Source organism: Halichoerus grypus, chromosome 6 (assembly GCF_964656455.1).
Source record: "Halichoerus grypus chromosome 6, mHalGry1.hap1.1, whole genome shotgun sequence".
NCBI lineage: Eukaryota > Metazoa > Chordata > Mammalia > Carnivora > Phocidae > Halichoerus > Halichoerus grypus.
Window position 1 is genome coordinate 51,936,254 of NC_135717.1, and position 514,802 is coordinate 52,451,055.

The 514,802-nt window shown below is 43.8% G+C and overlaps 1 protein-coding gene and 1 non-coding gene across 7 annotated transcripts; both read left to right on the top strand.

Moving 5' to 3' along the window:
• The first annotated feature begins 17,350 nt into the window (after positions 1–17,350).
• On the top strand, positions 17,351–438,271 carry CAMK1D (calcium/calmodulin dependent protein kinase ID). 6 transcript variants are annotated; one of them, XM_036068430.2, is made up of 11 exons: positions 17,351–17,826; positions 171,846–171,977; positions 274,318–274,392; positions 375,700–375,838; positions 381,669–381,795; positions 398,357–398,432; positions 420,048–420,160; positions 421,719–421,797; positions 429,977–430,064; positions 430,960–431,077; positions 432,564–438,271. In XM_036068430.2, exons 1-11 carry the CDS (start codon positions 17,735–17,737, stop codon positions 432,680–432,682), a joined length of 1,158 nt encoding a protein of 385 aa, XP_035924323.1. In that variant the 5' UTR covers positions 17,351–17,734; the 3' UTR covers positions 432,683–438,271. The 6 variants fall into 6 exon arrangements, with proteins under 6 accessions (XP_035924323.1, XP_035924326.1, XP_077931271.1 ...); XM_036068433.2 differs by lacking the exon at positions 17,351–17,826 and adding an exon at positions 46,169–46,934; XM_078075145.1 differs by lacking the exon at positions 17,351–17,826 and adding an exon at positions 68,165–68,395.
• On the top strand, positions 95,716–95,840 carry LOC118520403 (U6atac minor spliceosomal RNA). The gene has a single exon (XR_004909650.2). It is a non-coding gene; the product is annotated as a U6atac minor spliceosomal RNA (small nuclear RNA).
• Positions 438,272–514,802: the final 76,531 nt, after the last annotated feature.

The window sequence follows — 514,802 nt, forward strand, 5'->3', positions numbered from 1 at the left end:
GCTCTTCTTGCCACTGAGGCGTGGGGTCCCGGGCGAGTGAGTGACTTGCCTACAGTGCACAGGTCACATCCTGGCTTCTGGCCTAGTGCCCTTTCAACTATGTCCTACCCCTCCCTGAGCAAGATGGTAGGACTTTTATAGTTAGCTGGGGACAAGAGCCGGAGACCCAGAAGGTGGTTTGGGTGTAGTATGGGATCTGCCAAAGCACTAGCACTATTTCAGGACCAGGGCCCTACAGTGCCAGTGCTCAGGACTTTTAAAAGGACTCAATACACTGCAAAATCATGTAAGTCCATTTTCACCCTAACTTTTAAAAAAATCTTTACATTTTTAGAAACTACAGCAGATAACGTGTGATAGGAGAAGATGACAGCAACGAGATGAGGAGTTTTTCATTTCTCTAGGGAGTAGTCTGTGTGTCTGAAACCTTCCTGAGAGTCAATATTCCTGATATGGCCTTGGCAGAATTGCCTCACTTTGTCTACGGATTTGTTCACTCACAAATTAACGTGTGACTTCCTATTGTAATTCCAAGCCCTGATTCAAAGGCTGGGCATATAGGATGGATGAAATACATCTTGCCCTGGTGTTTGGAGCACCCATAAAGAATAGTGTAAAAATGAAATTGCCTCCTCCCTCATCACCCACCCTCCCTCCCAGCCTTGAGCTCTTCTCTATCTTAGGGACTATGGGGTCATTGGATCACACAGGTAACCAGCCGGTGAGAGAAGACTGGAATAGTTTTATTCTGCTCTTCCCATTTCCACCTGGCAGTTGCTGATTCTTTTGCTTTTATGTGAGTTAAAAATCCTTCTGGTGTGACAGGGGACGTCAGATGGGGCCACAGGCTGGAGTTTGAGGCTGAACATGGCAGTGAGGGCTGTGGGAGGGAGACAGGCCGATGGGAACAAGGATGGCCAGTGACAGGCTGTGGGCGTCCCTCTGCTGTCAGCTCAGATTCGTGATAAAGCTGCTTCCAGGGGCGCTGGATGGCTCCGTCGGTTAAGCATCTGCCTTCGGCTCAGGTCATGATCCCGGGGTCCTGGGATCAAGTCCTGCATCGGGCTCCCTGCTCCGCGGGGAGCCTACTTCTCCCTCTCCCTCTGCTGCTTCCCCTGCTTGTGTTCCCTCTCTCTGGGTCAAATAAATAAATAAAATCTTAAAAAAACAAAAACAAAAAAAGCCGCTTCCATTGGTTGCATTTTCATCCCCTTGGCCTGCCGGCTTTAAAGAGCAAGTTTCATTCTTTCTGATTACTACTAACTAGTTGTGGCCATCAGAACTGTTCTAGAAACCAGTGGTATTTCTGCGTATGTGAAAAGATCACTTGGGAATTGATGCTGTTGCCACTCACCCAGGGAGGGGGGGGCCCGCCGGCGAACGCCGAGGCCTCGGTGGAGGAGGGCCTCGGTGGGATGGGAAGAAAGCCAAACTCGGCCTCCGGTGATCTAGGTTCAAGATTGCTCGGGCTTTGGTTGTTTACAGTTTCTTTATGTTGTATCTAGGTGTGGACTAAAAAAAAATTCAGGTTGCTTGGGATTTGTTGGGGTCTTGAAACTGTGAGTTGATGTCTGCCCATCAGTTCTGGAAAATCCTTGGCTATTATCTCTCCAAATACTGTCTTTGTTCCAATATTTCCTTCCTTTCCACCTGCCAATTCAATGTGTTCCATCTTTGGGAGCGTATCCTGTTTTTTTTTGTTTTTTTTTTTCATTTTTTTCCCTGTTTTTCCCCCCTTTTCAGCTGAATTCTGGACATTATCTCTGACTGACCTATATTCTGGTTCACTAATCCTCACTTAGCTGTGATAATCTGCTGTTAAGCCAGCCATTGGAGTTTTTAACTTTCTGTGACTGCAGTCCTGAGTTTGAGAGTTTCTATTTGGCTCTTTTTAAAATCTTTTACATAATTTTCTAGTTTCCAGTTCCCTGTCAAAATTTTCAAGTGTGGCATTTATGTTTCTGAATATAGTAAGTAGAGTTGTTTAGTGGTCTATATTGAAGAATACCTATTTCTGAAGTCTTTGTGGGCCTGTTTGCACTTTTGGCTGTTTTTGCTGTTCTTACAATGTCCTGACATTGAAACAAATATATTAGACATTGAATATCTATATCTATATCTATATCTATATCTATATCTATATCTATATAAAATTGTGGAATCTTCTTCTGGAGAGGCTTTCCCTTGTGTCTGCCTGCCAGGCATTCAGAGCACTTCCCGTCTGAAGCCACCTTAATCCAAGTGCAAAGCTTGAGATTCCCTTGACCCAGTGATGAAGGGAACCTGTCTGTGAGGCCGAGGGCTCTATACTTCCCTTTCTCCTTTACCCTGGCGATCCAGCTTAAAATGGCGAGTGGCTTCTCTGAATCCCCAGCTTTGGCAGACTCTGGGCTTCGGCCTCATGAGGCATCAGAACAAGAGCTCATTTTCAAAGGTGCTTTTTCCAGATTGACAAATGCCTTAGGATAAAAGCTTTGTGGGCTGGGCTAACCTCTCTGGGGTTTGTCCTCTCTAGTTTTTGGCAGGTGTTTCTTCACTACCTTATTATTGCTTTAATGCTTTTAAGAAAATTAAGCAAATATTTCATCCAGCTTTTTAAGTTGTCTTTGGTAGGAAGGTTGATCTGAATTACTTAGTCTGCTATTGCCAAAAGCCGAAATACCAGATGACGTAGGTTTAAATCCCAGGTCTGACACTTATCAGCTAACTGATGTTGGCTAAGTTCGTTCCCACATTTATCACAGAGGTTCATTAAACCCTAGCTACTTGACAGTGTGGCCATAAAATGTGAAAGTGTTTTGTAAAATGGTACAATAACATTTTTGCTTTTATCTGTGTCCTACACTAGAATGGAAGCTCTGTGAGGATGGCAAATTTATTTATTTTTCACTGTGGTTTCCCCAACAATGCCTGATGGATAGTAGATGCTTGATAAACATTGCATAGGAGAAAGGGTTACTGCATGTATTTTAAAATGAAAAAATATAGGAAAAGTGTACTCTTGGGAGGGGGGGCAAGCTCAAATCTTCGTAACAGCTTCTACTATTTAGAAGATCCTATTCCTCTTTATTAATAAACCTGGTTGTTAGATCAGTACAATCCCTGTTACTTTGTTTTAGTTTTTTTCACTTGATATTATTTTGACTAGAATCTACACCTTAAGTGAAAGCATTATATTCCATTGCTTTGTGAAAACAGGGTCTCCACCTGTTGGATGCTGGGACTGTTTCCAGTTTGGGCTGTGATAGATAACGCTGGCTACTTTGTTCTGATGACAGTGAGATGGATAAAATGTGTCCATTGTCAAGGCTTGCTCAGGCTTATTTCAGAACGAGCATGTTTTTTAGTGCTTGAAGTCTGGCATCTTCTATAGTGTAAACAAAATCATCAAAAATTGATCTCTGACTCTCCCCAGAGTAAAGCTCAAGCTGCTTCCAAAGCAGATCAAGGAACGAGAGGTCATGAAATACGGGATTCAGGGTCACTGTTGAATCCTGATGATTAACTTGTGTATTTCCTTGGACAAAAATTATTTTAATAAATGCTCTATTTATCATTTTTGCCACAGATACCTTTTTTTAATTAAGATTGATTTATTTATTTTAGAGAGAGAGAGAGTGTGTGAGCAGGAGGAGGGGCCGAGGGAGAGGGAGAGAAAGAAGCAGACTCCAAGCTGAGTGCGGAGGCTGACATGGGGCTCGATCTCACGACCCTGAGATCATGACCTGAGCTGAAAGCAGGAGTCAGAGACTTCACTGACTGAGTCACCCAGGTGCCCCTAACTTAAAAAAAACAAAACAAAAACCAAAAACAAACCAAGGAGTGATTTAAAAACAATAATGTCATTTACCTTAAGCCAAAGAAGCTGGGGTCCTTGACTCCTTCATTCCACACTCTTCTGCAGCCTTTTAGATAAACAATTAAAATAATTTTGTAGTCAGAACAACTAAGTAACCCAACTGTGCTTTTATTTAATGATCACATGATTGGGCGACAGACAAAGTCACGACAACAGTAAGAACTACCCTTTATTGACTGCCTTCGTGTGAAGTGCTTTATAGCTCCTCTTCAGTTAATTTGCTTGAAACCATCCAGCAAATTAGATACTACTGTTATGTCCGTTTTCCTGATAAGGAAACAGACTGAGGTTACCCAACCTGCCTAAGGCCGCACAGCTACACAGGGGCTGAGGCAAACCGGTGGTGTTAGTTAAGAGCCACACTCTTCTCACTGCACTCCACTGCTCTCTGACTTCTCATTTCTCTGGAAAAGAAATATGATATCTCCTACTGGGGAGAGCTCTTCATGCCACCCTGTTTGAGCATCCTCAGGCCCGTGACGTTTGGATGTTCATTAAATTCAGCAAGGGTTTCTTCAGGACTGGCTGCATTTGCCCCAGTGGGTAAGGTGACTTAAAAGGTGACAATGGGGTATGAGACATGGCATCACTGGGGGCTCAAGGATGAGGTGAGGCATCTATGTCCACAGAAATAAGCCACTCCAGTGGCCAATGGGGTGGTACACTCAGTAATTATGATGGGTTTCCAGAGGTAGGAGGGATGGGCGTGCTGGCCAAGGAGGGGCCATCTCTCAGAAGATCAGGAGACTACGGTTTAAAGGCTCTATTTTATAGATGTGGAAGCTGAGATAAAAGCCTCCCCTGTACATAAGGATATCGATTTGAATTATCATCCAAAGCCAAAGCGAAGTATTTAGTCTTTCCCGAGTACACAGGGATAGTGTAAACGTGGGATTCTGGGTTTAAAAGTAAAAGAAGTGATGGGTATTGGGGAGGGCACGTTCTGCATGGAGCACTGGGTGTTATGCACAAACAATGAATCATGGAACACTACATCAAAAACTAATGATGTAATGTATGGTGATTAACATAACAATAAAAAATTTTTTAAAAAAGTAAAAGAAGTGAAGCTCTTGGCTAGCACTCATTTGCCCCCTTCTCCCTCCCATTGGCCATTTGGCATTTTGGGGAAAGGTTGGTTGGGGGGAGGTAGGATAAGGTGGCACGCACGTGGAGGAAGAGGGCTCCGAAACCCTCCTTCCTCCTGGTTCACTTCTGAATTGAACCGGAGCTCAGGCCCTTTGTAAGCCTGTGAGTATTCTGATTTTTGGTGAACAGGCAGTATGCAGAAGGTCACCTTAAAACTTTGGGCTTTCTGTAGGCACAGCAACAAAAAGTTCAAGGGTCTTGTCCAAGGATACATATCAAGCCAGAAACAGAAGTCGGATCTCTGGCCTGCCAGTCTGGGGCTGCCTCTAATTTAACGTTCTTGCCTGAGTCACAGACTCATCCAGTACAGGGAGGCAACCGAGGGACTCAGCATCTTTTCATAACCCTCGGTAGCTGGGTTGAGGGGAAGAGAGAAGTTTTTGTTCATGAGCTCATTCCAACAAGAATGTGTCCAGACGCCCAAATATTTGATTTGAGCCTGGTTGCTAAGAGACCTCCCACTGGGACCCAGCTGCCTGCGGGCAGGAGGGCGGTATTGGCATCGTTTCAGATTTCTGCCAATTTATTTTGAAACCAGAAAACCTGGAACCTCGGCCTCCTCAAGGCAGCAACAGGGAGAGGAGGGATCTGAGTCAGCCAAGCAACAGAGGAAAAAACCCCCACTGACCTTCTGCCAGGAATCTGTAGGAGGGTTTAGGATGATAGAATTCTTACATTGCGATTGTTTACATGCAGTGGAATATGCTGGTGTGGTAATGAAGAAGTCTAAGCTCCGTGCTTGGTCACGCAGGGGACATCTCGAAGCAAAGCCAGAGATTCCAGAACAATGCTGGATTTCTGAGTTATCACTGGGCACTGTGAAGCCGGCCTGGATTCAAAATCAGAGCCACACACCCAGCTTTATGGGTTTTAGTTACCCAGTGACTTACACCCCTCCCGCTCCCCCCAGGGAATGCCGTGAGCAACAGTGTCACAGAGAAGTGTGAGGGGGTCAGTGCTCTCGGGAATGCTGGGGAAACCCCATTTTCTCAACTCAAGGCAGACAGCTGAGCATAGCAGTGCCCTTCTCAGGACCAGGTAGCGATCTATATAGGCCTTCAACTTTTTCCAGGGCATAGGTATCCCACTGCTTTTCGAAAGTTTGAGAAAAAGGTGGAAAACAAAAATGGCTCCCAGCGTTTTTTGCAGCCGGCCATTACAGAGGCAGCGTGCATCCCAGCAGTGAGTGGCCCCGCCAAGCTCCTTCCTCAGCACTGCACTCAGTGTCTCACCATCAAACAGCCATCGATTTAAACCGTGCCTGTGAGCACCTGTACTTTATCTTGATTTATTTTGTGCATCTGTTAACAAGATATGTCCTAAGGTATCGGAGAAGCCTAATAGAGGTTATTTTTTTTGGGTCTGGGAATGCTCAAAAAATTTCCATATAAATTAATGGTAATTGCTCCTTTGCTTTATATCATTTTGGCTTATGAAAGGTTTCATAGGAATGCTCTGCTTTTGGATAGTGGTGGAAAACCTGTATTTTCTTTCTGAACTTGGCTTTAGTTCTTATTGATAAATAAATGCGTTGGTGGGAGAAACGTAGGTTTTGCTCTCAGGATTTTTTGCTTGAGAGTTGGAATGTGAAATATAAAGGTCATGGGTGGTTATCCTTGGCTTTCACCCAAAGCTCTCCTTTCAATGAATTTTTCACTTGGAGGTGATATATACACTGGTGGGTTTTCTTTCAGTTAGAACTTTGCTGTAAGTTCCATTCCCTTCTGTGTAGATGTGTGCCTTTGGGCAAGTTTGATGACTCAGTTTCCTCACCTGTCAAAAACCATCCTGAAAGAAGTCTTTGTTGAGTTTGAGGAGAGTGGATTTGGTGCTTGGGGAAAATCAACTGTGAATAGGAAAGAACTTGAAATTAGATATGGAAACAAGAGCAAAGGGATGGGTCTGGGTCTGCACGGTGTTGGGCACCCGGTAACCAGTTTCTGTCATTCTGGATTTGCTCTGAGAGGCTCCAGTCAAATTTGCTTGACTGGGAAGGAAGGTGAGACAGGAGATATATGCCTAGCCCTATGAGCAGAGAACTTTGAAAACCAAAAATGACTAGTTTGAATGTAATGTAGAAGATAAAGGGGCATCACAAATGCATCACACAACTGGTCTCGTTGTGGTTTGAGAAGGCATCAAATCAGTAGGTAATATAATTTTCATCTTGCAAACCAGGGAAAAGGTACCCTCCTGACGTGAAATATACTTGAATCCAGAGGGAGGGCCCTTCAATAAAGCAAGGTTTTGGCTGTTATGTCTGTGTGCTGAAGAAATCTGCAAGAGATTTCTTTCTTTTCTTTCTTTCTTTCTTTTTTTTTTTTTAAGATTTCATTTATTTTTTTTTGAGAGAGAGAGAGATCACATGCAGGGGGCAGGGGTCGAGGGAGAAGCAGACTCCCTGAGCAGAGAGCCTGATGCAGGACTCAATCCCAGGACTCTGGGATCATGACCTGAGCCAAAGGCAGACGCTCAACCGACTGAGCCACCCAGATGCCCTGCAAGAGATTTCTAAATGTGCCTCCCCCTCCCCTTTGGTTAAATATACCATGTCATCCAAGGTACCAATGATTTGTTTCCATGAAAGAAGCTATGATATCATGAGGGCTGCATCACGATGTCATCACAGGATCCCTTAGGTGTCTGACCAAGAGAGACCACCTCTTCTTTTGAATACAAATATCCTTACTAATGAGGAACACTGGCAGGGAGAAGAAGACCACTCCAAATAAGATAAATGCAGCAGACTGAGGGCCAAATCCTGCATGGAGATCTTAAATATTCCTCAGGATATTCAGCCAAAACCTGTCTCTTAGTTTTTCGGTAATGATAGATGACAAAGCCCCAGGTAAAAATAAACCCACTTCCAGTGTTTTTCCGGCTGGTTCAGCGGGAAACAGCGTTGTTAACCTTGAGGGGACCGCGGAGCTGTCTGAGACTTGGGAGGCCTGGCCTCTCTGGGGAGGAAGATGAGTGCAGAAGCAGAGTTGCTCCTCAGACTATCGGGGCCCAACTCAGCAGCCTTTCCTCAGTTCCTGCATAAAGACTCTTCTCGAGGCCGGCCAACCTTTTAAACCTCTTTCCTAAGTGCATCCATTTAAGGCCAGTCGTTGCATTAGGTAGAGCGCCTACATTTTGTCACGGGTGTAGTTAATACCCCAATAATCCCACAGGCTGGTTTATGTCCATTGGAGGTGTAAATTCCACAGACGCTGGCATCTGTGAACCCTGGAAAAAGCACTTGGACCAGGAATGCTGAGAAGCACTTAGCCAACGTTTTGCCCTGTCACTTTTGGCTGGATATTTCCCCTTCACCTTTCCTGTTTTCAGAAACACTTGGGGAAATAGCAGCACCCTGGTCGCCTACAGGGATACTTTGTCAACTTGCAGGAGCAGATCTTAAAAAAAATTAAGCTACAAGTCATTTGCTTTTATAAAAATATTAGTCTCCACTTGTAGGTTTTTAAATATAAAAATGGATATGTTTCTGGTTACTGATTTTTAAAATCTTGGTTTTGAAGGGTTAATGCCACAGTGCCCAAGACACACTCAGGGGATAATGTATGGGCAGGATCTGGTGAATTGATAGGTTTCCTTCAGCTAGAAAACCCCTGTGGGAAACAAGAATCTTGTGACATTCCTAGATTATTTCCATCTAATATAAAATGCAACAATCTAGTGGAAGTCTTGTGGGTGGATGTGTTTTTAGTGGGGATATGTTTTCTTTTTAGCCATTCACTTATAACTCAGGCAAAAAAACAAAGAGCCAGATGTGACAGCTATTAAGAGAAAAAGATGCATACTATGAATACCTTATGTTTATCTATTGCCTTTCTTCTGAGAAGTTCAAAGTGCTTTCCAGATGTTATCTCCTCCATCCCCATATGTCAGCCTCATTTGAAGGAAGGACTGGAAAGTGCCTGAAGTCAGGGAGTGTGTTAGACATCAGATGAGACCTGGGTTCTTCCATTTTGTACCACACCTCGCTCTGGTTTGCACTCTGTATTCAGCGCACCAGTGTTGGAACAGGAGCTAGATGCCTCTAACCCAAGTCTTGTTTTAGAAAACCCCTCATTGTACCCGCTCCCCTGTCTCCCTGTTGCCCTATGGCAGAAAGACTGAACTTGCAAACAGCTCTCACCAGACTCACTGACAAACCCAGGTGCTTGTTGGCTTGTTTCCTGCATCAGGCTGTTTGCAAAGTCACTTGTGTGGTGTACCCAGACAGTCACCAGTGACATAATTCCAGGGTCACACCTCTATTGGAGTTAAGATTCAGTGAATTGCCCCTGACTAGTTCTGAGACTAATGCCTGCAGTGATGCCCCAATAGGAGATTGTGTTTTAGAATCCTGGCTCATTCATCTGTCTTTGGCACATCCTCAGCAGTTGACCCAGACTTCAAGATTCCTTAATGACTAGAATTTGAAAGCTATTACTAACATCACAAATAGGAATATAGGAAGCAATACGGCAATTCTCTCTGGAGCTATTGGCCTGAATTCCTTCAGAGGTATACAGGGTTCTATTGTGGTTCAGGCTGTGCGTGGCCAGGATGAGAAAAAACACCACAAGCCCGTGTTCTTCCCATGGGTGACAGAGCCATTACTGAAATGCAGGGTGGGGAGTTGCTAGGTTTTCAACCCTGGTTGTCATACTTGTTGAAGCACTTAAAATTTTTATTTTGGGGCTCAAAGGAAGAGCAAATTAGGCCTTTCACAAATAGGTCCTTCAGTTTCCTCCAGCCTCCTCTCTGCTTGCTGCACTCAACCCCATTTGCACAGCACCAGTTCCTAAATGTGCAGCCTCCTGGCGGGGCCTTCGTGGTGGCGGTTAGTGCTATGGCCAAATCTCCTTCTGGCTTCTGGGTTAAACAAGATTGCCCTTCCTGGCCCCTTGTGGTTGGGAGAGACTGTATCCATAGTTCTGGCCAATAACTTGAGTGGAAGTGGTGGGCTGCTGGTGCAAGACCTGGCTGGGTTTCCCTCCATCATAGCAACTAGCAAAGCTTAAGATGGCAGCTGGTCTGTCAGCACATCCCCAACAAATTTATGATGGAAGTGAGAAACAAACTTCTGTTATCATGAGCCACTAAGATTCTGGGATTGTCACCAGGCTATTCAGACAGATACAACATTCTTTGATTTTGGTACCTTTAAACGTGCTTTTCTGTCTGCTCAAAAATCTGCACCCTTCCTTCTCTGCTTGGCAAATTCTTACGGATCCTTCCAGACTCAGTTCAAAAGTTCCTTTGTGAAGACTCTTTTAACATCCTTGGGAAGGTGGACCCTGCCTATTCTGCGCTTCTCCACCAGTCTCTGTGCAAACTTCCATGATGGCCTGAATCACATTTTATGCTTGCTATCTGTTGACATGTCTCTCTTTGTCTCTTAGATGTTTAGACATCTTGAGGGCAGGAACTGTGCTTAGTTTATTTTTCTATCCAAGTTGTTTATTTCAAAGTACAAGCTCAACAAATGTCTCACAGAGAAATTAAGGCACTCCAAATAGTTGATGGACATAATTAAGGTCAACTCACTGGTATTACAGTTCATCATCCTAATGCCCCCAGATATACCAGACCTGATATTGGAAGACATTTTTAAAGGTTGATTTCTTTCCTTTTTCAACACTCTTTAAGTAACTGTTATATTTTGAAAATGTTTGTGGTTCAAATAGCTAAAAAGGAAGAAAACATTGTACAGTCAGGCTCCCATCTTTTGATAATTACTCATCTTTACAGGAAATGATTTTTAAAAGATACGGGATTTCGGAGAAAATCAACCTTTATGGGCAGTTATTTGAAGCTGTTATAGTTGGGTGTTTAGGTCTGGCTCTGCTTGTATGAAACAGGTATTTATTGACTTGATACCCTCAGTGTTTGTAAATGCATTTATGTACATCATCAAATGTACCTCCCTCAGTTGTTTGGAATATACTATTAGTTCAAATATAAACTGGGGAGATTCTATTTCAATGTCTGTTGTAGATTCCATTCTGGGTAGAAAATCAGGGGAGGTGCCATTATTGTTTAGGCTGATTCTCCATAGAAGAGGTAGCACATTTACTGTTTGCAGTGTCCTTAATTTTATAAATGCACCGTGCATATTGCCAAATGCACTTCAGTGAGTTAAGAATAGACTCTTAATTCTAACAGGAACTGACAAGATTTTGTCTCAATGTCACTTGTAGAAGAAGCAAAATCCAGGTCCAGGAGAATGTCAGGAAAAGTCTCACTCTTGTCTTGGGTCTAAGGTAGAAAGATAAAGGTTATGTCCACTAGGTAAGATCCAAGGGGTGTGTCTGCTTAAAAGTCCCTTAAGGTTTGAAAAAAGTGAAACTAAACACACAGGAAAAGGTGTATTTGTGGATCTAGCAGCCATTTGATTCTCTTATTTTGGTTTTGAACAACTATCAAATCTCTCTCTCTCTCTTTTTTAATTAAGAAGAGGATTTTTACATTGTGGTGGACATCACCCCTGTTTGCCTGCTCAACATCCATTCCTTCTAGTAACAGCTTCTCAGTGTTTGTCTGAGGCCTGTTATTTGAGAGTACCATAGTTAGAGGCAGGGTTCTGGAGCCAGGCTGCGTGTGTTTTATTCATTCATGCTGGGTGATCTGGGGTGTGTTACTTAACCTTTCTAATCTTGGTCTGCTCCACTATGAAATGGAAGGATATTACCTACTTCATAGAATTGACATGAGCATTCACAAATAAATGCGGTAAAGCACTTAGAACAGGGCTGATGCATAATATGAATGCAGTAACTGTTAGCTATTATTAGGAAAATCTTACATGACAATTAATTTCCTTAGGGACTTTGTAAACACGTCTTCTATCATTGGCCATGACTGTAGAAGTAACAGACTGATATTTTTTTTCTTCAATACACGTGACTTGATTATTTTTTCTTTGAAAATCAAAGAAATATTTCTTTAGAGATAAGTTTTACTAGGGTACATCTTGATACTGATCATCCATATATTTTCTAGTATGTGATGTGCCTTTTGGTCTGTAGATTAGCCTTTCTTCATTTCTGAAAAGTTTTCTTGAATAACATCTTTAAATATTTTTTTGTTACATTATTTCAGCTTCTTCAGAAGGGTTACCATTTACGGATATATCGTACTTCCTTTGTGTTTCATATAATTTTCTAGCTAATCTCTGTTCCATTTTATTTTCCCACTATTCTTGATTTATCCTCTAGATCACTTAAAACGTTTTCAGCAATTTTCCTTGTGCCATTTCCATGTCCAAGATAATCTTTGTATCTATGGTGGTTTCACTTTGTTTCCTGCTTCCTTCCTGAGCTCTCCAGCTTGTTTTAATCCCTCCTGTTGTCTTGCCCTGTCTTTCCTGAGCAAGCGCATCTTTGTTTTATAGTTTTTTTTTTTTTATTGTGATGTGTTTGAACACAAACTTTACTTTTTCTGTAGCAATTTTTTTTCCCTTGTGTTGAATCTTCACTGCTACCGTTTTTCCTATTACCCTTCCACCCCCCAATTTTTTTGTTTTGGCTTTAATTAGAGGAATTTTGTAAAGATTTTGTGCTGGTTCCACCTTGACTTTTCATCATGTGAACTACGTGAGTTCCTCCATGAATGGCTATTAATATGTAAGAGGTTCAGGTTAAGGAGTGGGCCTTAGATATTTTCCAGGCTAGCTAGAATTTTCCTTGGATCATGCTCAGTTTCTTTATGACCCAGGTTTGTGACTGAAGGTTCTTTTAATCTTTACCTTCTTCAGTAGAGATCTGAAATGACAATATTGAGTCCCTCTTCTTTTTTTTTTTTTTTAAGATTATTTATTTATTTATTTGAGAGAGAGAGAATGAGAGAGAGCAAGCACATGAGAGGGGGGAGGGTCAGAGGGAGAAGCAGACTCCCTGCCGAGCAGGGAGCCCGATGCGGGACTCGATCCCGGGACTCCAGGATCATGACCTGAGCCGAAGGCAGTCGCTTAACCAACTGAGCCACCCAGGCGCCCCTTGAGTCCCTCTTCTTGTCTATGCCTCCCAGACAAGCTGCTTCTCGCAGAGGTGGCCTTTCTTTGTGATTCCTCATTCAGCTATGCTTTTCCTAGATATTATTGTCCTGTAAACTGGCAACAACTTATGCTAATCATCAGTATATAGAACATATGCTCTAGTAACTCTTTTACCTATTTTTAAGAACTAAGTACACAATTTAAGATGCTAAAACTTTTGCAGTATTTGTGAGAAGAGGCTCTAACATCAAAGTGTTGTCAAACAGTACTTTTGATGGAGAGGATAGCACCCAACTTTTTTTTTTAAAGATTTTTTATTTATTTGACAGAGAGAGATACAGCGAGAGGAGGAACACAAGCAAGGGGAGCGGGAGAGGGAGCAGCAGGCTTCCCGCAGAGCAAGGAGCCCGATGCGGGGCTCGATCCCAGGACCCTGGGACCATGACCCAAGCCGAAAGCAAACGCTTAACGACTGAGCCACCCAGGCGCCCTAGCACCTGACTTTTAAGAAGGAAATGTTTTTCCCTGCAATATTTCTTGTTGAGATTTAAGTTTTTCATGGAGAATGTATCTATATGAGGTCACCTAATAAAATACTTTTGATCAATACAATTTTGGACCAAAGAGTTCTTAAGTTTTCAAAGATTAATGATATTCTTTTTTTTTTAATTTAATTTATTTATCATAGAGAGAGAGCACAAGCAGGGGGAGTGGCAGGCAGAGGGAGAAGCAGGCTCCCCGTGGAGCAAGGAGCCAGATGTGGGACTCGATTCTAGGACCCCGAGATCATGACCTGAGCTGAAGGCAGATGCTTAACCGACTGAGCCACCCAGGCATCTCAGGTTTTTTTGTCAAATAAAAAAAAAATCATTGATTTACAAGTCTTAAAAATTACCAAATTTATGTACCATTCTCCCTTCTACAACCTGCATTTTACAGGTCCAGGGAGGTCAAGTGTTTTTACAAATTTTGTGAGCTGGGCCTTAAGTCTAGTTTCCTGGATTTCCAGTTCTTTCCACCGCCCCAGTTTGCCTTGCCAGCTTATCACTTTAGGTATGAAAGATTGAATAGGGATAATTTAGGAAATTTCAGATTTAATCTATGAATCTGCTCTAGATAGTATTTATCTCCCTTACACCATCTGCCCAGTTCTGAACCTGGGCCACACAAGCCTGATCTACTGGCAAGAGGGTTTGTGGGAGAGAAGGTTGATGGGCATAATATTAGTAACTACTTAATGATACGTTATTAAAAGTAACTCTGGGTGGCTCAGTTGGTTACGCATCTGGCTTCAGCTCAGATCATGATCTCCAGGTGCAGGGATCAAGCCCCATGTTGGGCTTCCTGCTCAGTGGGGGTTTACTTCTCCCTTTCCCTCTCCCCCTGCCCCTCCTCCACCATTCATGCTTTCTCTCTCAAATAAAGAAATAAAATCTTTTAAAAAAATACCTTTTCTTTGGGCTCTTTAAGCAAAATTGTAAGAGCTTTAAGAAAATATAAAGACGTGTGACCTAACTTTAGTAATTCAGAATATGTGACAGAGCTTTCTAGAGTGGAATTGTTGGGGGACAGATAGCCTTTGATCAATAGATAATAAATGATTGACAGTGGAGGTGGGGTAGAATCATGAGACTGGCTGCCATCACCTGTCTCTCTAGAAAAACATGGCAGGCTGGAGGAAATGGTCAGTTACTGGAAAACAGTCCAAGTGAGCGCCCTCCAGTGAACAGAATTAGGCAGTGTACAGTCTAATGCATAACCATTCTTAGGAAATGGTGGATTTTGTTTTCCACTGCAATCTCCAGGATCAAGATCTTTTATTTTACATGGAGTCCAGTAAGGGAGGAATGACCATAGTAAAGCCACACAATTTGTCTTTGACATTTCTGCCTCCTTGGGGATCCATGCTTTTGGGTCTGGCCTCCTTAGCTCTGCATTAAATGTTTGTATCTTTTCTCTGGGACCTAGTCCAGCTGAGCATAGCTTGATAATGCTGAATGAACATCATTACAAAGTTTGTAAGAGAAAGAAGTTTCTCTATAGCCTTTCCATCAGTACAACAAATACCAAAAAGTTGTCTTGATTCTATTTCATTTCTTTATCCATCTTATGCCCATTCATCTGTCAGTTACTATGTGTGAGTTACCATGCTAGGTGCTGAGCATACAGTGGTGCAAGAGGCAATGTGTTCCTTGACCTCACGGATGTTACAGGATGGTAGATAAAGTCACAGCCATTGAGCCAGGTGCCACCCTCCCCTGCTTCTCCTTCACTTTTGTTCCTCCTGGACAACTGCCTCTCTTTGATAGGGAGAAAGAGAGAGAGCATCAGCATTTCCTTAGTTCTGGGGACAAAAGCTGAGACTGAGAAGTGTTTTCAGGAGCTCTGGAGGCTGATCCTTAGGCTAGGAGCAAGGGTGAAACAGAGAGGAAAGAACTGAGTAAGAAGGAGGAGAATGGGAGGAAGGGAAGGAGGGAAGAGAAGATGCTCATAGTAGGGCATGGGAGGGTGTCCACTAGCATCTTAGTTATTCCCGGTTCTAACTCTTCATATTACTGAAACTTGGACAGAAGGAAAAGATATTCTAGTTCCTCAAATCCAGTTCTTGTTGAAAGGGGTGCTATTGGCCTTGCACTTCGGTGATGTGCCCCGATTTCTTGTGTCCTCAGTTATCTGTCCTGGAAGTTCCGCTTATCCATTCTAACAGCCAAGTAATACTGAATTTCCTCTGGCCAGCCTGGAGAGCCTTAAGCTAACAGCCCCTGAAAGACAGGAAACCAGCATGGAGGTGTGGAGGGATGGGCAGGTCAGGGTATCTTCTGATCTCCTTGGGGTCAGAGAAGGGGTGGAGGGCTGTCAGTGTCCAGACGGTTTCCGGGAGAGCACTGGGCCTGCAGCCACCCTGTCAGGCCCAGGAAGAAGATGCTGGATGAAGTTTCCTTTTCAAGGAAGTAGATTCCCCCCCCCCCCTTACAGTGAAATTGGAACAGTCCTGGGAAAATGGGGCAGGTGTCAAGCAACAATCAAGAGACAAGGCTGTTTACTCAACTCAGCAGAGGGGCCAGGGGCCCTACGGGAGCGTGAGCGATAATCTGGATACAAAGAAAACTATTTTCTGAATCAAGAGTAGTCCCTTCAGGTTGGGGACGGGGATCTGCACGTGGGTCCCCCTCTGACAGGTGGTCGTGGGAGAAGGGTGGGCAGTCAAAGAGCATCTCTGAGATGGGAGGCTAGGGGGAACTCCGAGTTCCTTTCTCCAGCCAGTAGGAAAGGATATTTCCAGGTACAAGCTCCGCCTCCGGGTACCCTACTAAGCCCACTGCAGGCAGGGCTAAGGAGGGGGAAGCCCTCCTTTTGAGGAGGGTGTGGGGCAGATGTTCACTTTTCACTAAGTCTCTGGGTTTCAGCAGGAGGAGAGGGGGAGAACCAGGGGGTGCCGAACAGCAGCGAAGGCCGGCCAGGCCCGCCCAGGCCCGCTGGCAGTTCCAGTACGGGGACCGAGGCAGCCCAAGAGAGAGGGGCACGAAGCCCGCGCCGGGAGGTCCCCAAATCCACCCGCAGCCCGGGCGCCTAGTAACTCCGGGAGTCCAGCTCCCAAAAGGAAAACGAGGCAGCGCCTGGCACGTCCTGCGCGTCCCCGGTCCCGAGGCTTCCAGGCTTTCTCCTCGCCACGAGGCCCTCTCCCTCGGCCAGAATTTGACGCGAGCGCCGATTTTGGTGCAATGCGAATTAGCTCTAGTCGCCGAGTCGGGAGGGACCGACAGGCTCCGGGAGCGCCAAAAGCGGGCCCGCACGGCGGGGCCCGAGTCAACGCCCACCTCCGCCTGCATCCCCACCGCCTCCTCCCGTCGCCATAACAACCGGCCCCCGCCCGCCTGCTCCGCGCCGCCCCGGGACGCACCGGCCACTGGCCCGGGCGCTCGGGGAAAGCGCCCCCACCCTCGGCGCCTCGGATCCCGGCAGCCTCGCACTCCCGCCCCCACCCCGCTGCTGCCAAGCACAACGCAGAGGCGCCCCCTCCCGCCGCCAAGGAGGAAAGCCCTCGCGCCCCCGGGACTTGACTGCAGAATTACTAAAGCACCTCAAGGGCTGGGGTCCTCCCGCGCGCGCCCCGGCGTCCTGCACCTGCCGGGGTCCCCCGCACCTGCCCTCTCCGGGGCTCCAGGGCGCGCGCCGCGGCCAGCCGACGGCGGTGCCCAGCGCCCGGTGCACGGCGCTCCCGGGGAGCAGGACATCCCCGAAGGCGGCAACGCGCCGGAGGCGGGGAGGCGGGAGGCGGGAGGCGGCCGGGGCGCGCGGGGAGGGCGGAGAGCCCGCGGGAGGAGGAGGAGGGGGAGGAGGGGGAGGGAGCAAGGCGGGCGGCAGGGAGGGAGGAGAAGGGAGGCAAGAAAGTAGCAGAAAGTGAGGCTGGCAGCCGGCGGCAAAGGAGCGGGGCGAGCGGCGGCGGCAGGAAGTCTGTGCCCGAGACGAGCAGAAATAAGAGCCAGGGAGGGACCGCGGCGGCGGCGAGAGTGAAAGAGGAAACTGCAGAAGAGGAAGCTCTGCCGCAGCACAAAGTCTCCTCCGGCTCCCGCGCCGAGCATCCCCGCGCGCCGGCCCCAGCCCTCCCGGACAGGCTCGCCGCCGCCGCCGCCTGCGCCCCTGTCGCCGGGCGCCCCCTCCTCAGCGCGCCCACCCCGGCCCCACGCGCCCCGGCCGCGCAGCCTCGCCGCCCTCGGCACACGCCGCCCTCGTCTGCCATGGCCCGGGAGAACGGCGAGAGCAGCTCCTCCTGGAAAAAGCAAGCTGAAGACATCAAGAAAATCTTCGAGTTCAAGGAGACTCTCGGAACGTAAGTGGGGCTCCGGGAGAGAAGGGTGGAGGTACCTACCGGCGGCCGCGGGTGCACAGGCGGCGCCTGCTGCCACCACCACCGGCCACCGCAGCAGGAACCGGCTGGTCGCCGCGTCCTCATTGTCCGGTTCTCGGCTCTGCGGAGCCCCCCGCGTGTCCATCGCGTGGGTCTGCGTCCCTCGGGCGCGGGTGGACACCGCTCCCGGGCGGGGGCGAGAGGACCTCTGAGCTTTTGGGAGGACAGCCCCCGGCAGGCGACTTTCCACTTCCCCTGACACCGCCGCCCTCCTCGACTTCTTTCTCCCCACGCGTGACTGTGGGCTGAGCATGGTGGATATGAGTGTTTCCTGGCTGTGTACGTTTACTCACCGTGTGTGTGGGTGCACCGTGTAGATGAGAGATAGGGTCTCGAGAAAATGGGGCTTCGGTCATTCCCATTTCTGTCCTTCCACCATGTATTCTTAGAGAATCGACATCTGCACGTACTAGGTGTAGGCAAGACTTTGGATGCCACGCGATCATGGAAGGGAAGAATTTCGCAGTGTGCAGGGTCACGTGTGGGTAGAGCCTTACCTGAGTGCATGTCCATTTCACATAGGCTCAGCCACACACGCTGGGGTGTATGTCTCCAGGGAGGGTCTGTGAGTGTCTCCGTACAGGGGACTTCTCTCCCGGGCTGCCTTTAGTCCAGTGTTGGACTGCGTGGACAGGAAGCTGAAATACTCAGAAGTCGATGGCATCAGTGCCCCCAAGCATATGCTGCTCAGTTCAGCGGGTGCTCTCTTTCTGCCCAGGAGTTGGTTTTTGTTTGTTTTGTTTTGAAGCGCCCCAGAATAGGTAGGGAGGCTGATAGTGAAAGAGAATCAGGCATTGCTGGTGAGTCTGAAGTTCAAGTTATTTTCTTCCCTCATGTGATCAGTATCTGTTGGTGATCAGTATCTGTCAGTATATATATTCTCTCACACGCACACATGTGCTATATGAACTGAACATTTAGCAGGGGTTCATGGAGGTGTTGATTAGGCTGGGAAGAGAAAGAGGAGGTGTTTGGTGAGCTAAATCACTGTGTTCTTCCTTCTCCCCTTCCTTCCCTTTCCCTCCTTTCCTTGTTTTTGTGTGTTGGCTTGCTTTTCCAGAACCACATTTTCCAACCCAGATTGTCTGCTGCCCCCTACTCAGGGTCCCCTGTGGCTGTTCAGTCATTTCCCTCACCCCCACCCCCACATCTGCAGTGGGTCCCCCAGAGTGAAGTTGTGAAGGCAGCATTCCCAGCCATGCTTCTGATTCCCAGGAAAGCACACTGGCAAGGCTGAGAATAGGGTCTCCCAGCTGTTGTGCTGTACTTTAGGGAGGGCACCTGTGGGTATAGACTACCTTTGTTGGGATGAAAATAGAAGGGACTTTGCTCTTTTTAATAAAGAGGGGTTTGGGACTGCCTCTCTCAGCATGGCCAGTTAAGGGGTGAGTTTTGGTCAAAACTTTTGAAAATTACTATTGAGGTTTATTCGGATGTGGGGTTTTGATGCTGGGATGCTCAAGTTATGGAGAAGCAAGAAGCATGCCCTTGCTTGTCATCCTGAGACCGGTTATGTGGCTGCAGAGGAGGGGATGGGAGAGAGCGGAGTCTCGGCATGTGGGAATGCCTTCCTTTGCATGGCGCATCCCCACCTGAGCCCCTCTCTCTGCTCCCCCTGCCTGCAGCTTCCAGGTGGACAGAGGCCGTCTCCCCCTAACTGACTCCTGCTTTTCAGGAGAGCCCTGCAGCCTCACCTCTGCAGCAGCCAGGCCGCGGAAGCTCAGTGAGCTGTGGCTTTATTAAGTGGCTCCTGCTGAAGCAGGCGCTGTTTGGGGGTGACTGCAGGCGGTTTTCCCTCTGGGAAGGATGGGGATTTGCCTTCTGGTACCAGAGAGGCCAGGGGAGCTGTTGCAGAACAATCTCTTGGACTCTGGTGAGGTGCCCCATGAACTTGGGCATGGGTCTCTGTTGGGGTCCCAAAGCTTTGCCTTCCGCCTTGGAAATAATTCTTTGAAAAGAAGCTTTCCACTGAGGCCCTGTGGTGCTGGCATGGGTTCTAAAAGAGTCTAACACAAATAATTAAATGATCAAAATGTTTTTACTCAATGACGTAATAATAATAGTCATTATAGGTGACTTTCTTAAATGAATACCAAGTATCAGGCATTATTCTAAGTGCCTTACATGTATTTCACTCTCATAGTAAGCTTAGAAGGTGGGTTTTGCTATTATCCCCAATTGGCAGATTGGGGAAAAATGAGGTGACAGAGAGATTAAGTGACTCGCCAAACATGAGCTAGTTATTAAGTGGTGGAGCTGATACTTGAATCTAGGCAGAACAACTCATCATGATCCATATGGGGTTGACCTATGTTGTGGGTTATGTAACAGCAAATGTTTTCTAATAATTTGATTTAACTTGAGTATTTGGAAAGCTAATTTTAATATTAATGCAAAGAAAACATCATTCTGGGGTAACCTGTTATCTAAATATGGCAACATTTCAAAGCTTTTAGATTATCAGCATTATTTTGTCTGCTTGGACTTCGTAGCAGTGGTCTGAAGTTCAGCATGCCTGTTTCACCCGGGACCAGCTCCAGTGACCTTGACCTGAGTCCGAATAGGGAGGTCGCTTCCCATCCTGTCTGTGCAGATGCGGAGTCTGGACCCCTCTCCTGTTTGTAATGAAACCTAGCATAAGTCAAAGGCATCACTAATCAAGATTGGGATTCATTCCCAAGATACTCTGCAGTTCCAAGTCCTTTTGTTTGTCACACCTTCCCCATATGCCTTCAGGATCCTAAGGCAGGAAAGCCCTGCCAGGAGCCAGACTGTCATCTCTCAGTGTTAAAATGCTTTTAAAATGAAGCACTGTAGGGCTGCCAGGGTGGCTCAGTTGTTAAGTGTCTGCCTTTGGCTCAGGTCATGATCTCAGGGTCCTGGGATCCAGCCCCTCATCAGGCTCCCTGCTCGGTGGGGAGTCTGCTTCTCCCTCTCCCACTCTCCCTGCTTGTGTTCCCTCTCTCACTGTGTCTCTCTCTGTCAAATAAATAAATAAATAAAATCTAAAATAAAATAAAATAAAACATCCTAAAGGCCTGAGGAGCACACTTAGCCAAACTTTGTCATCCGATATCTGGCTGCCTGATTCACATACCTTACCCTGCGGAGCTAGAACACTTACTGTTGAAGCCAAAGGGTCGAGTCATTTAGTTTGTGTGGTCAGAGGAGACTTGCTGGAGGGTGGGGGCCAAATGGGAGTGAAGGTGGGCCCAGGAGGGTGGGAAGGAGATGAAGGAAGCCAGGGACAGCCTAGGCAAAAGGATCTGTCTTTGGGGTTTGGGCCTGGGTTAACTGATGTGCCTCTCAGTCAGGCCTCAGGAAGAACCTCCCAACCAGTGGGCTGCATGTAACTTCCTTTGAACGGGAATTCCAGAACCTGACCATAGCTCTGAGTAAGGTGAAAGACCTAATTACTGTTTAGTAATCCACGACGTGTTTTCAGATCCTTGGCACACTGTGTGAGCAAATAAATGTGTAACAGCAAATTAGGGGTAGTGAACATTTCTGTCAGTGTATTTACCAAGGCTCTTCAGACCACCTCTATTGGAGATACCTTTCAACAACTTCTGAAATTTTAAAAAAATTGCCATTTGGAGAAGAATACGGATGGGAAGAGAGCTTTGGTGTGGTGTCCAGGAAGTACCCCAGACTCATGGAAATCACTTCTGTAATTTCCACACCATGAAAGGCATCTGAACAGAGAAGGCCTCAGTACTTGGCATGACACAGAATGATTGTCCCAATATACCTCCTTTCCTCTGGAGTATAGGAAATGGCATGTCCTAGAAAATAGATCTTCATCTCTGCAGGGTGTGAATGCCTGGTTTTCTTATAGACTGAGCATTTTACGGTGAAGTAATTGCTGTCGGTAGGGGGCTGGACTGGGCATCGTGGAGGGTTTGAGCCTGGCTCCCAGGTCTGGCTCAGCCACTAATGGGTTGTGTGGCCTGTGGGCTGCTTGGTCGTTTGTCCACACCACTCTCTCCCTGTCTCAGCTTCCTCCTCTCTAAAATCAGGGGTGGGGGGGCAGGGAAGACAAGATGGTTTTCAAGTGCTCTTAGAACCCTGAGAATTTATGGCTCACCTGTACAAGGAAGCTGCTCGCTGGGGCTCTTTACAAGCCTTCCATGTGTGGCTAGTGCAGCTCATTTTTGTTTGGAGCGACATTTTTAGGCCCATGCTAGTAGCAAAGTGAAACAGCTCAGGACAGGAAGTCTTATCCCACTTAATGTCAATAGTATAGTGCGTTCCCTTTTTCATTAAATGAGTGCCTGCTGGTGCTGCTTTAGGAAGAGTATAAATAGAAATATCCGTGGGGCAAGCACGGTCTTTTCCCACTAGTATCATCCTTACACTCCTTATTCTGAAATTGCTCAGTAAATACACCTGTTGAGGACACAGGTGATTGAGTTATCTGAAAGCCCCGGTGGAAAACACAGTCTTTTTTTGGGATGTATGTTGGGGGTAGGAGGGGTAGAATGCAAAGCTGCTTCAGGTGGTTTGTATATTTGATTGGCTGGTTTAATAGTATTTATTCTGGGATTATTCAGAATTTTAGAGTCTGGGTGAAGCATTTGAAAGAATATCACCAAGAGGAACATAGGGGCAGAAGCCCCTAGATTTCTCCCTGAGGGTATCCCAGCTGCGGTATTTGTTAGGAGTTTGTATTTCTCAGACCTCTTGTTTAGGGGGGCAGGATATAAATTCAGCCTCTCATACATTTAAAGATATCTACTGAGCATCTGCTGTATTCTAGGCACTGTGGGGCATAGCTACAAACAAACAACAAAAAAATGCCCTCTTGGAGCTTACCTTCTGGTAGGAGAACCAGGGAATGAAAAAGATAAGTGAGTAAAATGTAGAGTATGGTGCACATACTCTAGTACACACATGAGGGAGGAAACCAAGCAGGGAAGGGGGATTTGGTGGAGTGGGGTGATGGCAACTTGAGGCCGGGTAGTCATGGATGACCTCACTGAGAAGCTAGTATTTGAATACCATCTAAAGGAGCCCTGGGACATCTGAAGGCAGAATGTTCCCATCAGAGGGGGCAGCAAGAGCTGAGGGCCTGGCGGGAAGCTTGTCTGGTGTTCCAAGAGGCCCGTGTGGCTGGGAGTGGGTGGTCAGGGGAGGGGGGTGGGAGCTAAGAGAGGCATGAGGGTGAGGAAGTGGGGGGGGGCAAGGCGGAGGGGAGATCGGATTCATGGAGGACGTTTATAGGCCTTCGTCAAAACTTTGTCTTTGCTCTGAGAGACGTGGGGGGCATTGGAGGGTTTTGAGCAGAGGAGGACCTTGATCTGACTTAGGTGTTTCCATCAACACTGTACTTGCAGTGTTGATGATGGACTGGTGGGCTTAGGGACAGAAGTGGGGAGACCAGCTTGGAGGCCATTGCAATGATCCAGGTGACAGACAGGTGGTTTAGAAGGAGGAAGTAGCTATGGAGGTGATGAGAAGTGATTGGATCCTGGATATTTTTGGAAGGGACAACAGAAAGGAATTGCTGTGGTTGGGTGTGAGATTCTCCAAGGCTTTGGGGTTGGAAGAATGGTGCCATTGGATGGTTTTGGTCAGTTTATGCAAGGATTTTCTGAGTGCCTGCTCCGTCTGCAGAGCAGGGCTGTCCATGCTCTGGGAGGCTCTTGGAAACAGTTTAGAAGGTAAGCTCACATCCTTTGGGCTTCTGGGTCCCCCTTGTGAGGGACTCCTACATTTCAAATGAATTTCCTTCCCTCTGAGTTTATGTCTGGAGAGGGCTTTTGAAGTGCCTCCTCCTTGGGCACAGAGGGCAAGTGGTGATAGGCTGGATATTTTAGCAACTGGAAGAACTGCTTAATTTTCTGTGAAAATGCTGGGTTTTACCTTAGAATTATCAATAGGAAGAGCTAGCTCACCTTGATAGGTGGGCCTATAACTCTCCCATATATATAACTCTCTCCTATAACCTATAACTCTCCCACTTTATTTGGTGATTTAAAGCCCAGGCATTCCTTGAAAAATAATAAACATGAGCATCCTTGCTGCTCCTTTCTTTGACAGGATGTTCTATATTTGGGGAGGAAAAGCCAAACATTTTTCTTGATTGGGAAAAAGATAACAAATACTAGTGTTATTGATTAGTGCAGTGGGATTTGGGAAGTTGCTCTTTGGGTAGAGAGCTTGTTCCTGAAGCGGCTGATAAGGACTGTGTCTCAAGCAGAAATTTCTGGTTCAAACGTGGCCACTGAATGGACAATAATTAGACTTGGTAGATGGACATTCGTGTCCCCACAGGGGAGGATTTTAGGGGTTAATTTGTTGAGTTTTTCTTTGGCTAGGTCTCCATAAATCCCCTTAATCTTTCCTTTCCCCAAATAAATCTCCTTAAATCCCCTTCAATCTCTCTTCTTCCCCTCCTCTCTCCTCTGGGACAGCTTAGGGTCCCAGAGGGGGACTGTCACATTGCTGATCAGCTTGCACCCACAGTGATAGACCTCCAACCTCACACCTCCAATCCTTACCAGATTTCCCAGGAATCATCAGGGAGTCCACAACCTCCTGGGGACCCATATTTTTAATTGAAGGAGGAACTGCTTCTGGGTGGCCAGCAGGAAGCCTGGTGTCCTAGTCAGTTGCCTTGAGTTTCTTTTCTGGCTTGAGATGGTCAATCCAATGCATACGTAGCTAAAACAGAAGGATATGTGGACTCTGGGAGAGATGCTATCCTAATCTTTCTCAGTTCACGTTGGTTATGCCCCTTCGACTTTCTTTGGTGCAGGAAACCACTTTTTCCTTGGGCTAGCTTTCACTAGATCCTGCTTGATTTCTAAAAAAAATGTTTATTATGCAGTAAATGGATTATTTAGGTTCCAGTCAGACCAAGGCTAACCTCCAAATGGATGCCACAGGCCAAGTTCATTCAGTGGCACACCAAGTTCATTCCACGTCTCCAGCGATCGGCTCTGTGTCTTGTGCTGTTTTTCCTAGTTATTTCAGAAGGATTCAGAAACAGAGGGATTCTTTCTTCTGGGTAACACCAAATCTTAAGGATAAGCCTTGAAAATAGCATATTTTCTGAGGTCGGGTAGGAGAGGCATTAGGAGGCCATGACCCATAACAGAAAGGTGACTCCAGCCCAACCGTTCCAAGCTGTGTGCCTCTGGAGAGGTTCCTTAATCTCTCTGAGTTAAGATGGAGATGGAAGTTGTTGCCTTGTGAGATTCTTGTAAGGATTCAATGATGTATATGAGGTGCCTGGCACGTAATTGGGATTAAGTAAAGAGTAGCTGTCATCAACTCTCGTTGCTTTCCCTAGCTGTGGTTGAGGGGCGCTGTCTATGGAAATTCAGGGCCAGGACCATGGGGAAGAACATGTCAGTATCTGTTGGAAATTGATTTTTGGAAGCTCTCGTTGCAGATATGCAGAGTGGTGCATATTTGACCTTCCTCCTCCCCCCCCCCCCGCCCAAATTGATTTAAGAATCCATCAACAAGTGTTCAGTCAGCCAGGGACGAACCATTGCTGGGTGTTTTGCCCAGCGCCAGTGAGTAGCTTAGTATATAATCTCTGAGGTCACTAGGACATGAGTGCAAATCGTGGTCCACTGCTTCTCAGCCATCTGGGTTTGGGCAAATTATTTGGCCATTCTCAGCCTCATGTCCATAAAACAGGATAAGACAAGCACATAATCTCAGGGCTGTAGGGAGGATTTAATGAGAGCCCATGAAAACCACTTAGTACAGTGCGTGGTCCATGAATATGTTCTCGTTCCCTCTCATTAGCCCCTGTGGTGCTGGAACACTGCTCCTCAGAGGCCATTTGCACAGATCTGGAGGGTCCATGGAGCCGTTCAACATTTGCTCCCCCCAGGAGGGTGATTAGTTCATAGAGTGCTAGCATTAACCAAGAGACTCCGCCCGAAACATCCTCCGGGCCAGCTCGTGTGCTGGAGTGACCTAGTTTGCTGTATATCACAGACTCATTCCTTCCTCTGGTTATCTCATCAGCTTTGTCTCTGCACCTCTCCCTGCATCCTGAGCTGGGGCTTTTGTTTTGTTTTGTTTTAGCCTGTCCCTGTCTGCATCAGCTTGTGCAACAGTTCTCTGAGCAGTTTCTGTCTTCCCAAACAGCTCACAGGTCTCCGAGCAGCTGTGGCCCTGCTTCGGCTTCAACCGGTGCTTTTCCTTTCCGAGAATGGCTACAGTGTGTCACCTTTGTTTCTCATCGAAAAGAAGGTTCTGATTTGAGGGCTTAAGTAATTTATTTGCCATATGACAAAACATTGTGTTTTGTAGTTTAAAGCTGATATGTCCTGAATTGATTTTAGCGGCCAGAGTATTTAAGAAATGGCAGCATTCTGGGGTGCCTGGGTGGCTCAGATGGTTAAGCGTCTGCCTTCAGCTCAGGTCATGATCCCGGGGCCCTGGGATCGAGTCCCACGTCGGGCTCCCTGCTCAGCAGAGAGCCTGCTTCTCCCTCTGCCTCTCTCTCTCTTTCTCTCTCTCTGTCTCTCATGAATAAATAAATAAAATCTTTAAAAAAAAAAAATGGCAGCATTCTGTCTGTACACCACATGGACACATGTAGCAGTTTATTTAAAAATATCTTTATGGGGGAATCGTTGGGGGGGGAGGTGGGATAAGATCTCAAAAGTTTCATTTCCCAGGTCTCAGGATATAGGCATGACAGTTCGGGAGCGGATCCCTTGTCTTGACCTCTCCATTTTAGCCCTTTTAATGGTCAAAGTCTGGGGTGACAATTTATTGGGACCTCTGTCATGGGGTGAGCAGGGGGAGAAAAGGCTCTGACAGTTCTGCTTGACAGAGGACCTCCCTGTCTTTCATGACCATGACACACATCAGTGCAATTGCCTTTACATCCAATGGAATTTGGTGCTGTAACTGGAACCCGAAAGGTTTTCAGTACAGCCTCGGATGTCCCTGGTTTTCAGATGACCCTCCTGCCTGCCTCCTCCCACAACTCTGTCCCCTCTAATACTGAGACCCACAGTATTGTGGGGGAAAAGACCCCCACACAAAAAACCAAAGCCCCCAAACCCAAAAGCCCCAAATCCTTTGTAGCGTTAGAAAACTTGTGGGTGGAGGGAAGAGAGTGGGTGCCGAGTGGGAGGTTTGGCAGAGTGATGGAGGTGGCAGGTATCCCACAGGGCTGGTGCCCCTGCCCCCATGTGTCCTTCTGTCTCTGGGCTGCCACTTCTTTAGCCTTGATAGGAATGGCCGCTTGAAGACATCAGAAGATATGAACACCTTGAAATAGGTTGAGGGCCCAGCCATTTAGGATGTAAGCGATTTTGAAGGAAGTGCTTTTTCTCCAACACCTAACTGAAAAGAATTCGTGTTTGAATGTAAGGCAGGAGGGAGATAGGTAATTGTAGTCTTGGGACTTTGGGGGGACTGAGGAGGCTCAGATGGGTTGCAAACTGGGAAGAGGAGGGCTGAGTGAGGCCCCCTGTGGAGCCATGACAAAGCTGGGTGCTTGCTGGCCTGGGCTCCCCAAGGCGGGTGCCGTGGTGTGGCCTCTGTGTCTCCCCAATCCCTCCTCCCAGGACCAGGCCGGGACTGTTAGCACTGTAATCCAGCCATGGCAGTGACCCCAAAGTTTGTCTAGGCCAGAGTAGTGTCCTAGGTGATCCCGAAAAATTTCATTTGTTTAAGAAAAATATGCCTTGAATAACAACAATAAAAAGCTTGTAATGACCACTTGGAGCAGACCTTGCATAAAAGTCGGGGACAGTCTGTATCTGACAATATGTGCAGGAATGATACTACTTGTGGGTTCTTTCTGCCTATATTAGCGTGGTCAGCAAAGATGGAGTTTGTGGTCCTGGTAAGGATAAAAAAGGAACGTGGGCTTTTTGTGGCCCTTTTGGCTCCTTTCACAACTGGGATATAATAACAAGACTTCATATTTATGTGTGTGTGTTTAATTTTGGTAAAAAATACATAACAGAAAAGTTAGCGTCAAACCATTTTTAAGTGTATGGGTCAGTGGTGTTGAAGACGCTCACAGTGCTGTGCACCCGTCACCATCGTCCATCTCTAGAACTTTCTCATCCCCCCAAACTGAAACTCTGTCCCCATTACACACTTACTCCCCAGTCCACCCTCTCCCTAAGTCCTTGACAATCACCATTCTACTGCCGTCTCTATGAATTTGATTGCTGTAGGTGCTCATAGAAGTGAAGTCATAAAATATTTGTCCTTTTGCGACTGGCTTATTTTACTTAGGATAACGTCCTTGAGGTTCATCCACAAAGAAGCATATACCAGAACTTCCTTCTTTTTCTTTTTTTCCGCCTTGCCTTTTAAGGCAGAATACTATTCCACGGTGTGTCTATACCCCGTTGTGTTTATTCATTCATCTGTTGGTGCACACTTGGAGTTACTTCCGCCTTTTGGCTGTCATAAATAATGCTTCATGGACTGGAGGTACATGTGTGTCTTCAAGTCCTGACTTTCAGTTCTCTTGGGTGTGTACCCAGAAGTAACACTGCTGGATCATATGGTAATTCTCTGCTGAAATTTTGGAAGTGCTGCCATATTGTTTTTCACAGCCATGTGGTGTTCCGCTGTTTGCAAAATGTTTTTTTAACTGCATGATTCGGGTATGGCCCTCACTTTACAGATAAGGAAATGGAGGTTCAGAGAGGTCAAATGACTCATGGGAAAACGCTGCTGAGTGGCAGGTGGGGATCTAAGTGTCTTATGAGTCCCCAGCTCAGTGCTCTTTCTCCTGTGTCACACGGTTTACAAGCTAGTTAGAGGGGTTGATGGAGATAGAGAATATTAAAGAATTAAGAAGAAATACCTTCACTTGTGTGGACGTATTATGGTATGGCAAGGAGATGGGCTCTGATTTGTAACAACTGCTGATTTCCATGGTATAAATACTCCCACATGGAATGGTTTCAAGCTGCCCATGGCCTAACGACCTACTGCAAAATTCTTGAATCAGGCTCTTACGAGCAGGTATGAGGTGACTCCAGCATACTTCTGAAGGAAGTAGAGGTCAGGAGATTGGAGTTGAGTCCTAGCTCTGTCACTTGAGAGCTGTGGAATCATGATCTTATCCTCTGTATGTCTTGATTACCTTGTTTGTTAAATGGGATAATTACACCTGAATTACACCTGCTTACGTTACAGTTTTATGTCCTAAATGAGATAAGGCATGTGTAGTAAGGCCTTATATGAAAAGAAGGTGTTATTATGTTATGAAAATTATAGCTTTAAAAATATTCCTTTCTCGTAAATGTAAGTATCATGTACACTCTTTGAAACCTAGCTATCATCTTTTGGGCAGTGTCCTCATAGAAGTTGGGCTGTGTGTCAACCTTGACTCTGGAAGCATCAACAATAACTAGAGTTTCATAGTATAGTTTAACTGGCTCTATTGAGGTGTTTGTTGTTTTCATTCTTAGTGTTTAAGTGATAGGTACCTTAAAAAAAACTTTAAAAAAATCATAAAAGCAACGTGTCATCCTAGTAGAGAATTTGAAAAATCTAGAAGAGTGTAATAAGGAGGAGGGCAATAAGAATTGACTTGTTGTCTGGATGGGTCCTGGGTAGTCAGTCTCTCTGGAGGGTGGGGAGATCTCAGGAGAGGCCCCAGAGGTCAGCTGTTGGGGCTAGGGTCAGGCTGTGGTTATTTACTGATTGGCATGAAAATATTTCAATATTTTACCAACTTGGTTGATTGAACCCCTCTGCACAGGTTGGGTATCTGCTCTGGATATAGGGGTGGTGGTCTTTGTTGAGTGCTGTGGGTTTCTGACTACTTGCGTTAGGTTGGCAGGGGGGTGGGTGAGGGCGTTGTTGGGGTTATTGTCATGGTCCCATCTCTACCCTCATCAGCACCTCTAAACGTGTACAGAGTCTGAAGTGGGACAGAACCTGGTGCCAACAGGAGACCCTGCTCAAGAGACATCTGGTTAGCTAGTTATACATGTGGGAAGAAAGAGGTAAAACTATATCCAAGTGTGGCTGATTCTCCTTGGTTGCGGTAGGACAGGAGAATCTGGCTTAAGGCACTTCACTTATCAAATAAATACTGTTTGCTATAGACTGAATGTTTTTGTTCCTCCTCCCCCAAATTCGTATGTTGAAACCTAACCCCCAGTGTGGTGGTATTAGGAGGTGGAGCCTTTGGGAGGTGATTAGGTCATGGAGGTGAAGGCCTATGATGGAATTAGTACCCTGTTGTAAAAGAGACCCCAGGGAGCTCTGGGGCCCTTCCACCACGTGAGGACACAGCAGGAAGGTGGTCGTCTATGAACCAGGAAGTGAGCCCTCACCAGACACTGAATCTGCTGGCGGCCCTCTCTTGGACTTCCAATCTCCAGGACTGTGAGAAGTCAGTTTCTGTTGTGTATCAACCACCCAGCCCATGGCATTCTGTTACTGGAGCAGGGAGGGACTAAGACACTTGTATACACCTTCTACCTTCTGCCTTCTACCAAACTGCTCACACCCAAAACCTTCAAGCCAGCCTCCCTTTAGAACATAGTATTCACAATCAACTCATTCTTGCAATCAGAAGCTAAAGTCTTTCTAACTCGCTTGGATACTGGCCAGGCCAGCTCTCTCATCAGTGGGCTGCCTGAGGTCCCACAGTTAGTCTGGACCACATCCAGATCTTGGATGTCATGTTATCCCTGATGAGGGTGACAATGAACATTCAGAGACACTGTCCCATCACCATCAACATAACAGCAGTTACCAGAGAAGAAACCATCCATGTTAGAGATCTCTTACTTCAGCCGTTATTGTTATGTTCCTCAGTAATTCACTTTGTAGGTGCAAAATGAGCTCCCGAGGATGCATTTGGCTCCAGAGAGAATTCAGAGCCATGAACAGTGAGTGCCGTTGCCCCCTCTGTGTGTCCCCACCCCCTCCCCGGGCATGCTGTGGCTCCTAGACCATGGGTCCCCAAGTCGGTGAGAGGGAGCCACATTCGGAGACCTGAGAGCAGAGTGGGGGCTCCTATGGCCCCTATAGGGTCTTGCTGCCAAAGACCTGCATTCGGAGCCCGTGTGGAGGCTTTCCCACACGCGGGCAGAGCAGGCCTCACACACACTACCAGTGCCTGGCTCAGATGGGACACCTACACGTTTCATCAGTGAATGAGTAGATAAGTGGAATAATGGGAGCATGGGCTTTGATTAGATTAAGGAAGTTCAAGTCCTAACTGTGCCATTTGTGAGCAATGAGACCTTGAGCAAATTACATGCTCTTTCTGAGCTTCTTTCTGTTTTCTCCTATTTAAGTGGGGATAACAGTGCCTACCTTTCCAGCTTATTGTAGGCTTTGGTTATAAAAAAAAAAAGGGGGGGTACAAAGCATGCTACATATTTTAGGTGCTAAATAAAGGGGCACTGACTTGAATTTTAAACAGATAGATGTTACGTGTGATTTAAACTTCATTGAAAAGGTCAGGAGTACCATTAGAGATTCATTCCTTTGGCTTAAAGCATTTTCTTTTTAAAAAATTTTTTATTGTTATGTTAATCACCATACATTACATCATTAGTTTTTGATGTAGTGTTCCATGATTCATTGTTTGTGCATAACACCCAGTGCTCCATGCAGAATGTGCCCTCTTTAATACCCATCACCAGGCTAACCCGTCCTCTCACCCCCCTCCCCTCTAGAACCCTCAGTTTGTTTTTCAGAGTCCATCGTCTCTCAGGGTTCGTCTCCCCCTCTGATTTCCGCCCTTTCATTCTTCCCATCCCGCTATCTTCTTCTTTTTTTTTCTTAACATATATTGCATTATTTGTTTCAAAGGTACAGATCTGTGATTCAACAGTCTTGCACAATTCACAGCGCTCACCATAGCACATACCCTCCCCAGTGTCTATCACCCAGCCACCCCATCCCTCCCACCCCACCCCCCACTCCAGCAACCCTCAGTTTGTTTCCTGAGATTAAGAATTCCCCATATCAGGGGCACCTGGGTGGCTCAGTCGTTAAGCGTCTGCCTTCGGCTCAGGTCATGATCCCAGGGTGCTGGGATCGAGCCCCGCATCGGGCTCCCTGCTCCGCGGGAAGCCTGCTTCTCCCTCTCCCACTCCCCCTGCCTGTGTTCCCTCTCTCGCTGTCTCTCTCTCTGTCAAATAAATAAATAAAATCTTTAAAAAAAAAAAAAAAAAGAATTCCCCATATCAGTGAGGTCATATGATACATGTCTTTCTCTGATTGACTTATTTCGCTCAGCATAACACCCTCCAGTTCCATCCACGTCGTTGCAAATGGCAAGATCTCATTCCTTTTGATGGCTGCATAATATTCCATTGTATATATATACCACCTCTTCTTTATCCATTCATCTGTTGATGGACATCTGGGCTCTTTCCACAGTTTGGCTATTGTGGACGTTGCTGCTATAAACATCGGGGTGCACGTACCCCTTCGGATCCCTACATTTGTATCTTTGGGGTAAATACCCAGTAGTGCAATTGCTGGATCGTACGGTAGCTCTATTTTCAAGTTTTTGAGGAACCTCCATACTGTTTTCCAGAGTGGTTGCACCAGCTTGCATTCCCATCAACAGTGTAGGAGGGTTCCCCTTTCTCCGCATCCCCGCCAACATCTATCGTTTCCTGACTTGTTAATTTTAGCCATTCTGACTGGTGTGAGGTGGTATCTCATTGAGGTTTTGATTTGGATTTCCCTGATGCCGAGCGATGTTGAGCACTTTTTCATGTGTCCATTGGCCATTTGGATGTCTTCTTTGGAAAAATGTCTGTTCATGTCTTCTGCCCATTTCTTGATTGGATTCTTTGTTCTTTGGGTGTTGAGTTTGATAAGTTCTTTATAGATTTTGGATACTAGCCCTTTATCTGATATGTCATTTGCAAATATCTTCTCCCATTCTGTCGGTTGTCTTTTGGTTTTGTGGACTGTTTCTTTTGCTGTGCAAAAGCTTTTTATCTTGATGAAGTCCCAATAGTTCATTTTTGCCCTTGCTTCCCTTGCCTTTGGCGATGTTTCTAGGAAGAAGTTGCTGCAGCTGAGGTCGAAGAGGTTGCTGCTTGTGTTCTCCTTTAGTATTTTGATGGACTCCTGTCTCACATTTAGGTCTTTCAACCATTTGGAGTCTGTTTTTGTGTGTGGTGTAAGGAAATGGTCCAGTTTCATTCTTCTGCATGTGGCTGTCCAATTAAAGCATTTTCTTAAGTATAAGAAATTAAACAATAACAGCCACTTCTAGGTCAGTGGGAAAGAGTTTATGTTTTGTTAGAATGAGTTTGGGGAAAGAGATAGGAAAATAATCTTGAAAACCACAGGGGCTGGACTAGAATTAAGGGGTGGTAGTCACATGGATGATGCGAGAGGGGAGATTGGAGACTGCGAAGTGAGCCAGACTGACAGCGTTCATTCAGCAAACCGTTTGTGAATATTGGCCACATGAGAAGTACTGTGACGGCCTGGTAGATATTCTATCTCTGTGGCCTGTGATGACCATACTCTGTGATCCTGACGGTCAGGTTGAGGCCCGGAGGAAGGACAGTGTGCTTTGATTCCTGGTAATAGATGGAGACCGGTCATAAGAGCTGGTCATGGGATTGTTTTTCTGGTAGAGCATCTCCCATGTCCCACTTCCCAGATGGCTGTCATGTATTCATTTAACACACAGCTGCTGCTGTAGCCGAGGGGGCTTCGGTGGCAAACGCGAGATGTGGTCCCCCTGTGTCCCACAGGTATGCAGACACATTCCAGTCTCTGTGCCCCGCTCCTGTGGTGTCTCCTGCTTCCACCACCAGGGCTCTGCTGCAGGGTGGTCTCTTCTGTCCGGGGTCAAGTGTCCCTAGACATAAGCAGCCCACCTGGGGCTCCTCTACTGTCTTCTTCAGTCTTAGATTCTTCCCAGTTGAGGGTCAGTTGTTCCAAGTCTTCCCTTTTGTGAGAGTTTTCTCCGACAGAACGAGAAGCTCTTTGAGAGCAGGGGCCATCTCCCACCCGCGGTGTCCCCCGAATCGCCCCCCAGTACCTTTCAGGCTGCACAACAGATGGAGGCTTTGTTTGGTTCAGTTTTAAAAATCCCGGAGTCGTGAAGTTGTCTCCGTAGCTGCTCAGGAAGCTTGCTTTTCTAAATGTTTTCCTTACTGATAAGCTCTTCAGAATGTTCCGTCCCTCTTTTCTTCCTCTGGATTTTGTCTCTCTAGATCATCACCACTTTTCTGCTTGTGGATTACTTACTCAGTGGATTAGCTGGGGTGAACTTTTAATCTGTGGGGCTTTGCCTTGCTTCCTCCCTCAGCCTGCTGGCGGGCTCTTTCTGTTGGCTGCCATTAGGACTGCTCTCGGGGAGAGAAGACTAGTTGTCAGGGCCCCCAAACAGAGTCTTCCTCAGTAGGACGGCCCAAAACGAAATATAAACGATGTTTGAATCACGACACCCTTCTGTCAGTTGGGTACCACAGTTGGCTGTGTCCTGTGGTGTCCTTTTAAATACTATTTTCTGTTACTTTCCTTTTTGAGATATCCCACCTCAAGCATGGCTTGTTGTGGTCTTGAGATTACTCATGGAAGCAAGGCGTACTTGGCTTTTTCATCGTTTCCCTTGCAGACCGGGCCTTTAGTGGCTTTGTGATTTTTTTCTGCATGCCAGTGTGTCTAAAACCCAATGATGATCCCTTCATTTTTCTTTAGTAGATGTGATGGCCATAGAACTGCAGATGCGATGAAAATTTCTGGGCATGTGCAGTAGCATTTCCTGGTTTTTCCCTCAGAATTTATCGAGCCCTTTGTCTCAGTGTCCCAGATGTAGTCCCTCTGAGGTAAAAGTTTTCCTTGTTCTCGGTACCTTGGCAAAACCTGAGTGAAAAAAAAAATGTGCATTTTCTCTTTTGCCAACACCTATATTCTGGATGTATTAGACTTTTTGAGGAGATTGCCAAGACTGGAGTTAGTGCGAAGGCATGGAGGTGGTTTGAAAAAGAATAATATCTGCTAGGCATGGGATACTTCACTAGACACTTGACCAATTGGTGGGTCATTTAATTTGTCAATGACCCTGTGTATTAAGTACTGTTTGACAGTTGAGGAGAACGGACTGACCCCAGGTCCCATGATGCATCAGTCGCAGGACAGGGATTGACCCTAGATCTGTCTGAAGAAGCTCTGGAAGGCTGTGCCTGGCTCACAGCTGGGCTGACTGAGGTGGAACAGGCTTCTCCAGCGTGTGTCCTAGAAATCTGCACCACTGACAGGAGACTTGTGTGCTGGTGTGTCATAACTGTGGTTCCTGGGTCTCTAGATCTTCAGCCTCCTTCACAGGTGCATTGGAGGCCTTGCCTTCGGTGCCGGAGCTGGGGAGTTGTATTATGCTCAGTGTGCAGGAGAGGGGCCTGGGACTTGGGCTCTATGACCTGGCTTATGCTTCATCAGAAACCTCTGTGTGGAGAGAGGATGGGGCCTCAGGACTCGTTTACAGGTTAAGGATCCATTTTGTTATTGGGTTGCTATTTCTGTACCAGCAACATGAAGAACATCATTTTTTAACACACCAAGAGAACCCTGAGATTTCAAATCAGACTGTTTGCAAAAGAAAAAACTGTGCAAAATACACATCATTTATAGCTTAGGTATCCGTTAGCAAAAGGTCATGTGCAATTCAGGCAGATATCCAGAAGTTCAGATCAAGTCAGGTTTGTTTGTTTGTTTGTTTGTTTATTTATTTATTTATTTATTATTTGAGAGAGAGAGAATACAAGCAGGGGGAACAGCAGAGGGAGAGGGAGAAGGAGAAGCAGGCTCCCTGCCAAGCAGAGGGCCCGACCCTGGGATCATGACCTGAGCCGGCAGACGCTCAACTGACTGAGCCACCCAGGAGCCCCAAGTCTGGTTTATTTTCTGAAATGGCTAGTAAAACATGCACAGGAATGTGATTTCTATCCTTACCCCTCCTGTTTGGGCTGGTGTTGAGCTGCTTACTTAGTGGCTTGTTGAACAAGTAGGGGACAGATACTGTTATATTGCTGACTCCCAGCTCAGTGTTCTTTTTTCACTGAACTTTTTAAAATTGTTTTTGTTCTGATCACACTAAAATAATTATTTCCCTTTTTTTTTTTTAAAGATTTATTTTATTTATTTGACAGAGAGAGAGACAGCGAGAGAGGGAACACAAGCAGGGGGAGTGGGAGAGGGAGAAGCAGGGTTCCCGCGGAGCAGGAGCCTGATGCGGGGCTCGATCCCAGGACCCTGGGATCATGACCTGAGCCGAAGGCAGACGCTTAACGACGGAGCCACCCAGGTGCCCCTATTTCCCTTTTCTTGTTACAAAGTATTGTAAGTGCTTTTCAAAAGTTTTTTAGATCAGATTTACTTTTTCTCAGGGCTTGGCAATTAAACAAAATCATTATTAGCTGTGCAATAAAGGACTCATATACTATGTGCCTTAAATGGTTTCTTTATATTTTCGCTAATTAGAACATACCAGGAGACAGCCAATAGAAATATTAAAAGTTTTGAACACCTGCTCTATTAAGGAAGACGTGCCAGTGTGATGTGCAACATTACTCATTGTTTCTTTTCAGGATCTGTTTGGAAATCTGTTTCTCTAATGATTTATATGCAGGATGACCTTTTCCCACCATTACAGGCAACGTCTTTGCATAAAGAAACACTTGAAGCTGTATTGAGTTCACATCCAGAGATAATCAGGAGCCAAGCTGTTTCACGTTCCAGTTTGAGGTTCTGACTTTGCCTGGGTTTCATTCTGGAGAAAGCATCTGACACATGCAGCTGAGCTCACAGGCCATGTCGTAGCCCATAGGCCTCATTCCTTTGGATTTCAGAGTGACCTCCCGGGTCCTGGACATTGATGCCCTCTGGGGCCAGCTTCACAGTGACACAGGGTCCCATGTTCCCCTAATGCGTTTCTCCCTCTGTCTTGAAATTCTTGATATTTTTTGAACAAGGATTCCCTTCTTCCCCCCTCTCCCCATTTTGCACTGAGTTCTGCAGGTTGCAGAGCTGGTCTGATCCCTTTTAATTAGAAAACTTTTCCCTCCAACCTTCCAGCCTGATGTCAAAGGGATTTTACTGGTTGATTAAACTTTTCTTAGGGTTAGTGGTTAAAAAAGTTTTTGAACACTGAGGGTATTGGGTACTTGGGGAAGTCTTGTATTGTGATGTCCTGTGTGGTAATCCTACCCAGGCATGGTCATACATTTTTTGGTATATAAAAAAAAATATTTGAGGCACTACTTTGCAAAAATTTGAGGTGTTCTCAGAATGCTGTGGCCTGCAGGCTTTCTCAGTTTTATAATGGATTAAAAATAAACAATTTTATTTACAGTTGTAAACTTAAACACAGAAAATCCTGGGTTCTGCATCTGTGACACTTCCAAGGCCTCTTGATCAAAGAGGGCATCAGCAGGCAGGGAAGCCAACACACGGTCCAATCCAGATTATTTTACTCACGCGCATCACCCAGAGCAAGGGAAGGCCTGATCCATTTTGCTCTGGACCTCAGCTCCCCACACTGTGACATTACCATGGGGGGTTTGGGCTTATGGTTGGGGCCTCTGGGAACATTCTTAATCTTTTGCATCACTAGAAGTCCGTCAGTGATTCTTTTTCAAACACCACGTGCTTCCCATCCAGCCAATGACATTTAGAGCAGGTGATGAAGAACTGGCAGCCATTTGTACTGGGATCACTGAAGCAGGTCTGGAGCTGAATGTCTAAGTTTAAAATTTTCATCTGCAAATGGCCTCCCCGCCCCCAGTAAATACCGGCGACTCTAATACCATCTCCGCTAACAAAATCCCCACCCTGAATCATGAAATCCGTTATGACCCTGTGGAAGGTGCTTCCTTTGTATCCTGTTGGAACCCCACCTTTTGTATAACCCCGAAGAAGGAGACTTGGAATGATGATGACAGGTAATCGTAGGCCTTTCCAGTTTACCACACACTTGAGCCAAGGGACTCTCCTGAATTCTCCAGTGCAGAACTGCCTAAAATTCTTGGCTGTCTTAGGCACAACGTCTGCAAAGAACTTGATCTTCACGCGGCCAACTTCCTGGCTGCCAAGGCTGACATCAAAGCATAGTGGATCTTATAAGTAGGTCATGGTCTGTGGATGGGGGTACAGTCCTCCCTAGGCCTGACTCCTGGCTCTCCTGCTCACCAGCCGTATGTGTGTGGAATGCTGAGCCTCTATCATTCATAGAATGGAGATAACAATGGCATGCATTGTCTAAGATTGCTAAGAGGTTTTGGTGAGATGAAGTGCAGAAGTTTGTGCTTTTTTTGTTGTTTTGTTTTTGCATAATGCCTGGTATATATCAAGTGCTCAATAAATGTTAGCTGAAATCACTTCATTTTGGGCCTATTTCTGCCGCTCTGATTCATGGTCAAATATGACACCTTTAACTCCCAGTTTGATAGCTTTCAAAATTGTGTCATAAAGCAAATGGATCAGCATAGATCTTTTAGGAGAACTTTAAAAAAAGGAAAAAAAAAAAAAGGAGGGTGTTTTGAGATTTTGTCCTTGCATATGAAGGGCAGGGATTGCTAAGTTTCCTGGTAATTGATATGTCAATGTGTAGCCAGAAATAATATTTGGAGGGTCAAACTGAAAAGAGGTAAGAATGCAGTTCATCACAGGTGTGCGTGCACACACACACACACACACACACACACACACCCTAGTATATTATAGGCCCTATGGACACAAAAATGAAAAGGTCACAACCGCTACACACACACACACACACACACACACACACACCCTAGTATATTATAGGCCCTATGGACACAAAAATGAAAAGGTCACAACCGCTACACACACACACACACACACACACACACACCCTAGTATATTATAGGCCCTATGGACACAAAAATGAAAAGGTCACAACCGCTACACACACACACACACACACACACACACACACCCTAGTATATTATAGGCCCTATGGACACAAAAATGAAAAGGTCACAACCGCTCCTTTCCTCAAGGAGTTCTTAGAAGGTACCCTTTCATGATATTTGCTACATGGTCCCGCAGAGCTGGAAAAAGGGAGACATTTGCTCATGTGGTTTCTTCTCTGATGTTACAGTTCACAGGCCATGCACCTGCAGTGTCTTAGGGCTTGGCATTGCAAGGAATGATGGGAGAGGCTGCAAAAGAGAACAAGTGAGTGTTTGGCTTGCGTGACTGTGAGTTGGGGGTGGGCTGGGAGCGGGGTGGAGAGGAGGCAGATCTGATTTCAGATCAGGTGAAACCCTCTTCCCCTCAACCCTGAGAGCAGCTGAGCCTGTTCCAGCTGCCAGTTAAGCAGATACATGGTTTCAAGTATGAGATAAAAGTTCCTAATGTTGCGAGGTTTCAGTCACACTTGTGGCCCATTTTGTGTCGTAATTATTCAGTCTGACAACAGAAAGGAGGCTGAACAGTCCTTCCTTTTATGAAGCAGATAACATAATAGCACTTCTGCTTTTCATGTGATTATTGCTTTTATAAAATAGATTGATTTTTATCGTGGTGCACCCAAATCTATATATTTTTATAGAGTGTTTCTCACCTGATGTAAGGCTCCCATATTCAGTAATGATATAATCGGCTAGTCTGTCATTTACCCATCTCTTTTGGCTTAAAATGAACGGCTTGAGGTTCAGATGAAAACAGCGAAAAGTATATCCCTGCATGAAGTAGCTAGTGCATTTTATGAATTTCTTCCGTTTCGATTTAGTCAAAGGCCTTCGTCTTTTCTTTAGACTTAGGGAAATAAAAAGGAGGTGGAAGTGGAGAGAACGAGCTGTACCTTCAAAATAATTGTAAAAGGAGGTCACTTTTGTACATACATCGAGCACCAACAATGGGCCAGGCGCCGCATAAAGCCGCAGAATTAATGCTGCCCCCTTCCCGGTGTGCTGAGGCCTGATGAGGACCAATGTGATCAAAACCTGCAGTTTGCTAAGAGAAATCCTGGGTAGCGTTTCTTAAAAGGGAAGTAGGAAGAACGTGAAAAACATGTCGCTTTATTGTGAACATGTCATCTGTCAGGTTCCTCTGGTAACCGGGCTCAGCCCGGGTTTGTATCATGAGGTCCTCACGTGGCCTTGAGCAGATGTAGGGACATTATGGATTTTTAAGCCGCAGAATGTTGACTCTGGCGAAGGCCTTGTGAACATCTTGTTCTTTGATCAGGTTGAGGAAACAGAGGCCTGGGATGGTTGGGGCCTTCCCCAGGGCCACAGCGCGGAAGGTGGCAGATTTGGTGTAAATAATAGGAACTTTTGTGTGCAGGGCTCCTTCCGTGATGGCACTGGGATTACAAATGCTCAAGCTCTTTAGGGGACAGAAATGCATGTGGGTTCTCCTTCGAGAGGAGTAAACATGATTGCAATCTGCCTTCTTCTTGTCCTACTTTTGATTCCTTATCAAACTCTCAGGGAGGCTGAGGAGTGTGGTCCTCGGGAACCCCTGTCTCTGCTGTTGTGAGAATTCAGTGAACCGGGGCGCCTGGGTGGCTCAGTCGTTAAGCGTCTGCCTTCGGCTCAGGTCATGATCCCAGAGTCCTGGGATCGAGCCCCACATCGGGCTCCCTGCTCCGTGGGAAGCCTGCTTCTCCCTTTCCCACTCCCCTGCTTGTGTTCCCTCTCTCGCTGTCTCTCTCTGTCAAATAAATAATAAAAAAATCTTAAAAAAAAAAAAAGAATTCAGTGAACCGACAGAGGTCAAGTTCTTAGCACAGGCCTGCCTCACAGTGAGCACTCAATCACCGTGAGCCATGGCTGTCAAGAGCTACGCGACATGGGTGAGCGCAGGTGGCTGTGGGGCTCACCTTGTTTTCTGTGCTTTATTACCGTGTGGCCTTTGTCCTTCGGCGTCAGCGGCTTGGCTCTCCTGCCTGAGGGGGCTGCTTTCATTTCAGGAGACCAAGTGTAGGAGCCCCCCGTCTGCTAACTTATTGTTGGGTTTATTTCTGTCATTGCTTGATGATTTTTAGTTGTTGATGAATGGTTTTCTGTGGCTGACGTTGCTAATTAGGAGACAGCCCCGTATGTATGTGTATGTGTGTGTGTGTGTGCGTGCGCGCGCACGTGTGCCGGTGTGCGCGTGTTTTTGCATATAAGAGATATTTGATACTGTTTAATTAAGTTTCGTGTCGTCCTCTAGAAAGCTGGTGGCTCCGCTAAGCCCAGCACCTGGGCCCTGGGAGGCGTCCAGCCTTGACTCTGGAAGGAGCGTCCGCTGAGTTTCCCGAACAAGTCCCTCACTCAGCAACTGCTCTGCTGCACACGGATCTCCGCTCCTTCGTTTTTCCCCTGCTTGCCAACGGGGTGCTAACCTTTCTGAGACAGGAACTTTTGTCGGGTGCCTACGGTTTTCACAGCTAGGAAAATATATTGTCTTTAGGCTCGTTGTCAAGCTTTCAAAGAGGACAGAGCGGACCTCTCAGGATTGATTAGAATCACAGTCTGAGTTTTTGGAAGGTGGTGGTGTAGCACACATACCGACGCGGCCCGAGTTCACCTTCACAGTGCTGGGCAGTTCTCATCATCTTGTTAATTGGACGGTTTCAGATGAGCCAATTAGCCTGTGTCAGGAGCATGCTAAAATGGGAGAGATGGGGAGTTTGGCAGTGCCGTTACCGATGAGTTTTCAGAGTGCAGACATGGCTTTTCCGGGGGCTTGGGGACATAGGTAATTCAGCCCGTCGGCTTTTTTCCTATGCGACTCTTCAAAGGAGAACAGGCAAACACTGATTGTGTTAGCTCCTATTTGGAATTTATTAGTGAAAACCATGGTTTAGAAGGTGTGCCAAGTCGATGCTGGGCCTCATCAGCCCAAACTCCGGCACCTTCTGTCCCTATGATACTGTGTAATGGTAACGCACATAAAGTCCTTATGGTGCGCATCACATTTATTCCAGATTATAAACTGCTTGTGGATGAGCCTGACACACCTCTCGGTAACTTGTATGGGATCTTGCACATGAAATACTTAGAAATGAAATGGAAGATGTAGCTGTCTACCAGAATACAGATGCAAAAAAAAAAATACGAATATTGTTTTGAAGTATTTTCAGCCCCAGAAGTTTGAAAACCAGAAATTATAATGGATCGACGACTCCATTTCCTGAACACTTTAGTTAAGAAATACTTCTGCTATCAGTAATAATAGCACCGACTATATTCCAGGCACTTTATGAAAAGCGTGTCGTGTAATCTACACAACATTCCTGCAAGGTTATCCTTTAAAAATTTTTTAACAGTTGGCACAGACAGGGTAAATAACTTGCCCAAAGATGTACAGCTAGGAATGGAAAAACCTGGGATTTGAAGCCATGTCTTTTCAAGCCCAGATTTTTTTCCCCTATACCTCTGAATATGTATCCCAGCTAACCAGATGTTGCTGTAATATGATTTGTTTAGGGGTCAGAGCAGATGATCTGCTTTTCTGAGTGTAGTTTTTGATCTGAAGTATTTGGTGTGACTAAATAATCAAATTAAGTAACTGTCAAATCCCTCTTTGTTCTGGATTTACAGATTTAAATACAATTAGAATAGATTTTCCCCAAATGTTTTTTTTAGGTACTGTGAAGAGCCTTTTGTGGTAGAACTAATTTTGGTGGGTAGGACAATGAGAACTCAGGGAACATTCAAGCACGAAAACTTACACAATTTCAGAACAGGCTCAGAATGAAGTCTTCCTTTGACTAGTGAATTGAGTGACTGACAACTCAGGGAAATGTCAAAATGACTTTAACTTAATGCCCACTGCTTGGGCTTTATCTTCGCAGGTGTTTATTTCACCAGACACAGGCTTTGGATTTCATTAAATCCGTCCATTTCTCCTTGAACTTCACAACCACCTGAGATTTCCCTTTAATATGTCACTGCCCCTTTCCGACCTATTATAAGTGCAAAGGATGTTGAAATTGTATTAGAGAAATAAATATTGAGGAAACTGTACAATTGGAAATGGGCATATTTAGGACTTTTATGAAAGGGTAGAACACTGAAATAACCTTTTTACCTTCCCACAAAAATTATAGTTAAGAATTCTACTCCCAGAGCTAACATCATACTTAATGGTGAAAGAATGAATGCTTTCTCCTCAGATTAAGAACAAGGCAAGATGTCTGCTCTCACCAGTTCTGTTCAACACTGTACTGGAGCTTCCAGACTGGACAGTTAGGCAAAAAAACCCAAAAAACAAAACAAAAAAAACCCCAACAAAATAAAAGGCATCCAGATTGTAAAGTAATAAGTCTCTATTTACAGATGACATGATCTTATAGAGAGAAAATCCTAAACTCCACTAAAATCTCCATTAAAAATCTATCTACTCCTAATATGAGTTCATCAAAGCTGTAGGATAGAAAATCAATATATAATGTACAATATACAAAATCATTTATGTATATATTCTGGGAATGAACCATCCAAAAACAAAATTAATAAAACAATTTCATTCATAATGGCATCAAAAAGAATAAAACAGTTGAATAAATTTACCAAAGAAGTACAAGACTTGTACACTGCAGAGTACAAAATATCATTGGAAGAAATTAATAAAGTCCTAAATAAGTGGAAAGACATCCTGTATTAGTGGATTGGAAGACTTAATAGGGTCAAGATAGCAAAAGTTCCTAAATTTATCCACAGAGTCAACATAGTATCTATCAAAATCCCAGCTGTCCTTTTTGCAAAAGTTGACAAACTGATCCTAAAGTTTATATGGAAATGCAGAGGACCCCAAAACAGTCTTGAAAAAGAACAAAGTTGGAGAAATCATACTTCTTGATTTGCCAAAACTTATTACAAAGCTACAATAATCAAGACAGTGTGGTGCTGGCATAAAGACAGACTTCTATAGCTCAGTGGACTGGAATTGAGAGTCCTGAAATAGACCTTTACATTTATGGCCTATTGATTGTTGACAAGGGTACTTAAGACAATTTAATGGGGCAAAGAATAGTCTTTTCAACAAATGGTGCTGGGACAACTAGATCTCCATATGCAAAAGAATGAATTGGGACCATTACCTGACACCATATACAAAAATTAACTCAGAATGGTTCCATGACCTATATACCAGAGCTAAAACTATAAAACACTTAGAAGAAAACATAGGTGTAAATCTGTGTGCTTTGGAGTAAGCAGTGTTTCTTAGATAGGACACCAAAAGCACAAGCAACAAAAGAAAAAATAGACAAGTTAATACTTCATCCAAACTGAAAACTTCTGTGCTTCAAAGGACATGGTCAAGATGGTGAAAAGACAACCCACATAATGGGAAGATTTTTTTTTTTCAAATCTGATAAGAGACTGTTATTTAAAATATGTTTTAAAGCACAACTCAGTAATTAAAATACAACCCAATTAAAAATGGACAAGGGATCCAAATACACATTTCTGCAAAGAAGTGTACACATGACCAATAAGCACACGGAAAGATGCTCAACATTGTAAGCCAAAACGGAAGTGCAGATCAAAACCACAGTGAGATATCACTTCATGCCCCCTGGGATGAATATAATAAAAAGATGGGTAATAACAAGTGTTGGTGAAGATGTGGAGACATTACTGGTGACAATGTAAAATGGTGCAGCTGCTTTGGAAAATAGTCTGGCAATTCCTTAAGAGGTTAAAATACAGTTACTATGTAAGCCGACAATTCTGCTCCTAGATATATACCCAAGAGAACTGCAAATATGTGTCCACACAATAACTTGCATGTGGATGTTCAGGGCAGCCTTATTCATACTAGCCCCAAAGAGGAGACAACCTAAATGTTCATCGACCGATAATGCATAAACAAATGAAGTATATCCATACAAAGGTATAATATTTAGCCATAAAAAGGAATGAGGTAGTGATGCATACTACAGTATGGTTGAACCTCGAAAACATTAGGGTAAATGGAAGAAGCCAGTCACCAAAAACCACATAGTGTGTTATTCCATTTATATGAAATGTCAGAATAGACAAATCTGTGAAGATGGAAAGCAGATTAGTGGTAACCTAGGACTAGGGGTGGGAGGGCTTGAGGGGATGGAGAGAATGACAGCTAAAAGGTGCCCATTTTTTGGTGGCGGAATGATGAACATGTCACAAAATAGATTATGGCAATCCTTGCACGTACTATAAATATACTGAAACCACTGAATTGCACACTTTAAATCAGTGGATTGCGAATTATATCTCCATAAAGCTTTTATGGAAAAAAGGAAATCTGTTTCTCTCTCTCTCCATCCACTAGTATTTCCTATAGTAATTGACGGTTGGAAACAACTCATTTAATAATATTTATAAAATATTCTAAAATATAGCACATCAATAGAATGTGACACCCTACAGGCTTTAACTCATGATGCAGAATACTATTTTAGGGCATGGGTAAGTGACACACCATTTAATGTGAAACATAAGTTATCAAATAACATGATCCCAATTTTGTGGAAGAACATTTATAATTATATGCCTAGGGAGAGGGCTGGAAGTATGTACATCAACTATAGTGATAGTAGTCACCTCTTGGGTGTTGAAATGACAGAGAACTTTAATTTTCTTCTTCTTGCCTTGCTGTATTTTCCAGATTTTTTTTTAATGCTAATCATTTATTAGTGATCAGAAAAAGAAATTTTATGTACAATTTACATATAAGAGACTGGCTTAAAATGTTTCTAAAATAATAAGGAACTAAGAAGATAACCTTACCTTCACATATCTTATATTACAATTATTACTATTCTGAGAATAATGACATTCTTCCACGTTTTGACACACAGACACTATATACCTAATATAAAATAGCTAACTTTCATTGAGAGCTTAAAAAATATAATCTGTACATTAGACATCGTAAGCTGTTACTATAAGTTAGTGGTATGTATCTTAAGCAGGTCATAATTGCCCCATCAACGCTAGCTATCTCTTTCGGAATGTTAGTTCCGAAATACCTTATTCATCTCTAAAAATTGGGCCATAACACCTCTCTTTCACCTGCCTCCCCACCCCCTCTAGTAGCAAGTCGCTTTCCTGACTGGACGGCAAGGACATGGAGCCTCTAGGGCCAGGGAAGGAACCTCAGATGTGTCTTTCCTGAGCTTCGCGTCCTTTCTGCAGGCACCTGCCACTTAGCGTTTCTTGCACAGCTAGTGTTCCGTGTGCGGCTCCAGGCAATACCTGGAGCAGTGATTCTCAGGAGATGTCCACTCTCCAGTGATGTCTGTATCCCGCGCCTCCTTCAGCGATATTTTGGGAGACTGTTTTGGGGCACTGAGCTGTTTCCCCCTCCGCTTTGGGAGGAGGAGACTTCTAAGCCCTGGTTGACTATAGAATTTTTACCTGAGTCAGCCGGGAACTTAACGGTTTTTCTCACATTCAGCTTTTTCCTTCAGACTCCGGCTTCTGGATCCTGTGTCTGCAAAGAAATGGTGTCAGGTAAATCTGGTTAAAAGCAGAGGAGAAGAAAGCCGTGGAATGCGCTGGTGTGCCTGTCTTTCCCAGGACATACTTGGGCACGCTCGGTGTTTGTGCCTCTGCTGTTAAAGAGAGTTAAGAGAGCTTCCGATCGGCTAATTGCAGAGGTTAAAAGCAAAAGCGAGAGCGCATCTCATCTAACGTGCCTCTTTAATTAATAAATTGTGAAAAAGGCGCCATTGCAAGCCCTCTGAGGTATTCATAAGCAGCTCTGTGATCGCCTGGGGCTAGAGGTTCCAACCATTTTTCGGATAAACTGTGCCAACGTGGAGGTTTGTCTGCTATGAAAAGAAAAACATCGCAGCCTGAGGAAGTCGTGAGATATGGCATGAATGTGAGTGTGTTACCCGGCTCCCCGAGTCACATCATGTTCTTCTAAAAACTCTGCTGTTGGAGGCAAATGCTTTATGAGCCTCGGAGAAAGGTGAGGCTGGTGATTCCAGTTGTGAAGATGATTTTTGTTAAATCTGCCTGATTTACGTCCCAGGGAGCTGCCAGAGATGCACCTGTGCTTCATCGAAGATGCTTCCAGTCCCTGTGGTTTCATTGGGCAGGACCTGCAAGACGCAAGCGCGTCAGGTTAGAGAAGGGGCTTGTTATCCAGGTTCCGGGTGACTCACGGCATCAGCTCCTGAGTCAGGGATGGTGTGAGGTCGTGAAGTGAGTTGAAGGGTTTGGGTGGATGGCCGTCCATTGCAGTGTGTCCTGGCTGTGTCTTTCATGTGGTGGCAAGCCCCTGGATGTGTGCTAGATTGCTGCTCTTGGGACAGGCTCTTTAGGATGTCATGCACTCTGGAAACATCCTGCCTCGTCTTCCCGCGTGGGGTGTGGCCAGAGGCACCTTCCTCAGGCTTCCTGAGAGACGCTAAGCATGGGAGCAGGAGTGGGGCCGGCTCTGAACAGCGCCTCCAGGATGCCCTCCCGCAGCAAGCAGGCCCGAGTGGGAACGTGACCTAGTTGTGTGCCTCCCAGCACATTGGCACAATAACCAGACCTTCCTTCCTCCTCTCCTCACAGCAAGAATAATTCTGCTGAGCCTTTTGGAGGCCGGAGGGCCAGTTTTAGTAACGTGCCCTTTCCTGGCTGGCTCTCGTCCATTTATTTTGGGTGAGTGTTAATGGCCATGAGTTTGAAAGTTTTATTTTTAAGGAAACTGTCTCTCTTGATCCTGGTGTCCTTGTCAACTGTTATCTGTCTGAAGCCCCTTCCTTCTTGGGGAAAAGGCTGAGAACAAAGTGGTCACAGGATTGTCACCTGTGGTCTTCTTTTTTTTTTTTTTTTTTTTGATGTCTTCCATATGGATTTAGGCCAGGGGAGCCGGGGGGCGGGGTGGGGGTTGGTGAATTCAGTGTACATACCTGTAGTAGGTCTCCCAGAGCCCCAGTGAAAAGGTCACTCTCCCTGTAGGTCATTTTTGTGCTAGCCATGGGATACACTCCCCCCTCCTCCCCCCCCAACCCCGTGAGCCCCGGCTCCACGGTGCAGGGTGACTAACTTTGGGAGGTGACTGGTGGTCCTGGATGGAATTTCCTTTTGAGTCATGGGTGTGACCAATCGACTGCCCTGGCTGCTCTGGAGGAATGAATACGTAATGTTTATCCTATACTTGACCTTTTAGAAAGCACTTGCTTGGCATGGTCTGTTCATTTTCAAAGCCGATGCAGAATTTTTGCAGTCCTTTTGCTGGCGATTTGCACCAAGGGGCTGGAAAACTGCGAAGTGGTTCAGTCTCTGTTGTACTCCCTCGTGGAAGGGATTTCTCTGATAGGTAGACGTCTAGAGCTAGAAGGGATGGTGTATATATACAGCTTATCGTCATGTTTTACAGAGAAAAAAAAAATCCTGGCACAGAAGGGTTCAGTGCGTTGCTCACGCCCACACAGCTAGTTAGGGACGGAATAGGACAGAATGCAAGAGCAAAACCCAAATAAGAGAGCAAGGCCAGGGCCCAGAATGGCCTCCAGGGGCACTTCTGAAACTGTGTGTCTCCAGTCTCTCGGTTCCCCAAAGCTCGCGTTACGTGAGAGCAGGAGCATCTAGTCTAATGTGTAAATGACACACAAGAAACAGAAGCCCAGAGGGGTGGAGGGACTTGCTCAAGGCCACACACCTAGTGGGTTACTGATCCTGGTCTGAAATGCAGGTCCAGTTGTCCCCCCAATGTGGTCCTTCTGGCCCACTAGATTTAAAACGTATTTAGGTCCAGGGTGCATGAATATGGAATGCTGTCTGTACATTATCTTGACTTTATGAGTCAAATTGATGGGATTCAGTTTGGGGTCATGAATGTGCTCAATGTCTGCCACTGAATGGGGGTGGGGGTGTGTGAGGTTCAAGCCGGTTCTAGAGCTGATGTGTTGAGCTACCACCCTCTTCTGCTAAGAGTGAGGAAACCCTTTTCTGGGGTCATGGTATATTTAGGGATTTAAGGGGAAGATTTCACTTCCGTTTTAAGTCAGATGTCTGCCTGGATTCTTGTTATTCTCAATACAAAGTCGAGTACTTTAAAGACAGTTGGGACCCTGGGGACAAGTTGTAGGTGTGCTTTCTTCAGATTAAATCGAAATCATTATGTAAATGAGCTTTCCAGAGTACTGTTTTTGGGAATTCCTAAAGCAGTCTTAGGGTTGGTATCACATGTAATATGACGGCAACTTCACCCCAGCTGGGATCACCGGTTGCTTTTTGTATTCTTGAATCTTTTGCCAATTTTCCAGATGCTTTTGGAAATTCATGCTGACCGTTTTTTTTTTTTTTTCATTCCATTTTGAGTACTGAATATTTTCCTGTCACTACTTAAACTGGCATGAATAAAATATTCCTTTTCAGGATGATGATTTTCAATTTTTTTTTTTTTTAAAGAAAAACAAAACACCCCAGTTGGTTAAATTTATGAGGCCTGCGAAAATGTCTTTACAATGTGAGTGGGTGAATTTGGGAACAGGAATTGTCTTTCTAGAGGCCACATAGTGTCAAGTAGGGTATTTCCTGGTAGTAGGGGTACAGGAACAAGCCAGTAGAAAATAGATAACTTTGAATGAGTGGAACTGAATCATTCAGGACTCAGAATAGAGTTTTCCCCTCAGAACCATCTGGATATCTGTACTCAACGTATGGGATGGTTATTGTCATTAACAACAACATAGGTGAAAATGAGGAATGATTAAAAATAATACAAAGAGTCGGGGCACCTGGGTGGCTCAGTCAGTTAAGTGTCTGACTCTTGATTTTGGCTCAGGTCATGATCTCAGGGTGGTGGGGTCGAGCCCCCTTTTGGGCTCTGCTCTGGTCGTGGAGCCTGCTTGGGATTCTGTCTCCTTGTGCCCCTCCCCCCCCAATAATAATATAAAGAGTAAGTGTAAAATATTCCATTCATCTCTTCCTTCATTTGATAAATTGTTGTTTGGCTCCTACTAAGTGTAAGGCCTTGTGCTAGGTTTTTGGAGAAACACAGAAATATGCACTCAAGGAACTTAAGAGTGTCAGGAGAAAGAAAACCGAGAAGCCTAATAACTATAATAAAATTTAGAGAAGTAATAAATTCCATAAGAAAGGGCAGGTGAAGAGAACTTAAACCAAGCATTTTGCATATATTATCTCCATTTATCCTCATAACCACAGTGAGATAGGTTCAGAGATTTAAATTTTCTGGCCCAGAGACATTCAGCTAGTAAGTGGCAGAGCTGGGACTCTAACTCCTGACAAGACACTTCTCTGCCTTCCCCAAGCAGGGATGAATGCTCTGTGAGTTTAGAAGAGGAGATAATAATTCTGCCTGGTCTGGAGATGTGATGGGAGTGTTAGAGCATTAGCCAAACCTCGAAGCATGGTGGGGGGCGGGGGATGTCCATGTCCAGCTTTGGAGGCGGGAACTCGAGCCATCGCTGTGGGGATGGTGGGATGGACGTAAAGTGTGAGGTTCAGTTCTCTGGTCATGAAGGAAATCAGTAGGAAATAAGGTTACAAAGGTAGGTAAGGGGTCAGATCGTGAGTTTTGAAGTCTAGGCAAAATTCTTTTTAATTTTAGCTGATGATACAAGCTGTTCAAATATTCAGGTGATACTAGCTATAATATAATATAATAGTCTAAAATTAGAATATTCTAAACCGACCTTGGTGTCTGGGGTAGGGGGATTGGGTGGGAGGGCCTGCAGGCCAACAGGAGAGCTAGGAGGTCAGTGTGGTGGGGTCCCAGCGAGGGGGCTGAGCTGGTGTGGTGGGGGGAGTGGCGGAGGGGGGCGGGGGAGGGGCCTAGTGGCCGTCTCACTTAGGAGCTGGGAGAAGTGGGGTTGGGTGTTGGCGCTGCCCCAGGTGGGCTTCCCATTGCGGCACGGTGCTCCTCCAGTCTGACTTGGGTGTAATTTGTAGTTGCTTCTTGATGGGAGATAAAACGGTTATATAGTTTTATTTAAACACATAGTGCTTTGTGGCACGTTTTGTTCTAAGTGCTTTACAACTCACTCATTTAATCTTCATGACTACCCCATGAGGCAGGCTGTGATTATTCCCAATTTACAGATGAGACAATGAAGGCTGGCTCCAGGATCTGTACTCTTAACCATTACTTTGGTGCTAACAGTACATTTGATATTCAAATTTTAGTGTATTTCCCAGAATCCCGACTCCCTTCCCTTCCCAAAATAAAACAGTCATTAGTATCCACATAGTAGAAGCATCCAGAATGAGAGTTGTCATGAGGGTTGTTACATGACATTGGATGGGAATTGCTGAATCAGGAGAATGAGAGCTTGTTGGAGTGAGGAGGACCATGAAAGAGATGATCTGCTCACGAAATTCCGGCCCCGTCTCCTCAGCGCACAGGTAGGGAGAGAGACGCAGGGCCTGCTATCTAGTGTGGTCGGGAATGTTCTGTTGCATTTGGGGAAAGCTGGTTTTTCAGCACTGGGGAGCTACGTCTTGGGCTCCTTAGATGGCAGCCGCGGTGGATTTTCATGGGGAAGAGATGTAGGAGGCCAGCACCAGAGTCCCAGGAGCTAGATGGCTTCAGGGGCTCCTCCTCCCACGGCTGATGTCCCCTCTTCTTTTTCTGTATCTTCATTGTCTGCCTCTGTTCCTCTTGTGGGTTTAAGAACTTTGGGAACTGTTGCACATATTGTCATTTTTCTGATGAGTGCTACGGAAGCTTTTTCAGTATTAAAGCTTACATCACGACAGTGTGTTCAAATTCTGGGTCCCCAAACCAGAATTTCCATAACCATCTCCTGTGTAATCTCCTTTTTGCTGCCAGTGGGGGAAAAAACAAGAGCAGTTCTCCATCGGAGAAAACTCCTTTTCTTAGCAGCTCCTTTTGGGGTGAGGGCTCTGTGGACAGAGTCTCCTCTTCCACTGTTCTAGTTTCTTAGCTCTACTTCTCATCGAGGCCTTACCTGAGCAGATCCTTGACATTATTTTAAAGAAGCACTTAAAATCTTGCTTGAGTTCAGGGCAACAGTTGTGTTCCTTGCTCCCTTCGCTGGTCCCTCTGGTCTGTGGCTGTTTTGCCGCTGTGGCTGACTTGGCTCAGAAGTTCAAGACCCCCGTAGGCCCCCTGTTGGTCACGGCTCACAAGGGCGGGCTGCTTGCCTAGTGTACTGGAGTCCTGCTGCATGCTCTTCCTGCGATTCGGGTTTTTAAGTCAAGCGTCATCCCCAGGAATTGAATTAGAGGGCCTAGGAAGAAGCAGGTTTTATGCAACATCTCCGCGTTTGGCCTGCAGCTGTGTTTGTGTGATCTTAAAACAATTTCTCTCTCATCTCCACTGTGCCCCATCGGCTGACCCAGCTCATCTGCCGCCATCGGTAATCTCCGTTTTAATTAATCTTTCAAAGAAACAGATTAAGTTGATTGCTTTACAAGCTGAGTTTTGGTGTACGTACCTTTCAGCTGCCTTCCAGAAGTGATTAAAAGAAGAATTTTTATATGAGGTTTTATGCCCAGTTAAGATTATTTTTGGATCTTGTCTCAATGGTTTATTTCCATCATGTGCCTGTTTTTAACAGAGGAACTGAAAATGAGGAGCGGGGCTGGGTTTTGTCTCACTGTGGGTGTTCTTTGCGTTCAGACATCCTGATGTGATCTTTGCTCCAGGCTGCCTGGTTGGCCATCTTCCAACGAGCCTTCCCCAGGTAGCCTTGCTTAGTCACTGGCATTGAAGTTACACCTTGTGCTAGTTATTCAGGACGCTTCTAGTCCTGCCTTGTCTCCCCCCACTAAGCTTTCACAAATAAACCATCTATTCCTAAACCCACTCAAGCCAAGCTTCCATGGATACCCTACCTAGGATCTGACTAGCACTGCATTGAACAGATGGTATTGCGAAAGGTTATCTATCTGTCATTTGTTTTCCTTGAGGGCATCTTTGTGTCCCCAGGACCCAGGGTAGTGTCTGGAACAACTGGGAGGTGTTCAGTGAGCATTTTTTGAATGAGGGGCTCTCCTATCAGCATATGGAAAAGTTGACAGAAGATGGTAACTGTTGCTCAGAGTCAAGGTAGAAACAATATTGGCCTTTAGATGTGTTTTGTTTGGCCTGCACACTGCTTAAAAAAATTTCTGAACCAACATAGTATGAAAAGGTAAACTGTACATAGAAAATCCAGTTTTCCAGCTTCTCTTGCAGAATGTTAAGACTAGGGTGGAACTGAAAGGTGAACTTGCCTTGGAGGGGCCTGTATTCTGCCTTTTGCTCACCTAATCCCTAAAATAGTTTTGTAAAGCTATCTATCCCCTCACACACTCTGTGTTGATAGCTAACATTTTTCATCATAATTGAAGAGTTGCAAAGGATGTTATTTCTAGCTTATTGTAAATATCGACATCTTTAAATAAAACTTTACATCATTCTTTTAAATATAACCAGTGGAATCTAAACACCACAGAGACTTGATACCCATCATCACCATTTAAAAAGCAATCGAATTGTCTCGTCTTTAACCATTGGAATTTCTACCTCATTCTCTTTTTTTCTCCGAATTCATATTCTGTCCCCACAGAATGTTGTTGTCCTTGGGTATTATATTTGTCCTTGCAAAAATCTGTATCTACATTTAAATTAAATTTCCTATGGCTGTAATGGTCTAAAAATTAAAAAGTTCTTGTATTTACTTATTGTGGTTGATTACTATTATACATTTGAACAAATCCTAAATATATTACAAATTTAGCTAACTATACTCACAAGATAACACCAAATTTGCTTGGAAACACACCTCCTAAGGTGCATAGAGTCCTATGTGTTTTTGCAATTGTTTTCTGTATCCAAGGACGAATATTACTTGTCACTGAGTAAGAAAGTTCAGCATCAGTTCATTCCTGTTTTTTTGCAGTTTAACAGATTTAAGCACAAAGAAACCATATAAAACCAAGTAAGTATATGGGACTGGGAGTTGTTAGAGCAGTCCTGCCTTTTGTGAAACTGTTTTTGAGTGATATGCTGCAGTTGCTACTCTTAGTTCCTTCCTTTTCAGAAGCTAGGGAGCAGGCCCCTCTGGGTGGTGTATTGGAATCATCATGGGGGTTGTGTGGGGTGCACGTGTCTCTCCCAGGCTCATGCCCGGGACCATGAGCAAAGCGGTGAAAAATTCGTCCCTGAATGCACATGTCCCCAGCTGAGGCTGACCGAGGCCACGTGCTGCCATCTCGTTTCAGCTCTCCCGCTGGAAACCAGTGTCCTTTCCATGGTCTGTTTAGTGCCATGTTTTTCACATTTTTGTGCTGTGTGTTAGTGATTTCACTGCTGCGAACGGCCCCAAAGCCCAGTGCTGAAGTGCCGTGTAGAGTTCCTGAATGAAAGAAGGCCGAGATGTGCCTTCGGGAGCAAACACATGTGCTAGACAAGCCTGTTCAAGCATGAGTTATGGTGCTACTGGCTGTGTTTCACATTAACGAACCAGAAATATATATTAAAGAGGGTATCTTTATACAGAAACACACATAAAGCAAGGTTATGTATGGATCGGTTGACAAAAATGCTGTGACCAGAGGCCCAAAGGAGCCCAGTGCTATGTTTCCCCTAAGAGCAGTGGTTCAATATCTGCAAATTCAACATGATTTTACAGGACGTGACTACTGTGAATCATGAGAATCACCTGCATGTATAGATAGTCCCCGACTCACGATTTTTCAGCTTTATGATGGTGCAAACGTGATGCAGATTCAGTAGAAACTACTTGGGATTTTGAAGTTGGATCTTGTCCCGGGCTAGCGACGTCCGGTCAGTCCTCTCTTGGATGCTGGGCAGTGAGCTGCAGATCCCAGGCAGCCAGCAATCACGAGGGCGGACGACCCATCCCGACAACCATTTTGCACCCATCACCGTTCTGTTCTTCTCAGGGCCGTCCTCAACACATGACACGGGACAGTCAACCCCCGATGATCAAATAGGCTTCGTGCGAGGTGATTTGCCCACCTGCTGGCTGATGGGAGTGTTGTGGGCACGTGTAAGGCAGGCCAGGCTAAGCCATGATGATCTGTAGGTTAGGTGTATTAAATGCATTTTCGTCTTACCATATTTTCAGTTTAGAATGGGTTTATCGGGATGCAACCCCATGGCAAGGCGGGGAAGATCTGTCATTTGCACGTGGATATTACAGCTTTAGAAATTTAAGAACGAATTTCAGGGTAATGTCTAGGTAGGCAGGTTTTTCACTCAGAATATGAAGTATTCGATTTTATTTTTACAAGACAGTCTTTTAAAGCATGTCCCTAACAGGATGGCATTGATTCGTTGTGTCTCTAGGGTTCATCGAAAGGGGTAACTTTCCAATGCTGGTAGATGCCTCTGCTACTTGGACTTGGCCGTGAACTTGCACTCACGGCGCACTTGAAGGCTGAGACTCAGACTGGGGGCTTAGTGAGAACAGCATCTGAGTTATTCTTTTATTATTCGACTGAGGCTTCTGTGCCAGGAAGATAAAAGAGCTCAGAGAAGCCTGGAGTTGGGAAGCTGCACGGACCTCCTCGCTTACAGTCAGAGTCCTCATTAATTCTCTGATTTCACACGGCTTCCACGATTTTTTTTTTTTTTTAACAGCCACATGTCCCACAACCACTAATCCTGACTAAATAGTACATAAGATGTAATTGTTGTGGTTTTGAGAAATTTATCTTCTGAGGAACGGAGTGTGTTTTAAGACATGACTTCATCTTTCTGGAATCCCCACTTGAGGGCTTCGCATTTCAGCTGACGGGGGCTCACAACCTTCACTGGGGTAGGACACAGGCCTCCGGGAAGTGTGTGCTCCTTATCGAATTCCCTTCTCCCTCGGACACATCTCTGGTCCAAGAACACCTTTTCTCTCCTTAACCTCTCCCCTTCAGGGGATGTCTTACAAGCTCAAACCAGATTCTAAGACTGGTTCTCACCTCAATAAATTATAAAGCCAATGGTTTTCTTTCCTTCCCATGTATGTAGTTTGATTCATGTTTATGTAATCAGTAGATATTATAGAGCCCCTACTTTGTGCCTGGGCCTGGGCCGGGTGCTAGGGGTGTAAAGACAGCCAGCCCTCAGCCCAGGGAAGCGGAGCCCACCTTCTGCTGGGAAGAAGAGTCCATGCTATAGTGTGGAGATACTGCCAGGGGAGGTTCCTTGAGACGAGCCTCAGAAGGCTGTGGTCGGGGTGTCTCAGAGTTGGCCTGGGAGAGTCAAGGAAGGCTTCATAGATGAGGGGGTGCAAGGCCTGAGGCTTGAGGGATGAGTAGGAGTTTACCAGCTGAGCAAGGGAGAGAGGGCTTCCGAGCAGATGGCCCCACTGTGGTCCTATGATCCAGAGGATGGAAGAGCACAGGGTCTGTTTGGGGGTTCAGGCAAGAATAGGGGAGTGGTGAGAGAAGAAGCTAGAAAGGGAGTTGTGGTTTCAAGGACTTTTTATGCCACCCTTAGTTGTGTGGAATTTATCCTGAAGATGAGGGAATTGGAGAGGAAACATGATGAGCCTTTCCATGCATTTGAAAGCCCAGCTTTGAGCTGTAGGGGGGAACTTTAAGACAGGTGTCAAGGAGACCAGCTAGATTTCTCTTGGATTCATGGAGGGGTTCTGGGGTAGAGGTGAAGGGTATGGGAACTGGCAGGGGTATGGGAAGATGGGACAGACAGATACATCCTGAAGTAGGTCAAGTTCAGTTCTTTGGGATCATTTTAGATTTGGGACCATCCAAGAAGGAAGGGCTAAGAAGGGTTCGTGCTTGGAGAGCTGAGTAAAAGATGGTGCCCTCTACGGAGAAGACACACAGGAGCAGGTCTGGGGGAGAAAGGTAAGGAGTTCTGAATGCATAGAGTTGCCTTGCCACCTCAGAGTGGAGATACCCAGTATACAGGTGAATAGATTCATCATTATGGCATAAATACAGCTCCAGGGTTATATCCCTGAGGCAGGGTTTTCTTTTGTTTTGTCTTATCTGCTTGTTTTTGCCTGCATTATCTACTTAAGTAATTTAGGTCGGCAGAAAAAGAGCGTGGAGCAAAATGGGTCAAAGTACCTGGAAAGAAAGAAAAATCTCTGATGATATGGTCTGAACACCAGTGTGGGTACATGAAACCAGATGCCCTGAAAGGCTGGGGGCTGGTTTTCAAGTGACTTAGGACAAGCTGTCCCCTTCTTGCTATCCTGTGTTCACACCTGCCCTGTGGAATGGTGCAGTGGCTAAGGACCGGTGCAGGTGGACCTTGTTTATCCCATCATGGGCGGGTTCACCCCTTGTGCAAGTCCCTGCTCTGTGTCTAAACATCTTTCTTGCATAGCGATGATAATAGAACCCACTTTATTGGTGAGGATTAAACGAGATAATTGATGCTATTTCTTAGCCCAGTTCCTGGCATAGTGAGCACTCAAAAAGATTATATCTCAAAATAATTACATGAACAGATCTTATATAATGACTCTAAATTCACAACCAAACATAAAACTGGAATTCAGGTTTGGTTTTCTAAGAGATTCATTTCTCATTTAGGCATTAAGGATGCGCCGTAGAATCCCTGTAGAAAATCTTCGTGCGTTTAACAATATTTGACCTGCAAACGTTCACCATACTTTAAAATCGTAGTCCGTTATTTATAATAGTAATAATAATAATAATGAAATGATTCATTTACAAATATTTATAAATCTTCGTAAATGAAAAATCGAGATGAGAATAAACTATATTATATAATGCATTGAACTCCGAAGTTTCTCCCCTACGTCATCTCAACTGCTTCTCTGGTATAGGCCTCACGGTTGAGGGGGCACATAGCTCTGATGTTACTGATGAATGATGCCAAGGCCAGGGAGCTCCAGGGGCATCACGTGGGTGATGGCATCGGGTCACCTGAAAGCCTTTCCTGTGCTTTGGAAAGAAAAGGAGGAAAGAGAAGAAACGAATATCTAGTAGCTTGAGCTTTATGAAGAGGTAGAAATTGAGGAAGAAACTGCTAATTGAGCAAATCCAGACCATCCCTTACCATCTTCAGAGAATGTACAGTGGCACCTAATTCTTTTTGGAAATATGGCACCCCCTTATAAATAGATATGCTTTTAAAAAAGTTGAAAAGCTATAAACAAGTGTCGGGAAGCCAAGGGAGAAAGCTGTTCGTTCCTGTTAATTATGTATTAAGGCTACACTAAGAATGGGTTATTCTTGGTATGAATAACTTCCTGTGAAAGAATCATAGAACTTTAGAATACAAGGGACCTTAAGGGTCACCTTTTATTTATTTATTGATTCATTAGTTGCATATAACACCCAGTGCTCATCACATCACGTGCCCTCCTTATGCCCATCACCCGGTTACTCCGTCCCCTCACACCCCTCCCTTCTGTAACCCACAGTTTGTTTCCCAGAGTCCAGAGTCTCTCCTGGTTTGTCTCTGTCTCTGATTTCTTCCCATTCAGTTTTCCCTCCCTTCCCCTGTGGTCCTCCATGCTATTCCTTATGTTCCACATATGAGTGAAACCATATGATACTTGTTTTTCTCTGCTTGACTTGTTTCACTTAGCATAATCCCCTCCAGTTCCATCCATGTCGATGCAAATGGTGGGTATTCATCCTTTCTGATGCCTGAGTAATATTCCATTGTATATATGAACCACATCTTCTTTAAGGGATCACCTTTTAATCACAAGGAACAAGGAAACTGTGTTTTTGAAGTGCTAATACATTTCCTTTATATTTTTATGAATAAAGGACAGACCTAGCTGCCGGCGAGGGCTTCTCCTCCCTGAGCTGTCACCACGGCCACTGTCCGTTGAGTTGACATAATTCTAGTCCAAAGTAAATATGTTTTAGCCTGTGCCATCCTATTGTGGGTAAATGGGTGGTTTCTGTGGGGCCTTTCGAAAAACTGAAAATAGCCCTGGTGTGTTCACTGCTCCCTTTGGGGACGTCCACAGCTGCTTGCAGTCCAGCCAGCTCATTTTATAGACCTCAAGACTTTAAATCACTTGCTCAGGTCAGAAACATGGGGCCTTTGTAAGGTAATGCATTATATCCAGTGCAGACAGAGCTTGAGGAAACCTTGATGTCTCCGTAGAAGTGGCAGCCAGAGAGCTGTGTACTCCAGGCCGTTTGTAGGTTCAGTAGGAACTGGCACTGCAACTCTACTCTTGGTTGGCTTAGAGCGTCTGTGTATTGACTCGCATGCCCACTGCCCTAAGCAGCTACCTGAAAAAATTAGTCACAGTCTGTCAGACAGAAACACAGAACAATTAACACCTGCAATTGGCCCGTGCACCCCTGTCATGTCAGAACCCCTCGTAAAACCTCATTTATTGAGACCTCCGTACCTTTGGAGTGCCAAGTAAAAACCCACAGGGGTAGGCCGGAGTTTGTTCAAGCCCGTATCTATGAGAAAGGAGTTTGCTAAGCAAATGAATTGTATCAACACGGACGCGGTCGTGTTGTTTAACAACTTAGCTTTAATATTTGCACACGTAGTTAAGTGTTCGCTATAAGTAACTCTTATCAGGACCTGGGAGACTCCTGCTTAGCCATACTTGGCTGGTTTTTAAAAGTTGTTTATGAACTTCAAAGCATTTAAATTGCATTTCTCTATGTATGTTTGAAGATCAGTGGGGATAGGGCATGTGACAAGTGTCTGACTTGTTTGCATAGAGCCAGCAAGAGGAGTTGGCTCGGAGGGTTGCTCAGTGCTTAGTTGTCAAAGGTATAATTGAATATGTGAATAAATACACTGACACTGGGATTGTGGTCTAACCAGTTGGAAAAAAGTAATACGTTTTGTTTCTCAATGGCAGGCGCTATTGGTACCGTGGCCAAGATGATTCTTCCCGGCTGAGCACTGCCTGGTGCATCTCCAGACATTCAGCCTCCCTGACTCCCATCCGCTAAAGGCAGGAGTGCCCACCCCGCTGAGATAGACCACCGAGCCCCACTTGCTTCCAGATACCCCTGGGGGAGCAGTGCCATCCCTAGTTAGGGACCACCACTGCCTCCCATCCCCCAAACACCAAAGTAAATTACAGATATTAGAAAGTTAAATGTAAAAAAGAAATAATAAAGTAACTGGAAGAAAATAGAAGTTAGTATCTGACAAAAAGATGTTAAAAATTTAAACTATTGGGTTCTCTGCAAAATCATGCTTTCTGATTCTACCTGGGCCACCTCCCACCTCTGCCGTGTCATGTTTTTGCCTCAAGCTGCCTGTTAGATTTTCTCATGGGCTATTCCAGCCCTTTTTCATCCTGCTTGTTCTTGATTTTCTCTGCCTCTTTCCAGGGGGCGGAGGCCGGCCAGAGTGATTTGTTGTGACTTCATCTCTTCAAACCTTGGAATCCCTCCTTCTTTCTAAGGAAGACTTCTCCTCCAGGAGTCTCGCTGCCCTGGCCTGCTGCCCTTTAGCCACCCCCCTCATCTCTAGAATTTTCCATTTTGTCTTCTCTGTCTCTTCCACACTGCCTGTAAACCTTCTCAGATGTCCTGAAATTCTAAAATAAATCTTTAACATCCATAATTCTGCATCAACATCTACTAGCCTATCTTGGTCCTTATATTCATGTCTAAACCCCTCTATAAATTCTCCTTAGCCTGGTGGAAAGGACGCTGGTCCTACATTGAGCAGCCCAGGGCGGAATCCAATCTGTTCGGCCTCTCAGCCTGATGAGTTAAATGGGGATAGTGATGCCCACCATGGAAGGAAAGGTCACCACGAGTGCCGGATCTAAAATGCAGGTAGGGTCATGTCCTGCCCCAGCTTAGAATCCTTCAGGAGCAGAAGATAGTAGGAAGGGAAAAATGAAGAGGGGGAATTTGGAGGGGGAGACGAACCATGAGAGACTATGGACTCTGAGAAACAAACTGAGGGTTCTAGAGGGGAGGGGAGTGGGGGGGATGGGTTAGCCTGGTGATGGGTATTAAAGAGGGCACGCTATGCATGGAGCACTGGGTGTTATATGCAAACAATGAATCATGGAACGCTACATCAAAAACTAATGATGTAATGTATGGTGACTAACATAACATAATAAAAAAAAGAAATACATATATAAAATGTTTGCATAAGGAAAAGATTAGAATAATATACACTATTTTTATTGGCTACTTCTGTGTAATGGGATTAATCAGTGATTTTCATTTTTTCATTGTTTTCCAGAATATTTTAAATAAACATGAGTAATGGCTAGCACATTTTATATTTATTATTTAAAAATTTTTCAAAGAATAAAAAGAATTCTCAGAAAGAAAAAAAAAAAGAATCCTTCAGGAGCTTGCCATTCCCAGAGCAAATCATACAAGTCCTTGCTTCTTTTGCACATTTCCTTTTCAGCATTCCCTCCCTCCAGCTTCATATTTCCTTCCCACTGAACTGTTGATGGCACCATCGTTATCCCTGCCCTCTTCCCCCAGCCCTGTCTGCTTTGCTGTTGCCTGTCTGGGTCTTTTCTGACTGGTTGTCTGCCTCCAGCTCCCTCCTTCCCGCCACGGTTGACTCCTGCTCATTATTTTGCAGTAAGCCCTTCTTCTGGAAGTTTCCTGGAGGCCCCTCCCCCTCAATCTATCACTGCACCGATACATTATAAGACGTCAAGGGGTTGGTGAAGAAATCTCTGGTTGAATGAATGTCCAGTCTGGGAGGAGGTTTTGACCCATCAGTTCCAGCTATGGTGGAAGTTGACGAAGATCATGCGAATAGGCGATTTTCTTGAGCACTTTTACAGCAGTCACGGTCTAAGTGCTTTTCCCCAAACAAATCTTCTGGGGAAAATAAAAACAGAATTCTTTCCCAGGGACATGGTTTGCTGACTCTCTAATTTTCTCATGCCCTGTCTGAAACACCATAGCCACTATTCCAGGTATGCGCGTGGCACAGCTGACTTCCTTTGCCTGTGGAAACATTTGGACCAAAGATAGGTGCCCTGTCAGACCTTTTTCCGGAGAATTGTTCATATCCAGTGTAGACGGCAGGGCACGGGGCTCCGGTTCAGGTGGGCGTGGCATGCAGTGACGTGGGAAAGCTTGGGTGACTCAGGAGCTGAGGTAGGTGATCAGTGGTCACACGCAGTACCTGTTCCAATGGTGTTCTCAGCCACTGGTTTTCTCCTGTGCTCATTCTTTTCAAGTCATACAGGTATTTTTCTCTTGTATGGTTTTTATCCCTTTCTTGCCTTTTCCATTCCTTATTGACTTACTTCGTTTACTCATTTATAAATAAATATTCAGGACCTTTCATGGGCAGGCACAGGGGAGACAAATGAGTTAGACCCCCATGGCCCTACCTCTGTGTATTTGGTCCCTACATTCGTGGGTAGGAGGAGAAATGGGATGTAGGTTAAGAATGTGTACACAAAGAAATAAAACAGTTACACTCGTGATGAATGTTGTGATAGAGAATAAGGGGAGATAAGAGGGAATGGTATTTTACGTGGGGTGATCAGGAAGCTCTTACACCACTTGAGATCTTTTTTTTTTTTTTTAAACAATCCTATTGAGGTATAAATACAATTCAGAGGCCATACAATTTATCCATTTAAAGTGTACTATTCACTGGTTTTTACTATATTATTCTCTGTAAATTGTGGATATATCGATTTATATCTCCCAAAGTTGGCCATCTTAACCATTTTTAAATGTACAATTCCGCGGCATTAATTACATTCACAATGTCATGCAGCCATCACCACTATTTCCAAAACTTTTTCATCATCCCAAGCAGAAACTCTGTAACCATTAAGCAATAACTCCCCAATACCTCCTCCTCCAGCCCCTGCTAACCTCTCATCTACTCAATGTCTCAGTGTATTTGCCTGTTGTATGTACTTCACGTTAGTGGAGGCATACGGTATTTGTCCTTTTGTGTCTGACTTATTTCACTCAGCGTCATATCATCAAGTTTCATCCATGTGGTAGCAGGTGTCAGAACTTTTCCTTTTTATGGCTGCATAATGTTCTTTTGTAAGTATACACCACATTTCATTTATCCATGTCACTGGAAATCTTGATACATGCTTTGTATTTTCTTAGGGCTTCCCCATAATTCTCAACAGATCAATTTGCCTGCCATATTGCTAGCAAATATTTCATGATTGCATTGACTAACAATTTCCAGCAAGGTGATGGTAGTGACAAGTCAGAAATGCCATTTCCTGGTGTGAATGTGTGTAACTGTGTGCATTTTTTTTTTTTTTACTATGTGCATTTTCTTGAGTGTGTGTATTTCTGTGTCTCTCTTTTTTTTTTTTTTAAAGATTTTATTTATTTATTTGACAGAGAGACAGTGAGAGAGGGAACACAAGCAGAGGGAGTGGGAAAGGGAGAAGCAGGTTTCCCTCTGAGCAGGGAGCCCAATGCGGGACTTGATCCCAGGACCCTGGGATCATGACCTGAGCCGAAGGCAGACCCTTAACCAACTGAGCCACCCAGGTGCCCCTCTGTGTCTCTTATAAGTGAGGTCATCCAGTTAATAAACATGTCTGGGGAAGATAATAGGAGGGGCCAGGTTAGAATTGCAAGAACTTGGAGCAATTCACCCTACTCCCTGCTCCAGAGGTATTTAAAAGAAAAGCCAGTTCCTCTGAAGCTTAGTATCATCCCAATTTACTCTTGCAGTCTGCTCAAAACAGATTTATATCTGTCTCCTTATAATAAATGTGTCTCGAGGGGCTGAAGAAACACAGGGAAAAAAAAGGTACTTCTCTGGCGGGCTGCTCCCCAGGGAAAGTGAATTGATAAATCTTTTTTGTTGTTGGTTTCACAAACCAAAGGAGGATACCTCCAGTTCTGTAAGGCAGTGGAGCAAATATATAATGTGCTTGATGACAGATATTAGTTTTCTCTGACCGGAGCAACACACATTTAATGGGTGGCTTAAGGTAAAGCGATTTGAGACCTTAGGGACGGCCTGGGGTCTAGCCTTTGCTGAGTCTCAGTTTCACCTTGGAAGATATTCTTCCCTCTGCCTTTCATATTGATTATTTTTAACTCATCTCTGCAGATCTCCTCCGTGCTCTTGCTCTTCTTGGGTTTGTACTCATTACCAAAGGTGGCAGAGCATAATGATTTGTTGCAGTGGCCACTGTGTGTCTGTGACATTTCTAGAATGCTCGTGGTGAACCTTTGCTCTTCCCCTCCTTATCTGTGAAATATGTGTTAAAAAATCCAGTGTGTTCATTCATTACTAAGCTTTGAGCTTTCCTCATGGGCCCCCTGACACCATCTCACTGAACGTTGACTCATGGAATATTTATTTGGGCCAGTCTGGGTGCTGAGTAACCATTCCTGGAACAAGATGACCTTGGCTAGCCCTCTGGGTCTTGTTTTCTTCTTCCATGGGCATATCTAAGCCTTGACTTACACACTGTGGGGTTTCGAGGAGAAAAATATTGTAAATGCATTCTAATTTGTAGTGATAGTCTAACCCGGCTTCTCCTGCTCATTGTTGATAATAGCTACAAAGCTAGGAAAGAAAATAATGACTCCTAAACAAAGGCTACAAGGTCTGCTGATGTCTTTTGATCAGTCTTGTTTGAGGTTTGAGTCCATCAGAGTGACGTTTGTTGAGAGAAGCAAAGTAGGAGACTTAGTCCAGGGGGCTAATCATGCAGCCATGTTCCTTCCCCACCTGTTTACAGTAAAGCACGCTGTAAATGACCCTCCTTTGCTGGTCAATGGGCTGAGCTTGTGGCATTAGGGGCTCTGGATGCCATGACCAGAGGGGACGCGGACTGTTACCCCCCAACTGCTGTGACGCCCTGACACATTCACGGCTCTTCTTCATGGCCACTAGAGAAAGAAAAGTCAAATGGTGTCTATTAAAAATGAAACCAATTGTAAGTTATAGCAAGATGCCTGGGTTGAGTGTACCAGAAACAGTCCAGGGTAAAGTGCGGGCGTTCGGCACTGAATTTTCCAGCCTCCTTTTTTTTTAATCTTTCCCTCAGATGAATCACTTGCTCATCTGTGTTTGGTCCTCCTGGGTTCTTACTGTCCCTGGACCCTGGAAAGTGTTCATGAACGTCTTCTCACTGTTCTTTTCTACTTGACTCATGACGGGTCCTTGCCTGCCCTGGATCAGGTCACAGGGGTGGGTTCTACCCACAGCACAGTGATGAGCAGCACGTTTCCCCGAGAGCAGCTTCCTACATGGGAGTCGGGCCCCTTCTCCTCTCTGAGGGGCCTTGCAGTCTTGATGCTCCAGAGTCATGCCCACATCTCTTGGCAGGTGGGAGGTTTATTCAGGGGTTGGGGAGAAATGGCCCGCCTGCTTTGGCAGAGGTGAGGGCTGGTCTTGCTGGGGTGCAGAGGGACCCAGAAAAATCGAAGCACATGATGGTCCCAGGGATCCTCAGGGCAGGCCGGCAGGGGACAGAGGGCAGGTCACTGGGGTGTGCCCAGGCTGCTCCCGAGACCTGCTGGGGAACTGCCGGGAACCTCTGCAGCATTCTGTGTGTGCCGGAAATCATGACAACACTCTCGGCCCCCTTGGGAAAGTATAAATTTGGGGATTGTACTGTGGTAAGCGGTCTTCTTGTGCTGGATCCCAAGGGAAAGAATGGAGGTCCGCTACTTTAAAAACCAAAAACTGTCAAGAGCAAGTATGAGATGCTCCAGGTGGCTCACGTGCCCTTGGCCAAACCTCAGGTTCCACATCTGCCAAATGGGGTGATCGTATCTGCCACTACACCAGCTTCACGGGACTGCTGGGTTGATCAAAATAGAAATGAAATCATGAATTTGAATGTTACCTTAACTTGTTACGTGGTATAAGTATCGTATGATGATAGTGCTGGTGGTGATGATGGGGACGATGATGAGTCAGCCCAGAAGGTCATGGCACTGTGTGTTTGAGGAAGCTGCTGGTCATTTGCTGATGTTTATGGATCTTCAATCCTTGCATGTGGGGTGGTTCTGATGTCAGATACTCTGTTGCATTGTCGTACCATGTATTTCAGATCAAAACTGTGCCCTTGTTTGTTTGGAAAAAATATACTGTTTGCACAGTTTGGAGATGAGAAACTTAGGTCTGCCAGCCTTGAATCAGGCTCCTTGGATGTCCTTCCCAGTGTTGAAATGCATATGCTTTGGGTCATACTGTTGGTCTTTAACTGGCACCGGGATCCACCTGGAGGGCTTGTTTGATTCTAGGCTGTAGCCCCAGAGTTGCTTGGGGTTAGAGAGCTTGCATTTCTGACAAGTTCCCAGATGATGCCAGCGCTGCTGGGCCGAGGCCCACTGCTCTGTACCATGGGGACCACTTTGTCTCGACGCTGGTTCATGACGGAGTTTTCCCTGGTGTGCAGGAAAAGGAGGAAAAAAATGTACCAGGTTTTCAGAAATCCAGAGGTATCAAATGGAAAAGATAATCCTTTTCCTTGAAATCTTGTCTTTCCTGTTTTCTGATGTTCAGTATCTTCCCTTTCATCATATGATAGGTACTATATTGGTCCTTTGGATGTACCGACCTTGGTGGAAAAGTTCACAGTTGGTGACTCTAATTCCGTTCCTTGATTCTGGGGGAAAATTCTACAGCTCACTGCAAGCCAAAAGTCTGAGGACCATCATCTAATAAATGTGTGGGTTAGTTCTTTCATTGAAAATTTTTCTGCTTTTAAACAGGAGGTAGGGGGGAGTGGACCAGGTGAAGTACGAGACACTGTTTCTTAATTTGGCTGTCTTAAACTGTGTTATTTTCTGAAGATCATAATTGCCAAACCCTATGTCTTGAAGCAAACTCACTGTACCAGGAAGACCGCGGCCTGTGTACAGCGATATATATTAGTTGTGACATGTTTTATCTGAAATCATCTTTCCCCTCTGTGGCTTCAGAAGTGGCTGGAGAGAGTGAGAGCTACAAGGATCCTGGCTAGAGTTTTTTATCCGACATTTTGTCTATTGTGCCTTACTGTCTCATAGTTGGTGGGAGATGTTAAATTTTGTACAAACAGCTTGCATTTTGTGAACGTTTCACAGCTTTCTCGAGCCTCGCTATTTGAAAAAAATCTAACACTGATGCCCACTTGTAGGCCTCTTTCTGGACGCATTCTGATGAGCTCTCACCATTATTTTGGAGTATTTTAGGCAAAGTGTTGAAGACAATTTAGCAACTTTTCCCATTAATTTGAATTTGGATAGTTTCCTTGAAAAATCCTCTTTCTTGGTCACAGTATCCCAGCATTTTGTGTCAATTTGTTGGATGCTTGATTACCTTAATTCTCTACTTGGCTTTGCCTGTGTAGATGTATTCTTAGTTGAGGCTTTTCAGATCTTGCTTGATGGCCAAATTCAGTTCACATTCAGGAAGTAAATTAGGGAGAATCAGTTTCTTTTTCTGTGCTCAAAAGGTTCCCTTTAACATTCATTTTGAATTCTATTGGAAAAAGAAATCTAGTTGACCCTCTTTGATTTTCCCTTGTAAATCTGTCTTGTTTCCCTGTTGGATCACATTACCTCCCCAATTTATAGATTTCCCCCTGCCATGCTTGTCTGTCTCATTATAACCTGAGGACCACCTTCCCTAGCTTATTAACTTCCCTTTTATTGAAGAATCGTGCCGCATGCTGCCCAAGCTTCTCTAGTCTGTTAATATCATTTGCAATACGTGTGATTTTTCCTTTCAAAAATAAAGTTACTTACTAGGTCAGCTAGTCGTTTATTTTAGTATCCGGAGTGTATGTTAGTAATACACATTTATTCTGTAAGTATTTATACTTTCTGAAAATTATTTTTTCTAGGCGTTACATGTCCATGACAATTTATCATGGACTTCTGCACATTTTGCTTCATTATTCTAAACTCAGTGCTGAGAAATAACCTCCTTGTTTGAGCAGATTGAAATCATGGTTATTTTGTCTTCTTTGAAAGATAGGCATTTGACTGCAGGGCAAAAGAATTTATTAATATACGATTGTGGCTATTCTTGTGGCAAGACTGGTGCAGTCGAGCAGAATAAAAGACAGTTTTGAAATTCAGTTTTAAAAATATTTGTTGGTTTTTAGTGTCTTCATAGTTTTTTCCTTAGGGAAATACAAGATTGTCCCTTTAAAAAAATCAGTATTAAACATATTAACGGAGAGGTCTCTGCAAATGTCATTTTAAATTGAAACATTTAGTTTGGATTTAACTTTTTATGGAATTATTCATGTAATGCCATTTGCATTTGCTGAGATTTTGTATTATTAATAGAATAGACAAATCAGCATTTTGCGGTGTATGTAAGACTTTGCTTGTTTTTCCTGTCTTGATTGCTGGTTGCACATAAAATTCAGAGAAGGAAAAATTATGTAGCACAGAGAGGAAGGGTGTTGGTGGAATGACTCAAGGCTGCCAAGTCCTGTTTCTCCTTCTGTTACAGCCCTTTGGCTGGAAGGCTTCGTTTCTAACCTGTCCTGGATGGGGCTCGATAATCCCAGCCCAGGACTCAGAGTGGCCCTGCGAGTAACCCCACAGAGTGTGCGTTGGGGAGATGGTAAAGGTGGAAAGGCTTTGCGTGCAGGCAGGAGCTGCTCTGAGGCAGGGATTTCTCTGGGCGCCGGAGGGAAGATTCTGACTAGTACTTGGCAGTGGAAAGAGCTAGAAGCCATTGCCACACTCAGTGTCACAGCTTTTCCAGGGTGAGTGGGATTCTCTCTGTGCGTGCTCTCTGCCACCCTTTTGGCCCTGTTCCTTCCCTTCTCTTCCCTCCTTATGCCTTCATCCACCCCTGCTCCAGTGTCCCAGCTTCTGGCCATGTTCTGCCAGAAATGAGCTTCATTGTGGGTGTGTCCCCGTGGTCTGTTGGTGGGCCCCCTAAAAGCCTGCCAGTGTGGAGATGCTGAGCCCGTGGACTTCTGTGTGACAGTGACATTGTTGGGGCTCCATAGCCACATTTTTGGGGATCCATAGCATGGGTCCTGGTTCAGTGGTGTGATGTTGGGCAGGTGCTTAAGCTCTTGCAGCCTCTGTTTTCTCATCTGTGAAATGGGGATAGTAAAGGCACTTGTCTTGCAGGACAGCCCATGGAAAGAGCTTATGAGCACAGTGCTGGCATAGAATAAGTTTTCAAAACATAGTAACTATTATTATTGCCTAAACAGGATGATGGACCATGACATTCTGAATTTTCTTCTATTCTGTGTGTGTGTGTGTGAGAGAGAGAGAGAGAAAGGGAGAGAGAGACAGAGACAATAGCACAGCCACTTTACGGACTATGGGGGATGTTTCAATGTCATCTCTTTGAAGAGAGCCAGGAATTTTGGGGGTGCCACCATGCCAGAGAAAACAGGTTCCAGAGAAGGAAAACAGAGGCGGGATCTCTTGCAGAACAGGAGGTGACAACAAGTTGTTTAGGGTGGCATTCAGCCAGGGGGATTGCTCAGAAGGTAGCCCTGGGGCCCTGGCTGGGGCGGAGGAAGAATTTGCTGGGGTTAAGGAAGGGAGGGTAGGGGCAGTTGGCCTGGGAGCCAGGGTTCAGCCACAGTGAACTGCAGGCCTCATGGCTCCTGCAGAAATGAGGCCTGGGCAGGCCCACAGCTGGCCTCTCCTGATGAGCGTGAGAGGGAGTTGCCCAAAGATCTCTGACGTAGGGGCCCACTCGAACACTGCAATCAAATGGTCACCTGGCATCTATGTTTTCTTTCAGAGAAACCTCTTCCAGCCACCCGGGCATCCATGCTAACTGACACATAGCAAGATGAGCAGGGATGAAGAAGCATCCCCAGGGTGACAGAGCAGAATATATTGCTTGGTGTCCAAAGCAATGTTTAAACCAGTCCTTGCCTGCAGAGAGCTCTCCGTTTAGTGGGTCAGGTGACACAGAAATATGTCATCAAAAGAAACCTGTGGTTACAATACTGGGGCGCCATATGGAGGATAAAACATTGACCAGCTGTTCACAGATTAGAGACACAGATGAACCCATGGTAGCACTAGAGAGGGACTTGCTTTCTTACTGACTCCTCCTAAGTTATTATTATTATGCTCGCTGGCTAAATTGCATTTGTCTAAGTTGCTAACACACTTACTATATAACTTTAAACCTGAATTGTTTCTTCCAATATTATATCTGGAGCAATTTACCACGAATTATATAGTTGTTTGCAAATATGCTTTTCAGTGACTTTTTAATATCTCCTTGTCTGGATGTGTCTTATTTATCCACTCTCCTATTGTTCAACATTTGGCTTTTTTTTTTTTTTTTTTTACTATTGTACATAACATGTAGGGAACATCCTTGTCCATACATTTCTCTGCACAATCCTGAGTATTTTCTTTTTTTTATCGCCTGGTTTCAATATAATTTTTTTCAGTGCTCCCTTTGGCAGCACGTATACTAAAATTGATATCTTTTTTCAGCCTTATTGATGACAGATAAAGTGGAGAGATATTTAAAATGTATATTGTGATGACTTGATGTATGTGTACATTGTGAAAAGCTTCCTCCATCCAGTTAATTATCACATCTATCACATGTTTTCTTTTCTTTTTTTTTTTTAAAGATTTTATTTATTTATTTAACAGAGAGCGACACAGCGAGAGAGGGAACACAAGCAGGGGGAGTGGGAGAGGGATAAGCAGGCTTCCCGCTGAGCAGGGAGCCTGATGTGGGGCTCAATCCCAGGATCCTGGGATCATGACCTGAGCGGAAGGCAGATGCTTAACGACTGAGCCACCCAGGCACTCCTATTTATATATTTTCTTTTTGTGAGAACATTTAAGCTTTATTCTCTTGGAAAATTTTAATGATATAATACAATGTTATCAACTATAGTCATCATGTTATACATTAGATCCTCAGATCTTACTCTTCTTATAGCTGAAAGTATGTACCCTTTTATGAATCTCTCTTTCCCTCATTCCCCCAGTCCCTGGAAAGCACCGTTCTACTCTCTGTATCTATGAGTTTGACTTTTTTTTTTTTTTTTAGATTCCACATATAAGTGATACCATGCAGTATTTGTCTTTCTCTGTCTGACTTATTTCACTCATCATAATGCCCTGAAGATCCTTCTGTGTTGTGACAAAAGGCAGGATTTCCTTCTTTCTCATGGCTGAATAATATTCCATTGTATGTATAGCCCACACCTTCTTTATCTCCTCATCCATCGACAGACACTTAAGTTGTTTCCATATCTTGGCCATTGTGAATACTGTTGCAATGAACATGGGTCTTGTGATAGATTCTGAGAAGGGGAAATTAAGTTAAAATATATACTTTTGTTTTAAGATGCTGTCATGGCTCTTAGAAAGATTTTTTTACTAATTTATACTCCTACAACTACTACTAATGAGCACGTCTATCATATCACATCCTCGAGAGTGATTACCACTAATTTTTATTTTATTTTTTGCTAATTTGAAAGTCCAAAACAGAACCTTTTAAGAAACTAATCAAGGTGTTATAAGAGCGAAGGACCCCATTACTGCATTTGCCAGGAGTTTCAGACCACCATTTGGGTAGAAGATGGGGAGTGCAGTCTGCCTCTGCTGAGAGATGTCCACAGGTTTGCTGTAGATGGAGGACTTGAACTGAGGTTGGGGTGTGGTTAAGGCATTGCTCATATGAGACTTTAGAAGAGTTGCCTGGTTCTTTTTTGCTTGACTTTTGTGAGTGAGTGAACTTCTCTGTCTCTTTTTGACATAAAATTTAGAAAGGTCTCTGAGAAGTCATGCATTTCCATTTCAGACCTCATCATCTCAAATAAATGGAAATCCATCCTGCTTTTTAAAACCCTGGGGACGGGAGACCTCATAAGCATTATGATTTTTCATATATTTTCTTCAAAAGTTGGTGGACATAACCTCATCAATTGCTACCCCTCCATACTCCCTCCACTTCAGGAAAAAAAAAAAAAAAAGCAAAATTGAGAGAATTCAGCCCAGTGAGGTGAGATTGCTAGCCTAAGGCTTCTTAGAACTGGGTTATTCCGACACCCACTGGCCTTGGGCAGGAACATTTTCCAAGTTACCATGAAAAATGGGAGAATCCACTAGAACACCAGAGCCAAGTCCTGTTTCTTGACTTTTCCACAGGCTTTATTAACAACACACAGGGCACACATTAGAAATGAGTCAGACCCATGGTTTTCCTAGGGCATAAAGCACTGAGCACAAATAACTAGCTCCCCATTGGGCTTCAGTGGATTCTGAATGAAGCCAGAAAATGATTCAGCCTTAGATCAAAAGAGAAAACACACACACACACACACACACAAACACAGACACCAAAAAGCAAAAAGAGTTCCCATTATTTCGAGGTTGCAGAAAATACTAATATTGGAAAAACTGGTTTTTTGGCTTCTTAGGATTTCATTCTGTGTATTGGGTTTTTACGTAACATTTCCATCATAGCTATTCATCTGGAGCATGACTCCTGATGGAACCTACTTTCATAATGACTTCGATAACTAAATTGAAGTTTAAAAAGTTTTTAGTAAGTGATAAAGAATTGGATGTAATAGTTTTTTCAGGCTTTGTGAAAAATCACAGCTGCACAACTTTTCAAAACATGGCACTTTTGTGGTAGAGGTAGTGGATGCATGATATAATAGCCATTTCAATATTTTATATTGATGGACCACTTCTAATGAACATGTATAATTATTATTATTATTTTTAAGATTTTTATTTTTTAAGTAATCTCTACACTCAGTGTGGGGCTTGAGCTCACAACCCCAGGATCAAGAGTCACATGCTCTATTGACTGAGCCAGCCAGGTGCCCCTAATTATTTTTATTATTTTATGAATTATAATATTTGTTTTTATAACTCCAACAAGGCCTTATTGGCAATGGATTTTTGGCATTGGTAAGATTTTGGGGTAACCAAAGCTTGCTAATTTAATTAACCCTTTTTGGTGGAAATCTTAGTCAAATATAATCTTCTTCGAGTTGGTCTAGAAGAATGCTCCATCCCAGACTGCTTGCAGTCTCTGGTTCTTCTAAGAGCCTCTCTCTTGCAAAGGGCCATCGTGTAATCTAGGAAGACTGAAGATTTGAGGAGAAACCCAAGTGCATTTCAACAGCAGTATTACAGCTGATGCCTGCCTGAGAGTCATTCCGCTTTTATAAAATAAAGTGTCAGATGTAATTTTTTTCCATTCCCAGAGGGCTGTCATCTTTCTTCTGGGCTCATGTTGGTATCCAGGGCAAATGAGGAGTCCAGTGCTCTAGCTATCACACAAGAAGGAGGGTGGAAGGGTGCAACGGGCCGCTCCATCTAAAAGAAATAAGCATATTGCTTTCCTTGATGCCTGCAGAAGCCCCCCTTGTCAGTGTGATCTGCCCACATGGGGTCCTTGCAGAATTATGATACTAACTCCAGTCTTCTACCTCTTAGGAGGCAGGAGGCCCTGAACAGCCTCATGGTTTCCACTGAACCCAAGCCTGGCCACCTGCCTCTCTGGGTGAGGAATTCGGAGACCAGGCAAGTGTAGGCTCCAGGTGTTTGGGCCACGTGTCTTTCCCACATACACATTCAAGTGTAGGAAGAACTTTCTCTCAAGCGTGAAGCGGCCTGGGCGTTGCTCTGTGAGCTTAGTGAGAGGAGTAAATTCTGTTAATAAAGCACCTTGCTTATGTGACTGATACTGAGGGTCAGAGCTTTGTGAGCAGAGCTTTTCATGAGGATCGAGGGAGCTTACTACCCGTGTGTCCCCTAGCCAACAGTATCACCAAGTATAATCAGTCCAGCCAGACCATTGCCTTCATTTTCCATTGACTTGTGTCTTATGTCACTGGCCATGGTTTGGGCAGAGCCACATTGCCTGGGTCCTCTTTGATAGTTCCAATCATGCCCTTGTGGTTTTCTTTTATGCCTTTGAAGCCAGGCATTCAGGAACGATTTCTCCCTTCATATTTGGTAGTTACACCAATATGAAAATTCTCTCCTTGGCTCAACCACGAGCAGATACTGAGGGGCTAATAAATCTGTTGGTGATGAATCTTTCAGTAAGGATTTTAGTTGTGTATAACAAGAGGGACAGAGTGTTTCTCTGGTTCCTCTTGATTTTCAGCGTCTGTTGGTAATGGGATAATTACACAATGATCAAAAAATAACTCACCAGCTCTGAAGAGCAGGTGCCCCATGTCCACGAGCATTACTGCATAATAACAGGTATTACGAGGGGACGCAGCTCCTGGATGTGAATAGCTGTGTATTTCAAGCTCCAGCATGCCATTGGAACGCCCAGCCAAAACGGAAGGGAAGTTAGGAGATTTAAAAAAAAAAAAAAAAAGGCTTAACAGGTAAATGGAAAATCGTATTCTGGGTTATGTTTTCCCAGTTTGAACTCTCTTTAGTAAACATGTACATATGTAATGATTTTTGTTTGTAAAAATTTTCGCAGTAGTCTCTATCTCTTTTGAGGGGGTGTTGCTTATGTACATGGAGCTCGTGCTTATATCCAGAAAGGAAGGATGATTTTATGGTACAGAACAATGCAGAAAGGGGGATTTCTGTTCCTTCTCTGTACTCCCAGGCACTTGAGAGTTTCCTCTTCTACTATCTATGCACCTCATCTAATATTATGTGGGACCACTTAATTGTATCAAAAAGAAACCCCCTGAAATTCTACCTGTGACAAATTCTGTTAACCTCTGGCCGCTGAGTGAGACGCTCTGGATTACCCAGGGACACAACACCTCTGTTTGTCTGAAAAGTGTCAGTGACGGAAATTTAGTCTTCCTCTTGCCAGTCAGATTGAAGCCAGCTTGAAACGATAGCTTGAATGTCCCAGATGTGGATCTAAGGGACATTTCCCTTCAGGTTTGTTCAGACAGCCATGAATGTTTTATCCTGACTAACTTGGTTGTTTTAAGGGTTGGTTTCTGTGGAACCGAAATCAAGGAAAAGACTCCAAATGGTGTATATTTGAATTTAGAGGGGCCTTTTGCTGTGACATTATGTGTCTATTATGACATTCCTGTCTAGTCAGTACTTCTTGTTCAAAGTGTAGTGTCTCCCAGCCCCAATAAGATGACACCCTCTAAGGCCAAATGTCTTGTCTGATTTGCTTCTCCGTCCCCTCACTCCTGCACTCACTGCAGCCTGTTACCCCTGTCTTCCTTAGGGACTTCTCAAGGTCACTGCCCCCTGATCCAGGGCCATTTTCATGATCATGCATATGCTGCTAACTAAGTCCCATGTCCTGGTTTCCAGCCCTAGTCTCCTTCCCGAGCCCTTACCCCTATATCCACGGCTTCCTGGACGTCCCTACGTGGTACAGCCCAGCTTGTCTCAGGTGCACTCTCCCTCCATCTCCCTGCCCTCCCCACCGGGTCCTCCATCTCCCATTTCCCAGTGGCCCACATCCTCCTCCCCCTGCCACCGCCTGGCATCTGATTAAGATTTGGGCTCCTTCCTCTCCCTCTCATCTCTCCTCCCAGCCCCCATTTCCATTCACTGCCCCTCATCGTTAATTTCGATTTCAGTCTCTTGAATTTATCTGTTAACAGTGACCCCTCCACTGATCCCCCACCCCCAACATAGCAGGGAGCCCCCGTCATCTCTTTCCTGAATTTCTCCAATAACATCTTCACTGCTCGCTCTCTCGTTCTTCAGTTTCGGCTCCTTTCCAGCTTATTGTCCATGGGGGGGCCCTGGAATGATTTTCCCGAAGCACAGATCTGATGGTGTTCCTCCTCTGCTCCATACCCATCAGGGACTTCCCATTGTCCACAGAGTCATAGAAGTGGAGTCGCCGCACGTCTGGTGGGTCTGTTTTCCCAGTGCAGATATGTCTCTCTTAACATCCCCTGTTTGGATGATAAACCCATACGTTCTCCCGCCTTATAAGGACTTTCGAGAGGGTCCACCCGCCCCCAGCGTCCTCACCTCTGTCCTTCTGGTCATGCTCTGCATCAGCTGTGCTGAACCTTGAGGGCTATGCCACGTTTTCTGCCTCCAGCCTTTACCCACGTGGGTCTGCCTGCCTGGAGTCGGACCCCGCTGCCTCCTCTCCCGGCTGGCCCCTGCACTTCCCGTGGGCCTCTGCTTCGATTTCATTTCTCCCAGGAAACCTCCTGGTTCTCTCCTCCTCACTAGACAGGCTGTCCCCTTGCTCCTGCACTTTGTTAGCTCTGGGCGCTTCCCAGAGCTAGTCTGCCTGCCTCCCCCTCTCCTCAGATGCTCGTCTCCTTCAGGGCCGAGGGCTCTATATCGGGCACTGCTCTCTAAGGTTTGCCGGGCACCTGCCAGGAGCAGCAAGTTTTGATCAATATCGTTTAACCGGCGCATAAAAGGGCAAGATTAAAGTAGGATTCCTCCCAACGGAGAAACTGTCTCAGTCATCCTGACTCTTACGGGATGAGAGGAACCCTTTAAACCTCTGCACTGAGAACATTTTCAATTGTGTTGCTGGAAACGCTCGGGATATAGTTCATCAAATTCTCGTCCTGCGGTTGGGTCATTGAGGCTCACGTGACAGTGTGGGAGGTGGGCCTTGCCAGGTGTATGCCACCTCCTCAGCGAACGTGTGCTGATCCTGCTAGGATTTGACAGTTTCCTCTGGGGCGCACCATTCGTGGTAAGTTGTTATTTCGAACACTACGATGATTCCTCTTTAATGAGACGTTCGTGAGCTTTGGAGTAGTTGGACCAGAGATGGAGTCAACCCCTCGACACTAGGGGGGTTGCTGGGCTGCAAAGGGTGGTCAAGACAACTGGGCCCCCCTGGTGTTTCAGACGGGGTCCCAGCAGGAAAGGCAAATCGTATCAGGGGGTTCCAGTGAAGAGAATTTACTAGAGGGGCTAATGACGGAAGTACAGGCAGGGTGAAGGAAGTCAGCAAAAGCTGTTTGGGTGCCCAGGACTTGTGCCACTCCTGGGCACAGGGGCAAAGGGAGGAGCCCAGTGAGCCATGGTGAATAGTGCCAGAGCAAATGTCTTGGGGACACAGCCATTGCTGGAACCCTGGACCGAAGCACGGATGGAACAGGGAGGAAACACCCTGATCTCTCTCCTCTTGGCCTCTCTGCTCTTCTGATGGGTCCCCCATGGGCCAGCCCAAAGCCAGAGGGCCTGGGTGATGCCATCAGCAGGGGGCCTCCGGGACACAGAGCAGGAGAGAAGGGGTAGAAGATAGACCTGAGAGGGCAGGGGATAACCAGCCCTGATCCGTCCGTCCACTGACGATCCTGGAGGCCGCAGCTGGAACGTTTGGCTTCATCCACTTTACTCAGTGGGAAATGTTACAGGGCTGGAAATTCTTTTCTAGCTTTATAGAGCTTACCCTTCCTTGACAGGACAGTGCTGGATCGGGCCTGACCTGCTGCAGGTACACACCTATTAAAGATACGTGCCTTCTTACCAGGGTTTCTTTCCCACCTTCAAAACCCTGCCTCGTGTCGTCCCTCAAGGTGTCCACCTCCCTCCATGTCTGTGGACGCCCTAGACCACGGCATCATTTCCCTCTCCTGGCAGATATAGTGGCTTCCCGGTGGCTGCCTCCTTCCCGTCTTGTGCCTCTCAGTTGGGCCTGTCCACGGGAGCCGGTGCAATCCTGGGACAGGGCAGGCGGATCCAGGCGCCCTGTGCCCACGTCACCTTCCCGCCACAGGCGGAGTACACCCCAGCTCCCTTAGCTGGGCTGAGAGGCCAGATGTGGGGGGCTCTGTGCACCTCTCACTGCCCTTCATTCACCCCCCTCACTGCCCCTTCAGTCACACGGGCGACCCCGAGTTCCCCAGCCCGCCAGGCCTTTCCCACTCGCCCTGTGCCCACACTTCCTCCTGATGCCTCCACCGCCCCACCTTCTTTCTCTGCAGGGCTGGCTTCTCCTCAAACTTCACCTCGCGGTTTACGTGGCACCCCCTCACGGCCTTCTTCCCCGACCACTGAAGGTCAGAATGGCCCTTCCCCGCCCTCTCGTCTCTCCTGGAACACCTGGGACCCTGCACACCCATCTTGGGGTGCCCGCGCTTGGCACGGGGCTGGCACACATCGGTACTGGGTCAGATCTGGGAGACCAGGGCAGAGGATGCGCCTGCAGCCAGGCTCCTCCCTCGCTTCCAGGGAATGCCTGGGCTCTGTGTGTAGGACTGTTCCCATTAATTTAATCTCCTGGTTTAGTGTCCCGAGGGAAGGCAGCTCTTAGAAGAACAGGCCACCCCCCCAGCATGGGTGTCTCTTAGGTGGCCGTGGGTCAACCACTCCCTTTGTTTTGTCTCCCACATTCTACCCTGCTCGCTTTCTCCTCCTATTTTTCCCAGCCTCTGGCTTTCTGGCCTCATGTCCGGTGCCATACATACTGGGGAAGACACACACACATGCCCCTTTGCTGTCCCTCGCAGCTCTCTCTTGTGCCAGAGTCAGCAGCCAGGGTCATCCTCGAAAACCCTTATCACTTCAGATCCGGCTCTCTGGGAATTTGTGAGTGCTTGGATGGGATAAGCTGACGGGGACCTTGGTATCCGCGACAGAAGAGGCATTGCTCAGCAAAGCAATATGAGAAGCAAGCACCTGAGGGGAGCCATCCTCTGAGAGAAGAAAGCATCTTGGGGCACTTACCCCTGATGGTGGGCGGCTAATGCCAGGCGGGGCAGCGCCTGGCAGCTCTGAGCTCTTGCTTCTGACAAGGGTGAAAGGCATCAATGCCCTTCAGCTTTCACTAAATCAAATTAGCCGCTACCCCAGGTCATTTGAATTAATTCCATGACCTTCCCTGTGTCCTCCTTGTGGGCCACGCGCTGGAGTCTGAGAATGAGGCCATACGTTGTTGACTTAGCAAATGAAGAAACTGAGACCAGACCCCTGCCCAGACTCGGAAGACCACATGCTTCCTTAGGGGCAGAGCTGGATCTGGAATCTTCGTGTCTCAAGCGTTGGATCTCTCTATTGTTTCTCTCTTGGAGCTTTTATGCAGAGATGTGATAACAAATCAGGAGATTTCCCTCATTTTCTTCTTCTTATTTTTTTAACGTATGCTTTCTCCACCTTGCTCTTATTCCCTTATTATTGGAGCAGAGAAAGGACGAAGAAAATTAAAACTTTTAATAAAAGTTAAAGGCAGTTTTGCGGCAAAGTTGATCAAACCTGTATCTCACCTACGTATGCCCCGTGGAGGCGGGAGCTGGTTTTCACCGCAGCACCGTAATCCCTGCTTGGTGAGGGCCGACGTGGAAACCGAGACCTGCTCTGAGCTCATCCACACCGAATGCTAGACTGTTCAGTTGCCAGAGGAAACCAGGGCAGCGGTTGGGTCTGGAAGAATCAGAGGCTCTGATCCCTCGGTCACTGAGGGGGAGCAGATAGAGAAGTGGGGACGGAGAGATCGAGTGGGTGCAGGGCTGGTTCTCAGACACCCCCAGGGGAACCGAGTAATCACACACACACACTACCAAGAGGTAATAAATGACTCTCTCACTTCCCCCAAGGAATGATTTGTTTAAAAGATTCTCTAATACTCCAGAAAAACCACTATGGCTGTTCAGCACGCCAGCCTGACTAGTGAGAAGCAACCAAGCAGGTGTGGGTGGAATGAGTGGGTCCTCTCCTACTCCAGGGGCGGGGAGCATGTGGGGAGATGTTCATGCTTTACAGGACTCTCATCTTGCCTACATGACCACATCTGACTTTTCTCCTTTTTTGCTGATTCCCTGAAGGGATTAGCTAGGAAAGTTAGAAGTCACGGCTATTATCCGTTTTTCTATATTACATTTTAAGATTTACAACCTCCTCGCTTCTGTTGAGGATTTGAAGACCTTCTGTGCAACTTCTTATAGCCTCTGACTGCTTTCTTTTTTTTCTGAGAGTCCTACACAAGGTCCACAGAATTAAAGTAAATACGAATGTTCCACAGCAATTTAACAATCTCTGAACTATGTCACTGGAGAACTGTAAAGGACCATGGACGGTGCCCAGATGCATGGGGGCAAGTGGGGCATGAATTACGTCATCCTGCCGGGGAAAATCTGACAGACCACACACCAGGTGCTAGGTCAGATTTCGTCTCAGCCAACCTCAGAATGACCCTATTTATACTGTTTTCTTAGAGATTAGGCAGGGTCCTGGAGGTCCCCCCCAGTCTCTCAGCTGAATACTTTCTCTCATCTCAGCTACTTTAATGCCTGATACTTTCCTGGAGATTCGCTGATTGTTCTCATCACTACCAAGTGCCTTTCTGCAGGCCACAGGATTTAATTACCAACAATTTCTAGTTTTCTTTCTGCCCTTATTTCCCTCTCTAGGTGCATAACATTTTTTTTTTCTTTTTCAGATTGAAAGGTTTGATTATTTATTTATTTATTTATTTTTCACTTCTTTTTCTTTTCTTTTTTTTTTTTAAATTTTAATCCCAGTATAATTAACAGTGTTATGTGGGTTTCAGGTGTACAATGTAGTGGATCAACAATTCTGTACATTACTGAGTGCTCATCATGATAAGTGTGCTCTTAATCCCCTTCACCTGTTTCACCCAACCCCCCCACCCCCCACCCACCTCTGGTGACCATCTCTTTGTTTTCTATAGTTAAGAGTGTTTTTGTTTTGTCTCTTTTTTCCCTTTGTCCATTTGTTTCTTAAATTCTACATATGAGTGAAATCATATGGTATTTGCCTTTCTCCTTCTGACTTATTTCACTTAGCATAATACTCTCTAGATCATCCACATCATTGCAAATGGCAAGATTTCATTCTTTTTGATGGCTGAATAATATTCCATCATATGTATCTACCACATCTTCTTTATCCATTCATCAGTTGATGGACACTTGGGCTGCTTCCATATCATGGCTATTGCAAATAATGCTGGTATAATGTAGGGGTGCATATATCCTTTTGAGTTAGTGTTTTTGTATTCTTACGGGTTTGCTTTTTTTTTTTTTTTAAATATTTGCTTTTTCAAACAAAGTAGTCTAGGCTTTCTTATGGTCCTCTCCCCTGACTTTGCCTAGTTATTTAGTCGACAGAGGATGAAATTGGGCCTAGAGAACGAGAATCTAATCGTTCCAATGCATGAAATTTTGGAATCCTTGTTCAGGTTCCACCTGAATTGAAGCAGACTGGGACCTTCGGTATCTCCCCCAAATGCCTTATGTATGGCTCCCCAGAAAGCTGGGACCTGGTGTATATTCGCTGAATGAAAACCACAGAAAAGAAGCAAAAACCAGATTATGGATTCCAAGAGTCTTTGCAGTCATATCTTATGATAGGTAATTTTATATGTCAGTTTGGCTGGGCTAAGTAAGGGATGCCCAGATAGCTGGTAAAACGTTATTTCTGGGTGTGTCTGTGAGGTTGTCTCTGGAAGAGATTAGCACTTGAATCCGTAGGCGAGTAAAGCCGACTGTCCTTCCCCATGTGGGTGAGCCTCTTTTAATTCTGAAGGCCTGAATGGAATAAAAAGGCAGCAGAAAGGTGAATGTGCTCTCTTTTCTTGAACTGGGACATCTATCTTCTCCTGCCCTTGGACCTTGGAGCTCCTGGTTCTCAGGCCTTTGGACTCAGACTGAATCTTACTGTTGGCTTTTCTGGTTCCCCAGCTTGCAGACAGCAGCCTGGGGGGCCTCTCGGCCTCCATATCCACACCCTCCATCCCCTGTTGTGGCAATATGTGTGAAGTGTCTACCAGAGGAGCTTGTTAGAGACTCAATGGCCAGGGTTTTTATTGGGGGCTGATCACATAGGCACCCTCTGCCTAGCATGTACCCAGATTCCAGAATCCCAGAAGGAAAGCAGATGTTCAACAAAAACCTTTCTTCCCCCCATTGTGGAAGCCTTCGTAGGCATAGTACAGGTTTTTTTTCCCTTCAACTTGAACAGAACGAGACACTTAGAAGGCTGTCTGTCACAGGGGCAGTGTGCTATGAGTTTCAACGACTTTTCCTTAGGTCCTTGGGATCAGACTTGGGCTGGGGCCATCCTTCTCAGGGTGCCCTTAGTATTTCCAAAGGCCTAGAGTAATACTTAATATTTTTGTATATACCAACAGAGAAAAGCTCTCTTACTTTTCTATTGCTTTCTTACCTTGAATAACCAGCCCTAAATTTTTTCTCTTCCAAAGACTAAATTAAAACCCCAGGTGTTAGAGTAGTTCCTAAATTGTAGTTGGCCGTAGCATGATGGAACAGAGCGTGTGGGCTTTGGAATCAGACACACCACCTTGACTTGTGGCTTCTGACTAGTTGCTTGGCCTTTCTGAATCTCATCAGCAAAATAGGAGAGTCCTTTAGGATTTGCAGTTTTGCAGTGATGTGTGAGAAAGGGCTCGCCCTGAGCCCTGATCATGGGTGCCCAGGAGATGGCCAGTCTTGTCATTATCAGGGGCCAGGAGCAGGCCTGGAGCCAGTGAAAGTTATGAAGTAGTCTGGGTGCTCGCTTATATATTCCAGGCTCTTTCCCTCACCAGTTGTGAGCCTTCAATACTGGCCCAGAATTGGCTGGTGACTTTAGGGATAATAGCATCTAACAGGTGACTGCCTGAGGATTGCAAAAATTTAGCAAATCCTAAATTAGCAAATCTTCATTCATAATTAAAGAGTTAAATTCCTTGTGATATTCTCAAACCTATTAAGTAATACTCTTATCTTAGGGTTCTCCAGAGAAACAGAACCAATAGGAGATGGATGGATGGATGGATGGATAGATTGGGATTTATGATAAAGAATTGGCTCATGTCATTATGGAGACTGAGAGGCCCCAGGATCTGCTGTCAGGAAGCTGGAGACCCAGGAGAGCCAGTGTTGTAATTCCAGTCTGAGGACAGGAGAAGGCTGATGTCCCAGCTCATCATCAGGGAGAGAGAGTGAATTCTCCCTCTCTCTGCCTTTTTGTTCTACTTGGGCATAAACCACATGGATTGCATAAACAGACAGTGAGCCACTCTCATCAGTTAAAGTGGTGGGAACGCTTTCCAAGTCGAATTTCTCAGATCCCAGCCAAGGGCCACCCTTGTAAGAGGCCTTTGCAAGGATAGGAGTCAGGCCTTGCTGTGTTACCTCTTTCTTGCACAGCCCGCTCTGTGTCAGAGCTATTCTCGTGGCTGAGGGCATTGGCCCTTCACTCTGAGTAACGGTCCTCATCCTCTTCATTTTGGACCACTGCTCACAGATATGCCTGGGAAAAGAATCCTCACTCTGAGCCACTCGTGGCATCTTTTGTCTACCTCTGGTACTCTCCTTCACATCGGGTAAATGACCTGTTCGTCCTCCTCCCTAATGAAACTTTGTATATGGCTATTGTCCTCTCTGACCTGGAAGGATGAAAAAGGTATAATTCTTCAGGACGTTAATTCAGTTCCTTTCCTGAATGGCATACTCAGCTTCTAAGAAAAGCTTGTTTTCTTTAAAAAAATTTTTTTTAATTTAAATTCAATTTAATTAACATATAGTGTATTATTAGTTTCAGGGGTAGAATTTAGCGATTCATCAGTTGCATATAACACCCAATGCTCATTACATCACGTGCCCTCCTTAATGCCCATCACCCAGTTACCCCATCACCCTACCCATTCCTCTCCAACAACCCTCAGTTTGTTTCCTATAGTTAAGGGTCTCTTAATGGTTTGCCTCCCTCTCTGATTTCATCTTATTTTATTTTTCCTTCCCTTCCCCTATGTTCATCTGTTTTGTTTCTTAAATTCCACATATGAGTGAGATCATATGGTATTTGTCTTTCTCTGAGTGACTTATTTCACTTAGCATAATACCCTCTAGCTCTATCCATGTCATTGCAAATGGCAAGATTTCATCCTTTTTGATGGTTAATATTCCATTGTGTGTGTGTGTGTATATATATATACACACACACACACTTCTTTATCCATTCATCTGTCAATGGACATCTGGGCTCTTTCTATAGTTTGGCTATTGTGGACATTGCTGCTCTAAACATTGGTGTGCAGGTGCCCCTTCAAATCACTATGTTTGTATTCTTTGGATAAATAACTAGTAGGGCAATTACTGGGTCGTAGGGTAGTTCTATTTTTAACTTTTTGAGGAACCTCCATACTGTTTTCCAGAGTGAAAGGCCTGTTTTCTAAGCAAAGGTTATTCTGTGAGAAGTCCCTGGGCATGTCTTTTCCTTGTGGGCACATTCCTGTCTGCTGTGACCTATTTTCCATTCATTTCACTCGTCTTGGAGTTAAACATTTTAATGAAATTTGCCTACAGTTGCTGACCTCTCACCCAGGAGGAGTGGGTCTACATTTTTGGTTTTATGCTAGGGATTATTAACCCTGAGATTTAAAATTCTCACCATTCCTTCTGAAGTTTGAGGCATTGTGGTAGAGATGTGTTAGATTTGTTCTCCATAACACAGAGGAAGCCTACCTCTTTCCTTCCTGCCTGACTCCATTCTACCAGGTAGTGAATAGTTAATAGTTTTGACTAGTTTAATAGCAACAAGTAAAGAAGCTTGCCTTTGGACACCGAATACAAACCACACCCTTGGATAGCAGTATATATATATATATATATATATATATATATATATATATATGTATATATATATTATTATTATTTTTTTTATTAATTTTTTTTTTTTAGAAAGACATAATACTTCTATTTGATTTTGGCTTTCTGCAGTATCTTCCCAAGACCTCAGCCTTCTGCTGCAGGATTCTTTCCCATCTTCCGCGCTCAGTTATTATAATGGAGCCATGCGCTCTTGGTGCGTGGGAGACCATAGTCTGGGCTGGACAGATCTCAGGCACTCTTGTCTGTGTCTACCAGGAGCTATTATCCCAGTCCCAATGCCTGACTGTCTGAGGCCTATTGTTCTGTGTACCATGGGGTAAAATTATTTTTCTTTTCCACAACTCATTTTTGAAGTTATTACAACAGGTGCTTTCTGTGGGTAAAAACACTGCGTGTGTCTCAGAGACCAGAATGGTTGTCTATTGTGGTTTAATATTTATTGAAAATGTTCGTCTATGGTGCATTTATTGACTGAAGACCAGACAGCGAGAGCCACACGTTTTCAAAATTATTCTGTGAATGTACATCCCTTTATGTTTGCAGGAAGCTTTATCACCATTTAGTTGAGCTATGGAGATTGGATTGATAGGACAGAAATGTTCTGTTTTATTATTTGCCTGCATTTTAGGGCTTCGTTGTGATAATGACTGTGGATATTGGCTCTTACTTTTCTTCCTCCCCCCTTTCGTTAGCATGGTCAGTGTGAACATCTGCTAGGTGAACAGGCTGCGGAGCTGCCCTCCTGAGTGGTTTGCACTTGAATCTGATGGGCCCAGAGTCCTGAGAAGGGGACGAGGACTTACGTTGTTTCTTCTGCTGTGTCTTTGTCACCAGAGACGCTGACGAGATTTTGTCTTTCTCAAAAAAATGGGAAAGAATGTGGTGGCCTGATTTGTGTTGCTTTCTGGCAGAAACATCTCTTTAAATCTGGGAACAAGTGGAGCTGGGGCTGCCCTGGGGTTCAATCTCTTGCAGCTCCTTAGAAGAATTGCTTTTGGGTCACCTGGCATTTATGAACTAGTATATCTGTTGCTTGACGTTTTTTTCCTCCTGCCATTCTTGGCCCTTTTGGATACATTCATATATATGTTTTGTTGTTGTTGTTTGTTTAATTTGTGTGACAAGAACCAAACTCTTTTTTTGCCTCTCAGTCTAAACTTTATATATTCTACTCAAAGATGGGAATGAAAACCTCCCTATAGCCTAAGAAGCACTTGATAAGAGTCCATCTCAGTAAAGTCTCCAGAACACAGAATGGTTTGGAAATTGTATAAAATGAATTTTCTTGCACACAAAGGTGAAAAAAAAATGCAAGTTCACAACTTATTTTTAAATTTATGAAGGAGTATCTCTCTGATGGCATAAAAATGCAGCAAGTAATAATTCTTCAGGTCTTATGAAGGAATTAGGATGGACCAAAACTCCATAAAATTTAAACCAAAGGCTCAAAGAATTATTACAGGAGTCTTAACTAGTAGTTTGCTTTCCTTAAAACTTTGGTTCCTGGGGCGCCTGGCTGGCTCGGTTGGAAGAGCATCTGACTCTTGATCTCAGAATCGTGAATTCGAGCCCCATGTTGAGTGTAGAGATTACTTAAAAAAATAAAACAAACCAACAAAGAAACAAAAAACTAACTTTGGTTCCTCTTAAATATCATACAAAAATGGAACTTCATTCTGCTAATAGTTTAATTCAAATGGACCTGCAAAGCCCTTCCGGTTTTAGTCACCCTTGTAGCTGCCACCTCAGACCTTGAATATTCACCTTCAGGGTTTTCGTATGTGTAAAGTCTAATCATTCTGCTCTTTTCATTCATTCATTCATTTATTTTATTGATTTTTTTTATTTTTTAAAAATTTTATTTATTTGACAGAGAAAGACACAGTGAGAGAGGGAACACAAGCAGGGGGAGTGGGAGAGGGAGAAGCAGACTTCCCGCTGAGCAGGGAGTCCGATGTGGGGCTCGATCCCAGGACCCTGGGATCATGACCTGAGCCAAAGGCAGACGCTTAATGACTGAGCCACCCAGGTGCCCCTTTTCATTCATTTATTTTAAAGATTTTATTTTTAAGTAATCTCTACACCCAACGTGGGGCTCAAACTCACAGCCCCAAGATCAAGAGTCACGTGCTCCACCAACAGAGCCAGCCAGGCACCCCCATTCTGTTCTTTTAGATTGCGGAAGGTTATATGTGGAGTCCTTTTCTCTTCCTTTGTTTTCTTTTACAACAAGGAAAAGATCAAAAAGGAATGTTCAGCCATTGTTGAGCATTTTGGGAAGAGTGAAAACCTGCTTCCTCCATTTCATTTGCAAGGAGAAGCTCCTTAGAAGCGAGTATACTTGGAAGCGTCCACAGTTCTGTGGGGAGAGAAAGTGGTGATGGCAGATTCCAGGCAAAACTCTGAGGAAGGCGGGGTATGACTTTGCCTCCTTTCCACCTTTCCCTTTCCTCTCAGTTCTTTCCTCTTTCCTCTTCTCCTCCCTATTTCTCTCTTCTCTAATACTTCCCTTCGATTCTGAGCCAGTTTCTTTTACTCCCTTTATATATTAGCTCACAGCAGTTGAGAAAACAGGGACACTCCTTTCAAAGAGATCTATTTTGTTAAGGACTCTGGACAACAGAGCCAAAGCCATTAACCCTCAATAGTGAAACTTTGGCTTCACGAGGAAGGGCATTTATGAGCAGAAAGTCTTCTCAGGAATTGTCTGTTTATAAGATCTGCTCACTGCTTATGGGGCAGAGATGATGGATGCCCACCGTGTGCCCGGTGCTGCTGTCAGACACACAGGGGGATGAGTGATGTCGCTCGCATTTTGAGGACCCGGCAATGGCAGGGGAGGGGGCAGATGAGCCTAGGAATTAGTAGTTACAATATAGTATTGTAATTGCCTTCCTGGAGGCACAAACCATGTGTTGTGTTCAGGTAGTCGGGCATGAGAACAACCAGGGAAACGTCCATTCCCCTGGAATCGGAGACTTGGAGGACAAAAATACACAAAATGAGGCAACATGAGAGTTCTGGAATGAAACCACCCTGGGAGTTTGAACTCTTCATGACCAGAGTTGAGTTAGACCTAGCTCTGGTTCTGCCATTTTTGTTTTGGCTTCCTGTGGCTTCCTTCCTTCAGCTTCCTTCCTCTTGTTATTCGGCTGGCTTCCATGTCAGCCTCGCTGTCCTGAGTGTGAGATGCAGAGCTCGAGAAATATGGCCCAGAAAGGGGAGACATGATTGGGCTGCAGAGTAGACAGATTTTCCTTTGGGTATTCCAAGTAGCATCGTCTTACAATGTTAACACACAGTTTTAGACAGGAGACTGTCCCAGGATCTTTTCTTTTCCTGATTTGCCTTTAGCCATTTGTAATCACCACATCTGCCTTGTCTGCAGTAGTCACAACAAGAAAAAAGCTTCCCAGTCTTTTTAATGTCAAAGTCATAAACCATGCCTGGACAAAGCAGAAAATTATATCACTACTTTATTTTTATTGTTAGCATAACTCTTAATTGCCTTCCTTATCTTCATGCCTGCCTTTTGTTGTCCAGGACGAAGTTAACAATGTTTAGAAAGTCAGTTCAGAGGTGAACTAATGATGTAGTCATAATAGCAGATATGGGCATGTTGTTGGCATTTAGTGAATGTCAAATACTAGTTTTCATGATAATAAATTTGGGGGAGGAACAAGAAGTTCCTCTGTGGGAGAGGCTCTTGTCCTTCGTAGATAGCAGTATTCATTTCTATTGCAATAGGAAATATGGCTTCCTGGCCTCAATTATTAACTTCATCATTCAGCCTGCTTATATTTGAGGAAGCTTGGCTTTTTTTCCAGTAGGGATAGTAGCCATGATATAAATCCTTTCTCTTCTTGTAATCAAAGCCCTTTGTGGCAACCTCCATGCCAGTAATCCCTGAACCCTTCGGAATCAGACCACTCGGTTGGTGTTGATCTGGTTTTTAGGCTTTCCTTCCCTCCATGCCTTCAGATGCTACCTATGCTGTATCTTCATTTGACTTTGACTTCTGTTGAGAATTCCGACTTCTGTGATGACAGGAGCCACCCTTCATTTATTCCTGTTGGGATAATTGGACTAATGGAGGGAGGGGCTCCGGAACAGGGCTGAGTACCACTCCAAGGTGGCGGTTTCCCCAGTTCATCCTAAGACGCCTCCCCCTTTCTAGGATTCGTTGTTTGAATCTGACTTTCTTGGTCTTTTGTCTTATTTTCGCTTTGATGGCACATTAAAGAAGGAATTGATTCATTCAAAGTTATTGTCAGTTCTGAGAGATAGTGAAGGTATTGGAAGGTTGACTGCATTCTCCTTTATTTCCTGTGAGTGTGTGTGAAGATTTTTCTGCAGAAAGTCACCCAGAACCCTTCAAGGGAGTGACTTTCTATCACTTCACTATGAGAGGCTGAATGGGCAGCCTCAGGCCTCTGCTGCCCACTGGGCAGCCTCCAGGTAGTTTTCTAGAGGAGAAATTGCAGAGCTTCCTGGACTTCTTGCCCAGGTTTGTTTGAGGAAGAGAGTTAAACAGCATGTAAATAATTTGAATTTTTTTGGGGAAAACACAGTGAAAGATTTTTCTGAAGTCAGACTTTTTTTTTTTTTTTGGCCTATAGGGCAGATTTAATTTTTCTCTTTTACTTTTGGTTTTTAATCTTCTGTAGTTATTTTTTTTTAAAGATTTATTTATTTATTTGATAGAGAGAGAGTGAGAGAGAATGCAAGTTGGGGGCGGGGGGAAGAGCAGCAGAAGAAGGACAAGCAGACTCTCTGCTGAGCGTGGAGCCCGAAGCGGGGCTCAGTCCCATGACCCATGAGATCATGACCTAAGCCAAAATCAAGAGTCAGACGCCTAAATGACTGAGCCATCCAGGTGCCCCAATTCTTCTGTAGTATTTTTAAAGATAGCAATGAGAAAGAATTATCCCTGGACCATTTCTCCCATTAGGTGTGACTATGAGGAAATGGTATGTGGCCTTAAGGAGAACGTATGGCAGAGTCATCCAAAATGCTGACTCTGTCCCTCAGGGCTCTGTGGGCGTGGCAAGTTTCTTAAACTCTCTGTGCCCCTACTTCATCTACATGATGGAGACAATAATCTCTTGGAGGTTGTGGTGATTAACTGAGATCATTCTTGTCAAATGCTTAGAATAGTCCCTGGTACCTAATAAGCAGTTCATGGTTATTATGTGTGATTATACACTAATTCTGTTAGGTCATGTTATTACATTATGAAAGAACTGAGTTTCTTGGTACACTGATGTGGTCTTAGAAAGTTGGAACAAATGTCCACCCAGGCAAATGTTTAATGACTACGTGGCCATTACTTGGCCGTTTGGATCAGAGAAGAAGGCCAACCTAGCAACTTTTTTTTTTTTTTTTTTATCAAACTCAGTTTGTCACACTGATTGGGAGCCTGTAGGGCCCCTCCAAAGCTGAGTGGGCAGAGCCTGAATGGCCCTCTACATGGCTACAGTCACCTTGAGTAGCTGCTCTGGTGTAGAGGATATAAAATTTTGCAAATGGTCTTTTGTAAAACATTAGAGGAAGGATGCTGGACTATTAACCAGCCCCACCACTAACTAGCTGTGTGTCCTCTGGGTCAGACCAGCTATTCATTCATTCATTCATTCATTCATTCACTCCATTTGTAAAAAATGCTAAGATATTTTAAAGTAAATTAAAGATATTTTATTGCACAATTTCACAATAGCCAAGACATGGAAATCACCTAAGTGTCTGTCAACATATGATTGGATATATAAGGTATGGTTTGTACATTCAATGGAATATTATTCAGCCATGAGAAAGAAGGAAATCTTGCCATATGTGACCACATGGATGGACCTCTAGGGCATTATGTTAAGTGAGATAAGTCAGACAGAGAAAGACAAATAATGTATGATACAACTTACATGTGGAATCTAAAAAAGCCAAACTTGCAGAAGCAGGGTGTAGAGTGGTGGTTACCAGGGACAGAGGGTGGGAGAATTGGGGAGATCTTGGTCAAAGGGTACAAACTTACAGTGAGAAGGTGAATAAGTTCTGGGGAATCTAATGCACAGCATGGTGAATAGAGTTAACATACTGTATTATATACTTGAAAGTTCCTGAGAGACTAAATCATAAATGTTCTGAGCACAAAAAAGAAATGGTAACACCAGTGGAGGTGTTAGCTGACTCCAGGGTGCACCAAATCAACACATTGTACACCTTAAATGTTCACAGTGTTATATGTCAATTATATCTCAACTTAAAAAAAGGTATCTTGACATTCCACCCCTAGTATAATATGGCCTTCCGTCCCCTCCATTCCCCCCAAGAAAGGAAGGAAGGAAAGAAAGAAATTTCCCCAGGTAACCAAAATAACATTATCATAACTAACACAATTAATAATATGTCTTTAATATCCTCTCATATCCAGTTCATGTTCAGGCTTCCCCAGGTATGAGTAGGTCGGACACCGCATTTACTTTATGTTAGCGCAGTTGCTTTGTGTGGGGAATGAGGGGTAGTACTAAGTGGTCTCTAAGGCTCAGTGTTCATGTTTTAATACCTTTAACCAAGTGCAGCTCTGATGCTGTTCATTTCTCTCTTGTTCTTGGACAAGGAGGACACAAAATATATAGACATCAACTATGGCTCTCTAGCACGATGAGATGGAAATGTGGAAATTGCTTGGCTCATGGGATCAGTCAAGACAGGTGCGGAGGGCATGTCACACTGGGTTGGGCAGACCCAGAGTTAGGTAGGTTGTGCACTTGCCAGAAAGAGTTTTAGGCCCAAGAGTGGCTTACATTTTTTGTGCTCCATAAATGTTCAGTGCCATTAACAATTACAAGGAGGACTTGGGCAGTCCTTCTGATTTCATTTTGTTTTGTTATCTGAGACTCTGGTATTTTCTTCAGAGAGACTGAATGCTGGGTCTCTCAGGTTACCTGTCCAGGGGAAGTTCCATTGTTCCAGAACAAAAGAGTGAAAAAGTCCTATAGTGACAGCCTAGTGGATCTTGGGTCCTCCAGCCTCAGAGATCACTGGCCTGTTGGCACATTCTTGTCATCGTGCAGGTGTCCCTGTGAAGCCACTTTCCAGCCTCTTAGCCTTCCACCCACAAACCTGCCCGGGACCACCTTGTTATGTGTGTGAGGTATGAGGGCTGATTAGGAACATGCTCTTCCCACCGGTGCTCTGAACCAGTTGAGAACTAGGGTTGAGGGGTCAGGCAGGTGGAGACCAAAGTAATAACTATTTCTGATAAAAGCTAAATTGGAGGCTGTGGTATGTGACAAAACCTTAGGTGGGCTTCCAGCAGGTTTCCAAGGGACAGAGGGAGAAAGGGCTGAGCTTCCAGCCCTCCCATTCCTCCCGGCCAGCCAGGCAAGTCCCCCCTCCTGCCCTGTGGAGGAGGAGGTGGGAGGGGACACAGGGAGGAACAGCCACAGAGAAAGGGACACCAAGAGCGTGAATGATTCTTCCCCCTTACAGTAATCTTCTTCTTGGGACCTGGCATTCCCCAGCATTGTGGGTGCCTTGTGGGCTCCTTCCCTCTGTGTCAGCTTCATAGACTAATTTATTTTAGGAGAGAGAGAAATGAGATAAGTTCTGATAATAGTATTGTTCAATAAATATTGTCATTCATGAGATACACACTCCCTGAATAGATAAATATTTAAAAAAAAATTCAACTTCAAAATTTCCCCCAAACTCTGAATATTTATTGCATGAATGAATATACCAGTCACCTGTTTGCATCTGGGAGGCAGAGATTCAGGATGGATGTGTGTGCGTGCACACATGTGTGTGCGTGTGTGTGTGCGTGTTGGGGAGGGAGCAGAGAGGAAGTGGGATGGAGAGCCAAGGCTTTCTGAAATATTTATTACCTAGAGGAATTCCGGGCTTCTCTGAAAGGGTGCCCATGCCCTGAGTGTCCAGGAAGTCAGCTCCTCTGACTGACAGACCTTTTGCCCCAGAGCGTGCCAGGAACCAGGGCAGAGACATTGGGAACTTGATGTGCCAGGAGCCAGGGTAGAGACATTGGGGACTTGAGGCAGAACATGTTTTGGGAGCCTCTTCCTTTCACAGGTGACCAGCAATCCCCTCATGGAGGGAGATGAGCCATCCGGGTCCTAAGAAGTGGGTGTGATCGAGAAGGAGGAACCAGGGGCTGGTAGAGCAGGTGGATTGGGTAGGCAGTGTTTACCGACCTCTTACAAAGTATGGATACCATACTTTGCTTTCAGCCATGTTCTGAGAGCAAAGTGTGGAGCAGGACAACAACCTTTGTTCAAATCAATGGAGCGGAAGATTGCATTACATTTTTATGGACATTAAAAAAATTGTGGTGAAACAGGGGCATTTGGTGGTTCAGTTAATTAAGTGTCTGACTCTTGGTTTTGGCTTAGGTCATGATCTCGGCGTTGTGAGATGGAGCCCACGTTGGGTCCTGTGCTCAATGGGGAGTCTGATTCTCTCTCTTCCTCTCCCTCTGCCCATCCCCCTGCTCGCTTGCATGCGTGCATTCTCTCTAAATAAATAAATAAAGTCTCTTTAAAAAATTGTGGTAAAACATATGTAACATAAAATTTACTATTTTAACCACTTTCAGGTGACAGCTCAGTGGCATAGAGTCCATTCACAGTGTGCCTCCACCATCCATCTCCAGGACATTTTCATCTTCCCTGATTGAAACTCTACCCACTCACCACTGCTGCTAACCAGCCCCTGATAACCACCACTCTACTTTCTGTCTATGAATTAGACCAAATCTAGGGCCCTCAACTAACTGGAGTCATACAGTATTTGCCTTTTTGTGTCCGGCTTATTTCACTTATCATGATGTCCCCAAGATTCATCTATGTTGTAGCAGGTGCCAGAATTTTCTTCCTTTTTAATACTGAATGATATTCCATTGTATGGATATGTCCCATTTTTTAAAAAGATATTTATTTATTTATTTGAGAGAGAGAGAGAGAGACAGCACAAATAGGGGGAGGGGCAGAGGGAGAGGGAAAAGCAGACCCCTGCCGAACAGGGAGCCCAACCCCAGGACCCTGGGATCATGACCGGAGCCAAAGGCAGATGCTTAACTGATACCCAGGCGCCCCCAAGGATATGTCCCATTTTGTTTATCCAATTCATCTTTCAGTGGACCCTTAGGTTGCTTCCCCCTTTGGTTTTTGTGACTAATGCTGATATGAACATAGATGTACAAGTATCTGTTTGCATTACATCTTTTCAAAGTAAACTTTTTTTTTAAAATGTAATATATGCATTACATTTTTGGTGACCATAACATATTTCCAATTCACATTGAACCTGAACTTGTTATCCAAAACCCCTAAAGTTTTAAATGTAACGAGTATAATGGATTTTGTCATTGATCCTTGTCCTTTTTGTTCTGAGTTGTTAATTTTTGTGCACCTAAATTGTATATTTAATATTGTTAGATGGAGTTTACCAAATCAGCCTGTCAAGACCTTTTAGAATTCTGAGTCTTTCATCTCGTTTAATTTTGGGTCATCCACAAATACGATCATATCTTCCATTTCTCTGTACAAGCCTCCAAGAGCTGTGGGTGCTGCTGGAAACCTCCCCCTGGTTGGTGTCTTTCTCTGGGTGTTGCTGTGCTGTCATATACCCATTTATACAACTTTTCTCACCTCTGGTTCCATTCTTCATTTTGTTCATAAGGAAACGTATCACCCTCCAACACGCATGTCTGCACATTTTCATGCTCTAACAGTCTCCAGACTTGCTGACAATAGGGCTAAGCCAGACTGGTCATGCATACTCTTAAGTTTTTTGGGGTAGGGGATGGTAGCCACCGGAAAGTTGTAGTTGAGCGAGGATTAGCTCTTCTCTTACAGCCTCATGACCAGCTTAAATGACAGCAAGTTTCCGAACAAATTCAGCATCAAGACACTTCTTAAACAAATGGGTATTAGCACGCAGGCAGAATCTAGTCCATACGTTCCATTCTGTCACCTGAAGTTCCAGCTCTGTGTCCTCTTAGGTGCTCTGACAACCACTTAGGATGAAAGCTTCTCTTGAAGCAAAGTTGCCAATATTCCAAAAGCAGGATTCCATTTCCATTATGATAGGCATCAGGCAGCCCAGAAATCCTCCAAACCAATGGCTGGACCATTTTGGGATCAAGTCTAAGGGTACAGGCCCTGGGCCTTGTCGGATGGAGTCTTGTACCCTGGCGGTTCAAGGATAGAGACTATCTAAACTGTTTTACCCCATTCTTAACGCTCATCGTGCTAATTAACCTCTGATTTCATCAAGAAAAAAAATCATTCCTCACATTCATTTTGCTAGTCAGCAGCGGAGCTAATATTACTCAAATATAAATAACAGGAGCTGTTCTAGTTGGCTGTTCCTGGAGTAAGGACCAGCTCAGGATGCTGAGATATAATTTGTAGTAAAGATAACAAATTTCAGAATTTTTTAACCTATCTAAGGACCCCCTAGATCAAGATGTAGAACATTTCCAGCACCTTTGAAAGCTCTCTGGTACCCTTTTCCTCAGTCAGAATAATGCCCTTCCTTCTCAAAGGTAATCACCGTTCTGACCTCCGTCACCACAAATTAGTTTTGCCGGTTTGAATTTCATATAATGGAATCATACTTAAGTTTTGTGAGTTTCCTTCATGTTGTATAAATTGTTCATTTTTTCCCATTGATCTGTAGTGTTCCATTGTATGAAATTTAGATACCCATTCTATACTTGGTAGACATTTTATTATTTCCAGTTTGAGGCTATTGTGAATAAAGTAGCTAAAAACATTCTTGAACATGTCTTGGTGAGTTATTGATTAAGGTAACTAACTGTCCCTAGAATTGGTTTATAGTCACAAATACAGAGAGAACATCATATTGTTCATAACACATGGTTTTGAAGTATATTAAATGGATCATACAGAACTGTATCAAACAAGGGAATAGAGTCTAGTATGTTTGTATTTAGCAAAGTATATGCTGGAACAAAAGGAGATCACTGCTTTTGTGCTCCTTGACTGTAATAAATATTCTAAGTCAGAGGGTCAGCTTCCTGAGAGCCGAGATTCTCATGTGAAAGTATGTTGTTTCCTCATGCCTTCTCTGGAAGGGTGGGAAAAAGACCTTTTCATTAATTCTGCAAATAGGCATCATTTTCTAATTTTAGGTTGTCACTGTGAAAAAAAAGTCATGAATTACTAAAAAAACTCAGAATATCAACTACTTTTGGGGGTCCCTGCATTGGAATGAATAAGGTTTTTAAATATTCATTTATGTTTTTCTTTCCATGTCATTTTGGGTATTGTGATGAAAAGAAAGTATTTGCTGCTGATTTAGAATCCCTGAATACTCTTATAAAAATTTAATTCCACCCATATTAACTAGGCTTTCAAGGCTTTTTTAGAGGGCCTGTTTTCCTCTAATAGGTTACTAGTGGGAAAATCTGTTAGCCTAGAAAACTGATGGATGGAAGTAGAATAGGGAAACTGAACTCCGGCTACCATTGGGATGCTGCATTGATTTAAAATTTCAAAGGGTCTGTGTTTTATGAAAGTGAAGAATCAGGTTAGCACTCCCCTTGACGAGAATGGAAAAACATTCTGGTGCCCTGTAACACACACACACATTGAAGCTATCACCACCACGGCACCTAACAATATTTCTTAACAACCGTACAGTGTAAACCAACATTACAGATGTCCTGTTCTGGGAGTCTTCCCCCCCCACACACACCTGCACGCATACTTGGTGACACCTACACAAGGGCAGCGTTGAAGGTTTGCGTGTAACACCAGAGCACCAGGAGCAACCAGATGTAGGGCAGTCTGTGAGGGAGTGGTTGAATGATGCTGTCCTTGTGCAGTGGGTGCTGTGTGGTTGTTAAAAGAGAGTGATGATGTGTGTTCTGACGTGGAATGGTGTCCAGGTACATTGCCACGTGAAAGAAACAAGCTGGAGACTGGTGTATTGACTATGGTACCTTTATGTAAGAAAGGTGGGGATCTGGAGATATATAGGGGAATTTGCTTATATTTGCATAGAGAAACACTGGAAAGATAAACAAGAAACGACTACAGAGGCGGATCTGTAGCAGTCAGTGGGGAACGTAGGGGTTGGGAGTAGGTGTAGGAATGGCTCCGTCTGCATGTATCTTTTTATACTGTGTTGACTTTTGGAATTCTGCCGAAGACAACCCACCGACAAAAGTGAATCTGTCTGGGCATGCCACTTGACATTGAACTAGACCAAGAGCCCGTGGCAGAGGGAAGCCGGTTGAATGCATCATGAAAGGGTGAGGTCATCCACTCCATTTCCTTTCTCAAAAGCTCTCAAGTTCAGTCATTCAATCACAGGGGCTTACTGAACCAGTCTGCCTGTGTGATGTGCCAGGCACTATTTTAGGTGCTGCCCGTGGGAGCCTTAGGGTCCAAGCTTTCATGGAGCTGCTTGAAGGGACAGACAACAAGGAGATGATGAGCGAGGGGGAGAAGGCTTATGCTTCTGGACCCCGGGGAAGGAGGTGAGAGCAGTTACCGCTGAGGTCAGGAGGGAGGTTAACTGCTGATCTGTATTCCTGCGTGTCTGAGCTGAGTTTGTGCATAATATTGTCGCCATAGGATAATAAAGTGGGGTAAATTCTCACTTTCATTCTTTGGCTACAGCGATCAGGATGTCATTTTACCATAATCTCATTATCCCTTCAGTTAAGTTTCAAATAAAGAAACACATTTTAGCAGTCACTGTACCCCAATCTACTACTGTGTTGGTAGGAGACCAGAATTTAGGTGAATAAATCAAAAGTTGATTTGACTATTATAGTTTGTCTTCACAACAGTGGGGCTGGATTTGGGATCATGTTATTGCTATGATTTGTGACTATAACCATAGGTTATTAAACAGAAAAAATATTACTCTGACAAGTCTGTTATTTTTTTCCACTCAGAAAGTGGTTAAATGTAAATCGTCCCTTTACTGTGACGTATTAGTTATAGCAAATTGAAACATGCACACCCCCCAACAGAGTGCTCATGTTCCACGTATCTTCAAGGCAGTTATTTTCTGAAAATACTGTAGAGATGTTCCCACGGTAGATGATGTAGATATTTGCAACGTTTCTCCTCTGTTTATTTTTTTTTCTCATTCTGGTCTTTTAACTGGCAGATTTCTCTTTCACCGTTTCTGAATCAGATAAAATATTAATACGGTTATTTTTTAAAATTTCAACAATGACATGATTTTTTAAAGGGAGAGATCTTTATTTTTTCCTCTGTGCCTTTCGGTTTCATTAAGTTTTGGTGAAACTGGAGAAACAGAGATCAGAGGCCATAGGAAATTGTGACGGTCAACGTGCTTCTCGCATCTCCACTTCTCCGACGGCTTAAGTCTTGCTCAGATTTGATGGAATAAAAACACGGAGACTGGCAGCCAGAGTTGGGAGTCTGGAATTTTCCTGGCAACCAAAGACCAAAATACAGATCTATCTGGAGCCGGCATATTCACAAACAATCGTAGGTTTGTGATTTAGTGAAGAAAGCACCAGAAGTCAGTTTTAAGTAAAAAAAAAAAAAAAAAAAAAAAAAAATGCAGAGTAATGCAGATCCTTACTTTATAATCCCAATAAAGTGTTCTCTGTAGAATAGTAAGGAAACGCTCAGGGGTCCCAGGGATCCTCTGTCATCCTAGGGGATGCACAGAAATGTAATGGCCATGGAGACTTGCCAGTGTGTTTTCCTCTTGCCCACTGCTTAAGAGACTTGGGTCATCTGGGAGGACTGGCCATCTGAGGACTTTGTCAGAGCTGTTCTCTCTTGGAATCTCCGGGCAAACTCAGGAGGATGTGGTCTCTGCTTCCTGGTAGGTGAGCTCTTCCACTCTGCCCTCTGCCCTGGCCTTACAGGAATGTGTGACATCGCTGGGCCTGGCTGTGGGAGTCACCGGAGCCACTCCCCGATGGTGTGACCGTTCGCAGTGTCCATTGCTAGCACAGCAAGGCTATGCGCAAGCGTGATGCAAGGAATCTGGGCACCGTGAGGGTCTACGTCCGGTGCTCACGCTAGGTTGTGTTTTCTTTCTGAAGTTCATTTCCAGAGAGGAAATAAGAACCACAGGGATGCAAAGGTGAGAACGGACGATGGAGCAAATTCTCTGATGCCTTTTGCCATTTAGGGGGATGTTTGTAGAGTAAGCGTATCCAAAAGCGGTGCAGCAGCCTGTGAAATCCCTCATAATTTTGGGGGTGTTCTTCCCCTATGACTGTGGCCCCTACAGGCTTCTAATAGAAGACTAGCCACACTGGGGGGAGACTGCGTTGCTTTGCCATGGCAGCTTTGGGGGAAGAAGTTTGTTGCCTATCATAGAAACCAAAGAATTGCTTTTCTTGGAAGCAACTCCGTTTTCTAACCACACAGTAAACTGTTCTCTGGTGTCCACTTTGCGCGAATATTCTCAGCCAACACTTCTTATATCTTCTGCACACAGCATGATCCCTGGCTCCTTGCTGAGTCAGCGAAGGAAGACGAGTGTATGTTTCAAACAGTTTTAGTGTTCCGCCAAAGCCCAAATTCCTTTAATTTCATGACAAATAAATTTTTCATATTTTACCGAATTGACAATTTGTTATGTCTGGCCTGTTAAGAGGTTTTTTTTTTTTTTTTTTTTTTTGTATTGAAGACTGGAGTTTATTTTATTTATTTATTTATTTATTTGATGTAGTGTTCCATGATTCATTGTTTGTGTATAACACCCAGTGCTCCATTCAATACGTGCCCTCTTTAATAGCCATCACCAGGCTGACCCATCCAAGTCATGAACAGACATTTTTCCAAAGAAGACATCCAAGTGGCCAACCAGACACATGTTAAGAGTTTTTTAAACTGCTGCTGGGCATTTGACCATATTTGTGGGAGTCCCAAGGCAGTCCGACAGAATGGGTGTAAAATACGATAGTCATGAGGACAACAAACATAGCTGATATTTGTATATTGCATTGGTGTTCACGACAGGCAATTTCTGTGTCGCGTGTGTTATTCAACAGGCGATGGATTGGAGGACAGGCCCAACAGGCCAACTTGAGTCAAGGAGCTTTTATTTCTAACCAGTTGCAGTAATAGGTTCCTTTCATGTTGGTGAGAAGACTCAGAGGGCAACACTTAGCAGCGACATGGACAAGGAACAATCTGGGTGGGCTGGGGAGAAGTGGTGTACACTACACCAAAGAAGGTGCATCTCTTGGCCAAATTCTGTTGAGCAAACAGTGGCTGAAATTTGTGGCAGGAGCAAACTTATTTCCTTCCCTGATTAGGTTAGGGAAACGGAATAAGCACTAAGAGGGTTTTCGTTTTTTGTTTTTAAGATTTTATTTATTTATTTGAGAGAGAGAGAGCACAAGTGGAGGGAGGGGCAGTGGGAGAGGAAGAGGGAGAGGGAGAAGCAGACTTCCTGCTGGGAGGCGGAGGCTCCATCCCAGGACCTCCAGATCACAACCTGAGCTGAAGTCAGATGCTGAATGACTGAGCCACCCAGGTGCCCCTCTAAGAGGTTTTTAACAAAATATTATATGTATATAAATGTATCACATGTGGGTACTTATTAGTATTTATTAGTAAATTCGGTCATGTATTTATATTCAGAAGTTGCTCTTTTTAAGTAAACAAAATTCATAACCCGCCAGCACATTTTGTATATATATCAACCGATTTTCTCATGTCTGAGGTTGCTGCTGGTGTTTTCACTACCAAGTTCCTGGTGTCTTTTTTTCCCCCCCCCACCTAGGGCCCATGACTTGAAGGATGTGATATTAACGCTGAGCTGGGTTCTGAAAGCCTGGTTAAAATGTATCTCAAAACAGTAATAAAGCTCACTGGCTGTTCCCTGTCTTTTTCCCATGATTGTTGAACGACTAAGTGAGAAATTAAGATGATTGATGTGCAGACATCTAGCACAGGCCTTGGCAGATGGGTGTTCAGTAAATTGGTATTTTCCCTCACCCTCAATAGTGCTGTGTTTTCCTTCCTCCCTCCCTTTCTCTCTCTCTCACTCCTTCCTCCCTCCCTTCCTTCCTTCCTTTCAGTAGGCTCCACGCCCAACATGGGGCTTGAACTCACAGCCCTGAGATCAAGAGTTGCATGCTCTCCCACCTGAGCCAGTCAGGTGCCCCTCAATAGTGCTTTTCAGGCTTCCCCTGAGTACTCTCAAGTGCAGAGAGTGGTGAACACATGAACTCGGGCGACTCTGGGTGTCTCACGGACTCCCATTGAGGAACACCGATGTTCTAGGAAGATGTGCCATTGTAACCTTGTGACTCCACCTACTTCCAGGCCCACGTACTATGGTTTGCGAAGTTTAGTGTTAGTGGCTAGTGTTGGACAAGGCAGAAGGGAGGGGTCAATATATTCACCCCAAATATGTTTTGTCATGTTTGATATTCTTTGGAATTTGGCCACTTATGTATGGTTTATAAGGCCATTCTCTTAAGCAGGTTAGATTGAAAAACACACCTGTGCCCAGTCATTCTGGACATCGGGCGGGGAGTCATCGTTCCTAAATTCTGCGTTTGCGTGTACACCTAAAATGTGGAAATCTGATGAGAACACACTTGTACTTAGTGTTCTGTGGACTTCAGTTACATGCAGAGCTTTAATGGTGGATTTCTTATTGAAGGGTAAGATAATGGGACAACATTTCTTTACTAACTCAGATAAATGAAAATAAAAAAGAAATCCTCCTGCTCATCTGGGCATTTCTGTAGCAGCTACTAATTATAGATGATCCTCGATTGCCCATGAACTCAGGGATTCTTGTAGATAATATAAATTCTTTGATAATTGAAAATTTTCACTTTGGTTATTTCTTCTTGTTTCTATGGAACCAATCTTATTTTAAAAACAACTTTTGACAGAAGAGCTAACATTGTGAGCAATCACCACATGTTCTATCGAGGTGTCTCATTTAATCACTGCTTCAGCTCTGCAATGTGGGTGTTACCCCGCTGTTCTAGATGAAGAGACAGAGGTTCAGGAAGGTTAATGCAGGGCCACCCACTGAGTCATAGAGCTGGGCTCTAACCTCACCTCTCTGACTCAAGACTCATTCTCTGTCTCTCAGACTACTACCTATCCACTGGTAGGAAGATGGTAAAATGTCCTGCAAGATAGGAGGAGGCCCAGAAAAGGCTAACATAATCGTGAATCATCAATTCCTGAGTGACCAAGAATTAACAAATATTTGAGTTAGCTTTTGTTTCTTCATACAAAAGTATTGACAAGTATTATAAGGAGCAAATGAGTTAATGGATTAGAAATACTTTGGTAAGTACAACCAGCTCTAAATATACTAAGGAGGATTGTCGGTCCCTTAAACCTCTGCCCTTTGAGAAGAATCTGTGTCTGGGACTGTGCCTTTGGCCTTTCTGAGTTACAGGATGGTCACTATGATAGCTCCGAAGAAGGGAAAATTTTTCTGACAAAAATATAACACAGTATCACAACCAGGACGTTGATATTGATAGAGTCCACCCATGTCATTCCTATGATCTGCTGATTTTGTTCAAATATTTTTAAAAAGATGTATTTATTGGGGCGCCTGGGTGGCTCAGTCGTTAGGCGCCTGCCTTCGGCTCAGGTCATGATCCCAGAGTCCTGGGATAGAGCCCCGCATCGGGCTCCCTGCTCTGCGGGAAGCCTGCTTCTCCCTCTCCCACCCCCCCTGCTTGTGTTCCTTCTCTCGCTGTGTCTCTCTCTGTCAAATAAATAAATAAAATCTTTAAAAAAAAAAGATGTATTTATTTATTTTGAGAGAGAGAGAGAGAGAGTGCATGTGTGAGCAGGGGGGAGGTGCAGGGGTGGGGCAGAGGGAGAGGGAGAGAGAGAATCTCAAGCAGACTCCACACTGAGCGCAGAGCCCATCATGGGGCTCTATCCCATGACCCTGAGATCATGACCTGAGCCAAAACCAAGAGTTGGATGCTCAACCGACTGAGCCACCCAGGCGTCCCTCTTCAAATATTTTTTTAGAAAAGTGCTTTTAAAATGGTGAAGTAAGATTGGGGAGAAAAAACAAAAAGCTAGATCGTAGGCTCCTGTGGCAAAGGTGGACCCAGAACTTGGTGAAACTGTGTTGGGGCGAGGCTGGTGTCCAGCTGCAGAGCAGAGCTGAGTGTGGGATGACTAGGGGGTCCCCCGTGGGGGAGGAGAGGTTTCCCAGGGTGGCAGGCTTGGGGCTGAGCACAGTCTGTTTGGCAGCCCAGAGGCAAGGACGGAGGGTTGTCCTGCCATTTCCAGGGCTGAGGCGGCCACTCGTGGGTGCCCTGACCACTGTGACCTCCCTGCTCCAGCCACGCGGTAGGAACACGTGCCGTGGTTTAGGCTTACAGGGGCCCTAAGTCTGGTCTGCACCCAAATCCCAGACCACACCCGCCGCCTTCCGAACCAGAATTTCCAGAAGCCTTGAGAATTAGCCTGTCTTTGTCCTTCTTTCCTTTCGTGTGGTTGTTTTTCTTATTGGATTCAGGTGAGCAAATAATGAGGTATTGGAGGGCTGGTGGTGCCCTTTTTATTCATGATTTAGCAGTCTCTTAACCAAATCTCATCGGCATTGTGCAGCCCGCACAGCGTCGTGCTGGAAAGGTGGGTCATTAATGCTGATGGAAATGAAGTCAACTTCTCCCTAGGGAGACATTTCCAGGGAATGAGGACCCGAAGCTCCCCTGATACCGAGGAGGCGGGGTGAGGAGAGGATAGTGGTGCGGAAGGCAGGAGCCCGTTATGTTTCTGGGACCCTTGAAGCCCAGGGTCCCACTGAGCCAAAGGAGCTTCTCTGAAGTGGGAACATGGCCTTGTTTCTATTTAGGGAGAGAAAAAAAACCACCCAGCGTTTTTACACTCCCGAATTGAATCCAGCCTTCTAGGTTAGAAGATAGAGGTTCCCCCCACACACACAGTCCCCCTTTTCCGACTTAAAAGCCTCTGGGTTTCAGCCTGTATAAGTAACTAACTCACAGTTAACTCTTCACTCTGAGCCAGGCCTTCCCTTAGCGATGGGCAGGCTGCTGGAATTACGTCACTGCTTTCGCTGGGCCCTCGCCAAGAAAGGCAACATTTGCATAATATTCCCTTATTTGGTTGGCCACCTTCTGCTATAGATTTGGAAAATAAAAGACACACCTTTCACAGGAATTACTAGTTCTTAAACAAATAACTACATAACAACTGCTTACGATGTGGGAACCCTGAGAACTTTTTCCAGGAAAAGCTAATATAATAAAATGCTTTGGCAAACGTGCTTATAGTATAATATTATTTAATAAGAGTTTAAGAATCCAGTTTTTAAATTTGCAGCTTCTGGAGAAAATAATGTTTTATTTTACTTGGAGAACTATTTAGTTGAAATGACCCTTTCAAGGGATTTGGAAAATGCACATGTTCAATTATTCTTTCAAGCCTTTTTATATAATCGGTTCTCACAGAACCTTGTTATTCCTGGCAGATTTTTTTTTTTCTCTGTTCTCATTTTTTTGGTTTACCAGGTTAGTCTTTTTTTTTTTTTTTAAGTATTGAACATTTTCTTCAGAGCATATTCTGATATTTAAGGAAATGGATGAATACCAGAAAGAAAGGGTGGTGAATTTCTGCTTCATTGCTTTGGATTTTTCTTTGGATCCAAAGATATGTCTCAATGATTCCAAATGTTCACATATTAGTAAGCAACCAGATAATTAGTTTTTTTAGATTATTGCAGAATGTCCATTATTATATAAATACAGCTAGCCTCGAGGGCTACACTGGCCTCCTAGATTTTATGATGACTTTCTCGAATGCTTTTGAAAACTTTGACTCTCTATATAGTACATGGAGGCTTGCTTTGTAAATGAAAGAAAGTGTGCTTCCCCCCACCCCTTATGTGATAAAGACTTGAAGAAGAATATGAAAATTGGCTCTCATCCTCTGACATAACCACTGTTAAGTTATAAAAATATATTTTCCAGGCTTTTTCTATGCATAGTTAACACAATTACTTTCCTATTGTGTATTGTTTCTTGCAGTTGTCATTAAATGACATATCCTGGGCATTTTCTCATATTGTAAATCTTCCCCCCAATACTGTATATGCCTTTTGAATCCCAGGAAACCCAGTCCTAGCTTGAAGTGTGCACCATGACCCAGTGTGCCCCCACCTCTATACTGACCGGGGCCCCAGGGTGTGTGTGGGTCAGGGAGGGGGTCCCACTTGCCTTCCCAAAGTCAGAGTGCCATAAGCATCCTCTCATCTCTCTCTGCTCCCTCCCCCTCCTCTTTTTCCTCCATGTGTGTTTTCCTATGTTTATTTTTAGTCTTTCTCATTTGCCAGTATCGATCCAAAGCTGGGGGCTGAGTGGCCGTTCACTGATCACGGAGTCTGCTCGTGGGTAAGCCCACTGCAGGCTGTGGGGAGCAGGCTGGCTCCTCCTGGGAAGTTAGCCCCGGCCTGCATCGGTATGTTCCGTACACGGGCGGGCCAGCTGCCTTTATGATTCTCTGTCACGTTCCCTTTTGGGCCCGAGATCATGTGTTCTCCTTGTTGACTTCTAACAGGAAACAGCACCTCATTGAAGATGGCGAACCTGTATTTTAGGGGCTGGCATGGGGCTGGCTTTGCCTATCAGGTGACCGACCATGTGAAACGTGTCCTGGCTCTTTGACTAGAGCGTAGCCACCCAAAGCCTGAGGGTCCACAGGTCAGGAGCTCACCTGACTGCCAGGCTGCTGGCCAAGGCCCCTTAGCTTGTAAGTCCCTGGGAATCAGGAAGCGCAGGGCTGGAGCACTCCTCCCCACAGCCTGGGCTCCCCACCCACCTCTCCACTTGCCGGAGGGGTCTCCGATTTCTTCCTTGATTGCTTGTGTAGAACAAGGACAGACACGTTGAAAAGGCATAATTTGGAGCTTGACTGCAAGTGCCCATTTAACGTGAGAGGTGTCTGCCTTTCTTATCCTCCCTGTTGTCAGGATGCAGCCTCTTTGGGCTTTTGGGCGTGTAACTCCCTTTACTGAGGTGCGAGGGCGTGTAAAGATATAGACGACATGCTGTCCATGCGCTTCCCCATCGTTGGTCTCTCTGGGTCTAAATTTGTCAAATGCATTGATGGTTTGGGCCCTGGTGAGACCCGTGAGCCTTCGTGGCCTGTACACAGCATCCCTGTGTCCTTTGATTCTTTCCCTCCTGTGATTAAAACCCTTGCTTCTCCTCCTCTCTCCTGAGTGCACCCCTTTTCCTCCACGGCTGCTCCACCTGTCTCCTTCCTTCCTCCCTTCATTCCTGGGCTCAGTCTCACACTTTGACTGCACAGCATTCGTTCACTCGTTCCTTCATTCGTGAGTATGCCAGGCCCGTTGCTCGAGGCTCAGTGCACAGTGATATGCAGCACGGTTCCTGCCTCTCAGGAGCCTGATGCTCATTACCTGGGGAGTCAGGGAGGCTGGGAAGTAGCCAAGGTAGGGGTCGCAAGGGTCAACAGAAACCCAGGAAAGTGGGCATAAGTCCGTGCGGGAGTCAGGAAAGCCATCAGTGGTGAAGTGACACCCCTTAAAGCGTTTGCGAGGCCAGTGTGGGGCAGAGGGAAGGGGACGTGCAGGCAGAAGGAACAGCACATGCGGAGGCTGGAGGCATTCACAGTGTGGCGTGTTCGTGAAAATGCACCATGCGGAAAGCAAGGTTGGAAGTTGCCCTGGGAGAAAGCAGGCTGTGGCCACACCACAAAGTCCCTTGCAGAGCAGAAGGATAACAACAGCTAGGACTTCCATGGTCCTTATTAGGCGCAAGACACTGAGCATATTTACAGACATGGGTTCCTTTATCCCTTATACCAACTCTAGAGGTAGGAACTGTTACTGTCTTCATTTTACAGAGGACAGAGCTAAGATCAGAGGGGCTGGGATGGACAGAAGGTCCTCCGGACAGAGGGTGGAGCCAGGCTTCGGGCCAGGGAGTCCTCTGGGTAACTGCACGGCCAGAGCTCGCTCTCCCCGAGGCCCAGAGCTCGCTCTCCCCGAGGCCCAGTGGCCACGTCTTACACTCGAGGGCTAGACTTGTCCTGCGGGCTTCAGGCAGCGACAGGAAGGGGTTAATTGGTGGGGAAAACGATCTGAAATTTGTACAGATCATTCTTTAGAGACAGATGGAGATTTGATCTAGGAAGGCTGCTTAGAAGGCCCTGCCGTTGTTGTGTGGGAATCTGGTGGAACGTCTTGTAGAATGGCTTTCTCAGAATTCTACATCCCGAAAAGGCAGCTCTGGGGCCTATTTTTAAACCAATGCTAGTTTATAACGAAGCATGCCCTATATGTTAATAGAATTGAATGTGTGAATTCAATAATCAATATGTTTATGTGATTTTGCTATATAATAAAAAGAATTTTTTTTTTATTAGAAACTTTTCTTGAGTCACTTTGGACCTTCCTTCCACTTCTAGGTCTGATGGGAGGTGGGCCGTTTTGCTAAGAGTAGCTCTGGGGAAGCCTCTAGTTCCTCTGTGATGGGGTCCCTAACTGGTACCTCTTCCAGGAGTTGTTTTTTTTTTTTAACCATTATTTAAATTGTAGTATGGGGGCGCCTGAGTGGCTCAGTTGGTTAAGTGTCCGACTCTTGGTTTTGGCTCAGCTCATGATCTTAGGGTCATGAGATCGAGCCCTGTGTTGGGCTCCACGCTTAGTGTGGAGTCTGCTTGAGATTCTCTCTCTCCCTCTCCGTCTGCCCCTCCCTCTGCTCATGCATACACTCTCTCTTTCTCAAATAAATAAATAAATAAAATCTTAAAAAATAAATTGTAGTAAAATATACATAACATACACTTTACCATTTTAACCATTTTTATACCTACAGTTCAGTGGCATTAAGTACATTCACAGGGCTGCACAACCATCCCCACCACCCATCCCTAGAACTCTTTTTGTCTTCCAGAACTGAAACTCTGTACCAATTAAACAATAACTCCCCGTATCCCCTCACCCTCCAGCCCTTAGAACACGTAGTCTGAGTCTAATCTTTTTTTTCTGAGGATTTTTTTTTTTTTTTAGGATTCCACATAGAAGTGAGATCACTCAGTACCTGTCTTTCTCTGTCTGACTTATTTCACTCCACGTAATGCCTTCAGGTTCCATCCATGTTGCTGCAAATGATAGGACTTCGTGTTTTTTATGGCTGAATATTTCATTGTATACATACACGCCACAACTTCTTATTCAAAGATGGTTACGTTTCTTTACCGAAATTCTCTTGTCAGGTCAGGACTTTTTGTTTTGGGTGCCTTTTGGGAGGATTAATATTTTCTTGGTTTGTTTTGAAGGTGACAGATGGAAGTAGGCGAGTAATTGGATGTTGAATGTTGTAAGTATTTCCACCTAAATTTTTGTACCGTACTTTGAACTTGAATTTGGGGCGAGTCGTTACAACTGTTCTCTTACTAGCACCCCATTGTGTGACCTTGTCAGCCCCTTCCCATAGGCTTGCCAATCCTCGTTCCTAGCAGACCCGGCTCTTCATTTCCTCTGCTCCACGTCCTGTTACTATAGAATCGGAAGGAACCACACAGGAGGAGGAATGGACTTAGGGGAAGGCTAATGGGTTCACTTTTGCGGTGTCTTGACTTTGAGATGTTGGTGGACCATCAGGCGGAGGTATGTAGGTGGGTGGATAGGAAGATCTGGTGCTTAGGATTGACCTGAAGCTGACATAGCTCTGGACGCCATCCTAGTGCCCGGGAGGATGCGGTTGCCCGAGAGAGAGAAGGCACAGAGGGGAAGACCTTCCTCTTCTTTGTCTACTCCTGTATCCATTTTGGGTGACAGAGTGAACAATAGGCCAAGATTTAAAGGTGGCCTCCAACCCGGAGCTGTGTCCCATTCCTCTGTCTTCCTGTGCACAGACTCCAGAGAGGAAGAGTGGGGTTTCAGGAGACATGCTGGGGAGATGGGCTGAGGCGTGGCAGCTACGTGGGCCAGGGGAGAGGAGTCTGCAGAAGGGGCTGGGAAGGGGGTCAGGGGAATAACTGTGAACCAGGGCAGGTGGTGTGCTGGGAGCCAAAGGGAGGAGGTTGGGGGAGGTGGGAGGGACCACATGCTTGACAAGGGTCCACTGCCTCTGGCTGTGAGGAGGCCCTCGTCATCTCTTCCAGAATTGTTACAGGTAATGGTGGTTTATAATCCAAGATGGGATCCTTCCAGCGGGCTCTCTCCTTAGCTCTTGAATTCCAGATGCTCTGTCAGTCAGCACATGATGCTTCTTATCACCGTTCCTTACCAAAAATACCCTTCAGCAATTCAGAACACGTTCTAAACACTTCGGTGACACATTTTAAGTACCAGTATTTGAACTCAGACACATCTCGTTCTCTCTGGAGGCAACTCCTCAAAACTCATGCTACCCTTATTTTAACAATAAAATGGGGTACACTTTTATTCCCTGGGACTCCCAACCCCCAAGATACTCGAGGAGCGGGAGTTGGTAGGATCACAAGTAACATGGGATAGTGACCCCGAGACACTGGGGGACCTGGGGTAATGCACAGTAATATCTGTGGGTTTCCTTCAACTTCTCTCCTCCGACTGTCCTTTAACCCACTTCCCTGAGCCTCAGGGCTGTCATGGATTCTACGCTCGTTCTAGCTGTTTCTGAATGTGTTCCACTGACCGTTGATAATAATAGGTACAGTGTATTGAGTGCCGGCCGTGTTTGGGGCACTGTACCAAGTGCTTGACATGTATTATCTCATTTAATTCTTACACTATAGGGTAACACTATAGGGTAACACCCAATGGGGTGAGTGTTGTTACCCTCGGTTCCGAATGAGAAAATTGTGACTCTAGAAAATTGAGGTAAGTTTCTTGAAGCCGGTGGTTCTCAAAGTTGAGTGGACATCAGAATCCCCTGGAAGGTTTGTTAAAACACGGGCTGTCTGGCCCCACCCCCAGCATTTCTGATTGGGGAGGGAGCTCTGCGATGGAGCCGGAGAAGCTGCATTTCTAACAAGTTCCCAGGTGCTGCAGCTGCTGGTGTCAGGGACCACACTTTGGGAACCGCCGCTCTGAGCTGCTCATCTAAATGCAGGACAGGGATTCCCACCAGGGCCTGGCTGACTGCAGGTGTCTCTTCCCTTTACGGGAAGTACAGCTTCCCAGGAACCTTCGAGGAGGGAAGCCGGCTCACTGCCCTGGATGGACTCAGGGCTTCCTAGTAGAAGATTCAAGTGAGGGGTCGTCTCTTTCAGGTGAGATCCTGGCATGGGTGGGCAGGTGTCCTGAGGCAAAGGGAACGGTTGGAGGCAGGAGCTATGGGAGGGCACTGTCCATACAGAACTTAGAACAATAGTAACATCAACTAAAAGTCAGTCTGCTTTATTATCACTCTCTCCTGGCAATTCTAAACAGTGCCTGTGATAAATACGCTTCTCCTCCACTCCCTTTGTATGCCTCTGCCTGGCGGCTAAAGATAAAAACACCCGAACACCCTTCCTTGTTGGGGTTCTGGGAAGCTCAGGAACCTTGTCTTCGCTTCTCTGTTTTCCATAGGAGTGAGTGCTCAGTCCACATCGAATTGGTCAATCCTTCCTCCTTCACCTCATTTTTAATGCTAATAACCTACTTGAAAATACTCAAGGAAGAAATAAAAGACTACAGAGCCCTACATTTGGTAGGCAAGTTGCATAGCCGTGCCTTACTTTAGCTCTCACCGCTGACCCCCGGACAAACACGAGCCCTTTGAATTCTCACAACGACCTTGTGAGGCAGATTCTGTTGTCCCCGTGTCACGGGGTTAGTTAAGTGACTTGCCAAGGTCAGACAGCTAGTGAGCGGGCAGAGCCAGGATTCCAGCCAGGTAGCCTCGCTCAAGCCCCATGTGCTTAACCACTGTGCCCTGCTGCTCTTTGAGCTGTCAGTCGGTGCTCTGTAAGTGCACACTGGAGGGACACACAGGAATAGGCATATTAGATGCCAGTTGGGGTGGATCACTCACTCTACCAAGGTGGTTACTCTGGGTCCACTCAGGATGGGGGAAAATTCCTCCACGATGCATCCCTGTCTTTCTCACGGGCTCTGCAGTGTTCACCTCCACTGTAATGAAATGTGTTTTCCCTGGAGGGGGTGGTTGCGGGTATTTATAGAGCGTCTTATAGCTGAAGAGCTCCAGAAGCAACAATTACCTCTTTAATCCTCTTAGCAATTCTGAAAAGAGGGAAGTGAACTGGCATAGCCTGCCCCAGCTCCCTCTCCTTGTTTCCCTCCACACCTGCCCCTGTCTCCAGAATGCTCGGCAGCAAGGTGGGAAGAAGAGGGGCACGGGGCGGGGTGGGGGGAGTAAGTCATTTCTTGGAGTCCCATGAGAGCCGGGGGACGTGGGGTTCCTGGTGGAGGGCTCAGGGCAGCTCCCCTGCATCCCACTTTCCTTTGTACTGCCTGGTAGCTAAATGGAGAAATAACCTTCTTCCTGCTAAAGAAAGCTCACCAGCCCCTTTCACTATTCTCCTTCCGCCCAAGGAAAGAAAGTTTGAATAATAGAATTTTTTTTTTTCCTTCTCAAGCAGTGAATTCTTCTGTCTTGGCAGCTACAGTGTTCAAGACAAGCTATTCAGAGGAATAGCAGAGAAAATGAAAGGGGATGAGGTTCTGGGAAACTTCTTTTCAGTGTGAGTGGGTTTTTTCCATATGCGCATATATATGACACACGTATTTGCATCTCTGCAGCCTACTGGGCATGCATGATAAATAGCCCGTGGTTGTGACTGTCTTTTGTTATGCGGATGTAATTGAATTCAGTGGCAGCACCTGAGGATATACTGTGAGGAGATAAGGTTTATTTTGATCATCTGAACCCACCAATGGGATGCCGTGATGGTGATGGAGGGTTCCCTGTTTATGCCAATATTTTCTGTTACTAAGGGTAGAATCAAGCGTGGATGAGTAAGATCTGCTCTTGCTTGGATTTGGGAGATTTTCAGACGTTAGGATCTCCTCTTTCAGGGTTGTCAATAATCATTTCCCTGGCCAGATCACGGGGCTCGCTAAGTGTGCAAAAGAGATAATGTAGTTAGAGAAATTTCACCCTTAGCTTCCTGTTCCTTTTATCTCGTGATCCTTCATTGTCATGTCTGGCTGGATCAGCTTCTCCTACCTGCCGTTAACCATCTCTTCCCGGCCACTGTGTGCGTGGAGCTGGGGGAAGCCCCCAGATTCCAGACTTTGGGAGGCTCCGATCTATCTTAGTTGAGGGAGCCATCATTCAGTCTCATGCTTTGTTTTAAAATTGTTTTTGTATTTTTAATGAGGTGATTTCATACCTGGGTAACAGTGATGGCTCCAAGTTCAGGCCGGTGCAACGTCCTGAGACCGGAAAAGGGCAGGGCACAGAGTCAGCATTCTGAATGCTTCCCTCTGTGCTCATCCATGCACCTGTCACCCATGAGTTTGGCCATTGGAAAGACATAAATATTGCACCAGCTGTGTGCTGAGCTCTGGCTTGCCCCCCAAGACTCCCACCTCCTCCCCGGTCTGGCCCCAGCCCTGCCGTCCCTTCTCCTCTCCTCGCGTGCCTTCCTTCCCTGCAGCCAACAGTACCCAGTCACTGGATAAAACAGGAAGAAGGATGAATGAATTAAGGCCTTTGAAATTGGTCATATGGTACTTCTACCTCCTTCCCTCCAGGAAGGCAAAGATCAGAGACTGGAGAGCTGTCATTATCCTCCACATAATTATACGAGAGAGCCAAAGTTCTTGGAAACGCCAGGAAAGGCAGGGAGCTCTTCCAAGACGGCCGAGGGAAGCCAGCAGGGACATTAGCTCCGGGGCGGGGGGTGGGGGAGGATGAGCTCATACAAGGGGACCACTGTGCAGCGGAAATAATGACTTCCCCGGGCTGCGGACTCAGAAAACAGCTTCCAAGGGCTGGCTCGTGGAGTTCAGCCTGGTTTGTGGCTTTCTTTAGATGTTCTCCAAGTTTCTTACTAGTGTTATGAGGCCACTCTGCAACTGCTTCTGGGGCGACAGTGACTCTGGGGCTCGGGGCTGCGCGTGTGCCCACGGAGGGCAGGTGTGCCAAGAAGGGACCGCCGGCTCCACTGTGTGCCCAGCTGAGTCTCTTCTTGGCTTCTTCCTTCCTCCTCTGATGCAGCCTTTTTCTTTTATTTCACTAATTCCCATCTGGTGAGGAAAGGTTTCATACCCAGTTCCCGTCCAGCGAGGAAAGGTTTGCTTTTCCGATTCGTGGGCTGAGCACAGCAGAGCAGAGGGGAACGAACCCTCCTCAAGGAAAAGCTATAGCATTCTGCATGTTTTCGCTGCTACCCATGCGGGTAGTTCTAAGTAAGAATGCAAACAGGCCTGAAATAGAATGTATTAGTAAGTGTAACAAGGGAGCGAGGTGTATTTTTAGCAAATGTGGCTAAAGCCGATGATGGCGGTGAGAAGTGGATATGAGGGAAGGGTGGGAGCTGGGGCTGAGGATCGTGGCTGCCTCTGGCCCTCCCCCTGCGTAGAAAGACTGATGGGGCCTGAGGACACCCGGGCTCCTGGTGGATGGGGCTTCTTGAGGGTACTGTGCTGGTTCTAGAGCCCCTTATGCTCCTGCTTCCGCCTGTCATGGCAGTGTGACTGTGGTGAACCCAGGGACGGGAGTCCAGAAAGACCAGGGCAGCAAACCAGCACGTTGGGGGGAAGCTCGCCCACTGAGACATGGCTGCCGCCAGCCACCTCTCTTGGTGGAGGACAGGGAAGGTCTGGTCAGACGAAGCCTCGAAAGCTGGAGAAAGTCAAGGCCCTGGTTGGCGGGCTGTGAGCACTGCAGGAATCCTGGGAGGGAAGGCGGGGACTCCGATGGTGAGGGCCACACTTCCCCAAACTCTCTCTAATTCAGTGTTTTTATCTGTGAACAGAGAGTGTTAATACTTTCTCAGGGAGTCATGAGTCCAAGGTCACAGAGAAGGGAAGGTTAGAACTTTGAGAAGAAAATCGCTTGAAATGCCAAGATGTGATCTTATTTGTTTCCCTGCAGATTAGCTAGGGTTTAACACCTGATAGCAATAGGAGTCTGTGAATCCCTCTTGCAAGGGCACTATTTGCGGTAGAACAAAGTTTAACCCCAGCTGAGTCTTCCTGGTGTCCATCTGACGCTCTGGCTACAAGATTGCCCAGAAAACCTGGTGCTAAAGCAGTTTCCCACCCGGGGGTCCCATGGCTGGGCTCCATTTCTGCAGTCTGGTCTCTCCGTGTCGGCCACGTTCACTCTGGGATCCTCAGATTCATGTGGGGCCTGTTCACCTACTCCTGTATTCTCCCTTGCAGAAGATGGGCATCACCGTTGTAATGGTGTCAGTTTGACTGGGCCACAGGGTGCCCAGACATTTGGTCAAACATTATTCTGGGTGTTTCTGTGAGTTGTGTTTTTGGATCAGATTAACCTTTAAATCAGCAGACTGAGTAAAGCAGATTGCCCTCCCTAATGAAATGGGCCTTATTCAATCAGTTGAAGGCCTGAATAGAATAAAAGGCTGAACTGCCCCCAAATAAAAGGGAATTCCTCCTGCCTGACAGCCTTTTAACTGGGACATTGACCTCTTCCTGCTTTTGGATTCCAGTTGCAACATTGGCTCTTCTGGGGGCTTGAGCCTGCAAGCCTTCAGAATGAACTGCACCATCGGCTCCCCTGGGTCTCCAGCTTGCTGACTCACACTCTAGATCTTGGGACTTGTCTGCCTCCATAATCACGTGCACCAATTATAACTATAATAAATCTCTTTATTTATTGGTTCTGTTTCTGGTTCTATTGCTTTGGTTTCTCTGTAGAACCCTAGCTAGTACAACCATCTGCCAAATTAAAGCATACTTTGTGGCCCAAAGGCCCTCTTATCTAGGATAGGATTTCATGAGAAGGCAGAGAGTGAGCAGAGCAGACAAATTTGAGATCACATCATTTAGTCTTTGTGTAGCAGGCAGTGGGGCAGAGACTTATAGCTATAGGGGCCTTGCTTTTTTTTAATCAATTTTTTATTTAAATTTTATTTAGTTAACATAGTGTATTATTAGTTTCAGAGGCAGAGTTTAGTGATTCATCAGTTGCATACAACACCCAGTGCTCATTACTTCAAGTGCCCTTTTTAATGTCCATCACCCAGTTACCCCATTGCCTCACCACCCCCCTCCAGCAACCCTCAGTTGTTCAGTTTGTTCCCTATAGCTAAGAGTCTCTTATGCTTTGCCTTTCTCTCTGTTTTTATCTTATTTTATTTTCCTTCCCTTGCCCTACGTTCATTTGTTTTGTTTCTTAAATTTCACATATGAGTGAAATCATATGGTATTTGTCTTTCTCTGACTTATTTCGCTTAGCATAACACCCTCTAGTTCTATCCACGTCTTTGTAAATAGCAAGATTTCATTCTTTTTGATGGCCCAGTAATATTCCATTGTATATATATATACACCACATCTTCTTTATCCATTCTTCTGTTGATGGACATCTAGGCTCTTCCCATAGTCTGGCTATTATAGACATTGCTGCTATAAACACTGGGGTGCAGGTGCCCCTTTGAATCACTATGTATCCTTTGGGTAAATACCTAGTAGGGTAGTTGCTGGGTCATAGGGTAGTTCTATTTCTAAATTTTTGAGGAACCTCCATACTGTTTTCCAGAGTGGCTGCACCAGCTTGCATTCCCACCAACAGTGTAGGAGGGTTCCCCTTTCTCCACATCCTTGTCAACATCTGTCGTTTCCTGACTTGTTAATTTTAGCCATTCTGATTGGTGTGAGGTGCTATCTCATTGTGGTTTTGATTTGTGTTTCCCTGATGCCGAGTGACGTGGGAGCATTTTTTCATATGTCTGTTGGCCATTTGAATGTCTTCTTTGCAGAAATGTCTGTTCATGTCTTCTGCCCATTTCTTGACTGGATTATTTATTTTTTGGGTGTTGAGTTTGATAAGTTGTTTATAGATTTTGGATACTAGCCCTTTATCTGATATGTCATTTGCAAATATCTTCTCCCATTCTGTAGGCTGCCTTTTAGTTTTGTTGACTGTTTCCTTTGCTGTGCAGAAGCTTTTTATCTTGATGAAGTCCCAGTAGTTCATTTTTGCTTTTGTTTCCCTTGCCTCTGGAGATGTGACTGGGAAGAAGTTGCTGCGGCTGAGGTAAAAGAGGTTGCTGCCTGTGTTCTCCTCAGGATTTTGATGGATTCCTGTCTCACATTTAGGTCTTTCATCCATTTTGAGTTTATTTTTGTGTATGGTGTAAGAAAGTGGTCCATTTTCACTCTTCTGCATGTGGCTGTCACAGGGGCCCTGCTTTTAGGAAACTCAATGCACAAAAATTTAAACCTGTGCAAAAGGACAAAAGGAGAAATTAGGAGCCATCTTTTCACATTGAAATAGGATTCTTCTGAGGTCCCTTTAATGAACAAGTTCTCTGTTTTATTTGGAAAATTCTGATTTGTGCATAGATTACCTCAAATGAAGTACCCCACTGGCGCCCTTCATGCCCTACTGGACCTCCCAGATATGTCACTGATGTGGCCTTTAATTCCATGGGATACATCGGCTACCTTTGGCTTACACAGATCTTACCAAGACATCCTTGGCCCCTGCTATTTTCTGCTCTCCAAGTTTTATTATGATGATGTTATCGATGGACGCCTGGGTGGCTCCGTCGGTTGGGGCATCTGACTTCAGCTCAGGTCATGATCCTGGGGTCCTGGGATCGAGCCCCACGTAGGGCTCCCTGCTCAGAGGGGAGCCTGCTTCTACCTCTTCTCCCTTCTCGTGCTCTCTCTCTTTCTGTCTCAAATAAATAAAATCTTAAAAAAAAGCTTTTATGATGTTATCAACGCAGTAGATCGGTGTGATATCTTTTGGGAAAGAGCGATGACCAGTGACCCTTTGGCACAGCCCTGAAGCAAGATGATGAAGAGTTACGAGAAGACTGCTGCCCAACCAGGCAAAAACAAACGTCTGCTGTTCTCCATTTGTGATGGTGCAGAAAAAAGTACGCACATTTTTTTTTTTTTAAGATTTTATTTATTTATTTCAGACAGAGAGAGAGAATGCGCAGGGGAGAAGGGCAGAAAGAGAAGCAGGCTCCCGGCTGAGCAGGGAGCCCGACGCTGGGCTCGACCCAGGACCCTGGGATCATGACCTGAACCGAAGGCTGATGCTTAACCGACCGAGCCACCCAGGTGCCCAAAAGTACACACTTTTTAAAGTCGGTGCCGGCATTGAAAGTACCAGGGGCCGTGTTGATTTATTTCAGGAGAGAGACCCCATCTGGAAGAGCAGTGGCAATTAGAACAACTACCTTAGGGGTGCCTGGGTGGGTCAGTTGGTTAAGCGACTGCCTTCGGCTCAGGTCATGATCCTGGAGTCTCAGAATCGAGTCCCACATTGGGCTCCCTGCTCAGTGTGGGGGTCTGCTTCTCCCCCGACCCTCCCCCTTCTCGTGCTCTCTCTCTCAGTCTCTCTCTCAAATAAATAAATAATAATAATAAATATTAAAAAAAAAAGATTTAGGGGCGCGTGGGTGGCTCAGTCGTTAAGCGTCTGCCTTCAGCTCAGGTGGTCCTGGGATCGAGCCCGCATCGGGCTCCCTGCTCTGTGGGAAGCCTGCTTCTCCCTCTCCCGGTCCCCCTCCTTGTGTTCTCTCTCTCTTTCCCAAGTCCCCTCCCTTCACAGATGTTGTCTGCTTTCATTCTTACCACATCATTCACTCGAAGGTAGAAGTGACTGATAACAGCCTAGTATCATACCTGTGCTTCATAGAGTGGCAAGTCTGAGGTGAGGTTTTCAAGGTTAACTCTTTCAAGGGTGCAAATTTTTTTTTCTGAGGTTGGAGAGCTTCCGAGGTCCCTGAAACCACAGAGGCGGGTGCCCAAATCACGTACGTGATGGTAGCAAAATACACCTGGGGATGCTTCCTGTGCCCTGGACGCGTATCCTATGGGAAAATGCCTTTGTCTTCAGAGTCCCCTACTGAGCCCCAAATGAAGGGTTGACTTATCAGACCACAGCAGTAAGCAATAGTGACTGTGATGTGGGTGCCAGAGTCCATTTTTAAATATAGACCGTCTACGTGACCTAAATGAATGGAATGCTTTCCCCCTGTCCCCTTCCAGGGTAGTTATCATAGTGTGTAGCTGCCTGTGTTCTTGGGACCCATCCACGCTCTCTTCTGCACTATTACCTTGCGTGGCCTTGGGTTGACCATCTGCCCCAGCGGCTGTTTACAGGCGAAGGCCGGCTCGGCAGAGAGCCGTGTGCGGCCAGGAGTTCGGCGCCCTCAGCACGAGGGGAATGTGTTGCTGGACACCGTGTTGCCCTGCTCCAGAAAGCGCAGGACAGCTGTGGAGGGGACCGCCACACTTGCAGGCGCCTCCAGGCGCTAAAAGTGTTGGTGTCACATGGCCAGGCCACGGGAGGGAATAGGCGGGTGCCACTCCGGTGTGTCTCCGGCTTTCTCTGGGTGCAATCCCTAGCAGCCCCCTGCGTGCCAGCAGCGTGCCCTGCACCCTGCACCAGAGCCATTGCTGGGAAGCCTTAACTGGCCTGGGAAGCCTTAACTGGCCCGGGAAGCCACTTGAGGGTTGTCCCCTCCCTGCCTGGTGCGCGGGGGCACAGGACTCGAGAGACATTGTTTTGAAATTAATTACAGTGTGATAAGTGTTGTGAAACAGCAATACTGCCCTTGGAACTGTCATCAAAGCCAGCTGCTAGCAGGGCGCTGGGACACTGTGACTTGCTAGATTCTTCTACCACCCGCGGCTGTTCGGCTCCTGCGGTGTGGAAAGGGCACCCGGGGACCTGGCTCAGCTTAATCAGAGGACAGGGAAGGGGTGGGGGAGGGGGAAGGTTTACAGACAGAGGGAGGAGACAGGACGGTGTCGAAGGAAAATGCCAGGATGCCAGCCCCACTGCCCCTCGGTTAACGTGCCCAGCATGATGGAGTCAGGCTGGGCTCACCGGCTTCATTCGCTAGGTAACGGAAAGGAAAATAATGCCTTGTGGACACCAGGGATTTGACAAATGTTTATTGAGTTGGACACATCACATTTCCATGGCCCATTTCCTTGCCTTTCCCAGAACCCTCCTGCTCCGTGTGCATTTGGTTGTAACTATGGGTCACTGGAGGGTATGAGCGTGCATGTGTTATCAGCTGAATGTTTGTGTCCCCCCAAAAGTCGAATGTTGAAACCTAACCCCCAGTGTGATGGTGTCTGTAGGTGGGGCTTTGGGGAGGTGATTAGGTCATAGGGTGGAACCCTCATGATGGTGCTAGTGCCCTTATGAATGAGACCCCAGCGAGTTTTCTCCCTGTTTCTGCCACGTGAGGACACAGTCTGTGAACCAGGAAGGGGGCTCTCAGCAGACCTTGATCTTGGGCTTCCCACCTTCAGACCTGTGAGAAGTAAATGCCCGTTGTTTAGAAGCCAGCCAGTCTGTGGTATTTTGTTATAGCAGCCTGAACGGGCTAAGACAGTGTGCCAGGAGTCTGAAGACAGAATCTCAAGCTTTGAAAAAAATATCTGGGAATGTCTGGGCTGCACTGTTCTGGTATATAACTGACGGTGGTTAATTGAGCTCATCAGGCTGGACAGAGTAGTCGCCAGACGTAGGGCAGAGGTTAAATCGAGTGATACTGCTTTTGTCGGGAATACTTATATTTATCTTATTAACTTGTTTTTTGCTATAAAATTAATCCAGCCTCATGGGGAAAGGTCACTTTAAATTTACGTTTTGAGTGATGCAAGGATAAGGAGGTGCATTTTTTTTTTTCCTGTGTTGGGGTCGGGGGAAGAAATTCCTGTGTCTACAAGAAAATTCTGCCAGAATAAAAGATCCCCAAATGCACCATGGGAGACAGAGTGGAGGGTGGCTGGAGCCTCTCTCCGTCATTTACCAGCTCTGAGAACCAGGCAGGTCATCCTTCATCGTCACATGTGAAGTATGTCACAGGCTTAACTGAGATAAAATACTGTGGATTTTGTGACTGCAGTCCCAGGGGCTGTTCTCTCCAAGGTGGGAGGTTCATAGCAGAGAGCCTAGAACACCTTCACCATGGATCTTATTCACCAGCAAGCTGGAGTGACAAGAATACACACACAGGGGCGCCTGGGTGGCTCAGTCGGTTAAGCGGCCGGCTCTTGATTTCGGCTCAGGTCATGATCTTGGGGTCCTGGGAATGAGCCTGGAGTTGGAGTCGGGCTCCGAGCTCAGCAGGGAGTCTGTTTGAGGATTCTCTCCCTCTCCCTCTGCCCCTCCCCCCACTTGTGCACTCTCTCTCTCAACTAAATAAATCTAAAAAAAAAAAAAAATGCACACACAGCTGCCCTCATTTGCAGCCATAATTGTTCATTCAAGGGACCTGTGGCAAGAGGGGAGACCTTCCCAATCCAGGGAGCTGGCTGCTCTCCTCCCATAGTTGCCTATGGGTCTCTAGCCTGCCCACCTGGTATGCATGAGTGACCAGCAGGGGTGGAGCTTGGGGCTCCCTGAGCTGGATGTAAGGGGCCTGCCTGCTCCTGGCTCTGCGGTTGACCCCAGATTGTTCATCTCTTTAGGGTGATTTCGTAGCCCCACTCTCTGGCTGGGCACAGATTATTAGCTCCCATGGCTCCAATTCTGTGCCAGCTTTGGCAGGTGAAACAGGTTTTATTAATGGGTGAAACTCTTGAACACTTGCTTTATATATTCTTACTAATAAGAGGGCATTGTAATACGGTTTTTTGTTTTGTTTTGTTTTGCCATGTAGGCAAATATTCTTATGACACAAGCTCTATAAACAATGTTTGCAGTCTCCGGTCTGTTCCTTGGCTGTCCAGAAAACAGGTCTTGCCTGTGTCTCTTAGAAGGCAAGTGGCGGGGCTCCTGAGTGGCTCAGTCGGTTAAGCGTCTGCCTTCGGCTCAGGTCATGATCTCGGGGTTTTGGGATCGAGCCCCGCATTGGGCTCTCTGATCGGCAGGGAGCCTACTTCTTCCTCTCCCTCTGCCTCCCCCCCGCTCATGCTCTCTCTCTCTGTCAAATAAATAATAAAATGTTAAAAAAAAAAAAAAAAGAAGACAAGTGGCCAGCAAAGTGATTCTGTGAGAATCGAGGAGCCCAGACTGAAGGCTTGAGGGGGACAGGTATCTTTCGGGGTGCGTGGTGGCCCAGGCAAAGATGCGGCAAGCATCTGTAACCCACCCACCTGCAAAGTGTTAGGGCAAGAAGGAACCTTGCAAGAGCCCCTTGAGCAAATTCTTAACCTTTCTCCATTGTTTAAATATCTGCTGTAAGCTGGGCACCCTCTCACAAGAGAAATGCACATAGGCATACACCCCTGCAATTTCGCAGACCATTGAGGGAGTTCACAGACTGCTGGAAATGTATTTATGGACCATAGATAGGGGACAACTGAGCCAGATACTCTGGATCCCCCCCGCCCCCATGCTTTATTCACTGCTGGAAAGATGATGGCTAGACTCATTTCCCATCACCTAGCTGATCAGTGGCAAAGCCAGGGTCGAGAGCTTATGGAGTGTGTCTAGACTCTTGACCCAGTGCTCTTTCTATAACCCTATGATGCTTTCACCTGAACCTCTCTCCTTACTGCTCTCAGTGACATTCACATGAAAATGACTTGTCTTCTTGCATTTCAGCCTCGACTGTTTATTTAAGTCGTTTTGCCAACCCAGCTATGTGGAGGGGAGCCTTGCATGTCTTGACTGCTTGCTCCCCCCACCCTCCAATCTGAGAATGTAAAGCTAGTTCTGGGAAGGAGAGTTTGTGACATCAGTGCTGGCCGCAGGGGCTTCTGTCCCACTTTACCTGGCGTTCCTCTTCATAAGCAGTAGTTTGGATGTAGAGAATAAGGTCATTTTAGAACACAAGGTGTATCAGTGTGCTAGGACCACCGTAACAAAGGACCACCAACTAGGGAGCTGAATGACAGAAATGTATTATGTCGAAGCTCTGGAGGCTGCAAGTCCCGATTAAATCAAGGTGCTGGTAGCACGGTTCTTTCTGAGGGCTGTGAGCGAGGGATCTGTTCCAGGCCTCTCTCTTTGGCTCCAGGTGTCTCTCTTTTCCCTGTGTCTCTTGGCATCATCTCCCCTCTATGTGTTGTCTGTTTGTCCAAATTTTCCTTTTATAAAAGGATATTAGACATGCAGGATTAGGGCCCCCCCTAACTTGATTACCTCAATAAAGACCTCGTCTCCAAATAAGGTTACATTCTAAAATACCGGGGGTTAGGACTTCAGCATATGCATTTTGAAGGCACACAATTCAACTCATAATGGAAGGCATTTCCTGATTGGCAGGTCTTGGTAAGGCACCTCAGTGGCCCAAGCTTGACCTGGTCCAATATGCTTTCCATAACACTGTACTCTCTGATTTATTGAGACTCCATTTAGATACAGTTCCTGTAAAAAGTGACAAGACAAATCTTTGAAATGTTGGGGAAAAATCTGGATTTTACTGGACCACTTGGCAAGTATGCTGACCACCTAACGATGCATCAGTAACATTTGCTTGGGGGTCAGGGTGGAGGGAAGTAAACACATTCATTGGGTGGTTATGATTTTCATGCTTGAGCCAATGGGGTTTGGAAGAATCTCCTATCTTGTTTTTAAGTGTCTCACTGCTCAGACCTAATCCCAGTTGTTCTATGGTCATTGATAGTGAACTTACCATTGGAATGGTATTTTTATAAATGGTGTCAATTAAATTTCTTAGGTAGTGGAGAAATCACACTCTCAGGGAATGAATGCAGAATCAGATTAAAGAAACCACTACCAACATAAATCGACGAGGAATTTATAAGTACATTCAAATCCTCATGGAGGAAAGATTAGTTATGTGTTGTAGTCTAGAATAGTGCCCCTGACACCAACCTGTTTGTATACCTGTCTTAAGTTACTCATTTTATATGGGATGGGTTCAAGTGGATTGAGGCTATACTTGTCTTTTGCTAGAAGCCCCTCTCCACCCCTGAGCCCTTGAAGGACAAATGGAAAATGCATGTTGTTTTAAAATGTGGGAATTGCAATTTGGGGACAGTGAGGGGAAATATGGTGGTGAGAATAATTGAAGGGATATTATAGGGGATTTAACCTTGGACTTGAGACCTGGGTTAAGGTTATTACTTTCAGCACAGTGCTTGTGGAGAGGGAAATACAGGCTTGCTGGTGGTCTCCAGGGAGAGCTATAAAGTGCCCAGCAAGATGGAGGTATCTCAGGACTGGCAGGTGTCAAGTCAGTACTGACAAGACAAATCTCAGCCATTTATAGTACAGTACCTCAGATGAAGGTAAATACTAGAAGCAGCTTGCAGCTTAAATTCTGTTAAAGAACCAGATTATCTAGGGTGGATTATCTATGGGGAATGTTGCATCCTGGGTTAGCTTCGCTCGGTATATTTTTGGCATGCAGCTTATTTTTGAACCATTTTTTCTTCTTAGCTGGTTTGTGTTAGGGAATACATGCTAATTTCTAACAGGAGAGCCTCTCTCTTTCTCTCTCTCACATACATTATATTGGAAAGTCACAGACAGGAAGGGAAGTCTGCTGCCTCCTTGCCCTCCCTCCACCACCCCCCCCGCCCACCGACGCCTAGTGTGTCACAAAGCCAGATATTTTTGTGTTCACTTTCGTATTCACTGTTGCCTTGGATTTTCTTGTGACTCTTCATTGGTTTGGTTGGGTCAGAGCTGACTATCTCACTGTTTTGAATTTGAGATCCAGTAATAAAACCAATTGTAAACATAAACTAGAAATCTGTCAGGTAAGAGGAGCTTGGAGGTAGAATTTCTATTTCAGGTGAAAATCTTCTTACTTAGAATTAAAAGAACCACTGTCAAAATCCTTCAGTGGGAAAAAAAAAAAAGTCAACTATGCCATTTATAAGAAAGGAAAATGCCTTTGACTTGTTTGCTGCCACAGGGTTCCCAGATGCGGACCAATAGTTGTTTCTTCTTCGATCTGTACATAAGACCTTCTAATAGGGCAGGACATAACAATGACATTAATTTTAGTGACTGTGTAGAATGAGCTAAATGTTATCAAGGAATATTTCTGATTAGTTCAAACAATAATATGCCTTTTTTTTTTTTTTAAAGATTTTATTTATTTGAGAGAGAGAGAATGAGAGAGAGCACATGAGAGGGGTTAGGGTAAGAGGGAGAAGCAGACTCCCTGCCGAGCAGGGAGCCCGATGCGGGACTCGATCCAGGGACTCCAGGATCATGACCTGAGCCGAAGGCAGTTGCTTAGCCAACTGAGCCACCCAGGTGCCCAATAATATGCCTTTTTCAATTTCCAAGATACTTCTCCTTTTTTTTTTAGATTTATTTATTTATTTCAGAGAGAGAGGGTGCAAGTGGGGGGAGGGGCAGGGAGAGAGGGAGACAAGCAGACTCCCCGCTGGGCTCAGAGTCCAACTTCGGGCTCCATCTCAGGACCCTCAGATCATGACCTGAGCTAAAATCAAGAGTCAGATGCTCAACTGAGCCACCCAGGTGACCCCCAAGGTACTTCTTTTAATGGGTCCGTTCTTCCCAGTTTAAAAAAAATTACTTATCTTAATTTTAAAACTCAAAGACATTTTTTCCAGTGAAGGCAGCAAAATATTTCGCTCTCTAAGATATGCAGAATGCCAGAATGGTTCATTTGGGTATATTGCTCATTCAAGGTTTTATGTCCTTGGGAAAGCTGAGGAACAAACACTTACACAATTTTGAAAGGATGAAAACATTCCAATGTGTTATGCTAGTAGAATAAAGAAAGAATGCACAAGGGGATTTATTGTATTATCTGCAAAGGATTTAATGATGTGAAATGTTTAAAAATTGGAAATATATACTTACCTACTGTAGGAAAAACTTTTTTTTTCCTGAAACATTCTTTTAAACGTATGTTTTCTTAAATATCCCTTTGTTCTCTAAGGGATGTGGACAAGTGTCTTAGTAAATTACTTTGGTTGTTAATGTCTTTATGAAGTTCATGTCCAGTTTTAAAACTTTAGATTCTTACCCTTTAATGATTGTATCAGTTATGAGTAAGATTGGCTGCAAGTCATAGAAAGCTATAGATAACTATGAGTCAAACAGGATAAGGGCTGTTCCTCTTGCACAAGTCCTGGTGGGTGGTCTAGGGCTCACGTGGTTCTTCCTGGTGTCAGGGACCCAGGCTCCGTCTAGCTTGTGTGGCCTTAATCTCAGGGTATGAAATTGGGACAGCCTTACTCCAGGCAGTGGAATGGAAGAAGGGACAGAGAGATAGGGGCAAAAGGCATGTGTGAACTGTCCAGAGTTGAGACAGTGGTCATGCCTAATTGCAAAGGAGGATGGGAAATGGAGTCTCCAATGTGTGGTGTGTGGGTCTAGCTGGAAATCAGGGGCTTTCTCCCCAAAGAAGAAAGAGAGCATAGCTAGTGGGGAATGGTTAGCAGTCTCTGCTGCAGTCACAGACTTTAGCTACATTATAGTGGAATCAATCCATTAATGACACTTGAAAACAAGTTGAATTTCTTTTTACGGTTGTTATGGGCTTACATTCTTTTAGCTCTAAGATTTGGTTTGCCCCCATGTATCAAGACCTGAGGTAAACATTTTTTGTTTAAAATGACAAAATGCACTTATTCACACTTTATTTATTTTTTATTTATTTATTTATTTATTTTAAAAAGATTTTATTTATTTATTTGACAGAGACAGTGAGAGAGGGAACACAAGCAGGGGGAGTGGGAGAGAGAGAAGCAGGCTTCCCACTGAGCAGGGAGCCCGATGCGGGGCTTGATCCCAGGACCCTGGGATCATGACCTGAGCCGAAGGCAGACACTTAACGACTGAGCCACCCAGACACCCCTATTTATTTTTATTTTAAAGATTTTATTTATGTATTTGACAGAGAGAGACACAGCGAGAAAGGGAACACAAGCAGGAGGAGTGGGAGAGGGAGAAGCAGACTCTCTGCTGAGCAGGGAGCCTGATGTAGGACTCGATCCCAGGACCCTGGGATCATGACCTGAGCTGAAGGCAGATTCTTAACAATTGAGCCACCCAGGCACCCCTTATTCACACTTTAATACATTTTATTTAAAATTTTTATTACCTGTACCTCAAATGACTGGGGCTGAAAAGTACACAATAATTCACAAAAGCCTAGTTTATGAAAATCGATTAAACTTAAGCCTACAAATTGGTAAGGAAGTATGAGTTAGGTGATTGGAGTGGAAAGTACCAAGGCCAGAGGCAAGTGATGAAGGACGTGGCATTATTTGAGTGGGGGTGGGGAAGGGCTGGAGGCAAGAAAGAGGATGGGGTAAGAGGAGGCTGTGATGGTGGAGGAAAGCCAGACAGATGTGATGCCTTGAGAACCTAGGCCTCAGTGCCATGACAGCCCAGACAGACTGGTGGAACTGATGTGCCCCATGGCCCAAATCTTAGAGTGTTGGTATCTGGTACCAATAGGACAAAAGAAAAGAAGACTTCTGAGTTATCCAGGTAGGGAAGGCCTTATGTAGGCCAGGGTAGGTGGGTTTGGGTAACAGAGTTCTCCAGGAGCTCCTTGGCTGAGATATGACTAAACTCCAGAACCACTGATGTACCCAATTTCCAATTGGCATAAAACCTGGCTTCTGAAACAAGGGACCATTTCCAGAAGCATTGAGTTAATGCCCATGTTTGGATGTCTCCAAAAGAGGCTTGGCAACAGAAAAGAGACTCTGGCTTCCAGATTGGAGATGGGTGGTGAGGAACGAGGGGGAAGGTGTCCTTCAAGGTGGACAGGGGATGATGGGAAACTGGCTGATCTTAAGACTACGAGCTGATCTTGGGATTTAGAGAACATCAAAATCATTGTCGTCTGAACATCCTTTTTCACTCTACAACTTGTTGGGGTGCCTTCAGTCCTGGGCAGTCCCATGTTCAGGAAAGCCTTGAAGAGGAGCAATGATGGTGTTGCCTGGGCGTCTATGCTGAAGCCTTTTCTTCCATGGAATGTCATCTAAGTTAAGAATTTCTGCCAGTTTTCACAATAGACTTCAGGTGGCAGATATTCACACACACTTCTAGCAGTGGATACGTTAATACATTGATTGTGCATGACTTGCCTTGGGTCCTACCTGAAATCTACTTTTTTGGCCTCCGGACCTGTGTTTTTTTTGTGTGTGTCCATATCAAACTTAGTGCTTTAATACCATTTATCTTATTGATTAGTGAGCCATGAGGGATGGAAAGGGTATGGGGTAAGTAAAAGCTTCCTGGGTGGTTTTTCCTTATATTGTCTTTTTTTATCAGTCTCAGTCCTTAGAGCTTCCCGGATGAGGCCACTTAGGGTGACCAGGACCTTGGCTAAGATGCGGATGGATGATTCCGGGTCTTGTTTCATGGCCCAGAGACTATATCTTTTTTCTCGTTCTGATAAGCACTGTTCTGCTTTATCTTTCCTGCCCACAATCCATATCTGCATGCATATTTCATGATTTTCTTACCTTCCAGTTGCTTCTGAGAAAAAAATCAAATGAAAAAAGAAGGACATGGGAGTGCCAAAGCAGAAGTAAACACTTTCATGTAGCTGGCCCTGGGCCATTAGGATCAATTTTCCCCCCCAAATCTGAATCCCTCCCCAGGAGACTCTGCCTAGGGGGTGGCACACATAGGGTTTTATGACAGGATTTGGCTGAAACAACACAAATAAGGGCTGTTTTTCTCCTCTCTTCAACAGATGGGCTTGAAATGGGGAGATTTTCACCTTAGAGCAGACCAAGAAGAGCAGAGCATAGAATCATTGGTGGATCATCTGCTACTTAGCTGTGAGGTTTTGAGAAAGCTCTTTTATGGGGTGTTGATGCGAGTCAGCAGCCCCATTACCTGCCAGGGTGTCTCTGCCAAAACCTTGTGTACAGTTCCAGAACCCCTAACAGATGTACTGGGACAGACTGACCTTGTCCCCGGTCCAGTGGAGGAGAAGGAATCATAGGAAGAAGAACCCTCTGTGGGTCATTTGATGAGGCCATGGCAGAAGTGGGATGCCCAGAGAGGGTGTGGTTTTGGCTGTGCGGATGATCAAGAAGGGGAAGAAAGCTCTGCACCTTCTTCCTTGCCCTCCTGGGGCAGAATCATTCGGTGCGGGTACCTGTCCCAGGCTGGACTTACCTGCTTTTAGACCTCGCTGGGGACAGAGACACACGAGGCCCAGTGTGAATCTGCTCTGGAGGGGACAGGAACCAGCAGCAGGAGCCTTCTTCTTGTAGGACTGGAGGAACCTTTGCTGTCACCATCCCTGTTGGGGTGACCGGTCTTTCTAGTGATGGAGAATATACCTAGGATATAGCAGAAAAGACTGGGCTTTGAGGTCTGGTACCACCCTTCGCCTTGTGACTTCAGGCAATTCATTGTATTTTCTGGACCTCCATTTGGAGAGGATCATCTGTCAAAAGTGGCTTTGACATTCTGCTACTTTATCAGCTCAGCGATGTTTCTTTTAGAAGACATCAAGGTCTGAAGGGACTTAGCATGAAGTACAGTGCTGGTTGATGAGCAATCACATTGTCGAATTCTCTGGCTCCTACAAAGACGAGGAATTTGTACTGTTATTGAAAGCCTACTACGTAAAGACTTTCACACAGTTGCCTCCGTTAAGCCTCACATAACCTTCTGTGGTTGGCAGTCTGTTTCTCCTTTTACAGATGAGGAAAGTGGAGCTCCCAGAGGCAGCTCGCCAGCAACGTCTGGGCTCATAATGGATGTATCTGGCATCCAGATCTGTGCCCACCTGCTTGCCAAGCCCTTCTCTCTTTGCCGCCATGGTTTCTCAGCTCACAGCCATTCTGCTTATGCAGCAATGAAGGAAAGTGCAGGGAAAATGGAAATATGGCCGTCCCACCTTACCTGGGTAGTAGCAATTTCCTGTTTATTTTAGTTCATAATTTTTTCTATAAATAGTGCTCGGGGTGGGGGGGATTACTCATTCTTCAAACTTTTGCTGAGCCCTACTAATTCAAATCACTATCTCCTGGCTGAAATTCACTAAGGGGAGCAGTGATTCAGAAATCTGGTTCTCGTCTATAATATAGTAAAGGACATGGGGGACTTTCTGTATGTTCAGCTGTTGGTTTACCTGGGGATACAGGTTCCCCTGTGCTAAATGCTTTCCTGTGCCCTTGTCCTGCTGTGTGCCAACGTGTGTATTCATTCATGTATTTGTTTATGCCAGCAGGAATTTACCGTCCTGTAATTGGTGCTGGGAAGGAAATAAAAATCAATAAATAACATGGACCCTGTTCTCCAGGAGCTCATGGTTTATTTAAAGAGATAAGTGTATTTTGGGGCACCTGGGTGGCTCAGTCGGTTGAGTGTCCAACTCTTGGTTTTGACTCGGGTCATGATCTTGGGGTCCTGGGATTGAGCCCCGCATCAGACTCCAGGCTTGGTGGGGAGTCTGCCTGGGGACTCTAGCTCTCCCTCTGCCCCTCCCCCCTAAAATAAATAAATAGATCTTTAAAAAAAAGGAGAGATAAGTGTATCCAGTCATTCTCAACTGGGGGAGATTTTGCACCCCACCCCAGGGACATTTAGCAATGTCTGGAGACATTTGGGGGTTGCCCAGGCTTCTCCTGGTGTCTAGTGGGTAGAGACCAGGGATGCTGCTAAGCATCCTACAGTGCACAGGCGGGCCCCCACAACAAGGAACGGTCCAACCCAAATGTCAGTGGTGCTGAGATCGAGAAACCCTGGTGTCCCAAGGGTGCATTCCCAAAGCCGTGTGGTGCTATGGGGGCAGCGTGTGATCTTTGCTGAGGTGAGTGATACCGATATGACCCCTGTGGCAGAGAGCCACCTGCGCTGAAGGCACTGGGGATGGCTCCAGGGAGGCTGCACTGACCTGGAAGTGGAACAGCATTTAGGCTGCTGGAAGAAGGAAGGGCAGCAGGAGTGGCCAGGGCTCAGAGGCAGGGGTGAGTGTGCAGTAAGGAGGACAGTAGGAAGACCAGCCTGTGTGGGTAGAGGCTCCGTGTCGGGGGCGGGGGGAGTGGAGAGTGGGACTATAAAGTAATGAGGTGCAGGTGGGGTGTGGGCCAGAGTACCGCCCTGGTGGACAAGGAAGGTTTTTCTGACAGTGGTGGGTGAAACTCGTGGCAGAAAGGCTCTTCTGAAGGAAGGAGACTCTGAAAGGGAGAAAGGGGTGCATTGCAGCAGATGGAAAAACAGATGGTAATATGCTCTGAAAGTTGGAAGGAACACTGGCCTGGTCCTCAGTTTACCCTAAGAGCACTGGGTGCAGGCAGATTAACGTCTTGGGTCACGGGCTCAGCAGAGGTGATCTTTCTTGGGAGGCCTTGTCCTAAGCATTATTGCAGCCACCGCATTCCGTCCTCTGGATACCGTCATGAGCGGCACCGTCCTGCAGCTGCCTTGCACAGAGGAGGAGGTCGACCCCGAGAAGTTCAGCAGGAGCCCAAGGAAGGGGCCGAGCAGGCTTTAATCTGAGCAGGCTGACGCCAGGACACTTGCCCTGTAGCAGTAGCCTCGGCCTCAGTCCCACATGGCGGCAGCCTGTGCTACCAGAGGCCACCCAGCAAATCAGAGGGCGTCGTGAAGGAGGAACGTGCAGGACTGCAGGCCTGGCTGACGCTTGGAGATCTGTGCGTGCCTGAGGTCCCGTGAGGGCGGTGCGTTTCCTCCTTTCCTCCTTGGAGCCCATCTTTACTGCAGGAGGGAATGGGCTTTGCCAGCCTTTTATTCTTCCATAATGTGAGCATCTCCGCCTTCCCGCCCTCGGTGCAGGCTTCGTCAGTCCTGCACGGTTGCCCATCCTGCCGTCCTGTGTGTGTATTAATGCGCATGCGGGTGTGTGTGTGTGTGCGCCTATGTGTATGTGTTTGCGTATGAATGTGTATGTGTGGGTGTGCATGCATATACGTGTGTATGTGTGTGTGCCCGTGTGGGCATGCATGTATGCATGTGTGCGCACACATGTGGGTATGCATGTGTGTATGAGTGCGCATGTGTATGTGTGCATTTGTGCCCATGTGAGTATGCATATGTATCTGTGTGCGGGTGTGCCCATACCTGTCTGTGCACACGTGTGTGCGTGCGTATGTGTGTGCATGTGCTGTTGGGGTCACGGGAGGGGCTCTTGCTTCTCTCCCTGCCTGTGTAGCCAGGTGGCTGCATATAATATATTTAAATACATTCAATGAGATGCGTGAACCAAAAACAACTCCTGAGAGCTGGTTTACAGCAGAGTAGCAGGTCCCTCTCGGTGTGTGTCACCGCCGTCTGGCAGCCTGGGCTACTTTTAACAATGGAGGAGGGGCGGGCAAGGGAAGGCGGCTGGGCAGAAGGGAGAGGAGAGAAAGGGGCATCGGGGGGAGAGAAGGGGCGTTGGCAGCAGTGGGCTGATGGGGAGGCGGGCGTGTGTGCATGCTCGTGCGTGCGTGCGTGCATGCATGTCTGTGCATATATGTGCGCACACACGTGCATGCGTGCATGTGTGTGGGCCCGTTTGTGAGTGGAGGTCTTACTGTGAGACAGGAAGCTCAAGCAAGGCCAGGCTGGCTCCGCCCTTGGTGAGTAGATGCATTTGATGGAGGATTAACTGAGAGAGATGTTTTCGTTTTGTGCTTCCTAACCAGTCTTACCTCCTTTCCTCTGCTGGTGGGCCAGCCTTTCAGAGTTGGGTCTGGGGACTCCTGCAGGGTAGTCTGTAGGATGGAAGCTTGTATTAGAATATTTTCTCTTGGAGTCCTGCTTTGGAGAGATGTTAGAGTCACCAGGTTTAAAAGGCCTGGTTCCTAAGCAGGCAAGACACAGACCTGAGAATCGACGGTGTTTCTCAAGGAGCCTTGGACTTGCTGTCTGAGGGTTTCCGGCTGGCTCTGCTATGGAAAAATATCCCACAGGTGTCCCTGGTTTCCTGTGTTCGCTGAGGCCTGTCTCTCTGGCAGAGGCCTGGAGTGTATCAACCGGAGTCAGAAAGGCTGGGTGTGCGGTCCTCTGGGAATAAGTCCTGTCAAAGGGCCTGGTGGCCACTCTGTCCCCTTCTCCTAATCCCTCCCAGGAGGTGGCTGCTGTCCTAGCTTTTCCTCCGAGTTCTGCCGTGCACAGCCTTGGGTTACCGCTGACCCTGTCCTGAGGAGTGGGCCCCGTTTCTTGGAGGCAGGGCAGCAGCGACCCTGGGCAGGACATTTCTGTCGAGGGCAGCGAAGGGGCACGTGGGGAGCCCGGGCTTTCACCTCCTTCTGCTTCCGATGGGCGCCAGGGCAGCCGTGGACCCTTAGTCTCTGGTGTGTTGCTGCTCCTCTGGACAGACGTTTATTTTCAAGGTGTTTTATGATCATTATTACTTCCATCCTGTCCCGATGGGCGCAAAAGCGGTGAGAGTGTAGCAAGGCCTAGTGGAAAGAGGTGTATGGTGGCCATGGAAACTTGACGGCAGTGTTGGCCGCCTGCAGGGCGTGTCTCTGGGCGTAAGAGCAGGTGGACTCCTCAGAGTCTTCAGGCAATGAACATGTTTGCAAGGACAGAGCTTCTGAACCTCTTTTCTCTCAAGGGTGCTAGGGAAATGGACATTCTTCTGTACAACCCAGGGTGGGTCAGGCCTACGGAGACCCTTAGGTCTGCTCTGGAATGTTAAAGGCAATAAAAGTGGGGTGTAGAAAGCTTCTGGAAGGTGGATCAGAAGCTTTCAAATGTTGCAGTGCCAGTGAAGAGTAACCTCTGCTTCCTGGAGGGGACTCCCTGACCGAGTGGTCCATCCGGCCACTTCCCTTCCACTGAAGGAGTTTAAGCTCTGTTCTTCACAAGCTCTGTCCATCGTTTATTGCTTATTCAGCATGATTGCACAACCAAGAATAAATAATAGTGAGAGCAAATGGGCCAGCTCTAGTGTCTGTTTTATGAGAATTTAATTGCGCTTCTCCTGGCAAAGTTGGATCTCGTCTTTGCTTTGTGGTTTTATCACTGTTTGGTCTTCATTAAAGGGCTGCTCAGATGGAACCAGTGATTTCAGACAGGTGCCTACCTCTTCCTCCTTCCCCGCTCTAGCCCCCGACACATCACATGTATGTGAAAATCTGTCATTTCTCCCCAAAGCAGGGGCACCCCAGAATTCATTCTTTTGTAGGAGAGTCATAGGTTAGAAGAATGGGGAATCTAGGAGGGTTCCAGGCTCTACCACATGCTAAATGAGTGAGGACTGGCAAGTCACTTCACTCCCCAAACCTTTATTTTCTCCTCTGTATAATGGGTGTAGTGTGCTTGTCTGGCTTGCTTCCGGAGGCTTCTGTGAGCATCAGAAGAGATAATGTGTGAGTCAGTGTTGGGAAGCATGATTCTCGACAGACTGTGAAAGAGTAAATGGAAGGACTCAGGCTCTTTCTCTCATGCTCACCCAGTGCTTGGTACCACTGAGCACTAGGGTGGGACCCTGTCTCCTTCGGGTCACATTATATCCTTAGTTCCTAGCAACAGTGCTCATGGAATGTTTTGGGGGCAAGACAACAGTCTTTTTAATATTCCTTATACAAATGCAGAGCTGGGAACATTTTTCAAATTAACTACACTAATTAATAGAGGAGTTGATTTATTGGGTTGTTACAATGCTGAGCGCCTCACTAAAAATTTTAAGGGTAGCAAAAGAATTGAAACTGGGATCTCAAAGAGTTAGCTGCACCCCATGTTTAGCTGCACCCCATGTTTAGCTGCGATATTCACAATAGCCAAGATGTGGAAACAATCCAAATGTCCATCAGCAGATGAACAGGTCAAGAAAAATGTGGTAGACACATACAACGGAATATGATTCAGCCTTAATAAAGAAGGAAATCCTGCCATTTGTGACAACCTGGATGAACCTAGAGGACATTATGCTAAGCCAGTCACAGATAGACAAATACTGCACGATTCTACTTTGCATGAGGTATTCAAAATAGTCAAACTCACAGAATCTGAGAATAGGATGGTGGTTGCCAGGGCCTGGGGGGAGGGGGAGATGGGAATTGTTTCTCGGTGGGCATAGAGTTTTAGTTATGCAGATGAAGAAGTGCTAGAGATCCACAGTGCAGCTGAGTTCCTGTAGTTCACCATATGGTACTGAACATTTTCATTATGTTAAAAGGATGGATCTCATGTGAAGTGTGCTTACAAAAAAACAAAACCAAACCAAAAAAAAAAAAAAAGCCAACCACCCCAAAACACAAGGGGAGGAAAAGTCTTTCCATCATACCAATCTGGCCCAATAATGTGATACTAAATATGCTCCTTGTATTATTTGTAAAAAAATTTTTTTTTAAAAGAAAAACTGTTTTCTGAAGGATGAGTTTCTGAAGGATTTTGAAAACTTTACAACTCCTGCTTGAATACACCTTACTGTCTACGAGAAGGCTACAACCTGGATTTTTCTGGCAACCCTACTTCCCCATGATTCTTCCTTCTGATGGGTAGTGTGTGTAATCCATTCCTGAGGCTGGCAAACACAGGAGAGAAAACAAGGAGGCTGAGAAAGCCCCAGAAGGAGCAGACCAGGGGAAGGAAATAGGGTTTCCTAGATCAGCTCAGCTGCTATCTGTCTGCTACGGGTGGTAGCTTTGAGGATTCTGGCCTTAGCAACCAGGGATGCCCAGCCTCTGTGAGGTGCCTCTTCTCTTCTGAATTTCTATTAATCAGATGGGGAGTGCTTAAGCTCGCTGAGATAAGAGGTATCTCAACTTCCGGTTTCTGTGGCTGGAGTGATTTCCCACTAAAATCAGGAAATCTAGGAGGGACAGGGGAGCGGGCACTAGAGGAGATGGATTCAAGCCCCCCAGCTGCTTTGATTTCTGTAGCTTGCTGGCCAAGGGGCACCCATAGGAAAGGAAGCTTTTTCAAATTTATACCAAGGTATTCTGTGTAGGCTGGTGACACCCTGAGAATCCACTTTCTAGAAAGTGGCTGACCAGGTCCCCCTTGACTCACGTTGTTTACTCTCAACTGGGCCTTTATTGCAATTCCTGATTCTTTTCTTTATCTCTTATTGATTCCCTTCTGCATCTCCACATAACTAATTCATCTGTCCTGTCTCCAGTGGTGGCTCATTTTGATCCTTCCTTCCTGTGAATGTAGATGCTTCTTAAGATTGTGTTCTAGAAGTGCACCGCCCCCCTTTATACCATCCGTCTTCACCTCTTCTGTTCCCCAGGGTTCACCCATAATGTCGAGGCTGAATTGTTCTTAGGCCTCAGAATTTCCTAGGGAGCTTGCAAAATGCAGAGTCCTGGGTCCTGTGTCCAGCTTGTCTGATTCAGTAGGCCTGGGGTAGGATTGAGACATTTGCATTTTTAATGTGCATCCCAAGACACTTGGAGAAATAGCCCTAGGATGATGAATCCCAGACTCCAGTCTCTGGTTTGCTGCCCACTCTCAGTGAGAAATCCTCATTTCCTGCTCTATGCTGGCTATTGCCCTCTGTAGGTTTCTTTGATACCTCAGACTGATCCTTCCAAAAGTAAACACATCATTATTTGCGATAGCCAAAAGATGGAAACACCCCAGATGTCCCCTGACAGATGAATGGATGAGCAAAGCGTGGTAATCCATACAGGGGAATATTATTCAGTCTTAAAAAGGAAGGGAATTCTGATCCACGGTATGACATGGATGAACCTTGAGGATGTTATGCAGAATGAAAGAAATCAGCCAGACACAGAAGGACAAATACTGTGTGATTCTGCTGAGAGGAGGTATCTGGAGCAGTCAAATTCACGGAGACAGAAAGTACAGTGGTGGGTGTCAGGGGAGGCAGGGAGGAGGGAAGTGGGGAGTTAGTGTGTAATGGGGACAGAGTTTCCGTTTGGGGGGATGAGAAAGTTCTGGAGATGGATGGTGGTGACGGGTGCACAGCACTGTGAGTGTCCTCAATGCCACTGACCTGAACACTTAAAAATGGGTATGATGATAGCTTTTATGTCATATTTATATATATTTTACCACAGTGGAAAAAAGCAAACACATCAATCCCCTTCTCTTCTACCTTCCCTCCTCAACTCTCATCTTGAGGTCCATATTTGGTTGATAGAACTTTAATAAAGCTGGGAGGATTGGCTTGGGGAACCCACTTGACTTAGTTTCTGTGTTTAAGCCAAAGCAATGAAAAAAAAAAAAGCAATGTCCTCTGTCCTTTGACTCTCTTTAAGATTGTGAAGGAAAATGAGTTTATAAGCAACATCAGCACCTCTGGAAAACTGCTTCCCCCGACCTGGAGGATGGGGCAGGCAAGTTCTCATGATGTAGGAAATCATCTGCGCGGGGAGGGGGGTGGGGGGACACACACAGGCTGTGACCATCACCTCTTATTAAATCTTCTGAGATACAGGAAGGCATCTCAGAAGAGGAAGCGGCACGTGCCAAAATTCAGAGGCTGGAGAGAGCCTTCATTTGGGTAATTGCACATCTTTCCTTTTAGCAGCTAATCATGGGAAGGGCCCCAGGCCAGACGCATCACCTGCCTTTAGTGAGTGTGCCCTCGTGACCTGAGCTCTGGTACACCACAGCCATTTCCTGACCTGGAATCCTGCTCTTGGAGGAAAAATGATTAGAGACCAGTATTTGACCAAACCAGTGTTGTGTTTTCATCACATGAGTGAGCCGTGGATCCTCAGCTTCCTTTCGATGTGAATTTGCATGTTTTGACATGGATGGGGCGATGGGTCTTTCAGAACTTTGAGGTTTTAGAGTGTGACATCTCAGTGATCCTTGTTTAAAAACAGGCTCTAGCAAAGGGAGGGAGGACATGCTCTTAGACTTTCAAATGGATTCCAAGTTGTGGGCAAATAAAAACCTGAAGGTAAATTCAAACTCTAGCCCGCAGCACCCGTGTGCCCTGGGGGCCTTAGCTCACAGGGCTGCGCTTCTCAGTTCTAGATAGTTTGGGAAGCTGTGTCGGCTTTTTGAAACCTTTTCCAAAGCTGTCTGAAGATCTAATGTAATCATTTCTTCCCCACCCACCCACCCCCGCCCCAAAGTACTCCTTCATTGACAAGCATGTCTGAGAATCTCAAATGTTCTGTCACTAAGGTGGCCACACACAGGAGTGCAGCAGAATCGGACCCTTTGCCAAGAAGAGTGTGGTCCTGGTTCTTATGCTCGTGCAGCCTCGGGGACCACGCAGTAAATTCAGTCCTTCTCCAGAGTCACCAATGACATGAAATTTCATTCTGGTCACCCCTGAATGAATCAGAGGAATGCCTTCCGCAGAATGCAGTGGGGACACAAATGTACAAGCGTGGCATTTTCTGGCTTTCTCTGCATCCCTTCTGCAGGGAAGATGGTGGAAATGAATGCAAATGAATGCAGACTGGTGGCCCTGATGTGTACACCACTGATTTCTCATTCTTGAAGACAGTCCCTGCACTCTGATGAGAAACGGGGTGCGGAGGAGGTAAGGGGTCTGGCAGTTAGGCTTTGCAAAAGAGCTGGCTTCCGAAGCAGGAGGGTTTGACCTTCACTTTTCATCTCTTCAACACTTCCAGTGTGCGTGATTTTAGCGTGCAGCCGGTGGTCTGCTTTGTCACACATAGGCTCAAGTTTCTCTTCACCGGTATCTGCCCTGTCTCCCAAATTCAGTGCTGTAGGTGGTAGCGGATCTAGGTTTTGGAATTGAGCATCTCCTTTCCTTGGGTTTTATGGATCATTGCTGCAATGCTGTATATAGGCAGCTCAGGTATTTATTACCTAGTAGGGCCTAAAGACTAGTGGTTTTCATTTGTGGATGCAAATTGGAATCTCCTGGGGGGAACTTTTCAAAAAATACACATCCCTGGGCCCTATTCCAATCCAGCTGGATCGGAATCTCTGGGTGGTGCCTAGACATCCGTATTTTTATTTTATTTAATTTTTAAATTTTATTTATTTTTTGGACAGAGAGAGAGAGAACACAAACAGGGGGAGTGGCAGGCAGAGGGAGAGGGAGAAAGCAGGCTTCCCGCTGAGCAGGGAGCCTAATGTGGGGCTCGATCCCAGGACCCTGGGATCATGACCTGAGCCGAAGGTAGATGCTTAACCGACTGAGCCACCCAGGCGCCCCGACATCGGTATTTTTAAAAAGCAACTTTTTGGCTGATTTACATGTGCGACAGAATCCAGACTCTGGGGCCATACAGAAGGATGGACACAGAGACTTGATCCCACCACACAGATCGTAAGAATGGGCTGTCCGTAATTTCTCACCAAGCCAGCAGCATCTCTGAGCAGTGGGGGGCAGCATATGCAACCTACGAGTGTGGAGATCCCCAGTCCATGCTATTCACAAGCTGCAGGAGTTCACTCCAGGTATATGTGTTATTTCTCAGTTTCCTCATCTGTGAGATGGGTATAATGGTCCCTACCCTGTGTTCCTCACTGGGCTGTTGGAAAGGAGCTAAATGAAATCATTCATGTATGGGAAAGCACACTGAGAAATATAAGGAAGCACTTTGCTAGAGGAAGCTATCATTATTCCCTGGCATATTTCAGTGTAATAAAAAGCCCAACACACTGTAACTCTGTCTAAAGCCTTAGCATATGGCTTGAGTGCAAATAAGTATCAATATATGTCCACTCATCAAAATGTTTATAACAACCCTTTCTAGAAGATGCACAGGGATGGATAGAGCCGGATACCTTGGTGGTTCAGTTGGGATCAGTCAGGTCTCAAAAAGGCAGTGCCTTAACCTGTCTGGTTTCAGACCACCTGCTCTACCAAAAGCCCACTGTTTTGGCACCTGCCCATAGGGAGCTCTGGTGCTCGTTACTGGAGGTGTAATTAAATAGAGCATGCATTTATTTTGATAAATACAGCTTCATTTTGGCTTCCTGGATTTAGACTCCTTGGTTGCCACTGTGGTTTTGTTTTTCTCCTTTCCAGTTGCCCCTTTGTTGATGTCTTTGAGTCTGGAAGTGGGTGTGATGCAGTGGACAGACCATCTCTGTGTTTTGTTAAACCCGGGAGAAAGGTTGTGTTTATGAAAGCACACTAAAGCTCATCTGGGCCTTTGCTTGTTTCTGAGGGAAAATTTTTCGTGGTGCAGGTGATTTCAGTGTGCTCAAAGAGCGCAGGGGAAAAACAAGCAAACCGTGTGTGTCTGATGTTGACAATTCCCATAATAGAAGGACCAAGGTGAACACAGTTTAACTGCTTCGTCTCTTTTCTTCTCAGTGGAGTCAACAGCACTGACCTCAGAGCGTACAGTTAGGATTGTGTTAACCCCATCACGAGTAGCAAGGGTTTGGATTTACTGCCCGGTCCAGTCCCAGACCAGAACAGGAAATTCTGATGGGGACTCATGATCATCTGTGCCCCAGTCGAGTGTTTCTGTTTCTTTTGCTGGCTTCATTGACTGGCCTTTAATTTTTTTTTTTTTTTTGTCTCTCCAAGGTCTTTTTCCCGGCCTTTCCGAATGCTCTCTTGTATACAAGAGGACAGCGAGTGGAATAACTGGACTCGGGCAGCCTCCGGGAAGTCATTATGTCAGGCTTTGGAGTTCTTGGGATGGGACAGACATAAATCATGTGAGCCTCTGCAGAAGGAGGCAACATTATTGCAAATGCGTGGGCCTTCTGGCTTTCAGCGCTAACCCGCTAGTTAATCAAGTCATTATGAGATACAACAGGCCCAGCAAGGAAGGCCTATTAGGAAGATGTGAGCTTCTTGAAGGCAGGGCCTGGGGCCTCTTCATAGAAAGTGGCTCATAAATGTTTGGTGAACTGACCACGCCTTGTTCTCTATTTAAAGTGAAATCTCAGAGTATGAAAGCCCAAGTGATGGATGGGGCCGGATCTCCACATTTGTCTCTGTGTTTAAATCAAACATTTGTTCATCTCTTAGTGTACCCGACTGCAGTGCTGGGCTGTGCTTGATTCTAATAGCGTTATAAATTACACCTTCCCCACAAAGGCGTTTGTCACGGTGCTGTCCTAGAGAGAACAGTTTCCCTGGCTTATTACAGTGGGGTAAGGACATAATGGATCCCAAAGTGCTTTTTAGCTGGAGAGCGGTACAGAAATATTAGGGTTTCACTAATGCTGATACTCATTACAGTTATTTGATCAGACTGTTCTCATTAGGAGGCAAGAGGGGGATATAACACATTATGGTTTATTAGCACAGGGGTAACCCTACACACACATATGTTGCTTACGTTCAGCACACTGTTCATGATTATGCAAATTTTGCAATAATTTAGGTCCACCTTGGGCCACACCTGGAGCGTTTGCATCAATAAACAAAAACTTATGAAAAAAATTAATAACTTCCCTTCAATTCTCGTCTGCCATATGCTAGATGCTGAGCTGCGGGCTCCCACTATCTCATTTAATTCCCACACTGACACAGTGAGGTAAGGATGTCGTTTCCTTTTTACAGATAAGAAAACTGAAGCGACTTACTTCAAGTCCTGTAGGAAGTATGTGGGGCAGGCAGGATTTCAAGTCATAGGTCGGTCTTGCTTTCAAGTCTGTACTATTAGTAATTATGTTTTAATAATAATTTAGTTCAGTTGGCTCCCTAGCATGGAATGAACAAAGAGTACTAGACCAAGCTGGGCTTCAGTCAAAGCAGGCTTGTAACTTGAGGGAAGAAGCTTCATTATTTATTTTTCCCACCCAGTAGGAGGTGCCTAATACAGGGCCTGGTGCATAGCCAGTGCTATGCATTTATCCCTGTACGTTTATACACCCTTTTAAAAAAATGCTTTTTTTGACTTTTATACGATAAAAATCACCGTTTTGGTGTATAGTTCTATGAGTTTTGACACGTGCAGAGAATCATTTAATTAGCACCACAATCAAGATGCAGAACATTTCCATAACACCCCCCCCCCCCCCAAATTCCCTTGTGCTGCCCCTTTGTAGTCAGATACCCCCCTCCGGCCCTAATCCTTGGCAACCGAGTTCTCTTTCTCTGTAGGTTTTCTTTGTCATAATGTAATACAAATGGGATCCTACAGTATGTAGCCTTCGGAGTCTGGCTTCTTTCTCTCAGCACAATGCATTTGAGAATCATAGGGGTTGTTGCATGTATTAGTAATTTGCTAGTTTTTATTTCTGAGTATCATGCTGTTGTATGATGTCCAATAGTCTGAGCCATCCAACAGTGGAAGGACTTTTGGGTTGTTTCCAGTTTAGGCGACTATGAATATGGCTGTTATAAGCATTTGCATGTAGGTTTTTGTGTCAATATATGTTTTAATTTATCTTGGGCAAATAGCTGAGAGTGGATTGCTGGGTGATAAGGTAAGTATATGTTTAACTTTATCAGAAACCGCTAAGCTGTTTTCCAAAGTGTCTGTACCATTTCGTAGTTCAAGTGTATGATGCTTCTAATTGCTCTGTCTTCTTGGTATCTCTTGGTATTGCCAGGTTTAAAAAAAATTAGCCATCCTCATAGTCATGTAGAGGTATCTCGCTGTACTTTACAGTTCCCTAATAACTAATGATTTTGAGCATCTTTTCATGTGCTCATTTGCTAGCTGTCATGTTTGTAAATCTTTTACTCATTTCCAAAAAAATTGGGTTGTTTTTCTTATCATTGATCTTTAAGAGTTCTTTATATATTTTGGATACAATCTTTTTGCCAGTTTTATTTTCGAGTATTTTCTCTCAGTCTGTGGGTTTTCTTTTCACCCTCTTTTTTTGTTTTAAAGATTTTATTTACTTATTTGACAGAAAGAGAGGGAGCACAAGCAAGGGGAGTGGCAGGCAGAGGGAGAGGGAGAAACAGGCTCCCCGTGGAGTAGGGAGCCCAATGTGGGGCTCGATCCCAGGACCCTGGGATCATGACCAGAGCCGAAGGCAGTTGCTTAACCAACTGAGTCACCCAGGCGCCCCATCTTTTCACCCTCTTAAGAGCAGAAGTTTTTAATTTTGATGAAGTCCAATATTCCAGTGTTTTCTTTTCTGGGATTGTGCTCCTACTGTCATAGCTAAGAACTCTTGGACTAAACCAAGATCACAAAGATTTTCTTGTACAGTTTTATAGTTTTGTGGTTCACTTCAACATAGATGATCCATTTTGAATTAATTTTTGTTTAAGGTAGGAGTTGTGTGTTGCCGTTTTTCTTTCTGCATAGGGCTTATCCTGATAATATTTGTTCAAAAGACTATTCTTTCTGCCTTGCACCTTCGTCGAAAGTTGACTGACCGTATTTGTGTGGGTCTATTGATAGACTAAGTATCTGTGTCACTGATTTTTGTGTTAATCCTTTTGCCGGGACCACACCACACTGTCTTGATTATTGTGGTTTTATACTAAATCTTGAAATCAGGTAGTGAGTCCTCCAATTTTTTTTGTTTATTGTTCAGAATGTTTTTAGTTATTATATTTCCTTTACCTTTCCATATACATTTTAGAATTATTTTGTCAATTTCCACAAAAAACCTACTGGTATTTGGATTGGGATTGCATTGAATCTGTAGATCAATTTGGGAAAAAACTAAATTCTAAATAATGTTAATCTTCCAATCTATGAACATCATCTGCCTCTGCGTCTATTTAGATTTTCTCAATTCTTTCATCAATGTTTTGTATTTTTCAGTATACAGATCTTACACAATTTTGTTGTCTTTGTACCTAAGTGTTTCATTTTTTAGGCAGCTATTGTAAATGGTATTATTTTTAATTTTTTTATTGTCAATTTTTCATTGTTAATATGTAGAAATATAGTTGCTTTTTTACATATTGAGCTTGAATCCTGTGATCTTGGCTAAATTCATTTAGTAGTTCCAGATACTTTTTTTGTAATAGATTCTATGGGATTTTCTACCTGAACAATCATGTCATCTACAAATGGAGGTAGATATATTTCTTTCTTTTCAATCTGTGCCCCTTTGTCTTGCTTTATTGCACTTGCTTGGGTGTTCAGTATGATGTTTAATAGGAGATAGGAGTGGTGAGATCTGACGTCCTTGACTTGGTTCTGACCTTAGGGGAAAAACGTTCAGGCTTCCACCTTTAAGTATGATATTAGCTATAGGGTTTTTATAGATGCTCTTTATTGGGTTAAGGAAGTTCTATTTTAAGTTTGCTGAAGTTGTTATTGTTACTCTTTTTAATCATGAATGGATATTTGGATTTTGCCACTTTTTCTGCATCTATTGAGATGATCATGTAGTTTTCCTGCTTTAGTCTGTTAAAATGTGGATTAAATTGATTTTCAAAAGTTGAAACAGCTTTGTATTCTTGGAATATATACCACTTGATTATGGTATATTATGCTTGGTATATATGGCTAGATTCAATTTGCTAATAGTTTGTTGAGGATTTTTGTGTCTGTGCTCATGAAATTTATTGTTACCATTTTATAACATTGTATAACTGGTTTTGATACCAGAGAAACCCTTGACTCATAAAATGAGTTGGAAAGTGTTTCCTTCTCTTCATTTTTCTGGAAAGGATTATGTAGAATTGGTATTATTTCTTCCTTAGGTATTTGGTAGAAATCACCAGTGAAACTGGTCCTTCAATTTTGTTTTTTGGAAGGATTTTAACTATGAATTCAATTTTCTTATAGCTATAGGAGTATGTTCAGGTTCTCTGTTTCTTCTTGAGTGATAGTTTTTATTTAAAGGAATTGGTCAATTCCATCTAAGCCAGTCATCAATAAAATAAGGCCCACAGGCCAGCCATTTATTCTTGTAAATGAAGTTCTATTAGAATATAGCCTATTTATTTACTTAATGTCCATGGCTACTTTGCCCTATAATAGCAGAGTAGAGTAATTATGACAGAGACCAAATGACCAACAAGCTTTAAATATTTACTGACTGTCCATTTACAAAAAAGTTTGCTCACACCTAGTCTGAGTTGTCACATACACAGGCTGGATTGTTTATAATATTCTTTTATTAGCCCATTAATGTTTATAGGGTCTGTAGTGTTATCTCTTCATTCATTCTCGATATTAGTAATTTGTATTCTCTCTTTTTTCCCCTTGGCCAGCCTGGCTAGAAATTTATCAATTTTATAGATCTTTTTAAAGAACCAGCTTTTGGTTCAACTGATTTTTCTCTTTTGTTTTTCTGTTTTCAATTTCATCAATTCTTGCTCTTATCCTTACATATTCCTTCCTTATGCCAAATTTGGGTTTAATTTGCTCTTATTTTTCTAGTTTCTTGAAGTGAAATCTTAGATTATTGCCTTGAAATCTTATTTCTTTTTAAAAATTTTTAAAGAGATTTATTTATTTATTTTAGAAAGAGAGCATGTGAGCAGGGGGAGGGACAGATGGAGAGGGAGAGAAGCAGACTCCCCACTGAGCGCAGAGCCTGACTTGGGTCTGATCCCATGACCTTGAGATCATGACCTGAGCCGAAACCAAGAGTTGAATGTCTAACCAATTGAACCACCCAGGCACCCTGAGATCTTTCTTATTTCTAATACAAGTGTTTAATAGTATATATTACTCTCTAATCTGTATGTCACAAATTTTCGGTATGTTGTATTTTTGTGTTAATCAGTTCATTTTCTAATTTGTCTCTTTTTGACTCCTGGGTTATTTAGAAGCATGTTCTTTACTTTCTAAGTATTTGGGAATTTTCTATATAATCTGATATTGATTTCTGATTGAATTCCTTTATAGCTGGATCATATACTTTGTATGATTTTAATTCTTTAAAAACTTTAGGGTTGGGCGCCTGGGTGGCTCAGTCGTTAAGCGTCTGCCTTCGGCTCAGGTCATGATCCCAGGGTCCTGGGATCGAGCCCCGCATCGGGCTCCCCGCTCCGTGGGAAGCCTGCTTCTCCCTCTCCCACTCCCCCGCTTGTGTTCCCTCTGTTGCTATGTCTCTCTGTCGAATAAATAAATAGAAAAATCTTTTAAAAACTTTAGGGTTTGTTTCATGATCCACAATGTAGTGTATTTTGGTGAATATTCCATGTGCACTTGAAAAGACTGTGTGTTCTGCTGTTGGTGGGTACAGTGTTCTATAAATGACAATTGGTCAAAAAATTTGATAGTATTATTCAGGACTTCTATATCCTTGCTGATTTTCTGTGTACTTGTTCTGTTGATTACTTAGAGAGGACTGTTTATGTACCTATCCTAGTATAACATTGAATTTGTTCTATTTTTTCCTTTCAGTTTTAAAATTTTTCTTCATATAGTGTGAAGCCCTGTTTTTAGATACATACACATTTAATATTGTTATTTCTTCTTAGTGAGTTTATTCTTTTACCCTTATGTAACAATCCTCTTTGTTCCTTATTGTCCTTGTTCTGAAGTTTATTTTGTCTGGTGTTAATAAACAGCTTTCTTTTGGTTGGTGTTTCCATAGTACATCTTTTCCCATCCCTTTAATTTGACCCTATCTATATCTTTATCTTTATATTTTTAGGTGTTTCCTGTAGACAGCATATACTTAGGTCTTGGTTTTTTATACAGTCTTACCATCTCTGTCTTTTAATTGGTTTGTTTGGATCATTAACATTTAATGTAATTATTCATATAGTTGGATTTGGGTCTACCATTTTATTATTTGCTTTCTGTTTGTCTTTTCTTCTTTTGGCACCCCTCATTACTACTTCTTCCCTTTTTTGGGATTATTGGATATTTTGAAGCGTCCATTAAAATCTCTCATTTGGACTTTTGGTCATATATCTTTTGTGTGTGTGTGAGTGTGTGTGTGTAGGTGAGCATGTGTGTGTGTGTGTGTGTGTGTGTTTGTTTGCTCGGGGGATTACAATATATATGCCTACCTTTTCATAATCTACTTTGAGATAGTATTTCATTGATTGAATAAAATTTACAAGCTCTACAACCAAATAAATTTCTTTACTGTGTCCTTTTTATAGTACAGTTGCCTACATACATTAAAAACTCAATTTTTGCTTTCAGCAGTCATCCTAATTATAAAGAACTTAAGCAGAGACAAATAATCTATCATATTTACACAGATGTTTACCATTCTTTAGCTTTCCCTTTATTCTTAAAGTTCTAAGTTATTTTAATATTATTTTCCTTCAGTTTGAAGAGCTTTCTTTAGCATTTGTTTTAGGCCACATCTTTGGGTGACGATTTTTCTCTTTTTTTAAACGTCACTGAGGATGTCTTTATTTCACTTTTATTCCTAAATGGTATTTTATTGGATATTGACTTTCACTGGATATAGAATTTTAAAATCTTTAAAGATTTTTTCCATTGTCTTCTAGTTTCCATCATTTCTAATGAGATTGCTATTTTCTCTGTATGTGATGTGTTGATTTTCTTTGACTGCTTTCAAGATTTTTTCTTTATTTTTGCTTTTCAGCAATTTGATTATTGAATGTGTATTCTTTTCTTTGAATTTATTTTGTTTAGGGTTTGACAGACTTTCTCAATCTGTAAATTTATGTCTTTTACTGTATTTAATACATCTTTAGCATTTTTTCTTCTTCTTCTTCTTCTTTTTTTTTTTTTTTTCTGTACCAGTCACTTTCTTTTCTTATTTTGGGACTGCAGTGACATGACTATTAGATCTTTTGATATTGCTCCACAAGTTCCTAAGGCTCTGATCACTTTTTTTTCTCAATTTGTTTTTCTCTACCCTTGAGATTCAGTAATTTTTATTGTTCAGTTTTCAAGTTTATTGACCCTTTCCTGCACCTGTTATTTAATGCATCTAGTGAATTTTCAAAAGAATTCAATTATTGTATTTTTCAAGTCTAAAATTTCCATTTAGTTCTTTTCAATATTTTTAATTTTCCCCTGAAAACTTATGTCTTTCCATTAATTTCAACAATATTCACACTTACTCCTAGAGCATAAATATAATAAGTGCTTTAAAGTTTTTGTCTGGTAATTCCAATATCTTGATCATCTTGGGGTTAGCATCTCTGGATTGTATTTTTCCCTTTTTTGGCATGTTGAATAATTTTAGATTGTATCCTGGATATTTTGAATACTATGTTGTGAGACTCTGGGCCCTAATTAAAATTTGCTGGAGAATGATGGTTTTGTTGTTTGTTGTTGTTGTTCTCCTTCTTCTTCTTTCTTCTTTCTTCTTTTCCTTCTCCTTCTTCTCTGCCTCCTCCTTCTCCTCCTCCTCCCTCTCCTCCTTCTTCGTCTCTTCCTCCATCTCCTCCTCCTTCTTTATTTTATTTTATTTTTTTTAAGAGAGCCAACCAGATTAGGCTCAGATGACAAGTCTGTCTCACCTTTCATGGTAACAATGTCCATTCAGTTTTCAAAGCCCTTGCTATATTTTTTGTATGTGTTGTTCTGGATTAGTTTGGGATTTGTGTGGTTCTTTATGTCATAATTTACTTCTCGAAGCCATTGCTTCTTTGGGTGTGTTTCACACATGCACATTTCATGAGTAGTCTGGAACTTGTTTTGATTCATACACAGTTTTTCAAGATTTCTTTCTCCAACTCTCCCCTCTCTGGGATTTTCTTCACACTCTCTCTCAGGGGTCCCTTTTCCCAGTTCTTCTTGTCAGAAAGGTGGATATGTCTCAGAGTTTTATCCTCACACCACAAACACTTTTGTGCCACTCTGTGGACTGAGGATGTCCAGAGGGTAAAGCAGTGAGAGGAGAAAGAGAACAAAAATAACCAGCATCTCTTTCTACTCTTCAGACCACAGGATTCCCCTTTTCCAGTCCCTTTGGCCAGAGAGATGGGTTATTTCTTGGGGTCTTAGGTGCTCATGATGCCCAGGGCTGGCCTTAGATCAGGGCAGAGAGAAGAGAAAAAATACCAGGGATATCCTGTCACATTCTTTGGTTTTCAGGAGCTCTTTTTCCTAGTTCTCTGGGCAGAAAGGTGAGATTTTTCTTGGAGTTCTCATGTCTTCCCACTGTACGGTTCTTTGATTTGACCCATCTTTGGATCAAAGCCAAGAATTAAAAGAGGAAAATTTAATTCAGGAAATTTACCAATCTATATTTCTTCAAGTTTCAACTTCCCTCTAAATCTGTCTGGTACTGTTGGCTTCTCAGAGTCGTCAGGAAGTTTGTTTTTGTGTTCTATGCAGACACTTCACTTGTATCAGTGGGAGACATAGGCTTTTATGGGCTTACTCCAGTCCTGCAAGTGTTACATCCTCCTTTTTAAAAATAAACAGTAGCACATCATTTAACATTCTGTTTAGCACTTGCTTCTTTTTTTTTTACTTAATAATACATTTTGGAGATTTTAATAATGCTATTAATAGTGACAATAAAACAACAGTTACTGAACACGTTATGTTCTAGGCACTGTAAACACTATACATGTATTAACTCATTAAATCCTTACAGCAACCCTATTAGATAGATAGATAGTATTATTCCCATTTTACAGATGATGATACCTCATGAGAGAAATTAAGAAACTTGCCCAAGGTCACATAGCTAGTCAGTGGAGGAGCTACCTAGGTTGTCTGGTTCAAAAGTCCATACATATAACAAAAATTATGTAATAATAACAAAAGTGATAATAACATCCAATACATAACTATCACATACCAGCACATGCTAGCTAGAAAACTGCTATAGAGATAAATGTACAAATCATCTTCTGCATGAAGTGTTTTTGTTAGCACATCACATGTATCATTCTCAGGTAGCAAGTATATTCATTCTGCATGTAGGAAATTTGAGAAAAGTCAGGTGACTTGCCAGAGAGATGGCAGTAGGATTCTCTAGCACAGATAAGAGGTCTTTTCAATGACTATTGCTGTCCCTCTGGATGGTGCAGTACATTTCTAGCCAGTGTATTTTGGAATAATAGAATCATAGGTGGTTAGATTTGGAAGAGACTCACAAGGTCTAAGTTTACCTCCAAATGTTATAAATCGCATACCGTGATGTATTGGAAAGCATCTTGTAAAAGGTAAAGTGATATACGACTGTTAGTTGTTATAGATAGGAAACAGTTCTAGAGAGCAAAAGTGATGAAATCCTCATCTTCATTACCATCTTCGTAGCTGCATTTGTAGAACACAGATGCCCCAGGTACTCTGCAGGACCCATCTCTGATGTTTAAAATAAACCTTCCAAATAGCTGTTATAATCCCCATGTCTTTTGTATGAGGAAATGGATGCTCAGAGATGATAGGTAACTTGCCCAAGCACAGTGACACACTTGGGTCAAGAGTCATTCACATTTCTTTACTGAGGACTTCCTACCTATGAGTATTTACCATATACTAATCACACATGTAATTACCATGTAATGTTTTGTCCCAGTTGGGACACTTTTTCTGAGTGAAGGGAGGTGGGTACTAGTAGTAATTATACTGGGACTGTCCTGGGCAAACTGAGACAAAGGATCACCTTAGTTATGTGCCTTTGTTTCCTGATTGCATAATTTATGTTTGCCATAGTTTGTTTGATTTAGATGATATAAAATGTTCTAGAGGGCCAGTGTTCATGAGTATTTATTTTAATGGATCTGCTGGTCTGTTTTCCAGGTTTGTGAGAGATGAACGACAGAGAGCTAGGTATTCCTTAATGTGGTGGACAGAGGTCACTTATAAATTTTGCTCATTGTTGCTGAGCAAGAAAGGACATCCTTTTAGCAAACGCAATTTTAAAATATGAGTGCCGTGCAAAGTCATGAAGAAAGCCCTTAAACCAATATATATTTTATAGATTTTCCTCTAGGGCTGAGTACTCATGAGCCTTTCAGGATGAGTATGATTAAATATGGACAGGAATAGATATGTTTTCCCCTCTATTACACTGAAGATGAAGGAAGATCCATCGTCATGTGCCTCATGGAGGTAGGGCTTGGGAAATGGGAACGACGTGAATGTGAATTTTCTCTTGCACACTTATGAAAAAGATATCTAGCCAACTGGTCATGATCTGTCAAGCTGGGTAGTGTACCTTAATATACATAAGCACATACTGCTGATCGCAATTCCAAGGAAGGGAATGATCTCCCTCTTACACAGGCTTTAAAGGACCCCAAATGTGAGGCTTCCTCTGTGGCAAATAAAATGGGTGGAAGCTACATGAAGTTGACATCAACATCAGCATTCTTGCTTTGGACATTAGTGGTGAGACCATCACGATTTGATGATGAACCGCTGGTACTTGTTTTGGTTTTGGTTTTCAGAAGTATGTACATTAGGGACCCGGTCAGGCACAAAACAAGGCTTTACCCAGAAACCTGCCCCGGGTGCATTCATTCTCCTTTCTGCCTTGTGGTTGTCGGAGACATGGAAATTACCAACATCAGAAGGTTCCTCGTGCCCTGGCCCTTCCTCATCTATATGCGTCACATTTGTTTAAACGTATTGTCTGTGGGCAAAGTCCAATTATTTAGAACCAGGTTACTAATGATAAACATAATGACTACAGTGTCTATCATTTTGCACCGCCATGGAGCGGGGAGTTGGTGGGGGGGGAGCTACAGGGAATCGTCAGAATTGAGAAAACAAAACAAAACACGTCTTGCACAGAATAGCATGGCGGGGGGCACTTGTTCAAGATTCATCTTCCATGCTGAAGTGATAAATTAGAGAATGCAGAGTAATTATAAATGAGAAACAAGACTCAAAATTGCTGTCACCTGACATTGCTTTCCCTTTCTCTGTTTCCTAGCAATAATATTCTCATAATGTTCTATCTGGGTCTGTCACAAACTGAAAAATGACTTTTGCTGTTTTCCTCATGGGGTGGTTGATGCAGCAAATAACTGTTAAATGATGAATTTGGGTATTGTTACAGAGGCCAGGGGATTGCTAATCAAGTAATGGAGATTTTCCGTCTCTAGTCACAAAGATTTATAATCTAGGAATCTGAGCACACTCTCAGTTCAATTCCAACAGGGACCTAATCCAACTCTTCCCAATAAAGGATATTCCAAATACTACCTGGTGGAGAGCTTTGGCCAGGCTAGCTGGCCACTTCCACTTGACCATGCTCTCCCTGGGAAGGTTATTGAGCAATTAAATCATTCCTAGGATGGAAAAAAAAAATCTTTGTTTTCCATTCATAATTGGGTTTCCTTTTCTTAATTTGATCGGGCACCTTGCCCTTTTTCTTTTGTTTTTTAGGCTTTTAAAAACTACATGTTGTCTCCATTCATTCATTCGTTCTATAGCTAAAGATTGATCACTTGGCCCAAAGAGTCATGTTTAATTCTTCTCATTTTATTTTCATGACTGGTCTTTTTGAATGCATCACTGTTCTGAACCATCTCCCTCTTGCATTGTTTGTCTGGTTGTGAGATCATTTGGATGGAAGGAAGTGTCTCAGGCACCGCTCCTCATGCCATCTCCTGGTCATCATTCTATAATGGCATGCACAATGCCCTCATAGACTGACTAATTATGAGTTTATCTTTTTAAAGCCTGATTTTCATATCATAAACTTCCAGTTGTGTTTACTCTATGACCACCATGTTCTTTTTTTGTGCTCTGCTTTCTGGATATGGGTTTCCATGCTTCTTTAGTCTACGTTATCATTATTTTAATGGCTCTGGATCATTGTCGTGATCCACCTTTCCTGCCACTGACTCTTCAGTGTGACAGAGAACCTCCACTCTAACTGGGTGGTTCTTATGGCCATCTTATTAATAAGGAAGAGAATTTGGCTAATAGTAATGGAGTTTGTATTAACATGGCACGAACAGGTAATGCATTTGTTATCTCAGGTAAAAGAATTTAAAAAATAGATAATCCAGGGCTGATATGGTGGTTCTATGAAGACATGAGGAGCCTAGGTTCTTTCAATTTTTCTATGCCATAACCACAAGCAAGGAACTTCTATCCTCACAGTCACAAGTTGACCACCGGAGATTCAGCCATCATGACCTTATTCTAGAAGAAAAGAAAGAGCAAGGGACAAATCAGTTTTCTTTTAAAAGAGTTCCTTTGTAAGCCTCACACAGTGACTTTGGCTTTAATCTCGGCCACCTCTAGCTGAAAGGGAAGTTCAGAAATGTAACTTTGCAGTCTGGTGTATGAGAGTAAGGTTAGCTGTTGTAACAAATAAACCTCTGAATGTAGTGCCTTCCCATGATAGGCCTTCGTTTTTCTCTTATTGGAGAAAAATAAAGTTGTCCCTTGTTGCCAGTAGGCCTCCCACCTGGGGACTGAGAGATCCAGGCTCCCTGCCTCTCCTCTAGGACCTGAGTCCTTGCACTGAATGGACATGTGGTGAGCAAGAATGGAGGGTCATGTGTGGGAGGTGTTTCTGGGCCAACCTGGAAGGGCCCACATCATCCACTCATGCTCTGTTGGCCAGAGCTCAGTCACATGGCCACACATCCCTGAAAGGCTAATACCTAGCATCTCGTTCTGTGCCTGTGATCAGAGGGAAATGGATTCAGGGAACAGCCAGCCGCTGGGCAGAGTGCTGCCCCAGTACTGCCAGGACTCTGTTACTGGGAAAGACATTGAGACACACTGAGTCCCGTGGAATGAGGAACAGTCTCAGCTGCAGCTCCCACTCATTTTTCCCATGGGTATTCTTCCTGTTCCTGTTCCCCCAGGTCGGGCCTCATCCCTTCCGAGTCTGTGTGGTGACACCAGCCTTCGCCATGTTCTCCATTCTCCAACTTCTTGTCCATCCTGCCAGATTTAGCTCTGGATTCTACAGTGACTTGTTTCTCTTTGTTCAATGCTTCCCGGGTCTTGGTTTTTGTTCTCTAACCACGTGAAAGCAGGGACTTTATTCTCCTCTTCCATCATTAGTAATGGTTAACTCTGCCCTAGTAAGTGATGTATCCTCATGGGAATGGCCAAGAAGTCCTCAATAAAGTCAGTTCAAAGAAATAATGAGGCCAGGAGTTAAATAGTTCAAGCTGACACTGTCCAGCCAACATCCAGAGGCCATTCGAAGGACCACCTGACTTCCATGGTTGTGTGCTAACGGTGTCCATTGTGTGATCTGAATCTGGACAGGGCCCTCTCTTTCCTAGGTTGAAGTTCACTCTAGAAAATTCCTACTCCTATAAGGTTACTCACATGCCCTTGCTTTGCAAAGGTTCAGTGCTCGGTTTTGGCCAGGCAAGTTTTGGTCTTTTCTCCAAGTTCTTATAATGTTTTGTGAATATTTTTGTTTTAGGGCCTGTTGCCTCATAAAATAATTAGTATTTCCTGATCACACTAAGGAGTGAGTATGTAATCTTTCTATTTAATCCTTACAACAGCCCCATTGAGGTATATATATGGTCTCACTTACCCCCACTGTGCTGTTCTGCCTTGGGTTAAATTTTTTAAAAATCATGAAATCTTCAAATTTACCAAGAAGTAGAGAGAAATAAATGAACAGATTACTATGTAGCCACCACCCAGATTGAGCAAATGTTGATTAACATTTTGCCGTATTTGCTTCAGTTTTCTCCCACAAAAATGTTACAGCTATAGCAACCAGTTATGGATACACATCCCATTCTCTTCCTCTCCAGAGTCAACCTATACCTGAAGCTGCTGTGCATTCTTATTATGTGTCTTCAGACTTTTACTACATATGTCTATACCATATGTCTTAGCAGTGTAGGGCCTTAAGATTATTGGTGTGTATGTGTGTGCGTTTTATAGAGAGACCTAAGTGGAATCGATCCTGTAGGTCTCTCTTAGTAACCTGCTTTTGCTCACCTATTATTATGTTTTGGAGATTTATTCCTGTTGATTCATGTAGATCTCATCATTTAATTTAACTGCTAGAGTATTCCGCTGAATGGCTATAACATAGCTTACTTTTCTCGTTTGGGATAGTTACCTCCCTCTAGATTAATTGGGATATTGCATCCCTTTAGATAAATACATGTAGCTCTAACTCTTTTCATTAGCCATGTAATATTCCATGGTATGGATGAACTATTCCACCATTACTGGCCATTCATAATGTTTTCCTTATTTTCCATTTCTAATAGTGCTGCAATAAGCATTTTTACACATACATTGTTATATCATGTGTTTATTTCTATAGATTAGGTTTCCTAAGATGCAGGTGAACAGGCACAGCCAGATCCGTTTCCAAAAATGTTATGGTGATTTCCAGGCAGCAAATTTCCCATGTAAATTGACCTTTTTTTCCAACCTGATGGGAAGGAAGGAGTCCTGTTGAGATTTTATGTAGCATTTCTGGGGCTACTAGTAAGGTTGGGCATCAGTTCGTATGTTCATTGGCCATCCTGTGAACTGTGTGATTGTATCCTTGCCCACACTGAACTGTGGGACCGGGGCATCTCTGCTGGGCACGGTTTCTGTGAACAGTAGCCCCTGGAGTTGTGTGTGTGTGTGTGGCAGCCTCAGTGGGAAGCAAGCCCTTGTTGTCACTGGGATATTAACTCTGTGTCCTCCTGGTTGCAATTATCCCTCCACCCCCATCCCAGCCTGTTAGTCATTATACTTTGCTTACAGTATCTTTTGCTATGCCCCAATTTCTTATTTGAAAGACTTGACTATTTTCTCTTTTCCAACATAATTTTTGGGCTTGGTGTCCTTAACTTAGGACATTTGCATCTTTAACTTGTGGCGTTAACTTATGCATACCTTTTAATTCTTGTCTCCTAAAACATTTCCAGCATTTTTATTGTAGCTTTTACTTGGAAATTTCAGCAACGTCTTTAGAGAACCCAGATTTTCTAGGTATGTTATTACAGCATGGCGAAGGCATCCAAACTCATTTACCAAATATCATTTGCCTAGGTGCTGTATCAAATGCTCTGCTGAGGAACAAGGATGCGACATGTGTTCTCATCTTTTCCATTTAAAAATTTCCACTTTGATCTCTTCTGTTCAAAGTACTGTGAAGCTCACAGAGAGAGAGGGTGGCCAGCTGGTGGCTGCTCACACTTGGTAGGGAGACCTGGACTGGTATTTTCGTTTAAAAACCAAATAAAGAAACAAGGCCATTGTAATTGTCCCTGATATTTACCCTCAGGAAAGATGCCAGGACTGGAGCATCCTGGAGACTGACCGATGATCTCTTCAGCTCCTGCCATTTGCGAGGGTTGAGACACAGTGATTTTTTTTTTCCTTAGAGGAGAAGGCAGATTTTTTTTTTCCTTAGAGGAGAAGCAGTGAGAAAGGGGTTCATTTTGCTGCTGCTGGGGAGGTGGATCTGATTTAATGGTGAAGACAATTTGTGGCTCCAGTGTCTATTTTTAAGCGTACTTTTCAGAAGCATTAAAGTGTGCGGCAAATGAAAAAAAGAAGTTAAATCATTTTAGTGTTATATTTGTGTGTGTGTGTGTGTGTGTGTGGTTTCGATAAATTTCCATAGCCTCCTTTTGTTGCTAGGTATGTGAAATGACTTTTGCCATTATGAGGATGAAGTGCCAGTTCCAGGAAGGGCCCGAGGAGGTGCAGAGCAGTTGCTAGGCGTCCGGCAGATTAGTGATGAGATGCAGAATAGCATTATAATTCTACAGGCAGCCAGCGCAGAGCAGAAGACGCACACAGACGAGTGTGGGAGGCGGAGCCCCTGGGGTTCGAGCCTGCGCTCACCGTGGGTGGGAGAACCTGCCTGGCATGCTCCTTTGCAGCTCTCGCCTGGGGCGGAAGGCGGGGCACCGTCTCCGTCTTGCAGGTGGCAAAATGGAGGCAAAAAGAGGGTGCATTTCCGCAGCTTCCTGAGATCACTCAGGCTAGAACAGAGGGCCTTCTCAGCTTCTTGAGGAACTTCCACTACATCGGTCTCAATTCTACTTTTTAGGGAGCATGAGAATAGGAGTTACTTTGGCTAAAATGATGCTTGGCCTGAGTCTTGGTGCTTTTTTAAAGCTCTCACAGGGAACAAAAATGTGTCCCACAACCAGTGGATTGAAATCTTTCAGGAAAGATACTCCAAACCCCACCAAACCCTTGCTGTGGCCCACGGGCGCAAATGCTGTTCCTGGATCTCATGATCCCGCCTGCTCGCCCCTTCACACAGCTGTGTGCAGCCTGGCCGCCTGCTCTTCTTCCATCTGGTGGGGCCCCTTGTGTGCGCTTCCCCATCCTGGAAGTCTTCTGGATGTGCCCATGATCCCTTCCTTGTGCTGTTCCATTCTCAGCACAGAGGCCTGCCCTGGCCACCCGGTCCGTGAATGCACACTCTGTCTTTTTCTCCCCCTGCTTTATCTTTGTTTCTAGTTCTTACCAACACCAGGCACGTATATGTTTACAGGCTGCTTCCCTCTCCCTGGTGTGGGAGCTTCCTGGGGGCAGGACATGCGTTCCATCCCCCTCCGTCTCCCCAGGACCTGCCATCTCAGAGTGCTCTGTACTCCCTGCCAGCTCACGGACGCGTCACCTGCTCCCCAAGGCGGCGGCAGGGTCAGCGGACCTTCCCACTGTGCCTCACCACCTGCAGGAAGCGGTGCAAGGGGACCGTGCCACATATCGTGGTTGGCACCAGCTTGTCATCCAGGTTTCTGTGAAAGGGGAGTCTGTCTTCCCGGGGCCGGAGCTAACTAGTGGTTAAACTACAGATCGTTGTCACTGTCATTAAGGCTTATTGCTGAACCAATGCTCATGTGGCTCCCAGGAAACACATTTGGGCTTTGGGGGGAGATGTCCCTAGGTAGGTCCCTTAACCCAGAGAAGTGGCTCAAGCTCCTCAGTGGGCCAGTGTGGGGAGATGTCTCTGGGCAAGCAAGCCTTTTGGAACCCCTCAAATCACCTGCCCCGGGGAAGCTCATAAATCTCAGAGCAACGCGACCCTCAACGGGTGTAGGGTCAAGGAAGGAGAGCCAGGGAGTTTTGAATGGGTGCCTTCTGCCTGGCACGGGGAGAGAGACAGATGAACAGCTATGCCTGCATGTTTCTCTGCCCTAACTGAAGAAGCCAAGCAGCCTCTGCCTGGGGCTGGTGGCCTCTGCAGGGGTCAGAGCATTCAGGGCACTATTCTTACCACTTGAGACTTGCCAAGGGCTGGTAGAGGTGGATCAGCCCGTGCATTCATTTCCATCATCTCTGTGATGTGTCGTAACATCCATGGCCAGGTCAGGAGAAAAGCCCAGAGAACAATATCCCTACACGTCTGGCCTCCATTTTGTGTGCAGTGGTATCTCGGGGAATGATCTTTAGTTTTTGTGGGTGGCCACTAGGCAGACTTATTCTTATTTTCATCTAGAAGTAGTGTCGTAATCAGCACCTCACAACAAACTGGTTGGTAGTTTGTGTTGTGCGGGATTGAATGGTGAATAAATCCTTGTACCAAGTCACTAATGCCTGTGGACGAATGAACTTTTCTTTCAGCTGGGACAGTGTTAATGGGATCGTGTTTTAGGACATGGGAGAACTTGTCAATTGTGCTTGAAGATTAAGTCTGCTCTATTAATCAGGAGATGCATAATGAAATGTGTGGGCAGTTAGAAAGAGGACTTAGCAGGTGGGGAAATATAAGGGTCAATCTTGAGTCTACTGAGTTTTTGTATTTTTGAAAAGAATAAAAATTATTGGGCGCCTGGGTGGCTCAGATGGTTAAGCGTCTGCCTTCGGCTCAGGTCATGATCTCAGGGTCCTGGGATCGAGTCCCACATCGGGCTCCCTGCTCCTTGGGAGCCTGCTTCTCCCTCTGCCTCTCTCTCTCTCATGAATAAATAAATGAAATCTTTAAAAAAAAAAAAAGAGGGCGCCTGAGTGGCTCAGTTGGTTAAGCGACTGCCTTCGGCTCAGGTCATGATCCTGGAGTCCCGGGATCGAGTCCCACATCGGGCTCCCGGCTCGGCAGGAAGCCTGCTTCTCCCTTTCCCACGCCCCCTGCTTGTGTTCCCTCTCTCGCTGTCTCTCTCTCTGTCAAATAAATAAATAAAATCTTTAAAAAAAAAAAAAAAAAAAAAAGAATAAAAATTATTACGTAGCATTTTAAGATGTAAAGGCAATAAGGAGGGGGCCTCATTTTAAAACAGTGAGGAGTGGATTAGGAACATGAACAGAAAGTTCAAATTGAAAATTCTTCCACTCTCCTTTAATGAAGAGCGTGGGTACCTGGAAATCAGAGGCAAGAGAACCTTCTGTCTTCAGTCCTTGGGGTTGAAATGGACAAACACTGTCAGAAACTTAGAAAGAAGCCAAAGTTATTAGCCAGAGGGTTCTCTGGTTAAGAAAATTTCAATTATTTTACCCATCAGAGCCCAGATTGCTGTTGACATAGTGTGGGCGAGAATTTGGACATTCTTTTTGGGTGCAAAATATAGCAAAAAACCCCCCTCTGCACCCTATTCACTCATTACTTTTGCTGAATTATGAAATTAACTATACCTGAAGAGGTGGCATGGTTTAAAAATGAAAAAGCATGATTCTCACAACAAGCCAGGGTTAGAACATCAGCTTATTATCTCATTAGTAAAATTTTTAACCTCTTTGAGAACTTAGGTTTTCTCAGGTATAAAGTAGGCATAATGTTATCATGCAGGGTTATTGGTAGAATTAGAAAATTATTGGCATATAGTTTTCAAAATAGGCTTCTAGTAAGGCTTTAATAAACAGTATAGATATTGATGATGGTGGTGGTCATGGTGGTGATAACGATGATGGTGATGGTGGTGTTGATGGTGATGATGATGGTGGTGGTGGTGGTGATGATAGGGATGATGATGATGATGGTGATGGTGGTGGTGATGATGAAGATGATGATGATGGTGGTGGTGGTGGTGGTGGTGATTATCTAGATTAGGGAAGCTTCATTCTTTGCACAATAACCTATCTTCCTGACAAAGGGAATTGTTCCCCATGGTGCAACTCTATACATACAAGGAAAGGACAGAATAACTTGCATCTTGACCAAGTTCTGTCTACAACCTTGTTTATGGAACTGTCCAAAATATAGCTCAGTTTTGAAAAGATGTGCAGGGCATTTCATTGGTTAGTGTAGGGAGATTTCAGCCAATTATGGAGTAATCACTTCCTTTTTTTTTTTAAGATTTTATTTATTTGACAGAGAGAGACACAGCGAGAGAGGGAACACAAGCCGAGGGAGTGGGAGAGGGAGAAGCAAGCTTCCCGCAGATCAGGGAGCCCGATGCGGGGCTCGATCCCAGGACTCTGGGATCATGACCTGAGCCGAAGGCAGACGCTTAACGGCTGAGCCACCCAGGCGCCCCTGGAGTAATCACTTCCTAAAGTAAGAAGAAAGAGAAGAGAATTTTCATGTCGAAAATACAGAAAGCATGTTTTATATTACTCAGCAGAAGTAGAGACAGTGTTTGCCATAAATGAATTTCTTACACAGCAAAGCCATATCACTTTGTTAGGGAGGACACTTACCTCTTTCTGTTCAAATGATGTAAAAGATCACAGTGGCCTCCGACATGTTTGAGAATACCACATCTTAGCTCTGTTCATTTCCTTCATTTGTCCCAAACCTCATGCCTTGTTACTACCTGCTGTGCTAAGTGACACTCTCCCATCTGATTTTTGTCCCTGGTGTGTCTCAAGCTACTTTTCCAAGGGCAGCATTCCATCAACCCCTCACACCTGGGTTTGAGTCCTGGTACCTCCAGGCACCGGCTTTGAGATTTGGACAAGTTCTTGAACCTTGATGAGGTCAGTTTCCTCATCTGTAAAATAAGGATAAATACTAATAATACAGATATGTATTTGTATTAGTTCCTTATTGCTGCTATAACAAATTGCCACAGACCTGGTGGACTAAGACTACACAAATTTATCTTATGGTTCCAAGCAGAAGTCCAGAAGTGGGTCTTACAGGCTAAAGTAAACATGTTGACAGGACTGTGTCCCTTCTAGGGGGTCTAGGGAGAACCTGTTCTTAACCTTTTTAAGCTTCTAGAAATTGCCAGCATTCCTTCACTCACATCCTCCTTCTGCAACAGCATCACTCCGACTACTGCTTCCAGCATCCCATCTCCTCTGATTCTGATCTTCCGGCCTCCCTCTTGTAAGGACCCTTGTGATTACATTGGGCCACCTGGCTTATCCAGTATCATAGCCCCATTTTAAGACCCTTCATCTAATCACAGCTGCAGAGTCCCTTTTGCCATGTAAGCTAACATTCACAGATCCCAGGGATTAGGACATGGATATGTTTAGGGGGCCATTATTCTGTCTGAGTCTGTGAACACCAATGATATGTTTTATAGTTTTACACATGCACACATACAGTTTGTTCCTAGCAATATGCTCTGCATAAAAAAACATTGCTCAATCCCACAATCCCCTCGTGTGTTTATGATCTGCCCTATTGAGGGCACTGGCTCTGGATTATGTTCTCCTTCTGTCAACCCACCTTTCTTGACTTCCTTCTTCTTCCCTGATGTTTTTGCCTGTTGAAACATAGTCATCCTTCAGGGCCCGAGTCAAGTTCCCCCTTCCCCACGAATGAGTTCCCTGATGTTGTATATGAATGATCTCTATGAAGAAAAGTTCCTTGACACCCCCCCACCTTTTTAAAAAATATTTTCATTGGTGAAGGTGTTCAGGCTAATTGTGAACCAAGTATACAAGGCTGATTCATACCAGTGAATACCAGTCCTATTTAGATATCCAGATATCACAAAGGGTAAACTTCACCATATAATGGGGACATTTCATCGGTAGGGTATAACTAGTTGGACCTAAGAGGCTTTAATTAGCTGGATAGTCATTTTGCATAGATGATTATTGATAGCTCTCACTGTCCTTTTCTAAAATTTTCTGTACTTCATTAAATAACTTTTAATGGAAAAATAGTGCACGTACATAGTAAAATGGATAAAAAGTAACTCTCCTCATTCTTAAGCCTCTTCCTAGAGGCAAGTATAACTTGCTTCGTCTCTTTCTAGAGATTGTGTGTGTGTGTGTGTTTGTGTGGTATGGGTGCAAAGGGGAACATAATGGACGCTTTGCTCTACACCTTCATTTTTTTCACTTAACAATATATCTTAGGGATAATTCTATATCAGCACACATCAATCTATTTAATTATTTTAAATGGCTGCATAGTACTTCATTGTATTTTTAGATTGTAATTTACTTAACCAGTCCCCTATTATAGATATTTTGAAAATTTCCAATGATTTGCTATTTCAAACTTTTGATTTTTTAAAAGATTTTATTTTATTTATTATTATTATTTTTAAAGATTTTTATTTATTTGACAGAGGGAGTGAGAGAGAGAGAGCACAAGCAGGGGGAGAGGGAGATGCAGAGTATCCACTGAGCAGGGAGCCCATTGTGGGGCTCAATCTGAGGACCCTGGGATCATGACCTGAGCTGAATACAGATGCTTAACCAACTGAGCCACCCAGGTGCCCCTTAAGATTTTATTTTTAAGTAATCTCTGCACCCAGTATGGGGCTGGAACTCTCATGCCCCTGGGGATCAAGAGTCACATGCTCCACCCAACTGAGCCAGCCAGGCGCCCCTGAAACTTTTGATTTTTTTTTAACAGATTATTGATAGACCTCCTATTTTTTATGTAGATATAACCAAATGTCCCTTTAATGTAGTAATTGTTATTATTATTATTTTTTGGAGCCCAATGTGGGGCTTGAACTCATGACCATGAGATCAAGACCTGAGCTGAGATCAAGAGTCGGATGCTTAACCAACTGAACCACCCAGGCGCCCCTAATGTAGTAATTATTATACTAATAAGACTCTTTTTTTTTAATGTGGGATCTTGAAAAACTAATTAGAAAGGATATTGATATGTGAGTTTGGCTGGCATGGAACTTGAAAGACTTTTCCTTCAAGTTACCTGTTGATCCATCTGCCCTTAACCAGCATTAAAATAGATATAAAAGAGTGCTTAAAATCAGAGCTTTCCAGAGGGTCCCAAGGAGTAAGAATGGCCATGTGAGGGTGGGCCAGATGGGATTATCTTAAAATAGCTCCCCCAGCTTAGCTGTTGAGGTATTGCCCACCATTTGATGATGATGTCCTCCGGCCCCTATAAAGAAATATGTATTTGGCATTAGGAGGACATTGGATCTTTGTAGCGGTCACGGGAGGAGGACATGAATACCTTCTAGTTCTGATCTCCTTACCATAATGGATGGGAGTGAGAAAGAGGGCCACTCTGAAGAGCCACTTCTGTAGGGAGAATCTTTGTCAAACGGGAGATCCGTGTAGACACAAGGTGATATACCACCTGACAGGTCTGCACAGTTGACAAAGAAAGATGGAGAATATAATGGGAGTTCCAGTTTCATCCAAGTCCTTACCTCGTTGAGGAACAAGATTTCCTGTCCCCTCAAGGGCCCTTCTAGCTGGACTAAGAATCAGATTAATATGAGACAGAGTAATAGGAGAGAATAATATTTTTTTTTCACTGCAAAAATCAAATTTAATAGGTGTACATACAGAGAATTCACATAGACATGGGAATTCCAAAGACAGGCAAAATGAGGTGCGTATGTCATTCTGAACTTAGGAGAAGGGGGTAGGGGCCGGGGACCTCAGAGGAAAAGGACGCACTTCCCGGGGCAATAAGAGGAGAAGGTGTTTGGTAAGTAGATGTTTGCCCTGCCATATAGATGGGTCACTCAGATCAAATTTATCTCTGTTAATAAACTTCATTCTGGGAAAGACCCCCAATTTAGATTCTTCCATGTGGTTAAGGGAGGGACAGAAGTTTCTCTTGAGCCTGCAGGGTGTGAAGTGCCTTCAGCTCAAAATAATCTGCATGCCAAAGTGGCACATTTTGGGTGGGGTGGGGGGCCTGTCCTGAACCCCTTTAACCCGTATCATGCAAGTGAAGTATACCCTTGCGACAAATGCATATATGGCCCACACGGACACTTTCTATGCCTTTCAGTGTTGCTAGCTTTTTAGCTGTGGCTATAGGAGACTTTAATCCCAGAAGAACTGAATCTTTTGTCCTGTCCCCGCCTCCCCGAACCAGGCCTCCCATTAATGCTCCCTGTTGGTGAGCTAAGGAAAAATGACTGACATAGTCAGGCTCCATATCAACCTTTCACAAGTGACTGGAAAAGGACAGAGATAAAATGTGAGGCCCTGTCAGAGAAGCCAAGGGGGAAAAGTTGGGTTATTAAATGAAGCTGGTGCCTTCAAATATGGCAATATGCATTCATTTGGAATTTATTTATCTTCTGCATTTGGATCAGTGAAGCAGTTAACAGTATAGATTTAGTGCCACAGAAAAACCTCAAGAAACCAGAGATGTCACACGCAATGACTATTGCTGGCATTTTGATGCCTTCCCCCATGACAAGCATTGTCATAACCCCAACAGTTCCAGTGGCTTTAGACACAGGGACGTATTCAGAATGGGAATTGATCTGGGCAGAAATCAGGCTAATGGTCTGAATATTTAAGAACGTTTCATCATGGTTCTTGAAGCTATTAGGGAAACTTGCTAGTCATTGTAGGATTTACCAAGTTGAAGAGGAAAATGGGATTTTGGAGTGAAAAAGAAGAGCTATTTTCAGTAGGAGCCTCCCTATTTGTATGCATAACCTCCTAAAGTTAAGGATAGGTCTCTAATTTGAACTGGTTGGTGAGGCATGGGTCCAAATTAATAAGGGCCTGACTTATGGATTATTTTTTTAAGAAATGGAATTTTGATACTTTTAGCTCAAGCATTAACATAAACTAACATATGGCTTTCAGTGTAATTGCCAAGTAGAGCTTTTAGAAGGCATACTTTAATGAATAGATGTTCTGTCTAAATGGGATACCAATTTTCATGTGTGCATATTTATTCTTGAAGCGTGTGAAGGCAAAACTTTTCTTTTTGCCTTTTTTTTTTTTTTTTTTTTTTGCTTTGTTTGCTGTGTTTTTCCGCCTGGGCATGGATTTCTTGAGGTCAGTGGGCTGAATTAGCCCTACAAAATGTCATCAGTGGCGTGTGAGTTAGTCGAGATTTTAGACCGAAGATCTGACCAGAAAGAGTTAATGCCACTTCTGAAATTGTCTCATTTCTGTCTGGAGAGTTGCTTAGACCATCTGACTCCACTACTGTTTTTATCTGTTTGGATCCTCTGGGGTCAGTAAGATTATTGTTAGAGTTAGCAGACAGGTTTTCTTATTTTAAGAATTGATTCTGGTCTGGAACAATAGGTCTAAGAGGCACCCGTCTAGTGCTTAGATGCTCTAAAGCCAAGGATCACCAACTTCATTTTTCACTGGGAAGTTTTTTTTTTCCCCATTTTTTCCCCCTTCAGCCCTTAATATTGTCCTGGCCTAACACTGGGGAAAGAGTATGCTTAGTGGAAAAGAACATTTTAATTTATGGCCCAAGGCCTGGGGGTAACGTCTCTCTGCCCAGTTGCCCGGCAGTCATGGTCATAGGCCAGAGATGATGGTGTTAATACAGTTAATAACACAATCAATCTGATTTGTATGTAGAATGACTAAAAAGAATGAGAAGGCAATGATCCAGTAATAGCTGACTCTAAGCTAATAGGGCAGATCATTTCAGCACCATCTGATTATTTCTTGGTCTAATTTGGGATGGATATAATTTTACCGAACGATTGGTTTCGTGTACTGTTGTGAATCAAAGAGACAGCTCTGGAATTCCTGATTCTTGGTGAAAATCAGAGGCATCTGTCTCTTTAAGGTGTCACCAGTTCAATTTGATGGACATTGGTAGAACATCTAAAATGTGCAAGTCACTGTAGGTTGTTGGAGGTTAAATGTTTGTCCCCCTTGTGATTAAATTGCTTTTGTATGAGAAAAGGATTTATTTTGAAATTATATGCACTTAAAGCAGCCAGCACATGAAGTACCCTTTTTAAATACTATTTGGTATGTGTTCTTAACGACTTCAGGTTAAAGATCATTGGAAATTGGGAAAGCAGAATTCATAGATTCTTATTTTTGCTTTTTATGGTAATAATTGGTAGTGAGTAGGTAGATTAGCCAGCATAGCTCTGGGCGTGGCTTAGCTCTGAGTTCTGGTCCCCCTTATCCATGGGGGCCCCCCAGTGGATGCCTGAAATCACAGGTAATACTGAATGTCCAAATACTATGTTTTTTCCTATACATGCATACCTGTGATAAAGTTAATTTATAAATTAGGCACAGTAAGGGATTAGTCAACAGGAACAATAAAATAGAACAATTATAACAATATATTGTAATGAAAGTTACGAGTATAGTCTCTCTCAAAATATCTTCTTGTGCTATACTCACCCTTCTTCTTGTGATGGAGCGAGATGATAAAATGCCTCCGTGATGCGATGAAGTAGGTGAATGATGTAGGCATTGTGACAAAGCATGAGGCTACATATCGTCAGAAGGAGAATCATCTGCTTCCAGGCCTTGGTTGACTGTGGGAAGTGAACCTGGGGATAGGGGGTCTACTGTATATAGAAGCAGATCTGGAGGTAAGGTGTCTGAATGGCTCTAGGAATTTTTTTTTTTTCACGAAGGGCAGGTGAATGTCTATCTGTAGTTCACAAAACCATTAAATGCTGATTTTCAGTAAACTCAGGAATGTAAGGAATTCCCAGAGCCCAGCCCCCTTAATGTTGTTGCCCTTCCCTTGGTCAGTTGGAGTTGGAATCATTTCCCTCCAGGAGGACTGGGTACATCCCCTCAGGGGGGCACTTTCTAGCATGCATAGTCTAGGGCATGGATGATCCACCATTAAAACATTGGGATTGCCTTCTCACACTGACTAGATAAAGCAAAAAGAAACAGTCTTTTTCAGAGCCATTGTTTATGAAGTTAAAAGCAGAAGCAGTTGTTTAGAATTCTTTAGTCAATATAGAAAATGTGACATTTCCCCGAGTCTTAGAAATTCAGCTAGCAAAACATTGTTTATTTCCTCCTGGGTGCCTGGCTTACAATCAGAGTAAGCTGCCTCCAGGTGATGAGATTTGATTTTCTTTGAAATGTGGAAGAGAAAGGGGAAGGATTCAATTTTTGTAATTTGTACAGCTTATCTTCAGGAGCTGAAAATATGTAGCATTTCAAGAATAACTTTTTGTTTGACCTTTCAATAATTTGTCACAGAGATTTAATTTAGATGGAAAATGGGTGTTTTTTTTTAATGGAATGTTAGTGTTCTTTAAAAATCAAATAAATATGTTGTTACAACTCGAAGAAATGCGACCTTTAAAACACTGGGATTTTTATTTCTCCCATGAACATGCTTTTCCAAAGTCCTTTCAACCATCTAAAAATCTGCCCTCTCCTCTTTCCTACCAAATTTGGCTTATTTAACCAGGATGAAGGTTTATGGGGAGAAATGTCATATCACAATGTCACAAATTTAATATTTTTACTAGTCAGGACAAACCATGATCTCAGGATTCTTCACCTGGAGAATATTACTTATGTGTTCAGGCACACAAATGTGTGGTTTAAAATATATCCAGGAAGACTCAAAGAGTTTTTATGCTTTAAGAGAAACCTTTGAGGTTCTTTCTGCCTACACTTGCATAGAAATGTGGAGGAACACTTTGTGAAGGAGGAAACGGACCATATCATTTTCTTTTTTTTTTTAAAGATTTTATTTATTTATTTGAGAGAGCGAGAATGAGAGAGCACATGAGAGGGGGAAGGTCAGAGGGAGAAGCAGACTCCCTGCTGAGCAGGGAGCCTGAGTGGGACTCGATCCCGGGACTCCAGGATCATGACCTGAGCTGAAGGCAGTCGCTTAACCGACTGAGCCACCCAGGCGCCCAGGGACCGTATCATTTTCTTCAACATGGAGTGGAAGGTCATTTATTTTGTGGGTCTACAGCACCGGGGAGATGTAGAAAGCTAGATGGAGAAAGAGAGTAGAGCCTCAAGTGATGGTGATCAGCAGAACTGCCTTGGGCACCAGTTGGTGCTGGGATTGTTAGGTATGGAGACACAGAAAGAGAGTGGCTTGGGATGCTTGCTGTCACGTAGGCAAGCACATAAAGGACCACAGTGGAAGGTGTCAGTGGGGTGATGTAGGTATGTATAAGCCAAGCGTACAAGTCTCAGAATGAGGGCCTCATTCTGTCTGGGTGGGAAAGCAATTGAGAAAGCCTTCAAAGAGAGGGAAATATACCAGCTGAGGCCTTTAGAATATAAATGGAATTTTGCCAAGCAGAAAGAGAAAGGAATGGTGTTGAAGGAAGTGGGAAGGTGGGCAAGACTTGAAGCAAGGCCAGGAGTACAGCCAGTTGACTGATGTGGTGGGGTGGAGGTGATGTGTATGTGGCAGGGGTATGTTTGTGTTGGGGAAGTTGGCTCTAGAGTGGATGAGTCTGCAAAGCTGGGGTCAGGTTGAGGAGAGCTTTGAGCGCCAGAGATCCCTTGTGAAGGAGTTTCCACTTTATCTCGGAGACATGAAACCTCAGGGTTTTAGATAGGGCAGCAACATAACTAGATCTTTTCTTTAGAAAAGTAATGCTGGGAGCAGGTAGAAGAAAGCAGGTGGGGGCCAGGCTTGCTGGGGGCGGAGGGGCCAGGACAGAGTCCTGGAAATAGTCCAGAGTGAAATGACCAGAACTTGAGCCAGTGCAGTGGTATAGGGTTGGAACAGATGGGCATCTGGGAGTCTTTAGGGGAGACCCGAGCATACTTGGTAAAGGAGATGAGACAGGGAGGAGTGAAGTAGACAGGTTTCTAGGCTGTGTTATTGAATTGGTAGAAATGAGAGAGAGAACAGAGGAGGAACTTTGGGGATAAAAATACTGTTTTTTACACAATTCATAGCGCTTACCACCCAGCCACCCCATCCCTCCCACCCCCCCCCACCACTCCAGCAACCCTCAGTTTGTTTCCTGAGATTAAGAATTCCTCATATCAGTGAGATCATATGATAATTGTCTTTCTCTGATTGACTTATTTCACTTAGCATAATACCCTCTAGTTCCATCCACCTCGTTGCAAATGGCAAGATTTCGGGGTTTTTTTGATGGCTGCATAATATTCCATTGTATATATACACAACATCTTTATCCATCCATCTGTTGATGGACATCTTGGCTCTTTCCATAGTTTGGCTATTGTGGACATTGCTGCTATAAACATCAGGGTGCACGTACCCCTTTGGATCACTACATTTGTATCTTTGGGATAAATACCCAGTAGTGCAATTGCTGGGTCATAGGGTAGCTCTATTTTCAACTTTTTGAGGAACCTCCATACTGTTTTCCAGAGTGACTGCACCAGCTTGCATTCCCACCAACAGCGTAGGAGGGTTCTCCTTTCTCCGCATCCTCGCCAACATCTGTCGTTTCCTGACTTGTTAATTTTAGCCACATAACATAATAAAATAAAATTTAAAAAAATTAATAAAAAAATACTGTTTTTTACTTTGTTTATGGGGCTCTTCAGAGGCTGGTTGGGAGATTCAGCCAGAAGGCCCTCGTAAGCAGCTGGAAAGATGAGATTGCACATGAACGAGATTAAAATTTAGATGAAGGTTAGGGGGCCATGAGGAGTTGGGGGGTGGAAACTGGAGACAACTGATTTTCCAGGGGGCAGGTGTGGAATAGGATGAAGGGAGAGCCGAGGATGCAGCCTGGGGGAGCACTGACTCTTGATGGGGGGGAAGAGGAGCAGGTGGAGGTGGAGACACAATGGACAGGAGGTAGAAGGTGAGAACTGTGTTGTAGATCCAAGAAGAAGTGAGTTTTAGGAAGGAGGGCACACAAGAAACCAGTAGGATGAGCAGCAAGAAGGAGCCATTGATTGAGCTGTTGGGAGACGGCCCCTCCCCCAGGGTCCAGACCACCTGGTTCCAGGCAAACGGTGGCGGTTGGGGTTGGGGGAGTCAGATTGCAGAGAGCCGGCGGGGGGGCCTGGGTGCCAGGCAGAAGCAGACTGCATTCCAAGACGCAGGTGTGCACGGTCTGGCTGGAAGTCTCTACCGTTCCGTTTTAAATGGGCAGCTGATGGAGGGCAACCTCCTTTGACCTCTGTATTTCTAAAACTCTGTAACTCTCTGTCCCTGCTTGTGTTCCTAGGAATTTATTTCATTGGGTTGTCTGAAACCTTTATGGACTCTCAGATCATTGTTCTTGCCATCTTCCTTCCTGCTACCAGCCGCCTCCCAGCCTGCCTCCCCCTCTCTCCTTCCCCCTCTCCCCCCCCACCCTGCCCCAGCCCAGACACACACTTCTCTTTGTTGTGTAATTACATTGAAAGTGCCCAAACTCTTCATTCATGTGTTTCTGCTTCTGATGTTTTTAATTAGCTTTCCTGCAATGGGGGGAAGTGCCTTCAAGTGATTTCTGCTTATTGCAGGAACAATAACAATTTATGCTAATCTTGTATCGCCTAAGAAGACCAGAGAGCTTTGTCTTTGGAAAGCTTGAAGAAGGTAAATGCACATTGTTTGGCTAAATAAGGAGGCGAGGAGGTGGATTTGCACGCTTGGGGAGGGTTGGCAGCTCACCCAGAGGCACGGCGACCCTCCACGGCTGTCACCTTCCGTGTTTGAGAGCCAGGCTCCCTGCCAACAGCGTGCTTCAGCCCAGCGTAGTGTGTGGGAAAGGACCTCGGGGGGGTTAGGAAACCTAAACTTCCTTTTCTGAACCTTACTACCTGTGTGACTGAGCCCCGGCTTCTTTATCTGCAAAACGGAGGTGACAGTGACACGCCCTGTACGCTTTCTGGGGTTGCGGCCAGAATTGGATTAGCTGATAAACACCAAAGTGCTTTGTGAGTGCCAAGTGGTATACAACCCCTGCTGTTACTCATTTCTTTCTCCTTCAGGAAGGTAGTGAGAGAAAAGGTTTATTGAATTTTTTCAGCACGTCCATCCCCAGGTAATGCCAGTGAGTAGAACCAGGCAGACTTCTAATTTTTTCTTACGGTAAAACATACATAATATAAAATGTATCCCTTTAACCATTTGTAAGCATGTAGTTCAGTGGCATTAAGTCAATTCACACTCTTGTGTAACCATCACCACCAGCCATCTGCAGACGTTGTTTATCTTCCCATATAGAAACCCTGTCCCCATTAAACACTGACTCCCCATTCTCTGCTCCCCCAAATCTGGCAACCACCATTCCTCTTTCTATGTATGCATTTGACCACCCTGGGTACTTCGTATAAGTGGAATCGTACAGTATTTGTCCTTTTGATTCTGGCCTATTTCATTTCGTGTCATGTCTTCAGGGTTCATCCGTCTTGTAGCAGGTGCCAAAATTCCATTCTCTGGTATGGCTGAATAATAGTCCATTATATGGATAGGCCACATTTTGTTTATCCATTCATCCATTGATGCATATCTGGGTCGTTCCCACCTTTCGGCTGCTGTGAATAATGCAGCTATGAGCATGGGTGCACAAATATCTGTTTGAGTCCCTGCTATCGATTCTTTTGGTAGCATGCCCAGACATGGGATTGCAGACTGAATTTCAGCCTGAGAGAATGGGACTGTAGCCTTGGCTTTGTGACTCCACGGGGGAACTGTGGATGGAGACTCCTGGAGTCATGGCGGGCATCCTTGGCCATCAGGGGCCTGCCTTGTGTCCTTTCACAGGTAACTTGTGGTCAAGCTTAGCTTGTGAAGCCCCTTACGTATTTATGTCCCACTGTCCCGCCCTCACCCAGGGTTGCAGATAAGTCCATCCCTCCTGAAGTCAGGGACAAAGACAGAGAGCCCTCGATCCAGGAGCATTACTGCCTCACCTTGCTCTCAGCTTCCTGCAGCAGCCCACCAGCACTGGCTCCCATGGAGACCTTAGTCCCCTCCTTCTGTCATGGGTCCAGGTCAATTCATACACAGAAACCTCACTTCCCACTCTGTTTTCCAGGGGGGGAATGATCCACAGAATAGGGAGGTGTTTTGTCTTACAAGCTCTTGATAGCTAGTACCTCTTCCGTATTGGCCGTAGTCTGTTACTCTCCATGCAGATTCTGAAGAGGAAGGAGCATGGTGGGTGCAGAGCAGGGCAGGGGGCAGCCGAGAAGTCTAGCAGGTCTCAGACCAAACTCTGGCAGCTTGGTCACTGCCACTAAAGGGCTTCTCTCCTCTCTGGAAAATAGATGCGCTCAGCCCAACAGACTCAGGAGAGAAACCACTGTGGTGTCATCAGCACCAAGGACTCAAATGGCACACAGGGAAACCGAAAACAAATGCATGGAATCCCTGGTTTAAGATCACCCGTGGTGCTAGAATCCTGGTCTTTCCTCCCTGATTTTTCTCATCTCTAACATAGTTCTTGTTCTACCTTCTGGAGGGTAGGAAAAGGGAGCAGAGCATAATTGTCCCGGTTTTGTCCACCTAAGAGCCCTTGCTGTAAAGTGGATCCCTGTCAGTCGATCCCAGAGACAGGGGTGAGGAGGAGAGACAGCTGGGTTCAGGGGATTCCCTCAAGTTGCCAAGAATTGGTTTCACTGGGCGAAATCTGTTGGCCGTGAATGTCTGATTCCCTTTATCCCTCTGCGAGAAATCTGTTGTAGGTTTTTTGTATTTATGTTTCATAATTGTTGTTCTGGTTGGTTCTAGAAGGTTTCTGTGTCTGTGAGGCACGCAAGGCACACAACCAGTGATTTGTGGATTTGGGCAGAAGATCTTTGTTCTGATATTTTCCATTTGGTTCTTTGGTGGAAAGCCGATCTTCTGCCCCTCAGGTTTATATAATTAGATATAGACATGAAGGTAGCTGAACTTTTTCTCTCGAGTTTATGTTCCAGAAGGAGCGTTGTCTGAAGACTCACAGTTAATTGCACTAAGCAGAGTGAATTCCTCTCACTGGAAGGGATTTTAAAATATATATATTTGTATTTTCTTTGGTCTGTGACGGAGATGTACCCTTGTCACATGGGTAAAGAGAGGAAGAGAAAAGTATGTTTTCCTTGCTTGAGCATCTCTTTGATGTTGACTGAAGAACAGAGACCCTGAGGCTCCGGTATTGGGATGACCTTGGTCCTTCTAGTGGTTTCTTTTGATGCAGGAGGGTTTGTCTCTAATTATAACTGTGTAGAAGCCATGTGTAGTATCTCTCTGAGGAAAAAAGAGTTGCTCCTTGAGGTCTAGAGACAGGGAATGACTCAGTGGACCGTGGATTTTCCTTAGCCCGTGTGCACAGAGCCCAAGTTCCTGGGGCCTGGAGTGGGCAATGGAGGACCCTACTTCTGTTTCAGTCCTTAGGGACGTTCTGCCCCCCAGGCCGAGCATGGGACCCAGGCCCTGCCTGCTGGCAGATAGAAGGGGTGACGGGGTGGGGAACATGGCGGCCACTGAGGCGCTGGCTCTGGGGCTTGCTGACCACAGGGGTCTTCTCTGGAGAAATGAGCTCTCTGACCCCAAATGTCCTGGTTGTATTTTCAGTGTGTTGTTCTGCCTTTGCAGAGTTCAATTCACATTTTCAGGCAGAATAGTCTCCCCCACTCAGGGCATCGTGTATGCCTTTGTTCGTATTGAAAAACAACTTGCGTGTCCTGACCAATAAATTAGCCCCATGTCGATTCCATGTGTCGCACCAACTCGCATTTCAGTTACACCCTTACCTGTCGGTGAGAATTAATTAACGTTTGCAACGGGCTCCAAAATTTTCTTGGAATGAAGGGACCTGTGAGGAATCTAGAAATTCGAGCATTACTTTCTCATTGACTTGGGGGTGGGGTGCTGGCTACTGAGATGGACGCGAGCTTTCTCTGCAGGAACCATTCTGGGAGCATCCCTGTTTGCTCCGAGGCGACTGCCACTGCGTTGTTCTGCAGGGTGGCAGGTGGTGGTGGGAGCGGCTCCAGCCCAAGTGGACATCCCCGTGGCCCTTTGCACGAGGGCATCTTTGCGTGTGTGTACTTGTTTGCATGAAGAAGTCCAGTAGGGAGTGATGGGGGCTAAAAAAGTAACAGTAATGCTGGCCATTGTTGTTATTATTCCTTCAACCTTGGTAACAGGATTGGAGGAGCCACCAGGGAACCCTGTGGAACTCCTGAATCTAAGCCGCTTCTTTTTCTCCTTCTTTGTTCACAGCGGGGCATTTTCTGAAGTGGTCTTGGCCGAAGAGAAGGCCAGTGGAAGACTCTTTGCGGTGAAGTGCATCCCTAAGAAGGCGCTGAAGGGCAAGGAGAGCAGCATAGAGAACGAGATAGCTGTTCTGAGAAAGTAAGTGCCCCCGGGGGATGGCCTCTTTCCCCACCACCTTTGGATTGTTGGGTCCCCATCTGGGGGAAGGAGAGGCCGCCAGGAGCTGGGTGCCCAGAGGTCAACGAGGCCAATCCGAATGCTGGAAGGGACGGGCATTACCAATGACTGATGTTCTTGTGGTGCATTCAGAGCATTTTGCATATATATGTGTGTATATATATATATATATATATATATATATATATATACCTATCATCTCATACCTTTTGTGGCAGTCGTTGGAGTTACGATCTCCAATGAACACACTGGTCAGAAAGACTTGGTTTTGAACTCACTCTAGCTCGGTGACCTTGGGCTGGTCACTGAACCCTGAGCCTTCTCCATGAACTGGAGTTAAGCATCTCTCCCTCGAAGGGGTCCTCAGGAGTAAGGGAGATGGTGCTTAACAAGTGTTTATAGGGTGCTTTCTATGGCACCTGCTACGTTGTGAGTCGTGAATGCTCAGTAGAGGGTAGCCGGTGTCGCCCTGCTGCTCGTACTGTTTCTGTTTTCTCGTTGTCATGGCTTTATTTTACAAGCAGGAGATGAAGCTCAGAATAAAGTCACTTATCCAGGGCCTTGTGGCTCCTAGATGGCAGAGCCTGGAGTGCCAACGCCACCAGAGTCGTTTACATACTCTTTAATCGGTCTTCTGCTTCCTGCCGCACACATGGCCCCTGGCATCCAGCAAGTTCCGCAGAGCGCACCGTTCAAGTGCTTCGCCTCTTTGTTGGTTTTAATTTCGTTCGCCATGTGTGATAGAACCGAATCAAAATCCTGCCTCCAGCATGCTGGCGCACACAGAGCCATTCTGATGTGGCTGGATCCCCCCAAAAGATGATGTCTTAATGGTGTGCCGTCCAGCCTGCTCCCCATGTTGACATGATCCCCTGTGTCTCACAGGGTTGGGGGAACAAACCCTTACAGGGTACCTGCTTTTGCATGTTTGGAGAGTGTATCTGAGCATTATGCTCTGAAATTCTTAAGAGCTTCTATTAATAAAGGATGTTAGAAATATCCTTGAAATTTTTGGGGTTTGGAGTCAGCACACAGCAAGAACCCATGTACAGATAAGCAAAGCAGAGTGGGAACAAGCCTTCTAGGGGCTCAAAACAAAATGTTACATACTCACATTCTTCCTGCATAACCCACCTCTCCCACTTGTCTCTCTGGGACCCGTAGTGCCTGCTGAAGGATGCCGTGTTGCCGTTGCTACAAACCCAGGGCCACCAACGTGGTCAGGATGGTCTGTCCTGTTCTGCGTTGTATGTGATCTGTGTTCCAGAACAAATGGGTCTCGACAGCTTTTCAGCGGAAGGGTTTTTGCTTATTTGTTTAGTGGTTTGGTTGTTTGGTTGGTTTCTAGGTTCTCTGGATTGTCTGTTAGGGACACAAAGAGTTTCAGATTGTCCTGGGGAGGATTGCATGAAATGATCCTATGGAAGAGAACCTGGAAAAATAAATTACTCTAAGTACATTAGCATCAAGCAGGAAAACACCACGTTAATGAAACATTTATTTAAATTGTTCATTTTCCAATATGAAATCAGCACTTGGGGAAGAGGGTGTTTGCTGGGTCTTGCAGCCACATTGCAGATATTTGACATTTCAGATGGAATTCTGAGTGGGCCCAGAACCTTCCAGAGCTTTGGCCGTGGGCACAGGGGCTGCCCACCGCTGAATTGAGAATGGCACCTTTATTTTTAGGTGACTCCCTCATAGGCTTAGAAGCCACAAAACCAGGGAAGTCAGTTTTTATTCTTATAGTTATTCTGCATCTACGTGGGCAGGGGGCACAGATATAGATTTCAGAAGCCAGTCTTGGTTTATGCCATGGTCATTCTGCTTTAATTAGTGTCTCAACCTGGTGCCTACATCAATAATCACTTTCAGGGAGAGGACATTGAACTGCAGGTAGGGCAGGAATTTGGAATAACTCATTCTGGTCATTTCTTATTATCAGCTCTTAAAGGGCCTTGAAGTGTGACCCTTCTTTCAGGAATAAAGAAAAAAGAAATGATTTCTCAAGGGGAATAAGAAGGTGATAAATCTCCTGTGCTGATTTTTTTTTTTTTTTTTGGATCTCTGCAAATGATTTACAAGAGGCAGTTCTGCATCATAAGCAGCCAAAAGCAAAGCGTATGAGTGGTAAAGAAAAACAGTTTTGGAACTGTTAGAATGCCATCATCGCAACATTCAAACATTTAACCAATATTTATTAAATTCCTATGTGTCAGGTGGCACTGCTAGGCACGAAGGTTGGAAAGATAAGATGCAATTCTGGCCTTCCAGGAGCTTACAGCTGGGTTATAAATAAGTGTGATAATGTAGATTCCTTGAGAGAAAGTCTGACCAGGGGCTCCAGGTGCAAGCTGCCCAGTTCTTCCTTCGGGGAGGGGTGAGAGCAAAGGTTTTGTGGAGGAGGTGGGTCCAGACAGAGAGTATATTTTGCTGGGGGCAGAAAGACGGGGTTATTCCAACCAGGAGGGAGCTGCCCCAGCAGAGGTCAGGGGATGGGAGACAGGCTGGTGTGCTGGGAAGTGGCTCATTTGACTGGGGCAGATGGTTCAAGGTGAGGCACGGAGACCTGAGGTTGGAGAGGTTGCACTGGGGGGGATCGCATATCCTGCTTTGGACTTTGAACATCATTCCGTAGACAGTCAGCCACTGAAGGGTTTTAATGGATGAGCGACGTGATCAGGATTGTTTCATTAAGATTATTGTGGCGGAATGCAGGAGGGATTGGAGAGGGAGAGACTTAGTGCAGGGGAACTGTTAGGAGGCTGCCGGAGGAGTCTGGGAAGCAACATGTAGAAACAGGAGCTGTGAGCTGGGATGGGAGAGACAAAGACGACGGTGTGTACAACATGGAATGTCCAGGACTTAGGGATTTGGAAGAAGTGGGGAGAGGGTTGAGAAGAGATAATGTTCTAAGATAACCATCAAGTTTCTGATTGGATAACCGGGGTAGATACCAACTCCTTAACTGAGATCAGGAATGCAAGCACTGGAGGACAGGTGCTGAGTTCTGATTTAGACACACTGAGTTTGAGGGTCTTGGGAGGGCCAGGTGGGGGTGGCCAATTGCCTGGCTAGGTCTGGAACATGGTTGTGATCTGGGCTTGCTGGATGTTAAAACTTTCTGAAACAACAAAGAACAAAAAAACTTCGTGGTACTTTCCATAGCTAAATCATTGTAGATGAGGTCCCAAAGAGACCTGCTTTATTCCATGTTCTGCTATATACCCCAGTCATTTGTGTATTTCTGTGCCATTTTTCATCTAAGCAGGCCCGTCTGAGGATGGCTTGTCCTCCGATGTGCTGAGCTCATTGCAGGGTGAGAGATTTATGTCTTTCATTGAATCGAAGTAATGTAGCTAATTTATCCTTAAGGATGTCTTCATACTTGCTCTGAAAATAGTTCTAAAATGAATTTTCTACTTGATAAGTAGATAGGAAACCAGGCTCTGAGGAATAACAAGTGACAAGCATCATGGTGGACAGTCACTATGTAACGGAAAGCTGCTGGTCTGACTCTGGCATTCAGGGGGCAGGATCTCTCTGATTCCATGTGAGTTTCCCCAGCAGAATGGCTGGTTTTTGTCCCTCAAATGGAGTCTTTTGTGCCTTATGGAATATCATATCATTAGTGTTGCATCCCCTGATTGCATTATAGAGCTTATAGTTTTTGTGCTGTTATTTACTTAGAGGGCAGGCACTGCCCAAATCTCATTTCAAGGCAACACATAAAGCATTTCCTGGAGAAGCAGAAAGGCAAGTATATAACCAGGGCTGCATTTAAATGAGAGATGAAGAGGGGAGGAGATGGAAAACAAATATATCTAGAGGATCCCTTTCCCTAATAGGGGGTTCCGAGGCTTAGGCGGGTTGCAGAGGCACCATCTAAATGAAGTGTGGCCCCAGAGTTCAACATGCTGTTCCAATGAATACTTTGTAGGCTGCAGAGATTATCTTGCGGTGGGGGGTGGGGGTGGGCAGGGGGCAGGGATCTGGGTAGGCCCGGCTTTTAAATTGGATGTTCTCCATCTGGGTACACTGGGGAGTCTCGGCTGAACGTCTTTGCCATTTTCTCCCTAAATCAGGGGCTTTCCACCCACATTAAAGTCACCGGGGATGCTTTTCAGAACATCAGATGCTCAGGATCCATCCTAGACTAACTGCGTTGGAGGTTATTGTGGGCGCTTCCCCTGCTCCCCACCTAGCGATTCGGACACGCAGCCGACTCAGTGTTGAGAAGAGCTGCATGGGGCCCTTGCCTCCTACTCTCACTGCCCAGGGGGTGAAAATGCTCTTCTGTGTTCAGCTGTGTGGAGAGCTGTGCCCACGCACAAACACGCCAGACAGTGCTTCCTTTAGGTGAGAGGTTTCACTTAGAGGAGGGAACTCAAATATGGTCCCTTTCAAAGAGCTGGATCTCATCGTAAGTGAGGGAAATTGACTTGAGCCCGCCATCCTGTTAGTGGGGAGCAGGCACCAGCCGCTGGCTGGGTTCAAGGGAAGCAGCTGGTTCTTTGAGGGGGGCCAAAGAAGGAGGGTAGTAACAGCCATTCCTGGACTGAAGAAGCTGGAGTCGGGGTTGGTCAAGTCAGCACGACTCAGCGATAGGTGCACTATCGGAAGGGGATCAAGGCCGCTAAAGGTGGCAGACGCCAAAGCCCAGGATTCCCTTCTGGCCAAGTCAGGATGGGTTGCAGGAAGCGTGGTGAGCCTGTGCCTTCTGGAGAGTGAATGGACACTTAGCCAGGCACCTGCAGAACTCCAGAGGCCTGAGCGCTCCTTGCAGTAGCTTGATTCTCTGGTTTTCTTAGACCAGACACATTTCTCTCAGTGCAGACTAACTCGGGGGAAGGCAGCTTGAGCACCCAAAGGCGAGGACAGCTGGTTTTGTATTAAGTAATAGCCTTCAGAGGAAGGTTTCCCCATAGATGAACTCATTGAAATCTGGCTTGCTTCTGTTCTTGCAGCTTTGTTCTCATGGCAGGCTGGCCCTGTTCACGTGCTGAAATCACTGCCAAATGCCAGCTTATTGTGTGTATTAGAGAAACATACGCTTCAGTAGAAATTCATTGATTCGGGGTGAACAAAACCACTTTTCCAGTGGCTGGAAATGGCTAAGCTGGTAAAGCTGATACTCAGAGTTTCTCAGGCACCAAGATAGCTTTTTAAGGATCTATTTGATCTGTTTTGAAGACAATATTCTAACAAAGGGAGACCTTTTCTTTGGAAAAGTAGTTTTGGAATTAAGGACACAGGCAGGAAATATGAAAAGTAATGGCAAAGGCCATGTGATAACCAGCAGAGAAGGAGGTATATCGTTTATGATCCTAGAACCCTTGACTACCCCCAGAAAACCCTTAGTGCAAGTTCCTTAATGTAGAAAAAACATGTCATTCAATTAAAACAGAGGTGAGGGAGACGCGGTTCGTGATTTGGTGGGTGTTATTGTGTGATTGAAGTCACAATCTTGCCAAGCTTGGAGTAGGCACATGTGGGTGCGTCTGCTGAATGACCCCATGCCTGCCAGAAACTGGACACAACCCAGCCGGGACCTATTCAAACCAGGCTCTGTGAAAGCATCGAATCCCAAAGAAGAGCTGACTCTCTTCCCTATGGCCCTAGGAGAGACCTGACCTCAATCTTGCCTTGCCACCATTTGGTACTCATTGTTTTATTTCAGCTTAACATTGTGTGTGTGGATAAGAAATCAATATGGTTATTGCCAGCCCAACTCTACAGTCAGAGAAGCTACATTTGTGCTTCCTAGTGGTCTTCACCTGGTACTTTGTCCATAGCAGATAATCTAGGAACATTTTTTTTTATTTGATTTGAGATCCAGAATCAATGTATTATTATTGTAATTGCATTATTATTGGGATATGTTATTTTATTATCAATTTCTTGGGCACTGCTTACAGAACTCCATTCTAGAAGAGGAGGCAGGTTTGAGGGGAAGGTGATTTTCCTATGGCAACAGAGCCAACTTAAATCCAGTCTGGCTGCTCTTACCACCTTTTATACTATATATATGACTCTGCAGATATTTCGAGTAGTTGAAGAAACAGTATGTTTTATCACACTTTTCAAGGTAGTGTCAGTTATTTGCAGGCTTGTTTCCATGCGCGATCTCCCTGCCACCTAATGTGGTGCTGGGGGAGTCAAACTTGTGTGGGCTGGTTGGCTGTTTAAATTCCTCTAATAATATAGCTTGGCAAATGTTTTCCTCCTTCCTCTGTGAACTTACTTAGCTAATGATTTATACGGATATCACTTAAATGATTCCAACAGAAATGTATATGTATTCTGTGACCTAATATTCCTAAAAATTCAGAAGAGCTTGTACTGGAGGATCACACAGCAGGAACAAGTAAGTACAGGAGTGCTGAGATAGAGGATGATGGCAAATGCAGAAAAAGAAATAAATATACACCAACGGTTTGCTGTTACTCTTCTGTTTAACGTTACGTTTTATAAAATCTGTCCTCTGCATGGTTTTGGCATTATTTATATGGGCAGAGAAATGGTTTTAGTGAGGTTTTATTTATGATTGATCATCTAGTTTAAACTATGCATAATTTGGTGAATAAATTTTATTCTACATACCTGAAGTCCAAGGTTATCATTGGAGTGGTTTAAACAGTCACCATCTTAAAGTTGTATGACTGACTGACTTCTCGAAGTCATCTTAAAATTGAGGCCAGAGTCTTAGGTGACTGGTCTAAAGTTTTTAGGAAGTATGTAACTAAAGAAATCATTTCTAAAATAGTAGTTGCATGGAATTTGATAAATGGGATTCATTATCCAATTTTTAACCATTTGCACTTTCTTTGAGAAATACTTTAAAAATAGTGTTGACTATAGTATTCAGACATGTGGTAGGTCTCACTGGGGAATCCAAACACATGCAAGGATATTTCTGAACAAATGCTGTGGTACGTTAGATATGCTGTCTTCATTCTTGCTGAAGGCTGCGGAATTAATGTGCTAAATACATGCATGTGTACATGTCTCTGTGCATATATACATGCATGTGTGTGGATATGCATATACATATATGCACATATTCACACATGTACATATGCACCTATATGCACATTTTAAATACATTTCAGTGTTTTTATATCTTTCTAGTGAAGAGCAGAAAATTCTTTTCGCCAAATTTAGTAAATATACCCCTCAAGGCTGTTAAAAATCTGCTGTCTAGGTACCTAAGTAAGATAATAAGACATATGAAAAGCTTTTTGAAACTTTGAAATGTTCAGGTGTTAGGGAGGATGCAGTGTTAGGCATTACTACTCTCATTGTACTATGGTAAGAGCTCGGAATATCTCTGTGGAAGAGATGAGGGCGGAAACTGTTGTATCCACTTCACGAAAGGAGAACCTGAGGTGCAGAGTGTATAGTCTGAGCAAATGATGGAGCTGGGGAGGCAGCAGAGAGCTTCTCACTTGTGGGGCTTCCTTCCGTGTTTTAGGATACCCAGCCCTCCCTTCTGTTAGGAAACCACCATTGGAACTTTGGATGAAACAACTAGAAACAACTGGTTGGAATCCTAGTGCTTGTAAGAAAGAAATATCGATAGATTTCAATAGATGATAGATGTCAATAGATTAATTGAAATAGATGTGAATTAATTCAATTAAGAGACTGAGAACTCTAAAATCAGAATCCAACTTTTGTCTCAACCTAGTCCACTAAAGTCTAGAGCAATTTATACTTATCCTTTGAGATTTTATTTTTTATTTTTTATTTTTTTTATCCTTTGAGATTTAAATACAGATATTCTCAGGGCGCCTGGGTGGCTCAGTCGGTTAAATGACTGACTCTTGATTTCAGCTCCGGTCATGAGAATGAGGTCAAGTGCTGAATCAGGCTCTGTGCTCAGTGGGGAGTCCGCCTGAGATTCTCTCTCTCCCTCTCCCCCTGCATCTCCCCCTGCTTGCACTTTCTCTCTTTCTTTCTCTCTCTCTGAAATAAGTGAATAAATAAAATTTTTAAATACAGATATTCTCAGTTTGTCATAATTTATAAACTAGCTGGGACTTCCATAAGCACCATTTTATGTAATCCTATGAAGTAGATATTATTATCCACATCTTATAGATGAGGAATGGGGAGTTTATGAGAAACTTCCAGAGGCCACATAAGTAGTAACAGGTAGAGCAGGAAGTCAGACCCACGTCTGTTGGTCTTTCCCATTATGATTTGATCCATCTGGTGTCTCCATGTTGTCTTTTTAAGACAGGGCCATGTATTCTTTTTTTTTTTTTTAAGATTTTATTTATTTATTTGAGAGAGTGTGGGGGGGGGAGAGGGTGTGCATGAGCAAGGGGAGGGGCAGAGGGAGAAGGAGAGAGAGAATCTCAAGTAGACTCCCCGCCAAGCGCAGAGCCCAACACGGGGCTCAATCTCACGACCTGAGATCATGACCTGAGCCGAAATTAAGAGTCAGACGCTCAACTGACTGAGCCACCCAGGAGCCCCAAGACAAGGCCATGTATTCTTGATGTAGGCGACAGCCCACTGCTTGTAGGGGGTGCTCATTAATGGTGAAAGAATAAATCTCTAGTTGTCTATTTTATACCGTCATCAGAGAGGTGGTGTAAAATATTGGTGAGGGCCTGAGAGCAAGCCTACCTAAGTTTTCACCCAACTACACCACTTAGGAGCTCTGTGGCCTTGGGCAGATTATATCAGCTCTGTGCTTCCATTGTCGGGAAAAGGGGGATGATACTCGTCCTTGCCTCCCATAGTCGTTGTAGAGATTAAAGAATCAATGCTCGTAAGGCGCTTTGAGCAGTGCCCGGCACATGGCATGGGCTCTGCAAATGCTTGCTGTTTATACTATTATTACATGGACGGGGGACATCTTGCCAGACAGTGGGAATAGCGGGACTAGGACAGTGGGGGAAGATGCCTCTCCAGAAGTTACATCACACATGTTTTGCGTCCCTGTAAGGTGCCCTGTTGGAGCCCAAGGAAGCGCTTCTGGCTGAGGAAGCAGCGTCAGCAGCGTGAGGTGGCTGGGTACCCGGTGTGGTTGCAGAGTTGCTGAGACTGTGTCAGGTTTGCTGTTTGTCTTGCTGGAAACAAGCATGAAAACTGATGCTCTCCTTTTCTCTCTTCTGGTCTCCTTCCACGAACATTCGTCAAGGGCATTAGAGCTGGAAAAGCAGCCTAGAGAGATCTTGGTCCAATTCTCTTGACCTCCAGGTGAGGAGACAGGGTCAGCAAGGGTAAGTGACTGGCCCAAGGTCACAGAGCCAGCTTGAGCAGGTGTGTGTCTAGAATGGTGGTTTCTGGCCTCCTAATTCAGAACCCTTTCCACAGAACCACACTGGCTCCCTTGGAGAGCATCCCTTAGGAGAATGAAAGAAATAACTCTTCCTTGTCTTTAAAAGCCCCTTGGTATGTTTGCCACGGACTGAGGACTCTGTCCCACCAGTCCCCTGGTGATTTCAATGATATGTGCTGTTCTTTCTGCTTCCCCCTCCGTGGTGGTGCAGGGGTGCTGTGGGCAGCTATGATTGTGCTTGTGTTCTGACCCCATGCTGCCTCTGGTTCTCTGGAATTCACTAGAAAGGGGCTCAGGAACCAGCCTCAGAGTCTGTGTTAGAGATGATGTTGGTCCTTTGGGCCACTTTTTTGTCAGTAGAATGAAGATAGTACTTCTCAGAAGTGCAGTAGGAGGAGGCCAGCTGCAGACTGGGGAGTAATTTGAACAATATGGACAGTGTTACCATGGGGTACTTGTAATCTGGGAAACCTTCACTGTCCCCATCCGGCCTCAGGCCAGGAAGGCATGCGAAACACCTGAGCCCACCTCCTATTCCTTCTTTGCTCTGTTTGATCCTTTGCACTCTCTGTACCTGTCCAGGACGTTCTAGAAACAAAGGGAGAGCTGCCTTCTCCCAGGCTGTCCTGGACGTCAGAGCAGGTGTGAGGGACATTGGGTCATCTGAGGGCGGCCCAGGGTAGGTGAAGCAGGGCCGGGGAAGCCACTGGGCAGAGTCTGAATTAAAAGGTACTGTTTGTGGGGTAAGTCCACCTGCTCAAGAAACCACAGAATTTTCATTAATGGCAAATTTTTATACATCAGTATGTAACGTTTTCTACGTCTAAAGGTAAACTTACAGAAAGAAGTTTTCACTCAAGCATGAGGTATTCTTTCTAGCAAGCCTCCTAGCTGGAGAGCAAAGGGATGAGGCAGCTATTTCTTGAAAATGAAGGCTTCCCTGGGTTGGGTTCAGGTGGTTGGTGTGAACCATATCTCCCCAATTCCAAACCCAGTTCCCTCTCTGGGAATGCCTGGTGTGCTGTTGTTGTACTTGTGTTTGTTGTTTGTTTAATCCTGGTAGGGTGCCTCCAGGACAAAGCCACTGATCGGACAACTGGAGACTCCCACACCTGCTTCTACTCAGGTTTTCTTGAAAGATATCAATATGGTGGTTGAAATTTTGGTGGATTTGTTCTTGGGCCCAGAGTTCATTCATTTGTTCGTTCCTTCCTTCCTCGTTTGCTTTTCTTTTTTTCTTTTTTTTTTTTTGAGTGCTTCATTTTTTAATACCTCATAGAAGTTTAGTAGGAATAGATAAGCTGATCTGACCCACCAAGAGTATCCATGAATAAGTTGCTGATTGTCATTTATACCACAGTAAAGCTGAAAAAAAAAATAAGTTGCTTATTGATATAATTTCCTGGAGAAATATGGCAAATAGTTTTTACTTTCCAAAACATAGTCATTTAATGAAGTGACACAGTATTTTATTATGCAGACTTGGATGCGTTAGCTCATTTAGGCACTTCAGGGACAGTCATTATGAAGTTATTATGAAGTCCGCTATTATTAATATTCAGTCAATATAAGTTTTCCAAGAAGATAATATTCCTGTTTAAAAAACCATTTAGCATGAGTGTTTTTTCCTTTATAAATACAATAATGTCAAACAATATAGCACAAGCTTCCGAATGGAAATTTTGTTTTGAAGAAATTACGTAAGCAAGAAATATGCCTGATATTTCCACAATATTGTTGCCGAGTCAGGTGACCAGATGGCAGTGAGACTTCGCAGAGCACATACTTCAGACTTGTGTATTCTCTGTACTCAGGAGTCACCTAGTGTATACAATTTCATCTCCATTTGCAGTACCGACCTGCATTCACTTATATGCATAAACCATAATTTTGTGAATGAACTAACCCATAATATCAATATATCATTTAGAATGTTTTTCATTGCGTCTCTTTCTGGATGGTGTTCTACACTACATTTATCATATAAAATCTTGTTATTTGGAATTTGGTTTACCATGATACAGATCCAGTTGAAATTTGTCTCTTCTGCTAAAAAAGAAACCTACCTAGAAAAATGAATATTTGTAAGATCTTGAACCCAGTGTCCTAAATGTTGGTAATTACCTTTTCACCTAAAGAGATATGGCGGTGACCCTGGGCAGCTGTAGGTTCAAGAGTCTACAAGTACTTGAAATAACTCTGCTCCCTTTAACAATTTTTTATGGCTCAGACTTTTAAATAATTTAGATGTGTCTTCTAATTACTCTGAATTGGAGGGCTCTCAGATCTACGTAAGAAGGCCGCATCACCCTTCCAAGATTGCAGATACTTGCCTAGCCTTAATTCTTTGTCTCCCTCCCTTTGTTTACTTCTTTAAGATAGAGAGAAAAGGGATGGTTTGCTCTGTGGTCTGGCCTATTTTTACATCCCCTCTTCTGCCGGAATGTACTTCCTCCTTAGCGCTGGGCTGGTCTGGCCTCAGGTGGGGTCTGGTCCTCTGGCGCTTTGCTACCCCAAGTGTGTGGTCTGCTGACCACCATCTGCACCTGGGAACTTGTTCAAAATGCAGACTCCCAGGTCCCGTCCCGGTGCCTCTGAATCAGAATGTGCGGTGGAACCAGAAGCCCAGGTGATTGGTTTGCACATTTGTCTTTGAGACGCTCTGATCTAGGACACTTCCCTGCAGAAAGCAGATTTAGCTGCCCCTTCTGTGAGATCCAGTAGCATCTGGAATTTTTCTCTCTTGCACCACTCACCACAATGTAGAGGAATTAACCATTTCCTTGTCTTTCTTTCCCACTGCATTGAAAGCTCCTTGAGGACAGGGGTGTTATCTGAGATCCAAATGTATTTCTAGTACATGGCAAAGCTCCTGAGACATCCTAGGTGCTTTGTATATTTTGTTGCATAGAATGATAGCAATTTCACATAAGGGAAGATTGAGGAACATGATGATGTATTCCCTTTCCTCTAAAAAAAATTTCAGAATGCTTTATGTCTGTGAGTGAATAGAATCTTCGGGCACTTTGAAAGCATAACTACGTTTATCTTAACAAAATGTTTGAGAGTGACAAATTTATATTCTTTTCGAAGATGGAAATTGACACTAAAAAACAACAAAAAATCGTTTCAATGTAGTACATTGAATCCCCCTCAGAATTGGCATAGAATTTCCACTTTTGTTGTCAGTTCTTCTCAGAGGGGATGCATGATACTCTCTTTTAAAATGTAGTCAGAGGGAAATGTGTGAATGGCCCACCAATGACATACCCATCCTGTTGAAAACAAGTCTTGTTGAGTTTTGCCTCTCATGTTTACAGCTTGTCCAGTATTTTAAATATGAAAAAACTGTATTAATGACTCCAAAGTTCCACCAGAAAACTACCTTCTGGAAAGAAATTGGCGTTAATGCGAGCTGAATTCCTAGATTTCATTTCTTGAACCTTATTGATCACTGGACACACACTTTCACATACAAATAAAATGCGGTCCACATCTCAAGGAGCTGATGTGTTGAGACAGGCAGCTTTCCTGGAACACCCAACAAGTGTGCATAAGGTGGCCAGAGCACACTGTAGGATGGGCACAGACACTTGGCAGACAGGTTCAGAAGAGACACTGATCATAGCCACCCAGTGAGTCAGAAGAAGGTGACATTGGAGGAACCTGGAAGGAGGGTAGGCTTTTCTGGAATAGAGGCAGGGGGAAGGGAGGTCTCAGTGGATAGGGCAGCTGGAACACTTCTAGACAGAGAGATACAATATGCGGGCTGAGTCTGGAAGAGGCGCTGGGTTGCTGGAGAAGGTGCACGTGAGCAGGTGTGGAGAGGTCAGGTCAGAGCACAGAGGTGCCGCAGGTGTACCTCCTCCGTGAGCAGCGGGGTAACCTCTGCAGTATTTTGCATGGAGGAAGACTGGGAGGGAATATTGGGGGGATGAAGACGGCGCCTGAGGTGGTGTGCCATATGAAGACCAATCAGAGCCATGCGGGGTGGGGTAGAAGCTGAGAGACCGCCTGGCATGTGATTGGGGGAAGTCCTGGCCAAGGGATGGGGCACATGGACCTCACCTGGGACATGAGGAGGAAGGATCAGGGGAGCTCTGCAAACATAGGGAGGCAAGGTGTGAAGGAAGCGGGTTCTTAAGTCTGAGTGTTTGGGAATGTGCTGGGGCATGAACAGAAATAGAGAACCCAAGCCAATGGCAGGATGCAGGGCTGTACATTTGGACATTTTTCTCTCCTTCCAGTAGGATGCCTAATGACAGAATTAATTACCATGACCCCATTGGCCTGAGAAAAATGAGGCCAACCCAGAAATCCATGAGGCCACAAACCTGCAACCCTACATAAGAACACAGTGCTTCAGGGGCACCTGGGTGGCTCAGTCGGTTAAGCATCTGACTTTGGCTCAGGTCATGATCTCAGGGTCTTGGGATCGAGCCCGTGTTGGGCTCCATGTTCATCAGGAGTCTGCTCGTCCTTCTCCCTCTGCCCCTCCCCCCCGCTCATGCACACGTGCGCTCTCTCTCAAATAAATAAATAAAATCCTAAAAAAGAGAAGAACACAGTGCTTGTTATGGTTGGTGACACCAGTGGGTAGAGGTTGGCTGTGGCAGGCACATTGCTCAGGGTAGGAGAGAGGGGGCATGGAGCAGTTTCCCCCATATGCGGGGCCGATGGGCACAGACACAGATGAAGACCTTGAATATCATGGTGGTGTATTACAGTTAGCACTGCTGAGATGCGTTATACTCATTAGGATGAACATTTAGGCCTATGAGGTAAGTAGTGACTATAGCCTGGATTTTTTAAGATGGTCCAAATGGACCAAACACTTATTGTTGGCTGCATATAGTGGGAGAACTCATCTTCTGAAGTTCTGACTTTTAGTCAGTGGTTTTCATCACTGATGATTTCAGAATGTCGCTTGTATTTTCCTTCCTGCTTTTCTCTTCCCTCCATTCCTTCCTCCAGCCTTCATTCACTACTAAACTTCTTTAGGGTTTCTACATCAACCGTTGTACCTCCTCACTCATCAGCTCAGTCACTAACCCCTTACAACCTGATTTCCGCCCCACCATGGTACTGCGGCTGTTTCCTCAAAGATCGCCAATAATTTCGGGTTGCCAAATGTCATAGCCTTTCCAAAGTATAGATGCTCTTTGATTTTTCTGAAATGTGACACCCTGTTGACCTATGCTTGACCAGCGCCCTGTTCTCAAAACTCTCAGATTGCTTGATTATGACATTAAGTACATTTGTCTCCTGTTTTAGTTCATTTGGGCTACTGTAACCAAAGAGCAGAGACTGGGTAGCTTACAAACAACAGAAGCTTCCTTCTCACCATTCTGGAAGCTGGGAAATCCAAGATCAAGGTACCACTTCCTGGTTCATAGATGGCATGTTTTTGCAGTGTCCTCACGTGGCAGAAGTTGGCTTGGGGGCTCAGAGGGGTCTCCTTTATAAGGGCACCAATCCCGCATTCATGAGGGCTCTACCCTTGGGAGTTAAGCACCCTCCAAAGGCCCCACCACCTAATACCTTGACACTGGGCAATAGGACTTCCACATATGAATTTTGGGGGGACACAGACATTCAGTCCGTAGCACCTCCCTACTTTTCTGAGGGCTCTTTCTTCTCTCCTTGGCAGACTCTTCTTCTTCCTGTCTCCTTGATGGGGACATTTTTCAAAATCCAACACCCGGACTGCCTTTTTCTCCACATCTTCGACTTTGAAGATTTCCAGGTTTTGTCTCTTACTTAAATTAGGAGGACGGGCAAGGCTGTGCCTCCAGCCCTGATGTTGAAAGCGGTGGTCTCCACAGTGGGGGCCCATGAGATGATCCACTGGGGTATAGAAAGAAAGTGTTAGAACATCTACTCAGGGGCGCCTGGGTGGCTCAGTGGGTTAAGCGTCTGCCTTCGGCTCAGGTCATGATCCCGGGGTCCTGGGATCGAGTCCTGCATCGGGCTCCCTGCTCAGTGGGGAGCCTGCTTCTCCCTCTCCCACTCCCCCTGCTTGTGTTCCCTCTCTCTCAAATAAATAATATCTTAAAAAAAAAAAAAGAACACCTACTCATAATTTTATCTTTAAAAGAAAGAAAGAAAAAAAAATGACAAATATCATTTAGAATTGGCCCCTGACTTGTCAGGCAGACAAACACAGCTCTGTGAGTCATTCCAAGGGAAGAATGGGCCTGAGAGGTGCCCTTGCTCACCCACCTCCACCTGAGAAGACATAAGGCAGTTTCCATGTGTTCAGTTAAGTGGATTTCTGGATTATATGATCTAGTTTTACCTAAACTAACCCTCACAAAGTAGACCAAGAACCTAAGAAGATTCCTGAAGGAAATCATGACCTGAAGATCATACTGTGAGACGGCCGACACATGTACCCGTGGGAGCATTTTGTCCACCATGTGACAAGGACAGAACAATGACTGATGTGGTCAGCTTCATTGATCTCACTGAAAGTGCTATTATTAATAAGGTTTTTCTGCGAGAAGCAAAAATTTATTTTAATTATTTCTTTTATCTGTTTTTAAAAGTTTTAATGTGTAAGTTTTCAATGTACCTAATATGTTAGGATGGTAGTAGATCTGTTACCATATGTAAATAAGTATACATATTGGGGGATGTTGGGGGATGCAAAAGGATTTTGTGCCGGAAGGGTACAGAGTGAATACAATTTGGAGACCATTATACTAGCGACTTGAAACCATGTTTCTAGGGCTTCATAGACAAATCTGTGCTTGTGTCTGGCTGGATCCTGCACATTTCAGCCAGGCAGCACGCCCACATGTCTTATATCACCAGCCTCTACTGCTCAGAATGTAGGGCTGGAGCGTCCAGTAGGAAAGGAACCCCCTCCGGTGACACAGACAATCTCAAAATTCGGCCCAGAAGGAAGGGACAGAGTAGAGGCATGGAGTCAGCTCAAGAATACTTACATGCATTTCTACTCTTTGTTCTAGAGTAGGCTGGGGAGGTCTTAGTCAATCCCTGCGAGGCATGGGGCACTTGAAGGAGGTGATGGCTACTTTGACTGTGCACAGTAAGCCTTCCTGCCACCCACCCCTCACGTGCCATGGTCCTCTGACTCCTAAACTCAAGCTGGAACAAGCCATAGGACACGGCTAACTGCTTCATGGTTCTTCCTACTAACCAACTCATGGACTCCATCAGGAACTTTGCCAACAAATCCCTGGGAAGCCTTGCCTTGCAGAGCCCCCCATCTGACCCCAGGGGACATCTTATCCACATTCTCCTGTCCTCCTCACCTGTGGCTGGCTCCAACACATGGTTCCACACATAGCAAAAACAAGCCTTTGCAGGTAATTAGTGAGCAAGTGCAGAAAGCCATTCTGGCTCTGGGGTTGGGAGAAGACCTGCAAACCTGAGTGTGTCAGGTCACTGTCCTGGGGAAGACAAATGGGAGGGTCTCAGCACCTAGCATGGCTCTGTGGGGTGGAGAGAATGCATATCATCTTAATTACCCCCAAGAGGAACAAGAAGTGTGGAGTGGGTACCTCCATAGAAAAGGTTTGAGAAAATCCCAGAATCCCTAGCCAGAATGACAGATGAAGGTGTCTCTCTTGCGGAGCCACTCAGTAAAAACCAGAAAAAGTGACTCTTCCTTCAAATGGGAAGACACGCACCAATGCAAGGCTTCAAAGGACATGAACAATCAAGGACATGAACGTGACTCTACCAAACAACACAATAATTTGACAGTAACTGACCCCAAAGAAACGGAGATCTGTGAATTACTGGACAAGGAATTTTGAATAATTGTTTTAAGGAAGCTCAAAGAAGTACAAGAGCACACAGATAGAAAACTCAATGAAATCATGGAAACAGTACATGAACAAAGCAAGAGGTTCAACAGAGAGAAATCATAAAAAAGAACCAAACAAATTCTGGAGCTGAACAATGCAATGAATGAGATGACAGATGAAAGATCAGACAGAAGCCGAAGGTGGCCAGGCGCACATGGTAGGGTGAGGAGCCCAGGGAAGACAGAAGAAACAGCCAGAGTGGCAGGAAGAGCATGAACAGGGAACAGCACAAGGGCTGAAGCATGACTAGAGAGAACTGCTCTCCTGTTTCCACTTCCTGGGCCTGTGGTGATAAGTCCCCTCTGGTGTCTTTCTCTTCCTTTCTTTTCCTTCTTCTGCCTTCCTGTGCTGGCTCCCATTGCCTTATACCTGGACAATTGCAACAGCCTTTACTCTCTACCTCTTCCGATCTGTTGTGTGTCACAAAAGCCAACCAATCTTACAGCACTCTTTCATTATCTCGCTCTCTCTCTCAATTAAAGAATGGCTCTTCTGTGCTCAAACCATTTAATCTGGCATTCAAGACCTCCATGTTTGGGTGTCAATCTGTTTCCTGCTGTGTCTTCTGTGACATGTCCCTCTCTTGCCACTGGGCAAACAAGAACTCTTGTCTGCTCTCTTGATAGACTGTGTTTGATTCCATTCCATCTCGATGTCTTCGTTTTGTCAATTCCATAATCCCCTTACCCTTTCTCTCTCTGCCCATTACAAATATCAGCCATCTTTGAAAGGCCATCTCCAAGGCTCAAATATGAAGCCTTTCCTGACCAACTAGCCGGAATCCTGTCCCCCCTCTCTAGGATGCTGTTGCCATCACAGGGGACCTTGAGCTGCCTCCAATTTGCTTATAATCCTTAAGGCAGCAGCCAGGGTCTGTTCTCTGCATCCATCCGCATAGTTCCCACCAAGGTAACCCAGAAGTTCAGGGAGTGACTTTGGGTTTCAAAGAGGCCTGAAAACCTCCTTGTTGCTCTTACTCAGGTGGAATCATTTAAAAAGGTGTCCACTCTAAGCTTTTTGTCTTGGGTGTCTCCTTGGGCATTTTTTCCTGAGTAGAGAACCCAGTGACTTGATGTCTTCTGTGGAGGCAAAGATTATCCTATGAAACCTCATAGGGTCTTCAGGCAGAGGGAAATTCCCCAGTGAGGGATATCCTGAAGGTTTAGTTATCCAAACCTGGCCGCATTTGCCAGACTTCTCCCATCTGTAGATAATTCTGAAGGCTACAGTTTGCTTGTCAACATGATCTGTAAGCAATTTGATTAACAGATGTTTTTGAACTGGAAATCTAGGCTGTACCAATGTAGTCAGACTAAAATATATGTTTAAATATATAGATATATGATCTCTCTCTCTCCCTCTCTCCCTGTATCTATATCTCTTCAATGGGAGATTGGAGCCTGCTGGGGCTGGCAGCTTGTCTCCTGGGTCATAGACTTGGTGTCCAAAGCTGTTGACTCTGAAGGTGTTGAACTGGCTAGAGATGAACTCCTCTGAGACTCTGTGGACAGTGGGAAATATACTTTGTATGCACAACCTCACTGTTCAAGCAGGGCTTGTTAACCAGCTCCATCTCCACTTTGTACATGAAAAATAGAATGTAAATCACGACTAAATGACATATCATTGAAGCCCATTAGAAAGAGAGAAAAAAAGCAGGAGTCCTGGACTACTATGTCCTGCTGGAAACAGCCTAAGAACAGGAGAGCACTTCGAGAAGGTTCCATGAGGAGCCACAAGAATGGCCAGAGGTTGGAGATTAGGTTCTGGGAGGAGAGCCAGAAGCAACTGGCGTGATTTAACCTGGAGAAGTAAGACAACTGGCATCAGTTAACATATATTTATGACTGCATTTGAGTGGCCAGGATTTTGTGGGGCCAGTATGCTTTTTTTTTTTAAATCCTCGAAGATTTAGAATCATAATTTTTAATTTAAAAAAAGTTTTTAGAAGATTTTATTTATTTATTTATTTATTTATTTATTTATTTATTTATTTATATTTAAGAGCGAGAGAGTGCGCTCATGCCTGCACAAGCTGGGGGAGAAGCAGAGGGGGAGGGAGAAGGAGAGAGATTCTGAAGCGGACTCTGTGCTGAGCAGGGAGCCTGACGTGGGGCTCCATCTCATGGCCCGAGACCATGACCTGAGCCAAAACCAAGAGTCAGACTCCTAACCGACCGAGCCTGCGCCACCCCCCCGGCCCAGGTGCCCCCATATCTTATTTTATTTTATTTTATTTTTTTAAAGATTTTATTTATTTATTTATTGGAGAGCGAGCAAGAGAGAAACAGCATGAGAGAGGAGAGGGTCAGAGGGAGAAGCAGGCTCCCCGCTGAGCCGGGAGCCCGATGTGGGACTCGATCCCAGGACCCTGGGATCATGACCTGAGCCGAAGGCAGTCGCTTAACCAACTGAGCCACCCAGACGCCCCCCATATCTTATTTTAGAGTGAAGATCGTCCCAGAGAAATTAAACCACTGAGTTCACCATTTGTCACAGGCTGGGTGAGGTTCAGGACGTGGGACTTGAGGACGTGGAAGTGTAGGGGGCAAACTTTTCCTTTACCCTCCGAAGGGGTCTTTTAGGCTGGCCCTGAGGATTGAGTTGACATAAGACGGATCAACAGGAGAAAGGCATACAAATGCATTGAACACCAGTGTTACGTGGTATAGAAGCCTTCCTGAGGAATAGAGACCCAAAGAAATTGGGGAAACCAACTCGCGTTTGCCTTGGGTGCCACAAAGACAGGCTTGTGGACAAATGACTGAACTCCGTGGGGAAGTTTAAAGGTAGATGGGAATTATTTTAACAAGGTCCATTTGTGCAGAATTCTCTTGGTCTCAACTTCTCGTCCTTGATGATAAGAATGTTACTTTCCTTCTGATAGAGGAAGGACATCTTCCACATGGGAATTTCCTCTCCTGCTTTTGAGAAAAAGAAGGAAGGTCAGTGTGTTTTGCTTATTTTTGCTGTTTTTAACTCAAAATATTCAATAGGTCAGAGCGGCAGATTTTGGGGATGGGGGCATGTTTTGAACTCCCTCAGAAGTCATAGATGAAATTTAGGTTGGATAAAAACAGTCTTCTGTTAGAGAAGCTTATTTAATATTGGAATGAGGGAGACTATAGTATTTTATCTGGAGAATTTAGAAAATGCAATTTCTACAGGGATAGTTATAGTTCTGCCCAGAGGAGGAAAGAGTGAGTTGATTTCTCAGTGCCTCCTTAGTGTGATGGCTCCAATTATAGGAGTTGGTTTTTCCTTGGCACCTATGTAAGAGAAATTATCTTGGCAAACATATAGTTTGACACTTGCCATCATTAAAATAGCATTTAAAAATTTTTAATTCCAGTATAAAGTGTTATATTAGTTTCAGGTGTACAATATAGTGATTCAGCAATTCTCTGCTGAATCGTGCTAAGTGTGCTCTTCATCCCCATCATCTGTGTCACTCATTCCCCCCACCTGCCCTCTGGTGACCATCTGTTCTCTACAGTTAAGAGTCTGTTTAAGAGTGTGGTTTTTGTTTGTTTCTTTTTTTCTTTGTTCATTGGTTAAAGTAACATTTTTATATCCTATTTTCAGCCAGATATGTTTTAAGGCCAACAGCGGGGATGATGCTGTTTTCCATTAGGGCCCTTAGTTTTTATCTGATATTGCCAGTAACTGAATCGGTTTGAGTATCTCCATGTTCATGATCTTTTCCGTGTTTCGGGCTTTCTCACTGGGGTAGCGTTTCCACTCTGAGTTCTTATCTTTTCAAGGACTGCATGAGTGTGATTGTACCAAGCAGATTTAGAGTAATCAGAACATTATGATGGCCAAGTGGCTGTCAGCACTAGAGCGCTGTTTTCAGTGGAAACAATTTCTGCACTGCTGGGGACACCTGTTTTTCTTTTTGTCTTTGCATGCTTGGAGAGCAGAAAGCTGGACCTGAATCTCTCAGTTTCTGGTTAGTGTATTGATTCGTGAAATGATGCCTGAACCCTGAGGTTTATATAAGTAAGTAAAAAGCTAACAAGGCCAAGGGTCTTATACAGGTATATTGCTCTTTTTTTTTTTTTAAAGATTTTATTTATTTATTTGACAGAGAGAGAGAGACAGCGAGAGAGGGAACACAAGCAGGGGGAGTGGGAGAGGGAGGAGCAGGAAGCCTGACGCGGGGCTGGATCCCAGGACCCTGGGATCATGACCTGAGCGACCCAGGCGCCCCCAGGTATATTGCTCTTATTTGGCAGAGTGGCAATACATTTTAAGTGATAAGTAAGGATGAGTCACATGTGATTCTCTGGGGAAAAAACCAAAACCACAGAGTCCACTGTCCAAGAAGTAAGCCATGAAGATGATTTGGTGGGGGAGAGATGATGATGATGAGGGTGCTGATGCTGATCGTGGTGGTGGTAGTGTTGTTGTTGTTGTTGGTGGTGGTGGTGTTAACATCTCTGTTGTTGAGCACACGTATTCCTTTTTTTTTTTTTTTTAAAGATTTTATTTATTTATTTGAGAGAGAGAATGAGAGAGCGAGAGAGAGCACATGAGAGGGGGGAGGGTCAGAGGGAGAAGCAGACTCCCTGCTGAGCAGGGAGCCCGATGCGGGACTCGATCCGGAGACTCCAGGATCATGACCTGAGCCGAAGGCAGTCGCTTAACCAACTGAGCCACCCAGGCGCCCGAGCACATGTATTCCTGTTGCTGTGTTATTTATCTCCCGACTGTGTAACACCACCACTGGGCAGGTGTTGAATCTGCATGTTACTGATGAGGAAGTTCAGGGAGGTCAGCTGCTTGCCAAAACTGAGCTTAAAATCTAGGTGTTTCTCAAATCTAAGCCTCTGGGGGCGGTGTGTGTGTGTGTGTGTGTGTGTGTGTGTGTGTGTGTATCATACTGCCTCCTAATACAAACGTGTCATAATTTTGAGATTTAAAAAAGCTAACCAGCTGAAATAAGGGGGAAATCACACACAGCTTGGAAAGGCTACCAGTAAGTTTTGTGGACAATCCGGGGGTAGGCTGGGAGCTATATTCAGACCACAGGGGCTGCCCTCCCTACAAAGAGGTAAAGTGAGGAGATATCCTTGCTGAGATATTTTTTACAACTTGGCCAGTCCGTCTTGCAACGAACTAGAGGATGTAAGCCGGTGGTTCCCCAATTTAAGAGGTATCAGGATCACCTGGAGGGATGGTAGCACTACGGATTGCTGGGCCCAGCCCCAGATTCTGGCTCGAGATGCTGCATTTCTGCTCCCCAGTGATGCTGATCCCGCTGGTTGGGAGACCACGCTCTGAAAAGCACGACTGAGCCGTCTCAGCCCAAGGTCTCCACTCTGATCCTGCAGCTGTTTCTCCAAGGGGGTGACCAAGCACAAGAGCCTGTGAGAGCCCCCAGGGTCAGCCTGGACAGCTGAGGCTGGTCTTCGGGGACTTGCCATCTGGCTCATTCTGAGGCCTGCTGGAGGCTTCAGGACAGCAACATCTGCCCTGCGCAAGAGAGCATCACCCCCCTCAGTGACTGGAGTGCTCTGATGCATGCCTGGCGTAAGTTTTAACTGAGGGTCAGCTGTGGCAAGGAAAGCCACTAATGCCATTGGCTTCTTTCAGCCTTTTGCAATAGGAGGTTTGCTAGGGACCCTGCTGTGACAGGTGGTCTTTTGGCTATAGCACTTCAGAACCTGAGTATTCGTGAATATTCATACCATGAGTATTCAGACCCCAGCACTATGGAAGGCCCACTGTGGATGCCTAACTCAATGGCTTTCTCCCACCAAACCTACATGAAGTCTTTCACAACATTTTGAAAAGTATTTTCAATGTATTTAAATTGTTTCTACCGTGTTTTGTTTTGTTTTTTTAAATATTAGCTGCCTAACATAGACCTATAGCCTTTTCATATTAGAGAAAACTAATTTTGGTTAGCTCAAGCAAAAGATGTTTATTAGGAGAATACTTGTTTATCTTAGCTATTCGAAGAGAAAAATGAACAAGCAAGACCCTCCTGGAGGGTCAGTCAGGTCTGTTTCTGGAATGTCATTTTAGGAATTCATAATCCTCTTTATAGGGCATAACCATTGGTAAAACTCAAACTAATTCTCATCCTCTCCTCTCCCCTCCCCTCCTGTCCTCTCCCTCTTCTCTCTCTCTCTCCTTTCCCAAATTCAGAATCCTGGGAGAGCATAGGCCTGTCTTGGCATAAGAGTTATCCTTGGATCAAGCAGATAGGGTTGGGCTCACATGGCATAACTGTGGCCCTTGGTGGCCCCTCTTGGTGTTTTGGGAGCTATGCCCAGAAAAGAGTGGTGTCTTGTCAACCCAGCACCCCACCAAGAGTTGTCAAAAGTGTTCACGCTTAAATGAGAGTCAGGGAATTAAAACTGCATAGTTGTATTCCTCCGAAGAGGAACGTCTCTAGTACCATCGCAGAGGTGTGTGGAACTTGTCCTGCTTGCAGTAAAATGTAGTAAAAATTCACTCTCACCCTTACAGGGTGCCTTGTAAGGAGAGACTCAGCCTCCAAAGAGAGGCAGAGCATCCTGATGGTTGACTTTTAGCAAGAAGGATTTGCTTTCATTTCTAACTGTTTTTAATCCTATGAAAGCTCAGAGAGTTTTGAATTCAAAAGAGTTAAATACACCCATAAACGTGTATCAGTCTCATGGCCTGAACTCTCTGGTACTGACATTTCCTCCTGAAGCCTGATGCTTCCAGAGTTATCTGGTGCTGTGCGTGGCAGGGGCTGAGCAAGGACTCAGCGTTCCGGATGGCTCTCTTTCTGCCCTTTCGCAGAGCACTCACTTTCCACTGGCTTCTAATTCCAAGAGCTGTTCTCCGAACAAGGGACCTCCTTGAGGCCAGAGGCTGTCCTCAATTTGAGAAAGCCATTGTCTAGGTCCTTATGTTCCAAGGGAGGGAACAGTGGGTCACGGTCAGGGGAAGCTGGGAGTGCTGCCAGTGAGTGCCATCTTCTAGGACTCCACGTGGTAGAGGAAAGAGCTCAAGATTATTAAAATAAGGCCAACTATGTATCTGAAAAGTCAGCATGTTTATGTACAATAGCAAATGGAACTTACTAAAAAGGAAGGCAGCAAAGGTTCACTTCAGTGGTTGGATAGTCTGACTTCCTTTATTAAAAACAACACCTGTTCTTCAAAGCTGGTTCTGAGGGAAGCCCCCCCCCCCCAGAGAGAGAGCCTGACCCACAGCCTCCCCTGAGCCCCAAGAGTAACCTCTGCTTGGTGTTTCATGCCTGGGAGCATGGTCATCCATGGCTGTCCCTTTACAGGCAGGCTCAGACACAGGCAAACAAGCTTTCTTCAGTCTCTCTTCCTCTGGTTATGTGGCACTTTGGAGGATACCCAGTGCTGGGGGATGATTACAGAGGCAAACTTAAACATGGAGAGTTCCATAAATCAAGGTATTTCTGTCCCTCGAGGGATATATTTTGCTCTCTGTGGCCCAAGGGTTATGTCCAGTCCCTGTGGGTCTGTCTGGGAACCAGTTTCCCTGGTTTCCAGGTTGTTTCTACCATCTCTCACCTGCCATCTGGAAGGAAAATGCTGGATTTACAGATCCCTTAACATCTAGGCCAAGAGAGAGAAGGTCCAAGGTGTCTGTCCCCTTCCGCCTTTCCTCATTCCCTTCTGCAATCCCACTTTCCTGTCTCTGGAGGGCTCCCTCCCATGCTCCAGGTGATGAGCACTAAAAATAACCTCACTTTTTGGGCAGGACTCTTGCCCTTTTCCTCCTGGTCTTCAGTAGACATGCCTGTATCAGAACGAAAAAGAAGAGCAAAGCATTGAAACGAGATAGACACAGAAAGTGGAAAAATGCCCTTCCCCTCACTCACCTGTAAGACTGCCTCACGTTGGTCCATCGATCGATATAACCACTGAAATACATTGTGGATGAGGCCAGGACATCTGTCTTCCGTGAAGTACTAATCAATTGCTGGCTGCCAAAGAGCATTATCTGTGCTCTTGCTGGTTAAAAAATGTACCCAGTGCCTCTCACGGTACGTGGTTACTTACGTGTACACGAACTCTGCATTGGGTTGTTCAGGAAACGTTTATTGAGCTGCTGTTTTGTAGACACACATCCAAACCAACTGAATCTACCCTGAAAGTCATTTCGCAGAAGAAATGAACTTAACTTTATAAAAAAATACAGGAAAGATGGAATCTCAGAATAAAGAACAATCTCTTAATGACAAAATGAAAAAGAAAAACACCCCAAAATCCCCAAACCCTCCTTTTTCTGTACTGGCTTTTCCGAGGCCATGACTGACAGGTAAGGGCTTGCTTGTCTAGCCCCAGGACTGAGAGCAGCTTCGGAGAGAAGTCAGTGCTCTTGTCTTACTGCTAAGGAACGTGAGCCACGGAGGCTGCTGGCTAGCTACCTAGGGGCCGAGCCTACTCTTAAACCTCATACCCTACAAGAAAATTGGGATCACTGTCTACTTTTCTTGGTTTCCTCTCAGTTGGGGCAACTTCCCTTTAGCAGTTTTCATCTTATTTATTCTTGGCTTCAGTGTCCTGTTCTGTGAATTGTCTAGTTAGACATGAATCTCTGAGTACCATGCCCTGATTTTATAGCTTCCTTTCCTTTTAAAGGAAAACAGACATCCCTGCAGCGTTGAGAGAGGTGGTGGTGGTAAATAATATAAAATTATTGAGCGACAATTCGAAGAGCCATCTCCCACTCCTGTCCTAAAATACACTCCGACCTCCCAACATAAGCGGGCACAAACAACAGTTTGTAGCCCCTCTAATAATATCCTGCATACAAAATTCTGAGAGATCTGGAACTTTCAGCATATTGACTTTCTAGTTGTCTACATTTATTCAGGGTGAGGTGATGGATTGCAGTGATTTATCGACTTTGATTACAGCCTGTGGTTCTGAACTCCGGCTGCATGTTAAAATCACCCATCCCAGATCAATTAAATCAGAATCTCTGGGACTAGGGTCAAGACATGAGTATTTTTAAAAAATCCCCCAGGCAGTTCTGACGTGGAGCCAAGGTTGAGAATCCTTGGACCAGACTAACACAGCTGGCAGGATGAGAGCAGGGAGGGCCCCCCAGGAATCTGCAGGTGGAGTGATTTGTGCAGATTGCCATGAAATTTGTTTTCTTCTTGTAAGAAAGCAATTCATCTTTACATATTTTAGGAAGATATTTTCACCCTCCTTTTCTTATTCAGTGCTCAAAGGAGAATATTTGGGTTTGCTTTTGCACTTCCGTAGATTGCTCTGTAGATGCATGAGCCTGTCATCAATAAACGCAAGAGATGAATGAGGAATGGCTGGCTGGCTGTAAAAGGGTATACTGAGTTATCAAAGATTTTGCCTTCAAGCTTTTTACAACAGCGACTTTCTTAGTTGTTTTTTTTTTTTGTTTCTAAAGGATATATTTACATGCAGCTTTGCAGGAGAACATCAATATTAAGTAAAGGCATTTACATCTATCTACTGTTGAAATGAGTTAGTTTATAGCAACTCAAGATAAAGTAAGGGAATATTCCAAAGGGGGCAAAACCAACCAACCAAACAAACAAAAACCTGGGTAGTTCAGTACTTAGCATAATTGGCAGGGCATTTGGGGACCGCAGCTGCTTTTGTCCCTTGGTATCTCATATGGGTTCCAGCTTGCAAAGCACAGAGCTCTGCCAGATGCGTACGCTAGCGACTGGGTGGGGAGAGTCCCATAGCTGGTTTGGCCACATGAAGATGGTGAACTTGTTAAGAATAATGATTAGGCACCCTGACTGCATACTTAGCATCATCCCCAAGGGCTTTTAGTCACAGAATTTAAATAGGCACACCCATGAGAGTTTGCAGGAAAACAAAGAGAAACCCTGCTCTCAAAAAGCGCCTGCTAATTGTTTGGGGATTTGTGAAAATATGCAAACACCAGGAGGGACCTCCAAATCTCTTGCCAGATTTAGTAAATATTGAGTCAGTATTTGGGTGCTTGTTTTTAGTAATTGACAAGCCAGGAGCCATTGGTCTCTGAGAACTTCCTGTTTCCGGCTTGCAGGTCTCTCTACTCCCCACAGTGCACCTGCTCAACCTCTGTCTCACCCTGAAAAGGAAGTAATAGAGAAAGAAAGCCTTTCCACTGAACTGGACATTCCCCCCTCAACCCCGCCCCAAACAGGACAATCAATTTGCCATTCGCAGTGGCTGCTCAAGAAGTTACTTATGGTCCACATTAAACAAGAGACAGTGGTATCAATTTAAGGTGCCTCTTGTGTATCATTTTTGTCATAGGGAAAGGACTTATAAAATGTGACCCAGAGTTGTTTGTTGTTTCAGAGACGCTGACTTGCTCACTGTGGCTGGAGGCAGCCTGAAAAGCATGCCTACAAGGGGTGGCTGTGCTTCCTAGGCAGAGGGCACTCTGCGTTTTGTGATTTGCATGTGTTTTTCTTAAATTGGAGAAAATGGAAGCGTTTTGGGGTAGTAGCAGGAGAGCTGCAGGACTTAAAGATCAGGCTTCCCTGGGGCAGGAAGGGGCACGTGAAAAATCTTCCCTAACCCCTCTTGCCAGTGGAAATGGAAGGCCTTCTAAGTGTTAGGAAGCTACGTTTTTTAAAAACCCACCCCTCCAACACCGTGAATAGCTTCAGATGGGGGTGGAGGACAGCAGGAAATGGCAATTTTCAGCATTTACCACTTCCAAGGAACAGAGACTTTAAGAAAAAATCAGCCTCGGGAACATTTGTGCCCCTTCATGGCAATTATTTAGTAATTTCTGAGACTGGGTTTTCTCTGGCCAGAACATCCTGTCAAACGTAGAGTTGTCAATATCCTGGCATAAACCGTCTTTTAAAATGCCCTTTGCAGTACAGATCTGTTGTGTGACTCTGATGTGCCAAACCCCAAAGCCAGGGGTGAGGGGAGGGCGGAGGGGTTGAGGAGGAGCAATGGGAGCAAACGAAAATTCTTTGCAAATTACAGTAGGCTAAAAAATGCAATTACTAGCTGATTCTTTTTACCACCTTTAGGGAAGCCTCTCAGCTTGTACATAGTATTTGTCATTTTCTGTAGCACTTTCTTGTATCATTTTAGGGCACTGAATACTTCGTTTCGTGCTTAGAGTTAATTATGTGCATATTTAACTTCTCAACTCCAGTCCTTTGGTGCTGGGTCTTTTCTCTTTGTTTCTCCCATGGCACCAGGGAGAGTGTTTTATTCCTTGTTACTGTTCCATTATTATTGTTGAATGAATGAACTTTTACAAAACATGGGTGTGTTTTGTTTTTTCAAATGCAGCTCCTAATGAATTAATATAGCTAGCTGGGCAGACATAAAGCTGCCATTTGTAGAATAAAAGAACTCTCCAAGTGACGAGAATCACAGAACCGTAAAATTTTGCAACCATAAAGGACCTGAGTGATTTTAATTCAGCCTATTTATTTTACAGTTGAGCAGTTATGGCTGATAGAGACCGAGTGACTTGTCCAAGGTCACAGAGCAAGCAGTAGGCGAATCAGTCACCTGCTTTACTTGGGCATTGATGGGACCCATGTAAACCGACTTTGCTGAAGATTGTTTTAGCTACTCTTGCAGTGCATTTACATTTCATCAATCTTTATGCCCCTGATTTTCCTTGGGGAAGATATTTAATTGATTTTTAATTTTATCTCCTCTGAATTTGGGGCTAATGAATTGCTTGTTTTGTCTACTTAGCAAACTGTCTTCCTGCCACTTTCAAGGAAATCCACCCCAGCAGTCTATTATTCTCACCATGTTAGATACAGAGCGGTGGTAGGTAGGGACATTATGCAGATAGACAGTGGCCAGGCCATATGTAATTCTAGGACTCTGACCTCTAATCTGCAGCAGCCAGTCAAGGGAACGAACCAATAACCCCAGTGGCAATTGGCCCTAAAAGGCCCAGACTTGATTAGTTACTGGCACTTCCCTAATTTTTGTCTTTGTTCCCAGAGTAGGACCAGCCTGAGGCAGCCCAGTATGCTCCCCCAATCAGCCACAGAGGATGCCCTGCTTCTAGTTAGCCTGACTATAGCCTCCCCAGGCCAACAGGTTCTAGTCCAGAGTGGAGCTTCCCACTCCTCTGTCTGCCTTTGAGTCTCCTTCAAACTCAAGGGCTGGTGGCTCAGTCCCTTGCCCTGGCAAGCTCTGAAAAAGTAACCTTTGCTTTTCTCACTTGGGAGGGCTTCACCCACGTGAGGAAGACCAAGAAGACCAGCCCTGCCTACTTCATTGTTCTCTCTGGTTATGATTGTGCAGTCAGTAATACATCTGCATGATAGGGTTTTTGAAAGCCTATTTGTCTCTTCCTTTATCAAAGGAAATATGAAAAGGCTTTGGTTGATCATTTGGCTGAAATGAGCATCCGATCTACGTGTGGCATTCTTCTGACCCATCACCCACCCTGGTGATGCTGCCAAGATAGGAAAGGAGGTTGGTGTGGCTCAGAGTCATCACCTCAGGGTTTTCACGATGTTTCTAGAACTTCCATTTAATAATCTCTCTAAAATTTTCAAGGGGGATGACGTCAGGCATCATGGATCCTTTTCTTTTCTGGAATCCACCCTTTTATTTTGAAAATCAGGACTTTTCTTATTCTCCAGTATTTCTCAGGATAGATGTAAAGTCTGAAATCACAGATCAGGTTGATAATTTCCCAGCCAGAGGTATCTTTCTTTTGCATGTCAATAATTAATTTAAGAGATAAAATTATCTTATTTAAAGGACCATCTTGGGTGTCAGTTCCCTCTAAATAGGGACATTGCAAAGGTGGTACAGGACCAGGTTTGGGGGACAGGGACTGGTCCTCCCCAGTGGCTGTCAGCCCAGCCCTACCCCCCAATCCTCTGCTGTGACCAGTTGGCATTTTGTCAACTGGCTCATTCTTCCTTGTCTCTCAGATGTCTCTGAAATGCCACCTCCTCTAGGAAGCCTTCCTAAACCCCAGTCTAAGTTAGGGCCCCATTTTGTTCTCTTAGACCAGACTTAGAGGGTCAGTAGATGTTTTCTGGAAAAATCCCAACAGTCAGTGTTAAACCATGCAGGCCATGCGGGCATCTGCTCAACTCTGCTGCCGTAAGGTAAGAGCTGCTGTAGAGAATATGTAAATGAGGGGGGGGCTGAGTTCCAATAAAACTTTATAGAAACAAGTAGTAGACGCCTGACCATCGTTTACCAACTCACTTCAAAGCACTGTGTAATTTTTCTGCACAATAGGATCATGCGGACTAGTCCCTGTGGACTAGAGTTTGTTAAATATGAGGATTGACGGATGTTTGTTTCTGCACCTGTAGGGCAAGCATAGTGCTGGGCACATAGCAGGTACTTAATAAGCATTTACTGAATGAATGAATGAATGAATGAATGAATGAGGTGGAAGTGCAGTAGGCATTGAGGTGTGCCTTCTGTTTCCTATCTGTCAACAGTATACCACTGTCCTCCATCTGTTTGCAACCCTTTTCTGTATCTTCTAGTTCTGACTATTTCTTAAAAATAAAATCCTTTGTGGTCTTTGGACTTGATTCGTCTCCCCCATGCCTAGATCCTTCTGGGCTTATCTTTCTTCCCGAGCTCAGGCCACTCAATTGGTAATTACCTTTGGTCAGGCAGTTGTGGCGCCAAATGGGAATTTGTAATCCCTTCTTCTCTAATTAAAACCTGAGAGTGAAGTTATGTGTGTGTCATTATGAGAGATGAGCTCATCTTAAGAGCCTGATGGCATCCATATTACAGGGAGGAACACTTGGCCGTGTCAAATTGTCATTAATATGATTTGGGGAAAGGGAAAAAAAGAGAAAACAAAAACAAGCCACCACCTATTAGGTCTACGCCAAGTGTTTCAAGATGTAGTAATTTCTTTTATACAAAATGAGTTTGTTTTGCTCAGTCATGCTTAAGTCTATAGGTGTGATCCTTATTTTTATAGGCAACTAATTGCAAAGTGACATTTTGAGATGTGCTGATCCCAGTCGTATTTTTCTTGCCTTATGAATGCCTTCAGTTGAGACTGTCAACACTCCTCAGTCTCCATAGAATCAAGAGTTAGAGGAACATGGAGCCACCCACCAGCAGAGCCAGTGATGATGGACTCTGCCTTTTCTGCCCTTCCCATTCTCTGCAGTAAATTCGCAGGGAGTCAGTGAACTCAGGCATTTCTCAATGTCTCAGATGGAGACGTGTTTCCTATGATCAGGAGGTCAAGGGCTACTTTAGGTTACCAGCAGTTTGTCTACTTGGGAAATGCATAATTTTTCAGACACTCACTTTCCTGGTAAAAAAAAAAACACACACACAATTTCCAGAAGGTTGATCCTGTGGTCCTCAACTGGGCCAGCCTGCTCTGTGTTCGGGGGGGTCCCAGGAAGTGGTTGACTTCGGCAGGCTGCCAGATGTAGCCACGCCCAGGGGCCTGGGACCCAGGGCTCTCTCTGGGACAGTAGATTCCACGGGTCAGGGTTCCGCTGCAGAAAGCAGAAACTCCTATATATGTGCCGAGTGTGTACTTCAGGCTGTCTTAGTCAGCTGGGCTGCTGTGACAGAATACCACAGTCCAGGGGGAGGGGGCTTAAACAACAGACATTTATTTCTCATAGTTCTGGAGGCTGGAAGTCCAAGATCAAGGTCAGCAGATTTGGTGTCTGGTGTCTAGGAGAACTCTCTGGCTTGCAGACCTTGCTGTGTCCTCACATGGCCAGGAGAGAGGGGGAGAGAGACAGAAAGAGAGAGAGAAAGAACGCAAGCGCTCAAGAGAGCACTGATCTCTTCCTCTTCTTGTAAGGGCCCCAATCCCATCATGAGGACCCTACCCTGATGCCCTCACCTCCAGAAGGCCCCACCTCCAGTACCATCACACCGGGGGGCAGGGCTTCAACATGAGAATTTTGGGGGCACAGCCAGCCTATAACAGAGAGGTTCAGGTACTGGCAGAGTTGCAAGTGTTAGAGAAGCAGAACTGCCAAGAATGATTCTCGGAATGATTCCAGGGAGAGTCCCTGTTTGCCAAGGCCAGGAGGCGGGGAAGGATCAGGAACGCAGAGAATGATCCAAATCTGGGGATTTCCTAAGATGCCGAGGCTCTGGCATCAGCCCCGCCCCCTGGCTCATGAGCTAGGACCTGCTCCTCAGGACCTGCTACTATGGTGGGCAAGACATCCAGGACCATCCTGAAATGTTGAAATCACTTTATCTTTGCATTTGTGGTTTGCAAGTCAAGCCCAGTCAGCATGCTCTGGGGGCTTAGGTTCCGTCCGTACCACCGGGTGGCCTCTCCAGGGTGGGTTCTGCTCCCTCTGCTGTTCCTCCCGCCCCCAGTGCTGGTATGGGTGGCGGGGGCTGGGAGGGGTCACTGGCCTAGGATCTTTGTGACAGTAAGAAGCAAACAACAAACACCCTGGCAGATTAAGAGACCATGCAAGGAAGGGGAAACTTTCCTCCCTGCTTTCTGAACAAGGGACCCTGCATTTTCATTTTGCACTGGTCTCTGCACATGTCATAGCTGGCCCTGGATGAATCTAATACCTCGGTGACTGTGAGGAGCGTCCTCTGCCTCACTTCTACCTTCCTTGTTCTCTAGGGCTCAGTATTGGTTGGGGAGAACCAGCCATGGGGGAGTCTGGGAAATGTAGTCTGAGTGGGGCTCCTCCTTGGCAGGCCTAAGACCACCTGTGCAGGAATGGAGCCAAGGGAGCCAGCAGTCCTAAAAAGGGGGATGACCTGGGAAAGGGGGAACAGGGAGTGAGTGGGGAGAGTGGGGAGAAATTTGGGGGAGGGGTTGAATTTATCCCCAACGCTTCCCTCTGTAGTCTGTAGATGAGTGTTGCTCACACTGACAAAGCTTTAGGGAGTGTGTTTAAAAATGAAGGTGTATGGATCCTTACTCCTGAGAGTGTGATGCTGAAATCCTGTGGTGCAGTTCAGAATTTCACCAGGGGGGTGTCTGGAGAGCCTTTCTAAGGCATGGTTCACACCAATCCCCAGTACCCTGTCCTCCATGCCTCCAGGCCACCTGTCCCACTCACATTATCCCCCCCCCCCCGACTTTCTTTTTTCTTTTCTACATTTTCCTCGTGGCTGTTTTATTTGTCTTTAAGAACTTCCTGGTTGGTAAAGGAAAGCCGAGTATTTTCTTCCTGTGCGTACTCTAGCAAACTTAGCATGTTGAAGATAAATGCTGAGAGGAGGCTGTGAAGCTGTCTGTGGAGTCAGGGGTTGAATGCATTCAGCATTTACTGGGCCCCTACAATGTCCCAGTTAGTGGGGATGTTGAATTCTAAACACACAGCTCCTGCTTTGCAGGAATTTGCAGGCTTGAGGGGAAGCTTAGCACTTAATCTCCTTGCTTGGTTCAAGCAGCGGGGAGAACAGTATCTATTTGTAAAAAAACAAACACTTTTGCAGATCACACTTGGGCTCTGTGGTGACTGCTCTTAATTTCCTGAATACAGGGGGTTGAGCTGATTCTGTGATAACGTCCATGGTTCGGCGAACATCTGTCACCCCCCCCTCCGGAGAACTGAACTCAGCTGTGATGTTCCAGCTCTTCTAGCTCGGGAGACTTCACTTTGAACTTCCAGGAATTGAGGCCAGGGCGTTCTGCTTGTGGCATCATCCTGCAGTTCACAGCTCTGCTAACTCGTGGTCACTGGCCTTCTTGGTCTTCGGGGTTGAAAGTCTCCTCCACAGATGCGTTTACCATCTGGAGGGAGCAGGATTTCCCTTTCTGGGAGGTACTGCAGTAAATGAGGGGGTGGTTCAGAGTGACAGCCATAGAAGGGGGCGGCTGTCACCCACACTCTGAACAGAGACAGGTGTCTTCGTGGTGACAGAGAGGCCCAGGTGTGCCCTAACTGATGGTGTGTGGAGGGAACCGGCTCCTTGTGCACTGTGGCCATTCTAACTTTAGATCCTTGATTCATTCATATCCTGGGCCAGTTCTCTACCAACTTGCCAGTTCTCCTGGGCTGCTATAGGAGGGTATTCACCATCTACTATCAGCTGTTCACTCTCTCTCCAAAGATGAAGGAAGCTTGATATTTGCCGATGCAAGCTGGGTCACTTTATCTGTGCTCTAACCAGATCTCTGGGAGATGTACAGATAGACTTTGGAGATATTGCAGGTTCGGTTCCAGAGCACGACAATGAAGCGAATATCGCAGTAAAGTGAGTCAAACGAATGTTTTGGTTTCCTAGTGCATAGAAAAGTGGAGTTTATACTGTACTGTAGTCTATTAAGTGTGCAATAGCATTACATGTAAATAAACAATATACAGGGGCGCCTGGGTGGCACAGTCGGCCAAGTGTCCGACTCTTGGTATTTCGGCTCAGGTCATGATTGCAGGGTCGTGAGATTGAGCCCCAAGTGAGGCTCTGTGCTCAGCATGGAGTCTGCTTAAGAGTCTCTCTCTCGCTGCTTCTGCCCCATCCCCCCACGCTCTCTCTCTCTCAAATAAATAAATCTTAAAAAAAACCAATATATGTACCTTAATTAAAAATACTTTACTGCTGAGAAAGGCTAACCATCATCTGAGCTTTCAGTGAGCTGTAATCCCTGATTGCAGAGCCCCGTAACAAATAGAATAATAATGAAAAAGAGTAAGATATTGTGAGAATTATTAAAATGTAACACGGAGATGTGACGTGAGCAAATGCTTTTGGAGAAATGATGCCAACAGACTTGCTCCCTACAAGGTGGCCACAAACCTTCAATTTGTAAAATATGCGATATCTGCAAAGCATAATAAAGAGACGTGCAATAAGATGGGGTATGCCTGTATTCTACTCTCAGAACACCTGGGACGGTTACCTGGACATCACATTGGTGCTGCTGTCGTTATCAAACAATAGCAACAAACGTTTGCCAGCACCAAGCACATATGTCACCATGCTAGATGCTGTCGAGGAGAAACACACACACAATCCAGTCATTCAAGGGCTCGTGTCAAGGTAGACAACACTCTAGAGCGCATGGATTTGTAAGTTACACAATGTCTTCCTATACGAGCACTGAGGTCACATTTCTTGGGTGAAGGATGATCGTTTATGAGCTCCAGAAGGACCTCATTCATGCCTTGATTTTCAGTGTTGCCACATGAAAGCCATAGCTGAACCTGGGTCCCTGCTGTGAAAATGAAAATACTTGAGGATATTCGATTGCTTTTCCATTATTCATGGGCATCCGTGGTAGACCATCATGGTAGCGCATCTGCTCAAAGCATGTGATTATGTGTGGGCTCCCACTTCAGCTGAGATTGTTTCATTTCCTACAGCTGTTCTCCAGCATGATAAAATTTGAATGATGCAGATATTTTGCCCGTAAAGAGCTCCCAAGATGCATCAATTTGTGCTTCATCCAAAGGGGACTGAAGGGAACAAAGGACCTAGAGAACCTGAGGAGTTTTAACTAATATTTACTGAGTACCTACTATGTGCTGGGCACCCTTTTATGTATCTCAGGAAGCAAATTTGTTTTCAAAAGAAAATGGAGTATGTTTCGGGCTAGTCTGCTTCCTGCAGATTTAGAACACCCCACTGAGAGGTCAAATCCCTGGGTACTCTTTCTGATAAACGCTCCTGTCACAGAACAACCCTGAAAACAAATGATCTTTGGAATCCTGGCTGGGCTGTAGGGATGAAGGCAAGTTGGAAGGACTGAAGAGAGGAGAAAGGATCTATATTGACAGGTTCCTGAAACTTCCTTTGCTTTTCGGTTGTCAGTTGAACCTCTTGCTTCTGTCCAGGGGCAGAAGCAAAATTAAACCAAGGCACATTCATCTTTCAATGAGGGGCTTGTAAATGACATACTCTCTGCTATATGTGCATGACTGGATATAGCAAATCTGTTCTTATTAGGTCTACAAAGACCAAAATACATCAATATGTGTGATGTGATGTAAGCTCTGTATTTGGGGTGGCAGTTGAGTATGGAGAGTATAGGGAAGACAGCTACTTTGGAATTAGCAAAAGCATGTACAAATATTCGTAACATTGCGAAAGGGGATGCAACCTCCCCGTAAATTAGAGAAGGGGATAGATGTGTCCGGGGATTCTCTGGGTCCACATGGTCCTATGGCTGATCATAAATGTTTATCATCATGATTTATTGAGCAATCGTGGTGACTTAGTATCTTTTTTTGGATTAGTTGGGCCATTCTGTTTTCTTGAGTTGTAAGATTATGGGTCAGGTTTTGGGAGAGAGTGTTGGAAATAGAAGGGCCTCCCTGTCCTTGCCCTATATTAAGAGTTGATTAGGGAAGATTCAGTCAATTCAGGCAAGGCGCTGCTGCCCCTAGGTCCTTGTTTAACAGTTGTGGTCTCCTAGAGCCTGGAGGGGGTGATGTGGGGATGCAGAAAAGACACAAGGATCTGGCTCACTGGATCCTGGGAGGTTTCATGACTTCATTGTCCCCAACTGTGGTGTCACAGATTAGGAGAAATCCTCTGACCAAGGCATATGCAAAGTAAGAAGAAAAGCCCCAACATTTTCCCTCTGCAATGTTCCCTCCCTGCTGAGTCCCTTTCCTGACAAGCCCATTCCAGGGTAAAGACAGGAACAGGATCAGAAGAGATGGGGCCATCCTGCCCCTTTGGCTTTGTTTCTCCAATGAGATGCTACTATTTTATGAGCACTTGTGAGCTCTTGCGTTTAAGATATAGCTCCCCGCCCATAAATATTTACACAGTTTCCACATGGGCTTCAGGGGGAGGCCTGCCGAGTCGCTCCAGTGAGATTCCCCCACGTCAGCCTCTGGAGAGAAGAATGTCAAAATTTTATAAATTCCTTATTATCAACCAGAGGATGCTTGAATGCATGCATTAAGGCAAATAAGCCTGTTAGCAACAAGTGGCCTTATTTTGTAAGAAAATAGAGAACAAGAGAGGGTTGTAAAAACGCTCGGTCTAGAAAAAAAAAAAAAGAGAGAAATACCAAAGTAGATTTGATTCTAGTTTCCAGCCACCAAATAATTGGATAGCTAGGAAGGTGCCCCCAAGTTTGATTAAATGTTCCCTTTGGGACAAATTCAACCCAAGAGGGACTTTAGAAACAGTGGATCCTATGTAACAAAACCTAGAGTCTCTACTCTGCAGTCCATTCACATTTTGTTTTTAGTTTTTAGTTTGTTTGTTGTTTTTTTTTTTAACAAAATATAGAGGGGTCAATGAACCTGTGTTTTGATTCTGAGGAAATTCCAAGCTCCTTTGTTTAGCAAATACTGATCTGGTGAAGTGTGCTGGCCTCTCTCTTTTAGCGACCACAGTGTCTGATAATGAAAGAATTTTCCCTCTAATTTACTGCATACAAGCCTTTTGCTCAGAAATCTTTAAGTCCTTTATCAGTCTTTTGCGGCATGAACTTCCACCCACAAACATTCTATGTCCTGTAAATAGTGTGAACAAGTTTTTCTTTTATGACCGATCTTGTTCGATTTTGTTCTGGCCAATCCTTATCTGAAAACACATGGGAATGCACAGGCTCCGACGCTCTCAGAATCTCATGTGGTCCTGACCTGGCAGGTGTGTGGAGTGACGTGGCTTCTTCCGTGGGGTCTCAGTTCAGTCCTTGAAGATACAGGTTGTGCACACAACTTGACGTCTTAGAAGGGCTTTCTTCCCACCACCTCCTTAGGTCATTTCAGCTCACCTGGCATGCATCAGGCACCTGTGGCCTGGGAGCTCAGCTCTTAGGAGAGAAGGAGTCTCCCTAACCCTGGGCCCTGCCAGAGGGATGCAACTGCTCTTTGGAGGTAGGACTTCAGAATCTTCCAGAACTAGGGAAATGCCTACTTACGATTTGAAAAACATCCCCCGTGATTCTGTCTGCCTTCCCATACTTCCGCGAAACCCATTTTATGGGACCAGCTCTTTATCCAAAGCAAAGTCTGATAATAATAAAATAATTGGAAAGCTCATTATGAGCTCCCTTGCCATCATCGTTCAGTCTCTTGTTTACTTCACTTTCAAAAGCCGTCCAAGGTAATGGGACTCTCTTAAGCCAATTACTTTTCCAAGCCAGAGAATGTGTGAAAACAACCCCAATGACGGGAAGATCTCTGCGTGATAGAAACTCTTTATATTATGCAAGAGAGAGTGGCCTTCTGAGCACAGGTGGTCCAAACGCAGTGTGGGGCCGTGGGGTATCCTCTGAGTTAGATTAGAGCTTCACCCTCCTGGAGAGCAGGTCCATCGTAGGTGATGAATTCCTGGAACACCAGAGACACCTCTATTTAAATGGAAGTTGGAATCAAAAGCGATGCCTCTTTTTTGAACACCGAGTCGGCATTTCTTCATGGGGCACCTGCATCATCTGTGTCAGGCTCTATGACTTCCGGGCAGGTGCTGAGCCTGCAGACATGCGTGGAGGGTGTCCGACACGCACACACTGCTGTGTGGGGATTTGGAAGCCCAGGACATCAGAACATGGACTCGTGCTGGAGCTCCCGCCCTGATTCCACCTGTGAACTGTATCCATGCATTTCTAACCGCTTGCTCGGTATTCCCCAATAAATGTCCCACAGTCATCTCCAGCTCAGCATGTCCAAATTCCTTGTCGCCCACCCAGACGGGCTTTTCCTGCTGTGTCCGTGGCTCAGTTAGTGGGGACGCCAGTCGCGCAGGTGTCAAAGCCAGAATAACCTGGGAATCCCACTTGACACTTTCGAAGTGTCACAACTCTGCCTCCCACCTGCTGGTGCAGCCATTTACTCGATCATTTACTTGATCATTAGGGCATCTTGCTTCAGTGTCTGAAACGTCTTTTGTTTGTCAGCTAACTTTCTCCATTCAGAGCCATCATCATGTCTGACTTGAACGACTGAAGCAGGTCCCCTAGATGGCCTTGCCTTCCTCCTCCAACTCATCCTTCACGTTTGCACCCAAGTAGAACTTCCCCTGAGAGCACAGCCGATGGGTGGGGTACACCTGTGTGAGCTCATTCTCATGTCTTTTCTGCTTGATCCTTCTCAAACTCAGACCTGATCACACCACTCCCTTCTATACACAGTCTTTGCGTGTTTGCCCTCTGTCTCCAGGATAAAGGTCAAACTCCTTACTTTTGTGCGCCAAACCAGTCATCATGTGGCCCCAAACTACCTTTCCAGTGCTGTTGTTTACCCCTGCCAGCCTTCGAATACACATTCTTGCTGTGCCTCACCTGCACTTTCCATTCCCCAAACACTGTGCGCCTGGAGGCCCCTGGGACTTTGCATTACCTTCTGGTGCCTAGAATGCTCTCACCGGCCCGCAGAGTCCCTTCCTGTTTCACAACCGTCCTTACGTGGCTTTGGGCACAGCTGGCCCCAAATCTGCAGGCAGCGTCCCTTCCCTGGACCCCCAGAGCGTCCGTAAGCGCCTCTCATGGTGGCCTTAGCTCAGATCACTTTCCATCATAAACCATCACAAATCCCTTATCGACCTATCTGCCCACCTTCTTGGGGGTACGTCATTTCTCATGCATGTTCACATTCTTAGCACCCAGCCAAGCCAGTGTCTGGCGCAGAATCATTTCTCAGGGTGAGCAAATACAGTAAGAGAGGCAACACAATGAGATGGGTGTGTGCAGACAAGTTGGGCAAAACTCCCGAGGCTGGTAGAAATTGGGCACAGGGAGCAGTACAAGTGCCAGCATCTTTGAAGATGATGGGCATTAATAAGTCACGAGATGAAACCTGTACGATAAATCTCCAACGCATTCGCAAACATGCTTGTACAGCATGGGCACTAGGGAAACTGAATTTCTGTCTCATCCAAGATGTAATCAGTGCGCTTGGCTTCTCTGGGGAACTTTCTGGAAGCTCTCATTTGATGCTCTTCAAAGGGTTTCCGGAATTTGAGGGTCAGTCTTAATTATCTCAAGTTGATTCATTCCCGAGAATAGTAATAATTTGCCGCCTGTTACTTGCAAGTGATACTTGGAGCATTTCTAGGGATTGCTTGAAATGTTTCAGGTGCCCACGAAGTGTCAGAGGTGTACTGTTCATCATGTATCTCGGGGTACCGAGAGTGTGCAGGTGTGAGTCCTCGTGGCAACTCGAACCTCCAGGAATGGGGGAGGGGCGTGCCTGTGCTGCGGGCGCCACCTGTTTCCAAACCCGCTCCATCACAGAATCCTCTTTCGTGGACACTAGTGCACCATAGAACCACCCTTTGGGAAATACTGATCCCGTGGGATATTTTCATTCTGCAGAGAAAACAAGTAGGGCCCTGACAGATGAAGGCCATGAGACTAGGAAGCCATAGTGCTGGGACCAGAACCCAGGTCTCCCAGCTCCTAGGTCCGGGCGCCTCCCTGTGAACCACATGGCTTCTAATGGAGGGTGAGAGAGGGCAGTGTTTGTGCTGGTGTCTGCTCACCCCGCCCAACTCTCAGTGGCATTTTGCCCCCAGCTACCCACGCTTCCCGGCACCTGGTGATTCCAGGCCACTCAGGGGTCCCCTGTGACCACCCCGCCCCCCATGGCTCTTCCCCATCCTTTATTCTGTGACCCAAGCGGGACTTCTGCAGCGTAATTCCTGCTCACTGCCTTCCGAGGAGCGATCCAAAAGAAGGGTGTTGTCGGGAGTGAGCTGGTGAAGGCGGGCACAAGGGAGTGCAGGCCCTTGGGACAGATGTACCACGGCCAGCCCTCAGAGCCCACGGCCCGTGTGGCCTCCCTTCTGCCTCAGCCCTGGGCTGCCCTTGGACATGGCTGTTTGTGGCTAACTCCCTCCCTCTCCAGCTGGCAGGGAGCTCTTGGAAACGGGAGTTATTGGGAAACAAAAGTAAACATCCCAGCCTCCTCCTGAGGCCCCGGGACCGGAGGGGCTGTGTCAGCAGCTGTGCTCAGACAGTCCTCGGGGCTGGGGGCGGATGCAGGGGCTGGGAGCCACGGGGCAGAACCGGGCATTGCACGGGTAACCGGTGTCCTGACGGCCAGGGGCCACCTGAGGTCAGAGAAAGAGGCGGACCCAAGTGCTCTTCCTCTGCTTATTTCTCAGCCATGCTACTCCGGGTGCAAAGCAGCCAGAATAGCTCTTTACTCTGAGGGAAAGCATCAGCTCTATCCTCATTTTACCTGGGCGGCGAGGTTGTGACTGACCAATGTCCGGCAGGAGAGGGACCACTAGACCTCGGACCCCAGGCCCTCTGCTGCATGGGCCTGCACACACAGAACCACATCCAGAGGCAGAGAATCTAGGTCTCAGAGAGGCTGGGACACCAGATAATTATGAATAGGCCAGGCTCTTCTCTGCACTTAATGCTCGGCTGAGCTTTCCCTGAGGTTCTCCAGAGAGCAAACATCAGTAGATAAGGGCTTTACTCTGAGATCTACTGGATAGTAGTGGGAACCATGGAACGGTCCTTACAGGGCAGAACTCCTAGTGGAAGGCAGGGTTTTTTTTTTTTTCCTTCCAAATTTTAATTTAAATTCTAGTTAGTTCACATAGAGTATAATATTGGTTTCAATTTAATGATTCATCACTTACATACAACACCCAGTGCTCCTCCTAACAAGGAAAGCAGGATTTTAACCCGTGGCTTCCTGATGATTTTGGGTGTGGGAAACATCCTTCCTGGGCAGGTCTCTGTGCCACTCCTAGACCCGAGCCAGCCCGGGGGACACGCAGGTTATATTTCACAACTGCAGTGTGTATGATAACAGCTTCCACTTACTGATTCCCTTTGGTGTCTCAAGCACTACGCCAAGCACTTTGTAGATATGAGCTTTTTGAACTACCATTAGGATGCTGGGGGTTAGATATTATCAAACTCATTTCGTAGAAGAGGAACCTGGGGCCCATCTTGCCAGTGGTCCAACAAGGAAGGAAGCAAATGGCAAATATTCAAGCCCCGTTTTGTCCCTGTAGACCAGACTCATACCCACCTCCCCACAGAGCAAATGCCCATTTACTCTTAGAATGGGCCAGTTCTTTGTTTTTCCCAACTCTATGGAGATGTGAGTGACATATAACAAGTTGAAGGTGTACGACATGATGGTTTGATACATGTATATATTGTGAAATGATCACCACAGTAAGACTAATTCCTCTCTCATCTCCTATAATTACCCTGTGGTGGTGGTGGTGGTAAGAACATTCAAGAATTACTCTCTAAGTAACTTTCAAGTATACAATACAGTATTGTTAATTGCAGTCACCCTGCTGTAGATTGCATCCCCAGGACTTAATCATCTTATAACTAGAAGTGTGTATGCTCTGACCAACATCTTTCCATTTCTCCCACCCACCATCCCCTGGCAATCACCATTCTACTCTCTGTCTCTATGAATTTGGCTCTTTTAGATTCCACATGTGAGTGAGATCATCCAGTACTTGTTTTTCTCTGACTGACTTAAGTCACTTAGCATAATGGCCTTGAGTTTCATCCAAGTTGTTGCAAATGGCAGCATTTCTTTACCTTTTGTGTGGTTGACTAATATTCCACTGCACACATATACCACAATTTCTTTTATCCATTCACCCATCGATGGACACTTAGGTTGCATCCATGTCTTGGCTATTGTGAATACTGCTGCAGTGAACATTGGAGTACCTCTTCAGGCTCCTGACTTCATTTTCTTTGGATATATATTCAGAAATAGGATTGCTGGGTCATATGGTAGTTCTAGTTTTAATTTTTTGAGTAACCTCCATACTGTTTTCCATAATGGTCGTCCAATTTCCATTACCATCAACAGTGCATGAGGGTTTGTTCCCTTTTCTCAACATCCTCACCAACACTTGTTATCTCTTATCTTTTTGATACTAGCCATTCTTTCAGATGTGAGGCAATATCTCACTGTGGTTTTGATTTGCATTTCCCTAATGATCAGTGATGTTAAGCACCAGGTCATGTACCTGTTGGCTGGGCCAGTTCTTCATTGTCCGGCTGACCACTGATGAAGGGGAGAAGAAATACCTGAAACTCAGCAATAACATAGAGCCTTGCTGTCTACTCTTCAACTAGGAGAAGTGAATTCGCTTGTTTTCCTTTCCTTGAAACAAAAGGGAGGAATTGTTGAGGGGGGAGGTTGTCTTCCCCTTTAAAGGCTGGTGGTCAGGAGATATAACATGGTGGTCAAGAGGAGGGTCTGAGGTCTGCCTGGATGCACAAACTGAGTGATCAGTTTAGTTCTCATCTCTGTGCCTCAGTTTCTCCATCTGTACAAAGAGGCTAGTGGTAGTACTTATCTTGATGGTGAGTGTAAGAATAAATGAACTGATACCTGTGAAATACCAAGAACAGTGCTTGCCTTGTATGTGCTCATTAAATGTTATCTACCTGTGTTAGATGGCATTTTCTGTGTATTAGTCTTTGTTTTTTTTTTCCCCTTCCATGTTTTTATGCTCCAATACTTCTTTGAATAGTTCTAGAAAATCACTAGTTCTTCTGCTAACATCCTGTACTAATCGAGCCAGTAGTGTGCAGTCTTGTGAACTGATGATCTTCGGGGAGAGGGAGTTTATTTTATTTTATTTTTTTAGAAAGAGAGAGAGAGTGCAAGTGGGGGGATGGACAAAGTGAGAGGAGAGAGAGAATCTCAAGCAGAGTCCCCACTGAGTGTGGAGCCCAACACGGGGCTCGATCTCGCCACCCTAAGATCATGACTGAGCCATCCAGGTGCCCCGTTTGGGGAGAGGAATTTTAAAATGAGGAATCCAAAAGCTCTGTGCTGAGGTTGGACATGTGGGAGCTCTTGCACTATTTTGCAGCCTTGACAACTCTAACCTCTGACCTCTGGGTCAGAGGATGTGCCCAGAGGTCATACACAGCTAATTGTAATGGTCTCTAAAGTCAGCAGAATCATTTTCCAAATGAAATCTTCAGTGATATAGTCAGGGTTCATTTTTCTCCTTGAAAGACAGTGGGTTAGAGACGTGAAGCTATTACTCCAGTGATGAGGTCTATGTGATTGATCAGAAAATAGCGCCCTGGTTAGTCTCTCCTGTCCACTCCCATGTGCGGTGCTTGGCCAGATCACTGACCTACCGGGACCCCAGTTATGTGCTGGGGCAGGGCTGACAGCATAGGCTTGAATGCCTGGCAGGGTTGGTGCTCATCCTGCTGTCCTTCCTGCCTGGGTGACCTTGGGCCCTTGTCCCCACCTTGCCGAGCCTCACTTTCCTATCAGTAGTAAAGTGCAGATCTGGGAGTCCTGCCCCAGAGATGCTGTGAAACTGACATAAGAACATGCACTCAGCATAAAGCCTGCATTCTCTTGGCTTCTGGCTTCCAGGGGCTCATTCAGCAGAGGCTCCTCATTGGCCTCTCTCCACAGGAGGAGGAAAAACCATGCAGCAACAGAGAACCTGGGAGACAGACCTGAGCGCACAGCTTAGCCCCAGAGGGGCCTCTTGTTTCCTTGGCGAGTGCATTCTGATCCTTCTGCAGCAGAGACCCACAGCTGTCCTTCAGGGCCAAGGGTTGTGGGTTGGACTACAGAATTCAGGGGTCAACCAAAAAACTACTAGAACTGATAAATGAATTCATTAAGACTGCTGGACACAAAATCAATGTACAGAAGTTTGTTGCATTTCTATACACTGATAATGATGGAGCAGAAAGAGAAATTAAGAAAACATTCTCATTTACAATTGCACTGAAAATAATAAAATACCTAGTAGTAAACTTAACCCAGGGGGTAAAAGACCTGTACTCTGAAAACTATAAAAGATTGATGAAAGAAATTGAAGAGGACACAAAAAAATGGAAAGACAGTCCATGCTCATGGACTGGAAGAACACATATTGTTAAAATGCGTATACTACCCAAAGCAATCTACACATTTAATGCAATCTCTATCAAAATACCTACAGCATTTTTCACAGAACTAGAACAAACAATCCTAAGATTTGTTTGGAACCACAAAGGACCCTGAAGAACCAAAGCAATCTTGAAAGAGAAAAGCAAAGCTGGAGGCACCACAATTCCGATTTCAAGTTATATACTACAAAGTTGTAGTAATCAAAACAGTATGGTACTGGCACAAACATAGACACAAAGATCAATGGAACAGAATAGGGAGCCCAGAAATAAACCCACAATTATATGGTCAATTAATCTTCAACAAAGGAGGCAAGAATATGCAATAGGAAAAAGACAGTCTCTTCAACAAATGGTGTTGGGAAAACTGGACAGCTACATGGAAAAATATGAAACTGGACCACTTTCTGACACCGTACACAAAAATTAACTCAAAATGGATTAAGGACATAAATCTGAGACCTGAAATCATAAAAATCGTAGAAGAGAACACAGGCAGTAACTTCTTTGACATCGACCATAGCAACATTTTTCTAGATATGTCTCCTGAGGCAAGGAAAACAAAAGCAAAAATAAACTTGGGACTACATCAAAATAAAAAGCTTCTGCACAGTGAAGGAAATAACCAACAAAACTAACAGACAACCTACTGAATGGGAGAAGATATTTGCAAATGATATTATCTATAAGGGGTCAGTATCCAAAATATATAAAGAACTTCTACAACTCAACACCCAAAAACCAAATCATCCAATTATAAAATGGAACAGACACTTCTCCAAAGCAGACATCCAGATGGCCAACAGACACATGAAAAGATGCTCATCATCACTCATCATCAGGGAAATGCAAATCAAAACCACAATGAGATATCAACCTCGCACCTGTCAGAATGGCTAAAATCAACAACACAAGAAACAACAGCTGTTGGCAAAGACGTGGAGAAAAAGGAACCCTCTTACACTGTTGGTGGGAATGCAAGCTGGTGTAGCCACTGTGGAAAACAGTATGGAGTTTCCCCCCAAAATTAAAAATAAAACTACTCTATAGTCCAGTAATTGCACTACTGGGTATTTACCCAAAGAATGTGAAAACAAAAAACAACAACAACAAAAAAAGAAAACACTGATTTGAAAGGATACATGTACCTCTATGTTTATAGCAGCATTATTTACAATAGCCAAATTATGGAAGCAGCCCAAGTGTCCATCAATAGATGAATAGATAAAGAAGAAGTGGCATATATACACAATGGGGTACTATTTGGCCATAAAAAAGAGTTAAATCTTGGGGTACCTGGGTGGCTCAGTCAGTTAAGTGTCTGACTCTTGATTTGGGCTCAGGTCATGATCTCAGGTTCATGAGATCGAGCCCTGCGTTGGGCTCCATGCTAAGCATGGAGTCTGCTTGAGAGTCTCTCCCTCTCCCTTTGCCTCTCCCCCTGCTCTTTCTCTCTTTCTCTCTTTAAAATAATAAAATAAATAAATAAAATCTTTAAAAAAATTAAATCTTGCCATTTACAACAACATGGATGGATTTAGAGAGTATAAATGCTAAGTGAAATAAGTCAGTCAGAGAAAGACAAATGCCATATGATTTCACTCGTGGAATTTAAGAAACAAAACAAATGGACAGAGGGGGGGAAAAAAAGGAGACAAACCAAGAAGCAGACTTTTAACGATAGAGAACAAACTGATGGTCACCAGAGGGGAGAGGGGTGGGAAGATGGAGGAAATAGGTGATGGGGATTAAGGAGTGCACTTACCATGATGAGCACTGAGTAATATATAGAAGTGTTGAATCACTATATTGTACACCTGAAACTAATATAACACTGTATGTTAATTATACTGGAATTAAAGAAAAATAAACAAAACCAAAGGAGTTCAGGGGTCCGTATAGCCCACTCAGTGGTGTAAAACCACGTTCCCTGGTTGGCTTCTCAGGAACGAAGCTCACATTTTCATCACCATTCTCGGCGTGTGGCTTCTCCAACTCAATGTTCTGTTGTTTCTAAACTCAGCAGGAGAGGAAAGGGACATTATGTACCGGCACCCTAAAACCCAGGAGCGCTTAGGCAGTGCTTGGCATCCAGTGGTTGACATTCAGATGGCGGTGGTGGTGAAGGATTGAACTTGGAATCAGAGCATCTGGTTCTTAGAGCTGCCATCCATACAAGATGCATCCTCCCTCATGCCACAAACATGACACCTGAGGCCCAGTATTTCTCATCTGCCTTTGTCGTTATCCCTGTGAGCTGGGTCTTCCTAATTAGATGGGGGAACGGACAAACCCCGACTCTCGGTGAACGTGCAGCCAAGCAACTGACTTCACCCAGTGAGTGGTATTGAGTGAGATAATGTGTATGTGATCATTCTCCTCTTAAAAGAAGGGAATGGAGTCAAATCTCTGGTGAATTATACTTTGTGGGTCATATCAGGGGCCCCATTCCTGGGCGCCCAACACCAGATTGGTGTGGGAATGTTTTCAGACTGAGCAGAACAGACTTCTAATGAACATTTCTTTTCTTGCATTTCTCTTTCCTCCCTCCCTCCCTTCTTTTCTTTCTTTCTTCCTTTTTTCTTTTCCTTCCCTCCCTCCCTTCCTTCCCTGTCACTTTGTCTTTCTCTCTTCCTTCCTTTCCTTCTTCCCTCCTCCCCACCCCTCCACTCTTTTTCTTTCCTACTGGGTTTTAAAGCCAAGTACAAATTTATCCCCCGCATGTCCCATTCCCTCATTAGTGAGGATACTCCAGGGCTGAAGGTACAAGAACTTTCTAAGAAACTATCCCACAACATCACTGTAAAGGGTAAAATGCTCTTGAGAATTGTGGGTTTTGTAACGAGAGGAATTCAGAAAACCTCCTAGGCCGTTTAGTGACATGTTAATTTTCCGGGAATATCTCCCCTGCACTATTCATGTTCACTGAGCATCCCTGACCTCATGCCTCCACCACAGACACAAAAGCATAAACTTTCCAGCAAATACCTGGCATGCTCTAATTACCCTGAAGATCCGGAGGAAGTCACAGCTTTGCAGATTGCTCAAATGTACCTTTGCTTTGACAACGAACAGGAGTTCAAACCGAGAGGGCGCTTTTTATTTTATTTTTTGGGGGAAACTGAGATTTCATAACAAAACAAAACAGATTCACTACAGGTAATACATAGATATCAGTGAATCCATGGAGCCCTTGGAACTAATAGCAGATTTACATAGTTTAAAGTGTTTTGCTATTTGTGTGGAGAGATTCAAGACTGTCGGGTTTTAAGTAGCATTTTCTCTTCTTCCATGCTGCATTAATATTTTCACTAAGCCGGTGATAAGAGGGAACCGTAAGTTGTGTTTTACAACAAAAATCCAGCCCCACAGGGCCTGAAAAATAGCCGTTATAAAGAGCCAAGTCAGTCGGAGTTAGGAACTATTCCATTTATTCAACAATGTAATAAACAAGATCTTGTGTTGCGATTGCAGAACCTTTACTTATACAAAATGCCCCTGGCCCTCCGTCCCTCTCGTTTTCCCTCAAACATAGGGTAAGTCAAGTTCTTGGGCTACGCCAACTGGAAAAGGCATTGCGGAGCTGTGATTTACACGTGTAGCCTTCAGCGCCTGCCCTTTGGAGTTCATATCAGTGCGTAATCTTGGGCCAGTTATTTCAGCTCTGCAAGTGTCAAGCGTCTTGTGGGAGAAATCACAGGGTTGGTGTAAAGAGTAACATGGAATAATCTCTGCAAGGCTCTTGGGACAATGCCTGGTAGCACATTGCACTTGTCAGTAGCAGCTGTTTATCATTACTGTTTTTATTATTGTTGCTCTCCTTCCAAGGCCTGGTGTTCCAGGTCCTTGCCCTCCAACTGGGGGTAGTGCGCAAGTAGACAGACATTCATTTGTGTTGGAGATAAGGTCAGGAGTGTTCTAGAAATGGGCATGTCAGGGAAGACCAGACCAGAGGTGTCCAGGGAGTCTTCCTGGAGGAAGCACCCCAGCTGTATCTTAAAGGACATATTGCAGTGATCAGGGAGAGAGGTGTGGGGTAACACCAACATTTCAGGGCCTGGTAGGAGGAGCAAATCTTGTAGAGCTTGAGTAAATGTGCTCAGAAAGAAAAGTCAACAGAGAGTCCCAGCAGCTAGGCATGAGAAGGGGTTCAAGAAGGAGGACATGGTCACCCATCAGACGCTCTGGAGAGTTCGAGAAAAATTAAAACTAGACAGTGTCAGTTGAATTTTAGGGACAGTGACGTCATTTGGCCTCCGCTATTTCGGGGAAGTGGTGGGGAAGCAACCCAGTGGTGTGCTGGTGAATGCTTAACAAAAGGCTCTCTTATAGCATCTGCCTCCTTCCCTGGTGGAAAGACTTTCCAACATGGCTGAGTTAAAGCTTGAGGTCGCTGGATCTAGACTGGAAAGAGACACTTACATTCTTGACCTCAGCGTCACAGCAGGTGACAAAGCGGAGATGGGCAGCATGTGGCTTTAAGTCTCAAGTTCATAAGCTTTCTATAGAATGGATACAAACAAGGGGGTAGTACGTACGTTGCATCAGCTCAGCTGCCTTTGGTGCATCTTGGTGCTGGCATGTGGCCCCAATCCCTTCTCTCTGGGCACACCCCGGATTCTAGGGTGTCTTCTCCCCATGTTCTCAGCAGACCCCCTTCTGTCATCTGCCTCTCAGAAAAAACCTGCTGTCTCTCCCAAATACTAAACATGTCATTGAAAATGGAAGAGTGTGCGCGTAAGAGTCGGTCCGTCGGTCTCTAACACATTTTGAGGCAGGATGTGTCCCGATCCACTGACACAAGCCTGCAGGTCCCCTTGGCAGGGATGATCAGCAGTGGAAAGATGACTCAGTCTTTCTTTGTGTGGCAGCCCAGAAGGATGATCTGACTTTGGGCTCAGAAAGCAATCTTGATCTTAATCTGGTTTCTCAAGTAGACTTCTCTTACTTGAATGAAAAATATGCTGTCAAACTGACCTCACTTTTTTTTATCTACTGGGTTGTTATAAGTCTCAATTCAAAATTATGCATAAACTTGCTGGCTAATACATGATTTTCCTATGAGTTTGGTTAATAGGATTCAAGACCTGAAAACCCCTTGGGGGAATGAAAATAACAGCAAACACTTATAATAAAGCATTTACTACATAGAAGGCACTCTTATAAGTACTTTATATGTAAATCCAAACAAGAACCCTATTAGGTCTCCATTTTATGGATTAGGAACCTGAGACACAGATATATTTAGTAATTTGTCCAGGGTCACATGAGTATCAGAACCAGGATGTGAATGTAGGCCCTTGGTTCCCAGCGTCCTAACCATACCATATGCTGGCTCCGAACTGGTGAGTTCTAGAACTGAGAATGAGACCCTGAACTGTTGGACCCCATTCAAATGCAGGGAACCTGGAAGATTCCATTTACACTGCAAAACACAAGATCTCTCCCTGTCCCTGGAAGGGGTGCAGCAGAGGCCATTCCGGGGCCCATAAGAGCCTCCTTCCAACATGGAAGCTCTATTGTCCCTAGTCCAGCAGCTGCACTGACCTCATCTGGTTCCTTTGGTTTCTGGAGACTACTCTGTGATTATTCTGATCCCAGATATCTGCTTCCTGGTGAGAAGGCTCAACCCCAGCCCTGGATCACACCTCTAGCTACCTGCCCAACTAATGGACCCCACCCTTCCTGTGTTCCTAATACCCTACGTACATCGGGAGAATGTCACCCAAGTTTCTCGTTGCCCCACCTTATCCTGATAATGCCTTATTTCCCCACTTCACTGGGCACTTTGTGTCTAAGGCTAGACCACTAAGAGGCTAATAAAAAGGGAACTGGGATGCAGTAGTTAAAATAAAAAGTTATTCCTCCTAAGACTCTCCTCGGCTCTTCAGTACCTTCCAAGAAGATGAGAGGCTTTTGCCTTCCACATTCCCTCCTTCTTGGGCCTCCAACAGGTGCCCTTGTGAGTCGCTTTTAGAGAGCTTCAAAACTCTGAGCTGGAGAAGAGATGATGAGTCACCTTCAAGGGTTATGGAGCGGCCTCACTGAAGAACAAAGTAACTCTCGAGGCAGACGGAAGGAATGCTGTCCCTTGGCATTTTCCTCTGTCTGTGGTCTCAGGTCTAGTTTTAATAATGTGACTTTAATGGTGTCCTTGGCTGTATCAGGAAGTTCCTGGAGCAGGGGCAAGAGACAGCTGGAGTTTCCCCCAGTCGTCCTTGTAGAGGGAGAAGATCTTTGCAGAGAGAGAAAGGTAGCCTTATCCCTCTCCTGGTGCAGCCTGGGCAGGTCCGTGTCCTTCGAGCATTTAGTGTTGTTGCCTATACAATGAAAGGCTGAAGCGCTATGCTTCCAAAACACTAATACACAGAATTTTCATGATTTCGTTGACAGTGGAAAATTCTTATAGAGACTTTTATTGTGAGCATTGGTGTACTTAAAATTCCGATCAGTCTAGTCATGGCGCATGAGTCCTATAAGGCAAATGCATGACAGCAATTTATTTTGGAGACAGTATCTGTAGGGGCTATGATTAGCAAATGGGATGACTGTCCCCACTTCCACCTCAAGACCTGAATAGGTGGCGTGGCATGGTGCCTCCATCCTTGAGGGCTGGATTAAGGGTAGTTAAAACCGGTGGCTGAACACCGACTTTCCCCCTACAGTTTATATATGATTCATCCCAGCCTTCTCCAAGGACTCAGTTTTCAGCATCTTTAAGCCCTTCCTCTAGCAACCTCAAGGCTTTGGGAAACTTTTAAAAAGCTCTTTCTGCAGGCAAGAGTTGGAGAATCCATATGCAGAAAGTCTCCCTTCCAAACTGGTCTGTAGGGATGACAGGTGGCTCCTGAGCCTGGGTGGCTGGTACTCCTGATAGCAGCCCACTTGGTGGGAATGTCAGGGCCATGGCCATCGTACGAGATGATGGAGAGCTGTAAAGAACCAGGGCAGTGTTGATCAGAATCCTGATCTGCATTTCCATCATCTGAAATGTGTGAAGTGGCCTTGGAAACCGTGAACTTTTTCTGTTTTGAAACTTTAGAATCCATTTCAGCACTTTCAACCGTATGGTTGTGGAGGGTCAAAGGGAATTTTTTCTTTTTTTCTTTTTTTAAAGATTCATTTATTTTTAGAGAGAGAGAGAGAGAGTGCGCTAGGAGGGACAGAGGGAGAGGGAGAGAGACACTTAAGCAGACTCCCTGCTAAGCGGGGTGCCCAACGTGGGGCTAGATCCCAGGACCCTGAGATCATGACCTGAACCAAAACCAAGAGTTGGGATGCTTAACTGACGCGTCACCCAGGCATGATGACCACTTAGCTTTGTGAACTCTCTTTCTTCTAAATCAACTGGCTATGTCTTATTTTTTTAAAAGGATTAAAAAGTAAATAAAGTGAAAAGCCATTAGAAGCATGGTAAGATTTAAGGGCATTTACCTAAACTAAACTGAAGCTAAAGGCATATATTTTACTTATTTTATTCCTCTGTTACTTCTATTTTCGGCTTGGATATGTGACCTTACTTGTGAAGTTGTGGAATCATTGGTTCATAAAAACGTCAGATGAAAAGTTCCTAGACCACCATCTGAGTAACACCCTCCAATGTCAGGATATTATCTGTCAAGTCATGGGCGGGACGGCCAGTGGTGGAGGGGTTACTACCTTACAAGGCAGTGCCCTTTATTGGGACAACTTAACTATTAGGAAATGGATTCTTATGTTTGAATCTCCGGCTTTGTAGACTCCTCCCATTGTTACTAGGTAATAATGCTGACAGTGATGGATCATTTTATTGAGTCCTTACTATGGGTCAAGTACTCTGTGTAGGACTTCGTGTACCAGCTCATTTAATCTTTGTAAGACTTTTTCAAGGTAAACCATAAGATCCCTATTTTACAGGGAAGAAAACCGAGAGGCAGAAAGGAAAATGTGTCTTCCCCAGTAAGCTTGGGAGGCTGATTCTAGAATCCGTGCTGGAACTCCGGGTTCTTCTGCCTCCTTCGGTTTCTCCCCCACCTTTCACACCCACTCCCTTTGTCCCCTTCGTTCCCCCATCAAATATATTATTCCACACCCCTGCCCGTCTCCTAATGTGTTTGCTTTAGAAATATCACAGGAGTCGACTCCCAGTACTTCAGATGTGAGCCGATCTTTCCAGCAAACGTACGATGGGAACTCTCCTTGCCATTTCTGGAGCAAGGGTTGGAGTGGTCCAAGAATCACACTTTTTTGGCAGCCACATCATATTTTTGCCCTACTTGAGTTTGTTTTCAACTGAAATCCACAGGATCTCCCCCACCACACACAGTCTCTGTCCACATACAGCTAAGGGAGGCAGTCAGTGTAGGGCATGGTTAGTGGGCTGGGCTGCCTCGGTTCTCGTACCACTTAGTAGCCGTGTCCCCTTGAGCCGTGGCTTGACCTCTGTGTGTGTCTCAGTTCCCTCCTCTGTAAAGTGGCATTGTAATAGTGCTTATTAGCTCACTGGGTTGTAAAAATTGAATTAATTAATACTTGTAGGCGCTTAGCACAGTTTGGCATGTAGCAATAAATGTCATTGTTCTTGTCATGACCAAACTGTTGCTCTCAGATCAGTGATGAAAATATTAAACTGTGGATTTATGTTATATATACATTCAATGAGAGCAAATTCAATCGTATGCACCTCTCTTTCATGTGATTAAAAACACTGTAAAGTGGGGCACCTTGGGTGGCTCAGGCGGTTAAGCGGGTTAAGCATCTGCCTTCAGCTCAGGTCATGATCTCAGGGTCCTGGGGTCAATCCCTGCATCTGGCTCCCTGCTCCGTGGGTCAGGGGGGAGTCTGCTTCTCCTTCAACCTTGGCACCCGCCCCTGCTCATTCTCTCTCAAATAAATAAATAAAATCTTTTAAAAAATACTGTAAAGTATTTTTAAAATACTGTAAAGTTATTTTTTTTTTTAAGATTTTATTTATCTGACAGAGAGAGAGAGAGACAGTGAGAGAGGGAACACAAGCAGGGGGAGTGAAAGAGGGAGAAGCAGGCTTCCCACTGAGCAGGGAGCACAATGCAGGGCTGGATCCTAGGACCCTGGGATCATGACCTGAGCTGAAGGCAGACGCTTAACGACTGAACCACCCAGGCTCCCTGTAAAGTTATTTTTTGTACATAGTGAGTCCTCTCTATTATGCAGTACCTATAGTTTTATATATTACTAAGTTCTAAATATGTATTGGTGTATTGGGCTAAATATATAAAAATGTGTGCACCATACTTTATGGGCAATTTAAAGAATTTCCAAGGGAAATTTTGACTACCATATACATAATTTTTGTCTTTCTGGCTGACTTTAGACTAATTTGAACTGAGCCTATGTGGAGAGGTCTGTGATAAACAACTGGGACCCTCCCTCCTGCCTTCCCGAAGGCGACTAGTCACCCACTTGCGTACTCCTCCTTCCCCATAGAGCCCATTCGCCATGCAGAAACCAACATGCAAATGCCCCAGGGCTACATGCTGTTAAAAATAAGGAAGGCAGCTGTGTCTCATGTCCTCTGATTCTTTGAGTGGCGTCCAGACCACCATTACTTTAGAAACTGCTGACCAGGAAGAATCAGTGGAAAGTCTCCGATCTTAAAAGAAAGCCATGTGCCCAAATAACTACAACACAGCATGGTGAGAGAAACACATTCCTGACTAATCATCCATGCCACAGGCAACCGAACCTGGGGGTTCTCAGGGGAGGCAGCATTTGAGGTGAGTTTTAAGGATTGGTAGAAGGAGCTGGGAGGGAGGACTGAGAAGGAGTGGCATATAGAAAGCCCGAGAGCCTGGAAGGGTATTTGGGGTGATCCAGGAGTCTGTGACTGGCGGGTTGGAGGGAGGAGGCAGAATGGGACCAGGCATGAAGTTCTCAGGTGATTAAGAGCCTTCGATAGTTAGAAGCAGAAGAAGCTCAACTCACTGCTTTTGACTCTTATGGGGTTCTTCAGTTTTTATATTCCATTGCAATCTAAATATGGAAATATGTTTGAGTAATTAATTCCATCAAGTGTAGTTTCTAGAAGAGAATTGTTCAAGTTCTTTGCCCCTCTTTGGAAATGGAACCGAGGAAAGGAATGTCTTTTTGTGTGTGTGTGTGTGTGTTTAATATATAGTTAAAAACTGGTAAGGAAATACGAAGAAATGAAATTGGTTTTCATGTTAGGGAAGTAGGATTGTGGGCAAACAAATATTTCTTTTTTTTTTTTTTTTTTTTTTAAAGATTTTATTTATTTATTTGACAGAGAGAGACACAGCGAGAGAGGGAACACAAGCAGGGGGAGTGGAGAGGGAGAAGCAGGCTTCCCGCGGAGCAGAGAGCCCGATGCGGGGCTCGATCCCAGGACGCTGGGATCATGACCTGAGCCGAAGGCAGACGCTTAACGACTGAGCCACCCAGGCGCCCCCAAACAAATATTTCTTATAGAATGTTTTGAAATTGAGTGGCTAACAGAACTTTTAATTATCTTGATAAATAATTACAGAAGTTAACATGTAGTGATGTTTCTGGTTCTCCAGACTATTCAACATCCTTTCTATGTGTTAGCTCATTTAATTCTCAAATCAGCCCCTGTTTTTACCCACCCATCACAGAAAAACCCAGGGGACAGACAGGGCAAATATCTCGACTGAAGCTTGACAGTGAGGGAGTGGAGGAACCAGACTGGGGACCCAGGCAAATGTGCCTCCTGAGTCCACAGCCTTAGCCACTAAGTCATATGACACCCACTTCATGGTATTTTTTAAGAAAACTGCCTGTGTGTTTGGGGGGCAGGGCAGGGAGAAGGGGTGGCAGGAGATTTAGCTCTGGGATTGCTTTCTCAGTGTTTAGCCATGTCTAGTCACAGGAGCTCAAGACATCTTATAATCATCCAAGCACTTTACACCATGAGCATCTCATACACAAGGTGAGATTTTTTTCCCCTCAAGGACACACATGGCCAATGGGATTTAGAATAGTTTATTAGTTGAAAATGCACTTATGCTTTGCAATACAGTTACTGGTGCACCAAAGGAAACATGATTTTTAAGCCTTTTAACTGATTAATTGGTGCTATTATTTCATTTTGAAAAAAAAATTTTTTTTTCCCCACAGTGACCAAAGCAATGTGTGTTCATAGGAGACAAATTAGGAAAAGTGTATCAGCAGAAAGAGGAAAAACATTCAGAATCCCACATTCCAGAAATCCCCGCTGTTCACATTGGCATCACTAATGTTAGGGATTACCAATCACAATTTCTCCTCCCCCAGAATATATGAATTAGCCTCAGCCTTTACTTGGAGTGGGAGAATGTGTGATGGGCAGGTAGGGGTGCTCTGATGTGTGGAAAAGGAGGAAGTCCCTGGCATGGCAGTTTGTATTTCCTGCATATGGGAGAGCTGTTCATTAACTTCAAGGAAAAAAGTAATTTTCTATCCCTTCTGCCATCTGGGTTCTGACCATGGGGACCAAATGCGAAGGACCCTGAGTGGCGCACACACCCTTTCTTCAGTTTTTCCAGATGCTGAGGTTCCAACCGCATTATTTTCACTCCTCCAGGTTGTGTGTCTCTGATTCACCAGCGATAAAAATATTGAATGTTCAGGAGAGACGGAAATGAGAAAGCACATACCAGGGGCACTGAAATGCTGCTTCCAGTGGCGACGTTTTTGAAATCCTCCTAGTGACTTTGCAAAAGGGAAGAGGGAGCAATAGGTGTTTTACAAACCATTGATTTTGTGGTATAACATCTGTAATTAGAATAGAGTAGTTCATATTTATTTTGAAATGACAATTCACAGTGGTCTCTTTAGCTCCTGCCTCTCCCACGAGGTCTGGGGTGGAACACTATCACTATGTACGTAAGTCCTTATTTATTTTGTATGCAATTCGTATTTGTTTTGGACCCAAGTATTGAGGGGTGACTTAAGTATATCGTCTAAGTCTGTAGCTTGTCAGCAACAGCGGATTCCAGGCTCTTCCTTGTCTTTTTTTGTTTTTTAAAAAATCTTCATCATCTTTGACCTCTGTTCTTCCTGTCCACTCGTACCTACCATAACGGATTTGATCTCTCTTTAAAACATGAGCATCCTCTTCAAATTAGTCATTTTGTGAGTGTAGGTGTGTGTGAGTGAATTTGTGTTTTTATTGTTTTGGTTTTTCTTAAGTTTATTTATTTTTTAGTAATCTCAACACCCAACGTGGGGCTTGAACTCATGACCTGGAGATCAAGAGTCTCACGCTCTTCTGACTCAGTCAGCCAGGCGCGCCAAGTTTGTGTTTTTATTTTCATGAGTGGTATTCTTAAATAAACCCTATTCTGTGTCTTACTATTTTTAATTCACACTGTTTCTAACATCTGGCCATGTGACTGTATTTCCCTCCAGTTCATTGATTTCAGCAGCTTTCGCTCCATTCTACTCTCCATCTCCCTAGAGATGGGTGTGTGGGTTGCCCTGCCCCCCTGCCTCCATGAAGAGTATCGTAATGCTCACCCTTGTACCAGCCCCTTCTTGGACTTGTAGGGGAATTTCCTCAGGCCTTATATTCAAGAGAAGGCGTTTCATTAAGGATTGCCAGATTATTCTATTTTGTAGTAAGTACTTATTGAACACTTTATGGGTGTATCACATTATCCTTGGTGTCAAGAGGGATTCATGAGAAAAAAACAGAGGACTATGTTCTCAAGGAGCTTAAAACTCATGTGGAAAGAAAGTAACAATAAAGAATATATAAGTCATCTTACAAATAGTTATCCTTCTTTTTTTTAGTAGGCTCCACACACAATGTGGAGTGCAATGCAGGGCTTGAACTCACGACCCTGAGATCAAGACATGAGCTGAGTTCAAGAGTCAGATGTTTAGCTGACTGAGCCACCCAGGTGCCCTACAAATAGTTATCATTTATTGATGATTTGCTATGTGGCAGGTATTTACATGCATCATCTCAGTCCTCATAACTTTATGAGTGTGTATTATTCACCCCATTTTACTGTTAAAGAAAAAGCAGTTCAGAGTGGTTAAGTAAGTTGCCCAAGGATGCACAGCAAGAATGATGGTGGTGCTGGGGTTCTAAATCCAGGTCTCTTGCTCATGCGAAAATCTATGCTCTCACTATTACGTAGTACTACCTCCCAAGATGAGATGCTGATTTTTAAAGAAATTATTGAGTCTTGGCCTATAGCAGGTGCTCAATAAATACTTCTGAATTATTGATTGAAATAATAGGGGCTAGTATTTTTTGAGTAATATCTGCTAAACTCTCTTTAAATATTTACTATCTAGTAAACTCTTCAATATCACAATAATTTTATGAGGTTGGTGTTATTACTATTATCTCTGTTTTACTCCTGAGGAAACTGAGGCATAGATAGGCATAGAATAACTTGACGAAATCCACACAGAGATGGGTTTTTAAAAAACGCAAACATTTTATTTGAGATTATTATAGATTCAAATGCGATTGCAAGAAATAATACAGAGAGATCTCATGAATCCTTTACCCAGTTTCCACCAATGGTAACATCTTGTAAAACTGAAGTACAATGTCACAATCAGGATATTGACATGGATACAGTCAAGATACAGAAGGTTCCAGCATCCCTCATCATGGGCTTTTGTAACACACTCACGTTTTTTCTGCTCCCACCCCCTCCTTAACGCCTGGCAACCTGGAACCTGTTCTCTGTTTCTTTTTTTTTTTAAAGATTTTATTTATTTATTTGAGACGGGGAGAGAGAGAGAGAGAGCGAGAGAGCATATGAGCCAGGGGAGGGGCAGAAAAAGGGGGAGAAGCAGACTCCCCGCTGAGCAGGGAGCCCGACTTGGGGCTCCATCCCAGGACCCAAGGAGATCATAACCTGAGCCCAAGGCAGATGCTTAACTGACTGAGCCACCCGGGGGCCCCTGTTCTCTGTTTTTATAGTTTTATTTTTAAAATAATGTTGTGAAATTATACATGTGCTTAACATGTAATTATATACATAAATTAACATTACAATGTTATACATACATATGTAAACCTGGGATTGTCTTTGTCACTCAACTTTCTCTGGGAATTCTTTCAGGTTGTCGCATGTATCAATAGTTCATTCCATTTTATTGCTGAGAAGTATTACATGGAATGGGTGGACCACAGTTTATTTAACTACTCACCAGTTGAAGGACATCTGGCTTGTTTCCATTTTTTAAGCTATTAAAAATAAAGCTGCTGGGGCGCCTGGGTGGCTCAGTCGTTGAGCGTCTGCCTTCGGCTTGGGTCGTGATCCCACGGTCCTGGGATCGAGCCCTGCGTGGGGTTCCCTGCTCCGCGGGAAGCCTGCTTCTCCCTCTCCCACTCCCCCTGCTTGTGTTCCCTCTCTCGCTGTCTCTCTTTCTGTCAAAAAATAAAAAATAAAAAATAAAAATAAAGCTGCTATAAACTTCTGTGTACAGGTTTTTGAGTGAACATAAATTTTTATTTCTCTGGGATAAATGCCCAGAAGTTCAATTGCTGGGTTATATAGTGGTTACGTGTTTGGTTTTTAAGAAATTGCCAAACTGTTTCCCAGAGTAGGTGTCTATCATTTTACATTCCCACCAGCAAAGTATGAGTGATCCAGTATCTTTGCATTGCCAGCATTCGACGGTGTCACTGTTTTTTATTTTAGCCATCCTGATAGGTGTGTAATGGTATCTTATTGTGGCTTTAATTTGTATTTCTCTAATGACCAACAGTGTCAAGCATGTTTTCATGTGTATTTTCACCATCTTTTTACTTCTTTGGTGAAATGTTGCTTTGTGCCCGTGTTCTATTTGGATTGGTTGCTTTTTTAGTGTTGAGTTTGAAAGTTCTTTATATAGTCCGAGTATATAGTATATAGTCTGAGTATAGTAGTCCTTTGTTGGATATGTGGTTTGCAAATAGTTTCTCCACTCTGTAGCTTGTCTTTTCATCCTCCTAACAGGGTCTTTTACAAAGCAAAAGTTTTTAATTTTGATGAAGTCTAATTTATCTCATTTTTTTCTAAATCTGTCATACTTTTGGTGTCAAGCCTAAAAAGTCTTTGCCTAGACTTAGATCCTAAAAATTTTCTACTATCTTTTTCCCCCCTAAAAGTTCTATAGTTTTAACCTTTACTCTCAACCTCGTGATCCATTTTGGGTTAATTTTTGTATAAGGTGTGAGACTTAGATCAGGGTTTTTGTTGTTGCCTATTGCTTCAATATTTTTGCCTTTTGCTCCAATTGCCCAAGCGCCATGTGTTAAAAAGGCTTTCTTCATTGAGTTGCTTTTGCAGCTTTACCAAAAATCAGTTGGGTATATATAGCTGGGTTTATTTCTGCATTCTCCGTACTATTCCATTGGTCTACATGTCCGCTGCCCTTTCAGTACCACACTTTTGATTACTGTAGCTAGATAGTAAGTCTTTCAAGTGATGTTACTCCTTCCACTTCTTTTTTGAAATTCTCCTTTTTCAAAATGACTTTAGCTGTATCCTCATTTTTTTTTTTTGCTGTTTTACATATAAATATTAGAACAACCTTGTTTACATTCACAAAAAATCATGCTGTGATTTTGAGAGGCATAATTTGGTATATTGATTTAGGGAGAATTGACATCTTTGCCATGTTGAGCTTGCCAATCTATGAACATGGTATGTCTCTCCATTTCTTTAATCAGGACTGTATACTTTTCATTATATCAGTCCTGCACATGTTTGGTTAGATTTTTACCAAAGTACTTTTTTTTTTTTTTTTGAGGGACTGTAGATGGTATTATATTTTAAATATTGGTGTTCATGTGTTCACTGCTAGTATGCAGAACTACAATTGACTTTTGCAGGTTTTTCTTGCATCCTGAGATCTTGCTGAACTCACTTATTAGTTCTAAAAGTTGTTGTTGTTGTTACTGGGCATTTTTGTATTACCTTATGAGACTTTAGATATTATTCAAACCTCCTATTTTATTTTTTAAAATGATTTATTTATTTGAGAGTGAAAGAGAGAGCCACTAGTGGGGGTGGGAAGGGGCAGAGGGAGAGGGAGAAGCAGGCTCCCCGTTGAGCAGGAAGCCCGATGCTGGGCTCAATCTAGGACCCTAAGATCATGACCTGAGCCAAAGGCAGATGCTTAACCAACTGAGGCACCATCAAACCTTCTATTTTAGATGGCTTTGCTGACATTGCTCTAGCAGGTGAAGGGGGTGGGTGCCACCTGATTACTGCCAAATGGAAGGAGATAGAGGTCCAGGTTCACCACTATGTTTCCTTCCTGGGGGTGGAGGGGAGGGGGTGGGGATGGCTACCATTACTGTCAGGTAAGGACAGAAGTGTAGCCTACCTCTGTGGTTTCCATTGACAATGCAGGGAAGATGGGGGCAAAGGATGGACACAGCCCTTATTACTAGCCAGTGGAGATGAAAGTCTCAGCTCCTTACCTGGCCTTCTTTGAATACTTGGTGAAGGTATTGGGTCACCTTGGTATAGCCTCTCAAGGTTATAAGTCTAGGCTCCCCACTTGACCTTTGCTGGTATGGGTGATGATGGGCCACAAGTTTTATCTGCGCTATTTAGCTGTAGTCAAGTGGTTATGGTCTAAAAGTTTGGTCTTGCTAGCTTGCCCCCAACCTGGTCTTTTGGCTAGAGAAAAAGCAGGATTTGTTGGGACTTTTTTTGGTCTGCACCCGTTGGTGTTTCTGGGACGCCACTTTTTCCAGCCCCAAATCTGGGATATATGAGGCATAGAGAAAAGCCAGGGAGTGCACCGCCATGCTGTGCCTCAGATCCTGAGGTGTCTAGCTAGTCTGTCTTTTCCCTTCCACCTTGCACCATCTTTTTATGTTTGTTTTATGTCTAATGCCTAGGGTTTCCACTTGTATCTAGCAGGAAGAATAGGAAAAATAGGTCTATTCCTTTCTCCTGCAAGGGGGTGGTGGACAGCTGGATTTTGAACCCCATCAGTTTGGCACCTGGGCCCTTCTGCCTAAACAGCCTACTCTAGGGAAAGGAGAGAGAAGCATGGCTGGAGTGGTCAGGGAAGTATTTGAGTTGGTCAGAAGCTTAGGTTTTGTAGAAGCTAAAGTGGAAGGCCATTTTTCTTCCTGAAATAGCCCAAGTAGAGGGGAGGAAGGAGTAAGGTGTGTTTGAAAAAGCAGGAAGGAACCTGGCCCACAGCAGTGAGGGCTGTATGGGGACAGGCACCATCAGGGTGCTGCATTAGGCTGGAAAGGTCCTTGCTTTAGAGATGACAAACCCAAGATGGCAGTAGCCAAAATGTGCTTTCCCCCCTCCTTTTTAAAAGATTTTATTTATATATTTGAGAGAGAGAGAGCACAAGGGAGGAGGGGCAGAGGCAGAGGGAGAAGCAGACTCCCCTGCTAAGCAGGGAGCCTAATGCAGGGCTCCATCCCAGGACCTTGGGATCACGGCCTGAGCTGAAAGCAGATGCTTGACCGACCGAGCCACCCAGGCGCCCCCTACCCCCTTCCTTCCTTTTATACAGGAGAGCCCATCTCATTTAGAAAAACAAATCTCTTGGTCCAGGTGAGGCCAGTTCAGCTGGTAGTCATTTCTGCTGAGAGGTGAGAGTGACAGATGGTTGCTTTCCATTTATCTGGAACCCCCTAAGCCTTAACTTCATCATACTCCTTTTATGGTTGTTGTAAGAATTAAATGGCATATCAGGTAAAGTATCCACATGACCCTGGTTGCCAGAACTTTCTTTACCTTCGCCCATGACTCCCTGCATGCTGGCATACGCTCTGCTTCAACTCTCTCTCACCTCCTGGAAATCTGTGAAGGGCTAGCTTTCTAATTGCTTGGATTCAGTTACGTCAAATTATGGTACAATCGGTAGATGTCTTTGCTTGAGGTTTTAATGATTTGCCAAGATTACATGTGGGCGTGTCTGGGATAAAAGTCACATTACAGTAAGTCTGGACTTCTTGTAGAAATTAGGCTGGAGTCCCATATTTTTATGATATTAGATCTGTAGGAATCTTAGAGATCATCCAGTCTAATCCTTTTTACTCAATTTTTGCTGTTGTTGAGCTTTTCATAGGAAAACTAATATACATTTATTATAACACATAAGTGACTCAGAAGTATATGTGGAAAAAGTTAATAATCTACTGCACCACCTCTGTAATCTTTAAATTCCTCCCCTCTGAAGTAGCTAATGTTAACATTTTTGTTGTTCACCATTCTTTACTTTTCTTTATACTCATAAATTCCTCTACCTATATCGTTAGTTTTTGTTTTTAAATGAAAGCTATTTCATACTCATATTATACCAAAATCAGCCTTCCACACTTAACAGTATGTCATGAACATTCTTCTGGGTCTTTACATTATTTTAAAATTTAACTTTACTTTTGGCAAAGCAAGACACTTGTACATGATTTTAAAAATCAATAGTAACACTAGACTTTAACTGAATAATAGCAGCCATTTGCCCCAGTCCTCCCTATTCTTGGATTCTCTCTTCACAGACACACTTCAAACTCCTTAAACTGTTTCCTCTGGCATTTACCTCCAAATTTCTAAACAACATGTTTCTATTACTGTTCTGTGATTCGTCTGTTTTAGAACATCATCTAGTGATGTCATACTAACAAGAGGATTTAGCGTTTTTATCTAACCACACAAAACAGATATGCTCACACACATACAGACACACACATATCTCTTAAATGATGAGTGCTTACATTATGTGACTATGTAAATAATATTCACAGCAAAATCATAGAGTTGCATTAGGATTACATTTTCTTTCTTGTACTTTTTTTTGTTCTCTTGGACTTAATAATTACCTTGTTTATCTTTTTCATTTTAATGACCTCTGTTAGAACTTAATTTATATACAATAAAATGCATCCCTTTAAAGCATTTAAAGTTCTATGAGTTTTTGACTTGTGTGTACATCCAGATAATCACCAGCCCAAACAAAATAGAGAATATTTCCGTAGCCTCAAAAAAAAACCATGCCCAGTGTCCCTTCCTAGTTAATCCCCTTCACCTTCTGTCTCAGGCAACCACTGATTTTTTAAAAAAATTTTTAGTTTTTTTCACTATAAATTATTATGATTATTTTTGAAGTAGGCTCTATGCCCTTGGGGCACCTGGGTGGCTCAGTTGGTTAAGCGTCCACCTTCGGCTCAGGTCATGATCCCAGGGTCTTGGGATCGAGCCCTACGTTGGGATCCCTGCTCAGCGGGGAGTCCGCTTCTCCCTCTCTCTCTGCCCCTCCTCCCCACTTGTGCTCTCCCTCTCAAATAAATAAATAAAATCTTTAAAAAACCGTAGGCTCTATGCCCAATGTGGGGCTCGAACTCACAACCCCGAGATTAAGAGCTGCATGTTCTACCAACTGAGCCAGCCAGGCGCCTCCACTATAAATTATTTTTGCTTGTTCTAGAACTTAATGTAAATGAAATCATACAGCATGTACTCTTTTTGTTTGGTCTCTTTCCCTCAGCATAATGTTATTGAGCTTCTTTCATGCTACTGTATTTGTTTTTTACTGCTGGCTAGTATTCTACTGTATAAACATATCACACAGTGTTTATCCATTCACTTGTTGATGAACATTTGGGATCTTTCCAGTTTGGGGCTATTATATTAAAGCCATTATAAACATTTGTGTTCAAGTCTTTGTGTAGATGTGTTTTCACTTTTCTGGGGTAAATCTTTAGGAGGGGGCACAACTGGGTAACTTGGTAGGTGGTGTATTTGTTTTCCAAAGTGGTTGCACCATTTTCATTCCCTCTAGTAACAAAGAGAATTCTGGTTGCTCATTAATAGTTGGTGCTCTCAGTGTTTTTAATTTTAGCCATTTTAGTGCATATGTAGTCATGACTCATTGTGGGTTTTTAAAAAAAATCAGTAGACTTTATTTGTTTGTTTAAGCAGTTTCCCATTTTCAGAAAAACGGAGTGCAAAGTACAGAGAGTTTCTATAAACCCTCACCCTTAGTTTTCCCTATTTTTTTAAAATTTTTATTTGAGTATAGTTGACACACACATGACATTAGTTTCAGGTGACAGTATCTCCTATTATTAATAGGATTGTAGGATCAGACATGTGTATGTTTCACAGTTTAGTAGCTATTGTCTTGCATTAGTGTGATACATTGTAACAATTGATAAGTCATTATTGATACATTATTATTAGCTAAAGTATATAGTTCACATTGGGGTTAACTCTTTGTGTTGTATTTTATGGATTTTACCAAATGTGTAATGACATGTACCTGTTGTTACAGTATCATACAGAATAGTTTCACTGTCCTGCACCTATTCATCTCTCTCTCCCCCTTCTTCTCCTTCCCTACCCATCCCCCCAATCACTGACCTTTTTATTGCCTCCATAGTTTTACCTTTTCCAGAAAGTCATATAGTTGGAATCGGACAGTATGTAGCCTTTCCAGACTGGCTTCCTTCGCTTAGCAATAGGCGTCAAGCCTCCTCCATGTCTTCTTTTGTGGCTTGATGGCTCATTTCTTGTTCGCGCTGAATAGTGTTATCTTGTCTGGATGGACCACAGTTGGTTTATCCATCTGCCTACTGAAGAACACCTTTGTTGCTTTCTGGTTTGGGCAGTGATGAACGAAGCTGCCATAAACATCCACGAGTCTTTGTTTGGTGGAGATGGAGGTTGGCTGCCAGCGTCTGGGAGCTGAGCGAGGTGAGGACTTTTGGTCAGTCTCCTGTCTTCCCTCAAGTCCTTCTGTCTCCCCTCAGCCACATCTCAGCCTGCCTGAGTCATCTTCCCTGGAAAGTGAACCTCCAGCTTTCCCCTTGGGCTTGCTTGAGGGTAGGGGAGACAATCTGGGGAGTCTCTATGGTCCTTCTGAAGACTGATGCATCCCCTTGTTTTTAAATCAACCTTCTGAGGTATCTGGCACCTTCAGTTTCTGAGCCTTCTGGGGCTCAGTGATGCAAACCGGCCCTGATTTTGTTTACTTTCCATGCCCCCATCCCCATCCCACCCTTGGGCGTAGGTTTGGGTCTGCTGGTCTTTGTCAAGTCAGTTGGAGCTTGTCCATCTGCTTCTACTGCCACAGTTTTGTTGACCTTGTCTTGATGAGTCATTTCTTCCCCTCCTCTGTGTTTTCTGCTGTGCCTAATGAAAGCCCCCAACTCGTTCTTCTTAATAAGATCCTTATTGTATACTATAATATGAACATACCATCATTTATTCAACCATCTCACCATTGATGGGCTTTTAGGTTGGTTTCTGTACTTTATTATTGTTATTTTTATTATTGCCTCTATACATAATGCTTGGATAAACATCCTCCTGCACATATCCTTTCTTACTGGGTTCTTTTATTTCTATAGAAAGATTCCTCTGCATGGGATTGTAGGGTCAGAGATGTGTCTGTTTTACATTTTAATAGATATTGTCAGATTAATTTTCCAAAATTTGGTTGCAGTTTACACTCCCATCAGCGCTGGAGTCCTTTTCACTTCCCAAGTGAGAAAATTAGGGTCCCAGGAGGGCTGAGCATGCAGCATTATTTTAAGCAGTGTATTTGCAATTAGATGATTGCTTTTTTTTTTTTTTTCAACAGTAAGTTTTGATAAATACTGCTGGATTATTTTGAAGGTAAGGGGGAAACCCAGAACAGAAGCAAAGGCTTCTCAGTTTGGCAAAGGAACATTCCCTATTTGATATTCCACGTGGCAACAGTAGCTTCGGTTGGAGCTTGAAGGGACAATCTCTGGGCCCCTTCTCCTGGAGGAGGTCATCGGTTCCTCAGTGAAGGGCCGTGGACAGCCATGCGTGCCCTGCAGGAGCCCCGGCAGGGACACCACCCCTCACCCCACTGAAGACAAGGGCTTCGGGCTTTGCTCAGCTCACTGATCCCAGATGGTTTTTTTCTTTCAGGAACAAAACATTCTGTTCTTGCAGCCGTTCGAGGCTCAAAGCATTTCTTCCTTCTCTGGGCCACCGAGAAAGTGCCCAAACTGGTCTTATTGGGCATTGCGACCCCCTCCACCTGCCTTTTTCACTGCTCTGGCTTTAACTCCCTACTAGTAACGAGTCCGTGTGTGTGTGGACAGTGGGAACCCTGCCTTTGTGGGGAGCGGTTGCCACCAGCCTCAGGCCCCCAGCACAGGGTGTGGATGGGGATTGCTCCAGTGGAGAGTGTGTCCCCCAGAGTTGGAAGCTCCAGGAAGACACTGGAATGGGGCACGGCAGCCTCATTAGCCTGCCAGTGGCTGAGGAGCTGCAGGGCTGGGCGTTGGAAGAACCGGGTTCTAGGCGCAGTGCAGAGCTTTCTGGTGTCATGGCCAAGGGCAGCCCAGCTTCTCAAGCATTGGATGGGTCATCCAGAGAGCAGTGATGACATCTCACCTGTCTTCTCCACCAGGTGGGAGGGAGGACGCCAGATGATGTCTGTTAACAGTAAACCCAGAGCTCAGAGCCCTGCTCCTGTGACTTTCCTCCCCGGCTCCTCCCCAGGTCGGTGATGGGAATGCCCTTCCTGCTGTGGTCAGCGGCAAGAACACCTGACTTTCATCATCATCATAACAACGACCTCAGTGTTACTGACTGTTCACTCCCTGCCAGAAACCCCTCTAAGCACTTGACGTTGCTATGCTATGGACAACAATATATGTTGTGTTATTATTATGTAATTTTATTATGTTACATATCCTTATAGTTTATATATTATTTGTGTAATCCTCATAGCAGCTCTGCAAGGCATGTCCTGAAAGTGCCCCCATTTTGACAGTGGGGGAAAGCAGAACAGAGAGAGGTTAAGGGAAGCCCAGCACGCCTCAGCTGGGATTCAAACCCAGGCCCCTGGCTGCCCAGCTGAGCCCCTCCCCCTCACCCCCGACGGGGCCTTGTTCTCCTCTTGGCCAGTGCTGCCCTCGCATCCTTTCCCTCAGTGTCACATCACGAGATCATTGCAGTCCCCTGAGAGGCTCCGTCTGGCTAGTGTATTAGGATAATGCCAGTTGGTGTATCAATCCATTGAACAAATACAGACTCAGATTCCGCTGTATTACTATGTCCCGGATGCTTCATACAGACAAACTCACCTGGTCATCAGAGCAGCCCAGGGGGGTAGGAACCACTATTATCCCCACTTTCTAAGGGGAGAAGTCTGGGCACAGAGAGGGCAAGCCACTTGCCCGAGAGCCCACAGCTGGAATTCGTAGAGCTGCGATTCACACCCCAGGCCGCCTGGCTCCAGAGCCCATGTTCCTCATTACTGTTTTGTCACTTGATACCAAAACATCTTTGGTAGCTACATGCTTGTTAATTGAGAGGTGTTCAGATCCTTTGTCCCGGCCTTCAGAGCCCTTCAGAATTGCTCTCCAATTTACTTGATCCAGCCTTATATCCAGGAAACAGCCTGAATCGCTGCCCTTTTAGCTCCTCATCTGTCCCTTCAAGCTTATTACAGAGAATGGGCTCCGGCAGCTCCAAGTTCCTCCTGCATGTTTGATTTAGGGCAGGGGATTTTCCAGGACATTCTGAGGACTGTCCTCACCACCTGCTGTTAGAGAACTAGATTGAGGCACAGCCCTGAGCTGCTTTTGTTGGAAGAAATGAACACATTTTAGCTAGTGTGGACTTACCTAGACCTTTGTGGAAAGCCCCTTATGTACCGGTCTCCTGTCTCCTTTCTGAGAGTCTGGGACCCTTCTTCCCTGTTGGAGTGAACTGATGGAGCTTTTCTGTTCAGAAATGAGAGCTTCCTGTACAAAAACCTATGCGGGTTTCTTTCCAGGAATACTAGAATGATTCCATATTTTGCATTTTCTTCATAGAGCTTATTAAAGGCTAAAACTCACAGTCAGAAAATAACTTCTTTGTCTTGAAGAATACTTCTTAACTGTAGGTGTAACTGAGGAAAACCTGTGGGCTCCCCTTCAGAGATTCTGACTCATTAAGCCTGGGGTGGGGTCCTGGAATTTGTATTTATAAAATCTCTCTCTGCTTGGTTCTGATGCATTCCCCCATTTGATGTTGCTCTGAAATGCACTTAACCTTGGAAGAGGTAAAATGTTGAGCAACATATTCAGGAGTCCAACAGACTTTCTTGGTCTCACAATAACTCAGTTGTTCTATCAAGTGTTATGAAACTATGGAAGAAAGATAAAACAACAGAGCAATAACAGTCTGCACTTGAAAGGGGAAATTTTTATTAGATGCTGAGTTCTTATTTGTTAGTTAACAAAAAAGACATACAACAAGTATTACCTTTCCATTTAATTTACCAGGGGGTTTATTTCATTGTGATTTCAAAATCTGTGACTTTATGCAATAAACTTTGCACCCCACTTGATGCCATGGAAACATCTTGTTCCAAGGCATTGAAAGCCCAAGATGACAATAAACACATTTATATATAAAGTAAAACCAGTAGAGAAACAGAGCTAAAGTCTTGTCCTTTCTTTCAGATCTCTTGCGTGTTGTTCCCACATCGAAGTTGTCAGAACATCACACGGAGCAAAGTTAGAGGCCTTCTGTGTGGCTGTTAAGTGAAGAGCTCATTGTGTGGGAAGATCTTGATTATAGTCATTACAGACGGGGACATATTCTCTACCTCTGGTTTTGTTTCAGCCTCCACAATATCTTGCAGAAAAGTGTCAAACGGTAACTCTTACAGTATCTGAACAGTGGAGTTCCTGATTTTGTTGTGATGTTCCATTTCTCTGGGCTGGAACGGGTGTTGGTTGGTAGCATCATCTAAGCAAGGAGCTCCAGGTACAGAAGGGGGTGGACACCCCCTGAGACGGTTAAGAGGTCCATGGCATGGACGGTAGAAGGAGGCAGAGAGAGACAGGGCTACATCACTTTGTACTGATGACCTACTCCTTCGTGAGCTCAGAGGGACCTCAGGGCAGCTCCCAAAGTGGGCTTTTATCTTGCTTGTGTGTATAGTTTGGACAAATGATCTCCGAAGTCCTTTCTTACCCTAAGGATATAGGATTTAAACAATTAAGCCCCTTGATACTTGGAGCCATTTATCACCTGGTTATCTGTTACATGACTGTCAGACCCCTCCTTCTTCCTCACATCTTTTCCTTGCTGGCAGGCTCACTTCTGCCTCTGGAACTAATGTCTTGCTTTTCCTCACGAACCCCCCCCAAACATTCCCTTCCCCCGATCATGACCATGGGTAGGACCCTGCTTCTCTTCTTTCCTTACCTATGTTCTGCTCAGTGAGATTTCCTTTCTTCATCTTGCCTGTGAGTTTTCACTCATGACCTCAGCATCTCTCCAAATCTCCCTTCTTTGAGACGCGATTGTATCTACTTCCTGCACAGCACAGTATCTAGCACTTTATAAATGCTGTTTTTAGGGTGAGAGTCAGTAGAGCCTTCAGCGTTTCCATGTAAGGATGGGTAGATGAGGAGGCGGTGGACCAAGAAGATGCAGCATTGTGGATAAAGCAGGGTCCCTCCACCCCATGTCTCCCATCAAAGTAAACATTCCTTAAGAGCAGAAACTCTGACTTATAGTCTTTAGGATCCTTCTTAGTACTTGATGATGCATCATTTTACAACACAAACCAACCAAAACAAGGTAGAGGAACTGTTTTGAGGTTGCAGTCAAGACTTTATTTATTTATTTGAGATTTGATGGATTGATTTATTTAGTTGAGAGAGAGCGCCCATGCACGAGCGGGGGGAGGGGCAGAGGGAGTCTCAAGTGGAATCAGAGCTGAGCATGGAGCCTGACTGGGGGCTCAAGGCGGCAGAGGCGGGCTCGATCTCACGACCCTGAGACAAGGATCTGAACCGAAATCACGAGTCAGTCGATTAATGGACTGAGCCACCCAGGCGCCTGCCCCAAGACATTATTTTGAAAGTGGGGAGTAATTTAAGTCTCTAGAGGTCCGCACAGACCCTGTGAAGCTCTGTATTGCTGTTCTCACAGCGATTTTTGCATGTGCAAAATATTTGTCAGTAAAGGATCTTTGAGTAGGTACTTTAAGGGCAGTGGTGAATCATAGTAAAAAGGGTTTCAATCTATTGAGTGTGGACAAAAAAAGTCAAGACAGTGTCCATCATTGTTCAGGGGCCATTGTTCAGAACAGGGAATGAGTCAGATCATGTGCTATGTAGAAAATACAAGAATATGAAGGCAGGGAGTGGCTTGAGGATATGCATTTGCCGGTCTCGGAAAGCTCATCCAGTAGGATACAAAAGCCATGAGAGCAGAAACTCTTTCTGTCTGTATCCTGACCCTGGCATGCAGGAGGTGCTCAGCAAATATTCGTCGAATGAATGAGTAAATGAATAAAAACTCTAAAGCACTATGCCAAGGTTGGTTGTTGCCAGTCTAGCAGAACTGATCCGTCTCTGGCTGGAACGATGCCCCTGCCCCCTGGCTGATGGATGAGGTCTCTATTTGATTACGGCCACACCGAACTCTAGTTCAGCCTTCTCTGTCATTTGCAGACTTTGTAGCTAAGATTCACCTCCCCCTGGGTCTCTTCCCCATTTCACATGCAACTATTTTAGATAGGGGATCAGAGAATGTCATGTTTTTGTGTGCAGAAACGGTAAGTGTGAGGAGCCAGCCGTGGAGAATCTGGGGATGAGAATCCCAGGCAGGGAAATATAAATGTGAAAGCCCGGAAAGGGGGGGGTGACCTTGGAGTGTAGGCAGATCCATGTGATGGGTGACAGCGAGTTGAATGGTCAGAAGGGCTCGTGGGATCAGACCGTGGCAGCCCTTGCGGGCCATCCTGGGGAGACTGGATTGTATCCTAATGGCATGGGGAGTCTACTGCAGGCTAGTACCAGCCTTAAGTGTCTCCACATGTATTTGAACCTCACGCAACCTGGAGTAAGTCCATTTGATGTAGTTATTCCCATTGTAGAGATGAAGGAAATGGGACTCTGAGAAGGTCAGAGGAGTTCTCCCTGTTTGCTGCCCCATGCCTGGCCTAAAAGGTGGAGTGACTTCCAGATTGTGGCCTCCCCTTTCAAGGCCCCAAGAGGCTGACCACAGTGAGTCGGTTGCGCCCTGCTCTGATAGGGATGTATGTGCTGAGCAGGAGCTGAGAGAATCCCCTCCTTTCTCTTGGTCCCGTCCCTGGAGTGGCATATTCCGTTTTGGCTGCCCCACTTTGGGAGAAAGTGGGGGAATGGGAGACATGCCGGGGGGAACAAGAAAAGTAGACAAAAGGGTGTATTATGGGAGGAGGTTCACGGAATGGAGGGGTTTGCCATTTCTTCTCCTCTGAGAAGCAACAGTGCAAGATGGGGCAACAACGATCTTTGAATAACTGAGGTTTCTGTCCAGTTACTTCTGTCTCCACAGAAAATTAAACTGGATAAGGTCAACTTCAAGAGTGAGGAGGCATAGTGAGCTTCTTAGCAATAAGCGTCAGTAGATACCCATGTAGCCCACGCAGGGCGGTTGTAGAAACCTGGTCCCAAGGAAATCACAGAGCTCTTCTTCTGGAAAGGTTGGGCACAGCCTTTTGTCAGGGGCGCTCTGACCTTTTACGATCACTGGACTCGCTGAGGCTGTGATCCCCGTAAGTTTGACATTCACACTGAAAGAAGAGTTTTCAGATTTGGCACAACCTACCCTTGGACAGAGGATCCCCTCCGGCCTTGCGGGGGCACTGTGGGCAAGGGCCTACTGGGGAGGGTCCTGGGTTGCACCTCACCCACTCAGAGGAGCTTTTTATTTGTCTCTTGAAGGATGACTTTCAGCCTCATCGTGGTGAAAAACAAGTGTTTTCCATGTGGCTGGAGCAATTCTTTGACAGGTTCTCGTGCGTGAGCACCCACCCTCCTTCTTATCTGCACCTTCCTCTTCTTACGCCGCACAGCATAGAAGGGGCAGTGATTCATTTGGAAAAGAACAAATAAAACATCACAACAAAAACCCCCTTTGCTTTGTCAGGAGTCACCTCCAAACAGATGCCTGCATGGACCCCTTTGGCAGGTGTTTTCAGCCATAAGAGAGCCCCCAGGTGACCATCCCGTGGTTCCACCAATTGCCCTTCAGGCTCTGGTTCTACGGAGACAGATGAGGGTTGGGGGTTTTTGAGGCTTATCACATAGCTGAGTGGCATGGGGGACCAAGGAAGTCTTGTCCCCTGTCCAGCGGGTGCGGCACATCCTTTTTCTTCTGTGTACATTCTGTTCAGGAGACACGGTGCCCCGGTCTCTGGAGCCACCTGATCTACCTTCCCCACTGAGTGTCAGCATGATTCTTGACTTTTTTTGCGATACCGATGTTCCATGTCCTTGCAACTAGAGTCTGGTGCAGCTGTTCTTCCTACTGGCTCCTTCCCCATCACCTTCCCTGCTATCGAGAGCCAGTGTCTCAGGGTTCCCAGGGGAGGGAGGGAGGGAGGGAGTCTCATCCTAACGTGAGCCAGGCATTTGGAGGTCATGATGGTGACCATGTTCAGTGGGGCTTGGGTGACAGCATAAGGAGGAGATCAGGATTTGTTTTGTTCAGTCTTCTATATGTTCGTTCATTCATTCATTCATTCAGCATGTGCCAGTACCAAGCTAGGAGTAACAAAACCAAGACAGAGTCTTAATTTTGATGGAGTTAATATGGCAGGGGGAGGGATGGGGGAGGTAGACAATAAGCCAGATAATTGCAGAAGTTGATGTGTGCTGTGAAGGATATAAGATAGGATGCCATGGGGGTGAGTGGTGGAAGACCGAGGCTTGGGGGCTAGGAGGCCTCTTTGTGGATTGTGTACTGAGAGCCCCCAAACCCCAGCACCATGACTGTGCAGGCAGGGCCCGATCTTGTGGTGGGGACAGCAGCATGGAGAACAGCCATCTCCTGTGACTTCAGCTCATGAAGTGTGTTTGCTTCCCCCCTTCCCTGGCCACTTACAGACCCTCACAGTTGTTGGTTTGTTCTAATGAACGTAATCATTGAAACATCTGAGCGAGTGGAAAACTGTTCCAACTTCACCATTTGTAGTAAATACAATGTCGTATTCACTCACCAGTTTACCGAGTGCCCTCTGAGCCCATGGCATCCCGCAGGAGCATGGGGAGGGGGTCCTGCCCTCAGGAGCTCCAGTCTGGGGCTGGGTGGAGGGATCGACACACCGCTGAGAGACAGGAGGGCCCAGCGGACCTTCCCAGGGATGGAAGAGACCTGTCTACAATTCAGGTCTATTGGTACACAGTCCTGCAAACGTCCATAGTCAGTAGAAATGAGGCCTACATGTTTTCATGTGGGAAAACTGATTTTATTTATAAGCGTTAAACCTACGTTCAGAGCAGGAGCCGTGATCTGGAGAACTAAGGCTTTTATCTTATAATGATTAATTCTTTTCTTCCCTCTCTCCTAAAATAGGTGATTCCTGATAAAACTCAGCATTTTCATGTTAGAGTTAAATGATGCTCCATTAAACATTTTATTACTACCCATTCACTACTTAAAATGCATATTTTAGTAATGAGAAACAATCCACGAGACTGGAAAGAAAACCAAGAAATCTCCCCCTTGATTGAGTTTCTCCATCCACACATTTTAAATACTTTCCAAATTGTCCTTGAAGTTTTGTTTTTTTTTTAATTGCGGCAAAATACACGTAAAATTTACCATCTTAACCATTTTTAAGTGTATGGTTCAGTGGCATGAAATACATCACATTGCTGGGCACCCATCACCAGCGTCCACCCACAGATTCTTTACATCTTGCTCAAAGGCCTTGGACTTGGTACGGCTTCCCGTGCTAATAGGTGTGTTTTATTTCGCCAAGGCACCAGGTATTGTATGCGTTATCTTATTTAATTGTCACCCTGATCCCAGAAGGGGACACGATATGCACTATTTTTGCTGATGAGAAAACAGGCTAAGAGGGGTTAACCGGTTTAAAATTCCCCAGCCAGGAGACATGGGGATGGGAATTTGAACTCAGCTGCCTCCAAAGCCGTGGTTTTTTTCCCCCCCTTGTTCCGTGGTGATTTTCAGCTTGAAATTTTGATTCTGGCATCTTGCTTCTTTCAGTCACTGTCCTCACAGATCAGAGCATGGCTCACAATCTCTCAGAATGCTAGGCATGTTTCCTTTGTGCTCAGATTTTCCTAATCAATAAATGTGAGATGCCAACACAACGGGCATCTGCAAAAGCACCTAAAAATTAAAACCATACTTTCGTTTTAAAGCTGGTGTGGAAACATACTCCTAAAATGTGACGACTGGGTACTTCTGTTGAGAATACTCCCCCCCCCGCCCCCACCAAAAAAAGCCATGCATTGGTTTTTTTTTTTTTTTTTTTCATGCATTGGTTTTTTTAACTAACTCGAGGCTGTGAATGTCCTCACTGTTACATGTACCTTTCTGCCCATTGACGGTGGCATCTGTGTCTTTCTTTTGTGAAAACACGTGGACATATGACATAAATTTCCTTCTGAATCTCATTATTGGCCGGGATGCATGCGGAGGTGGGTGGTGGAAATGTACAGAAGGTCCAGGGAAGACCCCAGTGTCGGTGTTCCTGGACTTGCTAATGTACAGGTGCCCTCATTTTGATGTGGGGGCGGGCCACGCGCAAAACAGTTGCATAAAATCGTGCAAATGTTAGCAATCGTTTTTATTCTTGGAAGAAACAGTCCGTTAGAGAACATGGTTAGGAATTAGCAGTAAAGCAGCCTCGGCTCCTTCCCCTTTATGAGGCTGCGGTGCTATATTAAGGCATATCACTCAGATGGTAACATCAAACATATGGTAAAAGAAGGAAAGAAACATGTTCTTTCTCTAGTTTGACATGCAAGTAAGAGGGAAAACACTGCAAAGGCAGAAGCTGGTTTCTAATATTAGAGAGTAGGGGATGGCCACCCAACGCCCCAAGCCGGGAGCCCCATCCCCACTGCCACCCCTCCTGCTGGCTGGTGCCTCCAGGGACCACAGGCAGCAGAATGATGGGGGGACGGGGGCGGGGCTCCCGAGATCCTTGTGGCGAGAAGGCCCTCAGGGAAGGGAAGGCAGTGGTGCCTACCATGTTTGTAGGAGCCCCCCTCCTCCTCTCTCTCTCTACCCCCTATCTCTGCCTCTCCCCCACTCCCCACACACAGTAGCGCCACCCTCATTGACTGACCCGAAGGTCAATGTGAAGGGCGAGGGATTGACAGAGGCTAAGCTCCCAGCTGATTTTTCGGGGGTTTTTTTTCATCTGCAGATCTATAATTTTTGTCATATGACCCTCCTCAGGTCGACTTTTAATGGCTCTGCATTGCTGTCTGGATGAAGTCCAAACTCTTGGCCTGGCTGCTCTCCATGATCTAGCCCTTGTTCATGGCTTCATCCCTGCGCCTCCACCAGCCTTCCCCATCCCCACCCCCGGCCTTTTATAATCCAACCACTCCACGCTGTTCACCATGCATCACGCTCTCTGCTGCCTCCCGCCTTTTGCCAAGGCTCTTCCCTGCCTGGAGGACGCTGTCTGCCTTATTCCCCACCCCACCCCACTTTGCTCGAGTAAAGCCTACTGGCCTTTCATCTGTTTCCTTCATTTCCATCAGGAAGTCTGCAACTGGTCAGGCCCCCCTCCTGCGTGATCCCGCAACCCCCAGTTGACGTGTAAACCCACAGCCACAGAGTAGGCTCCCCACCGGAGTCTCCCCAAGTCCCCTCAGACAACCTGGGGGGGTGTTGCTCAGAGCTCTGTCCTCAGATTCAGTGCATGTCTGTCGAAGCAATGGGTGCGCTCCCTCGGGCACTGCCTTTGCAGACCTCCCTGCCCAAGCTGCATTTTGTATCATCAAATCTGTACATGTGGGACCAGTGTGGGAGGGGGAAGGTGAGACCCTCCCCTCCCTCCACCGTGGTGGGGGAAGCCTCTCAGACACACATTCTGTGGCCACCCTTGTCTCCATGACTGTCCCTCTCACTGCCATTCCCTCCCAGTGTTTAGTCCAACCAGGAACCATCTCACCTGTCTGTCATTCTCCTCCCGGGGCGGGGCCTCGTCCCCCACCTTTCTCCTGCAACACACAAGGTGTTCAGTATCTATACGCCGAATGCATACATTCATTAATTCAGATGGCAGCGATGTACAGGACTTTCAGCATCAGAAGGAAAAAGACTGCTTTCCTTTTATTTGCCTTATAAATATGGAGAAAAAGTTTTTCAAGAAATGGGATCAGACCCAGAAAGGGCTTTAGGGGTTAGTCCATCCAGCTCACTCCCCACTCCCGGGAGACTCCAGGAGGATGTTCGTCTCCATTTGCTCTAGGACACACTCCTGTGAAAACATGTTTTAAAGGAGATGTAATGTTTATTTACTTTTTAATTAACATTTTGTTTTTCACTGTCCATCTGTTTATTATGTGTTTAGTTACATTGATTTGCATATTATTGCATTCATTACCAGATCATTTAAGCCCCTAGGTATTTCTCATCACAGTGCTCTGTGGGAAAGGGTTATTATGTAACAATCCAATGACTCGTGGATATATATTCCTTAATTGGAGATTCTATCTGCGTCCCTGGTATTCAACTGGAGACTTCTATACACCTGAAATTTTACATGAAAACTTCCTTGCTAGATCTGCCAGAATCATTGATGATTTCTGATAGCCCTAGTCCCTCAAACTCTGTGACTTTAATGAGAGGGAAAAAAAAAAAACTATATTGGATGATAGAAACCGACAGATGTCCTTATTATTATTCCACGGAACAGCTCCTTCCTCTCACCGAGGAGAATCTGTGTTCCTAGACCCAGCGATTTCTGCTCCTAGAAAACCCTTTCCATTCACTCTGCTCGTGAGAATGTTCCTCCTGATTTGGGATTTTGTTTGCTGTCAGCTTGCCTTTACCCCCATTCAGTTAGGCGAGGCTTTGCCAGCGGGGTGAGGGCTGGAGGGTTGGAAAGTAAAAGGATTTCAGATGCAGAAAGCCTGGTCCTATGGTATGCAGCAGGCCAAGGAGCCCCTCCGTTCCCAGGCCCCCTCACTGTAGAAACAGGGATCCTGCTGGCTGGCCTACAAGTGGGGCCTCCACATGCCAGCACAGAGCTTTCCACATGTTCCTTCTCGGAGGACGTATGTTCTATCAATGGCATTGAGCCCCATCTGGGGAGCTGAGTATGGGCAAACCAGGTAGACACATGCAGCAAGTGGTACTTTATTTTCTCTGGAAACCATGAGGATGTTAGAAAGGGACAAACAAAATTTTTTTTGTTGTTTCATGAGGAAAAAACCAGGCGATTTGCATCTCTCTGTAATTGTTAAAAAGAACATTAAGCACACTTTTTCCACATTCTCAGAGAATATTCCTGACGCAACTCTCCTGTGTGCTGTGCTGTCACTGACTTTGCTGGGCGAGGCCTAGCTCTGTTTTTACTGCAGCCCTCGACAAATAGGATCTATTTTCAGCCTGTGGCAACACGAAAAAACTGGGAATCTCTCTCTAAACTGCATATCCTAGGTAAAGTCTTTCTTTTGAGTTGATTTTAAAGAATGCTCTATCAGGGGCACCCGGCTGGCTTCATCAGTAGAGCCTGTGACTCTTGATCTCCCGGGGGGGGGGGGGGGGGTCGTGAGTTCGAGCCCCACGTTAGGTGTAGAGCCGACTTTAAAATAGATAATTAAAGGGCACCTGGGTGGCTCAGTCGTTAAGCTCAGGTTCGGATCAGGTCATGATCCCAGGGTCCTGGGATTGAGCCCCGCGTCAGGCTCCCTGGACCGAGGGAAGCCTGCTTCTCCCTCTCCCACTCCCCCTGCTTGTGTTCCCTCTCCTGCTGTCTCTCTCTCTCTCTGTCAAATAAATAAATAAAATCTTCAAAAAATAATTAAAAATTTTTAAAAAGTACTTTATCAGTCGTCATAGATATCCTTTGCTTAAAATACAGTTTTCATAAACTATTTTGATGTAAAAATAAGTAAATATTTAAATAATAGAAACATTTAAATCCATGATTCTAAGGAATAAGTTGATTCTTTAGAGACTGTAACACACATCGTGGAAGAGATGGGTCGTGAGCACCTTAAGAAAAGGAAGCAGGAATAGCTCTGAGCCAGCGTTGAATTTTCAGCAAAATTTTGACCCAGATGAAATTTCATGTGCCAGAGATGCGGTACCTGTCACAGGTGTGTTGTCATTATTACCTGGCCCATCGACGGACGAGACTGTGATTTCCTTGAGGCCAGGGCTAAGAGTCACCGAGGGCAGCCCGGACAGGACCTGGAGCATTAGAAGTTTCAATAAATGATTGTGAATGAATTAACGAATATCCTTGTAGGTGAGATAGAAAAATAATACCACACTTAAATGGATGGATGACTGGTTGAACAGTCATGCCCCAAAGCTGTTGATCAGTGGACAGTAGGACCTGAAAGGAAATTTCTAGGGATTTTCCCCAGAGCTGGCTCAGAACATATTTTTTCCCAATCCTGCAAAAGGAAATAGCTTAGAAGAAGGCATGGAAAGCATACTTATTACATTTACATATGGCCAGAAGCTAGATTCAAAAATAATTCTACCAGTAATAGATGACACAATAAATTAAATTTACCCTAATAACTGGTTTCTTTTTTTTTTTCATGTTTTTTATGCTTTTAATTTAATTTTCCACTCACTCTCTTTAGTTTATTTTAGGGTTTCTGATTTTGATTGGATCTTGACAATATGGAAGAATATAGAAGAATGTTCTGTAGTCATTTTCAGGGAGTGTAGGGGAATATTCTATGAAGAAAACTCCAGAGTTTTTCCTAGTATATTCGAGGTTAAAAAAAAAAAAATGATGAGTCAAAAGTAGTCTTGGAAGAATGAGTTACGTAACTTTTCCAAATGACTGTAAAAACTAGGGATAACTTATTTATTCTCCTTGGCAAATGACACATTCTTTTCATGTGGCCGGTGCGAGCCAGGTTTCTTTGGGGTGTAAGAGCCTCCTACCCCCCGCCCCAGGCCTCTCACCCAGTTGCCCCTTCCACTAGAGCTGCCTGAGTAAAACAAACAGGGCAGAGTTACCTCTTGGAATGTCTCAACAAAAATAAATGTCTCTTTTTCCATTAGTGTGAGTCAACCAAATAAACACAAGCCAAACCCAAGGATCGTGCCAAGTGACTAAACATTTAACACCGAAATCCAATTCTTTTCATGTTTTGGACAAATCAGATAACTCAACATCTGAATACGCCATCAAATTTAATATTTCCTTACCTAAAGCTTTTGCCTCATCACTGGAAACCTCCATGACCCTTCTCCTCAGAAGCTGGCTTGTCTTCATTCCCCTCCTTGGTTGTTGCTCCCGCCTCGGTGCTTGGCTTGCCTGCACCTTTTCCTCAGAATTCCTGGCTCTTCTCAGCCACCTCAAATGTAGAGGATTTCTTCTGATTCTGAAGGGGCTCTAGGCCTTTCATACTAAATTATACATTTTCCTTCCCAGCAGTGCAAGCTCTGATTCGTGTCTTGTATAACGCCACAGAGAAATAACTTCCTACATTATTTTTTCATAAGCCATTACAAGTTAATGTTAATTTCATGTTAATATTCCAAAAGGCTGCATTCTGTGGATCTTTTCTTTATCTCTGAAGAAAGTGGAAATACATGTCAGATTGCTCACATAGAAGTTTCATATGTTAGGATGAGATTTCTGATATACAGAAATCCAAGTGGGATTGTTTGAAGGTTAGATAATCTTCACAAATGGTTTAAATCTGCTTCTTTCTTCTGCAGAGCTGACTTTTCATAGCACCTGACCTCTACCATGTGTCTCAGGTCTCTCAAAAATCATTCCAAAGTTCATACCCTCTTCTGTCTTGTTCTTTTCACACGTTTAAGTGGCTGAACATTTTCTTGAAGTGTATGAGGAGCAATTAAGACTTTCCCACACTTTCTGTTTGATGGGAGCAACCATTTACTCCCTACTGTTTTTAGCCTGGATCGGTAGTAATGACATATTCATTATTGCACTACCACTGTGGTTTTCAATTGGATTTCTTTTTTAAAAAAGATTTATTTACTTATTTGAAAGAGAGTGTGTACCCGCACGCACACACACGTGCAAGTGGGGGGAGGGGCACAGGGAGAGACAGAGAGACAGAATCTCAAGCAGATTCCCTGATGAGCACGGAGCCCGACACAGGGCTCGATCTCAGAACCCTGACATCATGACCTAAGCCAAAATCAAGAGTCAGACAATTAACCAACTGAGCCACCCAGGTGCCCCTCAATGGGATTTCTAAACCTAGATAAGAAATATACCTCTATTTTTGTTTGCACTTACGGAACAACTTAGAAATACACAAAATTCTTCACCTGTTGGACCATCTGTATCAGTTGGGACACATTTGACTGCAAGCGACAGAAAACAAAGCTCAAGTTGGCTGAAACCACCAAGAGGGGAAATTGGTTGATGCGTCCGATCCTCCAAAGACAGGATGGGTTACATTTGGTTTGATTCAGTAAAACAATACTGAGATCAAGACCTTGGCTTCCGCCCATTTCTTTGCTCTTCTGTCCACAGCATCATTCTAGAGTTTCTTCTTTGCTCACAAGATGGCTGCCAGCCACTTCTAGAACAATTGTGTCCTTGCTCCAGGCCTGAGCTAGAAGCCCCGGTCTTACTGCCAGGGGTAGAGGTCATTTTCCCCAAAGCACAAGTTGTGAGTCAGCAATGTGGACCCAGTGAAAATCAAGAATTTAATGAAGGAAGGGGTTCATGGCCAGTGAGAGGCAACCTGGTATCCACCATACCATCTGTAGGCAGTTCATCCAAAAATCCTGCCTGTGTTGTAAATAGGACTAAGGAAACGTTACAGCTCATCTGTCCCATTTTCATTATGAGGCTATGTGGCTTTATTTCAATTATTTGCATATTATTTGAAGAATTTCTATAATTTCTCACACATGCTTAGTTTTCTTTAAAGTAATTAAAACATCATAAATAGCTTCTGTTTAGAATCTTCCACTAAACAGAAAATAAACTTCTATGAGAAAAATTACTTACTCTTCTCTTTCATTCTGTGAACTATTTTAATCCAGAAACTGGATAAAACCTTAAATCTTAGTATGAGAGGTGATTTCTGAAGTGAAGGATTCTTGTAATCAATTTTAAAATAGTTTTCTCAAGGATGTTAGGATAGTAATTTCCTGAAATGTCAGTGAGACTCTTTAATATTCTTTCATTTTAATAGTTCATAGCTTCTCCCTGTCTGACTTGTGTAGCTTTAAAGAACCCTCTCTGACCACAATCACAGACAGAGTAGAAACATGAAAAAAATCTTGTTACGTAAATCATATTGTTATGCTATTACAGAAGTAGTAAAACCCCTATTTCTCTGGGGAAATTAACTTTTCTTAAAGAAATATGAAGAAATACATCCATATGTTCATTTCAAAGGCAATTCCTGTATAAAAAGAGGTAAAACTCAGGGTTTTGAGTCCAGGATGTGCTACATGAGTAACCTCAGGCCGATTATTAAATCCCCTGAAATCTCAGTTTCCTTCCTTGTAAAATAAGGATAATAGGCCCTTCCTAGCATTTTCTCTTGTTCCAATAAGATATTGAAATGAAGCATGATTAACCCAGTGGCCTGCCTGGAGAAACACATGATAGTGATTTCAAAAAATATGAGGCTGAACAAGAAAACAAATGCTACCATCCAACTGAATTGTAGGAAATTATTCTATTACTTTAAAACTTCAGAAATTCTCTATCCTTTGTCATACTGGATTCTTTTTATTAGAAATATAACAAGTTCCTTCAAAATGTTCTGTATGCCAATACTTAGTAGAAAATGTATCACTGTAGAAATCTATATACATCGTTACGTTTGTGAATATTATATATTCACAGAGAGGGAAAGAGGCTGGCTTTCATCGGGGCAGGTTCTGTCCTCACAAGCAGTTCTGTCCTGATCCCAGGCAAGAAGAGCCCTGGTTCACGAGTCCCTTCCAGCCCTGTGCCCGGCCCTGCCCTTCTCCTGGGTGAGGTGTCTGCAAGGGTCAAGGACACAGGGCCAAGGAGATGCTCCCACCCAGTGCATGTGCCCTCCACTTTGACCCCAGAGATCCTCCCCATCCCACCACCTTGAAAGGAATCTGAGAATCCAAAATTCAAACCTGGTAGGAGTTAGAACATATTTCACTTAATACTGTGTTGTCTCGATTTATTACTTTATCTATACAAAAGAATCGTTTCTTCATAGAATATCAAGCAATTATCTACTGGGACATATTGTCATTATAACTAGCTCAGAGTTTATTGGATAATCACCTAAGTTTTCCATCTGTAAATGGAGGGCTGGCTAGAACATTGGTTCTCAGATTTGGCTGATTTTCAGAATTGCTGAGGACTTTTAAAAATATACATGGTTCCCAGGTTCCACCGGCCTAGCAATGGTGTTTGAGTAAGAGCTGGGAATGTACGTGCTTTGTATATTACAGGCGGGAGCTTGGTGATCAGTTGGCTCTCACCACCACTCCACTAGACAGACTTTAGGGTTATTCTGTTTATTTATTCTCCACTTCAAAGATTCTTTTCCAGTATATATGGAGATCAGGGGCCATGTGTTCATTGGGAGACACTTTGTCTACTTGGTATCTCTTAAGATCTGTGCTTTGCCGGGTTTGAACACACACTAATAGAGAGAGGCAGCCGCGAGGTCCACTGCCTTGACTTTCAGTCTCTGCTTTTATTAGGTACCAAGTTTGAATGACAGTCAAGAAGAAAAAGAGCAGATAGATAGACCTCTGAAAGGAAAGAGAGGCCAGACTAATAAATGGCCAGAGGCTGCGTGATAGGAGCCCAAGGAACATTAGGTGGGTTTCTGGATTATCAGAAATTCCATTAAGTAACTGGCATTTTCTCTATTCAAAGTGTTTGTGGTTGATGAAGATTAAAAAAAAAAAGGTCTTTCCAATATATACGGTGTGTTTTCTGGAGACAACAGCAGTCAATGGTATTCCAAATATGGAGATGTAGGAAAATTCTGAAGAACAAAACCCCAGATAATGACAGATAATGTTTTCTTTCTCACAGTCCCCTTTTCTTTTAGAGGGAAAAAAAGTATCAGCGAAAAGAGTCATGAACTTGACATTTCGCAAGACTCTAGTCTTTCCATCACTACCTATTAAGAGTTCCTGAATTAGCCTCAGTCCCCAAAGATATCTAGACATTTACACTATGGTCAAATTGACTTCTTATGCTTGTTCGTGACGGAAGAGAAACATGCATATGAACTTTTCACTTGGGAAATTAAAAGTGGAGCGGAGTAAAGTGAATTTCGTGTTTAAAGTTACACCATTTGTAGGAGAGATGGGGTAAGGCATCAAGCATGGTTTATAAGGAACTCTTCCACATTGCTCACTTTAAATATCCCTGCAAAACAAAAAACTCTTACTTCCTTTTTTTCAGAGCTGGATCTCGACACTTGCAAACTGCTTCTTAGTTCCTTTAGCTTCACACTGTTGAACTTGGTACCAAAGCCCCTCATCATGTTCCCCAGTGGACCCTCATTGACCCATCTCCCCTGACCCCCACCCACCTGAGGACTCTTATGTCCCAACACAGCACACCTCACTCTTTTATGTCTTTGCAAATGCTGTTCCTTCCCTCTGGTATGCTCTTTTCCTTGTCTTCCCCTTCCCAAACTTGCCAACACCCAGAGTACATGTTGGCTCCCAGAACTGTCTTATCAAGCAAAACTTCTCCGTGTTTATTCATCATCAAACCATCATCTAACCATGTTAGACTTCCAAATGTGACATCCACCACCAGCCCCATTCCTCACTCCCCCAAGAAAAGAGAGAGAGGAAAAAAAAAAAACCAGAAAAGAGGAAAAGCCACCAGATGGTTCTTTTAACTCCTCCTCCTTACTGCAAGATCCTAGAACTGCCAGTCTTCATTCCCTCAAGTAGAGCTTGCCACTCCCTAACGCTCCTGAAATCTAGCAGCACACATCCACGCAGGGCCTTCGGCTACCTTCTGCTTTTGCATCAGGAGACTGGGAAATAATCCTGACTCAGGCTTGTGTGTGCTTTTCTGGAGGCACACGCTTTGCTCCTTCCTCCACACATGCCCTTATTCTTTCTGTTTCTTTGCCCCTCAGATGTTCTTGGCACCCTTTCCCTGAGATAAATCATTCTGCCAGGTTCTCTGCCTGCAGAGTGGGTTACACAGGGCTGGCTGTTCCCCAGCCTCGGGTGAGGAACGCCAATGCTGTGGACCCAACGCTGTGACTTGAGACTGGGCTTAAGGACAGTGGCCTCCAAACTGTGTACATGTATGTATGTGTGTGCATGTTTGTATGTGTGCATGCGTGCGTGTATGCATTTCTCTCCTTACCACCCTACCTGTCCCTACTGTTGCATTGTTAGTTTCTTCCTCATTTTTAAAAAAATTAAATTGTATTTATTTGTTCTTCCCTGGGGAAGCACATGGTATACTATTCATAGGGTACAAAAGGGCAGATAGTGGGCGCCTGGGTGGCTCAGTCGGTTAAGTGTCTGCCTTCAGCTCAGATCATGATTCCAGGGTCCTGGGATTGAGCCCCGCTTGGGGCTCCCTGCTCAGCGGGGAGTCTGCTTCTCCCTCTGCCTCTCCCCCTGCTTGTGCGCGCACTCTCTCTCTCAAATAAATAAATAATCCCCCCCAAAAAAGAGGGCAGACAGTTTCTTCCTGATTTTAACCTAACTTAAAAAAAATCCAAAAACCAAAACTCTAAAGAGGCCAAAGATTGAGGAAGAAGAAATACACTAGCATCTTCAGGAATAACTTTCTGAGAGGCAAGACTTCCCATTGTATCTGAAAGTGTATTAATAGTCTTCTTCTAGGGAAGAAACCTTTCACTTCACTTCTGCGTTGTTTACTGCACTAGTTTCCTGTCTCCTTTCCTTTTCCTCCTGTTTTGTTGTTTTCTTTCCTTCTTCATTTTTTTAGTAGCAGAACCCTTTTAAAAAATAAATTCTTATATAGAACCCCCAAACATAAACAGGTCAGAAGTGTCGCATTTTATCAGAGTGAATTTCTAAGTTTAATTTTATAAAAACGTCATTACGAATCCTGTCAACGAGGACACAAGCAAACACGTTGGCCCTCTCTGCTGTGGGTTCACATCTGGTATCTGTTGCACTTGGGCCTGTGCAGTTAGTTGTGTTTCACTGCAGTTTCTAAAATATTTATTGAGGACCTGGAGGCTCTGGGGGAAACCAGATTGAAAAGCACCAGCCAAGAGTGACCTCAGTGAAGTCTAGCAATTGCACTAATATGCTCTGATGCTTAGAGGAAAAATCTCTCTATGCCTGGTTCTAAAAAAAAAAAAAAAAAAAAGCAGAATCACCTCAGATGCCCCCGGTGGCCTGAGGATGACCTGAACCTGGCCCAGGCCTCCCCGCTCTGTGGCTCACACACTGTGGCCACCAAGTGGACACATCAGCTGCTCTGCTCGGGCATGGGAGTGTGGCCACTGCTATCCTCCCCTTTCTGGCTACCTTTGTGTCATCGGCAGGGACGATCCACGTGGCTGGATTTCTCTCATCCCCTCATCCTTCATGGTGCAATTGCTTTCCTTAATTCCCTTGCCAAACGCGGGAATAGACAGCTGGGTGATCTGGCAACTGTTTTATTCACAATCGTCAATTATACTGTCATTCCTGAGAATTTGCACATAGCCCTGGAGCTCACCCTGGGAAGTTTCTTAAGAACTGACATCCCTTGGGTTATTATAATCTTTTATGAGTAGGACATAATAAAACTATAAATTCTGAACTGCCTCAGCATTTAATATCCATCTCCCATAAAACTGTAAGCTGGAAAGGTGATGTGAATATCACACACCTTTTAAAATATCATCAACAAAACAAAACATGCTGTTCTTTCTAATCATGACTCCAATCTCAGTTATGAAGAGATGGCTCTTGCTTTATCGAGAAAGAATACGGAGTTGCCCTTACTACACACACTCACAGAGATGATCTCTGTGTTTTTAAAATGCATATATTGGGGCACCTGGGTGGCTCAGTCTGTTGAGCTTCTGACTCTTGGTTTTGGCTCAGGTCATGATCTCATGGGTCATAGGATCAAGCTCCACGTGGGGCTCTGTGCTCAGCGGGGAGTCTGCTTCAAAATTCTCTCTCTGCCCTTTCCCCCACTTGCATGCACGCTCTCTCTAAAATAACATAAAATAAATCTAAAAAATTAAGAAATAAAACAAAACACATATATTATACCCAACCAACCACAAACACCCTTATGAATTCCCAACATGTGAGTACTTGAAAAAAAGTGGTGTTTTCTATTTGAATGCACCTGATTTTGTGACGCCAGGGTCTGATATGAACAGATTATGTGACAGCATTAATTACTGATGTGAAAAAAACTAAAGAATGCTCGATTCTGCACTATTATCTTTGAATGTGGGTACTTTCCTAGAACAGCGAAGAACACTTTACAGTGCACGTTCAACCCTCCAAAGTCTGAAAGTGGATATTAGACGGTTGTCCAAGACAGACAACCTTTTCTATTTTGCTTCTTACTCTTTCCCACCCATCTTTTTCTTTTACCATTTGCTTCTCACTGTATAAACAAATGGCACGGTATGCTAGCAGGCTTAGTGAGATGCTCACCTGGCCCCAGAGGCTTCATTATCTGGAGTGGGTGTAGGCCACTGTCCCATGGGTTGCACCCTTGGGTCCCTGTGTCAGCAAGAAGGCTGTGCGTGTGCCAGGCCCGTGCCATGGAGCCTGCCAGGGAGGGCACCTTTTGGCTTGGCATGGTCTTGGGTTCAAGTGGTGAAACCCGGGATCCTCACTCTGGGGATCAGCGTGGGGAAAGCATGCGGCTTTCGTGGTAGGAAAGAAAAAAGGAAATGATGTTTTTTTCCCAAGATACCAACGCATTGTTTTGGTCCCCTTTTCTTTTTGCTCACTCAAATCCAAGGGTTCAGAGCTGGACGCATCTAAGATGCCTCTTGAATTCCAGCCCAGAGTCTTCCATCTGGGGCACAGATTGTGTGTCATGAAGCTTCGGAGAGCAGTCCAGGCAAGTGGAGCTTGCTTATATGTCAGCAGTATTTCATATGGGCATGGCTTCTAAATTTGCATTATCATTATCTGCAGTGACCTTGGAACACCTTGGCATGCTGTATTTTGATATCAGCAGAGCTAGTAAATCAAAGTTACAAGGCCTCCTCTCTGTCCTGAGACAGGCGAGCCCCTTGATATCCTCCAAGACTCCAGGCATCTATTCTCATGTTGAAACATCCAGAAAATATATATTTCCCTTTGACAAAAGGTCCCCAAAAAATCAGGAGAAAGAAATGACAATATTCCCTTAAATGTCTTAGTGTTGCAAGGCCTGACTGAGAATCATCCGAAGCTAATGTTACGGTTAACCAGGTGACATTTTCTTCTTTTTCATACTCTTTTCCCAAGAGGACTACTAATGTGTTGGCCAAGTAGACTTGAACCTTTATCTTCAGGACACCTTACCTTTAAATCAGACCTATTGTGAAGTAAATGTATTCAGCCAAGAAAATTTGAAATGAACACTAAGACTGTGGCATTACCAACTCCCAAGTATCTCGTGGGCAATTCTTGTGCAGCACGCCAAGGTTTTTGTTGTTAACTCGGTAATTTGCCACTGGTTCTCAAACTGCATCCGACTCCTTTAGGAGGCTTACAAAATCCTAATCCACATCCCAGGCCAATCATATCCTAATCTCCAGGGGTGGACCTGGGGGTCAGTATGTTTTCAAACTCCTCAGGTAATTCGAACATGCAGCCGATTTTGAGACCCAATGTAACTTCTCCTGGGTGGTAATAGGAGTAGGAAAGAAGCATAAGGTCAATCCTTTCAAACTTTTTTTTTTTTTTCATTCAGGTATCCGGCTTTTGAGTGCCTTTGGTGTGTAAGACTTTAGGAAGGCCAGAATTAGCTGTTCATTCATTTATTCGTTCTTCAGAACATTCATAGAATGCTGGGATATGCCAAGCTCTGGGCTTTGCACACTGATTTTGGACCTAACTTTTTTCTCTTTTGTACTGAAGACCACCAGGCTTCAGCTGGGTCTTCTGGAGCTATTGTAGACAGGAGCAAATTAGTTGGCCACTTCTCTGCCGGTCCATGGCATTGTAGAGGCTGGCTGTGGGAGCAGAGAGGTCTTTTCCATGTAAGTGGCTTCCTATCTTAAGGAATTCTATTCCATGTCTAACGACAAGCTTACCGATGCAGAAGAGCCTGTTAAAGCGTGCGTTGTCATCCACGCTTCCATGCAGCAAACACTATCCTAGAGAACCCTATTGGTTAGGGTCAAGCTTTGGGGGCCCCTATATACTTCAGTACACTCTGCCTCATAGTAATTTTAAATTCATTGATTATTAGAGAGGACCTCAGAGAGGATCCTGTTTGACAAGTTAATTTCTAGATGAGAAAACTGAGACCCTGGGAAGTGACATGACCAGCGTTCCATCCCCTAGAGACAGAGCCAACCAAGTTGGTGCCCCTCCCAGGCTACCATTACAGACTCCTGCCCTGCCTCCCTAGGGCTGCCAGGGAATGCTGGCTAGGCCCCCCCACCCCATGTGTTCTACAGTGTGCTAAGGACGCCTGAGATGCTTTTTTTTTGAAAACATCGTCAGCTGCGCACAAGGGTTTTAATTGTTGTTTGTTTGTTTTTAAGAATTCAAAGCAAAACTTATTTCACAATGAGAGACTTATCACATGTGGTACTTACTCCTTAACAACAACAACAAAACTGCCTTGCATTCTTAAGATGTAGTTGATTTACTTACCAGGCTTTGCTCCTTAGTCTCCCATTGATTACAGCTCCATCTGCTGGCGGCAAACGGAGATGATTTGAAGCTTTGGATTTTGAATTCCGGTCTTTCCCAAGGTGGTCTATATTCTTTTCTTTTTTTCTTTCTTCCTTCCTTTCTTTCTTTCTTTCTTTCTTTCTTTCTTTCTTTCTTTCTTTCTTTCTTTCTTTCTTTCTTTCTTTCTTTCTCTCTCTCTTTCTCTCTCTCTCTCTCTCCCCCTTCCTTCCTTCCTTCCTTTCTTTCTTTCTTTCTTTTCTTTTCTTTCTTTCTTTCTTTCTTTCTTTTTCAAGATGTTATTTATTTTATTTTGGAGAGAGAGACAGAGAGAGCACAGGAGTGGGGGGAGGAGCAGAGGGAGAGAATCCCAGGTAGACTCTGCACTGAATGTGGAGCCCGATGCTGGGCTCGATCCCAGGACCCCAAGATCATGACCTGAGTCAAAACCGAGAGTCCACCACTCAGCCGACTGAGCCATCCAGGTGCCCCGACCTATATTCTTAATAGACAAGATCTCTCTATATATGTAGTATGATATATACATGTGTATACATAGCATATTTTACCTCTACACAGGTGTGTGTTTCTGTAGCTAGATAATGAGACCATATATTTTAATGTTCATTTAACAGATGAGGAAATCAAGTCAGAAAGTATTTAATGACCTGTCTAAAATCCTGCAGTTAGATGGTCGGAACTGAGACCCAACCCAATCTCCTGATTTCTTGAGCAGTTAGACTAATTAGTATCTATTTCTTTGTGTCCAGCATTATGGATATATTTTGGTGAACCAGATGTTAATGATTTTGATCAAGAACTTTTAAAAAAGCACCTCTTTGTAAAAATCTGGCAGTAGAACAGTCTGGCAACCCTTTCTCTACTTGGGCTCAGTGAGAGAATCGAGCCCTAATGCTCTAAGGCATTTGTTGTGTATACTGAATTAACTTTCTCTCCTATGCGACTAGAATGGTACCTTCCCTGGGAGAACTGAGAAAATAGTCCCTCGAGTCATTTTTCTCTGTTTTTTGGCTCAGATGAAGAATCTCAGTTCAGAAAAACTGCAAGGTGAAAATCCTCTCCCACCCTAGCACACTTTCTGAGGTATTAGTAGCTGGTTTGATATGTATCCTTCTAGACTTTTTTTCTCTGCATATAAAACCATCTAAATATGTACACACATGTACATGCAAACAGATGGATGCAATGTAGTACAACAACAAAGTGATAAAAGAACAGGGCTGGCCCAGAAGGGAGAGGATCCATCCTGCAAGAGATGAGGAATAGCAAAGGGTTCTCAGTGGATGATCTAGAACAAGTCTCGGAGGATGCGTAGTTTGGTGAGAAGATACGAGAGGGATGAGCACACCTATGTGGCCAGAGAAGAAGGTGTACACAGGTGTGTGAGAGCTGTCCAGGGGCCAGTAAAGTTTTGGTGTGGGGCAATGGTGGAAAATGGGAGGGGCAGGTAAGGACCAAGCAACAGGGACCTTGTAAGTCGTGTCAAGTCATGTGGGTTTTATCCTGGACTATGAGGAGCTATGGAAGGATTTCAAGCCAAAAAGTTTAATCACTTCTGTTTTGTGGAGTGATGGCTCAGGAGACAGCATGGAGAATGGTGAGAGAGTAAGAGCAAGGGAGGGAGGGAGAACAATTAAGTGGTTATAAACTGGGAGTGATCATCTATAAAGTAGGAATAATAATGCCTACTTCATGGAGTTGTTGTGAGAATGAAACGAAGGAACATCTGTGAATGTGCCTGTTAAGTTATAAAAAGGAAAGGTATTATCTTTTAATACCATCTGGCAAATATTTCAATTCTACCACTTTCCCTTGTGACTGACAATATCCTGATTTTCTCAGCATTATTTCCTGTGCTGCTTATAACTGGAGGAGGGGTGGAGATAGTCTGACCCAGGAAAGGAGGAAATGGTTTGCTTTATTTCCAAAAAGCCTGGTGTTTACTTAGACAAACAAGAGTGTTTGCCAAGATATCACAATATTCTTCAAATGTTTTGGAGGCAATTTGCCATGCCAGAGAACCATAGCATCTTTTCTGTGAACAACAATTAAATTTTCCAGACGGTTTAGAAAAACGTTGCGGTGGTTAGGGAAAGACCTAGTCCTTTACGATCTTTGAAAGAGGGGCTTGCCTTTCACCTGACAAGCGCCTTCTCCTGACTGGACAATTAACGCGGAAGTGGTGAGAGAGGAGGGCCGGAAGTCAGTCACAGCTCATTGACGTAACTTCCGTTTTGAGCCTCTGCGCGGAGACCTGGTCCTCCCATCCTCCCCTCTATCGTCGTTAATAATCACCTTGTCTCCTGTCCATCTCTTATCCTCTAGTGGCCCCTTTAATCTAAGTAGATAAGTGGCCATTTCCAATGACCACACAAAGGAAAGGTGTTTTGTTGCCTTTTCCTTCTTCTGTTAGTTCTCACAATACTCATAATTGCTGCCACAATCTCCCCTCCTCCAGATCAATGAGCCATGACAGTGAAACATGCTGAACTTTCCTTTCTCTCCTCTTCTGTGTTTTTCTAACATTCCTCGTTTTACAAGGAGTTCAAAATTCGGGGATCCTTGAACTGTGGAGAATTAACTGGAGGGAGAAATGGCGTGGCTGTTTCAAAGAGGCATGTGTATTCAATAGAGTGCCTGTTCTCTGGGTCCTGATGTTCCCTCCAGCTTGGGGGTTTTGGAACGGGGCCTACTTGTGCATTTGGTATGATTTGTTGCATGAATTAACTTTAAAATGTTTTCCTGGCTCTTTCTGGGGATTTCTTGCTTGGCTGTCAGTTCCCATGCACGCTGTGTGTGCATCAATGCCCATATATGCTGTGTTCCCATTCAGCTTCTCTCTCTCTCTCCCCGCCCCCTCCCGCTGCCCCCCCAGCCTGGGCCCACTTCCCTCTATCCAGCTCATCTGTCTTTTATGGGGGATTATGGAGACTTCAGCATAGATTGTCATGTAAACCATCTACCTTCTGTACATTGACGTATCAGCTAATGTTTACTTTGGTCCTGGTAGATGCTAAGTGATTAAAATTAAGTGAGGTTATTTTCATCACCTAAAGTTGTTTTTAGTGATATTGTTCCTTTGAAATATGAGCATTTTAGAAAGGTTTGTTGTTTGGGGACGAACATTCCTTATGTATGAAGGTCCTCTTGGCCGTATTTTAGAAAGACTGAATGCTGAACTACGGAATTTAGCTATATAAGCTATGCAAGGTTAATGGCACCTTGGTTTTTCCATTTGCTTGTAGCTGACATCCTTGCCTCTTCTCTCCATTTTATTCTTCCTTTTGATGACACTGGCAGATCTGGGCTGATGAAAGGCCCCCCTTTTTTAAAAAAATATTTATTTATTTGAGAGAGAGAGAGAGAGAAAACAGGAGCACGCGAGCCAGGGGAGGGGCAGAAGGAGAGAATCTTTAAGCAGATTCCCCACCAAGTGCAGAGCCCGACAGGGGCTCCATCCCACGACCCATGAGATCATGACCTGAACCAAAACCAAGAGTCAGTCACTTAATGACTGAGCCACCCAGGCGCCCTAGGCCCTTTCTAACTATAATTTCTGGACTCATAACTATTCTTTCTGCTTCTGAATATCTCTTCCTCTCGTTCATTTTGACCCACTGGGATTTCATCTGTCAGGATATTTACAACCAAGGGTCTTGAGAACTTCCACTAGGTTTCAGGATAGTTCAAATCCCCACACTTCCAGACATGGATATTATATTGTTAGTTATGAAATTTAACACCCTGACTTTAGGTGTCATGATTTCATACAAATAATTGAACTTATATGTGCTCCTCCATATTCTCATTATAACTCAGTTAACAGAAAATTATAGTATAAGTGCTTTAACATGGACTTGGGAGTTAGACTCTCAGCAATTCCAATTCCCAGTTGTGTGACCTTGGAATATGTACTTCATGTCTTGGAGTCTTAGTTTTCCCCTTTTACAAATGGGGGGAATGATAAACTGAACTAAGTTTTTCCATTTTACTTTCTCCTGTGTAGGGAAAACCCCAGTTCTTTCCTATTGTGTGTTTCTTCCCTATGCATCTTCCTTTTTTACTTATACAGAACACTGTAGAAGTTCACTTCTGGCCACTGAATGTGTGTGGGTTTCCCCTCCATCAAGTAATTCTTGGAGACCATCTGGGTGTCCTACAATTTAACTCAGTTCTAACTCTGTCTTCCCAGAGGTAGAGTCAGATCCCACAAGTTAAGGGCTCGGTCCTGCAGGACTGCCCCCAATACACAAACAGTTGCCAGTTGCAAGCCCAGGTTGTCATTTGTGTTTCTGACCAACAGGCCTGAGAGTGGAGGTTCCAGTGACCCCTCCCTTGGGTTCAATTAATTTGCTAGAGTGGCTCACAGAACTCAGGGTAACACTGTGTTTACCAGTTTATTAAAGGATATGGTAAAGGATACAGATGAACAGCCAAATGAAAAGATACATAGGGTGAGGTCTTGGAGCGTCCCAAGCATAGAACCTTCTGTCGCCATGGATTTAGGGTGTGTCACCCTCCCTATATGGATGTGTTTGCCCACCTGGAGGCTCTCTGAGCCCTGTACTTTTGAGATATCATGGAAGTTTCATCATGGAGTTATGATGGATCATTAACTCTGTTTTCAGCCCTTCTCCCCTCTCCAGAGAAGTAAGGGACAGGGTGAAAATTCCAATCATGAGTTGGTTTTTCCAGCCCTCACCAAGGAGCCATCCAGGAACCCACTCAGATAGTTTCATTAGAACAAAAGATACCCCTATCACCCAGAAATTTGCAAGTTTTAGAAGCCCTGTGTCAGGGATGGGGTCAAAGACCAAATATTAGAACAAGAGATACTCCTAGTGTTCTTATTACTTAGGAAATTACAAGGATTTCAGGAGCTCTGTGCCAGCAACCAGGGGCAGAGACCAATATATATTTTCTATTATCTCACAGATAGCTGCTTCATAGGATTGGTGTATTAAACAACATAATGAAAAATACTTAGTATGGTCTTGATACATACAGGCATATCTCATTTTTCATGGAGCCCAACACAGGGCTTGAACTCACGACTCTGGGATCAAGAGTGAGATGCTCAATGGACTAAACCACCTAGGTGCCCCAGGGCATACCTCATTTTATTGTACTTTACATTTATTTTGTTTTTTGTTTGTTTTTCATTAACAAAATTCAAGGCTTGTGGCAACCGTGTGTGGAGAAATTCTAACAGTACCATTTTTTCCAACAGCATTTGCTCACTTCGTGTCTCTGTGTCACATTTTGGTAATTCCTGCAATATTTCAATCTCTTTCATTATTACCATATTTGTTACAGTGATCTGCTATCAGTGATATTTGATGTTACTATTGTAATTGTTTTGGGGCACCACAAATCATGCCTTACAAGATGGCAAACCTCATCCATAACTGTTGTGTGTGTTCTAACGGCCCTGTTCTTGACTTGCCCTTCCCCCACCTCTCTCCTTCTCCTCAGGCCTTCCTATCCCATGAGACACAACGGTATTGAAATTAGGTCAATTAATAATCATAGAATGGCCCCTAAGTGTTCAAGTGAAAGGAAGAATCACACATCTCTCACTGTAAATCAAAAGCTAGAAATGATTAAACTCAGTCAGGAAGGCATGCCAGAAGCCGAGATAGTCTGAAACCTAGGTCTCTTGGCCCAAACAGTTAGGCAAGTTGCAAAGGCGAAGTAAAAGTTCTCGAAGGAAATTAAAGGTGCTACTCCAGTGAGCACACAAATGCTAAGAAAGCAAAAGAGCCTTATTGTTGATGTGGAGAGAGTTTTAGTGGTTTGGATAGAAGAATAAGCTGGCCACAACATTCCCTTAAGCCAAAGCCTCATCCAGAGCAAGGTCCTGACTCTCTTCAATTCTGTGAAGGCTGAGAGAGGTGATGAACCTGCAGAAGAAAAGTTTGAAGGTAGTAGAGATCATGTCATGACACTTAAGGAAAGAAGCTGTCTTCACAACATCAAAGCACAAGGCGAAGCACCAAGTGCAGATGTAGAAGCTGCAGCAAGTTCTCCAGGAGATCCCACTGAGATAATTAATGAAGGTGGCTACACTAAACAACAGATTTTCAGTGTAGATGAAACAGCCTTCTATTGGAAGAAGATGCCATCTAGGACTGTCATAGCTAGAGAGGACAAATCAGTGCCTGGCTTCAAAGCTTCAAAGGACAGACTGACTCTCTTGTTAGGGGCCAATGCAGCTCGTGACTTTAGCATGAAGCCAGTGTTCCCTTACCATTCTGAAAATCTAGGGCCTTTAAGAAGTATCCTAAATCTACTCTGTGTTCTTTCAGTGGAACAACAAAGCCTGGATGACAGCACATTTGTTTACAACATGGTGTATTGAATATTTTAATCCTACTCTTGTGACCTGCCCAAAGGATTCCTTTCAAAATATGACTGCTCATTGACAATGCACCTGGTCACCCAAGAGCTCTGATGGAGATGTTCAATGAGATGAATGGTGTTTTCATGCCTGTTAATATAACATCCATTCAGCAACCCAGGGATCAAGGAGTCATTTTGACTTTCAAGTCTTATTATTAAGAAAAACATTTTGTAAGTCTATAGCTGCCATTAATAGTGATTCCACTGATGGATTTGGGCAAAGTAAATGGAAAACCTTCTGGAAAGGATTCACTGTTCTAAATGCCATGAAGAACATTTCTGATTCTGGGAAGAGGTCAAAGTATCAACATGAACAGGAGTTTGGAAGAAGTGATTTTAACTGTCTTGAATAATTTTGAGGGGCTCAAGACATCAGTGGAGGTAGTCACTGCAGATATGGTGGAAGTAGGAAGAGCACCAGAATTTGAAGTGAAGCCTGAAGATGTGACTGAATCACATCAATCTTATGATAAAATTTTCATGGATGAGGAATTGCTTCTTATGGAAGAGCAAAGAAAACCATTCCTTGAGATGGAATCTAGTCCTAGTGAACATGCTGTGAAGACTGTTGAAATGACAATAAAGGATTTAGAATATTATATGAACCTAGTTGGTAAAGCAACAATAGGGTTTGAGAGGACTGACTCCACTTTTGAAAGAAGTTCTTCCGTGGGTAAAATGCTGTCAAACAGCATCACATGCTACAGAGAAATCATTCATGAAAGGAAGAGTCAATCACAGCAAACTTCAATGTTGTTTTATTTTAAGAAATTACCACAGCTAACCCAGCCTTCAGCAACCACCACCCTGATCAGTCAGCAACCATTAACATCAAGGTGAGACCCTTGACCAGCAAAAAGTTTATGACTTGCTGAAAGCTCAGACGATGGTTAGCACTTTTTTTTTTTTTTTTTTTTTTGGCAATCATGTATTCTTTTAAGTAAACTCCAGGCCCAACATGGGACTTGGTCTCATGACCCCAAGATCAAGAGTTGCATGCTCTCCTGACTGAGCCAGCCAGGCACCCCAGCAATAAAGTATTTTTTGTATGTACATTGGTTTTTTAGACATAATGTTATGGCACACTTACTGGACTGCAATATGGTGTAAACTTAACTTTTATATGTACTGGGAAACCAAAAAAATTCATTTGACTCTCCTTGTGATATTCACTTTATTGTGGTGGTCTGGAACCCAACCAGCGATCTCTCTGAGGTATGCCTGTAGTTAACACTCAGTAAATGGTACATATAAAACAGCTACGTAAGTAGGGCCTAAAGGAAGTGAGAAGATTAGTTCGTCCCTAGATTTAGATGTCTCACATCCCAGGAGACTGAGGAAATTGCATTTATCACAAAAGAGTCAGAGCTGAAATGTTTGAGAAAAGAATATGAGAGATGTTGACAAATTTTCCAAACATAAAACAGGTAGGGTATGAGATGGATAGATCAGAAAGTTTGACTTCAATGCACAGCACAATTCTGGAACAGTAAATTAAGCAGATGGTTTGTGATCATTTAGTAAAGACTGTAGTAGTTGCTAGGAGCCACCATGGGTTTACTAAGAACAAATCTTCCCAAACGTTCCATTTCCCTTTTATATAGTATAATGTGGTGTGTAAGACTGAGGAATGCCATTTCAGCAAGGAATCTAATTGTCTCCTTATGGATAAGATGGTAAAATATGGGCTAGATGATAGTCCTGCTGGGTGTGCAGCTTGATAGCAGTGAAAGTCAGTTGATTCGTGTCATGGTTATCTTGATGGGGGTCTCTGGTGTAATACCAGAGGCCAGCTCTGACGGGTAACATTCCCATTTAAGACTTGAGGGATTTGGATCAAGACATATGGGTTGAGAGGCACCTGGGTGGCTCAGTCGGTTAAGTCTCCGACTCTTGATTTCAGCTCAAGTCATGATCTCAGGGTTGTGAGGTTAAGCCCTGTATCGAGCTCTGTGCTGGACGTGGAGTCTGCTTAAGATTCTCTCTTTCCCTCTCCCTCTGCCCCTCCCTGCTCGCACATGCGCACTCTCTCGTTCGCTCTCAAAAAAAAAAAAAAAAAAAGACATATGGGATGGATGTGTACCAACAAAATATGTAGATGGCCCAAAGTTGAGAGGGACAGTAAATATAATAGATGGGAGAATAAAAATTCAGAATAGTCTTGCTCGTCTGAAGCACCGCATGGAACCCCAAAAGATTGAGTTTAATTAAGCTAAAGGGAAGACTTGAAGCTCAAAAGCTCAAGACAGAAAAAGAAAGGAGATCTTGTTTAATAGAAGTTCAGGTAAAACTGATCTGGTTATTTAATTGACCCAGCACTTAATATTCATTCATTCATTCATTCAACAAATATGTATCGAAAGTACTACCTGCTGTGCACTTTCCTTGGCATTAGGGAGACGGTAGTGAACAAAATAGTTAAAAATCCCCACCTCCGTGGAGCTTATACTCTTTAGGTGCCAACATTGAGCAACTGCTTTAAAAAAAAAATGAACCTAATATTAGGCTTTATTTGCTAAAGTATAACATCCACTCATGATGGTTGGTAGTTCACCTCTCTTATTTAATCCCTATTCTTGGTGCTATAATTTATACTGGGATCAATGCTCTCAGTTTTGGACCAACGAGAGCGGCAATAGGATGAGAGTAATATAAAACATGGTGGAGGAGGACTGATCGGCCAGAAGGAGAGAACACTAAGCAGACATTATATCCTTCCAATATTTGCAGGAGTACGAGAAGAGGGTGTCATCTTGTTCTCTGTCGCTCCCAGGAGTCACCACTCATTGCAAGGAGGCTGATTCCTGGTACATATAAGAAAGGCTGGCTGGGAGGTGTCCTTACTGTAGCTGGAAGCCCACCTGTGTGAGCTCTACGAGGGCTAACTAACCTGGTGCTCTTGGGACTCCTGGCGCAGTGCCTGATCTATGGTGGGCGCCTGTGGGGGGATGTTCCTCTGATGTTTGTAAAGGCAAGCTAGGTACCCAATGCTAAAACTTGAAGCTTGGTTTTTGTATATCTTAAGAGTCTGAGGGTGGAATAATGTACCTAAGAACTGCTGTTGGGGGCCAGAGTGTTTTCTTCTGTCACGTTCTAACATCCACAAGTTAGTTAAGCCACTTTTCTTAAGAGACATTTCAGAGGCCATGTGAGGATTTCCTTGAAATTTCTGCAGTATGCTTATTCAAACGTCACCCATCCAGCACGATGCCCATCATGTTTTGAGGCCTTCACTGTACTTCTGGCTCATCCGGGGTCTTGCTTTTTTCTAAACTTCACGGCAATGCTATAGAGGTTAGCATTTAATTTTTTCCTAACCGCTTCGTGGGTCTCTCCATCTGGGCGATAAGTCTTTTGAGAGCAAAATCTTATTTTATATTTTTCTCGTATTCTTCCAGAAGCAGAGTAGAAACTCAGTACATGACAACTGCTTGACTGCTTGAATTATTAGTTGAGGGGGAGAGTCAGGAGCGATATCATTCCAGCCACTGCAAGGACTCATGTAAGAATGGCAGGTTAAGTAGACTTTAATTTCTCTATCCCTTGCATCCAAAGAAGGGATTATGTTCTTAATTTATTAGAGTCTCCTATTTTGGCCGGGCAAGGGCTTTGCACAGAGTTGATTCTTTGTATATAGTTCAATCCATGTTAATGGCTATACTCCAGGGCTCAAACAGCCTTCTTGGCTCAACATCTGAGGGGAGGTGGGACGGCAGGTACAAATCTCTAAGCTCAGTTTAGAGGCTCATTGACTGTGATTTATGTAACCAGGGTGGCCAGATTTAGCACGTAAAAATGCAGGCTGCCCAGTCACTTTTGAATGTCAGATAAATAACAGTGCAATATTTGGGGTGTACTTACACTGAAAAAAGTATTTATTGTTTATCTAGAATTAAACATAACCGGGCACAGCATTTTATCTGGCAACCCTTCATGTAAACCCCACTATTTCATATCCCTCCGTTAGTCTAAGCTTTTCGTGAACCCCCAAATTAACCTCACTGAAAGAAAATGTTTGTGCCCCTGGAAATGACTCTAATTGGAAATTTTTAAAAATTAAAAGACTGGGGAGCGCCTGGGTGGCTCAGTCGTTCAGCGTCTGCCTTCGGCTCAGGTCATGATCCCAGGGTCCTGGGATCGAGCCCCGCATCGGGCTCCCTGCTCCGCAGGAAGCCTGCTTCTCCCTCTCCCACTCCCCCTGCTTGTGTTCCCTCTCTCGCTGTGTCTCTTTCTGTCAAATAAATAAATAAAATCTTTAAAAAAAAAAAAAATTTAAAAACTGGGACCATCCGTATGCTGTATACTTTTTGTGGTCATAATTCTTTCAGGATATCCAGTAATGATCATTCCATAAACGTCTAGGATCTCAGCAGTCCTAACTTAATTTGTCATGGTTTCCTTGGTAGCATAGTTTACTTGGTTCCTATGATATACTATTATTATATTATCTATATAATATTATTATATAAATTATTTATATAATTTGGGTATTATTTTGCTCAGGTAGCAAAGTAACCAGTGGTAACAAGGAAATATTAGGCTGTAGCTCTGCGCACGGGAGTCAGATGAAATGTGAATTTCCATGTAATCTGTCATCTCCGCTCCTACAAACACCCGTGTTGACTAATCAGAGCTGTAGAAATCAGAGGAAAACATTGCCGCCCTCTGTTAGGTGTTTTGTTCTCTTCTCTCATCTGCTCGGAGGGAAGATAATATTCTGGTTTGTTCCACCTTATAAACTTCTATTTGAGGGAAAGACAGCTCACACTTAGGAAAATTGCCTCCATTTTTCCCTAAGTAAATAATGATTCTTGCTGTTGAGTAGGGACAGCCTTTAAATATCATTCATTCATTTAGCCCTTATTTATTAAGCAGATGGGTGCTAGGTATGAAGGGAAACAAAATAAGTAAGTAGTCCCTGCTTTCGGGGTTGGGGGAATCTGCATATGAAATGCTTGCTTTTGTACGGTTCAGCAGTCATTTCAGTGAAAGGCTTGTGGTAAGAGTTCATTAGCTCGTACGTAGAGTAGTGAAATGATTCTTCTCTCAAATGTTTTAAAATAGGGCGCCTGGGTGGCTCAGTTGGTTAAGCGACTGCCTTCGGCTCAGGTCATGATCCTGGAGTCCCTGGATCGAGTCCCGCATCGGGCTCCCTGCTCGGCAGGGAGCCTGCTTCTCCCTATGACCCTCACCCCTCTCATGTGCTCTCTCTCTCTCTCTCATTCTCTCTGTCTCAAATAAATAAATAAAATCTTTAAAAAAAAAAAAAATCTTTAAAAAAAAAAATGTTTTAAAATAAATAGCAAGCCTTATCTTCTGAGCAAAAGCTACTCTTAATGGGTAGTTCCAGGGGCTGGCATTAGGCTGTTTCCCTCTCTCTCGCTTCTGGAGTCAGGACTTTGCTACTCGACTCAGACCAGAAGCCTCAGCATCTCCTGGGAACTTGTTAGAAATGCAGACGCTCCGGCCTGCCCCAGCCCCAATGGACCAAAATGGGCAGGGCAGCCAGAATCCGTGCTGGCTCGCGTGCACACTGAAGCTTGAAAAGCACAGGGCTGACTACCGAATTTCTGCTTTGTGCCTACAGATCATCTAAGGGTCATACTGAACCAGTTCCTGGGCTCTGCCCTCAGGGAGTCAGGATCTGTTTGACCAGGGTGGAGCCTGAGAATTTGCATTTCTTTTTTTTAATTTTATTTTATTATATTAATCACCATACATTACATCATTAGTTTTTGATGTAGTGTTCCTTGATTCATTGTTTGCGTATAACACCCAGTGCTCCATTCAATACGTGCCCTCTTTAATACCCATCACCAGGCTAGCCCATCCCCCCACCCCCTCTCCTCTAGAACCCTCTGTTTGTTTGTCAGAGTCCATTGTCTCTCATGGTTCGTCACCCCCTCCAATATCCCCCCCTTCATTTTTCCCATCCTACTATCTTTTTTTAAAAACATATAATGTATTATTTGTTTCAGGGGTACAGGTCTGTGATTCATCAGTCTTACACAATTCACAGCGCTCACCATAACACATACCCTCCCCAGTGTCCATCACCCAGCCACCCCATCAGGAGATGCCTGCCCGTGCTGTGTCTGGGAACCACATTTTGATTGCAGCGGTCTAGTTGGCATGGGGTCCTGGGTTGACCTTTGGTAGTGGTGGTGACTAGAACCCCAATGAGGGGTCAGTCTGGTTTCCCTCTGCCTGGACTGGAGTCATGGACGTGACAGTAAAGCTAATGATGTCTGTTTTTAAAAGTTTCCGTGCCTCACTATACTCACTCTTCTGTTTGTGTGTGCTTTTTTCTCTTTCAGGATCAAGCATGAAAACATTGTCGCCCTGGAGGACATTTACGAAAGCCCAAACCACTTGTACTTGGTCATGCAGCTGTAAGTACCCGCTTTGCCTGAGGAGTGCGGAAGGGGGTCGGGGGGCGGTGTGGACCACCGGCCGGTAAAAGAAACTGAGGTAGCGGGCCAGGTGAGCCGTGGGAGCAGGAGCGGGGACCCGGGGAGCTGGGGTGCCCTTCTAGACGGTGGGCCGGATACAGAGTCTGAGGGCCTGGCTGGGTCTGCCCTGCAGGAACTGCACCAGACTGATGATCTCTCGCCCTCATCGAGGAGCCTGCTGCGGCCGTCGCAGGGCGCCTCCATTCGGGGGGGTCTCTTTTGCTTTTTCATGTGCGAGGTCCACATGTTGCTTCCTGAAAACACTTCTGTGGGCCCACTGCGAGGGACACTCTGCTCCCGTCTCTAGGAGAAACTCCCACCTTGTCTTCATTTCGAGGGATGCTGGGGGAGGGCAGCAGATGGTAGCTGTGGGCTCTGTCCTTCCATCTACTCTGCTGGCACAGAAACGCACATGGGACTGAACTGGATCTCGTGCCAGGCGTGAGACAAGTCTAGTTGGGGTCAGACCGTGACATTGTCACCCCCTGCAGATGATTTCTGCATTCCAGTAAATGCTGGAAGTTACCAGAAGAGGGAGGAAATAAGAAAGCTGAATATTCGGGTTGAACCTTGACCCGAACATGTAAGACACATGTAAACGTAACATGTAAACCGTTAAATGAAATTAGCCTCCCCTCCCAACTAGTAGGTTGTTTCTTTCTTTCTTTCTTTCTTTCTTTCTTTCTTTCTTTCTTTCTTTCTTTCTTTCTTTCTTTCTTTCTTTCTTTCTTTCTTTTTTATCATGAGAGTTTTTATAGGACATTGTAGGACATTTTTGTACGGACATTTTTAAAAGTATCCAGACTGGAAGCATGTGGACGATTTTTCTCTGTCAAGTGACTGTCCTAGGTGGTGACTAATGTAGGAAAATGTTGGGGTTCAGAGCCGAAGGCCAAGAAGGAATTCTTGAGATGTCTTCCGTGCAGAAAGGTGGTTTTATTAAAGCACTGGATAGGACCCCTGGGCAGAAAGAACTACCCTGGGGTTGTGACGGTTGACTCATTATATACTTTGAAGTTGGGAAGGGGTTAGGGACAGCACAAGCCTCCAAGGTATTTTGGAAACAAGGTTTCCAGGATCCTGAGGGGGCTGGCTATTGTTAGGAAAAGGTCATTTATGACTGTTTAGTAAAAACTCAGTCATGAGACTCTTCAGATGTCTATCAGTGGGCCATATGCTTGGAGAATGATTGCCAACCTGTATCTTGGGAGGGTAGAGACAAAGGAAGTTTCCAAAGGAATTTTTATATGTTAAAGTAGACTTCCAGGATCTGGGGGCGTTGGGCTAAGATTGCCTCTTGCCCTAAGCAAAGTATTAACAGCGGAGTTCCTAGAGGAATGTCACTGCCTATTCTAAGGACTTGTCAATGGGCTGTAAGTAGTAAGGAAATATAATTTTTTTTTCTTTTGTCTGTGTTTCCCACATCAGTGACCAGTTTTATAGCTTTGGGTGTTAGTGTCAGCCATGAGACTGGTGGTTTAAGCAGTTTTGACTGCTGGTTCCTCATTAATTTCTGATTACCTAAATGCCCTCTTTCCTAGTTCCTTGCAATACAGTTTGTTTTATAATTTGCCACATCCTGGTTCTTCCTTGAGAGCAATAGCTCTCCCCAAATTTGGGATACTCCCTAGCAGGCTCTTGTGACTTTATTTTATCTAGTGTTAAAAAACAAAATTCAACCTAGTAAATATGAAGATCTAGTTGGCTTTATTAAATGATTCATGAGTTGGGCAAGCATCCCATCTAGCAAGTAGAGAGCTCCACGGAGCTAAACAGAAGAAAGGTTTTTAAAGGCAAAGAGAGAGCATTTACAAAGGGGGGAAAAAGGAATTTATTAGCAAGGAATGCATTGTTTAGGCAAGGTTGCCCTCCTAAAGGGAATAGAGGGGGTCTATCAGTAAATTTCCTAGTATTGACCAGGAAATTCTATATTGACTATTTCAAAATTACATTCCTGGGGGATTGAAACTGCCGTTAGGTTATGTATTAAGTCTTGGTTTATCGACTTGGGGCCTTAACCTAAGTGGTGTCATTTTGGTTTTCTTTTTAACAATAGAGGTTCCTCTTAAAGAAGCAGGTGAACCACTTTCTCACCAAATATTGACTTCCCAGTAGGAAGAATATAACATTTTAATGACAAGAAAAAACCCCACAAAATGTCAGTAGTATATTTAAATGTGTGTCTTTTATGGGTGATGCAAAAAAAAAAAAAGAAAGAAAAATCATTAGTACTAGAATCCAGTGCTATATGTATTCACTTGTTTAACTTCTCTGTTTATGGATCTGTCACTAAATAAATCAGTTGAAAGCATCCCCCTTATGTAAATCTCAGCTCTGCCTCTTACTAGCTGGGTGAATTTGGACAAATAACTGGGCCTCTCTGAATATCAGTTTCCTTAATGGAAAGAAATAATAATATTGACATCATCCTCATCATCATATTTACATTAGAAGGTTATAGGGAGTACTGAATGAGAAAAATGTATAAAAAATAAAAATGTATTAAAAATAAAGAGTGCCATAAATAGCAGGTCCTCAATACAGACTGTTTCTTTATGGACATCTGTCTTGTTTCATTAGTATCTCTGCAGATGGTCTTTCGTTTTACGAGATGAAGTTCAAGTAGATTTAAATTCTAACTTTCTAAGCAACTTGATTGCATCCTTACCAGCAGCAGTTTATGTAAAGATAGGTCAGCATGAGGGCATAAGAGTGTCTGGAATGGAACAAACCTGGGGACAAAGTTTGGAAGTCTTCTTGGGGCACAGCTGTCCCCACCCCTTCACTGAGCTTTTCTATCAGGGATTTATCCTCTCTTTCACAGTCATCCTAAGACCTCCTCAATATGGATCATGTTCGCTCAGAATTTGTAATAACCCAGAGGAGTTGGGCTAGAATTAACTCTTGGGGGTACCATATGAGGTTTGTGAGGCAAGTTGGTGACAGAATCCAGATCTAGAGGCAAGGAATGTTTAAAGTGTTTAAGGAGAACACGATCTATGCGCACTGTTGAGAAGTTTAGAGGTGCTATTTACATAAATATTGGATTTGCTAATTGTCAGCTGTTAACTTGTGTATAAATTCTTTTTCCATTGGTTCTCATTCCTTTTTTAATTTTTTATTAGTTTTTTATTTTTTTATTAACATATAATGTATTATTTGTTTCAGGGGTACAGGTCTGTGATTCGTCAGTCTTACACAATTCACAGCCCTCACCATAGCACCTATCCTCTGCAATGTCTATCACCCAGCCCCCCCATCCCTCCCACCCCCCTCCCCTCCAGCAACCCTCAGTTTGTTTCCTGAGATTAAGAGTCTCTTATGGTTTGTCTCCCTCTCTGGTTTTGTCTTGTTTCATTTTTCCCCTCCCTTCCCCTATGATCCTCTGCCTTGTTTCTTAAATTCCTCATGTCATTGAGATCATATGATAATTGTCTTTCTCTGATTGACTTATTTCGCTTAACATAATACCTTCTAGTTCATTCCTTTTTTTTTAAATCAACGTTGTTGAGGTATAATTTACATCCAATTAAATGCACCCATTTAAAGTGAACAATTCAGTGATGAATGTGAGAGCAAATCATACGGGCCAAACCACCGCCATAATCAAAACCAGAAAATTTCCATCACCCCGGAGATCCCTTTGGTCCTTTGACGTGCTCCCTTCCTTACCCCTGACACTGGAAGCTACCATTTATACTCATTAGAGATGATTTTGCATTTTCTAAAATGTTATGTGAATGAAATTATATAGCAGTACATTTTGTGTCTGGCTTATTTCACTCCTCATACTTACTGACATTCATTCGTGTGGTAGCATGGTCCATAGTTTGTTCTTTTTCATTGCTGAGTAGTATTCCATCCTTACAACTAGTCCACATTTTATCCATTTGCTGTTGCTGGACATTTGGATTATTTCCAGTTTGGGGGCTATTATGAACAAAGCTGCTATGAACATTCATGGACAGCCTTGGTGTGGGTCTATGTTTGGGTGAAGACCTAGGAGCAGAATGAGTGGGCCATAGAGTAGGGGTTAGGTTGAACTTTTTAAGAAACTGTCAGTTTTCCAAAGTGGTTTTACCATTTTACATTTTTGTCAACAGTGTATGTAAGTTCTTGTTACTGTACATTCCTATCAACACTTCATACTTTGTGTTTTCAATTTTAGCCATTTTAATGGGTGTATAGTCATGGGCGCCTGGGTGGTTCAGTCGTTAGGCGTCTGCCTCCGGCTTGGGTGTGGTCCCAGGTTCCTAGGATCCAGCCCTGCATCGGGCTCCCTGCTCAGCAGGAAGCCTGCTTCTCCCTTTCCCACTCCCCCTGCTTGTGTTCCCTCTCTCACTATCTCTTTCTCTGTCAAATAAATAAATAAAATCTTTAAAAAAATGTATTTAATGGGTGTATAGTCGTATCTCACAGTAGTTTCAATTTGCATTTCCCTGCTGATAAATGATGGTGATCACCTTCTTATATCCTGATGGGCCATTTGCATATCTTCTCTGGTAAAGTGTCTCTTCAGATCTTTTGCTCACTTTTTATTGGATTGTTTATCATCATATTATTGGGTTGTAAGTGTTCTTTATCTATTCTATGTTTTGTCAGATATATGTAGTATGAATTTTTCTCCCATTTTGTAGCTTGCTTTTTTTGTTTTCTTAATGGAGCCTTTTTTAAAAACTAGCTTTCTTGAGACATAGTCCACATGCCATACAATTCATGCATTTAAAGTATACAATTCAGAGGTTTTTGTTTTAGTCACAAGGTTGAACAGCCATCATACAATCTAATTTTAGAACACTTTATGCTCTAAAGGAGAACAACTAAAAAAGATCCATACCCATTAGCAGTGACTCTCAGTTCTCTCCCCAGCCTCTTACTTTCTGTTCCCATGGGTTTGCCTATTCTAGATCAGATGATGTGTGGTCTTTGGTGACTGTCTTCTCTCATGTGGCTCCGTGTTTTCAGGATTTATCCATGTTGTAGCATGTGTTGGTACTTCATTCCCTTTTATGGCCAAATAATATCCCACTGTATGGATATATCATATTTTATCTATTGATTCATTGGTTGATGGACATTTAGGTTGTTTATACTTCTCAGCTATTAATGATAATGATGCTAGACATTTCCATGTACAAATTTTTGTGTGACCGAATGTTTTCATTTCCCTTGGGTGTATACCTAGGAGTGGAATGGCTGGGTCAAATGGTAACTCTATGTTGAACATTTTGAGGAACTTCTGAACTGTGTTCCAAAGAGACGGCACCATTTTACGATCCCACAAGTAGTGTGTCAGGATTCTGGTGTCTCCACACCCTCTCCAAGACTTGTTTACTTTTTGTCTTTCTGTTGATAGCCATCCTTATGGGTGTGAAGTGATATCTCATTGCAGTTTTGATTCACATTTCCCTGATGACTAATGATGTTGATCATCTTTTCATGTGCTTATAGGACACTTGTGTATCTGTTTAAAGAAATATCTATTCAAATACCTTATGCATGTTTAAATTGGGTTGTTTGCCTTTTGTTTTTGAGCTGTAAGACTTCTTTATATATTCTACTGTAAGTCCCTTCTTAGACATACATTAGAATATTTTCTCCTGTCCTATGGGTTGTCCTTTTACTTTGTCAGTGGTATCGCTTGTAACACCAAAGTTTTTAATATTGACATAGTTCAGCTTATTTTTTTCTTTTGTCACTTATGCTTTTGGTATCATATCCAAGAAACCAAAACCTAATTCTTCATGGCACCTTTTGAATAGGAAATGTTTTAATTGTGATAAAGTTCAACTCATCAATTTATTTTCTCTTATGGTTTGTGCTTTTTGTGTCCTGTATGAGGAGTTTTTATTATGCCTACCCTAAGTTTGCAAACGTTCTTTTCTTCTAGAAGTTGTATAGTTTTAGTTTTTCTACTTAGGTCTGTTATAAGACCAGCTTCAAGTTGATTTTGATGTATGGTGTGAAGTAAAGATGATATTCTTTTATTTTTCCATTGGAATATCCGATTTTCAGCACCATTCGTTAAAAAGACTTTTCTTTTCTCAATTCATTGCCTTGGTACCTGTGTCAAAAATCAATTGACCATATAAGGCTGATTTAATTTCCGGACTCATTCTATTCCATTATTCTATATATCTGTCTTTTGTCAATACCATACCATCTCATTTACTATAGCTTTCTAGTAAGTCTTGAAATCAGATATCATAGTCCTCTAACTTTGTTAATATTTTCTTAAAATTGTTTTGGGTATTCTAGGGGTGCCTGGGTGGCTCAGTCAGTTAAGCATCTGACTTGATTTCGGCTCAGGTCGTGATCTCAGGGTCATGGGATCAAGCCCTGTGTTGGGCTCTGTGCTCAGTGGGGAGTCTGCTTCTCTCTCTCAAATAAATCAATAAATCTTTTTAAAAATTGCTCTGGGTATTCTCGATTGTTTGCATTTTCATATGAATGTCAGAATCAGTTTATCTTTTTATTTATTTTGCAGAAGGGCTTGTGGGAATTTGTTTGGGATTGCGTTGAATCTGTATATTAGTTTGGAACCAAGTGACAACTTAAAATCAAATGTTTCAACCCATAAACATGGTCAATCCCTCATGTATTTAGATCTTTCATTTCTCTTAATGTTATATAGTTTTCAGTGTGTAAGCCTTCTATATCTTTGTTAAATTTATTCTGAAATATTTTCTTTTTTTAACTGACTTGGTTTGATTGATTTTGTTTTTAAATACTTGGGGAGTGTCTAGAATGCAACATTTGGGGGGACTTATTTCACAACATTTGTGCTGGGGAGGTTTTTGGTTTCCTAGGAAACATCATCTTGGGCACTGATGCTCAGATATAACAGGGGATGCTCAGCACCCTAATTTTATTACTTAGCTAATTGCTATTTCGATTCTGAGTACTGTAGCATATTTGTTCCTTTGCCGCTATAGCAGAAGAGATTTGATTGTTTATAGTGGTCTATATTTACGATTTTATTTGGGTTTTTGGAGAATGATATTTTTTTTCCAGAATGCTAATTTTTGGACCATTCTTCTTTAGATAGTATAAGGTAGGTCAGTGTGACATTGAGATAAGTTATAGATGAAAAGTCCGTTTGTTTAGACTTTATTCCTCATCTGACTTTGGTTGTGGAATATCAGCCCACATATTTGGAGATGATAAAGGACACCCCTCAACTCCTCCCCTTTGATGTCTATTCTAGGGTAGGCTGTAAAATATACTTCGGGCTGGTACAAGTCAAAGGATATATCAGAATGACTTTTTTTCCCTAAAAAAATATTATATTCCCTATTGAATTATATCATATTTTCAGTAAGACTTAAATTTCTATATATGGGTCACTCCCAAATTTCTATCATCAGCCTGGACTCCTCCCCTGAAACCATGCATGTATATCCAACTTTCTGCTCAAGAGTTCCACTTGGCTGTGTAATAAGCATCACTCACTTACCAGATCCAAAATAAACTCCTGAGTTTTACACAAAATCTGCTACTCCTGCTGTCTAGCTCATCTTAGCAAATGGCAACTCTGTTTTTCTAAGCTGCTCAGGCCAAAAGCCACAGTCATCCTTGACTCATCTTTTGCTCTTCTGCCCCGCAGTCCTATCCATTGGCAAATCCCGTGGGCCCAGCTTGGGACCGTTGACAATCTAACCACTGTCCCATCACCTCCATAGCTACCACCCCGACTCAAGCCACCATCATCTATAAAACTTAGCTTTCTCCCCACAACCTTCCCCACCACACTGTTCTTTCTTAGCAGATCAGCCAGATTTTGCTGTGTCTCTGTTGAAAACTCCCATTTGCGCCCCATCTCAGGGTGAAAGACCAAGTCCTTAGAGCGACCTCCAGGGCACTGTGTGTCCTGTGCCCCTGGTCACCTCTCTGACCTCATCTTCCCCTTCTCTCTCATGATCTCATTCACCTGCAGCCACACTGGCCTCCTTGCTGGTCCCCAAAGATGCGCAGCCTGCACCACGGTGGGCCTTTGTCCTTGTATTCTGTCTGCTTGGAACACTTCCCTTAGAGAACTTAATGCTGTCATGGAATGAAGGAAATATTCAAAATTTTGCCAGATAGCACCTTCTCATTGAGATGTTCCCCAGATCCCCTGTATGAGATAGACACTCCCACCAACTCCTGCCACGCTCACATTCATTCCCTGTCCCCTCCCCCAACTTGATTTTTCTCTATAGCGCTTGTCTTCCTCGGAAAATGTCTCTCACCTTTGTTCTCTGCTAGAACTGCTTGCACGGTATGGTAGGCATTTAATACATATTTGTTCAATTACTATAATTACATATAAAAGGGACAATGGTTAACATGTATTCACTCATTTAACCCTTACAAAAAACTTAGGAGCCACTTTTTAAACAAAAATACTTTATTTATTTATTTGAGAGAGAGAGAGTGAGAGAGAGAGAGCACAAGCAGGGAGAGGGGCAGAGGGAGAGGGGAAAAGCAGACTCCTCGCTGAGCAAGGAGCCCAATGCAGGGCTCCATCCCAGGACCCTGGGTTCATGACCTGAGCTGAAGGTAGACACTTAACCAACTGAGCCCCCCAGGCCCCCAAGGGGCCACTTTTATCCCAATTTTATAAGAAGAACCTGAGCAGAGAGGTTGGATCATTTACCCAAGCTGGCAAGTGACCCAGGGAATGAGCTTAACCAGCATAATACAACACTGCTGATAATTTCTAGGAAAAAACCTTGTAGGTAATACTAATGTGAATAGTTTGGTTTACTTGGAAAAATTTATTATTTTTGATTCAATAAGTATTTTAAAAGCAGAGCTAACAAGAAAATGCCCTGTATTTTGTCATGTTTTGTGAGGGGAAAAGTTTACTAAATAATATCACAGGAAATCACTAAACTAATCTCAACATACACAGCAATGATCATGTTTCTTTCTTAAATAATTTTGTCAATTAATGAAGGAATAGATGAGCATGTTTTACCAATATAATGATATGTTGCATTATGTATATTCCACATAAGATACAAATATTTCTAATATTTCTTTCATTTCATGATAGTATTAAGATATGTAGAAGCAACCTGCTGAGCTCGAAACACTAATAATGAAATGCACTTTCTTTAAAGAATTTTAGATTCCTGCATGGTTCAGGACATGCAAATGTATGCACTTCCAAGAGAAAAATGTGGTTTATCTACTCCACTGGCATCTGCAGAAGGCTATCTGAAACATTCCCTGTTTGTGGGGCTTGCCAGTGTTAGCTTCATGTGGGTATTGTATTCATAATTCAGACAGTGTGTTCCCAGAAACACTTGTCATTAGAACACAAATTATTTCTCCCAGTAGAAAGTTTTTTTAAGTAGCCAAGCGTAATAATGAAGACAAAAGTGGTTCTACCTATGACACCTTAATATATTTACGTATAAATTTCCAAAATCTTATCTTTGTTCACAACAGACATTAATTGAGAACCTAGGGGCCGGTGACTTTTGTTTAGTATTGGGTGGGTGGGAAGGGGTTGGGGGCACAGCTGGTCTCCCCAGTGGTTTTCTTTGTGGAGGAGCCATCATGACGTACAACCACTGCACCCCTCGGGGATTCTGCAGGGACTCTGGGTCACGGGGAAGACTGTGTAGAGGAGATATCCTTGGGTAGAGGGTGATTAGGACAAGCCAGATGGATGTTCTGGGCATAGGTGTGGTGGGGGCTGTGTTCCAGGCTGAAGGGCTGATACAAGGAGAAGTAATAAGGAGCCTGGGTGGGACATGAGGGTTTAGTCTGTGAGGGGGTCCAGTCTGTGAGGGGGTTCAGTCTGTGAGGGGGGCCAGAAGGTAAGGGGGTCCAGTCTGTGAGGGGTCCTGTCTGTGAGGGGGTCCAGTCTGTGAGGGGTCCTGTCTGTGAGGGGGTCCAGTCTGTGAGGGGGTCCAGTCTGTGAGGGGTCCTGTCTGTGAGGGGGTCCAGTCTGTGAGGGGTCCTGTCTGTGAGGGGGTCCAGTCTGTGAGGGGGTCCTGTCTGTGAGGGGGTTCTGTCTGTGAGGGGGTCCAGTCTGTGAGGGGTCCTGTCTGTGAGGGGGTCCAGTCTGTGAGGGGTCCTGTCTGTGAGGGGGTCCTGTCTGTGAGGGGGTCCAGTCTGTGAGGGGTCCTGTCTGTGAAGGGGTCCAGTCTGTGAGAGGGTCTAGTCTGTGAGGGGGTCCAGTCTGTGAGGGGGTTCCGTCTGTGAGGGGGTCCAGTCTGTGAGGGGCCCTGTCTGTGAAGGGGTCCAGTCTGTGAGGGTTCCTGTCTGTGAGGGGGTCCAGTCTGTGAGGGGCCCTGTCTGTGAAGGGGTCCAGTCTGTGAGAGGGTCTAGTCTGTGAGGGGGTCCAGTCTGTGAGGGGGTTCCGTCTGTGAGGGGGTCCAGTCTGTGAGGGGCCCTGTCTGTGAAGGGGTCCAGTCTGTGAGGGATTCCTGTCTGTGAGGGGGTCCAGTCTGTGAGGAGCCCTGTCTGTGAAGGGGTCCAGTCTGTGAGAGGGTCTAGTCTGTGAGGGGGTCCAGTCTGTGAGGGGGTTCCGTCTGTGAGGGGGTCCAGTCTGTGAGGGGCCCTGTCTGTGAAGGGGTCCAGTCTGTGAGGGATTCCTGTCTGTGAGGGGGTCCAGTCTGTGAGGGGCCCTGTCTGTGAAGGGGTCCAGTCTGTGAGGGATTCCTGTCTGTGAGGGGGTCCAGTCTGTGAGGGGCCCTGTCTGTGAAGGGGTCCAGTCTGTGAGAGGGTCTAGTCTGTGAGGGGGTCCAGTCTGTGAGGGGGTTCCGTCTGTGAGGGGGTCCAGTCTGTGAGGGGCCCTGTCTGTGAAGGGGTCCAGTCTGTGAGGGATTCCTGTCTGTGAGGGGGTCCAGTCTGTGAGGGGCCCTGTCTGTGAAGGGGTCCAGTCTGTGAGGGATTCCTGTCTGTGAGGGGGTCCTGTCTGTGAGGGGTCCAGTCTGTGAAGGGGTCCAGTCTGTGAGGGGGTCTAGTCTGTGAGGGGGTCCAGTCTGTGAGGGGGTTCTGTCTGTGAGGGGGTCTAGTCTGTGAGGGGTCCTGTCTGTGAGAGGGTCCAGTTTGTGAGGGGGTCCTGTCTGTGAGGGTGTCCAGTCTGTGAGGGGGTCCAGTCTGTGAGGGGTTTCAGTTTGTGAGGAGTTCAGTCCATGGGGGTCCAAATTGTAAGGGGTCCAGTCTGTCGGGGAGGGGGTGTCCAGTCTATGAGGGTTGTCTGTGGTGGGGTCCAGTCTGTAAGGGGTCCAGTCTTGGGGGTGGAGTTCAACACTTTGGGCTCTGCTGCTGCTTTGTCATCCTCCAAGCTAATAATTTAATATACGTTGTTATTTTTTTCCCTCCTGCCACTGGAAAACCCACTGAATATATGTAAAGGCCTTAGAGAGCTAAGAAAGTAAAGAAAAAAAAAAAAAAAGCCAAGGTCCATTATAAACATAAACCACTTTTACCAGATTCAAGTCTATGAAATTTCTAATATACAATCATGTTTTCTGAGAACTTTCTTCTCTTTTAATGTAAGGATTTATGACTATGAATTTTCCTCTTAGCATTGCTTTTGCTGCATCCCATAGGTTTTGGTATGCTGTGTTTTCATTTGCATTTGTCTCAAGATATTTTCTCATTTCCCTGTGATTTCTTCTTTGACCCTGTGGCTGTTTAAGAAAGTGTTGTTTAATTTCTATGTTTTTATGAATTTTCCAGTTTTCTTTCTGCTATTGATTTTCTAGTTTCCTTCCACTGTGCTTGGAAAAGATACTTTGTATGATTTTCAGTCTTTTAAAAATTATTAAGGCTTGTTTTTTTGCTTAGCATATGGTGAAAAATGTTCTGTGTGAACTTGGGAAAAACGTGTGTTTCACTCTTGTTGGATGGCATTCTGTGTGTGTCTGTTAGGTCCACCTGGTCTTTAATGTTGTTCATGTCCTCGATTTCCTAACTGATGTTCTGTCTGGTTGTTCTATCTGCTATTGAGATTAGAGTATGGAAGTCTACCATTTTTATAGAGCTGTCTTTTTTCTCCTTGCAATTCTGTCTATGTTTGCTCCATGTATTTTGGAGCTCTGATGTTCCCTGCATGTATGATGCTTGTGTCTTCGTGGTGAATTGACCCTCTTATCATTGTATAATATTCTCCTTTGTCTTTTGTAATAGTTTTTACTTTTTTTTTTGAGAGAGAGAGAGAGCAGAGAGGGAGAGAGAGAATCTTAAGCGGCCTCCACGTTGAGCACGGAGCCTGATGAGGGGCTCAGTCTCACTACCCTGAGATCATGATCTGAGCTGAAACCAAGAGTCAGACACTTAGCAACTGAGCCACCAGGCGCCCCCAGTTTTTACTTTTTATAACCATGTTTTTAATACAATCACTTTTGACTTAAAGATTTTCACAGTGCCTTTCTAAACATCATCATGTCCATTCTTTCCAATTTGGATGAAATTTAACATCTTCCACTAAATTTCTAATGAGTTCTTTAAAGTGTGCACAATTTAAATATCCCATACGTTATAGAACAGTTGTAAACATTTGTTGTTGTTGTTGTTTTGGGTTTTTTTTTAATAGTTTTTAATTTTAATTCCAGTAGAGTTACCATACAGTGTTATATTAGTTTCAGGTGCACAATATAGTGATTCAGTAATTCTATACAGTACTCAGTGCTCATTGTGATAAGTGTACTCTTCATCCCCTTCACCAGTTTCACCCATTTCCCCTGCCTACCTCCCCTACAATTGTAAAAATTTTGATACGTAACAACTGGTTATTAGTACTCAAATGAGTATGAGAATCCATAGAAGTTCATAAAGAGTAGAGTCTTGTGTAGAATATGAAGCATCAATTTCAGAAATTATCCATTTATTAACTTATATGTTGTACAAATAATTATTTGATTTAAGGAAACATGTAATGCTCTAAAGCCAGCAAGCTGAGGCTTGTAAAATTAAAAATCCAGAAGGTATTACCATGAACTTCATTGCTTCTAATTTCCTAAGTAGATAAAAACAGGGCTTGTAAAAACACACACACACACACACACACACACACACACACACACACACAAAACAGAACATGCCTACGCAGGAATACATTTCTGAATATATCAGAGGACACCTTTTGGTTTGAGATGCTCCTGAACTGCCATTCTATCTGATGACTTACTAAAAGAAACAGGCTCTCCACTCTGGCTAAACCAATTTCCTCATGCCCTGTAAATAGGATGTGTACACTCCAACCTCAGGTTGGCTCTCGTGTTTTCCCAATTTCAATAATGTTCTTTTTACTTTTGTCAGGCGTCTAGATCCTTTCTTTTCTTTCAGAGCATCAGAGTAAACCCCTCATGGTCCCACTCGGGCTCCTTACAATGCCTGTCTTTGTACCAGCCCTTCATCCTGGAGCACAGTCCCCCCTCACCCCGAACCCCACCCAGGCCAGCATAGCCATCAGCTAAGTCCTAGTCACCCTTTCCCCGAGGGTGTCTCCTCCACTGGGGCCCTCCCCAGGACCCAGAGCATCCTGCATAGACCTTGAAGAATGCAATTGTGGATTTTAATCATTCCGCTCTAAAATGTGAGCTGCACCCTCTGTAATCCCAGGGGCTCTTTTGCCCTTACCTGAAATTCTGCAACATTTTTTGTCTGCAACGATCATTATGCATCATGATAACCATTCATTCATTTACTCAACAAGTAGTTACGGAGCCCTTGCCATGTGTCTGGCATGAGTAGCCAGTGGGGATACAGACATGAATAAAATGGACTCCCTTTTCTTATAGAAGAATTACATGGCAGCAGAAGGGATAGACAATGGACAAACAATTAATAAAATAAGTATCTATTGGGTAATGACAAAGTCTATTGAGAAAAATAACAAAAGTGAGGGAGATAGGAATGCCAAAAGGTAGGTAGGTGGTTTGCTATTTTATACAAAATGGTCAGGGGAGACCTCTCTGATAACATTTGGACATTTGAACAGAGACCTGGTGGAAGGGGGTGGGGGGTAAGCCATGTGACTGGGCCTGACTTCATCAGTGTATGACCTGTGTAGTCACACAGAGCCCCACACTCAGGAGGGCCCCATACTTGGGGATTAATGCTTTGCACTTGCCACGGTCTTAGTAATTTAATTTTTGAATCTGTGTTTTGTCAGTGAAGTCCAAGGACTTCAGGTTCCACCTTCTGCTGCCTTCCAGGAGAGGTTCTCGGCCACCCACTCCCTTAGTTCCACCCGGTGGGGACCTGGGCACTCATGCAGGGGGTTGGATCAGTTGCATGAACACAGCACACCAGTGTGGGCCGGACCCCCAGGGGCCACGGGGGTCTGCACGTAGCCTGCAGGCGAGTATCTGCATGACCAAGGGAGCATGACCTTAAACAACAGATTAAAAAGCACATGACAGGTTGAGTGAGAGATAGTATAAGAAAGGAAACCAATTTTTTCCTGTTTCTTTTTTTTGCATAAGGAGTGTACATTTTTATTCTGCCCTGGGCGCAGCAGATTATGTGGCCAGCCCTGCATGTGACTGTCAGAAGAAGCACGTCTGCACGTCTGCAGCAGGTGCAGGATGGGTGTGAGCCCCCAAGGCCCTGTGCTGAAGGAGATCAGGGCCCCCAGGGAGTCGGGGAGTGGGTGCAGCAGAATGACTCTCACAGGAGAGGAGAGCTGCGTGAGTGGGCCCTGAGTCAGGAGCAGAAATGGCGGTTGTTTCTTAAATTCCACATAGGAGTGAGATCATATGGTATTTGTCTTTCTCTAACTGACTTATTTCACTTAGCATTACACTCTCTAGCTCCATCCATGTCGTTGCAAAAGGCAAGATTTCATTCTTTTTATGGCTGGGTAATATTCCATTGTGTTTGTATACCACTTCTTCTTTATCCATTCATCAATCCATGGACACTTGGGCTGCTTCCATATCTTGCTATTGTAAATAATGTTGCTATAAACATCGGGGAGCATGTATCCCTTTGAATTAGTGTTTTTGTATTCCTTGGGTAAACACTCTGTAGAGCGACTGCTGGATCATAAGGTAGTTCTATTTTTAACATTTTGAGGAACCTCCATACTGTTTGCCACAATGGCTGCACCAGTTTGCATTCCCACCAACAATATACCAGGGTTTCTTTTTCTCCATATCTTCACCAATACCTGTTGTTTCTTGTGTTGTTGATTTTAGCCATTCTGACAGGTGTGAGGTGATATCTCGTTGTTATGATTTGCATTTCCCTGATGATGAGTGATGTTGAGCCTCTTTTCATATGTCTGTTGGTCATCTGGATGTCTGCTTTGGAGAAGTGTCTGTTCATTTTTTAATTGGATTATTTGGGTTTGGGGTGTTGAGTTGCATAAGTTCTTTACATATTTTGGATACTAATCCTTTATCTGATATTTGCAAATATCTTCTCCCACTCCACAGGTTGCCTTTTAGTTTTGTCGATTGTTTCCTTCACTGTGCAGAAGCTTTTTTATTTTGATGAGTCCCAAGTTTATTTTTTGCTTTTGTTTCCCTTGCCTCAGGAGACATATCTAGAAAGAAGTTGCTACTGCTGATTTCAAAGAGGTACAGCCTGTGTTGTCTTCTAGGATTTTTATGGTTTCAGGTCTCACACTGAGGCCTTTAATCCATTCTGAATTTATTTTTGTGTATGGTGTCAGACAGGGCTCCAGTTTCATTCTTTTGCATGTGGCTGTCCAGCTCTCCCAACACCATTTGTTGAAGAGACTTTTTCCCATTGAATATTCTCTCCTGCTTTGTCAAAGATTAATTGACCATATAATTGTGGGCTCGTTTCTGGGTTTTCTATTCTGAGCTATTGATCTATGTGTCTGTTGTTGTGCCAGAGCCGTACTGTTCTGATCACTACAGCTTTGTACATAACTTGAGGTCCAGAATTCTGATGTCTCCAGCTTTGCTTTCTTTTTCAAGATTGCTTTGGTTCATCAGGGTCTTTTGTCGTTCCATACATCTTTTAGGATTCTTTGTTCTAGTTCTGTGAAAAATGCTGTTGGTATTTCGATGGGGACTGCACTAAACGTGTAGATTGCTTTTGGGTAGTATAGACATTTTAACAATATTTGTTTTTCCAGTCCGGGAGCTTGGAAATCATCTAATCCAACCCCAACTTCTGTCCTTTTGAGGAAATCACTGCTCCTTCATTAGAATCATGGAAATGCAAATGGTTTTCAGATTGTGTCATGAGGAAAGGTGGGATTACTAGGTGTAAACCCCCTCATGTTCCCACGTGGGACATGGTGTCAGGCATCTGGAAGGAGGTTTGAGGGAGATCTCAAAGGGATTAGTTGAGAAATTTATTTAGGAATGCTGTGCAATGGGAAGAGCATTGGACAAGTGTCCCAAGCTGTGGGTTCCAGGCTCCTTTCTGCCTCTGATGGGCTCTGTGAATGCTCAGCGTCTGGTCTCCCTGGGTCTACCTGTAACATGGAGGGGTTCTTACTGGTGTTTGTTCATTTGTTTAAGACGAGCTTATGGCCTCTGGTCTAAAATCCCATGGTCTCGTGTTTCTTTTGCTGCTCCCCATTTTCTCAGTGTAAATCCCCATGACACAAGCGCAGATGTTAGAAATCTGTTGGGTTTTCTGCATTTGCTAGCTAAGTCTCTCCATTTCCCAAGATGATGTTTCTAAAACCATGTCTTATCTCTTTGAATCCATGGCTTTATAAATAAGACATGTTGGTGCTGAAGCTGGCTTGGCAGCCCTGATGAATGGATGCAATTCGATATTTCACATGGTGGGAGGGGGGCTGGCACCGGAATGGCTGGGTTGGAGAGAGGGTCTCCGGTTCCTGTTTTGAAGCAGGCATTTAGAATTCTGCTGGATCCCCCGATGCCACATCCAGATGATTAACTGTACATCTGGAAGTAAAAAATCCTTGCTTCCTTTGTAGTTCAGGCTTTCACGCTCTGTCCCGGCCAGGCTGCCTTGCTCCTCTCCTGCCCGTGGCCGCTCTCTAGAATGGTGTTCCCGGAGCTGCTGTGGCTCTGTCGTCTTAGTGTCCACCACTCCAGGCTGCCTTCAGCCTGGCTGACAACAACCCCTAATGTCTTTCTCGCCAGTTCTTTGACATTGCTAGGAACCCCCACTGCCTCCCTCCCTGGGCTTCCCTACCCAGCCTCACCACATCGATGGCCACTGGCCCTCCCCCACCAGCATCCTTCCCTCTGTGCCCACTGCATCCGCCCTGCAGACATAAAACTGGACATCAGTGTAGCTGCCTGCATCCTCTGCTCCCACGCAGGGCTGCTGGGTACTGCTGGAGGGCAGCACGAAGGTCGGTGGCTTGGAGCTGCTGCAAATTAGATGGTGCTCATCCCAGAAACAGTGTCCCATTGTATTACCCCTGAGAGACCCATTTACTCTCAGTCCTCAGCACAACTCAGCTCTCCTGTCCCATGCTCTGGTCAGAGTCTTCCTCCATTCTCTTATATTCTATGTATTCCAGACTTCTATTACTCTTCTTAAACTACCTGCTCCATCAATTGTATTATTAGAAGTGTATGAGCCTTTAAGGGACGTACTTTGCAAACCAGTTTAAGTATACTACATAGTATCAAACTTCTTGGTAAATAAATCCCCCATATTTTGATGGCATTGGTTCAAAGACAGTTGGAAATCTTTAATCAAAGTATTCAATGAGTGAAGTGTGAAAAACAGCAACTTTGGAAGCTTTTAGCAAATTGCAGTTATTGAAAACAACACTTGAAAGACATCCCTATGAAAGAAAGAAAGAAGCTGAACAAATTAGGCGATGAGAGCTTGATAGTGTATAAGAGTTAGTTTTGAAATTTTAGAATTGTGCTTTGGAATAACTCAATCTGTGGGAAGTGTCTTGGTCGGAGCTCCTATTTTTAATCGGATAATTTTATATCTGTACCACAATGGAATAAGATTGAGAAGGCTGATTATTTTGCAGCATCCAAATTTGGAGAAGCAATTAAAAAACCATTAATAGGGACAGTTTCTCTGACAAGGTTTATCTTTTCAAAATATTTATCTAAGAAAGGTATTACTTGTTGAAAACGACAGTACCTGTAAAAAAAAATCGGGGCTGAAATATTTATACATTTTGACTAAAGATATACAGTTAGAATGTGTCCGTTTAGCAGGATTACAGGTATTAGAGCATTGCAGTATTTTCCAAGTTAAAACATTATGGTCATTAGAGAAGAATTCACTGAAGGTGTTGACAGGTTCAAACTTAGTGATCATAAATACAACTGTGAAGATGATTGTGAGACGATTGTAAGCCTTCTTATGAAAAAAATACAAAATAACAAACCCACTTTGGGACAAAGTAAATCCTTCAGCTATGCGTGTAGAGACAGACATGAATAAAAATTGATTAAAATCTGTGAATATGTGCCAAGACTAATTACTATGCTGAGATTATTTTCTGATATTCAGACAATGAACAGAAAGAAGTTAAAAAAAATTTTTTTTTGTTTTAATGTACATGGATATAGGTTATTTTAATTTTTTGGAGATAATTTTGCTTTAAAAAAATAGTTGTTAAACAGAGTTCCTTTTATGGGCCTTATCAACGTGATAAATCAGTTTGTCAGTCCACAAGTAAAAATTTCAGACATTGTATGGTTTTATTCACTCTTAAAATGGACTGGTTGGATACTTAATTTTACAGCAGTTCTGTCTGTGATGCTCTTTCCAACCTGCCTTCTCTCGGGGAGTGAAGCCCATCTTCCTGACTCTTCCACCTGTGCCCACACATGATTTTATTGTGCTCTTTCTGCTCATATTTGCTCATTTGTGTCTCATCTAACTAAGCCCCTTGAGAACAGGATCATTGTCATACTATTTTTGCATCCTCAAGGTCCAGCCCAATGCCTGGAACATAATAGGTCTGTCATCATGATTATTAAGTAAATAAATTTAGGGATCTAGGGGCTTTTTTTTTTTTTTTTTGTAGAGCTCCCTAATAAATTAAACTATCAGTAAACATTTGTATTCAACATTACACTTTTCTTTTCATTACCCCTGGGATAACCATTTATTCAGACCCCTAGTGACTAAGCAAATGAGAAGGAGATATCTCAGGGCAACTAAACCTGGTATTTCACTCATAATGGATGCACAGTGGGCTCTCATAGGGGTGAGGTTGCCTTGCATAAAGATGTGGCACCTAATGCCTTTAAAACAAGTGAATTAAGCCATAAGGAGCACAGGAAGTTAAGGAAGGGCAATTTCTTGTCTGTGAAGCAAGTGACGCACACAGATGCCCTTAGTATGCACACCGCAGAGCCCGGGGGCCTGTTGGTGTGGCATCCGGCAAGTCAGAGACCTTCTGTGCAGGGACTCAGCCACAGCAGGAAGTTTGTAACATCCTGGTATTTTAAGAAGACTTCGTTCCTCCTGGGAGAGTGCAGTACTTCGAGTTAGCAGGTGCTTTCGATGGATCGGTGACCTCCCACTGCATCTGTGGAGGGTCAGATGGGATGGGGGGAAGCGGAGAAGCTGTCTTGGGTCAGACACGGGGTCAGGACATTGGAGAAGCAAGTATCTCAGAAGCAGTCCCAGCCAGGGTATTTCCCACTGATTGATGCCAAGTTCTTTGGAAGAAAGGACTCCAGCTATTTGAAGATATGAGTACTTGGTAAGGGTCTTTGAGGGAGGTAACTGAACCTTTAAAAGACATCTCTAAGTATAGTAGGAGATCTTTGATTCATATGTCTAAATAAAAAAATTCAAATAATGGGATTGTTCTAAAAATATATATATATATTAAAGATTTTATTTATTTATTTGGCAGAGAGAGAGACAGCGAGAGAGGGAGCACAAGCAGGGGGAGTGGGAGAGGGAGAAGCAGGCTTCCCGCTGAGCAGGAGCCCGATGCAGGGCTCGATCCCAGAACCCTGGGATCATGACCTGAGCCAAAGGCAGATGCTTAACTGACTGAGTCACCTGGGTGCCCCTAAAATATTTTTTAAACAACTGCTTATTTAAAAAATCACATCACTGTATGGATCAAACAACTGCCTATAGCCATGAAATGTAAAGATGATGTGATCTGTCAGCTTCTTGTGTAAATATATATTATACATACCTTTGGTAATCCCTATAATGAAAAAAAAAAACAAAAGAGAATATATCCAGAAGATGTTGGGAGTTGGGGAAAATCCCTTTCCATCATTGTGCTTTTCATTTATTTTTTTGGTGCTAAGATCTCTAAACTCAGGAAATAGAATTAAGCTAGAACAGGTTCCTTTTCCCTGTAGAAATAGACAAACCTTTATGTAGAGTGGCTCATAGGAAATGCTCCAGAGAGAAATGGGAACAGAGTAGCCGCCTCCTGAGATCCCAGCAATGTCTGTAACTGAGGGATGTTTTCCAAGGGCTTCTAAAGGGCTAAGCCTTGTCTTCCAAAAGTTATCTAAAAATAGTCATTTCTAACTCCACAATACCAGAACTGTGACCTTGAGTGTAGACACGTCAGAACAGAGAGACATGCCTGAGTTTTAGCATCTTTTACAAGGACTCAGTGCTGAGGGACCGTCCCTCCCACGCTGGAAGAGCCACCAGAAGCCAGTCATACATACAGTATTGACTTCTTTCAGGCACCTGCCTTCCCATGGAGCGCAGCTTGTTTCACTGACGGCAGCCTGACCAGGGTCCCTTATGAAAAGACTGCATTGTTCATCATCTCCAGGAATAGTTCTTCAGCCACTGAATTATGCATATTTTTATTCAGAAAAGTCACTCCGGGCCCCTCTGGGCAGTGATTCACTCTCTCCCTGTTCTCAATCATCCTGGGCTTGATAGGGAGAGAGGGAGTGGCAGTTTCATGGGGCAGAAAGTCATGGAGGGTTGAGGACTGGGGAGTGCCTGGGGAAGGAGAGACAGGCGCCTGGAGAACAGGTGAGTGGGCAGGAATGGGAACTTTAGACTCGTCCACTTTTGCAGGAGATGATGAGGCTTGGGTAGGACTCCGCCTCGCCTGCTTCTGCCCGTCAGGTGTATCTGAGGCTGTCCCATCATCCCCCAACTATACCTCTGGCCAGAGAGCTGAGGAAAAGACACCATTTCCCGGATTGGAGTAACAGAGGCAGCCGTGAGTCCCATCGAGTGGTGACCGCGAGTTAGAACAGCAGTAACTCCCCAGGGACGGTGTGTGTCTAAGATTCTTTCGGTCTCAATTCAGCCTATTTGGAAATTAACATTATTTACACTTTGAAAGGTCCATCATTGGTGCAACATACATATATGGAAATGTTATGTCCTGAATGAGGTTACTTTGTATGTACTGATACGGGATGGTTGCGAAGATGGGATGTTAATGAACGAACACTATACATTAACACTCTGGAGTGTACGCCCTTATTTATGTTTTTTAAAATAAGGTAATATATGGGGCGCCTAGGTGGCTCAGTTGGTTAAGCGACTGCCTTCGGCTCAGGTCATGATCCTGGGGTCCTGGGATCGAGCCCCTCATCGGGCTCCCTGCTCAGCAGGAAGCCTGCTTCTCCCTCTCTCACTCCCCCTGCTTGTATTCCCTCTCTCGCTGTCTCTCTCTCTCTCTGTCAATTAAATAAATAAATAAAATCTTAAAAAAAATTTAAAAAATAATAAAATAAAATAAGGTAATATAGACACATATATGCTTATATACATAGGAAATGTCCAGAGATATGTTTAGAAAATTGCTAGGGGTTGATTCTTGGAGGAAAGATTGGGTGTTTAGAATGGGAAAAAAACCTGTTTTTACTCAATACCCTTTTGTACAAAGAAATTCAAATTTCTTATTTTGCCATATTAAAAAAATGCCTTTAAAGAGCCCCCGTCTGTACTTATTCCCCGGGCTTTAAGACTATATTGTGAAAATTGCTTACCAGATCTTTAAGAACCATTAGTTACTAAAGCAGAATGGACCTTTCACTGCCAGTTTTGAATAGGAATGATTTTGCTGCCACCAATAATTCTCACAATGAGATTCGGTGTTCAGGATGACAAACAATTTCATTTTGCTGGTGTAATCAGAGCCGAGTCTTCCTGTGTAAGGATGTGATGGAGAGAGCGAGGGGGCGGGGGATGGATGGGTCATATCAGACTCGAAATAGGAAAAAGTCTGATGTGGTACATTTCCAGAACAGATTCATTTTTAACATCAGCCTTTGTACTGAGCCCTTAATGATTTGGGTCTTCAATTATCTCACTGAGAATTCATGTTGATTCAAGATCAGCCATTCTCTCTGATTTATCGATTCTATGCTCACAAAAAAAAATTTTTTTTTTTCACAGTATGTTTTGACAAAGAGCCTTTTAACACAGTGCCTCCTGGGCTGTGCCCCGACTTTGTGCATCTGCTCTCTCCCTACTGGGTTTTACGTTTGTAATAGATTAAAGTTGCTGTTTAATTTTTGTTACGACTTTAATTCATGTCTGTGGAACCTTTGTGAGTTTATGACCTTCTCTTTTTGTCATGATGTGAACTGGTAGATGGATGATCCAGGAACGGTGGCCAAATCCTAACACGATGATATTTCTCGTGACAAAATCCCTAAACTAAACCAAAGGCCCCTGGGTGTGCGGCGTAGGCGTGCCTGAACCAGGGGGCACAGAGGCACCAGGCTGGGGCAGGAGGCCACATTGGCCGCAGTGCATGCAAGAGAGCCGTTGGCTGGAATAAAGGCCACTTCTGCCAATTATCCCGTGTTCTTCCCTCACAATTTCTCAGGAACACCGCGGCCCCTACGCTCCAGAACACTGTGTTTCAGTTTGTGTGATCGACTGACTTTGAGAGCGGCCATAAATACGGTTGATGAAATGACCTATATACCTGTGGGTCTTTCATCTGAACTGTAAAAATTAGTTGAAAACAAGGAATCCCGCTCACCAGAAATGGACGTGACAGAAAGCAGCCAGGGAATAAGGTAAATGACAGATGGTTTTCATCCAGGCTCTGCTCAGGAAGTATTCCCAAGTTCTCTCTGTTTGTTTTCCAAGGTTAGAGAATACCGTCGTGATCTGAGTCCTGTCGTTTTCCAGGATAGCTCTTCAGAGCTGTCTCATTCCTTCCAGGGCCGACATCTCTCCTGGCCACCAGGTGAACAAGTGGCTTATGGTGATGCCCATGGGGGTCAGTTGGCAAAGCTCCATTTGGCGTGAATGACTGAATCATAGTGTCATGGTGTCTGCTTTAATGCTAAAAAAGTAAATAATTAATTGAAAGAAGAACAGATACAACCCAGTCACTAATAAATAACCTCTGTTCTCAAAGATGAATAATGAGGAGAAAGATTTAAAGAAATACAAACAACTCAATAGAATTTGGTGCCTTAATATTACAGGGTTTTTTTGTTTTTTGTTTTTGTTTTTTGTTTTTTTTAATAATGTTGGCAGTTTTACCCTGCCATGTTTGGGTAGAAAACTCATCCAGAATCCTTGAGATCCACAGGTCAGTGAAGTGGTGTAGGTCTTTCAAGGGCCTAGAATTCCTTTAATTTCCAGAACGTTCACAGCTTCAGTTTATCCTCAGGTGTCTCTGTAATGAGTTTCTTCTTTCAGGTCTTTTGGAAGGCTGTTTATGCTTCTGAGAAAGGGATCATGGAGGCGCCTTCTCAGTGGTCCCACGTACGCTCCAGAAGGGGGAAGAGGGACGTTCCCCCTTGCTTTCCTCCTCCATACAACTTGGAGTAAGCTGCAAGAAGGAGATTATGACCACGCTATGTGACTGCATTTTTTCACTTAGAAGGTCTCCCTAGCAACTAGTTGAATAGCTTACTTACTTCTCTCCTCCTACCACCCCCTCTCCTTTCAAACACCACTCAGTCTCTATTAACTGGTTAAATATACTCATTAACTAAACAAAGTGTACTCTCTAATACTGTATTTCTCCTTTTGGCAGCTTGACAGCCTGCTTCACAAAGAGGTTTTGCTTCTCTTGCCCCTCATCCAAAATTTAAAATCCATTTGAACAGAAAACCCACTTAAATGCATATGTAAAGTGGTTTTCTCACAAAAGTGTGGATATTAGGAATTGGTTTGAACTGGGCTGAGCCTACTATTTATAACTTAAAAAGTTATATTCAGTTTCTACTTATATTCAGTTTAACATTAAGTAGAAAACAAAATAAGGTTAACATTTGGTCATTTCGGTTTTTTTTAAAGATTTTATTTACTTATTTGACAGAGAGAGAGCAAGAGAGCACAAGCAGGGAGAGAAGCAGAGGCAGAGGGAGAAGCAGGCTCCTCGCCAAGCAGGGAGCCCGATGCGGGGCTCGATCCCAGGATCCTGGGATCATGACCTGAGCCAAAGGCAGACGCTTAACCGACTGAGCCATCCAGGTGGCCCTGGTCATTTTTTTTCTGATGGTTCATTCTGATTCACAATTTCATTGAAAAGTATGCGAAGTGAACAAGACATTAACATACAGAGATCTCTCCAATGTGCAGAGATCATGGATGTGATAGATATTTATATTGTTTTATGACTTGGTCTTGACCAGAGCCCTGCCCTCTCATCTAAGCACCATCCTGTGTGCTGGGGACTGGTCGGTCCTCTGCCCCGCGGCCCCCACACCCCCCCACGCCCCGTGGACCTGTGAGCTTCGCTCAAGCTTTGCAATGACCTCATATGCCGCGTGACCATAGACTTGCTGAGAGTCAGGGAGAACTGGCAGAAATATGGAAGAGCTACATTTATTGAGCACTTACTGGGCCAGCCACTATCCATGTACTGTTTGTGCCTTGACTCTTAATATTTCAGTGCCTTCTGAAGTCAACTCCAGTGACATTTTCTACTGATAGCAGGTTGATACCATTGTTTCACAATGCAAATGATCACACACGTATGGCTGAACCACTGGTCCCCGAAATAACAAAGAGGGTCTCCAGAGACTTTCTCTTCCTTCTCCCCAAAGTCTTGAAGACTGTCTCTGAGGTGGTGCTTGAAATAGAAGAAGAGCCGTGGTAGGCAGGGCCTTCTAGAAATTGGACTGATGCATGATCAGCCGAGTGTTGGACGCAGAGCAGCTGAACAGATAGGAAGTATGAGTTGGCGCTGAGTGTGAGCATTCGAGGACTACGGACAAAAGAGGTAGGAGTCCTGGCCTGGGCCCAATTCCTCGGTATTGTAATACGCAACATATGTAGTGCATCTATTCCGTGAAATAAAATGAAAGGAGAGGGAGGTCTTGCATAACCAAACCAACATTTACGTCCTGTGGCTGGAGACGCTGAGATTGTCAGCATCAGTGAGGGAAAGTCTGGTTCCTCCGTGGCTGTGGCTGACTTCAGCTCTGGCCTTCCTGCCCCGTTCACTTCGGCTCCTACAACTGACATAGTTTTCGGGAAGGTCACCTTAGATTCCAAAGAGAGATGATACAGGGCTGGCAGTTCCTGTTTTGCTCATTTTGCTTTAAAGGGCCAAGTTACGTAAACCATTTGGTTGAATTATTTTCCCCTGTCACAAAGGGCTGTATTAACAAAGCAGCTGTTTTTATTTCACACGTTGTTAATTTTACTTCTCCTTCACAGGTATTTCTGTATTTTGATACAGCTTTTCAATTTAGCTGCAAAACTAGCCCATTCAATAATCTGATAATAGAGCGTGGCCTGTTTCTTACTGATAGAGTAGAGGTCATTGGTACTGAGTGATTTATGTAATGTGTGATATTGGTGCAAGACAGATAAAGGGACAGAGGAGAGAGTTCGGAAAATAGACCCCTCACAATTAAACACACACACACAATTTGGTAGATGTTAAAGAAAATATTTCAGACCAGTGGGAAAGGCAGATTGTTTAATATATCATGCTAGTAATTTAGGGAAAAAATGATCTCTACCTTACTAACTCATACAAAATAAACTCTAGTTGTACCAAATACATAATTGTAAAATACTGAAATAATAAAATACTAAATATCATACTATTTTTTATCATGTTGGGTTGCAAAAAATTTCTAAGCTTGAGATAAAACTAAGAAGCCATAACAAATAATATTGAGAGTTTGACTACAGGCAAATAAAAATAAAAAGTTCTTTACAGCTAAAAGCAATTTAAAAAGTAAAAGGAAACAGGAAAAATATTTGCAAAACATGTAACTGACTGAGCTTTAATTTTTGCGTTAATTAAAATGCAAACCAACAAGAAAAGTACAAGCCATTTAAATAGAAAAATGGGCACTTCTGACTTACAGAGCTGTAAGATAATAAATTTGTCTTAAGTCACAAATAAATAGGCAAAGGACATACATAACCAATTCCAAGAAGAGGTGGTCATTCATTCTTTCAATACACGAGGATTGAGTGTCTTCCACTGCTGTAGGTTTTAGTAGGGCTGGGAATTAGCAGCGACCAGGACAATGATCCTGCCCTAAGGCGCTTGCATTCTAGTGGCGCTAATGGACAGCATACAGTCCACGAATACAGTAGCAAGGCGGTGGCGCCTTGGTGAGGTGTTGTGGGATAATATGACAGTGTATTAACCATGTGTCTCTGATGTTCTGACATCTCTGGGACTTGATAGCCTTGGAGAGGCTGCCCCACCCTTGTTAGCCAATTTCTAGAGAGAGTAAATGACTCACCTGTGATCGCACATGCGCATCAACCAATCTAGAGCCCACAGCCTAACCACCTCCTCCAGGGGGCTCTTACACTCAGGAGCACTGTTCCTCTCAACCTCATGCCCCAGGGACAAGTAGCAGACAATTTAAGACAGGCCTTGCACCCTAGAAATTACTCAGACTGAAATTATTAAAACTAGACAGTCGTAAGCCCTCTTGCCCTGCCTTGCATATTTCTTCTTGGAAACCACAATAAAGGCTCTTGCCCACATTTCTCCCACTCTTTCTGCCTCCTGACTGACCCCAGGGCTTCCTCATGTGGCTCCACGTGGCGTCATGTGCCTCCTTCTCTTGGAAACCCTCAGTAGCAGTTTGTCTTTTCAGTGCCAATCGTCCCCTGATCTGTTGGCCTCAATTTACTGAATAAAATTAAAATGTACATTTTAAAACAAAAAGTGGCTTGGGGGCACCTGGGTGGCTCAGTAGGTTAAGCATCTGACTTCAGCTCAGGTCATGATCTCGGGGTCCTGCGATCGAACCCCGCATCGGGCTCCCTGCTCAGTGGGGAGTCTCCTTCTCCCTGTCCCTCTGCCCCTCCCCCTGCTTGTGCTGTCTCTCTCTCAGATAAATAGATACTAATCTTTAAAAATAATAATAAATAAAATAAAACCAAGAGTGACTTGGACTTTCCTTAGGTTTGCAGAGAAGTCTTCTCGGAAGAAGTGACATTTACGTGAAGATATTTAAGACAAGGAGGGGGCTGTTGGGCAAAGAACTGGGGAAAGCATTCCAGGCAGCAGAAGTAACTTCTGCAGAGGTCCTGGGTGGGATATGCTTGATGCAAAAGACGAACAGAATAAAGGCTGTATGGCTGGAGCAGATTCAGAGTTGGAGAGAATGTAAGATAGGAAGTTGGAGAGGCCCGCAGATGAAATCAACATGGCTTTAAAAAAAAAAAAAAGAAACGGGGCACCTGGGTGGCTCAGTCATTACGCATCTCCCCTGGGCTCAGGTCATGATCCCAGGGTCGTGGGATCGAGCCCCACATCGGGCTCCCTGCTCCATGGGTAGCCTGCTTCTCCCTCTCCCACTCCCCCCTGCTTGTGTTCCCTCTCTCGTTGTGTCTCTGTCAAATAAATAAATAAAATCTTTAAAAAAAAAGAAAGAAACGATCACACGGTAAAGATGTTAAAGGCTGATAATACCCACGGAGTGCGGAGTGCAGGGTAATAAGCATTCTTGGGTACTCTTTGTGTGATTGGACATTTGTACAATCTTTATGGAGGACAATGTGGCCATATCGCTCAGGATTTTAAATGCACATACTCTTCTTAAAAATCTTCTTACTTAATGTACCAGCCGACACACGCTGGTACATTAATTTCAGGTGTGCAACATAGTGATTCACCACCTCTTATGCTGTGCTCACCACAAGTGTAGCTGCCCTCTGTCACCTTACATTGACCATATTCCCTGTGCTGTACCTTTCATCCCCATGACTTAGTCATTCCATCACTAGAAGCCTGGACCTCCCTCTCTCCTTCACCCATTTGGCCCCTCCCCCTGAGCCCCCTTCCCTCTGGCAACCAGCAGTTTGTTCTCTGTATTTGTAAGTCTGATTTCTGCTTTTTGTTTGCTTATTCATTTGTTTTGCTTTTTAGATTCCACATAAAAGTGAAATCATGTGGTGTTCGTCTTTGTCAGTCTTATTTTACTTACCATAATACCCTCTAGGTTCATCCATATTGTTGCAAATGGCAAGATCTCATCCTTTTTTCATAAATGTAAATAAAATCAGATGTAGTGTAGATAGATATATGAGAAGATATGAGATCTCTATCTTACATCTTCTTTATCCATTCATCTATTGATGGACACTTAGGTCTCTTCCGTATCTTGGCCATTGTAAATAATGCTGTAATAAACACAGGAGAGCATACATCTTTTCAAATTAGTGTTTTGGGGTTTTGGGGGGTAAATTATTGGGTCATATGGTAGTTCTATTTTTTTTTTGTTGAGGAACCTTCATAGTGTTTCCCACAGTGGCTGCACCAGTTTACGTTTCCACCAACAGTGTAGGGGGGTTCCCTTTTCTCTGCATCCTCGCCAACACTGGTTATTTCTTGTCTTTTTGGTCCTACTCATTCTGACTGGTGTAAGGTGATACCTCATTGTAGTAATGATTTGCATTTCCTTGATGATGCATGATGTCAAACATCTTTGCATGTGCCTGCCGGCCATCTGCACGTCTTCTCTGGAGAAATGTCTGTCCAGGTCCTCTGCCCATTTTATAATTGGATTGTTTGCTTTTTGGTGTTGAGTTGCATCAGTTCTTCATATATAAATGCACATACTCTAGACCCAGCAGTTCCAAGTCTGGAAAATTGTCCAACAAATCAATTTATTGCCTCATTTGTGATCACAAAACAAACAGAAGTGGAAACAAGCTATTAATAAGAAACTAGTTAAATAAATTATGGGACATTAATACAGCGCAGCAGTACACAGATGGATATGTGCTGATATGAAAAATTGTCTACCTTTATTATTCATATGTAATATTTATTTAAATATGTATTTATTGCTCATATGATACACATAGACTTACACATACATATACCCTTTTTAGGGGAAAGAGGACATATTATGTATATTTTGTATTTCACAATCAATTGTATAGGATGGATGCACAGTGAATTTTAAAACAGACACAAGGGGTACCTGGGTGGTTCCATTGGTTAAGTGTCTGACTCTTGGTTTTGGCTCAGGTCATGATCTTGGGGTCGTGGGATCGGGCCCCATGTTGGGCTCTGTGTGGAATCTTCTTGGGATTCTCTCCCTCTCCCTCTCTTTCCCCTCTGCCCCTCCTCCCCTCTCTCGTGTGCGCGTGTGCGCTCACTCTCTCTCTCTCTGTCTCTTCAATAAATAAATAAAATCTTAAAAAAAAAAACCCATAACACAAGAAACATCTTTGGCTAATGATAGGGAGTGGGATGGGAATGGGAGCAACACCTCTGAACTAGCTGCAGCTATTAATATTAGGGAAAACCGATTGTGAGATATATGAAGTAAATAGCCATATATTTGCTGTACTGTCTTTGCAGTTTTTCTGGAGATCTAAAACTTCTCAGGTAAAAAGTATTTAAGGGGCGCCTGGGGGGTTAGGCCTCCAACTCTTGATTTCAGCTCAGGTCATGATCTCAGGGTCGTGAGATGGAGCCCCGTGTCAGGCTCTGCACTCAGCAGGGAGTCTGCTTGAGACTCTCTCTCCCTCTCCTCCACTTTCTCAGATAAAAAGATAAATAAATCTTTTTTAAAAGTTTATTTAAAAAATAGACCTCCCCCAAAGTTTGAAAGTATATAAATTAAAGCATCCACAGAGGTTGTCTTACAATAGTGAGATGATAGGTGATTTATTTTCTTCTCTCTATATTTATAGTTTTATATAGTTACCACACATTATTTGTTTAATTTTAAAAAAAATATTTAAGAGAGTTTTTAAAGTGTGAGGCTGGCTGAACGAAAGACATGGCTAGTATGTTCTGGACTTTATTCTTCTCTCCTTACCCCCCTGCCCCCAAATTTATTTGCCTTTTTTAAAATGTCAGAGAACTAGCATTTTTATTTGAAGAAGAAAGAGAAGTTTTGTAATGACTATATATGATTCCGGGCTCATTCAGTTACAGTATTAGCAACCCAGTTCACCCTGGCTTGAGCAAAAAAGTATCGCTTCAAAATTGAAAGTTCATGGGGGTAAAACTTGCTTCTGACACAGCTGGATTCCAGTCTTAATCTGTTTTCATCTTTTTGGTCTGCATCCTCTTGGGTTCTTTATTTTTAGGTGGTTTTTCCAGCTGAAAGCCCCTTCACCCTGCAGAAAGAACTCTTCTTTTGTCCCCAAAAGTTCCAGCAGAAACAGGACAGGCAGTAGCTGTCTGATGGCCCCTTAGCCGCCCTCTTGAATAAGGTACTGGGACAGAGCACCTGCTATGGTTTCCATTAGTACCGTGGCCCTGAGTAGAGGCACTGAATTCATGCCCTGCTCTAAAATTGAACGGTTTTACCACGTAATCCATGTAACAATGTAGTCAACTGAAAAATAAAGGAATATTTTATCTCTTTGGAAATCCTGCCTGTATCTTTGACTTAGAAAAAGAGACATGTGGAGCTTGAATGTTCAGCAGATTTTTTTTCAATAATTGTCCTGGGGTGAAGAAGCTTGAAAATTATTGCTTTAAAATTATCCCAGGAGTCTGAATGCCTGCAGAAATATCCATCCACTTAAGTTATACATTCATATTCATGTTCAACAATAATTGTCTTAATAGATGAAAATGTCATCCCCTAAAAGCTGTCATTTACTGACTAAATTCTACTTATAATTCTTGATGTTTTCTTCATTATGTTTGGAAAGGTAAGGATTTTCTCCTCAGTAGGACAAGTAGTTCTAGTAATCAATTTTGAATTTCTTGCTTTCATAGGAAAATGGGACTTTCGAAAAAAACAGTTTATGAAGCTGTGTCAATTTTATGTAAATACACGGGTCGGGGTTGGAAATGGCTCCATTTTGGCAGTCTTGTTTGACGTTCCAGGGTATTAATCCACCTGGATCCTCATAAAGTAGATCAGAGTTCCCAGCTAAGCAGTTTGTTTGCTGTCATGCTAATCGGTACCCATCACTGACCTTAGGAAAAAGAAATGTTACCGAATTCAATATAATTTATAGTTAAAAAGCAGGCTACCTCAGGGGCAGTGTGAGGTAAAGCCCGAGTCAGGCTGTAGGAATAATTCCCGAATTCACCCAGCATTTAAAGGAAACGATGGGTTGAGATTTGGGTTAAATTGTCCTAAAAACTCTCAAAATGGTTCTTACCTTTCCTGTGTCTGAGAACAAGAACTAGAGTCTGGGATTCTCTAGGCACCAGAAAAGATTTCTCTACTGTGACCTCCTGGCTTGCTAGTCTGTTGCTAAATGCAAAGCAGGGAAGATTAAGAATCTGGGTTCAACTTCTGCAGTGTTGCCAAGTTTTTTGAGAATGCAGTGAGGGTTTTAAAAATCAAGGACAAGGGAAAGACGCTTGACACGGACACACTTCCTGTGTTTCCACTGCTGGTACTGAGCCTCTGGTTCTAGTCTGGATGTGGGCCAGGCATTGCTCAGGGTTTGGAATAGAGGGTGGGCTGTGTTCGTTTTAGCAGCCGTGTGGTGCGAAAGGTCAGTGGTCTTTGTAGGCAATCCACAGGAAGTGGCTCTGGTAGTTTCCAAAGCTACTAAATCCCATGAAGTTTGTTCAGTTTACTTGGCAAGGATTGTTGGTTTGGCAGGAAAGCTTATGTGGCCTTTGGCCGACTGCTATTTGTTGAAATCGTGATACTAGTTTTCTCAAGGTATTTACTCTGTAAATACCACTCTATTGTCAGGTCCGAAACAGTTTTTAAGTATGCTTAAATTGCAAAACCATGTTTATGAAAACGTTTAGCATCCTCTGTGATGCATAGTAAATGCTTCTGCAATTTACTACTGGAATTCTCAGACTTAAAAGGTCCCCACGGACACTGGACTAGCAAATCCTGAGCCATTGCTCCTAGGGGAACACAAGGTTGGGTGCCTGTGAGCCTCTGGTCACAACTTTTTCATCAACCTGTCAATACATAACATTAATTTGTGTTTCTGTTTAATACGGTTTTTTTTTTTAATTGATTCATTGCCATTGAACTCACAGCCAACGTAACTCCACAGCTCGTGTCTGAACAAAGCTTATCTGGCACATGTATTTTTGCCGGAAAGTACAGCCCAGCCTTCTCGCAATCGGGAACACTAGGCCCCATTTCTGGACTGTGACCGGGAGCCGTTTTAAACAACAAAATCACCGACAAAAAGCATTGGCACGAAATAAATTTCAAAAAGAAACTTACTTAGAGTACGGGAGCTGAAACAGGAAGGCAAAGCGTCTCGCCTTGTTTGACTGAGGCTGGAGTCCTGTGAGTTGGGGTTCAAATGTCCTCCTCCCCTCTGCTCCTGTCCACCAAGGACCACAAAAGTGCCACAAGGACTGATTTTGGTGTTACAAAGAAATTTTAGCAGGTCGGGGAATTTGCAGATATGGAATCCACAAATAATGAGGACGGACTGTACTCGGTTTTAATTTAGTTTACTACATATCTTTCTCTACAAATTTATAAAGCATAAAAATTAGGCATTTCCCCTTGTGATACCCGCCAAAATTCAGACCAGAGCCAGAGGCTCAGTAAGGGCAGTGGAAACACAGGAAGTGTGTCCGTGTCAAGGATCTCTCCCTTGTCTTTGATTTTTTGAAACCATCCCTTGCATTCTCCAAAAACGGCAACACTGCAGAAGTTGAGCGCAGATTCCTATTCTTAATCTTCCCTGCCTTTCATTTAACAACAGAGTAGCAAGTTAGCAGGTAAAAGTAGAGAAACATTTTCTAGTGCCTAGAGACTCCTAAATTCTAGCTCTGGTTCTAGTTCTGATTCTTGAACATACGAAAGTAAGAACCATTTGGAGAGTTTTTAGGACAATTTAACCCAAATCTGATTTCAATCTGTTTTTCTAAAATCTGGGTGAATCTGTGTATTATTCCTATAGACTGCTTTGGGCTTTACCTTACACTGCCCCTACCTTAGCCTTTTTTTTTTTTTAACTATAAATTATATTGGATTCAGTATTGTTACTCACCTTGGGTATGATTGAAAATGTACTGTCATTTAAAAGCCCATTTCCACTCTGTAGTGGCTATAGCTTATTCTTTAGCGTGTAAAGAATTTTCACTTCCGGGGCGCCTGGGTGGCTCAGTCGTTAAGCGTCTGCCTTCGGCTCAGGTCATGATCCCAGGGTCCTGGGATCGAGCCCCGCATCGGGCTCCCTGCTCCGCGGGAAGCCTGCTTCTCCCTCTCACACTCCCCTTGCTTGTGTTCCCTCTCTCGCTGCCTCTCTCTCTCTGTCAAATAAATAAATAAAATCTTTAAAAAAAAAAAAAAGAATTTTCACTTCCGATGGCTTATTCACTAGAATTATAAACTAAAGTGATTTGTAAAAAAGAAACAAAAACAAGACAAAACGAACAAAACCCCATCAAAAATAAAAACCTGCACAAATATTTAACTAAAAAATTAATTAATTGCAATGAATTTGCCTATTTTTTAAGTACACACTTAGCAGGCTTCAGGCTTCTTCCAGTATGAGCCGGGCTGGGGATCAGGAGAGGAACAGAAGGCTGTGTCGATTCTTTCTGGCCGGCTCAAAGGCCTCTTCTGTGTCAGTTCTGTTTTGTTTAAGGTAGTGTGGCTTCTTAAATGACATCTCTGTGATAAACCACCCTGTGCTTTGCACTGTAAAATGTTTCTTAAATGTCCATCTTCCCATGAACCTCAGGTCATTCCCCAGTATTTACTCTAGAAGCCTTGTATAAATTAAGGCAGTTTTATTTTTCTCCAAATACATGGTGCATTGTTACTTGCTCCTAGAAAGGAAATCTCGGGTTCTTTCCTGCTCGAGTGGATAAATCCCAGATCTTAGGGGCTACATAGGAGAGAAACACATTTCTCATTCCTGTGATATGCAATTGGGAGCGTGGCTGGGGGCCAGGGGTTCTCTTCCTGCTGTCATTCATACTCCCAGGCAGGCAGAGACTCTAGGTGTAGATATGCACCAGTAGCAGGGATAAGAAAATGAACAGACCATCAGGCAGGAGGTTTTTCTGAGGCCTAGAAGCTGTGCACATCGCTTCTCCCCACATTCCTTGCTCCGACTCATTCGTGTGGCTCCCCTTAGATATAATAAGGTAGGGGCTGGAATTCTGTGGCCCGGCAGGAGGGGAGCACGAAGTGTTCACGGACGGCTCGCTGTCTCTGGCACACGGCAGAAGACGTCGGGGGGCGCCGCCCTTGGTGCAGCCTAGTGAGATGATAGGAGAGCTGATGCCAACATCCAGGAGGTGAGGTTGTTGGCCATGTTTCTGTCAAATTGTCCCCAGGCTCAAGCTGAGCCCCGATCAGTGCCCCGCCTCCAAGGTAGAGAGGCCTTGTTTTCTCCATTTCGATTTCAGGCAAATCCGGGAAACGGCGTGGGAATCTGGTTTGGACAGTCACTGGAGCTACGGGAAGACAGGTTCCCTCTGAGCCTCCTACAGAGGAGGCTCTCCGTACGTGCAAGTTGAGCACACAGAATGCTAGCTAGTCTGTACCGTGCACTACTGTGGGCCAGAGCCCGTGCTGAGCCCTTACCATCGCTTACCTCATTTAATCTCTCAATCACCAAGGCACGTAACTTGCTCACAGCACATAGCCTGGAAATAGCAGAGCAAGGATTTGAGCCCAGACCGCCAGTGGAGGGTGGGGGAGGATGGATGAAGGAAATGCGTAGCACGGGGAATGAATGAGTGACATGTTGTCCCTCTTTGGTACTTCCGGAGGGTTTCACATAGCGTGCTCCGTGGTGACTGAAGGTCATTGAAGTGCATTATTTTAGATCCCTATCAGGGAGGCACTGTTGTTCCTCCCAGATCATGAGGCCAGAGACTAGGACTAAGGGGAATGTTACAATTTTATAGTCCCTACTTTACGGACAGAGAAACTGGGGCTCGGTAAGTAAATGCCTGGCCCACAGCTACATCGTAGGTCAGAGTTGTCTCCCAAAAAGTTAATTTGATCTTTGGGGTTCCTTCTAAGCAATAGCTTATCACCATTAAGAAGATAAGCAGTTGTGAAATAAACCCAAGATTTTTCCTGAAGTTTAGCCATTTTTATTTTATTTTTTATTTTTTAGAGAGAGCGTGCACACGCATGGTGGGGGGGAGAGTCAGAGGGAGAGAGAGAGAATATTAAGCAGGCTCCCTGCTTAGCACAGAGTCAGAGGCAGGGCTCTATCTCACAACCCTGAAACGTTGACCTGAGCCGAAATCAAGAGTCTGATGCTTAACCGACAGAGCCACCCAGGAGCCCCTAGGCGTTTTTAATTAAAAAAAATTTTTTTAACATGTAGTGTAATATGAGTTTCAGGTGTACAATATAGTGATTCAACAATTCCATACATCACCCAGTGCTCATCATGACAAGTGCACTCCTGCATCCCCAAGTTTAGCCATTTTAAGAAATAAATCTGTCATTTGGAAAATAGCCGTCTGTCTCATAAGCAATTTTAGTCAATACCAATACCTGGATCTTTCCAGACTTGGGACACAAATATGGTGCTAACCCTCTTGGACCTATGTGCTCAGTCCCAGAATCAGTCCAGGTGAGGGATGTGGTGCCTGGAGTTGATGTATACATTCCATAGATGAATCATCTAATGTTTGGTACTTGATTCACTCTTCTCAGTGAGCCAAAAATAAACCAATATTGTTCCCTGAATTATTTCCCAGCTTTTTTGAAGAGAGAGAGAGAGAGAGAGAGAGTGTGTGTGTGTGTAGATGTGTGCAGGGTAAGTACTTTAACTGCCCCCCCAATTAGTGGTATTAATGAGCTCCCACTGCAGGCGTGTCCACAGCTGTGCTCTGTTCATCCCTTTTCAGTCTTTTAAATATAAGTTTAAGAAGTAGACTCATTAGGCAAGGTTAAAAAATAGAACATTATTTATGTAAAACCCCTTGCTGGTGTCAGGATTTCCTATAAATGTAGCTGATTACAGTCAGCAGTCCCCCACCATTGCTGGAATATAAACACGAGCTCATTCTCACAATTACATTATTACCATCTTAGTCTCGTATGAACCACCGAGGGATAATGGCTAAGGACAGACGAAAATGTGGGCCGGGGGCCATCTGTAGACCCTGCATCTGGCCATCGGGGTGTTGAGTTAAGACCTTTGTCTGCCACCGACAGCCCTACCATCGACAGTCCTCCCAGCACTTAGTCACATTTTCAAGAGTCTCTCATTTTCTGTATCTAAGGTGCTAACACTCAAAAAAAAAGAGAGACTTCCCCAAGAATGAGTCATCAAGTATTGAAACTCAGGTGAAGTGCATATTCTGGATGACTGACAATTTATGAAATGACACCTGGTAATAAAATGGTTTCTGTCAAACTTTGTGAACTGGGAGTGACATAGGACATGGGGATCATTAGATGTAAGCATTGTTTGTGTCATTCCTTCCCTTTATGTTCGATGGCATTCATTCTATGCATCTCCCATGGAAAGTCTACTTGTTAGTGTATATTTATAACACGAGTTACATATCAGTTCTCTCTCTTCTTCTTCTAGTAAATTACTCCCTTGTAGTGGTGGTGTCGGTAGGAATTTGTGTTTCAGAAGCATGATGTAAGACCTGGTAAAAGTTATTGGACAGAATTAAAATATAGAGGTCGTGGGTGTGCTGTCTCTCAGAGCTGTTTGTCCTGACCAGTGGGGATCAGGGATAAGTTAAGGCGGCTGACTTGTGCTCTGTTTGATTGGTGGTTTTTGGATAGAGTTTAGATGTCTTTATACTCAGGTTTTGACACACCATTGGATCCTGAAACCACTTCGGTGGATTGCAACTGGCTTTGAAGAAAGAAACAGAACAGAATAGGCAATAAAATATACCACACATAGTGAGGATAAGAAAATATTGTTTTTTGCAACTTTTGTTTCACTTACATGGACATGGGGGGTGTGTATAATATATGCTGGTTTAGGAAGACCGGCCTGGTCTTCGGTTGTGAGTACGGCGGTCCATTTCCATTTGGATCACGACCTCTCCTCAGCCCTCATGCTAAGCGTGGAGATGTGCTTCCTGTCAATCTCACCAAAGTGTGATGTATGCTGTGTGTTGCTCTAAGAACAGCCATCTCTTCCTTAGCTGGACTGCCTGGAGGACAGGAATGCTTTTATGAATTGAACAGTAGGATTAAGTAAAAGTGATTGTTAACTAGAAACTCATGCTTTCATGATTTCAGCAGTAGTTGAGCATCTTTATGAGATGCATTATCATACGTTGGCATCCTTATTTAGCACTTAGTTATACTAAAGTCATTTCATCTCTATTGATTTAGGAAATTACAGCATAATTGTTCTGAAATGAGGAACCAACGGTGCGGCTATGTAGATGCGAAGATAGAAAGTGGAAAAGATCTCTTTTTCATTCATTCCCTCATTTAATCTTTAATACAAGCATTTTGGGGGAACACTTTTTATACGTTGTGCTCTGGGAACACACAGATGATCGCCTTGGCCCTTGGTCCAGATTCAGAAACTATATGTGTATATCCACAGTGGCAATTTAGGATGGTAAGTGCTAATGTCGAGAGAGGGAGAGAGAGAGAGATAGATGTGTAAAGTTATCTGGGATTTTAAAGGAAGAACTAACTGTGCAGTTGGGGAAGACGTAACCCATTACAAAATCATGGAAATAAAGCCCTACAGGCAAGTAAGAATTTTCCAGCTGGAGAAAGATAGGAGTTAGAGAGGGGTGGGAGACATACCCCTACTTCAGAACACAGACCAGAATCTGTTTTGCTTAGTTAGCACTTGATGAGCTTTGAGTATTGATTATCTTTCTCTTCAAAACTGAATTCAGAAAAAAAGTAATTCTAGTTATTCAGAGTACCGGTTAGTGGAAGTCTGGCTAGTTAAGATTTGACTGTAACTTTAGTGTATCAGAAAGCAGGATTATAATAATGCGTTTTTGTTTTAATTGTTTCTATCTAGAGTTTTTTTTAATTGTTGTTTTTGTGTGTGTGTTTATTTTGTCTGGGGTAGAAATCAATGTGTGAAATTTTGATTTTGAGTTCTCCCTTACAAATCCAATTTGTCATCTCGTATGTTCTTCCCAACAAGAATTTAGTGTTTCTTTTTCTTTTTCTTTAAGATTTTATTTATTTATTTGAGAGAGCGAAAGTGAAAGAGCTCACAGAGGAGGAGGGAGAAGCAGACTCGCTGCTGAGCTGGGAATGCAACGTGGGGCTCGATCCCAGGACCCTGAGATCATGACCTGAGCCGAAGGCAGACGCCCAACCAACTGAGCCACTCAGGCACCCCGAATTTAGTGTTTCTTGATAAGGGAAGAGAGCTAGAAGGCCAAATAGAGCGTAGGTAGCAGGGAAGGTGGCCAAAGCCCGGGAGGAAGCAGGACACGTCTGTTGGGTGTGGTCAAAGAACAGATGACAGAGGTGAGGACAGCATGGGGGGGTGGGGAATTCCAGAACCTGGAGGGCAAAGGTCAATACAGTTGCTTCAGCCTTCAGTTTCCTGCTTCTAACCTCTCATGGATTCCCTGTTGTTTGAGTATGATGAGGACAGTTAAGGTTCAGAGGAGTGTGGCCTCTCGGAAAGAGCCTGGGTTCTAGAAGACCTGCTTTCAAAGTCTGGGACTAGAACCTCTTTGAGCCTATGTCCTGAGCCATAAAATCAGCCCTAAAAAGACTCCCTTCAAGTCATGGTTTGGTGGAGATTTCTAAGGATTTGTTTCTGCTTAGCACAAAGCCTGGGGCATCGGAGGTGCTCCTTCGATGGTTTTCCTACCCCCCCCCCCACCTCACCTGTAATCCTAAGGTAGCCTCTCTAGGAATCATCGAGGTGACTTTGTCATGGCAATGACCAGGGCACACGTTGTATTTAGTTTACAATGCAGACTGTGTTTCCACAACAGTAAATTTCAGAATAGCACAGAGTACAGTCATTTTAGCTTCAGCCTTCAAGACCCATCCCATAGTGGCATGTGTGACTATCTGCCCGCTGTGACTCAGGCTTGTAGCCAAGCTGATGCCCTCCCCATCGCCCCCCGCCCCAGGGAAGCCTGGAGGTTCAGGTGTAGGGGGGTTTGGATGTGCTTACACGCTCTGCTGTTGAAAGGTACAGATTTGGGGGTGGGTAGGGAGGTAAGGTGTAAGAAGAAGCAATTTAACTCCATTTGGAGATTGAAAAAGCATAGCAAGGATGACCAATATGCCCTGTATATTTACTTCCCTTCTCTTCTGCCGGATTGCTGATCTCAGTCAGACCTCAGCTTAGCATAACAGTGATTGAGGTAGCATCGGTGCAAATTGTTTTTTTGTTAAACTCGGGGATATACTTTCATTACTTGTTTCTCTAAAATCTTCGGATGACCTCAGCAGAAGAATTGGGGATCTTTTCCTTTGCTCATAATTTAAAAATATCTTGCGTGTCTTTGTGCTCTTTAATAGCATGGATTTCCTTGAATCATATTATGCATATTAACACCCAGGACAGTTCAGTCGTTATAGTCTTGCAGACAGGTAGGTTCTTTCCTTCTTTTCATTTTTGTTATATAGTGAGACTCTGTGTAATTTTACTGATCTAGGGTATTATCGCGTATTAAACATGGGCGACTTGCTTGATGTACTGGAGCATATTTTTCTTCCTTTTTTTTTTAAAGATGTTATTTATTTATTTCAAAGACAGAGAGAGAACAAGCTTGAGCGGGGGAGGAACAGAGGAAGAAGCCGACTTCCTGCTGAGCAGGGAGCCTGATGCAGGACTCGATCCCAGGACCCTGGGATCATGACCTGAGCCAAGGGCAGACACTTAACCAACTGAGCCCCCCAGGTGCCCCTACTGGAGCATAGTTTAAATGACCCTCCTTAGATGTTGGAGTCCTGAAGTTCTCAGGTGCACAGTAAGAAGCTGGGGTGGAGTCCACACTTCAATATGAATTTTCTCCTCTCCCTCTCCATTCCTCTGGGAGTTTCCTGGGCAGCATTAGCCCCCAGATATGTGATATGTGGAAATATATGACACAGACAGCTACATTCTTTATACAACTATGTGCAGATGCACATCCTTTCAAAACCCTGCTTTGTAAAATTAGACCTGGGCCTTGATGTCCAGTGAAGTACTGATTTGGTTGAAGGCTTATTAATTGCCGGGGGGACAAGTGCAACCAATGTTCATGGCTCTAGGATTCTATGAAATATTTAAAGTGAACTCCTCTCCTCCCTTAAGTCCTGAAGCAAACCAAACTCTCCCAGGCAGAGGGTGAGTGACAACTTGTATCACATAATGAGCTCAAAATATTACGGTCAGAAAAAGTCTCCGAAGACCAGAGCTGGCCAGGCCTCTCCCCGTGGCCTCACTGGGGCCACCCAGTGGCTGCACAAACTGCAGGTTGGGAAGGACTTTGGCTAATCGGTGGCATTTCTTTTGTTGTCATTCATGAGCTTGGTGAGCTGATAAGAAAACCTGGGGGGGCGGGTGATTAGTTTTGACACTTAGTTGCAATTTTGAAGCCATTGTCAGAAACCCTAGACAGCATGAAAATATACAGAATTTCGGGAGTTCCAAAACCAAACAAACTTTACTTCCTAGCTGTGGCCCCTTGTGTGGGTTACTCGGTAAAATCCTTAGCACCTGCCTTGTGTTGCTTGAGTGTCCTAAGAAGCAAAAGAAATAGCTACAGCGCCCGGGCCTCACAGTGTAAAATCGAATACCTGGGCACTCAGGTCAGTAAACCCTGACAGCCTCCTGAGTACCAGGCACCATGAAACAATGGGATAAGGTCAGGTGGGGCTGGACGCTGCTGGAACTGAAGGGAAGTTCGTGGTCAGAAGTGCCTAACTTAGCGTTCCGAGGGGGGTGATGCCTAAGACCTGGGTGCTCGGAGATTGGAACTGAACCCGGATTCAAATTCAAGTCTACGAGTCGTTCAGAGATTTGGAAGCTGGGAGCCTTAGAGGACGGAAGGGTCTGTAAGAGAGCAGGGAAGCGCTACTAGCAGCTGGCCTGATCTTAAGGGGGAAGCTGTGAGTTGGGGGTAGGGGCGTGGGGGGCCGTGTTCCCTCTCAGCAGCCTCCCAGGTGCCGCACTGCCAAGGGAGTGGCCCTGAGTCTCCAGGGTTGCGGGAGGGGGGCTTGAATTGTGGTGGGGGAGGGGAGGGCTATATTGGGAGCTGGCGGCAGCCCAGCACATTGTTAGACCTTCCTCCTGGGTGAGTCACCCAGTCTGGGGGGCGGGTGAGAACCTGATTGTGGAGGCTGGGGGAAAGCCCACGTCAAGCCTGGAGCCTCCACAATGATATAAATGGAAAGTAAAACGGAAAAAAAAAAAAGACAGCGAGGGTTTGTAAAGATGGAATACATTGTAGCAAAGAAAATTCTTGGCTGAGAAAATGTGGGGTGAGCACTCAGGCCTTTGTTGGAGGGTTTTTGTTGTTGCTGGCCTAGAAAGGGGCAAGCTGGTCCCACCCCTTTGCCATTGTGGAAACAAACAGGGAAATGGAAAAAAAAAAAAAAAAGACTTTGCAATGCAATTAAGAGTCTGGGGAGGCAAAGTGTAAGAATGGGGGAATATAAAGAATTGAATGCATTTCTAAATCTTTCGGGGGATAAAAATATCTAGAATGGAGGCTAAGAGTCTGCTAACTCAGAAACAAGGAGCATTTTCTTCAGTAGCTGCAGGATTGGGTCATTCCGTGTCCTCCCCAGACGAGCATCCAAGAGAGTTTATGATCCAGTCAGTTTCAAAATAATTCTGTTGAGTTTTGTCACTTTGTTTAATTTAATTTTTAATATTTTAGTAGCTGGTGGACTTCAGGCATATTTAGCAGGTGGGACATTTCGAAGCAAAGGTTATTTTTGATAGGAAGCCAATAAGAAAGAAATTAAAGACAATGAACTAGCTGCCTGGAATTTCTTGCTTTAAGTACTGTTGCCCATAATTACAGTTTGGCGGGGGGGATTTGTTTTTGTTTTTAAGCTCATCACACATAGAGACCACTTAGGGCACTTCCAAAAAATAAAACGAAAGCACTGATGGTCTGTTGAGTAGAATTAAAGGAAGCATCTCAGAGTGACTCAGGTGTGAGGTAAGAGCTGGTTGACACCATGTGGGCTTTTCAGAGTCTGCTCATTCATTAATCCTTGTGGCTACACAGATGCTTTTTCCTCATTACCTGATTAAAAAAAAAAAAAATGCTATCTGATGGGTACTGCTCGCATGGTGGCTGGGATTTTCATGATTTTCTAGAGCTGTTTACTTGATCATTTGTGAGGCCAGCCAAACTGTTTGGTTTTGCTGCCCCCTGCCCCCCACCCAGGAAACCGTACAGGGTCATCAGTGGTTTTAATGCAGGCAGGCCTGGCCCAGGGACCCAGAGGGGGTCTCACAGGAGCAGCCAAGAGAGTAGGGTGGAAATTAGACTTGTGCCAGCAGGAGGTGAGAACAGAGTTTACTGAAGGTATAGAGAGAGTGCAGGTTCAGACAAGGAAAGGAGGGAGTCTTTTCTTTGCTCTGGGTCTAGGGTTTTTATTGAGGATTGTGGTCTGGTGTATGTGTCCTCTCAGGTATCCAGGAACTGGTTAGAACAAAGACGAGGGCCCAAGCCAGGGGGTCTTGGCGTTGAGATGTCTAGCGCAGGTGGTCCGGAATATGGCTTTGTCCAGTCATTCTCACCTGGTCTTTCTTTAGATGTTACCTTTTCTAGAGAAATAATTCACTCCTTGTCCCTTACAAGGAAGACAGACACTATTTGCATTCTGAGGCATGTGTAGATCGGGGGGGGTGGGGTGGGGAGGGGTGGTGCAGGTCCTAGCAAGAATAGAAGCAGGAAAAGAAGCAAAAAGCAGATTTTTGTGGACTCCTTCAGTTTCCCTGTCTCAGTTTTGATGATTTCTGAGGTCTTGTCCCAGATGCAAAAGCAGACACCTTTATTATTTGTTTTAATAAAACTTGGAACATGCGGGAAAATGCATTTTGAAAATTACAGACGAATATGTAATGGGTGCTGTCTTCTAAATTCTGAATTGACATCAGCAACACTTTTCATCTGTGGAGTCCTGGTATCTTCCCCCAGTAGTTTACCCTTTTGTTATCCCACAGCCCGCTCACAGCCCCTCCCCTGCCTGCCCGCCCCCCATCCCCCTCCGTGAGAAAGACCAGGAAGTATTCTCATTTTATAATGTTGAAAATGAGGCCCAGAAGAGATGTAAATTATTCTGTCCAAACTGTAACTCTTTAGCTATTTAGCAAAGAAGACAAATTCCAATTCCAGATCTCTTGGTTCTTAATCAGGGATTTAGGCCATTAAACCAGGCCTAAGGAACCTACTGTTTGCAGGGCTTGGCTTCGCTTTCATTTTATCAGTGAGTCAAGGGCAAAGGGCTATCTCCTCATCCAATTGCAGTATCTTCTTGTGAATATCTAACAGGGCTTTAAGTGTATTTCAGATTGTATCACAATGGTCCCCTCTCTCCCTTCCTTCCTTGTCTGTAAACTCATTCATTAGTTGCTTCCTTCCTTCCCTAGCTATTTCTTAAATACCTCTGTGACCACTGTGGAAGGTGCTGAAGACAATATATATATATATATATATATATATATATATATATATATATAACATATATAATATAGTGTGTGTGTGTATATATATATATATAGTGTGTGTGTGTATATATATATATATTATATATATGTTATATATAATATTGTATTACTATAATAACGCATAAAGTATATCATACTATACTATATAATATATTATAAATAGAATTAGTTTATATATTATATATGATATATTTTATATAAATATATGTTATAAATATATAATTATATAATATATATGATTTATAAAATTATAAATATGTAATGAAGTATGTATATTATATAAGCGTGATAGCATCATTGTCCTTCTTATAATATGAAAGGGGAGAATAAACCAAATTTGTGCAATGGTGTTCTATCTTCTGGAATTAGAATATGGGTATCCTCTAAAAGATAAATCCTTTAGGGTAGCTGGCTCATTATAAAGGCTTATGACTGAAGTGCCCTAATCAAATTTCTTTGCTGCCTTATATGACCAGTCACCACTCTATATTCAATTTTAGACAGGAACTAATTTGTGATCCTACTTAATTAGTTGATTTGGTCAGTTAGAAAGGGATGGGGCAGGGGCAAAAATGTAATCCTAATCTCCGGATTCTGCTAGAGAGGGTGTGATACCATCCATTTTCTGCAGTGGAAAGTGGCTCAGCAATTGGCACCTGGTGTTTGGTCCCCAGGCTTGTGAGCTTCTGTGAACATGAGCCCCTGAAAGACTCCAGTGATGCACAGAAAGGTGATCTGATTGCAGGAACAGTCGGGGACCCATTCATCATTTTTCATTCAACAGCATTTATCCTTAGAAAAGGGGCACCTGAGCGTCATATAGTTGCTATTAATTAGAAAAGCAGAGCTATAGGGGTAGTGGTAGAAATACTCACTCCTGGGCGCCTGGGTGGCTCAGTTGGTTGAGCGGTTGCCTTCGGCTCAGGTCATGATCCTGGAGTCCCTGGACTGAGTCCCGCATCGGGCTCCCTGCTCGGCAGGGAGTCTGCTTCTTCCTCTGACCCTCCCCCCTCTCATGTGCTCTCTCTCGTTCTCTCTCAAATAAATAAATAAAATCTTAAAAAAAACAAAACAACTCACTCCTGGGATAATAGCACAGAGTTATTTATCAGTCAGTCTGTCCATGGCTCTTTATAGTAGCTGGGAGCCTGGGGTGGAAAGAGGGAATAAGGGCGAGGAGTCCAGTGGATAGCACCAGCCCTCCCCAACCCTCCTTTCCCCAGAATAGGTTCACCTTTTTGTGATTCTGACGTCATCAGCGGTTTTGCCTTTGCCATCTGTCACCAGTGGTGGTGCTCTCATCAGAGGATGGAAAGAAATACTGGTTATGTTCACTATAAGGTCAGTGCCCAAACAGAAGTAACTGCTGGGTGCAGCCCCCTCGTGCTGGCACAACCATGACCCATAAGCAATGGAAGGAGATCAGCCGTGGTCTCCTTGTGTCATTGAATTACTTGCATAAAATGAAGAACCTGGAAGTTCCAATGTCATGGTTCTCTCCCTTAAAAAAAAAAAAGACTATTTGATGTACTGTAATAATGTAAGGGTTTGAAATTCTTTTATTGATTGCAACTCCTGTTAATTCTAAGATTAGCCTGTGTGGCCCAAGCTGGCTAGCTCTTTATCAAAGCCATTTCCTTTTCTTCCTGGGCACAGTGCTGGGTTGTATTTTTCCAGTCAATCCTGCAGCTAGATTGAGCCCCACGAGCGTGTTCTGCCCAGTCGTATGTAAGTAGAAGTAATGTGTGCATCTGGGCCTGGCCCATCGAAACCACCCGTTCAAAATTCTTTGCACTGTTTCTCCTTCGGCTGAATTGATGGAGATGCACACACTTCTTGTTGAAGATGGAACAACCTGAAGGAAGGATCTTGGGTCCTGGAGTCACTCTGGGGAGGAGAGTAGTGATCATGAATGTATGAGCCATTGTAGGTTTTGAGGTTCGTTTGTCCCAATAGAGCTCGTCATCATCATTTCATTAGCTAATTCCATTCATCCTGATTAGAAAATAGGATCTCCGAGAAGCACTTGAAAAGTTCCAAGGACAATAGAAATTCTGAACCAATGTACTAGAAACTTCCCTTAGTGGACAACGATGTATGTTTAAGAGCAACACGGATGATCAGCTACTGATAAGGATGAATAAGGTCAGATTTGCAAAGCCCTTCCTCCCCCATCTCTCCCACCTCCCAGCAAGAAGTTACTGGTATTAGTGTGGGTGCTGCTTAAGACTTTCCATTAATGGAATTGGAGACACCCACGCAGTACAGGGAGGCAGGACAGGTAGTGATTCAGAGAAAGAGCTCTCAAGTCAGACCGCATGGGTTCGCACCCTGACTCAGCAACTTTACTGTGTGCCTTTAAGCAAATCACTCAACTTCTCCGTTCCTTGGTTTCCTCTCTTAAAATGTGATAAGACCTGATCCTACAGATTGCTATGAACATTAAGTGAGATATTATATCAGTGCTTAAACAATGTCACCTCATTTTTCCAAGAAATATTGACTACTATCACCTACAGCTAACTGATTCAAAGACACTCAGTTTCTTCCTTAGTTTTCCCACCTAGAACCCAGGTGTATTTCTACAAATAGGTGCAGTAGCTGGGTCCAGATGGAACAACATTGGCTTATAAATAAGTTCTGTGCTGCCTCCAGCAGAACCCTTTGGACAATCCGTTGACGGCTGTACCCTGTCATTGTACCTGTTTATTGAGCACCTGTTCTGTAGTAGGAACACCACCAGCTATGGAAGATACCCAGATGAAAAATAAAGAGCTTGCTGATTGGTGGGCAAGACAAAAAAGCAACCAAGTACTTCTGTAGTGTAACAGCTCTTGATTTTGTACATGACAGTTATTAGCACTTGGGACAACCTGGGGAGACCAGGGGCATAGACTTCTTTAGGACTCAGGTCCTGCAAGTTGTGGGGTGGAGGATGGAATAATGTGTGGCTGGCAATGCTTGGATTAATCCACTTGCTGCAGCCCAGAACACTCTCCAACCTTAACCAGTGAATTTAAGAGACATGACCCTGGCAGAGGGAGATTTTGTAAAGAACAAACTATATATCCCATAAAGAGCAGATATCACCTCATACTTCCAGTACAACCAGGAAACCAGGATGAACAGACCCCTATCATGAATATGGCCCCCCAGGTGTACACTGGGGTATCCATGAGCACCACCAGCAGACGAAAAGTTACACAAATCCCTGTTGTATTTGCCATTTGATCAGCCGTAGTTGGAATTTTCATCTTGTTCAGACTGTAACATGGATTTTTGTTTGGCAGAATATGTGTTTGTGTGTTTTGCTGGTCTGATTCATTATGAAGTCAAAATCCACCCCCCCAACTTAAACCAGTTGCCTAGAACTCCCAGTCATGGTTGCCTGTTCTTTTTCTTCTTCTCTGCCTCTTTGTATTAATTTCAGCTTAATAAGGTCTAATGGCCCTGTGATTCCCAGAACAGTCGGTTTCTAGCTAAAAAGCAAAACAGAAAACTGCCCGTTTTAGTTACATAAGTTGATGTGGCGAGTACTTGCTTCTGAGGAATCAAGATCTATTTGTAGCCGGGCTTTCCGATCCTACTGGGACAGAGGCGCCACCTGCAGGGCCAACGGAGAAAAACAGTGAAAAACTCAACAAACCCTGCTTTACAGGAAAAGGAAAAGGAAAAGGAAAAGGAAAAGGAAAAGGAAAAGAAGCCAAAGAAAGCAGAGAGCTCAGCAGGATCACTTGCAGATAGATATGGTGTGACAACATAGCCTTGCAAGAGTTCTGACAAATTCCCTTTGTTCCTGTAGTTTCATTTTTTTTCTTCTTATTCGGAGTTGGGAGACACTAAATTGTCCTTCAGAGACCTTGCTGCTTCATGCTACTGCGGGCTGATGTCTTAATAAAAAGCAACGCCACGCAAAGCATTCTTTGTTTTGACAAGACAAGTGGATGTTATTGCAAACTCTGCTAGTATGTGTTAGGGGAGGACATTCAGCCTCAACCCACCGTCCCCACACCGTTTTCCAGCTTCTCCAAATATCTAGTCCACCTGCTCCCACGCACCTGTTCTGCAGAAACAACAGTGCTAGTCTAGCATTAAGGGAACATTGGTAATGAAGATGATCAGACATCAGTTTTTTTCTGTATGCCACGAACAGTAAGTCGGTCCAAAACAAATTTCCACCAGAATTCTTCTCTTGAAATGTATACTTCCACAAATTTCCACTAGAATTCTTCTGTTGAAATGTATACTTCCATTAAGGGAACACATTTTTCTTGGACAGACCTAATTTCAAATATTCTGTGTACTATGCGATCTGATCGTGATTCCCATATGCTGAGCCACATATCAGCTGTTCTTCTTTTGGTTTTGTTTATTGCTGCTTCCAAGGGGGCAAAGTAGGGTTTATTCGCTGATTTATACATTTTGTCAGTATCTGTCTGCGGAGCATCAGCTGTTGTGCCAGGAACAGGGGACCCAGCAGATAGAGAAGGTACTTTTAAGAGTTTCACCAAGAAGCTCAAGAGTCAGGGTTTTGGTGCCTCCTATGGAACACCCACTCTTCTTCACCTGAAACTCCTCAGAACCGTCGATAGGAAAAACAGTCAATAGGAACTGATGATTTTTTGTTTTGTTTTAAAAGATTTATTTAGGGGCGCCTGGGTGGCTCAGTCGTTAAGCATCTGCCTTCGGCTCAGGTCATGATCCCAGGGTCCTGGGATCGAGCCCCGCATCGGGCTCTCTGCTCAGCGGGAAGCCTGCTTCTCCCTCTCCCACTCCCCCTGCTTGTGTTCCCTCTCTCGCTGTGTCTCTCTCTGTCAAATAAATAAATAAAATCTTAATAAATAAATAAAAGATTTATTTATTTGAGAGGGAGAGAGAGAGCGTGCACGAGTGGGAGGGGCAGAGGGAGAGAGAAACTCAAACAGATTCCACACGGAGCACAGAGCCCAACACGGGGCTCAATCTGTATAGATCATGACTGGAGCCAAAACCAGGAGTCAGACGCTTTATCCGACTGTGCCCCTCAGGCATCCAGAACTGACATTTTTTTTGAAGCATCACAGCATAGTGGTCATTGTGGAGAATTCAGGGATGTTAAGATGCCACCCTTGTTTCTAGAGTGCTTATAGTCAAGTGGAGGATCCTAGGATAGTCATACAGCTAAATATCATTCAAAGCCAACCTCGTGAAGTGCCATGGATAGAGGTACACAGGGCCGAGGAGGGGAAGGTTCAGCTTGGGGTTATTGGGATCTGATATCCCTTTCTACCCCCAGTGCATGCGCGCACGCACACACACACCTTTACTGACGAGAAGACTGAAGTACAAAGGGCACAGAGTTTAGCAACAGCAGGCTACATTGTCAATCTGACACTCCAAGGAGCTTCAAAGACCCTTCTCTGTGAAAGGAGCAAAGCATCATCATGCGGAAAAATACATTTCTGTGCAGAAAAGATCCTTTTGAGATTCCTGGAGGCATTGAACCTATTTCAGATCTTTTTAAGGCTTCTGCTAAGTAGGTGCCTCCTTTAAGAAATCAAACCACAGGAGATTTGTGGGAGTCCCCTCAGGTTTATTATAGGTCTTGTTTTGGCTTTGGGGTCTCCATGAATTGCATTTTACCCAGAGGTTGGTGGAAGGGTGGCTCTCAAGAATTCCCAGGGTACTCAGGGCTAATGAGTTTTTTGCAGCAGTGACATTAACCCCTGGATGTGCCATGTTGGCAGAGTAGATACTCACTTACCTGCTGCTTGGCCAGGCCATCCCCAAGCTTGAAATTCATTCAGCTGCAGATGGTCATTAGGATCGGGGAAGACCTTGGAACACCAGCCACACGCATAAACAGCCCCCACGGACTGGCATTTACTGGAACAGTTAATTTCCCGCAATCCAAGGTCTAGACCTCAGCCGACGTGTCAACACATCAAGATCAGGTCTTTTGGACAGAGCAGCATCCCATTAATCAACAGTGGGAGAATGCCAGTTTTATTAAGTTCTAATGAAATATATAATTAGCCAGCAGGCTTATGTTTGCTAAAAGCAGCATATTCTTTTCCTTTAGGCAAAAATACCTGGAAAGGCAAAGTACAGTCAGAAGATTGTTGGATGCATAGAATCCGCTCGAGAGGCGGGCGGGGGGGTATTTTAATGGCTACTGCCATCGGACTGTGATAGTGTGAAGTCTTCCCTTCCGCTGCAGGCAAATCTTGCACAGTCCACGGGCAGTGGGCTGGGACTGCCTCTGCCCACAGTGCGGGGGGACACTGCTGCCCTGACCCTCTTCTCTAGGTTTCCCTTGTGGGCCGACCCCCGCCCTTACCAGAACCCCAGAGGCATGTCCCCACTTTAGAAGATTAATACAGACAACCCTCTACCTGCATGTATAGTGTATTTCCTAAGATGTGCACTAATGTGCAAAACTTAAAAGATTGAGCTGACATGTTTCTATGCCAGGAAGATTTAAAAATACATTAATATTTATACGAATGAGCATATAAAACATACAAAAGGTCCCTCGTTACTGCTAGTCCTTTAGCCACAGTTTCTGATTATGTATTTCCAGCATCCCATACAGTTCTTTGTTTTCTCATAACTAAATGCAAACCGTGGGTGAGCTAGAGTTCAGCAAGCACCTGATCGGCCACTTTTGCTCCATTTAGGGAGTTCCAGCTTCGTCTCCTCTCAACTGCATTACTGTTGTAAGTTCTCCATTTCTTACTTCTAGTTGCTTCACTTGCATTTGATCATTTTCAGTTTGTTTTTACAAATAATAATAGGAAATGCTAAAAAGAATAATCAAACGAACAAATACAGCGCTGTAGACAAATACAGTGATTCCACTGAAACCTAATGTTTGACTAGAAGTCATTCCTGCAATGCAAACCTCAGATTATTCGTGCGAAAGTCCAACTTCTACATGCAAAAGGCAGTGTCACCACGTGCTTATGATAGTATGTCGTTTTTTTAAAAGTTAAATGTATACAACTTAGGTACGTCCTTACCCTCAGCCAGATTATAATTCAAGAGGGGGTGCATTTGGCTTATTTTAGTAAATTCATTAAATAGTTATTGAATGCCTACTGTATATTGAGCACTGTGCTAGGCATCTATTTTTAAGTTACAAGTAGTGGTAGAATGAGGGGAACACCTCCCTCTTGGCCTTATGTATGCTTACAAATCATCTTTTTGAAGTAGTTTTCATATTCCTTGAGAACAGAGATTCTCAACCTCCGCACTATAGACCTTTTGGACTGGATAATTCTTTGTTGTGGGAGGCTGTCCTGTGTAGTATAGGATACTTAGTAGCATCCCCGGCTTCTACCCACCACATGCTAGTGGCACTCCCCAATCAGGAAATAAAAAATGTCTCCAGATATTGGCGTATGTTCCCTGGGGGACAAAATTGCCCCCCCACACACAAGTTGAGAACCACTGCATGAGACCCTCCAACTTTGTTGCCCCTGCCAGAGAAATTTGCATTGGGCCTCCCTGCTGTTCCAGTGAAGGGTTATACTTCTCGAATCCATTTGCCCAGCTTTCAGGGCTGTGCATGCGAGAAAGGAGGGCTCCTGTTTGGCTTGTGACAGGGTACACGTGCCACTTAATGAGCACTCTTGTCATACACGCTCGCATCTGCGCAGCCGGCACCCCCACCTCCTTGGCCTGTTCCCCACTGCACGAGTTGTGGGCTGTGTCTACGCGATGTCAATCTGAACAACTCAGTCACACTCACAGTATAGTATTCGGCAGACAGCGTGCCTGGGAAGCTGCTGCGACACTTTGTGAACTCAGTTTCTGGAACTGAACTGTTGTCTTGGCCCGTTGTCTCCTCAAGCATAAAGAATGACAGCAGTGAGCTGAAAGTCAAGACTGATTAGAGGGCAGGCCACCGCCCATCAACCCTAACCCAGCTGTTGGGACTCTCTTACTGGAGCAAGGAAGAGAGCAGAGGAACAAGGAGAGCAGAGTGGCAGTGATCTTCAGTCTCTTCCAGATACCCTACACAGTGCTGCTGACCACAGAGTCAGAGCATAGATTCACCGGGACTACACTGATAATTTCTCATTTTAACTGTAGTGGTTAACATTTTTTAAAAATGCCAATCACAGAAATAGACAGATCAATGGAACAGAATAAAGAGCCCAGAAATAAACCCACAATCATACGGTCAATTAACTTATGACAAAGGAGGCAAGAACATGCAATAGGGAAAAGACAGTCTCTAAATGGTGCCAGGAAAACTGGACGGCCACATACAAAAGAATGAAACTGGACCACTTCTTACACCATACACAAAAATAAACTCAAAACAAATTAGAGACTTAACTGTGAGACCTGAAACCATGAAAGTCCTAGAAAAAAACATAGGCAGTAATTTCTCTGACATCATCTATAGAAACATTTTTCTAGGTGTGTCTCCTAAGGCAAAGGAAACCAAAACAAAATTAAACTATTGGGATGACACTAAAATAAAAAGCTTTTGGACAGGAAGGGAAACCATCAACAAAACAACAAGGCAACCAACTGAATGGGAAAAGATATTAGCACATGATATATTCAATAAGGGGTTAATACCAAAAATAAATAAATAACTCATACAACTCAACACCAAACCCCCCCCCCCAAAAAAAAATAATCCAATGGGCAGAGGACCTGAATAGGCATTTTCCCAAAGAAGACATACAAATGCCCAATAGACACATGGAAAGATACTCAACATCACTCATCATCAGGGAAATGCAAATCAAAACCACAATACCACCTTACACCTGTCAGAATGGCTAAAATAAAAAAGCACAAGAAACAATTGTTGGCAAGGATGTGGAGAAAAACGAACCATCACGCACTGTTGGTGAGAATCCAGATTGGTTCAGCCACTGTGGGAAACGGTATGGAAGTTCCTTAAAAAATTTAAAATAGAGTGACCATATAATCCAGTAATTCTGCTACTGGATATTTACCCAACAAAAATGAAAACACTAATTTGAAAAGATATATGCACCTCTATGTTTATTGCAGTGTTATTTGTAATAGTGAAGATAAGGAGGCAACCCACGTGTCCATCCATAGATGGATAAAAGTCATACACAGACACACAGACACAAAGACACACACACACACACACACACACACACACACACGGGAATATTCCTCAGCCATAAAAAAGAATGAGATCTTGCCGTTTGCAACAACATGGGTGGACCTAGAGGGTATTATGCTAAAGGAAGTCAGTCAGATAAAGACAAACACCATATAATTTCACTCACGTGAAATTTAAGAAATAAAACAAATGAACAAAGAAAAAAAGAGACAAACCAACAAAACAAAACAAAACAAAAACCCCAGATTCTTAAATACAGAGAATAAGCTGATGGTTGCCAGAGGGGAGTTGGGGGGAATGGGTGAAGTAGGTAAAGGAGACTAAGAGTATACTTATCATTGTAAGCACTGAATAATGTATAGAATGATTGGGTTATTATATTGTACACCTCAAATTAACATAATACTGTTAATGATACTTCCATTTTTTAGAAAAGAAAATACACATTATAAAAAAAAGAATGCCACTGGGGTTGGGGCAGTTGGGTTTGGCCTGAGGGTCTGGGCAGCGGGCGGTAGGGAAGGTGCTGGAGAGCCACCGGGGATGCTCAGTGTCACCGGGGCAGGGCCAGGAGAGACCTCAAAGGACCATGGCTGAGCTGATTCCAAAGAGGAGAGACAGACCCAGACACATGAGGGGAGAATCCATGTGACAGCAGAGGCACAAGTGGGAGATACTCAGCACAAGCCAGGGAACCCCAAGGATCAATAGCCGCCACCAGCAGCCAAGAGAAAGGCCTGGCACAGAGGCTCCCCTCCAGCGTTCAGAGGGAGCATGGCCCTGCTGACACCTGCTGGATTTCAGACTTTTGGCCACCAGAACTGGCAGATAACACATTTCCACTGTCTTAAACCACCCAGTTTGGGGTCCTTGTGACAGTAGCCGTAGGAAACTAATATACAGACCTTCAAACCGGTGTTGGGACCATTGACTTTTCCATTTGGAAAAAAACCCATGAAGGTGGATCACTACTGTCTGCTATCAAAAAACCACATTCTTGCTAAATTAAAAATCCAAGCATGAAAAGCAGCCCTTCAGGCTTTTGGAAGAAAATGTAGAAAATCTTTGTAGCCTCAATGTAGAAAGGAATTTCTTAAAATGCAAAAAGTGAAACAACCTAAGAAAAGATTGATATATTTGCATCAAAACAGAAAACTCCTGAGATGCCTGGGTGGTTCAGTTGGTTGAGTGTCAGACTCTTGATCTCAGCTCAGGTCTTGATCTCAGGTGGTGTATTCAGGCCCCGCGTTGGGCTCCACATCCATGCTGGACATGGAGCCTACTTTAAAAAAATTAAATTAAAATTTTTTTTAAAAATTGAAAACTTCTGTAAGACACCACAAATAAAATTAAAAGATAAACCACAGACTAGGAGGAAGTATTCATAACCTAATGTAGTCCACAAATAATCAATATACAAATTATATAAAGAAATCCTAGAAATGAAAGGTCAAGTGACCCAATAAAACCACAGGCAAAGGATATGATCAGGGACTTCACAGAACCGGAAAAAAAAGAAAAAAAAAAAGGTCCGTGGATAAAATTGGGTTAAAGACTGATCTGTTCAGAGAAGGGACCGCTATACAAATTTAAAATAAATCAGTTCTTTACATCTCAAAGTATATAGGTCTGAAGATGTCAAATGAAAAATGTGAGCTACAGTTTAAGAAAGGACTTGTCCATAAAAGACGCAGCAGTACCACACATTATGTGTGGATACCTACGTGTAGTAGAAAATAAAAACATGAACTGAAAAGTTACCGCATTCATCATGTTTGTTTCCAGGCAAGAAAGAGAATGAGACTGAACATAAGAACAGGATTGAAGAGGGAAACAAGGGGGCTTGAGTTTCCTTTGTCATGTTCTTTTTATTTCATTAGAAGGAAATCTGAAGAAAAACATTAAATTTGTTCAGTTGGTGGTAAACCCTAGGATGCCTGTTAGCGTGTTCTCTGTAAGATTTTGGATCTCCTGAACTTCTGAAAATGCAAATAATAAACAGTGAAGAAAATCGAGCCTTTTTTTTTTTTTTTAAATATTTGGAAAGTAAGGAATTTAATCAGAGAAGAGGAGTGTATTTAATGCAGAAACGAAGCCATGCGTTCGGTTCTGCTATAATACATCAGGTGTGTTTCTAAGACTCACAGCGTGATGCAAAATCATGCAACCAAAACCACAGAGCTTATGGGGAGAATGGTGTTAAGCACACCACATTCAGTAAATTCATTGGTGATGAGTTAAAATGGAAAGATAGGAACATGCCCAGTTTTATGCATGTTAAATGATTAAGAAGTGAACAATTCCCTTAAAAACTATCTGAAATTTGTGGAAGTGGGTGTAAGAAGGGATGGAGCTTGTGAGTTATTGTAAAATGGTGGAAGGAAGGTTACCTGAAATCCGGTAAGTTGTGATAGCAGATGGCTAGACAGGAGTCATCCGAGGTGGTGGTAGATGCTGGAAGGTCTGTATGAGTGTGTTCTATATTCCTGGTTCTCTGTGTCCACCCAGGGCAACTTTTTGCACCCTTTACACTGCTGACATTTTGTACTGCACAATTTTGTGTTGTGGGGGTTGTCTTACACATTGTGGGATGTTCATCATTGTCCTTGGCCTCTACCCACTAGATGCTGGTGGCAAATCCCTCAGTCATGACACAGATGTCTCTAGACATTGCCAGATGGTCCTCTGAAGGGGCAAAACCACCCCAATTTGGAACTGATCTAGTGTTTCTGACAGATAAAATTGTATATAAGCAGAAATGAAATTTTGTGATATATTATTCCCTAATATATCAATCATGGTGGAACAAGTTTACATTTTCAAAGCAAGTATTATAGCAAAAATGGCTGGATTTCATTAAACTTAAAGTAATGAATTTGTGATTATAAATATGAAAGAATCGTTTGCGTTTTAAAAACCAAACCGTAAGTTTCATATTGAATACAACAGAAAGATGAATATAAGTTAAAAATAAAAGTTGAAACAACTTATACATTAATCCCATAGGAAATAAACATTGCAATAGCAATTGGAGTTAAAACTGATTTAAAGAAAACAATTCAATAGAAGGTGGAACATACAATTAATGTAATTAGAGTGTTTCGAACTAACAGATATATATAATTTACATACTTCTAGATATGAACCTCAGAAAATGTTTAGTTTATCCAAGACAACCACAATAATAAATAAACAAAAATGTTAAGCAATTAAAAAAGAACCCAGGATGCCATCAATTTAGGAATAGTCCAGTGACAATGTACATTTCATAGTACACTTCACAGTTTTATTATTATATTTGGTTTAACCTATAGTTTAGGGGCGCCTGGGTGGCTCAGTCGGTTAAGCGTCTGACTCTTGATTTTGGCTCAGGTCATGATCTCAGTGTCATGGGATCGAGCCCCACATTGGGCTCTGTGCTCAGCATGGAGTCTGCTTGTCCCTCTCCCTCTGCTTCTCCCCCAGCTTGTGCTCTCTCTCACCCTCTCTCTCTCAAATAGATAAATAAAAGCTTTATAAATAAACTATAGTTTAGAAGACATATCTCTTTTTTTTAAAGTAGTCTTTGTATTGGTTTTGTAAGTAATTTGGAAAATTGCATTTTGGTTTTTAACATTTACGTCAACTTTCTAGTGCATTTTTACAGCCAATTTATACTTTAACAATGAGGTATAAAGGCAGTAATGAGCAACTCTTAACTGCTTGTTCTTTATGGTTGCCAGTAAAATCGGTATAATTAGGCTTTCATGTAAGGAACTGCATTTTGCTCATGCAAGAAGAAAATCATTTCCAGTAACTTATTTGGGCCTGGGCACATTGGAGTGATAGAAACATTAGAAGAAAAGTTTATGGAAATGTATTGTTACAGAAGAGCCATCTCTTACTCAAGGCAATTATCTGAAATTTTGAAGTCATCTTCCCTCCATAGAAAGGGTGATACATATACATTTTTCAACATGAAAAAAATGTACCGTAGAGAAAGAGTATTTGAAGAAATAGACACTGCACTGAAACCATTAACAATTTTAGTGTGACGTTATAGACGCGAAAGGAAGTATGCATTAAATACTAAGGTGTTTTTATTTATTTTTAACGTATTATTATTATTTTTAAAAGATTTTTATCTATTTGAGAGAGAGAGAGAGCATGAGGGGGGGAGCATGAGTAGGGAAGAGGGGTAGAGGGACAAGCAGACTCCCTGCTGAGCAGGGAACCAGACGTGGGACTCAGTCCCAGGACCCTGAGATCATGACCTGGGCCGAAGGCAGACATTTAACCAATCGAGCCACCCAGGTGCCCCTAAGGTACTTTTAATTACAATTTGCTCAGAATCTGAATTTTTTAAATTTTTCTGAGCAGGAACTGCATCTTCCCACCCTACCCTACTGCTTCTCTTACAAAATAGGAGCAAGATATAAAGCTAAGTAAACCTATGCATCGTTTCAGCAAGCCATTGCTTCATGTTTTTTTGGTTGGATTTCTAGTTTGGTAATTATTAAATTAATTGTCTCTGTAGTCTATATGTTACTCATAGCCATTATTTGGTCTTTTTTTCAGAGCAAGTAGGGAGAATAATATCAGATTACTCTTAATCTTATCCGTCTTTCATTTTGGTTTGATTGTGTCTAAATTACACTGTTCCGTTTTCCTACAGCATCAGAATGCTTTCTGTCAGCTCTGGGTTGGCTTGGGCCATTTGCTCCAGGGACAGTGTTTATAGGACAGGAATCTCGTGCCCAAGGGAAGAATGTCAGTTAGTAGGCACACGAGCCACCAGATGGCTCCCTTAGTTTTTTGAATCTCCACTTGGATAAATAAGTTGGCTTTCTCTGAAGAAATTACTTGAGTAAATTTTGAATAATGCCCTAATGTGGTAATGTGAGCAGATCTTCATCATTTCAAACTAAATGTATAGGTTTAGAGCTGGCAGGGGGTTACTAAACAAGATCATCAGGATGGTTTTACTGCACGCATCATGACTTACCATCTTCGTTGGCTTTTCTTTTTAATTGTTTTGTGTGTGTGTGTGTTTACTCAGAGTTGAAATGCCTCATATCTTGTTTCTTTTTCTTTCATCTAGCCTTTCTTTAGTGCATATGCTGTGCCTTAGAAGTCTCATCACTGGGCCTAACCCTTCCGAAGACAGGGTTGGGAGTTCACACCCAGAGCAGAACATAAAAGTTGTGTGTTGCTCATCTGACATCAGTATTCTCTGCTAATCTTGTGTACCTGCTTCTCATAGTTCTCACTATTGGGCACTTTCCCATCTGTAAAGTACTTCAAGATCCAATGGGAGAGATTCTTTAACCAAAAGGAAACAGAAGCAAAGGATTATGGGCATGTTTTCTCATTGTGGTAAGAACACAACATGAGATATATCCTCTTTAATTTTTAAGTGCACAGTACGGTATCGCTAACTGTAGGCACAATGCTGTCAGCAGATCTTTGGCTGAAGAAGTTCTAGCTTTTTTTGGTAACAGCCATTCTAACAGATATGAGGTGATATCCCCTTGTGGTTTTGCTTTGCATGCATTTCCCTGAGGATTAGGGACTTCGAGCACCATTTCATATACTTGCTGACCATTTGTGTATCTTATTGAAGAAATGTTGGTTCAAGTCCTTTTGCCCCTTTTCACAATCCAATTCTTTGATGTTTTTAATGTTGAGTTGTAAGAGTTCCTTATAAATTGTGGATATCGACTCCTTATCAGATACATGATTTGCAAATGCTTTCTCCCATTCCTTAGGTTGCCTTTACATTTTGTTGATTTTTTCCTTTTCTGTGCAGAAAATTTTTAGTTTGATGTCATCCCATTTGTCTATTTTTGCTTTTGTTGCCTGAGCTTTTGGTGTCATATCCAAGAAATCATTGCCAAGACCCATGTCAAGGAGCTTACCTCTATGTGTGCTAGGGAGTTTTACAGTTTCAAGTCTTACGTTTAAGCCTTATCCATTTCAAGTTGATTTTTGTGTATGGTGTGAGATAGGGCTCCAATTTCATTCTTTTACATGTGTATATCCAGTTTTCCCAGCACCATTTTTCAAAGAGACTATCCTTTCCCCATTTTGTATTCTTCCAACCTTGTGGTAGATCAGTTGACCATATATGTGTGCATTTATTTCTGGGGTCTCAACTCTATTCCACTGGTTTATATTTCTATCTTTATGCCAGTTCCATACTGCTTTAATTACCATCACTTTAATCAGGAAATGTGATGCCTCCAGCTTTATTTGTCTTTCTCAAGATTACTTTTGCCATTTGGCATCAATTGTAGAGTTCCTTATAAATTTTAGGATTGCTCTATTTCTGTTTTAAGAATGTCATTGTGATTTTGATAGGAATTGCATTGATTATATAGATGGCTTTGGGTAGTCCGTACTACCCAATGTTTTGTAGTTTTCAGTGTACAAGCCTTTCACCTCCTTGGTTAAGTTTATTCCTAAGTCTTTTATTCTTTTTGATGCTTTGAAATGGGATTGTTTTCTTAACTTTCTTTCCGGATAGTTCACTGTTAGTGTATAAAAATACAACTGATTTTTGTGAGTTGATTGTGTATCCTGCAACCTTAGTATATTTGTTTACTAACAGTTGTTTTGTGGAGTCTTTGGGGTTCTTTACATAGAATATTGTGTCATCTGCACAGACAATTTTACTTCTTCCTTTTCTATTCGGATGCCTTTTATTTCTTTTTCTTGCCTGATTGCTCTTTTCTAGGACTTCTGGTACTATGTTGAATAGAAGTGATGAGAGTGGTCACTCTTGTTTTGTCCTGATCTTAGAGGAAAAGTGTTCAGTTTTTCACCACTGAGTATGTTAGCTGTGGGCTTGTCAGATACGGCCTTTGTTATATTGAGTAAATTCCTTCTATTACCTACTTTCTTGAGGGTTTTTATCATGAAAGGATGTGAATTTTGTCAAATGATTTTTTTTTCATCTATTAAGAGGATCATGTGATTTTTTTTATCCTCCATTCTGTTAAGGTAGTGTATCATATAAATCATTTTACATGTGTTGAACTGTTCTTGCATCTCAGGATTCAACTGCATTTGGCCATGGTATGTGATCCCTTTAATGTGTGGTTGAATTGGTTTGCTAATATTTTGTGAGGTTTTTTCCTCTATGTTCATCAGGGATATTGGCCTGTAGGTTTCTGTTCTTGTAGTGTCCTTATGTGGCTTCGGTATCAATGTAATGCTGGCCTTGTAGAATGAGTTTGGAAGTGTTCCCTTGTCTTCAGTTTTTTGGAAGAGCTTCAGAAGGATTGGCATAAATTCTTCTTTAACTGGTTGCTAAAATTCACAGGGGAAAGCATCTGGTCCTGGGCTTTTCTTTGTTGGGAGGTTTTTGATTGCTAATCCAATCTCCTTACTTGTTCATGGTTGGTTCAGATTTTTTATTTCTTCATGATTCAGTCCTGGTAGGTTGTATGTTTCTAGGAATTTATCCAATTCTTTTGGTTATTCAGTTTGTTGGTGTGTCACTGTTCATAGTAGTCTCTTATAATTTTTTTGTATTCCTATAGCATCATTGTAATTTCTCCTCCAAAGTTTCTCATTAAAGATTCACCTGAGGAACTGAGTCTCACTCATTTCACAGATGCACCACAGTAGGTCTCAAGGTGCAGGTTATCATAATGATGAAAGAAATCTGCGAGGAGAAATTCACCCAGTGTTCTTGTGATCACCAGATATGAGGCAAGGAGGAGTAGGCAGGCTGAACTGAGCAGACCTTCACCAATAATCCTCTTCTCTTTTAAGGGTTAGAACCACTTTGTATTGACCTCACTCGAAACCACTCACCAGAAAACTCTAGGAACTCGATAAGTACTAAGTCCTAACAGTGAACCCATGTCTCCCTATCAACCTTACTCCTCCTTCAGTCAGTTTTTATATAGCAAGTTTCTTTTGCAATTATCCTAGGGAAAAACCTGTGTATAACTCAGGTAGGGGCCCCAAAATAATTGCTCAGTGCAGCCTTTAGATTCCAGTCCTCCGGGAAGTATGGCTGAGAAATCTACTGCTTTAGAGCAGTAGATCCCAAATTTTAGCACACATAAGAATCACCTAGATATTTTGTTAAAGCAAAGGTTCCTGGGCCCCACCTTCAGAGATCTGTGTGGGAAAGGGGCTATGAATTTGCATTTCAAATGAGCTCCCTGGTGATGCTGGTGATGCTGACTGGTGGCCCATGGACTAACCTTCAAGCAGAAAGACCTTTGAAAACATGGTTTTAATACTCAGTTTTGTCACCTGTAGGGAGGAATTCCTTTGTAGGTAAACAACAGGGTGCAGCCACATCAAACCATTTGCAAGTCCAAAGCACACATGATTTTATGTGACTTGGGACTCATGACTTTCATTAGGGTGTAAAGAAATCCCATTTGGTCCATCTCTAGAATTCCTAGGAAAGAGAACTTTTGGGGTATCAATGTGAGAAGAGGAAGGATGTTGGAACATCACCCAGTGAATGTCCCTACTTGGTTTTATGTCTTCAGTTACATTTAGAGGAGATGATGGCAATATATCTCAAGACATCATCCCATTAATAACACAGAGGAATTGATGCCTGTTGTTGTTGAACATGAGGGGACATGACGAGTGATGAGAAACGTGGCAAGTCTGTGACCAGCCTCCTCCAACAAGTCACTGCAAGGCATTCTTGCCGATCTTTCAACCCAACCATTGCTTCCGGGCAGTGGGACCCAAAGGTGACATGTTAGATAAGATGATTGTTGATGGATTCTCTAATCTCAGCTAAGGTAAACAGAGATCCATTGTCCCAAGCCAGTGGCTGGCACAAAGCCCTGATTCTCTTGATGGAGTTTAGACATGAAATAGGAGCCTTTCCAGCATTTTTTGAGAATGATACCGCTACACTGGAGAAAAAAATTTTATCTCTTGAATGGCCCTGCAGAATCAATAAGGATTCATATCCAAGGCTTTTCTAATCCATGGAAAGGTGGCTGCTCTTGGCAGGTGATGCCGAGGACCTACTGTGTGTGCTATCATCCTTTAGCCTTTTCAGCCTTAGAATTAATTGCAACCCAAGGACATATGTCAAACCATGCATGTGAGTAGTTCTCAGAAGCCAACAATAGGGCACCTATCTTCTGGAATTTATGAATTCACTCAACAGAGACCTTTGGCAAGACTCTGTGTGGGATGATATAACACAGGCCCTGACTCATGGACTTGCTGCCATTGGGTGATGTATAGATGTACATACACAAATAATTAGACTGGTTAATTTACATCACATGAGTAGCAGACATTGAGCCATCTCTAGTGTGCTTGGGCAGCATCAGCGATGGAAGGACTGGCTTGGGGTCATGCAGGTGGGTACAGGATTGAGGAAGGAGGATTTTCCAGGCAGAACCTGGATTTCAAGGCCAAGGGACTAGAGTCTGGAAAAGCATGGACACATGGACATAAGGACATGGAGACAAGGACCATGTTGCAACTCGTGTAGTCTCATTGCCTACCCCTAGTTCTGGGACATTCCAGTCACTCCATAAGTATTTTGAGACTGATTCCCATACATTTTTTTTTACAGGGTGGACAGCCTTGATGAGAGCTAGCAGCTTTTCTGCATCTGGCTCCCTCCACATTCAGCTCAATAAAACACTTTATAGAACTCCATATAAGACAGAATGGAATTTCTCTAGAGGAGATGTATTAGGGAGGTCATTTATCACTCGATTTTGCATTGTTGGCTGGCAGGTCAAAATCTGGGATTCTGGTGTTAGATAGCTCAGAGCTTCCAAATTCCATGTTGCTTTTTCTGGCCACTATTCATTCATATATTTGTTCATTCATTCAAAAAATATTTACTGAGCATATCCTAGGTGACAGGCCCTTTTTAGGCATCAGGAATACAGCAGTGAACAGGACCCTGTACTCACAGAGCTCATCCCCTAGGAGAGGGAAACCATAGTAATAGGGAAACACATAAGTGATCACAGTATTCCGGGTAAGGTAGCACTGTGAAGATCTGATGGAGAGTCCCTGGTGGGAAGCAGTAGGTTTGGGTTGGATGGGAAATCATTGGTGGGAAACAGGTTTGGCTGCTTTCTACCCCACAGACAAGTACCGGTTATGGACGCAGTGCCAGTCTCTAGGGCTCCGAATTACTGGTAACCTTTGCTAACAGAAGGTTTTGCAGGAGTTGTTTAAGCCCCTTGCTGGTTTCTAAGAACAGCGGGGTCTGTAACTGGGGGACCCCCATTTTACCGATCCCAGAAGCGCCTTAGGGAGTGTGAGTGGAGATGCCGCTGCAGGGTAGAGTGAATTGATCTGTACATGGAGGGAGTGAGAAATGGGAGAGATCCGGGAGAGAGGAACAGACCTGGACATGCTAAGAGCTGGCAGGGCTGGGGGCAAACTAAAGCCTCTGCTGAGAGCTTGGGCAAGGAAGGACTTTGGAGCAGTAACAGAGCTGTCTCGTCATGATGTGTGTCTCCACTCTGTCTGTGCAGAGCGAGAGGTGACCTTCCTCCATGCTGCCTTCAAGCCTCAGCAGGGTCTGCATTGCTCGTTAGTGCTATTCTGTGGCTGGATCCTTTCTGGTGAATTCAAAGCAGAGCCTAGTTGGGTGTCTAGGCTGGTGTTGTGAATAATAAAGTCCGATCAGGGGACATGCGAATTGGAAAATCTACAGAAAGAATCAACACCTGGGCTGCACTTTAATTCCAGAGAGGTCTGAAATTAGCACCGATTGTGAAGTCATCCCCTAGAAGTAATAGAAGCGTGTCCATCTGTATCCTCGTATGGAAGGTGGAAAAAATTATTCTTTATGGAGGTATTGTGAAGAATATGTAGCCAAGTGCTTGGCATGTTGTAGTTATTATGGACTGAATGTGTGCCCCCCAAATTCATGTTGAAATCCTAACCTCTAATGTGCCGGTATTAGGAGGTGGGCCCTTTGGGAGATAGGTCCTAAGGGTGGAACCTCATGATGGGATTAGTGCCCTTGTAAGAAGAGGCAAGAGCAAGCTCTTCCTCTCTGCTCTCCACTGCAGGAGGGCATAGTGGCATTTGAAAACCAGGAACCCAGCTCTCCCTAAACCCAGAGCTGTCAGCACTGTGAACTTGGACTTCAAGAATGGTGAGAAATAAGTGTTTGTTAAAGCCACCTGGTCTATGGTAACTAAGACGATAGCCATTCCATTCACCAAATGTGGATTTTCTCTCCCACAGCCTACTGGGGCATTTGGACCAGGTGATCTCTAAGGGCCTTACCATTTAAATTTGATGAAAGATAAAAATCTCCCTTCTAAAGGAGTTTCTAGTATTAGGGCAGCAACAAGAGAAACATAGTCATTGAAATGCATGTAGTGTAATTGGGACCACTTGAAACAAGAGTTAAAAATGAGAAAACACAGTAAACAGTTAACAGATACTATTTAATAAACAAGTGACAGGATGCTGAAAGTATTAATCAGCCCATCTCTAATGGCAGTACATGGAAAGTGGTGTGGGCTGGATCTTGAGGAGAGTGTAGATGGGGGGAAAGGGGAGAAGGATGGTCTACAATATACACACAGGCATGGAGACAAGAATATATGCGTGTATGAAGAGACTAAAGCCTTCAGGGCGTCGGGGTGTGGGTGTGCATGGGTGTGGGCCCACAGATCTTAATCAGGCAATCTCATGGAGTCACACTTAACTAATTTAGAACTCACAATTATTTGGAAAGAGACAGTCTACAGTGTGGGAGGACAGAGATTTGTTCGCTTTTTGAACACTTGAATTCTCAAGCGGGAGAATTGGAGAATTATAGCTCAAAAAGGAAAAGGTGAGGTACCTACAGCTCAGAGAGGGTAAGTACCTTTCTTAACCTAACACAGCTGGGCAGTGACAGACCCAGAATTAAAGCAAGCCTACCTCTCCTGGCATCATTTATAGGGCATCTCATCTCAGAAAGAAGGGGAAGGTTATCTACTTAAGGAAACAAATTATTGAGAATACCACAGAGGAATCAGTTAAGTAAAAGCATGCCGAACTGCAGCCTGGCACAGCTGAATGTGCATCTTCCGCCCTTGTTATCCTCACTAATCAGCCTGTAGATTGAATGAAAACAAGGCATCCGAGAGGCGGCAGTTTCTCTATAAACCAAAAGTAATTTTTTTTCTGATTAAAATACACCGTAAATTATCATGTTCATGTAGTAGGTTTCTTTTTTTTTTAAGATTTTATTTATTTATTAGAGAGAGAGAGAGAGAGAGAGAGAAAGCAGAGGGAGGGGCAGAGGGAGAGGGAGAAGCAGGCTCCCTCCTGAGCAAGGAGCCCAACGCGGGGCTCGATCCCAGACCCTGGGATCATGACCTGAGCCAAAGGCAGACGCTTAATGACTGAGCCACCCAGGTGCCCCCCCTGCAGTAGTGTTAATATACACGAACAGATCTTTTAAATGTATTTCTGGATTTGTATCTTTTTTATCTATGGTTGTCTTTTATCTTAAAAGTGTAAAGAAAATGACATTGGTACAAATGGAGAAGGTTCGATGTTTATACTCTGGGGCTTTTATTTCCCTGAGAGCGTCCTATAGTTAACTAAGGGTATGGAGTCACCTCATTGCCGGGGCTTGTCACTTCCTCGGATTCATTACAGCTATCACTCTGTATCTTCTGGGCTGAGAATGGAATGTCACTATTGGATAAAACCGAAATTTTGTAAATCTGCTTTAAAGAACGCAGTTGTATATATCCCTATTGTTGTGAACGTAGAGGAGTCCTCGCATCTAGAAGGCTATTTGTAGAAGGGTTCATATTTTAGAGAATTGGTAGCAGGCAGCCTGGTGCCTGGGATCTAAATGGAAGGCGATGCTCCTTCTGTCTTGAAATAGAGCCCTGCCCAGCCTTACTTCTCTGGATCTTCCTCCGGGTCTAACCAGGTAACATAATATGCTCCATCTGTGGCCATATTTCTGCCACCAGACATGTTTGATGTCACTGTGGAAAGTGTTAAAGGCACATTTCCTTCCACCCAACTCTTTCAAAATATAAATGTCTCAAATAATAACTAAACATGTTTGTCTAGTAGTCTGCAGCAGAAGAGAGTCCCTGCTGTGTTTCTCTTTAGCCATGTGGTGGGGGGATCTGGGGAACACCCCCAGATCCATGATCCTCTGTCTCTGAAATCAGCGTGCAGACCCCTGTCCTAGCTCCCCACCAGATCACCACAGACCTGAAATAAGAAAGTGCATGCGAAAGCACTTGTGGTCACGACTTTGGAAATCCTCACCAACATCAGGCATAATATGTTTCTACATGTGAATGGATTTCGAAGCTCCTTTACATCTAAACTCAAAAATAGGGTGTTTTTTTCCTAAACAAAAAAGATATGAAAACAGTCTTTTTAAAGAGAAAACAAAATGTAAGCTCAACTCAGAAATATTAGTCCAAACAGGATTTTAGAAAAATTCTTTCAGAGAATGCTTATTCAGCCAGAATTATTACTAATCATACAACCTTTAACAACTCCCTCAAAAAGTTCTAAGTACCCACTGGCAATGTTAAGTGATGCTTTATTTTCTCAACGTTCATCTCTCATCTTGGAATCTGGCAGGTGAGATTAATATCATGAGGCATGTCTGCACCTGTTCCCGAGAAGGAAGGAATGGAAAGGACTCCAAAGCGGGTCATGTGTTCCTGAGAGATTAGACACTGCGGAATAGTACGGTGTTGCCTTGTAGAGATTGTTTCTCTTTTTAGGGAATATTCCTAGTTCATACGTGTTGAAGACCAAAACAAGGGTTTTTTTTCCTGTTTTATTTAAGGCCAAAACCATTTTATTGTTTTTTAAAGATTTTATATATTTATTTGACAGAGAGACACAGCGACAGAGGGAACACAAGCAGGGGGAGTGGGAGAGGGAGAAGCAGGCTTCCCGCCGAGCAGGGAGCCCGATGTGGGGCTCGATCCCAGGACCCCGGATCATGACCTGAGCCGAAGGCAGACGCTTAACGACAGCCACCCAGGCGCCCCCAAAACCATTTTAATGTACTTCTGAGTACATTCAGTATCAGACGTATACCCAAAATAACATTTGCTGTGGACGATTTCCAATTTTGTTCTCCGTCAATGACCATCACAGAATGAAATTTTTATATCAGATGTTGCATATATTTAAAATTGGTGCCCCCTGCCCCACAGAGAACGTTTTATCATTTGTTTTTCTTTAAATCCATTGTTTACATAATGGATTTATAGGCAGCACTTAAATTTTTTCAAATAAATACTAATTTCTCTTTCTCTCTCTCTCCATGCATTACAAACACATTGGAAAAGGATTCTGTGGCAGAACTTTCCAGTATTTCATCACTGTGCACACACCAAATGCTTTTTCTAGCTAATGCATACTTCATCAGGATTCTTACGGAACTTAAAAAATAGAATTGATGACATTTAATATTACAAAGAGAATACTGAAGTCAAATAAAAAACAGGCTTGCATCTTGTCGACTTTAATTAGATCCTTCTCTGCCACAGAACTTCAGAGAGCCATGTTCCAGAAAACCGTTCTCCAGAAGCTACCATCAGAACGTGTTACTGTTAGTAATGTCAGACCTCCAGATCATAGAGCAAACCATGCTGAACACCATATTATTTATTTATTAAGTCCTCACACCCACTCTGTGCTGGTGGAGGAGCAGAGAGTTGGACAAAGAAGTGACTTGCCAAAGTGATAGGGCTCGGGTGTGTTGTCCTGTCTTCCAGTTCCCAAGCTGTGCCTACCACAACTGTGGTTTTCAAACATAGGGCAGGGTTTTGAGTCCCCATCTTTTTTTCCATCAAAAGAGCTCTGCTCCCTCTCTTGCGGGCTCTCTGTCTCTCTCTCTCTCTCTGTCTCTCAAATTCTTTGCACTTCTTTGTGCATCTGGGTAAATGTTCACTGGGACCAAATTTCCTCCGAGCTGTACACGCAGACCCATCCCATTAAACCCATGCCTCCAGCAGCTGCGCCCATGACCACATGCAGACCCGCCCGTGCAGCCCCCCCGGATGCTCTGCTCAGGCACCCAGCAGCGTGCGTCAGGCTTGGGGGTGCTGGGACCAAAGAGCCAGCAGCTGAGGCTTTGCTGCTTTGTGAAAACTCATTACGCCAGTGAGGGAAGCAAAAATAAGGCTCACTTTGATTACAGTAGGCTACAACCTCAAGCCTTCTGCAGCCTTTAAACAATCCCTTTCAGGTCCAGAAGTATTAGAGAGGTGATGTCTCAGAAACATCAAGCCGGGATGTATTTGTGATCCGGGGTTTAATCATCATGGGTCTGTGCCTATTCACGGTATTTCTTAATGTCTTGCTTCCAGTCTCACTCTGACTGACAGAGCATGTGAATTCCGAAGCAATTCGTGTTTTGACGTTTGTACTGTGATTGTATCCCTGTGTCGCGATGATGATAAACAAATAATTTAGGGGTGTAAGTTACATACACTGGGATGGGGGTGTCTTTCGGGCGCTCTTCCATACCAGGTGGTGACCCCTGGCATACAGCCTTACATGCAACTCCCAACATTAAAGAAATTAGGCTTTTTAAAAAAATTTGATTATGCTCAAGGTCAGATTCTGGTGCATCACTGTATATCATAGGATATATCTAAGAGCCACAGATTTTTTCAAACGTAGCATATTTCTAAATAGATCATGGTGGCCATTTAGCCTGGAAAATGTGCTCGGATGCCTCCCTATGAGTAAAGTAGAAATGCTGCCTCCATAGGACTGAGCACGTTTCCAGACTTGTGTTGTGCCTTGGAGGGCTGACAGACTCATGGCACTGCATTTCTTAATAAATATGGCAGCAATCTTTAAAATTACAGATCTAGGGCAATACTGCATGTTTTTCTAGCAACCATTTTGTGCTAACATCTTGCAGGAACAGCCCTGTCTGTTTCGTGATCCCAGCTGGCTGCTTGTACGGATCCTGGGGCAGGACTGGTGATGCCTGTGCAAGCATTTGAGATGGGTTACAATTTTAATCCACGAGCAGGGCCCCTGTCTGAGGGTAAAGGCCGCTGCAGGGCTAGGAGAGTGTGTGCATGTGAATTGGCATCAGAGTAGAGATAAGTGGCCCGACGACGTGGCCCATGTTTTAAGAAGCATAGGCTATGAGTGACAGTCTATTGGAAGAAATGCTCCAGTCCTGCATCGTTGGTGTAGTAACGAGACCGAGCCAGAGGCTTTGCTTGTATGCGGTCACTATAAAGGAGATACTATCTTTGTGCTCTTGATGGCTGCATGAGATGAGGCAGCCTGGTCTCTCTACGTGCCCTTTCTAACCTCCCCTCATGCCCCTCCCTGACCCATGCTCCAGAGCCGCAAACCTTGGCTGCCAAAGTCCATGATTCCATAGAGGTTGCCACTGTTGTTTGGCTTTTGGTACATGTGTCTGGGTTTCCACCCTCATTTGCTCTTCAGTCAGGCGCCTGCTTACAGAAAAGTTTAGAAGAGTTTGTAGTCCTGAAGATGATAACTTGCAGTAGCTCTTCTGAACAGAAGTGATTACAACTACTACAAATTCTGTAACAAGGGAAAAAAATTTAAAGATACTCCAACCCATGAAACAACTAAAAAGTAACTGAAATAATTCTTAGCTTTCTTACTGAAGTTCAGCATTTTGATGCCATCCTTTAGGCCTTCATGTCATTGTGGTTGAGTATAATAGAATTTCTAGCATAATGGAGCTTTGGAACATGGGACAGGGCAGTTCTGTGTGTATTTTTCATTCAACAAATCTTTTTTTTTTTTTTTTTAAAGATTTACTTACTTATTTTAAGAGAGAGAGAGAGCAGTGGGAGGGGCAGAGGGAGAGGGGGAGAGAGAATCTCCAGTGGCCTCCCCTGCTGAGTGCGGAGCCCGACGTGGGGCTCGATCTAATGACCCTGAGATTGTGACCTGAACCAAAATCAAGAGTTGGAAGCTTAACTGACTGAGCCACCCAGGTGCCCCAATTTCTAAGTTATTTTAAAGTTTTTGAAAGGCGAGAGGTTCAAAGGTGAGAAGATCAAATCTTGAGCCCTGCCAAGACTGTGTGTGATTGAGCCTCCTGCAGTGGCCTCCATTCAGCCCCATATCTCTTGTGCTTCCCACGAGCAATTGATTTGTGTTAATTTATAGACACAAACCTCTTGCACTTCGCTGTAGAAAAATCTTAGAGCCACATTGTGATCTGCTTCTACCAAGGACGGAGAACGTCATGGCTTTGCATGCTTGCCTCTCCCTCACCCTATCTTAGTTTTATTCTGTTCCTTAACTTCAGTTTTCTTACAGTACATATGCTTTCTCTTTCTTTATTGCCTGCATCTGTTCCAGCCTGCTCTCTGGAATAGGGTTGGGCATAAAAAGTAGTTCCTTTGGATGGATGGGGGCATTTGGGCAGGTTCCTCCCCACCCCTAGCAGAATGACTGTCACAAAACATGCATTTAGTAAATATTTGCTCAGTCAGTGAGCGTTTACTTGATCCCATCGGGGCGATAGAGATACGATCTCAACCATTTGCCTAGATTGAAGTTCCTTAAAATAATAATAATAATAATGGCTAGTATTTACAGCGTGCTTGCTCTGTGTCTGTTTTTCATACAGTATCTTCATCCTAGTGGTCCTGTGAGCTGAGCGCAATTTTTATGCCCATTTTACAGATGTGAGTGCCCGAGTGGAAAGTATCTTGTCCAAATTCAGGGAGCTACAGGTTGAGGAGTGAGGATTGAAACTCCGGCACCTGGCATCCTACCACTACCTTGCAATACACCATCCACATGATAAACTGGCAGAAGCATGTCTCCCTAGAAAGAACTCATAATACTGTCATTTATAAAGGAGACAGGAAATAGATGTTTGGCTTTTGTCCCGTTCCTGGCACCAAGCTCCTAAAACCTTTGAAATTTTCTAAGTGGCGCATTGTCTTTGTAATGTTAATGAGGCAACTTTTGGAAAGCTCTGGGGGAACCAACCAGGTGATTAGAGCTTTGGAACTTGGCAGTTATACCCACCAGACCTTCTGGGAAGGGAAGAGGGTTGGAGACGTTCAGTCACTAACAGCCAGCGATTCAATCAATCATGCCTGTGTAGTGGAGCCTCCAGAAAACCCCAAAAGGATGAGGCTCAGAGGGTTTCCAGCTTGGTGAACATAGGGAGATTCAAGGAGAGCGGTGAGCTCCAAGAGCAATAGAAGCTCCACGCCCTTTCCCTATACCTTGTCCTACGCCTCTCTTCCTTCTGGTCATTTCTGAGTCCTATCCTTTTCTAATAAACCAGTGATCTAGTAAGGAAAATATTTCTCTGAGTTCTGTGAGCCACGCTAATGGTCACGGGACTCTCTGCTTTATAGCCAGTGGGTCAGCAGCACAGGTGACAATCGGGACTTGCGTGTGATTGGCATCTGAAGTAGGGGAGGGGACAGTCTTGTAGAATGGAGCCCTTCCCCTGTGGGATTGGACCCATCTCCAGGTAGGCAGTGGCAGAATTGAGTTAAATTGTAGGACCTCCAACTGAGGTCTGAGAATTGCTTGGTGGGAGGAACAAACCACAGGGCTGGGCACTCACCCGTCTGTGGCACCAGCCCTCTCAAAGTGCCCTTCGATCCGGATCACCACACTTCACTTCGATTGCCCTGCTCTGACCTTGGAGCCAGGAGCAGCAGTCTGAGATGTGGGGCTGACAGCCTACCAAGTTCTAATCCCAGGAGAGTTATGGGGTGGCAGAGTCAATCAGTGTTTTTTTATTTTTATTTATTTTTTTAAAGAAACAAAGACATGAAAAAGCTGCATTTACCATGGAAAGACTTGGAGGAAACTTAAATGCATATTAGTAAGTGGAAGAAGCCAATCTGAAAATGCTATGTGCTGTACAATTCCAACTATATGACATTCTGGAAAAGGCAAAATTATGAAGATAATAAAAGGAACAGTGGTTGCCAGGGGTTACTGAGGAGGGAGGGATGAACATGCGGAGCCCAGAGAGGATTTTTAGGGCAGTGAAACTACTCTGTATGATATGAAAATGGTGGATCCATGTCATTAGACACTTATCCAAACCCGTAGAATGTCCAACACCAAGAATGACTCTAATGTGGACTTTGAATGATGATGATGTGTCAGTGTAGGTTCATCAGGTGTGACGAACGTACCACTCTGGTGAGGGATGTTGTGATGAGGATGCTCCATGCGCGGGGGTAAGGGGTATATGGGAAATCTCCGTACCTTCCTCTCAGTTCTGCTGTGGACCTAAAACTGCTCTAAAAAATAAAGTCTGCTAAAAAAAAAAAAGCTGTCCTCCTTGTACCCTTGACCCCCCATACTCCATTGCTGTAAGGTTGTTAGATGGCTGGCAGATGCTCAAATTGCAAGGGAAAAGAAGGATAAGCTGATTTTGATTGAAATTCCACTGTAGGCACCTTGAGGAATTTTAAAGAATCTCTGAGCTCGTGAATGCTGTGGGATCCTTTTGTTTAGATTTGGCACCATCTAGAAAGCTGTGCTGCCAGAGGGAGCTAATGTGGAGGACAGCCAGATCTGCAGCAAGTCCTGAACTGCGCTCTTTTTTCGTCCAGAGATTTTAATCATGGTGCCAGAAGCCAAAGCTTCTGTGGAGTCTCTATTGCCCCAAGCAGCCCACAAGTTTCTTCCTCAATGGGGAGAAGAGAAGCCACGCTCTTGCTTTTCTCCTCTCCTCTTTTCCCCTTCAGTGAAAGCCCCAGCCCTGCCCCTGCACCCTGTCACCGGCCACTGCCCTCCCTTCCACGTCCCCATGGAGTGTCCAAGAAGACACAGGCTGCCATTGGCCTCGACCCAAGAGACCCAGATCTCTAACCATTGAAGAGATAAACATTGTGTTAGACTGAGTAGTTTTATTCATTTAACTTCCAAATTCTTGTCAAAGTAATACTGACAATTTAAAAAAAATTTTAAACAATTCAATTTTTTAGAAACAAAGCAACTTCTATCATTAAAAGTTTTTTGGTAGTTCTTAAATAAGGATTTGTATTTTATAATTTTGAAAAAATACTTCAATACAAAACTCAAAGAATATATGACAAGTGAATAATAAAGCCAAGTGTATATGGATAAGCACAGGCTGTATGCATTTACTTGGATATATCCACATGCTCTAATTTCAAACTTTCTGTTTCCTTCTAGTACATTTTCTGCCACCTGTATTGCTTCTCTAGATGAATGACCCTATCGTCTACCTGGTTGCCCATGCCAGAAGCCAGCACAACATTTGTATTTAGTTAAGACTTCTTTGGTTGGGGCGCGTGGGTGGCTCAGACGGCTGGACATCTGACTCTTGATTTCAGCTCAGGTCATGATCTCTGGGTCATGAGATCGAGCCCTGTGTTGGGCTCAGCACAGTCTGCCTGGGATCCTCTCCCTCTCCCTCTCTTTCTGCTCCTCCCCTACCTCTCTAAATAAATAAATAAATAAAATGTTAAAAAAAAAAAAAAAAGACTGCTTTGGTTGCAAGCGAGAGCAACCCCAAGTAGAACTGAGTTCCAGAATGGAGCTCCTTTGGCCAGTGTTGATTCTCTCATGTTCATTCATTCTCTCTCCTGGCCATTCTCAGCCTCTCTCCTCTCATACTCTCTCTGCGTGTTGGTTCATTTTTGCTGCCATGGAGGAGCTTTGCCCCCCCAGGTGGGGACCGTGGCTGCTGATCATGCTGGCTTACCAACCCAAGAGAGCAGCGAGCATCCGCGAACAAGTTCAGGAGATGCAGGTCCAAGGAGGACGTGCCCTGGCCAAGCCTAAGTCACAGGAGGACACTCACAAAGCTTCAACCTCTGTTTTATAAGTTGTGAGTTTGAACATTTAAAATGTTTATAAGCATTTCTAAGTCATCTATGTGACTCTTTGTGTCTCTCGCTCACTAATTACACGCGCTTACAGTGTCCTCTTATTGGTGGAAAGGCTGCTAGACACACACCCCACTCTCTCAGCCCTTCTCCCTGGCCCCGTCCTTCCCTCCCCCAAACATCTAATTAACCACCGAGTTCTGACAATTCTTTTCCCAGCGCTCTCTCAAATTCTTTTCTTCCTTCCCCTCCCTGTTGCTTCTTTTGGGCAACTGACCTCATCTTTCTGGCCCGTTGCATTAACCTTTTGACGATATCTGTGCCTTCATTAGTTTTCCCCTGGGCAAGTCTCAGCTCTGGAATGCTCATTCTAGAACATAACCCTACACATGAGATTTCTGTGCTTAGAGCACTGTCTCTGTTGCCCATGGAATAAAGTCCCAAGGCCTTCTCTCCATGGTTTGGCCCCTCCACTAGTATCTGTGAGGATAGATAATATTTCTGTCATCAATGCTTTATATTGTGAATGTTTATTTATATAGTTACTGAGTATCGAGTATAGTATATTGAAAGTTTTCCATTTTTGTCACTTATGACCACATCCTAGATTCCATAGCTTTCTACTTGCTTTTAGGAAACAAGACCAGCACAAATGAGTAAGAAATACTCTTAAGAATGGGTGTTATAGTACCTAAAATAAACAAAAAACATACTGTCACTTGAGAGTTATTGACCTCATGTGCCAGTTATGTTAGACAAGACTCAGATACCACACCAAAACAAATTCTAGATGGATTAAATAATATAAAATAGCAAATCAAATTACACAATCTCTGGGAAGAAGTAGTTGTGAGATCTTTGAAAGAGGGAAGACCTTTCTTCAAAGAAAGAAAGAAAAAATAAGGGTAAATGCATTGCTCAGTTGGTGAGACGTCTGCCTTCAGCTCAGGTCATGATCCCGGGGTCCTGGGATCAAGCCCCACATCAGGCTCCCTGCCCAGTGGGGAGTCTGCTTCTTCCTCTCCCACTGCCCCTCCCCCTACTCATGCTTTCTCTTCTCTCAAATAAATAAATAAAATCTTTAAAAAAAATAAATAAAGACTATGTGTATAGACTTAATGGCCTAATAAAATTGAAAGCAACTATAAGTGACAAAGCATGGAGGATAACATTAAAAGTCAAATATAAACTGTGAAAAATATTTCAAAAGTTGATAGACTCCAGAATTAGTATCCTTACCATACTAAGAGTTCATACTAATTTCTACCACCAGATGCTTAACCCAATGAAATGAGTAAATAAAGGCATAGATGTGTAAGACATGGCGAATAAACATGTAAAATGTTGCAGCTCACTAGTACTTAAAGACATGCAAATTACAGCAACGTATGTGTGTGACCTATAAAATGAAAAAAAAATTAATTTTGGCAAGGAGCCAAACACTCTATAGGAGACTTGGTATGAGTGAAAATGAGCACTTTCTTTCCTCCGAGTATCTTGTGGGCTATAGTTCTTTCCAGGAGTGGACCCCAAAGGTATTATCCAAAATATACACGAAGATATTTACACCAAGTTCTTCTCTTTTTATTTATAATAACCAAAATATTCCCAAGGAGTATATTGTTAAATTATCTTTTTTTTAAAGATTTTATTTATTTATTTGACAGAGAGAGACACAGCGAGAGAAGGAGCACAAGCAGGGGGAGTGGGAGAGGGAGAAGCAGGCTTCCCGCTGAGCAGGGAGCCCGATGTGGGGCTCGATCCCAGGACCCTGGGAACATGACCCAAGCCGAAGGCAGATGCTTAACGACTGAGCCACCGAGGCGCCCCATATCTTTAACCACACTTAGTATTGTGAAAACCTCAAAAATTATTTTACAAAGTATCTTTATTAATGTTAAGAAACATTTGTTATATAATATTACTTAAAAAGTTCCCTACAAAATTACATATATATGTAATTTGGTCTCAATATAATTTAGATAACAGACTGAGAGGTTAAAGGCAAGTGTTAATTGTGGCTGCCCCTGGGGGTAGTTTTGGGTGGTATTTTAAAGTTTTGTATGCTTTGTGTGCATTCCATATTGTCTCTAACGAGCATGTATTATTTGCAATCAGAAATTTGGAAGGCATCTAACTGTATCATATTCTCTGACTTTGTGTTCATTTCAGCTCAGCTACTAACCAGCTGAACCATTTGTCCTTTCTGTAATTCTTCTACTTCATCCTTAAAACAACACCGGCAATAACTTGCTTGTGAGAAGCAAATGAAATTTATACATTTGCACAAATGCTTTTTCCCCAGTTTTATTGAGATATAAGGGACACATGATATTGTATAAACTTAAGGTGTACAGTGTGACTTGATACATGAATGGTGAAATGATGATAATAACAATTAACACGTCCTTCACCTCGCATAATTGTCATTTCTTCTCGTGTGTGGTGAGAACATTTAAGATTCAAGTATATAATGAATAGTATTAACTGTAATCACCACACTATACATTTAATCCCCAGAACTTATTCATCTTACCAATGGAAATTTGAACCCTTTGACCAACATTTGCCCATTTCCCACACACCTCAGCACCTGAAAACCACCATTCCACTCTTGTTTCTGTGAGTTTGACTTTTTTAGATGACATGTGTGAGAACATACAGTCCTTGTCTTTCTCTGTCTGATTTATTTCACTTAGCCTAATGCCCTCAAGGATGATCCATAATGTCATGAATGGCAGGATTTCCTTCTTTATGGTTGAATAATAGCCCATTTTATATATACATACATACACCACGTTTTCTTCATCCACCCATCTCTCCATGGACACTTGGGTTGTTTTCTCGCCTTGGCTATTGTGAATAATGCTGTAATGAATGGGGGGTGTTGATATCACTTTGAGAAAATGATTTCATTTCCTTCAGATATATATCCAGTAGTGGGATTCCTGGATCATAGGGTATTTCGATTTTTAGTTTTTTGAGGAACCCTCCAAACTGTTTTCCATAGCGGCTGCACCAATTTAATTTCCAGGGTCCCCTTGCCTCACGTCCTCACCAATACTTGTTACCTCTTATTGTTTTGATGAGAGGTGATATCTCAGTGTGGTTTTGATTTCCATTTCCCTGATGATTAGTGATGTTGAACATCTTTTAATATACCTGTTGGCCATTTGTATGTTTACTTTGGAAAAGTGTTTATTCAGGTCCTCTGGCCATCTATTAATTGGATTATTTATGGAGTTTTTGCTATTGAGTTATATGAGTTCCTTATATATTTTGGATATTGACCCCTTATTAGATATACGGTTTGCAGATACTTTTCCCCATTTTGTAGGTTGCCTTTTCATTTTATTATTTCCATTGCTGTGCAGAAGCTTTTTAGTTTGATGTCCCACTTGTTTTTTGTTTTTTGCTTTTGTCACCTGTGTTTTTGGTGTCTTATTCAAAAATTCAGTGCCCACAACCAGTGTCTCAAAGTTTTCCCCATGCATTTTCTTCTAGAATTTTGTAGTTTCAGGGCTTTTATTTAAGTCTTTAATCCATATTCAGTGAAGTTTTGTGAGTGGTGTACGATAAAGTCTAATTTCATTCTTTTACTTTGAATATCCAGTTTTCCCAGCACCATTTATTCAAAAGACTTCATTTTCCCATTGAGCATTCTTGGCCCTCTTGTCAAATATTAGTTGACCATATATTCATGGGTTTATTTCTGGGCTTTCAAGGCAGTTCCATTGGTCAATGTGTCCATTTTTATGCTGGTACCATACCATTTGGATTACTGTAACTTTGCAGTATGGTTCAAAGTAAGGAAGTGTGATGCCTCCAGCTTTGTTTTTCCTTCCCAGTATTGCTTTGGTTATATGGGGTCTTTTGTGGTTTCATAAGAGTTTTAAGGTTGTTTTTTTTATTTCTGTGAAAAACTCAGTTGGAATTTTGATGGGAATTGTATTGAATCTATTCAGTTGCTTTAGGTAATACAGACATTTTAACAACATTAATTCTTTTGATTCATGAACATGGGATATCTTTCAATTCATTTGTGTCATCTTCAATTTCTTTTATCAATGTCTTATAGTTCTAGTGTACAGATCTTTTGCCTCCTTGGTTAAATATATTCCTAAGTATTCTATTTCATTTTTTGGATATTATTTTAAATGAGAATATTTTCTTAATTCCCTTTTAGATAGCTCATTGTTAGTGTATAGAAATACAATGGACTTTTGTATGTTGATTTTTTTATCCTGAGATTCGACTGCATTCTTTTATTAGTTGTAAAAAGCTTTTTTTGTGAAGTCTTTAGGGTTTTCTTTACATAAGATCATATTATCTGCAAACAGAGACAATTTTCCTTCTCCCTTACCTATATTTTTCTTGCCCAATTGCTCTTGCTAGGACTTCCAGTACTAGGTTGAATGCAAGTGATCCGAGTGGGCACCTTTGTCTTGATCATCATCTTAAAGGAAAAGTTTCCAACCTTTTGCCATTTAGTATGTGATTTCTGTAAGCTTGTCAAATACGGCTTTTATTATGTTCAGGTATGTTCCTTCTAGTCTCAATTTGTTGAAAGTTTTTGTCATGAAAAGATGCTGAAATTGTCAAGTGATTTTACTCCATCTATTGAGAAGATCATATGATTTTGATCTACCATTGTGTTAATGTGGTGTCACGTTGATTGGCGTATGTTGAACCATCCTCGTGTACCATGGATAAATTCTACTTGATCATGGTGTATGAGCTTTTTAATGTGCTGTTGAATTCAGTTTGCTAGTATTTTGTTGAGGATTTTTGCATCTATGTTCATCAGGTTGGCCTGTAGTTTTCTTGTTGTGTTCTCTTCTGGCTTTGGTATCAGGGTAAGGTTGGCCACATAAACTGAGTTTGGTAGTGTCCTCGTCAATTATTTTGGAAGAGCTTGAGAAGGATTGACATTAATTCTTCTTTAAACGTTTGGTAGAATTCACCAGGGAAACCATCTGCTATGAGCTTCTCTTGGTTGGGATGGTTTTAACCACTACTTTAATCCCCTTACTTATTATTTGTCTGTTCAGATTTCCTATCTCTTCTTTAATCAGTCTTGGTAGGTTTTATGTTTAAGGAATTTATCCATTTCTTTTAAGTTATCCAATTAGTTGGTGTATAACTGTTCATAGTAGTCTCTTATGATCTTTTTCATTTCTGTGGTAACTGTGGTAATGTCTCCTCTTTTTATTTCTGATTTTATTTGTTTCATTTTTTATAGTTAGTAAAGTTTTATCAATATTGCTTATCTTTTCGAAAAACAGCTCATGTTTTCATTAATCTTTTCTATTGTTTTCCCAATCTCTATTTCAGTTATTTCTGCTATCACCTTTTTCCTCCCTTCTGTTAATTTGGCAGTTTTTTTTCCTTGTTCCTTGAAGTGTAAAGTTAGCTTGTTTATTTAAGATTTTTCTTTTTTTTCCCATTCTTTCTTTTCTTTATTTTATTTTTTAAGTTTTTATTTAAATTCTGGTTAGTTAATATATTGTGGAATATTAGTTTCAGTAGTAGAATTTTGTGATTCATCACTTACATACAACATCTAATACTCATTGCAAGTACCCTCCTAATACCCATCATCCATCTAGCCCATTCCCTATCCACCTCCCCTCCAGCAACCCTTAGTTTGTTCTCTATAGTTGAGTCTGTTTTATGGTTTGCCTGTCTTCCCCCACCATCTTCATCTGTTTTGTTTCTTAAATTCCACATATGAGTGAAATCATATGGTATTTGGCTTTCTCTGACTAACTTATTTCACTTAGCATTATACTCTCTAGCTCCATCCACGTCATTGCAAATGGCAAGATTTCATTCTTTTTTATGGCTAATTTTCCTTGTGTGTATGTGCGTGTGTGTGTCTGTGTGTGTGTATACCACCTCTTCTTTATCTATTCATCAGTTAATGGACATTTGGGCTCTTTCCATAATTTGGCTATTGTTGATAATGCTGCTATAAATATCAGGGTGTATGTGTCCCTTTGAATTAGTATTTTTGTATCCTTTGGTTAAATACCTAGTAGTGCAATTGATTAATTGTAGGGTAGTTCTATTTTTAACTTTTTGAGGAAACTCCATACTGTTTTCCAGGGTGGCTGCACCAGTTTGCATTCCCAGCAACAGTGTAAGAGAGTTCCCCTTTCTCTGCATCCTCACCAACACTTGTTTCCTGGGTTGTTCTTTGTTTTTTCTTAATATAAGCATTTATCTCTGTATTTCTAAAACTTCCCTTTAGAACTGTTTTTACTGTGTTCCATAACTTTTGTTATATTATATTTCCATTTCCATTTGTTTCAAGATTTTTTGTTTCTATTTTGGCTTTTACTTTGACCCATTGTTTGTTCATGAGTGTTTTGTTTAATATCTAGTAATCTGTGAATATTCCAGTTTTCCTTCTGTTATTTTAATTTCATACCATTGTAATTGGAAAAGATACTTTGTATGATTTCAGTCTTCTTCAATCTGCTAATACTTGCTTTGTGACCTAATATATGATCTATCCTGGAGAATATTTCATGTGCACTTGAGAAGAATGTGTATTCTGTTACTGTTGGATGGAACGTCTGTATATGTCTGTTAGGTCCATTTGGTCTAAAGTATAGTTTAAGTCCAATGTTTCCTTATTGATTTTCTATTTAGATGATCAATCCATTATTGAAAGCAGGGTATTAAAGTCCTCTACTATTATTGTACTATTGTCTATTTCTCCCTTCAAATAAGTTAATGCTTCGATGTTGGGTGCATATATGTTTAAATTGTTATATTTTCATGATGATTTGACCCACTTATTATTATATTATAACCTTTTATGTCTCTTGTTAGTTTTTTACTTAAAGTCTCTTTTGTCTGATAAGTGTGGTTACCCCTGCTCTATTTTATTTTCTATTTGTATGGAATATCTTTTTCCATTACTTTACTCTGAGCCTATATATTTCCTTTTAGCTGAGGTGAGCCTTTTGTAGGCAGCATACTGTTGGGTCTTGTTTTTTATACACTTAGTTACTCCATGCCTTTTGAGTGGAGAATTTAATTAATTTACATTTAAAGTAATTATTGATAGGTAAGGACTTACTATGCCACTGCATTGTTTTCTGGCTTGTAGTTCCTGTATTCCTTGCTTCCTCTCTTGCAGCCTTCCATTGTGAATTGATTTTCCATAGTGATATGCTTTGATTCCCTTCTTTTTATATTTTGTGTATCTACTGTAGGTTTTTTACTTTGTGGTTACCATGAAACTTACAGAAAACATCTTATAAATATAACAGTCTGTTTTAAGCTGATAATTACTAACTTCAATTGCACACAAAAACTTTACCCTTTAGTCCTCTCCCCATACAGATCATGTATTTGATGTCACAATTTACCTCTTTTTTTATGTTTTACATCCACTGAAAAATTATCATAGCTATATTTTTATTTTTTCTTTTTATTTTTTTATTTATTCATTGGAGACACAGAGATACAGAGAGAGAGAGAGAATATGAGCAGGGGGAGAAGTAGAGGGAGGGGGAGAAGCAGGCCCCCCGCTGAGCAGGGAGCCCGATGCGGGGCTCGATCCCAGGACCCTGGGATCATGACCTGAGCCGAAGGCAGACGCTTAACCATCTGAGCCACCCAGGCACCCCTCATAGCTATATTTTTAAATACATTTGTCCTTTAACCTTTATACTAGAGTTGATTAACACCCCAGCACAATACAGTATTAGAGTACTCTGAATTTGACTATATATTTGCCTTCACCAGTGTTTTTTATATTTTCATTTGTTTTCATGTTAAAATTAGCATCCTTTCATTTCAGCTTGAAAGTTACCTTTAAGCATTTCTTGCACGGTATCTCTAAATGGTGATTAACTTCCTCAGTTTTTGTTTGTTTGGGAAAGTTTTTATCTCACTTTCATTACTGAAGGACAACTTGTCCAGGTAAAGTATTCTTGGTTGGCTGGTTTTTTTTTTTTCTTTCACCACTTTGAATCTGTCATTCCACTCTCTCCTGGCCTGTAAGGTCTCTGCTGAGAAACCCCCTGATAGCCATATGTGTCCCTTGGAGGGCATCAAAGAGACCTGGCTACTGGTCTGCCAGCATCTTCTTGTCTTCTAGCCATGCAGTATACCACAGTTTTCTGGTAGGGGGAGAAAGACGTGGGTATCTTTGGTGGTGTCCTACACATCTAGGGAAGCCAGATGCTCACTCATATGTCCTCACTTTCCCAAATGGGAGAAGTCATGGGACAAGGAGGTCTCCCTTGGCCCTGAGCTGTGGAAGAAGGATGACACAGGTAAAGCTAAACTGTTCCTCTTACTCTCTCCAATGGGTCCAATCTTGGATTCTTCTTAGGCCCCAGGTGTATGCTGAAACATCTTCTCTGGACTGTTAGACTTTCACAAAGGCATTCTTATTGTGGGTGATTATCAAAATATGTGTTCTTTGGAAGAAGACAATAGAAGACAACTATTTTGCCATTTTGACCTCACAGATATTTTCAAAAAGTAAAAGATTGACAACAGTTATGAGTTGAAATGTGGTACTATTTGTGTCAAATGTTTCCTAACTTGTAAAAATATTATGTAATAGTTAGCATGGTCAGAGAAAGACAAATACCATACAGTCTCTCTTCTAGGTAAAATCTAAAAATAATTAAAAAAAAAAAATGAAAAATAACCAAGCCCATAGATGCAGAGAATAGATCAGTGGTTTCCAGAGGCAGGGGGTGGGAGGTGGAAAAATGAGTGAAGGGAGTCAAAAGGTAAAAGTAAAATAAAATAAGATAAATACAATTTTAAAAATAGCATGGTAAAGGAGTAGTGCTATTTGCTATCCCCTGGTCCCTCCCCTGTTCTCCATTTGGGTAGTATTCCCCGAAACAAGTTTGGGGTTTTAGAAAGGTGGGCACAAAGAACAGCCTATGGGGAAATTTACATGTAGGAGAGGACTTTGTGTTATAAGTAAGTGATTCATTCATGGAAGTACCACATCATGGGAGAGACAAGATCAGAAGCAGGAGATGGAATCAGAAAGGTGGGCAGGACAGATGGATGAACATAGGCAGGCTGACAACTCGAGAAGCTAAGAGACTGAATAAGGCAGAAATAGGTGAGCCAAGGCAGTTCTGCAGCAACTTGTAAGAATTTGGAAGGCAGTGCCGCCCCTGCGGAGAACTGTTTTCACATAGGACAACACATTCCATAGTGTTGGGAACGGAGTTGCATCTAGCATAACAACATCAATAATTTATATCTCTTTGGTTGAGGACATTTAATATAGTACCAACATTCATGAAATGGGCCAATGGGAGTTAATGATGGTAAGATAACCAGAGATTTCTAATAAGATTTGGGATTTTTTTTTTTAAGCAAGGCAATTTCAGAGAATTGGTTCCTGGGCTCCCTAAGGAAAGGGGATTTTCCAGATCATCCTTTTGATGTAACAGACAGAATATGTGGAATGTGCTCTAAAATGTTATAGTATCAGTGACTTTAAATAATTTAATCACCAAAATCTTATTATCCTCCTGCCTATGGGCTTTCTAGCAGCGAGTGCAATTATATTAAATGTAGGAAACAAATGGACTCTAAATTCAAGTGTGGGTACAGACTTACTTGGCATCTCATTGCCTTTCTGAAAGTCTCATTACTCTCAGATTCCTTGTTTTCCTTTCTTCATGCTTGGCAGAGACTGCACACTCTTAAAATGATTGGAGACAGTCGGGGCAAGAGGAGACCTGAGTTCACCAACCCCATCTACACAGATGGGTAAATGCATCTCAGTCCTTAAGAAAGAGCGGGGAAAGTGCTGATAAAGATGAGCCAGGGTTCTGATGTAGAATTCATCAAATGACAAATTTAGTATTGGCTACATAGCCTGTGAAACATCAGATATATTTTCCCAGAGTTTGTGGTCTTTTAGTTTGGGGAATTTGGGGTTTTGTTTTGTTTTTTTACTCCTTTTTATGAAAAATTTTAAATGCTTGCAAACATAGAAAGAATATATAATGAGCCTCAGTCTCAGATCAGATTCCCTGGAGACAGACTCTGAAGCAGGGTTTGGGTGCAGGTGGTTTTCTGGAGAGAACTGTTGCAATCCGTATCTGCAGGGAGGATAGGAAGCAGGCCAGGCCAGAGGGAGATGCTGAGCTGCAAGTCTCAACAAAAGCCTCAGCTAACTCTGGGACCTGTGGATGGGCATGGCCCTTAAAGGATCTCTCTTTCCTTGAAACAGGTGTCTGGTCTTTGTCCGTGGGCTCTGCCCAGAGAGGGAGGCACAGGCTTGGACAAGCAGAGCTCTTCCACTAAGGGAAAGGCCTTTGGAGGGACTCAGCCAAGAGCCATCCTCAGCCACCAGTCCCTCACCTAAGATGGTCTCAAGGGTAGCACTAGGCACTGCCCAACAGTATCCACTCCATTTACCCATCACTCAGCTTCCACAATTGTCAGCCTAGAGCCCATCTTCCTTTTGTCCACCTCCACTCACATCTCCCCCTTCCAGCCCCATGGTTTACTTATTTTGGGTTTTTTTTTTTGACAATTTATTGAGGTATAATTTATATACCATAAAATTCACTCATCTGAAGTGTACAACTCAATGATTTTTCAGTAAATTTCACCAAGTTATGTAACCGTACCCCCGATCCAGTTTTAGAATATCTTTGTCACTCTCACAGCATGCTCCCTTTAAAAAAAAAAATCGTTCCTGATATATTTTGAAGCAAATTACTTTAGTGAAGTTTTAATGCAATTAAGTTCTTATCTGAAGGGATCTATTGATAGGAAAAAGACAAGACTCACATTTATATGAGTGAGGTGCCATTTACCAGTTATTTGAGGTCACATCATGTAAGACCTTGGGAGATGTAAGGCAGGCTCTTTCCAGAGAGAATGAGGCTCACTCCCTTTAAGTGAGTTATTCCCAGAGGTCATCTAAGAATACCGCATCTGACAGATGGCTCTGTGCATTATAGTTCTACTCCATTCCCTAAGAGAACTTGTATCAGAGACAGGGAGCTGTTCAAGTATTAGTGTGTGCAAGACAGCAGGCAGTAAGAGAGGGCTTTCTAAAAAAGGAAATAGTAGCTCCAGTGAGAGACCACCTTTGTATGGCATCAAAAGGAGGAGAAGGAATAGGTAAGGAAAAGACAGAAAGGAAGTGATAAAAGACAAAGGGAGAAAAGTCTAAGGTTTGTATAAAAGCCTTTGCACATTTGTCATCCTGTTGATAAAATAAGGAGTCTAAAAAAGCAAAAGAGAAGATTTTTAAGATAAAATATAATTCACTACCATAAATTCACCCTTTTAAGGTATGAAATCCAGTGTTTTTTAGTATATTCACTAGATTATGAAAACGTCACCACTATATGATTCCAGAAACTTTTCATCACCCTCAAAATAAACTCTGTACCCATTAGTGGTTAGCCCCCCTTCCATCCCCCGTCCCCCCGACTCCAGACTTTGGTAACCACTAATCTTTTTTCCATCTCTATAGATTTGCCTATTCTGGAAATTTCATATAAATGGAATCACACAATGTGTACCCTTATGTCTCATTTCTTTCCCTTAACATAATGTTTTCAATATGTTTGCAGTGTTGTATAATATGTACCAGTACTGAATTCCTTTTTATGGCTGAATAATATTCCTGTATGAATTATATGGATATACCACATATTGTTAATCCATTCATCAGTTGATGCCCATTGGGTTATTTCCACTTTTTGGCTATTATGAGTAATTTTGCGGTGAATTTCAGGTACAAATTTTTATAAGCATATATATGTTTAATTCACCTAGCAATGAAATTGCTGGGTCCTATTGTAACTCTCTGTTTACATTTTGAGGAACCACCATACTCTATTCCCCAGAGGGGCTGCACCATTTTATATTCCCACCAGCAATATGGGAGGATTCCAATTTAACCACATTCCCACCAACAGCTGTCATTTCCATTTTTTCTTTTCGCTTTGTTTTTAAGTTATAACCATCCCAGTGTGCATGAAGTGGAAAGGCACATTTTAAAACACTCTGGCAGCAAAGAAAGGTGAACACTAGAACATAAGTTCTATGCTTGGGGCCCTCAGTTCTGTGCCCACAAAAAATGAAGCTTTGTGGGCACAGTGAGTGAGTTTGGTGGCCGTTGGTGCTGAGAACCCTGTCACTTGCAGGACTGTGAAGATGTCCATTCTGGCCTCACTCATTAAACAGAACCTGCTCTGTTTTATAACAGCCTGAGTGATCAAAGCTCATGGTTATTTTCAAATAAACGTCTATGTAAACACACACCCCAGGCTAAAACACTAGAAACAGAGTGTGCTGAAGAGAATAGGAAAGGTAAATAATTCTGGTCGCACTGAAGAAAGTGTGTCTCTGCCTAAGGTGGCTGTGTGAGTTTTTTAGGTATTGCTGTATATGGGTTTTTATTTGTGTTTTTGTTTTTCCAAATAGAAGAGAGGGTGGTGTAAGAACTTTCTTCTAGAAAACTATGAATCAAGGACAGCAACTTTGTTGAAAGTATGTCCTGGGGCCCCTTTGGCCCTTGGACAGCATGTTAGACTGTAGTTGGCCTTGAAGGGTTTTTGTCATCAAAGGTGCATTTAGTATTTGCCTGGATGCCTACAATTACCTGTAAAAGTAAAAACAGAAGTTACTGAGTCCTTAGATCTGTCTGCTTGGGGTTCAAGTACCTTAGAAGAGCTTGCCAGACATCGTGGGGGCATTTGGAGCAGTAGATGAAGTATTTACAAATGTGAATTTTCCATGTCGTATGCTCCCATTCCATTCCAGAGAACGTTTTGGGGGGGCCGTTGGGGGGACGGTCTCTGGACAGACAGACAGCTTCTGAAAATAATTCTTCTTTTCCTGGTCCTTGCTGCCTCTTCTGTTCCCCTCTTCTTCATCTCCTCTTCTTTTGCTACATTGTTTTCTCTGCTCTCTGGCTTCTCTTCTAGAATAGTGACTAGGGTTGCTAGAAAAGTGTCTTTTCACAAGAGGCAACAGGATGCAACGCCAGGAGACCCCACCATCAAGAACCATGTGACTGTAGGTGAGTGACACTGCAGCCAGGTTACCCCTGTCCCCATCAGCAGAACGAGGGGCTTCACCAGATGGCCTCAAAGGTACCTATGTTTTGGAGGCCAGACATTTATTTTTCTGAATACCACAGATGATGCCGTTAATCGGGGTTTGGGTTGAGCCAAGGAGTTCTAGAAGCTTCAGAAACCTGGACGTTGAAAGTTCCTGGTCATGAGTTAGTCAGGGTTCTCCAGAGAAACAGGGCCAATAGGGTGTGTGTACACATGATGTTTTATATATTTTATATAAGTATATATACATATATATAAAGAGATTTATTGTAAGGAACTGGCTTACAATTTTAGAGAGGCTGACAAGTCCCAAGATCAGCAGGGTGAGTCAGCAAGCTGGAGACTCAGGATTGTTGATGATGTAGTTCTCATCCAAAGACTGATAGGCTCAAGACCCAGAAAGAGCTGATGATGTATTGGCTCAAGTTCAAAGGCAAGAAAAAACAGATGTGTCAGCTTTAAGGCACTCAGGCAGGAGGAGTTCCCTCTTTCTTAGCCTTTTTGGTCTATCCAGGCCTTCAACTGATTGGACGGGGCCCACCCACATTGGGGAGAGCAATCTGCTTTACTCAGTCTACCTATTCATATGTTAATCTTGCAAAAAAAAAAACACCCCACCCTCACAGACACACACAGAATAGGGCATCCTGTGTTCCTGTCGAGTTGAAATGCAAAATTAACCATCTCGGCCCCAGTCAGAGATACAGCAAAGAGAAGCTAAGGAGCTATCCTGGTGTCTAGTTTGGCTGGGACTACTCCACTCTTTACCCCTCATAGCTCATGATATTTAAACTTTTCTAGTTATTATTTATTAAAATACATATATTATAATTTATAATATATTTAATTTATAGTACAAATATATAAAAATATATAAATATATATATATATTTAAAAATGGTTCAAAAGCAAGCATAGTAGTAGTGTGCCTTTCAGAAGAATCTTGAGTAAGCAATATTTCTGCCAAAGTCCTCTTGTGGACCTGAGGGAGTACAGAACCATTCTGTGCTTAGAACATCAGGAAGAAAGAAGGGAAATGATGCATGAAGCTCATGTGAGCCCCGGCCATCACGTCTTGGAGACGTGCTTGGTGTTGGAAGAGGGACCAGATGGGCAGGGCTCGGAGTTCTCCTTTAGGACAATTTTAAAACTTAAGGAGGGAAAGAAAGAGCTTCCTTTTTGGAATCTGAAAAACTACTGCAAGCCGCTCCAAGCTTCTGATCTGGGGATCAGTGGCAGCCCAGAGTGACTCTCTGTCGGTAAGGACAGCGGCTACTTACACAGCCCATTGGGAGGGGCTCCACTGTGCCATGTCCCCAAACTGTTGGCAATGGGCATGGCCGCGCAAGGCCTGGAATGTTCCTTAGCAGTGACTGATAACAAGCCAGGTGTGGACTACAGAGGTTCAGATTCTTTCCATGACTTCTGTTTCTCTATTGAATTTGATTGTCACTGAAGAGGTTTTACTCTCTTATTTTAATGATTTGTGTTTACAGAGAGACAGTTTCCTTGTAAAAATATGAACTAGAGGTCTTACTAGCGATCCATACCTTGACAAACAGTCTTTGCCCAAAGGCCGCGCCTAAGTTTTGGGCATGGTTCAAGGAGACAGTAATTCTAAATTGTCATTCAAATTTCAGGATGGTAGTTTGGGGTTAGTGACCTGCCTTCTTAATGGACCTTATCAACTTGGAAGAAACTTTTTTTTTTTTTAAAGATTTTATTTATTTATTTGACAGAGAGAGACACAGTGAGAGAGGGAACACAAGCAGGAGGAGTGGGAGAGGGAGAAGCAGGCTTCCCGCCGAGCAGGGAGCCCGATGCGGGGCTTGATCCCAGGACTCTGGGGTCATGACCTGAGCCGAAGGCAGGCGCTTAATGACTGAGCCACCCAGGCGCCCCTTGGAAGAAACTTTTGCCAATTTTTTATGTGAAGGCTCATGCTAGACACAAACATAATATGGTTTTATAGGTTGTGACATGTTGTCTTTGAACATGTTGCAACGATCACATTCAATGTCATGTGGCATCTTATTTCCCTCTATGCTAAGTGTGGAAGGTCAATGTGTGGCTGCTAGAAAGAAAAAAAGAAGAAATCCACCAGCAAGCATTACTCTTGCCCAATATGGGGACTAGGACACATAGGAAGTATGTTCTAGAAGCTGCTGGCCATATAGCCACGAGTGAAAGTTTTGTTACAGCCTCAGCCTTGCAGCAGTTTGAGCTGAGTGAAAGAGCAATAGAGCGGAGGGTTGACCTGGAATGTCTGGCAAGTGGTTCGTTTTGTTACCTTCCTCCTAAAAGAACACATTAATTGAAGAAAACATTTCAGTGCACATATAATGTGTATGTGTACATTTACCAGGGAATGCTTTAAAACACTTAGCCATCAAACATGCAAATGACAACAAACTCCGTGGCTTACCTGCTTTTGTTCTGCAGCCTGTTTGGGTCTCTTGTGATCAGCCCCATCCTGTCCACGTGGCACAGATCGGGGCGAGTTATTGCCAGCCAGTCCCTCACCCTCCGTCGCCAAGCCCTGCTCTCTAGCACTCACTAACTTACCCTTTGGCAGATTCTCTGAAATGCGTTTTGGACATCATTTTCTTATTTCTTTGTTTTTACTTTTGTTTTTGCATTTTAAAAAATTTTAATTCCAGTTAGTTAACATACAGTTATATTAGTTTCTGGTGTACAATATGGCGATTCAACGCTTCCATATAACACCCGGTGCTCATCACGACAGTTGCACTCCTTAATCCCCACCACCTGTTTCACCCATCCCCCTACCCACCTCTCCTCTGGTAACCATCACTTTGTTCTCTATAGTAAAGAGTCTGGGTTTCTTTTGGTTTATCTCCCTTTTTCCCCTTTGTTTGTTTGTTTTGTTTCCTAATTTCCACATATGAGTGAGATCATGTGGTATTTGTCTTTCTCTGACTGACGTATTTCACTTAGCATTATACTCTCTAGCTCCACCCATGTTGTTGCAAATGGCAAGATTCTTTTTTATATCCGAAGAATATTCCATTGTATATGTATACACCACGTCTTTACCCATTCATCTTTCGATGGACACTTGGGCTGCTTCTATATTTTGGCTATTGTAAACACTGCTGCAGTAAACATAGGGGTGCATGTGTTCCTCTGAGTTTGTGTTTTTGTATCTTTGGGTAAATACCCAGTAGTGCAATTACTGGATCATAGGGTAGTTCTATTTTTAATTTTTCGAGGAACCTCCATATTGGTTTCCACAACGGCTGCACCGGTTTGCATTCCCACCAACAGTGCATGGGGGTTCCTTTTTCTCCACATCCTCGTCAACACTTGTTATTTCTTGTGTTTTGTATTTTAGCCACTCTGACAGGTGTGAGGTGATGTCTCATTGTGGTTTTGATTTGCGTTTCCCTGATGATGAGTGATGTTGAGCACCTTTTCATGTGTCTGTTGTTGGCATAATTTTTTAAATGAATGATTATAAAAATATGATGAAGGGCTTCTCTTAGTGTAGATGCTTGTAGGTATGACCTTCTATTGAGGGGAAGCCACAAGGTCTAGTCTGCTCAGGGTCCCTGGGCAAAGCCAGGACATTCTTCAGAGTGTGGGTGCCTACTCCAAGCAAAAAGTCAAGACCCAGAGCAGAGGAGGCCACGGGAAGATAAGACGGGTGAGACAAAGGAATAGCATGCAAACTAGCAGCAGGTTTAGGAGGCTGGGAGAGCAGGAATAAATGAATGAATAAGGGAGGGAATGGATGTGGTGGAGAGCAAGAGAAAATTGGCTCAGCTGCTGGTCTGCTCCATAGAGTAGTCTTCGGGGCCCTTCTGTCTGGTGCTCTGTGGCACATGCTTTGAGGATGTGCATGATTGCTGAAGGATGCCATGCCCAGCAAGACCCAGACCGCGCTCACTATGCATTTCTTATGCAACATCTTTTTTTTATTCGGCAAATATTTAGTTAGCATTTCATCTGTGCCAGGTACCCTGCTAGGCCCTGGGTAAAAGCAGCAAGGAGGCTGAAATTGCCTCTGCCTCATGGAGTTCACCATCTGAGATAGGTGGGGAGGACAGAGCATTACATGAATGAATATACCAATATATACCAATATACCAATAAGTAACTCTAACAGCTGAGTGTTGCATAGAAATACAGGAGTTAAGAGAATATAATTGGGGGGAACCTAATCTGGTCTGGGGGTCAGGAAAGCCTTTTCTGAAGTAATGACATTCACCCCCACAATGAGTAAGAATCAGATTAAGAAACTATGTGAGGGTTCAACAAGTACAGGGGTGGCCTGGAGCCAGGGAACCCTGCAGTGGGTAGCCATGAACGTGACCTTTGTCGGCGCTATTGATAGAAAGTAAACTTGGGGAGCCCACAGACTTCATCAACAAAGGCACTGAGCATATCGCAAGGCTGAACAGTAGACAGGAGATTTTTATTTTGTTTTTACTTTTTTGAAGGCATCGTTAGATCTTTCTTGCATTACCTAAATACACATGCTCTCCCACACATCTGCTGTAAGATTTTCAGTAGAGATCCCCATTGGCTGAGAAACACTAGAACTCATATAAATACATATAATGAACTTCATTAAAACTGGACAAACAAAAAAGAATTTAAAATGCAGTTTTTAAGCTTGTCCTAAAATTGGAGCCTTAGCCAGTTGCCTTCAGAGTCTGACTCTCTGAGCGTGCATGAGAGTGTGCGGTCGCTCTCTATCAGCTTTGAACATAGTCCCTTACCCAAGATAGACAAAGATGTGCTTACAGTCCAATGGCAACTCCCTACATGGGAGTTACAATTTATGGACTATCTGTATCCAAGCCACATTCCTAGACCTATTCCAGAGCCATCTCCTGCCTCTTCCAGTTGTTATCTGCTCAAGGAATGCAAGGCTATTCTAATATTAGAAAAATTATAACAGAACAATGTGTTGCCAAGTAAAATCTTCCTAATTGGAACTAATCCTGGAAAGCCAGGGTGTAATAGTCAAACAGTTCTTTGCAGAACTTTTCCCCAAACTGTATTTAAAACATCCAAGAGTGTCTGTTCCTACAGAGCCCGTGTTGTGTGTGTTCTACCAGAAGGTCACTGTGTGGGGCTATGGCATGTCAGCTAGTGCTTGATGAACCTAGAACATCTCAGGAAATACGCCGTGCTAGGTTGATAGCATTCTGACCCTCCCCTTGCAAATCCTCGTTATATAAGGTTATAGAAAGATTACTAATTAGTGCAGAAGAAGTCACAATACTAAACTGCAAGATTATGTAATAATGCTGAAATTTTCACAAATCTCCATCCTAATCAAGGGCATGGATATTTTCCAAAATCCCCAGCCTGTCTGGGGGGAACAGAGAAGCACAGGGGCTCTCGTGTCCAGAGAACCAGAGGTCCTGCGCCACCTTCTTCTGGTGGCAGCTCTGTTCCTAGCAGCTTTCTCACAGATGCCTTGTCTGTGCACCTGCCCGAGATCCTCAGTGGGAGGGGAGAAGGCACTTTTGCAGAACAGTGAGGCATGTGAGGCATGCCAGGAGTCTGTCTAGGACAGACTTGCATTGTCTCACTTGATTCTTAAAGCAAGTATAATTACCCCTTTTACAGAGGAGAAAAATGAGGCTCAGAGAGCTCAGTCCTGGGTACCCATCTCTTCTCTGTCCTCAGACATCTCCAGTCCCACGGTCTAGAGGCCATCTCATATGCCAATGACTCCCGACTCTCTGCCTCCAGCCCTGGACTTCGTCTTGCCCAATACAATGGATATTTCTCTGTCCTCATGGCGCTTGACCTCTCAGAGGTTTCCATGGCACCACACTCTCCTCCTTGGTTTCCATGGCACCACACTTGGTTTCCATGGCACCACACTCTCCTCCTTGGCTTCCTACCTCTCTGCCTGGTCCTTTGCCGGCTCTTCTTTATCTGATTGTTGGCATTCCCAGTGCTCAGACATCTTTCTTTTATCCAACTGCACTCTCTCAGTGGTTGATCATGTCTAGCATCTTGGCTTTGGGGACCATCTCCCTGTGGATGACTTGCTGATTTTAAATGCTAGTCCTGATCTTTGTCCTTGAACTTCAGACTTATACCCACAGCTGTTGCTTGATATCTTCATCCAAAAGGCACCTAAGATTCCACATATCCTACTCAAGGCTCTAGGTCTGAGAATCCAATATGGTAGGGCCATGTGGCTATTTACATTAATTAAAGTTAAATGCAAAAGACAATTCTTCAGGTGTGCTGGCATATTTCAAATGTACAATAACCTCCTGTGACTAGCAGCTACCATATTGGACATTGTAGGTAAAGAGCATTCTGTCATTGTAGGAAGTTCTGGTGGTCAGTGCTGTCCTAACCCTTCCAAACCTGTTCTTTCACCAGGTCCCACATTTCAAATAATGGCGCTACCACCTGGCTGTGTCTCAAGCCAAAAATCTAGGAGGCATTCTTGATTCTTCTCTTTCCTGCATGCCCATGTCAGCCTCATCAGTGAGTCTTGTCTACTGCGTCTCCAAAACGTACTCCACGTGTGTCCACTTCTCTCTAGTTCCAGTGTTCCCCAAGCTGAACCACCCTCCTCTCTCACCCGGATGTGGCCGCAGTAGCTCCTCAGTGATCTGCCTGCGGTCACTCTTGCCTCTAAAACCCATTCTCCACGTAGCAGCCAGCATGATCATGAAAAAATATAAGTTCACCTGTCCCTCAACTGAAAATCTTCTAATGATTTCTTACCAAAGGTGGAATAAACACACCCTGTTTGAACATTCGTTTGCATGGTGCCTTAGTCCATTTGGGCTGCCATTACAAAGGACCATAGACAGTGGCTTATAAACAGTAGAAATTGATGTCTCACAGTTTGTGGAGCCTGGAAGTCCCAGATCAGAGCACCAGCATAGTTGGGTGCCAGTGAGAGACTTCATGGCCCAATGACCTCCCACAGACCCCACCCCCAAATACCATCACATTGGGGATTAGGTTTTCAACATATGAATCGAGGGGGGTGGGGCACAAACATTCAATCTGTCACACGTGGCGCCATATGATCTGGGCCTTCCTCTTTCTCAACCATTCTACCCATTGCCCACCAGACTCCAGTCACTGCTGACCTTTTTTTTGATCCCCAAATACTGTTAAGACCTTTGCTGTCCTCAGGATCTTGGGACTGGCTCACCCCTTTGCCCGGAAGTGCTTCCCCTCCATGGTCCCTCAGCTGGCTCTTTCCTGTCATCCAGGGGTGGGGTGGGTCCTGGAGCCTGCTCAAAAAGGGTTACACCATTCGTCTCAGGCTTGTTTCGGTTCTGTGTACCACATTTTGGACCCTGAATGTTTTCCATTTCTTTATTTGTGGATTTCTTTCTTTTCTTTCTCTTCCTTTCCCACTGGAATACAATAGTCGTATATACTGGGGATTCAAGAGGAATAAGATATGCTTTGCCCTCTTGGAATGCAAAAACCTAAAAATGATTTCTAATTATCTTTATTGAAACATGAACAGGTGCTTTGAGTTAGAACAGAGGAGTTATTTTCTCTTGAAACCTTGAACATGCTAATAATTTCTCAACAAATCCTCTGGTCCTTTCCTCACGAGTAATGCAGAAGTAGAATTTCTTTATTAGGGTCTAAGCAAGCAAGTTTCCCATACACAATTAAAATGCCTTTAGTTGTTTCTTTTCCATGGTTTTGGCCATAACCACACTTTCCCTGGCCCACCTCGAGGGGCAGCCGGCTGGGAACTAAAGGGGCGTAGTTGGAAACCTGGAGAGAAGATGATTCCAAGGAATCCCTGAGGCCCCATGGAAAGCAATGGAAGTTGTTGCTTGGGTGGGTGGAAAATCAGTGCACACAGCAGAGCGGGCCAACAAGGGTCTGGAGGAAAGGGTTTGCTCCTATGAGCACCTCTGAGGGTGGCAGGAAGGCTACAGGGCCGAGAATCTAAAAGCTGTGGGCCTCCAGGATGGCAACGACAGACCTTTGTTGGATGACAGCATGCACATCTCAGAAAGGGCCCTTGGCCCATGACGCCCCTCACCCCAAACCCACACCCACACACGGTCACTCCTTCAGCAGCATCCCTTTCTGAAGTGGGTCACCTTAGATCCCAGGCAGCTTAGAATTTGCTGTCTTCCCCTGCAGCCCATCTGAGTCCAAGGCTTGATTTGCAGATTCCTTTATGATGTGACTTCATCCTCACCAGGTGCATTTTCCAGATAAGTCAGCCTGCTGTACATACATTGTTCCTTCCTGCCTCCACCCTCTTCTCCCACCTGTCGTGTCCTTCCTCTTAACTCTGTTCTCTCAAGTCTGCCCTGCCTTCGGGAATCCTCTTTCACTGACTGTATTCCCCCAAAGATATTTAGTTCACCAGAGACTCCTTTCATGACAATCCAAATTACTGGGGTCTGCCTGTCCCCTGGGCTTTTCTTCACTTGACTAAATATCACTCGTCCTTTAAGACAGCTCAGACTCTCCTTCTCCTGCCCTGTCCCTGGGACCCTTCTAGGTGTCTTTCTGGGGTTTTCCAAAGCGCCTTCATCACCCCCTTACCCCCCAGCTTCAGAACCATCTACACTGTGCTTACTTGTCTGTGTATCTTAGTCCCCACCCCACCCCTGCCATGGTGGATGATGTGCCCCTTGGAAACAGGGACAACATATTTGGCTTGATACAAGATTATTTGATGATTTGATGATTAAACAAAGCATAGAATGCAAATACAGTGGAAGAAACTGTCCCATCCCCCCAATAAATCTTGAAAAACACAAGAAGAGAATGTAATTCAAAGATCCCCTGTATGATTATGGGGTATCCTTTATATTGCCCAGTCTATTACTTTGCTAGGGATGCTTTAACAAAAATGCTACTGACTGGGGGGCTTAACAACAGAAAGTCCAGGTTCAGGGGGTTGGCAGATTTGGTTTTTCCTGAGGTGCATCTCCTTGGCTTATAGGCGGCCATCGTCTCTCTGCGTTCCCATAGTGTTGTATCTATGTGCTCACATTCTGGTCTCTCTCTCTCTCTCTTTCTCTCTTATATGGACACCCATCATATTGGACACATCTGACCTTATTGAACCATAATTACCTCTTTAAAGACCCCACCTCCAATACGGTCACATTCTGAGATGTACGAGGGGTTAGGATCTCCACATCTGCAATCAGTGGGTGGAACACCAGTCAGTTGTAACACCCAGACATCGAGAAGGCAAAATAGCCAGAATCGAAGTATAATGGAACACCAGGAGTTACACTGATCCGGTCCATGAGGTGGAGAGGCATGTGTTTGTGTTTTGGAATTTTCTGAACAGATTGAGCCAGGAAGATATTGTGAAACTGAATTCTAAGAAAGAAAGATATTTTTATTATTAAAGTAGGATTTGTCAAAGGAGGAAATATTGAGGATAGAGGTTGCATGGAATAAACCCCTAATCTTCCCAGAGTGGGTGAGAGAGTCCCCCCAGGAGCAGGGTGCGTGGGTGCCAAAGCCAGGGGAAGCTGTGAGGATTAAGAACACAGGCCCCGGAGCTGGGCGGCTGCCCTGTGTGGGAGGAGGGAAATCCCAGAGACCACAGAGTTGGGATCTCATTGAGGAAAGAACTGGGAAGACGGGCCCTTTCTTTCTCCAGGCTGGATGAAAAAATACACACCTCTGCCATCTGGGCCTTGGGGGTCTCACAGGTGAAAAATGCTTCGCTTGCAGCCTCTCTCAATCACATCCTGCATATTTCATCCTTCCTCTTAGGACTACATGTGAATGGGGGAGATGGTTCTGGAAAAACACATTTATAACCAGCGCTGCTCTGGGGCACATAAAGGCCACCTTGCTTCGTAGCCGTGTCCCCAGGTCTTTTCTACCGTCGCTGTCTAGTTAGGTAACAGCGGTCTTTGTAAATTTCAAGGCATATTTGCTATAACACTGCTTTTTATTATCTCAGCATTACTGCTAGTATTTCTCAGACTGCTCTCTAAAATTAACAGCACAGCCTTATACCGTTTGGCCTTTGAGGGAGAGAAAAAAGTTTTCCTTGACCCTCGTCAGGTCCCTGGCTAGCTCTGAAGATGAAACAGACGAAGACAGATTAGTGGGAAGAAAACACAGGTGTTAATGAAGTTTGGCAGTTACTTGGGATCCTTCCCCAGAGAACGAAGACCTGGGTGGAGTGATCAGAGCTGGAAGCTTCTATACCTTATACACAAACAATAAATTTGTGAAGAGTTGACAACGCAGAGGGGTTTGGGCCAGGGATGGTAAATGGTGAGGAGTCTAGGGAGCTAAAAGGTTAGTTGAATGAGGTTTGTTTGTACATTCCCTGGTGCAGTCTGTGAGCTGATAGAGTCTATCTCCAGTAAAAGGAGAACTTATTTCTTGCCTTTAGACAAAAGAGGGGGAATATTTTTCTTGCATTTACTGCTTCTTAATTGCTTGCAGCTCAAAGTAAATTTTATGTCAAGCAGGCATATTTTGGGGTGACATATTCTGGTTTCCTGCAGCCTTCTTCATATTTTATTATACCTAACTTCTAGAGGAGCAGGTTTTTGGAGCCCATTTTTCAGCATTAGCACAAGTACTGTCTTTTAATGAATGTGTAGATATTGTTGTAAGATAAAAAAAATTTTTAAGTTATAATTAGCAGTGAATTTTAAAACAAGGGGATAACATCTATGGAAACTGCATGGAGAAGTTCAGGTGCATGTAAAGAATGGCTTGGTCTACCCAGTACTAACAGTGGGTGCATGGTACGCTGACTCAGTTATGTCACGGTATGCTGTGGTGGAATCAGAACTTACCGTGTACTTGATCCAGCAATGTTGAAATTATGTTTCTTGACAATGATTCTTTAATTTGAAGAGAATTGCACTACTTAAAATTTTACAAATAAACTGAAATTTTGTTGAGATTTCGTATTTGCATATTTAAAATTCACATGCAGGGATAGCAGGACAATATAATAGACATGGAAGATCAGAGACTGAGCAAACCCAGGTTCAAAGCAAAGACAGGTTGTTCTAAATTAATGGAAAAGTTTAAATTAAGAAGAATAGAGAATTTTTGAATGATGTCTGTCCTCTCCTCTTTAATTGCTAGTTTCTTTCTTTCTTTCTTTCTTTTAAGATTTAATTTAATTTATTTATTTAACAGAGGAGGGGAGGGGCAGAGGGAGAGAGAATCTGAAGCAGACTCTGCTGAGCCTGGTGCGGTGCTCGATCCCATGACCATAAGATGACAACCTGAGCTGAAACCAAGAGTCAGATGCTTAACCCACTGAGCCTTCCAGGCACCCCAATAGCCAGTTTCTTTCTACATCTACATGCCCCCAATGAACCTCTCTCCCATAGCCACCATTAATTAATTTTATTTGTTGATCTGTCATGATGGTTCTACTCCTTTTTCCCCATCACCTGACCCCTGACCCTTCTAACTCTGTCCCAGTGCTTGGCATGCTCTCATTGGGGTACTCCATTTCTAACGTGGAGCTGTAAACCATGCACTTAGGAAACGTGCTGTAAAAGGATATTGATTGAAGAAAGCAACCTGTCAGTCAGCTCAGCAGCCAACCACCCGACCTATTCATGATCTGCAGGCCTGAAAATGAGTCACACCCCTCACCACAATTCTAAACTTACTTTCCCATCAGTGATTCTGGGATTCTGGTGGTTCACAGATGGTTTTCAAAATAAGTGGGTGTCTTAGCTCAGGCTGCCATAACAAAATACCAGAAACAGGGCAGCTTAAATGACTGACATCACAGTTCTGGAGTCTGGCATATCCAAAATCAAGGTGCCAACTGATTTGGCTCCTTTTAAGGACTCTTCCTGACTTATCGATGGCCTTCTCCTTGCTGTGTCCTCACATGGCAGAGAGAGAGAGAGAGGGAGGGAGAGGAGAGGAAAGAACTGGACTGGATTCTGGTTTCTCTTCTTATAAGGACACTAATCCCACCATGAGGGCCCCACTCTCCTGACCTCATCTAAACCTAAATACCTGCCTATGACCCCATCTCCAAATGCCATCACACTGAGGCTTAGGGTTTCACATGAATATGGGAGGGGGCATAAACAGTTATTAGTACATAACAGTAGCCATTTGAAATGTATGCTTAAGGAGATTTTTGAAAAGTATACAGTGATTTGCAAATTTTAAGGCATTTTTATGAGTATCCTTGCAGTTTTTTTTTTTTTTATTGGCAAGTTTTTTGACTTCTCCCCTCTGCCTTGGTTTCTAAAGAAACGAAATACTTTCTGAGCCCTGTTCAGAAGAAAGCCCTGGTGCCATTTGAAATTTCAGAACTGAAATATCAAATGTGCGGAGCATGGAGACCGTGACAGAACGTACTACAGTTACAATTACACTTCGACTCTGATGCTTCAGTTCTTACTGCATAGCTGCCCTATCGGAGGACAAATATTTGATTCAATAGGATCTATTAATACCTTATAGATCACATAGGAGAAGGGAGGACTTTGAGAGAATGGGAAGCAGGAAAGATCAGTTTTGAAGGAGGGAGAGAATCTGGTAAAGGTGGGTCATAGAGTACTCAGGGTGGGAAGTGGGGGCAGTCAGGGGATGAGCATTCCTGCCTGAGCTCTTCCAGTAGGCTGCAGAACAGAGGATGTGAGCGGCAGGCAGATCAGTGGTAAGAAAGCGCGGGAGCACTTGGAAGCGGTGCCATGATTGGAATGTGGGTGGACGGCGGAGGAGGAAGAGGGGCAGAATCCAAACAGACCTTTCCTCCTTCAGAGCTAATGCCGCCAGGATTGGCACCCACAGGGCACGGTAGGTGGCCCCTAGTGGGCACCCAGGGAGTCTTAAATGAATGCTTGAAGAGATGATCAACTGAAGTGAACACACACAGGTTCTGTAGTAGACCCTCAAGGTCTACAGAGTTCTTCCAGTGGAACTCATGGCAGGAAGGATCTGAAAACATGAAGCCTGGGGAGAGCTTGATGTCCTGCTGCTGAGGGGGGGAGGTCTTGGGATCTGGGTTTACTTAAGGATGGACCATTTAGACAACCTGGTCATCAAAAGATAGTTTTGCCCTGATGTCTCCATTTCTTTTCACTGTCTGAATTGCTTATTGCTCCCGAACGTCTTTCCTTTCCTTATCTTGATTGCTCAGTTTGCTTTGGAAACAAGACATTATCCAAGCACAACATCGCTTAGAATGACTCTCGGTAATGGGAGACACTTGAACACCTAGGCCTTTTAAAGCCACAACTGGTTTTCTTTATTGGTTTTTTAAAAGGAAGGTTTTGGTGAATCAGCTATTGCCCATTAATTGCCATGACTTGCCGCAAATGAATCAGAGCTGCGTGTGTGTGTATGTGTGTTACTGCTAGGGCATGTCTTTTACTATATCTATGAAAGCTGTAAAAGTTGTTTGGGAAACCGTTTTATGATTTTAGTAGTTCAAATAAATCATCTTCATTTTGTTTTTGGAAATTCTCTTTCTTTTTATACAGGAAAATGGTGTTAATATATCCCTTGAAGCTGATTTCCAAGATGGCGTAATTATTTGAAAGAAGCACTGTGTTTCTTGGAGGAGTATATATTCTGCGGGTTGGAAGGCTAGGCTGGGGGATTGTTCCAAGTTAGATTTGTGCAGCTCTGTTACTTTGCTAAACTCAAAGCAACAGCAAATATCGGAGCTGAATGGGGCTCTGGGGGCTGTCCACCTGGGCTTGTTTGATCTTTGCCAATCTAGACAATAAATACAATAAATAACAAACACAATAAACACAAAGAAAACGTATAGTGCAGCATGAATTTCAAAACAAATTAAAAGTAAATATCACCAAAAATCAGTGTTAAACAAGGTAATGGGGTGTTGTTCCTCTTCCTTTTTTTGTAAATCACAATTGGCTTTCAGGTTCTGATGCCTCCGAGGGCATGCTCCTACCTTCTGTTGGATATGGTTGACTAGATTAACCCCTTTATTTTACAGATAAAAAGACTGAGGTCCGAGATTCAAGGAACGCCCATGCCCTCACCATATTAGGAGCAGAACTTGGTCAAGAACCCAAACATTCCTGTTGGCTATTCATTGCTTTGCCCACAATGCTGCCCCCCATTCTCCCTACCCTCCAGACCTTTAAGGATAATTCCTTATGTGAAGGAGGCATTCTAGCCATCATCTCCCTATATCTGATGATGCCAATATTCTAGAAAGTTGTTCTGACCTTACATTGTCATAGCAGGTTGGAAGCAAAGGCCAGAAGAGACTTCTCAATCCTGGCTAGTCCATGAGCCCTGGTTTATTTGTATTGCCTTTATTTCATTCTGGATACTGATACCATCATGACATAGAAACGCTTCCCTGGTATAGCTTCTGGGGAATACATGGGGCAAAACTTAGATCTGAAAAGGAATTTATTTGGAAATAAAGTTTGGTTCTTTTGTCATATTGAAATCTCTTATTGATGGCTTTCCCTGAACAATTTCACAGGTCCCCTCAAATTTCTTATTTGTTCTTTTTTTAAAAAAAAACAAAACAAAACAGTGTATCCGGTGGAGAGCTGTTTGATCGGATAGTGGAGAAAGGATTTTACACAGAGAAAGATGCCAGCACTCTGATCCGCCAAGTCTTGGATGCTGTCTACTATCTCCATAGAATGGGCATTGTCCACAGGGACCTCAAGGTAAGGCCGTCACTTAGCAACCTCCTCCATGACCACTCTCCCACCCACAATGACCTGTCCAAGAGGATAGTCTCCAGAAAATGGATGAGGTTGCCTTGATGGCGATATGGGTGGAATGAATGGTGGACATTTGTGTACTGTTAGTTGTCAGGGCCTTTGGGACCCAAAGAAAGATGATGTAGATCAATGACACTGGCCATCATTTGGGAGATTTTATAACCACAATACAGCCGAAGGGCCCCAGGGAGGTAGGTTTTGTCTTGCTTCAAGCCGACCTGAAAGGTAATTTTGTTCAGGACCTATTGGCCATGAAAACCTTTCTCCCAGTGCAGTTCTTCACAGTCTTCCCCCAGTTCTGGCCCCATTTTGGTACACCACCCTGAGTAAAAGAAAGGGAGCGAGTACATAGAGGGCATGACAGAAGAAGACAAATGGAAGGTTACCCAGAAAAACAGGTTGAACGACCTACGATCACAGCCTTCCCCCGGTGTCCTGTAGGTTACAGTGTTATCTTTTCTTGATGAAGAGTTGGCATACTGACCCTTCACCCAATAGCACTGAAGGATCAGGGCCTTCATCGGGCACCCTGGCATTTCATCCCTCCCCGGTCAGTATAGATACCGAAGGGTAGGTATCAAACATACGCCATCAAGGGTAGATAGCGAACATATTGATTGGAGGAACAGCAAAAAAGCAATGAAGGCTGGACTGAGGCTTCATTCTACGGCGGCCACGGGTCCAGGCCCCAGAGCTCACTGCACCAGTAAAGACAGAAACTCCACTCCAGCCCACATACCTGCACTCACCTCATAAACACAGGGATTTTATTGCAATGAAGCCATGCTCTGCATGACTCTGTGAAATCTAAATCAATTTAAAGAACAAACCAGAAGCCTTTTTTAAAACAGAATTTCAGTAACTGTCCATTATCTAGTCCTGGGTGTGAATAAATGGTATAGCTTTTCTTTTCGTAAGGTCTCACTGTGAAGTTTTCTCCTCTTCTTCTCTGTGGTATTTTCCAGCAACTAGGGGAGTGGCTCCCAAATGTTAGCCTACGTCAGAATTGTCTGGCCCCACCGCAGAGGTTCTGGTGCTGTGGGGCTGCAGTGGGGCCCAGGAACTCACATTTCTAAGGGGTTTACAGGTGATGCTGATGTTATCCTGGGAATATTCTTAGAGAACTGCCAGACAAGGGTATTTGGGAATGTTGATGGAGTCCTTACAGCTTTTGCCTTTTGCAGGCTTCTTGAGAGCTGAAATGGGCTGTGAGCCCAATTAGTTAACCTTCAGGACCTAGAGGCCCTTGAGAGGGCTAAGGCCACTTGGCCCCTCTATGCCAGGCGGTGGCGCCTGCTCGGCTCTCTCGTGCCCTCACCAAATGCCGATTCCCTGCTTCTAGAACACAGGAGGCAGCTCTCTGAACAAGTTAGCGTGGTGTCCGACCGCAGAGGTGTCCCGTGATGGGCGTTCCTACGCAGAGAACATTCCTCGAGGGGCACTGTGTATCCCCCCTTTGGAAGGCAGATGGGCTGCACAGGAGAAACTGCTTTTTCTGCCCACACAGAGCTTTCAGGGAAGGATTTGAGGCTCCCAGCCCCGGCAGCTGTGAGACTGCCAGGCTGATCACTGTGGAAAGAAGTGCCATGTTGGGACCTTTCGTCACTGCTTTTCAGAGACACAGAGGAGTTTGAGCTACATGGCAGAAGTTGGGCTAGGGTTATTAAATTTTCATAAACATCTGAGAAAAATGAAAACAAAGTGTATGCTCCAGGGCCAAGAACATGATGAGGTTAGTTTAAGATTAGGGCACGATCTGGGATACCACCGCACCCTCACATGCGAATACACCTCCTCCCCCTTCCTCCAGAAAAGTAGTCTCGTGTCTTCTTGCCCCAGGAAGCTACTAGAGACAATCAGTTGTCCTTTTTTCAAAACAAGGGACTGAGGCAGGAAATGTCCACTGCTGCCCCCTCAGATCAGGATAGGGCTCAGCCCCTGCATGATGTTCTTTGTTGTGGGGGGCTGGCCCGTGCATTGTAGGATGCTGAGCAACATCCCTGACCTCTACCCACTAGAACCCAGGACCATTCCTATAGCCGAGACAACCAAAGACGCTGCCAAATGTCCCCTGGGGTGCTAAATTGCTCCCAGCTGGGAATCACTGAATTAGGAGAGTGATTGTGTATAACATTAACTTTATAGGAAGTGTTGATTCAGACCTTTTAAAAGCTTGTTACGTGAACTATTAAAGGGTTGGTATTGACTTTCCAACTCCAGCATTGGCCACCTGTTGTCTTGCAAGGATGTCATAAAATAAACGACATTATTTTTTTTAGGTGAATCCTGGGCTTCTTGGGACCCCAGGCAGAATTGCCAGATCCCCCTTGGGCCGCCTGCCTGACCAAGCCCTCCTACTGCCAACTGGGGCCTCTATCCGGATTACCCCTGAGCCTATCTTCTCTCCCACTTTCCTGTTCCCCACTCCCCTCAAGAAAAAGCCCCACCATCTTTACTAAGTCAGGAGATGCTTGTGGACAAGTACTGATCTAGGCTGTGAATGACCAGTTTCTTGAACCCTCCTTGGTAATTGTCCTGCAAAAGAGTGCTTTGCTGACCCAAATGTATCCCCTGGAGGAAGAATGTGTAAGGAGGGGTATTTGGCCCCATGGCAATCTCTTGCCTAGAGGCAGCCTTGTTGAGTAGCCTGAGGTCACTGGCTTCCCACTCCTTACTTAGCTGTTCAGCTGCAGAAGTACTGGGTCAGGAAGATTAAAAATCAGAAACTTAAAAAAAGTCCTCTCTGCCCCATGATCAGATCCGTACTGTTCATCATGAACCATGTGCACCTTTTGATGAGATTATTTCACCCCATTTTTAAAGCAGTATTCTTATTTTGATTATTGATTGACCCATTTTATTCTCTCTTCAAACTCCTTGAGAGCACCCTCAAGCATACATTTTGATTTTCTTCCCACCGCATGCTTCATCCACGGAATTAATGTCACTGTGAATGTTAAGTGCCATTCCTTCTCATGTTATGAGTTTGGATGAAGGATAGTATTTTTTTCTTTTGGGTTCTGTTAAAAAAAATTATTCTGACACTTTTTAAACTAAAGAAGACTTTATTTAAGGCTACTGCAAGAATATCACAATAGGGGAGAGAATTGGGTTCAACTCCAAGTTCATCAAGGACATGTGGGGATTTATAGCCTTTGAGCAGAACGAGGGTTGTAGATAGAAAATTGCTAAGAAGGGATACCAAGGATGGGGGGATTCTTGCTAAAGGCTGGCCAAGAACCTATTAGACATTGGTAGACTCTCTCCCTTGACCAAACTTGAGTTCAGCCCCTCCTGAGTCTTCTTTCTGACCAGGCTCCATCCTTGGGCTCTGTGCTTAGTCCATTGGCTCTGCCCATGTAGTCCAGGCTGAGCAAGAATCCCACTGAGTCACTTTGGTGAACATCCCCCACCCTTGAGATCTGATCAGATTCCTTATCCTCCACCCTCCATATCTGCCCACCCTGGCCTGCCTTTCAACAAGGATCCTCTGAAACTGATGTAGCCACACACACCCCACCCTTGATATCCCCTCTTAGTAACTTTCCATCCACTGACGCTCCCCCTGCTCCTGGGTATAAATTTCCACTCGTCCTTGTTGTATTAGGACTTGAGTCTACTCTTCCTCTCTGACTGTAGAACCCCATGGCAGTGGTCCCCCTGAATAAAGTTTTCCTTACTGTCTTTACCAAGTGTCTGAATACATTTTTTTAAATAACATGCAAGGTGGGAGGTGAAGAACTTGGCCAGATATCAAGGGTGAGGGAATTCTTCCTACGCTGACTCAGCAGGATTCTTGCTAAGACTAGACTATGCAGGCCCGGCAAGACAGGAAGGACACAGAAGGCCAAGGTCAAGGCCTAATCAAGAAGAGGGCTGACTACAGTTTGGTCAAGGAGGGGGTCTTAGGCAGTTCTCAGAATTTCCTCACAGCAGTGGTTGCACATCAGAATCCCCCCGTGGATTCTAACATCCAGAGGCCCGGGCCCGTCTCAAATCCGCTGAAGAAGACATGCAGGCATTTGGTGTTGTCACAGGTGATTCTGCTGGGCAGCCAGGACCAGAACCACTTCTCGAAATGGACCTAGTCACTCTATGAGAGAATGGTTCCTCAAATTCAACACTCAGGAACCAAAGATTCACCGCAAACCACTGACAGACACTCTTGCTTCACTCTTGGGGATGAGACAAGAGCCAGACCTGAAACAGTGAGGGGAAGTGGCTTCCCCAGTTCCGAGTCTTCCTATTGTGTTTCCCTTAAGGTTTAATGTAAAGAGAGAAGTGATTTGCTTATTCGCTGGGTCAATCTTCAGAATTTTCCTAGTGGGTGAAGAGGAGAGGTGTCAGTCCTCAACATTATCTCCCTCAGGGACAACGCCATTAATTGAGGCAGCCCTTCTGTGTTCAGGCCCGTCCGAGCAGGACTGGCCTGGCCCCGGAGGCTGGAGCATCTCCCTCAGTCTCCCTGAGCTCCACTCTCTCTCTCTTTTTTGCTAAGAATGATACCCAATTTTTCACAAAACACTATGCAATGAAGCTTTATTCACTTCATTGTCTCCCTGCTGCACCTCTGCTTTGCCTCCCCTCGGCCCCTCCTACGGAGCTGCCATGGAGGTGCCCCTGAGGTGCAGAACGGTAGTGGGGACGGGAACTGTGATCACACCTCTGCCACATGTCAAGCTGAGTCCTGTCATGTATTCTTCCGGGAAGCAAACGAAGAACCACCACAACCCATGTTTTCCAGAAAGGCAAACAGAAGCTCAGGGTACTTAAGGACACGTGGCTATGAAGTGCTGGGTCTTCTGTGATGACATCCCTCTATTTCCCAGGAAGCAGAGTCGGGGGAGGGGGTGTCCACTGGCTCAGGAGAGGGGAAAGCGGGACGCATCTGTCAGAATGACAAGACATGGGACGTTACCAAAGGCGGGAAGAGAGACCCTTAGACTAGAGATAGGTTGCTAACAAGGGTCAGAAAAAGGGAACAGAAGAGCCCCTGCAGAAGTCATGTCATTTCTGGGGATCCCCCCTCTCTCAGCCCAAGAAATAAACTGATAAGTCTGAGAGGTATGCAAGGCTGCCCCAATATAAGGTTCACTTTTGTGAAGAAGACAAAGTACTGATAAGGGAAAGGGAATCACATTTCCTGAAAACCTCTAAGTGTCCAATACTGTGCAGGGTCCTCCACATCGCTCTTACTAAACACTGCTTTTCTTAATGCATTTACTATGTCCGAAGGTCAAGCATGTTCTTAAACTGTGATTAGATTGTGTGGCTTGATCAGAAATGATGAATACTTACAATTCGCATCGATGTGGATGGAACTGGAGGGTATTATGCTAAAAAGTGAAATAAGTCAATCAGAGAAAGGCAGTTATCATATGGTTTCACTTATATGTGGAATATAAGAAGCAGTGCAGAGGATCATAGGGGAAGGGAGGGAAAACTGAATGGAAAGAAATCAGAGAGGGAGAAAAACCATGAGAGACTCTTAACTATGGGAAACAAACTGAGGGTTGCTGGAGGGGAGATGGTTGGGGGATGGGGTAATTGGGTGATGGGCATTGAGGAGGGCACGTGATGTGATGAGCACTGGGTTTTATATGCAACAGATGAATTATTGAACACTACATCTGAAACTAATGATATACTATATGTTGGCTAATTGAATTTAAATTAAAAAAAAAAAAACAAGATTTCGTGCCTTGGTGAGTCTCCCACAATGAAGCCAGCTTTAAACACACTTTGTCCATTTTTTTTCTTATTTTCCTTCCAGCCTGAAAATCTGTTGTACTACAGTCAAGATGAGGAATCCAAAATAATGATCAGTGACTTTGGATTGTCAAAAATGGAGGGCAAAGGAGATGTGATGTCCACAGCCTGTGGGACCCCGGGCTATGTTGGTAAGCGCAGTGTGTGTGTCCGCGTCCAATTTGTCTGTCTTAAAGCACCTGAGCCTGGCACAGGATCACAACTCTCTTCGTTCCCCTCGAGGGGAGAGTAAAAAGGCTGAGAGACATTGGAATGAGTTAGAAGAGAAGCAGTTTCCCCTGAAACCTTTTAAAAGTTGGGGAGAAATCCTGTCTAATTTGGGTGTGGGCCTGAGTGGAGGCCTGGAGTTGATTTGGATGAATGCCCGGGTTCTGATGCCAGAAATCTGGCATACATGTCCGTGTTTTCAAGTGATTTACAGTGAGGCGCTAAGATAATGATGAGGTGCAGACACAAGTAGAACATGTAAAATGTTGAGATAGCAGCGACCAGAAAGAGAATATCGATAGGAGGAACCTGCTTCATACCTTGACGAAGTCACTCTTGAAGTCCCTATCGGTACTGGCGAAGCCAAGAACTAAAGTTTTTCCTAAAATCAGAACCGCACATTCTTTGTACCAAACATTCAGAATGCAGAAAAGCTATGACAGAGCTGAACACATGCATGCTGAGAAGCACCTTCTGTCTTCTGGGGACCTGGAGAAAGGCCATGGGCATTCTTGGTGGTTTTCGAGACTCTGATATACACAAATGTATTCACTCATGTAGCAAATGTATACTAAGGTGCCTACTACGTGCCAGCAGCTGTTCTAGGCACGGGGGTGAAGGCCGTGCATGAGACACATGGGGCGCCTGCCCTCATGGAGCTCACATTTTAGTTGGGAGTGACAGACACCAGACAAAGATGCGAAGAATGGGGTTGTTTCAGGCCATGGTAAGTGGAAAATGAAGAAAATAAAAGGGGAAGAAAATGAAGAAGATAAAATGGGAGCTTGCAATAGAGTGGCAAGGCGCTGGGGGGATTAGGACGGCTAAGGGCACAGGAACGAGACTGGGGTATTCGCCTGCATGTGGAGAAGCATCCGGCCTTGGGGCTGTGAGGGGACAGAGTGTCCCAGGTGGAGGCATCAGCTTGGTGTCAAAGCCCTAAGTGGGAAAAGTCTGGGGAGAGGATACAAGCTGGGAATGTCTGAGAGCAGGGGGAAAGGGAGTTGGAAAAGACTTTGGAAAATGGAGACCAGGGCTGAATTCTCGTCATATACAACAGGATGGCTTTTCCTCATGAGAACAGGCAGCCCGCCTGAAAGAGAGGAGGGAATGTTCTATGAATGGCATCATTCCTGTTTGGTTTGAGGGACAATCATACGGCCTTCTCAGGCCAGGCTGAGGCAAGCAGGCCTCAAACCTCATGAGCCTGGAGCCCAGTGCATTGTGGGAAACTCCAAATGACCTCCGGGGCCCTTCTCGGCCCTTCGAGTGCTGGCATAACGTGGGTGTTAGATCACAACCGTCTCATATTTAAAGGTGCCCGAAGGGCAGGAGAGAAGAGCTGGCCAAGGGGAACGGAGAATAACATGAAGGGAAGCAACAGACTCAGGAGGAGATAAAGGCGGTGTGAGCGTCACGGGCAGGGACCCTGTCCCTGGTTGGTGTGTGCGCTGGACAGAGACGGGGAGGTGGTTCTGCTCACAGAGAAGCCAGCACAACCTTGGCCTGGATGAGATGCATGGCGCCCTGCGCGTTCTCGGTTCTGGGCTGGTGAAGTGATGCAGCAGGACCCGGCTGGACCCCAACGGGGGGGGACTTAGAATCGCTGCACGTGGGAGCTGCACGCATGTGCCCTGGGGGCGGGGGTGGGGGGTGGTGGGAGCAGGAGTGCGGGCGGTGTGTATGTGGGATTTCTCCAGTTCAGTCCAAGCCCCCAGGCAAGCGGCAAATAAAAATGAATGAGATGTGCTTCTCCTCCTTTCTCTTCAAAGACACAGAGGAGAAAAGCCTGTTTCAGCAGGTGAATCAGGAAATGCGAAGGCCTGTGAGGTCATGGTGTCCGGTCTTCTTGCCAGGATGGCTTTGCTGTCTGCAGCGCAGTCCACGGCCCTGGCCCCCGCCGGGCCAAGGAGCTGCTGGGACTCGCCAGCTTCCCCCTGCAAGAAGTTGACTCTCAGGCTGCAGGGCAGATGTTCTGACACAAGTGTCCATATTAACATATGCATCACACTGTTCTCCTATTGGGCTCTGACACTGGAAAGCTCTAGCACTTTCCAAATGGGTTTTTGCTTCTTTGTGCCTTGGCAGAACCCAGGAACGGCACTTTCTCTGGTTTTCTAAGTGGCTGTCATCCCTGTGGTCTGGTTCTGTTTAGATGTCAGATGCTGATGAGTCTGGGAACTGGGAACAATGTGTAGATGTGGCCCTTAATGTTGCTACCCTAAAGGGTGGCAAGTGGAGCTGTCAAGTAATCCCGTTGTCAGATATGGAATTTTCTTTGAGTGAGGAGGGAGAGAGGAGCTCTGTGGGAATGTAGCTGTTCCAATCATTCATATTTGTTGAGCACTGAGATGCCTGGGGAGTCCTCTTAGAGCCAGGAAGGGGCTACATTGGGCAGCTCATACCTTGTAGATCTATACCTTGGGCAGTGAGCAGCAGAGTTTGGGCTGTTTCCTCCCCACCCACCAACCCCCACCCAGGCTGCATGGCAAACTCCTGTTCATCCATCAAAACCCACCTTACATGTTGCCCCCTTTGGGCTGCTTTCCCAACACCCATTCTCTCTTTTGTCATCCTAGTTCTTTTCCTGACCTTTCCTGACCACTTTTTCACCATGGCTCTGACTACATTGTGTCAGGGTCCATAAGTATCAGTGTCTCTTTCCCACTGCACTGCAGGTTTTTCTACAGGGGGGATTATCTTATTCATCTCTGCACAGACGTTTGTTAAATTGATAAAAACCCAAGGTTCATGATGAAAATTAGCGTTTTTCTCTCTCTTCTCTTCTTCCAGTCATTCAGCATGCATTTATTAAATTCCTGTTATGTGCCATGCTCAGTGGTTTGGTGTTAGGAATATGAATATGTAGGGACAGCGTTTCTGACTTCAAAATGTTCACAGTATTGTGAAAGACAGAGGGCAAACAGGCAGGTTGAATAATGTCTGGTAAGTGCTACATTATTTATCATTTAAGGATTATTTATTTAGTGCCTACCTGCTATTCTAGGTACTGGGGATGCATCAGTAGAAAGGAAAAGAAAAACAGATAAAAGTCGCTGCCCTCAATCAAGGTGCTTACATTTGAGTGAGAGGGAGACAGACTGTATGCAAACAGCTAAGTCTATTACTTAATATCTTAGATTGATAAGTACTATGGAGAAAAATAAAGCAGGAAAGAGAATAGGGTGTGTGTGTGTGTGTGTGTGTGTGTGTGTGTGTGTGTGTAGGGGGTTACAATTTTAAATAAAGTCATCAAGGCAGCCTACACTAAGAGGTCAAGATTTGATAGAAGTGAAGTCGCCGGCCATATTGTTATTTGGAGGAAGAGCATTCCAAGGATGGTGCAAAGGCCCCGAGGCAGGGGAGGGGGGGGCAACAGGAGCAGGGTGAGCAAAGAGGAGAGCAGTAGAAGGTAAAGTCAGAGAAGGAACAGGCAGAACATGTGCAGACCAGGACTTAGAAGTCATTATCAAGAGTATGGCTTTTACTCAGGGTTGGGGGAGGCATGGGAGGGTTCTGAGGCAAGGCATGGCATGATCTGACTCTTACCAGGATACTTCTAGGAGACAGGTGGGGATTAGGAGAGATGCCAGCGTGTAGGGCCAGGGTGGAAGGAGGGAGACCAGTTAGAAGGCTCTGGAATTATCCAAGTGAGAAATGGTGGGGTCTGGGCTAGGTTGGCAGAGGGGACGTAGTGAGAAGTTGTCAGATTCCAGATAAAATTTGAAGGTAATGTCGTGGAGATCTTCTAAAAAACTAAAAGTAGGGTTTTAGAGACAGAGAAATCAATGATAATTCTAAGGTCTTTTTGGCCTGAGCCCCTGGAAGGGTGCAGTTTCCCTTACTTGAGAAGTAAAAGTCTGTGGAAAGAGCAGGTTGCAGAAATATTACCAGGGGCTCAGATTTTGATTTGTTAAAGTTTGCAAGGTCGAGAAGGCAGTTGGAACACAGGTCTGGAGTTCTGGGGAGAGATCTGGTCTGCAACAAGATACAATCGATTCTCATTATGCAATGATGTTCTGTAACATCACCTTGACCCTGAACTAGTAAATACTGACCCACTGTTCCCAGGGGAGATCAGGGTCAGATTCCTCATGAGCCTCTGGTCCTCTCATTTTCATCTACTGATCGATGCCTGACATTGTTTTACGTGTATTTCTGTTCAGTGACACCTTATTTAATATATAGTCTCGATTCATGAATGTTGAACTCATGGTCAACAGCCCCATAACTTATGCCTAAAGGAAGCTTCTCTAGCTACATATTTTCTCTATAAGCACATCTCCACTTTCTTGTGCCGGGAACACTAGACGGCACTTCATCACTGCACTTGGGGGCCGTTTTAAACCATGAATCTACAAAATGTGCAGAAATGTGAAAAACCTGACACTAACTAGACCATGAAAATGATACTTGTTTATAACGTGAGAGTCGAAACAGGAGGGTAGAGTGTCGCCTTGTTTGAGGTCAAACAAGGGAAAGTACGCCTTAGAAACTCAGCCAGAGCCTCTCTGCTCACGTCCTTAAGTGACTGCAAAGGCATGGCAAGCATTGATTTGGCGGCTACAAATTTTAGCAAGGAGGCAAATTTACACAAGTACGGAACCCGTGTGTCATGAGGGTGGACTGTATTTGAGGGCTGACAGCTTCCAGATGTATTTTGAAGCCGTGAACCTGGATGAAATGGCCAAGGGTGGCGGGGGGACGGGGGCAGGGAATGATGGAGGAGAAGAGAGGTCCCACGGCTGAGTCCTGGAGACCTCGGGACTGTGAGGGGGCAGCGTGTGAAGTGGGAAGAGAACCAGGGCACTGTGGTATCTTGGAAAGTGCTTCGGGTTGGAAAAAGTTCTTGTGTCAGTTGTTGCTATTAAATCAAGTAAGATGAAGACTGGGTGTTGACCTTTGACTTTGGCGGCCTTGACTTATGGATCATTTGAACGATTAATTGACTAAGCCAGTGGGAGCCTGACAGCCAGTGGGCACAAAGTGAAGCATCTTTGTAAAGAGGACCCCAGCATGCTGTCAACCCTGGGGCTGGACACCACCACTCCCACCTGCCCCCCACCACTGGCTTATCTCTGCAAGGTCTTGGAATTTGGGATCTTGGACAAAGAAGCCACAGTCCCACCTCTACTGGTCAGTTTCGATGTGAACACAGGAGAGCCCAGCCCCGTCGCCCCGTCGGCACTCCCGATTCTGGGGTCCGTGCTGTCCAGGAGCCCAAGCCAGACGCAGAGGGCTGCTCTCTGCTTTCAGCTCTAGTTCAGACTCCTTCTAGATAGAAGTATCTATCGGCTTCAATTTGTGAAGGCTGTTGTTTTGTTGTTGTTGTTCTTACTGCTATCGCCTAAATGGCTATTCAGGTGAATAGTGGATTTTGGCAATATCAAGATTACTTCAGTTTAAATGAGCTCTCTAATAATGATGAAATAATGAAAGAAAAGGGCTGTTTATCCCAAGTATCCCAGTGCACATGGTGCCTGAGAAGGCAAAGGGATCTGAGTACCTTGAACTTCACCCTTAACCCTTAACAGCTGTCCAGATATTACGTGTCCTTTATGAGGAGCCGGGGTGCTTGCAGAGCATCAGCTCATTGATGGCAGGAGAGTGTGGGCATCTGTCCATCACTGTGTATGGGGTTCCCACTGCTGGCAGCTCCTAGAGCTCGCTCTAACACCTAGGGCCCCTCCAGTGGAGTCTGGCTGGTGGGTCATACAGACCCATATAAGGTAGCGTGTTTGCCGTATTTCAGAAGCAACATTACAAATACAGGTGAGAGAGGGATCAGCAAGGACTGGAATGACCAGGGAAAAACTCGTGGGAGAGGCGTGATTTGAAGGAAGAGTAGAATTCTGGGCCAAGATGGGGAGAGTATAAGCAGGAGAACAAAGGCCCAGAGTCCCAAAACTACTTTTTGTCGGGTGTGGAAGAAATGAACAGACTCATTTGGCTCGGAGAGGGGGCTCGCATAAACAAGTACTTGGGGATAATTTAGAAGAAAGGATGGGGCTCTCTGGTGGCAATCAGCTTCTCAGGGTAACATGGTGGCGGTCAGGACGGTATTGACCTAGATTTGGAATCCATGTAATTGAGCCAGGTGTAACATTCCCCTTGGTGTCACCAATAAGGGAAAAGTCAGAGCTAAGAAAGTTAGTAAGTTACTTATGTTGCTTGCTCTGCTACGTTAATTAAAATATCCAAATGGTCTCTCTTGAATCACTAAATAGAAGCAGGCAGTCACAGAAAGCACCCATTCTAGTCATGTCATTGATAAATAAAGATGACACATCAACTCCTCTTGGTAGAGGAAAGCCTGTTGTTCTATTTCTTGATGTCGCTGTTTGTGCACTAATGTGATTTCTCCAATTCTGTGGGTCTCGTTCTCCTGATTTCAGAAAGAAAATTAAGCAGTTTAGAAGACCTTCAAACCATGGTCTATAGATTAAATGACAGAGTGCCTTGCCAGAGGAAGGCAAGCATGTGTTCTCTTGCTAGCAGGGTGACTCAGGAATCCCAAACTTCGCTTTAGAAGGGGCAGGAAGGCAGGGTGGCAGAGACTCGAATTGCTTCGTGATGTTTCTGAGCTAAATAAGACTTTCCTTTTTCATCGAGCCCTACTGAGTGATGATCCACCACAGTGCACAGTCCTTCGTCTGGAGTCCACACCAGCAACCACACTGTTTCATTGTGGGATGTTGCTCAAAAATAGGAAGGCGTGCTTACACCCGGTCCACGGCTGTGTTTATCAGCACAACCACACCATAGTTCTTCACGTGGTGGCTGATTGTCATGTTACTAAAGCTTCGGGAAAAGGAGTCCTTCTGGTTTCCTTCCATAACTTACTTGTAGTGCTGCCCGCACAACTCTTTGGTCTAGCTTGGGCTAAAAGAGTTGAAACAAGTTTCATCGTGTCTCTTGTAAATGGAAATGAAGAAAGGTTGGTCAACATTCTTGGCATATTTTTTTGACAGTTAGAGGAATGCCCTTAATTCATGAGACTGTGGCGTTCTTCGAGCTTGATTTGGGACTTGTGGCTCTGATGAGATCTTGGAAAGTAGTCCTTGCAGCCAGCGTGGTGTTGGGACGAGGACCTCTGTTCTCCAAGCCGCCCAGCCCCTAGCTGGTACCAGTCACAGCACTAGAACAAGTAGCCTGCATATCTCCGCCATTGGTTAGACAGGTGGGAGGCCTGAGCCCTTCATTAAACTCTTGGGTTCTCAGTTTCTTGGAGGGATTAACTGAGCTCTCTGATTTTTTTCTGGTTCTGCCATATCATATATTTCTAGAGACACGTGACTCCTTTAAATCTATAAATATCCATGTGTCGAGGATACTGACACCATTTTTTCCCATCTTCCCTCAGACCAGATAAGAAAAAAAGAGAGTAAGTTACCATCACGCATTTTTGTCCTCGTCGGCAACCTGTCACGGTGATTCCTCTCATCTTTCCCCGTGGGCCCTCCGCCCCTAGCACTTCGTCCTTACTCTTCTGTGTGGCCATTTGTCCCACAGAGCTTGATTTTTTAATTTGCTCCCTTAAACATCACATTTTAGTATATGGCTATGAGCATCACGTCATTCTCATCCTCTTAGACCATTGGTGTTGAAACGGGGTTTATAGAACTCGTAAATGGCCATGCAGGGCGCAGACGGGTAGGCAGAGGACCCAGATAAGAATTTTCTCTTTCCTTCTCTCTCAGCAGCTAGTCAGTGACAACCAGCAGCGAGCGTTTCGTCGCCCCAGGTGCGGCAGCCAGACCCCATCTGTTAGAGAGAACAGGGCCCCTTGAGTGGGAAGACTGCTCCTTCGATTAGCCTGACGGGGACAGAAGCTCCTTGTCAGCACGTGGGCAGAGCTCACCCAGCCATGCCTTGGAGGAGCACCCACTCCACGTGTCCAGTCCCCCTACCTCACTCTTCACTCTGTGCCCTTCTGCAATTTCTGGATGGCTCCTCTCTACATCATATTGGGACGGAGTGTCATAGTTTCCAAACTGGTACCACTGTGCTATGCTGGCAAGGAGGAAAAGAAGCCTTGTGCCATTTTGGAACTTATTGGGTTTTTTTTTTTCTTTTAATGATTAAAACCCCAAACACCAGAATGCCTGTAAAGGTCCTCTCAATCTTGACGTGGAGCTTGTCAGATTTCAGAAGTAGTGAAGGTGCCATCCCGTTGCCGTCACAAACCCCGGAGGGCAGAGCCTGGATCTTGGGACCACCTCTAAAGGAGCACATCACAGTCTTATTTCTTGCCACGTTGCTCTGAATTGCCTCACTCAGAACACTTCCCCTCCTCCCTCCCACCGAATTCCAGGTCTCTCCCACATTTTCAAACACCAGCTGCCTTCCCATTTTCCACTCCCTTCCCAGTCCTCAGCCTCACCCCACCCCCTCCCACCGGCCACATTCTGGCTGTGGCAGCATTTGAATGGCAATCCAGCTCCGATCGGAACAGTAATTACAAACCGGGCCGGTGCTTTCGAGGGGACTTTTCATGCCTGTGGTAACATTCAAGAGGCTACCAGGAAAATCAGAGCGAGCTGCCGTTTTGTGATGCAGTTTTAGTCAATTGCAACTCTAAGGGAAGGATGAGAAAGTGCAAATGAACTTGTATGGGCAGAAGGACAGAGGGGTCCCAGGAACACTCGTCTGACCTGCCGGGACTTTGGGTGGAAGGCAAACCACAGGCAAAGAATGAGTCTGTATTTCAGCTGTATTTTTATGTGCCAGCCACCCAGATGGCAGTACTCTAAACCTCGGTGGGGCAACACCATTTATGAGGACGCTCACAGTAAAGCCCCTCGTTATCCGGGATTTTTCTTTTTTAATCCCCCTGCTGCTGGTCGTTCCGCCGACAGAAACGGTTCTGACTCAGTGCCGTCGGTCCTGCCCCTCATTGTAATCGGTTCTTCCTAAGGCCAAATTCCACCTGAAATGGATGCCTGAATTTTATTTCCCTTGATCTGTAGGATTTTATTCATCATCCCTGGACAGGCAGCCCCTGGATAGAAATGTCCTGTTTCTCTCTCAGTGTTTGCAAGAAATCCTTCTTGCCACTTCTTGGACACGTGTTGTCACTGACTCTTTGGGGCTGGATTAGACACAAATCCCTAACCGTATTCCTTGACACGAAGGGTCCCATGCAACGCTTCACTTGAGCTCAGATTCTTTACCACAAAGACATAACTTCAGGATGAAGTAGCAGATGCCCTTCAAGACAGGAAACTGAGGCATAGAAAGTTAACAAATTCTCTGAGATACACAGGAGGTTTGCAAACTCCAAAGAATTAGGGAAAAAATCAGGATACATTCATATTTATAAGTAGTCTTCTGGAACAAATTTTTTTTTAATTTTTTTATTGTTATGTTAATCACCATACATTACATCATTAGTTTTTGATGTAGTGTTCCATGATTCATTGTTTGTGCATAACACCCAGTGCTCCATGCAGAATGTGCCCTCTTTAATACCCATCACCAGGCTAACCCATCCTCCCACTCCCCTCCCCTCTAGAACCCTCAGTTTGTTTTTCAGAGTCCATCATCTCTCATGGTTCGTCTCCCCCTCCGATCTCCCCCCCTTCATTCTTCCCCTCCTGCTATCTTCTTTTTTTTTTCTTAACATATATTGCATTATTTGTTTCAGAGGTACAGATCTGTGATTCAACAGTCTTGCACAATTCACAGCACTCACCATAGCACATACCCTCCCCAGTGTCTATCACGCAGCCACCCCATCCCTCCCACCCCACCCCCCACTCCAGCAACCCTCAGTTTGTTTCCTGAGATTAAGAATTCCTCATATCAGTGAGGTCATATGATACATGTCTTTCTCTGATTGACTTATTTCGCTCAGCATAACACCCTCCAGTTCCATCCACATTGTTGCCAATGGCAAGATCTCATTCCTTTTGATGGCTGCATAATATTCCATCGTATATATATACCACATCTTCTTTATCCTAGAACAAATTTTTCTAACCTCCCTTTAAGAAGGAATTATAATTGGGGCCAATGAAATGAAGAATCGGCTGCAGCTGAGCATTGCACCTTGCAGCCATGACAGACTGTTCTCACGCCCGTGGCGCTGTCAGCAATGATGAATGGGCAGTTCCTGGGATGCAGTCTCTAGAACTGTGCCTGGACCGAGAGGGGACTGTAGAAGTATGTTGGTGAATAAGTGAATAAAAGGATCTGTAACTCAATGGACAGAGGGACCAACTGGATAGGAGGTTGGTATAGGGGGTTTGAAGGCTCCCTCCAACTCAAAGATTCACGTCCTCAGTCGTGCCCTTCCATCACTTGTGGGCCCAGTTCAGGTCTGATTTCTGAAGGTTCTAATGCAAAGGGTGGAAATCTCCATTTACGAATCATTTCCATTATGTAAAGCTAGAATCAAGGCAAAGTACTAAACGACATCAAGGATCTGTCCATCCTTAATTCTAAAAAATAATAAACCCTCTGTTCTCTTTTTGTTCCTGTGGTTCTCTCAACCCTTCATCCTTACATAATGAACTACTATTAGCTCTCTCTGTAACTTATTGTGTTTATTATTTTCATGAAGCCTCATTACAGTCCTAAAGGGTGGGCTCTGTGAATGTACCCATTTTACAGATGAACAAACTGGAGGCTTAAAGAGATCAAATGACTCGCCCGAGTCCACAGGTGTAATAAGTGGGGGATCCCAGATTTCTTTTACTGAAGGACATGAACTTGGTAACAGGGTGAGCTAGTCTCCGTCTCCTCCTCTCTCTGCAGAAAGTGCTCTTCAGCACATCCCTGAGAGCGCAGGAAAAGGGAAAATTCCTTTTCTGTTTTTTTAGAGCCTGGGGATTGAGTATCACCCCCACGCCAATAGACAGCCCCTCTTCCCGCTTCCAGTTAGACTTGGTTAGGCCCTTCTCTTCTCTTTCAGTAAGGAATATGGGCAATTTAATTGTTTTAAAAACAAGATGAAAGGTTTCTGAATTTTTTTTCCTTCCTTTTTGAAACCTCTGGAGTCCTTCCCTTTACCAGGAACCCTTGCTCTCAACCAAAATAAAACAGCTCGGGTTGTAGGACGTTTCCCACCCAGTGGAATTTTCCAGTGGGTTGGTAGCAAGTCTCCCAGCAGTAAATTCGATTATTTTACATTTTGAACCAACTGTTTCACTAAAAAGCATGAGAAAAGCCTCAGAAAAGAGGACCACATCTGTCGGTCCAAAGATATCTCCAGTAGCTCGGGGATGCTTTGCTAAAGCTGATCCTTTACGTGGTATCAGAACTTCTGTTTGCTGCAGTAAACGAAACCAGCCAATGGGATGCTGTTTCTGTCAGGGATGGCAAAGAGCACGGAATTGTTAACCCCAAGATCGGGCCGGGAAGGAAGTTCTGAGAGATCACTTGATAGAAAATCTTTTCTGCCCTTGAGACCGAAAAGTAGTAATTCTGAAATCCCTTTGAAGAAAAGTTTTACAAGGAGAGTGGCACGCATGACAATCGGCCACATGCAGAGACTTAAGACTAATTCTGCCTGTTTTTATCCCCCAAATTCATGTCAGGAATAGCCATTTGTTAACCACACAGACTATGCTAAGCCCTAAAAATACAGACCCGAGCGATGTGCTTGTGGTCAGGGGGCATGAAGCCTGGTATTTGACAGTGTGATTCACGCAGCGGGGAAGAGATGCAGAAGGTCCGGTAGGGCGTCCGGGAGGCTGGCGTGCTATGGGATTTGGGTGAGTGGACCTGGGAACCCAACATGTGTCACCCAGGCAGAGCTGCTCCCACTCAACCACTACCCATCTTGCACATGTCCTTTTCAGCACCTCCAGGGGGCTCTGTTCCCCTGACAGCCCCTGACAGCCTCCAGGGACCGGGACTTCAGATGAGCTGGAGGAATGCAAGGGTCCTCTTGCCTCAAGTCCTTTCCTTCGGTCTAGGCTGTACCAGCAGACAAAGCCCTGTCCTGCTCTACCTGGGGGCTGATGGCATCATAAACAGGCTGCGGTGTGTTTTCATGACAGCTCTTTTTGTCAAGTGTCAATAGTTCCAATTAAGTTATTTCAGTTTAGGGGCGCCTGGGTGGCTCAGTAGTTAAGCGTCTGTCTTCGGCTCAGGTCATGATCCCAGGGTCCTGAGATCGAGCCCCGCATTGGGCTCCCTGCTCGGTGGGGAGCCTGCTTCTCCCTCTCCCTCTGCCTGCCCCTCTGCCTACTTGTGCTCTCTCTATCTCTCTGTCAAATAAATAAATAAAATCTTTAAAAAAATAAGTTATTTCAGTTCAAAGCCTCCCTCTACGAGGAGGTGTGGGGGTGGTGAGATTCACTGTCACCCTCCCACTACACGTGAAGTGTGTGAGTTGCACTGGGTACAGTCAGAAGAGAAAATCGTTTCTCCGTCAGATGTTCTTCGGCATCTGACAGTGTTGGGGGGGCGGTGGATTTGTGGTGGGCACGGCTCGGAGAACCCTTCCCACTTTGCAAGGCCCCCGGTCGGCTGTGCTCAGGGCCTCCTCTGCGTGGAAGCTCATTTGTCGTCTGAGAGTTTGTAAATTGGTTGCTGTGACTTCTTAGAATTACAGCCGAATTCTTGCCAAGGATTATATGGTATAAGATTAATAAAGTAATAAAAAGATTAATAACATAATACGAGGGAGCATGGCTGGTTCTCAAAGTGGCACCTGGTCTCTCAAGTGATCAGAGCCAGAGGTAAACTCTCACAGAGCACCGGCTACAGGCTGAAAGGATCTGGGAGAGGGTAGGAGGTGGGCCAAAAACCAGGAGAATTCAACAGGTTGGCCAAACAAGGGGAGCCAACTGCAGGACCCAGAGGAGAACAGGAAAGAAAATATCCCAGCAGATCCCAGGGATTCAGCATGATTTGCTCGCCATAGCAAATTGTCAGGAGGGTTCTGAATATTGCCTGAGAATTGATGCTTTCCAAGAATCACTACGAGATGAAAAGTAGCTAAAGGGATATAGTAGGCTTGTTCAAACAATGTCCCAGAGAACATTTGTTGTTTTTTTTTTTAAGATTTGATTTATTTATTTATTTATTTACCCAGCGGGAGAGGGAGGGAATCTCAAGCAGACTCCGAGCGAAGCATTGAGCCCGATGCGGGGCTCGGTCTCATGACCCTGAGATCACGCCCTGAGCTGAAATCCAGAGTCGGGCGCTTAACCAACTGCGCCACCCAGGTGCCCTGAGTACATTTGGTTTCAAGAATCAAATCAAAAGTGGAATTGGAATTAAGGCCATTAGTGTGTGTTGCCATGATACAATTTTTAAAAATATTTTTGGTTGGTGAGAATATCCTTTCCCAGATCAGGCTGCTTTCTCTTTTTTATTGTTACATTACACGTCCAAGGACTTTACTCTCTCCATTTGTTTCAAGTGCAGTGAAGAATCTCACCAGAAGGCCAGTGGTTCACCTGTCAACAATTGGTTAAAAAATGTTTATTGTGCTGTTGTTGACAGAACCTAAATAAGACACAACACCAGAAAGAACAAGAAATGTTTGGCACAAGTACATAGACTTCTACCCCCAGTATTGCTACTTCGATGTTTGCTTGTTAATCGTTTAGAAATTTTCCCACTAACACCCAAGCTACTGATCCTGGCATCCTTCTGTCAGCAGCTCCCTTTTGTCAATTGCGAGACTAGAAGCATCTGAGAAAGATCCAGATACCTTAAAAAACAAAAAACAAAAAACAAAAAAAAAAACTTGATGTTATAAACTTTACCACTTAAACAAAATCTAATATTTTAAAAATCATATGTGTCATCTGTGGCTTCAAGAGTCTAAACATCACAAGCAACATCCCAGTTCCACGCTGCATAAAAATCAGCCACTTGCTTTTCAAGTGCACGCAGGGCCTTGCACGGTTCTCCAGAACGCGGGTCGCTCTGCCAGCCCGAAGGGGAGATGCTGAGTGTGCACGAGTCCCTGGGCATACAGACTTCTGGAGGGACCCCGCATTCTTTATTCTTTTTTTTTCTGAATGAGGGATGGTGGCCAGAATTTCCCTCTTTCTAAAAGGCAGGGAAGGAGGGAGAGGGGAAGAGAAGGAGGAAGAGGATGTTCTTTTAAGGAGCCCTCCCTCTCATGCCCAGAGTGCTGGAGAGCTGAGTCTGGGGAGCTCCAAATAATACAGTATCAGCTCCTCCTCGGAGTGAAACCTGCTTTGCAGGGGCCGTGAGTCTTACCCCTCTACACATCATGGCTCAGGGGATCGGCTCAGTCTTTGCTTATAAACTTTGGAATCAGCTGTTGGAGGTGCCGACCTCTTCCTTTTCAGGGCTCCTTCCCCATGTCTGTCGCCGTGTCACACCTGGTACGTGACATGAGCTTGTGCCCCAAATCCTGCACTGAACTCTGGCTGCCCCTGCACCACCGTTTGACAGTCGATGCCCTGGAGTGGCTGAGCCTGGCTGGCTTGCCATCTCCCTAAGGAGTCCAGGAGATCCCATGACATGGAAGCCAGGGCTCCTGCCCACCAGCCTGGCTCTGTGCTCAGGATATCTGCCATCTGTCCTGCTGGGAAGTGACACCGGGTCAGACGTCGCCGATGAGCCATCTGTGCCTCCCTGAACTTTCCATCAGGGCACACGGATGGCTCTGGAGGCTCAGAAATAAGCTCCTTACAGAATGCAGTCACCTCCCACCATCTGTGCCCTTGTGGCCAGACCAGAACATCAGCGCGGAGAGAGCATACCTCCTAAATCAGCAAGACATTTACTGTGGTAAATGGCTCCCTTTTGTCAGTTGCCATAATAGAAGTGTCTGAGAAATATGCTCTTAGCAGTTATAGGGAAATGGAAGTATCGATGTGGCCAGCTCCCAATTATCCAAGGGCCACTTCTCCGATTTGTGAGTTCCCTAGCTTTATAGTTCTGTTTCTCCTTTCGCTATTGCACTGAGGGTGAACGAAGCAAAGAAAGGACATACGTATTTATTTTGCTCTTGATAAAAAAGACAAAAATAAAGTCTAATTCAAGTGTGGAGGAATGGGGGCTGAAATCGGAAAGTAGATTTGGGGGTTATCTGTGGATTGTATTTCTTACCATCATAAACAGAAACATTCAACAAAAGTTTGTATAGTCCCCAGTCCTACTTAGGAAAATTTATCGTAACAAACATAAGAGAGGATTTCCCTGTTAGTTTTTCTGCAACGGGACTTTTCTTACAGACTAAAGAAGTACTCACTTTAACTGTAAATATATTTCAATGGATGGAACTGGGACGAGGGTGAGATCGACCTGGTTCAAATCCCAGCTGGTCCATATCTACTGGGTGGCATCAGAAAGAGAACTTCTCTGAGGCTCATTTCCCTTAGATCAGGTGCAGAGAATGATCATCATGAGGGTTGCTGAAAGGGTTATAGTAGAAAACATTTATGAATGACCCAGGTCACGACAGGGAGTTGGTTTAGAGACCAGTTTCTCAGTGGATCACTTTGGGCAGGTTCCTGGAACTGCCGGTCCCTCTGGGTCCTCACCTGTGACTTGGGAGTCATCATGATAATGATAATTAAGCTCTTCCCCTCAAGGCCAGTCAGGGTAAGTGAGTTAATGCATCCCAAAGCCATAGAACACACAATCCAGCAGACAGCTAGTTTTACTTTGTCTACTCTCTTAAGTTTTCTGGAAAGTCTATGCTAAAGACACGTCCATCAAGTATATTTGGGTGAAAAGGAGATTTTGCTTGTGAAGATGCACTGTTTTTCTTATATTTATTTAGTCTTTGCACAAATATATATGGCAGCCACGGCCAGTTGAGAGACACTGGGAGTGGGTATCCAACCCGGGGCTCAAGCCACAAGGCCAGGAACAGAAAGTGCAAGAATAGGACAAAATAAGCTGAGACCCCCAGGCTGGAGGACTCTTGGATTAGAACCGAGGGATTGGAATTAAGGAGTGTTTTTGCTGTTTCATGGATGAGAAACACCTGCCCAAAACCTTCAAGAGTGAGCTGAGAGCAGGCCTAGGGCAGTTTCCCAGGGGCCAGATTTCAGGTCTCACCTCCCCTGGATTGTGAGCTCCATGAAGGTATTAGGAGGAGAGTTCACTTTCATGCCCCCACGGCACCCAGGAGGGCCCTACCCCGGGGGCCAGAAATGCTTCCCTGAATTAATTTTAGGTGAAGTCACACCCCAGGCTCCAAGTGGAGTGTACCTGTCTCTGACTCAGTCTCGCCTGAGCTGCGGTACCTAGCACAGCACTGACATGAAATAGTCACCCTATTCCAATTCACTGATAGATTGATTAGTTGAACTTTTTTGTTAATCTCATTACACACACACACACACACACAAAATGCTCTCATGATTTTCTGGCTAGAAAAACCAACACATAAAATAATTTCTATATCTCTACCCAGTTTTTAGAATCACAGAAAGCTCAGCCTGGGGGGCAGACAGAAAAAGAGAAGAAAAATCTAAAAAATGTTTTATGTCTCGGGCGTTTAAATAGTCAGGCTTGTGTCTCTCCTTTATCACTTCACAGCTCCTGAGGTCCTGGCCCAGAAACCGTACAGCAAAGCTGTTGACTGCTGGTCCATCGGGGTGATTGCCTATATCTTGTAAGTATTGCTTGCCACCTTGGCTGGTTTTTTCTTTCTTTCTTTTTTTCTTTTTTATTGTGGAAAAATATACATAACACAAAATTTACCACTTTTACCATTCTTTAATGTACTGCTCAGTGGCATCAGGTACATTCACAGTGTTGGGCAACTATCACCACCAGCCATCTCCGGAACTTTCTCATCTTCCCAAAGGACAGCTCTGTCCCCATTAAACACTAACTCCCTGAAGTCCCTGGCAGCCACCCTCCTACTTTCTGTCTCTGTGCACTCGACTACTCTTGATTCCTTGTGTCAGTGGGATCATCCAGTATTTGGCCTTTCGTGACTGGCTTTTTCATTTATCATAATGTCCTCAAGATTCATCCATGTTGAGGCAGGTGTCAGAATTTTCTTCTTTTTAAGGCTGAATAATTGTCCATTATATGCATATAATACATTGTGTTTTTCCATTTATCCATCAATGGACAGTGGGTGGTTTCCACCTCGTGGCTATTGTGCATAATGCTGTTATGAGCACAGGTGTACAAATGTCTGCCTTTAGGGGTATACCAGAAGTGGGGTTGCTGGATCATATGGTACTTCCGTTTAACTTTTTGAGGAATCTCCACACTGTGTTGCAAAGCAGCACCCTCACTTTACGTTCCTGACAGCAACGCGCAAGGGTTCCGGTTTCTCCACACCCCTTCCAACACTGATTTCCCATGTTTTATAATAGCTGTCCTGATCGGTATGAAGTGCTTTCATTGTGGGTGTGATTTGCTTCCTTGTTTTTAAAATTTATTTGTAGTGTGCTTGTTTGAGTAGAGTTGACACACAGTGTTAACATTAGTTTCGGATGTACAACATAGTGATTTGAACTCTATAGCTTATGCTGTGCTCAAAAGTGTAGCTGCCCTCTGTCACCTTACAAGGCTATTACAGTATCATTGACCATATTCCCCGTGCTGTACCTTTCATCCCCATGACTTAGTCTTTCCATCGCTAGAAGCCTGGACCTCCCTCTCCCCTTCACCCATTTGGCTCATCCCCCAACCCCCTTCCCTCTGGCAACCATCAGTTTGTTCTCTGTGTTTATAGGTCTGATTCTGCTTTTTATTTGTTTATGTATGTATTTGTTTCGTTTTTTTAGATTCCACATATGAGTGAAATCTTATGGTATTTGTCTTTCTCGGTCTGACTTAATTCACTTAGCATAATACCCTCTATGTCAATCCATGTTATTGCAAATGACAAGATCTCATCCTTTTTTATGGCTGAGTAATATTCCTCTGTGTGTGTGTGTGTGTGTGTGTGTGTGTGTGTGTCTGTCTGTCTGTCTGTCTGTCAATGGACACATGGGTTGCTTCCATGTCTTGGCTATTATAAATAATACTGCAATGTTTCTCTTATGGCTAACGATGTTGAGCATCTTCTCATGTGCCACCTTGGATTTCCTGGGGATACAAACCACTATAAAAGTATTAGGACATCGCCAAAAGAAATCAAAATGAGAAAAAATTTGATGAAAACCAAAATTGAGCTTTTAGATTCCTCATTTCTTCTCAGGTACCTCATTTACACAACCCAGGAAATGCTATCATAGGCATAGTGTTGTCACAGTTAATTAAGGGTGGTCAATTTTGGGTTTTATTATTATTTTCTATTTTGCTTAAGTCCACTGTCAAGTTATTTTTTAATTACAATTTCTTTTTGCAGTGATACTTTCAAATGCTTACTACGGAGCATATTCCTAGAGTGGGTTTGGGCCAACTGGTGTCTGTAATTGATAGGAAATGAATTTCTCCCCAAGGAAGGGAAGGCTTTCTAGCAGATAGAGCCCGCTGCACACAATGAAAGACCATGGGGGATTGTGATCAGAGAAAGGTCTGACAGTATGTGGCATCTTCAGGGACTGCTGGAAACATCCCCCCTGTGTTGGCTTTGTCTCATTATCTGGAAGGCAAGCAGTCTTTCTACAGCATACATTCAACTGGGCAGCTTTTGTAGTTTAGTGTGGATTTAGTTGACAGCTCCTATAGATGCCTGCCATTATCACAGGATTTATCCATTATAATGTCCTTGGCCCCTACGGCTCCCACTTATGGAAATAGGTAAAGGCCAGGTTCGTCTGAGCTATAAAACTAGCATATTGCACTTACAGAGTGCTTTCACTTTCAAAGCACGTTGACTGTTTTCTAAGGTAGTTTCATCCTTTTTCGTGGGGAGGGGGGGGAGTTACAGACCCTTTGAGAATCTGGTGAAAGCTGTGGACCCTCTCCCCTAATAAATTCACACACACACACACACACACACTTCTGCATACCTCGTTAGGGAGCTTCCTGGGTAAGCCGAAAGCAGACACAGGCCATGTGTTCTTCACTCTGGCTCCTTAAAACCCCAGTGGAAATTCTTGTCAGAGATCCTACCTTGCCAAACTTGACATGGAAGATTTAAAGAAATGAATGATGAGCCACTGTCCTTCCTGTAGAGGACCAAAGCTCGTATCATCTAGAGAAATCTGGGGCTAGGCAAAAAGTGCCCCTTCATCTGGGCTTCTGCTTGCTTGTTCCTTCACATCTGTTCTGAATCCTGAACCACCGCTCTGGTCTGCACCAATGTTGATAGATTCCCTTTGTATATATAACTGTATATGTAATTGTCTCCCTGAAGTCTTGGCATTGGGGTAGGGTATCTATCTGCACAGCTATGAGGAGGTGCAGATGGCTTTACTGAGATAAGCATTGGTATCTTAGACATTCTGGCTGCTAGAATAAAATACGGTAGACCAGATGACTCAATCAGCAGATTCATTTCTTACAGTTCAGAAGGCTGGGAAGTTCAAGATCTAGGTGCTTACTGATTCAATTCCTGGTGAGGACCTTCTCCCCACCTCGCAGACTGCCACCTTCTTGTGTCCTCACAAGGCAGAAGGGGAACATGCATGTTCTCTGGTGTCTCTTCTTATAAAGGCACTGATCCCAGTATGGAGGCCCCATCTTCATGACCTCATCTGAACCTAATTGCCTCTCAAAGGCCCATTTCCAAACACCATCACATTGGGGGTTAGGGTTTCAACCTCTGAATTTGAGGGGGATACTCTTCAGTCCATAGTAAATGGTTTGGTTGTGCTGTGCTTAATCGAATTATTACAGTGGAATCCCCTTAAAACATGGACATTTCAGGATGGACATAGCACCTACTTTATAATAATGCTGACATCAAACATCTGTAGAACAGTGCAAGAATATAAATATGGTCACAAGTTTTATCTCCCTTCACCCTCCCTGCAATCCTACAAGATAGATGCAGTTTTTATTAAACCCACTGAGAGAAGATAAAACTTAGGGAGACTACATAATATAACTTGGTATCAGAATCGACATTTGAACCCAAGCCCCACTCTGACTTCCAGTCCAGCTCTTTGTGCTAACATCTTATGCCCTCACATGCAGACATGGCCACGTCACTGAGAGAAGAGAGGACGTTTCTTTCCATGTTATATCCAGCTTGTGTTTATTTCTTTCTGCAAATGTTTACAGAATATGTACCATGCACCTGTCACTATGCTCGATACTGGGAATGAGTGCTCAACAACACATACACAGCCCCTCTGTTTGTGAAGCTGGCTCACAGTCTCGTGAAAGAGACAGGCATTCAAAGAAACCTCATAAATGAACATGGAATTTTAAATGTGCAAAGTACTTTGAAGGAAGAGGATGAGGGGCTCTGGCAAAGTGGAACAGAGGTTACCTATTTCTAGCGGGTGGCTAGGGAAGCCTTCTCTGAGCAGAGGACCTAATAAAACAAAACCTAAATGATGAGTAGGTTAGGCAGATAAAGCGTGAGGAGGAAGTATTCCAGGCAGAGTGAATAGTGTGAGCGGAGGATGCTTTCAGCTGCAAGTAAGGGACAAACCAGGCCCAACTGGCATAAGCATTTAAAAAAAAGTCATACCTCACATAATAACAAGTGCATAGGTGGGAAAGCCCCATGAGTGCCTAAGTCAGATCCTCATTCCCAGGTTATATCCACCCTTGCTCTCCGCCATCCTCAGTGCATTGGTTTTTCCTTGCACCCTCCGCAACCAAACATGATGGCCGTCATAGCTGCAGGCCTCGGGGACAGACACAGCACCAGCTGGTGGAAGAAGAGGTGATGTTTAGCCCCGTGTACCTGTAAGAGCTAGACTGTCTTCCCCGGAAGTCCCTCAGCCAACGTTCCCTCATGTCTCCTTGGCCAGAAATGCCACCCACGCTCATTTCTAAAGCGGTCCTGGAAGAGAGAATGGGATGATCACAGCTGGCCGAATGAAGCAGGTGACCATGTGGAGGAGGTGCAAATCACAGTTGTGCTGGGGAAGAAAAAGCAGGAAACAGATTTGCAGTAGGTAAAGAACGTGTCTGCCACAGCCCACAGGTAGGGCAATATCCGAAAGGCCAGCGTGGTTACAGTATGGTGTCAAGACAGGATATCAGAAAAGTTATATTCCAAGAGGTAGGCAAGAGCCTGGGGAAGGAGAGACTTGGCAGAAAGTTTGGTTTAACAGAGGTTAATGGGAAGCCAAAGAAGGATTTGGGCCTGAGGTGTGCACTGACCTGATTTTCACTCGAGGATTATTCCTATTCCGGCTACTCTGTGAACAGGGGCTGGACAGGGCAGCAGTGGAGGGTGGAGACCCTTGAGAGGCGCTGTCAGGTGAGCAGTGAGAGTTGCTTCTACCAGGGGGCAGTGATGGGGGTCAGGTGGTCGGTGTATTTTGGATGCAGGAGATAAAAGAGAAGTTTCAAGTGTAAAGCCAAGTCTTTGGCTTAAGCAATCATGTAAATGGCTAAGAAAAAAGAATTAGGGGGTGGTGGAGGAGCAAGTTTAGGAGGATCAGGGAGATCAAGAATTTCGTCTTGGGCATGTTAAACTTGAGACCTCTTTGAGATATCCATGGAATAGTGTATGTACATGGGGAGGTCAGAAGTCTGGGGGAGAGATCTGGGCATATATATATATCTGAGGATAGTTTGAACATAGTACATCCAAATCCTTATCATGTGTACGACACAATACTTGGCGGGGTTAAAATACAGTATTAAGTAAAGCAATACTATATTTATTTCTATTTTAAGTATAAACTTGTTAAGCTTAAACGTGGTAGTTCCCTGGTCACCACTAGCTTTGCTCCGGGGATTAGTCTCAGGTTGATTTAACGACTGGGTCAGACTCCAAAATGGCAGGCAGGGCCTCTGTGAGAGGCCTGTGACCTCGTTGGTGTTCCCAGCACAAGGCTGGCTCCGGGTCGAACTAGGGTTAGAAGCTGGAACTCGTGGATCTCACTCTCAGACTCTTGCTACTTCCCACTGACACACTGCGCCCAGACGCCCCACTCCCATCCTGCACCGGGAGACCAGAGAGCACGGCTGCTGAGCTGGCCGTGACCCACAGACAGCACACAGGGGAAGCCAGCTCTGCCGCAGGGGTCCGCACTCAACTCCCGTTCTTCGTGTCACCTGGAATGGAGAAGGGGTTAGCCTCTGCGGTTTTTTTGGGGTACAGCATTATTTTCATTTGATTAACCTGTCACGCTGAGATACCCAATCACGGCAAAAGCGCCTGTGACAGACCACGTACCAAAGGTCCTCCTCTCTGCACACCAGGCAAAACATTCCGCATTTTGCCAGCGCAGATACTTGACGAATTGCTTCTCTTTTGATCTCTCCACTCATGTCTATGTTATCCATCATTTGGAAGGAGAAATATTTTTTTTCTATCAGGGATACTCATTTTTAAAAATACATCGAATGGGTCCTTATCCTGTCAGGAATCTCTCCTTGGGGATCAGGACTTAACAAAAAAAAAACCGTCTTTGCCTGCACCACTTAAGTTACTGAGAAGGATGGAGGACAGAGTGTTCTGGAACCCCCGATGAGCATGTTGGTGTCCAGGCTGGAGATGTGGCTCAGCCAAGAAAGCACAAGTTCCAAGGACATAGAATCAGCATCTCACTGACCAGACTGAATTTTGTGATCACACGTAGGCTGCCTTTCTTCTCGAAACTTCAAGGAGATGAGTTAACGATGGCTTGCCTAAACTATGCTCGGGGATACAGCGGCTCTGGAGAAACACAGGGGATGTTTGCCGGCAAGAACTGGGCGGAGGTCTTAAGAAGTTTAGGCATTAGAGCGTTAGGGCAGGCTGGATGGTTAGGGCGGGTCTGCCGTGGGTGGGGAGGCCCCTACCCGTGCTGTGACCTCTGACCTCCCTGCCTACCAGAACCTCCAGGCCAAGTACTTACCATAATCCCCTTGCTTTTTGACTGGCCTCTGATGTTGTTCAGTCTTTAAAACCAGGTCACGTAAATATCGATTGGCCAACATACACAGCCTAATAGGCTTTGTGAGAGCGGCGCTAAGAATGCCTCATCTGCATGGTAGGTCCATTTTCGGAGACAAAGGATGCTCCTTGCCAAGGCAGTCATCATGATTTTAAACCATTGACAGCTGCTTCTTTATGGATACACATGTCCCAGGGAGAGAGCATGAACCCAAGCTCCAGTAGGAGAGAATGTAGCATAATTAGTGCCAGGGAAAGACCCAAGCATGGGGCATTATGATGGTGGTGACTACCATCAGTAGGAGGAGTGTTAACACTAATAGGAGTAATTAACTGGCCTTGCTAGCAGGCAGCAATCATCTTGTTATATTCCTAAGCTTTGTGGGATGGGACACATTGCCTTGTTTAGGCTGCCTTGGGTCCATGGTCTGGACTTTGGCTTTAGAAGTTCAGAAACTAAATTCATCTGTTTATTCATCTTGCTCAGACGATCCCAGCGAATTGATTCACACTAGCCAGACTCAAAAGAGATTCAAAACAAAACAAAACAAAACAAAAAACTTGGAGTGTCAGTTTACTAAATCATGAGATCTGTGCCCCACCGGGTAATTGGATATGCATGTCATCAAACTAGCATGTTCTCCCCCAAAGAGGAAATGCTCCACGAGAAAGCAAATTAAAAGCAGAAGTTTCCTTTACGAACAAGAAATCAGAGCCCTAGAGCTGGATGGCCTGATGTGTTTTCACAAAGCCTATAGTCGTCTCCAGGGTTTTTCTCTACCAGGGAGTCTTTCTGTCCCGCTGCGGCACGGCTGTTCCTGGGGGCTGGCCGGAATGGCCCCATGCTGGCCGGTGCGCACGCCTCCCCCTCCTGCCTCCTGCCCTGCACAGCAGCCTCCACCCTGCTCGCTCTTTTCATCCCTCAGGTATCATCACTTGTATTGCCGCGGGCTTTGGTGGTTGTCATTCTCAGGCTTACTGATTTACTCCACCGACTGCATTTCAGCGTGGCGCTTTCCGAGGATTTCCAGAAAGGTGCCTCATCTCCCCTCCATCGTCTCTGCTGAGTGGATCCTGTGCGTGGCTAAATGCCTTTTGGTTAGCTTTAATCTCAGACACAGGTATCACTTGGCCACATTTCTGCTTTGTTTGTGGGCCCATGGCCCTCTCCCTGCTGCTTCTGGAGAAAGAGTTTATTGGTTGTCTGTTGACAGTTGGTTCACCTCTAACCCCTTAGGACATAGTCAAACAAATACTGTCTGGTTTCAGAAAGTAGGTGGAGGGGTGTGCACAGTGGTGAGGGAGGGAATTTTACAAGCAGTGCAATCGAGATAAAGCAATTCTGCACTTTAGGTGGTGGGGGCAATGGTGAATCCACCATTGTTTTTGTCTCTCAAAGGCCCTGGGGTAGAGAGGACACCTGGAGGGAGAAGCAAGAAGGGAACGTCTCACCTATATCACCTTTACACTCAATGGCCAGTGGCTTCAGGCCAGATGGAAGAACATGTCACTTCCTCTGCTCTCTTTTGTTCATGTCAGCATCGTCTCCTGGAAACCGTCATTTTAGCATCAGCTAAACGTTTCAGGAGATGTAGCCTCGGAGAATGGAAGGCAGGGGATTGACATTCACTCACTTAGTGAACATTTATTGAGCCTAATATGTGTCAGGCGATATGATGGGGTTGCAGAGATGGATTCATCACCAACTGGTCTTGGAGGTGCTGACTGTCTGCTGGAGGCGACAGACAGTAAACAGATCAGTTAAAATCTAGTCTTGTCGGCTGTCACCGAAATGAGAGGTGAGAGCTCCCAGGGCAGAGCCCTGAACCCTGCCCTGGCCTTGAGGAGGTCTCCCCAGCAGAGGCGATGGTGATCTGGCTCTGGACAGGCTATCTTCAAATATTGGCCATCGTGCAGGGAGATGGATGGTTTATCCTTCAGCACCAATTATCTGAAGATACGATGTGCTTACTCTGTTTGAGACAAGATGTAGCATTCGATCTGAAATGAATTTTTCAAATAGAACTTGAAAGATTTGATCCAGCTTTGACCTTCTAATGTCTAACAATCGGTGGTGGGGAAAAAAGTATCATCTTTGAATTATCAGGATTTTTAATTCACCTGTCACCAGAGTGGGCAAATGGAAGCGTCAGAAGAGGCCCTGATGACGTTTTACCATATTTACCATCTGGTACGCAGGCGGCAGACCGGAGTCGGGAGGGAGGTGGCGCGTAGATGGCGTGAAGAAGCAGAAAGCCCATCGGAGGTGCCGTGGCAAGTCGTGAGTTTGGACCCCTTACTCCGTGCTGGGTGTGTGACCAGGAGGTGCAGATGATGGAGGCGGGGAGGGGAGAGGCCCTGATTTTCAGGAGCAAGTCAGGAAATGCTCACGGAGGTGGTGAGAGGACCCACGGAAGGACAGACTGGAAGCAGGTGACTGCACCCAACAGTGCGGCGTGCAGTGGCGAGACCCTGCCGAGGACAGCCCTCGGGCCCAGAGGTCCCCTTGCCGTGCACCAAGGGCTCGCTGTCTAGGCATCCTCAGAGTGCTCTGGAAGAGAGTAAGCAGAGGCCAAGTGCACAGCGCGACCAAAGGCCGAAGCCCGTGGTGTGGCAGTACCGAGACATTTCCCAAATGCACGCGGCTGTTCGTCTGCACACCATCACAACCGCTTACCGATCAGAACGTGAGAGAGAGAGAGGCTGGAGAAGGAGGAGGGAGGAAGCAAGCTGGGAGGGAGGAAGCAAGAGCCCCACGACCAAGAAAAAAAGTCTCGATGCAAAAAGTCGAATTGGAAATCCGCCCGGGGTTCAGAATCATCAGTTAGCACTGGTGTTAATCACCTCCAGACGGGATGTCTGCACCCCTCGGGGCTTCGGGATGAAATCTGTGACTCGTGAGAACTAATTTTAGCTGCTGGAAGTTTCGCTGGGTTTTTCCGAACGCAACACTCCCGACTGTTTGAAGCTCTCCCTGCTCATCCTCCTCCCCGCCTGCTCTCCCTTCCACCGTTAGCGAGAGCAGAGTACAAGGAGTTTGGTCTGGGCTTCCTCTGGCTGGGTTTGACCTGCAGGAGGAGGTGCAGAGCCTCTGCATAATCCCCCAGACATCCTCAAGGTGCTATCCATCTGGCTAATGCAACGATCAAAAAGTTAGACACTTGGAAGTGGGGCCATGGATCACGACGCAACAGCTATGGACACTACATTGTCTAGCCCACCCCTTTAAAACTGTTTAACTCCAAATGGAGGATGCTACTCATTTCTCACGCTTGGGGAAGTACTGAGTCCCCTCCCCACCCCCTCTTCCCAGCTCCCAATCTTCAGCTCCAGTTGTGTATAAACTTTCCAAGAAGTGTGTTCCCTTTCTCCCCTAGATCTTTCCCTGATCTGCTTACTCATTCTCAGCTTTCAAGGCATGATCCAAATCCTTGGGGTGACATGGGACCTTTATCCACTGTATTTTCATCAGTTGTGCTTTGCTGAAGTCAGCTTGCACATGGTTTTAATATGTGAACCATTCCTAGTTTCTCCAGCCTGATCTCTTCCAAGATTGCACGGAGCAAGTTCTGGAGCATGCATAATCAAACATATGGTTGCTGAAATAATTGGATTACTTCTTGGTAATGATTCGGGTCTCGTTGGTCATTCTATTTTATAAATCCGAATAATATGCTGAAACCTGTTTTGTTCACTAAGTGGGCCTTGCAGCTAAGTACAAGAGGTTTATCAGCTTAAAAAGCTTTGCTTTATTTTATTAAAGTCTGTCATATTATCCAGAGTCAGATGGATAAAACTCAGATTCTTTAGCATAGGCCCCAGACGTTCGTAAATACCCACTGAGTGCCAAAACAAAAAGGTAAATGGGGCCTTCCCAGAGTTGTTGCTTATCAGACAGACTCTCATTTCCAAAGGAAGAGACACCCAGATTTGAATGGCTTTGTGAATGTTTTTCAGAGACTCTTTGGGCCTGGGTTGGCCTTATGTGGCTTACTTAGTTTGCAATAATATACATAGAGGTTTGTTGTTTTAGTCATTTCCATGGCACCCTGGTCTAATTGCATAAAAATATTCTTTCTTCACAAATACGCCATTGAATACAGACATATGCAGGAGATCTTGAGCTCTTCCTGGAATTGAGGGCTCCTGGGCTAAATGATTGGAAATACTGGTCTACAAAGAGCAAAGTGACAAGCTGGTCTCTGGGACACCCTGTCCTCATATTCACGACACAGCACACAACGTTAGGACCATGAAAATTCAGTCATTGCTCTTCTTCCTTTCTTGAGCAAGCTTAGAAGTTTAGGTCAGGACGGATGGGCATTCGTGGACGATTCTGAGACTTTGCACAAAGTTTAAAAATATATTGCTTCATTTCCATGTTGAGGCTATTGGACTGAGTCCCTTGGGGTTTGTCTGCTCCTCTGTCCCCCTTCCGTTGTTCTTCTTGGTGGTGAGCAGCGTTCCACTTGAGTGTTTCTGCTGAAGGACCGGAAAGGGATTACAGAGCATGTGACAGCACTTTTGTATGTTCTGCCTGTTATCTGTATGTCTCTGCATCCATCTATCCATCTATGCGTGTGTTTTATATATAATGCATATTATTGTATAGTATGTGTTATATATATTATCTCTCTCTATAAGGTGGGCGCTATTATCCTCATTTCACAGAAAAACTGAGTCTTTTTTTTTTCAGGTTTTTAGATTTTTAGATTTTTTAGATTTTTTTTAAAGATTTTATTTATTTACTTGGCAGAGAGAGAGACACAGCGAGAGAGGGAACACAAGCAGGGGGAGTGGGAGAGGCAGAAGCAGGCTTCCCGCCGAGCAGGGAGCCCGATGCGGGGCTCGATCCCAGGACCCTGGGATCATGATCTGAGCCGAAGGCAGTCGCCCAACCGAGCCACCCAGGTGCCCTGAAGAAACTGAGTCTTAAAGAGGATATGTCATTTCCCCAAGGTCACTCAACTTGTACTTGCTGGAGCTGAGATTTGGAATCTGTGTTTTGTTTCTCGAAATCCCAGGCTGAGGAAACCACAGCAGGAAACCTCTCTGAAAACGGAGTGACAGTCGGCCTTCAGAGGACAATAGCAAGCCTTTCCTTGAAAAGTCACATCTCCATTCTCCTTCAGAGCTCTTTTATCCGATTAGACTCAACAGCAAATTCTGGGTTGCCTTTTTCTGGTGATGATTCGATTGTCAATGTGAGCTATTGCACCCAAATGCTTTTTGTATAAAATATTGAAAATAATTGGGGCAACTGGGTGGCTCAGTCATTTGATTGTCCAACTCTTGATTTCAGCTCAGGTCATGATCTCAGGGTCGTGAGATTGAGCTCTGCGTTGTGCTCCGTGCTGGGCATAGAGGCTGCTTAAGATTCTCTCCCTCTCCATCTGCCTCTCTCCCACCTCACACGTGCTCTCTCTCTCTCTCAAAAAAAAACCCCCAAAACTCTAAAATATTGAAAATAAGTTTTGGCACTTAAGCACATTTCAGGTGCTTAGGAAATTCACTTATGTATGTTATTTGATTTCCCAGTTATTCTGGGTCGGTGAGGCACATCTTCTGCCCAGTCCTATAGAATTCCACAAAGTCTTGACAGAAGGGTTTCTTGTTTTTTTTTTTAATTTATTTATTTTTATATTTTTATTAACATAAAATGAATGTATTATTTGTTTCAGGGGTACAGTTCTGTGATTCGTCCGTCTTACACAATTCACAGCGCTCACCATAGCACATACTTCCCCAGCGTCCATCACCCAGCCACCCCATCCCTCCCACCCCCCTCCACTCCAGCAACCCTGTTTGTTTCCTGAGATTAAGAGTCTCTTATGGTTTGTCTCCCTCTCTGGTTTTGTCTTGTTTCATTTTTCCCTCCCTTCCCTTATGATCTTCTGTCTTGTTTCTCAAATTTTCGTATCAGTGAGATCATATGATACTTGTCTTTCTCTGATTGACTTATTTCACTTAGCATAATACCCTCTAGTTCCATCCATGTCATTGCAAATGGCAAGATTTCGTTCCTTTTGATGGTTGCATAATATTCCATTGTATATATACACCACCTCTTCTTTATCCATTCATCTGTTGATGGACATCTTGGCTCTTTCCATAGTTTGGCTATTGTGGACATTGCTGTCATAAACATTGGGGTGTATGTGCCCCTTCAGATCACTACATTTGTATCTTTGGGGTAGATACCCAGTAGTGCAATTGCTGGGTCATAGGGTAGCTCTATTTTCAACTATTTCTGTTTTCTATTTCTGTTTTGAGGAACCGCCATACTGTTTTCCAGAGTGGCTGCACCAGCTTGCATTCCCACCAACAGATGTTGGCGAGGATTTCTCTGCATCCTTGCCAACATCTGTCATTTTCTGACTTGTTAATTTTAGCCATTCTGACTGGTTTGAAGTGGTATCTCATTGAGGTTTTGATTTGGATTTCCCTGATGCTGAGTGATGTTGAGCACTTTTTCATGTTTGACAGAAGGATTTCTATACTTTATGTCCTTTCAAGGTTCCACATGGGAGTTCAATGAGGCTACTGGACGTGATCCTATTGGAATTTGGTTCAGTATAAACTCAGGTCCATTTTTCTCCAATACCTGTCTCCCATGGACAGGCCCTAATAGTCCCAGCCAGTCTCCTCCCCTCTGTCTTTCCAAAAGGCAGGCTGGGTTAGATGGTTAGGTGTTGACTTTCTGAGTGCAAGGACTCAGCTGGTCTTTATTTCTTTGGCAGGTCTTACAGCCTTGGTCCTGGCTCTGGTTCATGTATCATATACTAAAACATGCACCCTGACTTCAGAGGCAGGTCTAGGAAGAGGGTGTGTATGCATTTCCTCATCTTTGCCATAACATACTTGACTGCAGTGTTCATATTAAAGGTTAATACAACTTGGCTCTGGAATTGGATGAGTAAAGTTAAAATTCTGTTCTGCCCCTTTGGTGTGAGAAAGTTGCCTCATCTCTCATGCAGTCCCTCATCTGGAAATGGAAGATGGAAGTGCTTATGTCATAAGTACACATGTCTCATAAATGAGACAAAAACCTGTTAAGTTGCATAGCCCAGTGCCTGGCACACAGTAAATACTCAACACATGGTGGCTATTATTATTAAGTTTACAGGACACACACAACTTAGTTTCTCCTTTATAGAAAAGTCAGCATTCTGCTTGTGCTATTCACATATGGCTGGACTCTGAACTCTGAGGAGCTAGGACAGGGCCTGTCTTCTTCACTATTAGATGATCAGCATTTGGCCTAAACGTTGGCACTCCATAAATCTCTGTAGAATGGGGCTGAAGTGGCTTTTGTTTCTCTAAGCCAGAGCCCTGGGCTGATAGATGTCCATGCCTGCCACTTGCTCTGGTTGAGGCCACCCCTTCATCTCACTGGGGCCCACTTTCCCAGCCTCCTAAGTGAGGGGTTGGCCAATGCCAGAGGATGACTACTGGACCCCACAGAATAAAATTCTGTGATTCTGTGCAAATCCCCCTACGAGGCAAAGTCCTTCCTCAGGCATATATTTCAGCTTTGGGTTTGAGGATTCAGACTGGGAATGGGGTACGATATATGGGTTGTGTCATCTCATGAGCATCATCTGGTTGGAGGGAAAACAGACCAGGGAGACTGATACATGGAGGAAACCATCAGGGCGCAGGGCAAACATGAGCTTCGAGAATGGTTGTTGATGAATGGTTGTGCTCATTCTGCTCCACTTCGGAGGACTTACAACAGAGGCTATTGGGCACGAGCAGGTTTCACTGCAAAAATAACTTAAAAATTTTAACACATGAGAAACTTTAGTTAAATTATTTCCCCCAGAGTAAATATCCATTTCAGGGTGTTCAACCCTACTTTGTAAGTCAACTTGAATGAGTGCCATTTTGCACACAAACACACACAAGCAATTTTCGTGTAAAATTTCCCATTTATGAAAGAATAGTCAGTTGACAAATATTGATTATTGTTGAATGCTAATGAAAGATACAAAGGAAATGCAATATATGACATTGTCTCTTTCCTGTAGGAACTCATGATCAAGGTGGGAAGACACATGTAATAACCATGAAGTAATCTTTTTTAAGTTTTTTGAGGGTACCCAAGAAAGAGATGGGATTGAGGTAGAGTGTTAAGAATGGGAAGTGTTCAGAGAGAAGTTGAGTGTGGTGGGGGTGTGGCAGTCCCTGAAACATTGAGGTGTTGATGGGCTCATTCATCCAGCCGATTTTTGCTGAGCATGTCCTGGGCTAGGTGTTGGGGATGGCGAAGATGAATGAAGTACTGTCACCTCCCTTAGGGAGCTCAGAATCTAACAGGAGATGGTGGGGCCCAGATATCAACCCACATGTGCGCCATGATGGCTGCACCTAAGAGGCTGGGGAGCTCAGAGGAAGGGTGGGTATCAGGAAAGGCATCATGGGATAAAGGCCAGGCACATGGGGCTCTAGGAGCAAAGAGGAGCCACAGCGGTGGACACGGAAGGAAGAGCATTCCAGGCATAGGGAACAGTGTATGAAAAGAAATACTCTCAAATCAGAATGCAATACTGTGGCTTCCTGTGACCACCTTCCCATTACCTTTCCTGTCTACTTTTCTATTTCCTGTTTATTTTTTCAATTTCCTGTTTCTTTTGAAGCTTAGTGTTGAGTGTCTGTCCCCTACCCCCACCCCCCCAAATAGAATGTAAAAGCCACGAGAGTAGGACTCACGGTCTCCTTCCACGCTAGATCCCCAGGCCTGGGACACAGCCGATGCCCAGTTAGCATCTTTTGAAGCTTAGTGTTGAGTGTCTGTCCCCTACCCCCACCCCCCAAATAGAATGTAAAAGCCACGAGAGTAGGACTCACGGTCTCCTTCCACGCTAGATCCCCAGGCCTGGGACACAGCCGATGCCCAGTTAGCCGATGCCCACTTGCACCCCCCCAGAGGACTACCTGATGGGTGGTTTTTCATCCTCTGTCCTCAGCGGGGACCTGAGGGGACCACTCAGGGAAGGTACATGTGACTTCGGGAGGGGTAGGAACAGCTGCCACAGGCCTGTGGTCACATCCAGGACAGAAGGCATGAAAGCCAGCCAGCTAATAGTTGATGGAAACCTAACAGGGAAAAATCAAGCGCATTCCCCAGGAAGAGGGATCATTCGTGTTCACGCTGAGTGCTCGCTGGCCCGTGCAAAGAACCAAACCAGGGGTTGTTACACAGCCATGCAGTCAATGCCATAGGTCCGGTAGTCTGAATTCTGGTACCCCAGACACGTACACACGTGCTGTTGTCCTGTACCTGTTAGCCATGTGTATGTCTTCTTTGGAGAAATCCAAAAAGCAAGAGAAAGCGTTGGTGGGAACGTGGAAAAAAGAAAACCCTCGCACACGGTTGGGGGGAATACAAAATGACACAGCCACTGTGGAGAACGGAATGGAGGTGCCTCAGAAAATTAGAAATGGGGCGCCTGGGTGGCTCAGTTGGTTAAGCGACCAGCTCTTGGTTTTGGCTCAGGTCATGATCTCAAGGTCATGGGATTGAGCACCACATTGAGCGCTCAGCGGGGAGATTCTTTTCCTCATCCTCTGCCCCCCCCCCCACCCTCCCTCTCTAGCAAATAAATAAATAAATCTTTAAAAAAATTAGAATTAGAACTTACTATATGATCCAGCAATCCCAGTTCTGGGTATCTGTCCAAAAGAATTGAAATTAGGATCCCCAAGAGGTATTAGCACGCCCATGTTCGTTGCAGCATTATTCACAAGAGTGAAGACATGGTGACAATGTAAATGTCCATCAATAGATGAATGGATAAAGAAAACATGGTCTATGCATACAGTGGAATATTGGTAACCTTTAGGACATTACACTAAGTGAAGTAAGTCAGTCACAGGAAGACCAATACTGCATGATTCTGCTCATATGAAGTATCTAAAATAGCCAAATTCATAGAATCAGAGACTGGAATGGTGGTTGACAGGGGCTGGAGGGAGGGGGAAATGGGGAAGCAACAGGCATAACATTTCAGTTATGAAAAATGAATAAGCTCTAGAGATCTGCTGGAAGACATTGTGCTTGGAGTCAACAGTACTGTACTAGACACTTAAAATTTGTTAAAATGGTAGATCTCATATTAAGTTCTTTTTTACCGTAATAACATTTTTTAAAAGATTTTATTTATTTATTTGAGAGAGAAAGCGAGCATGAGCCATGGGGAAGGGCAGAGGGAGAGGGACAAGCAGACTCCCTGCTGAGCGCAGAGCCAGAAGCGGGCTCAATCCCAGAACACCGAGATCATGACCTGAGCCGAAGTCAGATGCTTAACCAACTAAGCCACCCAGGTGCCCCCATAATAACACTTTTTTAAAAAGTCACTGCCTAATGTTAAACACGGCTAGTACTTTCTCTACCATGACTTTTTTCAATAAAAGCTGTATATATTTAAGGTTATAATGTGATGATTTAATATATGTAGTGAAATGATTACTACAGTTAAGCTAATTAACATATATTCTGACATTGTTACTATATTGTGATGAAAGCACCTGAAGTCTACTGTCTTAACCAATGTGCAGTATTCAGTACAGTATTATTAACTATCGTTCTCACACCGTACCTTAGATCTCTAGACTTATTTGCCCTACATATATGTGACTTTGACCTTTGACCACCATCTCCCCATTTCCCTCCCCACCTCCCCACCCCTGGTAACCACTGTTCTATGCTTCTATGTATTTGACTTTTTTTCTTTCTGTGCCTGGCTTATTTCACTAAACCCTCCGGTTTCATCCATGTTGTTGCAAATGGCAGGATCACCTTCCTTTTATGGCTGACTAATATTCCATTTTCTATACATACCATCATTTCTTTTTTTTTTTTAAGATTCATTTATTTATTTGAGAGAGAGTGGGGGAAGGGACAGAGGGAGAGGGACAGAGACAATCTCAAGAGTCAGACCCTTAACTGAATGAGGTACCCAGGGGCCCCATTTGCCATAATTTCTTTATCCATTATTTGTCAATGAACACTTGGGTTGTTTCCATGTCTTGACTATTGTGAATAATGTTGCAGTGAACATGGGAATGCATATCTCTCTTCAAGGTACTGATTTCATTTCCCTTGGGAATATATCCAGAAGAGATATTACTGGATAATATGGTTGTCCTATTTTTAATTTTTTGAGGCACCTCCATACTGTTTTGCCCCAATGAGTTGAGCCGGATTATGGAAATAAAGTTACATAAAAGGGTAAAGAGGTAACAACTGATTGTTACTTGGGAATCCTGTTAGCAGGCATCCGTTTTCAGAGGGACAGAGTCACGGGGCCAAGGGCAAACAAGCAAGAGGAACATATGTAGCATAATTACCCCAGTAAACTCGCGGGGCTTCTCAGCAGGAGCTCTTAAGCTATTACAGCATTTCAGTTTCCAAGAAAAACTGTGCACTGCCGAATCAGCTGTGGGTGCCCATTGCCGATTTTCATATTCATTTATGTGAAAAGTCTTCTCCTTCATGGAAACTCTTCTCCTTTATGAGATGTGTCCACGCCCAACAGGGACATTTTAGGTCATCCAAACCACATTGCATTCTCTCTACAAAGATAGGCCGGGTTGCTCCGGGCCTTACACATTGAGTTCTTCTGGAATGTCCGTCAACAATAACAGAATATTGCCTCCTGATAGGGTTATTGTACAGGAGGGTAGGCGGGATCTCTGAGGGCTCCCTAAGCTGGGGCAGTGGTGGACTCTCCTAAACTGTAGATCCTTATCTCTGTCTCAGAGCCCAGCCAGGGGGCTCAACAGCCAACGATGAAGCCTCTTCAAGAGCATGTTTGTTCATCCAAGCATTTACTCAGCATCTGCTATGGGCGGACCTCAGGGCTGGCCACTGAGAGTTCAAAGATGAGAGTAAGACCTGAGACGTGGTCCTGCCTTAGGGAGCTCGAGGACAGCTCAGGGCAACTTGCAGTGTAGTAAATGTCAGCGGAGAGTGCTACCCACTGCCCCGGGGGCACGGAGCAGAGCACCTACCCCACCTGGCAGAAAGGAGCTGGGTCTTCCTAGTAACACCCCAGCTGGTCTTCAAGGGTGTGCCAGAGGCAAGTGACAGGGGAAGGACAGCCCAGGTCAAGTACATACATTTACCTTGGTCCAGAAATAAAAAGTGCCAGTGGGGAGCGAACTCTGAGCATCTTAGCATACAAGACCCCGAGTGTGGGAAATGGGGTTGGAAAGGTAGGGTCCAATCACTGGGTTCTACTTACAGATGAAGGGGCAGGTGGGCAAATGACCTACAGAGAGCATTCAAAGTCAAGACTGAAACATAAGGTTCAATTCTCAAGCCTCCTTCCCTTGAGTGAATCAGCAAAATAGTTAAGAACACAAACCTGGAATCAGATGGATAGGCCTCGAGTCCTGACTTTGCTCCATATTAGTTTCTTTGCCTTCAAAGTGAGAATTGTAGAAGGGACTGTGACCCCAAGCTTCATAGCAGCTGATCCATAAACATCCCTAGCCCCAAGGTGGTGAAGGGAGGCTGGGAGCAGTTACCAGAATCCGAGGAGGAGTGCCTGGTAGGGTCTGCTCCCTGAGAGGAGCAGTGGTCTTCAGTCAAGGGGTGCGTGCTAGATGAGAGGGGTCAGGTCAGCACATACCCTGGCCCTGAACTCCCTCTTCCTTCACCATCTCCACCGGGGACCCCATTAACCAACCTCTACCAGATGTCACGGAGTTCACTCCTCATTTTGGTATCTCTACAGGTCAGCCTCCCAGGGCACAGAGCGAGTGGAAAGTGGCTCTAAAGGACGAACAGAAGGTGTTGGGGACACTCACCTCCTGCGGGGAGTGAAGTTTGAGTGAGATAATACCACAAAGCTCTTAGTGGCATTTTTGACCCAAAACAAGTGCTCAGTCAAGGCTAAACTAGAATCTAGCAGTACATCTACGGGAGGGGGCCACAGGTAGATAAGATGGCAAAGTGGGAAAGACTGAAGGTGTAAGGATTCTCCTTGGATGACCATCCTGAGGCTGGGCTGGAGGCAATCCTTGAACCCCGGGGACGTGTGTTGCCTACAATTGGGTGTGACCCTCAGTCATTGGATTGGCAAGTTATGTTATTCTGAACCACAGACTTTTAGGTTTAGAACAGTTGGGAACGGCTTTATTGTCTTTGAGTACACCTGGTGAGATAATTTGTACATTATTTAAATGGTTTGATATGTAAAATAAGAACATAGAGGTTCCACTTGCAAATAGGTCCAGACCACAAAATTCCACGTTCTGTATATGGAGATAAATAGCTCAAAGTTGTTTTTTTTTCCTATTTGGACCCTCTGCACAAGCCTACTAATGGAATAGCCTGGCCAGGGAGCTCTGTGGAATTTCTAGATCTGGGGAAGATTCTGCAACTTCTATCTGTCCTTCTCTTCTTTTCCAATCCTTATTTTAAAATCCTCTTTCCTAAGGTTAACTTAATCTCCAGGCTAGATCCACATCCTTTTCTCCCGTCCTCCATATAGCCACATAAACAGTATCCTCTCCCCTCCAAGACAGCTTAAAAACCAGAAGAAATTGGGATATACATTAAGAAAATTGGCACAAGAAGAATACATCTTTCTTGGAATTTTCTTAAAGATTTTTTTTCCCTTGAGAAGAAAGCCAAACTGTAAAGTAAAACATACTCAGTTGTTAATAAACAAAAACCTCACATATCTAAAATTTAGTTATTTTCCAAGATGAACTAACATTTTGCTCTGTCTCCTTTTCCTAATATGCACATTTCATTGAGCCCAAATCCTCATTATGGGAAGCATTTACATATCCATCTCCCGGCTCCACGGTTTCCTGGGCAGTAAAATACGCCCTCAGTGGTTTCAGAAGCACTGGCTCGTATTCATTTTGCCAAAAGCAGCAAATCTTTAAAAAATGAAATTTTCCAGGCACTTAGCCCCTAAGTCAACCTTGTGGGGATAGATGATTTTGAATCTTATCGGCCCGCACAATGTCTCACAGCCTTTAAAAATGTCATCAGCCTCCCCCCCGGGCAGCGTGACAGGTGATACTCTGTGTCACAGCAGGAGTAGCTGAAGAATGAGTGTACCAAGTCTGCATTTTGAACCTTTCAAAACCTTTCTTTGGTTTCTTATTTGCCAACAGCCTCATCCCTTACAGGCCTGTGGATTCCCGTTCATATGTTCTCATTCCACAGGTCTCTAGGCTGGAGATGTGTTTTGAACAAAGTTTGGCGATCTGGGGAAATTCAGAGCTGCCACGGCGGGGGCCACCCTCTGGGCTGCCGTGGGCCCAGAACCAGGTTCTACACGATGCAGCTTTGCGCCCGGCCTTCTGGAAAATCCAACCTTGCCTCTGCTCTGCCCATCCCTTAGAGCTACAGCCTAACTGCCACCCCTGCCCGGATGCCCTGCCTCACGTGGGCTCAAGCATGTACTAGATCCCTCCCTAGGTCTCGTAGCCATGCAAACAAGTTGCAAGAGGGGGTCATAGAAGCACAGCATCTTCAAGCCAGAAAGAATGTTAGGAATTTCCTAGTGTGGCCTCCTCGTTCAAAAGAGGAAGTCTTGATCCAGAACATGCGCCAGTGTCCTACGAAGGCAACAGGTCACATCAGAGCAGAAAGCAGAAGTGAAGTGAGAACCCAGAGTCTCATGGAATGAATTGTATTGGGGGCGTTTAATGAAAATTTCTCCTCCTGTTATGTTGGTCAGATGACTGTCTGTCCCTCTAGAACTACATGTTACTTGCAACAACATCCCAATATAGTCTTCTAAAAATCGATCTTGAAAGGGTTCAATGGAAAAGAGGTGATAGTATTATGATTTGTGCCGATTTCTGCTTTTATTTTTATTGTATATTAATGGCCCAAACTGTAACCTTCCAAATACCCAATTTGGGTATATGGTCGGTTGGTAATGTGTATTTTGGGGCAACTTGTAGCAAGTTTGGTTACCCACCCATCGACTGTTGGGGACAATATTACAGACAATAAGATCAATAGCTTTTACACACAGAAGGTGTAGGGGTTGATTTGGGAGTATATGGGGCTCTGGTTAATAACATGGCAAGAAAGGTGGACTTACGTATGTGTTTACTTTAGATCACCACCTTTTTGCGATTTATCAAGTCACAGCTTTAGTTCTGTGCCACCTCTGCCCCTAGAAGGTGTGATTTCTTTGCTCAGGTTGTATTTGCAACACACACAGTGCAGTTTTCTCCCCTTGAGTGAAGGCGGTTCTTCCTTCCAGGCAGAATGTCCAGTGGCCACAGCGGATATATAGCTGTTACAGATCCTTACACGGTCTTGTCTTCCAGGCTCTGTGGCTACCCTCCTTTTTATGATGAAAATGATTCCAAGCTCTTTGAACAGATCCTCAAGGCAGAATATGAGTTCGACTCCCCCTACTGGGATGACATCTCCGACTCTGGTAGGTCTCTCGGCTCCCCAGGGGTGGGACCCTTACACCCAGACCACTTGACTCTGACGGACCCCGGGGGTTTCAGAGTGGTCCTGAGGCTCCCAAGGAAGCTCCATGAGCCTACATACTTGGACTTGACTTGCAAAGCAGAAGGCAGGCTTGGGACATCTGGCCGGAGCCACGCTGAGGGACGGGACCAACTCCTCCATCATTCTAAGCCATGCCCTGATCTGAGCGCTCCAGGACTGAAGCAATATTAACTAACATTTATTGAGTGCTTACTGTGTGCCGAGCACCAAAAGGTCTGCACACGTGCTAACTCACTCAGTCCTCAGGACAACCTATCAGATGGGTGTTACTAGTATCCCCACTTGACAGGTAAGCAAACTGAGGCCCCAGAAGGAGATATGCCTTGATGCAAGCCACACAGCTAGTAAGTGGCCGAGCTGGGATTTGAACCCAGACCCTCACTCCAGAGCCCACGTCTCAGCTACTGTGCCACACTGTCCCAGAGACATTTACCGTTTCCTCCTCAGGGATAAAGATCAAAACCAAGGCTCAGGTAGACTGACAAGTCTCTTGAGCCTCAAGGTCAAGATGGTAACAATAGTCCTCCCTATCACAGAGGGTGGTACAAGGATCAAATAAAATAATAAATGGGGCAGAGCCCTGCTCGTCCTGGTGAGCTGTTCAAATATCGCCTTTTAATATGTGTTATTTCCTCCTCACTGGAGGCACCTGCTTTGTTCCTCAGCCTTCTAGAACCTGGGACCTGAGTACAGTTCTCCAAGGCTTGCAGGGAAAAGCTGCATGGGGAATATTTTATTTCTGAGCTCAGGAGGGCACAGCCTTGCCCCCAGAAACCCAGTCTTGTAGGCAGAGAGCTGCCAGGCCCTGCGATGCCACGGGTCTCTGGCCTGGCATACAGGTGTCATCCTCTGGTTCTGTGACCCAGTCCCTCATGTTCTCAGGGTCCGGCTTCTGGGTCCTAACCCGACTGGGCCTCCTAGCGCTTCGCACTTCCCCGCCAGGGTGTATCTTGTTGCATCTTGATGTCCTGCTCATTGCAGGCAGCTGAGTGGGCTGTGAGGGGCTTCTCGAGGGCTCTGTCTCCACAGAGCCTCAGGTCCTGGTGGCCTTAGCAGCGGCTGAGGGGATTTTGTTGAATCAGTGATGTCTAAAACACAGAGAGGACATCAACAAAGCAGCGTCCTCAGGCAGCAGTGAGCCCAGCGGGAGGCACATGATGACAAAGATCTTTGGTCTCTGAACCAAAGATGTCACTTAGCTGCCCAAGGGAAGGGCTTTGAGTTGGGCGGGCAGGGTCCCAGGCCTGGTGTGGCTGCCTCCTCATTCACTGTCCCCTCTGACATCGCCAAGTCTTGGCTTCTCTTTCTCCCAAATGTCAGTTCCCACCTGCCTTTTGTGTTCAACGTACCATAGGGTCTGGGGCGGGACTGGGCTGTTTTTCATGCTTCACGCCATATTCCCAAAGACCCTGCGGCAGCAAGTTGTCCCATCTGCAGCCGCACCCTGATTCTGCCCCTTGTGCTTTCTTTCTAAACAGCAAAAGACTTCATCCGGAATCTGATGGAGAAAGATCCAAATAAAAGATACACTTGTGAGCAAGCAGCTCGGCACCCATGGTAAGAAAAGTCACCCACGAGGAAGGACGCGCTGATGCCTTCCCAGGCTAAACCCCCTCTCAGCCGTTCCTAACTGTGGAGTGACTGCCTCTCCTTCCGACCACTGGCTTTCATCCCGTCCCCAGGGCAACACTTGAACTCTTCTGTTCCCTCGGGACACAGCCTCCTGAATGCACGGATGACGAGTACACTGTGCAAAAGATAGCTGTAGGCTTTTCATTCTACAGGAAGTATTTTAGGATCATTTTTATTGAAGGTAGTTCTCCAGGGAGGCATTAAGATTGGAGTTTTATTCCTTGAGCTTACCGTTCAATAAGTAAGTGAATTGATGTTATATATTCTTTTGCTTTTAAAATGTTTTTTGGGGCACCTGGGGGGCTCAGGCAGTTAAGCAGCTGACTCTTAATCTCGGCTCAGGTCATGATCTCAGGGTCGTGAGTTCAAGCCCCATGTTGGGTTCTAGGTGGGCGTGGAGCCTACTTAAAAAAAAAAAAAAGAAAAGAAAAGAAAAAGGAAATGCCTTTCAAGTTAATGTGTCTTCAACCCCAGAGGCATTCATCGATGGCTTGTGATATTCTATACTAGGGTTTCAGCAGTGCCCATGATGCCATCTTGTTTTTGCACCACTTACTAGGTTTGAACCCAGCTTCACTATCAATTAGCTGTTACTCTGGGCTTGTACGTAACTTCTCTGAGCCTCAATTTTCTTATCTTTATTTTTTTTTAAATTTCTTTAAAAGATTTATTTGTTTATTTTAGAGAGAGAGAGAGAGTGTGTGGACGGGAGGGGCAGAGAAAGAGTCTTTAGCAGACTCCACACTGAGCACGGTGCCCGATGTGGGGCTCAGTCTCACGACCCTGAGATCATAACCTGAGCTGAAACCAAGTCAGACACTTAACCGACTGAACCACCCAGGCCCCCCCAGTTTTCTTATCTTTAAAATGAGAACAAGGATACCTTGTTTACAGAGTTGATGTAAGAAATCATTGAGATCATGCCTGCAAAGGGCTTAGCTCAATGTCTGGGACATAGTAAATTCTTCATTAGGCTGTTGTCATTAAACCACCAGGAGCATCCATTTGGAAACAAAGAGCAGGAATGGTAGAATATGCAGTATGATGGCAACAAACAGCCTTTGGCTTCAGGAGAAATTCCCCTAAAAAGCGCTCTAGGAAACTACCCCTTGCTTGTTTCACCACTGTCTGTAGCGTTTCCTCCCGAGCACCACATGCTGGTTAGTCCTCCAAAGGGCACCTGCTCAGAGGAGCATCGTGAGCTGGTTTCATCAGACAGACGGTCCCCAACTTCATGATTTTTTTTGACTTTACGATAGTGCCAAAGTGCTACCCATTCAGTAGCGACTGTACTTCCGGTTTTGAATTGCGATCTTTTCTTGGGCTAGCTGCATCAGGGACAATCTTCTCTCGTGATGCCGGGCACTGGCAGCCATGGTTCCCGTCAGCCACGCGACCACGACGGTCTCCAGCCGATACGCTGACACCCATTCTGTCCCCGTACAGCCATTCTGTTCTTCACCTTCAGTGCAGTATTCTGGAAATTCCATGAGCTACTCAACACTTGATCACACAAGGAGCTTTGTGTTAGATGATTTTGCCCAACTGTAGGCTACCGTGAGTGTTCTGAACATGGTTAGGGTAGACGAGGCTAAGCTATGTTTGGCAGGTTTGGTATATTAAATGCATTTTCGACATATGATAGTTTCCACTTACAATGGGTTTATTGGGACGTAACTCCATCGTGAGTCGAGGAAGCTCTATATTTTAATCTATGACCACAGTTGTCACTCATTGAGCATCAATTATTTCAGGTGCTGTTCTAATTGCGTTAAAATATCATCTCATGTTTTTCTTTATAATAACCCTGTAAGGTAGGTTTTGTCTCCATGTCAGAAATAAGAAAATCGATGTAGAAAGATAAAGTAACTTAGCCTGAGCCAAGACTGTGCAACCACTACCTGATGGTGAAGCCACCCTTGTTTCTGGCCAGAACTGATTCCAAAATAAATGCTCTTCAACACCACCCTGTCAGGAAAGGAAAAGGAAGATAGGAATGGCAGAAGGGGAGGGAAAGATGCTTCTGAATAAGGAGGCAGATTTGGTCATATCTATTTTTAAGAAGTTTAAAATAAATGATATTTTATTTTGTAACAAGTTACATTGGACAATAGGTCAAAGTATGTGACAATAAAGTTAGTAAACCTTTTCTTACTTCACCAACAATACCAACGATGGCCTTCAAAGCTGTAGGAGACTTTGTCTTCTTCCAGTTTTGTTGAGGTCTGGTTGACATACACTGTATATAAATTTATGGTGTAGAGCATCATGACTTCATATTTTGCAAAAATATGCAAAAAAAATCTGCATATATTGCAAAATGATTCCCGCAGGAAGTGTAATTAACATCCACCCCATTATGTAGGCACCAGAAACAATTGTTTCCTTGGGATGAGACCTTTTAGGATTTACTCTTCAGCAACTTTGAAATATACGCGAGAGCAGGGTTGACCATAGCCATCCTGTTACATCGCAGCACATATTTATCTTGTATGAGGACTAAAGGTATGAGACTTTGGGGATGATCTGATGGAGGAGGAAAGTTATGTCTAAAGAAGGGAAGCAGTTTTCCTCCGATGTGTTCACTTATCCAGCCTTGCTTTGTGGAAGACAGGAAGGAGGCCAGCTGAAACCTAGTCCCTGCTTCACCAGACATTTTTTTGAAAAACCAAAGAAGGGGAAGGTCATTTCACTGAGGGGCCTGGCAGAGGACTTCCCAGAGGGGCCGAGCCTCATGCCATGAGGCCTTCACCAGGCTGTCGAGGGAGGAGAGGAGTTCCAGGCGGGGTGAGCGGCCTGGCCCATCATCAGGGCCTAACTGCATCTCTGTCCTGGAACCACATACTCCATATTGCTGGAGGGGCAATGGACAAAGAAGCAAGGCAGGAGGGAACCAGAAAGGAAGGCATGGCCATCGGTGTTCTGGCGCGAGCTCCGGGGTCTCCGCCAGGGTAGCGCGAGCTCTGAGTCCCGGTCCCCGCTTCACCCTCTGTTACTGCGTGGGCGACCTCCCCAGCCCTGGGGGCCCCCCGTGTCGAACTGAGATCATGAATAACGGCAGTATTTATCCTCTAGGGCTTTTCCAGGGATTGAACGAGACATGACATACAGATAAGAAGAAGAGGACCTGGTACCTAATACATCTCCCATCTGTATGAGTTGCCATTAATTTATCATCACACAAAGCAATTTGTACTTTTCCCTTTGGGCGGTGGGGGCCCCTGACAGGTTTCAAGCAGGTGATCAGATTTGCATCTCAGCTCAACAGGCTGCAGGATGGGGATGAATCCCTGGCACTGGGCCAAGGGAGGCCAGCAGGGAGGTGCAGGCTGGAGGTGGAGTGGAGGCTGGCCCAGAGAAGGGGGGAGGGGGCCTGTCTGGAGCCACAGGGATGGAGCAGACAGAGAGCACGAGGGACACGCCAGGGGCGGGGAGCCTCGGGGCAGGGGGCCCAGAGGTTATTGCCAGGGTTCCAGTTGAAGGGACTGGGCCGGTGAGATGCCTCCACTGAGAGGAGTAGCAGCTTGTGTGTGGAGCGGGGCGGGGGAGGAGCCTTTGCTGAGTCTGGAGCCCAGGAAAGAGGTTGGGCTGGAGACAGAGACTTCAGGGTCATTGGCCTGGGTCCATTCAGGACCTAGACGGCCGGCCCCTGGAACAACTCACATGCTACTGCATCCTGAGTGGACCCAGGCCAATGACCCTGAAGTCTCTGTCTCCAGCGTTGCCAACCTCTTTCCTGGGCTCCAGACTCAGGATGCAGTAGCATGTGAGCTCCTGAGCAAATTGATGCCTCTTTACTTCAGAGCTTCTCCTTTACTTCGGACGCTGTATCATTTCTACCGTGCGTTTCCCAAGACCCAGGAAGTCAGCCATTAGGAAATGGTAAAAATGAATGCAATTTGACTCAAACATCAGGGAAATGCCCCCCGCTGCCTGCATTTCTGATATCCTTGTTTCTTTTATGTAAAATTCCCCGGGCAAAGAGCACGGATTCAACAGAGAGCTGGCAGAAAGTGGAGTCATGATTCCAGGGAAGCCCGGCTCTGTCCACACCACTGTTCTGGAAGCTGTGCTCTTGGCACATCGATTCTGTCCAGATAACATGATCTCTTATTCTGCACTTGCTCTTCCAACTTAATCAAGGCTCCCTGGAGCCAGGAGGGCCCCTGGCAGTCACAGACACCTTCCCTCGGCCCAAAACAGGCACTTCGGCCAGGACAGGGCTCCTTTCAAAGCTGTGTCAGTCAGCCCATCTTGCTAGATGTTTCTGTGCCTCTCCCATGTGAGGCTTTGCCTTTTCATGGTGGTTCATGGTAAGGAAGCACCAGCCTGCTGGCCGGGTGGGAGCCCATTCCTCCTTACAAGGAAGCACCTTGATGGGGTTTGTCTGGTTCAGGTTGTTCTGGACCTCTGTCTCTAGTTACGTCGACACAGAAACCAAAATGATGATTTCTGGGCATCCATGCCCCAGGCAAAGCTTGGCAGTGGACCCACCTGGGGAGACATCGTGTGTCGGCCAGGCCAGGGTGGCACCTACAGCCCTCTCCTCAGTGCTCACTGAGACCCCTCCCCTCTTCTGGGCTCCAGCCTGCCAAGCTGTGGTTGACTGTAGGAATCAGGAAGCAGCCCAGGAGTCTGAGAAACCCCTGTCTGGGGTACACACAGGCATCACCAAGCCTGTCTTGAGCAGGTGGCTAGAAAAATGCCAACACAGAGCTGTGGAGATACAGCAGACTAGGTACAAAGCAAAACCCCAGAAGGCAGGGAGAGATGAGTTTGATGATTTGTGTATGGAGAGCCAGACAGACATCGCAAAGGTTGATTTATGTGAATGCCATCTGCGTTTTTAGCATGGGGTGAAAACTGGAAAGCAAAGTGGGGCTCCTGGCTGGCTCAGTCTGTAGAACATGCAACTCTTGATCTCAGGGTTGTAAGTTCAAGCCCCCTGTTGGGGGTAGAGATTACTTAAAAATAAAAATAAACTATTTTTAGGGCGCCTGGGTGGCTCAGTTGGTTAAGCGACTGCCTTCAGCTCAGGTCATGATCCTGGAGTCCCGGGATCGAGTCCCACATCAGGCTCCCTGCTCGGCGGGAAGTCTGCTTCTCCCTCTGACCCTCCCCCCCTCATGCTCTCTCTCTCAAATAAATAAATAAAATCTTTAAAAAAAATAAAAAATAAAAAAATAAACTATTTTCAAAAACCTGGAAAGCAGAAGAGACATGAATGGAATGTGGGTGTCCATAGCTTTATATGTGTGCGCGTATACAGATTTATAAGGAGATTTTCCTGGGTCGGAGGCATTGTTTAATTCCTAGGACCATCGAGGTACAATCAGAGTCCCTTCCAATCCTAACATTCCATGCCTCCAGTGTTGTCAATGAATAATGCTGAAGCCAGTATGCTGAGCATGGAGAGTGGCGTACGTTGTCGCTGTAAACTCCCTGGCTCATGATCAGCAGCAGGCATTTCCGTGATGGGGCCCATTTGAGGAAGACTGTGTGCTGTCATGGGCCAACCTCCCCAAGGAGAGGGCCTCATGGGAGCCTCTGGGCCACATCTACCCTGCTGGGTCTTACTCAGCTGCAGCACGCCCTGGGATGGGGGAAGTAAGCACGGAACATTCCTGAAATAATTGGAAGTTTGCATTTTCCTTACATCTCAGCCCATGCTAACCCACAGAGAAGGGAGTCTCTCTGACCCCCTCGCTGGTCTGTTTGGTTTGGAGCACGGCTCTGCCCTGCGGCGGTACTCAGCCTAAGGCACCCCGTACTCCTACCACTTCTGCATGCTCGTTTCCAAGAAGGTGCTGGCCACCGTTGAGTTGGAATTGGCCTTCTTCTCTGAGGACGTAGCTTTTATTTCTTTTTAAGAGTTTTTATTTATTTGAGAGAGAGAGAGAACACGAGTGGGGTGGGGAGGAGCAGAGGGAGAGGGAGAAGCAGGCTTCCCATTGAGCAGGGAGCCTGACGCGGGGCTCGATCCCAGGACCCCGAGATCATGACCTGAGCCGAAGGCAGACGCCCAACGACTGAGCCACCCAGGCACCCCGAGGATGTAGCTTTTAAAAAACGTGCAGGAGGAAAACACTCACATGAATTATCTAGAAGGAAAAGCTTAATAAAGATGTCCGCAGTCCCCTAACCTTGTTCCTCTTGTTTCGAATGGATTTGCCAGATATTCTATTTCACTGGTGTGTTTCTGGGGAAAGTGGGCAACTGGCAGTTGTTAGAAATGGAAGCCTGGTTCTCTTGAGTCCCGTTTCTGAGCGTCCTCTTGGCTAAGTCTTTCCAGCCCTGCTGGGAAAAAGATGGGAGTCTATACTGGGAGGGGCAGGGCTTGCTCTTAGCTGAGAATATCAGACTGCATTCCAAACTGCATCCCAGCCTGGCACAGACTAAAGTGGAGTCATGATTCCAGGGAAGGACATACACTGTATATAAATTTATGGTGTAGAGCATCATGGTCCTGCACCATGTTTTCTATTCTAAAGTGAAAGGCTGGGTGGGTGGGGACACATTTTTTACCTGGGGATGATTTCTTATCTGAATAAGGCCTAAGCTTGTTACCTTCATATCCCCAAACGGTTGGACATCACAAGGTGTGGCATCCAGGCTATTCTGGGGTCCAGGGCCATGTGGGTCTGGGAGATGACAGGTTTCCTCACTAACCAGTCACCTTCCAGCCAGAAAGGATGGTCAGTGTTCCCAGCATTTATCTGCCCCTTAACCTCCAAGATGCAAAAATTTATTTCATGGGGGGGCGCCTGGGTGGCGTAGTCATTAAGCGTCTGCCTTATGCTCAGGTCATGATCCCAGGGTCCTGGGATCGGGCCCCACATCGGGCTCCCTGCTCGGCAGGAAGCTTGCTTCTCCGTCTCCCACTCCCCCTGCTTGTGTTCCCTCTCTCGCTGTGTCTCTCTCTGTCAAATAAATAAATAAAATCTTAAAAAGAAAAATTTATTTCATAGGTATTGGATACCAAGCTAGAATTTAATAGTTGTTAAATGAAAAGGAAGATATGGAAGGTTCTAAGCGCAGAAAAGAATGAGAGCAAAACACAGCTTCCTCTGAAACTGGGGGGAAGGCCAGGTGATTAGTTGTAGTGGAGGGATGGTGCTGAGGTTGATGGGGATGTGTGGGAGAAGGAGTGACCTTCACGTTACCAATGAGACTGGAGATTGTGAGCCGAGAGGTGGGGGAGGTGGGAGACCAGGGAGAAGGGGAGGAGGACGGGAGGGAAGGAGAGGTGGTAAAGCAGACGGAGGAAGGACTAGGGTGAGGGCGGTAATTCCTAAGTAGTTTCTAAGGACAGAGGTGAAGAGCAGACCCGCCTTCTTCCCTGCTAATAGAGGGCTATAGAACAAGCAACAACGAATGACCAGCTGAGTGCAGAGTGGATTTGGTCCTAGCCATTCTGAGAACTTTTCCAGGAAATGCAAAGGAAGAAGATTTGCCAAGCAGGGTGAGCTGAGGCTGGGTGCCCTTTCACTGAGCACAGAGGTGAGGGGGCACCCGGTGTGGGCGAGGACAACATGGCCAAGCCTCATTCTGCTGGGATGGAGCCGGAAGGATGTTCTGGGCCCAGGCTGTGAGCGGGTCCACGGAGCAGCGGGCCTGGAGAGGACACAAATACGGAGCCTCAGGCAGGGAGAAGCTGGGAAGATGGCCCTGGGTAGGGATCTGGCGGTCAGATCAGGCAGGAAACACATCAGGACCTCCTACAGGTAGAGAGCTGGTGAAGAGGGAGACGGAGGAAGAAGGAGGGGAAACTGGGTTCAGGTTGCCTTGTGTCTTCTGCTGTTGCAGGAACTGAGGTCAAAAGAGAAGAAGTGGGAACCAGGCAGAGAGGTCCACGAATCCCCCAGAGGGTGCAGGGTCTAGAAGGGGGACAGGACTTTGAGCGTGGTGGTGGAGGATTGTGTGCATTCAGACAAGAGCCACGCAGCCTGGAAGGGCGCCGACGAGCCACCCTCTCAGGGAACCTCGGGACGGGCACAGCATTGAGTCTTTCCTGGGAAAGCAGCGTGGGACCCAGTGTCACAGCACCCTCCCGACCCCCTGCCCAAGAAACTCTTTTAAAGAAGCATCTTTGCCTCTGTTTCAGGATTGCTGGTGACACGGCCCTCAATAAAAACATCCATGAGTCTGTCAGTGCCCAGATCCGGAAGAACTTCGCAAAAAGCAAATGGAGAGTAAGTCTCGTGCTTTATTCAATTCCTGGTGAATCGAACAACTCCCACAAAATTTGCCCTGCGGTTGGAGCATTTATTATTTCTAAATGTTACTATCACCTGAGTTGGATGAAAATCCCCAGAACCTCACCCAGAAAAATCTTGCTAATTTTAACCGACGAGGATTAAGACGCAAAGGGGGTGTCATGGTGTGGGAGGGATAAAGTACACGATTTAATATTTCCCCAGCAACAGTGCTGGTTCTTACTCAATTGCTGTTTCTTAAGACCATAATTCCTGTTGTCTGCCTTTCCGTTACTGGAACTTTGAATAGTTGACTTCTATTAAAATGATACGAAAGCGGGAGGGGAAACCCAGGGAAACCCTGTTTAGGAAAGCCTAAACCCCAGGCTCTAATCAGTGTGCATAAATTAAGAGCTGGCTGTTCTGCCCCGAGAGGCTGTACAGAAACGAAATGAATTCCACTGACCTACTTTATTCGGAGGAAAGGCTATGAGTTAGAACACTAGCGCCAACAACAGGAAATAAAAACTACCTTAAAACCTCATCGTAGAGTATCATTTCAGATACTGTCTTTTATAACATGCCTTTGATTCTAAAAGTCACTTCTCTAAAATTACAGAGAGAATTGGTTTACATTCATTCTAGATGTTTGCTATGTCAGAAGAAGAGTATTTGTTTAAATCTCCAAAATACATCTCGGCGGGGGAGGGGCACAATGACTTCGTGTCATTTTGGAAGAAGGGGCAAGATGAGCTTCCTTTCTAAAGTATCATGAGAATGTTTTAAGATGTCCAAAATGCTCGGGGTAACAGGAGAAACGACCGGACACAGCCTGAGTCTTTTCGAATGAGCCAGACTATTTTGTGCGTTTTCTCCCTTTCTTAAATTTCAGCAAGCGTTCAATGCCACAGCCGTCGTGAGGCATATGAGGAAGCTTCATCTTGGCAGCAGCCTGGACAGTTCAAATGCAAGTGTTTCCAGCGGCCTCAGCTTGGCCAGCCAAAAAGATCGTGCGTATGCCGCAAGGACAGAACTTTCCAATCCATATTGCCGACACGTCTGGGGTGGGGAGGGGACTGGTGTCCACGAGCACCCGGTCTTTGATACCTCATCCCATTGAATGTCCCAACAACCCGGGGACCTTATTTAATTTAGAAAGAATATTTCCTAAACATTTCATTATCAGATATTCACACAACAGTGAGGATTGTTATTCCCAGTTTGAGATGAGAAATCCGTGGCTCAAGTCCCACACGGCCATGTCTGTCTGGACAAAAGCCCAGACACTTTCAGATCTGTGTCTCCTTCCCCTGAGGTTCGCTCGTCATCATGCGTCATTCTTAGGGGTTGAGGAAGGGATGGCAGAGACTCATGATCGCCGGATCTCATTGGCTTTTAATATCTGTTTTTTGATGAGGATGATGATAATTGGAGCTGAAGTATGTGACGTGCATTGGCTTTGCAGTCCAAGTAAGAGTATTGCACGGTCCCTCATCTTTGCGTGGACGGTCGCTTGCACTCGTCTATTTCTCTCTCACATTCCCCACCACCCTCTGGTGTACTTATCTTAATTCTATATTAGGCCATCCCAGGGGCTCCTGTCCATTTCAGAGCAGTTGCCTTGATGGTGCCCATTGGCCCTTATCTCCTTGATCATGAGGCCCTTCCATTTGGTCTCGCTCCTCTGGGCATCACGTTTCACCCCATTACCCTCAGAAAAGGGTTCCCTCCCCCTCTCCATAGTCTTCCCAACTCATGGGGGAAGGTGAGCCCTTATATTTTCCCCAGAAATATCCATGAGCATCCCCTGACCCAACCGCACACCATGGTAGACCCACATATAATGGATCTCCCTCTGTCGGAGCCCACAGAGTTCATAGGCAAATGCACTACTGGAGCTGAGCTTCAGGGGATTCATCCCACATCAGGATTGTCTGACGCCAACACGTGCGCTTGGGGAGCATGGTGGTGCAGCCTGTGAGGCATTTTTCTAGGCCAGGGCTGCTGGAATAGGAGAAAGAGGTGATTTCCCATGGCGATCTCTCTGTGTCACAGACACCTCTTAGCAGGAGTAGAGACCACACACCAAACAAGGGGGCAGAAGGGGGATCGTATTCTTTCTTTATTCTTCAAATCTCTACTCATGGAGCTGTGGTGACAACAGCTCTTATAATGACAGTGTGTCTTCAACACCTAACCTGAAGCCTAGTACATAGTAAGTGCTCAGTAAGCAGCACCGATCCTATGAGGGTGCTAAACGCTGTCGTCGTCAACTACAAAGCCCTTACGATCATGATAATGAGAATGGGAGGGAAGAGTTGGGCCTAAGGAGAAAGCATTTTAAGGACCCTTTGCAAATGCTTTCCTACAGGTAGGTAAAAATTTAGAATCAAGTGTATAAAAGTTTGCCCCCCACCCCCAAACCCTGCCGTGGGAAAGGGGAGCGAGTATTTTCTTCTGGAGCTTTGACCTCCTGTGTCCACTGTCCCCCTGCAGGTCGGGCACCCTCCACGCTCTGTAGTCTCGTTTCTTCCTCGTCGGGGGTCTCTGGAGTGGGGGCAGAGCGGAGACCGAGGCCCACCACTGTGACCACAGTGCACTCTGGAAGCAAGTGACTGGCTCTGGAGGCGGGGCCCAGGGGCGGGGCCAGGGAAGGGGGCCCCCAGCGCCACCAGCCACTCTGGAGCGATCCCACCTTGCATGGTGCACCTTCCTGCACAGGACTGGAAGACAGAAGTTTTTTATGGCCATATTTTATACTGCAATTCTGAAGTGTTCATTTCTCACAAACTATACTGACTCAAGGGAGCTGACGTAATAGGATCTGGTGCTGTACATATGAGTCTTGCAGAAGCTCTGACGGAACGGACCTCCCGCGTCCTCTCCCCCAAGCCCTGTCATTTCCGCTCTTCTCGGTATGGGTAACCGTCTATGTTGTATTTTTTTCATTAATGACAAAAAAGGTTTCAACTGGATTATTTAAGTATCAGTAAATATTGTGCATTAGGGTTTTATTTTTTACCTTTTACGAAATATGCTTTCTGATCTATACTCCTGAGTCCCATGACCTGTATCTTTTGCTTGTCAGTAGTAGAGTTTTATGTTAACCTTTAAGAGATTTTTTTTTCCCCACCTAGGGGAATGTAAAGGTATTTTTTAAAATTCTAATAAGAGGATCAAGCATCTGTCTCCAAGGCGAAGAGTGCACTTTACTCTGCTTCTCCTCTTTCTCTCCCCTTCCCTGGAGGGGCAGCTCTCTAAGAAAACGACTCTGCAGTTCCTCAGGTCTGTCTTGTCTCCAGGGCCACCTTGGGAGGGAATCTACAGAAAACCTTTTCCAGCACCCCCTCCAGCCCACCCCTGGCCAACCGGGGACCCTAGGGACCTTCTCTGTCAGTGGTCAGAAATACAGAAACCTGCTCCTTCCCCGAGACTAAGGCTAAACTTCAGAGGCTCCACGTGCTGTAAAGGGGATGCCCAGCAAAGACATAAGAGCCCCCCTTCCATAAGGAACCGGATGCCATTTTGTCCAAAGGGAACTCCCTGCCCAGCCCCGAGGGTAACGCAGAAAGCTCCCCTCTCAGCTATGCAGTTTTCAAGTTAATCTCTGTTTTTTAAAAAATGCATTTCTAATCTTACACTTAAAATGGCCTCTGACTCACATAAGTCATTTCTGCAGATTTTTACCCGGTCCTTCTCTGAATGTTATCCAGGCAAGGAGAGGGAAGTGGCCTTGGAAAAGAGTCCATTTATCTGGGGTGTGGTAAGGAGAGGTGGCCTGCCAAGCAAGTGGGACACTGACCACCACAGGGATGGCCAGAGACGGCCTCCACCAGGCCCGGCTGGGGCTGGAAGGCCTCCCTCTGACCAGGGCAATCTGAAAAACCAAAGACCTGTGATGGTGGAGTCACCAAAGGGCCCAGGTTGCCTGGGAGTGAAGAATTTCTTGGGTTGGAGGACTTTCATTGCTAAATCTGGCGATGTCCCAGGCAAACTGGCCGTGTTGTCGGTCCGTGTGGTGCATAGGTGTGCAGGATAGAGCGCTGCGTGAACCCAGGGGCAAACCCTTCTCAAGGGGGCTTCCAGGACGCTCTCTTGCAGAGGCATGCATCCCTTGGCCCTCCTGCCCATGCAAGACCATGAGTCTGCATTTTGCACTGTGAGCCTCAAGTCCACCACGTGTCCCTGTAGATTGTAGGTCTGCCTTACTGGTAGAAAAAAATGGCCAGAAGATTTGAAAGAGTATCTGAGAAAACTGAGGTGTCTCTCCAGGAGCTTTATTAGGGTGTTGCTTACTAACAGGCGTAATGGAGCATTCGTGTTGCTATAGTATCAGAAAACAAGTAATTAGATGTTGCAGGGGGCGATCATTTGCCCGGATGGGGTCCCTGTAACGTGTGCCGGAGTCGTGATCAGTCCTTTGGCCTGTGTGCTCGATGCAGTCAGTTGCATTGGGAGAGCAGCTTTTGAAGCCACATTCACTGATGGGTGATTAAATTATTTCCTAGAGTTGATATACGGGACGCATGTTCTATTCTATTAGTTTGAAGGTATGTCTTACCTGACACTTGCAGAGGAGGTGAAAGTTGCGGCCTGTCGCAAGCGTCCCTTCTGTGGTTGGGGCCAGCCCCTGGCCATGCTTGGCCTGTAACGCTTCAGGTCTCCAAAACATTGTGCGAGGAGACGGTGACTGCTTTCAGCCCAAAAGGTAAACTCCATTGAACTTGACATCAGGCAAGTCAAGACTGTTTCAACGCCACCAGATTTCGGTCGTTTCCTATTGTTTTAGGAAGAGGAGAAAAAGAAATACCATATGGAAGAACTTTTGCTCTTTGAGAGAGCCTCTGTGGCAGAAGGAGAGAGGTTCTCTTTCAACCGCATTTGGTATTATTTATGCTTTATTATCATATCACACAACAAGAGAACCCAGAATGTGCCTTTTGTTAAGACCTGCCGAGTGGGGCGGCTGAGTCCCAGGCCCCTCGCCGATGTCAGATCCCACCCGTAGGAGCTGCGCATCTCCTACGTGCCCCAGGCTTCCACTCCCCGTGGAAGCCAGTGTGTGGCCGAGGCTCAGGGACAGCCACCAGTCCCATCATGGGCTTCCTTTCAACCCCAAGCTCCCCATTGGTCTCCTAAGCTTCTCAGAGCAAGTGGATAATTTTTCCTACTTGAATAGGACATGTTGAAATCATGTCCCTGAATGGTCTCTCCCTCAGCTGCCGTCTGTCCTTCCCTCATGTCCCGCTTTTCACCTCCTCCGTGAGGCAGTAGGCAAAGCTAGCGCTGGTCTGAGACAAGCAGCGGGTGTGCGCCCACATGTGGGCCCCCCCAGACCAGCAGCTGATCGCTCTTAACCAGGGTACCCCGGAGTCTGGACTGCTCACGGCTCTCCCTCGCGAGCACACCAGGGCCTGGGGTGTTGGGTTGGGATGGGGTAAAGGCCGCTGGAGCCAAGAGGGGCAGGGAGCCCCGATGGGAAGCACACAGGACCACGGAAAACCCTTGAGAAATGGAGATGCCCAGATAGATGGACCACAGCTCTGTTGCCGGGGGCAGGTCTCCCTGTCTCCCGCTGCCTCCAACCCCATAAGGGAGCAGCAAGGATAATCTCCCCTTTGTGTCTCCTTTGTAAAGGACTATGCAGAAAGCATGCCAAAAAAAAAAGGGCAGGGCTTAGTGTTCTTGACTGTGGCAACAATTCTGGTCACTTCTGCACCCCCACCTCAAGAGTAGGAGTAGCGCCCCCTCCCTGCGTGGGAGCTTGTGGCCTTGGAGAGGTTCCCGCTCTCCAGCCAGCGGTTAGCATGATGTTCAAGGAGCGCAGCAGGCCAGCATGGGGCAACACGAGATGGCTTTGGCTAAACAAGCAAGGCTCTGGCGCTTAGGAAGCCAGGGCCGTCTGATGACAGGGATTGGGCATAGGACCCTCAGACTCAGTTTACCTGCCCAGCACTGACCTCAATCTTGTCATTTGTCTGCCTTGGTGTCCAGCATATCCTGGACGGGTTGTGGGTGGGAGACAGGAACTCCCCTTTAGAGTGAAGGTCAGGAACACCAGGGACAAAGGGGAGGGAACCCCAGGGACCCCTCCTGAAAGGGGGTTGACCCTCTCTCTCTCTCGAGGAGTGACAGCTTCATCTGATTAAGCCATGGGATGGGACATTTTATGAGCAATTTTAGACGGAAGAGACCATATCTAGGGGAGAGAACTCGGTATTTGAAGGCTCTGTGGCCCAGCAAGAACCATGGCTCCAGGGCTGAAGACGGGGGGCACTCGGGTTGCTGCAACACTCCCTACCCCGTGTGACTCGTGAGGTTTCCCTCGGATACACGAAGGGAAAGCCAGGGCCAGCAAACGGCAGCTCCTCCTCCCATCTCATAAACAGAAATAAGATGTACTCTTTCCCAAGGTCACACACTCACTTCCGGCCAAAGAGATGAAGGGCCTCTGTTTCAACCAATGCACGAAACCTTTGCATGTTCTTCTCAAACAGTACTCCTTCCGCGTCCTGTCTCCCCACACTTGGCAAAAGAGTTTGCCTTTTCCTTAAACACATTCCAGACCAAACACTGTTCAGTTTGTTTCCCGCCCCCCCCCCCAAAAATTGTGTATACCTGTATGTAACCCACCGCTCTTTTCGGGGGGGGGCACCTGGTCCTCGGGTGGGGCTGCAAGTGCACCCGGCATTTGCAAACAAGCATTCCAAGCCTTTGGTTCCCAGAGTTGAAAGTGTTGAGCTAGAAAAGGTGAACTGGACAGAGTCTTCCGAGGGGGGCTTCTTTCCCGAAGATACCAGGAAACCCCCGTCTGCTGGGGAGCTGGCCAAAGGGTCCAGCGGACAGAGAGGGGAAAGGAAGACAGAAGCGCGTGCCCCCTTGTGCCCGTACCCCACCTGGGGTCCCAGCGCATCACGGTCGCAGCCTGGCCGAGGGCCCGGGAGCCCAGCCCCACTGTGAAGCCGGCTGCTCACGCTGGCCAGGGCCCGGCCCGTCTCCTGCCCCACGCGGACTCAGGCCATCACTGGAAGGCACAGCAGCCCTTCCCGGCCTTCCCTGCCGCCTGCGGCTGGAGCGGCTCGGCGTTGGGGCTCCGCTTCTGCGAACCCAAAGGCTGTGCATTTGGCAGCCAACCCCGCAGCATGTGGCTGCCAGGTCTGGTTTTGTGGACAAAAGCAAGTGTGGAATGGCTTCTCAGTGTCTGCCTCTCTCTCTCTGTCTCCACCAAAGGGACAAACTGTTGCATTCACCCTTTGTACCAACGCCGCTTCTGCATTTGCCATATCTATTTTTAACCTTTTGGTCCCCAGGGAACTTCTCATATGGTGATTATTTCTTCTGATTATTTACGGAATTATTTTACTTAGAGGTGATTTTATTTTCTTATGGACAGGAAAAAAAAAAAGAAAATGAGAGGAGTGTTTGAGGCTTCAGTCATAGGGACAAGTCATCACCAGGGACCCCAATGCCCCAAACACGAAATAAATTAGTCCTCAAAGGCAAACCTTAATCTGGGCAGATGGAGATGGCCAGGCCCTCATGTCAGCCCTGCAGGGCCTGGGTCAAGGCTGGCAGCCGGGCTCTCCAGAAGGAGAAAGAAGGAACAAGAGAATCGCTCGTTTGGACATCGGTCGTACACACAGAAGCCTACCGCCCTCCCTCCAGGGCCCCAGCGTCAGAGTGTATGACGAGCCATCCAATGACAGGAGAAAGGCTGCAGAGCATCTTTGTTTCCAAAGAGGGCGGCACGTTTCACAGAACATTTAGCTTAGTGCCACTTTCAGGTTGGACGACATAAAAGGCATGTTCTGTCCAGAATAAAATTGGGAACAATTTCTTAATTGGCCTTCGTCACTTCTCCGAGCCTTCCCACCAGCGAGCGAGCATGTTTTCCAAAAGCTTACAACTGGCGAATCCAGGAATGTCCCCGCGTCTATTATTATGAGGCTTGTGATTGGTTTAATTTTCCCATAAAAACACGTTTGTCCCAAAGAAGGGAAACTGTGCATTTATTCCATGCATGTAACAAACTGCAAGAAGTTTAACCCACATAGGTTTGCGGCACTGCAAAATTGTTCATGGGCCTATGTAGCAAATGATTCTCTGCCTTGACAATCATGTACACATATCAAGATTTCTATCATAATGATAACAAGATTGATGACTTCTTGTTTTCCTCCAATAAAGACAATTAATCACCTTCAGATGTACGTGGCTTGTTTCCTCCATAAAGCGGGAGAGGGGGGTGTTCCAAGAGCTCTCTCTCTCCTCCCCTTTCCGAAGTTTGGATTTGAAGTCAGGGAGTTTGAACTGAGCCCCTGGAAACTCATGAGGTTCCCTAAATATTTCATGTCACCTGCCCAATGAGCCAGAAGTGCCAGGAGAGGAAGAGGTGGGCACATCTTGGCTTTGAGGTCTGTGGAGGGTGCCCCACTTTACCACCCTGCTGGACGGGAAAGCTCCCCCTTTTCATTGCTGCTGCAGAAAGAGGCTGGAGGTGGGCCCATTAACTCAAATTGCACTAACTAGATATTCATGAGTTGCTTAGAGGAAAAGCCGATTTCAAGGAACCCCTGTCTGAGTAAGGGGTCAGCAGGTTCACCCCCACACCCATCTGTTTGCTCTGCATAACTTTGGAGCTCTCCATGCCTAAAGAAAGATTCATTCTGAGCAGAAGGCTGCCTGCTATCTTTCTTTCTCTTGGGTGGGGGGACCAGCATTTCATAGGTCATCAAATATATTGTGGGGAGTAGATCTGATGACCAGACGATACTTCCAATCCAAATGGTAAGTGGCTGTTTGCGGAGGGAAATGAACCGGACGTGTGTTAGAGGAACATAGGATTAACGCTCTCCCATGCAGCGAGTATCGATGAAAATGGCCTTTGTGGAAATAAGGGAGCCCCGAGGAAATATGGCACACACCATCTGACATCTAGTCTTTTCTGATTCAGTTTGGCTTCTCTTAGTGCAGACCCTAATTATGAAGTATATCAAAGCAAATGGATCATTCGGTGGGTTCATAGGTGACAGTGTTGATGCAAATTTTAAGGAACCAAAGAACTTTGGTAACCTAACCACTTTTGAAAACTTTGTAAGGATTTATTAAAGATAGGACTCGCCAAGTGTGACTGAAAATTTAGCCAAAGCAAACACACTAAAGTATAAAACATACCCTGATAGAAAGCTGGTATTTATCAGTGCCTTCGAGTCGAAATGTTTAAGGTCAAACTTTTTTTGTGCTTGGCTCCAGACACATTGAGCAGGTCAGCCCCTCTGTCCTTCCTAGATTTACCCAGCCTCTCTGGGGACACTGAAATTCACCCCAAATTTCCTGTATTTTCCAGACAACACTTGATCTTACACATTCTCTTGTGAATATCTGTCATTGATCATAATGCACTTAGGGGCCAACAGTACAAGAAGAAAAGACTTCTCGCGTGGTTACAGGATTGTCCATCCAGAAAAGAGCCATGCCTGATCACAGCAAGCACAAAGCTTAATGGCAAAAATGGGTACGAATCATGTCTACCCACATCCTCCTGGCCCTCCGTGCCCCCAAGGATGACGATTACAACAAAACTATCTCATAGAGAAAGGGTCGGAGAACAGAATGTCTTCAGGTCACACGCATGCTGAGCCATTTGGCTGGGCTAGTGGTGGTCTCGGGGGTGTGTATGTGCGCCACTATGCCAGCACACTCTAGTGGACAAAGACCAAGGGAGAGAAGCTGTAATGAGCTCCTTTTTTTTTTTTTTTTTTTTACATATTTGGCTGCAAAACCTGTGTGGAGCCCCCAGAATGTGTAATTTCCAAAAAGCACTCCTGTTACATTAGCTCATCATAACAAAAAAGAGAGAGTGTCTGTGTGTGCACGCACATGTGCTCTTGGACCCTCCGTACAGAGGGGCTTCCAGTTGAGGGAGTAAGTAGTGGGGGCCGATTGCCAATCCACACCCTCCACGCCAGGCCCTGCACCCTCGCTCGGGGGAAAGGGGGCTTGTTTATCCACGAAGGTGCCATCCAGGAAGTGAGTAGGAACCGTGTGAGCAAGAGCATGGATGCAGACGGAATAGTACGTTATCTCGGTAGGCACGAGCCAAGGGTGTGGGCAAACCAAGGGGAGAGAAGGCAGGCTGGGAGGAGTCTTGTTGTTAGTACTGCCAACGAGAACTCATAGTAATGATGATGTCATGTACGGATCATGTACTGAGTTCTAGATACTGTGTTAAGTGCACCCCATTCCACATCTCGTTTGCCCATCAGCCTGATAAGGAAGGTGCCTTCAGTGCACAGCTGGGTTCAGAAAGTTTTGGCGATTGACCGAGATCAGCCAATTCGACTCAGCTGGGACTGACACCAAAGGCCATTCTGCCCAGTCGCCTCTCATGATTTTGTCCAGGTCACTGAATTCGAAAGCATGAAATCTGGACTCTAGTAGGTAAGTGGGGACCGATGATGATTACAGAGTTGAGGATTGACACAATCAAATCAGTTAACTTTTCAGAACCACACTGTTCCTAGGGTCCAATCTCCAAGAGACATTTATCTTGTTTGATAGCTCAGCCTGGCCTTACCGGTCACCCAGTGATGAGGACCCACAGGGAGGGCATAGGCGTCGCTATGCAAACAGCCCACGTGTTTTCTGCTGTTCTGTTGTTCCATTTCTCAAGGATGAATGTCACAGAAGCTGGACTTGATCTAGAATCAGAGATGCAGTTGATACTGCTGGATTTTTTTAAATTAGTCTGTTCTCTTGCTCGGATTCATATCTCAGGAAAGTTCTGTTCATACACACAGTTTCATTCCTGACACGCAGACCTCCCTGTCATCTGCTATTCTCCTGCAGATCACCTTCAAAGCTGCTGATTTATTTTCGAGAAAGTGTCTCAGATCTCTTGTTTTCTTCCAGCCTCCCTTGAGAGGAACTGTATTTAGCATGAGCTCATCCACCTAGTATGTTTCCATCAGCAAGGGGACTCTTTCCAGAAAGACAGTGGGCCAGGAAAATGCAGCTCATGGCCAATTTATTAACCCTTTTCCTCTTGCCTACCTGTTTGCCCCCTCCTCCCCTCCCAATAACATCCCCTTAGCTTCAACACTATATTTTCTCTCTTGAGTGCACCAAGATCTATTTATGTGGGCCTTGCTGTTTATGTCAGCTCATGGAGAAATTCACTTGGGATGCTGAGCCGCCAGCCCAACCTGGCTATGAACTCGCAGATGAGCATACCGCCCCCCCACCCCAATGAGGACCAGCTGTTCCCCAGTACGGAGGAAAACAGCTGACTTTTGTACTCACCTAGCCCAAGGTGCTTGTCACATGGCACCCCTGAGGGAGAAAAGAAAGCTTACTCAGGGAGTAAGTCTTTACAAGTAATGGTCTTGTATCTGGACAGGAATCCCCACCATGAAGGAATGTCTCAAGGGCACTGCAAGTGGGGAACACTGGGCATCACCTCCGGCTCAGGTAAGTGGGTCTGCCCTAGAGGAGAGCCCAGCCTCCTCGGCTGTGCTCCTGGCTACAGAACCTCCCCTCCCCCCGGCCACTGCTCAGAAAGCTGCATCCCAGTGCATCTCACGCATTCTCCTGGGTAATCATGCTAAGACGCAGACTCTGATTCAGCAGGTCTAGGCTGGGGCCCGAGCTTCTGCCTTCCTCAAAAGCTCTCAGGTGCTGCCACTGCCCCAACCCTGGACCCCACTTTGAGACTCGAAGGAACCTCTCCCTCTGGTTCTCATGCCTGCCTGTGTGTTTGGATCATCTTGGGGACATTTTGAAGATACTAATGCCCAGGCCAACTGAACCAGGATCTCTGGGGAGAAAGGTGGCCTTGGTGATTCTCAAGGGCAGAACCAGGGCAGCCTAGTCATCAAGCCACCTTGCACTGAGAAACTCCCTAGCTCGCAGCAAAACACAACTGGACCATAAGTGATCACCTGTCTTCCTCTGAGGGCCCAGGGTCAACTCTAGCCCAGGCCTTCCAGGTCTAGCTTCAACAAGCATGGGGTGTCTCCTCTTGTCTGAACTAACCTCTGTCTTCCCATCGCTCTGAGGCGCTCCCACTGTGCTTTCTGGAACTCACCATCTCTCATCAGCAAAATCCCCTATATTCGACATGTAGGTGGAGAAGACGAGGAGGCAGCACGCAGCAGGGAGGGACCCACAGACCTGGGGTCTGAGATAGAAGAGATTGATTAACTCATACAACAAACACGTATAGTGCTGTGTGCCTGCCACTGTTTTGACTTTTTCAGTCCTTCTAATGACTCTACTGTAGGGGTACTACTATTATCTCCATTTTATAGATGAGGATACCGAGGCACAGGAAGGTTAGGTGACTTCTCCCAGCCACACCACTAGCGAGGGGCCCTTATGGGTTGAACTGTGCCCCGTAAAAATTCAAATATTGAAGTACTAACCCTCAATACCTCAGAATGGGCCCTGATTTGGAAATAGGGTCTTTGAGGGCAGATCCTAATCCACTATGACTGGCATCCTTATCTTTTTAAAACGGAAATTTGAACAGAGACAGACAGAGACACGGGGGGGAATGCCATGGGAAGATTAAGACAGAGACCTACAAGGCAAGGCTGCCAAGGATTGCCAGAAAATCGCCAGAAGTTAGGGGGGAGGCATGAACAGATTGCTGACCTCACAGCCCTCAGAGGAACCAACACCTTCATCTCGGACTTCTCGTCTCCAAGAAGGTGTGAGACAATCCATCTCTGTGGTTGAAGCCACTGGTGTGTGGAACTTTGTTACAGCAGCCCAAGGACACTCATCCGGTGACAGAGCCAGGATTTAAATGCAGGTCGCCTGGTGCCAGAGCCCAGGCCCTTAGCACTTTGCTTGGCCATGGTTAGGGGCGTTCTGTCCTGCAGAGATGTATCTACTCTTCATCTCTCTTCCTTCGCTCTTCCTTTCTCTCCCTCAGGTAATCACAGTACAAACAGTCTCCTTCTACCCTTCCTGCCAAGGACCCTTGGACCCCTCTAAGTCATGTTACACAAGCATCACTATAATCCAGGTGCAAAAAGTTCCCCAAAGACCTTATTTCTCTGTAAAATAAGAGGTCAACGTTTATACTTTAGCTTTTAATAAACACTTAAATCTTTTGAAAACTCACAACTGAATACAAATACGTATTTGCTCTTGATTAAGGCACTCCAGGGAGCGTGGAGCTTCAGAGTGCTTAGAGCCGTGGCCCCCCCAACTCTTGAAGAATGTGGCCTCTTCATGGAACTGAGCACACCAGCAAATAGAATTGGCTAAGAAAAGGTACAGTGCAAAAAACTTACAGTTACGAATTTGTAAAGAATTGGTGGTATATACATACATTCAATGAAATATTACCCAGCCTTAAAAAAGAAGGAAATCCTGCCATTCATGACAACATGGAGGACATTTTGCTGAGTGAAATGAGCCAGTCACAGAGGGACAGATACCACATGATTCCACCCATACGAGGAATCTAAAATAAAATTCTACAAATCAAATTTGTAGAAGCAGAGAACATAGTAGTGGTCATCGGGGCTGGGGCGAATGGAGATTTAGTTATTCAATGGGTATAAACTTTAAGTCAAGCAAGATGAATATATTCTAGAGATCTGTTGCTGTTAACAGTAAGATCTCGGGCACTTCAAAATTTCTTACAAGAGTAGATCTCATGTGAAGTCTTCTTACCAAAACAAAACTAAAATAACAAAAAAAAGAACCCCAAAGGGACATAAGAAAACTCTGGGAGGTGTCAAATGTCTGTTACTTTCACTGTGGTGTAGTATCACAGGTGTTGACAGAAGTCCAGACTCATCACATCGTACACACTAAATATGTGCCATCCTTGGGGCACCTGGGGGGTGCAGTAGGTTGAACGTCCAACTCTTGGTTTCGGCTCAGGTCGTGATCTCAGGGTCATGGGATCAAACCCCATATTGGGTTCCGTGCTCAGCTCAGAGTCTGCTTGGGACTCTCTCTCCCCCACCTTCTGCCCTTCCCTGCTCCAAATAAATAAATCTTTTAAAATAAATAAATAAATAAATAAATAAATAAATAAATAAATGCCATCCTTTGTATATCAGTTATACTCCAATAAAGCTGTAAAAAAATGAATTTGTATTTTATTACTCAAAGGGGCATCTATGTTTATTGAGCAATAGGAAATACCTGTGGGAGACCTATTTCATCAATCCACAGGCAAAGCATGGCACGTGAAGGAATTAAGCAGCCCTTGCAACCAGTCTGCTACGCTTGACCACAGCCAAGACCCCTTGATCACTTTCCCTTTGTGGGAGGGCAAGGACTTAGGAATAAATATCCAGCCCTCCGAGTGTCTGTCTGGAAACCTCCACCCTATTACACGGTGACAAGCCTTCTGCTGGCCAAAGGACCTTACGGTAAAGCAGCCGTTGTGCCAATCGACACTCGTGACCTCGTGGAGCAAGAGGTAAAATGAGAGAAAAGAGAGAGGGATACAGATAAAACACTTGCACAGAAAAAGAACCATCCCCTCGCGCAGTGGTTTTGGAACTGAAACAGGCCTACGAGACACCTGGCATCTTGTGGCGCCCCAGGATTTGATGCAACGGGTCTGGGATGGGCTGAGCTTCTGCATCGCTAACAAGCTCCCGAGAGAGGCAAGTGCTGCTGGTTCGAGACCACACCCCGAGGAGCCAGGCCCTAGCAGTTGTGTGTGTTTGACAGCAGAGCCCAGGCTTTCTTGGGCCTCTCTCAACTCGCCAGTGGCAGCTGGCAGGTGGGAACCCAGCGGAGCCCGGCCCTGGGGAGCCGTCTCTAAAGCACAGAAGCCATAAGTGGTAAGTCATTATCAGGAGGGTGGCCGCCCCCCCACCCCGAGTCACAACTCCTCCGTATTACCTCCGGCCAAGTTAGATGGCACCTTTGGGTTAAACCTCCTTAAATTCAGAGTCCATCCCCTCCAAAGAGCGGATGTAGCAGTGATGCCAAGGAGGAGCCCTGCGGACTGGAGGGAACCCTAAACGGGAGACCAGCCACGTGTTAGGGAAGAGGCAGCGGCTGAGTGGCTGAAGGTGAAGGCTAAAGGCAGGTGAAGCCCTTGGGTGTTAGCACAGAAGCCTTGCACAGCTGCTCGTCCTAGAAAGTCCCGTGGGATCTGAGCCACCAGTGGAATAAGCTGGCTCTGGAGGGCAGGGCGGGACTGATTTTGCAGCACCCTACACCTTGAAGGTAAGACACAGGGGTTATGGCGGGCGGGAGAGGACAGTGGAAACTTCTATTGTCTTTAAAAAGAAGGAGATGAAAGATTAATCTGTGCTCGGGCAGGGTCTCCCCTCTACAGCAGCCGTGAAAGCTGTTAAGACTTGGTTAAAGGGAATCAGAGCACCCCAACCATCCCCCCACCCCCAGGGAAACGTGTACCATCCTCTTTTTCTCAGAGGAAGTGAGATGGTTTTGAAAAGTTTCTTAAGGCGACTGTGCATTAGCTTGCAATGCTCTTAAAAACATCCGCCCACAGATTCGCACTTCGAGCAGACTTGCTTGTGAATCCGTTTAGGAAGCTACTAAGTTCATCTCCGAATTTGGGGTGAGCTGCGGGAGCCCCTCGTTGCTCCTTACCTCCCCCTACTTTGTTGCACACGGGAAGAGCGGAGCGTGGGTATGCGTGAACGAGGGCAAGGACCATGACTGTTTTGCTCCCCTTCTCCCCAGTACACACTGGGTGGCCCTGGACAATTGTTTGTTGGATGAGTTCATCAATCACCAAATGGCCGAACCGGTAAATGGAATGGCTTCTGTGTCTCTTAGCTGGTCAGCCCCTGCCAATTACATGTGCCACATGAATGCACAGGATCCCCTAATGCTGCTCACCTCGGGGACCCCCTTCCCGGAGCACACAAATCTGGGCACTGTCTCTGATTTTGTGGCTCATTTGCCCTTTGTCCACACTGCTCTCCTTCTGGCCATTTGTTAGCCTGCTAGATGTACGGCCCTCTTAGGAACTGCCTGGCCATTCACTCTGCTTCCCAGCTTACAGAGGACAGGTAGGAAGAGCCTTGTCACAGATCCCTCACCAGGCATGTAGCACCAGCCCCGTGTCGCTGTTAACCTGCTCATGGGAGCAGTAAGAGGCAGGGTTCCTGGAAGGTAGGGCTGTGCCACATTTACCTTGAGGCCCCACTGGAATAGGGCTCAAAACCCTCCTTCTACTGCCTTATCCTGTTTGTCTTTCCTTTTGTGTAGGCAGAAGGGCTTTAAAACTTGAAAGGTGTTGGTTCAGAACTGGGCGTCCCAGCCTGGCTTCTGGGAAGCGGCCAGAACCCACTGGGAGCCACTAGGGACTTGAGTCTACCAGCCTACTCTGGACCTTGCCCAGTGTCAGCTAAGTGCCATCTTAGCGTCATCCCACCACAAGGATGGATGTGGACGCCATATTCAGTTCAGCCATGCTTGGCCCACTAGTGATACTGATGACAGCTAGAAGGGGCCGTGTTCCAAGTCATTTTAATCAGACAGTCCCAGCTGTTTCCTTTCAGTTGGCCAATTGTGTGTGTGTGTGTCTGATGCATCCAGGATGCCGAGGAGAATGCCAGGAACTTCAAGCACCTAATCAAGAATAGACCTGGCTAGGCAGTAATTGCCAAGGGTTAGCTGGGAGGCAGGGATGAACAGGTGGAGAGGGGAGGATTTTGTCAGGGCAATGAAAAGACTCTGTGTGGTACTATAACGAGGGATATGTGGCATTCTATATTTGTCCAAACCCAGAGAGGGTACAACACCAAGAGTGAGCCTAATGTTCACTATGGACTTTGGGGGATGATGATGGGTCTGTGGGGGTTCATCAATTATAACGACTGTTCCTGTCTGGTGGGGATGTTGCTTGCTAATGGGGGAGGCTGTGCGTGTGTGGGGCGGGGGCAGATGGGAAATCTCTGCACCTTCCTCTCCATTTTGCTGTGAACCTAAAACTGCTCTAGAAAATAGTCTCAGGGGTGCCTGGGTGGCTCAGATGGTTAAACGTCTGCCTTCGGCTCAGGTCATGATCCCAGGGTCCTGGGATCGAGTCCCGCATTGGGCTCCCTGCTCAGCGGGGAGCCTGCTTCTCCCTCTGCCTCTCTGTCTCTCTCTCTGTCTCTCATGAATAAATAAATAAATAATCAAATCTTTAAAAAAAAAAAAGAAAAGAAAATAGTCTCAGAGAATGAACATGATTTCCTCCCTCAGGGGTGGAAGGGTATGATGGGGCAGAGACTGTGTTGGGGGTGGTTGAGTAGCACCCTCCCCAGGTGCCTTGTTGGTGATCCTGGGGCTCTGAGGAAGGTCTGTTCCTCTGAGATGAGCTACAGGAATAGAAAGTCATCAATTAGAACCTGGAGCCGGCAGGGCTGCACTCGGGCAGACCTATCCCTGAGGGGTGGGTTGAGAGCAGGAAAGAGCAGGAAAGAAATGCTGTTCTTGGTTATCACAGAAACTCATCTAGGGCATCTTGCCCCCACCCTGCCTCGCCCGTCCCCTCCTTCCCCTCAACTTGATAATGTGGCTTATCTTTGCTCGGGGAACATGCACTGAGGTGTGTATAGGCAGGAAACTGTCAGATGCTTTGTTTGTTCTGGAGCAGACTATAGTCAAGGATGGGCCTCCCTATCTGCTTCCCTGTGGCCCAAACACCTGCCCACCTGCCCAAACACTTGCATGGCCATGCGTGGGCAAGCCTGAAATGGGGGCCCAATGCCCTGTGGCAGGGGTGACGCCATGCTGTCCAAGCAGGGAGGCTGCATTTCAGCCAACTCCCATTTGGCGGTGACTTGCTCACTCCTGGTAGTTCCTCGGAGGGCAGGAGGGCAGCTTGAGGATGACTCTTCTCACTTGTTTGAATTTTTCCAATTTGCCTGAATCTTCTTAGGGGCCTCACTCCATGCTGAAATCCCCCATGTGAGTTTTCACTGGTTCTGATGTAATTGGTCTGGGCTGTGACCTGTGCTGTGGGAATCTGTTAAGCTTCCTCAGATAGGGCGCCTGGGTGGCTCAGATGGTTAAGCTTCCTCAGATGATGCTCATGTAAGGGAAAGTGGGACTCACTGGCCCAGCTGAAGCATTTCTGGATCTGATGAGGATTAAACAGCCTGACCCTGAAACTCCTTACTGCCCTTGTCAGGGCAGGGATGACTTGGAAACAAAGAGAACAAAGATTCAGTTAGGATGCTTCTGTCTGTGGCTCTTACAGGAATGCTTCTTGTCTTCTCTCTACGGTCTTTAAGGGCAAATCCACCAGGTGACCAGTCTCTTCCCTTTTGAGCAAAGGATTTTTTTTTTTTAAGATTTTATTTATTTATTTGAGAGAGAGAGAGCCCAAGAGGGGGTAGGGTCAGAGGGAGAAGCAGACTCCCTGCTGAGCAGGGAGCCTGATGTGGGACTCAATCCCAGGACTCCGGGATCATGACCTGAGCCAAAAGCAGTCGCTTAACCAACTGAGCCACACAGGCACCCTGAGCAAAGGATTTAAAACAATTTTGACACAAATTAAAAATCCCAGATAATGTTGACAGATAAAATATGGAACACTCAGTTAAATTTGAGTTTGAGAAAACAACGAAAATTTTTTTTTAGTATAAGTATATCCTACACAACATCTAGGATATACTTACACTAAGAAATGATTCGATTTCAACTGGGCATCCTGTATTTTTACTTGATAAATCTGGTGACTGTATTAGATAGATTAATCAGAACTTTTTGTTACAGATGACAAAACCGAACTCTAAGTAATTCAAGCAAAAAAAAAAAAGTAATGGGTTTATATCACTAAGAAGTTCATGTATTTGGGCTCTATTCAGATGTATCCAGGGACCTCTCTCCATGTTTCTTAGCTCTTCTTTGCTCCATCCAGGTTTTTTTTAAACAGAAGGAAAGAAGACCCCCTAATGGCTTATGATCCCACTGGAAGAAAGTCTCTCTGAGAGTTTCAGAAACAGGCAAGGCTATTCTGGCTTGAGCCACAGGTCTCTCACTGAGTCACTGTGGCCAAGGAAGTTGAGTATTTGGTTTGCTGTGGTGTTGATCACATGCCCATGCCTAGGCCCAGAGGGGTGGTCACCCTCTTCCCCCTCCTCCCCCCAAAAAATCACAGGGGATGGTGAGCTTTATGATAGACCAGCTACGGGTGGTTTTCCAAGGAAAAGGATTTTGAGCAAACACATGTGTACTCCATCCAAAGAGGAAATGCATTTCTTGATCATCCCAAACATGTGAGCATGACTGCCTAGGGAAGGGAGAACCTAAATTAGGATGGCTGTGAGGTCAGAGAGTAGGCAATTCTCTACTAAGGGTCTCTAAATGAACTGTGTAGATGCTCAGTAGGTCTAGCAGCAGCACACACAAACACCTTGCCTCCTGCTCTGCCAACCAGCAAGAACTTCTGCATGGAGAAGAGATGATGAAGGTCATTAGTGTATCATTTAAGGGGCTAGAAGGTCAATGCTGTGCTCAAAGGAAGCATCCTTCTTGCAGCTCTGTATAGCTCGCCAGCTATGAAAGTGGAGAGAAACCTCTCAATCTGCTATGGCTGAAGACACCCGCTTCTAATGCTTGCATGACTCATCCATATTCTCTTGACGCTAACCAAGGTGACACCTGAAAATTCCCTGGCTCCATGGGCAGGTGGGTACTTAGGCTCCTGAGGGAGCACGAGATTGGCAGGAATGGCCCCATTCTGCTCTGTTCTGTGAGCTTTCTGTTCATGTGTCTCATGTTTGAGTTCTCAACTATTCCATCAGAGTGGATAGGCTGCTGGAAGGTAGACATTCTTCATTCTTCCACAGAGTCCATACAGGGCTTTGTTGAATGTTTTAAGTTACTAGAAGGATGGGGAAGAGGCTCTTTTATCCTCTTGTCTCCAGTTTTTGTAAATCAGCATTCCTATTTAACATACCTCTCCATCAAGAGGTGCATATCAGAATCAACTTTTTCAAACGAAATTGCCTAACTCATACTTTGAGAAATTCTGATTGAGAAGAGTGAGATGTAGGGTTGAATTGGAATTTTTGTTTTTGAAGAGCTCCACCAGTAAGTCTGATAAACTCTCTTCTTCCCACAAACCAACTTCAATTGAAAATAGTTTGAAATTAATTCTCTTCAACTGCTTGGAATATCCGAACTAAGTCTAGAACAACAATGCCTGTGGTTTGATTTCAACACATCCTCACACTATGGTCTACCCCAATTGTGATGGAAATAATTTAACAGAAATGTGAGCCAACCTAAAGTTGCATGCTACTAACCAATTCTAGTTTTATATTTAGAACTACTTTCATGAAGACACAAAGAGATTTCTAGAAAAAAATTTTCCTTAATTAGGGGAGGTGGTTCCTCTTCTGATGGCTTAGGTGTAGTTCCAACACAGCTTGGTGGTAGAATTCCCATCACTTTCTCTCCTAACTTGGAAAACATGTTGTGACAGTATCCTCATGATTATTTTGGGGTGGAACTGCCATTGGCAACACAGATATATAAATATGATGAATGAATGCTCTCATTGTTTTATCTCCTGTTACAATGAATAAGAATTAGATCCTGCCCAGTGAAGCCAAAAAGAATGGGGAGCTGAGAAGCAGAAGTCTGAGTAATAGCAGTATGGATTGCTAGGCTGGTAAAAATCAGAAAGAATAGGTGAGAGCTTGGAGACTCTCCCATACCTGTGATGTAGATGCCACCTATTGAACTCCAGTGTCCTAATGACCAGCCACCATAGAAGAGCTTTCTTCAACACAAGTCTCTTGCATGCCCATCCCACTAAACTCCAGGTAAACCACTCTTCTCAAGAGCCAGTGGAAAAAATAACAAAACTCTATGGCTATATTGTATAGATCCTTTGGCCCAGTCCTTAGGTCTTAAATGAAAACAAGTCAAAACCATTCACAAAGGGACCTCTCCTTCCCCAACTCTTCACATCCCAACCCCCGCCCTCAAACAAAAGCACTATTTTCCAGTCAAGCAAAGTTTCCACATTGCAGGTTTATATATGAGGATATTAACATCCAACCAAATCTATTTTCAGATTCCTATTTTAACTGAAATGATAATACTTATAATTTAAAAAAATCCCATTGACTTTCTTCTCCAGCAGTGGAAATTTTTCCACTGAAATAGGGCTATATGCCTCCCTACACCCTTCAGTGGGATCTCAACTCACTGTCTAAAGAAGCCATTCACAGGCCTAAAACTTGTCTGAAGGCTTAAAATATACCTTCAAAACAACTGAAAATTTCCTTATTCTACATCATAATAGATCTGGGATTATTTTAATGTAAAATAATACTTTATTGGGAAAGCTGAATTAAACATAGGTGATACCATATAGCCTTATGTTAGGGTTATAAAATGTTAAGAACATAGACTCTTATAAATATATAGTTTTTTCACTGCCTTATAAGTTATGACAATTAGTTACTAAGAAAGCTGCCCAGAATATTGCTGAAGAGTTGGTATGGTATGTTTGGGTCATTTTTGGTGTAAATTTCCTGAGACCATGAAGTTGATGGTAGACTGAAAAAGTACCTGATACACTATATCTTTTACCATCTTGCAAAGTCTTTTATTAATTAATTATACAAGCTCTATGCCCAGTGTGGAGCTCAATGCAGGGCTTGAACTCATGACCCAAACTTCATATCAAGACCTGAGCTGAAATCAAGAGTCAGATGCTTAACCAACTGAGTCACCCAGGTGCCCCACAAAGCCTTCATCAAGAACATTTTCCACCATTTGGGAGCTTGAGTCCCCACATACATGTCCCCAGATGCCCCTCAGGCCTGGGCCAAAAAACAATTAAATCCCTAAAAAAAAAAAAAAAAAAAAAACTGTAAGGGAAGATTTTTCCTGGGTCCTTAGATAGGGTCACTAATTTTACTCTCAATGCAATGATTTTTGTTACACATCAATTAAGAGTCCCAATCAATGAAGAACAATAGTTCTTTCAACCCTTTCTCATCATCTAACTCTAAGCCTTTCTTCATTGCAGGGACCTTGTCATGTTGAGTTCTTCCTAAATGTGGCTTTGCCTTGAAATCATTGAACATATTCTGACATGAAAACCTATCTGTCTATATAAGCCAATTTGGATATTTTTAAAAATGTATTGTTACTTTTAAGCAGTGGTGTACTGTTAAACCTGTTCTCTGGTAAAAGAAAAAAATCCTGGATTGTTGGCTGGTTATAGTGATGTAAATATTCCCTCCAAGGCTGATTTCAAGCTACCAACGTGCCTCACTGAGTATGGAGGTAGGGAGAGCCGACACAACAGGCTCTCACAAGTTGTCTCCAGCACACCACTAGGTGTTAACCTACATGCATAAAGATATATACCACCTCTACACATAATTTAACAAATACCTGTAAAGAGAAGTCCTGCATAACTCCACCAGAGTCGGGGAAATAGATCATGGCCAGCACCTTAAAAGTCTACCACATGATCTTTCCCATCTATGATGCCCTTATTATCCATTAGAGTTAACCATATCCTCATTTCCATGGTGTTCTCTCTCCTGCTATTCTTGATGCTTTTTACCACTTATGTATGTAACCGTAAACATCCTGACTTAATTTGGCCTATTTTGAACTTTGTGTAAGTTGAATCATAATTTATGCATTTTTTGTGGTTTATTTTGCTTGACATTACATTTATGAGATTTATCCATGTGGATGCATGTAGCTATAGTTCGTTGATTTTTTTTTTATTTCTCTTGCTCCTGAGCTATAATCCAAAGATGGAGTGTAGAGATTCTGTTTCTCTGAGGCTCAAAGAGGCAGGGAGAAGGGAGGGAAAACTCTGCTTAGGTTGTGCATGGGATCTTGTGCTCTACTCTCCTACCTCAAATACTTTTGAATGTCTTGGGTCCAGTCTGTCTAGCCAGTGTATTTCATTCTCTTGGATTCTAGAAATGTCTGTAACTCAGCATAGTATACTGGAAGATAGCATATCCCAAATACCCTTTCTACATATGGTAAGGTTCCAAAAGGAAGCAGAGATTACCATGTAATCAAAAGACAAATGTCTTAGTCTGCTCAGGCTGCTATAACAAACTGCCATAGACTAAGTGGCTGAAAAAAAAACAAAACATTTTTTTGGAGTTCTGGAGGCTGGGAAGTCCAAAATCAAGGCACCAGCAGATGGTGTCCAGTGAGAGCCCATTTCATAGATAGTGTCTTCTTCCTGTCTCTTTATATTGCAGAAAGGGCAAGAGAGCTCTCTGGTGTTTATAAGGGCACTAATCCCATTCTTTGGCTCCACCATCCCACTAATGTTCTCCCTATCTGCATGGACAGGAAAAGCTCAATACATCTACCTGCCCCAGCCAATGAGAAGAGAGAAGAAGTGATGGGCAAGTGGCTCCCATTTCAGTGTCCAACCAGAATTGTATATATCACTTCCACTCACTTAACTGGACAGAACTTAGATATATGGTTACATCTAGTTGCAAGGAAGGCTGGGAATTGTAGTCTTTAGCTGAGGATCCAAAACTTGAGTTCTACCAATAAAAGAAAGAAGGGAAGACGGTCTGTGGGGAGTCAAATGTCTTTTCCACAGGTCCTCAATCAGGTTGCCTGGTGACAACATTCTCAGACCACCAGGGAAGTGACTTACTCCAGCTCTATCTCTGGTCTCACTTTCCCCAATAAGTATTTTTCTCCCCTTCCTGTTTCTGCCCTTATCCCCTTCTCTGGTTCTTCTGCCCCTTTGAGATGTCAGGCCTTCCTATTAGTTCAGATAAATTCTTTCAGAGCCCACAAGACTCTCTAAAGCAGGAACTAGGGAAAACCTAAGGATTGTCTTGATGCACATTGTGTCTATAGTGTTCTGTGACCTTCGTCCTTTGGCTTGGTGAGTGATAAAAATGTTCATTTTCATTTTCCTAGTATTTGAGGTCTGGCCAGGGAAAATAAAGCTGCTTGGGGGGGAGGGAAGAGAGACTAGAGAATGGGGTTGTCTCACCTATAAGAGAAGGTGTTGATCACCAGTTCTTAAGGTTATGGTCATTCAAGGAGCTTCAAGTTACCAATTACCACCACGGCTAAGAACCACTGGCCTAAGTTATATATAGGGAGAATACATCTCCATTTTGCAAATTTGACTGCTAAGCTGGTAGACAGAGATGGCAAATCCCTTTGACCCATCAGTGACTGTGCCTCAACTCTGACAGCTCAGAAAATATCACCTTGCCCTAGAAGCCTTCTATAAATGTTTGTGCACCCTAAAAGACCATTTTAGGGTATGAGATAGAAACCAGAATCCTGTAATAATCCAGTTACCTGGGGATGAAAAGCACAACAATGAATCTGATTCTTATTTCAGTTGCTACATCTGTCAGCTTACCCTCTGCTCTCTCTTCTGAGCAGCTTCTCTTGTCCCCCAGGCCGTATTGAATGCCCTGAAATTGTTGCCAATAGTAGGGGGTAAGAGGACAGATGGAGAATCTGGTGATGGTTTACAGAGCGACTTGAACACCCTGGAGTCGTTCCCATTTCTAAATCCTCCCTTTTGTGTGCCTCCCTTTATAAAGTGAATAATCATGCGTGAGGGCAGTCATCTTTGGAGGGATATGGGCATATTGAGAAGAGAGGGAAACCTTCACAGACCGTACCTCCGCTGAACACCCTTACCCCCAACATCTAGCTTTTTTTCTCCTCAACATTTTAGATTTCTCTTTGTTCTTTCCATGCCAACTCTGTATCTCCTTTGACTGGTGTGACCACTAAAAATCATCTCAGTGTTTGGCTTCCAAGACTTTCCTTCTTATTTATCCTTCTATCATTCTAAAAGCAATGTATCTGCCTCCTTACAGTCACTTCACACCAAAGAGACCGGTGCACAGCTCTCCTCTTGTGGCTCTTCTCCCAGTTACAATCTCTACTAAGAAGAATTTCACCTCTCCTTTGCATAACAAGGACTCTCAAATACACTGCATGCAGGGCTCAAAGTGTGGTCTGAGACCACAAGAGAAAAATACAGAAAGTGAGTGTAAGCATCTAGAAAGGTTTTAGCAAGTTGACATTGCTACAACATCTGAGTCAGTTATTTTGAGCTTTGCATGCTATTTCCCATTCCCAGCCCCCTTCCAGTTGCTAAAGTGGATCCTGGAGTTGCTAAAGCAGTATGGGGAGAATGATTATCCACATGGCATACAAGTTCTTACTACATTATAATTGCAACACATAGGATGTAGGATGACCTGTGTCTTGGTTTGTCTGGGACAGTCCCAGTTTAAAGCTAGTGTCTCAGCAGAAGTATGTTCAAGTATCCCTTTCACACTCAGCATCCCAGTTTGGACAATTCTGTGGTCACCCTACTTGATCCCTGTCCATAATGAATCCCCACTCCTCACCCCAAATCTCATAATAAGCAGCCACAGTGATTTCAGGAGAGGTTGGAGAAACTTTTCATCCAATCCAAATACATTTTTAACTCAGGAATCTAATCCAGTGTTTTTGTAAACTTCTTGTGCCTTGTGAATTATATACCAATCATCACCAAGAAATCCCCTCAATGAGCTTAAAGAGCCTTACTCAATAAGCAACTTGATGCCATGAGACTTCATAGGATGCAAGGAGATGGAAATGGGTGTTGCTTTCTTTTCACTCTGAATTGACTGGTGTTTTCTGTAAATGATGAATGGGTTTGCCCTGACCTGTAGTTACTGCCTACACGGTCTCATTGGGAAGGCCCTGGAAATCCAACTTGCCTACAAACATATCTACCCCTAACCTGTTACTATGTCTAAAACCCAGCATTTGTATCAACATGGATGGAACTGGAGATTATGCTAAGTGAAATAAATCAAGCAGAGAAAGACAATTATCATCTAGTTTCACTTATTTGTGGAACATGAGGAATAGCATGGAGGACATTAGGAGAAGGAAGGGAAAAATGAAGGGGGGAAATTCAGAGGGGGAGATGAACCATGAGAGACTATGTACTCCAGGAAACAAACTGAGGGTTGCAGAAAGGGAGGTGGGTGGGGGGATGGGTTAGCCTGGTGATGGGTATTAAAGAGGGCACGTTCTGCATGGAGCACTGGGTGTTATACGCAAATAATGAATCATGGGACACTACATCAAAAACTAATAATGTACTGTATGGTGACTAACATAACATAATTTTAAAAATAAAAATAAAATCCTTACCTTCAGGGCTGTTCTTTCTGTTAAGTTTGGGAGCAGATCTCTGTGTAAATGCAAATACCATAGTGTAGAGAGCTAAACCCCGAGAACACCTTAGTGCCGGGGCTCAGAGCCCTGGGAGAATGGAACATGGATATTTTAAAAGGGATGCAAGTCAAAAAACACAGCAATAGAACACTTGTTGAGGCAGACAGGACCAGGGCATCCACTAACGTGGGTGCTGATGTGGTAGAAGGCCATTGGGCATCAAGAGAAAAAGTGAGGATGCATCATCTCTACTCCATAATTTGGCCCATCATTGGCCTGAGGTCACTGAATGTAGGAGAATGCCAAGTGCAACTGTGCTGCTCTCTGAGAAATTCAGCTAGGCCCAAAGTTAACAGGTTTTAAATAAGTACCCCTACCTTCAACAGAGCGTTGCCAAGGAAAGACTCCAATGCTTGAGGCTTTGATAGAAAATACCACTCCACCCCCTTTACCTCTATCTTGTTACCATCAAAAGAGAGATGAAAGGGGGAAAAATGGAAGTTGTGGTTACCTTGGTGGGCCATAGGTGTTCACAGTGGTGAACTGTCTGTAGGGATGAAGAGGTGTGTCTTGCCTTCACAGAGGCCAAGTGGCAAAGATTAAGCAATAAGCAAGAAAGAGACTAGCATTTCTATTTTCCAGTTGAGCTTTGGTTTGGGTACCTGCCAATTGGGCTCCCCGTCCCAGGGAAGGACACATTTTAGTTAACCATGCCAAAGAATGGCTAATCCCAATCTATGATGTCTAACCATGGTTGGCTCTTTTTAGTATGAGAGGTACCTAGCATAGCTTTTTGGGTTTTTTTCTCCCAGGTTTGGCCTTTAGCTGAAATTCTGGGGCAAGAAAAGTCTCCATCAACACTTCTTGACACTGATCTTTGATCTCTCCAATCCTCCTCAATTGTCATTATTTCTAGCAACTGAACTGGGGAATTAAGGCTTTCCCCACTTGAGCAACATGTGGGAAGTAGGGCCTGAAATGAGCTATGAGGACATTTAGAAGGCTGACACTAATGATACCCTGGCTCCAAACAGGGCAGGCAGGTGCAAGGTGGGCACAGAGCTTATAGCAAGGAAGATGGTGGATCAACCAGCCTGGGAGCATGGCAGGAATGGCCGTATGCCTGGTGGACTTTGGGGAGTAGAGAGAATTTGTTGCCAGCTTGGAGCAGAGAACATGGAGAAGAGCCCCAAGCCCTTAATGTCTGCCAAACTTGGCTAGCACTCAGTGATGCTGGCAGGCCCAGCTAGAAATCTGTTTACCCAAAGGAACGAAGCATCAGATAAGCATTGTGGGTGGAAGAGAGCCATGAGTCTTCATCTAAATTTTGCAATTAGAGGGAGACACAAAGCTGATTTAATGGAACACGAGGCTGTGGTGAAACTCTGGTGAATCTGAGGCAGAAATTTGGGTCTGGGGTGAAACCTTGTTTAGTTTGTGGAGACATGGTCCCAGGGGAAAGCACTCTGTGGCCAGAGTTTTAGAAAAATCAGAGTTGACTTAGAATTAGGCCACAGACTTAGGAATTTGGTATTCTTTGCTTTTTTTCCCCCCTGATTTTTTAGGCTACAGACATAAGAATTTGGTATGCTTTGCTTTTTTTTTCCCCCCTGATTTTTTTTTGTTTTGGGTTTTATTTAAGTTGTGTTTGGTAGAAAAAGACTTATAAATTGGCAAATTCTTACTTCTCTTAGCAATATGGGTTCCACTAGGGGATGAGGATGACTAAGAAGTGGGCATTGTGGTTTTTATGAAGGTATTACTCAGAGTTCTCCAGAGAAATGGAACCAATGGGATGTATGAATGGATACATGGATAATAGATCTAAAAGGAGATTTACTATAAGATATTGGCTATATCTCTATATCTCTATTTAGAAAGAGAGTTATTATAAGGTATTGGTTCATGCTATTAAGAAAGCAGAAAAGTCCATGCTCTGTCTTGTGTAAGCTGGAGACCCAGTGGTGTAGTTCCAAGGCCAGAGAGCCAGTAGAATAGATTCCAGTCCAAACCTGCAGGTCTGGGGACCAGGAATACTGAAGGCAGGAGAAGGATCACTTCCTACTGCCCTCCCACTCTCCCTTTTGCTTCTGTTTTTTAAAACACTAACAGCACTCTTGCCCCTGAGAAGTTGCTGGTTCCTGTCCCCAGCCACTGAACTCAGTGCAGCTCTAACCATCTCCTAGGAATAGAATTCATATTTGTAGACCTTCCTGAGAATGGTGTTGGAAGGGGGCCTCGATGGGCTGTGTGGGGCTCCTACGTTAACTTCTACAATGGACTACAGGGGAGTGATGCTGGCATTCTCCTATGCAAATGCCTTCTATGTGGGGACACTCCCAAGTGGAGACTAGAGCTAAGGTAGAACTAACTTTCAGTTCCGTGTGGAAACCAAGCATCAGCTTTCCTCCATTTCAAGGCTCCCCTCTTCCCAGTACATATGGTGAAGATGTAGGTGTTAGTTTTAGTTTCTCCTGAGAGAACTGGAGGCCAAACTCCTGGAGTCTGAAAGCTCTCCGGTCCCTCCAGGGTCCCACTTTCCTGCTGCCTGTAACAGGATGCCATTCCCTGCTCCCGGGTACCGGTGGAAGGAGGGATGTGGGGCCCACCACAGTTCCCCTCCTTGTCCCTCACATTAGGTCCATACCAGCACCATACGAAGCTGAAGTCTCCACACAATGCCTCATTAGGTTTGATATGACGACATGGGAGAGAGCCACCAGATAAGACTTCCCTCATAGTGGACAGAAAAATGCCCCAGAATTTAATCCTCTGTGAACGATAAATTACCTGCTTCAAGAGTGAGGTATTTCTTCATGCACTGATATGGAACAATCTCGAATACAGATCTTTTTTCCTTTTTTTTAAATTTTATTTTATGTTATGTTAATCACCATACATTACATCATTAGTTTTTGATGTAGTGTTCCATGATTCATTGTTTGTGTATAACACCCAGTGCTCCATTCAATACGTGCCCTCTTTAATACCCATCACCAGGCTAACCCCTTCCCCCACACCCCTCCCCTCTAGAACCCTCAGTTTGTTTCTCAGAGTCCATAGTCTCTCATGGTTTGTCTCCCCCTCCAATTTCCGCCCCCCCTTCATTTTCTCCTTCCTACTATCTTTTTTTTTTTTTTAACATATAATGTATTATTTGTTTCAGAGGTACAGGTCTGTGATTCATCAGTCTTACACAATTCACAGCACTCACCTTAGCACATACCATCCCCAATGTCCATCACCCAGCCACCCATCCCTCCCACCCTCTACCACTCGATTTTTAAGTAAAAAGTCAAAGCGCAGAATAGTACTCTGTGTGAAAGAATACACAAGAAACTGGTAATTTGGGCTGTTCCCAAGAGGAAACCAGAATGATTGGGAGATTCAGGTAAGACCTCTCCATATACATATTTTACCAACTTTTGGATTTGGAATCATGGGAATGTATTACCAAATCAAAAATTAAAAATGAAGTTCTCAGTTTCTGTTTAACATACTTTGAGTTGGGTTTTCTGTCATTTGCAACCAAGGCATCCAGGCTGAGATATATTTACTGATATATATATATATATCATATATATGATATATATATATTTATTTAGCTTGTTTCCATCCATGAGGCAAATGTCTGTTCCTCACATGTGAAATTCTCATGGTTAACTTCGTTCTTTTTGCTTCCTTAGTGAGTTCTGTATGGGTTTCTCAATGTTTCCACCAGCTCCCTGGTGCCGTTTACTAAAGAGTTTGGGTACTTAAATGGAATTTCATCATAGGGTGTAGGGATAACTTATTTAAATTGTATGCTAGATATGACTTTCCTCCAAGTCTAAAAGGAAAGTAGTTAAAATTGAAGCCTTCCTAGGGGATCCCTTAATAGTACATTCCAGTTCCTGCCCGTTTCCCAAAGTACTTCATCACTATCATCATCCACCCTGTGGGACTCTTTGCTAACTTAGAGTGTGTATTACAATACCTTAACATCTAGCAAGAGCTCCCAACATAGACGTTCTCATTAGCATTGCTTCTCTGCAATTAGCTTTTTGGCTAAGGGAATCCTTGGGAATGAGATAGCTCAAAGTTCACAAGCCTCGTTCCATCACCTACTAGCTATATGAGTGGGAGGAAGTTAGCCTTTCTGGGTTTTCTTTCTTTTTTTCATCTGTAAAATGAGGCTCCATTTTATATTTATAAAATACTTGATCCAGGATGGTTGTGTGGATTCAATGAGATAACATAGTTTGAAAATCACTTAACCCAGAACCAGCTGCAGAGTCAGTAATAACCCAACCCTCATACAATGAGGTCTCTTAATGTGGACCATGAGCCATTAGCCATTGTTGTGTATTCAAGAACAGTTTTCGGCCAATCAGAGGGCAGCTCTTCAATGGGGCTGAACATCTTTTTAATAACATCCTGCCCTTACTCTAGCCTTCACTCTCTCAATCTCACAATGTCTGTTTTAGGAAAGAACTACTTGGTGATATCAAACAAGGCCATCTGCCATAAATTAAGTTTTTAAGCATTTAATTTGGCTCTACTTTGAAAAGGACTGAATGTCTCCCAAGAGATCTGAGAAGTATTTTTCTTTGGGAAATACATAATTTTGTTCTCTTGGTGCCCTTAGGTTGGCTATTCAGGAAGCATTATATTTTTGGATTCAACAATTAAAACTTAAGCTCTAGCTCAATGTTAAAACAAGAAGGGCTTCCTACACCTTCTCTTTTTTTCTTTCTTTACTGAGATGTAATTGACATTATAACGTTAGGTTTAGCTGTATAACATAATTATTTGATATATGTATATACTGCAAAATGTTTGCTACAATGAGTTTAGTTAACATCCAAACCACACATAGGTATAATTTTTATATTATGATAAGACTTTTAAGATCTACGCAATTAGTAACTTTCTTTTTTTTAAGATTTTATTTATTTGACAGAGAGAGAGAGATAGCAAGAGCAGGAACACAAGCAGGGGGAGTGGGAGAGGGAGAAGCAGGCTTCCCGCTGAGCAGGGAGCCCGATGTGGGGCTCGATCCCAGGACCCTGGGATCATGACCTGAGCTGAAGGCAGATGCTTAACTGGCTGAGCCACCCAGGCTCCCCATAATTAATAACTTTCAAATGTACAATACAGCATTGTTAATGATAGTCATCATGCTGTATGTTACATTCCCAGGGCTTATTTATCATGTAACTGAAGATTGTACCTTTTGACCATCTTCACCCATTTTGCCCACCCTCTATATCCAGCCTCTGACTACCAACAGTCTGTTCTGTGTAACTGTAAGTTTGGGATTTCATAGATGTAATGTATGGTGATTAACATAACATAATAATAAAAAGAAGTAGAGTTGATACACAGTGTTGCATTAGTTTCAGGTGTAAAGTACAGTGATTCAATAGGTATATATATATTATGCTATGCTCACCACATGTGTAGCTACCATCTGTCACCATACAATGCTATTACAGTACCATTGACTATATTCCCTGTGCTGTACTTTTTACTCCTGTGATTTATTTATTCCAGGACCAAAATTCTGTATCTCCCACTCCAATCACCTATTTTGCCCATTCCACCAACCCCCTCCCCTCTGGCAACCATCAGATTGTTCTCTGTATTTATGCAACTGTATTTGCATTTTGTTTGTTTGTTTATTCACTGGTTTTTTGGATTGCACATTAAGTGAAATTATATATATGGTATTTGTCTTTCTTAATCTGACTTACTTCACTTAGCATAATACCCTCTAGGTCCATCCATGTTGTTGCAAATGGCAAGATCTCATTCTTTTTTATGGGTAATACTCCATTATGTGTGTGTGTGTGTGTGTGTGTGTGTGTGTGTGTGTATAAAGATGTATCACATCTTTATCCTTTCATCTATTGATAGACACTTAGATTGCTCCCATATCTTGGCTTCTAAATAATGCTGCAACACAGGGGTGCATATATTTTTCAAATTAGTGTTTTTGTGTTCTTTGAGTAGATACCCAGTAGTGGAATTACTTGCTGGTATGGTACTTCTGTTTTTAATTTTTTGAAGAAACTCCATACTGTTTTCACAGTGACTGCACTAATTTACATTCACACCAGCAGTGCATAGGGGTTCCCTTTCCTCCATATCCTCCCCAACACTTGTTATTTCTTCTCTTTTTGGTAATAGCATTCTAACAGGTATAAGGTGATATTTCCTATGGTTTTGATTTGCATTTACCTGATTATTAGTGATATTGAACATTTTTTCATGTGTCTGTTGACCCTCTATATGTTGTCTTTGGAGAAATGTCTATTCAAGACTTCCGCCCATTTGTTAATTGGATTGGTTTTATTCGTATTGAGTTGTATGTGCTCTTTATATGTTTTGGATATTAACTGCTTGTGGGATATATCATTTGTCAATATCCTTTCCCATTCAGCTTGTTGCCTTTTCATTTTATTGATGGTTTTCTTCACTGTGCAAAAAAGCTTTTTATTTTAATGTAGTCCTGATAGTTTATTTTTGGTTTTGTTTCCCTTGTCTGAGGCTACTTATCTAGAAAAATGTTGCTATGGCTGATGTCAATTACTGCCTCTGTTTTCTTTAGGAGTTTTACAGTTTGTGGTCTTACAGTTAGATCTTTAATCCATTTTTGAGTTTATTTTTGTGTATAATGTGAGAAAATGGTCCAGTTTCATTCTTTTACATTTAGCTGTCCAGTTTTCTCAGCACCATTTATTGAAGAGACTGTCTTTTCCCCATTGTATATTCTTGTCTCTTATGTCACGAATGAATTGACCACATAAGCATGGATTTATTTCTAGCCTCTCAATTCTGTTCCATTGATCTATGTCTATGTTTTTGTCATGTACCATGCTGTTTGATTACTACAACTTTGTAGTATATCTTGAACTGTGGGATTGGGATACTTCCAACTTTGTTCTTCTTTCTCAAGATGCTTTGCCTATTCCAGGTCTTGTGTGGTTCCATACAAATTTTAGGATTATTTGTTACAGTTTGGTGAAAAATGCTATTGGTATTTCAATAGGGATTGCATGGAATCTGTAGTTTGCTTTGGGTAGTATGAACATTTTAACAATGTTAATTCCTCCAATTCATGAATATGGAGTATCTTTCCATTTGTGTGTGTCCTATTTGATTTCTTTCATCAGTGTTGTATAGTTTCCAAAGTACAGGTTGTTCATCTCCTTGATTAGGTTTATTCCTAGGTATTTTATTCTTTTTGGTGCTGTTGCAAATGGAATTGTTTACTTAATTTCTATTTCTGCTACTTTGTAATTAGTGTTTAGAAATGCAACCAACTTCTGTGTATTAATATTGTATCCTACAACTTCACTGAATTCATTTATACTTCTAATGGTTTTTTTGGTGGGTTTTTAGGGTTTTCTAAATATAGTATCATGTCATCTGCAAATAGTGACCAATTTGAATGCCATCTATTTCTTTGTTTTGTCTGATTGCAAGGCTAAGACTTTCCAATCTATGTTAAATAAAATTGATGACATTGGACATCCTTGTATTTTTCTTGACCTTAGAGGAGAAGCTCTGTTTTTCACCACTGAGTATGATGTTATCTGTGGGATTTTCATATAAAGCCTTTATTATGTTGAGTTATGTTCCCTCTAAACCCCCTTTGTTACAAGTTTTTTTTTTTTAATCATAAATAGATGTTGAATCTTGTCTAATGCTTTTTCTCCATCTATTGAGATGATCATATGATTTTTATCCTTGGTTTTGTTGATGTGGTGTATCACAGTGACTTCCGAATATTGAACCATCCTTGTATCCCTGGAAGAAATCCCACTTGATCATGTTGAATGATCCTCTTAATGTATTATACAGTTTACTAATATTTTATTGAAAATTTTTGCATTTATGTTCATCAGAGGTATTGTCCTCTTTTTGTTTTTGTAGTGTCTGTCTGATTTATGTATCAGAGTAATGCTGGCCTCAGATGATGTATTTGGAAGCTTTCCTTCCTGTTCTATTTTTTGGAGTAGTTTGAAGAGAATAAGCATTAACTATGCTTTAAATGTTTGGTAGAATGTACTTATGAATCCATCTGGTCCTGGACTTTTCTTTTTGGGAGTTTTTTGATTAGCTGTTCAATTTCATTACTAATAATTTCTCTGTTCAGATTTTCTATTTATTCCTGATTTGGTGTGGAAGACTGTATGTTTCTAGGAATTTACCCATTTCTTTCAGGTTGTCCAATTCATTGGCATATAATTTTTCATAGTAGTCTCATAATCCTTTGTATTCCTGTGGTGTAGGTTATTACTCTTCTTTCGTTTTTTATATTATTTATGAGTTTTCTCTTTCTCTTTTTCTTTTTTTTAAATTAACATATACAGTATTATTAGTTTCAGAGGTAGAATTTAGTGATTCATCAGTTGCACACAATACCAAGTGCTCATTACTTCAAGGGCCCTCCTTAATGCCCATCACCCAATTACCCCATCGCTCTGCCCACCTCCCCTCCAGCAACCCTCAGTTTGTTCTCTATACCTAAGAATCTCTTATGCTTTGCCTCCCTCTCTGTTCTTATCTTCTTTTATTTTTTCCCTCCCTTCCTCTGTGTTATCTGTTTTGTTTCTTAAATTACACGTGTGTGAAATTGTATGGTATTTGTCTTTCTCTGACTTAGTTCACTTAGCGTAATACCCTCTAGTTCCATCCACGTCATTACAAATGGCAAGATTTCATTCTTTTAGATGACTGAATAATATTCCACTGTGTGTATATATACTACATCTTCTTTATCCATTCATCTGTCAATAGACATCTGGGCTTTTTCCATATTTTGGTTATTGTGGACATTGCTGCTGTAAACATTGGGATGCATGTGCCCCTTAGAATCACTATGTTTGTATCCTTGGCATAAATACCTAGTAGTGTAATTGCTGGGTCATAGGATAGCTCTATTTTTAACTTTTTGAGGAATCTCCACACTGTTTTCCAGAGTGGCTGTACCATCTTGCATTCCCACCAACAGTGTAAGAGAGTTCCCCTTTCTCCACATCCTAGCCAACATCTGTTGTTTCCTGGGTTAATTTTAGCCATTCTGACCAGTGTGAGGTGGTATCTCATGGTGGTTTTGATTTGTATTTCCCTGATGATGAGTGATTTTGAGCACTTTTTCATGTATCTGTTGGCCATTTGTATGTCTTCTATGGGAAATGTCTATTCATGTCCTCTGCCCATTTCTTGAATGGATTTTTTGTTTTTTGGTTGTTGTGTTTGATGAGTACTTTGTAGATTTTGGATACTAGCCCTCTATCTGATAAGATACTTACAAATATCTTCTCCCATTCCGTATGTTGCCTTTTAGTTTTGTTGACTATTTCCTTTGTTGTGCAAAAGCTTTTTATCTTGATGAAGTCTCAATAGTTCATTTTTGCTATTATTTCCCTTGCCTTTGGAGACATGCCTAGCAAGAAGTTGCTGAGGCCAAGGTTGAAGAGGTTGCTGCCTGTGTTTTCCTCTAGGATTTTGATGGATTCCTGTCTCACATTTAGGTCTTTCATCCATTTTGAGTTTATCTTTGTGGATGGTCTAAGAAAATGGTACAGTTTCACTCTTCTACATATGGCTGTCCAATTTTCTCAACACCGTTTGTTGAACTATCTTTTTTCCATTGGATATTCTTTCCTGCTTTGTTGAAGACTAGTTGACATAGAGTTGAGGGTCCATTTCTGGGCTCTCTATTCTGTTCCATTGATCTGTGTATCTGTTTTTGTACCAGTACCATACTATCTTGATGATTATAGCTTTGTAATACAGCTTGAAGTCCAGAATTGTGATGCCCCCAGCTTTGGTTTTCTTTTTAATATTCCTTTGGCTATTTGGGGTCTTTTCTGGTTCCATACAAATTTTAGGATTGTTTGTTCCAGCTCTATGAAAAATGCTGATGGCATTTTGATAGGGATTGCACTGAATGTGTAGATTGCTTTGGGTTACATAGACATTTTAACAAATTTTTGTTCTTCCAATCCATAAGCATGGAATGTTTTTCTATTTCTTTGTGTCTTCCCCCATTTCTTTCATAAGTGTTCTATAGTTTTCGGATTACATATCCTTTACCTCTTTGGTTGGGTTTATTCCTAGATATCTTACGGTTTTTGGTGCAATTGTAAATGGGATTGATTCCTTGATATCTCTTTCTTCTACCTCATTGTTAGTGTATAGAAATGCAACTGACTTCTGTGCATTGGTTTTATATCCTGCAACTTTGCTGAATTCCTTTATCAGTTCTAGCAATTTTTGGGTGAAGTCTTTTGGGTTTTCTATATAGAGTATCATGTCATCTGTGAAGAGTGAAAGTTTGGCCTCTTCTTTGCCAATTTAGGATGCCTTTTATTTATGTTTGAATTGCTGAGGCTAGAATTTCTAGTACTATGTTGAACAACGGTAGTGACAGAGGGCATCCCTGTTGTGTTCCTGACCTTTGGGGAAGAGCTCTGTTTTTCCCTGTTGAGGATGATATTCGCTGTGGGTTTTTTGTGTATGACTTTTATATTGAGCTATGTTCCTTCTATCCCTACACTGCAGAGAGTTTTTATCAAGAAAAGATGCTATATTTGGTCACATGCTTTTTCTGCATCTATTGAGAGGATCATATGGTTTTTGTCCTATCTTTTATTAATGAGGTGTACCACATTGATTGATTTGTGGATGTTGAACCACCCTTGCAGCCCAGGAATAAATCCCACCTGGAGGTGGTGAATAATCCTTTTAATATACTGTTGGATCCTATTAGCTAGGATCTTGGTAAGAATTTTTGCATCCATGTTCATCAGGGATATTAGTCTGTAATTCTCCTTTTCATGGGGTCTTTGTCTGATTTTGGGATCAAGGTAATGCTGGCCTCATAGAATGAGCTTGGAAGTTTTCCTTCCATTTCTGTTTTTTAAAACAGTTTCAGAATAGGTATTCTTCTTTAAATGTTCAGTAGAATTCCACTGGGAGGCCATCCTGCCCTGGAGTCTTGTTTGTTGGGAGATTCTTAATTACTGCTTCAATTTCTTTGCTGATATGGGTCTGTTCAGGTTTTCTTTTTCTTCCTGTTGCAGTTTTGGTAGTTTATACATCTCTAGGAATGCATCAGTTTCTTCCAGATTGCCTAATTCATTGGCATATAATTGCTCAAAATATTCTCTTATAATTGTTTGTATTTCTTTGGTGTTGGTTGTGATCTCTCCTCTTTCATTCATGATTTTATTAATTTGGGTCCTTTCTCTTTTCTTTTTGATGAGTCCAGCTAGGGGCTTATTGATCTTATTAATTGTTTCAAAGAACCAGCTCCTAGTTTCATTGATCTGTTCTACTGTTTATTTGATTTCTATTTCATTGATTTCTGTTCAAATCTTTATTATTTCTCTTCTCCTGCTGGATTTAGGCTTTATTTGCTGTTCTTTCTCCAGCTCCTTTAGGGGTAAGGTTAGGTTGTATATTTGAGACCTTTCTTGTTTCTTGAGAAAGGTTTGTATTGCTATATACTTTCCTCTTAGGATTGCCTTTGCTGTCTCTCAAAGATTTTGAAGAGTTGTGCTTTCATTTTCATTTGTTTCCATGAATTTTTTTAATTCTTTAATTCCTGGTTGACCCATTCTTTGACCTGCTCTTTAACCTCCATGTATTTGTGTTCCTTCCAAATTTTTTCTTGTGATTGAGTTCAAGTTTTAAGGCATTGTGGTCTGAAAATATGCATGGTATAATCTCAATCTTTTTGTACTGGTTGAGACCTGATTTGTGACCCAGGATGTGATCTATTCTGGAGAATGTTCCATGTGCACTGAAGAAGAATGTGTATTCTGTTGCTTTAGGATGAAATGCTCTGAATATATCTGTGAAGTCCATCTGGTCCAGTGTATCATTCAAAGCCCTTGTTTCCATGTTGATCTTCTGCTTAGATGATATGTCCATTGCTATGAGTGGGGTGTTAAAGTCTCCTACTATTATTGTACTATTATCAATATGTTTAATTTAGTTATTAATTGGTTTATATAGTTGGCTACTCCCAAGTTAGGGGCATAAATATTTACAATTCTAAGATCTTCTTGTTGGATAGACCCTTTTATTATGATATAGTGTCCTTCATCTCTTATCACAGTCTTTGGTTTAAAATCTAGTTTGTCGTGGGACACCAGGGTGGCTCAGTCAGTTAAGCATCTGCCTTCGGCTCAGGTCATGATTCCAGGGTCCTGGGATTGAGTCCCACATTGGGCTCCTACCTCAGCAAGGAGCCTGCTTCTCCCTCTACCTGCCGCTCCCCCTGCTTGTGCTCTTGCTCTCTGACAAATAAAATCTTAAAGAAAATCTAGTTTGTTTTATATAAGAATTGCTACCCCAGCTTTCTTTTGATGTCCATTAGCATGATAAATGGTTCTCAACCCCCTCACTTTCAATCTGGAGGTGGCTTTGTGTCTAAAATGAGTCTCTCTCTCTTTTTTTAAGATTATTTATTTATTTGTTTGACAGAGACAGCGAGAGAGGGAACACAAGAGGGGGAGCGGGAGAGGGAGAAGCAGGCTTCCCTCAGAGCAGGAGCCCAATTCGGGGCTCGACCCCAGGATCCTGGGATCATGACCTGAGCCAAAGGTAGATGCTTAATGACTAAGCCACCCAGGCGCCCCAAAAAGAGTCTCTTGTAGACAGCATATTAATGTGTCTTGTTTTTTTTGTTGTTGTTGTTGTTTTTTAATCTAATCTAATACCCTATGTCTTTTGATTGGAGCATTTAGTCCATTTACATTCAGAGTAATTATTGAAAGATATGAATTTAGTGCCATTGTATTACCTGTAAAGCCACTGTTTCTACATATTGTCTGTGTTCCTTTCTGGTCTTTGTTAATTCTGGGCTCTCTCTTTGCTCAAAGGATCCCCTTTAATATTTCTTGCAGGGCTCATTTAGTGTTCATAAATTCCTTTAGTTTTTGTTTGTCCTGGAAACTCTTTATCTCTCTTTCTGTTCTGAATGACAGCCGTGCTGGATAAAGTATTCTTGGCTGCATATTTTTACCATTTAGCACTTTGAATATCTCATGCCAGTTCTTTCTGGCCTGCCAGGTCTCTGTAGACAGGTCTGCTGCCAGCCTTATGTTTCTACACTTGTAGGGTAAGGACCTCTTGTCCTGAGCTCCTTTCAAGATTTTCTCTTTATCTGTGAAATTTGCAAGCTTCTCTATTATATGTCATGGAGTTGACCTATTTTTATTGATGTTGACAGGGGTTCTCTGTGCCTCCTGGATTTGAATGACTCTTTCCTTCCCCAGATTAGGGAAGTTATCAGCTATAATTTGTTCAAATAAACCTTCTGCCCCCCCCCTTCATCTTCTGGGACCCTTATTATCTAGACATTATTTCACTTGAAGGTATAGCTGATTTCTCAAACTCTCCCTTTGTGATCCAGTAGTTGTTTACTCTCTTTTTCTCAGGTTCCTTATTTGCTATCATTTTGTCTTCTATATCACTGACTCTTCTGCCTCATTTATCCTCACTGTTAGAGCCTCCATTTGTGACTGCATCTAAGTAATGGCATTTTTAATTTTGGCCTGATTAGATTTTAGTTATTTTATTTCTCCAGTAAGGGATTCTCTAGTGAATTCTCTGATTTTTTTCAAGCCCAGCTAGGATCTTTATAGTCCTTGTTTTGAATTCTAGTTCCAAATTCTTACCTATATCCGTATTGATTAAATCCCTAGCAGTGAGTAATACCTCTTGTTCTTTCTTTTGGGGTGAGTTTCTCCATCTTATCGTCATGTCCAGAAAAGAATAAAAGAAAGAGACAAAAGACAAAATAACAACACCAGAAAAAAAAAAAAGAAAAGAAAAACAAAACAAAATAAGAAAAAAATCAAGCAAAAAGTAATACAGAACAGGGGGTACCTGGGTAGCTCAGTCTGTTAAGCATCTGCCTTCAGCTCATGTCATGATCCTGGAGTCCTGGGATCAAGCCCTGAATCGGTCTCCCTGCTCAGCAGGGAGTCTGCTTCTCCCTCCCCCTGCTCATGTTCTCTCTCTCTCTCTCTCGCTCACTATCTCTCTCAAATAAAAAAATCTTAAAAAAAACCAGAACAAAATGCTAAACTAGATCCTGGGTGTATTTTGGTCTTTTTGTTAGAAGAAACTAGATCCCAAAATAGGAAAGAAAGAAAAACTTACATACAAAAATGAAAGGAAAGGAAAGGAAACCAAAAATAAAAATATACATATGCAACATATATATAAAAATGAAAATTTAGGGGTGCCTGGGTGACTCAGTTGGTTAAGTGTCTGCCTTCAGCTCTGATTGTGATCCCAGAATCCTGGGATTGAGCCCCATGTCTGGCTCCCTGCTCAGCCGGGAGTCTGCTTGTCCCTCTCCCTCTGCCCTGTTCCTGCTGTCTCTCTCTCAAATAAATAAATAAATAAAATATTTTTTTAAAATAAAAAAATTAAAAAGAATTGAAAAATAAAATAGCTGATAAAAAATAAAACTGAAAGACTAAAGAATAATAATAAAAAAAAAATGCTATATACTGTATTCCCCAAGAGCTGAAGTTTTGCTGTTCTCTGTGATCAGTAAACTTGGTGCTAGCTAGTTGTTCCCACTGGTCTTCTGGGGGAGAGGCATGTTGCACTGATTCTCAGGTGTCTTGCTCAGGTGGAAATGTACCACCTTGCCAGGGGTCCAGCTCAGTGTAAGCAGCTCTGGATTCCACTATGTGGCACTGTTTTGCTCCCTGAAGGCCTTTCAACACTGATGGGGGAATGAAAATGGTGACCCCCTGATCTCTAGCCCCAGAGCTGAAAGTTTGCACCCCCCACTCATCAATGAGCCCTCATAGAAAAGCAGTCAGCCACTCTTGTCTCCCTGGTTTCTGTCCGAATTCTGTGTTCACCCAGCCTGTGACCGAGTGCTTTTGTCTCAGGTACATGACCCAGTTTTGAATCTCCAAACTATGGATTCCCAGGGCACAGACCCACTCTGCTCCTCCTCCCTGGGGAGGGCAGGGAGGGTCTCCCTTCGCTTCTGCCTTTTGCTGGGCCCCCACCCAGAGAGTGATCACCCAACTGCACAGCAGTTCACAATTTATAGCACCAATGAGCAGAATGCCCACACCTAGACTTGTGTTTGGTGGGCTTCCCCCCTCCAATGCCTGGAAATTCTGCTGCACTCAAGCACCCCCATTCTTCTTGTGACCCCAGGGATCCTGAGGCCATGCCGTTCTACCTGGGATTCTGCCCCCCTCTGCCACCTGAGCACCTTTAAGCCAGGGAAGTCCCCCACTGTAAGTTCAGATTTTGCGCTCCACTACTTATAATACTTTGCAGTAGCCTTTTTGAAGCAGGCTCCCGCCCCTCCGGTGTATCCTCTATCACCCCAGATTCACATCTCTGCACCTCCTATGTTCCAAAAAGTGGTCGCTTTTCTATATGTAGAATTGTTGCAATTCTTCTCCGAAGTCTCCGATTGATTTCACAGGTGTTCAGAATGGTTTAACTATCTAGCTGAATTCCAGGGACCAGATAAACTTAGGGTCCCCTCCTCCTCTGCCATCTTGACTCCTCCCCCCCCAGCTTTCTCTTTTTCTTGATAAATCTTATTAAAGGTTTATTAATTTTATCTTCTCAAAGAACCAGCTCTTGGTTTCATTGATCTTTACATTTTTTTAGTCTCTATTTCTTTTATTTCTGCTCTGATCTTTATTTCCTTCTCCTAATCTTGGGCTTTGTTTGTTCTCCTTTTTCTAGTTCCTTTAGGTGTAGGGTTAGATTGAAATTTTTCTTGTTTTTTGAGTTAGACCTGTGTCACTATAAATTTCCCACTTAGAACTGCTTTTGCTGTGTCCCAAAGATTTTAGACCATTGTGTTTTCATTTTCATTTTTCTCCATGTATTTTTTTGTTTCTTTTTTGATTTCTTCATCGACCCACAGGTTGTTTAGTAGCACATTGCTTAGCTACCATGTATTTGTGTGGTTTTCGTTGTTTTCTTGTGATGGCTTTGTAATTTCGTACCATTGTGGTCACAAAAGATGCATGATGTGATTTCAATCTTAAATGTATTGGGACTTATTTTGTGGCCTAATGTGTGATCTATCCTGAAGAATGTTCCACGTGTACTTGAAAAGAATGTGTCTTCTGCCTTTGGATGGCATGTTCTGTATATATCTGTTCTGTATATATCTGGTCTAATGGGTCATTCAAAGACACACCTTGTTGATTTTCTGCCTGAATTATTTATCTAAAAATTTAAGAGAGGTGTTATAGTCCCCTACTATGATGGTATTACTGTCAATTTCTCCCTTTATATTTGTTAATATTTACTTTATGTATTTAGGTGCATCAGAATTGGGTACATAGATATTTGTAATTGTTATGTCTTCTTGTTGAATTGAACACTTTATCACTATTTAATGTCCTTTGTCTCTTGTTAGTCTTTGTTTTAAAGTCAGTTTTGTTTGATGTGAGTATTGGTACCTCAGCTCTTTTTTCACTTGCGTTTGCATGGAATATCTTTTTCTATCCTTTTACTTTCAGTCTTTATGTGTGTTTAGGTCAGAGGTGAGTGTCTTGTAGTAGCATATAGATGGGCCTTGTTTATTCTTCCATTTCACCACCGTGTAAGTTTAGGATTTTTTTTAAGATTCTGCATATAAGTTGAATCTTACAGTCTTTGTCTTTCTCTATCTGACTTATGGACTTTGAGATCATGCTAGGTGAAATCCCTGTTGTCACAAATGGCAGGATTTCCTTTTTTATGGCTAGATGATATTCCATATGTACATATAGCACATTTCTCTTATGCATTTGACCACAAATGGACACATATCTTAGCCACTGTCAATTAAGCTGCAATGATCATGGGGGGATACAGATATCTTTTTGAGATAGTGATTTCACTTCCTTTGGGTAAATACTCAAAAGTACAATTGCTCAATCATATGGTAGCTTTATATTTACTTTTTGAGTAGCCTCCATACTGTTTTTCATAGTGGCTGTACCAGTTTACATCCCTCACTCACATGTCACAATTTGTAAAGATTTTCTTCATTTCAGTAGGTTGCCTTTTTGTTTTGTTATGATAACCTTTGCTTTATAAAAGCTTTTTAGTTTGATGTAATGGTGTATTTGCTTTTGCTGTGTTTGTTTTTGGTGTCAAATACAAAAAAAAAAAAAAATCATTGCCAAGACTGATGTCGAGGACCTTACTCCCTATATTTTCTTCTAGAAGTTTTACAATTTCAGGTCTTATGTTCAAGTCTTTAATTTTGAGTTGATTTTTATCTATGGTATAAAATAGCGATCCAGTTTCATTCTTTTGCATTTGGCTATTGACTTTTCCCAGCACCATTTTTTTTTATTTTAAAGATTTTTATTTATTTACTTGAGAGAGAGACAGAGCATGAGCGGGGGGGAGGGGCAGAGGGAAAGGGAGAAGCAGACTTCCCACCGAGCAGGGAGCCCAACATGGGGCTCCATCCCAGGACCCTGAGATCATGATCTGAGCTGAAGGCGGGTGCTTAACCGACTGAGCCACCCAGATGCCCCTCAAAGTGTGTTTTTTTTATGTTATGTTAATCACCATACATTACATCATTAGTTTTTGATGTAGTGTTCCATGATTCATTGTTTGCGCATAACACCCAGTCCCAGCACCATTTATTGAAGGGGCTATCTTTTACGTATTGTATATTCTTGTCTCTTTTGTTGTAAATTGTGTGTGTGTGTGTGTGTGTGTGTGTGGGTGTGTGGGTGTGGTTATTTCTGAGATCTTTATTCTGTTCCATTGATCTACATGTCTGTCTTATGTCAGTACCAAACTGTTTTGATTACTGTAGATTTGTAATATGGTTTGAAATCAGGAAGTTTGATGCCTCTAGCTTTGGTCTTTTTTAAGATTGTTTTTATTATTTGGAATTTTTTGTAGATCCATACGAATTATATGATTGTTTTTTATTTACTGTGAGAAATGCCATTGAATTTTTGATAGGGATTGCATTGAATCTGGAGGTCACTGTGGATAGAATGGACATTTTAACAATATTAATTTTTCCAGTCCATAAGCACAGATTATCATTTCATGTATTTGAGTCTTCAATTTCTTTTATCAGTGTTTTGTAGTTTTCAGTGTACAGGTCTTCCACCTCCTTGATTAAATTTATTCCTAAATATTTCACTGGTTTTCATGCTATTGCAAATGGGATTATTTTTTATTTTTGTCTCTCCCTTTATATAGTTTGTTGTTAGTGTATAGAAATGCAACTGATTTTTAATGTTGATTATGTACCTTGCAACTGTATTGAATTTTTAAAATTTTATTTAAGAGAGAGAGAGAGAGAGAGCATGAACAAGGTGGGGAGAGGCAGGGAGAGAGGGAGAAGCAGACTCGCCGCAGAGCAGGGAGCCCAATGCAGGGATCAATCTCAGGGTCCTGAGATCATGACCTGAGCCAAAGGCAGATGCTTAACTGCCTGAGCCACCCAGGTGCCCCAAATTTATTGAATTTATTTAATATTTTTTATAGAGTTTTTAGGGTTTTATATATGATTATGTCATCTGCAAATGGAGACCATTTTACTTCATCTTTTCCTATTTGAATGCCTTGTGTCTTTTCCTGCCTAGTTGCTCTGGTTAAGACTCAGTACCATTTTGAATAAAAGTGGCAAGAATAAAGGTGTTCCTGATCTTGTAGGAAACTTTCAGCTTTTTACCATTGACTTGATGTTACTTGGCATATACAGCTTTTATTTTATGAAGTGCATTCTCTCTTGTTATAAGGCAGCAAAGAATTTGGCTGAATTGTGTTCTAGTGTTTTGTGGAAGGTGGAACTTGTGAGTGATGAAATTAGATATTTACCTGAGGAGATTTTAAAATTTCAGCTTTATTGAGGTATAATGGACACAGCTGAGGAGGTTTTTAAGCAAGGTGTTAAAGGAGTGGCTTAGTCTCTCATCACTTATAGGAAAATGTGAGAGGAGAGAGATAAACTGCAGGAATTATTAAGCAAAAAGGAACCAGAACTTGAAGATTTGGAAAATTCCCAGCCTATCTTTATTGTAAAAAATGAGAATGTATGCTCTGAAGAGAACACCCAGGATGTGAGTGGGAAATCATTTGATAAAGAGGTCATGGAGGTGAGCCCTGCATTTAATCAGCAATCTCAGCAGAAGCAGACATAGAAATGGGATTATACCAGCAGACACTGCCAGCTTAGACCAAAGGGAACAGGACAGTAGAGCTATTTGGCTGTGAACATTTTTATGCTACAGAAAAAGAGAAGAATGACCCCTAAGGTGATCCAGAGATCATCAAGGATGTCATTCCCACCACAGGCATAGGGTGCAAGGAAGTTTCCTCCTTACTAGTCTCAAAGATTGCAGAAGATAGGGCTCCCCTCCTCAGTTTCTACATGTCAGGCTGCCCCACCCAGGACCTCAGGGGTGGGGCTACCACAAAGAGCTAGGGGCAGGGCTGCTGCCTAAAGCCATGGGGGTGATGCGACCATCCAAGTGGGCACAGCATCCAGTAAAAGAAGATTATTCTCCATACTTAAGATTCAGTGGAATTTATCTTGCTAGATTTTGGACTGTTTGCAGCCTGTCTCCCCTTGCTTCTTTATAAGTTCTCCCTTTTAGAATAGAAATGTCCCTATACCTGTTCCACTGTTGTATTTTGGAAGCATATCACTTGTTTGGTTTCATAAATTCATAACTGGAGAAGAATTGTGCTTCAGGATGAATCCTACCTCAAGTCTCCTCCATAACTGATTTAGATGATACTTCGGTGAAACTTTGGACTTGGAGTGAATGCTGGAATGAGTTAAGACTTCGGGGGCTGTTGGGATGAAATAAATGCATTTTGCATGTGATAAAGATATCAATTGTGGGGATCAGGGGGCAGAATGTTACGAGCTGAATTATATTGCCCTCAAATTTGTATTTTGAAGCCCTAACTCCCAACATGATCATATTTGTACATGGGGTCTTTGGGAGGTAATTAGAATCAAATGAGGTCATAGGATGGGCCTTGATCCAATGGGATGGGTGTCCTTAGAAGGGGAGGAGGAGACAGACTTGGAGAGTTCCCTCTCTTCTCCATACATGCCCAGAGGAAAGGCTGTACGAAGACATAGTGAGAAGGTGGCCTTCTACCAGCCAAGAAGAAAGCCTCACCAGAAAATGAATATTTTCATGCCTTAATTTGAGACTTCAAGCATCCAGAACTGTAAGAAAATCAGTTTCTGTGGTTTAAGCCACCCAGTCTGTGGTATTTTGTTATGTCAGCCCAAGCAGACTAATGCAGTGGCTGACACCATTAGAAGCACTTTGTGTACATCAACTATTCTGATGTATAGGCTGGTTCTTTTTTTTTTTTTTTTTTTTTTTAGGCTGGTTCTTGAGAAATGTAGGGGTTAGGGGTGGCAACTCCCTCACACAGTCAAAAATCCATGTATAACTTTGGACTCCCTGAGAGCTTAACTACCAATAGCCTACCATTGACCGAAGCCTTACCAATAACATAAACTCACTTAACACATATTTTGTGTGATATATGTATTATATGCTGTGTTCTTATAATAAGCTAGAGAAGAGAATGTTTTATTAAGAAAATCATAAGAGAAACTGTATCGACAGTTCTCTATGTATAGTTACTGAAAACTATGTATAGGCCAGCTGGGCTGATGGGACAGGGGTGGCACCAGTTGCAGGGGTCTGGCTCTGAGATGGTGATGTCCCACATCCTGGTGGCCTCGGCTAAACCATGGCAGCTGCTGGGTGGGCCTACCAACTGTGACAGCAGCCTGGAGGCACAGTACAGCTGCTCCCTTGGCCTGAAGGTGTACTATGGGGCTGTGGCCATCAGCGACTGTGACCACATGTGAGTGTGCTGGCCTCTGGGAGACCACAGGGCTGGGGGTCTGTGGTGGGGAAGAGTGTGTCTGGGCCAGTAGAGGCCTGAGGCAGTTGGCTGGCCCTGTGCAGCCCCAGAGTTCAGTACACAGAATTCTGAGTACAAGGGAGCAGAATTTGCCATACAGCACTGTCCCTGCCCTTTGGATACATCCCTCCACTCCAGCTAACCACCTGCCTGCCAGCCCCAGGCCATCCACCCAGTCACCCTGTCAGCACCTGGGGCAACGTGCTGTTCTGCTGGTCCCAGGACCCCTGGGGGCTTGTGACTGCCTTACTGGCCTTCCTCAGGTACTCATCAGGGAGCAGGTGCATCCTCTGTGACAGTCACCCTCCATTTAGTCCTGTGAAGATGGGTTAGCAATTGTAAATAAATGCCATGTGTCTTTTGCTTTCAACCCTTAAATCTCTGTGTAATTCAAACCTGTGTTATTCAAGGATTAGCTGTATACCTATGAGGAAGATAATATATTATCACCATCTACATAATACAAATAAGAAGCCTGAAGCTTAGAAAGGTCATATACCTCAGTGCTGAAAAGTAGTTTAGGCATACACACCACACACACACACACACACACACACAAATATAGCAAAATACAGGCACCGATGAAAAGAAGATCAGTAGTTGCCTGATGACAAGTCAGTGGGGATTGGCTGCAAAGGGGCACAGGGAAACTTTGTGGGGTGATAGAAATATTCTATATCTTATTTTATATCATGGTAGCAGTTTCATGGGTGAATATAGTCCTTGAAACTCCTCTAACTATATGCTTAAAATGGGTATACTTTATTACAGGTAATTTATAATTCAGTAAAAATGACTAAAATTTTTAAAATAAAAATCAGATTCTTGCTATTAAAAAGAAAAAAGATAACTAGAATCAGACCACTTGGGTCTGAATCCCAGCTTCATTATAAATTGTGTTATGTTGATCGAGTTACTTAATCTCTCTAGTTCTCTCCATCTCCAGTTCCTCATCTATAAAATGGGGATAAGAATGTTTTCTTAATATATATTTTAAGACTTTTATTCAAGTATTTTATACTATATTTTATTCGTTTATGCATTTATCCCACATATATATATAACAAATATGTACTGTGTGCCAGGATCCATTCTAGGTAGGAAGAAGGAACCCATCATTCTGGACAGTGTAGCAGTAAACAAAACAGTATTTCTATGTCCATGGTGCTAATTTTCTAATGGGGGAAGGGGGAGGCCATAGACTAGTAAAAATTTTTTATTTTTTTTGCAGATAGAAATAAATGCTACAAATGAGATTAAACAAAGTAATGGTATTAGCTAGGGAATGTATTAGAGAGTGTGCTCAAGGAAAGGTCTCCTAATGGGGTGACCATCTTAAAGGAGGGAGGAGACCTTGCAAAGATCTGAAGGATGAGGGCTCCAGGCAGAAGGAATAGTGTGTGCAAAGGCCCTAGGTTGTATGGAACATGGACAGTCAAAGAATGAATAGCCCACTATGCCTGGAGTGGAGTGAGCAAAACTGCAAGTCGGGAGGAAGGGGAATGGTCTGAAATAGGTCTAAAGGGAGCATGGAGTAATGGCTTTTCAGGCCATGAGAAGGCCTTGGAAGGTTTACCAAGGGGATGAAGAAGATCTAATGTAACATTGAAAGAAATTAGTTGTAGAGGAGACAGTTACAGAAGCCAGGAAGTTTGTAGGAAGTTGTGGCAGCAGTATAGCCACCAGGTCTTGGGCCAGGGTGGTGGCCTTGGAGAAGGAAAGAAGTGGGTGGATTCTGGATATGTTTTGGTGATAGAGTCAGCAAGTCTTGCTTACGGATTACATAAGGGGTAAATACCCAGTAGTGTGATTACTGGATCATATGCCATTTCTCTTAACTTTTTGAGGGACCTCCATACTGTTTTCCAGAGTGGCTTTGCCAGTTTGCATTCCCACCAACAGTGTAAGAGGGTTCCCCTTTCTCCGCATCCTTGCCAACACTTGTTGCTCCTTGTCTTTTTGATTTTAGCCATTCTGACAGTCGTAAGACAATATCTCATTGTGTTTTTTTGGTTTTTTTTGGGGTGTTTTTTGTTTTGTTTTGTTTTTGCCTAAGGCCAGTTTTATTTGAACATGTACATCTCTTACTGCTCCAAATACTGATTCTGTTTCTTTTATTATTATTATTATGTTCAGTTAGCCACTGTATAGTACATCATTAGTTTTTGATGTAATGTTCAATGATTCATTAGTTACATACAACACCCAGTGCACATCACAACACGTGCCCTCCTTAATACCCATCACCCTGTTACTCCCTCCCCCCTCCCTTCTGAGACCCTCAGTTTGTTTCCATAAAGGGGATGAGAAAAAGAAAATCAAGAATTACTCTTGGGTATTTTTAGCTTGGGCAACTAGATCGATGTTGGTGCCGTTTGCTGGGGTAACACAGTCTCAGGCAGAAAATCAAGGGTTCTGTTTTAGACCTGCTAAATTTGAAATGTGTATTAGACCACCATATGGAGGTGATGAGCATGCAACCTAATATGAGAGTCTGGAGCTCAGGGGCAAGATTGAGGCTAAAAATATAAGGAAATGTCCATAGCAATGTAAAGTGTATTGTTACTACTTCTTGGTATTGCAGGGGCCATCATTTCTCCTGTCTCCCTCTAAGGTATAGTTCAGTCTCCATGGATGCCTACCGGGAGCAGAAGTCTGGGGCAGGAAGGGGAGGCAAGCACAGAAGTGGCTCTCGATAGGCACTGATAACCAGTTACCACATTCTTTTTTTAAAAGATTTTATTTAATTATTTGACAGAGAAAGAGCACAAGTAGGCAGAGCGGCAGGCAGAGAGAGAGGGAGAAACTGGCTCCCCACTTAGCAGAGAGCCCAATGTGGGTCTTGATCCCAGGACCCTGGGATCATGACCTGAGCTGAAGGCAGACACTTAACTGACTGAGCCACCCAGGTGCCCCCAGTTACCACATTCTAATGAATATTTACCTTTCCTGAGGGATCATATATATTGGCAGACTCCTAACCCTGTCAAGTCTTCTGTTCAAGATCACCTTCTCAGAAAGACCTTTCTAAACCATCCTATGTAAAATATGTCTCTTTTCTTGGTTTCTACCCCCACTACAGCATTTCTTCATTCAGCATATGATGTCATTCATACCATTCATTTACAATGATCAGTTTACAGTTTTTTGTTTCTCATCTCCATTGGAGAGAGAATTAAATTAAACTGCATGATGGAAGGGAGCCTGCCAGTCTTGGTCACCATCGTCAGCCAGAACTAGCACAGTGCCTGGCACGTAGTAGGTGCTCAATATATATTTGTTGATGAAGTGAATCAACTTCCCCTGAGACAGCATGAGTGAATTAACTAGGTCTCAAAGCATGTGCTGGAGTAGCCTTCTTTCAGAACAGGGAGCCCTCAGCCCAAGATAAGGAATGGATTTTGTTTTGTTTATTGTGGTAACATTTGACATGTGATTTGCCTCTTAAAAAATAGTCAGACTTGAAGCAGAGAGTAGAATGGTAGTCACCAGGGGCTAAAGAAAGTGTGGAAGGAGGAGATGGTATTCAGTGGCTACAAACTTTGAGTTACATAAGATGAATACAGTCTAGCAAACTGGGTTTTAAGGATGGCACAGGGAATAATAATGAGGGAATGGAGAAGCAAACAATATGGCAGATTTCCAAGACCCTTGGGTGCTGGGCACCATTTACATCCGTTACTAAGTACCATGGCATATGCATCCTTTTTAGCAGGATCGTGGTCCTGAGATGGATGGATCTATTCCAATTCCCTGCTAAACTTCTCAAACAAAAGAGTTTTAAATGTACTTTGTGTTGTTCTCATGAGATGTCAGGGCCAGCAAGCTGAAAAAGCATGTGGCTATTTGCCAACTGCCTGGTTTAAAATCCAGTCCCTTCTATGGAAAATGAAATTGAGAAAATATTTCAAGATTTCTAATCAGGATCTATCCCCTGCAGGGAAGAGGGCTATTTTTATGTTCCCAGCCAACACACTGGAGAGTTCTGGGAATGCATCATGTATCCAACTTCTTTGAGAGAGACTGGAATGGGAAGTGAAGGGCTAGCTCTCCTCCCAAAGAAGAAGCTGAAAATATCACAGAGGTCTCTGTTTCTCAGCAAGGTCTGTTTTCCAGATCTATTGCAAGATAACAAAAAGGAACACAGTCCAGTTAAGAAAGTAGACCATGAAGTGACAGAAAAATTATAAAGGGATATTGAAATGGTGAAGACTTTTGTTAATCTGAACAAAGGGACTCCTACCATTCTGAAGAGTATTTATTTATGCATGTCAGTTAGCCAATAGGGAGGCATAAAAGCAAAGAGCAAACCTGGCAAAACTTCCATCATTCTAGAGGAGGTCAGAGTTCATTAGTTGAGAGAAATCATGATGCATGCGGGAAGTTGTTAGCATTTGTTTTTCTTTTGAAATATTGTTTATGTCTCTCTTTGATGAAATGATGTCTCTTTCTCACTAAACACAGTTAGTATGATAAAGTGTTGAAACATCCGTATGTATCCATCACAGCATTTTGTAAGGAGAAAGCAGAAAAGGGAGAGCTTAAATCTTTGCAGCCTGAATTTCCAGGAAGGAGGAACTGATAACTCTACCAGCCAAAACCTTGCTGATAGTGGATTATTTGAGAGCCAGAAAATGGAAAGTGCTTGATTTGTACAACCTGCTGGTTTGTTGGTACATGACACCAAAATGGTGAAAACAAGTTAGAATAGAGGCTTTTCTTCAGACATGTGAGAATAGCCCTTTGTGAAATGCTGTGTATTTACTTTTTGGGTCCTCTGCTTTGTGTGTGTGTGTGTGTTTTTTAAAAGATTCATTTATTTTAGAGAGCATGCGAGTGCATGAGAGCAGGGGTAGAGGGAGAGGGAGAGAATCTCAAGCAGACTCCCTGCCAAGTATGGAGCCTGTCATGGGGCTAGATCCCAGGACCCTGAGGTCATGACCTGAGCCAAAGTCAAGAATTGGGAGCTTAACCAACTGAGCCACTCAGGAGCCCCTGTCTTATGGGGTTTAATGTTCCTTTTTACCCCTACCACCCTCCAAAACGCAAATGTTTGAGATGAAAGTCCCAGTGCAAAAGTAAAATGAAAAAATAACCCAATAGCATGTGTTGAAAACATGTATAACCATGACCACCGTATGATTTTTAAGCAGAAATAGGTTCTATGTGATAGGAATTAGGACTTTGGGAGAATCCTCCCCTTCTTTTCTGCTCTTCCTGAGCTGAAAGCCAGTTTAGCTTCCCCATCCTCATTGGCTCCCACCCCCCATCAGTGACTCCAGTGCATGTCACTGGTAGGCCATTGGTTATGGTATGCAGAAGGAGGGAGGGCTGCTAGAGGCCCAGCCTCATACTGCTTGCTGGGGTGGAAGGTGCCTGGGATGAAAATTCTGTAGTGATAGCAGGACAGATACTTTGCCATCATGACTGATGCTCATGACCAAATAAGAAAAAAAATTAGGGAAATTTTTTTAAAATCGTGTCTCTCAAACTGATGTGTTGACTTGCTCTCAGAATTCTCCATGCTGTGTAATTCTTGGCAATCAGGCAAACTGGGTGGATGTGAAAGGCTTATGCCTCTGGGACATTGACAGGGGTTACCTGGAAGAGAGCCATGGAAGGACTTGGTTAGCTTTTTCCCTCCAGTTGGTGCTTAGAAAAACTTTCCACTTGGCCTTGGATTGGGTAATCCAGAGATTAGCTACAACTTCCATCTTCCAAACTAAGCATTTGGGTCTGAGTTATTAACTCCAAATAAGAAACTGCCTTGGGGAATCCAAAGCAAAATCAAACACGGAGAAAGCCAGCTTTAAACACTGCCTACAAACAACAAGGTGCAGTCAGAACTGCTCTTTGGAAGAGATCCATGTACTTGAACAAGTGTAAAAAAATTCAATCCTCTTCATCTGCTTTTAGGGGCTAGCTTGGAAAGCAAATATAGATATAGAGGTGATAGATCAATTGATTTTTTAAAATTTATTGATGGGAAAAATAGTACAGAGAAGCTAAATAACCTCCTCAACATCATAGAGAAAACATTTACAAGGAACAAGAATAAAACTCAACACTGTGGGTTTGCCTCTCATAATGATGGCATTCTGCTTGGGAAGCATTCTCTTTATCATTGAAAGTTTCCCCATGGGCTCTGAACAGCCAGCAGAGAGAATGTCATAGACTGAATGTTTGTGACCCCCCCAAAAATTCATATGTTAAAATTCTAATCCTCAATATGATGGTATTTGAAGATGGGGCCTTGGGGAAGTGATTAGATCATAAGGGTAGAACCCTCATGATGCAATTAGTGCCCTAATAAGAAGTTAAACAGAGAGCTTGCTTCTCCCTTTGCTCTCCATGTGTGGATAGAAGAAGACAGCCAGCTGAAAAATGAGGAAAAGGGCCCTCACCAGATACCAAATCTGCAGGCAACTTGATTTTGGACTTTTTAACTTAAAGTAATGTTTTAAAAAAAAAAGTTTGCTGTTTAAGCTACCCAATCTATGGTATTCTGTTCTAATAGCCCAAACTAAGTTGGAGGGCTAAAGAAGGAATTTGACTATAAAGCTGACCTATGGAGTCTTTCGTTCCTTTTCACCCTGGATTTTTATGTGCTTTTTTTTTTTTTTTTTTTTTCAGAAAGCTGCTTAATTTATTTAATCAGGATTTCTCCAACTTACCTTTATTGTATTTTATTTATTTATTTTTATTATGTTCAGTTAGCCAGCATATAGTACATCATAAGTTTTTGTTGTAGTGTTCAACGATTCATTAGATGCGTATAACACCCAGTGCTCATCTATGTACTTTTAATTGACTCTTGCAGTTGTTTTTTGGTTTTGGGTTTTTTTTTTTTTTAATGTAGGAATACATCAAGGAGACAATAGGTGATTTATCAGTGCTTCTGATAAACCTGGCAACTTCCAAGGTTGCTAGTTATCCTTCATAAAAATATCTGGCCATGGAAATGGTAGAGACAGTGATAAAAAAAAATGTGTTTATAGGAACCCTTAGCCAACATTGTACTCAATGGTGAAAAGCTAAGAATTTTTCCTTTGACATCAGGAATAAGATAAGGATGCCCCCTCTCACTACCTCTATCCAACATTGTATTAGAAGTCCTAACCAGAGCAGTTAGGAAAAATAAATAAAAGTTATACAAATAGGAAAACATGAAGCAAAATACTGTCTTTTGTAGATGACATGATCCTATATAGAGAAAACCCTAATGACTCCACCAAAAAATTGTTAGAATGAATTCAGTAAAGTTACAGAACACAAAATCAACATACAAAAATTAGTTGTATTTCTATATAGTAACAAATTATCCAAAAAAGAAACTAAAATAAAACCCTTTACATTAGCATCAAAAACTATTAGTTAAGAATAAATTTAACCAAGGAGGTAAAAGATTAATATACTGAGAATTATAAAACATTGAAGAAAAAAATTGATGACGGCACAAGTAAATGGAAAGATATCTCATGTTCATGGATTAGAAGAAATAATATTGTTAAAATGTCCATATTACCCAAAGCCACTTACAGAATCTGTGTAATCCCTATCAAAATTTCAATGTCCTTTTTCACAGAAATAGAAAAAAAAAAATCCTGAAATTCTTATGGACCCACAAGGAACCCCAAATAGCCAAAGTAATCTTGAACAAGAACAAAGCTGAAAACATCACACGGCCTGATTTCAAAATAAAGTACAAAGCTACAGTAATCCAAACAGTGTGGTACCGGCATAAAAACAGACATTTAGACCAATGGAATAGAATCAAGAGCCCAGGAATATATCCACATATTTATGGTTAACTGAGCTTTGACAAAGATGCCAAGAACATGCAATGGGGAAAGGATAGTCTCTTTTAATAAATAGTGTTATGTAAACTGGATTTATATGCAGAAGAATGACCCTTACCTCACACCATATTCAGGAATTAACTCGAGGCTCACCTGGGTGGCTCAGTTGGTTAGGTATCTAACTTTTGGTTTCAGCTCAGGTCGTGATCTCAGGGTCATGAAATCAAGCCCTGTGCTGGGCTCCACACTCAGAATGGAGTCTGCTTCTCCCTCTTCCTCCCCCCACTCACTTGGACTCACACATTCTCTCTCTCTCAAATAAAATCTTTTAAAAATTAACTCAAAATAGATTAAAGACTTAAATGTAAGACCTGAAACTGTAAAACTACTAGAAAACAGGAGAAAGTCTTCTTGACATTGGTCTGGACAATAATTTTTTGGATATAACCCCAAAAGCACAGGTAACAAAAGCAAAATGGGCAATGGGGTTGTATCAAAATAAAAGGCTTCTGCACAGTAAAAGAAACAATGAATTGAGTGAAGAACCAAACTGTGGAATAGGAGAAAATATTTGAAAATCATATGTCTATAAGGGGCTAATATGCAAAATGCATAAGGAATTCAAATAACTCAAAAATAACACAAGAGACCAACCCAATTTAAAAATAAGCAAAGGATCTGAATTAGATATTTCTCAAAAGAAGACAAATGACCAACAGCTATATGAAAAGACATTCAACATCACTAGTCATCAGGAAATGCAAGTGAAAACCACAATGAGGTATCACCTCACACCTAGTAGAATGCCTATTATCAAACAGGAGATAACAGGTGTTGACAAGGATGTGGAGAAAAAGGGAACCCTTAACACTGTTTGTGGGAATGTAAACTCGTATGACCACTATGGAAAAACCCTATGGAAGATCCTCAAAAAATTAAAAATAGGAGTTGGGATCAAAATGGTGGCATAGCATGATCCTGAACTCACCACCTCCTATAGACAAAACAAATCTATGAATACATATGTAATAATTGTCTCTGAAATGGACCTGAAAATTGAATAAACTGAGCCTCCACAGCAAAGGAAAAAAAAAAGAATAGCATCAAAAAGGGAAAGAGCGGCAGATACACAGCACCACTGACCAGGGCATTGCAGTAGTATCTGCCACATCCCACAGCCAAAGGACCAACCCATCAGTGCATTGCAGTAGTATCTGCCACATCCCACAGCCAAAGGACCAACCCATCAGTGCATTGCAGTAGTATCTGCCACATCCCACAGCCAAAGGACCAACCCATCAGTGCATTGCAGTAGTATCTGCCACATCCCACAGCCAAAGGACCAACCCATCCAACAATGTGCCACATTTGTGTTCCTGCCACAATAGGAAGGCTACACAACCCACATAGGGCATACCCCTTGGGTGCTTGGATCTGGTGACCAGGGGAGATTTGGCTTCTGGGCCCCATAGGATATCTCCTATATCAGGCCTCTGCTTCAAGACTAGACTAGGTAGCTGACCTACCTAATACATAGAAACAGAGTAAACCAAAATGAGGAGACAGAAGAATATATTCCAAACAAAAGAACAAGACAAAAACCTCAGAAAAAAGGAACTAAATGAAATGATGATAAGCCATCAACCTTATAAATAGTTCACAGTAATTGTCATAAAGATGCTTACTGAACTGGGGAGAAGAATGGACAAACACAGTGAAAATTTCAACAAAGTTGTAGAAAATATACCGAAATTATAACTGAACTGAAAAATACACTTGAAGTTTGAACAGCAGACTAGATGAAGAGAACATATTGGTGAGCTAGAAGAAAAAGTAATGGAACTCATCCAGAGAGCAGCAAAATGAAAACATTAAGTGAAGATAAAGGGCCTTTGGGACAACATCAAGCAGGATAGCATTTGAATTATAGGAGCCCCAGAAGGACAAGAGAGAAAGGGCCAGAAAATTTATTTCAAGAACTGCACTGAGTGTTATATGTAACTAATGAATCATTGAACACTACAAAAAACTAATGATGTGCCATACAGTGGCTAACTGAATATAATAAAAATAAATAATAAATCAATCTAAATTAAAAAAATAATTGCTGAAAACTTTCTTAATCTGGGGAAGAAATCAAACAGGTCCAAGAAGCCTAGAGAGTTACAAATAAGATAAACCCGGAGAGATCCACACCAAGACACATTATAATTAAAATGGTAAAAGTTAAGGATAAAGAGAGAATCCTAAAAGCAGCAAGAGAAAAACAACTTGCTACATACAAGAAAAACCCCATAAGGCTATCAGGTTTTTCAGCAGAAACCTTACAGGCCAGAGGGAGTGGCATGACATATTCAGAGCTAGAAGGAAAATCTTCCAACCAAGGAATTCTCTGCTCAGCAGGGTTAATAAGAATTGAAGGAGAGATTGAGCTTTCCAGGTGTGCCAAAGCTAAAGGAGTTCATCACCACTAAAATTGTACAAGAAATGCTAAAAAGTCTCCTTGAAGCCAAAGAGAAATGGCACTTACGAGAAGAAAACATACAAACGTAAAAATCTACTGAAGAAAACATACAAAAGTAAAAATCTACTGGAAAATGTAAATATGTAATGAAGAAAATTGATGAATCACATATAAACCAAGCATAAAGATTAAAAGACAAATGTAGGAATATTAACTGAAGTTAGAATACTTAGATAAAGGAACATAATATAAAAACATGTAAAATGTGTCATCAAAAATATAAAATGTTGGGTGGGAGTAAAAAGGTAAAAGTCCGAAATGCGTTTAAAATTAAATTGTTATCAACTTAAGACAAATTGGTATTTACATAAAGATATTGTATATGATGTCAACCTCATGGTAACCACAAGGAAAATATTTATAGGGAAATCACAAATGAGAAAGAAATGTAAACATAACACTAAAGGAAGTCATCAAACCACAAAGGAAGAGAGAAAAAGAAGAAAGGGACAAAGAAGAACTAGAAAAACAGCCAAAACATTTTAACAACATGGCATAAGTATATATCATCAATAATTACTTTAAATGTAAATGGACTGAATTTACCAATGTAAAGACATTGAGTCGCAAAATGGATAAAAAAACAAGACCCTATCTATATGCTGCCTACAAGACACTCCCTTCAGAAGGCAGGACACACGCAGACTGAAAGTGAAGGGATGGAAAAATATATTCCATACAAATGGAAATGAAAAGAAAGCTGGAGTGGCTATACTCATATCAGACAAAATACACTTTAAAACAGAGAATGTAATAAAAGTCAAAGAAGGGCATTACATAAGGATAAAAGGATCAATCAAGCAAGAAGATACAACATTTACAAATATGTATGCACCCAAAATAGGAGCACCAAAATATATACAGCAAATATTAACAGACCATAGGGGAGAAATTGATAGCAATACAGTAATAGAGGACACTTTTAATACCCTACTTTCATCAATGGAGGGATCAACCAAACAAAAAAAATTAATAAGTAAACATTGGCTTTAAACCACACATTAAACGAGATGGACTTAAAAGACATACATAAAACATTCCATCCAAAGACAGCAGAATACACATTCTTTTCAAGTGCACATGGAACATTTTCTGGGATAGATCACATGCTGGGCCGCAAAATGAGTCTCATAAATTTAAGAATACTGAAGTCCTATCAAGCATCTTTTCTGACTATGATGTCTGAAACTAGAAATTAATTATATGAAGAAAATGGGAGAAACAACAAAAATGTGAAGATAAAACAACATGCTACTGAACAACTTACGGGTCATCAAAGAAATCAAAGGAGAAATAAATACCTAGAGAGAAATGAAAATGGAAATATATACTAAAATATATGGGATGCAACAAAAGTGGGCTTAAGAGGGAAGTTCATAGCCATACAGGCCTACCGTAAGAAAAGGCCTACCTCAAGGAAATCATCATCAAAATGAAAAGGCAACCTACTAAATGGGAGAAGATTGCAAACTATATATCCAATAAGGTATTAATATCCAAAACACATAAAGAACTCCTATAATTCAACAACAAATAAAACAAACAATCTAACTTAAAAAAGGGCAGGGAATCTGAATAGACATTTCTCCAAAGAAGACATAGAGATGGCCAATGGGCATGTGAAAAGATGCTAAACGTCAGTAATTATTAGGGAAATGGAAATCAAAACCACAATCAGATATCACCTAACACCTGTTAGAATGGTTATTATCAAAAGACAAGAAATAAGTGTTGGAGAGGATGTGGAGAAAAGAGAACATTTGTATACTGTTAGGGGGATCATAAATTGGTGCAGTCCCTGTGGAAATTAGTATGGGGGGTTTCTCAAAAAATTACAAATTAGAGGGGCGCCTGGGTGGCTCAGTTGGTTAAGCGACTGCCTTCGGCTCAGGTCATGATCCTGGAGTCCCGGGATTGAGTCCTGCATCGGGCTCCCTGCTCAGCGGGGAGTCTGCTTCTCCCTCTGACCCTCCCACCTCTCATGCTCTCTCTCTCTATCTCATTCTCTCTCTCAAATAAATAAATAAATCTTTAAAAAAAAATTACAAATTAGAACTACCATATGACACAGCTATTCCACTTCTGGGTACTTATCTGATGAATACAAAACACTAATTCAAAAAGATATGTGCACCTCTATGTTGATTGCAGCCTTATTTATAATAGCAAAGATGTGGAAACAATCTAAAAGTCCATCAACAGATGAATGGATAAAGATGTGGTATATTTATACAATGCAATATTACTCAGCCATGAAAAAATGAAACTATACCATTTGCAACAACATGGATGCACCTTGAGGATATTATGGTAAGCAAAATAAGTCAGACCGTGAAAGACAAATACCATATGATTTCACTCATATGTGAAATAGAATGAATGAATGAATGAACAAACGAGCGAACACATGAATAAACAAACTCCTAGATACAGAGAGCAGACTAGTAGTTACCAGAGGGGAAAGGGGCTGGGGAGCATGGGAAGTAAGTGAATGAGATGGAAAGTATGGTGATGGGTGATAACTAGTCTTCTGGTGGTTATCTCTTTGTAGCTTATGCAGATATTAAGTTATAAAGCTGTACACCTGAAACTCACATAATAAAAAAAATTAAAAATAGAACTATGATATGATCCACCAATCCCACTCCTGGGAAATGAAGGCAGTGTCTCAAAAAAATCCCGGCTTTCCTACATTCATCGCAGCATTTACAGTAGCCAAGATATGCAAGCAACCTAAGTGTCCATCGGTGGGTGAATGAATAAAGAAGATGTGGTACATAAGTACACTGGAATATTATTCAGCCTTAAAGAAAAGGAAATCTTGTCATTTGTGACAACATGGTTCAACCCGGAGGTGAAATGAGCCAGACACAGAAAGTCAAATACTTCATGATAACACTTACACATAGAATCTAAAAGAGTCAAACTCTGAGAAGCGGACAGTAGAATGGTGTAGAATGGTGGTTCCCAGGGCTGGAGGGGACTGGAAATGCGGAAATGTTGATCGATGTGTACAAAGTTTAATACATGCAGGATGAGTAAGTTCTGGATATCTAACGTACAGGAGGGTGACTATAGTTAACAATACTATACCGTGTACATACTTGAGATTTGCTGAGAGTATACATTGTTTTTACCAAACAAAAAAGATAACTATGTGAGGTGATGAATATGTTAATTAGCTTGATTGTAGTAAACATTTCTCACTAAACATATATCAAAACATCGTTGTACACTTTAAATATATACAATTTTTGTCAATTATACCCCCCAAAATATCAGTAGGGGTATACCCTCCTCACCAAACGACATGTTTTTATACCATTAAATTATTAAAGCCGAAGTGTGGCAGGCAAACTCTCAGATGGTTCTCACAGATCCCCAACTCCTGGTATTCATGTCCTTGTGTATTGTCCTCCCTTTGGGTGCGTTGGGATCTGTGACTTGCTTCTAAGCAGTAGAGTATTACCAAGATGATTGGATGTTACTGTAATTTACATCTTGCTTACAGACTTTCTATGTTGCCCTCTTGGCTTGCACACTTTGATGAAGCAAACAGCCTTGCTAGAGAAGCCCATGTGGGTCTGAGGGCAGCCTCTGGCCAACAGCCAGCTAGGAACTAAGGGCATCAGTTGAGCAGTGCAAGGAGCCAATCCTGCTGACAACCATGGGAGCTTGGATATCAAGTCAGGCCCTCAGATAAGACCCCAGTCCTGGCCAACTCCTCCACTGCAGCCTTGTGACAGACCCTGAAGCAGAGAACCCAGCTAAGCTGAGAAACTGTGATATAATAAATGTGGGTGGTTTTAAGCCACTAAAACATACATATTATTATCTCACAGCTTCACTAGTTATTACTAATGACACGGTTATTACTCACCTTGTGGTACTTTGTTACATAGCAATATATACCAGTCTAAAGTATTTGCATTTGGACCAGTTTACCAATATTCAGAGGTCCTGCACCTGTGCTCCAAGTACCTGAACTTTTATCTTCTTACCAAGGGGCCTCCCCAAAATAATCTATCCTAGAATAAAGTGTTTAGTCTAGAGATACATAATCTATTTTACCCACAGAGTGACTTCTCAATCCCCGCTGCATATTATCATATGTGGGAGGTATTTTGTTTTGGTTTTTTATTTGATTAGTTTTGTTTTTAAATGCCCTGATGCTAGAGCCCCGTACAGGTAGGACAGGGCGTAGATTAGCAGGCATCCTTTTATTTACAGTTCCTCTATTGTTCCTAAGGGCTGCCGGGGTTGAGAGCCACCAGTTTAGAGTCACATTACGTAATTGTCTGGCACTATTAGAATGACAGTTTTATCTCTGTTTCCAGCATTCAAAGATTTAGAAATGTTGAGGTTCACTCAGAGTACCCAACTACCCAATTAAGACATGTTTTTAATAAAAGAAAAGAACATTTCAGTGTCTGGTTTGAATTTTCTCATTTTACCGGACAGGAAGAAATGAAATGCCAGGCCATCCAGTTCATGCCCAGCCATCTGGTAAATGGGGATTCATCTCAGAGGGACCGAGTGATGCAGCCAACTCATGATCCTTTAATGGGGAGCAGGATTAATTGGAAAAACCCAGATCATCAAAGTTTCATTTTAGTTCCTTTGTTCAGCCTCCTTTGTGAGCCTTCAGCAAAAGCTGAAGAAAAGCAGCAAAATTATAGTTTTACACCTTCCCTCTGTTCAGCCTTTAGTGTCAAAGACAACAAGCTCTGTAGACCCCAAAGAGGTGGCAGCCAGGGGTGAAGAAGGAAGAGAAGAGCAAGGGGCTTTTTAATTCCCTCCCTGGAGAGATAATGTCTAAATAACCAGAGTGATTTTGCCACGTGGTTATTTTCTTGCATGTTGGTTGTATAAGGTAGCAAGCAAATGGGACCACTTAAGGTGCTTTCCTACGGTCCTATAGTCCAGGAGAGTTGGAAATTAGAAAGAGGATAGATATTATACACAAAACAGCTTTGGATGATGGTAGTTCACCAGCTCTAGGACATTAGCCATGGAAGAAACTGCTCTGGAGGTAGGATTTTCCTTGAGGCTAGCAGCTGACAGGACTCTGGAAACCATGGAGTAATCCCCATGGTCCCTGTGGTTGGCCAAGGCTAAGGCAAGATGTCAGGCCAAGACAGAGGAAGAGGAGAAAGCCTGAAGGATAAAGTCGTATTTGCTTCTCTCCCTTCGTGTTCCCAGTTGTCACACTTCTGGGAAGCTCAGTAAATGCTGGAAGGCATCCCTTGCCCCTTTATTTTTACCTTGATGAGCATTCAGTTAGTGTTGCTCAGTTGTGCTCTCCACTAGAATTCAGAACAGGATTAGCCACAAGTCCTGCCCTGAAGGAGCCCACAAATTAGTTAGGGAAACAAAACTAACCAGAAAGAAATTTAATCAACACCAGAATGGAAGTATGCCCCAAATGCTATGAGATCACAGAGGAGGGAGTAATTGATTCCAAATAGAGGGTTAGGGAAAGCTTTACAAATCAGGGTTTCAATGAGTCTTAGTCGTTGTGCAGTGTAATATAACTCACACTACTGAACTGTACACTTAAAAATGGCTAAGACAGGAAATTTTATGTAGGTGTTTTTTATTGAATTAAAAAGAATGATCCTTAGTAAAGCTTTACAATTTAGACAATCTCCCAAGGCTTCTCAACAGTTACCCACTTGTAAACTATAAAGGGTTAAAGAATTAAAAGTGTTGCTATGGGGAATGAGAATCATGGTAGACTTGGAGCAGATTTTGAAACTTGAATAAGCTTTTCTGAGATAGAGGGAGCAAAGAGCAAGACAAAAGGCAGGGCAACAGTATAAACAAAGACATTGGGGGCAGACTGAATTTCATCCAGTGTGGCTTAGGATGAGGGGGTATGATAAGGGAGGGAAGGCAGAAGGAACTGAAATGATGTTCTTTTTATTGAGATAAAGTTTGTATAACAAAAAATCATAGGTATATAATTAAGCAGTACGTTCACAATGTTGCACAAACATCATCGTTAACTCCAGATCATTTTTATCACCCCAGAAGAAACCCTGTACCCACTCCCCATTCACCCCATTGCCTGGCAACCACTAATCTATTTTCTGCTTCCCTTTTTTCCCCTCTTTTCTTGCTGGGATTCCCATTATTGTGTGTTGGCAAGCTTGGTGTTAAAGCTCCTTAGTCTCTGTTCATTTTTCTTCATTCTTTTTTATTTCTGTTCATCAGACCAGATAATTTCAACCGATCTTTAAGTTCAGTGATTATATATTCTGTCTGTTCAAATCGGCTGTTGAGCTTCTTTAGTGAACTAACTCTAGAATTCCTATTTCATTCCTTTTTATAATTTTTATCTCTTACTGATATTCCCTATTTTTATAGGAGTGTTCTCACTGATTCTATTTTGTTTACTATTTGTATACTTTAGCATTACTGAAGAGAAGAAACGTCAGGGTTTCCCCCCTTGAAACCTTCCCTGACATAATGTCCTTAACCCCATGGTTCAGGGATCCAATATGGCCATCTACCAAATGCTGGGCATGTCTATCCCAATCACATACTCAGAAGCTGGGGTAAGTAACCACAACATGGGTTCACAAATCCATGAGATTCACTGTAAGATTGACTTGGGCCAAAACACCATTTACTATATGACCCCCTTAAACATCCCCTCTGTTGACTCAGGCATAGCTCAGCACCATTACTCAATCCCATAAAGGTTTTAGGATTTCCTTTTCTCTGGTGCTCATATTTATTCTGGTGAGCACCTGTAGGTCCTTGGTAGACAACTAGGAAGATTTATAGCATCCTGTAATGTTATCCCAGGGTCTGTCTTTCTTCAAGGGTTTCTGATCTTTCATTTCATCAAGGGGCTCTGTGAACTATCTCAGGTCTTGGAATTCATTGAAAAACTATGACTAACCCACAAGTAGAGACTTAAGGTGGACACCTTTTTGAGATATATATCTCATATATATATATGATATATATGAGATATATATATATGAGATATATGTGATATATATGAGATATAATATATATGAGATATATATATCATATATATGATATATATGAGATATATATATGATATATATGTGTGTGTGTATATATATATATATATATATATATATATATATATATATATATATATATATGTAGGTGGTTCATCAAATTTTCAGTCCTGGGAATTCCATGATTAATCATTTGGATGGCTTCCTTGGTCATGCTTTCTGTTAACTAAACACCTACTCTGTCTCTGGAAGGTGAGCATGGCTACATGGTTTCTGTATGCTAGGATCCCATTTCACATTGAAATCAGGGACCCATTTCAAGGCAGCATCTCCCACATTCATCTCAGACTTTCAGAAGATAGCCACCTCCACTTTCAAGCATAGTAACACTCAATACTTTTATTTTTCATCTTTTTTGGCTTTAGTGAGATATAATTGACATATAACATTAAGTTGAAGGTATACAGTGTGTTGATACATTTATGTATTGCAAAAATGATTACCACCATAGTGGTATATATATATACATATGTATATATATGTATATACATATACACCATTGCTTTTTTGTGCTAAAAACATTTAAGATCTACTCTGTTAGGGTATGATGTTGAGTGAAATAAGTCAAACAGAGAACAACAAATAGCATATGATTTCACTTAGTGTGGACTCTAAAAACAAACACCAAAAAGCAGAATCAGACCTATAAATAGAACAAACTGATGGTTGTCATAGAAAAGGGGGCTGGGGGATGAGCTAAATGAACAAAGGGAGGTTGGAGATACAAGCTTCCAGTTATGGAATGAATAAGTCACAGAGATGAAAGGTACAGCACAGGTAGTATGTCAGTGGTATTGTAATAGTGTCATATGGTGACAAATGGTAGCTACACTTGGGAGGAGTATAGCATAACAAACAGAGTTGTCAAATCACTATGTTGTACACCCGAAACTAATGTAACATTGTATGTCTACTATACTTCAATTAAAAAAGGAAAATGTAAATGTTAAATTGATAAATCTAAATAAAGGGTATATGGTAGCTCACTGTAAAAAATATATACTCTTAGCAACTCTTATGTATATAATACACTAGTATTATCTATAATCATTGTGCCAAATATCAGAATCCCAAGTTAGTCATTTTACAACTGTAAGTTTGTAGTCTTTGACCAACATTTCCCCGTTTCTTCCCCTTCTTTTTTATGGCTGAATAACCATCCTACACACACACACACACACACACACACACACACACACACATCACATCTTCTTTATTCATTCATTCATTCATTCATTGAAAGACACTTAGGTTGTTTCCATATCTTGGCTATTGTGGATATTGTACGTGGGAGTGCAGATGTCTCTCTGAATCCTGTTTTCTTTTCCTTTAAATATACATCCAAAAGTAGGATTGCTGGATCATATGGTAGTTCTATTTTTAATTTTTTAAAGATTTTGTTTATTTACTTGAGAGAGAGAGAGAGAGGTCACAAGCAGGCATAGAGGGAGAGGGAGAAGCAGACTCCCCACTGAGCAGGGAGCCTGATGCAGCGTTCAATCCCAGGACCCCGGGATCATGACCTGAGCCAAAGGCAGATGCTTAACCAACTGAGCTACTCAGGAGCCCTAGTTTTAAGTTTTTAAGGAACTGTCATACTGCTTTCCATAGTGCCTACACCAATTTATATTCCTATCAACAAATACACAAAGGTAGCCTTCTCTTCACATCTTTGCCAACCCTTGTTATCTCTTGTCTTTTTGATGATAGCCATTCTTACAGGAGTGAGGTAATATTTTGTTGTGGTTTTGATTTGTATTTCCTGATGGTTAGTGATGTTCAGCATCTTTTCATATACCCGTCGGTCATTTGTATGTCTTCTTTGGAGATATGTCTATTCAGATCCTCTGCTCATTTTTAAATCTTATTTTTTTAACTATTGAATTGTCTGAGTTACTTATATAGTTTGGATATTAGCTTCTTATCAGAGGCATGATTCACAAATATTTTCTCCCATCTAGTAGATTGGCTCCTTATTCTATTGATTGTACTATATTTTGAAATCAGAGTGTGATCCCTCTAGCTTTGTGTTCTTGCTCTAGATTGCTTTGGCTGTTTGGGTCTTCTGTGAGTCCGCACAAGTTTTAGCATTGCTTGTTCTATTTCTGTGAAAAAAGGCTATTAGAATTCTTATGGGAATTGCATTGAATCTGTAGATCACTTTGGGTAGTGCAGACATCTAAACAATATTCTTCCAATCCAAAAGCACAGAATATCTTTCCATTTATTTCTTCTTCATTTCCCTTTATCAATGTCTTATAATTTTCAGTGTTCAGATCTTTTACCTCCTGTTCCAAGTATTTCACTGTTTTTGATGCAAATGTGAATGTGATTGTTTTCTTCATCTCTATTTTTGATAGGTCATTGTTAGTGCATAGAAAGGCAACTGATTTTGGGGGGATGTATTTGACATAGCATTGTATTAGGTTTAGGTTACAATATAATAATTTGATATGTATATTTATTGCAAAATGATTACCACAATAAGTTTAGTTAACATCTAACACCAAAAAAAAAAAGTTAAAATTTTTGTGTGTATGATAGGGACTTTTAAGAACTACTCTCTTAGCAACTTAAAAAAATATACAGTACATTATTGTTCATTACAGTCACCATGCTGTACATTACTTCCCCAGGATTTATTTATCTTATTAATTGGAAGCTTGAGTCTTTCTACCACCTTCACCCATTTAACCAACTCCCTGCTTCTGGTAGCCACCAACCTCTTCACTGTATGAGTTTGTTTGTTGTTAGATTCCACATATAAGTGATATCATATGGTACTTGTCATTTTCTGTCTGACTTATTTCACTTAACATTATGCCTGCAAGGTACATCTATGTTGTCCCAGATGGCAAGATTTCCTTCTTTTTATGGCTGAATAATATTCCATTGTACATATATACGCAGCATATTTCCTTTATCTATGTATGAACTCTGGTTGTTTCCATGTCTTTGCTATTGTCAATAATGCCAAAATGAATATGGAGATGTAGATATCCTTTTGAGATAGTGATTTTTTTTTTTTTTGGATAAATAGCCAGAGGTGAAATGGCTGAATCATAGGATAGTTCTATTTTTAATTTTTTGAGGAGCCTCCGTACTGTTTTCCACAGTGGATGCATCAATTTAGATTCCAACCAACAATGTATAAAGGTTTCTTTTTCTCCACATCCTTGTAACACTTATATCTTGTCTTTTTTATTCTAGTCATTCTGACATGTATAAAGTGATATCTCATAGTGGTTTTGATTTGCATTTCCCTGGTGATTAATGATGTTGAACATCTTTTCATGTGTCTATTGGCCATCTCTATATCTTCTTTGGGAAAATGTATAGTCAGGTTCTCTGTACATTTTTTAATCAGATTGCTTGGGGAGGTTCATTTTTAGCATTGAGTTGTATAAGTTCTTTATATATTTTAGATATTAACCCCTTATTGCATTTATCATTTGCCAATATCTTCCCCCATTCAGTAGGTTACCTTTCAATTTGTGTTTGTTTCCTTTGCTGTGCAAAAGTTTTTTATTTTGGTATCATCCCAATAGTTTATTTTTTGCTTTTGTTTTCCTTGCCTGAGGAGACATTTCTAGAAAAATGTTGCTACAGCCAAATCTGAATGCTGCCTCTATTTTATTTTAGGAGTTTTATGATTTCAGGTCTCACATTTAGGTCTTTAATCCATTTTGAGTTTATGTATGATGTAAGAAAGTGGTCCAGTTTCATTCTTTTGTATGTAGCTGTCCTGTTTTCCCTGCACAATTTATTGAGGAGACTGTCTTTTCCCGCATTGTATATTTTTGCCTCCTATGTCATAGATTGACAATATAAATGTGGGTTTATTTCTGGGCTCTCTGTTCTATTCCACTGATATATGTCTATTCTTGTGCCAGAGCCATACTGTTTAGATTACTACAGCTTTGTAGTATATCTTGAACTCTGGAATCGTGATACCTCCAGCTTTGTTCTTCTTTCTCAAGATTGCTTTGTCTATTCAGGGTCATCTGTGGTTATATTTGTTATTGTGTTATTATTTGTTATAGATTTGTGAAAAATGCTATTGGCATTTTGATAGGAATTGCACCGAGTTTATAGATTGGTTTGGGTAACATGGACATTTGACAATATGAATTCTTTCAATCCATGAGCATGAAATATCTTTCCCTTTGTGTCATTTTCAATTTCTTTCATCAATGTTTTATAGTTTTCAGAGTACAGGTCTTTCACGTCCTTGGTTAAGTTTATTCCTAGGTATTTTATTCTTTTTGGTGCCATGGTAAATGGTGGTGTTTTTTTAATTTCTCTTTCTGCAACTTCGTTGTTAGTGCTTAGAAACTCTACCAATTTCTGGATATTAATTTTGTATCCTATGACTTTACTAAATGCATTTATTACTTCTAATCATATTTTGTAGAGTCTTTAGGATTTTCTGTGTATAGTAACATGTCATCTGCAAATAGTGACAGTTTAACTTCTTTTTACCAATATGGATGCCTCTTTTCTTCTTCTTATCTGAATCCTGTGGCTAGAATTTGCAGTACTATGTTGAATAAAGTAGCAAGAGCAGACATCCTTGTTTTATTCCTGACCTTGGAAATTATCCATTTTTCACCACTGAATGTGATATTAGCTGTAGGTTTGTCATATATGGCCTTTATTATGTTGAGGTATGTTCCCTCTAACTCCATTATCTTGAGAATTTTTCTTATGAATGGATGATGAATCTTGTCAAATACTTTTTCTGCATCTATTGAAATCATATAATTTTAAATCATTTTGTTGATGTGTGTGAAGTTGATTGATTTGTGAATATTGGACCATTCTTGCATCCCAGGGATAAATAAATAAATTATATAGCCATATAATTTTTCATAGTATTCTCTTGTAATCCTTTGTATTTCTGTGGTGTCAGTTGTACTTCTCTCTTGTTTCTGATTTTATTTATTTGGATCATTTCTCTTTTTTTCTTAATGAGTCTAGCTAAGGGTTTGTCAATTTTGTTTATCTTTTCAAAGAACCTGCTCTTGTTTCACTGATTTTTTTTCTCTTGTTTCTTTAGTCTCTATGTCATTTATTTCTGCTCTGATCTTTATTATTTCCTTTTTTCTACTCACCTTGGGCTTTGTTCTCCTTTTTCTTGTTCCTTCTGGTATAATGTTAGATTGTTTATTTGAGCTATTTCTTATTTCTTGAGGTAAGCCTGAATTCCTATACATTTTCCTCTTAGAACTGCTTTTACTGTGTCCCAGACATTTTGGACCATTGTGTTTTCATTTTAATTTGTCTCTACGTACTTCTTAATTGCTTTTTTGATTGTTTCGTTGACCCATTTGTTGTTTTGTATCATGTTGTTTAGTCTCCGCGTGTTTGTGCTTTTTCCAGTTTTTTTTTCTTGTGACTTATTTCTAGTTTCATACCATTCAGGTCAGAAAAGATGCATGGTATGATTTCAATCTTCTTAAATAAATTTATTGAGGCTTATTTTATGGACTAATATGTGATCTGTTCTGGAGAATATGCCATGTAGCACTTGAAAAGATGTGTATTCTGTTGTTTCCAGATAGAATGTTTTGTACGTATCTGTTGTGTCCATTTGGTCCAATGTGTCATTCAAAGACATTGTTTTCTTGTCAATTTTCTGTCTGATGTGATTGGAGTGTTAAAGTCCCCTACTATTATTGTATTACCATCAACTTCTCTCTTTTTATTGTTTATGTTTCCTTATGTGTTTAGGTACTCATGTTGGGTGGGTAGATGTTTACAAGTGTTACATCTTCTTGTTGGATTGATCCCTTTATCATTATGTAATGCCTTTCTTTGTGTCTTGTTACAATCTGTTTCAGTCTATTTTGTCTGATATAAGTGTTGGTACCTGGCCTTTTTTTTTTTTTCACTTCCATTTACATGATGAATCTTTTTCATTCAATTTACTTTCAGTTCAATCTGCAGGTGTCTTTAGGTCTAAGGTGAGTCCCTTGAACACAGCATATGGGTCTTGTTATTTTTAACCATTCTGCCACTATATGTCTTTTGATTGGAGCATTAAACCATTTACATTTAAAGTATTGACAGGTGTGTTTTATTGCCATTTAAAAATTGTTTTCTGGTTGTTTTTGTAGTTCCTCTTTGTTCTTTTCTTCTTTTGCTCTTTGTGATCAATGAGTATCTATAGTGTTTTGTTTGGCTTTCTTTCTCTTTATTTTTTGTGTATCTATCATAGGGTTTGGGTTTGTGGTTACCATAGGTTCATATATAACATCCTAAGTAAAAAGCAGTACATATAAATTTTTTTCAGCCGTTTCTTTTATTTTTTTATTTAAATTCAATTAGCCAAGTTATAGTACATCATTAGTTTTTGATATAATGTTCAATGATTCATTAGTTGAGTATATCACCCAGTGCTCATCATATCACATGACTTCTTTAATGCCCATCACCCAGTTACCCCATCCCCCCCACCTCCCTTTCCACAACCCTCAGTTTGTTTCCCAGAGTCAAGAGTCTCATACGGTTTGTCTCTCTCTCTGATTTATTCCCATTCAGATCCCCCCACCCTATTGTCCTCTGCACTATTCCTTATGTTCCACATATGAGTGAAACCATATGATAATTGTGTTTCTCTGACTGACTTATTTCACTTAGCATAATACCCTACAGTTCCATCCATGTCGATGTAAATGGTAGATATTCATCTTTTCTGATGGTTGAGTAAATTCCATTGTATATATGAACCACATCTTCTTTATCCATTCATCCTTCCACAGTTTGGCTATTGTGGACACTGCTGCTATGAACACTGGGGTGCATGTGCTCCTTTTTTTCACTACATATAAATTTGATGGTCATTTAAGTTCAAATACATTCTAAAAAAAAAATAACAGGACGCCTGAGTGGCTCAGTCGTCAAGCGTCTGCCTTTGCCTCAGGTCGTGATCCCAGGGTCCTGGGATCGAGGCCCGCATCGGGCTCCCTGCTCCACAGGAAGCCTGCTTCTCCCTCTCCCACTCCCCCTGCTTGTGTTCCCTCTCTCACTGTGTCTCTCTCTGTCAAATAAATAAATAAAATCTTTAAAAAAAAAAAAAAACAAAAAATCTTCCCCCCCTTCTCTTCCCTTCTCACTCCCTTCTCCAAATTTTATGTATATGTTGTCATATTTTACATCTTCTTATTCATAGTTTTCTTATGTTGAATTATGGCCATTTCTTTTCCACTTAAGTCCCTTTAACATTTTTTGTAAGGCTGGTGTAGTGGTGATAAGCTCATATATTTTGTTATTCTGGAAAACTCTTTATCTTTTCTTCAAATCTGAATGATAACCTTGCATGGTAGAATATTCTTGGATGTAGTTTTTTTCCTCTCAGCACTTTGCAAATATCATGCCACTCTCTTCTGGCCTGCAAAGTTTCTGCTGAAAAATCAGCTAATAGCCTTATGCATTTTCCCTTGTTAGGTAACATTTTATTTCTCTCTTGCTGTCTTTAAGATTCTTTCTTTATTTTTAACCTTTGACATTTTAATTATTATGTGTCATGGAGTGGGCCTCCTTGGGTTCCTCTTGTTTGGAACTCTGTGCTTCTTGGACTTGGATGTCTATTTCCCTCCCAAGGATAGGGAAGTTTTTAGTTATTATTTCTTCAAATAAGTTTTCTACACTTTTCCTCTTTTTCAGGAGCCCCTATTAGGCAAATATTCATTTGTTTCATGTTGTCAAAGACATCTCTTAATCTATATTCATTTTTATAAATTCTTTTCTCTTTTTGGTGTTCAGCTTGTGTGTTTTCCATTACCTTGTCTTCCAGATGGCTGATACATTCTGCATCCTCTAATCTACTTTTGATTCCCTCTGTATGTTTATTTATTTATTTTTTTTAAGATTTTATTTATTTGACAGAAAGAGACACAGTGAGAGAGGGAACACAAGCAAGGGGAGTGGGAGAGGGAGAAGCAGGCTTCCCGCAGAGTAGGGAGCCCGATGCGGGGCTCGATCCCAGGACCCCGGGATCATGACCTGAGCCGAAGGCAGACTCTTAACGACTGAGCCACCCAGGCGCCCCTGTTTTTTTTTATTTCTATTATTGTCTTCAGTTCTGATTGGTTCTTTTGAATATTTCCTATCTCCTTATTGAATTCTTCCACTCTTTTCTCAGCCCTGTGTGTATCTCCAGCCCTGTGTGTATCTTTATGATCATTACTGTAAAGTCTTTATCAGGCAAATTGCTTATCTCTGTTTCATTTATTTTACTGAGGTTTATTTCTTGTTCTCTTGTTTAGAGCATATTTCTCTTTCTCCCCATTTTGCTTGACTTTCTGTGTTTTTTTCTATGGATTAGGCAAAATGGCTATTTCTTTTTTTTTTTAAGATTTTATTTATTTTTTGACAGAGAGAGAGACAGCGAGAGAGGGAACACAAGCAGGGGGAGTGGGAGAGGGAGAAGCAGGCTTCCCGCGGAGCAGGGAGCCCAATGCAGGGCTCGATCCCAGGACCCTGGGATCATGACCTGAGCCGAAGGCAGACGCTTAATGACTGAGCCACCCAGGTGCCCCAAAATGGCTATTTCTAAACTAAGAGTGGTCCTGTGTATGGTGACCCGTATGAGACTGTGTGTGCTTGGTGACTTTTGCTGGCTGTGGCTGGAGCTGTGGCTGTTTATGCTGGTTACTATTTTAAACTGTGGCTTTTTATAGAATAAAGAAAAAAAATAATAAAATTTAAAAAGAGAGTAATAAAAGAAAAAAGAAAAAAAAAGGACAAGAAAGAAAAGAACAAAACCAAAAAGAAAAAATAAAAACAAGATGAGACAATTTTAAAAAGTAAAAAAAAATTAAATTGAAAAAGAAACACACACACACACACACAACTGTGGCTTGTTTTTTTTGCCCCAGCACCATAGGGCAACTGGTGTGAGCTTGTGGTCCCTGGGCTTGCTCAGGTCACCAGGTCACTGTGAGCGAGATCCTGCTCCTGTCTGGTCTTTGAAGGTGGGAGGTGGGAAAAGTGCAGCCCTTTTAAACTCTGGCTTCTTTTTCTGTGCCCCAGCATGACTAGAGCTGTTGTGGGCTTGTGGACCTTGGACTTGCTGAAGTCACAAGCTCATTGAGATGACCATACCTGCGTGTTACAGTGTCTGGACTCTGCTCTGGTCTAGGTGTTTAAGGTGGGGAGGGAATGTAAACCCTGTCATTCTCCAGTCCCTCTGACCTGCAGAGATTTCCTGCTGCTTCTCCACTGCTTGGTAGAGTTCTAGTTTTGTCTCTTTTATATTCTAGTTCCTCTTTTAAACTACAGCTTTATTTCTGTGCCCAAGGACAGAGGGATCTGTTCCCAGCCCCTCAGTACCATCCCTCCCTACTGCTGTTTGCAGTGTCAGGGGCAGTGGTTCCCTTTGTTACCATGTCTCTGTCTTTCTTGCTGTTCTTTGCCATTCTCTCTATCTTTGGTTGTTCAGTAGCTGTTCAGTTAGCTCTCATTTCTTCAGGAGGAATTGTTCTATTAATAGGTGTAATTAGAGTGTTCCATGGAGGAGATGAGTTCAGAGTCTTCCTATGTCACCATCGTTTTTTGGGTTTTTTTTTTTTTTTTTTTTTCTGTGTCACCATCTTGAACAGGAACTCTTCCAGGTCTTATATTTTTATCCATTCGGCCAACCTATGACTTTTGATTAGAGCATTTAAACCATATACATTTAAAGTAATTATTGATAGATATGTACTTATTGCCATTTTGTTAATTCTTTTCTGGTTGCTTTTGCATTTATTTTCTGTTTCTTCTTCTCTTGCTCTCTTTCCTTGTGATTTATGACTTTCTGTAGTGTTATGCTTGGCTTTCTTGTTCTTTTTTTTTTTTTTTTATCTATTATAGGTTTTGGGTTTGTGGTTACCCTGAAGTTCATGTGTAACACCCTAAATAAATAGCAGTCTAAATTAAGTGGATGGTTGTTTGGACACATTCTAAGTTTGAACACATTCTAAAAAGTTTTCTTTTTTACTCCCTCCTCCACAGTTTATGCATATGTTGTCATATTTTACATATGTTATTCATAATTTTCTTACATCTAGTTATGGCCTTTTCTTTTCCACTTAAAGAAGTCCCTTTAAAATTTATTTTAAGGCTGGTGATAAAGTCTTTTCACTATGTTTGGCTGGGAAATTATCTCCTTCAATTCTGAATAAACTTTCCAGGTATAGTGTTCTTTGCTGTAGGTTTTTTTCCTTTTAGCATTTTGAATAGATCATGCCACATCCTTCAGGCATGCAGTATCTACTGAAAAATTAGCTTACAGCCTTATTGGCTTTTCCCTGTATGTTACTATTTCCTTCTCTCTTGCTGTCTTTAAAATTCTCTTTTTATCTTTAACATTTGACAATTTAATTATTATAATTTGTGATATGGACCTCCTTGGGTTCATCTTGTTTGGAACTCTGTGCTTCCTGAACTGGATGTGTATTTCCTTCCTTGGGTTAGGGAAGTTTTCAGCTTCAAATTATTTCTTGAGATAAATTTTATGCTCCTTTCTTTCCAGGATCTCTATAATGTGAATATATGTTCTTGTGATGTTATCCAAGAGATCCCTTGGACTGTCCTCGTTTCTTTTTTCTTTTTTTCTTTTTTTCTGCTGTTCAGCTTGCATGCCTTTCATTACCATCTTCCAGATTGCTGATCCATAAATCTGCATCTACTAATCTATTATTAATTTCCTCTAGTGTATTTTTCACTTCAGTTATTGTCTTCTTCCACTCAAATTGGTTCTCTTTTACATTTTCTATCTCTTTGTTGAAGGTCTCACTGAGTTCTTCCACTTTTCTCTCCAGCCCAGTGAGCATCTTTATAATCATTACTTTAAACTCTTCATCAGGCATATTGCTTATGTCCATTTCACTTAGTTCTTTTTTCTGAGTTTTTTTTCTTATTCTTTGGGTTGAAGCATATTCCTCTCTCTCCCCATTTTGCTTAACTTTCTTTGTTTCTAAGAATTAGGTGGGACTGCTACTTCTGAACTTGAAGAAATTGTCTTATGTATGGTCATCCCTTGGGTAGACTATGTGTGCCTGCTGAATTTCACTGGCTGAATGGAGGTGTGGCTGGTGTGGTTGGGGGTCACAGAGCACTCCATGCTAAGGGTTCCCTGGGAGGATGGCCAAAGCTAAAGTGAGTGCAGGCCAGGGCAGTCCTAAGGCTCTCTACGCAGTTGAAGCTGACATGGGGGTCCCAGGGTTATACACATAGAGGATGTGCTGGCAGGACAGCTGAAGTGGATGCAAGCCCTCATGGCCCCAGGGTTCTACATACAGAGGACACCCTGGCAGGATAGCTGAGGCTAGGTGGGTGCAGGCCAGGTGGATCCTGGAGCTCTATGCACAGAGGGTGTCCTGGTAGGGCAGCTAGAGCCAAAGCAGGCTGTGGCTGGAAGGTACTAGGGCTCTCCATGCAAAGGGTACCCTGGCAGGACAACTAAAGCTGAAGTAGGTGTAGATCAGGGGTGTCCTGGGACCCTACATGCAGAGGGTAGCCTAGCAGGACAGCTGAAGCTGAGGTGGGTACAGGCCAGAGGGATCCCTGCCTCTGTGCACAGAGGCCATTTTGACAGGACAGCTGAAGTTGAGGTGGATGCACGTTGGGGCATCCTAGGGCCCTATGTGTAGAGGTCACCTTGGCAGGATAGCTGAAGTTGAAGTGTGTGAGATAGGGGGTCCTGGAGCTTTCCACACAAATGGTCCCATGGCCGGACAGCTGAAACTGAAATAGATGCAGGCTGGGATGTTCCAGGGAACACCACATGAGGAGTGCCTTGGCAGGGTGGCTAAAGCCAAGGCAGGAATCAGCCAGAAGGCCCCAGAGCACTCTGTGCAAGGAGTTCTCTACCAAGCCGTCTGAAGCTGAAATGGTGCAGACCTGGCATGTTCCAGGGTTCTTTGCACCTGTGCTACTTTGGAATACCAGCTGGAATTGTAGTGAATGCTGACCAGGGGTATCCCAGTGAATGCTGACTAGGGGTATCCCAGTATGCACCATCCTAGAGGCTGTCATCGTTGGACAATTGGAGCTGGTGCAGGCTAGGGGCCGCATAGGGCAAAGAGACCCTTCTCACATTCATCCTATCAAGGTGATGCCCACCAGCCTAGAGAGAATTCCAGCAGCTCTTCCACCATTTGGTGAAGTGCAAGGGCTGGCTCTTTTATGTACTAGTTGCTCTTTTAAATCATGGCTTTTGTATGTGTGTGATCCAGAGTAGACAAATCTCCCCAGCCCTCAGTATTATCCCTCTCCACTGTGGTTTGCAGCATCAGGGAGGGTGTCTTCATTATTGTGCCTTTGTCTCTCTTTCCATTCTATCTTTTGTTGTGCAGAAACTGTTCAATCAGCCCTTAGTTTTTCTTCAGGAGGAATTGCTCTATAAATAGGTGTAGATTTGGTGTGTCTGTGGAGGAGATGAGGGATCTTCCTACATTGCCTATCTTGGGATTTTCTCTATTTCTTGTCTGTTTGATACTAATCATTCCAATGAGTGTGAGATATCATGCATTGTGGCTTTGATTTGTATTTCCCTAATGATTAGTGATGTTGAGCACTTTTTCATGTACCTGTTAGCTATTTGTATGTCTTCTTGGGAAAAAATGTCTATTCCATTTCTCTGCCTACGTGTTAATCCAATTGCTTGCTTATTTTTTTCTATTGAGCTGTATGACTTCTTAGTGTGTTTTGGATATTAACCCCTTATTATTTATATGATTTGCAAATATCTTCTCCCATTCCATAGGTTACCTTTTCATTTCATTGATGGTTTTCTTTGCTGTACAAAAGATTTTTAGTTTGATGTAGTCTCACTTGTTTATATTTGCTTTTGTTGCCTTTGTTTTGTGGGCAAATCCAAAAAAATCTTTGCCAAGATCAATGTCAAGGAGTTTACTCCTTATTTTTTTTCTAGGAGTTTCATGGTTTCAGGTTACATTCAAGTCTTTATTCAATTTTGAGCAATGTTTGTGTATGGTGTAAGATAGTGATCCCGTTTCATTCTTTATATGTGGCTGTCCACTTTTCCTGTCACCATTTATTAAAGAGACTCTGCTTTGCCTGTTGTATATGCTTGGTCCCTTTGTCATAAATTAATTGACCATAAATATGTTGGTTTATTTCTGGGTTCTTTATTCTGTTCCATTGTTCTTTGTGTCTGTTTTTATGCCAATGCATACTGTTTTAATAACTAGAGCTTTGTGATATAGCTTGTAATCAGACAGCATGATGCCTCCAGCTTTGTTCTTTTTAATCCAGATCACTTTAGCTAGTTGTGGTCTTTCATGGTGCCATATAAATTTTACAATTACTTGTTCTATTTATGTGGAAAATGCTATTGGAATTTTGATGGGAATTGCATAGAACCTGTAAATCCCTTTGGGTAGTAAGGACATTTAACAATATTCTTCCAATATAAGAATATAGAATATCTTTCTATTTATTTGTGTCTTTTTCAATTTCTTTCATCAATGTCTTACAGGATCAGCACACATATCTTTCACCTCCTTGGTGAAATATATCCCTAGGTATTTTATTCCTCTTAATGCAGATATCAATATGATTGTTTTCCTTATTTTTATTTCTGATAGTTCAATATTAGTGTATAGAAATACAACTGCTGTATGTATATTGATTTTGTATCCTGCCATTTTACTTATTAGTTCTGGCATTTGTGGTGGTGTCTTTAGGGTTTTCTATATATAATAGGTTGTCATCTACACATAGTTTTATTTCTTCCAATCTAATTTGGATGCCTTTTATTTCCTTTTCTTGCCTAATTGTCAGGCTAGGATTTCTAGTACTTTGTTGAGTAAAAGTGTCCATAATGTTCCTAACCCTGGAGGAAAAGCTTTTAGATTTTCACCATTATGATGTCAGCTGTGCATTGCCACATAAGGCTTTTATTATGTTGAGGTTGTTCCTCCAAAACCACTTTGTTGAGAGATTTTATAATGAATCATTGAATTTTGTTAAATACCTTTTTCTCTATCTATATGGAGATGATCATATGATTTTTAACTTTCATTTTGTTATGTGGTGTATCCCATTTATATATTTGTGGATATTGAACCATTTTTACATCCCTGGAATAAATCCCACTTTATCATGGTATATAAATTTTTTTAAAGATTTTATTCATTTAAGAGAGAGAAGCACAAACAGAAGGGAGAGCAGAGGGAGAGGGAGAAGCAGACTCTCCACTGAGTAGGGAGCCCAACGTGGGGCTTGATCCCAGGACCCTGAGATCATGACCTGAGCTGAAGGCATATGCTTAACCATCTGAGCCACCCAGGCACCCCAATAATCTTTTTAATGTATGTTTGAATTTGATTTAATATTTTGTTGAGGATATTTGAGGATTTCTTTTATTTGGGATATTGGCCTGTAGTTTTCCATTCCTGTTGTGTCCTTGTTTAGTTTTGGTATCAGGGAATTCTGGCCTCATAAAATGAGTTTACAAATATTCCCTTCTATTTTTGGAAGAGTTTCAGAAGGATTGGTATTAGTTCTTAAATTCTTTGAAAGAATAAACCAAGCAAAACTGTCTAGTCCTGGGCTTTTTTTTTTTTTCCTTAAGATTTTATTTATTAGGGAGAGCATGAGCTCAGGGGGGAGGGGTGGAGGAGAGGGAGAAGTAGACTCTCTGCTGAGCAGAGAGCCTGATGTGGGGCTCAATCCCAGGACCCTGAAATCATGACCTGAGTCAAAGGCAGCCACCTAGCTGACTGAGCCACCCAGGTGCCCCCTGGGCTTTTTTTAAAATAACAAAGTCAGGTTTATTGCTCTGGGTTAAACCAGTTGATATGGGACCTGAGGAGGGTGAAGAGAACACAGGGAGTTTGTGAACATTTCCTTCTGCACTGGAGTTCTCAGCATCTTAAAAAGCTGACCAGCATACTACAGATAGTCCCAGAATTTTTGGGAAAGTTTTTGATTACTGATGGAATCTCCTTACTATTAAGTGGTCTGTTCAGATTTTCTATTTCTTCATAATTCCGTCTTGGTAGGTGTTACGTTTCTAGCATTTTCACATTTATTCTACATTGGGTGGAAAGTTAGGTTGTTTGAGATAAACATTTATTATCTTGTTTTTAATGTGGGCATTTGCCATTTAAACTTCCCTTTTAAAAGTATTTTTGCTGCATCCCATGATTTTTGGTATGTTGTGTTTCCATTTTCATTTGTCTCAAGATATTTTAAAATTTCTATGATTTCTTCTTAGACCCATTGATTGTTTAGTACCATGTTGTTTTATCTCTACATATTTGTGATTTTTCTAGTTTTCTTCTTGTAATTGATTTCTAGTCCTATCACTGTGGCCAGAAAAGATGAGATAATTTCATTTATTATTAAGACTTGTTTTGTGGCCTAACATGTGGTCTATCTTGGAGAATGTTCCATGTGTGCTTGAGAAGAATGGGTATTCTGATGCTGTTGAATGGAGTATTCTTTAAATGTCCATGAAGTCCATCTGGTCAAATATGTCATTTAAGTCCAGTATTTCCTTCTTGATTTTCTCTGATTTTCTCCTGGATAACCTATACATTGGTGAAGATTGAGTATGAAGCCCCCTACTGTTATTATATTGCTGTATATTTCTCTCCTTAGGTTTATTAATATTGGTTGGTTTTATATATTTAGATGCTTCTATGCTGAATGCATTAATATTTACAAACATTATATCCTTTTGTTGAATTGATACATTTATGATTATATAATGACCTTCTCTGTCTCTAACTAGTCTTTGTCTTAAGGCCTATTTTATCTAATGCAGGTATGGCTACCTGAGCTTTCTTTTGGTTTCTATATGCATGGAATATCTTTTTGCATCCCTTCATTTTTAGCCTATGTGTGTTCTTAAAGCCAAAGTGAGTCTCTTGTAGTCAGCATAGAGATGGGTCTTGTTTTTTTATTCACTCAGCCACTCTTTGTCCTTTGGTTCAAGAATTTAGTCTATTTACATCTAATATAATTATTAATAGATTTGAACTTATTGCCATATGTTAATTGTTTTCTGGCTGTTTTGTAATTCTTTTGTTCCTTTCTTCTCTTGTTCTCTGTGAATTGATTATTCTTCTGTAGTGTTATGCTTAGATTCCTTTATCTTTTGTGTATCTACTGTAGGGTTTTGCTTTATGGTTACCATGAGACTTATCTAAAACTCCTAAAAGTTATAAAAGTCAGTTTTAAGCTGGTAACAACTTAAAGTTGATTGTATTCTAAGGTTATTTTTGCTTCCCCCCTTCACAAAATTTTTGTTTTTGATGTCAAAATTTACATCTTTTTATCTTGATTCTCCATTAACAAGTCATTGTAGTTTTAGTTATTTTTAGCATTTTTCCCTTGTAATCTTCATACTGGCTTTTCAAGTAATTAACCCACCACTAAAATCCCATTAGACTACTCTGAATTTAAATTTTTATATTTATCTATATTTATCTTTATCAGTGCCATTTATCCTTTCATATGTGTTTCCTGTTACTAATTCATGCCCTTATGTTTCAGCTTAAAGTCTTTTTAGCATTTCTTATAAGGTCAGTCTAGTGTTGCTGAACTTCAGTTTTTGCTTGTCTGGCAAACTCTCTTGCAATTATGAAGGACAACTTAAACTCAACTAATTTTTATATATAGATTTTATATCTTGCAACTTTATTGATTTTGTCTATAACTCTGTGTGTGTGTGTGTGTGTGTGTGTGTGTGTAGTCCTCAGGGTTTTTAATATGTAATACTATGCTCCCCTTCAATTCTAAAAGACAAGTTTCCTGGGTATTCTTGGCTAGTAGTTTTTTTTCTTTCAGCACCTTGAATACATCATCTCAATCCCTTCTGGCCTGTGAAGTTTCTGCTAATAAATCTGCTGAAAGTTGTATGTGGGCTCCCTTGTACATAACAAGTTGTTTTTCTCTTGATGCTTTTTAAGATTCGCTCCTTGTCTTTAACTTTCGACAATTTAATTATAATGTGTTTTATTCTGTATTCATCCTTTTTTTTAAAAAAAAATCTGCATTTCTTGAATCTACATGTCTGTTTCTTTCTCAGGTTAAGGAAGTGTTCAGTCATTATTTCTTTGAATTAACTTTCTGCCCCTTCTCTCTCTCTTTGCTTCCTGGGGCCCTTATAAATATGCATATTGGTCTGTTTGATTATGTCCCCTAAGTCCCTTAAGCTATCTTTAATCATTTGTCTTTTGCTCCTATGATTGGATGAGTTCTACTTCCCTGTCTCAAGTTCACTGATATTTTTCTTATGATTGATCTAGTCTGCTGTTCAATGCCTCTATTAAATTTTTAAGTTCAGTAATTATATCCTTCAGCCTTGTAATCTGTTAGGTACTTTATTTCCTTTCTCTATGTTGAAATTCTCACTTTATGACTTGCTCTCCTGATTTCAGTGAGCATCTTTGTCTGTTAATTGAACTATCAGTTAATTCACTTATCTCTGTTTCATTAAGATCTGTTTCTGGAGATTTGTCTTGTTCCTTAGTTGGGAATATAGTTTGTTTCTTCATTTTCCTTGACTCTGTGTTTCTGTGCATTAGATAAAACAGCCACCTAAACTAGTCTTAACAGTGGTCTCATTGTAGGAGATGAAACTCATCTATAATCCTAGTCCATGTTCCTAGTTGTCTCTTTAACCTTTGTGATTGTCCAAGCCACTATCTCTGTTCCTACTGGCTCCCAGTAGTTGAGTCATCAAGACTTGCCAGGGTCCCAAAGGGAAAGATCGCCGTCAGCACCTACATGCAAGCAAGTTGGAAGCTGGATCCTTAGGCAGCACCTGGGAAAGTATGTACTTAGGCTCCATTTAGGGAGAAATGGAAGGTGGGTGTTTTTGCTTCCTCTACTCTGCATTGGGCCCAGGAATATAGCTGTGTAGGGGTGATCCTGAGCCTGTTAAGAACTGCTTTGTATGCTACAGTTCTGTAGGACTCATGAATGCAAGCCTCATTCTCTCTGAGACGCTGGCAATTGAGAAGCCCATCTGTTAGGTGGCAAACACAAAAGCTGGACCGCAGTCATGTACAAGTTCATTCCAGGGAGATCTTAGAGCAGCCTAGGGGAAGAGGGCAAGATACCAGATATCTGCTGGCATCCCTGGTCTTCAAGGACGTTCTAGTCAGACTCTAGGTGCATGATAAATTAGAAGGCTGGCCCCCAGGCAGCAGCTTTTGAAGTATGCAAATAGACCCCTTTCAGGGAAAGACTGGGAGATGGGCATTTGTGTTTACTCCCTGTGTACTGAGTTTGGGGGGAAGGGGTTAAAAACTACCTCTTTGTTTTCTACAGTCCTGCGGTGGGGGGGGGGGGGACTGTAGATTCTTGAATGGAAGCCCCATTGGCTATCAGAGGCAACTTAGAGACCTGTCGCAGCAGCCACAGAAGCTGGGGCACAGATGTATATAGTTCTTTCCATAGAGATACTGGTAACTTGGAGAGGGCTAGTGAGAGAGAGCAGAGTTTGTGTCCACTGGTTTCCTTGGTCTTTGAGGAGGATCACAGTCAGCTCCTATATGGATGCTGAACTAAAAGTTGATTCTCAGGCCACAGTTTTTTTAAATTGAATAATTGCCATACAATATTGTATGTTTCAAGTATACAACATAGTGATTTGATATTTATATACTTTAGGAATGCACCACAATACATCTTCACCATCTGTCACCATATCACTGTGTTTTATATATTTTATAATTGGAATATTATACCTGTTAATATTATACCTGTTAATCCCCTTCACCTATTTAATCCATCCTTTCATACCTCTCCCTTTTGGCAATCATCAGTTTGTTCTCTGTATGAGTCTGTCTTTGTTTTGCTTTTTCATGTATTTGGTTTTGTAGATTCCACATATAAGTGAAATCATACAATATTTGAATTTCTCTGACTTATTTCCCTTAGCACAATACCCTCTAGGTCCATCCATGTTGTTTGCAAATGGCAAGATTTCATTCAGTATTATTTAATATTCCAGGGTGTGTGTGTGTGTGTGTATGTGTGTGTGTGCGTGCACACCCACACATCTTCTTTATCCATTTATCTATTGATGAACATTTAGTTTGCTTCCATATATTAGCTATTATAAGTAATGCTGCAATGAACATAAAGGAGCATATAATTTTTTGAATTAGTGTTATTTTCTTCAGATAAATGTCCAGAAGTAGAATTGGTGGATTGTATAGTATTTCTATTTTTAATTTTTTTTTAAGAACCTCTATACTGTTTTCCATAGCAGCTGTCCCAATTTATATTCCCACCAACAATGCATGAATCTTTCCTTCAGTAGGTTTTATACTTTTCAGATTATGGGTCTTTCCTCTCTTGGTTAGATTTATTTCTAAGTATTATTTTTGATACAGTTGTAAGTGAAATTGTTTTAATTTCTCTGATAGTTATTAGTGTGTATAAATGCCACAGAATTTACTATATTGATTTTCTATCTGGCACCTTTAATTCACTTATTAGTTGTGATAGTTTTTTGGTGCAGGATTTAAGGTTGTCTATATATAGTGTCATGTCATCTGCAAGTAGTGACAGTTTTACTTTTTCCTTTCCAATTTGGATACCTTTAAAAAAATTGAAGTATATTGACATACAACATTTATTGCCATATGTATGTCATGGTGGTTGATATTTTTATATACTACAAAATCCCCACAATAAGTCTAATTACTGTCACCATAAGTGTATTACGATATTATTGACTATTTCCTAGGCTGTATATTACAGCCCCATGATTTATTTTATAACTGGACATTTGGATGTATTAATCCACTTCACCTCTTTCACTCAACTTCATCCTCTTTCCCCTTAAATAACCAACAGTTTATTTTCTGTATCTTTGGGTCTGTTTCCGGTCTTTTGTTCATTTGTTTTTTTAGATTCTACATTTAAGTGAAATCATATGCTGTCTTTTCTGTCTGCCTTATTTCTTAGAATACACTCATCTTCAGTTTCTTTCACCAATGTCTTACAGTGTCAGTGTACAGATCTTTTATCTCTGGTTAAATATAGTTCTAGGTATTCTTTTTCATGCAAACATAAAAGGCATTATTTTTTCTCAGTTCTGTATTAGGATACAGAATCTGTTTTTTATATACTATTTGTTTATTCTAACATTTTTTGGTGGTGTCTTTAGGGTTTTCTGTATATAACAGCAGGTCATTTGTAAGTATTGACAGTTTTGCATCTTCCCATCTGATTTGGAGTCATTTCATTTTCTTATCTAATGGCCACA

Excerpts from the sequence above, each read along its gene's own strand:
- CAMK1D (XM_036068428.2), top strand. The coding sequence starts at position 154,748 with ATGAGAATAGGAGTTACTTTGGCTAAAATGATGCTTGGCCTGAGTCTT. Across the intron at positions 398,433-420,047 it reads GGGGTGATTGCCTATATCTT|GCTCTGTGGCTACCCTCCTT; the intron begins GTAAGTATTGCT and ends CTTGTCTTCCAG. Across the intron at positions 430,065-430,959 it reads TCGCAAAAAGCAAATGGAGA|CAAGCGTTCAATGCCACAGC; the intron begins GTAAGTCTCGTG and ends CTTAAATTTCAG.